Source organism: Parambassis ranga, chromosome 21, assembly GCF_900634625.1.
Source record: "Parambassis ranga chromosome 21, fParRan2.1, whole genome shotgun sequence".
Classification (NCBI taxonomy): Eukaryota; Metazoa; Chordata; class Actinopteri; family Ambassidae; genus Parambassis; species Parambassis ranga.
In genome coordinates, this window is record NC_041041.1 from 20,858,859 (window position 1) to 21,355,952 (window position 497,094).

A 497,094-nucleotide genomic window follows, 5' to 3' on the forward strand; every position below is an offset into this window, starting at 1 on the left:
ATGCTGTCAAACCACTGAGGTCTTGTCTCAAGCTATCAGCAAATGTATTCTGGCTGCTCATTTACCTCATTAGATTTAATAGATCAGTAATTGAAATTCATCAGAAATTCTTGTCAGTGCACTCCCCCCTGATGTCAGTGGGCTTTCAACACCTGCTCAGGCTCCATTATCAGGGGTCCTCGCTGGGCCCCCCTCTCATACCACAGAGTGACAGAGCATTAGTCACCGAGATAATCAACCTCAATACGCCGTTTGTAGCTAATGCTCCTCAAGAACTGTTTGCCTCACGTGCCAGTTGGTGTCTTATCGTCGAAGAAAGTTCTCCACGAGATGAATGTGATGGAATTTCCTTGTTTTCTGGGTGATTGATTACGTTTAGAAGTGCTGAACCGATAGCACTGATGAGGCTATGCTGTTAGCTGTTAGATTGTTTTTATTTGCTTTCTGCCACCTGCTTATTACCTGATACCAAAATGACAAGCTACATTCCACCCGTCGTCTCACATTGTGCCATGAAAACAGAAACAGCGGTCAGATGTTGACCCTTTATTTCCTGACCTCTCTTCAGTCCATCTGTCTGATGATCAGACATCTTGCTCTGAGGCTAATAAGTCTACCTACACTCATCGTTAATGAGGGAACAGACCATGTGTTCAGAATAGGAGTTTGGATGTATTTATTTATTTATATTACAAACTAGGTGTGTTTTTTTCTGATATAAGCTGCTCAGTGTGTCTCTGTAATAGTAAGCTTGTCTTAAAAAAATGAATTCTAGCAGATTACACATATTTTGCAATGCTTCTGTGTGTTGTCTTTTAGACAGCATGCTCCTCTCAGAGTTGCATGCAATAAATGAGTTCAGTATAGTACAATATTTGGCCAAAAAACAGGCTTATTTTTCCTTTTAAATATATTGCACCTGCACAGTTTGGACATAAACAAAACACTTCAGATAGCCTAATGGCTCATGATGAGTTAATGCATGAGTTAATAAATGACCTTGTATTGAGCACTTTAAACTAATGTGCTCAATAGAGGCTGATGATGTCATCATTAGTTAAGGAATGGTTACTTCATGCATTAATTGATCTTAACTACTTTGTTCTGTATAAGATTGCTCGTTGTGGGGTTGGGGGGTGGAGCCTATCCTATCTTTCAATAGTGGGGAGAGGTGGGGTACACAACGGACAGGTCACCAGTCTATAGCAGGGACTCACTCCTAATTTAGATTCTGCAATTAAACCTAACATGCACGTCTTTATGAAGCCAGGGTACTCTGGAAAAATAACAACCACACAGGCATGGAGAGAACACACAATAAGGACCCAGCCAGGAACCGCCACATCGAATGATTGAAACACAAATGACACTTTATCATCGATAAAGTCAGTTAGCATTTGCTAATCATAAGTTCACCATTACCAAATGATGACTTAGAGTCTGCTGCAGAATCAAATCAACAAAGTGACTTTGCATCAAAATACCTTAACTAATGATGAAATAAGTGTTAAAATCCCTTTGACTTTTGACATCATTAGCTTGTAGTGATCAATAACAGTTTATGATAAATCATTAATTCATGCAATAACTTATCCTAAATGACACATGATACTTAAGTGTATGAATTATAAAATGTTTCCAGATACATACACTTTATACCATCTTGCATCTCTATAGGTATTAATAACAAATCATTGGAAGTAATTTCTAGAAGAATCTATTTTAAAACACTAAAGTGGAGGATTAATACTAATCCTGGCCATTGTTTCACATTCTCTGCCTCCTTTTTTTTAAGGCAAAACAATGATGGCATTTCATTTGTTTTTTTTTATATTTTATTTTATTATTATTATTTTCTCAGCTGCATATAAACTGTGTATCCAGATTGACTGCTCAGATGTCTGTCTTTTTTTAAAATGGCTCCTGTGTAGGCAAAGTCAGAATCAGGGCCAGAGGCGTCTTCTATTAGCCATCATGTCAGCGTGTAGCCCTCTCTGAGAGACCAGAGCAGGACATAAAGCGGCTCTAAAATACATCACACACACACACACAATTTAATGGGCAGAGGCTGCGGCCCAGGCCCTTGAAATATATTGCTCTGATAGCATTCCTGTAAATGGCCAGGCGTCTGTGTCATATTTCATTCTGGAGAATTAGTCCTGTTTAGCAGCTGCTGTCTTACACAGGTCTGCAGGATGTGGCTGTTTGATTGACGATTCTAAGGATTTTCTTTTTCTTTAAATTTAAAAATTCTCACAAGTCGATTAGCAAGCAGAGCCAAATTAGGGTGGAGATTTCTAATGCAGAATTCAGTCTCAGTCCGGATGAATCGGACGTATCCTTGAATCAATCTGTGGCGATTAAAACACCAATCAGAAGTGAGGGTGGAATGGGGTGACTCTCCTCTAATCAAGTTTACTCTTTGTCTGTCTCATCAATTTAACAATTCAAGTCCTTATAAGCTCCGACCCAGGACTGATTCTGAATATGAAAAATTGCTGCAGATAAGACATGGCGCCATATTTATTGTACAATTGTACTGGTAATGATAGATAAACCCTTCCAAAAAAATGCTACTAATTGACCCTTTCTGTTCATAGTTTGATCAATTACAGATAAGGCAACACACATCTGAAATTATATTATAGTTTGCTTTATTTGTATTTTTCTGCCACTAAAGTTAAAAAAATAGACTTCAGAGGGATTTTATATGTGCCTGACAAACTGTGATAACAATTTAGAGAGTTGATATTGACTCTGAGCCATGCTCTTTTAAGACTATATTTGCTCGTTTGATTTGAGTCACTGTCACTTGTTGACTTCACATCTTGAGGGCACCATTCTCCTTAATTACACTCACTGAGGTTTGCCCTCGCTTGCTGCCCCCCCCTCCCCTGTGTGGCTCAGGGTTCGGGGCTGTATGTGTTATTCAACCCAGAAGAAACGACGAAGCTTTCTGCAGTGAAAGTTTGTTGTTGGTAAAGTTTATGCACAGATGACTTTTGCAGAACAACATAGTTTTGTATATATATTTTTGAGATGCCATACTTTATTTGTGCATTTAACTTTAATGCCAATAGGGCTAAATGTCATGTGTGTAGGTTTTAGTGATGCTGCCACAAACAATGAAAAAAGCTGTTGGACAATTCTTTGGCCAAATTAAAGGTCCTGCTTACTATCAGTGATTTCAGACAAAAGCTAGCTTATCGCTTTGAACCCTACAGATGATATCTAGCTGTGTTTTATTACTGTTACTACTGAGGATGAGTGCGTGTCAGTCCTGCAGCAAAAAAAAGTGATCATGACACAGAGCAATCCTGCCACAAGTTAATACCACTCTGACAGGGATATTTGTACTTAATCCCTGTCATAAGAAAGAAAAAAAATAAAAGAAAATAAGACCTTAAATTTCCCTGCAGATCTACTACGGCTTTGTAATATTTCATTGCATTAATCACCTTGTATCTCTTGCTTTTATTAAATGCTCACATCCATTCATTGGATCTTAAATATCCTCTTTCTCATGGGTGTGAGCTTGATTGTGCATAGGAAATGAAGTTGGAAACTTCAGCAGCTCTATTTAAAGTGTGAGTCCCTGGAGCAACCCCATCACCACCACCACCACCTCCCCCTTTGCCTTTCGCTGCCTTAATAACTTATGATGAGGATCCTCCCGGTCCTTACGCTTTATTTCAACCCCAGACTAAACCCAGTCTAATGAAATGTTCTGCTAAACTGTCAAACACTTCTGTTTTCCATCCATAAAAAAGGTGTTTACAGCTCTGGTGAGAGAACCCAAACACAATAAAGACGGTGGTTGGACTTGATAAATTACAGTAAAGGTGAATGAGGAGGATTGGCTGGGGGGGTGCATCTCATTTAGAAGCTGTGAGTCACTCTGAATGTAGCTCACACTTCTAATAGAGATAGAGGCAGTTTGCTGCAAAGCCAATCACGCTGAATTGTTGTGCCGCATTTCAGATTCAAATGTGATCCTATGCACAAACAAGAGCCAGAGTTTTATGAACTAATTTCTTTCCCACATTGTTATCGCCCTGGTGCCACGTTTACATTAATTTGCACCTGTGTTTCAGATATGAAAATGTAGCTAGTAAGACACACGGCGACCAAGAAGGTGGAAATGAGAAGTATTTCTGAACATCTCAGCTCAATAGATGTTAAAAGAAATGATGAAATCTAAAAGGTGTAATAAGGACAAATAGTGTTCTACAGGGGTGGAGCCAGAGCTAGATAAGAACAAAACAGAGGATGAGGAGGGATGGTGTGGACGCAGAGAGCAGCTCAGTTTATTTAAGTACCAGAGGTGCTAAATACATACAAGAGGAATGTTGCTGTATGAGAAATATGTTGCTGAATATTTTGATGTTTTTTAGTGTAGAGACTCAGTATAATTGTGTCACCGGTGAATGCACATAGAAACAGGTGATTTTCCCATTAGCTAGTGATTCCACATTTATTGTACCACAGAAGCATATTTATGAATAAATGACACATTTGTCAATAATAACATCCCCCCAAAAATGACACGTTACTTACGTTGGATGGCCAGTATGGAATATTTGGACATGTGATATGACATCATCTGTGCGTGGGACTGATATGGCCACAAAATTCAGCGTAAGGAGGTTAGCATGGTGGTTGGCAGTGTGAGTTTTAACCAGGAAGATTTGTATTATGGTAAATTCATTCATTACAGTTGATATTGTTATTAAATGAACGTCATATGACCGGAATTTAGTTTACACAGAGGTATTGTGGGTAATGCACTATACCACAGAAACCTATCTGTCCTATCTATCCACCTATCTACCTAATCTAGATGTGGTTCGACAGGCACACACGGTGATTGTGCTTATTTCATTTGTTGTTTTATGTTGGCTATCCATGTGATATATACAGGGCCGGCCCAAGCCTTTATGGGGCCCTAAGCAAAGGTTCATACCACCACCTCAGCATCAGATGCTTTATCATCCTACAGGCTGCACCGTGTGTGTAACATACCCACTATCACTACCATACCATCTCGTTTGTATTAATCAATGTTATTTTTTAAAATATAAAAATGTGTTTTATAAAATATGTTTTATCATGGACTTTTGGTGCTCTTGGGGGCCCTAAGCGACAGCATATTTTGCATATGCCTTGGGCCGGCCCTGGATATATATATGAGGAGTTTTATGTGTAGCTATAAACTTGATGCTAACAAGCTTCAGACTCCTAAATATGGACATTTTTTCATTAGGAACTTATATGGACTGGTAAGCAGTTTGTTTATTGTTTGTATTTTATTTTATAGTTTTCATGGTGTCAGGTGTCTGGTTGAAGGAGGAGTAGAATAATAAAGACATCTGTATGATGCGTGGCTAGCACTTACTCGAACCAGTGTAGCTACAAACAGTGTTAAAATGTTATGTTCTGCAACCACCGTTTTCAGCTACCATGGTGACAGCCCCACCCCCAACAACACATATGACATGTTGGAGCATAGCGGCCATTTCCACACTGACAGTCATTACAGGCAGTAGTATTATGAGAGCTCAACATATTATTTGATACATTTTCAGTCTACAATTAGATGCTGCAGACCTATTATAGCACACAAGCAACTAGGTAACAAGCCACCTGCATTGGAATGATGATGGAATTTGGTTATTTAGTGCATCAAAAACACACATTGTCACTCTAGCAGTGTTGCATTTCCCGCCACCCGCCCACCTCCCTTCTCTGACATTATTCGATCCTATACTTGCAAATCAATACAGGTATTGATGGTCATCAGATAAAAACCATTATGGCAACCAGCTCTAATTCTTCAACTGAATTGATTTCATTTTAAATGATCCATGTACACCCAGTGGAGCACACCACCGCTGCGTGCTGCGAGTGTTTTACCTTGACTTCACGCGAGAGAGACGTTATTCATCACCCAACAAGAATGTCCCTTCTTCACACCCCAATAAAAGGCAGAGTAATGAAGCTTCTGTGGGTGCTGTCAACCCAACACTGCTTTATAAAGGATGACACAATTATATTTTAGCAGCTCACCAAAAATTGCTGACAAGCTCCCGGTTCAATAAAACGCAATTCTGTAGCAGGAGAAGCTCCCTTTTTGATATGGAGTCATAGCTCATGAACTACTGGGTGTCGTCGCCTTGAAACGCTAAATAACACTTTCTCTTTACATTTAAACCAGGAGAGATGGCTCGTGTTGATATTAGGTGTGTGCAGAGATACATATGTTTTCATTTCAGTTTTCCACTATAGGTCTATCACCAAGCAAATATTGAACTCTCTCCTCTCAGAAATACATAAACAGACACGGCATTTGCCTCTGAGCAAAGTGAAGCTAATGCAGCATTACTGTCAATCAGTCAACTTGAAAAAAATGTTTGTCTAAAGTATGATGGATGATGTCTGTCTGCAACATTAAAAGACGACCGCTTCCTAAACCTGAAATCTTGCATATTCAGAGACAGCCGGCATGATGCTCCAGACAGCAGACCGCCGATGCCCCGCTGCTTGACGCTTACCAGTGGCAGGATACGGCTGCTTCTTAGCGGACTGCATGTTTTTTTTTCATCCATTTCCTTAGAGAGAGACACATCTGGCCTTGGATAATCTGTCTTTAGTCTTCTACTGTGTAATACATGCAAAGCCCTGCTCCATGTAATTCTCCAACTGCTCTTTTTTTTTTCTTGACAAGGGTAAAAAGGCAGTAGTACAGATGCCATGTTGTTCTCATTTTTTTTCCAGAGCAACAATTTTTTTTATTTTTTTTTTCTTAATTTTATTTTTTTAACCATTTCTGGTGCTTATTAATAAATAATGAAATAAATTAAGATATTTTTTAAAAATGTGAAAATAAAAGAAATACTTAATAAATAAACTGTAATAAATAAAGATGTCATAATTACCTTTTGTAAGGACAAAATTTGAGATTGAACATCATGCAATGTTAATGCTAATGAAATTGTACTTTGAATGCCTCGAGCTCCAAGGAACATGATTGCAGCGTTGCACTTTGTGTGTGTGTTTATTTATTAACAGAGGAATTGTCTGCTTCACTTGCTATCACTGAGGCTTGACAGCTGCACAGTCCAGGTGATGCATGAGCCAATATGTGGACCGGAGAGAGGGTTCAACGTCGCACATCAATATGAAAATCAGTTTCTGGCAGAAATAGCTGCAGGCAGTACATCTACAGCTCCAAAAAAAAAGTGACTAATCTTAGGGTCATAAACCCCTGCACAAGATGCCCAGGGTCTTTTTTTAAGAGAGACAGAATTCAGAAATGCCATCATTTTCCATTCCACCAAGCCAAGGACCTCGCTCTGTGCATTAGCAGATTTCTTTTAATAGTGTGTGAAATAGCAGGGTTGCCAGAACTAAGCAAGAGCAAATAAAAAGAGAGAGTGAAAGAGAGAGAGAGAAAGAGGAGAGGGGGGGGAGGATAGTGAAAGGTGACCTTAGTCTCTGGAGCGCCAGATTAAAAACTTCAAATGCTCAGCCAGTGGCTGTCCTAAAGACGCAAAAAAAAAAAAAGAAAAGAAAAAAAATAGACCATAGGCACAATGTTACAGTAGATGGAGGTGGCTGCCAAATATCATCTTCTTACAGAGAGGGATTATGAATTTCACAAGGCAATGGTGGTCCCATTGGTGGGAATATTAGTTCACATATTGTTCTCCAGATCTGCATATATTTCTGTTTATTTTTATTCTTTTCCTGACTTTCACAAGTTCCTTTGCTAATAATACTCCATGCAGAGTATTTTTCAAAAGTTTTTCTTTCCTTAATATAGCTCAATATTTTTTTTTTTTTTTTACATACTATACAATACTAATATTTCAATGGAAGCAACTTGGCTGTACAGATGATCAGTATAGTGTAATAACATATGATGAATGTACATTTGCTCATATATTTATGGCTGTACATATAGAAGAATATAGTAACATGCTTTATATTATAGCAGTATGCAGTGTTGCACCTGAGTTGTCTTCCCATTGACTGGACAGTCTTATAGATGGTGGAGCTTCTCTTCTCTCCAGTGGTGCGATAATAACTCGCCTCACTTAATTACTCAGTTTCCAAGAAAAAAAGAAAAAGAAAAAAGGAAGAATGAAAAGATTTTACTCATGAGGAAAGTGAAACAAAAGGCTCTCCAAATCCTTGAATGGATTTCTATCTCAAAGCTCATGGTGGAGACATTTTTGAACTGTAGCATCAGCGGCTGCTTTAATTACTGTTCAATGACTTTACTCTGAGTCCTTGACCTAGTTTAGATTCCTTATCAAAAAAACAGCCATGCTCTGAGAAAAGATTACTTTTTAAACTTTGCGAACGGAGGGGAGGGCAGACAAGAAAACAAGCTAATGCTGTTGCACAAATACAGGGGGACACAGCCCGGAGCAATTTGGAAAGCAATAGCCCATTCCAAGCTGTGGCATCGGGCTGGCATCCGCACAGCTCTTAAATTCCCTTTCTTGAGCCAGATGGCTATGGAGTTACACATTTTTTAATCTAAAGCATGAATGTCTCTAGGCTCGAGGAAATCTTCTTGGGATAGCCATTTTGGATTTATTTGCAGAGGAGACACTCTCTCACCCTGGGGGCTACATTTGATGGTTAATATGAAGTTTGACACTGAATGTCCTGAGTCCACTTGGCTATATTCTGTGAGATAAGTCAAACCTTCATGCATTGCATGCTGTAAATGGGAGTCTGGTGAGAAAATAAATGCTGTCTTTATGGGAAGTATGTAATACACTTTTAATAAACATTAAAAAAACAAAATATCATTGAAATTGAAAGAAATATCTTTCTGGCTTATTGATTTGTTCAAATAGAAAAGGCAGCTATCGATTAAACACAATTTTATGCCATCAAACTCCTTTCAATGCTGATTAAGCCTGCCTTTTCACAGTTTGAGCAGTTTCCTTTGCACATTTTTATTTTCATTTTGAGCCACACCCTTAAGGCAGAAGGTTATGAACAGAACAGCTTCTTCCCCTCTGCTGTTGGAGTGTTGAACTCTAGTTAATCATACAGCTCTTCACTGTCACTTCGCACTCTTACTTTAGTATAGTCACCGTACCATGCTCCAGTCATGATCCACCTGATGACTATCTGCACTGCTCACTTTCCATCTTGCACTACTTTGCACACTTGTACCACCTCACCAACCTCTATGGTACCTGTTACACTGTTACACTGAGTTCATATCAGGGTCTATGTTGTGCCATTACAAGCACCACTCATGTTCTCTTCATTGTATGTCTTGTAACGTCATATGTATAATGTGTAATAAGCCTTATTTTTAGATTACATTCTTTTACTTTGTTTTACTTTTACCTTATTTATTTCATTTTATCTTATTTTATTTTAACCCATGCATGCTTCTTATTACATGTTAATTGTTTATGTTTTATGGCAAATTCCTAGTAATGTGAAAACTCTTCACTTACATGGTAATAAACACAATTCTGATTCTGATTTACTCGGGGAATAATAAAGTTAATTTTAATCTTAATTAATGAATTGTTGGAGAAACTGAGCCAAAATGCACTTCCCCAAGCAGCCACTGGAGGGTGGTTTCTAAAACAAGATAACTTCTGCAGACAGCTGTATGTGGTCGAATTCCTTTTTACATAAAAGCTTAATTATATTCAAAATTGTCTTTTTGAGAATTGTATGTGATATATATCTTTATGTACAGAGGGACAGAAAACATTGTGTCGATGGTATAAACTTCTTAAAGTGAGGTGGTGAAGTGTCATAAATGATTTGTAGAATATATTTGTGTACATGATCAAGTTTAACATGTGGTAAGTGACGATCAATCAATCAAACAAAACTTTATATATAGCACCATTTATACATAATCCTGTAACACAAAGTGCTTTACAGAAACACAATAAGACCCCAGACACACACACACCCAAAATACGCACCATGCACACATGCACCCACACACATACACACTTCTACTTGTATAAATTAAAAAGAAAATAAAAACAGGATAAAAGGATAAAAAGATAAAAAGATACAGACCAAGGAAACACTGTCATTACTTCCAGCAAGGTTTGCAATGTTAGGAGACACTGAGGAAATGGAAAGACACACCAAAGAAATCCATAAAATCAAACAGTCAAACAAACAATAAAACAATACACCTTAAAATGAGCTAAAAGTAGTAAGGGTAATGGTGATATTGACATTTTTTAAAATCAAAATTGTACAAGTATTATTGCATTATTTGGAACCAACTGGTAAAATGCAAAAAATAAAATAAATGTTTTCAGTTTTTTTTAGGCTGAGAGTGAGATAAAGAGTAAGACCAAGACATTTAGGGTCATTTGTATTTATTGTTATTATTATTATTATTATTATTAGTTTGTGCATTTCCATAGTAGATGATCTCAAATTGTGATTTTAAAACTTCATACAGCCTTGAATAGGGATATTTACATAATACAAGCCCATCTTAACGGTGGAGGTAGGTGAGTTTGGAAAAAAGCTAAACAAGCTAACTAGCTGTTAGTTGTAGCATTTCATCAGTAGATATGAGTGAATATAATGATGACATTGGACTCACAAGTCCATGTCATTTTATGGCATTAAATGACAGTTAGGGCAGGTTGTCTTTCTTAAATCTCAGATATGGCAAGATTTTATAAATCCAAACATCTGACACAGAATCAAAATGGCATTTTAGCAGAATTTTCCTTTAAGTAAACTTTTCCTTGCCCTGAGCATCTATAACACCGTAGCATACATCATTCTATCTTGTAATAATGGCATTCAAATTATTTTATAGAACTTGAAAAAAAATCTCAAGCTCTGGAACATGAATGGTAGCAATGGCTCTGAACCTATAAACAAACACCTTGAAATAACATGACATCATATGAGATCTCTCCATCCAACATCTACAATGTTCGATTACGGTGCAGCAAAGATGACATTTTAATGTGGGCTCTACTGGACAGCGTATCCATAAACCTGAGAAAATATCAATTTTCTTAACATCCAAGAATACAAGAGAAGTCCAGCGTGTGGCCTTTCCACACTGAATACAACATCAAGCAACGCACTTAAAGGTTAATTAGAAAAATTATCTTTTGAGCCGAAAACAAATGGTACCACAGAGTCCCCCTGCTGGCAGACGAGTTAATCTATGGCAGGTCTCCCCGCCAGTCCACCTGCGATCTGTCTCCGTCACTCTGCTGACAGTCCCTGCGGGCCGCTGAGAGGATGCGCTCCATCGCACCGCTGTGACTAGCCTGCTAATGAATACAGAGGAGCCCAGGATGTTCAGACGCCCACAAAACGGGCTGGGAAGAATCCTCTGGATGCTCTGATCATTCTCTGGCCGGATGTCAGCTCAAATGAAGCGGAACAGGGCTGCTAAGACTGAAAGTGCAGAGAGAAGTGCCACTCAACCAGGACAGTGATTGCTCTGATGTTGAAAGATTCATTCGATGAATGAACCTCAATGGATCCCAGAGGGTGAAAGAATATGCTGCCGTTTATGGGAATTCCTATCAGGATGGACAAAGTCTGTAGATAATGATGCGAAAAAAATGGTAATATGTGAGAATGAAACAACTTTCAATGGATGCTCATGGCTAGGTTTTATACCATTTTATTTATCAAACATTAAATGTTCCAGCTCAGAATTTGGAACAGAAGGGATATTGAGATACAATAACTTGATTCCACAAAACGATTCTCTCGGGCACTTGCATTACCCATGAGGCATACTCTCAGTGAAGCTTTGTCGAACAGCATCATGGAAGAATGAAGAGAGCTGAAACATCAATGAGTTAATGAGTACAAATTGCAATGATCCCCTTCACATTGATTAGAAAACATGTATGTCTGGGTCAGTGTGCTATGTCACAGCTTAATTTACTGTCCCTGCTGACATTCACAGCCATCCATTAGGGAACCTATTGGGTTCATCCTTTCATTAGCAGACACCAGCATTTATATATTACCTGATTTACTGCACAGGAAGAGGAGGGGAAAAGTCAGCAGTCACATGGCCTGATGTTCCTTCATTAGAATGACATTTTACACTAAAAAAAAAAAAACATTTTTTGGTTTCAGCAGATTGTTGTGAAAAATAAAAAAAACATCTTGTGCATCTTGTTGATGAGGTCAGAGGAGAATTTCCAGACTTGTTGAAACTGATGAAAAGGAAATTCTAACTCAATTGTATACATAAAAGTTTGGGATTACCCAGGCCAGTTCTATAGCTTCTCTGATCAGCATAACAGTTCAGCTGTGCTAACATAATTGCACAAGGGTTTTCTAATCATCAATTTTTAACATGATTAGCTAACACAATGTACCATCAGAACATAGGAGTGATGGTTGCTGGAAATTGGCCTCTGTACACTAGATTCCATTAATAATCAGCTGTTTTCAGCTAGAATAGTCATTCACCGCATGAACAATGTCTGTGACCCCAAATATTTGAACCGTATATTTACATTTTACAACACTGCAGAGCAGAAAAAAGCATCTCAGAATGCACAACACATCGATGAGGTACAGCAGCTGCAGACCAGCGTGGAGTTGGACGATACAGCGTGTACAGACTCACCAAAATTGGACAAGTAAAGGTGAAATCAAGAGGCACACAGCACTCTGAACTGACTGATTTAGACAGAGGGACCACCACAGTCACTGTGCCATATTTATTATAACAACATCTAGTATATTAAAAGACTGACAGTTGTACCACACAAACAATATGTACCTTATATAGCTTACATTATGAGATAGTAATGATGGATGGACTGTTTGTGACGTCACCCATGTAGCAAAATTCACTATAAAATCCTAATTAAACTTGAGTAGAACACATCGCACTGCCACACTACAAAAAACAGATCAACATCACAGTAAATGAAAAGTTTGTTATAACACGTTTTTACATTATGATATATAATGAGATATTTTCATGATATTAAAAGACTTCATAACATGATATATATAATACATAATATATATGTATCTTATAATACATTGTTATAAGAAGAAGATGGTCTTGTTAACATAGAGGTCTGTTAACTTTTGGAGCCGGTCTTGAGAGGACATTTAAGAACCTTCCCTGTACAATGTATTCAATAAATAAAAAAAAAATTATTCAATATTCGGACCCTGAAGGTTGATACTTGCCTTGGTAACACAAGAGAAACTGATAAAGACAAAAAGGAGCACAGGACATAAATACAAGAGAAAGGGGTAACAAGTAGACACAGGTGAAAAACATTAAGAGGAAACACACTAGTTTCACCCGTGTCTTCTTTAGTTCTGGGTCTCTCCTTATCTTTGCCAGCTTCTTGTCTTTACCATGCATGTTTTACTGTTTCTCTCAGTCGCTACTGGTAAATCCATACACAAATACAAGTCCATACAATAAAGGTCATGCAAAATAGACGTTCAAAACAACACATGTGCATGTAATGACAAATTATTTAAAAACCTACAAATAGATATGTATGGATATATGTATGTATGTATGTGTATACACACACACACAAACATCTAATCCCCTAACACCACAAGTTGTTTTGTTTTCATCATTAAAAACTGCTGGTTAGGCATAAAAAAACAGCTTAGTTAAAGATCATGATGTGACTTAAAACATACAAATTAAACATATTTTGGGAAACCTAACAAAAAACATTCCCTTCTGCAGTCACCTTTTCTTTTCTTTTTCTTTTTTTGATTTGTTTGTTTAAATCAGATGCCATCACACACACACAGACACACACACGTTCAATTTTCAAGGAGATCAAGGAAATGTCCACATCATCTCATATATGGCGAGGATTGGCTGCATTAGTATAGTTTTTTTTTTTTTTTTTAGATTTCCAAGAGTCATGTTGTTGTACTTTGTTCTCCTCCTAATTATCATTGTGACACTTTTTGTCTGTTGATATTTGTGTTTAATGTAGTCATGTCCTTGAATAATGCAAAACAGAGTCCGATGCCAAGCACATAATGAAATCTAATTTAAAGCTTTGGAAAATGGACTCTTTCTTTGAACGTTAACCTGTGCTGTGCGTACATCATTCTCAGTGTTGATATGTTGAACATATCTGACTGTTGACATTTACACTTGTTTTGATGAATGCCTTTTGTTTGGTTTACTCAACCGTAGTTAGTCAGCAGATCTTACCAGCAGTCCAAATGACATCTGATTTCATATGCTGGCAGGCAGGGCCAATGAGATGACTCAGAGCTAACTGCAAGGAGTCATATCTCATCAAGATGGTGCTACAGGTTATAGCACTAGCATAAAATGTTCCTAAACGCACACAGCTGTGGCTGATATTTGCTTTTTTACCAAACCTAGACAGAAGCAAATCGGTCTTATTTGAATTTTTCTATATACAGAAATTCATAAAAGCTGTTTCTAAAGGTTTTCCTCCTATCTTCTCACACTCTGGGCTCTATAGCAACAAATCCCAGGGCATACAGTAGGTACATGTGTTCATCAGCAGGGCTGCGGCTGCAAAGTGTCCCCAGAAGACCGTAATCATTGTCCTATGAGTGATAACAACCACTTCATTTAGTTCTACATTGCCTGATGATAGGGCTCATTCACTGTTATCCTCCAACGACGTTATATTATGAGAAACGCCAGCATGTCTTGGGAGTGACAGCGCAGGGGTGTGAAATCATGTCCCCTTTCATCAAAAGAGTTATGATCAGTCAAGTTGGGCTCATAACAAATAGCAGGCTTTGCGCTTTTATCAGCAATGCCGTGACCCTCAACGCTGTGACCTCATCATTAATATGGGAAGGCCAGATGATAGATCAAAAGCATGGTTCAGTGGAGCATCCCTGGGCCAAAGCTGGCCTTGAATCGTTCATCACACCATCCCTGTGGGGACTTTACGAGAGTCCGGGGAGAAAGGACGATCTCTGGGCTGTCACATTTGTTTTACCGCTTTTGATAATGGCTCCCTCTTAAAAGATGATACACTCAGGAATTTCCCATTAACACATGCCTGTGTTTTTAGCTATGATGACGGCATCTAGATGAAACTGAGTCTTTTTGGCCAACTCTAGTAAGACTTACCCAAAATACTGAAGAACTAGTAGTACTAGAAGTAACTGGTGCTTGAGAACACACTGTGTTTATATTTGTTGCAGCAGTAGCAGTTGAATTGTGTAAGCAGCCAGCCTGCACCCTCCTCCTGTAGTGTGAATAATAAGTGCATGTAAACGCTGCAACCAGCTCCGCTTTTTTCTGGCTATATGGTGATGAGTCAGCATCACCATATAGCCAGAAAAAAGCGGAGCTGGTTGCAGCTTGTAATCTGTGTAAACTTTGTGAAAAATGGATCTGTTTTAACCCAAACAATGATCTTTTCCTGAATGTGGTCATGTAGGGTTAGCACCAAGGCTTTCCCTGTGGGGACCTTCAGCTTCCTCCCACACATAAATAATGTGCGTCCATCCATTTCCTGAACCCGCTTTGTCCTGTACCACAGGGTCACAGGGGGGCGGGGGGTGTCTATTACAGGGCAAACATAGAGATACAAGCAACCAATCACACAACGCAGTATGCGGTAGGAAGCCGGAGTACCATGAGATAACCCATGGAGGCACAGGAAGTGCAAACTCTCAGAACCGTCTTGCTGTGACGCAGCAGTGTTAACCACCCCCGAACATGTGCGTCGTAGGTTAATTAAATACTTTAAATATGAGTGTTACTGGTAGAATGTTAGTCCTGCGATCTAGGCTGGTGACCTGTCCAGAGTGCAAGACCTTGGCTTCGGTCTCACAAAATCAAGCTCACAGACTGGTCATAATGTAGATGAGAGGCAAAGGAAACCAATAGTTTGGAAAAAAAGCAAAATATAGTGTCTTTGAGTATGATTTAAAGGTAAGGCTGTTTACATCGTTTCATGCTAAAATTACAGCAACTATGGTAAAATTGCATCGGCTAATACCACACTTTTTTGAAGCTGCTAAATGTCTTTGGTAAACGTAAACAACAGCGAGTCCAAAAGCTGATACACTCAAAGTGTGCGTGTCTGTGTGTGTTCTGAGAAAATCTGGCAGAAGCTCTCTTCCTCTTCAGCAGTGTGAAATAAGCAAATGGGAAACAGTTGTGAAGGCAGGTGTCGGGTCACCAGGGTGAAGGTCATGTACTGACACATGGAGAGTACGGCCCGTGGGCCACACCCGGCCCGCTTGCGTCTTCGATGCGGCCCGCGGACCGTGTGCACAATATTAAACAAAGGCAGCAAAAGTCAGCTGTTGAGCACGGCATTACCGGTAATGTCTTTCCAACCCTCCTTGTCTCTTCCACGCTGCAGTACTGCATCATCCCATCTACCCTTTAGAGAGACACGGTCGCGCTGTCTACACTTTAAAAATGCTGTGCGACTATGCTAAAATGAACGGTAACACACACAGAAACTCTATGGCGCATTCAGATGTTACTGCGGTGCTGCCAGCAGACATATGTCATCATCATCTGCTCCTAAAAGCTCAGTTCTTGCCCAACTTTTAGAGCTTTGTGAGTTTGAACTCTCATTGTTTTGTTCTGTAAAAATATCTTGTGTTTTTTTCTTGCAGAATCCCATTTTATAATAGTTAGGATAAATCAGGTTCTCCGGTTACAATCACACGTCTAATTTCAATTGCACATATAATGTAAAGCACGAGTCTTAAACTGTTGGTTTAAGGGCCACTTCTTGTACCAATTGGTTATGACTTCAGTTCAGGGAGGACCAAATATCAAACAAATGTGAGCTTCACTGATAAAAAGAAATAAAGAAAAAATTTTAAAAAAAGCAAAAAGGTGAAGATTTTAAAAAACAAACAAAACAAACAACACTGAAAACACAGTGCATTGCAAATGTAAATGCAGAAACACACAAATGGGAGCACACAATACACAAGGGTTAACAAGACACATGTGAATATAATCAGGGCTGGGCAGGTAATCAACTAGGAGGGAAACACTAAAAGAGTAAGAACATAGAAGGATACACAGGGAAGAGAAGACTTTCAAAATAAAACAGGAAGCAGGACAAAACAGGGCAAAATAAATCTAAACTAAAACTATTAATACAATATATCATCAGTTACCATACATGTGTTTGTGGTTCCACATTGAAAGTACAGATAAGTCTATTTATTTATGCTATAAATTAGAAAAGGAACGTACTAGATCCTGGCCCAACATTACTGAGGAGCTGCTACATTAAGAAACTGCACAGTCAGCCTCAGCAACAATAGCTTCCCCCACAGCTCTTTGATTTTTAGATGAGGTCACATGAGGCCGGCTTTGATACACATAGCATCAGTCATTATGAAGATTCAGATGATGTGAAGACATTATCTAACCTTTGCATATCTAGTTTAGTTTAGTTTTCATTGATTTATTGTTACACAGTACAGTCAATTATTAACTACATTTTGACTTTTTATTCATCAACTGCATTACTTTAAAAAAAAACTATATCCTTGGTTATAGACTATTAAAGGTTCTGCCTTACTCATGGTGTCATTGTAAGTTGATGAAGTCCTTTTATACTGTGGAGGCTGGAGACTGAAAACACCTGTGAGGCTGTGAAGCTCCATTTAAAGATCATTTACATTTGTTACACCAAGTACTTTTATTCCACTATTGTTCTATACTCAACACTGATCGCTTTAACATTATGACATTGTTGTCATGATATGTAGTTTTAAATGGGCCTGTTTTGAGTCTTATAATATGATATATCACATGTTAATATCCTTCCTACTTTCTGCTCAAATTAGTATATATTTAGTAGATATGTACATATTTATGATCTGGATCATATATTGTGCAGATCTTATCACACAACCTCTTTTTGAATCTCTCTCTCTCTATATACATATATATACACAGAGAGAGAGAGAGAGAGAGAGAGAGATACAGAGAGAGAGAGAGAGAGAGAGAGAGAGAGAGAGAGATATCTTATCCAGATCTTATATATATATATATATATATATATATATATATATATATATATAAGATAAGATCTGGATCTTATCAAATCTCTTCAAATTTACTGTCCATGTCTGTCATATAGGTCCATACTCGTGTACTAGTGTAATCCTAGTACAGAGGTGTTTCATATTCCTACCCGACCAACACAGCAACACAGCACACCCTTTGTTGCTTCCAAACTGCGTGTTGATGATACCCAGCTGAAGTTAACAAATTAATATTAAAAAAAAAACACCTAATGGAATTTACATGACAAAAACCACTTTTCCTCAAACTACTTTTGAAATAAGTCACAGTGCCTCCCAGCACTATTTCTTCCCATTGGCCAGCAGGACTTAATGTTTTGTTAAAGTCCAACCATCCCTCAGGTTGCTTTTCACCTACAATCGGAGGGACAGTTTCTTTCAGCTCAGAGAGACATAGCTCAACTCCTACTGGTAGCAGCTGACATGACTATTAGTCTTTCTTCTGGTACTTGCAGGTGTCAGACTCGCCGGTGCTCACTTGTCAGCGCTGCTCTGTGTGCTGTCTGAGGTGATTCATCTTCTTGCCAGCATCATTAACTTCCTTGTGAAAGGACTGGCAGAAGGGAGACTCAAAGCGGGGCTCCAAAGAGTTTATGTGCCTTGTCAGGAGCTACTTTCAGTCCTCTGTAATCAGATCGAAACTTCTTCTTTTGTACGTTTCTTTTCTTTTTGTTGTTGTTTTTTGGGAGGGGTTAACTGTTGGCCTTCTCTGTGGAGTCGGCATCCTGAAATTCCTTTAAATTGAAATATTGAGATGATTGTATTAATGTTTTCTCTGAATGAATTTATCTAATTCATTTAACAATAGAACAAATGTTGCAATTATGATTAGAGAGTTAAAATTCAAAGAGAAAATACGTTCATATTAATAATGCAGACATATTTATCATCAGTAAAGACATACAAACGCACATTAAAAACACCCTGGGCACTATTCGATTTTATTTCCCCATTAAACTAATGACTTTTCTGTTGTTTGCCATTAATTGCTTCATTTCAGTCTTGCTGCAGATATTTACTTCTGCGACAACACATGATTGTTTGCTTTATTTAGGCTTCCTAAATGAAACCACTTAATTAGTGATTGAAACATAAAGACCTGTCAAATTAACCCTTTTTCCAGTACATTACATTTCTGCATCAGAACAAAATGAATTCTTATGAGGTTATCGGTGTATATAGGTCACATTTGAAGCAAAAAGAAAAAAAGAGAGATGTCTGGGCTTGATGAAGCTCAGAAAGATGTCACATTTTGCTCCTGTGAATGAGAGCAATGGCCTGCAGCAAAGCTGATATATTCACAGCACACCTCCTGCCTTATTAAATGTAGCAGGAGTTTATGAGAATTAACTGAACCTGAATCAACTTATCATAAGCTTCCTGCGTGTTTTACTTCCTCGTATCCACCTTTTTTCCACACATATCAAACTTTTCTTTTGAACTGATGGCAAATGAGACGCGTTACATCTCTGAGATTGTTTTTCTTCTGGAAGAAAATAAGAGCAACGTCACCCCCTGACCTTTTTTTTTCCTCCCCCTCTCCAAAACATACCTCTTTTTCAGCTGCTTGATAACAAGTTATTATCCAATATGGTAGCCTTTTCAGAGCTAGTGAAAAGTGGCAGAGGGTCTGTACTGAGTTGTTATTAAGCTGGAGTATGGACTCTTAAGGAGAGCTGTAGACTGTCCTTCAACCTCCAAGTGTTTTATTATGAAAACCACACAGCTTCAAAATTCAGTTTCAGTCACGTCTTGTGAGGTTAAAAAGAGGAATTTTTTCACCGTTCTGCTTTTTAAGTTCGCTGGCTAAAAGGTGATGTAGAACCAAATTTCATTTTTATCCTAGTTGCCTATGCACATACCCACATGAAAAACTGTCACATTTTGTCAGATAACATGTCCACTGAATAAACTTCATGGTTAGATTTCTGCTAAGGGAACATAAGATTATATGGCCGAATGTCATCTGATCATGGGACTGATAAAGCCGGATAACACTGAGTCCAAAACAGAGGACTTCCACTCATGAGTCCGAGGTTCAAGTCCCCTTTAAACTACAGGTTAAGGTTAGGCATTAAAAACAAGGTACAGGATTAGGTAAAGTGTGGTTGCCATTTTTCGGGATGAGTCGCCATTTGTATCATCATTATTTGTATCATTTGAATTTAATCATACTATACTTCTATCCTCATGACAAACTGTCACATTTTGTCAGATAATATGTCCACCGAATAAACTTCATGGTTAGATTTCTGCTAAGGGAAGATATGATCATATTGCCAGATGTCGTCTGAACATGGGACTGATAGAGCTGCAGATACCCAGGTAAGGAGGTGGGTGGGTCGCTCCGAAACAGTAGACCTCCACTCATGAGTCCGAGGTTAGAGTCCCCTGACACCACAAGTTGTTTTCTTTCCACTGATGTTCATTTTTTGTTTTGTTTGTTTTGTTTTTTAAACTACAGGTTAAGGTTAGGCATTAAACACAAGGCAAGGGCTTGGGTAAAGTGTGGTTGCCATTTTTCGGGATGAGTCGCCATCCCCGTAAACATGTAGAGAGACAGCCTAAAAGTGTGCACACACACACATTCTGTAAGGACTGAAATATCCACCTGATGTTATATTTTCCTGGCGATGGTGGGTTTATTTGTATCATTTGAATTTAATCATACTATCCTTTGATCTGATGAAATTGAGGCTGAAAATACATCCGGATTAATGGAGCCGTCACCAGTAATAGCTGCATTCTATAACTGTAAACAGGTACAAAGGATGATGGTGAAATTGTTGTTTCCTCAGCCCCAGCTACAAAGATGATTCCAGCTCCTTGTTCAATAATGCAGCTCACAGAGAACACACACACACACTGCCATTTGTTTAGGATCATTGTTTGCTCTGTGTATGTTGCAGACAATTGAGCCAGCAAACCTCCTACCCTGAGTTTTACAGTGTCGGTTGATGGGGTTATAGAAAGGGGAGCAAAAAGAGAGGGAGGGTACTAATAGGAAAAGCACAGAATACAGGGTGAGTTTCATCTCTTGTGTCTCCACTTGATTAGTTTAACAGCTCCTTTGATCTTTCGCTGTGATTGAAGTGTTTAAGTGGAACATGGGGGGCAACGGCAGAGCCAGAGAGCAGGCGCCGAGTAATGCGCCACCAAATGCCTATGAGGCACAACATCTTAATGTCAGGGGGAAATTAAAACACTTTTCCATTACCGAGGCCCATGGAATCTTAATTCATTTGTCCACAAACAATACAAAGTAGGTGACAAGGTCAGTAAATACTCAGTGAATAAGACGTGAATGTTGACCTTCGAGAGCAGGTAGAAATGAGATTAATTTTAATATATATTTGAGAAAGAAAAGAGAGTTTACATATAGTTTTGGAAGTGAAAGGGGCACTGACAGGCAGGTTGACGTACATTGATTGTAGCTACACTCAACTTTCACATACAAACGAGGAGTAACTTTTACACTTAAGATTATAGAACAGTACAGCTGTAGATTTGTTATATGCTTCAAGGTAAGAAGATATAATAGCAGCTAATATTAGTAATTAGGCATTATCTATTTTTGACCTATTTTCATGTCACCATGTCAAACAAAATTCCAACATTTCCTCATGATAAAACAACACATTTGGTTGATAAAACATCCCTTAAATATGACACGGTACTATTTACTATTTATTTATTATTTACTATTTGTTTATTTGTTGATCATTTATTTATTTATTTACTATTTATTATTTACTTACTATGCTAACAGAACATATAATTGTATCGTCAGGTGTTACTGATCATCGGACCAATATAGCTCAAAAAAATCTAGGAATAATGTTAGACAGACAGCATAGCCGAACCTCACGCAGTCTGGGATTTGACGTCCCCTTGACGCCAGGTGCTGTTTTGTTTTCAACCGCTGTTAAGTTTCGTCTTTGTCCGCAGTTAATCTTCATTTTTATTTGTGGTTGGAGTTGCACATTAAAAATCTACTCGCCATTTTCATGGAAAAAAAGCGCTGTTTATGTGTTGGAATACGTTTTAGACATATATAATATGTCAAACTGTTATTTCAGTGTGTCATCTGATGTGACCTCTGACCTCTGGCTTGCTAGAGACTACACTTTGCATGAGAGAGGTCCGCCAATGCCAATATTGATAAATCATTTTTGACCAATAAACATCAAACCTTTGCTATAGTGAAATTTACATATTAAGTGGCGTATTAAACTTGTAGTGTTAAAGGAATATAATGCAGTACTGCCATAATCAGACACCAAAAATGAGAGAATATGAGAAATTTTAGAAAATGTTGCTGCATGAGGGCCAGTGAGTATTAGTACACATATGTGCCAATTTCTCCATGTTATTGGCCGTCAGTTTTTGGCTGATAATATCATGCATCTGTACCAGCAGGTGGCAGTATACATTTGTCATAATCGATTTGTCGATCGATTGTGAACATGCAGAAGATGCAAATCGGCACCAATGTACACTAATCTTTTGTCTGTGCATGTTTGTTAAGCTGCCAATCAGAATGATCCTTCCTTCTGTCAGGCTCTGTCAGGCTGTTACACATGCTCAGTGTGGGCTTTATTCCAATACTGTATGGGTTATTTGGTAAAGCAAATTTAAGCGTTTGTGTAAATTTTCTTTACTGTAGTGACGGGTTTCTTCTTTGCCGCCATATTTTTACATCCAAAATGGTGCAGAGGTTATTTTAATTCACTCAAATATCAGAGCATATATTGTCATCTTCAGGCCAGCATTAAATGAATCCAGTCAAATCCACTTACGGCATGCATTCTATATTTGTCCTCCTGCCAAAGATCAGCCATCAGTTCTTGTAAACCCTGACACAGTCTGGAACTTTAAGAGTCAGAAGCTTGAGGTATCTTCCAGACACACTTCACAACACAAACAATTTGGTACCTGTAATGTTATGTCAATACCGTGGGACACAAGACAGATGTTGTTATTATTTTGTCATTTCAACTTTTTGCACCAGTTGAAGAACCTCAGAGATCCTGCTGCCCTGCGCCAGAATGTCAACTAATGACCGGACATTCGGAAAAGAGCAGCAAATTTGTTACCGCTGACAGAAAGCAGTGATGGATTCAAGAGCTGAGTGAACATCCACAAAACAGGCTGCAGACAGTCTTAAAGGTGTAGTGACACAGCAGCACAAGGTATTACTGCAGATATAAAAGCACCAAAACTCACTTATTATCATGAAACATTTGAAACTTTCATATGAAAAGATAATTATAACTAATGTTGTTGTTCTAATGCAAATGAAGCATTGTACAATTTCCATCTCTTTTGCATGGCTACATATTTTACCCTAAACAAACAAAAAGAAAATTAAGAATTTTAGGATTTATGATTATTGAAGTTTGTCATCTGTAGCCATGGTAAACTATAATATACAATCCTCAAAATCAATACAAATAATAGTAACAATAATATATGTATAATCATTTATTATTAAACAATTTGATAATATGGATATAATAATACAAAAATCTATGAATTTTGAGGAAACATATTAAAATAAATTAATAATATCAAATATTTAAACAAAATAATGGCAATTTAACAGTAAATATTGTAGTCACTTTTTAGGCTCAAGATATAAAAATCCCATTCACATCAAATGGTTGGAAAGAGTTCTATTTGAATTAGTTTAGGATCATGAATGGCTTTAACTCCTTGACAGTGTAACTAACGTATGATATCTCACTATAGCTTTAGCGCTATTGTCCAATGTAGCTACTGCACATTTTTGCATGAGCTTACATCATATGTCATTATGTCAGATTTGTTACATGTTGATTTCCTTTTCAAATCAGTGCAGAACAGAACATGAATTCAAAGCATCACACCTTATATGCTACCTTGAATAAAAATATGGAATGTAGTGTAAAATTCTGCATGTCACCTTGACATTCTGCTGTACGAAGCATCAGGGTGTCAACCTCTGGCTTTTGTGACATTCTACAATCATCTGAGCTCTTGTTGTGTGCGTTAGCACAAGTTTAAATCGGGAGAGATTATCCTGTGATTCTTGTTAGAACTCCAATCACTCCAATTACACGTGCTCCAAAGTGACTTTTCCCAGTCATCCGGCCAGGGATTTCTTTAGCCATCAATTAGAAACGTCGCCTCTAATCTGAGCCGGCTTCCCAGACACTGGTCATTTCCCATTAGAGTCATTTTCCCCAGGATCCCATGGAGCGATAGACATCTCTGCAGCTCAATAGAGGAGACGTGGAGGAGACCATAATTAAAGAGGTGGCATTTACTCTCAGTCAGACCCTCTCAGAGATCTGAATCTGCAATTACCTTCCAGAAAATAGCATTGTCAGGACAGGACCCACGTTAATAATGGCCCCCATTTCAGGGGCAGGGTACAGAATGCAATCATTTCCACTGAAGCCGCTCTTTGATTGTTTATCGCTCCACCTCGGGTTATCAGCCACTCTACTGTAGTGAATGTACACAGAAGGAAATAATCCTGTGGGCCACAAGCGGGGGCTATTCAAGTATTTTGCTGAGTGCTGACTGCTCTCATAAAAGGTAACTTTAACACCACACTCATAAAGGTTGTAATATCATGGATAGGATTCACCAACCAGCCGCCACAAAGTCTCAGTATCTATATTATCGCTTCCTCTCTCTCTCTCCTCACACACAGTTTCTATCTCACACACTGCTACTCCCCTAAGCCTCCGCTAAAGCGTGCCTGACTTTCCAGATACTTTATCAAGTGCATAAGGACCATTTGCACAGAAGGCAATTAAAAGCTTTAGTGGTTCCTGCAGGCAGAGGGGTAGTTTGGGGGGCCCCAGTCGACACATGAGCCAGCACCTTATTGGAGAGGGCTGGCTTTGTGCAGCAAAATGGCTTCAGTAATTTATACCAAATAGACTGCAGGTAGGGTATGAGAGCCAAGAGGAACGCATCTGCATTAATCAATATGAAATTATCCTGGACGTAATTTGTGGAGGGCAGCCATGCACCTGCCTAGAAATGTGATTGGGGAAGCCTGCGGATGAATAAGTGACTGCTGAAAATCTGGTGGCTAGAACAAGAGGAGAGGTCCAAAATCAGATCCAATTGTCTGTCAAATCCCAAGGAAACAGAGAAATGAAAGATTAGGCAGGGTATAGATGTAGAACTCTTTGGAAAATAATAACTGCAAAGCTTTATACAAAGCATATGGTGATGTAAAACTCTGTGACTTTTAGATTCCCAAAACAAATGCAAATATATGTGGGAGATTTTTGTCAAGGAAATAAATCTATTAGCACGCTGCCAGAGATAAGCGTGTCCTTAAAATGACCATATGCAAAGGTAGCGATAGTGAAGATGTCGGGCGGATTTTCGCATTTGCATATCTTCTAATCAATCCACTTTATGTGTAAAGGCCAAGATCACTGTGTCATGATTTTGAATCAATCTTGTGTTTACTCTGCGGTCAGTGAGGCCGCTGTCTTAATGTCCATGGGGTCCGATTGCAGTCTTTCTTTGACCCAAACCCACTTTCTTTTTCTGCCACACTTCCCAATGTCATTAGAGGAAAAGCTGAGGACGTTCCGGAGATGGCCTGGCCCTTCTTTGGCAGCTGGTGACCTTCCTGGTCTGTATGCTCTCCAGCCTCTCTCTCGCGCTCTTTCTTTTTTTTCAGGTTTTTCAGACAGCCCGGTTCTCTTTATCACTCCCCAGGATCAGCAATTGCTCACCGACAGTCTCTCAGTAATGCATCCATGCTGGGTATCTCTTCAGAGCACAACTATGTGCTTTGCAAATGCAATGTACAAGGAGTGAATACAAGAGAGGAAGAGAGGTGTTCACAGCATATTCCTGAAGTGGAATATTTTACAGTAACAGCATTTCACCTTCAGTGGATTGTTATTAGCAGTTACAGGGAAGTACAAAGTGACAGAGATGGCCTAGAGAGCCAAAATGATGTCTCTGTTAGCAAGGAGAAAATTCCCTATTACTAAATAATCCTCAGCACAAGTGTCTTATTGCTGTAACACATCTGCTGGTTGATAATGCATCCACCTGATGGTACATAGTTGCATATATGCCCTTGGAACATAGGATCAAATTACCTAGCACTGTCCAATCATGGGACCAAGGCAGTTGAAAAAATTGTCTGTTTTAGAAGGCAGGTTGGGGATGAAGGGATACGTGCGATGCTGCAGACTTTCATTTAAGAGTCTGAGGTTTGGGTCCACCCAGACACTAAATAGACCTTTAGACTACATTGGTGATACAGTCTCAGCTCCAATGAATAGTGGAACTGGTATTTTGCTAATTCATTTTTCAACTGGTTCTCACAAAAAAACGCCATGTTTGGTTAATAATATATCGGCCAGATATGACACATGGTTACATTAATGCTAACAAAAGATATGATCATGCTGCCTGATGTCAATCAGATCAATACAACCGCAAAAAGTCCTTGTGAAGAGGTACATCGGGGTTAAACTTAGGTTCACTAAGGTATCTGGGGTTCAAGTCCCCTAACACAGCAAGCTGTTTCGTTTTCACTTGCTTTTAGCTTTTTATTTTCGCCCGCGGTTAAGGCATTTAAAAAGGGTAGGAGTAACCCGAGCAACATTAAACACAAATTACAAGGAAAAATATTCCCTTTTGCAGTCATTATTTTTGGCTACCATTGCCCCAATAAGCATGTGGCAAACTGCAGAAATACACACACACGTTCCATTTGCAAAGAAAATATCTCATGTTACATTTTCTTGTAGAGGACAGGATGTAATAATGATCAGACTACAGCAGCAGATTCATACAACAAGACAACAGGTTATCCCAAATGTTACAAATTTCCATTGACTCACAAAAGGCTTAACAATTATGCATTGTGAAATACTAGAAAAAAAACATTTGAAGCCTTTGCTGTGATGTGTGCTTCATAAGCATAGTAGCGCAGACTTAATTGGTTGGATTCCTCTCTTGGCAGACAAGAAACTGTACCCCCAGGCATTGATAAAAGACTTCTAAACTCTCTTTTGTGGAGCGAGGAGATGAAAGGGCAGAGAAGACAGCAGGTTGTCAAAGGAAGAATCCAGGCTCCAGCAGCAGCAGCAGCAGCAGCCTGTTAGTGTGTGCAGGTGTAGCGGACCAGAAGAACGACAGGTTATCATCAGCTCCCCCGCTTGAGAAATGAGACGCCTCATCATCAAATCATGATGTCTTATTTCTCCTATGCCTCTCGCATCCAATCATCCTCACTTCTGACATGACAGACGAGCCGTCTGCTATATCGTTGTTTACAAATATGAGCTACTGAATGTACAGCCATTTCTGCCATGTCTTGTTTTGTCAAAGCATGTAACCATACATTTTTTTTAATCTAATTTCTCTTCTGAAATGGATTTATACCATTTTAAATAACATACAATAACAGCTGTTTTCTATTCATCTGTTATTTATTAACCCGCTTCGTCCTGCAGTGCAGGGTCAAAGAGGGCTGGAGCCTATCCCAGCTAACTAGGAGTGAGAGGCGGGGTACATACTGGACAGGTCCCCAGTCCATCACAGGGCAAAAATGGCTGTTTTAACATTATGTATTAAAATCATTGTCACAGTGCCTCTATATTAATGATTTTGCTCAAAATAAACACATTGTATCCACTGTCATTCCATCGTGTATTATGTTTATAAGTGTTTATTCTTCTTCTCCTTTGCCCTATTATCTGCTCTGTTGAGCATCTTTCTGCTTGCCATCAGCAGAGGTTATCCACCTATATAAACCTGGTTCTGCTATCTTCCTGTTAACCCTTTACCTATGGCAATGGAAAGCTGAGAATGTATTCTTTCCACTGATATATGGCTCATTACAGTATTCGCAGGCATATGGCATAACACGAGATCGCTAGATGCCTTCTCAATACGCTAACTCGTCAAGCATTTGCCCAGTGAAAAATCCAGACGCTGATGGACATCTAAAAAAAAATAAAATAAAATAAAATAAAAAAAATCTAGTTGAGAGTGTGTCTGCATGTGGGTGTGATCGTACACACAATTTATAATGTCATAAAACCATGTATTAATATTGTTATTATTAGTCTACTTGTCAGGATGTCTCCTACACATTTTTGCACTTAAATGATTATTGCTAAAAGCATTGTTTGGTGCTAAAATGAGAATTTGTATACTTTGTATCCATTTTGTTTTCAGTCTTCACTCTGCTGATGAGTCCTCCAATGATATGTATTGACAGGACTTGTAACTGAAAAAGCCTTTAGATTTCCCTGATGGAAATAATAATAATAAAAAATGTACACTGTACATGAACCTGAATGATTATGGATTATTTAGTCCCAGCCAAAATGACAGGGCCCTACAGCCTGGGAGAGGGAGATGCAGAGGCAGTGATACTGATCACCACTCATCAGCACCATCAGCGATAGAAAGCAGTTGATAACCTTGATGAGGCGGCCCCCTGCTCCCCCCAAATTTTTCTCAAAACAGCCCCATCAGTGTCAAACCCCCTTTCTCCTAGTTGGGTAAAATTTTAGTTGGATCCTGGTTTCTGCTAATGAATTCAAAGTTTTTAACGTTTGGGTGGTTTTGTATATGTCTATTATTCACCTGCCACAAATTAAGTGACTGTTTGTGGCGACAAAACAATTTTTCCAGCAACTGTAATACCCCAAGGCCGCTTCCAGCTCATTCTTAATAACCTCCATGAGTGACCCGAAGGCAGATACAGAGAATGATGCAAAGAAAGGCTCTGAAAATAATGTCCCCATCCATCGGGTCAGAAGACTTCTGTAAATGGTCCACATCCACCCCCTGTCTTTTTACCACCTCAAACAACACCTGGCGGTGGATAAGCGGATGGTTGCCACCAAGGCCAGACAAGGCATAAAACCATATATGAAGGCCAAGCTGACAATACAGGGGCTGAAGCTCGTTGGGCTAGCTGACATGAATGGATACACAGTGGGTATAGTTGCTGATCTGGTGAAGAACTTGGGGACTGACTACACTACTTTGCTGGGTAAAAGATGGTGACCTTTTGTACGTCAAAAGAAAAGGACACCTGCGAGGTCTCCCTTTGCTCCAATGTCCACCCAGTCTACAGCAGGAAAATGATGGAAAAATATGTGTCAGCAATACTGGAGAGACTCTGTGCCCAGTCCCATAGTGGTGACTCAATATAATAAGTATATGGGAGGTGCTGACACCGCAAAACAAAAGGAGTGGACCATCACAGTGCTAGAGCATCTTCTATGTGACTAACAGCTACCTGATCCACTGCAGGCACACATCACCTGGAAGCAATTTCAAGAAGAGCTGACTGCACATCTGAAAGCCTTAGGTCCTTCTCTGCCAACCACCATCAAATAGTATTAGACAATATCTACCCAGACCATTTACAGCACTAACAATGATGCATTCAGGATCAATGAACCTTTTCTGCAATTGTCACATACTTGAGTAACATTTGTGACCAATAATGCATGTCAGCTCCTATAACATTGTTCTCATTAATTAATTTTGCCATTTTGAATTTTGTCTTTTTTATTTAATGAATGCTGTATGGTCAGTTAGCTTACATTATCATATATTACATCATCCAGATACAACGCATGATTAAATTTATGCTAACAGAACATATTATCTTTATTGTAAGTAAATGTTTGAGATTACAAAACTGGGCTGTTATAAAGAAAGAAAGAAAAATCAATTCATTGTAACATTTAAAAGTTTACTCCTCCGCTATGGGGTCTGCTGTATACAGTGACACACAAAGGATCCACCTGATGCATTCTCTGTTTCCACCATAAAGAAAGACACATTTAAATGAGCTTTGGGACAGCCTTGATGTGTTACTGTGCCACAGTTGATCTATAAATGTTTGTTTGCGAGTTCTAGACATTCTCAAGTTGTTACTTTACTACAGCTGTCACTGGGATCTTGATAGAGACAAATGTGATTGTGAAAAATACAAGTTTTACTTCTACACATATATATGTACTAGATCAAAATTACTATATATTATAAATAAACTAAATAAAAAAGATTTGAGTACATTTTGTTTCCCCTTTAGCATTTGGCAATTACATTTTATGTTATTTTTCTTGATTGGGCCTGTATATTATTACATTATATTTATATAATCTCGCTTGAGACAATAGATAAAAGATTTTTTCCTGCTACTTTTCAGTGTTTCTGCAGAAAGAAAAAAAATCTGCATGGCCCCATATGACTATGACTAATCAGACGTAATTGTATTCCTCTCGCTTATTTGAGCAACACAGACGCAAAAAACAAGCAGAAGCACACAACTAGGTGCCATACAAAATCAGCCTGTCAAGTTATCTGATTAGATTTGTCTTCTTTAATCAAGTGAAATATGGAAGAATGTGGCTCAGTTGTGTTAGTATTGAAACTAATGGCTGTAATACATTTCCAAGAATGTCATAGTTCATTTGATAATCAAACCCGAATAAAAATGGTGCTTTTTTGGTTAAATGAGTGTCTCATTTCCATATCAAGGAGCTCTATTAATAACATGGAACCAGTGTGCAATTTCTCTCGCTGCTCCATGGGAACTGAGCTATGAAGAATAGCAATAATTGTTAATGGACATCATGGCAACAGAGCATCTGCTTCATGCTACATAATCAGGCCTGTCAAAATCTGAAAAGGCTCAAAGATTGTTGAGAAAGAAAACACAGAAAGCCCTTAATTATGAGGAATAAAAATGGAAACCTGAGTAATTTAATCTTGTTTGGAGTTTCATTACACCCCACACTCCCACACCCCCCACCTCACAGTTAATTTTCTAGTGTTAAAACACTAGAGATACAAGGAGCACAGACAAGATGGGGGAACATAGGCAGATCCCTAGATAGCTGACCAATACCTCATTAAATATCCCATCCAAGCAGTATATGATTCCCAGTCTTTCAAACATGCACACATGGGGAATTAGTGACATGTGTTCCAAAAGAGGAACCCTGCAGAATATCCTCAGCTGCTGCAATAAGTGGGTTTGCAGATGGACAGTACAGATGGAGGCATGACCAGGTCCTGAAAACCATCACTGAAGTCACCAGCATGGGACTTGATTGGTTTCATTGTTGCCAACCCACCAAGAAATCATCACCTTCTGTAGGGCAACTAATTTCAATCAAAGCAACAGCAAACTGAAGCATCCTAACCCCAGCAAGAGAATGGCCAGAAGCAGATAAACTTCCTTGGCCATACTGCAGCCACCACCTTGCAACCAGACATGTGGATGAGGCTACCAAGCAAGTTGTAATCATGGACAGTAAAAACTATGGACAAAGCTTCTGTGACGCCATTTAGCTCATCCTTCGTCTTCTCTGGGCCTCCATTGAGCCTGGAACACCTCACTGGGGAGGTGCCAAGGGTGCATCTTGAACAGATATTTGAACCACTCTACTCTGAGCCCCTCCCAGGAGACCAAGCTCCCCCCTCTCTCTCTCTCTCTCTCTCTCTCAGCGCTTTATTAATGATTACATCATAGGAGGCCTGGTTATTGTTCAGGCTCAATGTGTGTTTTAGATATTAATGAAACGCACATGATAGGAAACAAGTAAATGTTACACATTCACTGAAAAATATATTGACCTTCAGAATGACAGTGAAATTCTTTAGACGTATTCAGATTTTGGGCTTGAGGAATGGATTACCAGTGTGTGACACTGTGATGCACATTCACTTTATATTCTATATGTTAAGTTATCTAGAAATATGTCCAAGGATTGTGTACTGCATTTGACACAGCAAAGCAAGTATAAGATTTTTTTAACTTTCGTAAGGGTCCAATGTAACATTTGCCAATATTGCTTTCATTAACATAAACATTAAAGCAACAATTAACTACCGTAATAAAGAAATGATTTTTTTTCCAATTTTGAATCTGCAATTAGTTCAATTTTCAGCATTTAAAATACCTACAGTTTCTAATCTTACTGTATTTAGTTGTTTTTTTCCCCTCTATGAATAATACATCAATAGAAAACACAGTTTTAATTCTGTTATCTCAAATGTCAGCAGTAAATGTTCATTTTGGTGTCAGTCCCTGCGACTTAGGCTTCAAAGTCTTCCTTAAAATTATGATTTCATGCCAAAAATGTATCCATTATCCCCAGAGAAATCTTCACAGATAAGACAGAGGATTACATTCCTCTAATTACAGTACGCTACAGTCATTTAAAAAAAAAAAAAAAGCATCCCAACGGGCTTTTATTTAGAAAGACAAACACTTGATCCTCTTTAACAGAGAGCCCGCAGACAGATGACATATAAAACTGAAATTGTACATTTTCATCATTTAAGATGAATAAAGAGATTGTTAACGAGAGAGAGAGAGAGAGAATAGCCCCACCTTCACCTGGAGAGTGAGGTGTCGTACTAATATCTTAGGTTCTCTAAGGTGTTTTTGAAATAAAGTTTACATGGGATTTTAAAAGAGCTTCAAAGTATTTGAAATGAATCAATTACAGTTCAATCAACAGTCTGTCTGAGATTGGCTCCACCAGAAAAAACAGTCCAAGAGCAGAAAGAAGCCAAAATATTACAAAAAATGTCATTAAAATGTTTGCAAGTACAACAAAGCTGATCACCATGTGCATGCGTCATCATCACCGCAGCCTTCACCACAGTAGCCACAGGAGCCCTTACTGTCTGAAGAAGCCACAGTTTGCTAGTGAGCATACACCGAGCACCGATAACATTTTGACCACTGAGAGGTGAAGTGCTGTTGTCACTGCGGGTGTGAGCTCCTCCCCTGTCCCAAAGCACTCACAGGTGGTCAGTCTCACAGGAGCTTCAAAGGAGGAGACCCACACCATTCTGCATCCAATCATGTACAAAGTTTCCGCTGGTCCCATGGCTAACAGGACTAGCGTATTTTAATGGCAAAACAAAGAAAGAAGAAAGAAAGAAAGAAAGTTTGAACACTTTCAATTAATCTGCAATGACATCATTCAGTGGGGCAGCCAATAGCTGTGTGCACTTATACCCCTACCAGTAGGGGTCTAGTAGAAAGAAGTGACATAAGCAGCAGTTCCTTCACTACCTCAGGGAGTGGAAAACTTCTGTCATGTCAAAGAACTCTCAAAGAAAATGTAAAGCCACCCGGTTGAAAGTTTGTCCACATTTTACTCCTGGCTAGTCTCGCCTCTGGAAGGGTTGTTGGAACAAGGACGGCGGATACAACTCGTAGTTGTCACACCAGGAATCAATGACTAATATTACAACTTACTTAAATGATACAGTCCTAGGCCCACTAAGGCCCCGTTCACACTGGAGAAAGTCAATCCAGCTAGAGTGGGATTTAATCCAGATAGATAGCCTTTAAGCTGGATACATTCAGACCTATTTTTAAATCTGGCTATCACACACGCGTGTCCGCGCTTCAGGCCATGGTAGGACCGCGTGTGCACATGCGTCGTGCATTTTTTTTTGTCCCATGCTTTTTTTTTTGTGGTTCAAAAAGGACTTGTTTACATACGACTTTTGTACGTGACCTGACACTGTCCCTGTGAAGTATCACGTCGCTAGCGGAATTCGCTAGCCGCATTTGTGTTCAGACCTGAGCCAGATGTAAGCCAATCCGGCTAGATCCACCTCCAAGAGGTGGATTGAAATCAATCCAGATATATCCGGATTGGCTATGTTCAAAACAACTGAATCAAAACGTCGCTACAGCTGCACTACCACAACAACTGTGCATGCCTGTGCATGTAGGTATGCCAACGTCATACCTACATATCAACAGTCATGAACACATCCCACACCCACATACTGGAAAACACAACAAACAAAAACCAAGCAATGGAACATCGTGTCAAAGCACACGTTCATATCCCATATGTTGAAATATTTAGTCAAATGTAAAAGGCAGCACATAAAACAATAACTAGGACCAGGCCATACATGCATTACACAGCAAATCTATCCAACACACTGACATCCATCAGCAGTGAGAACTTTTGATTAACTAATCAGTATGTTCATATCCATCTAATGAATATTTGGATATTCTTCTTATTACTTAGATGTTATCAAATGAAATGAAAGTAGATTTTTTTTCTCAATGTCAAAATCTATTTTTCTCTTGACATCTTGTACGACCACATGTCCGATAAGGTCATCGGGGCTCGTCTCCTTCTTCTCTTCCTGCTCATAAGTCCTGTCAGTATCAGTCTCCATCGGCACAGACAGTGAAAAGTTGTCAGAAATAATATCTGCTATAGAGTTTGAAATTCTTTTAATTAGAGCCGTATTGTGGATGGCGACTGTGACAGTCATTGTTCAGCGTGGCAGAAAGGGGCTATTCATACCTGATGAATACATCAGACGGGACAAAGAGATTAAACAGGTATTCAGTGCTAATCACTCTGAACCCAAACATGCACGCTAAGAATAGAAACATTATTACGGTTGCCATTATTTTCACATTAAAAGGACTGAGAACAGCCTCTATCTGCACATCAGAACAAAAGGAACACAAAAGTAGAAATTTGTGCTTTATGAATTAAAGACAAAGTGAAAAAAGTGAACTATTAACCCTTTCTTCCAGAATATCCTACAGCTGTAGGCAAACTAACATCAAAACTGTTTAAAAAAACAACAAACTCTCACCAGTAAATGCAATTAAATGATCGTTCCTGTGCCTTTTTATATTCTTGAATTGCATGCCGACACCTGCAGCAAAGCCTGTGAGTTGCCCTGCCCTTAAATTAAACTGATTTAAATTCTTGATGCTTCCCCCCACATATCTCTTCAACTGCGATCTTATCATCCATCCCTTCTACTTCAAGATAGGTCACCGTAGCATTGCTCTGATATCAGAGACATTTGATGTGGGCAGCGGAATTTGACATTTTACTGACGCATTTACGCAAAAACTAAACTGGCCTGTCTGTCAATATATTTAAAAAAAAAAACACACATTTCAAAGTCTGTACCATGCTTTGTCCAGGAATCTAAACTGGAACAGAGCAGAGCAGGGCCATGTATGGCTCCTTTTGCAGAATAGTGTCCAACCATCTGAAAGGGAATTAGTTATCACAGGCCTACAGGGAGCCTTCATAGAGTATATTGTTTCAGAGAACGGCTCGGCCAGAATCCGCTTTTGTGTTTAGCTAAACGAGGAACATCAGAAGCTGACGGAAAGAAGTGAGAATGAGCTGCGGTTCGGAGCTTCATCTATTGTTCAAACCAATATATAATATTACAATTTCATCATTTATATATATTATACATTTTCCCCCTATTTCACCAGTCTGTGATGTTGGGTTACTATAAGAATATAATAGCTCCATATGCATACGTATTGGTGCCCTCCTATCCCATGTGATACAGTACTAATTGCCAATAATGTGTCATGGCTCATTTTACATTCATGTCAGTGCTGGGTGGTGTATGATTTGAAACAAAATTAAAAAGCAAATCAATCTTATCTCCATATTTGTATCCATGTATCATATATTGTGCTCATACTGCATACTGTACTCTGATTTGGATTATAGTGACACTTATAGTCTTATATTCTGTACTTAAGTGCATTTAATGTAACTTGATACCTCTGGCACAAGAATTTCCTTCGGGATTAAAAAAGTTTTTATCTTATCTTATCTTATCTTAAATCATCCCAAAGTGAAACTATAGTGGGACAAAGTAATCACATCAAACGAAAATTATAAAATAAAATATATAAAATATAAACGTGTGTATTATTAATATTATTCATAAGGTTGAATTATTATTATTATCATTATAGCTGAGTTTGAGCAGGATCTATGAGCAGGACGTTAGCAAAGATTCCGCGCATGCGCAGCGGGTGTATTTTCTAGCCTCTTTAAGCTACCAGCCAGCTAGACAAATGTAAGCTAGCACATATAAATTAGACAAAGAAACCTTGTGAAGAGACTGAATGAAAAAGGGTCCAAAGTTGCGGACGGAGAAAGGATCAAGTATAACACAAAGCTATAAGCGCTGTTCGATATATGTGGGAGTATGAAATTGAAAGGTACGCCGCCATCACATCTTTTTAAACTTTTTGCAAAGCAGTCAGTGCAGAGATTAGCTTTGGCTAGCGGCTAGTTAGCCAATGTTGTTTTTCCCCACCAGCAGATTGTACCAAAACGTGAGGGTTTTTACATTAGCTCGGCATGTTAGCATCCTGTCACAGGAATCATTGAAGGGCCTTTGTTTTAATACCGGGTAATGCGGGGGCTAAACAACGTTACACATTTAACTTGAGGCATCCTTAGCTAGTTTGCGTAGTAACAAATGTGTAACGAAACTGATATAAGTATGTTTGGTAGCGTACGGGTGGATTCATTGCTAACATGTTATGTTTTAAGCTAGCTAGTCGGTGTTTGCTGTATCTGTATTGCTAAATCTGAAGGCTAAAGTGAAGTTATCATTAATCTTGCTAGTGAGAGCATTAGCTCTGGCTTACCGGATACACATTGCAACGGAAGAATGATGGATTTACTATATTTAATCATTCTCCATTTGGAAGACTATTCTTATTTAAACTAGCTTGCATGTTAGAGGACGACAAAACGCGATGCGATCTTGGTGAGGGTCTGAAAATGAGTGTTGACACTTTAGCTGATGTTTGGCTAACACTGAGCTGTTGCTTTATAGGCATTTATTGAATTATTATTATTTTATTAAGTTACGAGTACTCGCATCCGCTATCATCTTGAAGTAGCATACAGGCTGTGAAAATGCTATGGCGCCTAGCTCAAGTACGATCATTCAACTTTCAGCTAATGCAAAACTGGCTAGTTAGTTGGCTGTCTCCGCATAGCATCATCTCTGTTGTATTAAAGGCGAGGTAGCACAACTCCGGCTAATGTGTTAGCCAAACAAAGTTGCAGGTGAATGTTGAGTTAGCTTATTTGACTCACTGAGGTACTGGCTGGGCTACAACTCAGATAGCTAAAGCGTAAAGTATGTTTATGTCAACATTTAGCATGTAACATGTACTTACAGGCTAAATTACTAATGCGGGCTAACAATATGATTTCTTAATGGGAGCAGTCAGTTTTTTATTAACGTGGCATCTTTTACTGGTGTGAAAGTTCCCTTTTCTCCTATTGTGCCTATTTGTGCCTCTTCATTGACCGGTTTATTCAATGATGAGTGTGCCAGTGTTGTTTTGAGTGATCTACTGACACTTAAGTTACTTTTAATCAGGAGAACTGAGGCAATTTTCAAGGCCTTACTGTCTATTCCTCTTTCTCTACAGTGTAGCATGAAGATGGGGCCATGAAGGATCCAGTATAGGAAAAACAAATCCCACTCATTGTACATTTCAGCCATTCAAAAGGTGATGAGGTTTGGAATCATTGTTCAATGCTAAGATTAGTTTAGACTTTTTTAATATTTGTGCTAAAGGCCTCGGTTGCTGCAACATCCTGTAACCAAAAAAGTTGCTGAAGTTGCAAGTCACTGCAAGCTGTGTGTAACTCTTAACATCAGCTTTAGTGTTTAAATGTATGTAAATACATAGAGCCATTATCTAATTATGTCTAATAGATGGGATTCACACTGCAGGACTCAGGCAATAGTAAGAGTAGCTTTTATCTTGTTTTTCCTTCCTTATCATTTTCCCATTGAGACATGTATTGTGATTTTTTTTTTTTGTAACCATAATGTATTTTTGAAACTTTTTAAGAAAAAACAGAAATACTTACTCCAGGGCAGCTTGATCGGAGGGACGACAGGGATTTTGGAAAAGCCTTCTTTTCCTAAATCCCCGTTCTTGATACAAACTTCGATAATGTCCTGACGCTGTAAAAGGAATGTGTCCTCTTAAAATCTTACAGTGGAAGAATCTAAAGCACAACAGAAGTCAGCTACAGTAAACAGGTTCCTATGGGAACCTGCTAGTCATAATACTAGTACTGGTTAAGTAACATCGCAGGATCAGTGAGCAGGAGATACCGAGCTTCACTGTTTAGTTAACAGTCTGCTCCCTCTTGAAACGAATCACTCGGAGGCCAAGTGTGAACACGATTCATTTAGCATCAGGGTTTAAGCTGCTGCTCTGAGCACACACAATGATACACTCATGTTCATGTTTTTTGTGTAAAATCATAGTAAAAGTGGTCTTAGTATATCAGGCAAACACAACCTCACACAAACAACAATGTTATAATTTTGTGCCATGATTTTATTTAGCCAAAAATAAGGCCAAAAACTTACTGCTGTGGTCTTTCACCCCTTACTGCTTCCATAGGATTTAAAGGAGGTGAGCTGCAGCAGGTGCAGCCCTTGATGACTTGATCATCAGCAGGTGTTACAGATGTTTGGCAGCTCTGGAGCGTTCAGGTGTGTGTTAACGCGACGGCAAGAGGTCGCTCTACATCAATCTAAATATGAGAAGAATAATGAACAAGTACAGTTTGTTTGAAGGGTTACCAGGAGAAAGACTCTTCTGTCTATAAAGCACATGGAAGCAGGACTGAGGTTCACTAAACTGCATCTGAACAAAGAACAACACTTGTGGAACTATGTCCTCTGGACACATGAGACCATAGTGGAGTTGTTTGGTCTAGAGGACATCTGTCTGATAAAGCTTGGCGGAAATCGGGTCATACAGCAGAACAATGATCCAAAACACAGCAGCTAATGACATCCAATCAGAATGACAGACTGGGTTTTGGAATGGACTAGTCACAGTCTAGACCTCAATTGAATTCAGTTGGGACCCTAAGATGGCTGTGCATAGCTACAGTTTGCTAAGTAAATAATGGCACTAAGTTATAAATTGTTGTTTTGCTGAGGTTTTTAATGCCTAATATTAACACCCACTATGATCATTTTTACTTAGAAGTTACTTAATGTTACACGTACATGGAGAAAAGGATAGTCTGCCATCACCACATAAGATGCACAACAACAAAGAAGTGCTGTTTATTGTATAGCTGGCCACTTCAGTAGGTTTAGATGTAGATGTGAAAGTACCCTGTATATGAAGCTTTACATAAGGATTTAGAGTCCAGGTGTCCCATCCCATGTGTAGCTTAGGGCAGACTTTACATCCTGCTTCTGTTTGAGTTTGTCTTAAAAGTGATGGAATTAATCAGCATTGTTTTTGTTTTTGTGGAACTAAAAGTTGGCATCACCCTACTCATCGTAGGAGTGGCAGCTTTTTTTATTTATTTATTTATTTTTTTGATAAGCGTGACAGCCTGAACACCTTTTTGATCGATTGTTGTGTTATTTATTATTAAATTTTTGGACTTGTTTCTCATTTATTGCCCCCGATGATATCACGGCGTGCAATAAATCAGGTCGCTTTTGCAATTCAAATGGCTTCTAAACTAGGCAATGTGGGGGGAAAAATATAATGTATTGCTGTGTATGTGTGCACAAAAATAACATTATTTATTGTTTTTTTGGAACCGTCAGTGCTTTGAGGACGCAAGTGAGTGGTACCACTGAGGCGGGGATGTCACGGGTTCCCACCCCTCCTCCTCCCGGGGAGATGTCGAGTGGACCTGTGGCAGAGAGCTGGTGTTACACACAGGTACGCAGATGATGTTAAAACACTGCACGTTACATTATTGATTTTAAATTATTTCAAACATCTGAACTTCAAAAGTCTTGGATTTGGATCTGAATCTCAAGCAGTTAAACGGTCATATTATTTAAACCTATAATTTTCCTCCTATCCCATTACAGAATGTTAAATGACTATAATTTAGGGTGGCAGAGTTTCAGCTACAAAATCAGTCCTGTTCTATTTTAATGTATAAAATGTACATGTTCTGATGATCCTACACGTTTCTTCTTCGTGCTTCCTAGGTCAAAGTCGTGAAGTTTTCTTACATGTGGACCATAAACAACTTTAGTTTTTGCAGAGAAGAAATGGGAGAGGTGTTGAAGAGTTCCACTTTCTCTTCAGGCCCTAATGACAAAATGAAGTGGTAATTTAACCTCTGTTAAAACTTCACAGCTTTTCATGCTCTATTAACTTAGTGCCATGTCTCCTCATAGTGATGTGATAAAAGCACAGAATTGTACTGATGTGCTGTGTTCTGTTCTGTTTTCTTGCCAGGTGTCTGCGAGTCAATCCAAAGGGTCTTGATGATGAGAGCAAAGATTATCTGTCGTTGTATTTACTTCTTGTTAATTGTCCAAAAAGTGAAGTCAGAGCAAAGTTTAAGTTTTCCCTGTTGAATGCTAAAAGAGAGGAGACGAAAGCAATGGGTGAGTATCAGCAAACACACTACGTGTGATAACTACTGGTGCAACCAAACATCAAACATCAAATGTACAAGTTGATTCTTAGTTGGTTACCTGGTTGCATGTAGTGTTTTAAATGATGATGGAAGTAGCTGAGGAGTGAGCAGCTAATTCATATATGTTGTAGTTTATATTGTTTCATCATTCAATAGATTAGTTAGCTTTAGTGATTTTTAATTTTTTTCTTACAAAGACATAACTAGACCTGTTTTCCTTCCTGCTTACAGAAAGCCAAAGAGCATATAGATTTGTCCAAGGCAAAGACTGGGGTTTCAAAAAGTTTATCAGAAGAGATTTCCTTCTCGATGAAGCCAACGGACTCTTACCAGACGACAAGCTCACACTCTTCTGCGAGGTAAGTCTTATACTACTATTTAACCCTCCTAAAACGGAGCTGTCGCCGGTGACAGAAATTGACATGCGCTGGTCAAACTACTGTAGCTCTAGTTATGTTCGCACTATTCAAATTGGAATTCTGAAAGCTGAGAAACGGCTCTTTCAATCGCTATTACATTCATTACATTAATGACCACATTGCGTGTGTGCCAGGGGCAGAAGGGAGAGTTGATGTAAAATAGTTTGAGTTTAATTTTTGTGATCTCAAAAGTCTTGTTGCTGTACATTTATAGTTGTTTATAAAAAAGAAAATTTGATGAAAATTCAAATCCGTTTTTTTTACTCTCTTGTTATTACACACTGTTCTGAGCATTCATAACACAATAAATATGTGCCAGCTTTTGAAAGTTATGTTTAATCTGTCTAGAAAAACGGGTAAAATAATTAATTAAACATTTTCTGACAGAATCATTAAAAAAATAAATAAGGCGAGCTGTTATGATTATAGTAGTAAAAGTGTTAAATCATCACTTCTTCTCACTGACCTGAGGCTGATGCTTGATGATTTCTGTTGGCCTCTTTTTTACTGTCATTGCTGTGTTACTGACTTGCGCACACATTGCTCAGTTAAAGCCATGGTTGGTCATTCTGGAAAGCTAGCATGCTATGAAAGTAGCATTTTCTCGGGGCTCTGTCCAAACCTACGTACCTTCTCCTTTTAAGGTGAGCTTCCAAAGCTGGCTGTAGGTGTGAGTGTGGCTGGCGTTTTGTCTCTGTGTTTAGCTGTGATAGACTGCCGACCCCGGGTGCATGCTGCCTCTCACCCTTCGACAAACTGGGATAGGTTCCAGCCCTGTGGTGACCCTGTAGTACAGGACAAAGCAGGTTAAGAAATTGAATGGATGGCTATAGTGAGGAGCTGTTTAACTTGTTTGGGTGTCAAACGTGAAATACCCACCTGCTTGTTATGACTCGACTGACATGCTGCTGACACACGGCAGCATTTGTTGAAATTGAAGTGCACTCATGTATCCACCCCATTATCTAGTACCAGATCTAGATATTTAGTCGGCATTAGTGCCATTATGTCATACTAATATAAGATCAGTGCATCCTTGCTGTTGGGTAGTACTCACAGCTGTCAAGGAAACATGTTAGCATTACCCAGACAAGCTAAGAATGTCAAAAAGATTTAGCGTTAGCAATACAGTGTGTTTATGCACAGGGCAGGAGGAATGTTATTGGTCAACTAATTAGTGCCTGATGTGCTCACCAGTGAATGGTAGGCAGTTTTTATGAGATTAGAGAGCCCACATGTTATTTTTTTTGCTTTGTTTCAAGGAGTAAAGACAAGAAAATGTGGCTGTTGGATAAAATTACAAACACTGGCTTTAAGTGTCATTAAGGCATACGTATTGAATCATATTGGAAGTCTGTAACCTTTAAATGGAGGGAAGTTTTCTCATGACCGGTTTGCAAGCTGAACGCATTGTTGGGATTTGCCTCAAATGACATTAAACTTTTAGCGAGAGAAATGCTTTCCTCCGTGTTACATCATTTATAATGACACCTGTTTTGGAAATAATTGAATTCAGCGTGTCAGGGAGAATAAATGTCTCCTAAAATGTTCTTTCAAGGGACAAGTTAAATGAGGTGTCAGTGAATTTTGATGTAAACGCATTTGGCTGAATACTGTCAGGATTAGTGCGCCAGCCGGCAGTTCTAGAAAGATTCAACAATTTCAGGGAAATTGCCACTTTGATAAACAAATTACATTCAAATTAAAGACAAAGTGCCTTTTCTCATCAATTAGGTGTGTCAGCAAAGTTAATTAATTTTGGTTTGGAGGGGTTGTGTGTTTGCAAATAGGAGTCCCTCCCATTGTAGGTCACCCAGTCTGGAAAAATATGCTTTAAAAAGAGTCAAATTAAACACAAATTAGATTCTCTAATGCAGTAAAATGTATTTGCTGCTGCATTCATTGCTATAGTTTGGCTTCAGTTTGTTGTTCTCTCTACAATGCATGTGCAGGTGAGCGTTGTCCAGGACTCCGTTAACATTTCGGGCCAGTCCAACATGAACATGCTGAAAGTACCCGAGTGTCAGCTGTCTGATGACCTGGGGAACCTGTGGGAGTGTTCACGCTTCACAGACTGCAGCCTCTATGTGGGAGGGCAAGAGTTCAAAGCCCACAAATCCATCCTCGCAGGTAAGAAAGTCCCTAACTCCCAGAACTTTAGCATGCAAACAACAAGGAGGAAAAAGCCCACAGAACACAGCGATGGGCAGACACATGCATACCTCTTCTTAATAGCCTCTCATGGAAGAGACCATAAGCACCTTGAAAAGGCTGCGGAGGGTCTGTGTTGCAGGCTTTGATTTGTGGCGGCCTAGTTCTGCAGTGGGTGTTAATCCACCTCACTAACCCAGCTTGGCCCTGCTTGACCCAGATGACTGCAGGATCCAGGAGATTGAGGGGGCTGGCTCTCTTCTCCCTCTCATCTCCATTAGACATGGCAGCAGCTGCTGCATTCAGGGGGCAAAGAGACAGTTAAATGTATTTTGCAGCATTATAGTAGTCATGTTTTTTTTGTGTGTGCATAAACAGAACATTGTCTTAGTGCATTTTATTTTGACAGCGCGGTCCCCTGTTTTTAATGCGATGTTTGAACATGAAATGGAGGAGAGTAAAAAGGTGAGAAGCCTTATTCTTCCTTCTGACATCATTTACATTCTCCAAGTCTTTTTTTAGTGTCATCACTGTGACCTCTCGTCTCCTTTTACAGAACCGCGTCGACATCAGTGATGTAGATCCAGATGTTTTTAAGGAAATGATGGGCTTCATCTATACAGGGAAAGCCCCCAACTTGGAAAAGATGGCAGACAATTTGCTGGCAGCTGCAGATAAAGTAAGTCCCAAAGGAGCTGACATTAATATCTGATCAAACATCTGCCTGTTTTTTTAATATGCTGGCTTAACATTAGTACAAAATCAGCATTAGCATTGGTCAGTAGCTCAGACTGTGGATGGTAATGGACCTCGCATGAGTGTTTCCAACTGCGCACTGAGTGGAGAGAGAGCACTGTATGTAAGTCAATGAGGCTTATTGGCTAATGTGCTCTGTTCTGTAATTATGCAGCTGTTAGCCTGCATCTAATGTGACATAATTTCAGTATTGATGGTCTGTATTTTCTTTAGCATTTCCCCCCCCCCTCCCAGTCTCTCCATTTCCACCTCATTTTTGCAAACATGCTTATACAAAGCATGCTTTGTACACAGCTCTTTTAACTGTGAAAGCGCTAATTTGTTGGCACCAAAATTGTGTAGCCTAATCATGTAGCTGTAGCAGGTATTATATTTGCATTGTGTATGGGATGGAGGGATGATGGAAATCTTGTGATGTGTGATCAAAAGTAAATAGACGCCATGCAACTTTTTGTTGGGGGGCATACATCTTGATGCTACAGATCTGCAGCTGATGATTGTTTACAATATTGATTGTTTGCCTATGAATAATCAATTAATGCACCTGACCTCATCACACTTCATCAAGTCTGGGGAAGTGTGATGAGGTTGGACAGGGAAAAAAATGGAGGCCAGCATACAGAGATGATGCCTGATTGTCCACATACTTTTGCCTATAACAGGTTACCAATGTGACTTTTAATAGACTCCTTCCTCGGCCATCGTGCATGCTAACATATATTTCTGTAGGTTAAAATGAAACCAGGTAGTGTGAGGATTAGGCTTCCATCTAGTGTGTAACTGTGCTGCTTTCTGCCCCCCCCCCCCCCCCCCCCCCCCCACCTCAGTATGCTCTGGAGCGTTTAAAGGTCATGTGTGAAGAGGCCTTGTGCAACAGCCTTTCAGTGGAGAATGTGGCCGACACCCTCATCCTGGCTGACTTGCACAGTGCCGAGCAGCTCAAAGCACAAGCCATAGATTTTATCAACAGGCAAGTATCGCTAAGAAAAAAAAAAAAAACTCCAGTGATAAATTCCTGCTGCCATTTCTGTTTACCAGCCCTGAATGCTTACCTTTTTATCTCCTTGCCATAGGTGCAGTGTCCTGAGACAGCTGGGCTGTAAAGATGGAAAGAACTGGAATAGCAAGTATGTAATTAGCTGATATATGTGACACAAGATTAATACCACACCTCTTATCTCTTCCCCCAACCAGATGCATTAGAATTCATTGTTTTAGCCCAGGCAGACAGAGTGTGTTATTTGCTTTCTCAGTTTGAAGCTCCGTATCTTTGTATCCAAGTTATTAATAGACTTATACCTGGATAAACCCCTGAACGTGGAATATTTGTAGCATTTTAAAAAGGGAAGTTTTTCTCCTTCAGATGATGTAGTGCCATCTTATAGGACACCTTGAAATGCTAAACTTTATTTCCCAATCCTATATTTCAATGTATGCACTAATATCCCTCCCCCCCTTTTTTGTACTGCACACAACTCACAAATCAAACCCCCCCATTATTTGCTTTGTCATTACAATCTCATTTATGTTTATTGATTTTTAATGTGCAGATGATCATGTGCGAGTCATTGTGTCTGTGCTTACAGTCATGCTACAGACATAATGGAGACCGCAGGCTGGAAGTCAATGATCCACTCCCATCCTCACTTGGTAGCCGAAGCCTTCCGCGCTCTGGCTTCAGCGCAGTGCCCACCCTTTGGTCTTCCCAGGAAGCGTCTAAAACAGTCCTGACTGTGCCCCCTGGGGACTTTTAACGGAGGAAGCACGAAGCACGGGGTTTACAAAGGAAGGACGGACTAGTGAGGGTACCCACTCTTTTTATTTCCACCAAAACTGAACACACTTGAATAAGAGAGAGACAGAAGAAGAGTGGAGCTTTCTGGCTGGGGGGGTGTGGAAGGAGGGGGGTGTGTGTATGGGGGGAGGGGGGTTTGTGGGGAGGCTGGCACGTGGAAGACCGACATCAATGGATTGGGAAAATAAAAAATAAAAAAATTCGTTCAATCGGTTGTTGCTTGCTTGCTTTGCTGCCCCTCAACTGGATTCTGTTCAGGCTGGGGCAGCAAGACGAGCCTGTCTGCTACTGTTTTTTTTTTTTGTTTTGTGTTTTTTTTCCTTTTTTTTCCTGTAATTTTCAAAATGGCCTTAATATATCTGCCATTGCTCTGGAGCTGCTCTAGAGTACTTTTTGTCTATTTTACTCTGTGCCTGCCTCGTCACACAAAGACCAGGTCTCCTCCAGGTTGCACTAGTTCCCATGAAATAGTCATTTTGATATGGAGTTCTTTAGGAACGTAACAAAGGTTTAACTAAATGGGAAATATTATATATTTGTAATGTTTAGCCCGTTTTGTGACTAGACATTAAAAAAAGCATGAACACTTTCAGTGCAAGGTCAGTTCTTTACACTTTTTAAAAAGATGCATATGCCCCATATTGATGGCACCCCATTTCTATGTAAATGACAGTTGAACCATCTTCAGAAGACCAATGTACAAGAAAGTATGTTCTAATTGCATATTTGTTGTGGGGAGGGGTGGGGTAGGGTGGTGTGGGGGGTGGGGGGAAATAATCTGCCCTTATGAAGACCCAGTGTCAGTCCTTGTAGACGGAAAAGTGTCTGTACTTTGGCCCTAATATATTGAAACATTGGAAGTATTTACTCAAGTCTCCCATTTCAATGACATTAATCCAGATCATACGTCTGTGAACTGTTATAGATGAAATTTTGAGAATTTGTTTTAGTATTTCCAACATGCAAATATTATATATTCTCAATATATTGTGGTTAACTAAAAAGTGGAGAAGAGACTAATGCATGGTCATGTTATTGTCGAAAAAGAAGAGTGTCCAAGTACCAATTTTGTTTTTTTGTTTTTTTTTAACAACTTATTTTCTGCAATTATCTGACATATTTGTGCAGAATTAAATTGTGCAAAAGAAAAAAAAAAGGAAAAAAAAGATCTCCTCTAACATGCTTGGATATCTGTAGGATGCTGAGCATCACTTCTACTTCTGGCAATGTTATTCTGTGTTTGAACAGTGGGTGGGGGGGTAGGGGTTGTCATGTTTATTCAGTCCGTCTCGTATGTAGTGTGGTGTGACAGACACTTCAGAGGATTTTGTAAATTAAAAAAAAAACACGAAAAAAAAACAGAGTAGCATCATTTTTACATGATATTACTCATCGTTCACGTTGAGATGTTTGGAGGCAAAAACAGAAAAAAGATGTTGTCTGCAAGAATGCCTGCATTAACCCATTAAAACATTTTCCAGCAGTCTAAATGGACCCAGGGTTATTTTATTTTTATTTATTTATTATTTTTTTTAGATTGTTATCTTCACTGCTTAATGTGGATGTCAGACTGAGGTGACACTTTTTTCCCTTATTTAAAATATAATTAGAAATCGACACCGCTGTGATAATCAAAAGAACGCGTTCTTAAACTGCATTAGCATAGCACCATGTTAAACGGTGAACACATAAAAGATTTTTTTTTTTTTTTTTTTTTTAAATCGGCGCAAGCTCTAATTAAAGTGAATGCCGCTCTTTGCTGCTGGAAGGAGAATGTCTTCATCAGCGAACTTGCTGATCCTCGTCCGCCCCTCTCAGCACAGATCCCAGGAAGAGACTTGATAACATCTATGCTTTAGGATGCTTCTTACAACCTTTTATCTTCCTCCTTCTTCTTTCTACTTAATGTGATGCTTGAAAGAGAAGCTGTGGCACTGTCAGAAAATAAGCAAAGTGACATGAAAACCTGACAGTTCATACTGATGTAAATGTCACTTAGTAACATTGCATGATTTGAATCATTTTCTGTTTATTGGGGGGAAAATGTATTTATAAGACCTTAATAGGCTGCCAATGTGGGAGTTATTATTTGATTGTCTAATGATTGACAAGGGATTCATAAACAATGGAATCTATTAACATTCCTTGTAGTATTTCCGAGGATTTTTGGACAACAGCAAAAGCCTGGTGTGACTTGACGCCTAAGGAGTCGGAGCCTCAACCCGATCAGATAAGAGTAATGGAAGCGAATGAAAAGACCCCTGTCCCTGATGGCCGCCGCAAAAAAAAAAAAAATGGATGTGCTCCCTGAGGTGTACCTCTGGTATCATCCACGCCCGTGGACACAGATTTATTGCCCATTAAAAAAGCTTTACACTGAAATGTACCTCTTAAAAAATAGTGTGTTTATCCTGTTGAGAAGCTCTTTTCAGTGAAAGTGAAACAAGACACACAAGACGGCGAATACCGGAGCTGACTTAAAAGTGTGACGACACTGTTGTTGTGAGCCAAGTTCAAATGGAGGTTTTAATGCCATATAAACCTAAAATTCATCTTTACAGGTACATTTTAACAAAAATAATAATAAATAAAATTGAACCTTATATATGAAATCAATTTTTTTATAATTACACTATAAACACACACAAACATGTGCTCTTATTTTTTTTACAAGGGAAACTCTTCAAACAAGAATTAAGCAAGCAGGAAAACCAAAGGAACCTATAAATATATGACATTTATCTACATGATATTTTTAATTGGTATTTTTTTTTCTAACACCAACAAAAATAAGGAACAGTATATTTATTGATATATTTCTCTGGAAGGTCGGAGGGGAAAGAATAATAAATAAATGAATATAAGAATTGACATCATTTACTCTGAAGCCATAATTAAAACACGTTTACACGTTATAATAATACACAGCATTTGCACAAAGGAGTTGTAAACTAAAACACAGATCGTGGCGTGTACTTCCTTATCATACACTTCACCTCTGGTTAGGATCAATATACAGCTGATGAGGAAGAGGAGTTGGGTAGGGGTGGGGGGGGGTCATGATAAATAATAATAATAAAACAACGATTTAATCCCTTTTCATTTAAGCACATTACACTGTGTACTGTGAGACTGCCTGTTATCCACTTCTACACACAAAAAAGTCAGCCCGATACAATTGGGAAATGTCTGATATTTCAAATTTCAGTCCCACTTCTCATTAAAATTGCAGACGGATTCTGTACCCCCCCTTTTTTTCTCTTCACCCCCCCCCCCTCCCACCACCACACAACCCCTCCCTCTCCCACGCCTCTTTTTCTTTCAGTTTCTCCACTCTTGGTAAATGAAATTTCTCAGGCTAATTAAAGCCTATTAAAGACAGGTAATGTCAGGGCTGGTGGCAGGACCATGACAAAGTGCTGATAATTGTCTGCCAGACTCACTAAATCCACCTGTCCTGCAATTATTGCTCCCCCACCCCCACCCCCCATCCCCAACCTCCCATTTACCACTTCCCCCTGACACATTAATCCACAGTGTTCAGCAGACCCATGCCTCATAGTGCAAAAAAACTATAAAAAAACAACACAGATGTTGGATTTCAGACCACTTTAGCGTACACACATGCCTTACGATGATTGGCAAACAATGAGGCAGCAACGTTATCGTCGGATTGTTCTCTACAGTTTCTTTTTGATTGATTTATCTTTTTCACTTAGGTTGAAACAGAAGAAAAAATGATTCAAGACTGTCAAAACTTTGTGAAAATAATAGCTATTGATCAAACTAATCTGAATACAAATGGATGGTAACTCCACTACCTATCGTTTCATGACCAGTAAGTTGAACAAAAAGTGACGTTCCGAATGGGAAATTTCATGCCCTGTTGGGATATTGTAACCATTAACTCTCGTCCTGTAAACGAGGTGAGGTAATTGTTAGGTAATGTTGGCAGCTTTGCACAAGGGCCGCGCGTCGCCTGTGGTCTAGCCTTGAAGAGAACATCTGGACAAGATACTAATTATACTGGTGGAGAACATATGATGGGGGAGCATTCACCCAGGGATGGTAGCTACCTCTGTATCTTGAATCAGCCCCACCCCCCCTTAAAAACCCAGTCGCTGGACACCTAACTGCATTATATACAAAAGTTTTGCCAGATACCTTCTGGTATGTGTGTGTGTGTGTGTGTGTGTGTGTGTGTCTTCGCTGTAGGACAAGGTGTTTAGAGCTTGACATTTATTGAAAACAAAAGGCTTATGCACATGTAACAGCTAGGTAGGTCATCCTGTGGAGGAGTAAGGTGTGTCGCTGTGGTAGTTGTAGTCAGGGCATACCTTCTGCACCAGTTTATAGTCTACACTGTAAAAGGCTATATAGATGCATATGACTTTGAAGGGTTTGGAGCACAGCCATGAGACATGGCTCTGCGTCTGCTCCTGATAGCACACCTTGGACGGGTCGAAGCTGCACAGGGCAGTCTTCTTGTTGCGGTCCGTCTTCTCGTACTCAATGCGGCAGTTGAATGATTTGGTGTCTTTGGTCTCCAGCGTCGACTGCTGGGCGATCTCAAACTCCACCACCTTGGACGGAGGCACCAGGCTGACCGAAACGTTCCCCAGGCCAGTGGAGTTGTGGCGGAAGTAAACGCTAAAAGTGCCATTCCCGTGGTCCACGATCTTTCCCGTGATCAGCAGGTTGAGTTTAACAGTCTTGATGTTAGAGTGAAAGTCCCCCCAACCGAACATCTTTTTGAACTTGCCGGTCTTGACGATGGGTCTGCGTTTAGTTCTGGCCTGCGCTCCCTGAACATCTGTCTGGTTAGATAACCAGTCCCAAAAGTCCTCCATGTTCTGTAAATATGCCATTTCCCTCATGTTGCTCTTGAACTCGGGGGAGCCCCTGGCAAACAAACGGAGGGGGTTGAGGATCCGTGGACTGGCCCCTGTGGGAGATATCTTCTGTTCATTGTCCCGCCACTCGATGAGCTCAGTGTCTCCTCCGTGTACTTTCCTGCATGTGACCTTTGGAGAAATCAGAGGAAGACAGAGAAATTAAAAAAATCACAAACAGCTGTACGATCCACTTTCAAGCACAAAATCTCATTACATACAACAAATCACTGCACTGACGGACAACTTCCTGATTGTACTTAAGGGAAGAAAATGCCTAAATGAGCGCTTGTGCGACAAGTAAAGATCTACTGCAGCAGGAAGAAACATTGTGTTTGGTAAAATAATAATAAAAAAACCTTCAAGCTGAAGCTGCACTTCAATCAGGCTGCTGAAGGAGAGCTCAGAAATATGACATTTTACTGTTCAGGGCGGCCACTTGATTTCTTGACAGGGTGTAATTTATAACAACAAAAGTTCCCTGTGTGAAGTTTCTTGAAATAGTGCAAACACAAAACTGATTGCACTGAGATCCACGTTGCCCACAGACTGGATGCAGGGACAGAAATGTGATTGGTTTTTTGTTTTTTCTTTTGCGTGTTTGGAAACTTTGGCAATTTCATTGCGTCTGGTACCGCTGCTAGCTTAGCATCAACACTAAGGAGGTCAAGGAAGTCAACAATTATGATATTTTCTGCTTTTAATGTGCATGTGTGCTGTTGTCAGTGGACTTATCATTGAAGTGTGATGCCAGTTTGATGCATGTAATTATGAATGTGAACCATCAAAATGTCATGTGACCATAGCCAAATTAAACATCTAGCCTAGTTCTAAAAAACAAAAAAAAACAAAAGCATCCATAGACTAGGACAGCTCTTTTACTGTTCCAAGTCTTTATGCTAAGCTAACCTAAGCTAAGCTTAGACTAAATAGACTGCTTGGTATTAACTTTGGGTTAACTTGCCATAGTTCAGGGGTTAAATTGGGTCAGAGCCTTGGGGAGTCACAGCTCTATCTCCTCATTACTGCTGGTTTTCTTGGATTTCTTAGAATGAGGAGAAGGAGCTTCCTTTTTATTGACTTTATTGAACATGTCACTGTAAATGTTCTCAAACTGCATACAATTATATGGGTCTTATGATTCATTATTTTGCTAGATGCATTTTTAATGATATAAATTAGAAAACAACATGCAACATTTTGACTGATTGCCAATACCAACATACATGTTTGTTCCAATGACAAGCATGGATGTGGCAAAGTAATAGTAATTTATTTTTTACATCAACTTTTTTAATATTTTCCACCATAATGCCGTTTCTGAAACTACAAATACAATAGATGGAAAAAAGCTAACATTAAAATAAATATGACAATCCACATACTTAATTTCTACAGTTTTCATCAGAACCTCTTTCAGTTGATGATAAAGTCCCTGTTAGCATTACCAACAGGATGATGACAGGCCTGTGCAGCACAGTGTGAACAGGCAATGCCAACAACCAGGATGAAAAAACTAAATAAGACACAGAGGGATTATCATTTTAAGTACACGCAGAGGACAAAACTTTAGGGTGAGATACACACACGTTATAGGGTGATCATTGTGGATAATCTCTCAAAGCTATTCAGATTACAAGTCAATGAAAATCCCCTATCAGAGGTGCAACTCATTCTGTGCATATGAACTTTGGCTTATAATAAAAACTGCCTTCTCCAGTAAGTACGCTATAAGTACTGCGCTAAGTGCTAATCCAGACCCAGCAATGGACTGTGATCCCTGCTTGTACCTCAAAGCCGTTTCGCTTCAGGAGCGATTCCTGGTCCACTTCAGATAAAGCTCTAATAATTCGCAGCAATAAGCTTAGCTAGTTTTTTATTAGTAATTAGTAGTGCCTGCTTTCCTCAGGCCGGGTTGCAGGGATCACTGAGAGAAGCAGATGTTGAAAGTACAGCGGCTGTTTGAATTCTCACTGAGAATGCTGTGCACTACTTCCAGACTAATTAGAATTTTGCTGTAAGCCCAACTCAGGCACATGTGTACAAAGCTAACAAACTAGGTCTGCCTGCCACAATTTGTTTAGTCACAGCCTCATACTTTCCATCTGACATGTAAAAAAGGCCTTCTTAAGCTGTGCAGCTGCTTTAACTCTGAGACTGTAGTAGCCAGTGGGGATTCTAAAGTCTGTTGGGGCCCTAAGCAAAAACTCACAAGGGGGCCTCTCCAACAACCATTTGGTAAAATAAATAATCTGACAAAAACATTTTTTATAAATGTGAAAAATTGGTGTGCTAACAAACTAAAACCAATAACCAATGACATATATATATATATATATATATATATATATATATATATATATATATATATATATATATATATATATATATATATATATATATTACTATATGATTGTATAGTCTGGCATAATCTAATCATGGGACGAATACAGTCGCAACCATCCTTATTTGGAGCCACAGACATTCACTCAGGTCTCTAGGGATTGAGTCCTCTTGACAACACAGACTGTTTTGTTTTCACTCACTGTATTGAAAACAACTGATTAAAGTTATGCGATAAGACACAATAAAGTTCATTCAAACACATTCATAACATCACATTTTACAGGAAAACATGTTCCCTTCTGTAATCACTATTTTCGCCTACCATCATGACCAGTCCACGTCCCCCATAAACATGTGTAGATGCTTTTGGAGAAATATGCTGACACATCCCATTTTCAAAGAGTGAAATATTGACCTTATGTTCCTAGTGAGTACAAGCTGCACCAAATGGTGTATGACTAGCATGCTTAATTCCTTGTCATTTTATCCTATTACTAGGTATTTTTGGCACCTTGTATGTCATTTTACGCCACTTTAGATTCCACCGATTTGCATTGTTAGGCATTAAAAACTACTGATTAAGGCATTAAAATTACTGATTAAGGTTAGCCATTAAAAACTACTGGTTAAGGTTAGGTCTTAAAAGAGATCAGGTAAAGGCTATCCTTGAACACAACAATTCCAGGAAAACTGTTTCCTTTAATAGTTGGTATTTTCAGCTACCTTCATGACATGTCCAGAGAAGTATGCACACATGTTCTATCAAGATTTGAAATGTCAGCCTCACATTATATTTTCCTGATAATGCTGGACTGGACATTGCCACTGCCGTAGTTTAATTTGCTAGTTTCTCAGACCTCTGAGGCCTCCGACCTGCCTGGAGCCCCAGTCACAGTTTCCCTCTAACTAGTGCCCGCCTCTGGTAGTCTCCACCTTTGTGGGCACTATACAGCCCATTTATCAGACTTCACAACGCTTAATGAAGACAGTTGCTCCCTGTAAACACGGATGAATGAGGCAACACTGCAATAACATCCCTCTGCGCAGTCCATCACATCCACAGTCATTTAATCAACCAATTCCAGTGGCATTATTCCCCCCACTGATAACTGATCCCGCCACTCGTGTAATGCCTCGTGTGAGCACAGCTGTTAATTTGATTCCACTTTTACAAAAAAATCTGCTGGCTCCCAACAGGAACATTTACTTCACTGCTGCGAACAAGCTAAAAACATGGCAGCGGCTCACACTGTTATATCTGTTACACGTTGGGAGTGTCATGCTGCGAGGCGTCAGAGGTGAAACTAAATTGTCTTTTGGCGTAAATCTCAGGTGAGCTTTGTATAGGATGATTATAATGGAAATGAGAGAGGAGTTTAAGTATGATGAGCAACTGGGGAAATTGCTGTGACAACAAGGGGATCAGCAGGGGGATATCTCCTACTTAAATGCCCCAGGAGAGATGAAGCGCTGGGAACTTAAAAGCTCGCACTGACACATAAGGCTTTCTGGTTCTCTCTGCGCGCACACACACACCAACCACACACCTTGTTCATTTGGAAATGTTGTCTCTTAAAAACAGACGAAAGGATTTTTTTTTTTTTGCGCAAAAGAAGGCAAGGTCTGATGAAGGAGAATCTACAAAAGCTTAATTAAGATTTCTTAATCGGTGCTGCCGTGCTAGAGGCATTTCAGGGCGACTTGAAACAAGACATTATTATGATAATAGCTGCAGACTTATGGAGCTGAAAACACCAGAGCTCGTTTCAGCACAAGGCAGAAAGAGAGTTGAACGTTGCGGATGTGTGTGTCTTTGTGTGTCTGCTGTGTGGTTTTAGCTTCTTCCTTTTCCTGTAGAGAGGTGTCACACTAATACCCCACAACGATTTGTGTTTCATCTGCATTATGAAAGTGGATATGTAGTGATAAACATGAAGGTGGGTGCACTACATGCTGAGGCTCCTTAGGATTCATGTTTCTGGTATAAACACTTATTTCTCTTGCCAATTTCGCTCATACACACTATAGTTAATAATACAGTATCTACCATTGTGGTGTCGAGCCATGGTGTATGAACAACTTCTAATGACATATGGTATGCAGTAACTACATATTTTCAACTATCCATGTTTTATTTCACATATAACTGACATTTTAAGCACTTAGTGTGTTATTTCACTCAGTTTCTAGCCAAAATCGCAAGTTGCGGCATCACCTGACGCGTCACTTGATCATGGAATGATAAAGCAGAAAAAGTTTGACTGGGGATGGTGGTGGTTGTGTAACGCTGCAGACTTTTACCCAGCAGTCTGGGTTTGCGCCATTTTGTGTGCCCCAGCATTGGCAGGTCCTTAAAACAGTCTATAAAGCATTATTATCCATTAGATGGTTGATTTAATTTACCATGATGTCTGTCGTTATATTGGTCTGCCTCTTAGCACAATGCAAATCTGGCAAATCTTAGCACTCCCATCTCTGACTAACTTCCCAGCATCCCTGCTTAAAACACACATTTTCATAGAATTAAACAATCTTTATCGTGTTGTCACCATTTTTGGACACCATGGCAACAAGTCCCACCAACAATACAATATTATGCTATTTACTGCGTAGGCTTTTGGGTAGGAGACACAGAGTGGGTGCTTGTATTGTACATTATCCTGGTAATATAATGTGTTGATGTACATTACACATTCAGCAATGCTAACTGTGCTAACAGGGATCTAGCAACTAAACCAAATAGGTAGCATGGTTTGTAGCAGCAACATTCAATAAATCACCATTTTTGTTCTGATTACCACTTATTTAAAACATCAATTTAATTCAGATGCAATCTACTGAGTGGTGTGAAAAAAAGAATCAAAAAACATATCTGACTATGAAGAGTTGATGTGCGACTTAAGATTTAACAAGAAATCAGAGCGGGTTTTACAGACTGCTGAAATCTAAAGATAGAAGAAGCAAATGGAGCGCTGCAATTTACAGAAACAACTGGAATCCAGCAGCAGTGTCAGTCAGTGTTCTTGGACCACTGCTAATTTTGTCACCACTGTGGAGTGTGCCTTTAGTTTAAGCAGATTATTTTAGAACCCGACCTGCCCAGGGTGTACCCCGCCTCTCACCTGTAGATAGCTGGGATAGGCTCCAGCCCCCTGAGACCCTGCACTACAGGACAAAGCGGGTTTAGGTGATGGATGGATGGATATTTTAGAGCCTGTTCAGACATGTGTAATCTGGTTGGAGGTTTTCCCCCTCAATCTTAACAATGCAAATCTGGCTGTGGTCTGAACGCAGATGCAGCTAGCAAATCTGGCAAGTGACGTCATACTTCCGGGACAGTACAAAGACGCCAGATTGAGTACTGACGCATGTGTGCGTATCAACTTTCCCTCAGTCTGAACGTGGTCTTACTTTTTTTGCAGTTTCCCTACTGAAGGCAGCCATGTTGCTTAGACCCATAACTCATTCTGCTCAGTTTATCAGTATCCTTACATAATAAATACCAACAAATTGTAGCATAGAAATGCAAAAAATATAGTTTCTAGAAAACAATCCAAGTCAAAATTACACCTAAAACAAGTGCAGTACATCAGAGTGTAATAAATTCACATCATTTGTTCATGTTGCTGTAAAGGCAGACAATCTTCAGCCTCATCTACGTCCTTTAAGACTCTTCCTTTTACCATTAGAGCAAGTAAACACATGTTGTTTTTGCTTTCAAGTCTTAAATTACCAAAGCGTCTCTAGCCTTTTATCTTAGCAATTATTGAGGTAGATCTCAAAAGTGCATCCTTGGCTGAGAAAAAAAACTGCACTTATACAGCAGAATATAGGGCTGCCTTAAGTTAAAAGAAAATGTGCCATAAAATTGCTTTAAAGAGCATATTAAAACTTGCATTGCACCTTTAAATCTTGTTTTTTTCGCTGCCATTTCTTCACCTCTAGGACCTTTCTAAGGCAATAAGAGATTAATAAAACATGTCACTTGTACAGTTCAGTGATAAAAGGCTATTTGATTTAACATTGTGCCAATCAATACGAGCCAGAGGTGTATGGGTGAAACTTAAATACTGACAGTGGCAGGGAGCCGCACAGCGAGTCAGGATGAATCAGCCTCGACATTCATCTGTAATGAGCATTATGGAGCTGGCTGCCTGCTTGTCCCGTGGGTAGACATATCTTTTAGAGGCCTGACATAAAGGTAATTGCCATAGTGACCAGAACTAGCCTCTAGAAAGTTATTAAGAAGCCAGTGACATCTGGCTTCTGGATCATCTGAAGAGATGCCGTTAAAATGCATTTGGAGTGAGAAGCCGGGTGACGAGTGTGCTCGGCCGTGATGGGTTCTTTTGGGGGCCTGCAGGGCAGGGCTATACAGTGTTGTTTTGATGGCGGCCATGAAAATCTCTGCCTCCTCCACCACCACTACCACTCAAATCTGAGCTTTTCATTTTTTTTCTTAGAAATGATGATGATGAAGAGCCATCATCTTCGTTTCCTGCGAGGTAAAATAATCCGTTTTGATTTTTTTTCCACAGTTGTTTTTTTTTTCTGTTTTCCAGCACATAAGGCTGGGATATGCGTCTGGGGAAAATTGGTTTCAGGCATCTTTCTCACAATAAAAACAAAATGGGCAATTAACCTGCTCATCAGTGCAAAGCAGAGCAGTTCCAATGATGCACTCCACTGTTCTTCATGGATTTATCTGTGCAAATTGACCTCACTTTGGTGGTGCAATTCATTTCTCTGCTAATTTTCTGTGTCTGAAGCTTCATTAACTTGATGCGTTTCTACGTAGTAAAAAATCTGGACACCCCAACTCCTCCCTCCCTCCCTCCCTTTTTGCCTTTCCTGATACTTTTCCCAGACGCCATTGCAACACAACACCTGTCATAATTGTCATTATGATGCATCAGATTGCTGCAGTGCTGGACAGCCCTCTTGCTTTGAATCGTCTGACAGAAGTGGCTCTGCACACTCCTAACACCTATTCTCAAGCCCTGCCTTAGCCATCCTTCCACCCGATGTTTACTGCGGGCATATCATTTGTAATGATTCACACCCAGAGCCGGTTTTTTCGAGGAGAGAGGAGGACCCTGGGGGCTCTTAGGAAGCCCATAGCGAGAGAGAGAAAGAGAGAGAGAGACAGAGTCTACATTTCTTGCTGGAAAATAGATTGGGCGCTCTGATCGCTGGAACAGCCGCACGCTCCGCAGCCATCACTTTTAATCAGAGGCCGTCCGGGGGAAAACACATGGCAGGTGCTTCAGCACTGTGGTGGATCGCAACTGCAAATCCACACCGGGGGCACCTAACCAATCACAGGAGGTTACACTTAAGTGTGTGCGTGTGCATGTAGCATATCTGCTGTCCTCCAGTATAATCCTTCAGGCCATTACCGCCTGACCTCTCAGAGAATGAGACAGCCTCTAAGTAATAGTAGCACTCCTGCTTAAGATTTTAAATCCGTAGCTTAACTTGTAATCGACACAACATTTATTAGGGCTATATCTTACTAACTGTCTCATTAATACACTTTTTTACACCAAGTCAGCTTCTGCCTGTCTAAACATGTTGTGTTGATGGTGAGAGAGAAAAGAGGAGGTGGTGACGAGCCCCCTTCCCCTACTGCCTCCCGCTGTTAACAGACTGGCTCAAAACACATGCATCACACATCATGCTAAAGGTGGATGGATGAAAAAAATGCTTTAATAAGTCTTCACATTAAATATGCACTGATGAGCTGACAGCTAAACTTTAAAAATGAAGAAATAAGTATGAAGCATATGACTGTACAGATTAGTATTAGTCATATTTTTTTACACCAAAAAATAATGTATTTATTAGGTGTGCAATGTTTAATGCAGACATATATAGATACATTAATATATTAATTGGATAACAAAATGTTTATTGTTATTTATTTTCAAATTGTAAGTTATTACCTGTCAGATGACACATGATGACATAATGATAATGAGTCTACATTCATTATATCCATTTTGTACTTATGCTATAATTGTCATGTACCTTTTAGTTTTTAAGGCTTTGTTTTATTGTGAAACTTCTTTTGTGGTGTGGTATAATCCTTTTTTGTTTCATTATATTTCATAATTCATAATTCTTTGTTAAAATAGTCCCCCCCCCCTTTTTTTAAATATGTATCCTCTATGTGTTGACCAGAGCTATTTAATTTTTTTAAGGAAAGCCATCCCTTTACTTCCTATTAATGCCACTGTTTTGAAAAACTGGCTGCAGTGCACAGTGAGGGTGCATGATGTCACTAAAAGTCACAAAGCGGTGCTATGCTCTGGTGTAGAAGCTAGAATCTAAATCTAAAACTATATCGATTATTATAATTGGTCAAATTACTGCATGAACTTTATATGTTTTGAAGTAAGACCCCATTCACTCGATGTAGACATCAGCTGGTTGTACTTCCTGTCCAAGTCATACATAGATATAAATCTATATCTGTCTCATGCTTTTTGCCTTGTCATCATGGTCTTCTAAACATGATGGGTTTTTAATGGTATTAATTAAATATAAGCAGGTGAATCTCATCACTGTACAATGTGGCTTGTAATGTGAACTTTGCAGTTTTCTTTGCTCTTCCTTCTGTCTTAGCTTTTTTTAAACTGCTTAATGTTACTTACTTTGGGTTCTACACGAAATCTATAACAGTCATTGACCTCTGACCTTTGTCATAAGGAGGAAGAGTAGACCATCTTTAACATCTGCCCACGCTCCTCTCCATCAAATTATCAATATGCAGACTACTTGAGGTTTGCTCCTGCTGCGTAAAGACAGCATAATAAATATGCTGTTATTGAATATTATATGGTCTCTAATTGAACCTAAATGTACATTAACGGTCTATTTGTGTACACATGTGACAAAATATAATTTGTCTGCTCATGAAATCACTCCAGGCTGCTCGCAGAGCTTCTGATTAGCATAAATTACAGCAAGTAACCCTCCCGTAGCTAGTATAAATCATAGGATGTGATCCATTAGTCATGTTTGTAGTGTCCGTGTGGCTGACTGGCAAGCCTTGCTGCTCAGACCCCTTTTTTTGGCATTTCTGGTGTTTGTGCCAATCTTTGCACTGTATCATTAAAATGTAATTCACTACAATACAGTGAGCTGCACAAATAACACACAATCGCCTCTCCCGTGGAAGCTGCCAACGCAGAACTGTGGAAATGTGCTTCAGTGTTCCCCAATAAACTGAACAAATTACAGGAAATTATAGCGCACTTGGCTCCGACCTCGCTGACATACTTCTGGATTCTTGAATTCTAATGAGAGTCAGTCTCCTATCAGATCTGCTTTAGATGCCTGCTTTTTTTATGCGATGTCTGCCTGTATCTGTTGACTACAGAAATCACAGACCATTAGTGACATAATGCAGAGCCTAATCAGGGCTCAAAAATGCATTCCACGAGTAAACAAACACCAGCTGACAGCACCGAGAAGCAAACATGTAAGATTCCAGCTCTTCTTGTATCAAGTAGTTCCTCATAATGTGCTTAAAAGAAGCACTAAATTGAATTTGTATTTCATACCTGTGGTAATAAAAAAATAAAATAAAGCTGTCTCTAACGTTTGTCCTGTTGTCCCTGGTAGTTGTTATCCTTGCTAATGATTTGTTGTCGTAGTTACATTTCCTGTTTAGTGCTGGTGTTATGCTGCTCTATGGGGTTTGTTGTTGTTGTGTAGTGAACTCATTGGCCAACAAAACTTTCTGACACTACTTGTTAAATGTGTCATTGTTGATTGTTCGTCATTGCTGTTGGCGCATGTTGATAATACAGTGACCATCTGACGTGATGCATTATGGGATACACTGAGCGTACTCTAGTGGGCTTAATGATTCTCACTACACGTCCAGACAGCACTACAGAATAGTAAACACTATGTACTGCATAACATAAAGGGTGCTTTGTTTTTCTTGCCTTATATTTCTACTTCCTGTTTTATTTTAGACGTTGACAAATCGTCTTCTTGCATAAAAATATATCAAAATATCAGCTGTATTAATAAGTTTCAAATGCTTCCTGTCAGATTGTAAAATTACCTGCAGGTGGCCCCGGGGGTGTAAATAGGATGTTACTGAGCATGGCTGGGTGTGGGAAGTTAAAAATGCAGCGATGATGTCAAGGTGTTTACAAAGTGTTAACACAAAGATCCCACCAAGAGAGATATATGAGAGAGAGAGAGAGAGAGAGAGTGATCCTCCCCTGTAGTGAGCCTCCAGGTAATCTGGATACTCTGTGTTATCTCAGCACCTGCCACATATGACAGCAGCAAAGCCCTAAACACTTCACTTTTAGGCAGGCGTTACCTTTCAACGCATCATCACTTTCATAATCCCCTTACATGGTCAAAGCGCTAACTCCTGTGCCGGCTCCTGACACCTGCCTCACACCTCCATATGTCTGATAGCAGGGATTCACCAGGATATAATACCACAAAAGCACATTGGACTCAGTGTAATTAGCATTCTCCTGACCACTTTTTAACACCTTCTACTTTGTACGACAATGTAAAAACATGCTTGTAAAACGCCCTCGTTAATTCTTGAAGAGGCGTGATGCATTATTGTCAAATTAATACTTCAAGATTCTGCTTCTACAGTGTAAAAAAACATAATAATAATAATAAACTAAACAAATACAAAAAAACATGCATCTATGATTATCAGGATGATCAAATGTAAAAAAATATAAAAAGTTTTACATTGTAAAATTTACAACAATCAAAACGCAATCAAAACAAAGCTACTGCTGCTGTTAAACTAACTCTGGGTCTTTTTGTACTTTGACAGCAAAATACCAAACAAACAACAATATATATATATGACTTTATGTCTAATTAATTAAATGACTTTTTTGTTTTAATTTCATTCAAAAATGTACACCTTGAATGTAAATTACATGTCATTATGTAACATTTTTCTTTTATTTTTAAGTTATTCTAGCAAAAACAGTTAGCATTTTCTTCCCCTTAAAAACTTTTTTTTTAATTTTTATTAACAGTGTAGTTTTCGCTCCTTTCATCTCAAGAAGACGTAATCTAAATGTTTCTCTCACTGAGCTTTTCTCTCCGTGTGTGACAACTTCAATTTTGTCTTCCCTTCTCTTCAAATCCTTGCTGCAAATGATAGGAGCGTTTTCATTCCAAACTGTTTTTTTTTTTTCCTTCAAAACGGCACGTCCACCAAATTTGACAGAACGTAAATGTTTCTGTTCTCCGAGCAGATATACTGCGGTGGCTGATTTCACAGCAACAGCTCCCCTTTGAAGAAGAAACAAGAGTCGGAGAAGACGTTTGCTTCCCGTTTTTTTCCTCTGAGTTCCTCTGAAGACAGGTACTTTACAAAGAAATATACAAAGACAGAGGGGAGCTGACAGTGCTTTGTTAGGGCTGAAAATGACAAGCTGAAGAAAAAAAAAACAACAAGACAAAAAGAAAGGCCTCAAAGCCTCTGAAGCTGGGGAGGAAATGCAAAAGTGAGAATAATCAGAAAGGAGATTTATTGTACTTATTCTAAAGCTGTCACACTTTGCCTTTTACAGGCGCTTTTAATTAAAGAGGTCAATCATTTTCCCGAGCTCTGACATGTAGCATGATTGCCTGCTCCAAGACCCAACCAGGTGGTAATTAAGAACTTTGTATGTCAGAGTGAGAAATATGAAAGAAAGTTCACCACTTTGATTAATTCAGCAGCACTGCTCAATGTAAATATTTGAACCCCCCTCCTCCTCATTTGGACACTTTTTCGTTTTGTTGCTAATGCACAGCTATAAGGCATCAGTAGGCGCTGCACAGCGGTAATGACAATGCTATAAGGTAGCAGGGGCCTCCACATGTTAAAACCAACACCGCCTCAGGGGCTTTGCACATAAAAATTCATAGCTGTGGACCAAAATCAGAAAATCATATAAAACATAATGTTTCCCTCAGAGCGGCGAGCACTTCCATCTCTATGAAGAGGGGCTCATAATAGTTTAAGTCCTTCATAGTCCATCCAGTGGTCAGATTAGGGTTATTGTCAACAGCAATACAAAAAAGGTCACATGTGTCACAGCCATCAATCATGTAACGGCTTCTTTCTCATCATTTCAAGACCTTCATCATGGATTTATTGCCATTATGATTGATGATTAGAAAAGGAAGAAAAAAAAAGGAACAGGCTCGATACAAGTCCACCTGTAGCGGCCGCCGGGCTAGCATTTGAGGGATTTCAACCCCTCCTTCAGAGGTCTGAGACAACACACAGGCGGAGGACTGCAAATGCCACAGACAGTATTGTTTATGAGGGATTATCTTAGTCAAGCCTTCTGGCTAGAAAGATTGTGACCCCAATATGAACACAGATACACATCAGGCACCGTGTAAGCTCCTAAAAATGATTCCTGGAAGGCAACGCAACGCGTGCAACACAGCGCTCCTTCACACTGTCAATGCACGTTTAATCACTTCTACAGACATTTTTTTTTTTTTTTTGGACTGGTCCACCTGCCTATACCCGCCTTCTTGCCACCCGCCCGTCCTGCCTGCCATTTTCGCCATTTTTCCACCCAATTTCTCTGGTGGCTTTTTGAAGACTTAAGTTTTTTTTTCTTTCTTTCTTTCTTACAAGTCAAATCCTGGGAGAGGTTGATGTGAAGACCAGGCAGAGCAGGGATGTGAAGAAGAATATAAACACATTTTTTTTTTTATTGTCCAGAGGGAAAGGAGGGGTGGTGTGTGGAGAGGGGTTGGGCGGCGGGGGTCTGTAAAAGAGACGAGGACCTTATCACAGCCCAGCAGCTCTGTAATTCGCCGCCATGATAAAGTGGCAGCGCGGAAAAAACCTTACAAGGCTGGCACAATCCAAAGACGGATTAGGTTTTTCTGACATAAGCTTCCTGAAAAACTAATCAATCAGCCCATGCAGTATTATCAGAAGCGTGAGATTAAAGAGCTGCTCCTAATCCCCCCCCCCATCCTTCCACCCCAACCTCACCACTGTACATTTTATTACACTTCCCCGTGTGTTAGTTGCCTTTTAAAACATACAATAAATAAATAATAAAAGGGAACCTAATTGAGCGTAGGGTAGAGAGGAGGAGGAGGAAAGGGGTTAAAGAGCCCTTAGAGAGAGGGGAATTTATGTAGAATGTGTGTTTTTTTTGTTATGAAGACAGGGATAAAACTGTTGTCCTTGCCAGAGCCCTTTCTGGACTTTGAATAAAGCATCCCCTGGCTGTTAGTACTACTACTAGTACTGCAGAGACAGCTGTTTTTTTTAACCCCCTTACATTTTAACTTTAGTTTAAAGAGATAAATGATGCCAGAAATAAAAAAATGAAAAAAATTAATGCTAAGTCCCCCTTGAGAAATGACTTGTAATCCCTTAAATCACTGCGCGTCAAAGTTGCCGGGACTGAACTCCAAGAGCATCTTAAACTACTTGCAACCTGCTAAAGCTTTGTCTCTACGGCGCGTCACACCCTTCTATCAAGATTCGGACTCGGTCTCACACATCCCAATCCACCTCCTCCTCCTTCCTCCCTTCCTCCTCCTCCTCTTCTTCCTCTTCCTCTTCCCCCCTACCACCACCCCTTGCTGAGAAGGTGGTTTTTCAAACGCTGCACGCTTCATCCTCTTGGCAATGGCCACATAAGGAGCTCTGACACAATATTAACCAAAGAGCTCTCACCCCGGCTATAAGATACAAAAGGCGTAATAGACTTTGTCAACGTCTTCTTACACTTAATCCCAGGCAGGAGGTTTTTTTTTTTGTAATCTGTGGAATACAGAGGCAGGACAAGAGTGCAAATATGTTTCATCTTCATCTACATTGTTCTGCTGTCATTGCACAGAGGATAACTGCAGCAGATGTCAGGAGGAAGAATGGGTTTTCCCAGGATGACTTTGACCCTCTTATTTGTCCCTGGGGGTATATGGCACAGATGCTGAGGCATGGGGGTTACATTTTCAGCACTTGATTCATGTTCACATTGTTTTTCTCTTGTGAGTGAGACATGATTTTTTTCCCCTTATGATTTAGATGATTTGACCAACATCACCCTCTGCATAACACTTCACACCATAAAATCTGCATCCAAGCTGTTTTTGGTCACTGCTAAACTTTATTTCATAGTGTCACGCTAATTTTATGATGGTGGAGTTATATTGGTAAGGGGCCAATATGTCCCCAGTCAGACAGTGGTGGGTCTGCTGGGAGGGAAGCCACTGAGGCATATGAAAAGAGAGTCTCTCTAGGGAGGCAGTCTCTCTCTCTCTCTCTCTCTCTCTGGAGGTTTAGCTCCCAACAGGCTGATTACATGAGCAGCCAGAGCAGACAGCACTTTGCCGCTGCACAGTTCAAGGCTATCTTTAAAGAAGCCCTGTTTGAGGATAGCAAACTTCTTCAATCACATAGCATTTTTTTCCCCTCTTCAGGTCTGATCATGGCAAGGGACGAGCATGATAAAAGCCTCTACCGTGCACATCAAAAACAAAGTGAGGAAAAGATATTTATGTTCTTCTAAAGTGCATCATCTCTCTTAAGAGTGAATGAAAACAAGAATTAGACTAGAAGAAGATTATGTCCAGAAGCTTAAGTCTCTGGTAAACACGAAATAAATTCCTGTTTATGTCATTGTTGTGGAAGATATCCAGGAACAGCAAGAACATCTAAACATTTAAAGAGAAATCCTTTTTAACTTCAGTTATCGGGGTTCAACACTAAAGGTCGAACCTTGAAGCAAAATAAATGTTGATGGCCGCCAACATGATGATGTGAAGGAATGAAGCTTGTGTTGTTGGTTTAAGCATTAGGAAAGGATGCAAGATACTAATATGGATTATATATAGCACATTACAATGGAAACCGTATAAACTGTTAATTAAATTGTGTAAGTAGTAGTTTAAATGAAGTAAAAATTGATTATTTTATCTTTCATTATAACTCAATTATTTAGTTGAAATATGAAATTTTGTCTCGTGGTATTTTTTGCACACCTGAATAAATTTACTACAAAGTCACAATGTGAAAATAAAAATAATAAGTGTAAATAGTTTAAGGTGACTGGATTATGTCCTGGAAGAGAAAATACAATAAGCTGGATAAAAATATAGGTTTTTTTTCTCTTTTGTTTCTGAAATTATTTTTTAATAAAGATAAGAATTGAAGCACTATAGTAGAATTTTTTAAAGAGAGATGAACGTCAGCTTCATTGAAATTATTTTTAAAGTTTTTTTTTTGCGTCTGCAAGTTACAAACAAAACACAACCCCTGTCAATTATTACCAGATGAATGACAAATCTACAATTAAAGACACCTCAGCAAACACATGTAAGCACAAAAATCAATATATGTCAAGTGAGAGAATATGGTTTCTTGTGATGAAAACACTGCGTATTCTCACCTGGTGCAGGAGGAAAAGGAACGCGAGTGTTTGCAGAGCACTCATCTTCAATGACTTCTCGACTTATTCAAGATGAGCAGCGATTAAATCCTCTCTGGAAGATTTGGAGAGGCGGAGACGCGCATGCCGCTGTAGCATCGCTGTGATCACCTGCGAGGATAAAGTGGACCATGTTTAAAACAAAGAAAAAAAGCCCCCCTTTTAAATTGTATGGAATTAGAAAGCATTTGAAACATAATGAACTTTTTTCTCACCGTTTCTGAAAGGTTATATTTCACTTAGTTGGCGGCTGGAATCATCCTTGTTCAATCCACGTTTACGCACGGAGTCCTAAAATCCTCACGGAGCACCTCCGGTCTCTCTGTGGGTGTTGGGGGAATTTCCTCTGAGCTGCTGGGACTCTGGGATTGCTCTACCAACAAGACGAAACGTCTACATGCGGCAGTTGAAACACTCCTCTAAGTTTCCAATCCAGACAGACGGAATAATGATCTGCAGACTGTATTTTCCCTTCTTCAATCCGCAGCAATGTTATTATTAAAGTTGTGCGCGGTAAAATACAGCCTGCACTATCCCAGTGGCAGCGCTGTAGTCAGTCAGGCAGTCAGACAGCAGCCCGCTCGCTGTGTCCGCTCTTCTGCTATACTTGACTTCAGTGCGCAAAATCCTCCGCTGCGCGTCTGGAGACTCCAAGGTCGGTGCGCATCCGGCTCACGGAGTCAGACCTTTAAAGATCTACCTTTTGAAGTCTTACTCTCTCCATCTGGGAGACAAGTATGAGGCTTGATGTCACTGTTATCTGGTTTTGTTCCGCAACACGTCCACGTGTTTTAACCCTTTTTAGGCGCTCAATCTTACACGTATGGCACATTAGCTAATATGGAGGATTAGAGATTTGGATAGACGCAGTAGAGGAAACACAAGCAGCGATTCCCTTTGTGAGAGAACGTACTCAGAACTTTCTTTCATTTACTTCCAGCTTGCAAACGCAACTTTGCGCACAGAAGTGTTGGCGATAAAACACACCTTATTATTGTGGGTGACGCAGCGCTACTGACCACACAATCCAAACACAGCAAAAAGGTTGTGTAGATAGTTGTACAAAGGTAATATTTCTGCGTTGAGCAAAGACCTAATAGTGATCAGTGTGGCTTGGGCGCCACCATGTGGTTACAGACAGAATTGCCATAGAAGATGCTGCAGATGCAGCAAAAGTGCAGAGGTTGAGAGGTTAAGTGTGTGTGTGTGTGCAACAATAATAATTTGGCAACCTTATGCTTCCTGCTACAGGCAGTAAAAATATAAATCTGAACTAATGAAACACAAGAAGAGCAGCTTAGAACAAACTGTTGCTGAGTAAACCACTGAGGCAGTATCAGTTCATGGTGTGCATTTTGAATTACTTTTTTTTAATGTCTGCCACTATTGGTCTATTGCCACCCTATTTGATATGTGGCATTTTTTTCAAACCTGAATTCACTTAACACCTTTTAAATATGCATTATGCAATTAAAAAAGGTCATAGTATTGATGCTGGAGTGAAAATTTAGTCATTACAGAAGTAAACAATTAGCAGAACATAAGAGTGCAAAAAAAGTATAAAGAGATTCCATTACTTAGCCTACCATACAAAACAAACAAACAATAAAAATGGAGACAGCTAGCCCTGCCCACAGGACTGCATCTCCACCTCTATTCTAAGCTTGGTTACTGACACAAACCAGTAAGAGCAATCTCAAGTCCCTGAGCACTCACACCACCCTTGGTCTTTGGCTCACTTACAATTCTCCTCCCTTTAGTTGGGTTTGGACCAAGACTTCTGGTTTTGATAAGGATTACATTTTAATTGATGCTTTGTCAATAAAAAAGGAGGAACATACAGCCAGTGTCGACCTGACATGGATGCGGTGGGGAGGACCAGGCACAAAGCTCATTGCTAATCCACAGACCCCAGCACTTTATAGCCTCATATACAGAAGCCTAGCCTCCACAGGAAAGACGCCGGAAAAAAAAAAAAAAACGATTGCGAGCACCAGCATGGTGCAATATTTTTACAGGGCGCAGATCTCTAGCTCGTCCAACAAACCCTGTAGAGATGAAGGCTTTGAAACATCTGTTCCTTTGGAGTCATGTGTTGTATGACCTCACAGTCTCCTGCTGCTGCTGGTGCTTCAGAACCAAAACACCCTTCAACAACATGACAGGGTCTATGGCAATAAAAACACACCATAGAACCTGACAGGGACACGCTGGCCAGCGCCACCTGTCTGTTTCCACTAACATTAAAAGCAGGGAGGTCACTTGTGTGTATGAACAAATGCTGCAGCTTGCTGCAGTGTTGAAACCTTCTGCTTGTTCAAATACATTACTATGCAGTCAGGGAGACAGTTCTCCACCAGACCCGCATTATAAGCTCAAGCAGTGACACTATCTGTAGCTGTGCAAGCGGAGCACCACCTATCAAAGAGAAGCAGCTTCAACCTTGCAAAAGCGAGCTAAGTTTGAGCAGTTTGCCGAGAGCATTGACAGTGTAATACTATGGACGAAGCTTCTGTGACATCACAGATCATCACATTTTAACATGGAGGTCTATGGTGATCGCTTTTAGGACCAGCCCCTTACTGTTGTGTGAGTTTTCAGGTAGGAGATCCACATGCAGGTTCACGAGCAGATTCTTTATTCAAAACCAAGTTTTAACTAAAAACATCCACTTAAGGTGGGAGAAGGCCAACTGGACAGGCACTCGGCACGGCAGGACTGCAGAGGACGCCGGGAGGGTGGCTGGGAGGAAAAAGAAGGCAAGGTCAAAAAACAGCCAGGGAAAATACTCAGGAGAGGAGAACGGAAACGGTTCTTACGACGCGTGGTTAGCTGAAGAACAGGTGACTGGTGCAGAGGAGTGAGGCCCTTAAGAAGCGGCGCTGAAGAGGTGATTCATGACAGGTGCGTCTGCCCCACCCCGGCTCCACCTTGCAGTCACTGCCACACCGGAGCACCTGGGGAGAAAGGAGGAGGGAGAAGGAGACACAGCACAATAGTGTCGTGTGGTGGCCCACAGGGGGCAATGCTGCACCTTACCACACCACACTTACTGTTGATGTCATGCTATGTTTTGTTTCCAGTTTCTTTTATTGTGTTTACCTCCTATTTCTCTCCAGGTTTTGTTGCTTTGTTTGTTTGTTTTCCAGTCTGCTTCTGGTTTTCAGCATTTTGATTTCATTCTTTTCATTTATCTGTGTACATGTGATATGGTTCTCATCTCAAGTACGCTGTTGCACTATGTGTGTGTATAAGTTGTTTTGTTATTTTTTTGTATATATATGTTGTTATAATGATCTAATTTCCCTACAGGATTTTTTTTAAAAAAGTTTATGATAATCTTAATGAGATTACGTAACTAATATGGTTAAATAAATAAAAACATTTAAGTAAACAGTTGAGTCATTTTACACTGTGAATGCTTTAAATATTGTATTATATTAAGTGAACATCTTGTGTAACAGTGTGTACTCTCATTGGCTCCTGTGGACAGTAGGAAGACATAATAGAACTGTTCCAATACTAAAATCGCCCCAAAAAGAGACACACCCACTGTTAAACTTCCATTTCTGCATGAGAAAAAAGAAAGGGCTACACACCTTGCTCTGTACAAAATTTCTCTTATCAGCCCTTTGTGCTCCTTACAAAACCCTACCCTCCTATCTTCACATTTTCCAGGCTGTTTGCTAAATACCTTTCATGGTTTACTGGTAGCACACAACGGACACTATGTGGATTAACAGTCTTGAACTTTAAACACATATCAGGCTGGCAGTGACCGATCATGTGAACAGCCAGAAGCTCTAAACTGATTAGTGAACAATGCAGTCTGTAACTGGTTAAATATTGTCTAACTTGGAGACAATGGTGCAGCTCTAGTTTCATGATAGTGGCGTCGCTCCTGATTAAATCCAAATGACTGAGCTTGATATTTGAGATTACAGAGATACATACAATAGTGTAGAAAGAACCACAATCTAATCAAAAGCCTGCCTTTGAATGACATGGATGCAGTGTTTAATAAATGAAAGAGATCTACCACTGCATGCTTTGGTGCCACCGTGTGGTTGAACAGCACGACTGCATCCTGTACATCAGATTTTTGTAATGTAAGCAGTCATCAGTTTGTCTATTTGCCAGGTTGACTGCATGTTGTCACACTTATGTGCTTTTTATAAGGATGTCTCAACATGTTTTGGTTAGATAACTATACAGTATATCAAATAAATAAAAAATAAAATAAATAAATAAAAATAAATGAAAGCATGATCATGTAAGTTCAGAGGTCATGACAGCACAGAGGCCCAAGGAATTTGAATTACGACCATCCCAGATAGAAGACAGTACACTAATAATATCACATGTATTAAATTCTATATACCAAACCCTAATGTTCTGCCTCACCCAGCGAGGTTTAGAGTCTGAATGTTTCTAGTCTGTAGCTCTGTTTTGCAACATATTGCTAAATAGTTGAAATCCACTTCATGTCAAAGATAAATTGGAGTCCAGATATCAGTATCAGTGCAGAGTTTACAGACATCAAGGTTATTTCAAGTTCACACCCAACAGAACAAAGGTGTTTGTTTTTCCAAATGTGCAGCATGATATGAATACTTTGTAATAATGTGCAAGTTTTGCGGATGGTGTGGGTATTTACACCTAAGCTCTGTAAAGAAAAACACGTACACAGAAAGCTGTGTGTACTCAAACCATTCTTTCATCAACCTCTTAGTCTACATGTGGGTGGGTCTGTAATTAGTAGTTCAGGTACTTCTTCTTCTCAACCGAGCTATTGTAGGATACTTCTCTTCTTTTTCCTTGACACGTTGAAAACATAACTGCACAGCAACAGGGTTGCATAGCAGCAGTAACATCCTTAAATATTTCAATCTTCCAAAGTGTGTGTGGGAGCCAGTGGGAGTGGTGCTGCACAGGTCTATAAATCATACAAGATCAATCCAGAAAGAAGACGTGGTCTGGTTAAGTCTATCATATAAAATTATTTAGTTTATTATTTTTTTTAAAATTACTTTAAAGAAGCAAACTTTCAGCGCCCCCTACTGGCTGTGAGTGTAAATACATGAGCACCATTGACAAATGTGACATGCCTCAGGCTAATATAAAAGATAAACACATGGGTTCTTTCTTAGCCTTCTTTCTTTCTTAACAACAGGTCTCACCCACTGCATGACACACTGCTGTCCTACATGCAGTGGTAGACTGAGACTACCGAGGAGCAGCACAGAACGCCACAGGAGGTCCTTCCTGCCAGTGGCCATCAGACTGTATAACTCCTCCCCTTTCTGTAGGGAGAAGAGCTAGTAGAACAAAAAATACCGATGAAATACAGCGATATAAAATACATTATGTACAGTCATACTGCTAATGATATATGTAACCTGTAAACCTGTAAGTTTTATCTTATCTTAAATTTACATCAGAAATACACGTCACAGAGGGTGTGTGATCTCTGATTAGGAGCCGACTCAAAGTGCCAACTTCCTGCTTCTGTGACTGCCCACTTCAGCTGTACTACTTCTTTATTTGGATTAACTGGTGCACAGTGGTCCAGTGGTTAGCAATGGTTAGCGACCGCAATTTCATACCGTATCATAATGCATTGTCTTTACGCACAGAGGATCTGTGCAGTTACATTACAGCTAATATTGCTGTAGATCAGCCTTTAATCCCCAGATGAGATTCTTATCTGGAGAATGAAAAAAAAAAATCCACTATGCTTTCTAGGGACCTTAAATTTCAGTACATTTTAGAAGGTCAACAGCATTATCTCTTCCAGTGCTTCAATTATTCTGCAAAATCTATACTCACATAACACAATGTCTACACTTTTTATAGGATCTAATAAAAGATTCCTCCTCCTCACAAATCCTTATTCACGCCTTTCTAGTGTCTCTTTCAGCATGATTTGTAAAAGCACACATTCCCTTGGCTGGAATCCACAGTTTCTTGTTTACACATTACAGAAGACATGAAAAAAAGACATGGTGAATGTGCTCCAAGAAAAAAAATGGTTATTCCTGTTATTCCTCTTGCAATCTGAACTAATAATTTCATCAAAAAAGCAAAGCAAGTTGTAACCAAAGGTAAAATTCCTCACATTACATAGCTGTTTTGATACTATCAACCTCCCCACCCCCTTCTCCCCCATAGACAGGGGTGGTGGTTTCCTATTACAGATGGCTTCGCACGCCACCAGCCTTTTTTTTACAATGGTAGAAGCTTTACGTGCGTGTGAGTAGAGAGTGAAAAAAAAAATGGGAGGCCGATCGCCCGTTAGGCACGCATGTGTCTGTTTGAAGGAGGAAAGGCAGCCAGAGTAAACACAGGACTTTGCACAGATTGGTGGGCAGGAAAGACATCGCCACCATGACTTGCAAGTCTTACTGACCACTACGTTTTACAGCTTTAAAAAATAAACACAAAGAGAATTACTGCAAATTATAATATAACATAATAATATAATTAGTAAGGGATTGGTATGCTAAGTGTGCCAAGTGTGAGTGAATCCAGCAAGATGTTACAGGAAAGGAGAAAAGTCACATAAAGGAATGATTTACTAGAAGACAAATTCTGAATGCTAAACATCCCCCCACAATCCCACAATCCCACTGGGGAATCTCCACTCTCTGTTTTCCTGAAGTTATATAATAGCCTGACTGCAAATACAGCCTGAACTTCCTGCAGAACTTAAACACACACACACACTCACTCACGCACACACATAAAGCCACCTCCTAACAACAGGCAGCATTTACAACAAGCCAGCTTGCAGCGCAGAGAGGAGGCAATGAGGAGCGGGGTGTGGTTTTCTACACTGGGGCTGGTGGCTTCACTGGCTTGGCTATGCTGCCTTTCTCTGAGGCCCGTTGAGGGGGGGAAGGTGTTGGTAATGCCTGTGGATGGAAGCCACTGGCTTAGCATGAAGATACTAGTGAAGGAGCTCACCAGGCTGGGACATGAGGTTGTGGTGCTGGTGCCTGAAACCAGCCTGCTGATCCAGGGATCAGATAGCTACAAGACTGAGATCTACAAGGTCCCTTTTACCAAAGATGAACTGGACAGCATTTTTAACCGGCTAAGGGAAGGAGTTTTCAAGCAGCCACCGGGAATTGAAGATTTATTCGTCAATGTGAGACGCTTGATCAACTTTACTTCAATCCAGGTGGAAGGCTGCGAGTATCTGCTAAACAATGAGCCGGTGATGAGCCGTCTGAAGTCAAAGGGGTTTGAAGTCATGCTTACTGACCCTTTCCTTCCCTGCGGCCCCATCCTGGCTCACATCTTGTCCATTCCAGCTGTTTATTTCCTGCGTGGGCTTCCCTGTGAGCTGGACCTAAAGGCAGCCCAGTGCCCTTCTCCTCGTTCCTACGTCCCTGTTTTCTTCTCTGGTAACACAGACATTATGACCTTCCCGCAGAGAGTCAAGAACTTCATGATGTCTTTTTTGGAATCCTACTTGTGCAAAGTTATGTACGTCCACTTTGATGATCTGGTCAGCAGGTATATAGAACGTGGCATGACCTTTAAAGACCTTGTAAGCCAAGGAGCCATGTGGCTTCTTAGATATGACTTTACTTTTGATTGGCCTAAACCTATCATGCCAAACATGGCTTTTATTGGAGGGATCAACTGCGCAAAGAAAGCTCCTCTGCCAGCGGTGAGTGTCTGAATAAATGTGTAAACAAATGTCACATGTGGAAACGCTTAAGGCAAATCACACACAAGCAGGCAAAATAGTGTGCTACTGTTTTCTTTCACAGTGGGGAGGTTTAACTGAATTTACCAGCATGAGGGGGGTGCTTCAGGAGCAAAAGATTACTGGTTGAGCATGTAGATGACTGATATTGATACAGATTGTTGATATTGATCAAGAATTGGCTGTTGAAGTCTTGAAGAAAAACTGGTTTGCCTGAAGGATTCAGAGAAATGTGATCCAGGGAAAAGCAGATTTCATTAGTCAGCATAATCTAAGAGGAGACATGAGGGGGGGCCTTGTTATATCAACAGCAAAAGCATGTTTACATAAGACGTGTATTACATACAGTGATAAATTCTTTGTGTATGCCTTGTAGAAATGATGTAATTGTTTGCACATTGTTTGAGATTGCTTTGTGTGTTTTCTCCATTCACCCTGCAGGACTTGGAGGAATTTGTCAACGGCTCAGGAGACGACGGCTTTATTGTCTTTACCCTGGGTTCAATGGTGTCCAACATGCCTGAGGAGAAAGCGAAAACGTTCTTTGATGCTTTTCGTCAGATTCCCCAAAGGGTAATGATAAATTAATTAAATCACTTCTCCCACATCCAACCCCTTTATGAGCATAGCAAATATTTAAAGATCAGCCAGAGATTTTCAGAGTCTGTGAGGTCTAATCAGGTCAAACATAGGACTTTGCTCCCTGCTTTCCATTGCTGTAGACCCGCCAAACTCTCCATTCACTGCATTTTATATAGCCATAACAAATCTCATTGGTGCATTTACATCTAAAAAAAACCTTGCCAGAGAAATAGAAAAATAAGAAAATATTTTTTTTAAGTCTTCTGTTCAGGTACTGTCAAAAACCAGGAAGTACAACCACAAGCACAAACACATCACTACAATCCATACACTGGATCCCTGTCGGTCAAAACATGGCTGCTTGTACATAAATGTCCTTATAGCTCAGCACCCACATACATCTGTGACATGTTTGTACTAGGTACATAAACCTTTAGGAATCCTGAGGACATCTTGGATGGGCCTGCTAGTTGTTCCAAAAGTTAGAATTAAACATGTTTCAGTTTCATGCAGCAAAAAAAACTACTACTAAGTGCCTGATGTGTGTGAATTTGTGTTTCAGGTTGTGTGGAGATACACCGGAACGCTACCTGACGACGCACCCAAAAATGTCCGAGTCATGAAGTGGTTACCTCAGAATGACCTCCTAGGTGTGTTGAGTCACTCACTAAACTCATACTTAAACAAAGTTCTTCTCTGTAACCTTGCCCGTTTCCTTCCACAGCCCATCCCAAGGCTAGACTCTTCATCACTCACGGAGGTACCCACGGTATCTACGAAGGCATCTGCAACGCTGTGCCCATGTTGATGTTTCCACTTTTTGGGGACCAGGGGGACAATGTACATCGCATGGTGGTCCGCGGTGTTGCAGAGAAGCTCAGTATGCATGATGTGTCGACTGAAACGCTGCTGGCTGCACTAAATAAAATCATCCATGACAAAAGGTAAGAGAACAGGCTGTGCCAATGAAACTGGATTTCATGCTTTCGTACAGTGTCTCAGAGTTTCAAAAGCATCTCTACGTGTCGCCCCGATGGTAGCCGAAAATGGGGCAGTAATTATTTTCCTTGTGAAATGTGCTTAAATTTTATAAATGTATGCATTGTAACGTAATCTTTATCTGATTTTAATGGCTTTTTTAATAGCAGATTCTGACGCAATTAAAAACCTAACACCAGCTTGTGGTGTTAGGGGGGATTCAGACCTCAGACTTCTGATGAAAGGTCCATCACGTTACACCCGCACCCCACCGAATGATGTTAATTTACCACAATGTCTCATCTTGTGAAATATGTCCATATGTTCAATTAGCATAAACGTAACCATGTGTCGTGCCTTGCGCATGTGGCAGCAGAGCTGATGCCACCAGTCCAATTGAAGCTGACCAATCATTTGAGTTCACTTCTGATATATAGACTCTACTGAATTGCGCTCCTAAAACAGCTCTGCATACTGATTTATGTACGAAATCTAATCCATTTACTAGTAGTGAATGCGATGTAAGAAAAATTTATGTGCTGATGTAAAATGGAAAGAAAAAAAATAGTTGTGTTATCTGTTGTCCACCCACACAGGTGTTTTCCCTCATGCTGCCTCATATCTGGCCTGTGTGGACGTGCACAAAGTGTTCTTTCCTTTGTTAAATATGTTGCTTTTTTATGACGTCCCACACATTTTTATTTCTGGATTCTGCTGTTATTTCACTTCACCACTTCATTTAGTCATAACGATTGTACAGCAGTTCCAATAACAAATTACATGACTTCTTTTCCCAGTTACAAAGAGAAGATAGATGAGCTGTCAGCAGTGCACCATGACCGTCCCGTTCAGCCCTTGGACCTGGCTGTTTTCTGGATGGAGTTCGTCATGAGGCACAAAGGAGCCTCACATCTAAGAGTAGCTGCGCATGATTTGAACTGGATCCAGTACCATAACCTGGACGTCTTTGGCTTTCTAGTTATCATTCTAATAACCGTCGTCGGGCTGACACTGAAATGCTGCATATTTTGCACTCGCAAGTGTTGCAAAAAGGGAACTGCAAAAAGAAAATCTGAGTAGCACTACTATGCAACATAGTTCTATGTTTTCAAAAGGTTGTAACCATGCTGTGAAATATATGTACTGTATTCACTTTGTATGTGCCTTACCACACTGAATGTATCACATATATGAAAACTAAATGCTGGTAATGATTGAATGATGCTCAACACAATTTTTAAAGTTTTCAATAAAGTTTGAAAGTTTTTTTTTTTTTTTAACAAACTGAATTATTTGTGCTATTTTTTTTAACAAGTTGGAACAATCACTGCCTTAATATGCCTGTAAACTGTGGTTCTTTTTTTAAGAGTGTTAGCAAAGGGGGCTTTTTTCTCTAAGACCCTCTGGCTGCCGTGACAACTCAAAAACAAAATGTAAATGCCTCACCTAACAGCCAATTATCTCACTCCTGAAGAATGTGAGAAGCCCTTACTTTTTTGTCTCCTTTTTGGCTCTACCTCCAGGACTGCAACAGAAAAGATGTGTTCAAAGGTCAAAGCAGAAACGTAAATTCTGTCTAGTCACTGCAAATGCATGTTGTGTAGCTCCCTTTACAGTCTACAATTTGTATACTAGTCTTTTGTATGTGCATATGCCACTTCTGCTGTGTTGAATAGACTCTCTGTTAGCGTTGCGAGCTGGGATAATGCTAATAGCAACCTCTTATCTACTGTTGTGGCATTGAGAATGGCTTCCTGTTCTCCAGGAAACTGCTCAATATAAACAAAGGGTTTGCATTGTGCATACTGCACAGATGGTCACTGAATAGTAAAAAAAAACCTGCATAAGAAGCTGATAAAACTAGACTTTTTAATAACTGTTCTCAAATAAAAACAGGAAAGAGAGCTGGGACTTCTGGCACTACCACAAGTCCTAGACCCTGAGGAAGACATGTCACATCAGAGCTATTAAAATTCACATCATGATGGGAACATAAAATATGTCAATCTGTCACTTTGTTAGAGAAGCAGGATTTGCATGCAGCTTATCAGCTCCCTTCTAAACGCTGCTCCATGATAGCCCTGTGTCACGTCCTGATAGTTCATCTATTCTGAACAGTTCATGCATTACACTGTGTGTAGGTTTTCTACCTCATAACATATTTGACCAAAGTCCACAAAGAGAGTAATGTGGTTTTGCAAGCACCTCCACCAGGCAACTCCTTATCAGACTCAGTGGAATAGTCATTTTAAATAATGTACTATTGATGTATATGTTTAAAAAAGACAAAAGGTCACATAATGGTTGGCCTACAGGAACAAACAGGAACAAACCACAGGGGATAGAGTGTGTTATTACTACTTGTAAAGTGTAAAGTGAGAGCTGTTAAGTACCTTTGTTCACCCTGTGGTTATTATGGCCCTAACACACAGTTTCCGTTTGGCCCTTTACCCTTCTTCTTTGTTTAGGGTAAAGGTAGTCAACCTGCAATAAACAAAATCTGTCTATTGAAAAGGTTGTTTTATTTTTAAGCACAGATTTTTGTACCTAATATATATATACACAAAAATGTATGATACAAACTAACACAATGATATTATTGATGTCTAACTGGTATCTCACCCTTGCAGCAGTAAGCAATGAGTGATGTCCTGCCTGTGCATGCAATTTTTTTGATACCTGCCCACAAAGTTTCGGTTGTGGGAGTTGGTAGGTGACTACAAAAGGTGGTAGGGGGGCTCTGCAAGCCTCATTGTTCAGCTTCTGTACAACCATGATCCACCTTTACTGCATCATTAACATCCTCATGCTGGTCTCCCTCACTGGTAAGATCAGGACAAACTTTTTTTTGTTTTGTTTTTTTTTTTGTATCTGTAAATTCATCATTTGAATTCATGTTGCTTTTTTCTTCTCCTGTAAGGGGCTTCTGAGAGCAGCATAATCAATGGAAATGTTTCTAAGCCTCATTCCAGACCCTACATGGCTTCACTCCAGATTCGAGGATGGCATACATGTGGTGGGATACTCATTCGAGAGGACTTCGTCCTAACTGCAGCCCACTGTAAAAAGTGAGTTTATTTTGTTTCAAAGCAAAATATTCATGTCACAGTAGTTGCTAATAAGTAGAAAATATTAACTGATTTGTGGAATTGACTTGATATTTGTGATATTCCACCGCTGATTTATATTATACAAGGTCCAAATGAATGTCTTCCATTTGTTTTTTTTTTTTAGTAGTAGTGAACCCATCACGGTGGTACTTGGTGCACACAACATCACGAAAAATGAGACAAGTCAGCAACGGATCAAAGTGGCCAAGTACTACAAACATCCAAAATACACAGGAAAGTTTGATTATGACATCATGCTGCTGAAGGTAAATATAATTTGTGCAAAAACGTTTCATTTAATTTATAATGCCTGGTTCAGAGTTAAGCTGTATGATTTCATACATTTGAAGGGAATGGCTTTAACAGTGTTGCTTTTAGGGAGCATAAACATGAACTATTTATAAACAGAAGAAACTATAACTGTTGTGATTTCTCTATTTTTTTCAGTTACAAAAAAAAGCCGCACTGAATCGTTATGTGAAGTCCATCGGACTACCAAAGAAAAATGGGGAAATTCCTGCTAACATTAAATGTGACGTTGCCGGCTGGGGAAGAACTGGAGCCAATGAGCTCGTATCAGATGTTCTGAGAGAGGCCAAGGAGACGATGCAGTTCAGCACAGAGTGTAAATACAAGTGGAAGGAATACTTCAACTCTGAACACATGATCTGTACCAGGTTTGGTAAAAAGGGCAAAAAGGGAGGAGTTTGCCAGGTAATCAAACAAATACGCACCTGACCATTTCAGATGTTTTTATTGTATCTATATCAATTTATGAAAATCTTTTTCTTTTCAATAAAGTCTCTGTTGCCTTTTTCCTCCAGGGTGATTCTGGTGGACCGATTATGTGCAACAACAAGCCTCAAGGTATAACAGCATTTACCAACCTTAAGGATTGTAGTGATACAAAGTATCCTCACGTCTTCACCAAGATCAATTACTTTCTCCCGTGGATTAAAGAAAAGATGAAGCAATAGGGCAAAGTTGCATAAGCCACCATTCAGAGGCCAGGGACACTGTCCTTTCTTTACTTATTATTGATGCATAGTGAAAAAACACACAAAAAAAGTCTACAATTAAAAAAAAAATGCTGAATCATGTTTTTCTCAACTTTGCTTTTTTTCTAACTGTGCCTTTTTTAATCATCTTTATACCTAATTATTAATTAAACTTTATCTTTTAAACTGCACTTTGTGTATGCTCCCTTTTTTGTGCAGAGCAGTGCTATCAGTGTTTTGTCACCTGCTTTATCACAACAGTACAAAGACACAAGTTTACCTACCTACTAGATAATCTAATAATAATTCATAATGGGTTCAACATTACAAAATGACAATGGGAACATAAATAAATCTGTTCATACTTAATCATAATAGAAGCCAGATGTACTTGTATTATGTCATATGTTTGATTGTTATACATGCTATTGTACCTGTAAAAAGATTTCTACTGGAGTTTAACATTGCTACAAAGCTGATAGGTCACATTCATATGCCCTATGGCTCCATCTACTGGACCGTAAAAGAAAAAACTGCACATAGCTTGCAGCTTAAACACAGGGGACACAGTGTATTATTAATATGTGTTGCTCAAATTGAGATTTGTTCACACTGCAGTTATTATGGCCTTAATACACAGGTTCCATTTGACACTCTAACCTTCTTCTTCCTTTAGAGTAAAATTAGTGAACCTGCAGCAAAGAATCTGTCAAACAAAATTGTCTGTGTAAAAGGTTTGTCTCATTTTAAAAAGGATCTAAATGATCTGAATAATTTCCAACTACGATACAAACAAATCACCATGCTACACCTGTGATATGATTCATGTTATAAGAGTGTCACAGCAGCATAAATTCTTTCTTTCTTTTTTTAAGCAGGATGTAGAAAGTACTAAATAAAGAAATACAAGGAATAGCAAAAGTCAAACAGGAAGCATGTGATGAGCTGTATGCCAGGTTAGACTCAAGGGAAAGAGAGAAGGACTTGTACAGATTAGAGAGACAGCAAGACAGAGATGGGAAGGATGTGCAGCAGGTAAGGGTGATTAAAGATAAAGATAGAGAGGTGCTAACAAGTCAGAGAGGAGATGGAATGAGATTTTTAAAAGGGGCTGATGAACGAGAAAAATGAAAGGGAAAGAAGAGAGGAAGAGGTGAATATTGTAGAGCAGAAAGTAGCAAAGATTAGAAAGCATGAAGTAAGTAATGCTCTTATGGGGGATGAAGAGTGGAAAGGCTGTTGGCCCTGATGACATTACCTGTGGAGGTGTGGAAGTGTTTAGGAGAGACAGCAGTAGAGTTCCTAAGTAGTTTGAGAAGATGTCTGAGGAATGGAGAAGTGTTCTAGTGCCAATCTTCAACAACAAAGGTGATGTGCAGAGTTTAAGCAACTACATAATTATCAAGTAGATAAGCCACATAATAAAGCTATAGGAGAGGGAAGTAGAGGCTAGGGTAAGAAAGAAAGTGGATATTTCTGAGCAGCAGTATGGCTTCATGCCCAGAAAGAACACCACTGATGCAATTTCTGTACTGAGAATGTTAACAGAGAAGTACTGAGATGATCAGAAGGAGCTGCATTGCGTCTTTGTTGATGACCGGGTGCCAAAAGAGAGGCGATGGTGCTGTATGAGGAAGTCAGGAGTAGCAGAGAAGTACATCAGAGTATGACAGTAGTGATATGTGGTGTAGGTCAGACAGAAGAGTTCAAGGTGGAGATGTGTACAAGGCAGTAGTGAGAGGTATGCTGTCTGGTTTAGAGACTGTGGCAGTAGGAAAAGACAAGAGGCAGAGCTGGAGGTAGCAGAGATGAAGACTTTGAGGTACTCTTTAGGAGTGATGAGGATGGACAGGATTAGGTACAAGTACATGAGAGGGACAGCTCAGGTTGTCTGTTTTGGGAACAAAATCCGAAAGGATAGATTGAGATGGTTTGGACATGTGCAGAGGAGAGATAGTGGTTATATTGGTAGAAAGATGTTGGAAATGGAGCTGCTAGGCAAGAGGTCAACAGGAAGGCCAAAGAGGAGATCTATGAATGAGCTAAGAGAGGACATGAAGGTAGCTGGAGTGAGAGAAGATCCAGAGGATAGAGTTAGGTGAAAACAGATGCTACAAAGTAGAAGGAGAAAGAAGTGCAACACAAACATGTATCTCACCCTTGCAGCAGTAAGCAATGTGTGATGCCTGTGCATGAAATGGTTTTGATACCTGCCCACAAAGTTTCCGTTGTGGGAGTTGGTAGGTGACTACAAAAGGTGGTAGGGGGGCTCTGCAAGCCTCATTGTTCAGCTTCTGTACAACCATGATCCACCTATACTGCATCATTAACATTCTCATGCTGGTCTCCCTCACTGGTAAGATCAAGCCAAATGTATTTTTTTTATATATATGTAAATTCATCATTTGAATTCATGTTGCTTTTTTCTTCTCCTGTAAGGGGCTTCTGAGAGCAGCATAATCAATGGAAAGGTTTCTAAGCCTAATTCCAAACCCTACATGGCTTCACTCCAGATTCAAGGAGCGCATACATGTGGTGGGATACTCATTCGAGAGGACTTCGTCCTAACTGCAGCCCACTGTAAAAAGTGAGTTTATTTTGTTTCAAAGCAAAATATTCATGTCACAGTAGTTGCTAATAAGTAGAAAATATTAACTGATTTGTGGAATTGACTTGATATTTGTGATATTCCACCGCTGATTTATATTATACAAGGTCCAAATGAATGTCTTCCATTTGTTTTTTTTTTTTAGTAGTAGTGAACCCATCACGGTGGTACTTGGTGCACACAACATCAGCAAAAAGGAGAAAAGTCAGCAACGGATCAAAGTGGCCAAGTACTACAAACATCCAAAATACACAGGAAAGTTTGATTATGACATCATGCTGCTGAAGGTAAATATATTTTTATTCAACGCTTTAATTGATGTCTGGTTTGAAATTAAAGCGAAAGAGAAGAGAAAGAGAAGTGAGCGAGTGAGGTGTGAATGGTTTTACAATAGTGTCGCTTTATGAACGCACAGACACTATAACTACTTATAACTGTTGTGATTTCTCTATTTCTTTCACAGTTACAAAAAAAAGCCGCACTGAATCGTTATGTGAAGTCCATCGGACTACCAAAGAAAAATGGGGAAATTCCTGCTAACATTAAATGTGTCGTTGCCGGCTGGGGAAGAACTGGAGTCAATAAATCTGCATCAGACGTTCTGAGAGAGGCCACGGAGACGATTCAACTTAGCACAGAGTGTAACTATATGTGGAAGGAATACTTCATTCCTGCACGTATGATCTGCACCAAGTTTGGCAAAAAGGGCAAAAAGGGAGGGGTTTGCCAGGTAATTAAACAAATATGTATTCAATTTCACAGCTATTTTAAATTGTATTTATAAAAAATAAGAGGAATATAACAGCCTATTTGCTGCCTTTTTCCTCCAGGGTGATTCTGGTGGACCGATTATGTGCAACAACAAGCCTCAAGGTATAACAGCATTTACCAACCTTAAGGATTGTAGTGATACAAAGTATCCTCACGTCTTCACCAAGATCAATTACTTTCTCCCGTGGATTAAAGAAAAGATGAAGCAATAGGGCAAAGTTGCATAAGCCACCATTCAGAGGCCAGGGACACTGTCCTTTCTTTACTTATTATTGATGCATAGTGAAAACATTTAAAAAAAAAAAAAAAAATCATAAAAAAAGGTCTACAATAAAAAAAATGCTGAATCATGTTTTTCATATCTCTGCAATGTGTTTAAATAAACAATTTAAATTTGCAGTTTTATCATCTTTATACATAATGATTTAAATGAGTTAATGTTTAAACTCTTGTGGGTGGAGGGTGTGTCGCCTGTGAGTGTGATTGTAGCGTGAATGCCCACACGGCCAAACCACAGACTGCTGGCGCATCAGTCATAGTGCAAACTTTTGAAGTTGAATCGTTTTCTGTCTGTGAAACCTGTCATCTGAGAGAGGGGAAAAAAGAAAAAAAGGTCTGCTTAATTTACCTAAAATTTGCAGTCCTCATCGTAACTAAAATCTTATTTGTAAGTGGAATCAAAACACGGATGGCAGTCGTTTTTTTTTGTTAAAAAAAACAAAACAAAAAACAAACTCACCTGACTTGGATCTCTTGTGAAATATCTCTTCTCTATTACCTGTTAAGAGGTTTGACAGATCACTACATAGATTAAAAGGTAGACATGGGCATTGTTTTACAATAAATAATTCATATACATGTTGCAATATTAAGCAGAATATGTAGCAGAATGACATTTGTGTTTGATAAATTCCCCTCAGTAGACCACAGAGGTGTAGGTATGCACGTATGAATAATAGTCTCTATTAAAGACCAGTTACTGAGTAACGACTGGTTTTCTCACCTTGTCAAAGAACCTGCTAAGTTTCACAGCGTTTGATGTGCCTGCTGCAAGGTATCTTGGGTTAGTACAGTCCTGGGAAAACAAGACAGCACTTCAGCCACAAACCAAGACGTTTTTATAGGAGTGGTAAGTGAAAGCTTTGTCTGCATAATATGCGAAACATCAGAAAAAAAAAATAGTAAAAATAAATAAAAGCAATCCCGGTCAAAGTCCAAGAGGTTAAATTGAGGCAGCTCGACTCAAAGCCTTTTCTGAAGATGTTTAACCACTTCTTTTCTGAAGACATCCAGCTTCTATGAGTCCAGTTGTCTTGATTTAAACTCTTGGACATACCATGACCTGGATGAATGACAACATTCACAGACAACTCTGGTCAAACTTTAGCTGTGTCTTCTCTAGTTCTACCACTAGATGTCACTATAGTTAATTAAATAGCCTATTTTTTTAAGGCAGAGTCTAAAAACAGGATTTTAAGTACAGCTGGGTGGTACCCAGCAAGTGTGTGATAATATTATCTTATAATAACTTCACATTCTACAATTCAAATGAATTGCAAACCAACAACAGACGTAACATCACTCACTCCACCTCTATTAATGGACATAATTGCAGCTACTTCTTCTATGATTATTATGATTCATGTCACATTCTCATATCAGAAACTTATGTTTGAACACCATGACAACATACAGCAACGTGACAGAATCACATGAAAGAATGAAAAAGTTGACCTACAAGATTGATCTCTTCTGCGTTGAAGTCTTCAGACAAGAATGCTGTCCGGGTAAGAACTTCACTGCGTTTATTCTCTGGGATCTGGTCAAACTTGGTTCCAATCAGAAGCAAGGGCACTGGGTTTTCAGCAAACTGCTCTCTGTCATAATCGCTGCAGCAAGAAAAAAAATGAGCTGTCAGTTACATTAACATCTCTAACTGTGACATATCAATTTGTATTCAATGACTTACCCATTTGAGACAATGACTCCTGTTGGAGAGGAATCCTTGTTTAAAGCTTCTAGTGACCAGCGGTAGAGATTCTGGGAGGATTTCTTATTTGTCAAATCATGTACCAAGATAATTCCTGATTAAGAATGAACACAATATAAAAACATGTACAACAAATGTTAACATTTCAGATTTTTTTAATACAAAAATAAAATTTAACCTCACCATTAACTGAATTATAGAAGACAGCTCTAGTGCTTTTGACACTGCTGGCACTGCCAACAGATCCTCCAACATCCCAGAGTTCAATGTAAAAGGTCTTTTCTTCTGGGGTTCCCTCCTTATAGTCTTGAACCTGGAGTTAAATGATTATTGTGACACTTCATTTACTGTAAGTTTCTCACTTTTATCATTTGTTAAACTTTCTTAAGCATATATTGTGCAGATGGCACAGTTCTTTTAAGTATAAAAATACTATTAATTAAATAGGACCACAGCATAGGCGTAGCTGCCATTATATCAGAGGGGGACATGTCCCCCCACATTTTAAACGGCCCGTTTGGACCCCCCACATTTACTGAGCAGGAAACTCCACCTAACGCTGTTTCGATTGCTCATGAAAAAACTCAGTTCCACTTGGTTCATAAGAGAATAACCTCACCGCTGAAATCCACTCCATGTTTTCCTGGTTAGCACAGCGCTACAATACCGTTACTATAGTAACGGACCTAACAAAGCCAGTGGCTTTCTTTGGACGAGTGTAAAACACCGCAAAGAGAACCGTCAGTGCTGGTCGAAGCTGGAGGAGGTAACGTCAGTGTCATCCCACAAAGTCCAGCTCATACTGAAGCCTGACTGCTTTGTCACATGGCCCCAAGTGACGTTAGGTTGATGTTAAATCAACTTAGAAAAGTTGGGAGGAAGCTGCTGTTTACTGTCAGTTACAGTAGACGGTATTATTTGGCTGATGACATGTTGCCTTTTCTGCTCCCTCCCCACACACAATGGACATGAGGAGATTCCCAACAAAGACACAGAGAGTTAGAGTTGTTTTCAGCATTAACCCATATTGTAATAAGGCCAGGTTAGCTCCTGTTAGCCTGCTAGCTTCAGCCTCGCCTAGCCAGTGCACATAGCCACCTGCTCGTATTCTTATCAGCAAGAATAAAACACATGTGATGGACCATCAGGACACAGTGGAGCATTATATGAACAGGGAAACACTGATGTAGCGGGTAAGGCAGTGCATCATTATAAACAACACAAGGTTTGTTCTGAATTAAGCAGTTTTATAAGCAAGTTAGTATTTTTAGTGTTTCAGTATTATCTGCATTAAGCAGAGTTTTGTTCATGGTCCAACAACTTTTTGAAACTCAGATGATGAGAAGACCACTGTGTTCAATCAACATATGCTGATGTTATTTCATTGATGATATATATATTTTAAAGCTCACTTATATTGGTTTTTTTTTTTAAAAGTAAAGCACAATCTATCTCCTTCTCTCTGCTCCATATTTGAGATTGGTACTGAGAGTGAGTCAGAGGCAGGGCCATCATGTAGTGAGGCAGGGCCAGTGGAGGAAGTTCTACTGCTGAGGTGAGTGATGACGGGAAAACTTAATCAGGTGGACATGAGGGAAATTTGCCAGTTTTTTGTCTCTGTAAATGAGAGAAGGCCTCAGATATGGAGGCTTTGTATAATCTGTTAGTGTAGTAGCACCAGTGTGGTTGACAAAACTGTTGTTTCACTTGGAATTAGCTTCTGTTTGTCACCGTGTGTTGTTTTTGTTGAATCTGTCTCTGAAACAGTCATTAAGTGTTTACTTCTGTAGGGAAAATAGTTTAACAACCTGTTAAAATTGCAACTACTTCAAATTATCATATTATATTTCATAATATGTATGTACTGTTTTTCACCACCCACCCACAGAAGGTGTCCCCCCCACATTTTTAATGCTTCCTACGCCACTGGACCACAGAACATTTAGTTTTCTTTCTTAATAAAATTATGTAAATTAGGAGACTTGCTTACCCGTACATCCACAGAACAGCCAACGGTCCATGATGGATTTCCTAAAACTTGATTCTGGCAGAGAAGATGGACCAAGGAAGACTTTCCCACTCCTGCAAATGACAGATTAAATCATAATCAAATCTAATACAATAACGTCTGCATAATAGTTTTCCAAGCAGGTGGATGTACTGTAAGTGGCTATCAGTCAGTTTCGTTTTAGGTCAAGAGCTTTTAAAATCTGACTTGCAAGACAGCAAAGACTTCAAGACTCCGTTAGAATTTATGCCAATTTAATACAGCCTTTGTTTACATCATAAAAATACATTGTGTAGCATCAACACATATACAAAACAATCGGTTTTGTACCGTACCTTAATTCGGCAAACACTTTTATTTTAAATTTCAACATTTATTACCGCTTTTCAGTTTCAGACAAAGCTGTTTTGTTGTACGCGAACGCACCACTTGTGTCAGCCATTACTAAGCAAATGTTGCTATAAAATTAAGCGTTGCCTTCAATTTATCGTAACGCCATGACACGTACTCTATTTTGTACGTATGTTTTATTGAGCCAGTGCACCGGCATGAGAAGAGTTTCAGTTCGTTAAATATGAGATATTTGCTTTACAAACCAGACAAGCTTCGTCCAGAATAAATAAGCGTCTTAAAAAATAAATAAGACGCGTCCATACAAGGGTCCAGGTAAGAAAGAAGGTGCTTAACTTACCGGAATCTCCCAAAACTAATACTTTTACCCTGTCAAGAGAAGCCATTTTTTGTGACAGTGGTGACCCGGAAGCAAACAGTACATCGCCCGCCCATAAATGTCCTTTCTTTAATATGATTGGTTCAAAAACATTCTGTATATGAAAGAGCGCCCTGTCATTCGTCAAATCCAACGTCAATAAATTGTACAGATTAGCCAATACGGAGTCTGTCGTCTTGGGTTTGCTTTTCCTTCCGGCTTCTCAAAATAAGGAGGTGAAGCATGTTAGCTAACCCGGCAGTTTTCGGATTCTAAAGTTTATATGTGTTTAGTAAAGTTTATCTGAAAAAAGGTGATTGTCTTACACCACTCAGAAATGACTTAACAAATCGGTTTACTTCGTCTTTTTGTTGGAATAGAGATTAAGGTAAGATCGTTTTTTACCGGCTATCGGCTATTTGCAGCTTAATGATTGTTGTACATTTAATTAAAAATGAGCTAACTGTTGAAGCTTAGATTAAAAATATTGTAAAGAAACATACTTACCAGTAAAGCGATTACACATTAGACAACTATAGTGTCCTGTCATTGCTCACTTGCTGTGTTGTCTTATGTCTCTTATTGAACAAGCTAACTAACGCTAAGCTAATCGAAGTTGTCTCTTTCTATTAGTCATTTTAGCTCAGCTAGTGTGTTGTTAGCTATACCTGTGTGTTGGCACAAAATTGTTGATTTTACAGAATTGTTTAACTTAACCCTAGTTGGAAAAATAAATAAAATGACCCAAGTGGCTATTCATTCCTGATCGCCTTAATGTAGTGATGTATGTTATGTACCAACGTACTTTTTATGGTTAATTAACATTCAGCTGCTCCTTCTTAACCTTGTTCCTCTGATGTTTGAGTCTGTTATCTAGCCACTGTACCCTAACACATGTTATTGTTTCGTTCCACAGCCAAAAATGATTGAGCCAGAGATACTGACTGAGGTCCCTGCCTCACTGAAGCGGTTGGCCAAGCAGGTCGTAAGGGGCTTTTACGGAGTGGAACATGCCCTGGCTCTGGATGTGCTGATCCGTAACCCATGTGTGCGTGAGGAGGACATGCTGGAGCTGCTAAAGTTTGACCGTAAACAGCTACGGTCAGTGCTCAACACCCTGAAATCAGACAAGTTTGTCAAGTGTCGAATGAGAGTGGAGACAGCCCCTGATGGCAGGACAACAAGACACAACTACTACTTCATCAACTACAGGTAGTCATTTTTTTTCTCAACCTGATTTGCATGTGCAATCCTGCTTAGTGCAGATCTTAACACTGATCTTTCTTTTAGGGTACTGGTCAATGTGGTCAAGTACAAATTGGATCACATGCGACGGCGCATTGAGACAGATGAGCGGGACTCCACCAGTCGTGCCTCCTTCCGCTGCCCCTGCTGCTTCTCCACCTTCACAGACCTGGAGGCCAACCAGCTGTTCGATCCTATGACAGGTAGGGCATAATAAGGCATGCTTGAATAAGAGAAACTTAAGTATTGTCTGTGACTGAATCCTACCAGTAAAAGATCACTGTCAGTACATGTAATGAGTTACAACACTGCTTACCTCACAAGATGGCAGTATGATGCTGACTGAATAGTTTAGATTAGATGGAGCAACATAAGTCTGCTGCCAAGTTTCTTCAGTATATAGGCTGTAATATGTTGTATGTTTTTTTTTTTGGTACTTTTTATATGGTGATTAGAGGCGTTTGCCTCTAGATGGCAGTGGTATTACATACACAAGTAGATCTACCAACAACAAGCTCACTCTGTACAGGTTGTTAATATGGACATAATATCGCCTATTAATAAAACAGTCTCATCTCAATCATCTCTCTCTCTCTCTCTATATATATATATATCTATATATATCTATATCTATATATATATATATATATATATATATATATATATATATATATATATATATATATATATATATTATATATCTATATATATCTATATATATATATATATATATATATATCTATCTATCTATCTATCTATCTATCTATCTATCTATCTATATATATATATATATATATATATACATGTATGTAGTCCAAGTGTGTATATATATGCATATATGCTTAGTATTCTAATGGAAAAAGGATCTGAAATGTATTTTTTCCCTTTAATGTCTTCATGTGTGGTAGCCCTGCAGTGATACCAGTGTACTCGCGGCCCTTAAGCTAATGTTTTTCAAGAGGAAGAACACTTATGTGTTTGCCATTAGCACTAGATGGATGTTAATTGAAATCTTTATGAGGCTAATGATGTGTAAGTGGCCCAGTACACCCTGGCAGGCGTACATTTTCTGCAAATTAACATTCCACCGTGTCAAAGTTGAGTTGGCGTTGGCAGTGTATGGAAAGTTGAATTTAAATGTCCAGCTCTGCCGCCTGACACCTGTAAATGTGGGTGAATCATAAGTGCTTCATGCGTTTGTTATTCCACATTTATATGAATTAAAATGAAATGATTATACAGCCCTCCAGTTAGGGTTTCAACATCTCGTTAAACCCTGAGCAGTTTTTGAACTATTGTCACAAATGCAGTCATTTTACACTGCAGTATAATGTCACTATAAAAAATGTCTAAAGTCTAAACAATGTCACCAGAAGCAGAAATCAGACATTTATTGTTTCATGCCTCATTATGTGAATATATCTCACAATTTTCTTTATCTGTTACAAAAGACAACATGGAAAACTAATAATTAAATATAACCAGATTGATGCAATATCTGTTTTCTACATACCAGGAATAAATCGAGTCTGTAAGTCACAACTCCAGAACAGAATTATTTTGACATGACGGGACCAGACAGTATTTCCCATTACATAAATTAGACTTTCTATCATGAAAGAATTGTACAAATGGCCCCAAGGTTTTTTTTCTACCTCCCAAGAAATATTTATTTTTTTAAGCTGCAGGGTGTGTTTGTTTTAAAACACAAATGTTAAAATGATAAAAAATGGATACTGAGATCCTACAAAATAGTGTTGGATGACTATTAACACACAAAAGGGTGCTTGATTAAAACCATGCCCATAATTGCTCATCTCCTACATTTAACCTGCAGTATGAATCACTCTTTGTTCTGCTGCATTCTTTATCTCCATGTATTTTATCATCTGTCCTTGTCACAACAGGAATTGTAACCAGCTTCGTGTGAGCTGGCAGCTGTCCAAAATTTGGCTTCTAAATGGGCATCACATCCCTGCACTCATCACTAGGTGTAATCCAGGAAGTTGCATGAGAGCATGACATGCATCAGAGGCTGTCAGAAAGTCTACTCATTATAGTAGTGTGGGTGGTAATATGCAGAAGATGAACAGACGTAACTATGGCATTAATAGATGGTGACTCACATTTAAGTTTTTTAATTATTTTTTTTGATTGAAAGGCTTGAGTCACCGGCGCATGCTCCATTGAATAAGTAGAATAACCTGGAAAATTATCAATCAGGTTTAATCATACAACTGTAACTCTAGGTATATAAATGTGGTGTTCATTGTTAATTTTAATCTCATTTTTAATGTCTGAAAAAGATAAGTTATTAACACACACAAGCTGTGAACATTCCTTCTTATTTAAAATCACCTGTGGTTCAGTACACATGTTCCATTTCATGTACATTGAACTCATATCAGGCTGTTCAATGTAGCTATATGAAGTAGAGCTTACCAAAAGTTATCACATGCTGCATCGTATTTGAACACATATGCAAAAATGCACCGATATCAGTGCAGGGAGATGTTGTACTCTCTTCTAATGATAGTTTTGTGTGTTTCTTGCATTAGGGAAACGCTCTTTGTGTTCATTCATAAACAGCAGTCATTTCAGATTCTGACAGAATGAGGCACCAGGCTTACATTGGCTGCCAATCTGAAGGCTGATTAGTGGTCATCCAGCACTGTTGCTAGGATACACAGATAGGATGTGCCACACACAAGCATTTGAAATCATATCTTGCTTATTTTTCAGTAATTTGTTTTTGAAATGTATTTTGAGTTGGTAAATATCTGTATTATCAGAATTGTTCTGAAAAAGGGAGGATTCTTTCTATCATCATCATCATCATCATCATCATTATTAATCCCATTATATGTCTCATGTTGAATCTGGATTTTTTTATTATTTGTTTTAAATAGTGACATTATTCTTAAAAAAGAAGCTAAATGAAACCATAACCAGTATCTTTGATGACATTATGAACACAATGTTCTAACACTAAATTGTTTTTGGGAGAGAAGGCAAAATGAGGTAATCACAAATTAAGGCAATAAGTTTTAAATTGCTTATATCGTATATAGAACAGATATGAACTTCTTATATTCTCCGACGGCTTGCTTAAGTTGTATTGCTGAAATTAAATAATAATTACAGGAAAGGATGTACAATACTTCCCCATCTGGATGCCACTTTACTGTAATTTCATGCTGTAAAGAAAGAATCCACCTTCCCAGCTTCCAAAATGCTACTTTGGAATTGTCAGCATCTTCACAGCAATGCGTTTAACAATCACTTGCCAAACCCCCCTCCCTTCTCACCTTTCTCTTGCACTCGTCTCTTGTTTCAACACATCTCCACTTTGTATCATTTCTCGCTGCGAAGGCAGTAACTGCACCCTGACACAGGCTGACAGAATGAATACCTGGAGCTCACTTAGTAGTCTGATGGACTGGTTGCTTCTGCAGGGCCAGCAACACTCGGTGTGACCTCACAGGGATGGGAAATGACACTGCTGGTCCTCTAGCTCATTCTGACCCACAAAAGAGAGCCGCAAAAGCCTGCAGCTCTGAATTTTCACTGTGTACTGCACGAATATCACAAGACAGATTTTTCTGTGTTCATTCCATCAGACACGTTTGTCCCTGAAAATTGTGTTTTATATTTTAACTTGTCTTTTTAGTTGGCCGTCCTCTAAAGTTGTTTTATCCGCATAGTCCTTGACTTTACTCCTGAACAGTAGACTAAGGTCATGCTCTCATTAATGGGAGAAGCAATCATATTTACATTCTGTCATTTATTGTAATAGAAGCAGTTGGATAAAGAAAACTAAAGGTATGATAAAGTAAAAGCCATATTAGAGATGCTTCCCATAATCAATCAACATATGTTACATACACAATGTTAGATTTATTAAATAATCCTAAACCCACAAGCATGAGATGGGTATAGCCATAAGCTTACGCTTATTGCCTCATTCCACACACACACACACACTTATTATTTTTCTGTCTCACACACACACAGACACAAAGCAGACATGGGGTCTGTGCTAATGCTGGAACAGCTCCCGTTATTTAAACTGAAATCAGCCAGAGAAGCAGATGGCCAAATGTGCCCTTCTTACCAGGCAGAAGCAAGGAGTGCGCTGAGCACGTGCACACACACACACACACACAAACACACACACCTACCTTGGTCTTGTAAATGTACTGCAGTGTTTATAAAATTATCCTTGGGGAAAAAAGGATAATCACAGTGGAATAAACTAAGTTCAGGTTGACTGATGTCTTGCCATGTCGGTGCTTTTGTATCAACACAACAATGCTTGTAGTGTTCTCACCTGTTTTCATTAGTTAAGACACCCATGTAATCAGTTAACATGTAACCACATAGCATGTCCAGCCATTTATTTGCAGGATTGTTTTAGTGATGGTATCCTGCCATTTTTTTTCTTGTACACTCATAATGAACCTGCAGACACAAAATTGTAGCATGTTTTTTTGTGTATATGTGCAGAGTTTGTGGTTGTGTTGCACTGCATGGCAGTCTGGTATCTGCTGGTTACCAATCCATTACATCTATCAAAAAAGTGAACTGCACTTTGCTTTGGCCTGAGCTCTTTGTTTACCCACAGGTACGTTTCGTTGCACCTTTTGCCAGACGGAGGTGGAAGAGGATGAGTCTGTTTGTCCTGATGCCAGGACACTGGTGGCACGCTTCAATGAGCAGATCGAACCCATCTATGCGCTGCTACGTGAGACTGAAGATATTAATCTGTCCCATGATCTGCTGGAGCCTGAGCCCACAGAGATCCCAGCTCTCAAACAGAGGTCAGTTACTAACAGGAGTCACAGCAATACATCACCTGTTATCACCTCAGCCAGCATCACATTGTTCACCCTGACTCACATCCTGAACCAGTACGTCACAGCAATCACACTTTTTTTTTTTTTTCTGTCTTCTAGCCGGGAACGTTCAGCAGCATCTGCAGGAAACGCTGCAGGCCCTCACCGTGAAGCCTGGTCTAAAGGATCATCGTATGCTGACATGTACACTCAGAATGTTGTTATTAGTATGGAGGAGCAAGACGACCAGCACAAGCAGGCCAATGAAGGCAAAGTAGCCAAGGAACAGCCTCTTTGGTTGATCAAGAGCACTGTACAGGGTGCAGAGAACGAGCCTGACGTCCTTAAGAACCGTAAGTAAAGTGTTTCACCAGTCACATTGGCACTTAAAATAAGCTTGAATTCCCCCACTGGCAGTGCTGTATATGTTAGTCAACTATACATAGACAAAATTAAAACAAATATCTAAAACATCAGCTCATACATCCATGTAGTCTAGACTAGAATCTGTCCAGTGGGTCCCACAAAACCTAATCTCTACTACAAATCTTTAGACCAGTGACATCTTTGACACATTAAATCAGCTTTCTGCCAAAGCACAGTACAGACACAGCACTATTAAGGTAATCAAACGGCATCCTCATGTACACCATCAAAAGTGATTATACAATCTTAATCCCCTTTTAACTTTGACACCATGTTCAACAAAACTCTATACTACTCAACAGATTACTTAACTGGGTCAGCACAGCTGTAACTGTAGCCTATTTCAACACTATATAATGTAATTAACAGTCATGTGTTCTCATCCCTCAGGGGTCTTCCCTGTATATATTTCTCCTGTGCTAATTTTTCAGCTGCTGCAAGGTACCACTTACCCTGCCACACTGATGATGCTCAGCAGAGCAACTACATTAATCAACTGTCTTTCCATCATCAAAAAACTTTCTGCGTCCTAAATACATGAAGAAACTAAAATTCTCATTTACTAGACCAAACAGCTTCACCACTGTGACAAAACCTAGTATTACTTTTGACTGTCATATCACGCACCTTGTCTTGTTTTCTTCAGTGAAGAAATATAATCAAAGTCTGACATATTCTTGTCCTCAGCAGACCTTGAACTTCTAATCCTCATCTTCAAACAACATGATTATTGTTGCTTTTACACATGTCTTCGTCAAACCTCTTTAAACCAGTTTCAAAAGGACCAAAACAGTGCAGCTAGGTTATTAACCAGAACCAGTCATTGCTCCCACAACCTTGCATGTCTGAAAATGCACCGTAAAATCTGTTGATCACATTTAAGGAACGTTGCCACCTGTAAATTTCTAAAACTAAGTGCTCCAATCATCTTACATAGGCCTTTTATCCATTTCCCACTCCAATTATAAGACTAAAGGTGGTCGCACATTGGGCTCCCACTCTTTGGAACAAACTCAAGATTTGTTGACCCTGTGGACTATTTCAAGTGACTTAAAACACACCATTATTGGCTGACTTTCTTTTCATTCATACTTGCTGTTATGCAGAGACTTGAAGTAATAGCAAATCTTTTTTTATTATCTGCTACTGTCTCAACATTTCTTTTCTTACTACGCTGGGCAGAAGATATTTAATTCAAAACTGTATTTTCTTCCACACTCTTTCCTCACTGCCATTAATCACATATTGTGTTTCTTATCAATGTTCAGGCGTTTCTAAAAAACAACACAATACAGATCCACCACCCACATTTGGATGATCTTCTCTGACCTTTAATTTCAATCCGTGTTCTCTTTGTAGCCGAAACAGGCTATTGCAGGTCATCTCAGGTTATCTCCCTCTGTCAGAGTGGTTCTTCAACAACCTATCTTATGCTGACATTGTTTATCCACCCCAAGGGCATGTGGTAATCAGACCTGGCTGGACTATGCTGATCTGTAATTGCTTAATTGAAATAATCAGAGACTTGATTAGCGTATGGCTGAGCAAGGATTGCTCGTTAATAAAATCCATTCTTGTGGAAATTGCTTGAATTATACTTTCCCAAACGTCCTGCCTCTGAGGTGTGTCTGTGCATCTGTGTATAATGATCTTGTTCCCAGTTGGTGCTTGGAAACTGACATGACGTGCTGAATTTTTACATAGGTAAAGCAAATAGTTACAGAGATATTTCCGTTTAGCCAAAACTGATCATGTTTATCACTGTAAATACAGTAATCTGCAAGGGACAGTGTATGTCACTGTAGTGTTTATCTTCCATCTGTAACTCCACATCGGTGACCTGTGCCGTCAAGTAATAAGCTGAGGCAATATTTTGTCATCAGATCGACTGTCACCACGTGCTGCACGATGTGTCTGCCAAGTGTCCTCTGGTTGCCAGTGAGGTTGTGGAGTGAATGGAACTAGGATATAGGATGTAGGTAGGGTAGAATAGATGGCAAGGCACCTAAGAAAGCTCTCATTCTGGAACAGGGTCAGCACTCCTTCTGATTTCTTCTGCCCCTTTGACGCAAGCAAGCACGTCTCGAAAGGCTGATTCATACTTTTGCTCAGTAAAACATAAGGGGTAGTCATTCATTATGACCGAGGTCTGAACTATCTTGTTTTCCAGGTGTCCCTTTTTTCCAATCTATTGTTACAGTAGGCTTAGGTTCCACTTCTGTTTACCTTTGGCTCTATTGTGAGAGTACAATGATGTCAAAAGGGAATCTGTTTCTAATTTTAATGAGTACCTGTTATGTTTCCACAGGTGGTGACGCCGTATCCGGAGCCCAGGATGGAACAGCTGGTCATGGAATCGGTCAGGCGGATGAAAATGAGGAAGTGATGCGCGCTCTGCTCATCCATGAAAAGAGGGCCGTTGCAGGAGCAGGTGCTGGTGCAGGTGGAGCAAGTGCTGCTGCCAGGGGTCTTGCTTCCGCCACGGCTAATGCCAGCGACTCTGAGAGTGACACCAGCGAGTCAGATGACGAGGCTCCTTCAGGCCCTCCCCCCACCGCAGCTGCTGCTGCTACTCAGCACCAGGCCGAAGTGGACGACGAAGAAGAGGATGACGATGAGTTTGAAGAGGTGGGGGATGAGCCGATGGTGATGGTGGGGGGTCGACCGTTTTCATACAGAGAGGTCAGCCAGAGGCCAGAGCTAGTGGAGCAGATGTCCGCACAAGAGAAGGAGGCCTACATCGAAATGGGACAAAACCTCTTCCAAGACATGTACTTCTGAACACACGCGTAAAACTGTATCTTTAGGTATATTTACACAATATAATTTCATGGATGCTTCTGCTCTTTGACCAATAATATCTGAGAATTTTCACTTAACGTCTTTAAAAGGAGCCAAGATGCTACCTAAGAAGTATTTACAGTCAGCTTCATTAAAGGACTAAGTGATGGTGTTTCCTACCTTTGTAGTATTCTTCCCCAAGTATTTTTCAGAAGTTACCAAAACCAGAAGGGGAGTGGCTCACTGCAGAGTGCCAGTGTTTTGTTTTTTTAGTCTTTAGTTTGTATTTTATTTTTTTATCTGGAAGCGTAACAGGTTCTCTATGAGTGTTACATTCTTGCCATCATCTGTCAATATTGGCTGCCTGTAATCGCTCTGTTATGTAATAGAGAGAAGGATATGTGTCTCTTGTCAATACAGCTGTCTACATACAAGCATATTTCTTGTGCTTCGTTTGTCAATCCTGGGCAGTGATGCTGTGGTCTGTGAGATCTGCCAAAAGATGTGTGAACACACTGATTGAAGTGTTAATGGCATATTTTCTGCACCACACAAAACGGACTGTATCTAACATCACATCAGGCAAGAGAGACGAAGAGGATCTGGATAAATTGTTTTGGTTAACATTAAAACAATGTTTTTTTTTGGATCTGTAATTAAAAAATAAATCTACCAGACAGCCAAATGTACAGAATAAACGTGTCAGCATGGAGTGAAACTAAGATTGTAATTAAATGATGAATTTAAAGAAATAAGAAAGTTGACAAGAATAGGCTGAAGAGTGCAAATTTTAACCTGTCCCCAAAACAGTTCTATACATTTTACACTAGGCCTGATTTTGAGTATGAACATATAATAATAATATATCATTCTAATAGATACGTTTGCAATTTGTTTTGGTACTATCTACATGCTTGTTAATATTTCACAACAATCTAACCTGCAACAGAAATAGTTGTAAAGTTCGTTGTAAAAAGTATGGCATTAACTATAAGAATTATTGCTGTTTTTATACATGCGCCCATATTTTTGTTGGCTCATACATAATGGAACAACTGGCTGACAAGCAGTTGCATGCCCAGGTGTGTCCTGTTCCCTAGTTACTCCTTGGCCGGCAAGTAAACGTTCTGGAGGTTGTTCTAAGTGTTATGTTTGCATTTTGGTAGGTGTTCACTGGAACTCTCAACATGAGGTGAAGAGGTGTCTATGCGAGTAAAGTACACCATCATTAGGCTGAAAAAAAATGAATAAATAAACAAAATAAAGTCAGAGACAGTAAAAACCCTCGAGAGTGACCAATACCACAATATGGAACATTAAATGGAAAAAGTGAACTGCCTTAGGAACAAGACCACAGGAGACGGCTGAAGTGTATGGATACAGGATACTGTACAAAGTGAGAAAGAACCCTTTCCAAACAGGTAGCCAAGTCAGGACCACTCTGAAGGAAGTATGTAGGTTTGTCATAGTCAAAGTCTACAGTCAGAGATGGGGGCTTCACAGCAAGGTGTAAGCCACTGTTCACACTCAAGAACCCAAAGGACAGATCAGACTTTATGAGAAAACAGATAAAAAAGCCTGCCAGGTTCTATAAATAAGATTCTTTGAACTGATGAGAGAAAGATGAACTTGTACCAGAATGATGACAGAGAAACGTCTGGAGAAGGAAAGGAAGAGCTGATGATCCAAAGCAGCACATCTTCAGTTAAAGTGGCGGAGGCAGTGTTATGGAATGGATCTTGGTTACTGCTGTTTATTGCCTGCAAAGGATTTTCTTAGAGGTACTGCCTATGTTGGTAATTATGTTTCATTATATATGAGCCACATGAATGAACATGTACAGTAGTCTTGACTCCACAACACACTAAACTATCTACCCACTAGGGGGACCTTTCTTGTCTTGACAGGTCATACACAGGTGACATTATTTATTTAGGCTGGGCATTCTCTATGGGGCAAAGCCAGTGCTCCTCTAGCAGGAAATTGACTGCTTTTGACCACAGCAACCTCAGGCACTGGATCACCTTCTCATAATGGAAGAAAAGTCACCTCAAAGCCAAACCCTGAATATTGACACAGGCCTGGTATTTGCAGGAAAAAAAAGCTTTTCAAGTCAAAAGAGAAATATTACACCGATCGTGCTGCACGTTGAGGTGAAATTTTCTTGGAAGTTTTTTTGTTGACTATAGATGCTATGCTCCAATGTGGAAAAATGTACGTTACAGTGTATGACTGATGCACCGTTGTCTTCTGGGATTGACAGTCATGCACTGACAGGATAGACACTTTATTAATCCTGAGGGAAATACAAATGAAGTCACGTTACATTCATTTTACTAAGAGACCCTTACTGAATCTCAAGTATTTCCTTAATAGTGTTAATATAACTGCACTTCAGGTCTTGTTTTAATTGTTTTAATCTTACTGTGTGCTCTCACATCAACCCGACGTGTGTGTTAATAGATAATAATAGACATCTGAATGTAGTGGGTCTTAGTATTAGGTAAATACAACCTCAGATGAACAACAATATATAATGTTTTAAGTGTCCCATTACAGCTTCCATAGTTAAGAGTGCATCAGGAAAATGTATTTTAAAACCATCTTAAAAAGACAATTTTCTTACAATAAAATTAAAAAGACATTTTTGTTCTTGCTCAAACCTCTACCCATAAATCAACCATCATTCAGCCACATGCACACAACATGAAGCTAACTGCGTTAGCTCGCTGTTACAATTTGAGTTGGTGAAGACAAAATTAATGAGAGAAGGAGGGTATTTGCCAGGTTGTGTTAAAACATTGATTCTAAATCAAGGCTAATACTTCTGCGTTTCCACTGTAAGTAGTGTGTAATGTGTAATTAGGAAACTGTTTGCCAACAAGCGAGGCATAACTCAGGTGTCTATACCAGAGGCCAGAGATTAATGAAAAGCAGCTCTAAGGAAATTGTGACTGCAACAAAGCCTGCTGCTTGAATCACTCTCTCTCTGGTAACATTTTGCAGTTTTAGGGTAGCATTTTCATCTATGTGCATCTGATGAGCTGTGCTAACATTGCTTGACACTGTTCTGCCTACTTCATTAGGTCCAAATCACTAGTAACTACTAGGTTGGACCCCCCTTTTGGCCTTTAGAACTACCTCAGTGGCATACATTCAACATGGACAATGGTTGATGCACATTTGTTGGTTGCACATCCATGATGTGAATCCTCCTGTTTCCAAAGGTCGTTGGACTGAGATCAGCTGACTGTAGCGAACATTTGAGTACAGTAATGTCATGTTTGAGCTTTGTGACATGGTGTGTTATCCCTTCCTATCCCATCAGAAGACGGTACACTGTGGTCATTGCCTACTACAATTGATTCAGTAAGCCCTTCTAAATTAAATAGACAAAAACTTTGTTTATGAACTTTGTTCATAGATTTAAAAAGACAGAAGAGAGAGTCAAACAATTTGTTCATTTTTCAGTGAAAATACTCATAATCTAGTTAACCTCCTACGACTTAATTTTCATTTTTAGGTGTTTCTGCCATGTAAATTAATAAACTGGCTTTTCAGCTTTATCCTTAACCTTTAGTAAGTCCTACAGCAATGATTATTAAGTCCTAGTCATAGAAATATAAGGATGGATGATGTGACAGCTCTCAGAAACTGGTGGCTGGCTGCAGTATGTACGGTAAGCCAGCTACCACAACAAAAAATATATAAAAACATTTTTTGCCAAAGATGGTCTATGGCTTGTTAATAACTATTATCAGTGATTAGATAATTGGCTAAAAAAGGAGCTTTCTACCCCATTTTTTTTACTTTAACAGGTTGTCTCCACCATGTCTACATAAATAAACTGAGATGCTGCCATCTGATTGGCTGATTAGATTCCGTGCCAACATATAACTGAACCAGAGGTACTTTTGATTCAAGCTGCAACTTTACTTTTCTAACATTGTAATGAATGATTACACACATAGCACCCTGTTAACCCTGCCAGAGGATCGCATATGAGATCCTGGGTAGCCTAACAGTGAAAGAAAAAAAAATGTGCTGGACATATTAGATTCAGGTGAAAATGTCACGCTCTGCAGAGGAGCTTGGTGAGGTCTGACACCTCTGGGGTAACCCTACAAGCCCATACATTCCTTTTAAGTTAAGAGGATGGACACCTGTAGGGTAGAGCCTCAAAGGTCAGGATGAAAACAGGACCTGGCCTCATTAAAACATCCCCCGCCCTTCAGGACAGCTCAATTAAAAAGCTAACCTCCTGCCGCTCCATTGATCTGCCAAGGCAGGTCTGGGTGTGGGTTAGTGGTAGGGTGAAGAGAGCACTGTAGGGAATCTATAAAGCTGTAAAATAAATAAATAAATAAATCAGGAGACCTTGATGATCAAGTAGGATGTGCTGCTCAGAGAGACGTCAGTAATAGGTTGTTGTGTTCTGGAGGAGATCATCATCACTGCTCAGTGCTCCGTTTTTTCCTGTCTGCTCTGTATTTATTGAATGAAATGCGGAGACTCACGTGAGCCGATTCATTTGTGAAAGAAAGAGAATAATTTATAACAGAGAGGAAATTAAGGTTGACATCCACTGAGACATTAATGGGGATTGTGCCTGAATTTCTTGTTGCCCTGTGTGTTTTTGTGTGTGTGTATGTTGGGTGGGTGGGGACTCACAAATGGCAGATCGTAATGAGTGATGCTTTGACGAGGTTTGCCTGAAAAGATTACATAAGGATTGACCGATTGCAGGTGTCTCCATCACTCTTCATCCAATTGAAGCCCAAAGATTAACGACTCAATGATCGACCCCGTTTGTCCGTCTGTCACTAAGCCCATATTTCTCTTTGATCACGTACTCAGCTCTCGAGAAGCTAAAGACTATTTAATCTATTTGTGTATCTTTCATGTGGGGCAGAAAGACATGTAATGACTAATTAAAGTGGTTTGTTATTGGATTCAGTTCAGGGAGAACCCAAATGCATTGAAACACACTGGAAAAAAAACTCAAAGCACAACAAAAACTTGTTGTCTGCATTTGAATTCAATTAAACATAAAGGCAGCTTTACGGAGAAAAAAAAAGCTTTAATAAAACCCATACAAAGAAAAAAGACAATGAACAGAAACCAACCAGAAATGCAACCTTAGGAAACTCACTGGAGAAACTCAAAACACACAGAGCAAACAGGAAAAAGACAGGACAAACTGACAAAGGACAGCATATGACCTAAATACACAAAGGGTTAACAAGACACAGGGGCAGGGGGGGGGGTACACAGAACAAACTAAATCACAAACACAGTAGAAAACGAGACTTTCAAAATAAAACAGGAGGAAAATAAATCTCAACAGGCAAGAAATTAAATAACCCAGAAAACCAAGAATATAACACTTATTCTGCAACTAGATACCACTTAGTTATAACACGTACTCCCTTTTGTAGTCAAGTGCTACTATCTGACTGCAAAATTTAACATGGCTAAACAAAACGTGTAGAGAAGATTGAAGCAAGACGTCTGGACTTGTAGTTTTCTTGAAGACGTATCTCATCCAAGCAGCTTCATCAGTTCTAACTGTTTGGTGGGGAAACATGGTTTATATGTGGTTACAGACCTCAGTGGGTGGGTCTGGGTAAAACTTAAAAACAATAGCACTAAATGTTTCCATAATTACCTGTGATGATCTGGCTGACTGGGCCAGGTGTGTCTAAAGACTATGAAACTGCCGGAGGGGGACTGATTGACAGCCCTTTGTTCTTACTGTGAGTATGTGCAAACTTCCTGGGAATGGATGGAATCACTGCATTGTATGTGGTAGAAAGATGATGTCTGAGGCCACCACCTCTGTTAAGGGAAGGTTTTCCAGCTTAACATAGACTGACTCCTCTTTCAAACCACCTTTACTCTCTGTCTAAGATGTGGACAGATGTGTTGTCCTCAAAGGAGTGTCCTTTGTGAGGTGGAGGTGAACAGCTGAGTCTTGTCCTGAGGAGGTGGCTCTCCTGTGCTGAGCCATTCTTCTGTGGAGTGGTTGTTTAGTTTCTCCAATGTACAGATCAGAGCATTCCTCACTGCACTGGACTGCATATATCACATTGCTGTGTTTCTCCCTGGGAGTCTTATATGTGAACCAGTTTGTGTCTCAGTGTTGTCATCGGTTTGGACCGGGATGTCATGGTTGTTGAAGATCCCAACCATTTGTACACAATCTGTCTGTCTGTGGATGTGTGGAGTCCAAACTCTTACGAGGTGGTTGTGTAACCTTTTTCCGGCCTTAACAGCAACAAGGTCCTCAGAAAACTCATTTGTTCATGCCATGACACACAAACACCTGTTGGAAAGATTGAAATCACTGACAGCTGATTCTCATTCCGTTGATTGAAAACACCTCTGAACAGAAAGTTTCTAATTTGGCCTTCAGATTTACTGCTGACCCTAAAGGTTCACATACTTTTAAATCACTCTCAATTTAGGATCATTGACCTAAATAAACAATTGAATACAATATTTCAGTTTTTTTTCGATTGGATGAAACCTGCTCTCATGCCACCTTGTTTTCACACATTAAAATTGTCATTTGAAATTCAGAGCATGTGAAAGGGTTGTGGCACGTACAGTTATTTGACTGCATTTCTTTGAAAACATGACACCAAATATCTTGGAAGCAGCTCTGCCAGAAGTAATGTCAGAAAAGTAACACGCTAACAGTGACAATGCATCTATTAACATTTGAATACAAGTTGGATGCTGGAAGTACCATTCGTTTTGCAGGTACTCATAGACTAAAGTGAAGGGTTAATGAATTTTTTTGACATCGCAATGGTTCTTCCGCATTTTGTTGATCAGGTCAGGTTGTTTTTCTAGACTCCATCAATATAAAAATGTCATGGTAACCCATCAAAATTGATGTTGAGATGTTTCAGTCCAGGATCAAAGAGACGGCTTAATAGAAAAATAGCCATCTTTAGTACGACATAAAAAGAGTAAGAAGCAGGAGATTGTTGTGTAGACTCAAAGCAAGGCAGGAATTGAGTGGTTGTTCCATCATCACTGGCCATGCTGTGCTGCTGTCACAGCAACCGTTACAAATGCCTGTTCTTATTCAGCAGCTGTTAACCTTTTGTGGAAGCATTTCGCATCCATTTCGAAAAAGAACAGCCATTATTCACCTTATTTATTCATGAGATTCCCCACACTCGTCTATATCAGCCAAGGACGGTAATGCATCTGAGGGAGGTGTGTTTACTCCGGCCTGCAGTCCAGCGCATCCCTGTTAACACCCGATATTAACATCCATCAAAATTTGAAAGCTGCTGTATGAATAGTTCAGCTGGAAGGATTTATATATGCCCCTCCCCCCTTCACATTTTTAATTGGATTTACATGAGGGCTTTGTGCAGGTCAGTCAAAAAAATGTTCTTCACTAGTGGTGATGTGTGCTTTAGGTTGTTGTTATAAGTGTTGTTATATTGTGTGTGTGTGTTAAAGCATAAACCACATAGTATCATTACATAACAATGATTCGTACTATGAGTAAACACAGAGAACAGTATTCATAGAGTAATAATATATTTTTAAAAATTGACATTTTGATATAGTTGTATAATAATTTTGCCTCCAGTTGAATGTATGTTTATTGTATTCCATCACCTATAGTTACATTAAAGTGGGTCTATCTCTGAAAAAAAACATTTAAAAATACAAAAATAGTTCCTCTTTGACCTAGACTAGGGGTCGGCAACCTTTCAGCATCTCATCGAATAAAAAGCACTCAGAGCCACAGAACCCATTTGACAACTAAATTGACGATAACAACACATTTTATTTTTATATATTTAATAAAAAATAATGCAGGTTTATACATTATTTTTCATACAAGTTCATTTCAGTGTTCTGTCATGTCGTCAAATACATTAGTTCAGGGTCCGATATAAAAACATATTCTCAAACTAATAGGTTGTTTAATTATTTCTTTCACCTTGTTAATGTGATTTCTGCTCCTGAACTTCACGGTGTATTGTATCCATATCAGGACGTGTAAGACGTCGCTTTGATTTTCATTTTGATGTAGTTCATAATGGGGAAAAAAAAAGCTGCTCCCACAAGTATGTGGATCCAAAGATCGACAGGACTCCAAATGCATGCTTTTTCATATTCATGTAAGTTTCGGGAATAGCAGTCCATGTATCGAACACAAGTTTGTCCGGTGTCACAAGGTCGCGACGTTAAAATAAAACACGTTTTTAAAATGTATTTTAAATTAAACTATATATTCACATTATTTTTTTTCCAAAATAAGCTCGCCCTCAATAAGCCATCGGGAGCCACAGCAGAGGGAAGAAAGAGCCGCATGTGGCCCTGGAGCCGCAGGTTACTGACCCCTGACCTAGACAAATGTACACACCAAGATTATCTCTGATGATATCCCATAAGTCCTTGCAGCCTGATGAATGTGGAAGACTTTAGTCAATCTTTATTGATGAGACCTTGATGAAACAGCTGCATTTCTGGTTCTGTAGATGCTTTGCTCTGTCACAGTGCATCACCGTTTCTTCTGTTGAAGCTAAGGTACACATGACAGTTGATGTTAGTGGGCTATTGACCTTAGATCCATGCATCTCAGTCCACAGGGAGCACGTGATTGTCACTCAAAGGGATTTTTTCCTCTGCTGCTAGGCTGTTGATAAACCCTCTTTTCCATGGCTGCATCATGAACAAACATACTGATTAGCATGTAGGTTATAGGATTTCATCAAGGTACACAATAGAGAACATAGGCCAAACAACATACAGTGCCTATAAATTTATGCAAAGATATTGTTGGACTTCACAGCACATTACTATGACATCTTTAAAAAAAAATCTAATAAATTGGTCAGCATATGTCTCTGTCTCTCACATGCCATATTTAGGATGATCATTTTAACAGTTGAAGAACAGAACTCCTTCAGAGTTGTCGCAGATGTCCCTCACTGGTCTTGTTCTTGCACAGTCACTCAGTTTTTGTAGGTGCCCTGCTTTTAGCAGATTTACACCCAGGTTCCATAATCCCTAAATTATTCCGTTAGCAATGGATTAAATTGAACTGCAGGGAACATTCAGTGACTTGGAAATGTTTTGTATCAATTCACCTTCATGCTCTAATTGTAGCCAGGAATACTGATTAGCCACTTACTAGAGCTTTAACACATGGATGTCTCCATGCTGCAATCACTGAGACACATTCACTCAGCTAATCTCCATTTGACTAATTGGCTGGACCTCTGTTGAAATAAGTCAGTCACAATCAAGGCAGTGAATATTTATGCAATCACCTGATTTGCATTACATATATAACTTTATTAGGATCTTTTTTTTATTATTTTTCTTGTCAAAGGGGCCTATAGTTGATGATACATTGCTTTTTCAAACCTTGTATTAAAGATAGTTGTCTTGTATTCTCCATGGGAACCTGACTCCGCTACAAAAAAAACTGCTACTGCTTTTCCCCCTCTTTGCTGTTACACAGAAACCTGTCTATGCAGGCAGGTTTCAGTGTGTGTTTGCCAGATTGTCTATGGTGCCACAGCCTGTTATTTGTCTGGCTCCTGCTTGTCGCCCGGGTCCTCACCATCTTGTCTGCCATTCTTATCACCTGCCTGTCCTTCCTGTTAATCTTTGATTTACTGCTTACATGCTGCTTTTATCCCAATTGTCAAGTCTCTGGCTCCGAATTAGTTTGCACTTTGCCAGCAAGAAATGTTACAATGTCTGTCAAGAGTGTGTGTTGTGAGAATGGCAGTGCCGCTCATAAATCATGACCTTGAGTTGTACCATTAAGATAGAAAGCTTGGCTCTGTGGTATCTTTCCAGTAGATGGACATTTTTACAACTAAAAGGGGTGAAACGTGTGGGTTTGTTGTATCTGCAACCCAAGCTTGGTGTTACCATCCTTTTTTTCAACAGAAGTCTGCAGTCTGAACGCATAACAACCTTTCTGTCAGACTCAGATATCTATTGAATTACTATTCTTATCTGTTCATCATGGATAGTAAATTGCTTCTTCAGCCATCTGATAGCGAACTTTTCACCTCCCATCAGCCATCTCAGAGTCTCCTGCATCCAGATTCCCTCTTCCAGATTCGGCGGGTTTTACAGTGGCCAGTGGTTTGCTTCCACATGGCCACCAGAATTATCTACCCCTTCCTCTGTCCCGATTTGGGGGGCACGAATGGACAGGGAAGGTGATCCTCGTTGATTCTGATAACATGACAACCATCAATATTATCAATAAAGGCTATTCCCAGTCTCTCAATATCATGCTGTTTCTCCTGCAACTCACCCTTATTTCAGCCCAGCAGCAAATGCGTCTCCTTTCAGAAATTCAGATCCTTGGTGGATCCTCACCCGACTCTAGTCCTACCGTTAGCCACTATATTCAGCTGAACTCCCAGCTGTCATCTCTCATCCATTCATCTCACCAAGCCATTCTTAATAGCTAGTTTCAGCAAACAACCTGTCTTCCTGCTACACTTAGTGAAACTGCTTTGAAACCTTCCACTCTATCCACTCTCTACTGTTCCCAGCTGTAGATGTCGCTACCATTTCATGTTTCATTACACACGCTCACTCAGAATCAGAACTTCCACTATCAGAGCGTACCTTTCTGGTAGTAACTTCTTTATCATTGTCATTACTGGCTCTACATGCTCATCCATCTCTCATCCACATATTTCCATGCTCCTAAGACTACGCAAGTCAGAACTGCTCCTGACCCCTAAACATCTTCCTCTCACCTCGGATCTTCTAACTCGGTGCATCCAAACCCTCTGCTCTGGCTACCAAAAACTTATATTGTTCCACACTACATTTTCTGTTACGCAGTTACACTTCACACTGCCACATATTGTGACTACTACCTGCAGAATACGTCATATCAATGCTCCAATAAAAATGTACGCTGTCCCAGCAGTGTAAGTTAAATAAAAATACGCGTTAAAATAAACCCAGAAGCCATATTAACTCAAACATAAATAAAACATCATCCAATCATACAATTCCTATACTGAAACCAAAGTTATTAATTGGCTCTTACACCACACCAGAAGCACCACAGACCAAGTCGGTTTGTCCTATCCCATTTGCCTCTTCCACATCTTTTCCTTACACCTAACCTAATAAAGCCAATTCAGCTTTTGTCTGATGACTTTCCTCTTCCGAGGGACTGGTTTTGCTTTAAGCTACTGCCTTTGTCTGACCATCAGTGGCTTGAACACCACAAGGAATCGCCATGTGGCCTGAAGAAGAAAGACAAAGCTAGCAGCAGGTAGCAGTCAAAGAAACTGCCTTTAAATGACAGCTGACAGTTCTCAGGATGGACACTGTCAGCATGTCAGTATGACACTGACACTGATGTTTTGAATTTCTTTTAGATTCAGTATTAAGTACATTCGCTTTTCTATTATCCATTAAATGCAGTAAGAACATTACGATATAGAAGTCGGTGTACATATTTTTATTCCACCTCATATTCTTGTTTCTATTTCATTATCGGGTTCCGCCCTGGCTCCACACCTCATTTTCCACCCACCTCTGAGCCCTATGGGAGATGTCTCATGAGTGGAAGTGTTGACGTCACCTCCTCATTAAGTCAATAGTTGACCAACAGTGGGACTCTGTCTCTATGCCACCGCACAAAAGCCTCGTGTCTGTCTCCTGGCAAGATGAAACTTTCAGGCTCCCTCAGGAAACCGGTTATTCATTAATGTGTGACTCAGTCGTCTGAGATTCATATTCTGTTTGTCTCAGTCTATTAAAAATAAAATATGTTATTTGATACTGTCTTTGCTTGACTCAAAGGCATGGTGAGTCACCAATCAAGTCAAAATATAGTTATTCACCTCCTGTTAGGTTGACTCATGACATTAGTATTACATGCAAACAAATTAATATACTTCAATTAGGAGACAATGTTTTCCCTGGCTTCCTCCCACAGTCCAAACACACATGTAAAGTTAATTGTAAAGTGTTTCTAAATTGGCTGTATGTGTGAGCCTGTGCTTGAATGATTGTCTGTCTTTCGGTGTTAGCTGTTTGATTGACTGTCCAGGCTCATTCCATTATCAGCTAGCTCCTGCTCCCCGGTGTAAACCTTCTTCCCACCACTCAATGTACACATCTTTCCAATAAAGCTGCTCAAAAAGAAGCCACTTTTCTGCTAAATATGAACCAGGACATCAGCAGAGTGTCCCAACAGAGAGACAGTTCAGTTCAGTCATGGTTAGAGGATTTCTGTCAATTATATAAGCAGGTGACAGGCTTTCAACACAAATTCCTAAGAAATGATACCATGTGCTATACATGGCAGGCCTATATAGGAGATCTTGATGTGTTTGACTTACAGATAATGTTGTAAACTTTACACTGAATTTTGAAGCTTGCAAGTTCAATACTGTGGTGGAGTCCACAATGTGAGACAGAAGTACATCCTGACATATAGATACACAAAGAATGTTAACACCCTCTAATCAGAGGTGGGCGGCTTTCACTTGTTTCACCCCAATTCAATCAGACAACAGTGGAGACAAGTGTGTGTGGTAAAAGAAAAAAAGATTCAGGTTGTGAATATTTCACATATAAAGTAGTGCTTAAAAGGTAATGAACCCAGTAGAAGTTTCTACATTTCATGACCTAAAACCTTATCATCATAGATAAAGATAACCCATGAAACAGAAATATTAATTTGGTCATTTATTTATTTCATAAAATGATCATTATGGTAAAAGTATGTAAACCTTTTCGGTTCGCTTGGGTTTGGTTGTTGCTTTCAGACTTTGTGTGTATATGTGTGTTTTGGGTCAGAGTTATGCAGAAATATAAAAAATCTGAAAGGTTCATGAATTTACAGGCACCACAGTACATTTGAAATATAAGCCAGAGGGTCTTATTCTCTCTCTTGAGAACACACACTTGTCTCCACTGTTGTCTGATGGAATCGAGGTGAAACAAATGAAAGTGAAAGCCACCCACCTCTGATTAGAGGGTGTTAACTTTCCTTGTTTATATAACTGTCACAATGTGGAATATTCACATCGGCACTGACCTTGCAAGGTTCACAATTCCGATTTTTTGTAAAGTTAATCCCAAGTCTAAGACTTAAATCCAAGACGTATTAAGAAGACAGTTTTACATTTTTGAAAAAAAATGGCCTTAGAACCTTCCCAGATTAATGAGTAGCTTCTCTAACACCATTGTTTATGTCTTTCTCTCTTGTCATTTTGTTAACACACACTGGAATGTACCAGGGCAGCAAACTGTCAAAACGTCTGTTTTTATAGAGGTCTGTACCCCTGCTGATGATCAGTTCATCAAGGACTGATCAGCAGCACCTGCTGATGATCAATTCATCAAGAGTGTTTGATTGGCAGCCCCTGGCTACTCTTTCCCTCTTAATTGCTATGGGAGCATTGCTTCTCCACTTCTGTCAAATGGTGTCATTTGTAACATGTCATTTGTAACATGTCATGCATTGTTGTTCTTCTAAGGTTGTATTCACCTAATTTTAGAGATGACTATGTAGTCATTGCTTAGCCAACACAATGACTGTTTTGTTTGCTTTTTTGTGTATTTTGTCATGGTAGTTGTGTCACTGCTTCTTCAGACTGTTGCTGGTCACATTGGGTTGAGTCCACAGTCGATGTGCATGAGGTTAATAGCTCTACAGCCTATTATTTACAACTGAGTTATCAGATTTCTGTAGAGCGTTCTCAGTCATCACTGCACAGCTGATTAAATCACTGTCAGTGTCGATTCAGTGCAGTCAGTTTACTTTAATATACTGAGCGAATCTATATCATAGTCGTGGGTGTGTGAGGGTTTTGCATCCGTTAGATTGTGTGTGTGTATCTATAGATACTAAGCACTGTCTGCTGCTCTATTAGAACGTTTTATGATTCTTCATAGCATCTATGAATCTGCCCCAGTATATCAGTGTAATTGGTTTTGTGCATTATCTCCATCTCCACCAAGCACACATGTAGGCTATATACTGTATTTCCACAGCAATCCTTGTAATTATAAGTGCCTAAAATTAACCCTGTCATTCCAGCTACAAACACTCAACTCCATCACAGCACAGTATCCTTATAGTGATTGAAATTTGTTAAAGGCAACAGAAATGAGGTATACAGCATGCAGTACACACACAGGCTTACACAGGAGAGCCGAGGGCTTGAAGTGGGCATCACTATAATACAGGTAATTGAGCTGCATGTAATTACCGCTCTGCCCATTGGAGATTGGGTTTTACATGTGTGAGCTGCAAAGAGAATACACAAGCGAGGATGCTTGTCTCTCTGAATGGCTAGTGTTACATATGAGTATTACGTTTAAAGTTCATGGTCAAAATCTAAAAAAAAAAATAAAAAGACTTCCACAGATTCTATTTATTATTTCACATTGTAAAAAATATCTGTATCTAAATATCTCTATTTCCTGTTGTGGAAAATGATACTGCCTGCTTTCCTTCACCCTGACAGATTGTCATACACATGACTCTGTGTCAACGATGCGATTAATGATCCGCTAGCTGATTTATAAGCCGTGTCTTCGGGCTGACATGGTGATATGCTGTGGTAGTGACAATGAGCAAGGTCATGGCTGTCTGTTGTATGTTGTCTCCTCACTGCGATTCTATACTGGATTTCAGGTGCTGTGGTCAAGGACAAAAATGTAAAAAAAAAGAAAATAAAAATAAATCCAGCCTTTAATCCCAAATCTGCAGTACACAATGCGATAAATGTATTCATGTATTGCAAAAGAAAGTGAAGCACAGGCTGTAACGAGGCAGGCAGGCACAGAAAGAACTAGAAGAAGAGGATTTATGGCACACTTATAAATGTCCTTGGTACCAAGATCATCTCCATCCTGATCTCTTTGAGAACAGCTACACAATATGATGGGATTGTGGTGTTTTGTTAAAACCTTTGTCTTAAGACCTAATACCCCTCCGGGTGTGATGGAACATTTTTAGATGAGTGGTAGAGGGGGTTATAAGTTTTAAACAGAAATATTTAATAAATCCAGTTATGACATCTATGTGTTGTAAGTATGCAGAGTTGTGTTGACTCAACGTAGATTTTATCCTGCTGATGGCATCTCCAGAACTCCGGCAGAAAAGATGTTAAACTTTACAGGTGTTAAATTGGTATAACAAATCACACGTTCCTTTTTAATATTGTTAAAAATAAGAAAAGAAAACATTTTCTATCAACAAATACTCTATTGTAATTTTGTGGCGTTTTTTTTGGTTTAAGTTGAACAAGAACCTAGGGGTCCTGGGTGGCAGCCCACTGCAGGTTTGGACTGACAATTCCTCTGAAATTGACTTTTCCAACTCTATACTATAGCAGACAAACATGGCAGATTTGTGTAAACATGATAAAAAAATTTTTACAAAAACAAAAATGGGAAAAAGATAGACATAATGGTGAGAGACTGTGTTGTTTCTTCGCTCTGTTGGGGAAAGCTTCTGTGGTGGTCATTCTTGGCTACAACGGGTCCAGCTCCCATCAACAAGTCAGTGTGAGATGTGACCTTATATATATTTGTGTTCTCGGCTAAATATCTTCATATTTCTGTTATCAGCTGAGAGTCTCTTCTTCAGATGTAGATGTGTGCTGCTGACCCATGGACCTGGCTTTCCAATGTTGTGCCCTGTGAAGTGGATGCGTCCTCAATGTACAGGTCAGTGCTCATTCCTTGCTGCACTGAACGGCATTCCTCTGCCTGTGGCCTGGATGTTTTGCCTTTAGGGCTTGAAGTGCACAAGTTTCATAGAAACTCAAGCGCACACATGTTACCAAGTCCTTCTTTGATGTGTGGAAGCCCTCCTTCTCTTTGCCCTTTGTCCTCATTGTGGGCACAGTTGGAGCCCTCGGCTTATGCTCCAGTGGGTGGTAGGAATCCAATAGTGAATATTGATCTGTGTGTGTAGGTTTTCTCTATAATTCAATAACAAGGCTTCTGACATCTTCACTTGTAGAGTCCAAGAAAGAAACACTGTAACCTCTTCCAGTTTTGGTTTCTGACCCAGATGGAAAGGACATCCTATAGGAGACAATGTCAATGCAATGTTGTTTCTAGTGTGAGGTATCATCAGGATACTATACTTGCATACTCTTGCATATAATAAAAAAATCATGACATGATGTTGCCTAAATCCACAAACAAAATGAATTATTTACCAAATAAAAGCGAACCATTATCACATCCAAAGTAGCAGCTGAAAGCTGCAATTAACCATAATCGTCCTCTAATTAGAAATGCCATCTAAATCAGTTTATATTCTTATCCCATTGGGTATCTCTGAGACGATGCTGCAGATCATTGTGAAAAGTGCCTGCTCTACAGAGATATTGGTTGTTAGTTAACCAGTGATGGGTGTTCAGATTTAAACAAGAAAGGAAAATACACATAAACGCAGGCTGAATGAGACAACGGTTTCCTCTTTTCTACAAATTTTCTACTGGTAACACAACTGACGCTTTTACTGACAACACTCTGTCACTGTTGCAGTTCAGTCGATTCAAACTGGAAGCAGACCTGATTGAGAGACATGTCAATAAGACATGTGATGTTTGATTGGTTTTACTCAAACACTAAAGTCGACAACAGGAGCCAATTCAATTATTACTTTGACAACCTTACGGAAAATGATGTAATGATTTGTTTTTTATTACTTTTTTTTCAATTAGAATGCCAGTTTTACCTTTGTTTGATGTGGCTGTGATGGCACAGCATGTGCAGTAAAGGGTGTAAACAGATAGTATCAGTAAATGCACCACATTGTATACATTTGTGTTTTATACAGCTGTTTTTGAAGGTTTAAAATATAGGAAATCCACACAATCCACACAGAAAGGACATAAGAAACACAGTATACAAATAACTATACCAGCAACCTAGACTGCACTTGGGGGACATCTTATTCACCAATGGGAAATGTTTTCTTTGTCCTCCAAGCATCTTGTCAGAACTACAGCCTTTTGATATGGTGCTAGATACCCCAATATGTGCAGCAAATAGAAACTTGATGATGTAGAAAATAAAGTAATTTTATGTGACAAATATATACCGGTATACAAAAAAAATCAGATCCAACATACCTCAAATATACATACCAATATTTGCAGATTATGCAAAAAATAACACAGCCAGGTTTGAGTACTTCATTCATTTCATGATGAGTATTTAAATATATTTCACTTAGTTACTATTGGTCTCACCAAAGAAAAAAAATTGAGCTGTTTTTCAATTATCCTGAATAAGCATGGAGATTAAAAAATTTCCTTAAGTGATGAAGCTCATTTAAGTGGATAGCAAGCAGAGGGAAATGCCACTGGGTCCTTGGACTCATCGTGACTCCCACTATCTCTTCCACTAAAGGTTTGTGTTTGCTCGGGGGGGTGATGAATAACTGCTCTGCACTCGCTTGTCATAAAAAAAAAACCTACCATCTGCACTCAGCATCCTCTCTAAGAGGAATGTTAAACGGTTTTATTGGCTGTGAAATAAGAAACAACTTCTTTTTTTTTTTAAAGGAAAGTGGCCTTTACTCATCTTTGTCTTTTGGTCAATAATGAATCTTGAAAATCAAGTGTGCTCATTTATATGGAAATGAATAATCCCTGAAGGATCAGCCCCACCCCCCTCAGACCCTCACTTCCTCTACCCTGACTCATTACCAGTGGTCATACTGATAGGAATGAATTCTTAATTGGAAATTGATTAAAAAAAAAAAACAACTTTTTGTGGTTTCACTTTGCTTCCAAAGTTTGCTCATGTGCACTTCTATCAAATCACCCAGCAGGTATTAATTGGACTAAAGTAACTCAACAGATTGGTGGGTGGTAGTGCTGCCGGTGGTGGGGCAAGTGAGGAGTGTCCACAGGGTGCATGGAAGTAATTACAAAAATATTAAAGCTGGAAATATAAGTGTGCTTCGTCTCTGTGTGTGTTCTCATCCAGTTTGACATGCATTTTTTTATTTTTAAAAAATCAAATCAAATCATATTTAATTTAAAATGTACAAGGTGGATGTTTATTTTCAAACTTCCACATTGACAGGTCTTAAAAACTTGGTCCAAAGAAGTGTACTGAAATTTTCACACGGACGTTCAGGATGATCCACCTGACCTTCATGCTTCTTCAGTCAAATTTAATTCTATCTATTCTATCTTCTGCAGAATTCTAAAATGCCCACTGAGCAGTCTCCTACATTGAACTTTCCTGCCCCCCATGGCTCAGGTTGGAGTTGTCCTGGCATCTAGACTGGGTTTATTAGGCACCCTATCCACCAAGTACTCATCTTGCTTGAATTTAGAGGTAAGTGTCAGTTTCCATGGTCTAGTCAGGTGGGATATTTTAATCTCCAGAGGGATAGTGTTTGTCTTTGTTCTCCATCCCTAGACCTGTTTGCCCTGGGAGACGCAATCATGTGCATTTAGTTCCTGGCAACATAGCCATGAGAATCATTAGACAATACAAGCTCTCCCCACTGTGACAAAGCCCAAGTCCCAGAGGGACAGCTTCATAGAGAAGAAGAAATACTGATCATACACATTTAGAAGGGTTTCAGGTACCTAATGATATGGCAAGGTCAGCAGGCTGGGGCTGTCTCAGAACTGACTTGAGGGATTTTTATCCTTCAGCTCTGGCCCTGGAGGATCTGGAGGAAGTTGGAACACAAAGGGAATAAATGTAGTAAACAGAACCTAACATGACATAAGTTACAGTCACGTTTTTAAATACACAGTGGTACAGTTGTGCATGTCTAGCATGCAGACTGTCAGTTTTTCTGCTGCGTTGCATACGATTGCCTCACTTGTGCTCGATCACACACTTTTTAATCAGCAGGCCCTGATTATCTTCCATATACACTACAATCGCCTGAAAATACAGCCTTAATCAGTTATACCATACTTGGCTTTATTTTGTGTGTGTGTGTTTGCCCGGTGTCTTTTTAAGCTAAAATGATTTTTGACAGACTTTTAATTACATCTGCTCTTCAAAATTAATCATCCTGGACAAATCACTTCTGAGATGAACACGGGGTGCAATATTCCCATAATACAGAGGTCAAGCATGGGAACGGGTTGCCATTTTTCTTCAATCAGTACAGACTTGTGATTATCATAATGGCCTTTAAAATATCCTTTGATGGTTTTTGATCACAGCCACACATCTTGTCTGTACTGTACAGCCGCAATAACAAAGCTTTGAGACACAGTGAAAGGAGAGAATAGAACAGGAAATATTTTTGCTTTGGCTTTCATGAACAGAACTCAACCCAGCCAGACAGGATGTATTAAAACACAATAGAAGCTAAATTGAAAGGTGCACTCAATGATTAGGATTAAATCAGAATCAATAACTTTTGTGGGATATTATTTTTTTCTGGTAAGAGAACAGTCTAGACAATATCAGCCTTTGTGTAATCATCAGCTGCCTCGGTTTCAAGGACTTTTCTCCTTCTAGGAGGTCTAGGAGGACATTGTAGCAACACTAACAGATGACATGGCAGCACGTCTTTTAGAATGCTGAATACAGAGCCAGGAAGATGACCCCCCCAGCGTGGAAGGTCAGTCATCATCACATCACAGGAGACCACTGATGAGATCCTTGACAAGAGCTCAGCAAATCGATGAATAATACAATACCACAGTCCTGGTCAATGTGCAGTTATCCACAACAAATGACCAAGATGTCAGATTTATAATTGTTCTGTCTGTTGTTTCTTTTTCAACATGGAACAGGGCCTGTGTTCATCCATTGCAACATGAGACAAAAGAAAACTTGGAAAGGTGGAAACACCTAGAAGCTTTACTTTGGTGAGACAATGTTACGGCCTGTTTCCTAATATATGGAGTACTGCTGCTGGACTACACACACCTGGACATTTCTTCCATTTCATTCAGGCACTTTGTACCTACGTTTGGATTGATAACCTAACCAGCAGAGTGTTTATGTTTAGGTTATCGCCAATTTCAAACTTTGGATCTCATACTTACTTCTTTGCTCACTGGTACACTTATGGTTGTAGAGTTCATGAGGACCTAATTGCAGACAAACTCAACCAACCAAACACAGGAACACAGGAACAGACCGAGGTCAAAGCAATAGAGGGTGGCATAAGAGAAGCTACACAGGACAAACAAACAGGTGCACAAGCCTTAAATATAAAAGGGTTAACAAGACACAGGTGAAAAAATCAGGGCTGGCCAGGTAATCAACAAGGAGGGGAACACAAGAGGAAGTTAAAGAGACAGAGACACAAAGAGACTAGAATTTCAAAATAAGACAGAAAGTAAACTAAAACAAGGCAAAGTAACTTAAACATACCTGAAAAGCAACAAACAGGACCACAGATGATGACACTGACATTAAAGGGGTATGGATTAACGATAGAGCAGATGATTTAGATGAGCTATCTTGAAATACACCTACTCTGAGGAGCTCCATGCTAAATGTCCTCTCCTACTGCCAAGTTATATGTATTGTCTTACTTTTGGCACTAAAAGGCCAGTTGATAGTTATACATATAGCACCTTCCATACACAGGGTGTAGCTCAAATTGCTTGGATAATAAAACCAATCATTAAAAACTAAACATAAATGGGACCAAATCACAGTAATAAAACGAAGATGAACACATTTTCTATTGTCTTGTAAAACTTTACACAGAACTTGCATCTCTTGTGTCATTTATAGGCAGAGGATTCTATAAAGGATTGATATATTCTGTTTAAAGTGCATTGGCCCGGCCCTTAGAATTCTGAGCAGCAGCAGCAGCAGCAGGTAGAGACCTTGCTTTGCTTTTTCTGCTGCATTAATTTCCTAAACTCTGACAAAGTTGTTTTATTTGGCACAGTCCACACTACATGCACAACCTTCACTTAATAACCATGTTCTCCTTCACAAAATATTCCCATTTCTTCTTTAGATCTTCAATGAAGGCTGCAAGTTATCTCTGGCCTGAAATTAGCAAGCAGCCTAATTATCCAAAACAGAGCTCTTTGTGATTACATGTTTGTGACCATCATTGTCTTTGAACCACACACAGTACAACTTTGTGCACCCGAGGTGTTGTAAACAGTACACAGTTGCATTGCACACACACAGAGAGAAACTCACACCAGCACTGCATCTATCGCTTTGTATCGCTTCAGAACAAAACACTAAACGGTGATGATAGAACTGCTTTAGAGGGCAGCTTAGCGTAGCATTAAGTGGACAGATCTGAACATCCTATGTGAAAACCCCCCTCAGGTCCAATCCTTGTGTGTCGAGGAACAAAGGAGTAACATATCTAATGGGCCGGCTTGTTTGTGTGGTTGTTTGAACTACTTTAAAGACACCAGCAGAGAAAACTGTAATATGTATTCATCCAGAACAGTGTCAAGGTAAAACATCTAATGCTGAGCTGTTGAGGCAGCTCAGCTTGCTGTATATATTGTTCTTTATACTCTTTGCATGTATATAATATAATCCAATGTGTTTTTCCAGCTGGTCCCATCTAACAGTAAAGCCTTTCCTCACTTGCCTAGATAATAAACAGCGACATGAATGGGTTTAACCACAAAATGTCCACAGCTGTTGTTGTATTTGAGCTTTGGCCTCCAAACATTTCTCAGAAATCTGAGAGCTTGTCTTTGAAAATTGAAGGAAATAGAAGGCAATTCAAATTTCAATCATTTTTCCACCAATTTCAATTCTGAGATTTATTTTTTTTAAATCATATTTTTAAGAAGAATCTGTTCCCAGAATTCAGTGGACAAAGGCTGGCCTGGTCCGATGAATCATGTTTACATGTGGATGTGTGTGTGTCAGTCGCTTACTTGGGGAACACACGGCACCAGGATGCATGCATGGGCGAAGAAGCAAGCTGGCGGAGACAGTGTGGTGCTTTGGGCAATGTTCTGCTGGGTAATCTTGGGTCCTGTCGCCCATGTGGCTGTTACTTTGACATGTAACCCACCTACCTAAGCATTATTGCAGACCACACCCACTCATAAAAACAGTATTCCCTAATGGCGGTGTCTTCTTACTGCAGGATAATGTACTGTGCTACTAAGAAAATATGGTTCAGAAAAAATTTGGGGAGCTGAACAATGAGTTTGAGCAGGTGGTCTTAATGTTATGCTCAGTGTATGTGATAATATATACAGTAATAATATATAAAGAGATTATTATAATAATGTAAAGTACAAAATGTGTACATTTAAGAAAGAAATTAAATAGTAAATGGTCTGTAGTTATATAGTGCTTTCCTACCTACTCAGGTACTCAAAGTACATTACACTACTTCACATTTACCCCTTTCGCAGGCACACACACATTCACACAGCAGTGCTCCAACCACAGGGAGCAACTTAGGGTTAAGTGTCTTGCCCAAAGACGCATTGGCCTGCAGCCACGGTTAGTAGACAACCACTCTGCCACCTGAGCCACAGCCACTCAAAAAATTACATGAAAAAGGAAAAATATTATAACAGTAAACCTTGTTGCAGTTGAATAGCTGCTGGTAAAACTGCCACCTGGAGATCTACCTACTTAGCTAAAATGCTAGCTGCAGATTTACAGGTATTCATATCTTTTTCAAGCAGTCATGTTGTGGAAAAGGTAAAAACTCACTTTTTTCTGCCATTTTTAATTTTCAGAGGATTACTCAAAGACAGCAAAGAGAAGAAGTATTATATAGAAATGGAAAAGTGTTAATTCACATTTATTTTTATCTTGTTTACTGGTTTGCTACTGGCTTTGATGCTGTGGAAAATAGCTTGAAAAAAGACCTGGCTTAAAGAAGTCTAGTTTAAACTCTTTAAAATGTATGACTCACTTTCTGAGTCATGCATTTTATTATTTATTTAAAGATCACATAACCTGTGAAATACAAATATTTTACAAAAAAAAAAGCTATTCTTTCTCTCTCTTTAATCAGACTTTTGTTTCTACCTTACTGCAATCATGGACATTTTTAAACTCCATTTTCACCAGACCACACTCCAAATTTGCATTTTTTGTTTTTCAGAAATGACCACAGTTAAGAGTCTTTTGAGTGTTTTTTTTTCTTTAGTTAGGGGTTTGTGTTTGATTGCATGATTTAGTCTCTGTGCACTTCACATGTAAAAGTTTTTCAGTTAGTTGTTTAGAGTAGAAAGATAAAAATCACTTCCCACTCTGTCACTCATACATCCTCATACATTTTCTTCGTATATCCCGTGTTTAAGAACGTATTAACTCTCTTCTCTTCTCTCTTGCATAGTTTCATGACATCTGCGTAGCATGACTCGGCACAGCACTGGTAACACAAACCACAAAATGTGGTCTCTTTTCATCATCCTGCCTTAGACTGGAGAATAGGACACAACAAGCATGTGTTCTGTGCTCTGACTCCGTAACATCAAGTATCGCCAGGGGGGCAGAGGCTGGTGATGTAATAAGTTCTTATGCAACATTGCTGGTCTTGAACATTCAAGTGAGGTAAGTATGCCTGATAATGTTTTTATCTAGAAGATGGGTTTTTAGTTATTATGCTGATTGTTTTTAGGTTAAGCTAAAGTCTGTGCATAACAGTATTGTATAAGAGTGTATAATATAACTGTAGATCTGTAGGATCTGGGAACATAATGATATTCTGCCTTATTTTGAAGTAGGAACTTCTACTAGTAACTGAAGTAGGAGCTTAAAAATACACCATAAACCTGCTGTATCTGTCCATCTTCTTAGAAAGCTCATCTGGGTGTATTTCTGAAATGAAGACAACCCAGTAACTGCCTGAAAAGTACAGTGGGAAAGTAATGGAAATGGTTTGTGGTAATGTGGTGTATTATGGGTTAAAATGTGGCTTTCTGTGTTGTAGTAGTGCGCTACATGTTTTACTCTGAGACTTTCAACTTACAGGGAGGTTAAGTAAATACACTGACACTGAACAAATTGCTGGCCATCATGGACAATGCCATCCTCTGCACACTATAGCAACCAAAGAAGCTTGTTGAGCTGCTGCTCCCAAGGTGCAACACAGGCAGGCTTAAGAGGTCCTTTATCCCCTGCGCCATCAAACAGTTTAACTCCAGAATAGGACACGCCAGTTATGTTAAGAGCTCAGTTGCTCAAAAAAAGTTGAACAAAAGGTCAGCTTTATTAACATAAAGCCAAATAAAGTCCAAACCTTAAAGAGCCAAAATCTCCAAAAGGCTGAACAGCAAAAACCACAAGAGAAATAAAAATAACACAGTGCCAAATAAAAGGTAAAAGAACAGAAACACATGAACAAATCTGACAACACAGAGAGCACAGGCTGGCAACACAAGAGTGGACACGGGATTTAATGCAGACAAACTGACAAAGACAAGACTTAAATACAAAGAGGGTAACAAGATGCAGGTGAGAACAAGGGTGAGGCAGGCAATCAACATGACAGGAAATGTAAGAGGAAGTAAAACACACAGATATACAAGTATTGAATATACTAAAATAACCAGGGGAACAGTAATAAACCAAGACTTTCAATGATGTACGCTGAAATCTCTTTTATTTCACTTTAACTCTGAACATTTGAAGTGTGAACTTATGTTACTGTGTGGCTGGAACCTAAACCTCCTTAGGGAATTAATAAAGTATTCATCTATCCATCTAAGCCTGTGTTAAAGCCTTACTCTTGTGTGGAGTTTGCATGTTCTCCCTGTGCGTGTTCTCTATACGATCTGATTAACTGGGAACTCTAAATTTGCTGTAGGTGTGAGTGTGACTGGTTCTTTGTCTCTCCATGTCAGCTTTGCGATAAACTGTCAATCTCTGGATGTACCCCACCTCTCACCCATCGACAGCTTAGACAGGCTCCCGTCCACAGTACAGGACCCTGTACAGGACAAATGGATGGATAAACATTTTTAGATTAAACCTTGGGGTAGTGTGTACTTCCAGTACTCTTAGAGTAAAATTATATGGACATAAAAAACATTTAGGCTTTTTTCTGTTTTTCCCCTGTTGAATTATAGGTCAGGAACTTAGCTGAGATAAAGCCTGTTAACACACACCACAGCACTCCTAAAAGCTTTTAGCCACTCACATGGCAGTGCTCTCTGTTATCTCTCTTTACACTGTCTTTTTAATTTCACAGCTTCATTGATAGGCCATTGAATGAACGATGAATGAATTTCATATTTCATGTTGATGTGAGTCGCTCCTTCATGTTTCTTTTCCTTCCTCACACTGTTTCTTTGATACAGATTCTTAGTACCCAATCAGTGATGAGAGGGCGGGAGGAGACAGAGAGAGAGAGAGAGCGAGAGAGAGAGAGGTGGGGGGCGGGGCAGGGCGCGGGGCTGGCTGGTTATGGTTTTTCAGCACCGCGGACAGCTCCCGTCTCCTATCTCATGAACTGCAGGGAAGCGACGCTGAATCACAGCTGGATCATACAAAGAAAAACTCGCATCGATCCACAGATTAACCTCGAGTTCACACCACGAACGCGCAGCTTTTTCTCCTCCTCCCCTTCTCTTCTTCTTCTTCTTCTTCTTCTTCTTCTTGTCGTTCTATGGCCTGACTGAAGAGTCTGAAGCTCGCTTCTTAACTGCATTGCCTCTGCGTCTTCTGTCCGTTCTCTTCCTGGTATTGACATTGTTGTACAAAAAAGTGTTGGCTTTTTTATTCTTTTTTTTTTTGGACTGACCCGCTCCAAGTTTTTTTTTCCTTCCTCTTCCCATCTCATCAGTCCCACTTCTGTCCGATGTGTCGCTGACTATGTTGAGGATGTTTCTGCATACCCGGGACTGGATGTTACTTTAGAATGCAGAAGGAGGATGAAGTTTCAGTTGCTGCACGCTATAATATGAGATAGGCATCTGCAACGTTGGCTGAAATCCTCACTGGATCAGACGCATTCATTTTTATGTGGACATCAGCCAGAGAGCAAAATGAGGCGCCTCTGTGACTTTTTAAATTGCACCTAAGAGACAGAAGAGGGGTCTTTTTTGCCCTGCTGCTGCTGCAGGAAGAGGCGTTTGCTGCTTAGTTACCTACCTTAGTTATCCACTGGGACAAAACAAAGGAAGCAGAGTTCTTCTTCATCTCCTAATCACACAAAAAGAAGGTACAAAAAATGAAGAAGTTTAGGAAGGTGTTGGACGGGTTGACCACCTCCTCTCCTGGAGTGACTATGGGATCCCCATCGTGCGGCAGCGCGGCCGGGACCCCAACCGCGGCCCCGACTCCCAAGGAAATCGACGTGCAGGAGACATTAGTATCTGAAAACTTTCAGCTTTGTAAGGTGGGTCATCCAACAAAATCCACAGTCAGTTACACTTTATAGGCGTGTACATATTGTTCCTGTAGACAGATCAATGCCTTAAAGAGCCATTAATGATGTAAAAGTTGGGAGTTTAGCCGATTGCGGTGGCCTGCTATTGTCTGCTAAAAGTTCAGCACCTCCTTTCCGAAAATCCCGTGACGATTTTACGCAAAAACATGGCAACATATGAAGATTTTACGCACAAAAAAAACCCGCTCTTGTTTAATTATGCTGTTAATTTACATAAAGCCCCGCACAGCTGGTGGAGCTGGCATATGTATGAGTGTGTGCACAGTGTTTGGGTGCACTCCAGCTACCACCATTAGAACGTGCAACCCAGCCACCACCAGCACGCTGCACAGGCTGCAGTAGCTTACACACATACACACACATGTGCTACAAAGTCAATGAATAGCAGCAAGCAAGCGAGCGAGCAGGCACGAATGGTGTAGGAGCGATGACATAACTGGTGTCCCTCCCTTGCATTTTTTTAAAAAAAAGTGCACATCAAACCAGCGGAGGGAACCTGCAGTACTGTCCTATAGCTGATGCGCTTTTACTGGGATGGAGGGGGAAAAGAATGAGGGAGGGGTGCTTAACAGGGTGGTGGTGGTGGGGAGTATTTATAGCCTCTCCTGCCGCCCATGCAGCCCATTTTCCATGAGCTGACTGCAGCGATTATTCCTCACTCTTAAAGAAAACTGGGAGGGGGTACATTTTTGGCTGCTGCTGTGAATAATTCATTGAGAACCCAAGAGAAACGGGGTTGTTTTGAGGAGCTGTGTTATTATTGGGTAGAGTGGCACTGGTAAAAAAAAAAAAGGAGGGGGGTGCTAGGGGCTAGGCTGGAGTAGACTGAGGAGGGAGGTTGATTCACAAGCTGAAAAAGGATGCTGCAGAGCACTATATAGCAGGCAGGAGAAATTGCTAGAAGAGAACAGCACGATTGCCTGGTCCCATGCAGGAAGCTGCACCATCCTCATTGAGCGGCTTAACGCATTGCTATACTGTAGATAAAGCAGGTTTGTATGCAAAAGGGAGCCATAAAGAAGAGACAGAGGAAATTACTCATTTATTTTTTACATTTATTTTACCTACTGCAGACAAGGGTGTAAAGTGGGATGGAGTATTGGTTCATAAATGTGATAGTAATTATTCTTAATAGTCACATTGACCTCCATTCATAATCTCTTCAGAAAAAGCTTTTAAAAGTTCTGAAAGGAATGGAATAAAGTCCGCATTTTGGTGGATAGATTTCCTTCCTGCCAAATGTTTGATACACACAAAGAATAAAACTCCCCCTCTCCTTCCACATGACACTTTTTGTCATTCAGTGAGCTAGAAAATGTGAACATGCTGCACACAGCAGAAATTAGTTCTCCCCCCATTCAGCTTGAATGTAATATAATTCTAGAGAATTAAAAATGACTATGCGTCCTCAAACACGCCATCTAAAATAAGCACACCTGCACAGCTTCCATTCATTCCCTTATATATATATATATATATATATATATATATATATATATATATATATATATATATATATATATTATATTATATTCTACACTTGTTAAGGTGTAGAATATGTCAATGTCAATGTTAAGGGATGCAATCCTGTAAGCTGGTGCAAGATGGTGTAGGAGTGTTTGACTAACTTCTCCAAGTTAGTCAAGACTTCTGTCCTCACTTACAGTGTGGGAAGATGAGACAACTTTGTTTTTATTATACAGCATTTTTTTATGTGTTCATAGCCAAGGTTTTTTGGTGAAATCTCAGCCAGACTGAAGGAGTAAAAGAAGGAAATGTGAAGCACACAGGAGCCTGGAGGAGTCTCATTGAAACTATATTGATTTCTATTAGGAGGAAGGAGTTCACTTTGTGCTTAAAGGTAGAAATAAGTGAAAAATAGAAAAGGAGAGACACTCGAGATAATTGCATTGCATTAGAAGGGCTGAAGATATAATGAGAGGATATTTAAGCAATATGACAATATATATATATATATATATATATATGCAAAACAGCAGTCATTTAAGCAATATGACAATTGACTATATATATATATATATATATATATATATATATAATATCCTCTCATTATATCTTTCAGCCCAGTGCAGCAACTCACAACAACAACAACAACAAAAAAAAAAGTTAATTGCTCTTTTTTATTGCTTTATAAAAAGCTCAGTGCTGACACAAGCTACACTGAGAGTTCTATCCATCCTTAAAAATCGCTTAATCCATCAGAGTCGTGATAGCGATAGGTGTAAGAGAGACGCCGAAATCTAATGCCAGCTGCTCCTGGGGGATCCCCTAACTGATCCCAGGTCAGCCTGGAGATGTAATCCCTCAACCGGATCCCAGATCCGTGTGTCTGGTAAACCTCCAAAGGGAGGCATCCTAACCAAATGTCAAACTACCTCAACTGGCTCTTCTTTGTTCAGAGAAGCAGTCAATCTACACTGGGCCCTACCCCAACAATCCAGACCTAAGTGAGGGGAGCGGGTGAAGAGCGACTGGTAAATTGAGAGCTTCACCTTACGGCTCAGGTCCTTCTTCACCACATTGGCACAAAACTGCACCTGCATAACTGCAGAGGCTGACCCCAGTCAATGATCAATCTTGCTACCGCCTTTCCTCATCCTCTGAGTAAGTATAGGGACCTCATAACCTGCGAAAGCCAACCAGGGTCACTATATTGCTGAAGCACCTCCCCTTCATGGGGACTTTGTCATACACCTTTTCCAGGTACACAAAACACATATAGACTGGTTTGGTAACCTCCCAGGCCCCTTCTGCAAGAGAATACAAAGCTGGTCCAATGTGCTATGACCTGAAAGGATCTCACACATTGCCTGTCTTGAATCTGAGACCTGCATCTTAATGTTGAGAGCTGACATCAGCGATTTTAATAAACAACATCTCAATACAGGGCTTAAAATGATAAAATGTCAATAGTAGTCATGTAGGCAAAAATATACAGTGGGAGAGGTCAGAGGGAATGATGACCACAGCAGTTTAAGTTGACAGTAGGGCTGAAAATATGTAAATAATAAGCTGCCTTGTAAATTGTGTTGCATGAGGAAAGCCTTCGGGCTAATTTAAAGCAGGCCACAGTTACCACAGTTAGCTTACTACAAGAAAAGGCTACAGTGGGGGAGATGATAGCCAGGACTGGTTGACTATGGCTGGAGAAAAAAAAAAAGCATTCTGTATAATCCAAACAAATCTTGATCTGTGCCGCCTCATGCTGATGGCAGTATCAGGATTTGGCAGGCTTGAATCATGGATCCGTTCTGTCCTGTGTGAGTGTTACAAGCTGCTGCCGGTACTGGTGTGATGATGCCTGCCTCAATTTTCTACCATACGCAGTTGTTCGCCAGGTGCATCGCTTCATGCTCCATCTCAAATTGGTACCTATTACGTCAGTCTGCTTCCAGGAATATAACAAGAATTTTATTTACCTGGCCTGCACATTCTCAGTATGACATACTAGTAATGTTTCCAAGCTCAGCAGGAAACCAGACGCTATTAATTACTCAAATCTATGACTCTTGCATTCTGTGCTGAAACTCACTTCATTCATTCATTTTGCATGTGTCACTTTTTATTTCACATTCATCAACACTCTAGTGTTGTGCTAGTAGTTGTAGTCTATTTCAATGTTTCCGTATTCATTAAGCACCATGAAGACTATGACTCTAACTAAAGTTTATGACTTTTTTTTAGTCACAAATGATATTCAGTGGCTTACATATTCCTGGATTTTAGATATGTCAAGGGACAATTTTGACAATTCAAATAGGAAACACTGAGTTTCTGTCTCTCAAGAAGGCCAAATCAGCAGTCTAGTCTTTTCCACCAGGAGAATGCTACAGTCCCCAGGCTATAGTGATGATTTTGTTGTGTGGTTTTGTTAAAATGCAAGCATCTTAATGATGCTGACAACATGGTAACAGGTGACATCACAGATGCTTCATCCATAGTTACATATATACAGTCTATGATCCAACACAATAGCCCTATTCTGATCCTCAAGCTAGCCAGACCAGCCGTAACCATTGACTTTAAGAAAATTCTATTCATGACATAGGTCTGGAATCCCTTATGTTCACAGCCAGGTCCACTTGGTACATACCTTATTGTACCAATTATAACCGTTTATCTACAGTGGGTTGGGCTTGATGCAATGACTTGCTGTTTGCCTTATTCAAAAATATTTACAGAATTAATAATAACCACTTGGAAAGTGTTTTTATAGCAAAACCAACAACAACAGCAGTCATTAAGTGGCAAACCTTACTCCACTGCACGCTGTTCTGGATGTCTTTTGTTGACAATAGCCCGGTTGTGGAAAATCCAACACAGATGCCCAAAGACTAGACTGATTCTTGTTTCTTGTCCCAAAATAAAGAAGGAGCTCAGTGGTTGCCATTTTCATGATGATACTAATGATGTCATCACCATTGCAGACCACACCAAAAAAAGATTTGTCGATATACAACTAAACATCTTTTATACTTAGTCATAAAGATCCTGGCCATCTAAATATATAAAAATCTAACCGTACTATTCACATTTAGTAAAGAAGTGTCTATTACACACTGCTTCGTGATTGGATTCCATTCAGAGCCAACATTTTGTTTGAATGAAGTGCTACATTTATGAAAGGCACTGGTTGCCAGGATGTTGTTTGGATGGATGGCAAGCGTTTAGTCATTTGACTCTCATGCCAGAGGCTGGTACTCTCATCTTCAGTCCTGTCTATGATTCAGTTTAGACAACAAAAGCAGTTTAATTAGATCATGCTAAATCCATTATGCTATACTGAAGTCAGTAATCGTGGAAAACAGATATTTTGGCAATGAAAAAAATATGTCATCAAGATATTTGCAGTTATAGCTGTCATTGTATAAGCATAATTTCTAAGAGGCACATTTGAAGCAGTTGAACTAGTGCTTTTATATGCAGCATGATCACTGATGTTTTACCGTTTAATACTAATATATTGATGGCCCAACTTTCAACTTTGAATCATTACAATTATACTACAAGTATTGCACATATAAAATTGACAGATGTTTTACCGCCCTCAGCTCTGCAGCTCTTGAGCATTATATTAGGTTTTAGCTTGAGCTTGTTAAAAGGTGCACTGCTGGGACATCTTGACCCCATTCACATTTCTAATCTCCTTTAATAAATGATTAAACTCAAAAGGGGTTGTATGATTACCCATAACAGCAGCACAATTACATTTCAAATTGGACTTTTTTTTAATAAAAACATCCTTTCTATGTCCATTAGGATTAAGACGTTATGCTTCAATCATTGTGCTAGGACTCAAAGCCATCTTGCAGAAACACCAGGCACGTTAGTGTTAATATAGATTTAAATAAATGCCTTCTGTGTTTATAATAGTCAATATTTCTCTGTTGTATACTGTACTTTCACTAACTACCCAAATGGCACAAATCCAAGAGTCACATACAAAATTGTATGCAATATGTATAGAAAATTGTTAAAAAGTGGTGACTGAAAGCTGAGAAGGACAAAAATCTTTGGAAAACATATTGAAAAAGCAGATATTGGATATCTTATACATGAGGTGTAGGACAAATTCAGTGGACTGCAATGTATCATTGTGTCTAAGATGTTTATTTGTCAATCATACCTGAGATTGCTGTTTATGTATCTTATGGTACCACATGTATTTGTACTTAATTACTGTATTTTTTTGACTTGTCTTGTATAATTTATCTCTTCACAGTGAGACAATGGTTTGTTCTGTTTATACTGTGTGGGGAAGGAGGGGGGTGAAAGAAAAACAGACAGAAATAATGTATATGGTTAACATATATAATTTTTAAGAAAATGATTCAATGTTACATATCTGTGAGCAAAACAGGCCCAAACCATGATACTACCACCACAGTGTTTCACAGATGGTATAAGGTTCCTATGATGGACTCTTTCTGCACCTTTAAATTAGCTGTTAATCCTAGAAGTTCACATGTGTCAGTGGATCATATGAATATAATAAGTCTGCAGTTTTTTTCGTCTGCTTGAGTTCTCAACTTTTAAGACTTCTGCGCCACACAGACTTTTCAATCACTACTGCTTTTTCTGATATTAAGCAAATTTTCCTTAATATTAGTTAATCCTGCCTGCAGTAGCATCATTTTAACATTGCCATTGTGAGCATGTTAGCCTGCTGACAAACTCAGACTTGTTGAAATTGATGAATCTAAACTGACTTTACAATGACAATCTTTAGTCAAATTGCTTCTCATACTGTTGTAAGGTTTGTAAGGATGTGTGTTCGCAAGTCACATCGCGTCTGTTTGAGGGTGTTAATTAGATGAATGGTTTAGATGAGGCATGTTAACCAACATTAGCCTACATACTTCAGCACTTCCTATATACACTACATTAGTTCATTTACTTGTAATGGCACAAGTGAAATGTACCGTAGCGCTTCTGTCCTTCTTCATCAGACTCTGAGTATTTAAAGGCTGACATCGCCTCTGGTGTGTTTATATGTAAACTATTAACAAATGATTTTGGTGTGAAAATGTTGAAGAAACAACATTTTGTTGTTTGAGGTGCAGAGGTTAGAGGTTTTGGTCCTCAGCCTGTCCTTCCTCTGACAGCATGATATGTGGGCCTGAAAGGATGACATCACCTCGCGACCCCACTAGCTCTCCACGGGGTGTGATGACTCAGTGCGTAGACATCCAGCGAGTCTCACATTACCATGTGTCGGCTGCCTGTCAGAAGCCACAGTGTGGGATCAATTAAGGAGGAGTTGGTGTCAGGCTGAGAAGATAGGAAGGAGGGAGCAATAGGTGGAAGAGATGTACTGTAAATTGTGTATAAAGTGCAGCATATCAGGTGCTCAGCAAGCAGTGCTGTGGTGCTAAAGCACAGAATCATCTGCCTTTCTCACTTTTTTTCCCAGAAATGGTGTAAATATGGGCAAATATTTTTGCTTGTGTGACATGAATAATAAGCTCATTCCACTACACGCAGGAATCTGTGTAAAAATATGATATCGCATCCTGCATTTTGTGCGTGACAGCATGTGTTTGAGAGAGCAAAAGAGAAATAGGCTCCTCTTGATTTTGTGTGGGCTTTCAAAACGCTTTGTCCATTCAGTGACAGCAGACTGCCTGCCTCACCTCATGCTGTGCAAATATAATCAAGTGAGCTTTTCAAACAGCCCTTCTTTTCACTCAGTTTTCCATCTTTCCCCCTCTCATGTGGCGCAATCCCATGTTATTCCCCTTTTTTTCTATGGCCCGTAGTTCCCATTTGAATATAGCTGGGTTTTCTTATGAAGAAAAAAGTAATCAGAGTAGCAACAGCCAGCTACACCCCTGGCAACTTTTGAGTCTTTATCCCCATCTTGTCACATCCGTACAAAAATACCACATTTGCTTCCAATACATCCCCCAGATATGACTCACATATGGTTACGTTTATGCCTATAAAACATATGATTGTATTGCCCAACATCTTTTGATCATGGGAACGACACAGCCATAAAAAGAGGTGGGTTGGGGATGGTGGTGGTGCAGAGTGCAAGCCAAACCTTCACACAGGAAGGTCCCTGACACCATGACACGATGAGTCATTTTCACTTGCAGTAAGGGTTATAAATTAAGAACTACTGGTTAAGGTGAGATGTAAGGGATTAGGTAAAGATCATGGTTTGTCTTAAAACACGAATTTATAACATTACAAGGAAAACCATTCACTTCATTTTCAGCGAAGTCAGGTCTCCATAAACACTTGAAATTTGACCCCATGTTCTGTTTTAAGGGACAACAAATATATCAACCTGATGTTTTCCTGGTGAAGATGTGCTGTTGTTTTCTTATGAAGCAACCAGGGCTGCTACAATCAGGTACACCCTTGCCAACTTTTTTAAGGCCTTACCCTTTCCCAAATGGCTCTATCCATAAAGCATTCATTTGTTTTCCATATAATAATTGCTTATGTTTCCAAGGCTGCATCATTGTTCATGTCTGAGGTAAAGGCGGATGGTGGAAGTCAATCATCTTAAAACCACTGTTGCTCCACAAGATCAATTTACTACATGAAGGCAAGGGCATTAAAATGTCTTTGTCTGTTGTGTTTTCCTGTATTTCCCATTCCACAGTCAGTGGAAGATAACATGAGAAAAAAACACAGCAACTTACTGCGTGTCTAAGAATATGTTCTCAATTAGAAAAAGAAGACACTTCGACTAACAAGAGGGTCCTGTCTCTTCTCTTTGAGTGGGTCCCTTTTATCTTAAGAGTCTCAAGGACCTGAAAAACTTCACCTTCTTGATGTTTCTAATCCACAAGGGAGTACATGAAGAGGATATTGGGTACAAGGGTAGAAGGACTCACTTCTAGATTTTTTTTCAATCTAGTCCCTTTGGATTTCTTAGGCGCTACAGACTCTAGGTGCTACAGGAACTTCTAGTGTACAAATGTCTACAAATTGCTGTAAAAATCTGGCAGAAACTCAGCCTTAGAAATGGCAAACTGTTCTTTGTTGTGTTAAATTCGGTTCTCATCAACATCTTTGTCATTTGTGGTGGATAACCATAGACATGTATTTAAGATTGGATATAAAGAATCCATGACATCACCTGTTGTTGTGATGTTCCTGTGAAAAGCTACGTTGGCAGCTTCACAATCTGCTTAAAATAAATACAGGAAAACAGTTGGAGCAGAAGTGCAGCTGAGTTGCACAGGCAGGCCCAGCAGCAGGAAACTCGTGCTGTGAGCCAGCACCCGCCTGTCAATCAAAACAGTTAAACCAATAATTATTCAAAATTTCAATGTAATTAAGAGTGCATTATATAATTCACGTTCTGTACAATTGACATAGAAAAACTTTGCAATGGAGATCAAATCTGTTTTTGCAGCAGGTTGCAAATTATTAATTTATTAAATTATTTCTGCTGTAAAGCTGGCCATTTTTACATTGGAGTCTATGGGGATTAACTCTCTTTTGGAGCCAGCCCCTAGAGGTTGCAGGTGTGTATTGCAGTTTTTGACACTTTTCACATGGGCTTTTTTCTCAGCCGTGGAGGTTGGCGTTTGTGGCATTCCTCTGTCCCAATGCACATTTGTGTTACTCAGTGATCTGTCAACATGGGATGTCATGGATGTTGTCAGTGATCTTCTCCGTCGTGATCCCCCTCAAGGATAGGGGTCATTATCCAGGCTCTAACCTAATTTTTATATCAGTCCTTTCCCTGTCTTTCATTTTAACTGGGCTAAAACAGTATGCATTTTGCACATAGCATCACTGAAAATCTTCCAAAAAAACATTAGCATAACAGATGTCTGCAAAAATTCAATATTGTGCATTTTTATTACATATATTACAGTTAACTCCTTGATGCTAAATCTTCATGAAGGTTCTTTGATGTAGAAAATGCATTTGTAACCAGTGAGTGGATTTACTTTTAACATGCAACACATCTGAGCCACTGTGTCATGAGTGGGTGCACTTCTAACCACATTAGCTTTCAGCCTAATAACTATGAAAGAAAACATTCTCACTGTGCAGCTGTTCAGAGCACACAACAGATTGCAATGTTAGGAAACATACCTAAAAACGCAACAAACTTTGTTGGGGGGTGGGGTAGGGTACATCATATCATGTGACTACTTTGCCAGCTTCCTACTCTTTCCACCAAGCCTTAAAGGCATGGTGCTGATGTCTTGACTGATTCCCTGACATGCCTGCTGCTGTGGTTAAAAAGGTTAAACCTCATACACAATGCAGCCACACATTGCTGCTTTTCTGACCCCATGGCTGCACGACAAGGAGCCCCAGCACTGCAATTGCAACAATCATCTCCACCACACACACGCAGACAAGATTGCTCTGTGCTTGCATAAAGAAATTATGCGTTTGTGGCTGTCAAGCCCACGCTTTCTTCTGAAGAGATACGTGCTTCACAATAAGGAGCAAATGTGAAGAATGATGTTAAATGCTGCCAGATAATTATCTTATTATAAGTCAGAACATTCCTGTCGGTAAATGAACTTTTATTTACACAGCAGGTTCAGGGTGACGAAGCGGATTAAGAAGAGCAAACACGTAGTGTACATGTTTGTACAAGTAGTACAAACATGTACAAAGACAAAAATACTTGTAATGTATAGTAAATGTGTAGTATCGTCTCTCCCTCACGGTTCTGTCTGGCCACACACACACAGCTCTAATACAAACGAGGCCGCTACAGTCAGCAGAGAGGGAAGCTTATCCGGGCTCATTCATTCGTTTTTCATCCTTCTGAGCTCTCACACTGCATTCTCACCCTGCGCACATTTGCTGGATGCTGTGTGTATGTGCATTTGTGTGCTATGCAGTAGGAGCACGGAGGAAGTGTTTATTAGATCAGCCTTAGAGTCAGTGATGAATGGAAGTTCCTCAATTGTTTGGCTTCATCAGCAGGATACATGGATGTATAGTGTTTAATACCTTGTATTTTGTTTATCCATGTATTTCTGTGCTATGCTATCCTCCCATCACTGGTTTATCTTCATATTTCCTGTTCACTTTGCTCTCCTGGACGTAGTTCTTCACTAGAAGAGACGTCTGCTATGGATTGTTGTCATGTTGGAGGAGAAAGCAAAGACCCAGTGTTGCTGCTGGCTGCTATAGGTTTTCTTTCCAGATATTCAGTCTTCTTTTTCCATGATTCTTCCATCTTGACAAGATCCACAGCTCCAGACACTCTGAATCCTCCCCTCAGCATCATACTGCCACCACCATATGAACCGTGTTCTTTGAGTTCTACTTGTCTCCTTTCTTTCTCCAAACAAAGTCAACATCTCTGTGATCAAAGAGCTCTAGTTGTATTCATCTGATATGCTCTGATGTGCTCTTTGTCCAGGTTGTCTCTGGCATACTTCAGTCTGGTTTGGTGGAGTTTGTCTTGGTCTGTAACCTGACAGTCCATTCTGTGCAGGACTCTAGTGAGGGTCTTCTCTGATGCTTCGGGTCCAGACTTGGTTAAATCCTTCACTAGAGTCTTGGCTGTTGTTCTCGGCTCTTTAGACACATCTCTTACTAGTTTCCTTTCCAGAACCTTCTAAATGTTTTGCTTGCCTCTGCCAGTCTTGTTCTGCTGTTTGACGTTCTAGAAACTTCTGGATAAACCTCTCACACCAGTTCATGAAACTTGAAGCATTTTAATAAACTTGTAAACCTTCTCCTGCTTTGTAGACCTTAACAATTATTTTTCTCAAGTCTAAACTTATTCCTTTCACTTCTGCCATGATGCTCAAAAAGTGTTAAGACAAAATGTTTCTTGTTATACTGTGTGTGCTGCAAGATACCAGTCCTCACTTTTAATCAAGACTGCTCACTTACAGCATAGACGACATACCATTGTATAACAGTACTAGGACTACTTCAGCTTGTCACCTCACTCACAGTGTGACCATGTTCTAGGTATTCCAACAGCAACAGGTCACAGTCATCATGTATATATCGTATACATTTTAGACATGCTGGATGTATGCTGGTGCTTTTTTTTCTTTCCCTATCTATCTTGATTGGTTGAAAAGGCAATAGTGTGCCTGATTGGATATGAATGGGATCATGCTGTGTTTTGTAACCCCTGTATTTTTCCTCACACTCTCCTCATCCACTCCACCCCCCTTAGCCATCTTCTCTCCTCCCCACCTTCGGTTATGCCTCTTCTTTATTTTGGGCAGCCACCGACTAGATCAAAGGAATTTTAGAGCAACCTCAAAATATCTCCCTTCAAACACCGGTGGGGGAAAGCCACATGTATCTCTCTGTTTGATGGGCTCCCTGACTCTGTAAAGTCAAATAAATTGGAATGGATGATTGTGACGGGTGAACTCTACTTTTCTCTGCACTGCTGTCTCTCATCTTGACATCTAGCCAGAGGGGACAGATGTTAAAAACACCTGGGTGATGCAGATGAACAATTTCTATGCACAAGGGCAACATATAACATGAGTAAAGTGCATGTGCGATGAGTTCATAGGATAATACAATACGACATGCTGTGCAGACAGTAATAGATGGTTTCTCATTGCTAATACAAGGGCATGCAACTACAGTAACATCTTGCACTGAACAAACTTTAACACTGCAATCACAATTCAAGTAATACAGCAACAATTTTTCAAATTTACAAAAAAAAATTCTTTGTGCCTTTCCTTTTTCTGACATCACTGACATGATTATATTTAGCACATGTGCCGGATGATTCAACCAAGAAGGGCCAGTTTTGTAATTCAGAGTTGATTTGCCCTTATACATTTGCATAAGGCATTGTCATAGCAACACTGAAACCCTCCCAGTGAGATGTTAAATACCCATCATATGTGGGCTGCATTCATCCACAATCAGTCAAGGTGAATTTGAGTTCAATATTTCTCAGCTTTTGTATTCAATAATAGAAATTAATGAGTATTATGAATTAAAGCAATAGTGTGATTTTATTTTTTTCTCTCTTAAATGAGTATGTGTTACATTCATGCTCTTGGCTAATAAATTCACATATGTTTTAATATATCTTGCATAAATGTCCTATGTGTCCTATGTCCTAAATGTCCTCTTTCTGTGATACATATTGGATATTTTTCTGTATTTTGTAGTATATATACTGGAGTTTAAAACGTTTGTTATAAACTCAGTGTGATGCAGCCACAATCACAGCTACAGAGACTGAATGGCTACAGGTACTATGAGCATGATTAGCTGGTGATCTAAAGAAGAAACAAACCTGCATGGACAAGAGGAAAAAATAATAGCAATAGCATAAAAATGGTACAAGTACCATTCAATTCTTTTTTTCTTATTTTTTTTAACTATGTTTTTATTTATTGAGAGTGGGTGGATGTGTGTGTCCCTGCATGCCCTTCTATGCAGAGAATATTATTTCACTCAACAATCTGGAATAGCCTCTCTGTGAGACTCTCCACACATGATTACATCAACATGGATGTTGATGTAATCATGTACAATTAGGAAACATCTACCAGACACATCAGTGTTTACATTTCCTGATAAGGTCATTAGTTCCTAGTCTACAGCAGCGTCAAATAAAAATCCATAATATCATGGTACAAAGGGAAACAGCTCTTGCGGTTGTTGATGGTTAGCTTTGTGTCATCTATCACTGCTGTCAAAATATATCCATTTCTTGATACAGTTCAATTATAGAAAGCCAATACAACATTTCTGCTTTATTTTAAACCAATTAAACCGATCATTACATATTGGAATGCACTGTCAGTCTTTAAAAACATCTGCTGTTTGAATTGTTGAAGGGTATAAGCCTGAGGCTGTGTCCAAAATCACCAAATTATTTGTTCATTCATTCATTTCCTGTTTAATAGGCAGTCATTTTGGCCTCCATGAAGCATTCTCTCATGGGTAGCAGTGTCCATAATTTAGTTTACTCCACTTGCTTTGTTTCACTACAGCATAGTGAACACTAAGAAGATACCTTTACAGACTTTTATTTTGTCACATTGTCTATGGTAGACATTAATACACTTATTGATTAATTTTTACTATTTCCATTTCCTGATGAAATTAAAACCTCATTTTAACAAGCCATTCTGCTATTTACAGTTAATATAAGATATGTGTAACAATCACTGCACTGCAGTGTCTGTAGATTGTGGATGCTATATGGATGCATAGTTTACATTAAAAAATTATATATATATATATATATATATATATATATTGTGGAAATCTGTTGATGATGATGATGATGATGATGATGATGGTGATGATGATGATGATGATGATGGTGGTGATGATGATGATGATGGTGAGGATGATGATGATGATGATGATGATGATGATGATGATTCGTGTGAATTGCCACAACGACATTAAGGCAATAAGTAGGCCCTTTGTAGCTTCAGGAAATGTTTTTTGTGCATTTTTGGCCGTTCTGGCTTTCCATAGCCTACTCAAACAAGCACTTCAAACCTGGTAGATAGCAGAACTGCTAGCAGTCTTCAGTGTACCTCATCTGCCACTTTACAGTTGCATAAATTACTGGCTTATGTCATGTCATTTGTTTTGGTTTTTGTTTTTTTAAAATGAAGTTAAAAGTTGATTGCATTATGAATCTCAAAGCACCAGTATGACATATACAAAAGAAGGATAAGGGTTAGTGAAAACCCTTTTTAACAGCAGTGAAAATGCAACGTGTGCTGCAGGATTATTAAAGACATAGGTGTATTCAGGCCAGGAGCCATTTTTTTGTGGGCTAACCTGAAGCTACAGTTTAACATTTAATGCTCACATTATACAGGCAGAAATATTTATAAGGTTGCTGCTGCTGCTGTGACTTAAATATGATGACCATCAGTTTACAAAATCCAACTTTTTTTTATTCATGCAATGCAGGAAAAAAATTTGACCTCATCATAAGAAACATAAAATAATACATAAATATATATTTTTAAATAGGATCTGAGACAACATACCATCATAGCTGGGACCTTTTTCTCCCATCATTTCCATTTTCTCTTTCCTCTGCTGTCCACACACATACCACTCTTACTATGTATTATTCACCACTTGTCAGTGCTCTTGCTTCCAACTGCACATCACAAGTGGCCTCTTCATCCATTCCTCCATTTATCCTTGGTCTATGCTTCCCTTGTGATTTTCTTGTTGTGTTGATAAATATATCCAAGAAGCATCAGGGTCAATTCAGAGTATGATACTTATGTGCACCTGTTTCATTAGGTCTTTACTGATGTTGCACTTGAAATTGGGAATTTACAGACTGCTAGTCTCAGCATTATGGCATTATGGGATTGACATGAGATGTCTACCCACTTTCCATCAATTTATGCATGAGTACATCTGCCTATAGGCTGCCAAGACTTAGAGTTGCATATTTTCTATAGTGGAGTGTGCTTTTTGTCAGACAATGAGATGCATTTTTAGTCAGCTCTGTAATATTGAACCACTGGAAATATGAATTCTTTGTTGGTTACACATCAAAAAACGTGTTTACTTTTTTAGCTTCATACGTACATTACACAGTATTGTGCTTTTTAACTTTTGAAGCGTGCTGCTGGAACATTTTGTAATTTTGTACATTACTAATGAGGAAAGATGAAAAGCCAATCTGGGTGCACTTTATATCACTGCAGACAGGTATTCACACCCCCCCCCCCCTCCACTCTGTGTGTGGAGATGTACATGTAGCTGCTCAACGCACAATTGGCTGACAGTGGTAGACACGGGTGCTGGTTGCTATTTATAGAAGCAGAGGTCTAGACCAGCTCTGCAGCTGAGCACTGTGTGGAGAGAGACAGAGAGAGAGAGAGAGAGAGGCAAAGAGAGGCTGGTGGGTGGCATCAGTCTGTGGGGAGAGTTAGAGGGTGGGGGTGTTATCTGATTGTGCATTAGGCTTGTGTGCATAAAGGTTGCATTTGTGTGGACAACAGGGAAAGTGAAAAAAGAAGGGGGGGTGAAGATGTTGTAGTAGATTGAGAGTGAGAGAGTTGATGTAATGCAGTCTCTGACAGACAGTGCAGTGCAGTGCAGGTCTTTTGCAGCAGGGTCAACAGTTGTATGTTTTCATAAATAAATACACATGAATAATTTGCGTTTCCTGTTAATGTTTTCAGGTGACTGGTGAATATATAAATAAAAGCTACATTGTGCATTTGTTTTGGTGGATGTGTTATCGTACTGTATGATAGATAGAAAGATAGACATAGAAAAAAATGTCCTTTGTTTGGCCTTCAAATATGTATGAGCTGCTCTGAGATTCACAACAATAAATGCGTTTCTCATCCACATCTTCGTCTCTCCCGTACGAGAGGAGTGGCTCTCCTGTATCTCAGCAACTGTGCACCAGTCTTGCTCGAGGACCTTGAGAGGCCTCTGTGCAATACCTGGAGGATGAATGTGTGAAACATGTGCATGTGTGGTTAGATTCTTCTTAGATTTGTATATACAGACATACATATACATATATATTGTGGAGTTCGAGTCATGTGACCTAGCACTCTTTCACTGTCCTCTTTGTCAAACAGTCCTAGTTAGAAGATGGTTAAAAGCCTTAACAATGCACCCCTCCCCATCCCACCTCCTCCATGCTTCACAATGTAGATATGTTTTGATGTTTTGATTGAAGCCAGTATGATCTGCAGCACTACATTTGCAAAGGCTCTTCCATTCTTCTTCTTCTTTGGTCCTCTTCAACCAGGGGAAAGGCAAGGACACGCTAATGCTAGATCACATTAAATCATGGATGAAAATTACACTTTCAAAGCAGACTGTAACATGCATGTGGTGTATGTTAGGGTTCATGGTGCGTGTCTTAATGTTACAGCTCAATGCTTTCCCAATGCATTAGCTGCCTTATTGTGAAAGAATTACTTACACACTGAGCAATAAATTCACTGTGTTATTAAGTAGCCACATACAGTACGGGTATTGTATTTACTTGGAGTTTTTTTTAAATCATAGTGAGACAAACCATTGCTTTCGTGTGATCCCAGTGTTAAAGTGTGCTGCACATTTGAAACAAAAATCACAAACAAGATAATAAAAAGCTTTTTTATTTGTAATTACATTGTTGATTAATTAAAGATTAGTTCTTATAATAAGGTCATTTGTATGCAAGAGACTCAGTGGACTAAATGTAGCGTTGGATCCCTGCTGTGTATGTGTATTGAGTGACATACTGTATGTGCATCTGAAGGTCAGGTAATCTTAATTGGTGGCAGCAGTGTACACACACAGAGAGAGAGAGAGAGAGACTGAGAGAGCATAGAGAGACACAGAAGCTCTTGTTTACAAAATATGAATGGAAAACATGTTCAAAGCATGCACACATTCACGTTCACAAAACACACACACACAGACACATAAACAGAGGCTCAGTTTCTGTCCTCTGTTTGCAGTGTGATTCACTGTGTTGTTTCTCATTATCCACTGTCAAGTCTGATCACTGCTGAGTGATTTCATTCTCTCTGTGTTTTAGAACCATTCCATTCATTCATCCAGCAGACCCTCACATTATCTTTCCAAATTCATGTCTCTGCAGTATTAATGAGAGCACAAAAACCAGTATTACAACAATTTAGGCAGCCAGACAAAGCTGTTTACACTGGTGATGATGAGACGAGGGTGGAGCTGAGCAACAATGTGTTTTCCCCTCCTATTATTTATATTGTTATAGTCATTACATAATTATGTCTGTGATTAATATATTAGTTTAATTTGGCTTGTTTTGTTAAAAAAACTGAACATTATACAGTAATGTATACAGCCATTGCTGTATCATTCTAAGCTTTGACAGGTGAGCTGAATAATGCTCATGTGGTTACCATGGCACCTGTCGGTGTGTGGAACTGTCCGACCCAAATCTAGTTACCACCTGAGTTTAACAAAGCAAATTTATAAGAGCCTACCATTAGATAATTGCTGCAGTGATTACTATTACATTTTCAGAAGGGTCACATTATTGGCCTGCAAAAAAGAAAACAACTTTGGAGATGGTAAAAGTACTAAAAATGGATTAAAAACACATCACCTTTTAATGTTTGGTTAAATCACATGGTATGTTATGATCTGGGGTTGCTTCAGTGGGTTCAGCAGTGTTATGAGGTCAGCTGAACATAGTGAATAAGCAGCCTTTTTTCTATTAAAGGCTTTCTTCTTCTCTGGTGGCCCAACCCTATTCCAACATGACAAAAACAGACCTAATGGGGCTCACAGTGTAAACAGAAGGGCTTCCTGGGTTTCATTTTCACACATGGATTAGCTAGGGATGCAACAATCCAATATTAATTATCAGCCATGATGTCATCTAAATAAGCAGGCTGGGTATCATAAAAACAAGGCTGAGCCATAGGACCAATACACAAAATCCAGGTATTGTTATCTGGATTTTGTAATTAATAGGACAAAAACAAGTGTCATTGATTCTTCAATGAATTCTCTAGAAATCTACAAGTCCAGTCACCTTGCTTCAACCTTCTGAATGTCATTGATTAGGATTAGCCACCACAGAATTAACACATGATGTGGTTCTCAATCATTGATACAAAACATTGGTGAAAAAGTATTGCAAAAATGAATGTATTGACATTATGTTGAGTTAAAGTTCAGGGACCACCCAAGCACAGACAACACAATGCAAAAAAATATAGAAAACAAAAGGCGAGCTGTATTAATATATTCATTTATTTTTAAAGCCAAAAAATGACTGAAAAAACACAACAGCAACTGATAGCATGCTGCAAAAATGACCAAAACTGACAAGGAACTACACAAGCCCTTAACGACACAGGAGACACAGGAACAAACAGACAAAAGGCAGCACAGGACCTAAATACGTGTTAACAAGACACATGTGTAAACAATCAGGGTGAGGCAGCTAACAGCAGTCCAACAGGTAAAAAAAGACCTTCAAAATAAATCAAGTAAACAAACCCAGAACCAGACAAATACATACAGAACCAGATATACAACAGAGAACAGAGCAAAACAACAACAACAACAACAACAAAACCCATGCATCACGACAACATAAGCTTCTAACAATGATGCCACAGTGAATATCTGATGTGATCAAAACTAAAAACAGCGTGTGTGCTTACATTTATAGTTATATTGTTCATTCAGCAGTGGAGATGTTCCGTATTTGTAAGAAGATTACTGTAAGTGAGGCACTGCTGGGAAATTTAACATGACTAATGGCAGACAGCTGCAGTGAAGGCAACACGTTTTTTAGAGTGGGAGTCAGAAAGACAGTGTTTGTTTTGCCTAGTCAGGATTTGGTATATGACTGCTGAGACTATGTGGATCAGGTTACAATATGAATTGTGTTGCTAATTACTAAAGCTTTTCTTGTACTATTTATTGTTCCAGGTGAAACTCATTTCGAACTATAATCTCTAAATGTCTGTTTTTTATTGAAAAGTGATTTGATGCTTTGTTTGTTTATTTGTATTCCTTGCAGACGGTGCGTCATGGTTTCCCTTACCAGCCCACTGCTTTGGCCTTTGACCCCGTGCAGAAGATCCTGGCCGTTGGTTCAAGATCGGGTGGTGTACGAATGTATCCTTTACCCCATGTTCACTCCCCCTTTCTCTGGTCTGGGAGACACAGTAGAGTACTAATATGTACATCTATATAATCTTGTGTGGTTTGTAAATGAAAGTATAGTATCATAAATGCACTCATACATAGAGACCACAGTGGCTTTACTGCTGTACTCTGTCTGTGTGCGGGGGCCCTAACTCTTCTTCCAACCACCTCCCCTCCCTCCTCCTCTAATTCCACCCTCTGTCCACCCTGTCGCTTCACGTTGCTTGGTTGTCATGTCGCAAGCTTAGAGCTGTCCATCCAGCCCATTCCCACCCCCAACACTCCATCCCTTGGGTCACCCAGTCACAGGAATGAGAGGGAGGGAGAAATGTGTGGAGTGCAACCCAGGTAGGAGATTACACCCTCATAAATACCCCTGCTTCCCAGTATCCCTCTTGGGAACCTGTGACCGAGCTGAACAATTACTGATGCTGCGGCGGTGGCGGCGGCGGCTGCTGCTGCACCGCTGCTGCTGCTGCTGCTGCTGGTGCTGCTGCTGGGCTAATAAACTAAATGATTTGTGTGCAGAAAGCAACACAGGAAAGAGACGGTGACAGTGGAGAATTGTTTGAATATTTTAAAATGAGTTTGAATTTGCTGGAGACGACAGCGTGACTGATAATGATTGCAGGATAAGCCGAACGTACACAGCTCCTTCTTTTCTTATTATCCATGCCTTTTTCTCTTTGTCCTGAACTTGACTGCAAAGTGAGGCAGAGATTTCAGCTTGGATGAAAGCCCTTGAGTGACTTAGCATTTGTATTGACATGCTGCACACACCTTCCTCTGCTCCCATGTGGCCTGTCAGCGACTCTAGATTTTTTTCTCTCTCTTTCTCTCAATTGCATGGTTTCACTTCACTTTCTCATTCTGCCTCGCCCTCTCTATCGCCTTTCTGTCTTGAGGACCTTGTTTTCCCCTTTCTTATTTCTACTTTTATTTATTCAATTCACCCTTCCTCTGTCCTTCACAGCCTGTCTGAATCTTTTCTCTCTCTCTCAGGGCTTTCAACATCCTCCTGTCATCTTCTGTAATGGTCTCTCTTTGTTTTCCTTTTCCCGATGCGTTCCTTCCTTCCTTTTGCAGCTTTATTAGAACTGTGTAGCCTTGCAGAAGATTATATTTCTACTCACTGTAGATGGTACAATAGTAAGCCTTTGGCTTTTCCTTCTATTCTGCATCCACACAGCGTTCCAAATGTATTCCACGGACCTGATTTTCATTTTTCTCACCCGGTCTCTCCTGGGTGGAGCAGCATGTAAAAACAAGCAATTTAATGCTAGTGCCCTGTCTGTTTATGTACACCGCCGCTGACCTGACACCTTAACCGCTCCCTCTACTGCAGCAGCACATCATTATTCGGCAGAAATACATATTAAAATATCCATTTTGATCCCCAGAGAGTCAAAAGTTAAACATTCATGGTCGACTATTGATCGCCACTGTGAGACTGCGGTTATGTGGGAGGTAGCTTTTTACAGTGTGCTGCGTAGACATGTTTCCCACTGTGCTTGGATACATGTATAACAGTGGTATGTAGCCTACAGTGTGTCTATGTGCAATCAATATAACTGAAAATTAGCTACAGTAGTAAGTGGACAGTCTGGGCTATCCATCATTATCATTGTTTCATAAAACACACACATAATTTAAATAATCTGCTATATCACAGAGAAAACAAAAGTGAAATCATTATTTCTCCATTAAAAGATGGCAGTAGAGATATCTTTTCATAATTTTCAGAGGTGATTGTCTGCAATCTGGAGTTTTTCAGAATCATGATATTGGGATACAGTACAGTGTCTTTTCAGTGCATTTTGGTGATTATTGGTTAAAAAAAAATTCTTTTTAAAAACAAATGAAAAATATACAATGCTGGGATTGTATAGATGTAAAAATTCACCTTTGACCTCTGACCTCATGCCTCTCTCTTCACACAAATGACCTTATGACCTGAACCTTTAAACTATTTTTAATATTTTTTTCTCAATTTTTTGTGCTTATTCTTTAAAAATTACAGAGCATGAAATATCAGCATGATGCTGGAATTTGCATTAATAGATACGTGTCTTTATGGCATTGTCATCATAGAATAGAATAGAATAGAATAGAATAGAATAGAATAGAATAGAATAGAATAGAATAGAAGCTCTGATATCATATGATGTCATGTGTGCAGTAAATAGTTTGTGACTAATACTGGAGTAATGTAGGAGATGGACGCTCATATGTGCACAATGGTCATATAATTACACCTGACCCTGGTTCTATTGTCAGCTGACACAGTGGTTTTATTTGTCACTCCTGGTTAAGGTTTGTTTTCAGTTGTGGTTGAGTTTAGGCATTTAAAAAAAAAACATTTATTTTGAAACCGTACATAACACTACCGTTATAACTGAATGACATATATTGACGTTATAACAGAACGATTTCTGCTATGCTGTCATATCCTCTTTGTATTTATATACAGTAACGTTCAGTCTTAGATTATTGTATTACAGCCCTCTACATGTAAAAGCATTATACATGTATATCACCTAATTTATTCAGCAGAAACAATATAATCCCAACAGCAAGGTCACCTTTGTGACCTTTGTCTCTCTCTCTTTACCTATAGCCCCTGCCTCGCACAGTCGCACAGTCCTCTGCTGTTCTGTGTTGTGCATTATCCACAACCTGCTACTGTCATTGAAAAACACTAACCCACAGCTGCAATCACCCACAGATACAGGAGCCTACTGACTGTTGCCAGGATGTGTTGCTTTGTTTAGATGGTGTGTCTTCATGTTACACAAATGGCTGAGTCAGTCACAGTAGGACTGGTCCTGCTCTGGTGAATAGTGCATAGCAACGATGTCATCAGGGTTGGCGCAGTGGGTTGGCAACAAGGCTCTCTGCAGTGGGCTCCTAGGACACTCCTCCCTCTCCGGCGCCTGGGGGGGTGAGACTCCCAATGTATGCTAAAAAGATTTGGATTATTCAGAAACAAATAGAATACAGAAGGAGCTTGAAGTGTGCGCACGTGCCTGCGTTCATGCGGTTTCCTGTGTCAACGCTCCGTACGCCTCTGTGCCGAGAGGTGTACCCCTTTGTTGTGCACACGTGTTTGTGTCTTATCTGTGTGTGCTTTGGAAAATGGATGCACTTTCAATAAAGGGTTCTGGTAAGAGAATTGCAGAGAGCCTGATAGACAGTCACTTCTCATAACAGTCAATCAGATCAGAGCAAAACAAAAAAAATGGAAGGAGACTGAATGGAAGAGAATACTGGGAGGGAGGGGGAGGAGGAGAAGGAGGAGGAGGAGGACTGGGTGATATTGAAAGTGTGTTTATAACACATGCGACAGTTAACAATGATCCATGTGTCACTTTAATATCAACACTGTAAAGCATTGCCAGATTCGTTTTGCGGTGTCACTAGGGCTAGCTGACACGTCAGTAATATTGTTTGTGGTCATTCAATCGCACATGCCATATTGAGGTGTTATTACATTCAGCATCAGTTACAATATTAAAAAAAATGTATTAAGACTTTATTATAGTTTTAATAAACTGGCTCTTGTGTGTAACCCATACTGCTAGGTGATACTCTAAGCTGTGTTATATCATTGATCTGTAGTGTCTCTGATGTGATATCAACACCGAGCAAATCAATTGACTTGACTGAAGGTGATATTCCATGTCTTCCTCCATTAGGACTTTTGTTCAGCTAGAATATTGTTGACAGTGCTGAGTAATCAAGACAAGTTGCCGAGTTTTGATATCAGCTTGCTTATTGTTGGGTAGAAATTAAACATCTGCAGCTAACCTAATTAGGCCAATGGCGCATGAGCAGGATGGTCACTTTGAGTATACACACTGCAGTCTTGCGTTGTGTATGTGTTTGTGTGTGTGTGTGGACAGCTTTACGCTGTCAATTAGACAAGCGATACCATCAGATAGTCATCAATTAAGCATTGGCTGCTGTCACATGGTGTCATCGGCTCTGCTGAGTGTGCGAGCTGGCCCTGCAAGCAGTGCAGAAGGTGGCCCTCAGATGCTCCCCTCATCAAGAGTGCTGACTGTATTTGTGCAAACATCATGTTCTATTTACATATTTTCTGTTTCCGCTGTTTACCACTATGTCTGTTACCAAACTCGAGCTCTTAAATCAACACGCAAATTACCACGGATATATGCTCACAATCATCATGACAAGACATGTCTGGTCCTGCCTTTGTTTTTCACTTAGTCACAGAGTGAATGTAATAGGATTTGCAGCCCTCTATTTGTAAACTACAGTAATAGCATTTCTTTTTTTTTTTTTAACTGACACCAGAGGTGAGCAAGCAAAAGTGCAGCTCTGGTAGTGGGGTAAAAAAGAGATGAGGCAGCAGGATTGAGCTATTAATAACCAAACACTTCACTCTGTCCTCACTTTACCCTTGCAGGGTGCATGATAATAGAATCGATAGCTCTACATTGCATTTTATCCATGGATTAACTGAAAATGTGAGAATGACAGATTTAATTTTGCATGAGACCTATGTTTAATACATTTTATCCATATTTATGAAGGGATTAAGACAGGACGGCAGACAGTGTTTATAAAATATTTACTTCAAACAATTAATCAATAAATATTATATATATATAATATATATATTATACAAATTATTGATTGTATTTTTAGAATTTAACTTAACATTATGTATTTGTTATTTTATCAGTTGCATTTAGATTCTTTCTTTTTCTTTTTTCCCTGAGAACAAAACAACACACAGCAGTACACAGACTAGCACAGGAACCAACAGACAAACTAGAAGTTTTGAGTAGAAACATGTAAACATTTTAAATTCAAAGCCACGCCTCCCAATCACATGGACGCGCATTACCCGATGAGCTGCGGTCTGTGACTTCGGCCATCATGGACGTACCTCTCTGGTGCACGCAGAGCAGGAAGAGAGTGACAACCAGCCAATACTCTGCGCAGGCGCGCCTCATAGGATTGGCTGATGTTTTTAGTGTTTTATAGCTTCCACAGATGATTCATATTCTTCGTTTTAAAGCGAAACTGCTGAACTAATCGGTTGCTATCAGATTGTAAAGAGAAGTTACAGTAATTTAACAAAAAGTGCATCTGAATGAAATCTCCTACCCTACCTTTAAAGTTTGGCAGTGCCTAAAGCCACTTTATATGTGGAAGTGATTAAGTGGAAGGGATTAAAGACAAATAAGTAATAACCTGAGCCTGACCTCATAATGCGCTGTGATTGGTCAATCACACCAAACGGTCATTTTAAACACTAAAACTATTTTCCTAGTATTATATAGGTCCCCCTTTGTGCTGCCAAAACAATTTATGTTTCCTAAAGGCATGAACTCCACAGGACCTCTGGCAGTGTCATGTGGCCTTACGGATTATTTTCTTTGATCTCATTGTGTGTTATGATGTTTAAATCAAAGACAGCATTAAGGTATACAGACATTTCCCTCATGGTAGCTCTTCGCTGGGATTTGACAGGCTGGGCTAACCTTAGCATGGACACCCATTTTCATCCATCCATCCATCCATCTTCCACCGCTTATCCAGGGCCGGGTCACGGGGGCAGCAGTCTAAGCAGGGACACCCAGACTTCCCTCTCACAAGACACTTCCTCCAGCTCCTCTGGGGGAATCCCGAGGCGTTCCCAGGCCAGCCGAGAGACATAGTCTCTCCACCGCGTCCTGGGTCTTCCCTGGGGCCTCCTCCCAGTGGGACATGCCCGGAACACCTCCCCAGGGAGGCGTCCAGGAGGCATCCGAACCAGATGCCCGAGCCACCTCAGCTGGCTCCTCTCGATGTGGAGGAGCAGCGGCTCTACTCCGAGCTCCTCTCGGGTGACTGAGCTTCTCACCCTATCTCTAAGGGAGCGCCCAGCCACCCTTCGAAGGAAACTCATTTCGGCCGCCTGTATTCGCGATCTCATTCTTTCGGTCACTACCCAAAGCTCATGACCATAGGTGAGGGTAGGAACGTAGATTGACCGGTAAATCGAGAGCTTCGCCTTCCGGCTCAGCTCCTTCTTCACCACAACAGACCGGTACAGCTTCCGCAGTAATGCGGTCGCTGTACCGGTCTGTTGTGGTGAAGAAGGAGCTTCGCCTTCCGGCTCAGCTCCTTCTTCACCACAACAGACCGGTACAGCTTCCGCATTACTGCGGAAGCTGCACCGATCCGTCTGTCAATCTCCCGCTCCATTTTTCCCTCACTCGTGAACGAGACCCCGAGATACACAAACTCCTCCACTTGGGGCAGGAGCTCTCCTCCCACCCAGAGAGGACAAACTACCTTTTTCCGGTCGAGAACCATGGCCTCAGACTTGGAGGTGCTGATTCTCATCCCAGCCGCTTCACACTCGGCTGCAAACCGTCCCAGTGCACACTGGAGGTCCCGGCTCCAGTGTGCCCATTTTCATTTTCATGCTATTTAAGAGACCCCACTTATCACAGTTTGGTCCCTGTCAGATTAGCTCTGATCCTGATGTTACCCCATACACCATCCTCTAATACATATGGTATGCACCTCATAATCCTCATCCCTCTTTATTCTCCTCTATGTCTTTACTCTTTGGTCCTTAGTCCATTCTGCTTGAGGTGGCGTGAGGTAGTCAAAGAATGAAAGGTCAGCTTCCTATTAATAGTATCACTTGAGGAAATGCCAATGCTATACATTCACAGTCTACCTACTGCTAAATGATACACTGCAAAAGAGAGATAAAATGACAGAATTCTACCAGAAAATCAGTCAGCTGTAAAGTCACTTAAAGCTATTATGGGCTTTAAGACCATTTGAGGGCTGACTTAGAAAATAAATTAATTACAAAGGCTCATAGAATTCTGAAAAAAACTACTACTTCAAAGGTCATACTGTATAGGCTATACATAGTAGCAAATCAAACTACGGTACATGTCTTATATGGACATTTTCTACTAATCAGTTTTTGTAAATCTACATTCATGTGACTTATGCAGGACCTATTCTATTCAGGTATGCTTGTGTAACAAGTTTTTTCAGTATGTGGCTGTTTCAAGCATCTTCCAACAGTTCCCCTGGTTCAAGGGATTTCCATTCTTTCTGTCTCTTCACGTACTCCCAGACTCCATGATGCTAGGATCAATGCTCTGAGGGGGCCATACTATCTACTGCAGGACTCTTTGTTCTTCAACTCATTGAAGATTTTTTCATGACTCTGGTGTGCGTGTAGGGGCTGTGCAGTTATTGTCTCAGGCTGCAGAACAGGGTTTGGCAGTCGTCCTTGTTTTCATTACATTTTATTGTGATGTGAGTGTTTGTGATTATGCACAATTCTGGGGTCATGAGTGGCTCATGGACACATGTATATACACAGACACACAGACACACACAATGGCCAGATGCAAGCAATGGTAACAAGCTTATGAAGAATGGAAATACAGGCATGTGTAGGATCGTACACAACAAACAAACGACAAACTGATCATGTCTGAAAAAAATATTAAATGTTTTCCCGTCTTGAATTATTAATATTTGTAGAATGACTTCAGGCTGATCAGACAGAAAAAATATATGTAAAGCTGAAAAATTAAAGATACAGTGCAAGATTAGTCTTGAAAAGTTATGTTGTAGTTTTCCAAGAACAACAGAAGAGAGCAGGTAGGCTGACCTTTGCCTTTATCTGATAGTTAAAGATTGCTTTCCAACCTTTACCACAAAAAGGTCACTGAAAGCTTCTGTGATTACTGTACTGTGTCATTGGTGACAGTGAACATTAGGAAAATCAGAGGTGCATTTTCAAAACTTCTGCATGAATATGAGGCACTTTCACACAATTCCTGACAGTAGGTTTTATTTGATTAGATTTTCTGTTATTGTATTTTAGTAGGCAATGATGGCAACTTGTCCAGACTCAGATGCAGCAAAAGAGGCCCAAACCATGACACTACCACCACCATGCTTCACAGATGGGATAAGCTTCTTGTACTGGAATGCATGGTTTCCCTTTGTCCAAAAACAAGACTTCTCATTTAAAACCTAATAATTCTTTTATAGGTAGCTTGCCGTGGTGGAGGATGTAAGAAGCTTGGTACTTAAGTAAAAGTACAATTACCCAGAAAAATATATATATACGTGAACGTAGCAGTGCTACATCAACAATCCTTCCTATGTGAAAGTCTTAAGTACTTTCAAATGTACCTAAAGTATTAAAAGTAAAAGTACTCACACAGTGAGTTGTCTCTAGGTGGTGATAAAGTAAGTAGTATTTTGATAAAGAAAGCAGATATAGCTCCTGGTGATGCTTCTGCCTCTACATTGTAGAAATGTTGTGGAGAATGTATATGTAATAGCTGCAAAATGTAAAGAAGTAAAAGTCTAATTATTTTTACATAAAGTATAGATGCATAAAAATGACTTTCTCTTCCATAGGCGGAAGTTTCTGTCCATTACCATCCAGTCCACCACTACAGTCCGTATTGATACAGTGCTGGTCCCCATTCTCTCCACAGTTTGGTTCACGGGGATTTCGAAAGTGAGGTGGACTTCATCCATGTTGGTGATGTGGCTGGGCTGGATGTTTTTGCTGGCAATGTTGTCACTGCATAACGCGGAAGCTGTAATCCGCTGGAAGTTGCTGCGCCAGTACCGTAGCATTCAGCTGATTGCTGCCAGCGTAGGTAGTGTATGCTGGCAGCAATTCACCAATCGGCTGAACCGGTGTGTTATGTAGTATCCATCTGATTGGTTCATCGCTGCTAGTGTACGTAGTGTACGTATGACGTACTGTTCAGCTGATTGGTGAATTGCTGCCAGCGTACGTAGTGTACGCTGGCAGCAATTCACCAATCAGCTGAACCGGTGTGTTATGTAGTATCCATCTGATTGGTTCATCGCTGCTAGTGTACGTAGTGTACGTATGACGTACTGTTCAGCTGATTGGTGAATTGCTGCCAGCGTACGTAGTTTACGTACCACGTCCCCGTGTCTGGTACTCAACCCATACACAAGGCGCACCGTATTATAAGGCGCAGGGCCGACTTTTGAGAAAATTTTAGACTTTTAGGTGCGCCTTATAGTCGTGAAAATACGGTAAGTACAGTAAAGAAGTACAAATATTTAGTTACATTTTACCAAATGTGGTTTGTCCACATTATCTCTTATCAATCTTCAGAAAGCCTGCATTGTTCCTTTATGGAAAACTGTTCTTCTTGCACACCACTGGTGGTTCTGCAAGCAGTAAGGCAAGAATTCATTTTCACCATATAACTACAACAGTCTAACCTGCATAGCTCAGTGCTGCCTCTGTGTGAGTTTCTCAAATATGGACTGTTTTGAAATGGGCTTACAAGTAGCACATGCTGACATGTAGTAAGTACTGGGATGTGTAAATAGTATTTTGCTCCTGTGTAAAATAAGCGAGTTGCTGAGCTGTGTTACTCATCGGCCCTCAGGCTCATGAAGCTGTGTACACTCACATGTAGCAATATACAAACACAAACACACACAAAAAGGTGAAAATCAACTGATGTTTTCTGGAGAGGTATCGCAGTGGGTCTCCAACATCTGTAACATCCTATACCGACTGCACTGTATCCTCCTGAGAGAAGCCTGGAATGGAAACAAAAGAAAAAGAAATGTCAAAAAGAAGAATGAGCATCTCTGCGTACATTTGCATTTATTATCATGTAAGTGTCTATGCATGCATTTAACCGTTCAATATTCTATGGTAAAAGGTGGTGGCTGTGAGCGAGATGAGTGAAAGCTCAAAGAAATCGGGTTTATTATTTGGGAAGGAGCACAGCACAAAGCTCGGTGCCATTTTCACAGTTGCCTTGCCGCATGAGTGCTTTGAGCTGATTAGTGGCAGGTCTGTGGTCAATCATCAGATTCTAATTGGGATCAGACATGTTTTCAAACTGCAGTCGCGTAGGTCAGGTACATGTGCTAAATTTATACAAACAGCAGCAGGTAGTTGCTAAATAACTGCAGAAACATCTGTGGTCTTTTATCATTTTTTTAACAATGTGTAGAAAAAGCAAAACATGTTCGTATCCTTTTATAAATGCATTCCACCTATCAAATAAAAGGCCTTTAACTTAAACCATTCTTTTGTAGAACCACTACTGGAAATCATGGTCCTTCATATGCCTTCTAATTTAAACCTAACCATATATATTGGTTTCATCCATCCAAATTATTTGCCCTGCAGTTTCACTGTCTTGTCTACATGATGCAGCTCTGCCATAAACACGGTTGTTCAGTGCTTGGAGGTAACCCTGGGTTCCTTTGTGACCTCACAGACTTGCATTGATGTGTGTTGGTGGACCACTGCTGGGTAGATAGAACGGTCTTGAATGTCCTCTATTTGTACACAGTCTTTCAGGTCATATTTATGCAGAAATAAAGATTTAGTTTAAAGGGTTAAACTGTTTTAGCACCACTTTTTGTCTACAGTCACACTAAACACCTATTGACTATTTAGTGCTTCGTACATTATATTCTCTGGCAACAGTCATTCAAATGGTCCAGTGCATACCAGTGTGAATATCATATATTGAAGCTAGGTTGTCATTCTGGCTACTTCACATGCTTTTTTCTCTGATTGGTCAAATTTCTACCCAGAATGAGTTTATTCTGGGCCTGGAAATAGCATTTTTTTCCATTTTACATTCAATACAGTGTTGCAAAGGGAAACACTCAACTTACACTATGGTTTTTTAACAGCTACACACACTTGTAGTGAGATGTGGAGTTCATTAAATGAATTGAGGTCAGGCTTACATTTTTAGTCCATCTCTCCCCCTCAAAGACACACATTGTTGCACTTGTTCGTGTACAATTTCCACTGCTATTAGAGCCATCTGACAGGCACTTGTAAAGCATAGTTGTCCTTTAGCACAATGCAGTTGTCCTCCTGACTGCACTTCATGTTCCATGTATTGATTTACAAAAAATTGAGCTGTACAACTAATGACATCAGATTACTCTGTGTTGTACTTGAGTTTCTGTTTGATTGATCTTCTTTAAACCATTTGGAATCACACCCAATAAGTGACCATAAGGATGCCAGTTTTTAAGCTGGCTTGGTTTTATTTACACTGTGTAGAGTATCCTCACTGCTGACTATATTTATGCCCTGCTATTTAGCTGCTGTGCTTTCTAATCATCTTCATTAGCAGGATTTTAAGTTTGATTCCCTCTCTATCACAGTCTGCCACATTGGGGAATTATGCAAAATAAGCCAGCGTCTGACTGGATGTGGTCGTGGTGTTATCATCACAAACTGCAAAGAAATTCTGCAAATGCAATTAGCCGCACTGCCAATGAAATGGTACATGTAACCTTAAAGTCTTTAATTAGATCAGATTACACGTCCTTTTGAATTATATGATTTGACGTGTTGGGACTTGTTTAGTACACGTGATGGTGGAGGTGTGCGGTATGTATGCACACACTGAGCTCGTTCTTGGCACAGCGTCTCCATGTGTAAACACATTACATAATGCAATGCTCCCTTCATCAGAGGCGGAGGAAAGCATACGGAGTGAATGATGGAGAAATGGAAGGCTGTTGTGTTTTGGTGTCTATGTGACAGATAAGACACACACAGAGATGCTCTACATCCTTATCTCAGCACCCAGTGGTGTCACATGGTGTACATGTGTGCACTGCAGTGCAGCTGAAGATAAGACTGTTGATGATATATATATATATATATATATATATATATATATATATATAAAGATAGATCTTCTTCAAAAACTTTTCTTCCTTGAAGCCAAGGATTGCCATGGCAGCCAGCCATAAGACTGTAAACACAACTACTTGGCTAAGAATAATTTATTTGCTCTTATTTATGTATGAAACCCCTGTCAGTCTGGCCATAAATACATACATATAAATAAATATGTATTTATATATTCATATATGCATCATAATGGCACATTTATCTAGGAGGTAGGTACATTGTTGATTAGCCATACCAACGAGTCCAACATGGCCGACCGACTGTCTTACTTTTCAGCTTGGTAATCACTGTTGGTTAGCTAATGCTACTCTCGCACTTACATAATAAGATGGACAACTATTTTGATCGAATTAACCCTGCTCAATACAATTGGGAATAAACAGAGCTATGAAATGTATGTGGCCCGTAACATTATAAAAGTGACGCTAAACAATTAATTTATTTATTCTATGGTTAATTTAATTTTTAAATGTTATTAATTAATTAAGAAATCTTTATTAGTCCCACAATGGGGAAATTGCTTAAGGCAGCCCAGCAAAGAGCGCCATACACCAGTGAGTACACTGGAGGATATGTGGGTAAAGTGCCTTGCCTAAGGACACACTAGGGAGGAGTTGGGATTGAACCACCAACCTTCTGGTTATTGGACAACCATGCTATACCACTGAGGCACTGCTGCCCAAAGGTCAATGGCCCGTACGGGTATTATTGTCATTGAAACAGCTTTCCATTATGATCCATGTTATGAAAAAGGTGCCTGTGTTAAAAGTGGGCTGCACTCCTCAGATATTTGGAGGAGACATTAAATAGGTTAGGCCTCTCACATTTTGCAGACCTTAGAGGGACTAGACCCTGAATTAGGACACAGGTGTTTTCTGTCACACTCTGTTTTCTGTATACACTCATATACTGGTTTCACATACAATGCTTGTGTAATTGCTGCAGTCGCAACACATGTGCTCTAGGGGAGGGGGTAAATATCCCGTTATAGGGGAGGTCATAATTATTGTTTTGAAAAAAAAATTAAGAAAAAATAAACATTTGCCAGAACAAGAGTGCCTCTAACTGTGACTTTAATATGCTCTAGAGATGTGAAATCACTCTGTGGCATGGCCCTCATTTAAATCAAACTGCAGCTAGGGCGTTCCTCCTCTCCACATGTAGGTAAGGTGCAGGGAGGTGGCCTCTTACAGCTCTCGTTGCACATTGTATCCCTTTAGTAGGGTCCAGCTGGTCTATGCAGCAGCACGTTAGCTAGCTGCTAGCACAGTGCTGCACAATGCAGCATGTCAGAGGAGATTTGTCTACTAGAAATTTTCTGTCCACATTCTGCAACTTTTTTTGTTTTTGTTAGCATGAGAGTGGTATAAGGCCAATTACATCAAGTGGGGATGTGGTGTTGCCATGGATACATTTACACAAATGTCTGGCCTGGACAGACCAGATGTTGTTGACCATCTGTCTCACATATCAGATAAAAGGAAACCCTAGAAATTATCTATGATTTGTCCAAATTGTAAATGATTGATTCATTGATAATAAATGCTTAGATTAAAAGCTTTTAGCTTTTAATGCTAAATAGTCTACAAGCCCAGGAGCATTTAGACAGAACAGCTGACAGTCCTTTGGTTTATATTTTAAGCACATGATCCCCAAACATATGCTTCTGTTTCCCGCAGATGCTCTAATGATGATAACACGACTGATGTGTTCAGCCAAGAAAAGGCACAGTGACCGCCATCAGTGTCACCAGGTGAGACAGTGCAGCGCAGCACATTATATCTCATTAATTCATTCTGTCTATCACCAAAACAACAGACCCTTGCCAAAGGGCTTCACCGATGCCAGCTGCTTCCCTTGTTAATTTGATTTCTCACCTCATCGCCTGGGCCTGGAGCAGCCAGCCCCTGAGCTGTCCAGGCGTTTTCTTTTTGTCTAGACATCTGCTTGTAAAGACAAAAGGACTTTTGTTCCTGTTTTTTCTACTTTTCCTACCCCGTCACATGTCTGCGTTTGTTTACAGGATCTGGACAAATTGACTGCAGGTGGTAGAGGAGGATACATTTTTTGTCCTAATCACCTCGGTGTGTGTGGGGTGAGGCCGAGTGATCTCAAACGAGTAGATGGAGATGGAAAATAATGCATTAGTGAGGGGAGTGATGGGCATTGTCAGAGAAGAAAAAGCTTGATACTGCAATAAAGAAGCTCTTTTACTTAAAACACTGTAGTTTCTAGTTGGTGAAAGATTTACTTTTCTAGGAGACAAACTAATAGTTGTGTTAAGGATTGTGCATTTGTCTGCATAAATATGAACCAAAACATCAGCACAACAACATCTTCAACTTTTCTTTTATACGTAGGAACCACTTAGGTCCACTGGTGTCAATGTCTCGCTTCATGACTCATTGTCTCTTGAGATTCACAGATGTCCTGACATGTTCTTCAGAATTCACTGGTATCATCCGGGCCCAGGTGCAGCACACAACACCCAAACCATTATACTACCTCCACCATGCTACACATATGGGTGGGGTTGTTATACTGGAACAGAATTCCCTAAATAATTATACGTTAGTTTCATCCAAGAACATCCTAGAAGTTCACAGACTTTTGCCACTTGTTTTTCTTTTTATCAAATGGAAAGTAGAAGTGTTGCATTGTGTGACAAAAGTTTCAGCAAGAATCAAAGGAAATGTGCACCAGACAGTAGTGAGAGAAGCTATGCTGTAGGGTTTAGAGACTGTAGCAGTGAGGAAAAGACAAGAGGCAGAGGTGGAGGTAGCAGATATGAAGACTTTGAGGTTCTCTTTAGGAGTGACGAGGATGGACAGGATTAGGAATGAGCACATCAGAGGGACAGTTCAGGTTGGATGTTTTGTGGACAAAGTCAGAGAGGACAGGTGCAGATGTTTTTCCGAATACATTTCTGATAGGACCAAAATAAAGCCAGACAAAATTCAAAAGAAGTGCAAAAAAAATCCCCAATGCTAAATACCAGACCATCAAACCAATCAAAGTACAACAAAAGAAGAAAGAAGAACAAAGACAGGAACAACACAGTAAGAACTGGCACAGACAAAGGGGAGCAAAAGACTTAAATATGAGGGAAAACAAGACACAGGTGGGAAGTGCAAGCAATCATAATGTGGAAAGCACAGGAGGAAGTAAAAAATCACACTCAGCATGGTCAAAAGGAAAAGTACAAAATAACTAACTAAAAATCACACTTCGCGTGGCATAACTAGATTAAGGAAAACAGGCACAGGGCGTAAAAAGGCAGGAACAAAAAACAAAGCATGAACAAGGCTACTACCTGGAGCACCCCGAGGTCAGGCAAAAGAACATGGCATGGTAGTGAGGAACAAGGCAAGGCGAGGAACAAGGCAAGGCAAGGCAAGGCAAGGCAAGGCATGGATGAGACATAGACAGAAACAAACCCTACACCGGACGAGTCGAACTAGCAATGACAGGGGAAGACACGGACTATATACAAAGGGACCAGGGAAGACAAGAGACACAGGTGGCACACATTAGGGCAGGGTAGGTGATCACACAGGGAGGGAAAACACAGGAAGTAAAACAGAAGACAATGCACAAGGAGGACAAGGCTATCAAAATAATACAGGAAGCACAAGACAACATCACAAAAACAGAAACCCAGGGGACAGAACAACAACCTAACAAAGATAACAGGACACAGGATAAACAGAAAACCAAAACAAGGAAACAAAACCAGAACTAAACACATAGGGAGTGATTTCAAACACAGCCAGAGGAAAGGAAACCAACAAAATCGTTAAGAGTTAAGTGAAAACAGATGGACAGCTAAAAAGTAGTAGAAGAAAGAAAAAAGAATTAGGATGATTGACCAGGCTACAAATACCCAAATTTCCCCATGGGACCTTCCCAAAGGGATTAATAAAGTATATTCTATTCTATTCTATTCTATTCTATTACAGCAGCATGTAATATTTAATGCATACATTAAAACAAAATGGCGTCTTTAGTTTGTGTTATGTCTCTTATCATTTTTTGAGCCATTCTTATTACAGAGCAGTGACTTTATCTTGGTGTAACATAGGACTTCTGGAAAGGCACAGCGATTCTGAGTGGGATACCACCCACTATATAGTTTTGCCGGACCGCTGGCACTCACCCACACGTCCTCACCTGCGTTGTTAGATCAGTAGGCGGAGGATGTGGGAGATATGAATAAATTATACTACACTCTTTTGAAACTGGTAAACACAAGTTTTTGGTGGGTGCACCAAACTGACTCTTCAGTCATTTGACACACATAAAAAAAGATGCTTTTCTTTTATATCTTACAGGTATACGGATGGCTGCTTAACTGCTTCCTACTTTCTGTCTGCCAGCTGCTGGTTTTTGGATTAGGCCTGCATGTATGTACTGTGAAGTGTTGTTGTATCTCTCCACTCATGCCTCACAGGGAAAATATTGATCAGCATTTGCTTCTGTTTTTCTTTTCTTCCTCAATCTTGCACTCAGACCGATAGGTGGCTCTTTTATCTGCTCTTCTGGCCCCTCGAACATGAGGAGAAATGATAAATGGGGCAGATCGGGGAGGACACATTCCCAGAGACAGATAAGAGAATACTGTAAGGTCAGGCTGTGAAAAAGGGGGAGGTGGAGAAAGAAAGCTGGTGTAGTGTGGAGCCGTGGAGCGTAGAAACTGTGTTCAAAGAATTCACTTTAGACTAAATCTTTAGTGGAACGCTGACTGAAAAGATAAAAATGTGTGTGTGTCCCTTCTGCACATGTATAAGCAGACATTGCAAATAACAAGTAAAGTAAAATGCTTGGTTACTCTAAAAGCAATTACACTTATGTGGATTAACGGTGACATAAGTTATTATCATAACAACAACAATAATAACAATCATCATAATCAGTAGTAGTAATGTTAGTAAATAATTTAGTTATAATAATACTAGTAATAATACTAGTTTTGTGGTTAAAAATACAACATGAACCAATCAGTAGCCCAGCAATACATCATTGAATTCATTTCTCATGTTGAGAAGTAATTGGAGGGTTTTAGAATGCATTGGCGTTTGCATACCTGTCCTTCATGCTTGCTGCTCTCAGTATCTTCATTCAAACACTTTACAATACTTATGCTTCCATTATTGCTTATATATGGGTTGCTCCCTTCTCCTCTCGTTGCATTTTGTGACAGAACACTGTGTTTCTGAAAACACCTGTCAAAAACTGGACTATTTCACTCAGGTCAGTAAGTGTCTGTGACATCTGAACAAGTTTTTTTTTCTGCAGTTCTTTATGTGGCCTCTGGTTGCTGGCTCCAAAAGTGAGATAATCCCCATACATTCTTACATTAAAATGTCCAACTTTATAAAAAAAAAAACATTTTGAACTGCACCAAGGTCAATACCTATAAAAGTCAGCTATTTTGGTAATTATAGGCTGGCTCACTTCTTGCACTTTAAAAGGTCAGTTTTGATTGACTCTGTGTGTTAGCATGTCACTTGTAATTACCACTTATGAGAACTAGTGTCATGAGCACTACCATGATGCATCGGCAAGGCAATTTTGATCATAATGACCTGTTAGAGCCACTATTCTTATTGTCATTACTACCCTGGCTGATATTCATCACAACTACCATCTTTGATGTTACCATCTATCACCACCATCATATTGCATCATATTGGCTTATCTTTGCATCCCTTTCAAATGAAATGAAAGGAAACGAAGGCAGGGAGGACCCCTGCCTTCGTTTCCTTTCATTTAATAGGATATATGGTCTCTACTTGAGTCACACCTCTGTAAAAAGGCTCTCTAATCTTTTGTGTAATACCACCTGCAGCTATATAGAGACACGTAACGAGCTCATGCACACATATATTGTAAGAGATGTCGTAGGCTCTTAAAAAAAAAAAAAAAAGGACGCTTGCCTCCGAGTGTAAGCAGGCGATTGGTGTAGGTGTTCATGTGTGAACACAAGGGTGAAGGCAGAGACGCCTGCAAGAAGAGGAGGAGAGAAAGAGGCTGGAAAGAGAAAGAAATAGGTTCTTGGCAGCATTGCGGAGTCGGGCTGATTTATCTTCCCACATTCTGACTCACCATTTGTCAACCACACAGTTTACATTTCAAAGCAGTTACTAAAAAGAACAGAGAACGCATAGAGAGAACAAGGGGGAAGGGGGGAGAGAGAGAAAGAGGGAGGAAGAGGAAAAAGAAACGTGAATTTCAGAAAGTAGGGCATCAAACTTTGGTCTGTTGTTTTCTGTAGCCTAGCAAAGCCCAAAACTACACAGTATAATATCCATCCATTAACATGATATCTTTTCAAATGAAGCTCTCAATCCTCTATAGACTACCGTACAGCTCCAAGAGCAGAGTGTGAGGACTGTTCACGTAGCATAATATTATAACCTTGTTACACATGCTTGTTTGACAACGTTTGCATGTGGGAGGACTGCAGCGTTTGGGCGACTGCCTCAAGCGATCACCATTGTGTGTGCCAAATAATAATGTGTCACTATTGGAAATGCGAACAGTAAATATCTGGCAACGATTACACTTGTGTTGTGGTGAAGTTTTTTTGTAAAGGAAGCATGTGCTGTACATCCGCATCCATCCGATTGTTTCTTTTTTTCTTTGATTAGCTGCCATGTATTGTAATCTGGTCACACATGTTTATGCCTGATGGCGGCCTCCCCCCTTCCACTCAATGTCTCACATCTAAGCACTTGTTGATAGCAGAAATGCGTTATTGAGCTCTTTTTAAGTGACAGGTCAATGATTGCAGCTCTCTGCATGATTGCTCTGTTCGTCCGACTGTGTGGTTTAGCTTATGTGTAAATCCTGGCATGATAAAGCTGAAGACCAGAAGGAGTCGTTTATCTGAGAGGTGAGATGAGGTGTTGTGAGATAAAAGCCTGATAATGACTCAGAGGTTTATTCAGACAAGTCAGGTCAGATCAGTTTTATTTATATAGCTCGTTATTCAGCCCAATTTGTAATGCATACACACCCTTTAACAGCTGAGAAATGTGTCCATTTCTATTCCAAGATTCGTTGCTGGAATGTTTTTTTTTTCAGCAAACAAACTTTGACTTTTGTCAAGGTTGCTATGCAACAGAAGTATCATGTCATGGCAGCTGGCAATGCAAATAGGAAATCCTCCAAATTGTCTCAATTAAAGACAATCATTGCAGCCTTCTATACATATGTAGACCACATCCCTTGACAGATGCAGGCAGCTCCTGAACAGAGACGAAGTTTGTAATTTTTCCATAAATGTGTCAACAAAAAAAAAAACAAAAAACCTATCTGCAGAAATTCACCATCTTTGCTCAATAAACGATGGCAAGACAAAGGGACTGGTCCCAATACCATGGTGACATTAGAGTGGAACAATTTTCTTGTAAAATGAGTTTAATGTCATGAATTTGTGTGTTTTATATGGATGATCATCACCTAACCCCTTAGCCTGTTTTTAATGCATAGTAGCAACCATGAATAAAAACAAAATCGCAAGCGGAAACAAATAGCTCAAGGTGTCAGAGGGACTTGAACTCCTGAGTTAAAGTTTCTCTCATGTCATGTACCAGCACTGTCCTCAACTTGCCTCCTAGCATGAACTTTTGCAGTTGCAGTAGTCTCATAATTGGATAATGCCAGGATATACGATCATATGCTTCATTAGCATAAACATAACAGTATTTTGTATATCAGGCAATACATTCATCTGTTCTGTGAAATGTGGCTTTTTTGCCCTAACCATGATACTACCAACACCATGCTTTACAGATGGAATAAGGTTTGCATGACTCCTAATTTATACCAAATATTAGATCTGCACAGTGGTGCAGTGGTTAGCACGCCTCACAGCAAGGAGGTTCTGGGTTCGATTCTGACTGGGGGCCTTTCTGTGTGGAGTTTGCATGTTCTCCATGTGCCTGCGTGGGTTTTCTCCAGGTACTCCGGCTTCCTCCCACATTCTAAAGACGTACTTGTTAGGTTAATCGGTGACTCTAAATTGCCCGTAGGTGAGAGTGTGAATGGTTGTTTGTCTGTATGTTGCCCTGTGTGGGACTGGTGACCTGCCCAAGGTGTACCCCGCCTTTCACCCATAGATAGCTGGGATACGGTCCAGGTTCAGATAATGGATGGATTAGTACAGAACATCTTGAATTCTTAGATATTGCTGGGTTTCAAAAAATGGGTTCATTTTAAATGGATTAATTTCACAATTTCAACTTTGCTTGTATAATGTTCTCCTGATGGATTCATGAACACCTAGCCAAAATCAGAGCAGTCCATTACAGGTTTTGTTTTTGGAAACATGGAAAATTCTCAAGGGTGTACAATCTTTCACCACTGTTTACTCATAGTGTGTGCTCAAACAGCACTAGGCAGGTGTCCACACAATTCAGGGAAACAAAGACAGCTTCATCATCATGCTGCCTCCAGCAGTAGAGCCAAGGCGAGTGTTGTTTACATAATTGCGCAGATAAAAACAACATCGAATATGGAAAACTAAAACTGTCTGAGCTTTTTTCCACCAGGCGACAAGCATTACTGACAGCACGAGCTGCACTGAGTGCCACAGACAGCTTTCACACTGCTGTTTGGCCCCCGAAGCAGCACCACACTTAGCAGCCCTGACAAGTGCACAGACACTGCAGATACTGGCTGATAGTCAGCACTGGAGCAAGACAAGAGTTTTGACACCTAAAGTGATTGTCAGCAGGCACTGACATGGGCTTGGCTCATCGGCGAACCAATCACAGGGAAATTGGATTCCAGAAATAACAGGCTAATTAGGATGAAATGCTTGAATATGCTTATGTGTTCAGAGGAAATGAGGCTTATAGAAATGTTCATACATCAGGAAAGTGGAAGCATGGTGGAAAATGTCAATTTTTGTCTGACTGAGTGAATTCTCTATGGGTGGGTTACAAATCAATATGTAATTAATTACTTCATTTTTAAGCACCCTTATAAATAATGTAGTGACTTGTTGGCCACACCTCACTGTAACTCTTTGTAGACAGTTGGCAGTGAATGTCCGCTCACATGGTAAATAGGGAAAAACTAACATTTCAATAAGTGTGATTGTCCATACCGAACAACCATCTCTGCTCAATCTCTGAGTACATTTGGTTTCTTGGTGTTGTCTTTTCCATTTAGGTCTTTATCATTGTCAAGAGGTTGTGTTGACATTTCTTTGTTAAATCTTGTAACCTTGGTAGTCCACATAACAGAGCAGATGTATGCAGAGCTGTTTAAAAAGAGCTCAATACTCACAATTTTATTTCCTTTGTCTGAATCTGAAAACAGTTGTTGCCATATGCCAATGCAATTCTTTTGATGTGTGTATGGCATTGGTCAAGACAGTTGACAAGATAAAACCCCCATCTGGTGTCTGGATCATCTGTTTATTCATGATACTTCATGAAAAGATTAAAAATTAGACTTAGAGTAGGATAGAAGGTATAGAGCTAGGGTATAGTGGGGATGTTATGTTGAAAAGAAAATTCTTAACATTGAACATATTTTAACAGGAAAACCTTTCTGTGGTTTTGGCTACCTTCATGACAATTCCATGAACACATAGTACACTGTAGCCATTGTAAACATGCTGCAGCTACATTAGATGTGTCCTAACTGAAGAGTTGGATCCCCTGAAGGACTGACGGACTACAAGGGAGCCCTTCATATGTTGCGCCACGGTTGTCAAATAAGCCGGTCGAATCTGTGACAGTCTTTCTCTTTAGTGTGATGCATTGCGCTTGCTGCAGCTGATGTTCAAAAGTTTACTCTTTAGCTGCTAAAGTCTAATTTGTGGAGTCTGCTTAAACCCAGCCGTCGTTGGCCTACAATGAATCCTGGGATATGCCTGATGCATCCTTCATTACCAGGAAAAAGGATGCATTCAAAAGGGGCATTGTCGTGCTGCAGTGATACGATCGGTCTATAAATGTGTCTTTAAGGATACAACCCCTCACTTGGGACACAGCTGTTGCCATTGTTAATGGTGATGTTGAGAGTTAGCATCACATAGCAAAGAGATGCAAAAACATACATACACACTAACGTACATAGTCCACTTTTATGTAGTGGAAGCATGGATCTCTTTTTTTTTACACATATGTGTACACGCATGTACACAGTATTAATGCAATGTATGTATAATCCATGCAGCACACAGTGAGTGGTCCTTGAAAGCGCCATCTGTGTATTTCCCGGGTCCTGTTTACTGCTCATCCACTTCTTCCAGATTTTCAACACCTGGCAGAGTTCCTGTTGAGAGAGATAAAAACAGAAAACTGGATGGATTACACACATCTTGCAGATTACGCTGTAGCCCTGAGCAGAGCTGCTGAAGGAAAAAAAACACACACACACACAATCAGCAGTAGCCACATTATTCAGTGTGAAATTTTTCAAAGGGGTGGAGTTTGTTTATTAGTGCTAACCACTCAGGTTTTCACTGGGGTGTTACAGTTAGAAGGTGTAAAATGTTCAACATAACTACTGTAATTATGAAAATATTCTGATTTTCCATCACTAAATGTATTCCCCTCTTTAAAGGTTTAAAGTTCTGGCATAAGTGCATGTAAACACTTAATAACCACCATGCACATCAAATACACAGTGTGGCTCCTGAAATTTACATGTCACTCCTCCACACATTAGCATACACTCATCACTCAATGTGAGCCCCTATGCATCAAAGATTATATTTACATTTTAAAAATAAATGCCAGAGCAAGAAGGCCCCTGAGCTGTGTTTTAAAGAGTATTAAAGACATATTAATTCTTTTGCTTTTCCCCCCTACACTGAGGCAAACGTGTGTTTATACGATAGGATATGTTATCTAACATTAGGTTTTAAAAACCTTGCTTAAGCTTTTGATAATACCTCAGCACATTACCAAAAGCCCTTACAAACTTACACATGCTTCTACATCACATCACTTTCCTTTTCCTCACTTTTTTGTTTTCCATCCGTGCAGACGATGATGATCTGTTTTTGTACATTTCTCCTTTCGTTCAGCATTCATTGTCTCCTGCAATATATCACCCTTTCCTTTATTTCCTGCTACTAAACCTCTTTCCTCTTGCATTTTATTGCCCCTACCTTTTCTCTTCTCTTTTCCAATCCCCCTCCATCTTTCTTCCCATTCCCCTTCATTTAACCATGCTTACGATTGCCATCATTATCTTCCCCTCTCCTGCTCTGACTGTCACCCCGCTTTCTCTTTTTTTCTTGCCCAGTGTCTCTGTGAGGCATTGAGGCAGGCAAGAGCAGCAGGCTGGGCTAGGCAACTGGTCGTAATGATGGTGCTGGATTCTATAAAAAGCCTGCAGGCAGCTGAATCGATAGCTCCTGTTGTCAAATTGCACCTTTTACCCAGAGAGAGTGACAGAGGATCTTGAGTTTCTACTGGCTGCTGCACCATGTGTGTGTGTGTGTTGAATCTGTGTGACCGAGAGTCTGATTCTCAAGTGGAAGTGCATGTACTCCAGCAGGCTTGGCCACAGCAGGATCTAGTGTAAGCCACACAGAGCAGAAAATCTTCTGGGCTTGTGATTGTAACAAACACAAGCCGTTTTTACCAAGAGCATGAGGTTGAAGTTCTTTAAAACGGAGTGAATGCTGCATCTCTCTGTATTCATGGGGGCAGGGATCCATTGCTATAGCCAAAAATGGCTACCTGAAAGGGAATGGTTTCCCTTGTAAAACTGTAATTTTGTGAATGTGTGTGTTTTAGGACAAACTATGACCTTTACCTTAGCCTTTACCAGATGTTATTAACAGCTCACTGTGTTAGGGGGCTCGAACCCCAGACTCCTGAGTGAGTCTTCCAGGCTGCCTGTACCCCCACCATTTCGGCCTACGTCCCAATATGGATGTTTGCGACTGTATTGTTAAGACCGTTGTCTTATAGCATTTATTTTTTGTATATATTGAATAGTAACTTGTCATATGGATTTGTTCAGGAAAGCTTGTCTCAGCAGAGCAATCTCACAGTTCTGCTGTGTTAATAGTGGCTCCCCTAATAATAAAAGGTCTTCCCCTGGGTCAGCTTTGTCAGGAATCCATGATTCACGACAGCTCACATCAAGGGCAGGAAGCTATGGCTAATGTTTGTGTACCTGATAGAGCACCTGAATTGATGAGGTGGTGTTTTAATATAAAAAGGTGAATTCTGAAACAGATAACCTCACATCCTGGAGTCAGATTTGCTCCAGTATTATCAATAAAATTACTTTTACAGTTTACAGTTCCTTCTCTGTAGTTTATGCTACCAGGCCTTATGTTTGTGCCACCGGACTTTTTGTTTGCCAATGCAGCCATTGTTGCCGTATGTAATTAAAATCAAATAAACAGAACCTCAACAAAGAAGGATGTATTTTGTGGATGGAAGCCATTTGTGTAAGACCTTGTTTGTTCAGACTGAACAGCTGTTTTGAGGATCCAATTTTTGCCATGTTGACAGCATCTCAGTCCACCTAAACTTTTAGGTAATCCAAAGCAGGAACATCACAACATTAGCTGACACCCTGCCTTTCACTCAAAATAGTCACAACCTTAATGATGCAAAATTTGAATATTATTAAAACAGGTGAATTATATATCAAGTTCACCCCTCAGTAAGACGTCAATAGAGACCAGACTGTAAACGTGTTCATTTTTGCTGACATTTTTAACATGGAGGTCTAAAGGGATTGACTCACTTTTGGAGCCAACCCCCAAGTGGCCACAGGGAGGAACTACAGGTATCATTTTCCAGCCCTGGAGGTTACTGCTTAGTTAGAATCTACCAGAATGAGCAAACTTAAATATGCATGTTCACCTCAGCTACAGTGATGCCTATGACATTACCATGGCAACCCATACAAATTTGAGCTGCAACAGAAGCTCAGCTGCAACAACAGTGCCTGTCCTAAGGAGTTGATTTGAGGATTGCCTGTTGTCTCAACAAAGCCTAACTGTTATGACAGGATAAACACTGTCTGTATACAAATTATAGTATCTGAACACATTTTACTGCTCTTATATTAATAGAATCAGCTACTTTTTAGTTATTGCCATGTGCCATCTAGCTATGTTTTTCTGAAAGAGACACTACGAGCATGGCACTGTTATAGTATTTTTTTTCCATTTGGAGAGGCAGACATCCAAATCACACACACATACAGGAGCTTTAATCATTCTTAGTTCAAGATGGGTTATTTTTTTTTCTTTTACATTGCTACTTTGAGGACAGATTTGCTCCAGGCTTACCCTGCCTCACTCTCACTGGCTTAAAAAGAGATGTCAGTCTGTTGCATTTGCGGCACTTTTTTTTTGACCTGTGAGAATCTCTGCACTGCAGACGTATTCCAAGCTTCTGGAGGACCAATTTTATTGCCTCAAAGCAGGTTATCTGCAGGTTAATTACTCACTGAGCAGCTCATTAAGATGGAGCCTTGGTGTGTGTGTGAGGGGGGTTTGCTTATGCTATACAATAGTCTTGGCAGCAGTGGCAATACCGCACCATTGGCATTGGGTAGATATACATTTGTCTATTTTATTAATATAGATAATAAATACATGGATTGCCCAGTGTGTAATGGGGGAAAATGAGATATCAAATAAATATGATATAACATAAACATAAGGAGTTAAGGTTTTAAATGAAAATAATATTGATAAAATTCAAGGTCAAAGTCAATGACAGCTTTATTTATATAGCACATTTATAAGGCCAACGCCTACCAAAGTGCTTAACAGAGGAATACTTAGAATAAAATCAAACCAATACAATACATCAATTAATCCAATCATGTAAATACAAATGAATCATTTGTAATTCATTTTAAATGTAATTAATCGTGCATTTTAATAGTAATCAGTGATATACATTTAATACATTTAGAATAATATAATATTTGCTTAAGTCTCATCATTTATGTCTTTATATCAGTGGCATATTTGGTTCAGTTCACATGATGAAAACATCCCAACACATAATGTACCTCCATTTGAGAAAAATGTGGAGTTGTGGCCGCCTCTTTAAATAAATATGCATTTATTCATGACTGATTCATAAACAATAGCAAAAGGATAGGGGCACCACATTTAATTATTTTTTTACAGAAACACAAATGAATCTACAAGGATGAATACAAAGCATGACTGTGAATGTCAGGCGCATTTCATTTTGGATCGTCCATTAGCTGCTACAAAAGGAGCAAGTATTCATTATGGGGTCAACATACATAAAAAGTACAGCAGCAGGAGGATAGAAAAACAAGAAAATGAAAGGAAAATGAAAAGAAATACAGTAATTATATAAAATATTCACAACAGTATTCAACAGGTACAACAATTCCACAGCTTCATTTCTGTGTACATGACATGACCAGCTTACATTTGTGTCCATTCTGACTGGCTGTTACAAAGCAACGTACACAGCTCTGAATTTTGTCTTACTTGATGGGCCTACTTGACCACAGTTGGAGCAGTTGAGAACTAGCCTTTGAATGCTATAAGGCATATGGGCCAGGTCCCACTATTTGGTAACTCTAAAAACCAAGCCAAAACTTTACAAAGTTCAAACAAAAGAGAAATAAAACACAAACTGGAACAAACCACAGAGAAAACAAAACATAGGTGGAAGAACACAGTATGGAATGCAGAAAACAGGGATTACAACACAGAAAAATATCACAGGACAAACTGACAAAGAGGAGCTCAGGACTTAAATACACAAGGGTTAACAAGACACAGGTGAGAACAATCAGGACGGAGCAGCTAATCAACAAAGGACGTTAAAGAGACAGAGACACAGGGAAACAGAACTTTCAAAATAAAACTGGGTACTCCAACAAAAGCATTTACAAAAGACCAGAATACAAAATAAACTAGGAAAATCAACCCCAACCAAACTTGGAATAATGACACGCACACACACACACACACTCACACACATACCGGTATATATATATACTGTAGGCCTATATATACAAGAGAATACATCACTGTCTTTGGGACGTTTTTTTATTATCCTAATATGTTTATGAAGTTAAAGACACATTTTATAGGCTACACAGTTTAACTGTAGCTGTAGTTGCGTGATGGCACATGCTTTATATTCCTTTAAGAACTGTGTCCCTGCATATCAGGCAGGTATTATTTCCACTGTACACCACAGGAAATGCAGTGTCCATTTGTCCTTAAATTGTTTATCTGATCGCAGTGGTCATAGTATTAAGCTAATACAACCTGAAGCCAAAATAAACTAAGACAAAAAAACAACATTGTTTCAATTAATGGAAGTTTTTGGTTTCTTCCAAAATCTTGATTCTTTCATTTTTCAGTGATTCTGATGTAGATGTGCTGCTGTGCTTTGGATCATTGTCGTGTTGTATGACTGAATTTCCACCAAGCTTTAACTGCCAGACAGATGTCCTCACACTTCTCTCTAGAACACTCTGGTATACAGAGGAGTTCATGGTCCACTCAATGACTGCAAGGTGTCCAGATCCTGTGGCTGTAAAACAAACCATCAGTCCTCCACCACCATGCTTGACAGTGTGTATGAGGTGTTTCTGCTGAAATGCTGTGTTTGGTTTTCAGCAGACATGGTGGTGATCATTAAGACCAAACAACTCCACTTTGGTCTCATCTGTCCACAGGACACATTATATAAAGTGGCATGTTGTTGTTGTTCATCTAAAATTACATTTGCCTATAATAAGATTACTTTTATTATGCTTTTAACCCTTTGATGTACAACATTGATTTCAAAAGATCCTGCAAAGAAACACTTATATGATATTACATTGAAAATGAATGTGGGTCATTTTGGACCCATGCTGTGCATTGGAAGGGGTGTGAACTGTCAGCTGAAATGGCTATAAAATCAAATGTGATAATAGAAGAGGAAAATGGCTCATCAAAAAGGAGACATCCTTTCTAAGTAGAAAAAAAGATTATACAGGCTTTTCTTATATTGTATTATGAAACAGCAGCCACCAGCTGAGGTTGTTATGTCATGTTGTATATTCAGCACAGTGGCAATAATACATTCAGTGATGTTTATATGCGAAAACTCTATTACAGAAATAATTCTGCTTCATCACATCACAGTGCAATTAAAAATTCATTTTAAGGATTAAAACTATAACATTGCATTAGGCAGACTGATTGAAATAGAGGTCATAACGGCAGTGATGCCCCCCAGTTATGTGCTGTCTCATTGATTTTTGTACATTTATAATGCTACTACAGCAGCATAGTTTTTTTTTTCTTTTTTGCACATGGATGGGTTTGCAATATGTTTCACAAAGTATAGGAAATATTAACGACAGCTGGCGTAAAATAATTATGGCAAGTTTGTTAAAAAATGTCAGAATCAGAATTTAAAATGGATTTACAAAAAAAAATTCTTCAACATAATCCTTGAAATGATTAAATTTAGCAGATAGCCAGATGTGCTTTAGCACTTTAATCACTGTTATGTGAAACATTCAAACAGCCAATTACATGCACATATCTTTAAATTATTAGAGCCTGAGCCAGACAGATGCCTCCTCTCACTTCTTGTATCACATCAAAGGAAAGCAGTGTGACATCTGTGAAGACATATTCGCTAGGTGATCTTAACACATTTTTTTTTCTTTTGGTTTCATAGATTTATTTTTCCAACAATTTGCACAGGGACTGGTTATGTCAGCAGTCTAAAATGCTGCTTACACATATTTTTTTAAGCAAATCATTTAAATATTTAGCGAGTCCAGCAGCAAAAGCACACGATTCAGCTGCTCACTGTGTTTTTTTTTTCGTGTTTACTGAGCAGTTACATAAAAGCCCAGCGTTCTGTGGTGAGTATTTCTTGGCATCACAGCAGTCAAAACAGCAATTATATCTCTGCAGACAGTAAAGTTTTAGTCAGCTGTCGAATGAAACAAAGGTATGTGGTGAGGCACATGAGTATGTGAGTATGTAGCAAAGATTTTTGCCATTTGCAATTAAATTAGCTATTAGAGCAGATTTGAGTTAGATTTTCATCATAATTATTATTATAATAATGTTTAAAGCCAAAAAATCACCTTCAATTTTTAAAAATCTAAAATGTTTAGCTATATTTAAAGAGATAGATATTCCTCTTTATTGTTTTTATCATTCATTAGCATATGCATAAAGGTGATACCTAAATAGAAATTACTGATTAGCTGCGTGGTTTATAATCTGGTTAGTCTATTTATCATTTTAATAATCACCAGATATCAAAATAGTCATTAGTTGTAGCTCTAATGTCTGTCCCAACATGGTACACTTATGAGTTCAAAATGACCTTTGACCTCTGTCCACCACAGCCTCATCAGGTCATCCTTGACTTCAAGGTACCATACACTTGATTTTTCTTTGTTTGTTTATTTATTTTAAAGAACCTTTATTTTTTTACACATATGGCTCCATGAATATGGGTAACCTAGCCAGGGTCCCCAGTTAGATTTCTACATCCATTCCATGTTGCTAGTTTCTGTGGTTACCCTCACACAAATCTGAAATCTAAAGATGATGTAATCTTCCCAATGTAAGGTCATTGGTTCTCCAAAATTTACAACAGAGGTGAAAACGGGACAGTGAGCATGACCCATGCATCTACTTTAGCTAACTACAATATTAGGACTTACAGCAGGCTAAATTATACATAAATATGTTTAAGGCCATTTCTACCAACTAGCTGATTTTGCACATTTACATCAGGGATAGACTACGCGGGTTCAGATAATGTTGTAGCCCAGGCTATCTTTTGTACAGACCAACAGCAACACCTTGTCCTTCATTCAAATGGGTGCTAAAGAGTTTTCAAGCATACACTGGCTACACGACTACACAAAAAAGAACCATAAATGTATTTTTGGTAGTGATAGGATTTTTACAATCACAACAAAAACTGTTTAATTTTATGTTCAACCTTGCGCCCAATTTGAATATTCACAACCTGGTTCTTCATATGAAATCTCGAAAGACAGAATATGCTATATATATCATGTCACATATAAATGTGACATGATGATGGTATGATGGCCATGTTTCCAAGGGGAAAAAGCTGTTTTTGTTAAAGTCACCTTGAAGGTGATCTGAAGCTGTGATGATGAACACTTGTTTGTTCATCACTCAATCGATTTATGTAGCAGCTCGCGATGACATATGATGACATACGGTGACATATGATGACATATGAAGCTGTCATAGTTGTGTCTTATATGTTACCCCCTTGTCACTGTGTTTCAATGTGAGAGCTGTAGGTGAAGGGGTAAAAATGAGGAATGGGCTGTGTTGTGCTCTGTTGGCATGTCCAATGACCATACCATGCTTACTCTATCACTCTATGGCACTAGCTAAATGGAGCCTACAAGCCTACATTACACTCAGATGACAGTATTCCCCTGTGTACTTGAGACAGGGTGGACTTTTTGGAAATACAGACTGAATGGAGCTAGAACGAGCCTGTACTCCTCGAGTACAATGGATTGCATGAGTGCATTTTATTATATCTGTACAGGTATTCGGATCCTGTCTACAGCATCACCTTTATGTCAGAAATCAATGCTATTTCACAAAGGTTTATGAGATGGATGGATCAGCCAACTCTCTTGGTTAGAAGAAAATCAAAATGTAAATATACAGTGGTATAGCAATACAGCACAGCCAGGTGCACACACACACACACTGTTCTGCATCCACTCCGCTGTGAGATGTTTATACTCAAATGTAAATCGCCCAGCTGTGTCCCCACTGCTCCACCAGCATTATTAAACACGCACAAAACAGTTATTATACACCACCCCCTTTTACACATGTACTGCACACACACACACACATAGAGGGAGAATGGAAGAGTGAAAAAAACACAGGATGGAGAATGGGAGTACTTTTGATTCACAGAGTGAGAGAGAGAGTGAGAGAGAGATTCTGAGCATGAATGGACTGACAAAAAGTAGAGAGAGAGAGAGAGAGAGGATGCATTGGGATCAATAGAAGAGAAACACACTGTGGTGTAATATTTTAAGGTGTAGCCTGGCTTTAATCAAGATTCAGCTTAAATGTCAGCACTTTGAAGGACAACACACCACAGGGTATTGGTTTGTAGAAAACATGGCATCTTGTAATGTCCTTTTAAAAAGGTAAAAAAAAAACTAAGTAAGAGACAAGGTCTCCACTCCTTTAAGGCATAATGATGCTGCATGCATAATGGAACAATGACTTTCAATATAGCAGCAAACAGAGCTGTGAAACAGAAATGCACTCTCTCACTGCTATTAGAGGACTTGCACCTTACTGCACAGCCTCTTTGACTTCACCAGTAATGGCTAAATGGATGTAATTATATCTGATGATAAGCTTAAGAGTGGACTATTTTGCTTCACCGCTTGACTTTTACCCAAAAAGCATTTCCTTGCTGCAGTTGCTTTCTGAATACTGATATGTCAATATGCCGCATATAGTCTAATTCTAATCCTCATTGTCTCTAGAAAATAGGAATACAAAGATTATGCTATAGCCAGAGAGCAAAGGTGACAGGAATAAATAGAAGCATGTATCAGAGTTCAGAGAAGGTTAATCCCGTGATTAAACTAGGCTTAATCTAGGCTTATGTTGTTGACAAACAATCCTTTTAGGGATTCATGGCAATTGCGTTGAAGCATACACTTTCTAAACGTTTGAGGATAACTCTCAAACTGAGAGCAAAGCGCTTTTTATTTCTAAATTATTCATCAGTGATTTCTGTTCAGAAGTTAAATTAAGAGGAAGAAAAAAGCAGCAATCAGAGTCAAACAAAATAACAGGAGTCGGCAGCTAAAATAAAAGCCACTGAATTATTCAGTCAGTCGTTTCTACCACAAACACATACAGCCAGTGTCTGTTATTTTTACTGATTGCACTGTGGCAAACAAAGTGCTACTGGGAAAGTTGCATTCATCATTTTCATCTTAAAGTTGGCATCTGATGTTTATTTTGTTGACAATTCAGATACTGATTGTGGTTTTTCACTCAAAAGTACGTTGCTTGTCAGTCACAGCATTATCAGCCGACTGGAACACCATGTTATTGGTAGTGCCTTTGTGACCATATTCAATATAATCTTAGGCTGTGATGGGCTGGAATTACCATGGTAATTGGTGTTTTTTTTCCACTGCAGAGCTCTTTCATGGTGGCATAAATTGCAGGAACAGCCTGCTTATTGGCCACTGAAAACAATGCAAAAAAGGGACAGCGGTGGGAAAACCAGATAACAAGAAAATGTGGCCCACTTCAGGTATTGGTGTGGCACCGGTGGCCTTAATCTAACCCTGATGAAATGGATGTGGGCCTCTAGTGGTCCACATGTAATGGCCCAATGGCAAAATTTCTTAAATTTGGCTATGATGTGTTTCCTTTACACTGTATTCTGTTTGTGGCCCTAAAGGCGCACACATGATATATGTGGTTCATTTTGGTGGAGATGTGGTTTCCACAGCATAAGTGGGCCAGATAGAAGCATGGAAGTGTGCCAGATTTGGGCCACATCAATTTTGCTATCTGGGTGAGATAAAAACAAATAGTTCCTACTTCCTGACAGTTAGAGTCGGTGGTGGAAAAGTGGTGGAAAAGTAGCTATTGTGATCTTCATGTACATAACAACAGCCCATGCTGCACACACACTTGTTGCTTGTCAGTCACACAATTATCAACTGCTGACTGGAACGCCATGTGTACGCTGTTAATAATAGTGTTTTTTACCATCTTCAGTTTAATTTAAATGGAGTGATTAGTTGGAATTTTCAAGGTAATTGTCATTTTTCAACTCCAGGAACTCATAATAAGCCAACAAACAGCACCATCTTTTCTCCTCTGATTTGCAAATCTTTGTTGTGCTTAACCTTTTAAGTACACGCGGCCCGAGGACGGGACGGTTCATGTTTTCACTGCAATATCTCCGTCTGGGCGCAGCCATTTTGTGCTCTTTGTTGACAACCTACACCTCGTTGGAAAGCCACTTCCCTACTCTATTGATTGACAGCTCGTTTGACCATACAAAAGGATCGAGGGCCTGTCCCTAGCCAAAAGAATCCAATGAGCGACTATATCGAGCGAAGCACCTCCCCCCACTCTTACGCTTGTATTTTCAGCCCATTATATTTGACGCTGAATCTGATGCAATGGACGTATAGCCAATAAGATTTCCGTCACGGGGATGTCCCACATGAAGGGGTTGTGGAAGGAGGGTGGGCTACAGGCCTAAGCGTAAACATGAACAATGGATGCCGGCTGTCCATGCGTAAATGCGTAATAGTGAGAGTGAGCGTATATCTCCATTCCAGTGGTATTTCCAGTGACCAGAGAGATGGCGAAACGCATGGAAAAGAAGAATTACACTGTTGAAGAAGTTATTGAAGAGTGTACGAGACGGGAAAGCGACTTTTCTGACGAGGATGTGTCGGATGCGCAAAGTTATGTGTCGTCTGTTGACTCGGTGGAGGAGGACATGTTCATTGAAGGAGAAGATATTGTCCATGACAAGTAAGTAACTTTTATACATGTTGCAGTTTTATAAATAGAATGTAGACGTTTCAAAGAATTAGTGAATACAGTGTTGTGTCCTTTGTTTTGTTTACCTGTGTGGGGGAGGTGTGCGCTTTTACTATTCCTCCAAAAGTAGTTGTGGAGGACTGATTTGTGAGGTGAACAATGAATACAGCTACAGTTGTTCTGTGAATGAATATCTGTTATATACATACAACCATACATACATCTATAGTTATTTTGTTTTATATATATTTTGTGCATTTTTAGGCAAACACTGTGTTCTATTTCATTTACCTGTGTGGGTCCTTTGTTCTGTTTACCTGTGTGGGGGAGGTGTGTGCTTTTACTATTCCTCCAAAAGTAGTTGTGGAGGACTGATTTGTGAGGTGAACAATGAATACAGCTACAGTTGTTCTGTGAATGAATATCTGATATATACATACAACCATACATACATCTATAGTTATTTTGTTTTATATATATTTTTTGCATTTTAGGCAAACACTGTTCTATTTTGTTTACCTGTGTGGTGTGCACTTTTACTATTGATTTGTGAGGTGAACAATGAATGCAGATACAGTTGTTCTGTGAATGAAAACCTTATTTTTTGCATTTTAGGCAAACTGATTCAGATACAGAGTGGGAGCCAAGCACCAGAGCCAGAGCAGCCTCCTACTCCCAGTGTACAACATCACAAGCCAGTCTACATCTCTGGTGACAGTAAGACACCCATCAAGCTTTCTAGCTGTGCTTTGTAGCAGCCCGTGACTGTAACAGTGGCATACTGAGAACAACATGTGGCTGTGAAACCTGTGGAATTGTAAACATGTAAACAGTTTGCTGTAAGTAGTTTGGGTATTTGTTTAGATAAAGGTGTTGTTTTTGACCATATCTCTTGTTCTGAGTCTTTTCTTGTGATGCACAATTTCAGTTTCAGTAGAATAATGAGCATTCAATGTGTTTTTGCTTCACTAACATTATTTCAATCATACTAATAGTGAATCTGAATATGGAATGAGGTTCCTCTAAGTGGCACCTTTCATTAGAGCTCTCATTGATGTCTGTATGTTGAAGCATTCCAGAGTTATGCACTTTGGTGCCAAAGTGTCCATTTGGAGACTCCAAATGGCACTTTTTGGAGAGCGCCTGGGAATACCTACAGAAAAACCTGTCCCAAATGGTCATTTCTTGTCCAATTACTATCTACTTTTAACTGGGAATAGGTAAGACTTCAGCCTGTGTCACTATATTGTCATCTAATCAACATCACCATGCTCCAGTTGTCAAGCAGCCTTTTTTTACAAAAAAAATTTAGGCGAGCTACAAAATCTTTTTATTTCTCTGTGTTTAGACTTCTCTCACTGTTAACCATTTGCAATTGCAGTAAATCACACAGCTAAAATAAAAATTTCAGAGTGTTACCTTCACAATGAGACCAAGCTTTTGCACATACTCCTAAGGGGTCACAAACAGCTTGTAGTTTAATTTGGGTATGCCTTTGACAGGCGTTTCATCAACTATTGAGGGTGGTGTTAAAGGGTTAACTGAGCTACATGTTGCCTCTTTTTTTTTTACCTCTGTTTAACTGATTGCAAAGTTAAGCCCCGCCTTTAGTTTTTAAGGCCAAAATGAAGAGATGAAGAGGAGCTACTTCACCAATGGGAATATGCAACACTGAGTTCCTGCACACTAGTTTCTCAACATTGAGAGAGAGAGAGAAAAAAAACTGTTATGAACATGTTGTACCTACAACACACACAGAACAGCTGTGCAGTAAAGACACACACGTACTTCCTTAAACACAAGGAGATCTCACATGCTCCATGTGTTATTACACTGATAATGGTGTTAAATGAGGCTGAAAATACAGACTGCATATTCATATGATATATGTTTTCACATCACTTATTTTGTTATGCCCTTGGTTTAATCAGAATGATTCGATATCAACATGTGGATATATAGTGTAGCGGCTTGTTATAGTTTCTACCATGGACTCTTTACACAGCTACTGCAAATCTTAATGTAGGATCTCACCTATGAAGAACAGGCGGAAAGGCCCCGAGATGCATTTACTGTGAGTCAGGAAGCACACGTTCACACTTGGTGGGTATTCATAACAGCATGCTGAAATGAACTGAGGTGAGGTGGTGGAATCAAAGAGGTTGATGCTTTTAAAAGGGGGTAGGAGCTACAGTAATACAAAACATGCTGCAGATGAGTTGAGCATCTAAATGTAACCTATGTAACCAGGTTTGTCAGAGTAACATATGGCCTCTGATACATGCCTTAAAACATGCAGAATTGTTGTTGTCTCCTTGTCACGTGTCACTATTACAAATCAAAAGCATTGCCATTTTTTCCTTCCAATTTACTATATGTGTAGTGTTTCCCACTGAGATAAATGCTTGTGTGTGATTGGAGCCTATTGTGTGCAGCTTGGAATTTATTTTTGAAACTAATTTAGCTGTTTATCCACAGCAGAGTAAGCTGGTAATTAATGAAAACTCCCTCCCAAGCAATGCAACCATACAGGTGTTATTATCTCAGAGCAGCCACTGGGTTGTCCTCATGTTCACCCTGCTTTCTAAAAAAAAAGGTATGCTGCAATCAGAGAGAAATGTCTGTTTTGTCTTATTAGGATGCATATGGAGTTGTGTGTCAGACTCAGTCAACATAAATGCACATTTTTACTTTTTAGGCGTGACTATCTGCAGCTGATGTTTGTTTGCTATTGATTGATTGTCTATGACTGATCAATCAGTGTATTCTGACTCGTTATGGAGTTAAATGGTGGAAAATGTCCTAAAAATATTCTTGTTTCTATTTTACAAATGCTTAAATGGTTGGAGAGAGAACCAGAAACGGGGAGGCCAGCAAACACAAATGGTGGCTGGGTGTCCACATACCTTTGTCCAATGTAGGTGTGTCAAACATTCCCTGGACATCAGGTTTTCCTTAATCTTTTCTGGTTCCCTGGCTGAGGTAACCTCACCAACGCGGGGCTTTTCTGTGATTGGTCATTGGGGTAAATTCCCCTTATTGACTTAAGTATAAAAGTATAAAATATGATTTGGCACCACTACAGTACAGTGCTGCTTGAAAGTCTGGGAACCCTTGAGATTTTTTATTTGTTTTTTTTTGTTTTTTTTTTTTAATATTTCTATACAAATATCACCCAAAACATCAGCAGACTTTCATAAAAGTCCTGGGGCTGTTTTTCCACTGAATAATCCACTTTCTAATTAGGCTCAGCCTGCAGACTCCTGACTTTAGAATTCACTGGTAGCTCAATGATGGAAAGCCATCCTGGCTCAGATACAGATCAACAGGCACCAGTCATGGCACTGCCACCACCGTGCTTCACAGATGGAATAAGGTTCCTATCCTGGAATGCAGTGTCATTCTTTCTGTCAACATAAGGCTTTGTTTTTAGGTCAAACTATTTTATTTTGATCTCATCCTTCCACAAAATATTTTCTCAGCAGCCTTTTATCCTCTCTAAATAAACTTTAGCGAACTGCAGGCAGGCAGCAGTTTTTGAAGCCAATGAGAGAGAGGCCTTTAGCCTCTTAGAGGTTAGCCTGGGTTCCTCCGTGACCTTACAGACACATCCTGCTCTTGCATTGATCTTTGTTGATGGACCACTGATCTTGAATTGGCCCCATTTGGTTGTATAACCTTTTCCAGCCTGATGATTGACAACAACTGCTCCTAAAGCTCCTAAATTGACAACAACTGCTCCTGTATGTGAAGATTTATTAGTCGTAAGACTCTTCCAAAGTCAGCGGCTTGTGTCCAACAACATGCGTTTTCATTTAAATTCATGAAACATTTGCTTTTCTGTTATTGGTTTTCAAGGCAAAAATCATCAAATTGTACATCCAACAATTACTCACAGTCATTGCGTCCTGTCATGGGCAACAGTACAGTGTTTGTCTCCGGTGTGGATGTAGGCGACTTCACCTTCAATTCAGCTTTGTGTTTTGACAGCGTCTTGTGTGTTTTGATGCGGTCTCAAGTGTGATGTGAATTTGAATGAGATGTGTACAAAGACTCGCCTGTCAGGGAGAGAATGATGCAGACTGACAGAGAGATGATTTAAGCTCACCATTCCCTTTCAAGTCATCACTTGAATCACACACACACATGCACGCTCTCGAGTGAGTGGACTGAGCGATGCTCATTGCGCTGAATTAACACAGCTCCACCCTTAGAAGCCACAGTGCTGATCTACTAATCTTGACCTTCCACAGTGTGCTTCCTTGCAATTAAGTTATGGTCATGGTATTAGGACATAATAGAAAACCATCTGGCACTCAACAGGTTAAAAATGCTAAATACAACCTGAAAAACTAAAACCATGATTCAACAGCTTGTAGATCCACCTTTAGCAGCAATAAGTTAAAGCAACAGGTAATAGTTTCCTGTATGACTTTATCAGTCTCTCACATCATTGTGGAGGAGGTCAAAACCATTGGTCCTCCACCACCGTGCTTGACAGTGTGTATGATGTGTTTCTGCTGAAATGCTGTGTGTAGTTTTCAGCAGACATGGTGGTGATCATTAAGACCAAACAGCTCCACTTTGGTCTCATCTGTCCACAGGACATTGTTCCACAAGTGTTGTTCTTTGTTCAGATGCAGTTTAGTGAACCTCAGTCCTGCTTCCATGTGCTTTTTAGACAGAAGAGTCTTTCTCCTGGTAACCCTCCAAACAAACTGTACTTGTTCAGTCTTCTTCTAATTGTGCTGACACATTAACACTGAGCATGCTCAGTGAGGTCCGTAGACTCTGATATGTAGCTCTGGGTTTTTTTTGTATTTCTCTGATCTTGGGTTGAACTAGCTGGGACGTTCACTCCTGTGAAGACTGAATGTTTCCACTTGTGAATAATCTTTCTCACTGTAGAATGTTGAACTCCAAATAGTTTGAAATGGTTTTATAAGTCTTTCAGATTGATGTGCAGCAACAGCAGCTTCTCTAACACCATTGTTTATGTCTTTCTCTCTTGTCATTGTGTTAACACACACCTGAATGTTCCAGAGCAGCAAACTGTCAGAACATCTGTTTTTAAACAGGTCTGTACACCTGCTGACTGATCAGCAGCACCTGGCTGCTAATTACATTCTACTCATAACTTAGAGGAATTCTTATTGCTTCCATAGGGAACAACAACACTTTGCATCTTTTAAAATGATTCTTACTACACTAATCAAAGTTATTTTCATCTAGATTTTATGGATGCCATATCAATAGAGTCCACCATAGAGGTAACGTATATGGCAGTAAAACTAAGGAAATAGGGGGATGGTTATGTCATATATTAAATTCCTCTTAGGGAGCAGCCACCTGTGTTGTTTTCATTTAAAGCTGGAAGTCACCCGCAGTGTGGGCATTCAGAACTGGATTACATATTGACTGCTTTTTGCGGACAGGCCTGTTATTTCGCCACAGGTTAGAAAACAGATTTTTCTTTGTGGTTTGGTGGCTCAGTGTGGGTGCATGAGCACAAAAGGCCTCTCTTCTCTACCAATGAGCTGGAATATCTGCTTTTTTCCCCTTCCTTTCTTTTTTCTCAATGTGTAGTACCTCAAGTATGTTCATTGTGTGTGTGTATATATATATATATATATATATATTTGACATATGCTGCTACTAAAACTTAATTTCCCTACAGGGATTAATAAAGTAAATCCTAATCTTAATCTTAATGTAGTTCAGCTGATTTGGAGGAGATTGAATGGAAGAAAAATAGAAAATGCATTCATTTAAATAACATAAACAACATATAGAAATGTAAACAGTTGGTAGAGAAGACACTAAATATTTACGCTTTTATACACTGACATGTAATATGGATGAATGTGTGTGTTTGTGTGTTTCGTGTCTCTTTCTCTCTCTGCTTTTATTTTTTCTTGCCTGAGCCGCAGCTGTGCACCACTTTCAATCTGTAACAAATACAGACAGGGTACAAACACACACACGCACACTGTAGACAACCGTGATACACCAACCTTTGTCAAGGTCACCATTTTTTCGAGTCCCCTGCATCATGTCTGATGTCAGCCATTGTTTGATACCAAGCCATTATTGTGATATATAAAATGTGACAGTGGAATATTTTCCAGGGTTCCAGTTGATTACAGTGTGCATGAAAGACACAACAATATGCAATACATCAATAAATGTGCACATTATTAGAACACAAAATGTACAGTGTATTAGGAGCAATCAGGCTTAATATACATCCAATTATGGTTTGCTCATATGTTTACATATAAAACAATAATTTCACCGACTATGATGAAATGTAATCCTTTTTCAAACGGTTCCCACATTCTGATTAATAGAGCAAAGAAATGTTGAATGAACAAAATGAAATGTACCCACAAATTATTATTTCCCAAAACTTAAATATAGCAAGTTCAACAATATGAGCCCTCCTGATGCTAATAGTCAGGTGTGTGTCCTTGTTTGTTGGTTAATAACAATCTGGAGTCTCTTGGTGTAGTTTTCAACAAGTTTGAGTCAGGTCTCCTGAAGAATCCTGGTCCATTCTTCTTTGGTGGATCTCTCGCTCCTCCAGGTCTGATGGTCTCCTGACATGGACCCTGGTCTTTAGTTCACTTCACAGATTTTCAGTCAGATTTCAGTCAGAACTTTGTGCAGGTCAGTCAGTAATGTTCACTTTGCTCTGCTGGACGTAGTTCTTCACTAGAAGAGACGTCTGCTTTGGATTGTTGCCATGTTGGAGGAGAAAGCAAAGACCCAGTTTTGCTGCTTTAGGATTTCTTTCCAGATATTCAGTCTTCTTTTTCCATGATTCTTCTATCCTGACAAGATTCACAGCTCCAGACCCTCAGCATCATACTGCCACCACCGTGCTCGACTGTATGAACGTGTTCTTTGAGTTCTACTCCTCTCCTTTCTTCCTCCAAACAAAGTCAACATCTCTGTGAGCAAAGAGCTCTAGTTGTATTCATCTGACCAAATAACACACTTCCAGTTATTAATAGAAGAACTTTGATATACTTGTATATCCTTCTCCTGCTTTGTAGACTTTAACAATTATTTTCTCCAGTCTAAACTTATTTCTTTCACTTTCTTTTATACCAATCCTCACTTTTAAGTGCAAATCAAATGCCCACAGGGTCACTTACTTAAAGCATAGACTTCATAATATCATTATATAACAGTGATTTATACTAAACAGAGAAGACAGTTCCTACAGGGCCGTAGGAAAAAAAATCGTACTCTTTAAAAGAATAACATTTTCAGAGGGGAGCTAATAATTTTTCGTCCAACTATACTATACTTTCAAATTCATATATTTAATGCCATGAATACAACAATGAAGTTAACTTTAATCACACCTATAACAGCAGTCTGTTTTACGTAACAAAGAAATTCTGTGTAATCCACTGTTCTACATCCCCATTCTTCACCTGTGTTGTTTTATGCAGTTTGCAGGTTCATGCCATTTATATTTACAAATATTTTATTTTGAAGCCACTTTAGCGTAAAGGCACAGGCGGCATTTTCGTCTGTATCTCTCCCCCCCAGTGCACCTGAGTTCTGTTGTCTGGTTCAGTAGTCACCATATCAGGCTCCATGGATGCTGCTGCTGCTGCTGTAGATGTGATAACTCTTTCTCAGACGGTTTCTGCCCTGTTGCATTCACAGTATATAGTCAAACTGACACAAGATGTATTCACTCTGCATGCTACCAAGTCTGTTTTGTCTGGTGTCCTTTTTTCAGAGGTGCATATAATGCTAGTTATGTAATAATTACTCTACTCTGGAAAACATATTGTATAAGTCCACAATATTCTGCTTACTCCTGATTGCAGTGTGAGGCTACAATTACTTTGATGAACACAGAAGTTTTACTGCAGCAAAGTGAACCGTCATCTGCAAAAGTTCCATCAAACCAGCTGAATTTTAGATGCACGTCTATACGTGGTCTTAGGGTAATGGGTAATCAGGACACCCAAAAAGGGTATTGAAAGATAGTAATAAATAATAGTAATTATTTATCAGCTTTGATAAAACATTTATGAACATGTTTATATTTGATGTATTAGATTAGACTTAGATGTCAGATGATACTGTGCTATTAATTATTTATTATTTAAACTATTATGAGCCAGAGAAAATAGATAGTGACCTTGAAAAACAATCATTTTTAATGACGTATCTTCCTGCAGATGTGACGAAAATTAAAGTAAAATTCAGATCAAATGCCAGTTTCAAATTTAGAGTGTGGACGTCACTATGCATTTATCATTTATAGCTTTTATGATTAATGACTCCTTCACATCATAACTGGATATGTTCTCTAATAAACCGCAGATGTTATTTGCCGCTGCAACCCCACTGAAGTGCTAAAACAAATGCCGTCACTCTGCTGCTGGTTAAACCTTTGTATGAGCCCCTGCTCTTTATTTTACCCACATTGTGTGTGACACATTTTTTTTTCCCCACTGAGGTTTTTTTTATTATTATTTTTTTTTTCACTTTTTAATATTTGCCCACTGAACACATATTTGATTGTGGCTCACACAATCACCTTGCCCTGGGCTGTTTGCTAGGTGAACTGATGCCAAGCCATGGTGACAGAAAACACTTGAGGGAGATGGGGATCGGACAAACTAGCTAGCCGCATCATAGAACAACCATTACACGAACAATTTTATACAGATGTCTATGTACATGTTTTTAACTGTCATGGTAGCACAGCTCACTTGTAATTTCTAGATGTAACAGCGTCATTTTGTGCATTGTGGGGTCCTCAGTGTTGAGCAATGTTGGCAAGGTGGAGATTTTTGAACAAACCGTACTGATTGAATAACTGCTCGTGATTCAGATCCAACTGGCTCTGTTTTCATGTTGTGCTGTTTCCCCCCCTCCTGCTGATTTCCACCTGCTTTGAGGGATGCGCTCGGGGATTTGACTTCCTGTGATAATCATACCTGTTTCCTAAATAAGCTCGTATGTAGATTTATTTGCTGATCACAAGGCTATTCCTGTACACATAGCACGGGTATACGGGTATACAGACCAGGAAATGATTCACCAAGGAGAGGAAACAGAAATAAACTCTGCACATTATTACACCATCTGTCAGTGTTTAAATTGGTTTCTGTAAGAATACGACTCTTATAGAACAGACCTTATTACATTATGGTCCCTTTACCAATTAAAAGGTTAATATAATTTTTAAAAAAGGAACTATTTCTGTTGCTAGGATGACCTTTTTGTGATAACACAAAGCCTTTGTGTACCTGTGCTTTGCACGGATGTTTCCCTATGTGAACCTGACTGCCCCAAGGTGAGAGGAAAGGCACAGTGAGGGGTGTGTCAGCAACCATCATACAGCACCACACACTTGAACAACTGGATTTGACATGTCACCACCTGCCTGCCAGTGGCACACACAGTACTCTGTGCTATTTTAGCCTCTGTGCAAACCTCACTCAGGTACAGGTGATATCACAGAAGATATCAGAGCAGTGTTAATTTTTTTGATGAATCTTTTTCGTCATAGTTTTCGTTAACAACCTTTTTTTGCTGACAAATATAAATGCCAAAAACGAAGACGAATGTATTGACACGTTTGTCAACGAAAAAAAACTAGATGAAATTATTGATGGAGACGAGATCCAATCAGAGGAAATTTTGTTTGTGGAAGGGAGGGACGAATCAGGAAACAGCGCCAGAGAGCCAATCAGAAGTGATCTCTCTGCGTCGTAGGGACGTTAAGCACACATTTGACATAACCCTGCGATGCTGGAAGAAGGAGTACTCATGAACGGTAACGCAGAAAAGGGAGAAGAACAGACATACAGACACGTTTGTCAAGACAAACAAGACGGTTTGCAAACCGTGTGTAGCGACTATCAGTGCTTTAAAATTAAATGACATTTTAGTCACAAGACTAAAATAAAAACGAAATCAAAAATTGCTGCCAAAATTAACACTGTATCAGAGAAGTTTTTCTCTTTTTTTAATTTTTTTTTTACACACAGGGTCTGCCTATTTACCATCGCTTCCATTAAAATGTGTAACACAATGATATTTTTCTGTGTAGCCCACAGGTTACCAATATCTCCTAAACTATTTTTTTATTTAATTATTTAACATAAAAAAAAAAATCTTCTTGGCTTGTTCCTGATCAGCCAGAGTACGAACCAGCTAAGGAGCTGGTTGTCACGGTTACTATTACACTGCTCCCAGTCACTAATCAATATCCAGTACTCCTGCAAGTGGATCCATTTGTTTACTCATTCTCTGTGACATTGGAGGTTTACTCCAGTACTTGATGGTGATATTAGAGGAGCTGGCATGCAAGGCATGCACATGGGCAGAAACCCACATTTTTTTTAATTATGGATTCGGTATTATATTAATAATTACACATCCATACTTACTAGTACAAACACTACAGGTTTATATACTTTTTAACTTGCATGTTTTTATAATAAATGCATCAAAATGATGGTGATTAATGATGATTAATAATGAAGATGGGTTGTTAACGTCATCAGTGAGGGGGCATACAAAAGTAAACAGGCATACTGTTCAACTTTATTTTTCCGCTGGTCTGTTATTAGTTGCAAAGAGTGTAAATCTTATTGCCACAGTCTACTATGCAGCATACTGACGATTGTTTGTATTACTGATTGATTGTCCATGATTAATCAGTCAGTGTATTCTGACATTTAATGAACAAACCTGTGCAAAATGTCCTGAAATGTCCATTCACTGGCTTATTTTTGCAGCTCTAGAGCATATAATTAGGTTTTAGATGACTTCCTTATCTTGTATTGTGCCGATATTACACCTGTGCATGTTTCCTTAACGTTATGATGTGATCAGATTGGGCCGACCCGGAGTGGACTGCTACTGTCAGCATGAGAGCGGAGCAGCTGTTCTTCAGCTGCAGTTCCTCATCAACGAGGTAAGACAGAATCAGCTACAACACTTTCTTAACCCTTTATTTTTGTCGACTCATAGCCATGATCATCATCATCATCTTCATCTAAATATTATGGGCTTTTTTTCTATTATGCTGATCATCATAGTGATGGTACAGTGTTTTTTTAATCGTTTCTGGAATATGTTTAAATGAATGGGGTTTGTAATGGAGGGACGATAGTGCCTTCCCACACAGACACTGTATTATTAGCAAAAATCTTGCTCATCAGCATTTAATATTAACATGTATAAATATTTTAATAATCTTGCCACCAGAATATAATCTGACAGTATATTCAGAGTATATGCAGAATATCACAACATTCAGTCCCATTAGAAAAAAAAATCTGAAATATATACATCATCAGGGACATACTGTATGCAACTAAAATAGGGATGTTCCATCACTGTCAGGTTTAATCCTATGACTTGCTTTGATTTTATTAGATTATATTGGATTGGCTGTCCTACACATGCAGTTCCTTTAAATCAGAGTCTGCAGGGTCATGAAGGTGGATCTGTTATATTTTAAGTTTGACCTAAAAGCAGACCACAGACAAGGATGGAGCAACATCAACAAGCTCCAAACTCTCTGTATCGAAACCACTTTTTTTCTTATATCTTTTGTTTTGGTTTTTGGTTTCTGAACAGCCCAACATATATTGTTGTAAAATGTAAAAGTCAATTTAATGAGTAGAGATCAGTGACCAAATATTAGTTATTAATATGAGTATTGGCTTGATCATAATCTATAAAGTCATTTCTCTTCTCTTCTTAGAATTAATCAAAATGCAAAAGATTTTTTTACCTGCATACACTTGCTGCATCATTTTAGGTTTTTTTTTATTGTCTATTTGATGGTTAAAAAATAGAAAAAAGAATTACTATTCATATATGAATTACTATTCATATTCATTGCAGCTTATTCACTGTCATAGTAACACACAGATCTCTGGCTGTAGGTTTAGCCCCTCCCCACTTACCAACCCACAAGACACGCTGTGTTTGCGACCTCTTCACAAATTGAAGACTTGCCATGCAGCCGTACAAAATAATCAATGCAATTAATAATCGGCTTATATTATCATTTTACTCAATGTGGTACATTAGCCCATAGTCAGTCTGAGTGATATGAAGCTTGCCTCAAAGTAGGAAAACTCTCACCTACTGGGAAACACTTTAAGAAGCATTGTTGTTTAGAGTGTAATCTGGGAAATGGAAATTTTATTGGAGCACATTGAGTACCATACCGTGTGATGTCATGGGTGATGAATTAGATTGCATGCCATTGGTGAATGGAAAGTTGTATTTCAGTCAAGGAGAAACCCAAACCCCCGGTCTAGGAGTGTGGACACTGGTGCATACTGGAAGACAGAATACATTTTCTTGTATAAAGTCATATATTTAGGGAATGAAATGGTTCTGCTGACCGGCAATAGCTAAAGAACACATTTCACACTGCTGTACTCTTGTTTTTCTACTGTCAGACCAGCAGTGTGTGGGCTGACACATGCCAGTGCTCCGTGTCAAGAAGCCAGTTTCAGGACTTTTAACAGCAGTTTGATGTCATATTTGGTGTTGTAACACGACTGTAGGAGTACACACACGTTTCTTGTCTGTCTTGTCTTCCATTCTTTTGTAATCCCTCTCTTCCTCCTTTCCTCTCTTCACTGTATTTCCTTTAAAGCCCACTGCCTCTTTCAGCCCACTCCATTACTCATTGGCCCACTTGTGATGTGTCTGAGGCAAATGGAGGTGGATGGGCCAGAAGTAGGGTGTGTGTGTGTGTGTGCCTGTGTGTTTTGTGACATGTATTGGCTTTATGTGTGTGTAAACTGTAGAACACTATGTGGGTTTGAGTGTACTTCGTCAAATTGATGAATTTGTAAAAGCATGCTGTTTTAGTGTGTGTGTGTCACTAACAATCTGCACGCGCACACACACACACAGTGACTGTAGGTCTTCCAGTTGTTTGACAGAGCAGCTAATAGTGGTGCTGTATGTCATTGCCCTCTCCTTTGTTCAGTGTGTGGGCTGTCGGCCGCCCTCTTAATGGCTGCCTTGCATATTCAGACCTGCCTCTTGACATTCAGTGAGGTGTAATGACTTATTCTTATTAGACATACAAACCCACAAATGAGGCGGCTTTTTTTCTTTCAGGTACCTGTCTGTGTGCATCACAAAACTTTCAGCATATGTACATGGTTGTCAGAGGATTCATATTAAATTCAAATGTCATACCATGTCAACCTCCCTGTAACTATTTTAAGATTTTTTTTTTGCCACTGTCACTGTATGTGTAGAGGGAATGAATAAGCAAACTAATGGGTTTGTTTCCCCATTCTGAATTCATTACTTTGCTTTATGAATTATGCATCTGAAGAGGCTGAGGGGGTTGGTATCAGATGAGGTTAGGGTGGAGGTTGAAGCAGGGTTGCTTAGAGAAGGCGGTGATTTTGTTTTAATGCATTGTTTACAATATGACACTGGAAGAATTATAATAAATATATTAAATGCAATGTAAAGAACCAACAATAAATGAAGAAATCCATTATTTTGAGCTACTGAAGCAAAAAATCATATTGTGTACAGAGAGAGAAGATAATAGAATATACAATGTACATAATTAATATAATTATTCTATTTCACAAAAATAGAAAATATATAACTGCATATTAATTTATACATATATTTGCTCAAAAGAGTGGCAAGAAGCAGTTATCTATATACAAAACTGAACCAATATGATTTATTGGTTTACTGCTGTCTAAGCCTTTTGGAAAAGGTGCTCCGTTGTCTGTCCAGTACAGGGAGGAGAGGGTGTTCGGGGTTATCCATGATTTATAACAGTTTGTTCAGTGTCCTCCTCTCCACCACTGATTCACATGTCTCCTGTCTGCAGCCAATGACAGAGCCAGCCTTCCTGATCAGTTTGTTTAGTCTGTTGGCATTACTGGCTGCAATGCTGTGGAGACTTCCAACTGCTGTGTCCTCTCTAGAATGAAAGCAATTCTAACCATTTCCCTTTATTTTTGCATCACAGACATGCAGGAAACATTTCCTAAATATAGCGTGTACTCTGGTGTCAGCTAGATAACACCACCATTTGTGTTAAAACAGTCATAAAGTGCATTTGGCTTGCCGCTGTAGTTGCACTTATCACTTGTAGGTATAGGTACAAAGGGGACCATGGATATTCGTGTGGATATGTCTCCACCATCCCTGTCCTGTTCTATAGCCATGTTTGACAAATAACCCACCCGCCACAAAACTCAATTCAACTGCTGCATCAGCATCTTGTATGGAAAAGACTTTGCTGAGATGTTAGCCTCCTCTGTAGCTGTGCACTTGTCTCCCTGATCCTTCTGCTGATTACTTTTTGAGATAATTTCCTTTGGGACGTCGACGTTTTTCTTCACATAGCCTATCAGGGGCGTTTGTTCCCACTTTTTCTTGAATGAAACTGTTCACCATCCACTTCACTTTTTTGGAAACATTATTACATACATTATTGTTCACAACCGGTCAACAAATAAAGCGCAGAACTGCACTCTCTCTCTCCAACAACAGCTGGAGTATGGAGCGCCTTCTTTGGATATTGCCATTCTTTTTGGACACTGTGGGTTTACTCACACGACACATTCAACACAGTGTCAGTACAGGGAGGATGCTGAGGATGGAACAAAACAATGCCGCAGCCAGATCTGGGTACACATGCACCAGGATCGAGTTAAGATCACCTGAAACAAATCACCTCTGCTATTTTTCTTGTGAAAACCATTCAAAAGATAGGACTGGATTCCTTATTATGGCACTGTATATTATGATATTATAACTGCTCCTGCCACTGACCTATAGGACCTTACATTTCATTTACTGCATTCTTGGAGCCACGTTGTGTCAACATGTATGAAAAAGGTTTCATGTCTGGTCTTCTATTTGCTATCTTTGGATAATAGACTCCATTCCAAAACACTGAAATGAGCCATGTCTATACATTTGTCATGCAGCACCGATTATAATCTTCTCCCATCCTGTTCACTCTACCTGCGTCTGGCTGCTTTTCCTTTGTTGTCATCAAGATAATTCTACCATGACAGGCAGACAGGCCCTCACCCTGTTTGCCCCGCACATTCTCTCCCCTCCTGTCTGCTATGATTTCTTCATTAGCTGCTGCTCCACCCCCCCTCTCTCTCTGTTGCCTCTGCATTCTGCCATCTTGGCCCTGTCAGAACAGGTGACAGATAAAAATGTACCAGTATAGAAAGAGAAACCATTATAAAGTCATTAATGGCACATTAGAAGTTATCCCGGTGTTGCGTAATGCTATCAGTTGTGTTATCTCCATCTAGATCCATAACATCAGCTCTCAGCAGCTGTGTGTATTGAATCAGCAGTGGAGTGGTCACACAGGGCACATTTAATGCACTTCCATGTGATGTCTGCAGTGTTTTTTTTTAAATGGCCAGACTACCAAAATGAAACAATTATAAAAAACAAAGCACTGATAAAGAGCCAAGCCGCAGCAACAACCAAATAAGAACTTGCAGGGAGGCTCATTAAATTAAATGACAACAAAATTAAGGATAATTACTGGCCATGTAAAAATACACACAACATAATAACAAATCTATTACCAAATTAAAAAAAAGAAAGAAAAAAAATAAGATTTGCTACCATTAAAAACACATAATGACATCAACCTACACACACCTACTTATGCAAATAGGCTTCATATAAGATGGTGCCCTGCATGATCTGCACGTTTGCACTTTTGGTCATTTCATATATTACTAGTTTAAGGGCAGCATGGAGTGCAGTTTAATGGGAAATTAATCAGTCCACCAGGGTGCTGTTAAGTGGTGAGAGAGGAAAGAGTTTTTTTAGAAGAATGAAGTAGAATGACATCATGAATATGTTTATTTGATTTTAAAAGTCATTTATTATAACAGCAGGCAGGGAAATGCTCAAATTCATTTGTGCACAATTATTTTTTACAATATTTTCTTTCTTACAACACTAAATCCTTTGATAGTCTGTTTGTAAATATGAATCTGTTTATTTTATAAATGTTCACATTCATGGCAAATATCTTAAAATACAGTTATTTTTTTGCCATGTGGAGCGACAGATTGAAGGATGGGGAAATATCACGAATATGGAAATCAGTTGGAAGCAGTGTTTTCATCCTCCCTTGCACAGTACAATGCAGCCTTTAATCCCATGATTAAGTTTGTAATCTAAAGCTAATTCTCCCTGGGCTCCAGTCTTTATAGTGACGCTTTGGAAGCAAAGCCACATGGGGAATTTCAGTGTAATTACAATTCTCATCAGAAGGAGGGCTGAAAGCAGTTGACGTCATTCAGAAATGATTAGTCATTTTGTTTTTTACACAATTTCAAACAATTTATTTTTCCCCCAAATTTGAGAAGACAAATTTCTACAGTCTGCGACATATAATATTGTTACAGTCTGTTTCTGAGGAGCTGTCAGTAAGTGTAACGATTTGTTTAAAGAAGATGGATCTATCAAGTCTGACGGAGCCAAATCCAGGCCTTAAGTGTTTTTTCACTTGAAAAATTAAAACACTAAAATTTGATACTGAAACTTAATGTTTTGATGATTTTTTTGATTTAACTGGGAAGATGCCTTAATACTGCAAGGCTGACAATTAAGCATGTAGCTAGTCTTCAACCTTCGTGTGCTAAAGAAATCAGATTTGAAACCAAAAAATCTGAAACTGAAAAAAATAAAACGCTAAATATAAAAATCTTTATTGAAATGAAACCTGAAAAAAATATCAAAAGAATTTCACAGTTGAATCAACTGAAACAAAAAATAAAGTTTAAAATGTTATTGTGTGAATTGTATTTTTTTCAAGTGAAGAAAGCCTCGATTTGGCTTCATACTCCCCAGGACTGGTCTGTCAACAAAATCACTACAATTGATCATTTAAACAGTGTTTTGTATGGATAAAGAAACACACTGCATTCCAGTTTAGGAACCTTAAAGCATGGTGGTGGTAGCATCATGGTTTGGGCCTGTTTAGTTGCAGTTATTGCTGTACAAAGAGGTCACGGCAGATTTTGCTCTTCACTCTGATTTTTGACCAATGCACTAAAATTACTATGCAAAAATGTGTTTTGGTAAAGACTTCAAACTCATCGATCTTTGTATTTTTCTCCTCCAGGGGGCGCTGGTCACAGCCTGTGCAGATGATACACTACACTTGTGGAACCTGCGCCAGAGGCGACCGGCTATCCTGCATTCACTCAAATTCAACAGAGAGAGGTGAGCATTGATTCTACCACACACACACACACACTGTGTCCATCTGTCAGTCCTGTGCAATGTTAAGCCCCATACAAATTTTAAATCCAGTCAACCTTAGCACAGCAACATGTCTTTCAGAGAGAACTGATCCCACTACCCACTGCGTTCAGACCACCTGCACACACTGGCTGCCAGGCCATCTCTTAGCTGTGACATTACCATCAACACGTTGAAGCATGGGGTGTTGTTCCAGGTCTAGGGTCAGGACCTCTGTCCCACCTGTGACTTTGATTCCTCTTCACCCTGTCTGATAAATCTGACCTGCTGGCTAGAAACTCTGTGTTCCATCTCAACAAATGACTCCTTTCGCCTTTTGAGACACTCCTGCATGTCCTCCAACCACAGGCTGTGAGAGCTGACATTCCAGGCATCCAAAGCCATTTCACTTTATACGTTGCACCTCATAAGACTGCAGAATATTTTTTAGTTAACCTGTGTATGATGGTAAAGGTGGTAAAACTTGTGCCTGGGGAGTTCACATTGTTGTTGGGGTTAAGCAGAACACCTGTGGGTGTAGGAGGTTAGAGTTGAGGTTGTTTGCTGCAATTGTTTTTTTTCCCCCACAGCTAAGCACCCGCTAGTGACACATAAGTGTTTACAGTGTTGGAAAAACGCTCTAAGCTTTTGATTTAGTTTGAACTTATTTTAAGCATGTGCTAAATAACAATAAAACATAAAGATGAATATTTCAATCAAAAATATGTATTTCTTTCACTTGTCACAATAAAATACTTTTGGATGATTTGAGACATTTGAATAGTTTTTGCAATTTAAGCTACTCTTGTGTTATTTTACAGTGTTTCTGGTCAAAACAAAACATTGGTGACATATTGTCTGATGTCACTGGACATTGACCTCAATCAACAATAATAAAAAGCAGCAAAAGTCTGCCTGAGGAAGCAGCCTTGGGATGGTGTTAGTCATACAACGTTGCAGACTTTCACCCAGGAGCTTTGGTGTTCATGTTTCCTGAACACAGGCGCTTTAAACATTACAAACTGGCTTGTTTTCACTCACCGTTTTGATTAATTAGGTTTCATCATCTTTAGTTTTCTGTTGTGGTCAGGGTTAGGCATTAAAAACTACTATAGTTAAGGTTAGATGTTAAAAAACAGTGTTAGGGGTAATGTAAAGATCTTAGTTTGTCTTAAAACACACACATCCACAACATTAAACATGCAAGGTAGGCAATGCCCTTCTGCTGCAGTGCAAATCAGTGGAAATGGATTGTCGGCAAGGTTGATTATTCGTTGCACCCTGACTCCTCTTCTCTAAAATCAGACGTAAAGTCTTTCATGTCTCTCTGTGTCTTGACTTCTGTATGATGGAGCTCCAGAGTCTCAGCTAGCTGCTTTTTCACTGCCAGTCAGCTGTCTCAGCCTCTGCTTTTGTACACGTCCATGTCTCACGTAGAAAAGCAGCAGTGTGTGGGATGTGGTGCTACGCCAGGCATTGGCTTTTTTTTTGCTCCTTTTCCCAGAAGCCACTGCTTATCCTCTGCTCTCCACCATTAAACTTTAATGACAAACAATGGATTCTGGATGCCGATGCCCCTTCTTTTCTTCCTTTCCTGGGAAAACCTTTTGGGGCCTCTGACCCAGCACAGAAGTGACTCAACTGTTAAAAATATAGGCTTTGGTTGACCCAAATGGGTGCAGTATTTTCAGTGCCGTGCCTCTTCAGAAACAGGTTATTTAATGTGGTGCTGTCCACTCTGGTGTTTTGACTCTTGCACTGAAATGCACTGTTTCTATCTGCAGTGAAAAATAGAAAGCCGGTGGTGTGTGGAAGGCAGCAGAGATCCATATCAGTCAGAGCATTTTATTGCTTGTGTGTAATGGCAGTTGTCAGTGTTTTGCAAAGTTTGTGAAAAAAAAAAGAAAAAGAAGAAATTTGTCCTAGTTAGAAATAAAGCTGTCTACCTGCATGCTCAGCTTAACTGGATGAAATTGCATTTACAGATAATGCCCCAAGGAAATCAGAAATAAAGTGGGATGTTTGAAGCTAATTAGCATTTTTGCTTTTGTCTGGCGATGCTAGGCTTTCCGTTGGTGACTTCATCTTTGACAATTTTTCGTAGCCCCCTGTGAAAAGGCTCTGTCTGCATATACAAATATTAATCCTTTATTGGCCTCTAGCATGCTGAAGCTGCTTAATTAAGAGAGAAACTTTTCCTCAAAAGACAAATGAATAATTTTGGATTTAATTCTTCAATTTTTTGTTATTTAGCACTTAAGGATCAGGCTAAATTTGAAGGCTGATAACTAAATAATAGTCATTGATCAATTGTCGGATTGGGATGTCCCGATCCGATCACATGATCGGAAATCGTGATTTCAGACTCGATCGGAATCGGACATTACCTCCCGATCAGGACTCGAATATATACTTTTTAGGGCTGTCAAAGTTAACGCCTTCTGTGCAGGGTGGCTCTGTGTCTTGTAGTGCAGGGGTATGACAGCTGCTTTTGGTGCGACAGGTCCTGGTTCGAGACCTCGATGTGCTGCGTGTGTGAAATCTCCCAGTGTGGCGGCACACGCACACACAGGCCTGTCGCTAAACAATAAATCAATTAATTGCACGATAACTTTAAATGGGCTCGATGAGTTTTTTCGGCCGCGATAAATTACATTTGCACGCTCGTTTGTTTCTCTCTCTCTCTCCCTCTCGCTCCCAAAGAGGCTGGATGACAAAAGGCGTCACTCGGTGCGTCGTAGCGTATAAAGTGTGCAAAGTCCGGCCGTCAGATTTAATATGGCCGCGGCTTCTGTCTTAAAATGTGTCAAATCAACAGGTAGTTCTTATTTTTTAACTCATTGTGTGACGTTTACGGGATGTTCTGAGCAGACCACGGTTAGCTCGCTGTCTGCGTCGCCACGGTGCGTCACAGCGCTGCAGGGCTTGGACGCTGGTTACAGCAACACAGAGAGCTGTGAAGCTGCTCAACACTGGTTCAACACTTCCACACAATTCACCACAAGACTAAACATGAATACAACGTGCCATCAGAGAGAGTCCGCGTTGTACAAGTGAAGTTCTCTGCCTTCTTACTGGCGGCACTCGCAGCAGCGCCACCTAGTCTAGTCCTCTTGCCCAGTCCTCTTGTGCCATCTCTGCTATTTTATGTGTTTCTGTCTACATGGTGGCGTTTTTAAAATTCGCTGATGCGCATACACACACGCAAACGCGTGCGCACACAAACACATGTGCGCACAGGTGAGCCCACTCCCAGCAGCAGGTAGAGAGTGCATGTTGTTTTGCTCTGTTGCTCATGACGTGCTGGTTGGTTTGACTTAACTCCATTGACTATGCTCAGATAAGCTATGGTAATAGGCCTACCACTACTCATAATAATAATATTAATATCATTAATAATAACAATAATAATAATAGTGTTGATAATTGGGGGCATTTCCAATGTTAAATGTTCTTTAGAAATGAAAGTTTATTGATCTTTGAAAGGGTGTACTTGCATTATATGTCATTATCATGTTAGTTGAACATTGATTTGACAATATTATCGCTTATCGCAATAATTTCTCTTGGCAATTAATCGCCCAGCAAAATCTGTTATCGTGACAGGCCTACACACACACACACGGGTTTTGCCGCAATGAGTGCCTTTATAGAAAGTATCGGATCGGGACTCGGTATGGGCAGATACTCAAAATCAAATGACTCAGACTCGGACTCGAGGGCAAAAAAACCTGATCTGGACATCCCTAGTGTGATTTATACATTGATTGAATATAAGAGGATAAGATCACTGTTAGTCCCATTGTGTGGAGGAATACTGGTGTTACAGAAGAAAAAAACATGGAAGACAGCTTTGGACAGGAAGTGACAAGGGGAAGGGTAGCACACTATGTCAAGAATGCACGGAATAAGAACACTACAAAATGATTTAAATACAGGGTTATTGATGCACATTATAATGTGTTATGTTATTGCAATATCAGTAATTAAAATATTTACAGAACAGTGGACATTTTACATTGCACATGTAATTAGACATAAGATAGTACAGTTGTAGTATACTTGTGTGATGTACCTGCAGTGTGTTCCTTCACACAGCACTGCTCACTGCTACTGTATAATGGTATCATCCATGCGCTGCAATGCTGTCAGTGATAGTAGCTTTACCATCATCCTCTGATCTCCCACCACCGCCACAGGCTCAGCAGGGCAACCCAAGACCAGCCTTCCTTATCTTAGTCCGTTCATTTTCTTCCTGATAGCTGACAAAGGGCTGCTTCCTTAGTATACTTCTGCGGAAAATAGGTGATGCCACCACAGAGTCATAAAAGGTCCTCAGTAGACGTAGCTCCTTTGCACATGCTCCCCCAAGAAGTCAGCTCTGACCTCGTAAAGTTGTTTTGTGTTTAAAGTCCAGTTTTTTTTGTTTACACACTCAGGTACTTATAAGAGTCCACAATTCTCCATGTTTGCTTGTTTTGCACCAAGTCCAGATGAGAGGTGTGCAATGTTTGTTTCGATAATCAGTTCAGTTGTGACCAGTTGTGACTGAGCTCCTGCTTCCTTGTCATCTCTTGCCTTGCTCACTCCTGTCACTCCTTCATTATTCCTCAGCCTACCACACCAGTTGCTTGTTCCTAATTACACCTGTGGTTGTGCCCATGTGTCCTTTAGGATCAGAGGGAAAAAGCATTATTGCATACAGTAGACCTACAAAACTAAAACTGCAGTCAATGCAAATTGCTAAATAAAAAAAATGCACACACCTTGAGGGAAAACTAAAAAACTGATAATATAATACTGATCAAGTATTTTTTTTCTAAATGAGCAGCTTCAAGTCCCCCAGTAAGGAATTAGGCCATATTTAAATGTTTTTTTTTTAATTTTTAATAATAAAACTACATTAAATTAAATAAATAAAATATAATTAATAAAATGATGAGGTGGACAATTCTGCCTCTCTTTGGCATTTGTATGCCTACAGTGTGTACAACTGTGTATGTGGGTGTTCCTCAGTGTCAAAGAAGGATCCTTCCTAGGACACTTTTTAAGGATGGTGTGTCATCCACTGCAGCAAAAGGACTGGTCTAAGGTCTAATGAAGCTTTGAGCCCTTATACACATATATGTGAGATAGGTGTGGCTGCTCATGTGTTAGGCCGCTACGAAAAGTTTCCATACATTACTGGACTGATCCTGTTGAAAATGATAGAATGACTTTATAAAATCCTTACATGGCAGCTCTTTTTTATTTCTGTCTCCAAAGAGAGAGAAGCATGTGTACATTTATGCACAGCAACAATAACGCCATTTATTATGACCTGGTGATACTGGTAACGGTACCTTAATGCTAATAAAACCCAGTTTGATTTCCCTACTTATGTTAGTTAGTAACAAGACTGGCACAGTATGTTATTTTCACTTTTTTCCCTTTAATATTTTCTGACTGTGATAGAAAATTCTGTGTATTGATTCAAATGAAAAGCTGATCCACCTGTGTCATCATGGGCAAGGACATTTAAGTAACATTACCGCCTCCGTGCTGAATGTAATGAAAAGCAGGAATATGCGAATTCAGAAACTACATACATTTCATTGTTCGAAAGAATAGAGGTCAGCGCAGGCATTACTTTAGAGAGAACATGTTTTAGAGCAATCTGACTCAGCTTCCTATTAGGTCAAGGAGTTCTTCTGAGTCACAGAGGCATGTTTTGTCATTTTTTTCTCTCTTCTGAAACTTTTTATCACAGGAGAGGAATTTCAATCCTGGATTTTAAAAAGCACACAATAAAACTGCAACAAAGCCTGAAAAGATGGAAGAGTTTGTGTCTCTGTGATGTAGTGGCAGGGTTTAAATCATTAGCACCATGTTAAATCAAAAATGATTCCACTTTACAATTACAATTAGATCTGTATTGGTTTTATGTCACTTAATAAGCAAATTAATTTAACGTACTTTCTAATTTTTGTACATTTTTTTAATTGAAACTGTCTTTAAATTAGGTAATGATCACACCCAGTATAGGTATTATGTATGGGAATCAATGGGTGCCACATTTTGGTAATTAATTAAATAAGAAATCCTTTGTTGATGATTTAGCAATTATTGACTTAGAAGAAGAAGAAGATTGAGCTGACCTTATTGCTGTTTTCTATTGACGGCATCTTTCTGGTGTGTGAAATACGGCTGCCTATTTATTTTCTCCAGACAGTAGTCAACATGGCTAATACTTGCTGAACAAAAGTGGAATTCTCATAGAGGTTCAAAAAGTAAACTCACTATGACAAAATAATTGAATATGTCAGTGTTATCATCAGGAACAGATTCCACTGACTGAGTTTTTTTTTTATTAATGTTTCTTTTCTTTCTCCTGATTATTAGTTTTACTGCTGCATCAACCTCGATATACCAGTGCTTTGTAACAGCATCATACTCTAGTCCCTGAAAATCTGAGATTGTATATTTTAGTCTCATAGCCAAGCAGCTGTACCCATCACTGTTGCCCACACAAGCTCAGAGGTAAACGCTTGGAATGATGTTTTGCTTCAAAGGTGCTGCCCTTTCAGAAGCTCTCTACCTGTCTTACGGTGCGATAAGGTAGGAGGCAGAGCCGCTCACTCTCAGCGGAAGAGCAGTGAATCATGCTCTCTAAGACAAAAGAAGAAAAAGGGCATCATGAGTCATCCATCAGAGGCTGGGCAGTGGCTTTCCATTTAGCTCTGTGTCTCTAGGCTGATCCTCTGACAATTAGCACCCTAACACCCCGGCACAATCCTATGAGAATAACGGATGAATCACCCAAAACGGTTGGAGAGAGAATTGTTTTGTGATGTCTGTCAAGCCAGCAGCTCTCGCCTGATGCTCCTCATTCCACTGTCATGTTGCTGTCAAAAAGAATCTGAGGACAATCCAAACAAAATTACAATACAAAAAAAGCCATTGGAACTAATGTAATCGTGGGCAAGACTGCTGTTTACTCATACAAGAAGTCTTTGTAGAATTCCTTAAGCAGTTGTGTCACGAGTCACGCAGAGCAGATGGCAAGGTCGCCAGGTCCCTAGATGATGTCACTGATTCAATTAATCTCTACATCTGTTTACTTCATTAAGGAGATTTGCTCCTCAGCTGGCCTCGCAGCGGCTAGTCAGCTGCCATCATGTCTCTGTTTGGATCGATAATTATAATGCCCAGCGATGGCGCCTGGTCCAATCGCCTGGAGTCTAAACTACATCTCTCTGACTTTCCCCAGATTACCCTTTAGATGTGAATTCATCACCATTTCCCCTTTTATCTTTTACAAGCATTTTGGTGATTAGTTCATCTGTTTTTTACAGGGAATATTTCACAACATTCCAAAATATCACAAACAAGATGGTGATTTGCAAAAATTGTTTTCGAAGACGATTTTTACATGTTAAGATTAAGCAGGATGTTGTTAAACAAGCAGATTTGTCATGCACTGCCTGAATTCATGTTGCAAAAGTCGACTGTATAATCCTCCATTGCTCATATAGCTTTCTGTCCCCTAACCCCTGCCAGGTTGAATATTGTCATCTCCTCAAGCCCCTAAAATCCTTATTGAATTGTCTGCCATCTCATTTGTCTTCTCTCTAATAATCCTGCCGCTTGCTGGGTGGGTGGCTGTGGAGCTGGAGCCCAATGACCCCCCCCCCCCCCCCACCCCCCCCCACCCCCACTATCTCTACAAGGTAATCAGCATAGACAAGAGTGACTTTACTGTGAGCTGTTTTTTTTCATTATTTGTTCCCTGTTTAAGGTCCCTTATAAGAATGATGCATGCTAAGACCGTAATGGGCCCTAAGCAGCCTTGCATCCCATCCTAATTATTTTTATAATATGTTGTTACACAGAGCCCAGCAGTCAATCAGCGATGAAGTGATAGCAAGACCGGCTTTTTTGAGTGTGGCGCATCACGAAGCCAAAGCTTATGATCACAAATTTTTTGGTCAATGCCGCAGAGATAGCATTACTGTTATTTTACACTTCCCATACTGTTGCAAAATTTAACAGTCTATTACAGTGAAAATAAAATGCAATATAATTATTTGATTACTTTCATTTACAGTAACTCATGGATGACTATCATTCCTGAATGGCCTTGCTTTTCTCAAAACCCTTAAATTACAGCAGAAAGTCCTGACTTAGACATAATGAGTGTGTAACTTTAGATTTAATGCAGTGGTTATACTGAGACCAAACTCTAAAAAACTCATCATTGTTCCAACATAAAAGCACCTGACTGTATTACATGTATAATAGGCATGAGTCTGAGCATGAAGAAACATGTACACTATACACTCTTTTCGGTGCACCTTCCAGGTTTCCTCCACAAGTATTTTACTTCTAAGTAACACTGATCCCATAAAACAAGCTGCTGCAAACTGTTCTTAGACATTTGTTCTCCTGACTGACATGATAGCATCACACTGCTGATTTGTTGATTGCACATCCTAAAGTGTTCTACTGAGGTCTGCTGAAGGCCATTAGAGCACCTGGCTCATGTGGCCATAGCAAAGAGGTACAATTATACTGAAGGAAAAGTTATAGTCAGTGGTGTATTAGTTCAGTGTGTGGGTGCAGGTAGTGTAATGTGGAATAGAAACATAAAAAGGAACACAACCAAACCAGGACATGGTGTGCCTGAGGAGACGAGCAGAGGAAGAGTGGATAGACTGTTAGACTTTCAGGTGGGAGCTATGTAAACCTCAGCACACTGGATGCCACAGGTGTTCCAAATCACACCAATCAGCTCCCACAGAAGTCAGTCCCCCACATCCACATCCAATCTTTGTGACATGGTGTGTTATCCTGCGGGAAGTATCTATCAGAAGACAGAAGAGTGCACTGTTCTCAAAAAGGGACGGACATGGTCAACAACAACACTCAGACACTCCAGGCTCAGGTAGTACTGTGGTGGTACTGAACACTTAGACCAACAAACATGTAGCCCAATTACTGGATTCTATTTTTTAAAAGCATATTTAAAGTACATTTTTAGTACATTACAGTACCATGAATTACTCAGCTAGTGAGTCAAATAAGCAATGCCTTACCCCCACACATTTCAATAATACATGTTATTTTGTGATTTTGTATGTGAATGTGAATATTCATATATATATATATATATATATATATATATATATATATATATATACAATTCCCTTCTCACCCCTTCCTGGGTGGTGTGTCTTCCTCAATCTCGGGTCCAGAGGCCTGGGAGTTTGAAGGTTCTTCGCAGTATCTTAGCTGTTCCTAGCACAGCGCTCTTCTGGACTGAGAGACATTGTTCCTGGGATCAGCTTGTAGATCCACCTTTAGCATTCCACAACGTATTTGTGTTTCTCTGATCTTGTTGTGAATTTGCTGGGACGTCCACTCCTGTGAAGATTGACAGCTGTCTTGAATGTTTTCCACTGTGGAATGCTGGTTTAGTTTGGAAATGTGTTTATGATGTTTTTATAGAGGTCTGCTTATGATAAATTCATCAAGGACTGATGATCAGCAGCACCTCCTGCAGCTCACCTAATTAAATCCTATGGAAGCAATAAGGGGATACTTAGTATTGTCCATGATTTGGTAATGGTTTTATAACCCTTTCTAGACTGATATGCAGCAACAATTGCTTCTCTAACAAGAAAATACAAAATCCTGATACCTTGTTCAGCTGCCACAGTGGCAGATATGTCCACAGTGGTCATGACCAAAGACTGGGAACAGCCACTTAAATATTGTACACTACATACATACCTTGTTCTGAGTGACGTTCAGTGTTCTACTTTTTGATCTACACCACATCACTCGTGTAGAAAAATGCTGAACCCACAAAAAAAAAATCAGGCTTCTTCTTCTGGCTGCTGTTTCGAAGTGATTCGGTTATTTATATTGTTTTAGAGCAAGCTTACAGGCTGAGTACAAAAGTTCACTAAAGAGAGAGAAGCGGGAGTGCCAATATAAAGGTCAGGACGAGTGAATGTGAGTAATAACATATCCAGGTAGGTAATAATATAAATTGACAGAGGGAATCAGGTCATGGCTTCCTTGAAAGAGTCAGAATGTGTCTTCTGTGAAGAAGCAAAGTTATTACCATTGAGCCCTGGTTTAATATTATGACTCTGCCAGTCACATGGGTACAGCCTTTAAAGTACAGTATGGGTATGTTGAGAGGTGCAGAATGTGACCAACATTTCATGACAGGCAAGGGCAATACTTTACTTAAGACTTGAATTGTGTGTTTCATCAACTTTTTTTGTTGTGCACCTTTGACTGCACCTTATGCAACACAAACTATAAGATAAACACTAAACTGAGCATGTAACTGATGGAAATGTTTGTCTTTGTCATCCTTTGTTCTCTTGTTCTTCTTCTTCAGGATCACATTTTGCCACCTGCCCTTTCAGAGTAAATGGCTGTATGTGGGGACGGAGCGTGGAAACACACATATCGTCAACATCGAGTCCTTTATTTTGTCTGGATATGTCATCATGTGGAACAAGGCCATAGAACTGTGAGTATCTAATGCTTCAAATTCAGAACATAATGATAGCAGATACTTATCAGCCGTTTGTGTCCAAATTGTATTTGGTGTCATATTGGAGGTAATGATTTTCCTCTCTAGTGGTTGTAGACTATGGTTTTTACGTATGACTTATTCCATTATCCGGTTGTGCTGTGGTTTTGTTCTGTCCACTTGTGTGTCTGTCTAGATTCGTAGGATTTTAAATTTACAGTTTCAAGATCACATGATATTTTGAATAAATAATAAACAATTTAATAATTCTACGCCTTCCAATATGAAACTCTATGGTTGAATCCCATATGACACCTTCTGTCTGGTTTAATTATGGATTTCTTTTTTTCCTCTGAACAGACCTGAGCAAAATATAGATTGAGGGCCAGAACTGGCCCCAATGCCTTTTCATTGTGGTCCACTTTTGTAGTCTAGCCCACAAAGAAAGGCAGAACCTCCATGCTTTCCTACTTTCCTATGACAGACCTGGGCAAAATATAGCTTGTGGGCCACAACCACCCCCCAGGCCCTTTATGTGGCCCACATTTGCAGTCCAGCCCACACATACAAGAAGAACAATCAGCCAGAAATCCATAAAAAGTCAACAGAACTGAGCTGTTGCTGATCCTAGAACTCTCTCTCTCTCCTGCTGGATTCAGGTCAGGTTCTAATATTTCTGACCTCACCTTCAGATATCTGGGATTTGGTTCTTTGAATTTCCTTAGTTCAAACAGTAATATTTCTATTGAGCTACCTTTACTTTATGTCTTCAATCTGCCCTGGTTGTGTGAGCAGACACTTTCCAAGATACAAAGTGCTCACCTGAAAGGGACACAGACTTGTAAAGGACAGGGAAGTAAACAGGAAATGACAGCAAAGGACTCTACTTCAATAACTCTACTCTTTATACAGGAAGATACCATAAATGATGGTGAAAAAGGACTAGAGAAAATAACTGCACATTTCTGGGTCACAGTGAAATGTTGGTAATGTGATGAGTGGGTCATAGTTTATTTTGAAAATCTATACCATTCTTGTGCCTGACTTCCTGTGGCATGGCTACTTTAGTACACAGAGCGTATTTTTAGCCACAGCTGAATGGTCTGCACTTATATAGCGCTTCTACCTACACAAGTGCTCAAAAGTGCCTCACATTCTCCCGTTTAAGTGCACTGGTATGTGTATGGTGCATCCTCCAAAAAGGAACTTCAGGTCTTAGCCAATGGATATCTCCACACATAGCCAGAGACTGGGATTGAACCAGTGACCTTACGGTTAGTGAACAACTATAAGGTTGTCATAAGGGTTGGTAGTGTTGGGTTGAAGTTGTCACTTTTAAGTAAACAAAGCAGCTGTTTGTTAAATTTAAATGTTCACAATAACAGTGAAGATCTTAGAACTTAAATAATCTCAATTTGAAATATTGTTATTATAAAGACATTTCTAATATTTCGAAAAGAATTGTGGATTGACACAAGCATCTATTAAGTTGTTGACACGCACCGTTGGCTGCCTAGCTGACATATGCTGCAGATTGACAAGTTAAAAAACCATCAAGTACACAAATGGTGCTGTGTTGCGTTGTATGCCCATTTGTTTTCCTTGGTTACAGCCACCTACGCGCTGCTCCTCTGGTGTTACCCTGACAAGTCCCCTGCTGCAGTGTCAGTCATAAGTCACTCATATACCAAGCCATCTTGTTGCCTTGTGACAGCCCCAACTATAGTGAGCAGTCTTAACACTGATGCGTATGTGTGGGAGGCCCATCTGCCAATCACTGCAAAAGTCTCGTAGGCTGTGTCAGTGCCTAAGATTTTTACCAGCATTTGTTGGTTTGTTGTTTATTTGCTGTGGAGGTTGGTGGAATTTTGGTTCTGCATCACATTTACAAATGTCTAAACTTTTTTTTTTTTTTTTACAAAATGATGACTTTTTTCAAATAATATCAAGATCTAATACTGGAATAATATTATGGTTCATATTAAAGAAGGTGACATAGCATATCTTGATATCTGCTTGGAAGTTTGTTTCAGCCAAAGTCTGTCCGACCTGTGAAGCTGGCCTGGTGTAGTCTTGGGTTTTAAAGATTCTCTTGAGTTTTTCTGATACTCTTGACACATGTCTGCTGACGATTATCTTTCTTTGCTGGTTGCTGTCCCCTGCTTTGTTGTATGGGCAGCAGTGGCTCAGTGGTATAGCAGGGTTGTCCAATAAGCGGAAGGTTGGTGGTTTGATCCCAACTCCTCCCTAGTCACTGCTGTGTGTCCTTGGGCAAGACACTTTACCTGCAGAGCCTCCAGTGTACTCACTGGTATATGGTGCTCTTTGCTGGGCTGCCTTAAGCAATTTCCCCATTGTGTCCTATTTAGGGCTTTGACCAACGTCCATTTGGGACATCCACATGTTTGAAGTCCTTTCTTGCAGTTGTTTGTTTTGTTTTCCCTCTGTCCCTGTGAGAACTGTTTGTGCTCTGTGCTGCCGGGTTCTGATGACTCCCAGCTTGTGCTCCTGTGTGTGGTTGGAGTCAGTAAATACTGTGGGTGTTTTGTGTTCACCTCAATATTGAAGCTTCTGTCTTTTTCAAAGTGTATTATCCAGTCCAAAACACTTAATTGTTCTGCCTATTGTCCTCCTAAGTGAGGTCCAGTTGTCCCGCCACAAGTTGGACTGTGTGATTATGAAAGACAGATGAGATTGAGGTTTATGTCTTGTATATTTATAAATATTATAGGAATCAGTTGTAGTGTCTAAATGTTTTATCACACTGCCTGACATGGAGTGTGTGTGTCGCATTTTATGTCGCAACCTCTCCTCTCTGTCTGTCTCACACACAGTAGAAAGCAGCAATGCAGTAGTCTAATGTTTGAATACAGTTAAAAACAACAATGGTGCTCACTGGAAAAGCAACAAAAGTGTTACAGCTTGTGAGTGATAAGCTCCTGTTCAACAAGTACAAACTTCAGCAACAGATGTGCATGTTATTTTTTTTTTTAAAAAAAAGGAACAAATCACTCTTTGTGACAAAATTGGTCAGTAAGAGCATTAATAAATAAAACAATTCAAAAAAAATATCAATAATTGAAAATATATTGATTACTCACATTGCGATAAATTATCACATTTATCACAATATATATATATATATATATTTGCATTGTGGATTTTGCATTTCCGTGACCCTTCTTGGCCACCATAATTTCACCTCTGAGTAAAATCAGTGTTGTGTGGGACGTTAAAAAAAGGTCAAAACACAGACTCAAGGCCAGACTGGAGGCCAAAGTAATGCCATCCAGAGAGAAAATGTTATCAGATAATCTAGTTCCGAGATGTTTGGGTCCAAAAACAGTTTTGTCTGACCTCAGTTTTGTCTGAGTTTAATAGTAAAAAATTGCAGGTCATCCAGTCTTTTAAGTTCTTTAGACATGCTTGTAGTCTGACTAGCAGCTCTGTTTCTTCAGGCTTCATGGATAAATAAAGCTGGGTATCATCAGCATAACAATGAAAATTTATGCCATGCTTCTGGATGATGTTTCCTAAAAGGAGCATAGAGGGTGAACGAGATTGGTCTGAGCACTGAACCCTGTGGAACACCATGATTAACATTTGTATGTGAGAAGAAGACATCATTAACATGAACAAAGTGATAATATATCTTATACAATATTATTTAAACCAGCCTATGGTGCTGTCCCTGTACTCCTAATCTCACGTTCTAATCTGTGTAGTAACATGCTGTTATGGTGTCAAAGGCAGCACTGAGATCCAGTGGAACGAGTACAGAGACGAGTCAACGGTCTGATGCCATGAGGAGGTCATGTGACTTTACCCAGTGCTGTTTCTGTGCTGTGGTGGGTTCTGAATCCAGACTGGAACACTTCAAACAGACTGTTCCTATGCAGGTGGTCATTTAGTTGATTTACAACAACCTTTTCAAGTATCTTAGAAATAAAGTTGAGGTTGGAGATCGGTCTGTAGTTTGCTAAAATGTCTGGGTCCAGTGAAGGTTTTTTAAGTATAGGAATGATCACAGCAATTTCAAAAGCCTGTGGTACATATCCTGTTGCCAGAGGCAGGTTGATCTGGCCTATAATGGAGTCTCCTATCAGAGGAATAACATCCTTGTGGAGCCGAGATGGGATGGTTGTAGCTGGTTTAGATTTACTGATGCTGGTGGTCAGCTCGGGGTGGTCTATGGGCACGAAAGCAGTCCAGAGCTAGATTAGGAGAAACAGGAACACAGCATGGACACAGAAACAACACAGTATGGACCAACGCAGACAAAGGGGAGCACATATGCAAATAAGTTGTTGTATGTAAATGTAATTCCAGATGTACAGTTGACTCAAAAAGCTGAAAAACATATAGTCACATTGTCAACAATATTAACTCGAAGATTATGTATAGTAATATTCCTGGTTAAAGTGGTAGAGCCTGTAAGCATCTGAACAAAAGGCTGATGTACTCTGCAAATTATGTTCTATTTGAGCACACACTAATATATTCCATATTTTCTAACCGTCAGCACTCTGCACCTTTCTGAAGTGGAGTTCATGAGAAGTTGAACAAGTGGAGAATAAATCTCGTCAACACACACACGCACATACACATACATATACACAGTGAACAGGGAATTGTATTGTTTGTCTGGGGAGGTTTTCCACCATCATGAATAGGGATGAGAGCAAGGACTCTGCTGTGGAACATTTAGCGAGCAAAGGAGAAATCATCCACTCTATCCGCTAAGTGTACAAACAGTAGAGTGTGAGTCACTTTCAACACGAGGATGTGTATTTACACTTTGTGTGTCCGTATGTAGTGTTTGTTTGTTTGTTGGCATGAGAGTCATTCACATTAATTTAATACAAACCAGAGTCTGAATCTGTTATAGCAACAATTCGACTGGGGCCTCCGTACTGGAACAGGAGGGCCGGGCTCTCATTGAAATTCAAATGTCTTCACAACGTGTTTAATGACAATTTCATCTTCAGGAGATTTGCTTCATGTGATGTATAAAAAAATGAGATGCAAGGAGAAATGGGGAAAACACGGGTGCCCAAGTGCATGCTCTGCTGCAGTTTATAGATCCCTCTGATGAACAGAATTGTGTTTACGCTTGGCATCATGTCAGCCGTAACTAACGTTGACATGCTCGACTACTTCTGCTATTAAGATTTAAAATAAACAAAGAGCTTTCAGGATCAATCAATGTGTCTTTTCTAGAATTAATAAGAAAATGGCATACCGCATGGTTATAAACATCGACATAAGATGCTTTCTTGCTGTTTCTATAGTTAACCAAACTCTGTTGTTGTTGTGCTCTGAACCTAACGACAACACGTTGACACACGTTGTCTTCAGTATATGCTAGTTTCAGAAATGGCTGCAAGACATCTTGTCATGATGCACAGAAGTCAGTGGACACTGTGCAGATGCCGTCTTTCCTCCTATTACTTCTGAAGGCTACAAGCTGTGAAAACACACTGTGCTGTTTGAAAACCTGTGAATTCTCTGGAGTTTTCTATATTTCTGAATAAATATGACACAAAATAGCAGATTTTCTTACCATGTCCTGAAACTAGACAAAGAGGAGGCAACCAAGCAGAGACAGAAATTTGATACTTGGTTCTTCATTAATTTAGAAAAACCATCCAATATTGTATATCAATGGAAAGTATAGGCATTTTGTTTAGACGAATGCTGCATTTTTTCATAATAAACTTATCCCATCTGTGAAGCATGGTGGTGGTAGTATCATAGGTTTGGGCCTGCACCTGAACCAGAACAGCTTGCCATCATTGATGAAACAATGAATCCTGAATTACACCAGTGAATTGTTAATATTATTTCCGCTTTATTGGATTTGGTTTTTCTTGGTGTCCTTAAGATAAGATAAGATAAGATAAAACTTTATTAATCCCGAAGGAAATTCTTGTGCCAGAGATATCAAGTTACATTAAATGCAGTTAAGTACAGAGTATGACTATATGTCACTATATTCCAAATTAGAGTACAGTCCTTGTGTGATACATTATTTGTCTCCCTTGTCTTGTTAAAGTGCTTTTAAAAATAAAAATGTGTATACATATAGTAGTAAATAAAAATAGAGGACTCTGGTTTTTCACAGACATATTCTCTAGATTATAAACCATTTGTGCAGGTGGGTTAAACATCACAATGCAAATGATGTTGCTATGGAAACTTAGTCACAGAAAACATAGATACCTGTCTCAAAGTCAAGTCTGTAGGTATCTTTTTTTTATAGTCCACACATGTGGACACATTATGTCATGTTTATGTTTAAGGGCATATTTGTTTACCAGTTACATCATTGCATTGCTGTTTCATTACAAAGACCGCTTCTAAACATATAATTCTTCACCCTGGTAGTGCATGAGGTGGATTCTTTACAGCCCAACATATCCAATGTGTCATTTCACATTGGCAACAAAGGAATGATTTCTTTGAGGAGTCCACAAACTCAACTCTAAGAGCTAAAGAGTAGGACATCACGATAAACAGGAAGTCTTTTACAGCCTGGACCATCCCTTTTAACAACTGTTGGTACAATGCTTCAGACCTCTACAGACCAAGTCTTGGAGGATGCAGCACCTCAGTCTGGGCATAAATCATGTGCTAAGACTGTGTGAATAAATAAGGGTGAAACATGTAACCATGGTAGTCAAGAATGGAGTAAAATGCAGGATAGAATACACTATACACTATACTGTACATAGTATAAATGAATGTGGTGCAATCCATTATCCACATATGATATGAATTTAAAAAACAAAACAACCAGACAAAAATACATATTAGAAATTATTTAGTATTTTTTCAAAAAATAAATTTTATTTAATTAATTTATTTAACTTAATTATTTAATTTATTTAATATTTAACAAACTTACGCAGCAAATTTGACTATTATTTTTAAATAATTGAACATGACACACAGGGGGATTTAGGTACAACTCACCAGGTTTTAGTCCAGCATCCTTTCAGCATCCCTAACAGATACGTTCCTCCTTCCACTCCTTTCTTGTCTCAGGGGAATAAAGAGCCAATATTAAATGTCCATCCCAACACTCAGCCAACATATTCATGTTAAAGAAAGTCTACAGAGTCACAGAATATTAAATAGTGTAATATTTCGTTATGGAGAAATGATCAATACATCACAAAAACCTCGTAGGATCTTGAAGGCCATGCCTTCATTTTGCAGCGACGTGTGTGAATGTGGGTAACACTTTAATGTATTCTTTGTGCAGTTCCCTTCATGTCGTGTGTATCCTGTCCTTCACCTCTCTGCAGCTGACTTCCTATTTCCTGCCCTGCTCCTTTTCATCTGTCGTCTTGATTATTTACCCTTTTCTAACAGTGATGGGTTGCCATGGTTCCACTTGTCCTGCTAAAGCTCTGGGTGCGTTTTTGTGTTTATGATGTCAACAGCCTTGGCAGTCAATACTTGGATGACTGCAGTTAAAAAAAACAAACAAACAAACAAACAAACAAAGACAAAAGAAAAAAAAAGAGTTTTTCAGGTCCGGGCAACATATGAATTCATTTGGCCCTTTGTTCACATTAATTCTGCTGATCATACAAACTATGATTAAAACAGTACTCTTTTCGGTGCTGACATAATTAATAAATAACATAACTTCTTAACAAGCAGTGGGACATGGGTACCCTAAATGAAAGCTTTTAGACTAATGCTCATCATATTTCTGAAGTGATGAATGATCAAATTAGACTTTCTGCTATTACTGACTATTTTATATAAGAAATATTTTTTTCTTAGCGGATGCCTGTTTTATTTTAAACAGCTACAAGTTTCATTGTATGAAAAATGCTTTTAATTGATTGGTTGATTGATTGATTGATTGATTGGAAATAACATTAATAGCTGGTAAATCCCAATGGCAAAATAATAACAGTTCAATAGTGAGAGTAAGAGTATTTCTGCACACACAGTGTGTAGACTTAAGAAAACCACTTATCAGTGAGGCTGATCAGAAAAAAAGACTATGGTTTGCAAGGAAGAATAAAGATTGGACTCAATGGAAAAAGGTCACATGGTCTGATAAGACCCTGTTCTGTGGTGATGGGAGCATCAGGGTAGGAAGACAGATAGATGAAGTGATGCGACCATCATGCCTAGCACACACTGTATCTGCCTGTGGGGGCAGTGTTATGATCTGGGGTTGGCTCAGTTCATCTGGTCTGGTTTCAGCAAGGTTATGAGATCAGCTGAATAAGCCAGTTTTCCATTAATGGATGTTTTTTTTCTTTGATGGCTTGGCCATATTCGAAGATCACAATGACAGGATTCACCTGGCTCACATTGGGAAACAGGAGCATGAGATATCATTTTCACAAATGGATTTGCTAACACTGAGTCCAGACCTGAACCCTATTGAGAATCTCTAGTATGGTCTGAGAAGATTTTGTGTGTCATTCATATTGGTAAACTTCAACACCAAGTTAAACAGTGCACAAATTCACACATTTGTCTCCAGTGTGAAGCCAAACAAAATAACCTTACGCTATTCAGTATTTTTCACAAATTTTCTTCTAGCAGATTTTTTTTTAGATGGTAAACTAATAACATAACTTAGTGGCATTGACAGGAGTCTCTGTATGTGTGTGGCAGCTGACAAAAAGGGTCAGAAGTGTGTTCAGAAAGTGCATATTTGAACTTGTTTTGGACGGCTGCTGTAGCAGAATTAGCTGTACTGGCATTCACCCCCTGCGGTGCCACAGTGGTCAGACAGGTGTTGTGTATTTCAGGTGGTTTGTTGATACCTTGGCTTATTGCTGCTTAAACAGCTGAATAGAAACGTATGGGGGGGCTTGCTGCGGTTTCATCTTTTTATCGCTCTCCAGCAGCAGGCATAACTAAACGAGTCCATCTGAATGTGTCAGTCACACTTTACCTCGCCTTCCAGATCAGCTCGCAGTTCAGCCACGGTGATGAATATCCTGATAGGGGTGGCTGCAGTCACATTTGCTGGTGATCAGTCATTGAATTGTTGAAAAGTGGCAATACAATGAATTTTACAGCTGCAAGGAAAGCATTCCATCTCCATGTAGTCCCAGTATTGATTACATGTGGCTGTTTGCATGCTGTATTTTGAAGTGATGGGATTACTATGACTTTCTTGGCCGTTTGTACTCAAGTATTATATATTTATTATTTTTATTGGATTATAGTCATGGTTGTAACAAAGTGAGGGTAATTTTAATTATTCTGGGGGGTGAGCTTAACGACTGCCTCTCCTGCTCTTCTGTAGAGATTGACTGCTTACCCTCCATACATTTGTCAAGGGGGGATTATTAAGAGAGAAATTAGTATTTTGAATATTAAAATGACCAATCTATATTTACCTGCTACATTTAGATTTAAAAAAACTTAAAACTTAGGACATAATATGCAACATGAGTCAGACCACATCAATTAAAAAATAAACACTTGTCATGCAGGGTAATATTACTCTTTTGATCTCAATTATATTCCATTAAAAAACTAAACTACTAAAATCATTGTTTGATTGATTGATTATAGAATCCTGCATGCTGGCTATAGGCCTGTGTATCTAGCAACTATATAACAAGCTAAATGTCTTGCTCAACTTCACATTATCAGTTTTCATTCTTCTTAAAACATTTAAGCATTCTTTCCTCCTAATGCTCATATTAGGTCGCACTGGCTGCCACAATTTTTAAAAGTTTTGTTGACACATTCTGGTTGTTGCTACACATAAAGCAAGATGGTTTACTTTCTAGCTACTTCCATCACCATTACTTATTTACCATTACTTATGCAGTCAGTGGGGATGCAGTCAGTCTTCTACACAGTGCTTATGATCTGACTCCTCTTTCTCCTCTTCTCATCACAGATCAACTAAAACTCACCCAGGACCTGTTGTTCATTTGAGCGACAGCCCGAAGGATGAAGGAAAGGTGAGTGTTGGCAGATGAAAGCAGCACTCACTACATCACCTAGACTAATGTCAAAGCCAAGGCTCGGACCTGCTGGAGTTGTCTTTCTTATTGTCTGCCTCCACACAGTGAATAGGTGCAAAGATTTTTAACCGTTAAGTCATTAATTAATTAATTAATTAATTTTATTCCATTTATTAACTAGAGTAAAAAGACACCCCTTAAATATGACTAAATAAAGCAGACTTGAGAAAAATCTGTATTATTAACTGTGGTTTATGTTATTTTATGTCTCATCAGAATAATAGGAAGTTAGGCTATTTAAGTTAAATAATTGATGAAAATCATTAATATTTGTTGTTTGCTGGATTGGATCATGCAAATACAGTATATGTTTGGGTTCAGTGGGTTTGTTTGTGTGTTTATTTGTTTGTTTGCTGTGCTGTATTGTGTTAGTAGCTGTAGTAGGATTTTATATATTTGTACCCAGCCACTAATCAATATCCCTTACTCCTGGAAGTGGATCCATTTGTTTCTTCCTGCTCCGTAACACCAGAGGTTTGCTCAAGTACTTGATGATGAGAAGAGCGGACAGCGGTGCAGCCAGCAGTCACGCACATCCATGCACAAAATTCGCAAACATATACTGAACCATGGGCACTGTACCATGTAGTTCAATATTATATTATATAGATCAATAGAAGATAAATAGATAGATAGATATTCTTTATTGATCCTGCAAGGGAAATTGTTATGTTAAAACAGCAAGTACGACCAAGGATTCAGTGGAGGGCATGTTGGTTGGCCTAAATGAAAGGAAACATGAGTAACGGGACTGTTTTCAAAATGTAATTAGTAGAAAGTACAGTGTGAAAATGTAACAAAGAGAAGTAAAAAGTAGGCAGGAAAATAAATAAGTGCAGTGTAGCATCTATCACAGGCACTATGACTATTGAGCTCAATTCTAGAGTGGCAGTCTCTGAGGCAGGTGCGACAGCCATGGATTGTAGTGTTTTCTTTTTGCCTGACCTTGTGTGGAGATAAATGCCTTCAAAGGTATGTTTCAGCATCACAAACTACAATTATTATCATCATATGGATGGCAACACTGTGTAAAATTGAGACTTGGGCTGTTCGGGGTGCACCCCACTTCACCCCCATTGACAGATAGGTAAGACTCCCATGGACATTGGTTAAATCAGTCTACAATAGGCTCACTCTAGCTTAATTTCCCACCATAGATTCACACCCCAACCTTCCTTTCGTTGATTTAACTCCAACTCCTGAAGTATTCTATGGCTCACTGAGAGAAGATCCTTTTAGCTGTGTAGTGTCTCTTCTATTGTTTCTCTCACATCCTTTGTTTCCCCTCTGTGCTTCTGCTTTTCACTTATGCACACAGAAGGAAGAGGTGTGAGGCTGGAGTTTTTTCAGGGTCAAGTTTCAGTCAGATTGGAAAGAAAAGTGGCAGGTGAAGGTTGCTGTGAAAGAGAGGTCATTGAATAGTATATTGATTTTCCCAATAGACTTCGCTGCTTCTGGGAGAAACTAGACTTGACAAGGTGTGAAGAGATAAAAATGCTGAGAGACGCTGTCACATTCTGCAGTCACTCCCTGCAACAAAAAATGTCCTTTAATCTTGCAGTAGGCAATTTTAAGTTACATACTCTAAAGGCTAATCTGGCCACTAAATCTGGCCATAACTTCATCAGTGCCTTTCAGTGCTAGAAAACTGTTTGCATAAATAATTACTAAATTTTTCAATTTCATTTATACATTTTCATAAGATAAGATAAGATAAGATAAGATAAAACTTTATTAATCCCGAAGGAAATTCTTGTGCCAGAGGTATCAGGTTACATTAAATGCAGTTAAGTACAGAGTATAAGAGTATAAGTGTCACTATAATCCAAGTACAGTACGCAGTATGAGCACAATATATGATACATGGATACAAATATGGAGATGTAAGGTGCTAAGTAAACAAAAAAATAGACCAGTGGAGGGAATGACCGTGATGCCTGACATGATTATCTAGCGCTTCTCCCTACAGAAAGGGGAGGAGTTATACAGTCTGATGGTCGCTGGCAGGAAGGACCTCCTGTGGCGTTCTGTGCTGCTCCTCGGTAGTCTCAGTCTACCCCTGAATGTGCTCCTGTAGGACAGCAGTGTGTCATGCAGGGGGTGAGACATGTTGTTACGGATACTGAGGAGTTTCCTCAGTATCCTCCTCTCTGTCACCTCCACCACAGACTCCAGCTCCACTCCCAGTACCGAGCCAGCCTTCCTAATGAGCTTGTTGAGTCTGTTGGTGTCGGCCGTCTTCATCCTGCTGCCCCAGCACACTACAGCGTAGAAGATGACGCTGGAGACCACCGAGTGGTAAAACATCTGCAGCATGGTCTGGCAGACGTTAAAGGATTTGAGTCTCCTCAGTAGATACAGGCGACTGTATCCACAACGTCCACGTTGGTACCCTTGATGCTAACCGGGTTTGGGAGTGTCTGGTGCTTCCTGAAGTCCACCACCAGCTCTCTTGTCTTTGTGACATTCAGCTGCAGATGGTTCTGTCCGCACCACTCCACAAAGCTGTCCACCACACTCATATACTCCGCCTCCCGACCTCTGCTGGTACAGCGCACAATGGCAGAGTCATCCGAGAACTTCTGCAGGTGGCAGGACTGTGAGCAGTGTCTGAAGTCCAATGTATAGAGTGTGAACAGGAATGGAGACAGTACTGTGCCCTGGGGTGCCCCCGTGCTGCTCACTATCGTGTCCGAGACGGTGTTCCTCAGCCTCACAAATTGTTGTTGACCTGTAAGATAGTTAGTGATCCAGATGACCAGTGGGGTCTCTACCTGCATGTCCAGGAGCTTCCTATTCAAAAGGGCAGGCTGCACGGTGTTAAACGCACTGGAAAAATCAAAGAACATGATTCTAACAGTGTTACCTGCCTCCTCCAAGTAGGTGTGTGCTCTGTGCAGCAGGTAGATGATGGCGTCCTCCACTCCAATACGGGGCTGGTAAGCAAACTGCAGGGGGTCCAGCGATGGTTCCACAACAGCACGCAGGTGTTTCAGGACCAGCCTCTCCAGAGACTTCATCACATGTGAAGTCAGAGCAACTGGTCTGTAGTCGCTGTGTGTGCTTGAATGTTTGGTCTTGGGCACAGGAACAAGGCATGTTGTCTTCCACAGGGCAGGGACAGTCATCAGGCTCAGACTCAGGGAGAAGATGTGCTGGAAGACCACACACAGCTGTGTGGCACAGTCCCTGAGTACTCTGGGGCTGAGTCCATCCGGTCCTGCAGCTTTTCCCGGTCGTAGGCGACTGAACTCCCTCCTCACATCTTCTGTGGTGATGGTAACTGTGGACACAGAAGAGCAGAGAGAGAGATCTGATGGGGGAGGGGGGCAGGGAGGCTGGGGGGTTGTTAATGGAAGGTGGGGTAAGGGGGGCAGGGTGATGTTATTGATGGGGAGGTGAGACTGGTTAGTATGGTTAGGGGGAGGGGGAGGAGGAGGAGGTACATTGTTGTTATAGACAGGTGTTAATGGTGCATCACAGGGAGGGGGAGGGTGGTCAGGGAGTGGACTATCAAACCTGTTGAAAAACAGGTTCAGCTGGTTGGCCTCCTGCAGATCTCCATCCATCAGCTGGTCCGAGATCCTATTGTGGCCGGTGATGGTTCGCATGCCACTCCATACCTCCCTCAAGTTGTTCCGGGCAAGTTGGCTCTCCAGCTTCCTCCTGTAGCTCTCCTTGCCCTCTCCAATCTTCTCCTTCACCTCTGCCTGGACCCTCCTCATCTCCTCTCTGTCTCCACTCAAGAAGGCTGTCTTCTTTCTGTTGAGTGATGCCTTGATGTCCTTTGTCACCCATGGTTTATTGTTTGGAAAGCAGCGTATTGACCTGGTGGGGATTAGAGAATCTGTACAAAAATTAACATATTCTGTGATACAGTCTGTGAGTGTGTCTACATCCTCACCGTGGGTGTCACAGAACACATCCCAGTCAGTCACCTCAAAACATCCCTGCAGGGTCTCCAGGGCTTCCGGTGTCCACCTCCGTACAGTTTTGGTGGTCACCGGCTGCCGCTGTACTGCTGGTATATACTGGGGTTTGAGGTGGACTAGGCTATGGTCTGATCTGCCCAAGGGAGGGAGAGCTATGGAGCTGTATGCCTCTTTAACATTAGCATACAGTAAATATAGAGTTTTATTTTCTCTTGTTTTACAGTCCACAAACTGCTTCAAAGTGGGCAGAGTTGATTTCAGATTAACATGGTTAAAATCGCCAGAAATCGCTATGAAGGCATTAGGGTGCTGGGTCTGAAGCCTCGCGGTCACAGAGCTGATGACGTCAGTAGCCCGCGACGCCTCAGCCGAGGGAGCAATGTAAACAACGAGTACAATGGCGTGAGAGAACTCTCTGGGCAAATAATATGGACGTAGACTTACCGCTAGCAGTTCAATGTCCGGGCTGCACACACGCTCCTTTACCGTAACGTGTCCAGGGCTGCACCACCGGTTGTTCACGTAGAGCGCAAATCCCCCTCCTTTCTTCCTGCTGCTCTCGGTGCAGTTCCTGTCCACCCGTACCAAATGAAAGCCGGCTAAACTCACGGTAGAGTCCGGTATGTTTGCGTGCAGCCACGTCTCTGTAAAGCACATTACAGACGCCTGATGAAACACACACTCGCTCTTTGTGAGAGATGTTAACTCTTCCATCTTATTACCCAGTGATCTAACATTATCCATGATGATAGAAGGAAGATTTGGCTTGTATCTTCTTTTCCTCAGTTGTCTTCTTTTGCCCCCTCTGCTTCTGCGTTGTTTCCTCCTCAGCTCTTTGGGGATTTCGTGTCGCTGGCCATACAGCCCGCTGTGCTGGAGATTCATCAGCTGATCCCTGGTGTAAACAATGGAGCCCTGGCGTGTTTCCGTCACGGCCGAGACGCGGCATGATAGAAGTGCTCCAAAAGCGATGAAGACCACAAAGAAAGTCCGAAAAAGACGCATTATTTCAGTGCCTGACCGCTTATACTTCGATTTAGTACGAAGTAGAGTGTTTAGAGTAGAAATAAATTACGAAAAACAACTTAATACACCCGCGGTGTGCGGAGCTTCTCTGGCTGGCTGCTACCTCGAGGCCGCGCCGGAAGCTGCTCATTATTGCAATTGCTTGCATGTATCAAAAAAACTGATGTACAAACAATCACCAACATTACCCAGAGGTTTCTGAAGAGCTGTTTCAAGTCCTTGTGGAAACAATTGGCCACTGCTATCATGGCAGTGTCTGAGTCTGCCTAAACTCCTGATTAATCCAAACCAAGTGGCATCCTCTGGGGCTGATACCAGAAAACCAAAGTAGTATTGAGGTGGGTGGACTGTCGAGCAAGCAAGAAAGGATTTGTGATTTGAGTCGGCAACCGCTTGTCAAAGTAATCACACTGATACATTTCTGAGTCTGGTCTAAAATTCAATCATTTATGTAACCTCTATCGTCTATCGTCAACAAGGAGACACAAGAGAAAGTGAAACAACTTTAAGAACCCGTTTACATATAGCTGGGTATTTTGAAAAATGAATGCTTCCCTTACTAGACTACAGCTTCTCTGGCAGCCATACTACACAAAAAGGTTGCACAAACTGACACGCAGACTGCCGCAAACTCTGTTTTTCTTCGTTTTTGTCAGTTCACATGGAAGTGCGAATACGGCGTTTTCCAAAGTCTCCACTTTTGCCAAAGTTTTTAGAAAGATTCGTTTTCAGAGGCAAAAACTCTGTTTATGTGTAAATGAAAGATACAAATGAAAGGAAAAGTCTTCGTTTTATAAAATACCCGGTGTGTAAACAGGGTCTAAAAATAAAACAGGAAACAACCAAGACAGGTTAAAATAAACCAAGAAAATACAAATATTCCAAACAACACAATGGAAAACCAATGATTAAAAGTAAAACAAAACCAACCAAATAAGGGATCATGATATACAGGTTTTAAAAATGCCAAACTCCATTCACTGCAAAGACATCAGTTCTTGTTTGTGCAAATGAACACACCAATCAACAGATTAAAATGAGTATTATGAGTATGTAGGGAAGTATTTGTAACCTCCGTCTTTTAATGTTAGACTACGAAGTCTAACTATGAAGAGTAAAGCTTCTGATAGAAATGACACTGACTGGACTAAGAGAAAAATGATCGATGATGTTTATGGAGAGCTCTCTGCTGCCCACATTTTACAAAACCCTAGTTTAAGTGCACAATGAAAATTGCACTCAGCGTTCTTGGTTTTGATGCTGATGTTTTTCTCGTAATGACTTTTCAAAGAGTAAAATCTCTGCAATATTCTCATGTTTTAAAGTACCCACAAAGCAGTCTGTTTTATCATATGAAGAAATCATCAGTGAGCCGACAGCATACATTTGAGCCCATACTGTACGTGTTCTTTGACACATCTTCATTCATCATTCAGGTCTCGGTCTTACTGGTGAAAGGCTTGATGGTTGCAGAATTTATGAGAGGCCGATTTTCTCTTTCCACTTGCCCTTTACTTCCCATCTTCAGATTTGAGATGTCTCTCAGCAGGAGAGCTGTTTCCTCTGCTCAGTCTTAAAGGCTGCGCTGCTCCAACAGCACTCCTGATCTCTCTCCCCTCTGATCTGCCATCAGATTGTGTCTCTTATTTTCTGTGTGTGTAACAGGGTTGTAGCATGTGGGTGTGTTTCAGAGGTTGTTTTGTTTTATCAGTGCATGAGTGTGCTGTGTGTTTCTGGTGTCTGTTTTTGTATTATATATAAATCTGTGACTAATGTGAGCAAGAACGCATGTGCAAGAGATTTTTGTGTGTACATAAGATTTTCGCTTTGCATATGCTTGTGCATAAAAAGCAAGAAAATCTGTGTGTATATTCACATTATGTAGCTGTAAACAGCTGATGCTGTTTGAGGCAGCTAATAAGAAATTTTAAAACTATTCTTATTCATTGCTTTAGAACAGACAGCAACAAAAAATAATCCTTGAGTGATGCTTATAAGAAATGTTTTATATCAGTTTCATACTGAGGTTTTCTTCTTCAAATCTCCTTTGTGCCTTTTTGTGGTCTGATCGTCATCGTGCATGTCAAATGTTAGAGAAAGGTGGGCCCAATAGGTGGTGAATATAATGCAAAAAATGAGCATTTAAACTTAGAAATGCTAAAGAGTCATCGGAAATCATTGGGTACTAATAAACTCTACATCCATTATACACCTGGTTGCCTAGAAATGCCTTTTGTTATACATGTTTTGAGTTTTGAATACACGTTGGAGCTGGTAGGTTAGTTAGATTAGCTGACTATTTAGTGATATAGGCACATAAATATATTGTACATATTATGGATGCTATTTATCAAAAACAAATAACAATGAGCCTTGTGATGGACTGGTGACCTGTCCAGGGTGTACCCCGCCTCTCACCCATAGCTAGCTGGGAGAGGCTCCAGCCCCCTGTGACCCTGCACTGCAGGACAAAGTGGGTTCAGATGATAGATAGATGGATATAACAATGAACAACTTACTGTTGAAATCTTTGCAAATCACCACCTAGAAACCTTGAATGACGTTAAAAATCTCTAAAGAGGGATATTTTATAACTGATCAGTCATGGTTCCATTTTATACACAGCGGTTTTAAGTGTGTTGATGAGCTGAACATAGATTTTACAAAATTTCTGTGCAGCTCAGTGAATTGTACTGGAATTGTTGGTGTGTGCTGTGCTTCAACATCTGTCATCACTTCTACATTCCCTCTTCCCTGCAGCTGCTTATAGGGTTTGAGAGTGGGACGATCGTACAGTGGGACCTCAGGGCCAAGAAGGCCGACTTCAGAATCTACTATGATGAGGTGAGCTCCAATCCTGCAATGTGAAAAAGCAATATACTACAATATATATAACACTTTCTAAAAAAAATCTCTTTTTTATAATGTTGTCATGTGGCTATGGCATCTTCAATACCTCATTTAATATATAATTTATAAAATATCAGGTTCCGTCTCTGTGGGGATGCCTTGTTAGAGCAGCAGGAAGCAGGACACATACAAAATATGAGAAAATTGAGAGTCGTGTAGAGGAAATTGCAAGAAACACAAGTCAAAAATAAGTCACAGTGGGGGGTGTATGTGTGAGAAAATTTATGCGGTCATCGTGGGGAAAAACTGGGCTGTTCGAAAGTTTGTGAACCCTTTAGAAATTTTCTATATTTCTGCATAAATGTGACCTAAAACATCAGCCATGTTTAAGTGGCAAAAGTAAACCTGAAGGTTTAGTTTATTGAAGGCCAAATTAGAATCCAGGTTTTTTCAATCAATGGAAGACATCAGTGAATTATCAGTGATCTATCAAAGATCTGGTCTTCACAACGTGTTTGTGGAAGTGTATAATTTCTAAGGACCTCATTCAAACAGTTGTTGCAGCTCATCAGGCTGGAAGAAGTTACACAACAAGATATTGGACTCAACACAGATTGTGTACAAATGGATTAATGTTGATGAATCCGCCATCAGGAGAAAAGTGAACAACCGTGGTGTGCATGGCAGAGGACCCTGCTGTACAAAAAGGACACTGCCTGTCTGCAGCAGAAGTTCATGTGGACAATTATGATGTGTTGGTCGCGATCGAAATGGCTCTTAGAACCGGCTCTTTGAAGTGAACCATCGAAACCGGCTCCTACCAGTTTCTTCCTTTTTTCTGTTCTAGCTACATACAGTTCTGTCTGTGTGTTCGCACTGAGCAGGAGGGGGGAGGCGTATAGGGGGTACAGAAACAACACACGTGTATGAGTGCGTGCATGCGAGCACACATACATGAGCAAGCGATTGATAGAACAGCCGCCACAAAGACAACACACTGGAAAGGTTAGAAAATGAATGACTGCCGGAAATGCAAAAAGTCTCATTTCATTGTTAATACAAAAGCAAGAGTGCACTTTGCAAGGTTCAAATCACACATCAAGCAGGCTAATTAACCTGCACAGCCTCATTAGAGCTGTACATCCATCAGTGCAGTCAAACAATCTCTGTTGTTTCACTGAATAAATGGTTATAATTTTACAGGTAATATAGACTGCATACAGGGCATACCCCACCTCTCACCCCTAGTTAGCTGGGATAGGCTCCAGCCCCCAGTGACCCTGCACTGCAGGACAAAGTGGGTTCAGATAATGGATGGATGGATGGATGGATGGAGACCTGAATAGAATGACCTGAATAGAATTATTTGGCTTAGAATTAATGACAATGCATTGCAGTATTTAAGCCTATTCTATCTGTTAAACATAGTGGTGGTAGTACCATAGTTTTACTGCATTTCATCCTGGATCATATGGTCACCTTTGATGGAACAATGAAAGTGAATTCCATAAGGCAATGTCAGACATCTGTCTGTGAGCTCCAGACAGAGTTGGTCATGCAGCAAGACAAAAACACCACAAAACAATGATTAAAGAAGAACAATGTTACTTTGTGGAATACTGTTGTGGAATCACCTGATTTATATAATTGTGTAAACAAATATTAAATGTCTTTTTAGATTCCTTGAAGGCTTGTAAATAGATAAAATACAAAGGTTACCTCTTCTACTATGCATTCAGTTCAATCGATATCCAGTCTTCAGGAGAACAAAACTTTTCTTTACAAGAACACAACAGCCTCCTGTCTGATCTTTTCACCATTTTCTCCTGATCCCATTAAATAGCAGAATTTAGCCTTTTTCTCTGCCAGCATTTTGAAGTGCAATTTTCATCTTTGAGCAACATCGACTTTTCCTTTTTTTTTAACAAGGCGTCTTTGTCATCAAATGCTGTATTTCACTGCCTGCCGACCAATTACTGCTCTTTGAAGAAGCAGTAATTGGGGAACCCAGGACAGTCCAGTCCAGGCAGTGTCTCTGACAGCCTGCACGGCACTGTCAGACAAAACAGGTGAAGACTGCAGCAGCACCAGGGAGCAATGGAGCGCAAAGATCAGACTGCTCTTTGTGTCTTGGTGTGTGTGAGGTGGACTACTGACAATGTGTGCAACAACACACAAATACATGTTTCGAGTGGTGCTCTCCTTACAGGACAATAAATAAATATAGAAGTGAGATTTCTTTGTAAATTGATTTATTTCAGACATTTAGCAGATTCACAATTATATATTTGGACTGGACCCAAATGCAAAACATTAAACAAATTTGCAAAAAGGACAGAAGCCAGAAGGAATGAAGCCACGAGGAAAGCCAGGAGGGAATGGCAGGCGAAGAAAAAAAACTCAGTTAGTCAAAAATCCAATGAAAGAAGGCACAAAGCAATCACAAAGGTTAGTTTAGGCTCAGAGGTAATCATCACAGTGGATGATGGAATGAACTGGCGAGAAGGCGCTGGAAGGCTGATCCTCTTATACACAGAGGCTGGCTGATTGTGAGCAGGTGTGTGCTCAATCAGTCAATGAAGACTGGAGCAGGGAGGAGCTATCAAGGAGATCACTGCCTAGAAACCAGGCCCATACAGAGCCACACACACACACACACACACACATAAAGAAAGAAAAAGAAAACGAGCAAGAGGAAAAAAAACAAAAACAACAGGGTAAACCACTCAAAACCATTACACACTGATCGGCCATAACATTATGAGCACCAACAGGTGAAGTGAATAACACTGATTATCTGGTTACCATGGTGACCTGTCAGAGGCACCTGTCATCTGGCAGAAAGTGGACATTTTGTCTTCATCTTTTGAACCAGAAAAAAAAATGGGCAGCAGAAGGATTTGAGCAACTTTAACAGGTGCTAATTAACAACGGCTACACCACTGAATCCAGGCATCTACATAACGGCAGCTCTTGTAGGGTGCTCTTAGTCTGCAGTGGTCAGCAACTGGCCAAGGGTAAAAAAAAGGGATGTGGACATGGGGAGAAAAGTGGTGGTGCCGTCCCATCCAACAAACAAGCTTAAATTGCTGATAAAGTCCATGCTGGTTCTGATAGAAAGGTGTAAGGACACACAGTACATCAGTTGTTTATGTGAATATATAGCTGCACAATAGTCAGGGGGTCCATGCTGACTGTTTCTACAGCTCAAAGCAGCTAAAATGGACATCAGAACTAGGCTGTGGAGTAATGGAGGAAGGTGGCCTGGTCTGATGAATCACATGTGCATCACTTATGGGAGGTTCAAGGTGTTGACTTGCCCTCCAAAGTCCTCAGATCTCAATCCAATTGATATGTTGTAGACAGAACCCACAACTTAAAAAGACTTAAAGCATCTGCTATTAATGTCTTGACAGATCACACCTTAAGAGGTTAATCTCAGTGTGCCCCTTTATCATATTAGCATTTCACAGCACCGATCCTCTCCACCTGTTGCCCCTCCTGTGAAGAGACAGTAGTGGAGAAACTAGTAAAAACAATTTAAACACACTTTAACACAGAAGTCTCCACTGAAAGAAAAAAAAAAACAGAAACATTCCAAGCTTCTTTACACAAAAGATGCAAATGAGAAAAAGTAATTCATGACCATGTAAGGCCAAATATCCTCTGACACTAGAATGCAGACTACACAATGCCATCATGACATTCTCTTGGGTCACGACCTCTGACATGATTGGTTGTAAATAGTGTTTTGCAGGAGCTTCTGTGAGGTAACAACAGCAGCTATAGGCCTTTCTTACATTAACTAATGTTTAACATTATGAATCACTATCAGGAGGAAACTGAAAACTATGCAATGGACAGCAAAGCTGCAAAGTAAAAGACGTTTATCGTGGAAGCACGGTGGTGGTAGTATGGTGGACAGCTTGCCATCTCTGACACAATGATGGATTCAGAGTGATACCACTTAATTACGTGGAAATTGTCAAGACACCTGTATAAGCTGAAACCAAAGAGAAAGTGGGTCATGCAATTAACAAAACAAAGTGGTTTTACAAAAGAAGAACAAATTAGATGAAGTCCTGACCTTAATTCAACTGAAAGATTGTAGAAGAACCTGAAACAAGCAGTTCATGAGAGGGACAACGTTTAGTCGCTGTTGTTGCTGCTGCTGTTGTTGTTGTTGTTCTCTTTGTCTACTGTAGGAGCAGCTCTACAATAAAAATACACTACCAATGATGAAGAATATAAATTGCTGCCACTGTCTCATTGTTACAGGCCATCCATTCAGTCAGCTGGCATCATGAAGGAAAGCAGTTCATGTGCAGTCACTCAGATGGCAGCCTGACACTATGGAACCTCAGAAACACCACCAAGCCATTCCAGGTCACCTTCCCTCATGGTGAGACACACACACAATCACACACACATACACACACACACACACACACACACACATACTTATGTTGGTCCCAAGCCAGTACTGGGTCAACAGGCTTAGATAGAAATGCTGGCTGGCTGGATTTATTGTAGAATAGATTAACGATAAGTTCTTTAAATTTACTTAGCAGTGGGTTTTATGAGACATGTTTGATTAAATATAATGTCTTAACCTGAAAAATCAGCTGCACTGGAAAGTGGACTGGAGTCTCCCTCACTGCTTCCACATGACATTATGTATAAATTTACAAACTCTTCCTTTGACTGGTCCCCCTGCAGTTTCTCTCCCGCTCTGGTGTGATTTGTGTACTGGCAGGGTTTCCTAACCTTGTCAGATTTCTACTCCCTCGCTGTGAGCTGTGATCTAAGGCAAAATCACAAAACAGGAAGGAAGCAGGGAAGGGACGCGGGGGACGGAATATGGCCTGAAGCCACGCTTAAATGCAAGCATTTGTTTGTGCCAGATATTTGTCAGATATTTCTTTTTTGTTTTTGTTTTTTTTGTTTTTTGGGAGGGGGGTGGTAGTGACAGGAAGAGAACAGAGAGATTTAAAACTAAGGGGAATGAAACAGAAGAAGAGTAAACTCTCATCTTCTGAGAGTACACCTCTCACTTTGCTCTCATTGTAAACAAATAAAATGAATCAGTCAGTCTTTTTGCACGCCCCGTGAGTTGCGTCTGCTCTGCTTGCTGTCACAAGTCATTTTCTGTGTGAGTTCAGTTTTCATCCTGTGTTGTAAAAAATCCATACAGAAATCTAAGCATCTAATATAAAATGAACCAGGAACCTTGTTTACTGCTTGGCGGCAGCACGTCACCCTCATTCTATTCAACAAATACAAACATAATGCCTCTAGCTGTTACTGTTGTCTTTTGTGTGTTGTCTTTTATACCTCCGTCTGTCCTCCTTCTTCTTGTCAACATGATATCTAAGACTGATTATGAATTGCTTCTCTGACTATAAATAAATGTAATACAAATGTCTCTGAGGTCTTTGAGGACTGACTTGCCACAGGGGTGAATACAGTTTTTGACACTTCCGCACGGGCTTCATTTCTCAGTCCCTGAGGCTTCCATGAGGATGATGGGCAGAGAATTGTCTGTGAGACCGTGCTATAGATTGCATAGGTGTGTCTGAGACAGAGAGAGAGAGACATCCATGCTGCCTTGCCTTTAAAACCCCTGTCGTTTGTACCTTTGCTAAGTTGAAGTTCCATCCCTGACACCATTAAACATGCTGGCAGTGGCATAGTATTCCCTTTGTGCTGTACTCTGCCACACGTACTTCTTTAAATATCAAAACCATGATATATGGACTCAGTAAGACACTAAATGTTGGCACAATATGGCCTTAATAAGTTTTAGAAAAGCAGTAAATATCATTTTATAATTCACTATGTAAAAATCCTGTGTGCCCAGCCCTAGCCTGGCTGCCTATAGGATCTCTGTTTGGACAAAATCTTAAACATAGATCATCTTACAGACAAGCTGCTTATAGAGTAGTACAGTAGTGCTTTAAAATATTGAACCAGCAGTAATAATAGCAAATGAAACACTGTATTAATCAAAGTAGATGAATACCAGAGCACACTTTTTAAACAATGCTTGAGTGGCTAAATTTAAAAGTAGTTACATTTGGGTTTTTGTCTGTTTTCTAAAAGCAGGAGCAGTGAAAATGTTTCAGTTTTTGAAATTCTGTTGCTTTCATATATTTTCCCTTTTGTTCAGACAGCTAGGCTTTTGTTCAGAGTACTATACCCATGAGAAAAAAACACCTTTCAGCTGAGAGACTCTGTCTTTGTATTAATCATTTTATTATGAGAAGACGCAGTAAAATAACTCTCTTTAATGCATTAACTCTGATAATGGATGGAAAGAAGGACTGGAAACACATCACAGTGCTCAAGTGGGACATGGGGGAGGGGGGCACACTTCATTTTCCAGGTGAAGCTGGAACTGTGTCAAGATCGTAATGAGACAAAACACAAGGCCTACATTCATTACAGCTGTAGAACAAAAAGCGTGGAGTAGTCCACTGGTCGGACAGATAATGCGCATTTGAATGGAGTTCAAATGTGCATTGCTCCTGGTAGAATCAAGAGAATTAATGAATAATCATCAGCATTATAATATTGCTAATTGCTGTAAATGTTTCTTTTACTTTAGGAAAGATACAGAAGGATGGAAGAAAGGAATCATGTAAACCCATACTCAAAGTGGAGTACAAGACCTCAAGAAACAGGTGTGTAATTTATTTTTTTTTCAGAAGAATCAAAGAATGTAATTTTCATTATTGTTGTTTTTATTTTTTTGCCACCCTTTTTTAAATCTGATATTATGACATATACTGAGAATAACATTGCAGTATGATGAGTATTTATATGTTGTTATAACACCTATGTTTACGGTTATTAGAATATGTAAAACCAATAGTACATTTTTTATGTATATGCACCAGGGCCGGCCCAAGACATATGCGAAATATGCGGTTGCTTAGGGCACCCAAGAGCACCAAAGTCCATGATAAAATATATATATATTATATTTTAAAAAATAACATTGATTAATACAAACGAGATGACATTACACATTCAGTAGTGTGTATTACAAACAGTGCAGCTTATAGGATGATGAAGCATCTGATGCTGAGGTGGTGGTATGAAATTTTGCATAGGGTCCCATAAAGGCTTGGGCCGGCCCTGATATGCATTTTCTATGTTTTTTTTTTATTATTATTTTAGGCCTATGGTTAATTAGAAGTTATTATTTTTCATTTTATTTTTAGTGACACCAGCAAACTGAGATTTTTATCATTGATATTACACATAATTTACACACATTTATATGGCCTAGATACTTATGCCAAAATATATGATTGTTTGAATTTCTAATATGATTTACACAATTTTTCTATCTTTAGTTACTATGTATTTCATACATGTTTAATGTTTGTATACATATGTTGCAGTTGCTTATGCACAGAACTTCTTAATGTCTTTTTTCCTTACACCTTAGCGAGCCTTTTGTCATCTTCTCTGGCGGTCTTTCATACGACAAGGCAGGCCGACGGCCAACGTTAACCATCATGCATGGGAAGGCCATCACTGTACTGGAGATGGACTATCCTATTGTAGAGTTCATGGTGCTCTGTGAGACTCCGTACAACAACGGTGAGTACAGTCAGAGTCAACAGCAAAACATAAAGAAAAAACTACCTGTTCAGGACCATGCATCCAGCAGCTAAAGAGACAGACAAAATAATAAATACAGAAAAGAAACAGAACGTAGAGGTTGTTGTTATGTCTTTAATCACAAATTGTTTTCTATTGCTACCAAACATCCCAGAAAAATAATCAGTTAATGCATTTTTTTTAAAAGAAAGCAATCATAATACACAATTACCAATGTGTTTGTCATATTTGCTGAAGATCCATGTGCTAATTAAAGCATAGGGGAATTATTAAACACATTCATAACACAATCCAGAAAATGTTGTGAAATTGCAATAAATGACTGTAACAGGTTTCTGATAAAAGCCCAGGTGACTCCTATCTGCTGTATGTGCATTAGTGTGCACTAAGTATGAATCCCTCCATGTTACAGAGGTCCAGGAGCCGTATGCTGTGGTGGTGCTTTTGGAGAAGGACTTAATCGTGGTGGATCTCACACAGAGCAAGTATGTCACTTTTGTCTACTTCTGACATAGGAGGCATACAAAACCATCCATTCATACACCGGGGGCCATGTTCATAAGGATTTCTAGCATTATGAGTAATAAAATGATAAGAAAGAAGGCAATTGCATAGCTAAGAGAATGGCACCAGTATTAAAGCCTGCTGTAGCCATTCCTATAACATGACAAAAATCATGGTCTATGGCCCAGGCTAACTACAGGTTTTATTAAACAGAAATGTTTAAGGCCATAAAGTGTCGGCCTGCTGATCCCAACTAGGAGCTGGTTCCTCATGGGAGGTGTCTGACAGTTAGGCTTTGCCTCCCATTCTACTTTTGGAGATTATGGGAACCAAATACACCTGAACTCTGGGAATGTTTGTAATGTGAATACATAGTGCTATTAGGTCTGGCGGTATGACAGAGCCTGGCCTTGTTGGTAAGAAGGACAAGGCTTTTCCTGAGGTGTTTAAGGACCAAAAACAATGGCCTCAATTTTGTCCAAATTTAACTGCATAAAATTAGTCAGTGAGATTACAAAGGAACCGGGTAACTTCTATGAATTCTAAGAAACTCAGATTTGGAGAAGAATAAGAATAAGTGGCGCATCTCCTCTAATTTTAGACCTCCTGTGTTTAAGATCTACTCTAAAGAAGTCGATCAATCAATTTAAAATACTACTATCATCCACCCTGTGAAAAGCTTTTTAAAAGCAAACACTTAATTTGGAACATTTAGTGCCATTTATAAGGTTTCTGAGTGGTAAGATAAGATCCGCTTTAAATGCAGGCACAGATGTTATCCTTTCAATAAAGACACCCCACTTTTCTCTTAGATTGAACATACCAGATATGACTTGCTTTCACTGTTGGGAATTACAAAGATGAAGGTGCTGATGTTTTGCAGCTTTGACAGATTAACACCTGAGGCTACAAGGAATACACTGGAGTAGCAGCACTCTTGGGTATTAATTAGATTGCCTTGTAAATTAGGTTACCTAATTGCAGCTGTTAGATATAAACGTGGCCTGATGACACCTAAAGTACTTGTTCAAATTGACTTTGACATTGTCAGCTCATCGATTAGATGCTTATTGTCTGTTAATTGTTTGTTATAAATAAGTGAGAAGCCTAAATCTTGATAGTGTAGATTTGATGGACACACATTAAATAAAGCCAATTATAGTCCTTACTTTTAGAAGTAATTGATTTTATCCTGCAGCTTCCCCGTCTTCGAGAACCCTTATCCCATGGACATCCATGAATCTCCAGTTACCTGCACGGCATACTTCGCAGACTGTCCTCCAGACATTATCCCCATCCTCTACTCTATAGGAGCCAAACACAAGAAGACCGGCTACAGCCAAAAGGTAAGGAGGTTGAATTTACCTCAGATAAGCACGACATATTACACTGTGTTGTTATTTATTTAACAAAAATGGAGAAGCCATGTGTGGGTGTGAATTTCACCATCAAATGCCCTTAATGAATTGATTGTCAGTAGGTGTAAGTGCCTTTATAAAAGTACAAGTTTAGGCAGTTTGCTGGTCTGCAACAAGGTGGAAAGACATGAGCAATGGTGTTGGTGAAACAGCCCATCTATCTGAGAAGATGCTTAGCATATTGGACGTCCATCAGATTATTCACAAATAGAAAGCATTCGTAACAGTTGCAGATCTAGCCAAGAGTGGATGTCCCAGCAAAGTGACCACAAGATCAGAACTGTATGCTAGACTCTACAGGTTTTAGTTAGCATGTTCAATTTTTTACAGCACAATTAGAGAAAGACTAATACGGTTTGTTTGAAAAGTTTACTAGGAGAAAGCCTTGTCTGTCTAAAAAGTACATGACACCACTGATTTCCAGCAATTACCACAAACAGTGTATATGTGGTGGAGGACAGATAATTTAAGCACCTTGCAGTGGACCATGAACTCCTCTGTATACCAGAGTGTTCTAGAGACAAATGTGAAGACATCTGTTTGACAGTTAAAGCTTGGTGGAAATTAGGTCATTCAACAGAACAATGATCCAAAGCACAGCAGCTGATCTACATCAGAATGACTGAAAAATAAAAGAATCAAGGTCTCAGAATGGTCTAGTCAAAGTCCAGGCATGTAATAGACTGATGAAGCCTTACAGAAAACCAACTTATTAATGCTAAAGGTGCTTTAGCAAGCTGTTAAATCATGGGATGGATGACATTTTTCACAGATAACCTTTTCATTTTGGCTTCATTTTTGTAAAAAAAAAAAAAATAATAATGGCACTGTAAGATGTTGTGCAATGTTTGCCTAATTTTAAGACAGCTGTGCTCTTTACTACACCATAGTATTTTATTGTTTGATGATTCGTTCTCTGTTCAGGCACAATAGATTCTCTTTCAGGTCAAAGGGACACGTGTAATGATGTGCCTGTAGCTTTAACATTTTTGATAAGAAATAATTTGCTTCTTATCTTTCAAGGTCACCAACATCACACTGTAAAGTTGAATGTCGGCCAGTAAATTCAGCCTTCTGTGATGATTGCTGCTGAACTTTTAGGAAATTATGGATTATCATGAACTCATTTTAATATGTCATTTTAATCAGACAGCTAGTGTTTTTCAGAAAATGAAACAGTATGATACTGTGTGAATAATGAATGAGCAGCAGGCTGTACTGGGACGAAAAGATATGAGTTTGTGTATATATATCTATATATATAGATATATAGATATATAGATAATATGCAATCTGTATGTGTCAGGAGTGGCCAATCAGTGGAGGAACGTGGACATTAGGCTCCCACACCTATCCGGAGATCATCATCACAGGGTAAGTCAAACATGCCACCACCATGACACCACTAAGATTTACACTTTGTATTTAGAGGGCTCTATGGTGTGCCAAACTTGGCCCACACTGCTTTGCAAGGGGTTGACAGAGATGTTAACCTGTTGTGAAGGTTTACACACTGGGTGGGGTCTGATCCTGGTAACACACACCGATATCAGTGGCAGCCCCAGTCCTTTGGGGCCAACATGAAGACATCTGTGGAGTAAACAAAGTCCTCAATATGCTTAAAATTTTGGGTTCAGGTGTGTATTTAACTACAGGAATGATGATTTTACACTTTAGGTACAACTGTTAAGCTGATCTAGTGAGATTTATACAACCATTGAGTGTTTACAGGGAAGGGTCTGGGAAAAAAAGAGGTACTATCCAGTGAGCAGCAGTTCTATGTTGATGCCAGAGGTCGGAGGAGAATGGCCAGACTGGTTGGAACTGGTTGATAGAAAGGCAGCAGTTACTTCCTTGACAAAAAAACAATGCAATTTTTCCATTGGCCTTTGGATTCTTGCTGAAGATAACTTTATCCCATGCTAGGTTGTGTATTGGGCAGCAAGGGCTCTCCATCAGTTCCGGTCTTTAGCGAGTTGCTCAGCTTCATCCCCAGACTATTTTTTGAACGTCAGTCTCCGGATGTTCCATGGGCTTCCTCGCTGACATCTTGGGCCATCTCACTGCTGTCTTTCATTTTCTATTGGAGGAATGGGGCATACTCCTTAGAAATTGTCAGTGATGTGGTTGAACTTTCGGATCTTTAAAGTTCAGTGTAGGAGCTTTTGCCAAAAGACGTCAACTTTTGACACTCGCTGGAATATATGGCGGTCACATAAAGAGCAATAAAAAGTTACATTTACTTAATATAGTTATGTCAACTATGGTCCCACAAATCTTGGTTGTTGTTCAAATGTGACTCAGAGTATGTAAGCCATTGCAACCATATGTTTTAAGTGCATTGAACTGAATCATGTTAATTAAATGTCACAAGGTAAACATTAGTTGAATTAACTAAACATCATTATGTTGAATTTACTAATTAAAGGCTGAATTAACCTAGTGTGATTAAATTCGAATTTACAATTAGTATCACACTGCAAACATTTTTTAACAAACAAAAATTCCCAAAACTTTCTTTCTTGTTACTCATGAAGTTTGTTGTGGGCTATAAACAAAAGAATGTTACAACTTACTGTGTACTCTATTACAAGGCTGCCAGGCTTCTCATTGAAGTAGATCCACAATGCTTTCAGGATGCATTCCCATCTGGTGGAGAACACACCAAGGATTTTGAATAAATCATTCAAACTTTAAAATCAAGATGATGGCAAGCCAGCAACAGAGCAAAAAAACAGTGGATGAAACCTGTAAGACTTTGTGTCGATGAAGATTCTCAGTCATCCAGGTCATTTTCATTTAAAAGTTTGAAGCAAGGCTGGACTTGTAGAGTTTTCTTTAAGACGTTTTTAAAGACATATTTTTCATATGTACATATTAAATATACAAACATTGTCGATGGCCCTCCTTTCTTTTTGAACACCCTCATCAGCTGGCTGGAGCAGTGATCCAGTTGGGACATCAAGGTTGACATCAAGGGCACCGAAAAAAAAAAAAACTAACTGAATCTAACACAAGTAAAGGTATGAATACATTTAGAAAAGAAACACACATTACCTCATACTCAGAAAACAGTGCTGGCCATATGTTTTGAACTCTGCAATGACTTCATGTCTTCTATAAGCAAAGGTTCTTTCCATCTAACTTTTAATTAGCTGTTGATTGTTCTTCTAAACTTCCACCAATAGTGCTTGCCTTTTTTCTTTGAGGCTCTCTGTTTTTTTTCCACCTGCAGGATGATAAAGACAGTAACTAACCTCGCCTTTTTGTGGCTTTTTCGCCCGATTAGGACTTTGACTAGTGGCACCTCTCTCTACTTTTACAGCACTGATGCTCAGTTCTGGGCAGCCACCTCAGTTTCTCAGTCTTGTGCGGTAGTTTGCCATTTTGTACTTCAAACTGATCTTCCATTCATAGTAGCCTGCGACGGATCCTTGCTGAATCTCTTCTTTAATGTCTTCTGCTAAATCAGGTATTCCATTGACCAAAGTTTAATTTTGCAGCGTTGTCAACCCCAACTATAACTCTTGCAGAGTTGCAGCCATCTTGTGTTTATTCTGAAACAAACAAAAACGAACACAACAAAAGGTATATTTCTTCAGAAAGACTTTAAAGATGTAAAGTAATACATTTAAAACATTTTCTGCATCTACAAATCGCTTAAGTGACCCTTTGCATGGATCCCACATTGTAGTCAGCCATACGACACCGGTCAGCGAGTTCCTTCAAATCAACTGCTGCAAGGTTTCTTGTTGGATGCAACTCAAAAGCTTGATGATAATACTACCACTACTACTACTAATAATAATACATTTGATTTGTTGGCACCTTGTTTGACACAAAGTCACCTTACATTAAAATTCATTTCAGAAACACAGGACACGGTTAGTGACATAAATATAGTTGATAGTGCTCTCTATACTATGACCCCAGTTTTTTAAACAATGTCAAATCATTTCTTATGATGAACAGCTGCATTATTTCTGAAAATTCTGCTAGACCCCCACATGATCCACACACAACTAGCATGCCTTTTTTGTAGTTAATGCAATTTACAGAAGGAATTTCAGAGTACTTCTGGGCAAGTATGTTCACAACATCCTAATTAAGGAAATCAATGGGGACTTATGAGATGTGTGCAGCTGCTAGAGAATATGTAACTATTAACTGATGCTTTGTAGCTAGAGAAAAGTTAATGTTCCTGAAGTTATTCGTATGCCTAACAACCTGCTTAAAAAAGCTGCATTTGGCTTCAAACGCATAGTCCATAATGCTACAAGTGGAGCAAAACACTTGATCATTTTTTGATATTGCTCCAGAAAATGGTGTTTAGGCAAAGGTGAGCGGGTGAGCTTGTTCACAAAAATCTTTTTTAGCCTGTTTTCATGTCAGATGTTTACCCTCTCAAAGTATATGACCAACCACAAAAACAGATAAATACTTACATGGTTGAGAGAAAGGTACATTTTACAATATACTACTAAGTAACGTTCGGTACTCTCCTTATAATTGATGGCTGAAGAGGGACTGCGGTAACATTAGCGCAGGTGCTGTAGAGCAGTGTAATGACATCTCTTCATACGTGCTGTGCATGCACAACTACGGAAATCAGAAATCATTTTACATGAGCAGGTTTGCCTTGATTTCAATCAGCAGTATTACATCAGATGTTATTATTTGAATGCAATGAAACCTGCTGGTTAGCAAGTCAAAATATAAAAAGATCAAAGTAATTTGATCATAGCTCTATTCTATAATGCAAACAATACCATTGTTTGCTTCAGTGCATTAATTAGAAATACATGAAGTTTATTTTACTGTCTTTGTAGTGGTTTCAGCAATAACCACTTGTGTTAAGCACAGTCTTTATTTCAGCTCTATCAACAAACCTATTGACTTTAGGATGAGCACCCAAAAGGGCTAAATACACTACAAACACTTTTCAGGTTAGGACTCATTCCTGTAACACTGAATAATAATCATGGAACCATCCTGCCATGTATCAGCTTTTTAGGCTTCAAGCTGCTGCTGCTGCTGCTGCTGTAATGGTGTGGGGGAGATTTTTTTGGCCTCTTAGTCGAGGATAAATTACTAAACAGGCCTTCCAGGCACAGGCCCAAGGGCCCAGGAGCTCAGGGGGCCCTGAAACCTAAGTCTGTGCAGTACTATGTTATTGAAACTGAAATCTTTTCGTTTACTGTACTGTATCCATCCTGATATGTTAATGGGGCCCTGTAGCCAGGTAACACTGGTTATGGTATACAATCTACCTTCATAGGGTCACTCCATTCAATAACATGTGGCATGTTATTGCCATATATCTTATGGGCCCCCCCAATCCAGTGGTGGAATGTAACTAAGTATTTTTACTTCCTTACTGTACTTCAGTAATTTTTTATGTATTTGTACTTTACTTAAGTAAAAGTAATAGTACTATATATAATACTTTAAACCTTTAATCCATTACATTTTGCCGCTATTATTTGTACTTTCTACTCCACTACAAATTTTTACAATGTCTGTAGTTACAAGTACATTTATGAATACAGTTGTGTTTATACACATATAAACTGTGCTGGACTGTACTGCTGGACTGATGTGAGGTCAGACATGAAGGTGGTGTGATGCTGCGAGCTGTGTTTCTATAATGAGCCTCAGTCATGATGCCGGTGCTCTAGCTCAGTTAGCTAACTAGTTAGCTAATGTCTGCTAACTCAAATCCATCCATTGTCTGATTAACAGTAATCATAACATGAATCTACAGCAGGAACACTGACACAGTAAAAATGCTGAATGCCTGTTTATTATTAGCAGCCTCTCTGTTCACTTGATGCCCACAGCCTGCCTCATGACACACAGACCTGTCCATAGCTGCTTCTGGGTACTGAAAATGTAAATTAACTACACATTTTAATTTTAAGATGATTTCTTTGATTATTTTAACTTGTTCATATATCCTTTGCAATGGAAATCAAATATATGTATTCAGTGCTTTTAATACTTTAAGTACATTTAAAAAAGTACTTAACTACTTTTATGCTTACTTTTACTTAAGTAGGATTGTTGATGTAGCACTTCTACTTTTACTTAAGTATATATTTTGCTGAGTGTTTGTACTTTAAACCTTAATTTAAAGCTTCAGTACTTCCTCCACCACTGCCCCAATCAACTAACCCTTAATAGGACCTAAATCATATACAATGTGTGATGTTACTTTTTGTTTGTTTGGGGCCCATTGGCTCATGTGCCTGCCCTTAGTACCTGAGTACTGTTGCTGGCCATGCCTATGCTTTTATGAGCACAGTTGTCTAGTAGCTACTGCTGGATTACAAAACTCAGATAATATCATTCGTGACAGTGATTTCACTGCAATAAAATGTCCACCATACAGATGTCCAGCCAAGAAACCTGCAACAAATTTGTCATGCTAACATTTCAATATTGAGTGGTAAGGTGTTTCTAATAAAGTGGCCCATGAGTGTGTGTTTGACTATATATGAATATATGAGAAAGAAGAAAGGTGAAAGATGTACATTTCCTAATCTTCTCTAAAAATATTAACTCATTTTTTTTTCTTTCGTTCAGACACGCCGACGGATCCATTAAATTTTGGGATGCATCTGCAAGTAAGTCCTTTTTCTCTAAACTTGTCTTTCATCCTCACAGCTTCACTAAAGTGATACATTTTGTTCCACTCTGGATTTTGTTACACAACACCCTGAAATAAACATTTTTGTTTTTTTCCCTCTGTATTCCATGATGAGTAATTTCAGATTTGCCACGGGCTTGAAAGAAAGCCAAGCAAAGCAAATTAATAGCACTTGTGCGATAGGAGACACTCCACAACAAATTAGGCACATCGCCGGCGGTAGAGTCACAAATTGGTACAAACTTAAAAAGGATGTACATGTGTGGTTTTCTGAAAATCTTTGGGAACAAATGCTTTGAACGTATTCAGTTTTCCAACTAAATAGACCAAGAAACTCACATGCTAACCTTACATTTTTCGCTCACGCTTACACAAATTTAAGTGTTCATTTCCAACCACTGCAGCATGTTTTTTTCTGTTGTTTCTGGATAAAGGCAGGGTACCAGAGAGGAAAGGTGGAATGGAATATAAATGAGAAAGCTACGGTTAAAATCGCTTTCCTCTCAGCCAGTCACATTACTTGCCTAATGCATTTTACACAGCTGTACGGGGGAATATATCTCACCAAATGGAGAGGAGATAACATTTCAGCATTATTGTTCATGTCTGGATGGTGGAGAAGAGGAAGATGTGAGAACACTCACACAACTGAAGCTCAGAATAAGACAAAAACACATGTAGGATGGATGAAACTAGAGAGGATGATCTCGTTTGTCCCCTGTGTCCTTAGTTACCAGTCCATGAGGCTAACCAGGTGGTTTATATTTGGGTCATTATTAAGAGCTTTGTAGTGTGGACATCACTGTAACAGCTCTCCTGCCTCCATGTTGAATATGTGAATGTGTTCTTAAGCCTTCCTCTAATGCTAACATCTGCTCGCCAAATGTACATTCAACAAAAATATAAACGCAACACTTTTGTTTTTGCTCCCATGTTTCATGAGATGGACTTGAAGATCTAAACTTCATTCCAGATACACAATATTACCATTCCTCTCAAACATTGTTCACAAATCTGTCTAAATGTGTGATAGTGAGCACTTCTGCTTTGCTGAGATAATCCATCCCACCTCACAGGTGTGCCACATCAAGATGCTGATCTGACATCATGATTAGTGCACAGGTGTACCTCAAACTGCCCACAATAAAAGGCCACCCTGAAATGTGCAGTTTTGTCTCACAGCAAAATGCCACAGATGCCACAAGCATTGAGGGAGTGTGCAATTGGCATGCTTACAGCAGGAATGTCAACCAGATCTGTTGCTCGTGCATTGAATGTTCATTTCTCCACCATAAGCCGTCTCCAAAGGCGTTTCAGAGAATATGGCAGTACATCCAACCGGCCTCACAACCGCAGACCACGAGTAACCACACCAGCCCAGGACCTCCACATCCAGCAGGTTCACCTCCGAGATCGTCTGAGACCAGCCACTCAGACAGCTGCTGAAACAATTGGTTTGCATAACCAAACAATTTCTGCACAAACTGTCAGAAACCGTCTCAGGGAAGCTCAACTGCATGCTCGTCGTCCTCATCGGGGTCTTAACCTGACTCCAGATCGTCGCCGTAACAGACTTGAGTGGGCAAATGCTCACATTCGATGGCGTCTAGCACGTTGGAGAGGTGTTCTCTTCACGGATGAATCTCAGTTTACATTGTTCAGGGCAGATGGCAGACAGCGTGTGTGGCGTCGTGTGGGTGAGCGCTTTGCTGATGTCAATGTTGTGGATCGAGTGGCCCATGGTGGTGGTGGGGTCATGGTATGGGCAGGCATCTGTTATGGATGAAGAACACAGGTGCATTTTATTGATGGCATTTTGAATGCACCGTGATGATACCGTGATGAGATCCTGAGGCCCATTGTTGTGCCATACATCCATGAACATCACCTCATGTTTCAGCAAGATAATGCACGGCCCCATGTTGCAAGGATCTGTACACAATTCTTGGAAGCTGAAAATGTCCCAGTTCTTGCATGGCCAGCATACTCACTGGACATGTCACCCATTGAACATGTTTGGGATGTGCTTGACCGGCGTATATGACAGCGTGCACCAGTTCCCACTAATATCCAGCAACTTCGCACAGCCATTGAAGAGGAGTGGACCAACATTCCACAGGCCACAATAGACAATCTGATAAACTCTATGCGAAGAAGATGTGTTGCACTGCATGAGGCAAATGGTGGTCACACCAGATACTGACTGGTTCTGAGTCCCCAGACCGCCAATAAAGCAGAAACAAAATGCACATTTCAGGGTGGCCTTTTATTGTGGGCAGTTTGAGGTACACCTGTGCACTAATCATGATGTCAGATCAGCATCTTGATGTGGCACACCTGTGAGGTGGGATGGATTATCTCAGCAAAGCAGAAGTGCTCACTATCACACATTTAGACAGATTTGTGAACAATGTTTGAGAGGAATGGTAATATTGTGTATCTGATCATCATCTCATGAAACATGGGAGCAAAAACAAAAGTGTTGCGTTTATATTTTGTATGTAGACAGTAAGCCACCACAGTCCAGTCCATTAAGCATTTGTTAAGTAGGGTGAAGGGTGATGAGGTCAGAACAGGCAGATCCTTCCACAAGCCTAAAACTTTTGCTTAACAGTGTGGCATAACATCAGTAAGCTTATAGAGCAGCCTACGTACTAGCACTGGGCCACACTTTTGTACAAATGGGCAAAAGTGGAATTGCATCAGAATCAGAATTACTTTATTAAATTGAAATAATGAAATATAAGAAAATATATAATATTAAATACCTAGATAGCATTTACATCCCTGAGTTGTATCTAAAGAACATATTTACTATTGTATATAAACCTTTACATAGTAAAGAGCATGACATGAATGTACCAGTATGCATATACAGTGTCTGAGTGACTGTTACAGTTCAGTAGTTTGATCGAGACAGACAGGAATGACTTCCTGTGTCTCTCAGTGGTGCATCGTGGGAGTCGGAGTCTGTTGCTGAACGAGCTCCTATCATATCTGTATATACAATTGATGATTAATATTAACTGCAGACTATGATGCTGCAACATGGTGACAGCCAGAGTCTCCCACAGTGACTCAAAACAGCTCTTCAGAAACCTATGGCTGATGTCACTGACAGTTTGTCCGTATTAATATACAGTGTAAGTTCTGATCACAATAATAAGTCTCAAAACTCAAAAGATTATTTATTACTGACAATTAATCCAAAAAGACAGGTTTGTATAGACATGGTCTGCCAAATGGCTTTTATTGTTTTTGCACTTAGTTTCCAACACAGTATTTTCATTTCAATTCATTTCTCTAACTAGTCACGCTGCAGATGTTGTACAAGCTGAAGACCTCCAAAGTGTTTGAAAAACCGAAGCCTGGCGAAGGCCGGGCCGCCGAGCTGGTGGAAGAAGACCCCTTCGCCATTCAGATGGTCAGCTGGTGTCCTCAGAGTCGCATCTTCTGCATCGTCGGCATCTCAGCTCACATCATCCTGTACCGCTTCAGCAAATACGATGCCAACACTCAAATAGTGGTGAGTTAAACCAGGATAAAAATAAAAGTTGGAGCAACCTGGTGGTTTTGTGCATCATCAAGTCCACTGTTATTATTATTATTATTATTATATTGTTTTTCTCTCTCTGGGTGTAGTTGATTGAGGCTTTTGTTATGATGGCTGTCATGGATTCATTCATATTTTTGTACCTAGTCATTAGAGGTACGCCTGCAGTGTGAGCCGGAGGACGTCATCTCTCCATCAGAAAACGAAAACAATCCCTGCTTCTCAGAACTCGGCTCCCACTCACCCCAAACCCACCACCAACATCCAGCCAGCCCCGGAAGCAGGACACCAGAGGGCAACAAAGACAGTGTCCCCTGTCTTAAGTAAGACCTTCACTGCAAACTTGCAAAACTTTGAAGCATCCCTTCCCCTCTTCCTCACTACGTGCCTTATGTTTTCATAATCTCTCTTTGGTTTTAGGGTGAAGGACCGGGTGGTCCGGGTCCCTCCTGGCTACCAGTCTGAGCTGGTCATCCAGCTGCTCTGGGTTGATGGAGAACCACCGCAACAGATCACCAGCCTGGACATCAACTCCGCCTATGGCTTGTAAGTCAAGACAACAATCACAGCACATTAAAAAAGAAATAAATCAGACAGCACAAAGCACACTGAGGTCACACCGTAGAGACCGCATGTAAATTGCTGCTTTATTTATAGCTTTATCCCAGCATGAGGGGATAGTTTGGATATGCTTATAACTTAAACCCCTAGAAAACACACTGAGTCTAAACAACGCAGCATGTGTGTGTGTGTGTGTGTGTGTGCATATTTCTGCCCATCTGTCAGTGTGCATCTGTGTTTCCATCAAGCTGTCTTTCAATCAATAGAAACAGGGCTTTCTAAATAAAATCTAAATCAAATCAGTGAGGTCTGGAGGCTTTGACTTGGTTTTTTTGTATTTCTCTGATCTTGGGGTAAATTTGCTGGGACGTCTACTCCTGTGAAGATTGACAACTGTCTTTAATCTTTTCCAGTTTGATGTGCAGCAACAGTTGCTTCCCTAACACCATTGTTTTATGTCTTTCTCTCTTGGCGTTGTGTTAAAGAGGGGGTGCAAACTTTTAAACATGACTCCATTGAAATAGCATCCTCTAATCAGATTTCCTGAATAAGTGAATGAGTATTACCATAGCAACAAGAAGCGGGGACGCTTTTTTGTCTATTTATGTCACTTTTCCTTTGTGAGTCATTTTAATTTGTACTTGTGTAATAGTTCGTTTCATTAAACTTTTTTTGTAAGTGATTACACTTGCAGAGACTTTACATGACTCTCTGTGCTCACAGGTCTTTAAGGGCACTTGTATGGCTCCCCTGTGAATAGAGGCTCTGCTGGCAGAATCCCATAAAATCACAGCTCCTTTTTAAATTTCTCTCTGTGGGTCAAGGCAGCAGCATCATTTGAATTCCTCCTCTAAAGCTATTCACAGCTTGAACGGAATTGCAGAGATTGATTTATTTAGTGGTATTCTCTTTTGCCGGCTCTTTCACACGTACAAAGGAAACACACACATAGACTCACTCCCATTTAGAGTCAGACAAAAGAAAAAGATTTTTCCTTCACTTTTGTGTATAATGTACTTAAAAACTCTACTTATTATTATTGGTGTGGGCAGAATATAATATCAGGATGACATTGACATGTTAAAGGAAGAAAAGTGCACATAGGTGTGTGCATAGCTAAAGGTCTTTCTCATCACTGAAGGTGGCACAAAGGGTCGACAGATATAGGTTTTTCAGGGCTCATACTGATCATCCCTAATCTAGGAGAACAATGTATAATTACACAAAAGCTTAACACAAAACTTTGCTGAGGCTTATGTATAATTCACAGAGCCTTTTAACATTACAAAAGCAGGAACCAAATGTTGTGTAGTGTCATTGGAGGGATTGCTAGGCATGCTTGTCATCACAGACATACAACATTAGGTCATGTTGTTTTTTAACCTGGAATGTGGGTTATTTATGGCAACCTCAGCCTTAATTTACTTTTGTGGCATTGGTACAGCACTGCGGGCCTTCATGTGGCCCTGATGAAATGGTTCTGACATTGCTAACACAACAAGAGTACACTGACTGTGGCTGTGCAAAAAAAAAATGCGTTTTAAAATATTTTAATAAACATAAAAATGACCAATACTGATTATCATAAAACAAATATTACAACAAATGGGCCGATAATAATTTTACAAACATTCATCATATGATCCCACAATCACTGATGACCCAGAGTAACATGATATTTTTTGGTGATCTATGATTGTTTCCCTGTTGTGTGTTTTAGCTCATATTAAGTGCTAATTCCTCTGAAAGGGTGTAAAAGGGTTTGTACCCCCCACTGCCTTGCACTCTCCGTGTGTGTGTGTGACAATGTATTTTTTCAAACATATAATCATGGTGTGGAAATTGTTGTTTACATAAAGTACATGGCTAAAAGCCCCATTTTTTCACTTGGTAAAATGTACAAATTAGAGGAAATTCTGTGAATGCTGTTTATACAACCTGCATTGTCTGACCAGTCATGTAAAGCGAGGCAGACTTCTGGGTGGACAACAGAAAGCTACAGATTTGTGTCTGATAGAGTTGTTTGTTGCCTGATGCCTTCATCTGCAGAGAGTTAACAGGTGTCAGCTGGGCTTTTGGGAATTGGAGAGATGATATTAAAAAAGAAAAAGAAAAATCACAGCAGTATTTGGAGTGTTAGATCAACACAGGTTTTTGTTGATAGTAATTACACTGAAATGTCACACTTAATTTCATAGTGTGACACGTTGCACCTTTAATGTCAACAAAAACAAGCTGATGGAGTCAATTTTGCCAACAGTGCATGTCTTTGTGTATCTGATCTTGCTCTTTGTGTTTTGCAGGTTGGCGTTCGGGAACTGTAACGGCCTGGCCATAGTGGACTACTTGCAGAAGACAGTCCTGTTGTGTATGTCTACGCTCGATCTGTACGGAGCCACCGACCCCTATCAGCGCCTTACACGTTCCCCCCGTAGGAACAGACAGTCCACCTCAGGTAGCACAAACACAATAGTAATCACCCCGCATCCACACAATAGGGTGCTGGAACGCAATCATCACACCCACACTACTGTCTCATCTACTCTCTAGTATTCTGTGCTCTCCTCTGTTTCTTCTTTTAAAGGTTAGGCTAATCTGTCAGACAAACTGATTCACATAATCTGAAAACAACTCTGTAGATGGTGTCATTATGGCTCCTGTATTTTTAATCAATGCTTAAATGCCACTAATAATGATTAATATGTGAGAAATAAAAAAAGGTTGGAGTCAAAAGGAACAGCAAATTTAAATGCAAGAGGTTAGACAAACTAATCCAAAGAGGCGTGCAAAGACCGAAGCAAAACCGAAAAAAAATCAATAAGGCAACAACTGTGGTCAAATAAAACCACAGATGAACTAAGAATAGTTTGTGAGAATGCTTCCTAAAGAGGCAAAAAGAGAAAAACACACTATGTATACAGGAGGGGATCAACAGCACTGTGGAGACACTAGAGGAGTTTCAAAATATAATGGAAACAGGAAGTCATGCCCCTCTCTGGTGAGTGCCAGGGGGTCTCAATTATGAAAACAGATGAGTGATGTAGAGATATTAATTATTGTAATATTAATTAATTAATTAATTATTAATTTGTCAGTTTATTTAGTAATAATAATGTAAACTGTTGAAGATCTTTTTGAGATCTATTTCTAAAGGCACACTAATTGTAGATTACATCTATATTAGATGTTATTAAATTTATTTAAAAAAAATATATATTTTGCGTGAAATAAAATGCTTGGCTACTTTCCTTCTGCAAACTCATTTATGTGCTACATTTGACAGGTAGCATGAGTATTGCATAAATGCAACAATCAGCCGTAACATGAGGACTAACAGCTGCAGTGAATAACAGTGATTAATTATTCAGGTAAAACATGAGGATTTGAGCAACTTCGAGAAGAACCACATTATGGTGGCCTAGATGTGTGTGTGTGTGATGAGTGTGGGCAGCTCTTCTAAGGTGTGGCCATTTGCAGTGGTTAGTACCTATCAGAAGAGCGAAAAGTGGAGGCTGAAGTTCTCCTGTTGTCAACTGCTGAATAAGTTCCTGCTGGTTTTTGATAGAAAGCTATCAGAACACAGTGCAACACGGTACCCAGGGTGTAACAATGTTATGGATGGTTGTGTACAGACACTACTTTTCGGTTAAAAAATTGATTTGGTCTTTACACATAAAGAAATAATAATGTGTAATACATCTGGCCCCTTGAATATTACTGAATTCAAGTGTAGTTAGGAGGGAATACTACATTTGCTAGTGTCTGGTGTCCATCTATCTATTGTCAGGCTCCTCCAAAGATTGAGATTTTTGAGAACGTAACTCTCTCTATATGGTCTTATAGTGGTGAACGGATAACGGATGATCCAATGAATCCAAAGTCATGAAAACAATGGCAGAGAAATGTCTTCATCGTCTCTGTGATGTCACTGCCCCCCACTGTCTTAGGTGTGCTAAAAACTAACAGTCTCCCCCACAACAGCTTCACAGCCTCACAAATATGAAGCCTAAATATCGCAATTTCCCCCTAGTGGCTCGCCACTGTATAGGTAATGATCTATCAACACCGACAGCGGCTACAACATGACAGGCATCTGGCTCTCATAGTGTCGGCCAAGAACAATTGTGCCTCTTGGACAATGTAGTTGATGACCCCTGACTTAGATTACTTGCCAAACATTAGCTATGGAGCTAATAAGCAAGTAATATTTTGGTAGATTCACAGTGAGCGTGTATGCAGTTAAACTGCTTTTTTACTTTGTGCTGCTGGGCTTAAAATGATGCCACAGTCAGTGTGTGTGTGTGTGTGTGTGTGTGTTGCACAGACAACCTCCTGCTGTGAGCTGCATGTGTGAACACACACAATGTCCAAACCTAATTCTCTAAGACTTTAATGTGTGAAAAGCCTTACATCTGTTGCACAAGCAAGGACTGAGTGAATAAAGTTATGCAAATGTTATCATCTTTCAGTATGGAAAGGAAAGGCATTAGTAAGCAACTTCATGTTCACAGCTCTGAGTGAATATATTACAAATATTTTCTCAATAAGGGATGTGTAAATAATAAACTGAAATGTAAAATCAGATCCAACAAATGTAACATTGACCAGAACACATCTTTTTATTGCCAAGCAAAAATAAATTATATGTATAAACTTAAAATCTTTTCCATCGTAATCAGAAAATAGATATTTGTGTAATCCGGCAACTTAAAAGGTAAATATAGAAATAATAGGCTATGGCATTACACTGTTTCTCTCCTCTTTCTCTGTCACACCATAACATACAGACACAAAAACACCTCCATGTCAGTATGCCCGTCACACACCTGCACTGGGATATGAAGTGCATGTCAACAGGTCTTGCGTCACTTTACATTGGCATATTTATGCATGTCGTCATTTGATTTCTCTGTGCATCCTGTTTCTGCTTGAGCACAGATCTGTAGTCAAAAGCCACAGAGGTTATGTTGTACTTCCTGACCCCTGCCCCCCTTTCTCTGCTACTAATCTTGTCTGCTGATGGTCTCTGAAGCATTTTTTTTTATTTCTACCTATGTTGCTATAAAAGTATCCAACCCCATCACAGTTTTTACTTGACCTTAAACTAACCTCTTAATATTTTAGATGACTCAAGTTCTTGCTGGTTTTTAAGGTACTTTTTTTCTATTACATAATTCCCTCAAGTGTAGCTGAAAATATTTCACAGGTACTCAGTAATGTCAAGGTAGATGACTTCGCACTTTGGAGTCATCTTATTTATATATATATGCTGTTACACAAGGCTTTTATTGACACAATCTTTTGCTGTTGGGTCTTTAAAATCAATTTGAAAGGAAAAATAGAAGTGGACTCTTTTCTTTCTTTCTTTCTTTGCACCCCAGGTGGTGATGTTCTGGTCTCAAGCACCTCAAACTAGCTGTGTCACCACACGCATATATATGTGTACACTATAAGCAGTGGTGTTATGAAAGTTTGTGAATCCCTGAGAATTTTCTGTATGTATGCAGAAATATGACTTGAAATATCATATGTTTGTTTTGTTTGTTTTTATAATAGACACAGAGAACACAATCAAACAAATGAAACAGAAATATTGGTCATTTATTTAGGAAAATTATACAATCACATATGAGTGGAAAAAGTATGTCTTATATTAGCAGTTTTCATCCATTGAGATGAAAACCAGGTGTCGTTGAGAAAGTTACTGCTCTCCAAAAAGGACACTGCTACCTATGTAGAGTTTGCTAAAACAATCAAGTGGACAAGCCAGAGGGCTGCTGGGAAAAGGGATATCTAAAACAAAAATAGAATTCTTTGTACAAAGTATAGATTCTAGCATACGAACCTTATCCCATCTCCAAGGCATGGTGGTGGTAGTATGATGCTTTGGGCCTATTGCTACATGTTAGCCAGGACATTTTGTGATTATTGATGGAAGTATGAGTTCCAAATTATACTAGTGAATTCTAAAGGATAATGTATGGACATCTGTCTGTGAGCTAAATCTAAAGACAAAGTGGGTCATGCAGCACAATGACCCCAACAAAAGAATGGTTCAAGAGGAACAAAGTTTCATCTTTTGGAAGTCGATGTTATTACCTTAATCCAATTAAAATGTTAAAGCAAGCAGTTAATGTGAGGAAAGCCACAAACATCTCAGTCTTGAAGCTGTTCTGTACTGAGGAATGGGCTATAGGGCTTATCCCAGCTATCTATGGGCTAGAGACAGGGTCCCCTTGGACAGGTCACCAGTCCATCACAGAGTTAGTATTGGATTATTTTCCTAAAATAATAAATGTCTAAGTATAATATTTCTGTCTCATCGGGACTTGTGTTTGAAAATCTGATGATGATGATGTAAGTCATATTTTTGCAGAAACAGAGAAAGTTCTAAAGGTCTCTGAACTTTCAAGCACTCAATATATATATACACTATGTCAATCCATTTTCTGATGCTTAATTATAAAAACAATTGTGTTTCCTGGTTGTAGTACACAACACACAAATGCAGTGATGCAACAGGAGATGTACTGTCCTGTTGCCGTGTTAGTAACCGTGTTTTCCCTGCTAACACAGTGGCAAATGACCAATCACGTCAGCATATCTGGGGTTTGCTGGAGTAGCGGGTATATCTTTGTCTGTCCTCCCCTGACACTAACTCAGTTGCTGCTTGCTCTCACTTTCTTTTCCACTCTTAAGCCTGTGTGTTCTTCTCTCCCCCTCCTCTCTCACCCCCCCCCCAATCCTTCCTTCCTAACATTCCTTCATGCCTTTCTCTACCACTTCTCTCTCTCTCTTTTCTCTTTTGCCCTTTGAATTTCCACCTCCAATTCTCACTCTTGTTTCTTCCCACAACCTTTCCTTCCTTCTTTTCTCCCCAATCCTCTTCCCACCTTTTTGGTGACTCTGTGGCTGCTGGTGTGGGCATGTGGGGCCTGCCTGACAGAGTTTTGCATGCGCGGCCTGTCTAGCTTTTATTCAGATTCAAAGAAAAGGATCCGTACATCCTATCAGAGTAAGTCGGGCCTTCCTGAAGGCTGGGGGGGGGCACTGTGTGTGTGTGTGTTTGTGTGCAGGTGGGATTTGGAGGGGAGGGGGGTAGGAAAGGTGGGTCACTGTCTTCTTGCAAAGACAATGGAGATGATTTGTAAAAGGACAAACTATTGAAATGATTGGAATAAAACTTGTTGTTAGGGTGTGTGCAATATACAGAACTTGCCCTATTCCAGTCATGTCTATCAGTATGTCCTTTGCAGTCTGTTGAGCCTGTTAAATATTATTTGATCTATGCGATGTATATTTTAACTGAGTTGGGTGAATAAAGCCTTGTTCATGAATTGGGCCAACTGAAACTCTAATTCTTTTAGTTGAATTCTTAATTTTACACAACAATAAATGTTTTATCTGAGTTCCTTTCAAAGTTTGTAGTCGTTAGTAAAGCCATGTGTGATTTAATGAAAGGAAATTAATGTTAGGAAGGCTTGGAGGAACCTTTGACTGAAGACAAATAATTAAATTAATCCAAGTTTTTTGGACTGTGACAGACTCACCGAAGCTATTAATAAATCTATAATGAACCCAGCTTAAACACTCCACATTTGCAGTCAGACTAAAAGGAACGAGAAACTTTTGGCAGGTTTTTTTTTCAAAACCTTCCTGCCTGTGCTTGTTGCATGTGATCCGATTGGATTTGTGTTTGTTCCGTGTTGTATTTTTGACTGGAAATACCAATCGTCAAGTGATTTGCACTACATACTTTACATACTAAAATTTTAATGCAAAACTGTTCAAACGTTAGTACCTCCTCCCTCAATTTTTTTCAAATAAAATCTTACTGCGTCCCCCCTTACTGCTTCTATAGGATAATTAGGTGAGCTGCAGCAGGTGCTGCTGATCATCAGCCCTATATGGATTGATCTACATCAGGTGTGCAGACCTCTATAAGAGAAAAAAATAAAAACAGTTCCAAACTATTTGGATTTGTAGACTGTGAAATGATCAGAGAAATACATAAAAAAAACAAGAGCTACATGTCAGAGCCTACAGACCTCACTGAGCATGCTCAGGGTTAATGTGACAGCACAAATAGAAGAACACTGAACAAGTACAGTTAGTTTGAAGGGTTACCAGGAGAAAGACTCTTCTGTCTATAAAGCACATGGAAGCAGGACTGAGGTTCACTAAACTGCATCTGAACAAAGAACAACACGTGTGGAATATGTCCTATGGACACATTAGACCAAAGTAGAGTTGTTTGGTCTTAATGATCACCAACATGTCTGCTGAAAACCAAACACAACATTTCAACAGAAACACCTCATGCACACTGTCAAGCACGGTGGTGGAGGGCTGATGGTTTGGGCTTGTTTTGCGGACACAGGACCTTAAGAGTGCTGTGCATTAAGTAAATGGCCAAAAACCTCAACGAACTGAAGCAATGTTGTGAATAAGAATGGACCAAAACAGTAAAAACACTCTGTTGTACTTGTCTAATGCTAAGACTCACTGCAATCAATGTTATTGTACTTTTACACTAAACATAGAATTAATAGTGCAGCTACTAACCTTTGAACATGACTCTATAAATGTTTAACATACAGTAGTGCAGATCACATCAGGAATCAGGCCCTCTGCTCCTGGAAGACAAAACTCTTTGGTGAATCCTATAATGTCTATAAGAGTAAAATATAAAGAGCAGACATGAGAAGCCAAAGATTTTAGCTCTTCCTTTGAGTTTTGTGTGGCTGAACTTGATCGCTTAGTCTGACACTGTTAAATCTTCCTGCTCTCTCTGCTCCCATTGGCTGCTGCAGGCCTTACTGAACTCACTGACAACCAGCAGTCTGTCGACATGGAGAGAAGCAAGTCGCCCACTTCAGGTAACCTGCTCTCTCACACACACACTCACACACATGCACCAAATTCCTGGTATGCTGATGTCTTGTGATCGCCACAGTGGAACTTTGCTGGGATGCTGTTGTCTTTAAACTCTGAATTACAGCCTGTGATCACTTCATTTATCACCAGAGCATCTTCACTTCATGAGAATGACAGCTGTGTGACATGGCATCTGAGGTTCAGTGTTATATTGATTCTTGGTTCTATCTGTCTTGGTTCTATCTGATGCATTTTGTCACCTGCTGGGTTTTCCAATGTCATTGTGTTTTTTTGCTAAGGTAAGAAAGCCACTCTTCATCTTGTCTTCCTCTCTTCTTTATGCTTTTTTGTCATATTTACAGGACCTTGAACTCATGTTCATACCAGCTGGTATCTGTGGTTAATGTGACAATAATCTTTTATATCTTTACACAATCAAGGCTTTTATGTCATATGGTGTGTTGCAGTGCTTGACTTGCTTTCTGAGATCTTGATGGTGCAATGAAGCCAATGCTGCAAATGTCTGTATTTATATTCATAATTTTTTTAAGGTGCATCGACTGTCAGGATTAACAGTAACACAGTATTGGATATTATATTGGAATCATTGCATTGGCATTGGTAAGCCAGTGGAGGTGTAGTAATACAATAGAAGAGAATGGTTTTACTGTTCTTAGAATAGGCGTTTGGACAGTCGCTATGTGTGGCAGTGAGCTTGACAATCTTTGCACAGCACAGGTAGAGAATGAAATTCATAAACAACAATAATCTCGCATATACAGGATTTCTCTGTGGAGTGGTTGGGTGTACTCTCTCAGATTGAATGAGGAGTTGAGTCTCTGCTCCTTCACATTGAGAGGAGCCGGTTGTTGAAATAGTTGGTGCATCTGGTCACCACCCAGGGGGCCCTTGGTGCCTCCGTTTAGAGGTTTACCATGTATAGTTGTCCGGGTGTAGACCCGCAAAGCCAACCAAGGACCCGCTGGAGGTGATTACATGTTATGACTAGCTTCCAAGCAGCTCATGTCCCCCTTAGGAGACGCTGGAGGAGGAAGCTGCAGGAGCCCGGAAGGTCTGATCATCTGCTCTCCCGCTGTTGTAACCACAACCCTGATGCACTAAGCCATTTGGAGGATATATGGATGGATTATTTTCTTTTGGTTTCCACTAACACCTCTTCGTGGGGTGCCAAAATATACTTTACGGAGGAAAAACCTTTACTTGTTGAAGTCTGTGTGGATGGAGACAAAGAAACATGCAAAGGGTGCACAGAAAGTGAGAGATGAGAACATTTCGCAGCAGGTGCTTTTGTATCTGCCATGGGAAAACACCATCTCAGCAAATTCCAAACTTAAAGGTCAAACACAGAGTGTGTGTAAGCATGCAAATATGTGCCAAGTACGCACACTGTGTCCTGTTTGCTTCATAAGGCTTCAACTAAAGATAGTAATACCGTGTGTTTGGGTCACAATCCTCCTCTAACAGTATCAGGGCAGACCTGAAATTAATCTGGCTTGATGGCCAATTTGTGCTTTTCGGTGAACAGAGGAACCATCTTTTTTTAAATCTCCAGAAATAGTAGGCAGTCTGTTGGACGGTCTTTTTAACTCTTTGCAATTACACGAGTTTTTTAAGAAACATGACGTTGAAGCGGACGGTGGACAGTGAAGCAAACACACAGGACTATGGTTGATCAAGATGTCTTTAGCTGGCGAGTTCTAGTGCATGGAATTGAACTATTGTGTGCAAATATTCAATTATTATATTTTGATGTGTTTTCCAGACAGCTGCCTGCCATCCTAACAGGGTATCAGCCCAGCTGGCCCATGTGTTGGCCTTTAAATGGCTTATTTTGTCCCCTCAGTGGAGACAATGTGTCATGGGAAAAGCTTCCAGAGTCTCAGTAACACACACACTTTCTTTTTCTGCTAATAACCTGCATTCCTTACAGGGAGGGGTGTGCGAGCTCTGCTTTAGGGACCTCGTATTGTATACCAAAGAAACATTTTTTTTCCGATCAGGTGACTCTCAGTTTCAAATTAGAGGAGACCCTGGAGCCAAATCAGAATACACTGAAGGGATCATCTCTATCTGTTGTAGCCAGGGAATACCTCAGGTTCAGTCAAGAAGACATGGCTTGGTGGTGAATGAGTAACTGTGCAGCAGCATTTCAGTCAAAAGCAGAGTTGTGAGGTAAAGAAGTTGTGCTGAAAAAATAAAAACAAGTAATGCTTATTGGCACCCACACTAAAAACATAGAAGCATAGCTGAAAAGCATGACTCTACGCTGACTCAGAGGTCAGCTACTGAGTTGTTTGGCTTTCAGAATAGCTGCTTTCTGATGGAAAACATTGCTAAAAGGTGATATGCTGATGTAGAGTCTCAGTCATCCAGGCAGTGTTATTATCCAAGAGCTTGAAGCAGGGCACGTAAACTTGTAGAGTTCCTTTGGGACATTATTCTTTGGGATCCAATCACATATAGACCTGTATTCCATGCCGAAACAGACTTTTGAAGCATCTAGGAACTCTACAATATATATACCATATCTCTGGTACTTTTACCCTCTGCATGGTGTAAGATTAACTAAATTATCTGTTTGAATGCTAAGAACAGTACAAGCTGAAACATTTGAATGACTGCTCATAAAAGGTGATGTGTATACAATGATACATATTTTTTTTAAATATGATTGGCTCTGAAAGGAATCAGAGTGCAAATTAGATAAATAGAATTTTCTCCTACAAGATCCAATAGTTTTAAGCCCCTGGGTCTTTCCAATCAGGAAACGCTGCATAAAAGACAGACTCTGACAGCATAGAAGATGTTTTGTCCATTTCCACTGCATTATGGAAACAACAGAGTGACAGACAATACACAGAAATAGGTATTCCCATACCGGGAGTTGAACCCGGGCCACCTGGGTGAAAACCAGGAATCCTAACCGCTAGACCATATGGGACCCTGTATATAGTGCCTCACACACATGCACTGCATGAAAATATTTCCTGAACAGATTAATAACTTCATAAAATAATTGTAAATTATAAATGATCCCACATATGAAGTGATCAGATACACAGTTTATCAGCTGCAGTGAAATCATGTGTTGAACAGCTGTTTTATCAGAGCAGTTTAATTCACACGCCATTGCTTCTGGAGTAACTGTGGACAGGCAATGTGCAGATGATGTGTATACAATTTAAATATGTTATATATTTTACATATATAACATATTTATTTACCTTATATGTTGTTTTGCATTAAAAAAATAAGACTAAGATTATATTTTACATATTTATAAATATGATTTTGTATAATATTTTATTTCATGAATCACATTTTGTGACTTTAGGTGAAATAAATGACTAGTTTTCCCATCAGAGGTTTCATCACACCCTTATTTCTCACAGCTTTGTTTGCTTTTCAGGAACTTTGCGTAGTCGTTTACAATTTGTTTCATCAGCAAGTACACTTTTCCTGTTTCCTCTTTTGATATTGTCCAAGATGCTTTTTAATTTGTTCCCACACATGTTCTCCCAGGCGTGCCTGAAAGAGAGAGAGAGAGAGAGAGAGAGAGCCTCCTTCAAGGAGAGCAGAATAACAGAACCAGGACAAGATGTTCTTTTTGCTGTCATGGCAGGGAGTTTTTGAGCATTGTGATGTGGACAATGTCATGGCCATTCTGTCCCATTACAGGCCTGCCATTTGTTAATTAAAGAGAGACGGAGGAGGGGGAGAAATACGGCGAGATGGATAAAAAGGACAGGGACAGCTATGGCACGACGCAGTGTGATCAAGTGTCTGATTCACTTTAACATTTACCCAGAGGGTAACATGCTAAATGTTAATTATGAGTCAGTTGAAGTCAGGGTGATTCAGATTACCTTGTAGATTAAAAACTATTTGATATAAATGCAGGAGTGCTTTGTTAAAAGTGGTCATGCCCGCACAGCTGTGTTGTGCCTGGCAGAGGAAGAGTTCATGGTTTGTTTCCTCCAGCTGAATATCAGCTTCCACCCTTCTCTGAGGCCATTAGAGGCTGTCTGGCTGTCCCTGGCACACCAGGTGTGCTGTGTCTCTTCAAGGCCATATACTGACTGTGGACAGCTTATTAAGGAAGCCAGCTATCGTCCTGACTCACCCTGTGTGTCAATAACCGCTAGCATCTCTGTCTCTTTTTTTCCCTCCTCTTCACACATCACTCCCTCTATTTTTTCCTGACCTTTTTTTCTGTCTTTCTTTTGTCATTAGGCCCAGTAATTGGACCTTCTCCTGCCTGAAAACTTTCTTCTTTCGCGTTGTCTTCTCTTTTTTTATGTCCTGAGGTCTGTAGTTTTGGGTTTGGGGTTATGTGTTAGATCCCCTTCTGGGAACTTAATGCCATATGTAGCCATAGCAGAGCTTACTTGACCAAGCACTTTCAAAAGATGGACTAACAAGATGAACACCAGTGATCAGAGCCTGACCCAGCAAGGTATATTTAGCAGTGGGCACCTAAAGGGAGACTTGAGGCTGAAATGTTGAAATGTTCATCCAACACGAGGTTTGGTAAGACTTCAACATAAAACTCACTACAAACATTCAACTTAACCCAGCTCGTCCACTAAATCAGAAGGATTTACAAAAATATGATTAACCTTAACCTTAAAATATGAAATAACATCATACAATTAAATTAGCAACATACATGAGAACAATGTAAATGTCATTTGTGCTCTTTAATTATCTATGTTGATATTATGTTGAATAATTGATGAGCACTAATAATTTCTAATTAATAAACTAATAAAACACAAAGTCAAGTTTGTGCACAATTTTGTTTTATATGACCTGAATAGAGTTACAACAAAAATAAGGTGTCAACCAGGAACTTCGTTTTTTGGATTTTTTCATTAATATTATAGCCTACATTTAAATCTTTTAGTAACAGTAATGAACTTATTTATTAAAAGTAAGTAGCCTCCATCTTGCAAGCTCCTGATTGGTCACTTAAGTCACCTTTGTTCCTCTGATGCTCACCTGAACTTCATCAGGTCTTCACAATGTCTATATGCAGAAGTGCACTGGGCTGCTGCCAGCTGATTGGCTGATTGGGGTTTTCTCTCTAATGAGCAGTTGAATGGGTGGAGCTTCTAAAGTGGCCACACTGAGTGTATGTGTGCAAATACATAGCTGAGATGTACACACACTTTTCCCTAAACTGCGCTTTTTTAATGGATTTTTGTTTGAGTTGCTGCCATCTGATTGGCTGATTAGTGTGTAGTAGTAGTTGTGGTAATAAGCTGTTGCACAGGTGTTCCTAAGTGGTCAAAGTGGTCAGCAAGTGTGCATCCCTCACACATCAAATGTCAAACAAAGTTTCAGTTAGTTTTAATTAGTGCTTGTCACCAAACAACTGCACAGATCTCGATATCTGCAGCACTCCTGATGATCTGTTTGTTGTGCACACGCCAATTTTTTGTACTAATATACAGTATTAAAAGTGTATCATTCTTGCTGTTAAACAATATGTTAAAACAGTCATGGGTGTATTGTTAGAATTAATATTATTGAGACTTATTGAGACTTTATTTATGCTTTAACGTCCATGATTGGATGACATTGGGCAATACAACCATATGCTCCATAAGCATAACATTTTGTCATATCTGGATCCATGGGATTTATCATCATTGACCATGTGGTACTTTTCATGAGGACGTGTTGGCACACATTTTTGGTTGAGCTCTAGAATCTTCTGTGTAGAAACATACTGTATGTCTATATTTGGAGCAGTGCAAGTGTTATGGCTTTGAGATCAAGCCTTGTCATACTCTTGAATGATGAATGAATGTCTGCTTAGCTTTGGAGTTGTTAAAGTCCTCTGTCGGCGTTCCAAATGGTTCCACTTGGTCACATCTTTGCAATCAGAGGTTTTCAATGGTAACTTGTTTGATAACTGTATGAATGCATGACCTAGAGGACAGAAACAGTAGTCTTTGTGTTGTTATGTAGAAGTAGTGGTGGTGCCTGTGTGTGGTAAAAGTAGCAGTAGTAGTAGCAGTAGTCATGTTGCCAAAACAAAAAAGAAACATCTGTGTATCATATTGCTGGTTGAATGGTCATATTCTTCCTATTAACCCTTTTGTTTTCAACATCAATTGTTTCCTGTCTTATTACCTGCGAGTCTTTCTTCTCCCCAGTTCACCCAATGTGTTTGTCTCTCCCCTGTTGCCCTGAAAAGTCTGTGTCTGTTCTGTTGGATCTCCCGTTCCAGTTCATTACCCAACCTCCCTTCACAATGACCCACGCGTCCTGCCAGAGCCTGTGGCCAGTCTGAGAGCCAGCCACTGCAGTCCAGTCTTTTACTTACTGGACAATGGTAAGAGGAGGGATGTCTCATGGATATCGGCCTCTTCACATGGACACCTGCTTGTGTTTGTGATCGTTTTGTTTGTTATTTGCTTTTAATGTATTGTGTCGGCGATGATGATGCAACAAGTGAGGGACGGAGGATGATTTAGTTTTCAGAGCAGGTGGTTGGTTGGATGTTTGCACCTTGCATGCTAGCTCTGCTTCCACACTGTGAGCAACACTATTAGGGAGACACCAGGGGACAATTCATGCACATGTACAAAAATGCAGGAAATCGCCTTTTTGTCTTGTTTTTGTTTGTTTATTTACTTCCTTGTTCAACTATGTTTCATACAAAAACATGATTTCTCTTACTTGTGCAAGGATAAACCTCTTGGCTTAGATGTTAGCAACGAGAAAGACTACATTGCAGAAATAATAATAGAGTAAAATATTGCACACATACTATAAATTATATTTAAATTTTCATCATGCATCACCACGATTGGTTAGAACAGGATGACCCGTCAACCAAGTTGCTTGCAGTGTAACCAAGCTCACAGGGACTGAGCAGACTGTCCGCGGCTTCTTCATCAGTGTGTTCCATGCTTTTGTGCAGACGACTGCCGGTGTCTATTTGCCCCCCCAGCTTCAGTGGGGTTGTGATTGTTTGTCGTGTTTGTGCGTCAAATCTGGGCTTTGACCTCAGATCCTCCATCGTTTTGGTAATGCTGCGAGGCAGACTGGGTGCCTGTAGGGAAGAGGAAGGGGTCGTATTCCACAGCCAGGATACTTCTCCTCACTCATCAGTAGCCTCTAACACTTCATTCTCTGTGACATTAATCATGGTGGCGTCTCCACTGGGATCACACATCTTTGCCACTAAAATCATGCAGTGGCGCTCAGAGCCTCTTTCACTGTCTCCTCCTGGCTGTGTGTGTGTGTGTCAGTAAACTCACAATCTTATCTTGTTGTCCTCTCAGCTAACAATTCATCATTGTCTTGTCCCTTAACTAACTGCATGGTGCCCACGTATGTGGCCGCTTGCAGAGCTGATGAATATGACTTCAGCTTGCTTATGTGCTTATCAGTGTTTATCTGTGTTTTAGTCCTGCACTAGACCCACTTGGGATGTCAGCACTCTAAACATTACTATAAATCAGTCCAATAGCATTCCCTAAAAAAAAAATACAACAACACAGCATTTTATGTTTTTGTATGACATTTTGTCTCTATTATCAGTGAAAATACAGACAGTAACCAAGAGAAGTGAGGTGACCACCATGCACGCTCACTCGTGCATGTTGTCTGTACAGAAAGATACAACCATTAGCTTGAGGCGAGCGCCCAAGGAAAATGTTTTATCTTTCCGGGGAAGGAACAAGGCACCTACCGGGGTCACAGAAACAAACCTTTAAGACGCCACCAAGCACGGAGTAGGAAAATATTTTCCCAGGTTTGCAGGGAGCAACATTTCCATCATGGAGGTGGTAATGAACGTGAGTGCTGAGGTCACCAATTTGTGACTAATCCAACATAAAATGTTGTTGTTCATATGTTTTATTGTACTGTAACATAAACAAAGTACCACAAACACAAACACTATATAAAATGTATTATAATAATATGAGGTTTGCTTAGTTGAGCAAAGTTTGTGGCCTAAGGAAGAAGGCTGCTTTTGGTTTCTTATGTGGCTGTTTCGTGAAAATGCTGAAACCTGCTTATTAATGCAGGAAAAAAAGCTAGAAAGTAAAGGAGTCTTTTCCTAACCCTAACAGAGAATAAGGTCTAAATATATGCAGGTGTAAAATTTTGCATGTTAGTTTATATAATATATTTATATATTATATTATATGCAATGTCCCCATTGTGGGACTAATAAAGGTTTCTTAATCTTAATATAAAAGTAAATGTATTTGTGTGATGACCACAGGAAATCCTCAGAAATATGGGGCTTTGGTGTAGTATGTAACCAGTGAAGTAAATGGCCTGGTACCAGCAGTCACCTCCATTCAGGTTTTCAGTTAGACCCCTGCTGCAGAAGAGTGGGGCCATAGACTTCAAGGAAGTGGTCCACGGAAGCCATCATCACTGTCAAAATGATGATGATCCATGAGCTCCTTCTTCATCTTAGAGGGAAGCAGAAATTGAATCTGAAGCTCTGCTATTACCACATTGGCAGTGGCAAGTGTTAAAATAATTCAAACGAGTGAGTGCAGTACTGTTGTTTTGTACCAGACTGTAATCATGTTTATTTTCACTGTAAAGTTGGACATTTTAACATGGGAGTCTATGGGATTGACCCACTTTTAGAGCCAAAAACTGCAGTCTATTTCTACCTTAGGCCACAAACGTATCAACCCAAATTGCTGCTGTGGTTAAAAAAAAAAAAATCTCTCTGTAATGAATGGTAATAGATGCAGTGTTCACTTGGTTATAGTTCATTTCACGGTGAGCAACCCTTTGGCTCCCCGTGCCACACTCACCTGTTTATTTAAGATTAAAATACATTTTTATGAAGCGTTGATACAGCCACTGAGCTATTCGGCAGAGGAACCATCTGTGTGTACCTGGTTTATTAAGAGAACATTTTTTTCCTGTCATTCTGTCATGAACACACTGCCCATGTGTATGGTTGCAGCAGCAGCAGCAGCATCTGGTCACTATGGTTTATTATGAAGCTCATCTGTTACCTCATTAGCAACACTAATCCAGAAGGCTGCAATTGTTCCTGGAAAAATGGAAACAGAAATTAAATGATTGAAAAAATTCAATTAGAGCACGGTAACACTACAATTTCCTCTGCTATAATAGAAATTTTCCCTCAATATGACCTTTGATACCGAGCCACAAACACAGTCCTTCACAGTAAATGGTAAACACTGGATCATGGTACACCAGAATGTATTGTTTCCTTAGCCTCCATAAAACTCCTCTGCTAATACTCTTCTTCTGTGGTGCTTATAGCAGAAGGATTGAAACCATTCATTTATTCCAAAATCCAAAACACACACTGACATGACCAGAATGCCAATTCATGGTCATGCTGTTCTCCTCGTGGTCATGAAATTTATATTCAGACGTCATGTAAACACCATCCTTTGTCTTCCACATGTCAGATTAATCATTCAGCACAGAGAAACAATGACACGTTGCCTTTTTTGTTTCTGAAAGGGGGGGGGACTGACTCATGACACCACAAGTTCGACCTTTGCAGTTCTCTGCAAATGCTTGCAAAATGTTCTGACCAGTTATTTAATTTGCCTCCTGTGTCTGTATTGTTTCGTGTTTTTGTTTTGGTTGTTTTTGTAGCGACACCTTGTGGAGGTGTCACCTTGTTTATTTGTACTTCCATGTCAGACATCCCAGGCCTAAGACTTCCAGATTTTATATCCAAAATAGAGTTAAAATCTTAAGAAAAAAAAATCTATTGGCTGTCACTGATCCCATAGAAATAGCAGGGACATGGGAGAGGCCTGGGACAAGCATGGAACATGCATTTTGAAATATGCCTGCCATGCACCACTTTGCATGATTTTTTTATGTTTTTTGTTTTTTTTCATTTGAGCAAAATCCATTGAGTTTTGTTTTGCACTTCTTTCATTTTTTAAAGGGGGGTGGGGGGTTATTTTTATTTATTTTATTTTATTTGAAGGGATTAACTGGTGCTTTGTTTCCTATGCTTTTGTTTCAGTAAAGGGGCCCGGCAGAAAGTTAAGTCTGCCAACAGATCTTAAGACTGATCTTGGTACGGTAGGCGAAAGCCAGCAGTTTATTTTTTTTTAACCTGATTTCCTTTTTGAATCATTTACTTTCTGCTTTTGTCATGATTTCTATACTTTTTATGTTGCTTTTTTAATTTTATTTTTGTGTTTATTTAAGTCTCACTCAAACTTTCTTCTTTCAGTTTCCTTGCCACTCTCTCTCCTCCTGTTCAACCAGCCCATGAGACTGTCGGCCTGACGTGTTTCGTCCATTTTGCCCCTTTTGGTGTATTTTCATTTACAAATCTTATTCCGTATTTGTCTCTCTTCTACATTTTGCAAGTGTTTCTAAAGGTGATTTGTAACTCATGCCCATATTTAAATCTGAGGCTTTCTATCGCTTCATCATGATTGGACCATCTTCTGATTTTTACGCAACCTTTTCCTCCATTGACAGCCTTGCTCTGCAGTATTGGATCACCCACTTACCTTTTCTCATTGTTACTGGACCATTTCTCTCTTAAACAGTCTTTCCTCCATTTTGACTGGATCATCCGAGCGTCCCCACCCCCTCAACCACCCCCATCAATCTCTAACTGCATACACATCACAGTCTCAGGTTTCCCTTCGCTCTCCTTCTGCAGTGTCACACATGCTGTTCCCCTCTGCTTTTCTAACACAAAATGTGCCAGTGACCACTTATCTTTGTGACTTGCATTATTTAATATTTTTTTTCTTTATGTGACAGGTATAAATACTAATGCTTTGTTTTCTGCAGTAGTAGGTGTGGAAATAAATGCCATGTAGTTACTTCTTTCACCAAATAATGGCTCCCAAAATAACATATGATTATGTCAGTATGAACACAAATTGGTGTGTCGCTTTTTTTTGTGCACACACACAAATCGGCCATTTTCTCCCAGTACAAAATAGGGGTGGTGACGAATTAGAACATAAATGGTTAAGGTAAACCACCAAAAAACAGGGTAAGGTTGTAGGTTGTCACGAAACGTATGAAAACCTAACATTAGGCTGATATTTTGGTCCTTAAAACTGGAACGTGTGCGTATTTTTGCTGCAGCACTAAGTGTTTATGAGGGACAGGACTTATCACTATGGTAGCCATAATGATGATGGCAGTTTTTATCTTTACCTATGCCTTCACACTTGTTTTTAATGCCTAACCCTAACCAGGATTGAAAACAAATATTAACAGCAGGTGAAAACACAAAAGTTCACTGTGTTTCAAACAATGATTGTTGTTGGGGGTGCCAACCATGCAGAAGCTGTGAGATGTATCGATATTAACCTTTTTTTGGTAATGTACAAAACAGAATTTCAGTTAAAATGCATTAGTTTGAAATTTGAGCTGTCTCTCATGAAAAAAGGATGACTTGTGTTAGTGTGCACAAAATAGTTCGCTCAAAATAATGCAAAATCCCAGCTTTCTTACCCAGGTGGTCGAGGCTGATGTCCCTCCACTACCTGGTTAATTTAGAGGGGGAAAAAGCCTTGTTTGGGGTATGGTACCTTAGTTCTTCCACCATTTTCCTGGCCAACCTGGCAACAAGCCCCATTGACTTATTGACACTGATGCAGGAGGGTCACAGAAGGGTTGCTACTCAGCATACCATACTTATGGTTGGGTATGCTAATGTTGTTGTTTCTCCATGGGGTTATAATTCATCAACAAATGCTAAGGCAAAATGCTAAAATAGATCACAAAGTATAATAATAATACCAGTATTGAATTCGTATATATTGCGACATATCGTTTTAAATGGGGAAGGTGCCCAATCTTAAACACAGATTCTTCCAGTCGCGTCTAACAGAAGACCATTGCTGGTAAGGAACAGTGGGCGTTAGACACAATTTAGGACACACAATGACACCGTACATTCTGTAGGTTACAGGAGTCATGCACTCCTGCATAACCCTAAGAACACTTACCATAACCCTGTCCAGGGTGTACCCCACCTATCGCTATGACCCTGTAGTACAGGAAAAACACGTTATAGACAGAATGACTCATTTGTATGTCTGCTAATGTGAGTGTGTGCGCTCTTGATGGAAATGTGCAAAAATCTGTGTGTGTGTGTACATCAGCTCCATTCTATCTGCTAACCAGTTTCCTTCAGAACATTTGCGGGGGCAATTCGACGATTTACCACATCTCTGTTTGAAATTCATGATAACAAAACACAAAGACAGATACACAGCAGTGTCCTGTTCGCGGCTCCCCTGCATTACATTTTCAATCCCGGCGCCGCCTTGGCCCATCCTGCTGTGAAACTGGGTGAGTGTTTGCACATGGACTGGGTGGCACCCTGGAGTTTTTCATCTTCACTTTGAAATGATTTTTTTTTTTTTTACATCAACCAGTTAAATGGGGAGACAAGTTTTGACATGCCAGGCATGTCACTACATGACAGCGCCAAGAGGATACAGAAGAGAACGTAGTATTTTTACAAATTGGCCTATTGCACTTTATCCTTACGCATAGGTTTCTTCAACCAGTTTTTTTTAGCTCATGTTTTTGTCATGTAGATGCCAATAAAGTATACGAGAACCATGTTTATTTTTTCATCTCGGAAGACAAGTGAGAGTATCATGATGCTGTTAATTGCAGCTGTCTTGTCAGCTTTTTGTCATCTAAACAGCAACATAGTGCACCCATTCCACACAATGCTGCTTGTCTTTTCTTTGTCTTATTAATAAGATTTGTTTTTTTTAACTAATTACTTTGTTCACAAACACACACTCACACACCACAAGGTTTCCAACAAACCTAGTCCTACAGGGGGAGTCCGTTTAAAACCATCATTACTGGACCTTTGTACAAAGGTCCAGTATCTTATATCTTATCTAGCTTAGATACAGTGAGGTCAATACGTATTTGATCACCCTGTGATTTTGCAAGTTCTCCTACAATCATGGAGGTGTCTAGAATTTTCAGCGTGGGTGCTTTTCCACTGTAAGAGACAGAATCCAAAAATAAAAATCTGGAAATCACATTGTATGATTTTTTAACAATTTATTCGTGAATTACTGTGTCAAATAAGTATTTGTTTTACCAATTACAGAGGTCAAACGGTTCCTGTAGTTCTTCATCAGGTTTGCACACACTGCAGGAGGGATTTTGACCCACTCCTCCACACAGATGTTCTCTAGATCTGTCAGGTTTTAGGGCTGTCGCTGAGCAACACAGAGTTTTAGCTCCCTCCAAAGATTTTGTATTGGGTTTAGGTCTGGAGAAAGGCTAGGCCACTCCAGAACCTTGATATGCTTCCTACAGAGCCACTCCTTGGTTTTCCTGGCTGTGTGCTTCGAGTCATTGTCATGTTGGAAGACCCAGCCTCGACCCACCTTTAATGCTCTGACTGAGGGAAGGAGGTTGTTCCCCAAAATATATCAATACATAGCCCCAGTCATCCTCTCCTTAATACAGTGCAGTCGCCCTGTCCCCTGTGCAGGAAATCACCCCCAGAGCATGATGTTACCACCCCAATGTTCACAGTAGGGATGGTGTTCTTGGGATGGTACTCATCACTCTTGTTCCTCCAAACACGGTTAGTGGAGTTAAGACCAAAAAGTTCTATTTTGGTCTCATCTGACCAAAAGACTTTCTTCCATGACTCCTCTGGATCATCCAGATGGTTCCTGGCAAACTTCAGACGGGCCTGGACATGGGCTGACTTAAGCAGGGGAACCTTCTGTGCCATGCATGATTTTAAACCATGACGTCTTAGTGTTTTACTGATAGCAGCCTTGGAAATGGTGGTCCCAGCTCTCTCCACGCATTGACTAGCTCCTCCCGTGTAGTTCTGGGCTGTTTCCTCACCTTTCATAGCATCATTGATACCCCGTCAAGGAAAGATCTTCAGTGGGGCCCCAGTCCGAGAGACATTGAAAGTCATTTTTAGCTTCTTCCATTTTCTGACAATCGCTCCAACAGTTGTTCTTTTTTCACCAAGCTGCTTGGCAATTGCCCCGTAGCCCTTCCCGGCTTTGTGAAGGTCTACAATTTTGTCTCTTGTGTCTTTTGACAGTTCTTTGGTTTTGCCCATGTTGCTACTAAGACTTTGGCTGATTGTGGGGTGCACAGGTGTCTTTATGATGGCTAACGACCTCAAACAGGTGCTACTAATTTAGAATCATGAGCAGAGTGTAGCTGGACTGTTTAAAAGCACAATAACAGCGTCAGAAACCTGGCTGATCAGCAAGTGACCAAATACTTATTTGACACAGTAATTCACAAATAAATTGTTAAAAAAAATCATACAATGTGATTTCCAGATTTTTATTTTTAGATTCTGTCTCTCACAGTGGAAAAGCACCCACACTGAAAATTCTAGACTCCTCCATGATTTCTCCTCCATGAAGTGGGAGACCTTGCAAAATCACAGGATGATCTAATATTTATTGACCTCACTGTGTGTGTGTGTGTGTGTATATATATATATATATATATATAGTTAAAAATATATATATATATATATATATATATATATATATATATATATATATATATATAGTATATAGTAGTCAAAAAGCTCCCCGGCGGCAAGGCACCAGGGGTGGATGAGATTCGCCCTGGGTACCTTAAGTCTCTGGATGTTGTGGGGCTGTCTTGGTTGACACGTCTCTGCAACATCGCGTGGCAATCGGGGGCAGTGCCGCTGGACTGGCAGACCGGGGTGGTCGTCCCTCTTTTTAAAAAGGGGGACCGGAGGGTGTGCTCCAACTACAGGGGGATCACACTCCTCAGCCTCCCTGGGAAAGTCTCCAGGGTACTGGAGAGGAGAATTAGACCTATAGTCGAACCTCGGATTAAGGAGGAGCAATGTGGTTTTCGTCCTGGCCGCGGAACGCTGGACCAGCTCTATACCCTACGCAGGGTGCTGGAGGGTTCATGGGAGTTCGCCCAACCAGTCCACATGTGTTTTGTGGACTTGGAGAAGGCGTTCGACCGTGTCCCTTGCGGCATCTTGTGGGAGGTGCTCTGGGAGTATGGGGTCCGTGGCCCTCTGCTGAGGGCTGTTAGGTCCCTGTATGACCGGAGCAGGAGTTTGGTTCGCATTGCCGGCAGTAAGTCAGACCTGTTCCCAGTGCATGTTGGACTCTGGCAGGGCTGCCCTTTGTCACCGGTTCTGTTCATAATTTTTATGGACAGAATTTCTAGGCGCAGCGAGGGGCCGGAGGGGATCTGGTTCGGGAACCATAGGATTTCATCTCTGCTTTTTTGCAGATGATGTTGTCCTGTTGGCTTCATCGAGCCGGGACCTCCAGTGTGCACTGGGACGGTTTGCAGCAGAGTGTGAAACGGCTGGGATGAGAATCAGCACCTCCAAGTCTGAGGCCATGGTTCTCGACCGGAAAAAGGTAGTTTGTCCTCTCTGGGTGGGAGGAGAGCTCCTGCCCCAAGTGGAGGAGTTTGTGTATCTCGGGGTCTCGTTCACGAGTGAGGGAAAAATGGAGCGGGAGATTGACAGACGGATCGGTGCAGCTTCCGCAGTAATGCGGTCGCTGTACCGGTCTGTTGTGGTGAAGAAGGAGCTGAGCCAGAAGGCGAAGCTCTCGATTTACCGGTCAATCTATGTTCCTACCCTCACCTATGGTCATGAGCTTTGGGTAGTGACCGAAAGAATGAGATCGCGAATACAGGCGGCCGAAATGAGTTTCCTTCGAAGGGTGGCTGGGCGCTCCCTTAGAGATAGGGTGAGAAGCTCAGTCACCCGAGAGGAGCTCGGAGTAGAGCCGCTGCTCCTCCACATCGAGAGGAGCCAGCTGAGGTGGCTCGGGCATCTGGTTCGGATGCCTCCTGGACGCCTCCCTGGGGAGGTGTTCCGGGCATGTCCCACTGGGAGGAGGCCCCGGGGAAGACCCAGGACGCGGTGGAGAGACTATGTCTCTCGGCTGGCCTGGGAACGCCTCTGGATTCCCCCAGAGGAGCTGGAGGAAGTGTCTGGTGAGAGAGTCTGGGTGTCCCTGCTTAGACTGCTGCCCCCGCAACCCGGCCCCGGATAAGCGGTGGAAGATGGATGGATGGATGGATGGATGGATGGATGGATGAATGGATATATATATATATATATATATATATATATATATATATATATATATATATATAGCTTGTCCTTGTATCTTGTGTGTATACAATATATGAAGAAAAATGGAGGAAATAGGGTTTTTGTTTGTTTGTTTTTAATCATTCTTTTCTGGCACAGACTAGATGAAGCTGCACTCACAATGTTTCTCCACCTTTGCCTCTCCTTTGCATCTCTTTCTCCTTCCTGCACATACTTACTTCAAATAACTCTTTTTCACTCACTCTCCCCTTCCTCACTGTCATCTCTCTGGTTAACGATCAGCTTGCTTCTTAAAAAATATTCATCTTCATAAGTCATGTAGTGAAATAAAATCTAGTTGGCAGTTGGTTGAAAAAAACAGCGATTAAACTTGATTTGTCCTTTGTTTAGTCACTGGATGTGTTATGAAGATGGATATTACATTGATTAGAGTATAGTCTTGAAAGTTGAATTGAATCTCCCCTCTTTCTGTTGTTTGCTAATGCTTTGCCGTTGTTTCAGATCATGTCAATGGACATTGCACTAGCCCCACCTCCCAGCCCTGCTCGGCGGGGAAGCCTCGCATTCCGATGGGTCCCGAGGGACCACGGCTTACTCGCAGAGGCCCTGGCCGACCACCTTTCCGCAAGGCCCAGTCCGCTGCTTGCATGGAGATCTCTTTGCCTGTGTCCCACACTGAAGGTGTGTGCTTGTCTTCCCAACTCCCATCCCATATAACCCTCTATAACATACCCATCCCTTCCTCCCCAAACAACCGCATGACATCCTCTCACCCTGGGGTAAGTGGATCAAGGACTGACACATGGTAAACACAAGTCAAGCTCATGCTAATGCTAGTTAGCAGCATGAAATCTGATTTTTTTTTAATATTCACCATTTGATCAAACAGTATTTGTAAAAACTGAAGTAAAGGGGGATAATTTTATAGTTTAGCTGTTTTTTATCATATAGGTTTTGCAGCATCACCTCACAACATTTAGATCAGTTGAGCTAATGCTAGCTTTTTTTCTATAGCTAAAATAATAACCATAAGTAATAAAATACTGCAATTTGAACTAAATTCTAAAAGCTAAAATTAGCTTAAGACACTAACAAAAATGATTTGAGCGATCAAATCACTATAAATTAGTTATGGGCAATGTGACAACAATAACCAACCAAACTAATAACAACTCTAGCAGTAACAGAAAACTAAGGGGGCGGGGCTTAGCAATTTTTAATTAATATCCTTCAAAACAGTGAGCCTACTATTTCTAAACACTAGAGTGCTTAGAAATTTGCATTTGCAGATATTTTATATTGACGTCTTTACAATGAGCTACTTTATAGCTTCTGCAGCTGGCATTAGCATCACCTTACAACATTGGGACGACTTTGAATGCAAGAAACAGCCATTGCATTGTGTCCCTGTTGTTGCTTGTGTCAGCCATGTCCCAGGCCTGAAGGTTGGTGCAATGATGAATGATTAGAGCATTTAAGTTTTTTTTTTTCTGATTTACATTTTTTTTTTCTTTTATATCTATTTTTATGCAGCTATAGCAACACTGATGCACTAGAAACACATCTGCAGATGTTTAGTTTATCGGGTAGTATGTCCTGTTTTCTTCTCATGAACATGATGTTTTTAGAAAGTAAAAGCGTGTGGCCACACCTCCCGACTTTTCTCATAATCCACAAAACTTTGAACCTAAACAGGCATTTTTATCTATGGTTATTTGATTTTTATGTTTGTAAGTGTAAGCAATCTGCTAAACTAAAACTAGGACATCCGTTTTTCTTTATTTCAAATCGCCCTTTTCAGTATGCAGACAGATAAAAGGGTGGAATAATACAATGTCACTGCACAGTTTGAACTCTGCCGTTCTGACATTCTCTCATTGACAATTTGGACGTTTCTTTTTTCTTCCATTTGAGCTTCCTTTTATACACACCATAACTAAAGGACTGACCTATCTGAGGCTTCATATCTCCATTATCAGTGTAGAAAAAAAAATGTGTACAACTGTGTGTGTGCGTGGTAGAAAGGCTTTGTGTGTGTGCGTTTATGTCTGTATGATTTTTCTTTAAATGTGAAATTGTTTTCTGTTATATATATATATATATATATATATATATATATATAAATATATATATATATATATATTCCCATTCTGTGACAGCCAAAACAAAGGCTGTCATGCAAGTGCTTAAAGTGACACTCCCCACAGTGTAATTTTGAGATACTGACCTCAGAATTGACACAGAAAAATGGCCTCTGCCAGGATTGTACGACAACATTTAATTACACATATGTATAAATCCCTGCACTTAGTCTGTCTTGTCACTGCCGGGCTATGGACATCAAGACACCAATGTAGGACATGTATTGACTTTGAATAAAGAACATCATCCTCCCACTCAGACGAAGATGATGTGCACATTTTTCATCTTAACAGGACTCGTGACATCGCCCTGTCACGTTGAACATTTTATTTCTCTCTCCTGGACTCCAAACTAAACTTTTTTTGTTGTTAGCTAGAAAAAGCCCCAGCAAAACATCACTAAGACTGAGTGGGTGATATTCTGCAAGTGTTAAAAATAGAAGGATGGTAGATGGTAATGGACACAAAAAAATTGCAGGTCAAGGGATAAAGATTGGACAGGGTGGTCCATAGCTGGTTGAATGATGATTAGGCCTGGAGGCAGAAAAGTTCTTTAACACTCCTGTGTGGAGAGCAGACTGAAGTACAGTCATGTCTGAAAGTTAATAGAGCCTCCTGGTATTTTACTGTGTGTTTTTGTGGGTCTTAGCGTTACAACCTCAGACAAACAACATCAATACTGCGCCCCCTCTTACTTTCTTACTTTCAATAGGATTTGATTAAGTGAGCTGCAGCAGGTGCTGCTGATCATCAGCCCTTGATTAATTGATCAGTTTGGCCTGGAGGTTTAATGGCCAAGACCGGCCCATTATAAAAATGGACCACTTGATTTGTTGGAGTATGTTAGTCATTTCCAGTTGTGCCATGCTTGCTGTGAAAAACATTTACAAGTAGGGGCTGTTTAATATAATAGGCTGCTGAGGGTGGTTAAAGGTCATGGGCTTGTGGATGGACAAAAAAATCAAAATGTTCAGTCTCATCTACACTGGCCTCTACACTGTCACTCTTTCCCTTCTCTCAGCATCTGCTTCACCTATGAAATAATATGTAGATGGAAATACTAATGCCAGGACACAAACAGCATCCTTGTTATGTTAATGTATTCAACACAATGAACTTTAAGCAGTCCTGAAAAACAACTTTTGTTACTTCTTTTTTACTTACCACCACCCCATTCAGCTGTGCCTGTGCCCTCCCTAATTTCGATTTCATCAATATTGTCTGCCTAGCTTTGCTCTTTAGATGCTACACAAATCAAGCCATAAAGGAATTCTTTTACAGCACACTTATTATACATTCAATTATTTAATCATTATTTATTTAATTATTTAGACACTTATTATATATTATGTAAATTCATTTCAATAGCCATTGCCTATGTATACAATGCATGAATACTTGTTTTTTAAATGCGAGCTTATTGTTCAGTTTAGTTAGTTACTAATTGTGGTAACATAGCACAACGTTCAAAGTGTTGTGTGTAGCTTAATGTATTTATGGGTTTATGAGTTTTTAGTTAAATTATCAATTAGGTCTAACGATATATCTCCCTTACCATTTGCCTCTTCTGTCTGTCTTCTTGAGAATATGTCAGTCAGCTTTGCACATTTGGCAGCAACCTTAATCAATGCCCTTTTCTTCTTTAACCTGGCTTTTTCAGCTCCACCTGGTCTCTTCCGGTCCATTTTTACCCGCTTCTCTGTCCCGTCTCAACTTTTGCTAGAGACACGCTATGGTGGACTCAACCAACGATGAGCTATGCAAAGGGGTGTTTGTGTGAAATGGTAGCTCTCAAACTTCCCTCTGTCTCAGAGACAGATCGATTCAGCGCAAACAGCGCTGCAAAGTAACATTAATATTCTACCGTGATTACTACTATTCCTCGTCGCCGACCGGCCCATGAGTCGAGCGGCCCACCGGGAATCCTCCCAACTCTCCCGATTACCCACTCTGCCCTTAATGACTCGAGAGAAAGACATAAACAATGGTGTTAAAGAAGCAACTGTTGCTGCGTATCAATCAAGGATGGATGATCAGCAGCACTTGCTGCAGCTCACAAATAAATCCTATAGAAGCTGTAAGGGGACAGGGGACTTAACATTGAACATGTTTTTGACTTCATTTTTGGCACAGTTATAAGTTTTCTGAAGTTATATTTCCCCAGCCCACTATGATCAGACGATTTTTTTATTGTGTTTTTACACCAAAATAATTAAAAGAGACAGGACTCTAGACTGCCATACACGCACACCAGCCAAAGCACTACCACTGCATTATTTCTGTTATAGAGCTGCTGCATTATTTAAGGTGCTTCATTTTGTCGTCCCTTCATGGCCTCCCTTTCCTTTTCAGTCTGGGTTCTTGTGAGATTAACAGGATGTCAGGTCACGACAGGCTAATCTCTCCATAGGGAGACTCAACAGTGTGACAGTTACCAAAATGTCACCGTTACTGTAGCCGCTCTGCACGAACATCAGACAAAAAGTCACAGCTAACGTTGGCAGGTGAGAGTAAGATCATGTTCCCAAATCTCTTCCCATCTGTTCTGTGATTTTTAACTTGGACTCAGTACCCGTTTTGTTACTATAACAATCATGTAAGTGTACATTATTGATTCTGAATAGAGAGGCAGGATACTACTTGTTAATTCACAGCTGACCCTTTTACATCACTTCTGAAATTAGATCCACGTTGCCATTTTCATCGACCTCATTATGCAACAGTGACCTGGAACCAAGAGGGAAGCAGTTTTTCATTAGCATAAGCTAAATGTTTTATTAAAGCCGACTGCCTGGGCTACAGGTGCAATATCAAACAGGCCGGTGCAGACGATGGTGGAAATGGCTCATCTCCACAGTTGATTTAATGTGCCCATCACCTCTGTAAATATCCTTAAGAAACTGTTTGCCAGACTTCTGGAGTAATTTACCATCAATCTATTTAATTATGTTTTTTTTCTGCATCAAATTTCTTTGGAGATGTTAAATGATAACAGTTCAAAATTGGCCTGATACGGTGTTTAGACCTCAAATTAAGGAAGGTTTTATGCAACAGTATAGGCTTATTATTACAAGCTGGAATGCGGAATCCATAATACTTGTATAATATATAAATCCAAGCTAGCAGAAGTCCACAGCTTATATCTGATATGAAGACATGACAAACTTGCTAAATGGTATTTTGACATACAGTAAGTAGCTTTTATTCTCTGCCTTCTTGGTTGGTTTTAGTCTCTGCCACCCTTATCCGGTAAATCTGTGACTTTAAGTTTGACCCTATGAAATATTTAATTGGATTCTACATCTTTGTCTACTTTCTGTCTCTTCAGCTTCTATTTGTGCTACACTCTTAAATGTCATAATGTCAACTTGCCGCACAAGATTTATTGTTATATAATAGACCTATAATAGGCAGCTCGCTGTGAAGTTTTCAGAGAACATTCATGCTTCTAACACTTCATGCTGTGGGTTGTAATGAGTATTGTAACTGCCACATACTTCGTGCTATACCAGAAGGAACTGTGGTCTCAGCTGTGGTGAAAGTCTTTGAACCCTTTAGAATTTTTTTCTTTATCGCTGCATAAATATGACCCAGAACATAAACAGATTTTCACACAGGTCCTGGCAGTAGACACAAATATTTAACTTGGTGATTGATTGATTTAGGAAAATGATCCAATCAGTGAGTTAAGATTCAGCATGCAAACAGATGTCCTGACTGAGATGCAGCATAACAAGCCCAAACCATGATACTACCACCACCGTGCCTCCCAGATGGGATTCAATGGGACCTCACTATTACATGTTCTGCTTTTGGAGTGATCTTTGTTAGTCAAGCGCTCTTGAGGATGGATTTTTATCAGATGGACTCTAATTTGGCCTTCAAATAAACACTAATTCTACAGGTTCATATAATTTTACTAATCGGAAATATGAGTATTTGTCTTATTTGTTTATTTGGGTTCTCTTTGTCTATTTTAGAATCTGTGTGAAATGTGATGGTTTGGGTCATATTTATGCAGAAATATATACTAAATTCTAAATTCTTTACAAGCGTTCAAGTGCAATATATGAATAGTTCTTTAAAACAATGCATATGAGCAAATATCAATAACTTTTGCCTTTTTTGTTTTCGGTATTTGAAAAGTGCAAGTCAGCAGTGTGTGAGAAAAACTGACAGTGATCTGAAAGTCAAATGTACGACTCAAAGAGCATGTGGTCAGGAGGAAATGACTCATTGTAGCCTGTTGCAGCATTTATGTGCTTTTGTTATTATTATTATTATTATTATTATTATTATTATTATTATTATTATTGTACATGAACAGTCACTTCTCTCAGCAGAGCTTTGCATAATTCCTCTCATACTTTTGTCTTCTTTGCTTACCTTGGGCACGCTTGTTTATCAGTTGCACTGGGTTACCACAGTGAAGAGCCAGCAGGATCACTAGAATAATTAAAGGTCAACAAGCAGTGCGAGAAATGAGGCCGATGTTAATGAGGCCTGCATGCCAGGCAGGCAGACAGAGGAGGGAAATGGCAGGGGAAAGTAGACTCGATGTACAGTAAACATTTTCATTCTTCCCATCTTGATAAGGCAGCATACAGGTTAATAAATGTTAAAGATGTAATTCTATGATGCTATAAGATTTACCTGCGGCAGGATAATGCATAAAATGGAGAGTTTATATTGTAATCATTTGATTTGTTTGCTTATATAGAGACAGGCCGTTATTTACTCCTGCATCTTAAACAAGCCCAACCATAATACTACCACTACCGTACTACCGTAATACAAAGTATTTTAATTTGAGGTCAAGTTTTACACTAAGCTGTGGTCACAGTCAGTACATAGACATTTGAAAATTTCACGTGTCTGTCCTCGTCTCTCTACAATGTGTGTGTGTGTGTGTGCACTTGCGTAAATCGAGCACTTTGTCCGTCTCACCACTTCTGATTGTCTGCCTTATCGCCTCCCCGGCAGAGCCTCGCCTCGCCTGCCTCTAGCTCCCTCCCCTCCCTTCGCCCCCCTCCAGGGGTCCCTGTGTCCTGTCAGAGTACCACTGCGCCTGACTTTCATTAGCCAGCACCCTACAGGCTCTGTCACACAGCATAAACACACCCCAGCGACACACGCGTAAAAAAACCCAAGCTGCTGCTGCCACCAGGACTCGCAGCAGAAGGCTATTTTGCCTCTGTGGCTGCCGGCAGCTTTGTACAGCAGCCGTGCTGTCAAGACATCACAATTGTGCCTAAAAATATCTATATGCATTGATACAGTTCCAAATTCTAAGGGGAAATAGTTTCATTAAATTAACTCTGCATCTGCCTCTTTTGTTGCAAAAGTTTAGTTGTGTTGCAACAGTGCTGTAACAATGGAATGCATGTGTAAAGCTGTATTATAAGACTTTAAGCATCAAAACCAGCACCTCTTTAACAATGGTCTTTATTAGCTTAGCAGTAATGGGGTTCAGAGAGAAGATGGATGCGAGTAAAGGTTGTGTGTGGCCACCAGAAACTGGTCTTTTTCTGTCTTTGTATATATTTGAAGCAATCTCTCCAGGCTCAGTTGCATCTTTCTCTCTTTTCCTTTCTGTCACTCTCTCGTGCTGCTGTTCATCTGTCCGTCATGTCTGTTACCTGGCTGGGTATGGTCACATGTGTGTGTGTGTGTGTAAAAATCGTTTGGGTCGTGGTGGGGTGTGAATTTGTTTTATGGTGGGGATGGGGGGGACTCATGTTGTGGGGGATAAATAGGGCATGCGTCCAGGAGGGCAATGCTTCAGCAGTTACACGGGGTCACTATGTATTCCCATGACGAGCACCACACCGCCGCCGCCTCCTACTGCTGGAGCGACAGAGGTAAGGGGGCTTCGGCCGCAACAAAAAGTGCTGACTCTTGCTTCACGTTCGTCCGTCAGTCCAGAATGTCAGTCCGTCCTGTGGCCCTTTTGTCTCCTAAAACGTGCCTGCTCTTGTCCTGGAATTTGGGTGATGTCTTCAGGAAACATCCGTTCTGTCATAAACATCACTGCAGTTTGGGGCTGTGTGGGTTAGATTTTATGTAAAAAAAGAGATAATAAAGGTCAAATTGAAATCTATTTAGTTTTCATCTGTCAGGATCTGTGTACACTGGCTTGCAGCAGCCATGTGCAGCTGCTGTTACATAAAGTCTCCACTCTGTGTAACATTAGGCTGCAGTACAGCACATTTCCTGGCTCTGAATAATTCAGAAATGCAGCAATAGGCTACAGAAGTACTTTCATGATGGTGGCTTTATGTACACAGCAGAGGACGTGAATGTGTAAGCACTCAAACAGAGTTTGAATTTGGTGCCAGTGTGTGTGTGTGTGTGTGTCCACGCCACTTGGTAGAATCTTGTCAGTAGAAACCAGTGCAATATGTGTGAAAGTGTGTTTTTGTCCAGCTGTCTCTATGTAATAATTGATCTATTCTGTGGCATTTTGTGTTTTGATTTTACATCACAGTGTGATAAATATTCTGCACTCATGATCACTATTTCTTCTCTTTTTGTTTGCCATGTTGCTGTTTCCCTCTTCCACTCTTCCGCTGTTGCCATAAATTTCTACTTTCCAACACTGTGTCTGCCCCCCCCCCCTCTCTTTTGTCACTGGTCATCGTATCTTGCCTGTGCGTTTCTATATGGCTATAGAGAGTCGTGAAAACTCCTTCAGCCGCTCACGTAGTTCCAGCGTGTCCAGCATCGACCGTGACACCAAAGAGGCCATCACCACGCTGCAGTTCGGAGAGTCCTACGGCCGAAAAAGCGACGCCCTTCCTACACCGTGCCTGTGGGTGGGCACAAGCTTAGGCGTGGTTCTGCTCATCCCAATGTCCATTCCTACTGACCAGGAGGAGAGGATGGAGGAACCTGTCACCATTGGCCCTAGTGGTGAGTACAGCACAGTGCACACTAAAAAGGATTTTATATTTTTACTTTCTTATAGAAACACCGCACGTACTCCCAAATCTTAATAATGAACAGAAAAATAAGAGTTTTTATCCTTATATTTCACTCACTGCTAATAGCAAGTCATTAACCTATTCAGCTGCCTTACTATTTCAGTTTAAATTCCTTTTATGTAATATTCCTGCTCAGCACCTGTGGCTCTGATGCTCTAATCATAGATTTTATACTCCACATGACAAAAGCCTTAGGCTGGCTGCACGTTAGAGGATTTTACAATCATAACTGATTTTTAAAACATGAGAGATTGCAGACAAAGGCACAAGTTCAGCCCATTTTTAACATTATAATAGAGTGCTTAAGTCATTTCCTTTCCAGTGGACCCCCATGGAACGTTGATATGGAGAGACCTTGTTTTTTCAACTAAATTTGCAACCTTAGTTTTATACATTATATGTAGCTAACTAAAATATATTATTATAATTATTACTATTATTGTTGTTGTTGTTGTTATACGGGATATTATCATAAAGGTGTGCTGCTATAATCAACCTTTATTTTCTTTTTCTTTTATTTCTTTATTCATAAAATTCATGTTCAAACAATCTTTTCCATTAGTATACATCATATGTGTGTATGTGTGTCAAACAGGACTTTTTTTGTTTTTTCTTTCTATAGACAACTAACTGTAGAAGTTAGAATTAAGCTTCCATGGGGTCCACCAGAGGGGGCATAGTTGAACACACACTCACTAGATGCTCTGGCAACACCTGCCGTGGCTTAAGCAGAAAAACAAATATGGAGGAGGATCAATGTTTCTAGCTATCAACTCTAATATTGTGTCATGTATGACGCATTGTAAAGGCACAGGTTTTGTTGCTGCAAATCCAGATTATGCCTGTTTGCCAGATTATGCCGATCATAAATCATAAACTCCTTGTAGTGTGTAGCCAGCCTTATGTGGGGTTTTTAATGTTTGAATGTGCCCCACTATTGAATGCACTGCACTGCCTGTACTCAATTTCACGCTTGTTTAACAATTTGTCATTAAACATGCACAGCTGGACTTAATGTGCACTGAATGGGGAAGTTAATGAAGCCCATATAAAGTGCTGCTCCAACTCAAAAATTGTGCAGTTTGAACCACTCTTAGTTGTTTTCCCTTTTGCACACTGGCTATTACCAATCCCTGATACAGCGTCTGCATCTTACACCCACCTGGCCTAAACCCTGGCTAAACCTTGCTAACATTTGCATCATTATTTATCCACTGGCAATACACCGGACTCAACATGATACCTTGGCAGAGTAGTTCAATATAACTCTCTGCTATGTGAAGCAGTGAAAGCAGTTTGGATGGTGCTGGGTGGTGCTGATGAGGTGCTGCTTTTAAATCAGGCTTTGAAGAATTTACCAACACTGACTTTAAATTTTTTGCACATGACACCGATTCAGTCAGCTTTTGATGACAATGCATGCAGCTACCTTGTCACAAAAGAACACTGCAATAATATTCTATGACAAATCATTTTTCAATATATTTAAAGATGCACTGTAGGCTGATCTGAGTGAAGAGATATTATCTTGCATCCTCCCTTTTGAAATGTGTGTGATTGTCTTGAAGTGGCTCAGACAGACACTGATGCAGAGCCAGGCTTTTAAAATAAAAGCAGGTCATTTCCTGAGGAATTATAAGTGCTCTGCGTTGAAACTGTGAGAGCAGCAGTTGGTCTTACTCATAGTTTAAGCACTTCTGAGATGTTACAATTGGATAGAATTAGTTGCCATGGTGAACTTTGATCTGTTATACATAATCTTGCAAACAAGTTTCCTTTTTGCACTTTAAGGGCAAGGATAGATTTATGTCTTTGCAGTCTGGCCAGCCATTCAAACATGCTCCACACGCCCAGCTGTGTGGAGAAAAAGGTCTCCTAGACAAAGCAAAAACATCAATAAACCCCCAAAATCCAGGCTCTTTGAAGCAGCAGTTGTTCTCTTGAGACTGAAGGAACATGAAGCGAGCTTATTACTGGAAGGTCACAGATTTAGCTCTGAGGAAGAGTTGGCAAACAGAAAATCATTTGTCTTTGAAATGTGAACCTAACTTTGCATCATCCAACCCTTAACTTTACACCCACACACACACACACACTTGTAGGAGGGGTCCTGATGCTGAAGGGCTCTGTGCTGCGCTTTGGTTTCCTGGACTGCATGGGTGCTGTCATTCAGAGCCCCTACGAGGTATGGCGGGACCTCAATGCCCCCGAGGACCTGGAGCGACCGAGAAGGCGCAAGCTGGTCCACTTCTCACCCTCCTCTTCGCAGGACGCCTGCGGAGAGGGACATTTGGCCGTGGTGTGCTCTGAGAGGCAGGCCAAAGTTTTTCTGATGCCGTCGCAGTCTTGCCTCTTCGTCCACAACATCACAGAGTCATCCTTTGTACTGCGGGCCGACGTGGTATCTGTGTGCAACAGCGTGTGCCTGGCCTGCTTCTGTGCCAACGGGCATGTCATGACACTCAGGTGAGAGCCACAAGCACAATTGGTTGTCTAAAACTTTTAGAGTTTTTATACCACAAACTTAGTTTATTGTGTGTGTGTGTCTGTTACTTAAGGCGTCAAATCAGAGTCAATCACAGTGTGAGGTCATGTGATCTGTGGCATTGTTTATTTATAGTTGTAATAGGTGCGTTGCATAACTCTCTGACACATGTTTTAAAATTAAATGATTTGTCACCAAACTGGCAGCAAAAAAGAAAAAAAAAACTAAATGCTCCCTCCTGTTCTGCCCACAGTTTGCCCAGTTTAAGACCGCTGATGGATGTCAATTACCTGCCTCTGACAGACATGCGCATTGCAAGAACCTTTTGCTTCACCAACGGGGGGCAGGCACTGTATCTCAGCTCCCCTACAGAGATTCAGAGAATTACATACAGCCAGGAAATGTGCGACAACCTGCAGGTCAGTCACTGCCGTCTGTTTGTGTCTATTCATCTGTCTGTCAGTGTATCTATCTACAGTAAGGACCAGGTTAGAATTTATAAAATGATTCAGTCAATACAACAGTAAGAAGTGTAATGTTTCGAAAATACTGCATTCCAGTAGGAAGAACCATATCCCAGCTGCCATCATTGATCCAGCAACCTCTGATCTATTTGTGAAATTCTGTTGCCGTTATACGTCGTATTCATGAAGACATTTACAAACACACCACTGCATATCTTTGCCTAGTCAACTGTAATTTAGCTTTATAAATGGCATCTATACCCGTATCAATGTAAACATAAATAGCTTGGCTTTTCTGTGCATGTTGAGTAATTTCAATCAGAAAAGTATTGGTGCAGTAAATAAGCAGGGGCCATTATTCTCACCCTCGGTGAAGCCTAAAGCTGACAGCAGCCATTGAACTGAAATGTCACACTTGTCATATGTGTTATGAACTATGCTGGGTTGAATATGGTTCCACACTCTGTGTGTGTATGTGCATGTACACAGGGTCGTATTTGTGCTCATACTTACTGAGCACTGATAATAAATGTCAGCAGCATGATGCAGCCATAGTGCCATCTAGAGGCAGTAATGGTTTATTAGACTGAGTGGTTCTCTGCTGTTATGGAGGTAAAGCTGTCTGTGTATGCAGAAGATGATTTCACCAGTGTATGACATGTCAGTTTTAGCATTAGCAAATGCTAATGTTCATTGTTTGTATTTGTTTCAGGAAATGCTAGGAGAGCTGTTTACACCAATAGAAACACCAGAAGCCCAAAACAGAGGATTTTTGAAGGGCTTCTTCGGAGGAAATGCTCACAACTTCGACAGAGAAGAGCTCTGTGCGTGTTTTTCTATATGCAAACCCATCAAAAAATATATTCATAACACAGCCAATATTCTCTATATTTAAAAAATCTCTATACTTATCTGATGTTGTTGACAGTTGGTGAAGCAGCGGCCGGGAAGGCTTCTCGCAGTCTGGCGCAGCACATCCCTGGGCAGGGTGGGGTGGAGGGCATGAAGGTGGCAGCCAGCGGAGTGGTGGGTGACCTGGCACGGGCCCGAGTTGCTCTAGATGAGAGAGGCCAACGGCTGGGGGAGCTGGAGGAAAGAACTGCCCTGATGATGACCAGTGCAGAAGTCTTTTCCAAACATGCTCATGAGGTGAAAAAGACACATTTATGCAGATTAGCAAATCTGATTGTAGTGGGTCTTAGAATTAGGCAAATACAACTTTGGACAAACAATAATGCCTGTACTATATAACTCTTTTCACTGTTTTGTTATTTATTTAGCAAAAATGAAGTCAAAAGTCCCTGTATTCAATACTAAGTCCCCCTTACTGCTTCCATAGGGTTTAATCAGGTGCTGCTGATCATCAGTCCTTGATGAATTGATCATCAGTAGGTGTGCAGACCTATCAAAGCAAATAATAAAATCATAGAAATACAAAAAAAACCTGAGCTACCAAAAAGCTGTTGTCTGTGACGTCACTGGAAAAAAATAGCAGCCTCCCCCAAAACGGCTTGACACATACACAATACATACACAGATGAAGCCTAAATTTCACAATTCTCCCCTAATGCCACAGTGCCCTATACAGTGTTTGCCACAAATGATCTATCAACACTGAGGAAAATTAATACATTAATATATCAAACATTAATATATTACAACATTTTTTTACAAAAGCATCTGACTCTCATAGTGACTAATGAGAAAAACTCTGACCCTTGGACAGATGACCCCTGTTCTAGGGACAGTTAAAGCTTGGGTTAAATTGGGTCATACAACAGAACAATGATCCAAAGCACAGCAGCTAATCGACATCAGAATGGCTGAAAAATAAAAGAATCAAGGTTTTAGAATGATCTATGATCTGAGGTTGTATTTGCCTAATACTACCCACTATAGCCAGAAAGTACTTCTTTAACATAACTGTATAGACTCTAATATTGTCATACATGGTACACACAACAGATAAATAAGGTTGCTAGTTACTTCTAATCAACAGTATGTGACTGTCTGTTTTTTCCAGCTCATGCTGAAGTGCAAGGACAAGAAGTGGTACCAGTTCTAATAGCGGGACAGGGAGCCAAGGACGCCTTTGGCTTTTCTGGGAGCTTTACGCCGTGACTGGACTTTCACTTTAAAAATGAAAGCAATTACAAGAGAGACACTCGAGTGACTTTGTCTTTACGGCTTCTGGATTGGTTATACTGTGCATACAGCAGTGTCACATTGCTGAATGACGAGGACGGGGCAATCCTTCTCTGGACAGAAGGAGGACGGACGGCATGTGAAGGTGACGGCATCTGAAGATGGAACTGGAAATAACCCACATGTCTGTGTGTGTGTGTTTAACCGAGTGTGTGTGTGTGTGTGTGTGTGTGGTTGGGTTTTTTTCCGGACTTTACTGTGTAGATACTCAAAAGTTAAGAAACCAACAAGAAATGCATGAAACAACAATGGATGACTATTTAAAAAAATATACAACTGCCATATTATAAAGCAGCATGCTACTTCAACAGGAGATTCAAAAACAATAATAATATAAAAAAGTTTTATTTATTATGTAAGCCAACAACAGAAACTATGAAAAACTTTATATTTTTTGAGATATTGACAAAAAAATCTATATATAAAAAGGGAAACGTATACCTGCATTGCTATTAAGCCAAAACTTGTGTTACTTTCCCTTTTTTTTACTTTTATTTTGAATTTTTTTCTTTCTTAGTCTCAGCAAATATTACTTGACACAATATAAATGCACATAGTTACACACACTTAGAATAATGCTAAACGTCTTACTTCAATTACTCTCTGGGCTGCACAGTGCAAATATGAATCAGTAGTATTAACTCTGCACACACTGATCTGTTCTCACCTTCCGGCTGCTGCTACTCACAAAAGCATTAAACCACAATGAGGGACATCTCAGACCTCCCAAACTACTGTACTAGCTGTATGGATACAGAGATTGGTGAATGCTAAGAAAGATATCGGTGTGTTTATATCGGAATCTATTCACGTGCCATAAAGATGGATGAATTCACCCACTGCAAATATGTGGTAGTCATCACAGGTTAGAGGGCATTTATTTATTTATTATTGTTATTTTTTTAAATATGAGGGTGTTTTTTTAGCCGTCTTTAGCTGCCTTTGTCAAATGTTTGAGCCATTAGGTTGTGTGTGTGTGTGTGTGTGTGTGTGAGGAAGAGAAAGAGACACACACGCACAAAAAGTCTTTCTCTGCCAAAGCAATCTAACATAAACGACACCCTCCTCCCACCTCTCTCCACCTCAGTCCCAAGCTCATAACAGCAGATGATTTAAATGCAAAGACGAAGATAAAGAAGAAGATAAAGAAGAAGAAGAGGAAGAAGAAGAGGAAGAGAAGGAGGAGGAGGAGTTGGAATCACATCTGTTTAATCTCTGCCAGCTCCGAGGAGAAGTGACAGCATTTTCCTTTATTTTATTTCTATCTCTTTCTGTTTTTTTAAGTGATGTTGAGTTAGTGGAGAAACTGTGTACACGTGTAACATTTGCAACGATTTCAACCGAAGGCAAATATGTTTTTTGTTTGTTTTTTGATTTTCTTTCAATATTGTTCTTGATGACTATGATATCCTTGTGTTGCAGTCCTATATTTGATGGTTATGGCCTCTTAAAGTGGAGGTTCTTGTATTTTTAAAAACAACAAATGTTTCATGATACATGGTCGTGTATCATATTGTGATTGTGTTGTACGTCAGTGGGTAGCCACACAAGACACGGGGGGGATTGGGGGGGGCGGTGGTTCGCAAAACAGCATTAAGTGAGGAGGATATTTTGTACTTGTGTATTCGTCTGTATTTTTGAACTGATCTGTAAAATCAACCAGAGGATTGTCGATATCCATCCTTCACACGTTAGAGCTTTTACACACATGAAGCAATGATCATCACTCCCACATAAAGCAAACACAGGCACGCGCACACACACACATTTAAAAAAAATTAATAACACACACGTTGTATCTGCATTGCTAGCCATTTCTTTAACATTCCTTTTGGCTTAAACAGCCTTCAGATCCATTTATTTCGACTTTCACCTGAGGGTTTTAGCTACATGGATTTTAAGAATTACACATGAATTGATTCAATGGGGTGTCTTAAACATGTCAACAATAAATAAATAAATATATATATGCATATATACATTTCTCTCCTATCTCTGTAATGTCAATGAGATTTGTGTTCAGTGCAGTTCTATCAGTGGCAGAGAAAACACTCACAAAAAAAGAAAACAAAATAATAATAATAAAAAAGATCTGACTTCTGCTGACAGGGTGTTTTGTTAGTATGTTTTTGGTTTATATGTTTTCAGTTTTTATATTAACTGTACAGTTCAATCTTGGGTGAAAGGTGAATCAAACAAACTAAAAAAAAATGATAAAAGATATTCTTGGGATATTTTCTCTGTATATGTTGTACCTGTTACTTCTGGTACTGTATCTGGTATTCTGGCTCTGTCTCACTGGAACTATGTAGTTCTTCACACTGTAGTATGCTGAAAAAAGGCATTTCTTTGGTTTTCTCAATGATGGCAGCAAAGTTTGTCTTATTTAAATGGATTCTACCACCTTTTGTTCTTCTTGATATTATACTAGTGTAATTGAAATTACTTGACAAAAAAAAGATCTGAAAATATGTTGATGCAAAAGCAAACTGAAATAAACATTGATTGATGTACACAGTTGAAAACACTGTTGTTGTTTTGAAAGCCTTCACAAAAGGAGCCATCAGTTTCATCATACAGTAAAAATGTAACACAAATAAGGGATGTGTTCTTTCTTGGGCATTGGGAATGAGAGAATTCTAGTCTTTTTTTAAAAAAGTATGTCTGTGGACGCTCTCATTCATCCAGGTCATAGTCATTTCCAAGACTTTAAATTGAGGCAACTGGACTCAAGGATTGTTTTTGAAGATGTTTCACCACTCCCCCGTGTGCCTTCTTCAGTTCTGCTACTCGTGGGGAATCTGTACGAATAAAATAAAATAAAATAAAATAAAATAAAATACTAACTTCTGGGAGATTTAAATATTTTATTACCTTCAGTAATTTGTAACAAATCATCACAATGTTTCATCACTTCTCTTTGATACAATAATTTTACTTCCGCGTTCCAGACCAATCACGTTTTTTCTTAGGAAATTGTTATTCCTCTGCCCAATTGATTTTCAGATCTGTTGCAGCTAGAGCCAATCGAATCTCGAGCTCGAGTTCTTATCCCGCCTCCCTCGTTCATTCAGGTGATGGTTAACGGAACTCTGCAGACAGATTTTGGGACTAGTTGTAACCTTTGAACGCACCAAAATAATAGTTGTGCGCGTAGAATTTGGTACATTTCGAGAATGGCGTCGTCAATCTGCGTACGTCCAAATGGAAACGGACCGAACCTACGTTAGGCGTCACCCATGGACTTTTGTCACCTCTGTGTGATTTTGGATATTACTGAATCAACAATGCCAGGTCTGGACAGCAGAGTTCTGTGAGGGAAAGAGTGCCGGGACAGGAGTGTCGACAGAGTCCGGGCAGCTGGAGTCATGTCTCCTGGACTCTCTTCGTGGCAGCTGCTGCTTCTCTGCCTGGGTGTGTTCAGACAAGAAGCCCGAGTGGAAGCTCAGGCAGGCTCGGTACCGAGTGCTGCAAAAACTTTAGTATGGGGACCAGGACTGGAGGCGAATATTGTCCTTCCTGCTCGGTTTTTGTACATACAAGCGGTGGACGGCTCGGGGAAAAAGTGAGTCCTGTCTGGCGTGTTATGGCGCTTGTGGTTTACCTTTTCTGCCTGGTCGCCTCAACTTATTACGGTTTTATTAGCCTGCTGTGGTGCTTTCAAGAGCCTCACGTAAGAAAACCAAAACATCAGCAGATTCCAGTCCTAAAGGCTGAACAAGAGAACCCAATCAAACAAATAAGAGAGAACTATTACAAAACAAAACAAACAAAAATACTATACTCAGATACTCACGTATCTGTGAGTGATAAACATACACTTTGTTTTCAGTGTCTTCTTTGTGCAGCGATGGCGTCAACTGTAGCTGATTAGTCATTGGCTAGGATGAATTTTAGCCCATTCCTTATTACAGCTTTACTTCCTTGATATTGGTGGGTTTCCACATATATCCTGCCTGTGTTCGATTAGCTGAGGACTTTGAATTAATCATTCAAAAAAACATTTTTTTTTAAACCAGTTTTTTTGTAGAACTACTTGTAGCAAACTGTCCTGGTTCAGATGCAACAAAAAAGGCCCATGATACTGCCACCACCATGCCTCACAGATGGGATACACCTCTTACACTAGAATGCAGCATTTTCCTTTCTCTAAACATTACACTTGTAGCTTCAAATAAAACTTGTGGCCGCATCTGTCCACATAACATTTTCCTAATAGCACTTTAGTCTGTATACACTACATCTGTGCTAAACACCTCCATAACCAGCAGTACTGCTGACGCAGATTGTTGTTACTGTATATTGTGTTACTATATATTGTTTGCCAGAGGACAGCATGTCAACAAAGAACGTGCAGCGTAGTAAAACTATCAACCACGTGTGATGCTGTATGAAAGTAGAAATTTTAAACTAGTCAATAGTAACAGAGCAGACATGAAAGATTGCCCCCCAGGCAAAAAGATGTTAAATGACCTGTTTCAGCAGACAGCTGTGTGGGCTCATTGAAAGTCTGTGTTACAGCTGGTATCACTTTCACATTGGCTTTGGTTCTGCTCTTTAGTTCCATTCATAGTTGCCCTTTAAAAAAATGCTGTTGTTGTCTGCCAGTACAGAAGACACACAATATCAGCTTGTCAGCAACACTCTGTTTTTGATCCACTTTTTATTATAAGATATAATGATGTCAGAAAATATTATGGATAGTGTTACATGAAACACTATCCATAAAAATACAAACAAGGCAAACAGCGGACTGTTATGGACTGGCCTTGTACCATATTTTTTTTGATAAATCAGAAACTGTGCTAATTAAAGGTCAACACTTTATTTTATTGTTTTATACAAGGCATGAGTGATTCACTCCCTCTTACAGTTTCACAACATCACCTGGTGAGAAGACCTTTGAAGTGAAAATTGTGTCTCCGGCTGAGCAGTTCACAAGGATTTGGACCCAGATCCTGGATCGTCAGGATGGCTCGTTCCTGGTTCGCTACAGAATGTACGCCACCTACACTGACCTTCACATCCACATTTTGCTGAAGGGCAAACATGTTGCCAAATCACCATTTATTCTGAAAGGTAGAGAACACAGTAAGATATAGAAACTTTTGGTTCGGGATGGAAGAGATGTTCTAATCAGTTTGCATTTTTCTTCTGTAGGCCCAGTCTACCATGAGGGCTGTAACTGTCCACAGCCCAGTGGTTCTGTGTGGGAGGCTCACATGCACTGTCCTCCATCCTACCCCCAGATAGACAGGGATCTGTCACTTTTTGGTAGTGTCGACCCAGATCGCAACGCACAGGAGATCCCAAAGCGCTTTGGACAGCGGCAAAGCCTCTGTCACTACACCATCAAAGATAACAAGGTACTTCACACCCGGTACAGCACAAATACCTGAAAACACAAAATCGACACAATCATATTTACAGCTGCCTGATATGTAAGTCATTTTACCAGAAAATACCAGGTTTCTTTTTCAAATACCAAAGGGCAGTGTAGTAATAAAAGGTAGTATTTCTTTAGGCTGAATGGTAATTAGGGTCATGTAATAATGTAAAGAGCCTGGAGCTATGTGACACACCTGCACGAGCAGTGTGTAGGCCAGGTGTTCAAGGGTTCAGTCTTCTCAAAATACCACTGTGGACGTCAATCCTGGTTTCTGTAACAGTGGTATGTGCGTTCACACAGTGCTAGCATTACCTGGGTCAGTAATCAGCCATTTACCACATGTCAATGCTTTACTGCCCAATTGCAATTAATACAGTGCCCTACAAAATACTGCTCCCTGTGAGCCGGGTCCTGCTCAAGGTTTCTTTTTGTTAAAAGGGTTTTTTTCCTTTAAGGGGTGTCTATAAAGCACCTAGAGACAATTTTGATTGTAAAAGGTGATGTACAAATAAAATAGAATTGAAATGAAATTAATTTTACTGAACACCTATGAAAATATTAGCAACACCACCAGAACAAGCCATCTTTACAATACTAATATAAAATGAATAGTAATAATTATAATAATAATGGAATAGAAAGTTAATAACTAAACTTTCTCCTGGAAATATTTGACCCACAAACTCTTGCAGATAAAGCGTTGGAATACAAAAAGCTCTGTCCAGCTGCTTTGTAATAATTCTGAACAATTTGGGGTTGATATCACCAAGAATGGAGCTGCAGCAGTCTATGTCTATGTAGAGAAAGTGATTGTATGGATTTGTCCAGGTCTCTGTGAGCAAAAAGTGCTTTGATTCTGTTTATTCTTCTGCCCACTGAAAAAGTACATTAGTTGCACCTTGTCAGGTAGACATTAAAGGTAGGGTAGCAGATTTTGAAAACTCAGTGAGAGCCAGATTTTAAAAGTAAACACACGCCCCTTTCTCTCGGAGTTCACCCTGAAGCCACGCCTCCCAACCAGTCTGTGACTTCGGCCATCATGCACGTACCTCTCTGGTGCGCAGAGCAGGAAGAGAGTGACAACCAGCCAATACTCCGCGTGGTGTGCCTCGTAGGATTGGCTGATGTTTTTAGTGTTTTATAGCTTCCACAGATGATTCATATTCTTCATTTTAAAGCGAAACTGCCGAACTAATTGGTTGCTAACAGATTGTAAAGAGAAGTTACACTAATTTAACAAAAAGTGCATCAGAATGAAATCTCCTACCCTACCTTTAACTTCAGTTTACACAGCTAAAAGCGGGGTCATCACAGCACACTGCCTCCCATTTAAAATTGGTTAAATCTTTTTGAAGACCATCAAATGAAGTAAGATAAACTCTTCCGAACTCAAATGTACTGTTACCGTTCCTCATTTGTCAGTTACACCACACTTCACATGTTCACATAGTTTATGAGAAGAATAGCTATTTTCCTGTAATGTTGGCCCTGTAATTCAGTCTGGTGGTATAGTCCCATGGCTTTGAAGACAGTCCTAAAATAAGATTTGATCAGACTACAAATTGCTGCAATACCACTGGAGCTGTAAAATAATAGTTTGTGTCGTGTTGTGTTTTTATTCTCTTTAGGTCTATGTTCAAACGTATGGGGAACATGTTGGGTTTCGGATCTTTATGGATGCCATCCTCCTGTCACTCACCAGGAAGGTAAGGACTTCTTGGCCAGTGTGGATGTCACCTATTTATACCTGCAATTGCCTCCAGCCCACATGTGGGTGGATAGAATTTCAAGTGTCTTTGTACCAGGATTCAGTAATGCACATGGTGTACACAAAATAAAGATTGGAGTGTGCATCCTAGTGATATGGGTAACTGTGTGTCCAGGTGCAGCTTCCAGATATGGAGTTTTTTGTTAATCTGGGTGATTGGCCACTGGAAAAGAGGAAACCCACTGAGAACATCCATCCTATCTTTTCCTGGTGTGGCTCTAACAATACCAGAGATATTGTCATGCCCACTTATGACCTCACAGAGTCTGTCCTTGAGACCATGGGAAGGTAAGTCTCTCCATCCATAACAAAAACTTACACACAGTATTAGTCATCCTATTAAAACTATTATCAGTTGGAAATACTCAAAACTGTGTGACATGGCAAATGTATAAGAATAGTTTCCCCTTCTAATGGCCATATCTTTAACAGATGATGATTTAATTGTTATATTGAACATTGTGTCCATCCACTGAACAGAGTCAGCCTGGACATGATGTCAGTGCAGGCTAACACAGGACCACGGTGGTCAGAAAAGAATGCCACGGCCTTCTGGAGGGGAAGAGACAGTCGTCAGGAGCGTCTGGAGCTAGTCAAGCTTTCAAGGGCTCACCCCACCATGATAGATGCTGCTTTTACCAACTTCTTCTTCTTCAAACATGATGAGAGCCTGTATGGACCGCTGGTCAAACACGTGTCTTTCTTTGACTTTTTCAAGGTGAGAGTGTGACAAGAGTGGCTGGTTTCTGACTGTAGTTATGCAGAAACTGTGTCCTTCATTACATAATGCAAGATTTCTACTACTGCGAGGTGCAATAAGAATTAACATTCAACTCTGCAGGTGTTTCATTCCTATCCTTCTTCATCCTCCCCAGTACAAGTACCAGATAAACATTGACGGCACTGTAGCAGCTTATCGCCTGCCTTACCTGTTGGCAGGAGACAGTGTGGTCTTAAAGCAGGATTCTGGCTACTACGAGCATTTCTACAATGAGCTTACACCATGGGAGCACTACATTCCCATCAGGGCGGATCTGGGAGACTTGCTGGAAAAAATCCAGTGGGCTCGTGAACATGACAAAGAGGTGAAGATGATATGTACTGTAGCTCCATTCTCGGACTTTGGCTTCACAAAAGAGTTTTGTTTTAATTGGATTACATTTTCTTTGTTGCTGTAATACTTTGTGTCTTTCAGGCAGAGAAAATTGCACTTGCAGGTCAGCAGTTCGCCCGCAGTCACCTTATGGGCGACAGAATATTTTGCTACTACTATAAACTTTTCAAGGTAACAGTTTGAACTTAAAATCAAACATGCAAAAATTGTATCATCAGCACACTTTTGTTTGTGTGTGTTTTAGTGCCATAGTTGTAATCAGGACTTCCCCCATGTGTTATATTTCCCTCCAGGAGTATGCCCGACTGCAGGTCACTCAGCCCAAGGTTCGTAAGGGCATGGAGTTTGTAGAGCAGCCCACCGATGATCTGTTTCCATGTTACTGCCACAGGACGACGGTAAGTGACACTTGCATCATAACTGCATCATACCCAAACTATTGCAGGTTAAGCAGACATGGGAAACAGGCGTCATTTTCCTTCCCAAGATAAAATAAAGACAGACAATGTGATTAGATTGTAACAAATGTTTTTGTTTGTTTTTTCAGACCAAAGATGAACTTTGACCTTTCATCAGGGTTCAAGGCAATTTTTCATATGTGATATGTTGCCAAATATTTGTACGTAAATGTATATGAATATTTCATTCTCACTTTTAATAAATATTTTGTTCTTTTTTTAGTTTTGTTTTTCCTTCTTTGTGTTATATACTCAAGTCATAGCACTGACATATGTGCACATCCTAAATATACTAAGATATGTTATAATAGATAGTGGTATTAATAACAACCCCTTACTGCTTCCATAGGATTTAATTAGGTGAGCTGCAGCAGGTGCTGCTGATCACAGTCCTTGATGAGTTGATCATCGGCAGGTGTACAACACCGATCTACTAGCAGCGCAGGGAGTCGGAGGGCTACCTACTGGAAAATGTCAGAAATGAACACTTAACCAATATAAGCATGATCTGGCAGTGAGGGTTTATGATCTATAGTGCAGTCTGCCACCAGGGAGCAGCAGAGATGTTTTGGCCACACTTTTGGAAAGCTGTCATGTCTCCATCTCTATTTACAGTTTCAACCCGCAGAGGGTAGTCACTCCACACATAACTAAAACCATTAACATATATGCATATGCATATTGTTTCTGGAAGTAAGTTGCATTCACTTCTTCATTTTTTGGCCGGAACTTTTTGTCGGGTTCGAAACTGGTGCTTTCGATGTTCTTAGCGCGTCCCTAAATGCACCACTTTAGGTGTCCGTTTAGCTGCCTGAAGAAAAAGTGCAACTGTCACTATCAGCGGCGCCGCTTCTGCCCTTCAAGACTTCCCCACATGCTAAGTTCCAGCGTGTCGGAGCCTGACGCATCTTTAATGCTGCTCTAGGATACACAGCGCCGGTTGTCTCTGCTTGGTGTTTGTAAACGCACATTTGCGGTAATGGAGTGTCGTGTGTTGTCCATTCAGAGTCATGTTGTCAGGGGATACGTTGGGAACAAATCGGCAACATTCCCGCTGCAGGTAAGAGCTCAGTCTGATGACGCTCAGCTCCGCTGTTTGTATCCGCGCGTTGTGGCAAACAACATAAGATTAGTCAGAAACGATATAGACAACCTGCATGGTGCATGGTGACACTTCCTGATCTTACACACACTGTAACGTGATGTCAGCAACCTTTTTTCGCCCTTAAAACAATCATCACAGGCCTTTTTTTTATAATCCCTTAGCTTGAATTTGGTGTACACTAAAAGTAAACATATTTTATATAATTTGTATATTTAATATTTGTAAAATAATTCAAATGAAAAAACTTAAACAATGTTTAAATGTGTTACAACTTTTTTCTCGCACATAGTTTGGCTACGGGTACAAAACAGGGACAGTCTGCTCTGGAGGTTTTTGTTTGTTTTGTTGTGTTTTTGTTTTGTTTTTTGTTGTTGGTTTTTTTGCACAGGCACCATACTATTGAAGTCAGCACTGTAAGATCATAGAATACAATTATTATAATAAGTAAAACAACAAACAAAACTAAAGTTAAAAGCAGAGGCAGGTTTAAAAAACGCTTGATATATTATATAAAAATGTAAAACAAAGGGAAGAACACAGGATAAGAATGTGTACAGTCAGAAGAATATTAAGGGCAATAAGAATAACTGCAGGAATGTGCCGTGCATGTGAATAAACATAAACTGCATGTAGTGCCAAATGGTCATATAATAAAGAGAGGTTAGTTTAATTTATGGTTCTACAACTAGCTGGACTTTATCCTGTCCACAAATGAGTGCAGGACAATTTATTCACAAGGCAAAACCTTTTGTGTAAACATCTGTTTTTACAGCTGCTTCACTGCTCTCTTCTCAGGTGCTGGGTTTTGAAGTGGACTCAATCAACTCTGTGCAGTTCTCCAATCACACAGGTTGGCTGAATGTTGTTCATTTAGTTTGACAAAGATGGATTCCTGTGTGTTGTTAATAACTCAACAAATCTCAACTCAAATGAAACATTTGTTGTCACTACTTCCGTATTAATTACAAGAATGAAAAGTTGTATTTATATCCTACAGGAGTAATGTCATGTCTCTATAATTTTAAGGACAGAAAAGGAGATGTTTGAATTGATAAGTGTCGCATGAGAAGAAACTCAGAGGTCTGAGTGAATCAACACGCTGCACAATTACAAAAAAGAGTTAATTACTTTTCCTGTACTTTGCTCTGTGTGCACAGAAACTCTTGGATAAGCTCTGTATGCTCGCTTTATGTGACTCAGTGGATCTCAGCATCAGTCAGGATTAGAGGGACAGAAAGAATGTGGATAAAGCTAATGTTTTCAAGACATGAAAGTCAGTCAGAAAGAAACATAATAAATCATCAAATATCTTACTTTGCTACAAAGCGTGCAAAATCCAACAAAACAATGAATTGTTGATCATAGTAGATCCTGTATTTTCATGTTGTGTGGTTGTCTGGGAGTATATGAAGAAGACATAGCATTCAGTTGGTTACAAGGTGCAGCCTCTGTGCTGGATGGCCAGCCATACTCAGTCATTTTGCAAAGATTCTTTCCATGAAATGGGGCTGGAGCCCTGGGGAGGGGGTTGATAGCCTATCCAAACCAAGGAGTTTAGTTATGTGAGTTCCACTAGAGATGCACACAGACAGGGTTTTCACAGACCTTGTGTTTACATAGCAATGAAGAAGATTTGTAACTAGTTCTACCTGTGTTTGACTGTCAAAACAAGAAAATGGCAGCATATTGGTACTAAGAGAGAAAACAATCAACCTAAAAACTACTGGTTAAGCATACGGATTTTAAAGGTATGTGTTACGTAGCTTGTTACATATGTGCAGTATTATTGGAGTTACACAACTGCAGCATGTTGCCCAGTTAGGGAAGACAATAACATTTGGACACTAGTGGGATCAGACACCTGCAGGGAGGACTGGATTATTTTTCAGGGTTTATGTGCCAAAGTATGAGAAGAATGTGCCTCCACCACAGGGGCAGGAGTCAGTCACACAGAAATCACTTCTAAGAGGAAACTGTACACTGTGAGTCTGTAATCCTACTTCTAGCTGGTACCAGTGTGAAGAAACAACAATATTCCATAACCCTGACTTTCAGCTGAGGCATTAATATTCCCTCAGATCCCACTACAGCACATGCTTCTACTTTGCTGTGAGTTTTTATCCTAAGTCCTCGCTGCAGGAGGTGCGCTCAGCTGGCTCAGGGTCAACTATGAGTTCCATGTGAACTCCAGTAGACCAAAGTGTGTTTGTGTGTGTCCTTTTTTGTGTCCAATCATTTGTAGTCTGAAGGCGCTCATGCGGGTTTATTCTAGGTTAATGATGAAAGAAGGACAAAGAAAGGAGGGAGCTAGCAGCCAGGGAACAAGATTCTCATTCAGCCTGTGTGTGAGGCCCTTCTCGGCCTGGGACACTGCAAAAAAGAGATACTCTCCACTGAGGGATTTGGGGGGAGGTGGAAAAACAGAGACTGCTCTGTAGATTAATATGCAACAGGGCTTATGCAATGTATCACTAGTTTGTGTAAAAAGACCCAAAAACATGTTCAAAAATCTAACACAGTGTTGCATTCAAATATTTGAACTTCATGTGGAGCTTCAGTCAGCATTAAACCTCAGTATACCCTGTTTTTGCTGTCCTCTCAGGCTACGCCCACTGGAAGGGACAGGTCCTGACAGCAGAGGAGCTGAACGTCCTATATGAGGGCATCAGGCTCAATAAGGTGAACCACTATGACTACATCCTCACAGGTGGGTCTAAGAAACGTCTCCTTGTTATGTAGAAATCTGAAACCTCACAACTTTGTAGAATACTAAACAGCAGCCTGAACCGACTGGACCTCAGTGCAGTGAATGTAGTGCAGGGTTATGTTAAACCTGTAATTCTTCTTCAAACATTGCTTTTGTTTATTGATGTTTTGGGATATTCTCTTATGAACACTCACCTTATCATTTAAATTGGGTTGAGGCCTGGACTTTGACTAGACCCTTTTAAAACACTGATTACCAGTATATTATTTTTCAGTCCTGCTTCCATGTGCTTTTTAGACAGAAGAGTCTTTCTCCTTTTAACCCTTCAAACTAACTGTGCTTGTTCAGTCTTCTTCTAATTGTGCTGTCACATTAACACTGAGCATGCTCAGTGAGGTCTGCACACCTGCTGATGACCAGTTCATCAAAAACTGATAATTGTTGTTCGTCTAGAATTAGATTATTTTTGTTATGTCAATAAAACTTGTTTTATGTTTTTGTCTTCCTGTAGGGTACAGCAGGGACACATCTTTCCTGGAGATGGTGGTTGATATTATTCAGGAGCTGAAGAAGGCCAATCCCAGTCTGGTATATGGTGAGTGGTAGTTTGGGCTTTCCATTCTGGAATGTGAATGAAAAAACTAAATCTTGGGATTTTTTTCTCCACAGTCTGTGACCCTGTTATGGGAGACCACGGTGCTATGGTAAGCACCCTGCAGTTGATTTTCTTATGCACTATTTAGACAGTGATGATTTAGACCACAGTGATCTGTTCAATGATATTATGGATTTAGTGAATGATTGTGCAAAGCTTATAAATTGAATGAGGAGAAGTTTCATTACAATCAAAGAGTTGTCTCAATGGGTTTTGGACTAATTCATAATACCTACACTGTGATGAGTATGCTGAAGATAAGGTTACGGTCTTGCAGGGGATATGGGAAGGCTTGGAAATCTAAAACTAAACATCTGATTGCGGTATTACAGTGAAGGAGAATAGACATGACTAGACAAGTAAACACTAAAATCCTCCTGTATGGTGGCTGAGAAGGCCCGCAAAAACACCCACAACACAGAATCCTGCAACACAAATACAAAGTCCTGTTAGTCACAATGAACGTTATCTGCACAACAGATGTTGGCAACACTGGTGTGAGTGTCTTACACAACTTCCACTGTACCTTCTCTCCATTCAATTGGCAGGCTTTGCAGAATCATTCACTTCTTGTGGAGCTAGCTTCATCTGTGCATAACTTCCATTGTCAGGCTTTCGCATTTACTTCTTGCTTTGTGGGTTTTGCATTTTTGTTGTGTGTTTTGTATTTGTGTGGCCGTTCTTAGACACCATACCCTTGGTCTCTATATATACTGCCTCTAGTTACACAAATTAGTCCAACTGGAGACTGCTCTATCTGGAAAGGAAACTTTTAAGGAAACACCTAAGGGTCATGATCATCTAGTCCTGATGATGACATCCCCATGTCTTATTTACCCCCAGCAACACCACTGTACAGGTTTTTATTCTATTGATGATGCCTTCACAACTCTGGGTCAAACTATTGTTGGCTCAAATTTCACTGATGATAGCACACAATAAAATTATTTCAGTCATGCAGTACAGTTAAAACCTGCTTTCTGCTGCCTGTGTCAGTATGTTCCAGAGTTCCTGCTGCCTGTCTACAAGGACAAAGTAGTGCCTTTGGCTGACATCCTCACACCCAACCAATTTGAAGCCGAGTGAGTGCATTTGATCATTACAGACTAAAATTAAAGAATAGAAAATGTAACCTCCTTAAAAAGCCAAGCTGTTTTTCTGTTTGTCTTAGACTGTTAACAGGGAGGAAAATTAAGTCAGAAAAAGATGCTATTGAAGTGAGTATAATTTTCTGTTTTGCCCTCTTTGGATTAAGCTTGTTGTACCAAAAACACTTGAGAAGACGTGATTTTATCTTTTTCCAGGTAATGGACTTGCTGCATGATATGGGTCCAGAGACAGTGGTCCTCACTAGTACAGAGCTGCCCTCGAAACGTGGGGACCAGTTCTTGGTGGCACTTGGGAGCCAAAAACTAAGTAAAGTACCAAAGTGTCCCCAAGCAGAGTGCTTACTTTACTAATATTGTGCATCCTCATTATATATATAGCACATAAAATATAATGCGGTTCCCCCTGACAGCTGGGATAACACTGTGTCTCCTTTACTACAGGGAAACCAGATGGGATCAACACCAATCAGAAGATCTGCATGGACATCCCTAAAGTGGATGCTGTATTTGTGGGAACAGGAGATCTCTTCGCTGCCATGTTGCTAGCCTGGACTCACCAATACCCGAAAGACCTGAAGGTAAGTAACACCTGTGGATTTTCAGGCATATGTTAGAAGAGTCTCATCATGTTGTTATTCATATAATAAAAAACATTAGCTGAATGTAACTTTGTCCGTTTGTGTTTTACAGGCAGCCTGTGAGAAGACAGTTTCGGTCATGCACCATGTCATTAAAAGGACCATTACTTATGCTAACGGTAAGATTTGTGTGTGTTCATTGTCGTCAGTTTGTCATGAGGTCTCTCTGTCTTCTCTTAAGTTGTTCACTGGGAGTGCTCTTTGCTCCCTTGCATTGTTAATACTCTATCAAGAATTAGTCAATGTATCAACTTCAGTTGATTGCATCAACCTTAACTTGAAACATCAGATTTGGTTGGGCCTTTGATAGGTATTGCATAAAAGCTGTAGAAAAGCATGATAATGAAAAACAATGCTCTGTTGCCCCACAACCTTAGTGCACATGGCATGGGTCATTTGCACATCTGACTTTTTTAATTATGGGTGTATTTAAAAAAAATGCAAGTAAGTAGCATCATAACTGTTTCTTTTATAGCTACACATCACAGTCCTTGCTCAGAAATAAAGCCTGTTCAGCCCACACTGAAGCGTTAAAACAAAATTGTAGTTCACCCTTCAGCCACTAGGGGCTCTCTCAAAAAGTGATTCACATACACTCCCAGGTTAAACTGTCAGCAGCTTTACAACAGGAACAAACATGTTTGCAGGCTGGTACAAAAATAGGTTTTGGTCTCTTTTAAAAAATTACATAACCATGGGTGTGACTGCTTTGAGTGACAGGCATGTGTCGAATCACAGCTGCCTCTTCAGAGACTGCACTCCTGCCTCAGCTTTACTTATGTGACACCTCTTTGTCTGTACTTGAAGTTTAGGCAGACTGGGACACTGCCAACGTTATGTCTCCCACAGAGACTTAAAACAGGGCCTTAGAAACATATGGTTGATATACTGTTCATGGTAAAGTCTGTAAAATACCTGAAGGAAAGTATTAAATTATTAAATTAGCTGCTAAAACTATATCTACAATTACACATCACATTAAGGAAGTCCAAAGGGTTAGCTTGAAGACCGGCAGGTTTATGATTCTCATCTTCTTAGTCCCATCCGCCCTTGGCTTCTTCCCCAGCTCTACCCTCTGATTCCAAATATGGTCACTTGTCAAGATGGTGACCGGAAGAAAACTAATTAAGATTGTGAGGATGGCTACGTCTATCATGCGGCCAAAGTCACATGATTTACCTCTACGTTGACTAGCAATACACAGTTTAAAAACCTGGTGGCTTCCTTGAACTGAACTCCTTTAACTTTTATCTTTCAGAAATGGCCGGTCCAGGGAAAAGGCCAAGTCCTGCACAACTGGAGCTGAGGATGGTTCAGAGCAAAGCCGACATAGAGAGTCCTGCCATCGTAGTGGAAGCTAGTGTTATACAAACGTCCTGAAGGTGGCAACATTCCATGTGAAGCTTCACATTGTGATGGTAACGACCTGGGGCGCTCTGCCAGACACATGTAGGATTGTCACATCAAAGACTGTCACTTGTCGCAGCCTTACAGAAACTCTGAGGGAGTACCACTAGAATTTGTTTGTACGTACATTCTGTCCACAAACACACTGGAACCACTGCCATATGTGTCCCTACTATGGCCTGTGTAGACATCATCCGTCCTTAATTCAAAACAATTGGAAATCAGCTAACTGACCAGAGGTTATTGATGGGCAGAATCAGAGATAGGTTCTTGTTAAAGAAACAACTCATTCCAGTTAAACTGAGTAGAACATTCACAGACCCAGTGATGTAAGTGTGACCATGCCTCTACTTGTTTCCACTATAGTGAGGACTAGTCATAGGTATTTTAAGTGCGTTTCTCACACGCCATTATTAGCACATCAGTGTACTATCTGTAATGAAAAATGTACTGGTGAGAACTCATAGTGCAGAAAGCACTATGCATATTTTTCTGAAATTATTTTAATTAAACAATGCAGCATGCAGTGTGCTTAACATGCACTTGGGTGTTTTATCACTTCAGGTCAAGTGTTACCATCTTGTACATTCAGACTGGATACGTGCTGAGATGTGACATGCAATTAATATGTAGTCCAGAGATGTTATTTCAGTGTTTTATTTTTTAGTCAGACTGTAATATTAATGATAATCCTGATAATGGCTGATGTCAAAAAATGTTCTTTTGATCAATTTTCTGAAACTTTTTTTTAATTATGCAATACTTTCTTGAAATATCATCCGTGTTTGATCCATGTCTTAAACATCTCAAAATGAGGTATTTGCACAGATAATCTTTAATACATTTACTAATTGATCCTTGTTTTCATTTTGTGACTGTTATCATATATCAAGAAAAAAAACAAGTCCATCTGTGAGATCACACTGTGTAATAGCCTTATTAACAGCGTTAGAAAGGCAGCACTCAGTTGTGAATGTTTTTGTGTGCTAATAGCTGATCCTTACACATAATAGAAAGTCAAGTGCTAAACCTTGAGCTGCTAGCTGCTCTAACGTAGAGCAATATATGAACAGAAATAATAAATTGTTAATCTTTTACCGACGTTGTGTTGATTTTATTTGTGTTCATTGTATTCTTTTTGACTGTAGGTAGCATGTTTTCAGACTGTCCATCCTGAAAAATTTAATATCTATTTAATTATATAACATACACTACATATATGTAAAAACCTATCGTTAGGCTTGAGGCAAGTTGGTTAAAATGAAGCCAAAAAGAATAAAAATCTCTGAACCATAAGTACCTCCATCATTCCACAGCTTGTAGATCCACCTTTAACAGCAATAAGTTGAAGTAACGGTTTCCTGTGTGACTTGATCAGTCTCATCATTGTGGAGAATTGTTGGTACTTCTTCACAACATTGTTTCAGTTCAATGAGGTTTTTGGACATTCACCCATACACAGTCCTTAAGGTCCCAGCACAGTATTTCAATTAGCTTGAGGTCTGGACTTTGATTAGATCATTCCAAAACCTTGATTCTTTTATTTTTCAGTCATGATGTAGATGTTCTGTTGTGTGACTCAATTCAAGTCAAATCGTGTTTGGTTTTGGTTTTCAGACATGACAGTGAGCATTAAGACAAAAAAAATCTTGACTTTGGTCTTGTGCTTCCATGTGCTTTTCAGACAGAAGAGTCTTTCTCCTTTTAACGGTACTTGTTCAACCTTCTTCTAATTGTGCTGTCAAGCACAGCATAAGCATTATGTTAAGCATAACATTGAGCATGCTCACTAAGGCCTGTAGAATTTGACATGTTCTTGTCTTATTTTGTATTCCTCTGATCTTGGGCTGAATTTGCTGGGACGTCCACTCTTGTGAAGATTGACAGCTGTCTCCAAATAGTTTGAAATGGTTTTATAATTCTTTCCAGATTGATGTGCAGCAACAGTAGCTTCTCTAACACCATTGTTTATGTGTTTCTCTCTTGTCATAGTGTTAACACACACCTGAATGTTCCAGAGCAGCAAACTGTTAAAACGTCAGTTTTTACAGAGGTCTGTGCACCTGCTGATGATCAATTTAACAAGGACGGATGATCAGCAGCACCTGCTGCAGCTCACTTAATTAAAGCCTATGGATGCTGTAAGGGGACACTTAAGTATTGAAATTGCTTCATTTTGCTAAATAAATAATGGCTTGGTAAAGTCTAAACCACTACAATCAGATGAATAGGTGAAGAAGAAGGGGCTCTGTATTCCTTGAGGTTATTTAAATACATAAAGCATACTGACTTATCTCAAGTGTATTTTTTTAAGAAAAAGAATAAAGGCATGCATGTGAACAGGTCCTGCTTGTCTTGCCAGGTGCTTACCAACACTTTGTGATTAGGGCCAGTTGACACAGCTTTGTTTTGCCAACACTAATCCACTGCATTAGCCCAGATAGCCAGACAGTAACCAATACAGCAGCAGTTTATTTGCACCAGGTAATGAATGTCTCTAGACTACTGAATTATTTCCCAGTATTCATGTCTTATTGTTATTTTTTTCAAATGCAATACATTATTAATCAGAATGATCACATACTGTAAACGTGCACAAGAAGCCAATCCCTCAGATTACCTCACCTCTAATTTCAGTTGCAACTCCACACTTTCGCCAGTAGAGGGCTAAAGAGGTCTAAGGTTAATTCAAACATGAACACCTGCTCTGAAAGTCAAACACATGCTAGCTATAAAAGGCTGGGATTCAGAAGACAGGTTTTCAAATTCAAAATAATCATTTATCAATCAATTATAGAAATTTTTGTTTTTTTTTTAAATCAGAATGCATGTTTTAGACAAAGCAGGAACATTCGAAATTATACTTATGTAGTTTATTAAAGTTTACCTGTAAAAAAACGAGTAAATAATAAAGAAATTCAATAAATGAGGCTGTTTCAAAAAAAACTAAGGCGTACATTTAAATGTATTTTCACCTATTATTTTATTTGCAAAAAGGTGCAGGGTAGTATATGTATTTATTTAATGTTGTTTTGTTAAACGTGTGTTTTGTTGATCCATTGGGAATGAATGAGGGGCCGTACCGGATGTGGGGCATGCCACCTTCAGATAGGCTTGGAGGAAATGTGGGGCTTTAACCGACAAACAATAGCGCTCTTGCAAATGGTATTACCTCAAGTCATTTTTATTGCGTTTCAGAAAACGGATGCACTAAGGAAGCGTTCCCTAACAGACTTCTTTTACGCCCCCTGAAGGCCAGGAAGCTGTGAAAAGTAGAACAAAATCCACCGAGTCCCAAGTGAATAATCTTCAGGTAAGTGAGTATCGCAGTATAGTTAACGACACTGGCTGCTAACCTGAGTTGGCTAAATAGCATAGTGTAACATTAGCAAGCCGCACCGGGCGATTAGCGACTTACAAATTATGCAGGATGTTGGGAAAGTTGCTACTTATTTGCAACTGCACATCCCACGTAGCAGAGTCGATAATTTACCCTAAAAAACAATACGCACCTTTGCTATAACCGTTTCAGCTAACTTAGCATGCTAGTGTACATCATTAGCTAGAAGCGCTCTGTCCTTCTTGTGTAGCTGGGCTGATAGGTGTAGGTTCGGCTGTTGTCAACCAGACTTAACTCATTTATCGGCCCCTTTAGCAGGAGATACATATGTGAGATAATTTTTTTTAAATATGCAGACGTAGAATGATTCGTGTTTGCAACTTTAAGCTAGCTTACGACTCCGGCCGCAGCCAAGCCATGTGTGTCAAGAGATAAGCCCTGTGTCAGTGGGCTGGCTGGTGGTTGTTGAGCATTTATTAGCCTAGCCATGCGGCATTGGTGCAGAGCGTCCACTTAAGCATCGTCAATAAAGCGACAGTGGAGCTGCAATATTGACAAAGTTGCATACATACAGTTTGGCATAGTTCATAGTATGTTCATTAGAAAACACTAACGAGCCATGTTCCCCCGCTGTACGTCATGTGCGCCGGCTGGCTCCAGGCTGACTTGCGTACCGCTGTCGTACCACAGACGTAAAGGTTACTGGAGTTCATAGGAATTCTGCGGCTTTTATAAGCCAGATCTAACTTTAGTCTACACATAACCCCAGTATAGACTAGAGGGTCGAGCAAGTGGGCGCAGGCAAGTATCATGTTACCGTCACCATTACTAGCATTTTTTTGCTAGCTATGTTGTCACTACTTTTTGTCACGATCGTAAGCGTGTTATGACTGTTGATCCATGTTATGACTGTTGATCCGTGCTGCTCTGAGCATCTCAAGCGGGGCTGTTCGGGAAGTTTGTTGATAAGACGATGTGTGTAGTTATGGATATTGTAGAGCTTCTCTGGTTCCACACAGTCATTGTAGAGCCACTTGTTGTTCAGGTATTACAACTGACAGTGTTAAATACGAGTCTGGACTCTGCACCAAGGAGACAGATGTTATCATAACTGTTATCTGCTGACTGTGTCTTGAGATCTAAATGTTATTTAGCTTGGCAAAGCATAAAACATCGATGTGATCACTAAGTGGAAGCAACTATCTGGAAAAAAAACACAAAACTATTGGTTGAAAGTGCAGTGAGGGAGTGTCTGCTTGAACCTAATAATCCATTGATCTCGGTTATCTGCCAATCAGGTGCAGCGTTGCCCTATAGGACTTTGAGACATACACACATTGATAAGCCTTATCTGAACATTGCAATCTCAGATAGTAATCCATGGCTGTGTTCAGTGTTACTCATGTTTGACAATATGGTCGAGTATCATTTAACGAAGTGTTCATAGCATTCCAGCAATAAGGACTTCCTGTATCCTTGAGTCTTATCAGTCATCACTGTGCATAGTGGGCAAGGAGCAAGTGCTGAGGCAGCTTTTAAAGGGTTTTAACAATGTTTGAGTGATGCATGGCCTTTATCAGTCAATATGTTACTTATGTTTTGGATACATTTCTCTAGAGGATTTCCAGTAATGTTGCTTTTTAATATGTCTTTACACTATATCGGATTTTTATTATGACAAATGATGGGTCTTTTTTACAGTCTGAATTCCAGTATTGCCAAAACATAGATTAAACTCGGTTAAATGCAGGTTAATACTTCATGTGCTGTGGCTGGTTGCATACTTTAAGTTAAATAATTAGAATGATGTCCGGGTAATGAATTCTTTACCTGAACATCTGTCTCTAATGGTCACGTGGCCTGAAAATGCTGTCACAAAGCTGAACAAATTACAGTACAACTGAACTGTTATTGAGCGTTGGGCAGTACAGTGTTGCTACGTGAGGATCGGGAGCTCATCATGCTTTCAAACATGAATGACCTTCATTGTCAAGCTATCACAATGTATTTTTATCTCCATTTGTATTTGGCTTTAACGCCCCCCTGGTATGGCCTCAGGACTGCGCAGTAACCTTTGACCCATTTGCTTCACTTAACACTTGACACTCTAGGTCTGCAACTGTCTTCCACTCTTGTTGGAACTGCTTTAACATGTAACACACACAGACACGTACATAGTCTGTGGCCACAAGCTCTGTTGCCTTGTTTATGTGACTCACATGATAGATTGTGAGTCTGTTGTAAATCACTTTCCTTACCAAAGTTGTACCAAGAAAAACAGGTGAACATCACTGCTTTTCAAGGGCTCAGGATACTTCATCTGTAATTACACTTGGCCAGTACAAAGCATTGCTTAGCAACATAGGATGACTTGGTTAAAAGAAGTGATTGGGAATTTCTGTGAACTTATCAGTTACCCAACAGGTGGCTAATAGCAAGCTGAGTCAGAAAAAATCTACATTGGTTATTTTAATGTAACAGATGAGGTTCTGACAACTCCACCCTAGCTTTGGAGAGCCCTGGCATGTTCTTTGTTAATGTTAATGAAATGTGACATATCCAGGGTGCCCATAGCCTGCTAATCAGCACTAATCTGATCCACTGGATTAGAGGATGGGGATGCATGTAAGACACTTCTTACAGTACATGAACGCCTCCTCCTTCCCGAAGAGAGCCATCTTTCTGTTCCTTCTTTTAGCATTCATTAGCAGGCTCCAATAAGAATTGACTGCGACGGGTTTTGGTATTTTCTATCTGAATTTCCAGTACATGGAGATCCATTCTTTTTAGCCATTTTTGGACGGATGGGCAACACTTTGCTCCTCAGTTAACACTCTCCAAGAAGTTCTGGGATCTAGGATCTGGCTGCGTTCTTGCTGTCATCATCATAATCTCCCTCTTTCCTTGTGTGGGATTATCATGGCTATGAGGCAGGGCAGCCTGTGAATATAACCACTGCTCTCTGCAGGCCTGTTCTTTTATATACATATATATATTTTTGTTTTCTGGCTTGAATTGGTGGAATACCAGGAGCCAAAATGCTGAACCAGAGTGCTGTCATGATCTTCACTGGGATCTGTGGGGCATTGGTGCTCATGGCAATGGCCTACTATGTGTACTGGTAAGTTAGATATGAGATGGAGCAGATTGGCCTGTGGCTGCAGCAGCTACAAGATTTATTAGGAACTATTGGAGTTTGGATGCAGTTCAGCTGTTCACAGCAGTAAATGGAACATAGACCTTTGCAACCCAAAATGTTTGTGAATGTTAAATTATGTTTATTTAGCAGGTGTCTGTAAATGTACATTTCAGCAGTTCCTTTTAATATCGGATATTTCCAGCATGCAGTGGTTATTTGTTGGTATAGAAGCTGTATTCAGGTGATTCACAGCAGAAGCAGCTGTCCAGCCATAAGCAGCTTTAACCCAGTCAGCATTACTAATCTTTTTTTCCAGGTTGTATGGGTTCACAGGTGGACCCTGCACCCTTAGGGAGGTGGACGTCCTCTGGCTGTGATCACTGGACATCTGTGCATGTTTTTTGTTCTAGACGCCTTGTATTTAACCACCTGTAGTTTTGCCGAGCCCACAGAAAGAGCCGATTCTTGATAAGTGCGACATAACAAAGTCCTGATGCAAAGAGGTGTGCAAGCATTTTGTTCAAAATGGGGCTTAACATCCTACATTAAACACTGAGCTACTAACCCAAGTAGCTGGCATGGAGCTCTGATCCAATCTGTTACACTTGGCTAGGAAACACAGGCGTGTTTACCTGTTACAGAGAAAGATTTTTAGCTGTTTGTGTATAGTAGTAAATACATTATCCAAAAACAGAGGTCACTTTTTGTATTGGTTTACATTGTGTCTTATCTAACAGACTGATGTCATCAGCGATGTTATTGATTTTGTTATCACATACATTGGTATTGCCTCACTTCTGACAAGATATGAGAATTGCAATACCTAGAAAAAAAAATGAAATTGTTCCAGCGATAAATGCCTTCTTCACAATGAGTTCTAAGAAAATTTTCAGCAAGCTAAGTACGTATCTTGCTGTAGGCAAAATTACAATACCTACAATGCATTCGCAAAATGTTGCAATAGTGAGTGCAATGAGTTTGCAAGCAGATCTTGATAATCAAGATAAGAAATGTATGATTTCTTTTCAAGGCCTTGCTTGGCAACTAAAGACCCATTCTGCATTCAGATGTGTCCAATGTTGATGAGTTGATTTAGTTCTGTGTTTGTGGTTGCTCTGTGTGGTTTTAGGCATGCACAGAGATGGGAGCAAAAGGAAGGATTTGTGTGTGTGTATGAGAAAACAAGGACAAAGTTCATGGTGTACATGTGGACATGCCTTAGTCACTGCTTGTTGCCACATCAAAAATTGCCTTGCAGACTTCTCTGTTTGTAGCATGTAGTAATTATTCTTAGTCATTGTAAAGTGAAAAAGTGCTCAGCCTAGGTCATTTTAAATAATGTTGGCTTATTCAACACGTTTAAAAACCAAATTCCTTACATGACAGTGTAAGCGACTAAGGTTCTTTGAAGGTGAGATGAACACTGAGGTAATGTCTGAACATAAGGCAAAGGTATATGCACATAGGCTGTACTGTAGAGTATTGATAAAATGTAGACAAGCATAGATGATATTTTAGGAACTTGTATCTCATTTTTTATCACCGTACTTCCTCATAACATCTATGTTGCATATGTGTTCACCATTTTAAGCTGCCTTAAACAATACAAAGTGTTACCTGAGCCCCCCCCCCCCGTCACTCTCTTTCCCTGTATGAACAAAGGTCACTAACATAATGCAGACAGCTGTTCATGTTTGAACTGATAATCGGGGAGTCTTTAGTGATACATGGTAAACGTGCACAGGTAGCAGCATTTCAACATCTCCAAGGTATTTGACCAACTCCTGTCAGACGCTTTTCTGTCCACTTGCCACAAGAGACCTGAACTGAACTACTGTGGATGTGCATGTAAGATTTTATTTCCTTCACACCCAGGTGGCTGCGTTAGTCTGTATATTGTGTTGCAGTGTGCGAGCAGGATTGATTGCATTGGATAGGGCTTGTTGCCTGCCTACCAACAATAACCTGAACTTGGATAAGCTATGTGACTTCATGTAAGACTGGTTGGTCTGCTATTCACTGAGACGATACTTGAAAAAAATATGGTGGTACGACGTAGATTTAGGCCTCTGAGGGTTTTGACAGTTTATATTTCTTAGGACAGTTAAGGCACATTAGATTACAGTATTTTTGTCAACTGGTTTCACACAATCTTTTATGTACGGTGCATTATTGTTGCTGTGTATATGCTCTCAGACAGTGCATTTACTGTGCAAAACAACAATATGAGAAGAAACTACTCATTCAGACAGTATCTGAACAATGCATTGTCTGCGGTGGAAGACCATTATGTCAGTGTTACACGTGGCAGGCCCACAATGCTAGCCTCTGCCTTGTTTTTGTCCATGCAGGCATCAGGCAGCCTCATTTTTTCCTGATTTGCTGACATGCTCATAAAAGTGAATGCAGGATAGATTATCAGGAAAGAAATGGTAGGGTTTGGAGAATTAATTCATAAATTTAAAATACACAAGTTTAAGCTTGAATTAACCCAGTTATTCAATATTTGCAGTTAAGTGCATATAATCTAAACCCATATGAATACATACTTGAAATTCTGCACAGATAACTATTAATATATAATTATTTTGAGAAACCCAAAGGACCTCAAGTATAGCACAGCAGGTTGGAGCCTCGTTGACAGTCCTGAAGTGGGTTGGGTGCTTCAGATCACAGATTAGAAATGGTTCTCAGAAGCCTTAAATGGGCTTGACCTACACTCTAATGGGCTTTGGGGCAGATGTGGGAACAGTCCATTCAAGACATGTTAGCCTGTGGTCATCCAAATGGATACTAACTAGAAGTGATTGCAGCTTGATATTTTTGTAAACAGTGGGAGGGTAAAATCAAGAGCAGTACTATGTTTTCTTAGAGTGCCCAACTAGCGTTTTTAGACCAGACAATCTGTATAGACAGGTATTATGTGGATCTGATGCATCCATTTATTGGAATTAACTGATTTTTTTTTTATTCAGCTAGTCCCAGCATGCTTTGCATAAATACAGAAAGGCCCTAGAGTGGTTTCCAGTCTGTTGTTGATAGTCAGCCACAGTCACGCCCTGACCTCAGGGGTGATCAGACATCTCCTGTTCACCTGCTGGAAGAAAAAAGAGAACCCAAAGGAAACGCTCACAAGCCCAGACAGAAAGTTACTTATCTTGGCAGAGCATCTTTTGCTGCAGCTGTTCATTATTCTCACCATAAATGAGGTCCTCTGTAGCTCATTCATTCCTGCCACAAGTGCAGAAGCAAAGGTTTTCAGTTCAGCATAATATTCAGCAACAGATGTTCACACTTATGAAACCTCAGTCAAATCTAACCTTCAATCTCAAGTGTGCTCACCTGGTGTTTCTGTGTAACTGAAACTAGTCACAAATAGTGCTCTGCACTGTGCTGCTCGGATCAATATCATCACAACCAAAATAAAGGCTGAATATCCTTTGTCTTTGTCAAAGCATTTTGTGTTAACCAAAATGCCACATTTGTTGTGTTGCAGTGCCACAAATGTCACATCATTCAACTTCCATGATCATTTGCTATGAATGATGATGGAACTACTTCTGACATGTTTTATGTTGCTAACATACGTATGCTAATGTAATTAAGCATTTTTGGTTTAACATCTTTCAGGACTGTGGTACTGGCTGACGGTCCGTGTAAGCGCGGCTTGTAAAAGGATTCCACCGTGGTAAGAGTCAATATTACCTTTTGGATTGTTAGCCACCCCCTTCACTATTTTCCCCATGTCTCATTAAAGTTGTTCTCATTGCTGTGGCACCACCTGTCTCCTGATTACTCTCTTTGACAGGTTGGTCATAGTGTATAGAGAGGAGCCTACTCAGCTCTCCAGGCTCCTCCGCCATGGCTCTGCTGGGCTACCTGAAGAGCCTGTTCATCCTGCAGTTGCTGATGGGGTTTGTGTTTGTGGTGAGCGGCCTCATCATAAACTTCATCCAGCTCTGCACCTGCATCCTCTGGCCAATCAACAAGCAGCTCTACCGCAGGATCAACTGCCGGCTTGCCTACTCCCTCTGGAGTCGTGAGTAGATGTCTATTGTCCGTCATTATTGCCGTATTTAAAAAAGAGGAGATCGTGAGTTGGACGTATGGCAAACAATCACACATCTAGCTAGATACAGAACAATAGTATTAATATTCTATCATCTATCGTCATATTTGGCCACCTGCTGAATGTGTTATTAGCTGTGTCATGCAAAGCTGAAACTGATATGGCTGTGATGCTCCCTCTGTTACACACAACCTAATACTCCTCCTCTTACATTAGCTCTGAATAAACTGCTAGATCCTCCAGTTTTACCAGCCTTTCTCTGCAGATGACTGCTGCTTTTATTAGCCCTCATGACAGACATTAAATCTGATAAAAGATAATTACCTAACAAAAAAAACTAAGGCAGACCTCACAGCAACACCAGCACTAATTAGCTAGAAGGCTTTTAAGCGGTGAGTGTATAAATGTAATGTTATGCGTGCAGAGCTGGTGATGCTGCTGGAGTGGTGGTCAGGCACAGAGTGCACCCTATACATTGACCAAGCTACGGTGGACAAATTCGGCAAGGAGCATGCCATCATCATCCTCAACCACAACTTCGAGATCGACTTCCTGTGTGGCTGGACCATGTGTGAAACATATGGCATCTTAGGGGTCAGTCTAACACCAAACTGTGATTTTTCTTGGTCGTTAAAAGTTAACCAGTTAAAAGCATAAGTAACCTATGCTTCGTCAGTGAAACTATGTTCTTTTATCTTCCTCTCTAGAGTTCAAAGGTGCTAGCCAAACATGAGCTGCTGAAGGTTCCTCTAATTGGCTGGACCTGGTACTTTCTAGAAATCGTTTTCTGCAAAAGAAAGTGGGAGGAGGACCGGGAAACTGTCTTCAGTGGACTGGAAAGGCTCAAAGATTATCCTGAATATATGTGGGTAGGTATACATCAGACGTGTTCATGTGTGATTAAGGTGCAGCAGTTATTTTATTATTTTATTTCTAGGTATGTTCGCAGACACCATGTGCATTCCAGCCGTCAGTCCTCTCTAACCCAGCTGCACAATCAAGATTGCAAAATATTTCAGAAATGACTTCTTCTATGTTTGTATGACTTTTCACATATTGGAACACAAATGCAAAATGTAGTTTTGCATTTTTGTGTAATCTCTCACAGGAAAACTGTGAGTAATGCTGTGACAAGTGAAGTAGGTCAAAGGTCACCCAGGGATTCGACCTTTAAGCTTGTTTTTTTCTCTTGTCTTTTTGCATTCCCACAGGATTGCTAACAGAAGCATACAGGCACCAAAATGGGACTGCTTAATAATTGCTGAGTTTTCATATGTATTCCAGTCTGTCCCACCAAAAATGCGGGAAATGACTCGATGACCTTTGATACACTTTTTCTTACCTCAATTGATCTTAGTAGTAATTCACATAACAGCTGTGTGAGTGCACCAGCTGTATTTAATATGTCTCAACAGGAGGCTGTGTGTTTGTTTTTTGTGAAACTTCATGATCTGGGCTTTCCACTGTGCATAAACGGTTTACAAAGGTGTCCAAGTAAAACTAGTGGCTCAGATTTGTGTTTTTTTTGTCTGATGAGAGCTTATCTCACTATTTGTTGCTCACCTTTTTCTAAAGGTGTAAATTTGTTTTGGAGATTTTCACAGTGGCTCAACCAGTTCTCCAGCTGAGATTAGGCAGATCAGCGGTTGATCTCATTACCCTCCAAGTCAAGTATCAGGCCACTGCTAATGGTTTTTATGTGTTCAGATAAATACGCTGAACTCTCTTGGCTTGAGCTGCCATCCACCTGTCCGCTTTAATACCATCGAGATAAGATAGTGACTTTATTTTGGCATAGCGTTACATTGAGGTGAACTTGATCTGTAATTCAACCAAGCAGAAGTAGGGTAGTGGATAGTACAAGAGAAACAAGGTCACCTCAAGCCTGTGATTTTACTTTATACTGTAGGTGCGTGTATGTATTAACACAGCTCTTGTCTCCACAGTTTCTGCTGTACTGTGAGGGCACCCGCTTTACAGAGCAGAAGCACCAAATCAGCATGCAGGTTGCAGAGAGTAAAGGCCTGCCTAAGCTCAAGTATCACCTACTACCCCGAACCAGAGGATTCACCACTACACTGCAATGTCTTAAGGGCACAGGTGGAGTACACAAACACAAACACACCACAAAAGTTCATTGTGTTCAAAACAACATGTTTTTTTGTTCTCACTCTTTTTGTTTGTCTCTAACAGTGACTGCTGTGTACGACGTGACTCTTAACTTCAAAGATAACCAGGCTCCCACTCTCCTGGGCATCGTCAACGGCAAGAAATACAAAGCTGACATGAGTGTAAGGTGAGTGCTGCTGATGCCGTCCGCTTTAGACTCCATCAGGTTTTGTAATAATGACGCTTGACACTGCCAGCTGCTTTTTCAAGTGTAAAATAATGGACTTGGAGCATTTTGGCCTCTTTCCAATTGAAAATTGTTCCATAATAATCAAAGAGACAGCGAGCCTGGCTGGACTCCCAGCATGTTGATGGTTTCAGAACAATAGCTCCGATGGCCATGGCACTCCCCTAGGAAACGACCTGGATAGAAGATGATAACTGTAGATCTATGGAAGCACTGCAGTTTTTGATTTAACAGAAGGAACCTTAAAACTGGTGACATGGACAGACAATTGAACATACCATACAATATAGTAGCTGAACTGTCATTAGGCTCAGTGTTTCAGAGTTAATAGGCATTTAAGGTGAGGTGAGTCCTCTGGTGGTGAGCAGCCGCCACTACAAGCCACTGGTGATGCATTTACAGTTGCACTGAGTGGTAGAGGTGTGTCCTGTGTGGGGAGTCAGATTTTAAGCAGTCATTAAGATTTTTAGCTACATTTCTGATCAACTTTCTTCCACTCTGTTTACGTTTTTTGTATCTCAAGACAAATTCTGAAAATACTGTTTTCTGCTGGGTTGTGTGGCTACAAAGCTGTATTTGACACTGAAGCCAAACTGAGAATGTACCGTCTCCATTCCAGGCGGTTCCCTGTGGAAGAGTTACCAGGTAATGAGCAGGAGTGTGCCACCTGGCTCCACAAGCTCTACCAGGAGAAGGTAAGCTGACTTTGAAAGCACCAATACTTACCTGTGAGATTTATTTATGAGAAAAGAGGGAGACAGGACAGAGAGGATGAAGGAGGGAGAGAGAGAGAGAGAGGAACAAACATGCACAGACATCATACATTACAGAGAACAAATATGATGGCTGTTGATGTGGTCAAGCAAGACGAAACGGCTGTGATTATACTATAGTGGATCTATTTATATCATCAGCTATCGTCAGCTAATAAATAGAAATAGTAATTTAATAATAAATAAAACAATGAGCAGCAGAGACTGGTGTAGTCAATAAGCATTGGAATGATCAGGGGCTGGGCTGCAGGTCTGGAGGCAGAGAGACCTGCAACGAGAAAGAGAGAGAGAGACACAAAACGATGAGGAAGACAGCAAACACAGTTTATGACATGAATCACTAGTATGAACCAGACTAATGAGAATAGAGGCGAGGTCAGAGGGTGAGAGGGGGATTTGAGGGGACAGGGAACTGCTCAGTGGATCATGTTTGTGTCCCCTGACAGCGTAGGCCTATAGCAGCATAGCTAAAAGAAGCTGAAGAAGTATTTTCCATTCTTTCCCCCAGGATGCCTTACAAGAAATGTACAACAAGGAAGGCAAGTTCCCTGGAAACACAGTCATTCCCCCTCGCAGAATATGGCCACTGCTCAACTTCCTGTTTTGGGCCACCCTGCTGCTTTCCCCACTCATCAAATTTGCCTGTGGCGTCGTCGTCAGCGGCTCGCCTCTCCTCATCATCGGCTTTACCATCTTCCTCATCATAGGTGGGTAAAAACAGAATGAAACACCCACAACATTTCAAGCTCTGAAATGGGGTTTTATCTAACCTCTCTTGTTCACTCCACAGCCTCCGTAGCGATCCGCCGCCTCATAGGTGTCACCGAGGTGAAGAAAACAGGCTCCAGTTATGGCAACCAGGAGTCCAAGAAACAAAACTAAAGCGTGTCACCCCCTCCCATGTTCGGCCGCTTCTGTACGGCCACACTGCAGTGTCTCACCCCTACCCAACTCCATTCTCCTCCTACTGTCAAGTTGGTTGGTAGGCCGGGGAGGAGACCTAGCTGTGAAAACATAAACAGAGACTAGAGTTCAAAATTCTAATGGCAATAGAGTGTGTGAGAGAGGGTGTACGTGGGTCTGGGGTCCAAGCTCTCACAGAACATATATATATATATATATATATATATATATTTAAGGGGAAGATGCAACACTTGCACCTCAATGCTTCTTTCCTAATCCAGCTAGCCCTCATTTATTGAAATCCTAACACATCTGAGGTCACATGGGTTGCCATTTAGCCCATTATCAGCTCCGTAACCGCTCTACTTTCTGTCACAGTCATCATCCAATCAGGAAGTGGGGACATGCCGAGTCTTTTTACTCACTCGACACAAGCCGATCCACTTTCCTAACCACCATCCAGGGGCAGTGTGTTTTCCTCAACGACTTATCTATAACATGCAGGACGTCTCCCTCTCTTTTCTCACTAAGTGGGACTTGTAATGGGAATCGGTGCCTTGAGGCCCAGCCTGCTTTTCCTTAAAAGGGTCATTTCACCCAAATCACACTGATACTTTTTGGTATATAGCCGGACAGATGTTATGGTTTTTCTATAACTACAGTCTTGCGATATCTAGCACTGCCACGCAAACACAATGAAGGTGAATCGACAGTTATGGTGTTGAAGTTATTTCAAACGCTGTAGTTGACCTTCTTCTTAATCATTTGAACATCAATAAAAATCATCTTCATTGTGTTGTTGCAGTTCTGATATCATGATATATGAATTCCCTATCATCTCCAGGGCTATCTACCAGAATGGTTATGTTTTTTACTTTTTTTTAATGACTCTGTGAGCTTGGTGTACTGGCCCTTTAACATTCTGCTTTGGAGAGGCTGGTGTCTGTTAAACTACAGCAAGGGCTCTGAATGTGAAAACTGTCCTCATCAGGATACCTACCAGCTGTTACAGGTCTCATTTGTAGCCCACAACACCAACACACATACACAATTATTGCTCCCCTTTTACTCGCTCTACACATTTAGGATTCCATATTCTCATTCATTTTTTAACTGCCCTCAAACAGCAATCCCAGTCTGAACATGGAAGCAGCTCAACAAACCACCACCATCACCCCCTTCTCCTCCTCCTTTTTACTCCCCCTCTTGATTTCATTCATGCAAGTCACTGTTTAATGTGACTGTTCAGCTGCTGCCGCTGTTAAACACCAGTGGAGCCCATTTCCAGAAAAAGGTCACCAACTGACTCCACGCAGCTGTTAGCATGTTACTTTTGCTCTCCAGAAATAGACTGTAGTATTTTAACCTTTGCCTTAAAAATCAAGCTTGCTCAGGCAAGGGATTGCTTATCTGCCACCCCTTTAACAACAAGCACCCACCTCTGTGCTGTTTGACCCCTCACCCTCTCATTTCCTACCATGCATGGTAGAGCAGCATTCATCAGTGAGTCATTTTTGTTTAATGTAGACAGGTGTTCTGTAACTGTGTACATTGTGTTTAGGTTAATAAAGCTGCTTATGTACACTGCAGGCGGTTTTTATCTCTCCAGATGTCAACACAGCGACATTTGGCCATTCTTGCAGTTTCACAGTTTTAGATCACCCTGATTGTTTTTATGCTATCCAATTGAATAATGGCTGGGGCAGTAGAGGATCTATGATCCTCGTTTAACTGGTCTATACAGTAGCACCTCTTACATTTTTTTTGTTACGCTCCTCCTTCCCAGTTCCCGTGCCACATGTAGTAATAAATCCTACTTTGTTTTGTTGGCTTTTTTGGGAGGGGGTCATCACTCCTCAGCAGAGACATGTTGTGTAGTTATCCAGAGACCAGACAGATTTCATGCAAGCCTTAATTAGTGCTGATTATTATATAATTCTTTTTTTGTGTGATGATGTAGAAGCTAACCCCCTCCTCCCACGTGGTAGTAAAGGATTGAAAATCGTTCACCATTATAGTCAGCAGGAACTTCCTCTAGAGTTTTAACATAAATAAAAACAGACAGATGAAGTCTGATATTATTCACAAAGAATTCTGTATCTATTTACTCCATGCTTTTTTTGTCATTTGCATTACCTCAAATATGTTACCTCTTCCAGAGTTCCGTTTCAGCACACATTAGATTCAAACCTCCCTGTCGTTCAGGTTACTCCAAAGCAGGAAAAGCAGTATTTGAGGAAAAAAAGTACACGTTTCATATTCATCAATGAACAAACTCAGTTTGCTATTCAAAATGACATCACAGGCTGACATCACTTCATATGCACATTTTTTTTTTTTTTACAAAAAATCCGTTTAGTGGCAACTCCGGCATCATTTTTTTTGTTTTGTTTTCTACAGCTATTTTTATGTTTGTTTGTTTTTTTTTTCTTCACTTGAGAATATTAAAGGATTTAATCACAAATCAACTATTACTCTTTTGATTTATTTGGATTTGGTGTGAAGTTGTGTGGTTTTCTTTCTTCCATTACATCCTACATTAAAAGGAGTTCAGTGTTAATCGCACTCTGGTTCCATCCTCCTCCATTCATCATGACACATCCACAACATTTAGCCGAGGTACAGTCATACAAGTGTAAAGTGGAAAATATGTACATAACATAAATGAATGTCACTTTAGAAATTGTAGACATGCCCTTAGCTGCTCTTTAGACCCTTTGAATGACACATTAACCAACTTAACAGTCCACTGGACACCGATGATGATGGAATATTAATAGACTGTACAAATACATTGTGTAAATAATGTAAATGATAACTATGATGCTCAGTTTTAAAAACAGAAGAGGCTACAACCAAATGTACTGCTGACAGAAGACTGAGCTGTGGTCCCAGTTGCAGTTTACAAACTAATCTGCTTCTGTACTCATCACTGCAGAGCTGTATATACATCCTGCGATGCCTCTCTTGTAATTAAAACCACAGACAGAAGCCTGTAGTCACAGAGGATGCTGAACAGAGCATTTTACAGACTTTGTAATTGTTTCTTACTGTAGTCACTTAACTTTTTGCATGATGTGCATTCTTGCACAATCACTGAATCGAGTTAATTCTGACTCAGGGACTTACAGACTGGCAATGCAACAGCTGTGGCATTAACTCTGAATCTGAATAAAAAGGATTTCTGGGGAAGATGAGCTAAAAGAGTGTTTTTTTTCTTTTTTGTTAACAATGTTTTAATGTTCAGATGTGTTCATTCCTTTACATTTTTCTCTACAGCTCACACCTATAATCATTTGAAGTTACAGTTTGAGGTGTTTCTCAGACATACCAGTAGAGTCTCATAATCTTATATTTTAAGCCCATATTGCACCAAGGCAGGAAACTAATATATTAGTAGGAGCTCATTTTTTTCTGACAGTGTCCAACAGAGCTCAACAATTCAATTCAATTCAGTTTTATTTATATAGTGCATTTTACAATCAGAAATTGTCTCAAAGTGCTTAACAAACTTGAGCAAACATTTTCCTGTGATGTGCCTATGTGCAGATGATGTGTAGCTTAACTGTTCAAGCTATTTGCTTTGTTTTGTATTTGTCTATTTGCATGCGCTCTACTAAGCAGAAGTGTGTTAAACTTTCACGTCCCCTATACAGTGGGTACAGAAAGTATTCAGACCCCCTTAAATGTTTCACTCTTTGTTATATTGCAGCCATTTGCTAAAATCATTTGTTTATTTTTTTTCCCACATTGATGTACAGACAGCACCCCATATTGACAGAAAAAACACATTTGACATTTTTGCAGATGTATTAAAAAAGAAAAAGTGAAATATCACTTGGTCCTAAGTATCAGAGCCTTTGCTGTGACTCATATATTGAACTCAGGTGCGTCCATTTCTTCTGATCATCCTTGAGATGGTTCTACACCTTCATCTGAGTCCAGCTGTGTTTGATGATACTGATTGGACTTGATTAGGAAAGACACACACCTGTCTGTATAAGACCTTACAGCTCACAGTGCTGTTGGAGCAAATGAGGATCATGAGGTCAAAGGAACTGCCTGAAGAGCTCAGAGACTTGTGGCAATGCACAGATCCGGCCAAGGTTACAAAAAATTCTGTTGCACTTAAGGTTCCTAAGAGCACAGTGGCCTCCTGATCCTTAAATGGAAGACATTTAGGACGACCAGAACCCTTTCTAGAGCTGGCCGTCCAGCCAAACTGAGCTATCGGGGGAGAAGACCCTTAGTGAAAGCAATAAAGAAGAACCCAAAGGTCACTGTGGCTGAGCTCTAGAGATGTAGTCAGGAGATGGGAGAAAGTTGTAGAAAGTCAACCATCACTGCAGCCCTCCACCAGTCAAGGCTTTATGGCAGAGTGGCCCGACAGAAGCCTCTTCTCAGTCAAAGACACATGAAAGCCTGCATGGAGTTTGCTAAAAAAACACCTCATGGCCTCCAAGACAGTGAGAAATAAGATTCGCTGGTCTGATGAAACTTTTTGGCCTTAATTCTAAGCAGTATGTGTGGAGAAAACCAGGCACTGCTCATCACCTGTCCAATACTGGTAAATGATTTTAGCAAATGGCAGCAATATAACAAAGAGTGAAAATAGGGCTCGAAAAAGGGGGTCTGAATACTTTCCGTGACATAACTACACAATGTTATTTGCAACCTTTTTACCGTTAACATGTTTTTTTTTTTTAAAACAACCACTGCCACATGATGTATTCAGACTGTACTCAGACTCTGCCCTTTCTATAAGTTAATCACACTGATTGGTGGTATATGTGTGTGTTGATAACATGGTATCTCCTGAGCAGAGCTGTAGCAAATGGACTTTGAACACTCGCTGACAGAAAGCTGAGTCAGACATTAAAGCTCAGGTTCACACTAACGGCAATGGTCGAAACATTCATTTCAAACGTATAGAACTTTAAACTCATATCTTGACTGATGGAAGAGAAGGCAGCCAGATCACCTACAAGGACAGGTATGATGCTGATTTACAGTTGGAGTATAAACTGTGTAAACTGAAAATAAATATGTGGCAGGATTCTGATGATTCAGTGCACTTTACCTGACAGGTAGCATTCATGCTCTCCAGGAGCTGAGAATCATCCTGCTGGGGCACGACTGGCTGGAGAAGTGCCTTACAGGAAACACCGTCCTCGGCCGACAGATGTTTGACACCAGTAGGGATGTGAAGATGTGTGTTAGGAGGCAAGGTGTTCTGGAAAATGGACGTAAACTTGTTGTGGTCAGCACACCTGAGCGGTGGATCAGCTACTTTGTTCAAAACCCCTGCCTGGTGAATACCAACATGAAGACCTGCATGTCTATCTGCCCTCCTGGACCCCACATCTTCCTAATGGTTGTGCCCATCGGTTCTCACAGAGGCAGGGAGTGGACAGTAGAGGGACCCCTTGAGCTGTTAAATGACACACTGTGGGGAAACACAATAGTAATATTCACCAGATGTGAACATTTAAGGGGGGAGTCTGTGGAAGGGTATGCTGAAAAATCTGGCTTTCTTAAGGCCCTCTTGGAGAAATGTGAATACAGATACCACTGTTTAGACACAAGCATGTGGGGAGAAGATGATGATGTGCAGGTTGTAGAACTTTTGCAGAAGATTGATGTCATGGTTGAAGAAAATCTGAAGGCAGGTGGAGCTGGATATGTGACAACAGATGAAGACGTTTCAAGGATGACTGAAAGAGAAATGACAGAAGTAAAGGAGAGGGCATCTTTAAGACAAAAAAACACACAGCTGTCTAGAAGCACACTTAGATCTCTAATGGGTAAGTGTCACACAGCTATCATCATTTCAGAATAACAGTTGATCACATGGCTACATGTAAAGGAGACTCTCAATTATTAACCAGATTATGAACATTTTGAAATAGATTTTGTGTTGGTTCATATTTTTTAAACATATAATCCAACACACATAGTCCAGTTGTTAGCAAGCATATGATCAATAGGATAGAACAAAAACATCATCATCGATTCTGTAAAAATGACAACCACTAATTTAGCGGTGTGTTCAAGTCCACATTCCTGGATAGCAGCAATGACCACGGAGCACTTCTGTCTGCTTCCTATGGGAGATCTTGATTTTGTGCCATAGATCAACACAGAATCCCATTGACGATTTGATTTGATTTGATTTGATATAATGTAATGTAATGCAATGTAATATAATTTAAGTTGCAATGCACATTCTTCTTCTTTAGACTTCCTAAGGGCCTCTTTTTTTCAGAGAGTTTAGAGCGCCCACAGATAAAGCAGAGATAGGATTTAAACTAACTTTTAAACTAAAGCATTAAAACCACTAAAAGTAAATAATCAAATCCAGAATGTCTGAAAGTCAGGCCAGAAATGTTCTTTGTAAGAGCTGAACCAGACACATGAGGGAGACAGAGAGTGGGTAAGGATGCCTGTAGGCTATATTTTGCTCAGGTCTATTGTAAAGTATGCAGTACTCAGACCATCACACAGACATGGATCTACACTCCTCAGTAATTTAGTCTCTTTTCTTTGATTTATCTCATTGATCTTGAATCATTGATTCAATTGCAAAATTGATTGCAAAATCCCTTCAAGTGCTATCTTAGACCACAAACCAACCAATCACACCTCACCTATCAGTCCATGTGCTAATTTTGCCATAATCAAGAAATATCTAATAATCATGTTGTTTCTCACCTGCATGATGTAAACATTATTATGTCCTTTTTTTAATCCAGGAGGGACTCCTTCTTCCCCATTGTTTCGAATACTGCTTGTAGGCCCGAAGCAGGTTGGCAAAAGCTCAGTTGGAAACATTATTCTTGGTGGTGAAGTCTTTCCTGCTGGACGTCCGACATCACAGTGCACCCACGGATGCGGAGTTGTTGACAAACAACAAGTCACTGTCGTGGACACTCCTGGCTGGCATGGACGATACTGCTCAGAGGATACTCCATTGGAGGTACAACAGCAGATTATCCACAGCGCCTCTCTGTGTGCACCAATTCCTCACACAGTCCTGGTGGTGGTACGCAGTGATGAGACCTTCACTGAAACTGACAGGAGAAAGGCGGAGGAGCACTTGAATTTCCTTGGACATTGGGTGTGGTCTTGGACTATTGTGTTGTTCACCTGGGGAGACCACCTGGAAGACACTTCAGTTGAGGAGCACATTGAGCGATGGCCTGCTCTGCAGTGGCTGGTGGACAAATGTGGAAGCAGGTATCATGTTTTCGATAACTCAAACAGGGTCACTCAGACTGAAGAACTGTTGAAGAAGATTGAAGAGACAGTGGTGGAGAATGATACCAGGTACTTGCTGAGGAGTCTCGTGAATTTTCAACAAGACAACAGAAAGTTGGAGCAAAGCTCCAAAAAGACTGTGAGGCAGCTAAAGAAGGTAAAGGCGGAGAACGATCTACTGAGGACAAAAGTGGAGGAGAAAGAAAGACTCATAGAGAACATGATGGAGAAGGAAGAGACTGCAGCAGAAACAGACAATGAAGTGAGGCAAAGAAAAGAGGAGATAAGTAGAAGGTTAGAGGAGGCTGACAGGGAGAACAACCAACTAAAACAGGTGATCATGGAGAAGGATGGTGCGATAGTGAGTCTGAGTGAAAGCTGTGCTGTTAAAGATGGTACCATAAGAGCTATACAGCAAAGAAGTAATGCAGAAAAGGAAAGGCTGGAGGAGAGAGTGATGGAACACAAGCGAGCAACCACAGCCTGGAAGAAAATATGTGAGGAGAAAGAAAAAGAACTAAACCAACTTATGACAGTTCACAAAAAAGAGCTGACAGAAACAGCTGAGCAGCTAAAGAGAGAAAATGAAGATACAAAGAAAATGCTGACAGCAGCGGTCCAAGGGATACAGAGGCAAAATCAGAGCAAAGACACTGATGTGCACATTATTGAAGATGACAGGAACACCATGCCATACTACAAGTCAGTGAAGGAGGTGAGCAGACAACAAACATGGACAATTACATCATCATCTAGTTACCATCAAAATGCCTCCAGAAGTGGTGAGTACAACCTCATCAGCAACTTGGTGTTATGTGTAAGCAACGCTCTGAAAGTGTTTCTCTGTTACAGAGGCAGGACGTAAAAACACAGACACACTGGATGATGGTATAAAGATCCATGAGAAGGTGAGAGTGAAATTTGAAAAAAAAGCTTGTCCAACACTCTAGATGGTGATACTGTGTTGACTAAAAGTCACTAAAAGAGATATCAGACAAGATAATGTAAATGATTATTGTGGGGTTGAATTGGTTATCCATTGACCGACACCTCTACAGACTAGGGTTGTCGAGGTCTGTGTTGCATAATGTAACCATTTCTGATGAGAAGCATCATCATCTAATCAGGAATCAATTTGACCTGAACACCTTGTAGTCAAATAATGGCACATAGTAAAAAAACATCAGTTTTAACAGTGTAATAGTGTACATAATATTGATGAATGAAATCCTGGTTTAGTATTTTATTCTTTATTTTGATTATTGTGGGTCCACAGAAGGAGACTGCATGGCCACCACAGACAGACTGGACTTCATCATGGCTGAGAACTGGAGGTGCAGTGCTGGGAGCTGCTGTAGGGGCCTTTGCTGCTTCGTCCCAGATTGTGACAGGAATCAGTGTCAGGTCTGCTGTTGGAGCTGCAGCTGGGGCTCTAATGGGCAGTTTACTGGTCCAAGGAATCAAGTTCCAGAAGAAAAAAGATGAGCGAAGTGGCCAAAAAAAACAGAGATACCCCTGAGATTTCATGGACATATTTTTTCTAATTACTAGAACTGTCTCTGGATTATCACCACCAAATTTATCACACAGACTTCAAACAGAATTTAGATGAAGTGCCTGTGACGTCACCTGTAGGTGTATAAAGAGCCATTTTGATGCTCCAACTGTAGTCATGTTGGCAGCATTGCAGTCCCTAAACTCCCAATATGGTTGATAAAGTGGAGCGTAAGTGGAGCTGAGGTGGACTGTCAGAAATTTCTGCTGTAAAGACTTCCATTTTAACATGGAAGTCTTTGTGATTGACTGAGCAGGGTTTGTGTTATGAGCAGTTGAACAGGTGGAACTAATACAATCTTTGTGTCATGGATTGTGGACTATCTAACTGGTAGACCACAGTATGTGTGTCTGACACAGTGGTCAGCAGCACAGGGGCCCCACAAGGGACAGTCCTCTCTCCCTTCCTCTTCCTCTTCAGCTACCAGACAGAGTCATGCCTCCTTCAGAAGATTTCTGATGACTCTGCCATAGTTGGATGTAAGGGTGGAGAGTCTGAGTACAGGACTGTGGTGGACATTGTGGAGGATTAAAAATACCTGGGAGTGGTTTTGGACAATAAACTTGACAGAAGTCGGACAGAAGGATGCTGTCTAAGCTGCTTGAGATTCTGGAGGAACAGCTTCCACTCTCTCCACAACAAGCTGCTGAAGTGCAGGAGTACTTTCAGTGCCAGACTGATCCCTCCAAAGTGAACCACTGAGCACCACAAAAGGTCATTCTCCTCCATCTGAAATCAGACAATCTGATCTAATACATTGTCTTAATAATTAGGGCCTGAGCACCGAGTGGTGCAAATGCCCTATTGTAATTGTCAGTATTATTATTTGCACCTATAAACCGCCCATTTTTTTGCCATGCGCAAAAACTCATGAAATTTTGCACACTTATCAGGGGTGGTGAAAATTGCAATATTTTGTGGTCGCTGCAAATGGCGCGCCAACAGGAAGTCCACCATCTTGGGTGGAAGTTGGCGATTTTGGCGATTTCCACCCTTGGTATGCGAACGAACTTCTCCTAGGGATTTGGCCCGATTGACTTGATATTTAGTGGAGGTCACCTAAATCCTGTGTGGATCAAAAGTTATCAAAGGCTCTTCTCTAAGTTAAAGGGCGTGGCTGCTGCGGCGTACCTTCACCATTTATACAACATCTCCCTCTCTCCTACATATTTGCTCCAAATGGCTTCAAACTTTCTGCACATCATCAGAGCCCCATCTTGAACGTCTCTATGTGATCATGACATGTGCCGCTGGAGACAGGAAGTGCGATGTTCTACACTGATATGCACTTATCTCACACTTTTTAATTCATCCCCATCATTACACAGCCAAATGAGGATCACAGACTTGAAGTCTGCACTTGAAGCCATGCATCGTCCCAATGTCCTCAAATAAGTCACCTGCACAGCGCCACCTACTGGAAACAGGAAGTAACTGCTTATTAAATATTTTGATGTATGAATCAAATGTTTTTGGAGGTTTGAAGCACAGACAGGTCTGCACACAGACTCAACCATGACCATGTATGTATAGTTGCATGACTTCTGTGGACAGTGCCACCTACTGTAAACAGGAGGTTACTGCATACTAACTATTTTTACATATATTGACAGATTTGTTGCACTGCTGCTTTTTTACACCGCCGGCAAAATCACTGCAACTCATGGGGGGTACGAGGGAGAGAAGGGACGATGTGATACGGATGGGGGGCGATCGCAAGGGCCTGATCATCACTGCTTGCAGCTTTAATAATATAATTATATCCATATTGGATGTTATTTATTGCTGTTATATTTTACTTGCTTGCAGTATTCCAGGTATATTAGAGGTAGGCTAGGAAAATAATCTCTCCTTAAACACAGAGAAGGAGATAATTATTAACCTGAGGAAGAGGAGAGACCAGCACACCCCACTTTACATTTATGAGACGCAAGTACAGAGGGTGAAGACCTCCAAACTCCTCGGCACCTACATCAGTGAGGATCTCATCTGGACTCACAACACGCAGCAGATCATCAAGATGGATCAACAGAGACGGTTCTTCCTTGGGAAGCAGAGGAAATTTAGATTGTTCTCCAAACTCCTCAGTGTCCTGACATACTCCATCACAGTCTGGTACGGGAACTGCACCATTCAGGACAGGAAGGCTCTCCAGCATGTCGAGCAGCCTTCCCACCACTGCAGGACATCTACAATGCCCGGGTCACAAAGAGGGCACACAACATTACCAAGGACCACATTCACCCACAGCACACACCGTTCACACTCCTGCCATCTGGCAGTGAGTTTGTATCAGGCTGCTGAACAACTGACTGAACTTTGGACATTTGTGCTGTCATATCATATATCATCAATGCCACGTCGACAATGTGACGTGAACATATTTGTTTTTGCATGTTCTTACAAAGTGAACATATTTACACAGTCTGATTATCCTACCTTTTTGACAGTAATGCATAACTAATGCACCTTAAACCCTGATAACACTTTACACTCTGTACATAGTATTTGCGTATTTGTGTATTTTGCTTCCTTCTATGCTTAAAGTAAGTTTATTTCTTTAATCATAGTTTAGTGTAGCTGTGTATAGTAATGAGATGAGAACTGCAAAGTAAGAATTTTATTGCTCAGTGTAACCTTTGCTGTGTATGTGACAAAAAACTCGTAACTTGAATATTCTTTGACTTAATGTTCTTATTATTGTTTAGAATGTGTATTTTATTTTATTCACTTGCAATGTTAATTTACCTTATTTTATATTTCTAACCTGTGATAATTTCTGATCATGCATGGAGCACCTGCAATGTAAGCAATTTCAGATTCTGATTGTGATTAATACCTCGATACTCAATACTGTTTTTGGACATACATAGTGTAATGATACATCTTCCCATAACACTAAAATAAAACTGTAGCACAAGTCTGTGCACAAACAGTTTTATTTACACGTTAGACTGCAGCTGGAACTGTGTTATGATACACTGATCTAAAATTTAAGGGCTAAGGTCTTTTTTTCAGTATATTTTAAACACCAAACCTCACTTGACCTCACTGTCAGTTGAGGTAAAAACAATGTACAAATACAAAAACTGTATAGTGTGTAGGGAGGACACATTGTGTATATGCAGACCTGCAAAGAATCAAAAGGGTTTGACTTAGAGACTAACATTCTAACATTAACATTCAAGGCAAGCTTTATTTATATAGCACCATTCATACACAAATTCAGAGTGCTTTACATAGGATGAAATCACAGAATAAAAACATTTTTAAAACATTAAATTAAGAAGGAAATTACAGTCATAAAAATCTCTTATACAGAAATTATACAGCTTACATTTTTGATGTGGTTGTATTTCATTTTTGTAATGTTTTAAATCATTGTTTTTTACTAGGCAGATTACTTGTGAAGTGCAAGGAATAAGAATATTGAAAAAAACAGAATAATAGCTGGTTTACAGTGAAGAGTTTAAAAAAATACCTTCTCCTCTCTAACTGGACCAAAGTAATATGGAATGTAACTGATATATGTATTTAGATAACAATGCAGTGACATGTAAAACAATGAAACAAACAAACAAAAAGGAGTGTTGAACAAACAGAAGCAAGACCATCATTTTCATACATGTATACTGTATATCTTACAACTACACTTTGACTGTTATTGATCAGCATATGTCAGATAAATAGGTAAACAAAATGAAATGAATAAGATGGAGAGGTCATTTTCGTTTAAAATAAACTAAACTGAGAATCCTGTTTCGAACTTTGGTCAGTTTAAATCCGTAGATGAGAGGATTTATAACTGGAGGGATGAGGAGAAATTCTATAGCGATGAAGTTTTGAAGACTTTCAGGAAAATTTGTGGAACCGAATCTCATGTACATCAAATCAAAAAGTATCACTACTAGGAATGTGATTAAGGAGACCAGATGAGGCACACAGGTCTGCATGAACTTCACCCTGTCGTCTTTGGACTTTGTGCATGTTTTAATAAGATGCATGTATGTCCAAACAATAAAGAAACCATGAGACACATAAATGATAATGGTTACATAGGAAATAATAGTATTTGAAAGGGTGCCATTATCAAGGCAAGCCAGTTTATAAATGACCCAGTTTACACAAAAAATCTTCTGAATGTTTGATCCACACAGCTTCAGTCTGGATGTTAGAATAATACTGACAGAGAAAATGCAGAAAGGTGTCAGCCAGGAGAAACACACAAGCTGAGAGAGCCTCCTCTTTGTCATGAAAGAGTGGTAGTGCAGCGGTCGACATATAGCCAGATATCTGTCGTAGGCCATGACCGCTAGAATGGACAGATCGCAACAAGCAAAGGAGTACATGATGAAAGCCTGTAAGAGGCAGCCTTCATATGAGATCTGCGGAGAGTACGACAGCAGGTCTAAGAGGAACTTAGGGTAGAAACCCGTGGTACCATACAGACCATTAATGCAGAAACTCCCCAATAAAATGTACATAGGCTCATGCAGGTTCTCATCTAAAATAATGATCAACACAAGGGAAACATTTAAAAACAAAATCAAACAGTAATACAGCAATGTGACAGAGAAGATGGCAATCTTGTAATTCATTGTCTCATTTATCCCTGAAAGAGTGAAAAATCTTACATCAGAAGCATTCTCCATAGTCAGACATTCAGTTCTTTGCCTGTTACCTGTAGTGTGTCAGATCATACTGCAGTTTAGAGAGACTCTGGCTCTTCTCCTTCAGCCATCTAGTTATACCCTCTTTGACTGTGACAACAGACATGACCTGGGAATTCATACTAATCCTTGGGATCCTTGGAATCCTGTTGTGTTTTAATCATATACTTTTTATCATCTTCAACAAATAATGTATTAAATCAAACGTCAAAGTCAGCTTTATTGTCAATACTGCCATATGTACTGGACATACAGAGGATCAAATTTGTGTTACTCTCAGACCCACAACATATAACTTATAAATAAGGAATAAAAAGTACAAAAAATATAAGGTATATAAAATATGTACCTACAATGAAACCTATTTAGTAATATATTTTGTTATCGCTATGATATTAAAAAATGTAGTATATTAACGGGAGTTAATGGGAACTAAGTAAAAAAAACATTTGAATCTGATGCTACACAAAAACTAATAATGCATATTTTGGCTAATCTTTGACATATCCAAGACTAATTAGGAAAAAAAACACAGCCCCCTAGCTTTTGTTTTATTGAAAAAAATTAATTTTTTGTGCAATTAAAAAAAAAAAAACCCACCCCTATTAGAACTCAGAACTCACTCTAACCCAGTGCAGTCTCATCCCTTTACCTAAGATAGTCTTGTAATGTAATGGGTTGTTATTTTCTGCTGATGTTTAGGGTTAGGCATTTATTAAAAAGCAGGGTAAGGGTGCATATTGTTGTGCTGGCTGTCTAAGCAGGTCTAAGAGGAATTTAGGGTGTTAACTTGTGATACCATACAGACCATTAATGAAGAACCCCCCCCCCCCCCCATTAAATGTACATAGGCTCATGCAGGTTCTCATCTAAAATGATGATCATCACAGGTGAAGTATTGAAAAATAAAATGAGACATGTATACAGTAGAGTGAATGTGACGAGTGTCACTGTAGTTACACGTCTCATTCAATCAATCCCTGGCAGACTGAGGGTTCTTACAGTAGATATGTTATCCATCATCATACAGGTGAATTAATGTTTGGATGGACACTGGGCTGGTAACAAAGTCTTGTGTCCCTCCAGACTCCCTGTTAACAACAGCTGATACAACAACAAAACACACACAGGGGAATTGTGTTAATTGGCCCTCTGCAGAAAACTTGTGAAAAAGAAAACACAGGCCATTAGTTGGAATAGCATTACAGTTTTATTCCCATTGTGAGCTGTAAGGTCTTATACAGACAGGTGTGTGGCTTTCCTAATCAAGTCCGATCAATATCATCAGACAGCTGGACTCAAATTAGGATTCAAGATTCAAGATTCAAGATTCAAGAAGTTTATTGTCAAATGCACAGCAGAGGTTACACTGAGTAATGAAATTCTTGCTTTGCGAGTTCCCTTCACATAACTTTGTACACAACTAAACTAAGATAAAAGACTAGACTTATTTTAGGCAAGAATAAATAAGAATAAGAATAAGCAATAAAAAAATAAAATGTGCTAATGTTCAGTTTTATGTACAGAGGGTGTAGAACCATCTGAAGGATGATCAGAAGAAATGGACCTGAGTTCAATATATGAGAGTCACAGCAAAGGCTCTGATACTTAGGACCATGTGATATTTCACGTTTTCTTTTTTAATACATCTGCAAACAGGTCAACAATTCTGTGTTTTGTGTCAGTATGGGGTGCTGTGTGTACATTAATGAGGAAAAACTCAACTTAAATGATTTTAGCAAATGGCTGCAATATAACAAAGAGTGAAACATTTAAGGGCGTCTGAATACTTTCTGTACCCGCTGTATCTATGTCCCTCTCTCTGTCCTGTCTCCCTCTTCTTTTCCTCCTCTGCCCGGCCAACTGTCAGCAGGAAGGTTCTCCTTATGAGGCGGGTGCTGTTTGAGATTTCTTCCTGTTAAAAGGGAGTTTTTCTTGCTACTGTCTTGTGGAGGCTCTACTATATTATTAATGAAATTATTTTTGGGGGTACCCATATTTATGCACATGCCTATTTTTGTTGAAATGCACATAAACTGTTTCTGTTGGGCAAATGAGTACAGTGATTTGCCTAAGGGGTCTCCAAATCTTTGCATACCACTGTGTTTGTGTTTGTCTGTGGTTGTATTAACCTAATACTAAGACTACTGACCACTATGACAAGATGATTTCTATTATAGTTTTACAGACAAACCTATAATTAACAGATGGGGTACTAAAGTGTGAACATGACTGTAAAGTAGCAGGTAGGCAAATCAGAGCTGTTGTAAAGGGAAAAGGCTTTAGGACATTTCACAACACAAGGTGCCCAGGTGAAAGTACTAAGCACAGAGAATTTTTTTAATTATAAAAAAAAAAACACAACAATCAAAATTTAATTCTATTGTTCATTCTGAAAGTGGCATAGCACAAGAATAAATTGAAAATCAACACAAATGTCCCTGATCATCCAGCCATATGTACACATTTACATCAGCCATTTACGTAGTTGAGTAAAAATAGACATATTGCAAAAGAAAGACAACTTAAACACACCGTACACTCCACAAACAGAGTTGTGTACATGTGCATTTTTGTAGCCTAGAACTGAACCACTATTTACAAAGTATGTAAGGCAACATATACAATATATTGACAGAATATTAGTATAAAACATATACACTTCTATGCCTCCTTGTATCCCATCAGATATGTAATCTGAATACATTTGAAAATACTTCCTCAAGCTGAGCTCTTACATCTGATCTACCTTTCTATGGCACTTTTTCTCTAATCTAGATCCCCAAAATCCTCTTTCGTATTTTGTTCAGTTTTAATCCATACACCAATGGATTCAATAGCGGAGGAATTAAAAGAAATTCTATTGCCATAAAGTTCTGGAGGCTCTGTGACAACATCCCTGAACCAAAACGAGTGTACATCAAATCAAACAACACCGCAAAGGCAAAACTGAACAAAGAGACTAAATGTGGGGCGCATGTTTGTGTAAACTTTCTTCTTCCCTCTTTGGACTTTAGGCAGATTTGAACCAGATGTATATAAGACCAAATAAGAAACAAAAAATGGATTACATAAATTGCAATGTTGACATATGCAAAGCTAATGTTTGTTATAGAGGGAATGCAAGCAAGTTTACCAATTAAAGCATTTGAACAGTAGAGTTTAGGTATGAATGAGCCGCACAGCTCTTCATTAAAAATGGACATTGTGTTAGTGAACATGCAAATCAAAGGTAAAAACCAGCAGAAGACCACTAATAGAGAAATGTGTTTTGTAGTCATCACTGAGTTATACAGAAGCGGTTGACATATAGCTACATATCTGTCATAGGCCATAACAGCTAAGACTGATAAATCACATCCAGATGATGAGTGTATTATAAAACTCTGCAGGAAGCATCCAGCATAGGAGATGACATGAGAGGGGGACAGGAGGTCTAGGAGGAATTTTGGATAAAAACCCACTGTCCCATAAAGTCCACTAATACACAGATTTAGGAGAAAGATGTACATTGGCTTGTGAAGCTTTCGGTCCACAATAATAGTGACGATGACAACAATGTTAACTATGCAAATTATTGTGTACCACAACAAAGTGAGAGCAAAGAGAATGATTCTGTGTGGAACTGTGTAGTTCAATCCTGAAAGCGTAAAAAATGTTAGCACAGAAATGTTAGCCATTAAAGTCACAGTTTCAAGCCTCTGTCAAACCTGCATGTCCTCATCGTGTAGCCTCCATGTCACACAGTCAACTCCCTTTGTGTGTCCCTAAGTGTCTCATCATCTGGTTAAATCATCTCTCTCTCTGTTTCTCTCTCAGATGACAGAATGAGCTGGGGATTAAAACAGATCTGATGCAACACATAATAAGAAGTTACACCCCTTCCACCCCAAGCCCTTTTTTATGGCATCAGCTTGAAAATGGCATGGCCAAAATGAATTGAGTATATCTCAGCAACCACTAGGTGTATTTGGATACTTTTGGCAAAGTAACTGCATGAATCTCATACATAATATGTACATATATTTAATTTCATGTTGGTTATGTTGGTGAAAATTGAGGTTTTATGCTTGGCAACAATTGTTGCCGGTGGGAAACTGCATAGTCACAGTCACAAGTTTACACAAATTATAGTATTTTACACAATGTACACATATATAAATTGAAATAATACATAATGCACTGCTAAAATAAAAAGGGAACAGTTAAAGAACACAATGTAAAGTTTGCTCACTTTTTTGTCAGTGCTCTCAGCCCTAGAGGTAGCATGAGGCGGTGTCTACAACCCACACAAGCTGCTCAGGTAGTGCAGCTCATCCAGGATGACACATCAATGAGACCTGTGGCAAGAAGGTTTGCTGTGTCTGTCAGCACAGTGTCCAAAGCATGGAGGAGATACCAGGAGACAGTACACCAGGAGACGTGGAGGAAGGCAACAACCCAGCAGCAGGAACGCTACCTGCCCTGCAACATGACCTCCAGCAGGCCACTAATAAGCATGTTTCTGCTCAAACAGTCAGAAACAGACTCCACGAGGGTGGTATGAGGGCCCGACGTCCACAAGTGGGGCTTGTTCTTATAGACACAACAACATTGCAGGGCGACTGGCATTTGCCAGAGAACACCAAGATTGGCACCCTGTGCTCTTCAGATGAGAGCAGGTTAACACTGAACACATGTGACAGATGTGACACAGTCTGAAGACGCTGTGGAGAACGTTCTGCTGCCTGCAACATCCTCCAGCATGGCCGCTTTGGTGGTGGGTCAGTGATGGTGTGGGACATTTCTTTGGAGAGTAGCACAGCCCTCCATGTGCTAGCCAGAGGTACCCTGACTGCCATTAAGTACCGGGATGAGATCCTCAGACCTATTGTGAGACCATATGCCGGTGCAGTGGGCCCTGGGTTCCTTCTGATGCAGGACAATGCTAGGCCTCATGTGGCTGAAGTGTGTCAGCAGCTCCTGCATGATGAAGGCATTGATGCTATGGACTAGCCTGCCCATTCCCCAGACCTGAATCCAATCCAGCACATCTGGGAGATCATGTCTCGTTCCATCCACAAACACCACATTGCACCACAGACTGTTCAGGAGTAGACTGATGCTTTAATCCAGGTCTGGAAGGAGATTCCTAAGGAGAACATCTGCCACCTCATCAGGAGCATGCCCAGGCATTGTAGGGAGGTCATACAGGCATGTGGAGGCCACACACAGTACTGAGCCTCATTTTGACTTGTCTTGAGGAACTTCCACTCAAGTTGGATCAGACTGTAATGTGATTTTCCACTTTCATTTTGGGTATCGTTCCAAATCCAGACCTCCACGCAGTGTTAATTTTGGCAGCAATTTCTGATATAGTTTTTATTTTAGTCTTGTGACTAAAATGTCATTTGATTTTAGTCAGATTTTAGTCATCAACATTTTTTAACTTTTAGTCTAGTTTTAGTCGACTAAATATCAAAGAATTTTAGTCGACTAAATCTGCCCTGGATTTAGTCGACTAAAATTCTATGATATATTTTTTCATGAAATGATTAAGGTTTGAAGTGCAATAAAAACAGGCACAGCTTTAACTTTTGTTATTTGAAACAATCCATCCATCTTCAAACGCTTATCCAGGGTTGCCGGGGCAGCAGTCTAAGCAGGGACACCCAGACTTCCCTCTCACCAGACACTTCCTCCAGCTCCTCTGGGGGAATCCCGAGGCGTTCCCAGGCCAGCTGAGAGACATAGTCTCTCCACCGCATCCTGGGTCTTCCCCGGGGCCTCCTCCCAGTGGGACATGCCCGGAACACCTCCCCAGGGAGGCGTCCAGGAGGCATCCGAACCAGATGCCCAAGCCACCTCAGCTGGCTCCTCTCGATGTGGAGGAGCAGCGGCTCTACTCCGAGCTCCTCTCGGGTGACTGAGCTTCTCACCCTATCTCTAAGGGAGCGCCCAGCCACCCTTTGAAGGAAACACATTTCGGCCGCCTGTATTAGCGATCTCATTCTTTTGGTCACTACCCAGAGCTCATGACCATATGTGAGGGTAGGAACGTAGATTGACCGGTAAATCGAGAGCTTCGCCTTCCGGCTCAGCTCCTTCTTCACCACAACAGCGGAAGCTGCACCGATCCGTCTGTCAATCTCCCGCTCCATTTTTCCCTCACTCGTGAACGAGACCCCGAGATACACAAACTCCTCCACTTGGGGCAGGAGCTCTCCTCCCACCCAGAGAGGAGCACCAGGGAGGTCCCGGCTCGATGAAGCCAACAGGACAACATCATTATGAACAGAACCGGTGACAAAGGGCAGCCCTGCCAGAGTCCAACATGCACCGGGAACAGGTCTGACTTACTGCCGGCAATGTGAACCAAACTCCTGCTCCGGCCATACAGGGACCTAACAGAGCACCTCCCACAAGATGCCGCGAGGGACACGGACGAACGCCTTCTCCAAATCCACAAAACACATGTGCACTGGTTGGGCGAACTCCCACGAACCCTCCAGCACCCTGCGGAGGGTATAGAGCTGGTCCAGCGTTCCGCGGCCAGGATGAAAACCACATTGCTCTTCCTGAATCCGAGGTTCGACTATAGGCCTAATTCTCCTCTCCAGTACCCTGGCATAGACTTTCCCAGGGAGGCTGAGGAGTGTGATCCCCCTGTAGTTGGAGCACACCCTCCGGTCCCCCTTTTTAAAAAGAGGGACCACCACCCCGGTCTGCCAGTCCAGTGGCACTGCCCCCGCTTGCCACGCGATGTTGCAGAGGCGTGTCAACCAAGACAGCCCCACAACATCGAGAGACTTAAGGTACCCAGGGCTAATCTCATCCATCCCCGGTGCCTTGCCGCTGGGGAGCTTTTTGACTACCTCGGCAACTTCAGCACAGGTGATAAACGAGTCCACCACTGGGTCATCAGCCTCCGCTTCCATAATGGAAGGCGTGTTGGTGGGATTGAGGAGACCCTCAAAGTACTCTTTCCACCATCCAACCACCCCCTCAGTCGAGGTCAACAGCTCCCCACCTCCACTGAATACAGTGTTGGCAGAGTACTGCTTCCCCCTCCTGAGGTGCCGGACGGTTTGCCAGAATCTCTTTGAGGCTGACCGATAGTCTTCCTCCATGGCCTCCCCGAACTCCTCCCAGGCCCGAGTTTTTGCCTCTACAACTGCCCTCGCTGCAGCACGCTTGGCCTGCCGATACCTATCAGCTGCTTCAGGAGTCCCACAAGCCAACCAGGCCCGATAGGACTCCTTCTTCAGCTTGACGGCATCCCTGACCTCCAGTGTCCACCAGAGGCTTTACGGCCACAGCTTTGGACGGCCGCATCGACAATGGAGGTGGAAAACATGGTCCACTCCGACTCAGTGTCTCCAGCCTCCCTCGGAATCTGGGTGAAGCTCTCCCAGAGGTGGGAGTTGAAGATCTCCCTAACGGAGGGTTTGGCCAAACGCTCCCAACAGACCCGCACAGTATGTTTGGGCCTGCCGGGCCTGTCCAGCCTCTTCCCCCGCCAATGGATCCAACTCACCACCAGGTAGTGATCAGTTGACAGCTCAGCCCCTCTCTTCACCCGAGTGTCCAAAACACAAGGTCGAAGGTCAGATGACACGATTACAAAATCGATCATTGACCTCCGGCCTAGGGTGTCCTGGTGCCAGGTGCACCGATGGACAACCTTGTGCTCGAACCTGGTGTTCGTTATGGACAAACCATGCCCAGCAAAGAAGTCCAATAACAAGACACCACTCGGGTTCAGATCGGGGAGGCCGTTCCTCCCAATCACGCCTCTCCAGATGTTACTGTCACTGTCCACGTGGGCGTTGAAGTCTCCCAGCAAGATGACAGAGTCCCCGGTTGGGGCGCCATTCAGCACCCCTCCTAGAGACTGTAAGAAGGTCAAGTACTCTACACTGCTGTTCGGCGCATACACCGAAACCACAGTGAGAGACCTCTCCCCAACCTGAAGGCGCAGGGAGGCGACCCTCTCACATACTGGGGAAAACTCCAACACATGGCAGCTAAGCTGTGGGGCTATGAGCAAGCCCACACCAGCCGCCGCCTCTCACCATGGGCAACTCCAGAATAGAAGAGAGTCCAACCCCTCTCAAGGACCCTTACTTAAGGTTCCTCCCACCGGTGGTGGGCCCATGGGAGGTCGGCCCCACGTCGCTCCTTCGGGCTGAGCCCGGCCAGGCCCCATGGGGAAAGGCCCGGCCACCAGGCGCTCGCATTCGAGCCCCAACCCCGGGCCTGGCTCCAGGGTGGGGCCCCAGCTGCACCATACCGGGCGACATCACGGTCCTTGTTTTCCTTTTCTTCATAAGGGGTTTTTGGACCGCTCTTAGACTGGCCCATCACCCAGGACCTGTTTGCCTTGGGAGACCCTGCTGGGGGCATTAAGCCCCCGACAACATAGCTCCTAGGATCATCTGGGCACTTTTATTTAGTTATCGTCTCATTTTTATCAGCAAAAAAAGGTCGTTAGCTAAAAACTATGACGAAAATGATTCGTCAACAAAATTAACACTGCCTCCATGGAATAATAATTTTGATTTGCAATGATCATTTTGATGGTATTCTGTTCTCAATGTATTCCACTATGTAATGAAATAAGATTTTCAACTGGAATATTTCATTTCCAGAGCAAGACGGAGTCCGGGCCGAGTCGCATGGACGTCACTAGGGTTGACAGATGACAGGGCTAATCACCAACTTCTGCCAGTGACTCTGAAACAGCATCTCAGTCTATAATCTTTTCTTATTCTTTCAGAAATAGTCGCGCTGTAAATGTCTCTTTTGTCCCTGCAATAGTTGTGTGGCAAAAGTTGAAAAATGAAGCTGCGCTACATGAAAGAAGCGCTGTTTACTGTGAGCGTCTGAGAGCGAGCTCCCCTGTTCATCCGGAACGTCTTCGACGTAACTTCCGGGTTAGCGTAACAAAACAGCACCGCTAATAAGTCAAATAAAAGTTTCCAGTAAGAAATAACAGTGTATAACAGGGGTATGCAGAACAATGCACCTTCCGGCTAAGATAACAGTCCGCTATGCGTCTATTATTGCATTCAGAGCCGCTTTTCAGATGTGTAGACGACTCAGCTAGTTAGTGGAGATACTTCTCTTGTCTTCAGAGGACATCTTTGATACACCACGTCAGAGGCACAAGGCTCTACAATTGGATATTTGAGCCCCTTGTGATATCGCTCAATGGTCCGATTGGACACTGACTTGCCCGTAGAATAATACAGCCGGGTTAGGTCACACAGACATGCCTGAAGTGTCCTCTTTTCGAGGAAAGAAACAGAACGTCTCTAGCTATTACTTTCCTGATATATGAGCGACTTTGTAAGACATATTCTCTCATGTCGTATGCGACGTGGTCAACTCCGAAATAATCAAGATAATAATAATAAATAAAATATTACCGCAAATTATAGGGGGGCTTTGGATTATTTTAGGGAGGCTGAAGCCCCCCTAAAATAGGGCTAGCGACGTCTACGCCGAGTCGTAACCAGAAAGGCAGTCCATGAGCAGAGGTAACAGGTAAGGGGGCACGCTAGCTCAAGAAAACAGTCCAAAGCAAAGGTAATACCACAAACAGTCCGACCAGGCAAAGGTACCGACAAGGGAGAGGCGAAGAATCAGGAACAAGGCAAAGGTAAGTCCAAACACTGAGATATCATACAAAAAACGCTGGAACGCTGGGAAAATCCATGAGACAAAGAGGCTGGCAAAGAGGCAGGGTGATGCGCCAACACAAATAGGCTGCCGTTCCCAGGTGCTCACGGGAAAAAGGGTGTGCCTGACCCCTGGTGGCAGGAGTCCGGCGATCAGCAGGAAGTTCCGGGTTCCCCTGGGCGGGCCACCATGTTTGTAGTCCCAGTTTGTAGTCCCAGTAGCGGCTGTGGAGTCAGACTCCTGACAGTCCCCACCCTCTATGCGCGCCTCTTAGCGTGAAACCAGCCTTCTCAGGGTGAAAAAGTCCTGGATCAAGGATGGGTCCAGGATTCTGTTGGCAGGTTCCCATGACCTCTCCTCTGGGCCATAACCCTGTCAGTCCACCAGAAACTGTAGACCTTGGCCCCGCCTTCTAACGTCCAACAGGCATCGCACCGTATAGGCTGGCTGGCCATCGATGACACAAGGAGGAGGGGTGGAAGGGGGTTGCAAGGCACTGGAGACAAGGGGTTTAATCTGAGAGAGATGGAAGACGGGATGCACCTGTAGAGTCCTTGGGAGGCGGAGTCTGACAGCAGTCTGGGGTACGAATAGTCTGCCCGGAGGACCTCCACCGGGATCAGGTTCCCTGGCCTGCGCAGCTTTAATTTCCACCTCAATCTGCCAGACTAGTCTACCCACCACACAACCAGGGGGGGCGATGGGACCCGATTCCTTACTGACCAGGTCCTCCTCAAACATGCAAGAGAGTGCATCGGGCTTGCCATTCTTAGACTCTGGTCGGTATGAGATGGTGAAGTTAAAGCGGCCAAAAAATAATGCCCAACAGGCCTGCCTAGAATTAAGCCTCTTAGCTGACTGAAAGTAGGGTGTTCAGCTCTCTCCAGCCAGTGTCGACACTCCTCTAGAGCTAACTTGATAGCCAGTAACTCCCAGTTGCCGACGTCGTAGTTACGCTTGGCAGCAGGTAGACGGCGAGAGAAAAAAGCACAGGGACGGAGCACCTCTGGAGTGCCTGACCTCATCCTGAGACAGCACGGCACTGACCCCAGTGTCAGACACATCTACCTCAACAATGAACTGTCTAGATGGGTCGGCCTGGGCCAAGACTGGAGCCGTGGAGAAACGGTGCTTCAATTCGGAGAATCCCTTAGCTGCGGCAGGCGACCACATGACTGTAGGCACCGGCCACAAGGTTATAGCCTCCACTTTACGAGGATCGGGTCCAATTGTGCCGCTAGCTATAATGAATCCCACACTTTTCAGCAGGGGCGTTAGTGAGCCCAATGGGCATAACCAAGTACTCAAAATGCCCTTGCGGGGTGTTAAATGCTGTCTTCCAATCGTCACCCTCCCTGAATTTCAACAAGTGATAAGCATTACGCAGGTCAAGTTTAGAAAAAACCCTAGCCTGTTGAAGAGCCTGGAAGGCAGAGTTCACAAAAACTCCTACACAAACATAATAAATGTCTAATCCTAATATTTTTAGTCTTGAATACACACAGACATGTTGGTCTATCCGAACCAAGCATTTATTGCCTTAAAATATGACTTTATTGCAAATTTACAGAAGAAAGACAGAATTTTTTGTTACTCGCTCTAAAGTCGTGAATATTTACTTTTATATTCTAATTTACCAAATGTTGAAAATATAGCAAAACAACTGTAACAGTGCCAATTGGTAAAGTCTCAGCTTTCATATGACACCTTGTTTGTTTGTGTGACATGAAGTATGACAGAGTTAGCAATAACCATGTGGCAAGTGGATCAACTTTGATATGAGAATTTTATTTTGATGAGAGATAATAGCATGGTGTTGAAGTTATGTTTGATGTGTGTAAATATGGCTTATGGTTAGTACAGTGTTATATGGCTTTTATTTTTTTGGGTGCATGAAAAAGCCCCCAAAATTGGGGGCCGTAGGGTGGATAGGGTTAATAGACTAATACTAACAATAAGAACTCTACAATAATCAATGCTAGGGCCCACTATTGGTCTTAGTTATTAGGTAAACACAACCTCAGACTAACAACTTTTTTCAATATAAGTATTTAGACAGATGTTCACCCCCCCCATTAAATGTACATAGGCTCATGCAGGTTCTCATCTAAAATGATGATCATCACAGGTGAAGTATTGAAAAATAAAATGACACATGTATACAGTAGAGTGAATGAGGGTTCTTACAGTAGATATGTTATCCATCATCATACAGGTGAACTAATTTTTGGATGGACACTGGGCTGGTAACAAAGTCTTGTGTCCCTCCAGACTCCCTGTTAACAACAGCTGATACTTCCACAACAAAACACACACAGGGGAATTGTGTTAATTGGCCCTCTGCAGAAAACGTGTGAAAAAGAAAACACAGGCCATTAGTTGGAATAGCATTACAGTTTTATTCTGATTAAATGTATACATTTTGATACATATTAAAATGAAATTAAGCAAATCAAATTAGTAAAAGTTAAATAAATTAAAAGTTTTAAATCTATTGTCTGTGCATGGATAGGAAGGAATTCAAAGGTTAAAAGCTCAGAGTCAAATCATACCAGGTAAGTCAAGATACATGTCACATGACTATAAACCTCACTGAGCATGCTCAATTTTAATGTGTCAGCACATTTAGAAGAAGACTGAACTAGTACAGTTTGTATGAAGGGTTACCAGGAGAAATACTCTTCTCTCTAAAAAGCACATGTAAGTAAGACTCACTAAACTGCATCTGAACAAAGAACAACACTTGTGGAACAATGTCCTATGGACAGACGAAACCAAAGTGGAGTTGTTCGGTGTTAATGATCACCACCATGTCTGCTAAAAACCAAACAGCAGTTCAGCAGAAACACCTCATACACACTGTCAAGCACTGTGGTGGAGTAGAGGACATCTGTCCCAACAGTTAAAGTTTGGTGGAAATTGAGTCATACAACAGAACAATTGTCCAAAAAACAGCAGCTAATCTACATCAGAATAATGGAGCTCAGCCACAGTGACCTTTGGGTTTACCTCTCTCACCAAGGCTCTTCCCCCCGAGCTCAGTTTAGCTGGACGGCCAGCTCATTAGGAAGGCTGGCTCGGTGCTGGGAGTGGAGCTGGAGTCCGTGGTGGAGGTGACGGAGAGGAGGATACTGAGGAAACTCCTCAGTATTCGTAACAACACGTCTCACCCCCTGCACGACACACTGCTGTCCTACAGGAGCACATTCAGTGGTAGACTGAGACTACCGAGGAGCAGCACAGAACGCCACAGGAGGTCCTTCCTGCCAGTGGCCATCAGACTGTATAACTCCTCCCCTTTCTGTAGGGAGAAGCGCTAGATAATCATGTCAGGCATCACTGTCATTCCTATATTATGTTTACTTAGCACCTTACATCTCCATATTGTATCCATGTATCATATATTGTGCTCATACCGCGTACTGTACTCTTTTTGGATTATAGTGACACTTATACTCTGTACTTAACTGCATTTAATGTAACTTAATACCTCTGGCACAAGAATTTCCTTCGGGATTAATAAAGTTTTATCTTATCTTATCTTATCTTATCTAGGAAGGGTTCTGTTCATCCTAAACGTCTTCCTTTTAAGGATTAGGCGACTGTGCTCTTAGGAACCTTAAGTGAAGCAGAAATTATTTGTAACCTTGGTCAGATCTGTGCCACAATTCTGTCTCTGAGGCCCCGTTCACACTGGGCAAAAAAATGTGGCTTAAGCAGGATTTGGCCACATCCAGATCAATCCAGATGGATAAGATGGATTTTCAAATCTGGCTAGCACACAGTTGTGTCCGCACTCAATCCGGCTTCATCCAGCGTGTTTGCTGTTCTCCAAACCACTAGGTGGCGCCTCATAATATGGCTAATAATGTGGCAAGCCGGATTCGCTAGCTACATTTGCATTCACACCTGAGCCACATTTGAGCCAATCCTGCTAGATCCACCTCTCGAGGGTGGATCTAGCCGGCTTGAAATCAAACTGGATTCAGCTGGATTGGAGGTGTTCACACTCGGAAAAAAACACATCTGGATGCGGCCAAATCCTGCTTAAGCCACATTTTTTCCCCAGTGTGAACGGTGATGTGAAGAAGTTTATTGTCAAATGCACAGCAGAGGTTACACTGAGTAATGAAATTCTTGCTTTGCGAGTTCCCTTCACATAACTTTGTACACAACTAAACTAAGATAAAAGACTAGACTTATTTTAGGCAAGAATAAATAAGAATAAGAATAAGCAATAAAAAAATAAAATGTGCTAATGTTCAGTTCTATGTGCAGAGGGTGTAGAACCATCTCAAGGATGATCAGAAGAAATGGACGCACCTGAGTTCAATATATGAGAGTCACAGAAAAGGGTCTGATACTTAGGACTATGTGATATATATATATATATATATATCAACAATTCTGTGTTTTTGTGTCAGTATGGGGTGTGGTGTGTACATTAATGAGGAAACAAATTAACTTAAATGGTTTTAGCAAATGGCTGCAATATAACAAAGAGTGAAACATTTAAGGGCGTCTGAATACTTTCTGTACCCACTGTATGTATGTCCCTCTCTCTGTCCTGTCTCCCTCTTCTTTTCCTCCTCTGCCCGGCCAACTGTCAGCAGGAAGGTTCTCCTTATGAGGCGGGTGCTGTTTGAGATTTCTTCCTGTTAAAAAAGGGGCAGCAGTGGCGCAGTTGGTGGTTCAATCCCAACTCCTCCCTAAGTCATTGTTGTGTGTCCTTGGGCAAGACACTTCACCCTAGCCTGTGGCACACCGTGCTAGTCATCGTGTGACACTGCTTGGCAGCAGCTGTAAAGAATTTCCCTCTGGGATTACTAAAGTATCTAAAATAAAAATAAAAGGGAGTTTTTCTTGCTACTGTCTTGTGGAGGCTCTACTATATTATTAATGAAATTATTTTTGGGGGTACCCACATTTATGCACATGCCTATTTTTGTTGAAATGCACATAAACTGTTTCTGTTGGGCAAATGAGTACAGTGATTTGCCTAAGGGGTCTCCAAACCTTTGCATACCACTGTGTTTGTGTTTGTCTGTGGTTGTATTAACCTAATACTAAGGCTACTGACCACTATGACAAGATGATTTCTATTATAGTTTTACAGACAAACCTATAATTAACAGATGGGGTACTAAAGTGTGAACATGACTGTAAAGTAGCAGGTAGGCAAATCAGAGCTGTTGTAAAGGGAAAAGGCTTTAGGACATTTCACAACACAAGGTTCCCAGGTGAAAGTACTAAGCACAGGGAATTTTTTTAATTATAAAAAAAAAAAAAAACACAACAATCAAAATTTAATTCTATTGTTCATTCTGAAAGTGGCATAGCACAAGAATAAATTGAAAATCAACACAAATGTCCCTGATCATCCAGCCATATGTACACATTTACATCAGCCATTTACGTAGTTGAGTAAAAATAGACATATTGCAAAAGAAAGACAACTTAAACACACCGTACACTCCACAAACAGAGTTGTGTACATGTGCATTTTTGTAGCCTAGAACTGAACCACTATTTACAAAGTATGTAAGGCAACATATACAATATATTGACAGAATATTAGTATAAAACATATACACTTCTATGCCTCCTTGTATCCCATCAGATATGTAATCTGAATACATTTGAAAATACTTCCTCAAGCTGAGCTCTTACATCTGATCTACCTTTCTATGGCACTTTTTCTCTAATCTAGATCCCCAAAATCCTCTTTCGTATTTTGTTCAGTTTTAATCCATACACCAATGGATTCAATAGCGGAGGAATTAAAAGAAATTCTATTGCCATAAAGTTCTGGAGGCTCTGTGACAACATCCCTGAACCAAAACGAGTGTACATCAAATCAAACAACACCGCAAAGGCAAAACTGAACAAAGAGACTAAATGTGGGGCGCATGTTTGTGTAAACTTTCTTCTTCCCTCTTTGGACTTTAGGCAGATTTGAACCAGATGTATATAAGACCAAATAAGAAACAAAAAATGGATAATGTAAATTGCAATGTTGACATATGCAAAGCTAATGTTTGTTATAGAGGGAATGCAAGCAAGTTTACCAATTAAAGCGTTTGAACAGTAGAGTTTAGGTATGAATGAGCCGCACAGCTCTTCATTAAAAATGGACATTGTGTTAGTGAACATGCAAATCAAAGGTAAAAACCAGCAGAAGACCACTAATAGAGAAATGTGTTTTGTAGTCATCACTGAGTTATACAGAAGCGGTTGACATATAGCTACATATCTGTCATAGGCCATAACAGCTAAGACTGATAAATCACATCCAGATGATGAGTGTATTATAAAACTCTGCAGGAAGCATCCAGCATAGGAGATGACATGAGAGGGGGACAGGAGGTCTAGGAGGAATTTTGGAAAAAAACCCACTGTCCCATAAAGTCCACTAATACACAGATTTAGGAGAAAGATGTACATTGGCTTGTGAAGCTTTCGGTCCACAATAATAGTGACGATGACAACAATGTTAACTATGCAAATTATTGTGTACCACAACAAAGTGAGAGCAAAGAGAATGATTCTGTGTGGAACTGTGTAGTTCAATCCTGAAAGCGTAAAAAACGTTGGCACAGAAACGTTAGCCATTAAAGTCACAGTTTCAAGGTTCTGTCAAACCTGCATGTCCTCATCGTGTAGCCTCCATGTCACACAGTCAGCTCCCTTTGTCCCTCTAAGTGTCTCATCATCTGGTTAACAGGACCTAGACGCAGACAAAAAGGGAGCTTTATTCAAAGCTAAACTACAAAACACAGTCCAGATGAGCAGGAGAACAAAAGGAGAGCTTCTGAAAACAGTGCCAGTCAAAATCAAAGTACCAAAAGACTAGGGAAACAAAGATCAAAAACACAAACCAAACCTGAGGAGGAAGGGAGGACGAAGAAATGAGGACGACGCGACAGTGTAAGGCAGGTAATCACAAGGGGTTCACCAGGGAAGAACTGACAAAGTCAAAGGTGAAGCACAGGGCTTAAATAGAGGAGAGACGGCACAGGTGAACACAATTAGGGAGGAGCTGGTAATCAGGAGGAGGGAACTGGGAGGAAGTAAAACTGGCAGGGAGACACACAGGGAAGACAGGACTGCACAGCAACACTGAGGACAAGAGGGAGGAACGACGGATCAGACGAACGACTAATAACAGAAAATCATAATAACAAATGATGAGGGAACAGAATAAACGACATCCACAACAGATGACCAGATGCTCACCACACACCACACATACGGATCCAGATTTCAAAATAATGGCATTTTCTGCATTTATCTTTTTTTCTTTTTTCCCGTCTGGTAAAGGTTTGTCTCCTGTTGCTTAGTCCTCTAAGCAACAGAGCCAGCAGGCACAAGTTACAAGTCTGGGTAGGTAGCAGGGTTCAATTCACCAGGCAAGTCCACTCAGGCGACAGTACAGACAAGGGGCAGGCAAAAGACAAAAACCAAAAGACAGGACAGATCATACATGAAAGATTGCTTGGAAATAATTGCTGGAAAGCTCAGGGTAACTTGCAAGGTGTTTTAGCGAAGCAAGTACGGAAGTCCACCCCTTAATTATACAGAGAAGTGGGAGGACAATCTGCTTGTTACTTTAATGAAGCTGAATAGTGTTTGTTAAAACCATGTGAGCATTAGGTAGATGCTTCAAAGAGTTCTAGTAGTAGATCCATTGGTCAAACTGCTGCAAAGAAACCACTACTGAGGAAGAGCAACAAAAAGTTTTTGGGTCAATAAACACAACGAATGGACATTAGACTTTGGTCTGATGAGTCCAAATGTGAGAATTGTGGTTCCACCATGTCCTTCACCATGGTTCCCACTGTGAAGCATGGAGGAGGAGGTGTGATGGTGTTGGAGTGCTTTGCTAGTGACACTGTTGGTGATTCATTCAAAATTCAAGCAACACTTCACCAGCATGGCGACCACAGTATTCTGCAGTGACATGACATCTGGTTTGTGCTTAGTGTATTAATCATTTGTTAATTAATTATTAATTCATCATTTCTTAATCATTTGTTTTTCAACATGACAGTGAGCCCAAACACTTCTCCAGGCTATGTGACCAAGAAGGAGAGTGATGGAGTACTAGGTCACATGACCTGGCCTCCACAATCACCTGACCTAAATCAAATTGAGATGATTTGGGATGAACTGGACGGCAGAGTGAAGGCAAAGCACTCAACAAGAACCATTCCATCATGACAACTTCATGGCGCTGATTGAGAGAATGCCTAGTGTATGTATGTATCAGTGTTATACATCAGTAAACCATATTCCCAAAAAGCATGTCTTAGTGTTGATAAGCTAAAAGCTATACACACTATGTTTTTCCGACAGTGGGCATTTCAAGAATGAGAGAGCCACATGGGGGATAAAAAGTAAGGTATAAAGTAAACATGCCCTGTGAGAGACAGACAGACATACAGCATTACACCCTACTCATTTCTCCTCCCACTAATCAGGCTGAGCGGATGTGATTCACTTGTGCAGTCTAGGATGTAAATAACATTTCATTTACAACTTTTTGTATATTACGTTTATTAACTCACATATTATGATGCATAATGTTTCAGTCTGTATGTCCTTCTGAAACAAAATGATGCAGATGTCTGTTTCAGATTTAACGTGATGTACAATGCTCTGTTCAGTATGATGGATAATGTGTCAGTGATCACTATGCTTACTCTTTCAGGATTAGGTGGCATAGGAAACTACAGAGTGACTCTCTTTGCTCTGACTCTACTGTGTTATTGTGTGAGTTGGCTGGTAAATGTGACCATTATTGTGGCAGTTATTGTGGATAAAAACCTCCATGAACCCATGTACATCTTTCTGTGTAATCTGTGCATCAATGCACTCTATGGGACGGCAGGTTTTTACCCCAAGTTCCTCAGTGATCTTCTGTCTCACACTCATGTTATCTCTTATGCTGGCTGTCTGCTGCAGGGTTTTGTGCTGCACTCCTCCGCTTGTGCTGACTTCTCTCTTCTAGCACTGATGGCCTATGACAGATATGTGGCTATATGTCAACCTCTGGTCTACCACTCTGTGATGACTAAACAAAAGGTCTGTGTCTTTGTGTTCTTGGCTTGGCTTGTTCCCTTTTTCTTATTATTCTTGAGCACAATAACCACATCAATGTCAAGGCTGTGTGGCTCACACATACCAAAGATCTACTGTGTTAACTGGTTAGTTTCTAATCTGGCTTGCACTGCTTCCATTGCTAATGTCATTATTCCAGCTTTTAATTACACTTTTTATTTAGGCCATGTTGGTTTTGTTGTTTGGTCTTATATGTATTTGATTAAATCATGCCGTTCATCCAAAGAGAACAGGAGTAAATTCATGCAGACATGTGTCCCACATTTATTCTCTCTGATAGTCGTTGTTGGATCTTTGCTGTTCGATTTGTTGTACATGAGATTTGGATCAAAGACATTGTCAGAAAGTGTCCAAAATTTCATGGCAATAGAATTTTTGCTTGTTCCACCGATTGTCAATCCCCTCATGTACGGTTTCAAGTTGACAAAAGTAAGACACAGAATTGTATATTTCATATGTGATAAGAGTTCATGTTTTAAGACTGAAGCCGTGGCAAATTTGCAGTGAAAGTAAAGATATGTGATTTGCACATCCAACTGTGACATCTACACTACGGTTCAAAAGTTTGGGGTCATCGGGCCAGTTCTATAGCTTTTCTGATCAGCATTAACATTTCAGCTGTGCTAACATAATTTCACATGAGTTTTCTAATCATCAATTAGCCTTTTTAACCAAATTAGCTAACACAATGTACCACATAGGAGAACATAGGAGTGATGGTTGCTGGAAAAGTGCCTCTGTTTACCTTTGTATATATTACATTACAAATCAGCCTTTTCTAATTAGAATAGTAATTTACCACCTTAACAATGTCTAGACTGTATGTCTGATTACTTTAATGTTATCTTTAATAAAAAAAAACATTTAAAAAAAACATTTCCATGTGACCCCAAAATTTTTGAACGACAGTGTATATTTAATCATTTTAAGCTTGATTTAGAATAAACATCCTCTATTATGGAAAGCAAACTATGTGTCTGTGTAAACAACATATTTAATATATAAATCTGTGCCTTACTGTGAAATATCCTGCTTGTTTTATAGAACTGTGTTTTTTTATATGTGTGGGAAAGTTTTGCACCTGAACTGAACATGTAAAAAAGGCTTTCACATGGTCACACTTGTACCTGGTGTCTGTGGCTTAAAATGCACAAAATATGATTATATAAGGTTTAACTGTTTTTACCTAATTACACAATGTTGCTGTTATACTTTAATGTACAACTATGTTTAAAAGGTAGTACTCCCTCTTTTAATTTGTGCTTTATCTAAATGTAGTGATTCTTTAGCAAATACAACCCCAGACGTACAAATTCATAACTTTTTTCGCTGTGCCATTGTTTACTGAGCAAAATGAAGCAAAAAAAAAACAAACAAACAAAACAAAAAGTGTTAAATACTGCGTACCCTCCTATTGCTTTCACAGAATTTAAATAGTTGAGCTGCTGCAGCAGCTGCTGCCGGTGATCAGTCCTTGATATATTTATCATCAGCAGATTTGCAGACCTTGTTCAATGTTCTACAGTGAGAAAGATTATTCACAAGTGGAAAACATTCAGGACAGCTGTCAATCTTCACAGGAGTGGGTGTCCCAGCAAATTCAGCCCAAGATCAGAGAAACCACTGAGCATGCTCAATGTTAATGTGACAGCACAATTAGGAGACTGAACAAGTACAGTTTGTTTGAACAGTTACCAGGAGAAAGACCACTTAAACAACTGGCATTGAGGAGAGTTTTTAAATGCAGGTAGGAGATCAGGAGATATGAGGCAGGTTGTGCAGGTGGATCCACTTAGCTCTAATTACTTCTAATTAATTGGTGGTACTGCAGAAAATACAGTGAGTTCCTTTGTAATGGCGAATGAGGTCACGCCCCCGCCACACTGTAACACTTTTGAAAGAGTTTTGGAATGCGTCTATTCCCTATGGTGTCCTGAGTTGAAACAGTGATTTTCAGCTTGATTGGATGAAGTATGCGAGTCGTGAAAAGTTTTGTAGCAGGGTCACAAATCGCCAAAAATTAACATAAATTTCAAAATCGCAGACTTCCTGTTGTTTTTTGTGCATCTTGGGGTGATGACACATGTGTGTCAATTTTCATGATCCTACTTAAAACAGGCCAGGGGGGCAGGCAGAAAAACCTATGAAAACACAACATTTTGTGTAGCCAGTAGGTGGCACTCTGTCAAAGCCTCAATATTGTTGTATAGATGTGTTTAGGGTCAGAGACTGAGCATACACAGACATTTGGTACAGATTGGGCAGTAAACACAGAAGTTATAGCGACTTCCTGTTTCCTCTGAAATCGCCAAACTTTTAGGCCACGCCCCGGCCACACCGTAGAGGCCAGGGCGCCAGGAGATGCAATGCGGTCCAATGTGAATTATAATCTTACTGCATTTACGCTTATCTCTTTCCAGCAGCTTTAAGTTACCCCCTGCGCCCACTCTGGCCCTCGGGATGTACTTAACTATAGCCTCTGGTGTTGGCTTTACATGCAGAACAGAATAGCCAATGACCAAGATCGGTTTCTCCATGAACCACAGGCCTTTGTTTGAAAAACTCATTATCTGATTTGTGCAGTGCAAAGTCTTCTGTGATTGGATTGTTTGAATTCCCACATCCACTGGCTGCTTCAATGAAAGGATATAACTGATATCAGAATAATTTCCAGCTCAGGGTGGATGTCCTTCTTCCTCCAGCCAGACAGTGTGGTGTGCAGATGCTTTGTTTGAAATGATGTAGAATGCTCTGTTCAGTATGATGGATAATGTGTCAGTGATTACTATGCTTACTCTTTCAGGATTAGGTGGCATAGGAAACTACAGAGTGACTCTCTTTGCTCTGACTCTACTGTGTTATTGTGTGATTTGGCTGGTAAATATGACCATTATTGTGACAGTTATTGTGGATAAAAACCTCCATGAACCCATGTACATCTTTCTGTGTAATCTGTGCATCAATGCACTCTATGGGACGGCAGGTTTTTACCCCAAGTTCCTCAGTGATCTTCTGTCTCACACTCATGTTATCTCTTATGCTGGCTGTCTGCTGCAGGGTTTTGTGCTGCACTCCTCACTTACTGCTGACCTTTCTCTTCTAGCACTTATGGCCTATGACAGATATGTGGCTATATGTCGACCTCTGGTCTACCACTCTGTGATGACTAAACAAAAGGTCTGTGTCTTTGTGTTTTTGGCTTGGTTTTTTCCCCTTTTCATGTTATTCTGTAGCACAATAACCACATCAATGTCAAGGCTGTGTGGCTCACACATACCAAAGATCTACTGTGTTAACTGGTTAGTTTCCAGAATAGCCTGCGCTGCCTCTATAGCCAGCATTGCTGTTCCAGCCTTCAATTATACATTCTATATTGGACATCTGCTCTTTATTGGTTGGTCTTATGCAAATCTCATCCGAACATGTTTAACATCCAGAGAGGGCAGGACAAAGTTCATGCACACATGTTTGCCACATTTCATTTGTTTAGTGACTTTTGCTGTGTGTGTGCTCTTTGATTTGTTGTACATGAGATTTAGTTCAAGTGACTTATCAGAAAGTGTCCAGAATTTTATGGCAATTGAATTTATAGTTATTCCTCCGATTATGAATCCTCTCATGTATGGTCTGAAATTAACTAAAGTAAGAAACAGCATAACACAATTTATGCTTTTAAATGTATTCAAATGTACACAAACATGATCTGATTGTGAATACTGTTCATGCTAACAGATGTCATGTTGGTGTAAGTGTCTCTGATGTGTTTCTGAATTTGTTGACATTGACACAGCTTGTGAATGTTTACAGTTTCATTATTATATATAATGTCTGGCCACTTATTTGTCTCATTTGTATTGATGTAACCAGGGGTGTTGATTTATGTTTCTGCTGGTGGGTGCTCGCCATGACTCCTTGCTATTCTGTGGGCGTGTGTGTGTATCACATACGCTCTCTTTCACAGTCACACACACTCTACACACTGTTTGTGGTGTCGATTATCATAAACTTGTTAGTTGGGATTTTGTTGGCTAAAGCAACCATTATGCTGGTTTTATAAGCAAGTTACCATCCAGCGTATTTGGCAGTTTATCTGAAATAACAATGCAATGCGTTGGTAGGTAGCAGGGGAGTGGTCACTAGCAAATCAATGACAACGTAGGTTGGAACACGTGCTCCGACCACCAAAGCACCCATAGAATCTGCACCTATGGATGTAACATATAGAAGTGTGGTCAAATATTAGCTTCTTTAATGATAAGATACAATTTTAACTTGTATTAAAAACTCAAAAAACAAGGAAATTAATTATCTTATCACCTGCTACTTAATGAATTACTATTGTACATAACATACATAATATCAGGTCTTTATTATTTCTTATACTAAACAGGGCAAAAAAAGAAAATCATGTGACATGTTTGAGTTTAGATCCTTTCAAGAACCATCAAAGGGATTATTTTGGGGACAGACGTTTACATACTTTTTTCCAGTATAAGTGAGATACAGATAATAAAATAAAATAAGGGGCAGCGATCTGAAGTACAGTATTAAGTACAAAAACAATTATGAAGCCAATTTGACAAAACAATCCAATGTCTGGTTGTATGTAGCCTACAGTGTCAATAAAATTTAAACTACACTGCTCAAAAAAAATTAAAGGAACGAAAACTTTAACAACACAATGTAACTCCAAGTCAGTCCCACCTCTGTGAAATCAGCCTGTCCAGTTAGGATCAACACTGATTGTGAATCAGTTTCAGCTGCTGTTGTGCAGATGGAACAGACAACAGGTGGAAATGAGAGGCAGTTATCAAGACAGCCCTATAAAGCAGAGGTTCTGCAGGTGCACCACAGACCATTTCTCTGCTCTCATCCTTTCTGCCTGATGTTTGATCACTTTTGCATTTTGTCAGTGCTCTCACCCCTAGAGGTAGCATGAGGCGGTGTCTACAACCCACAGAAGCTGCTCAGGTAGTGCAGCTCATCCAGGATGGCACATCAATGAGAGCTGTGGCAAGAAGGTTTGCTGTGTCTGTCAGCACAGTGTCCAGAGCATGGAGGAGATACCAGGAGACAGGCCAGTACAACAGGAGATGTGGAGTGGCCGTAAGAGGGCAACAACCCAGCAGCAGGACCGCTACCTCCTCCTTTGTGCAAGGAGGAAGAGGAGGAGCACTGCCAGAGCCCTGCAACATGACCTCCAGCTCCAACTGTGAGCATGTTTCTGCTCAAACTGTCAGAAACAGACTCCATGAGGGTGGTATGAGGGCCCGATGTCCACAAGTGGGACTTGTCCTTACAGTCCAACACTGTGCAGGGTGATTGGCATTTGCCAGAGAACACCAAGATTGGCAGATTCTTAAGCAATGGTAATAGATTGAGGAAAGGGGAACCCAGACATTTGTCCACTTAATAACCTTTTTGATAAAGGGTAACACAAGTGTGTGGATGTAACACCAAGCACCCCACAATAGGTGAACAAGCAGGACAGAGTGGAAACAGGAAGTGACGCAATACGTTACCATCAGACATGGCAAGAACAGCGTGTACTACTCTAAAGTATATCCAAGTTTCATTTTAATAGTATTGTTTCTGAAGAAGAAATAACAAATGGTTGCTGAATGTAAAGGGGGGGGTTCACTTCTGTGAGATACTGTAGTATCATTGTAACAGTGATTTGTACTAAGGCTAAACAAAGAGGGCACATCTTCAGGAGGCTGAAAATATTGACCCTGGTAGTTTTTAGTTTGCATAAAAAAATCTGTTGTGTGCAAATTACAGTAATTAGGTTTTCTCAAGGGAAACATAGTAGAAACGTTCAGAAATTTGTCTGCTCTGCTAAACAGAACATGTGAAATATTTGAATGATATAATGATATTTTAACAATTTTGTCTGACACTATTTTGAAAAATCAGAGGAAGTTAGAAAACAATGTAAGACTATGTAATCAAATTTGCTTGGGTAAATCTGGTTAATTATACTATACAGCAAAAATGATTCAGGAACACAATGAGTTTAAGGCGTAGACCTGGCCTCCTAATTCACCAGATCTCGATCCAATCAAGCATCTGTGGGATGTACTGGACAAACATGCCTGATCCATGGAGGCCCCACCTCTCAACTGACAGGACTATAAGGATCAGCTGCTAACACCTTAGTGCCAGATACCCCAGGACACCTTCAGGGGCCTGGTGGAGACCATGCAGGGCTTTTTGGCAGCAAAGGGGGAACCAGCACAACATTTGCCAGGGGGTCATGATGTTATGTGTGATTTATGTAATTGTTATTACTATCAGGTCACAGATATACTCTTCTAGGATGCACAAACTGATTTTAAGAAGCCCTTCCTTCATAGCTGCATTAACCTTCTATATTATCCGATGTGACATCTCAGACTGAGCCTGCCGGTCACATATTAAATAACATGTATCTTTCCTCACATGTACACTGACTAGACTTTAGTATTTGAGATAGTTGGAAAGTTGATTATCTAATTTGTGGCAATGCAAAGTCTGTGATTGGATTGTTTGAATGTTTGCTTCAATGAAAGGATATAACTGATATCAGAATAATTTCCAGCTCAGGGTGGATGTCCTTCTTCCTCCAGCCAGACAGTGTGGTGTGCAGATGCTTTGTTTGAAATGATGTAGAATGCTCTGTTCAGTATGATGGATAATGTGTCAGTGATTACTATGCTTACTCTTTCAGGATTAGGTGGCATAGGAAACTACAGAGTGACTCTCTTTGCTCTGACTTTACTGTGTTATTGTGTGATTTGGCTGGTAAATATGACCATTATTGTGACAGTTATTGTGGATAAAAACCTCCATGAACCCATGTACATCTTTCTGTGTAATCTGTGCATCAATGCACTCTATGGGACGGCAGGTTTTTACCCCAAGTTCCTCAGTGATCTTCTGTTTCCCACTCATGTTATCTCTTATGCTGGCTGTCTGCTGCAGGGTTTTGTGCTGCACTCTTCACTTAGTGCTGACCTTTCTCTTCTAGCACTTATGGCCTATGACAGATATGTGGCTATATGTCGACCTCTGGTCTACCACTCTGTGATGACTAAACAAAAGGTCTGTGTCTTTGTGTTCTTGGCTTGGTTTTTTCCCTTTTTCTTATTATTTTTTAGCACAATAACCACATCAATGTCAAGGCTGTGTGGCTCACACATACCAAAGATCTACTGTGTTAACTGGTTAGTTTCTAATCTGGCTTGCACTACCTCTATAGCCAGCATTGCTGTTCCAGCCTTTAATTACACATTCTACACTGGACATTTTGTCTTTATAATTTGGTCCTATGCACATCTCATCCGAACATGTTTAACATCCAGAGAGGGCAGGACAAAGTTCATGCAAACATGCTTGCCACATTTCATTTGTTTAGTGACTTTTGCTGTGTGTGTGCTCTTTGATTTGTTGTACATGAGATTTAGTTCAAGTGACTTATCAGAAAGTGTCCAGAGTTTTATGGCAATTGAATTTATTGTTATTCCTCCGATTATGAATCCTCTCATGTATGGTCTGAAATTAACTAAAGTAAGAAACAGCATAACACAATTTATGCTTTTAAATGTATTTCAATTTAGGCTCATTACCTCGTGAATGTACTAAAATGAGCAGATTGACCTCTAAAAATGACTACACAAACATGATCTGATTGTAAATACTGTTCAAGGTAACAGAGTTGCTGATGTGTTTCTGAATTTGTTGACAGTGACACAGTTTGTGTATATTTACTGTTATATAATGTCTGGCTGCTTATTTTGTCTCTTTTGTATTGATGTAACATGTAAAAGTGTGATCAAATATTCGCTACTTTCATAATAAAATATAAACTTATATTATAAACCCTAAAAAGATGGCTATTAATGAGTGGCAGTCTGCTGAGCGGCAGTTCATTTACACTGAATGGAGCAGGACAGAGTGGACATTCTTTAAAATCTTTTGGCAACAATGAACGTGAGCCTGGACAGAAGGCTTGGCCTCTTATACATGTGATGTAAACTGGTGTCCACAGTCAAAGAGGATGTCCAACAGTATCCAGTGCAGGTGGAAGATCTGAGTGACCAGAATGTCAGCAGTCCCTAGGGAGAGAATCTACCCCGTGGTGAGGATATCTTTGTGATGCTGGTAGACCAGTAACCAGAGCACATGTTACCAGGGGGACCCAGAACATGTAGTGGGCAGAGGAGACCAGCTTTCCCATCAAACCAGCCAGGGGCTGATGGGAAACCTTCCCTCTAGCACGAACTTGGCAGGCAACCATATAACCCCCGAGTGTCAGCATCTATAGAGAGCCACCAGTAGTGATGTTGCAGTAACTATAGAGTCCTATGGACTTTGGGTTACAGTCTATTTGAGAAGAATGCCCCCACTGGAGGACCTGCGAACAAACAAAATCAGGAGCAAACAATTTCCAGGTGTGCCACTATCTGGCTCATGGTGTGCTGAGATTCCTGTATGTTGGTGCCTTTCTCCCAAGAAACTGCTCCCACTACTCAGGAGGAAGGCATGGTGGTGTCAATCTCTTGGCTTTCTGGATAAAGGCCAGGTTCTTGTGATCAGTCCAGACAACAAAGGGTTGTTCAGGTCCCTCGAGCCAGTGCCTCCACTCCTACAGTGCCAGTTTAACAGCCACTAGCTCCGGGTGATCAAGGCCATAATTCCTTTGCTGCTGAAAGTCAACAAGAGAAAACAGGCACAGGGGTGTATCTTCTGGTCCACGAAAGAATGCTGGGATAACAGTGTCCCAACTCCACAGTCTGAGGCATTCAATTTCAGAATGCACTGACATGTAAGGTCAGGCTAGACGAGAATAAGAGTGGTGTTGAACCATTGCTTCAGTCGCTGAAAGGCCTCACTGGCTTCATTAGTCCAGGAAAACTGTGTCTTAGAGGAGGTGAGCTGGGTTAGAGGGGCTGCAAAGCTGAGGAACCTTTCAAGCTGTCTGGCAGAAGAAGGAGCAGGCCACACTACTACTGCTTTAATCTGTTAACCGCTGTCCATGTTCTAATCTGTGTAATAAATTGATATAATCTCTAGGGTCAAAAGCAGCACTGAGATCCAGTAGAAATAAAAGCATGTTCATAGTCTGATGACATATGGAGGTCATTTGTACCTTCAACCAGTGGTTTTTTTTTTTATGGGATCTGAATCCAGACTGAAAAACCTCAAACTGTTCTCATGTACATGGTCACATATCTGACTCACAACCACCCTTTCAGAAATAAATGAGAGGTTGGAGATTGTTGTACAGTTTGCTAAAATGCCCAGATCAAGTAAACATTTTTTAAGTAAAGGTTTAACCACAGAAACCTTAAATGCCTGTGGTACATATCCTGTTGCTGAAGATAAGTTGATCTGATCTAGCACGGAAGCACCAGTCAGGGGAATAACATTCCTGAGAAGCCAAGTTGGTCCAAAAGACATGTGGATGGTTTAGATTTACTGATGCTGGAGGTCAGTTCAGAGAGGTCTGGAGGTAAAAGAAGCTGCCCAGAGGTAGATCAGGACTAAGAGAAGTTTCTAAAAGTGGCGATGCATCCACAGAAGTTGCAGGGACAGCTTCATATTAGTGAAATGATTGGTGAAGAAACTCAAAAAGTCATTACTACTTAGAGCTGCAGGAATACAAGACTTAATAGTGCTGTGACTTTTTGTCAGTCGCAGGTTGTAGATTAATAAGCATCTAGCCTTATTATGGTCCTTTTTTGTCATTAAACAGTTGTTCCAAACAACGTGGGACACCTCTGATTTGTAATTACTACTTCCTTTCCATCTGTCATGAAGCCTCTTTAAAGGTTTGGATATGGGAGTTATACAAAGCAGCTAGCCTCCTTTCTTATTCTTTTGCATTCTTATTCATTTGGTTTACTATCTCATATCTTGTTAATGCCCTGCTCTGTCTCAGGTCACAAAGACATCTATCTTAGCAGGGCGCACCTGATAACATTTCTCTCACACTTTTGTTGATCTGTTAAGGCCGTTTGCAGCCAAGCAGACATTCTGCTTTGTCTGGGATGGTGTGAGCAAATCATGACCAACTGCACTACCTGCATGAAGAGTGTAGCTTACTGTTGTAGATATGCTCTGCTAGAATGCAGAAACTGATTTGACCTCTATTACCCTTATAAATATGTGACATCTAAGCTTGAGCCTGGCAATCATGTATTAAATAACATGTGTCTCTTCTCACATGGACACAAACTGGATAGGATGTCTGGAAAACTCATCTGATTCGTGCAGTGCAAAGTCTTCTGTGATTGGATTGTTTGAATTCCCACATCCACTGGCTGCTTCAATGAAAGGATATAACTGATATCAGAATAATTTCCAGCTCAGGGTGGATGTCCTTCTTCCTCCAGCCAGACAGTGTGGTGTGCAGATGCTTCATTTGAAATGATGTAGAATGCTCTGTTCAGTATGATGGATAATGTGTCAGTGATCACTATGCTTACTCTTTCAGGATTAGGTGGCATAGGAAACTACAGAGTGACTCTCTTTGCTCTGACTCTACTGTGTTATTGTGTGATTTGGCTGGTAAATGTGACCATTATTGTGACAGTTATTGTGGATAAAAACCTCCATGAACCCATGTACATCTTTCTGTGTAATCTGTGCATCAATGCACTCTATGGGACGGCAGGTTTTTACCCCAAGTTCCTCAGTGATCTTCTGTCTCACACTCATGTTATCTCTTATGCTGGCTGTCTGCTGCAGGGTTTTGTGCTGCACTCTTCACTTGCTGCTGACCTTTCTCTTCTAGCACTTATGGCCTATGACAGATATGTGGCTATATGTCGACCTCTGGTCTACCACTCTGTGATGACTAAACAAAAGGTCTGTGTCTTTGTGTTCTTGGCTTGGCTTGTTCCTTTGTATTTGGTATTCGTGGGATCAATAACCACATCAATGTCAAGGCTGTGTGGCTCACACATACCAAAGATCTACTGTGTTAACTGGTTAGTTTCCAGAATAGCCTGCACTGCCTCTATAGCCAGCATTGCTGTTCCAGCCTTTAATTATACATTCTATATTGGACATCTGCTCTTTATTGGTTGGTCTTATGCAAATCTTATCCGAACATGTTTAACATCCAGAGAGGGCAGGACAAAGTTCATGCACACATGTTTGCCACATTTCATTTGTTTAGTGACTTTTGCTGTGTGTGTGCTCTTTGATTTGTTGTACATGAGATTTAGTTCAAGTGACTTATCAGAAAGTGTCCAGAATTTTATGGCAATTGAATTTATAGTTATTCCTCCGATTATGAATCCTCTCATGTATGGTCTGAAATTAACTAAAGTAAGAAACAGCATAACACAATTTATGCTTTTAAATGTATTTAAATTTTGACTCATTAACTTGTAAGTACTGTACGATGTTTAACCTCTGAAAATGCTTACATAAGGGTGTAATAAGTGTCCCTGATGTGTTTCTGAATTGTGTTATAGTTCAGTGTAAAATGTAGAAATTATAGTGTCATTATTATAATGTTTAGCTACTTGTTTTTTTCTCCTTTGTATCGATGTAACTTGTAGAAGTGTAGTCAGACATTAGTTTCTGTAATGATGAAAACACAATATAACATTTTAATCCTTAAAAAAATGCAAAACAAGACATTCAGCGACTGACTTTGCCACTGACAGTGAACAAAGTTCTTGATAAACTGTTGGGTAGCTGTCTCTGTCCTATACGTTTTGGCTGAATCTAAGCAGAGAGTATAGATCTATACACTCACACTACACATAAACAGCAGTGATCCTGTTCTCGTGACCCTGGGTGAGCCTGGACTTCATCATCCAATTGGGGGACAGCTGTGTTACACCTGTTGGCAACAATCACCAAATGTGAGTTGGGTCCGAGGGTGAGGAAGACTGCTGGTCAGACTTGGCAAGTCTAAACCATTTGTTTTGGTCTTATTGGGTGAGACTAGTGGGAGGGGCTCAAAGTGAAGTTGCTACAGAAGAGTGTGCTCAGGTGGTTCAGGCATCTGGTTAGGCCTCATGTCCTCCCTTATGAGGTGTGTCACAGCCAGAATTAGATAGTCATGTGCTGCTGCTAACATTATCTAGTTACGGTTTATTGAGGAGACTGTTGCTTCCACCATGAGCCTGAAGAGGGCACTGCACTTGGAAAATAAAGATCTTGATGGTAAATTGGATCAGTGTTTTGAACAGTGAGACCTGTATGCGGTAGCTGGAGTTCTTGTTATCTGCAGAGATGGCAACTCAGACTTCTATAGTGTTGTGTTGTGTAGTGTTGTGTCATAGTCACTGAGCATGGGGCGGTGGTGATGTGTGGTGCTATTCATCATTAGGACAACATAAAATTAGGTTATTATTTCTAAGCCCATCCATCATCCATCTTCTACCGCCATGTGTACATATCTGCCACCCACCTGTGATCATATCTAAACAGTGTATGTCACATATGTTGTTGGGGGCAGGACCCACCACAATTATAGCATTACATGTTAACATGAAAGGTGTTATAGAGCTATGATAGCATTGAATGGCAGCAATAGGTGCTACCAGGCTATGGACAACTGTGATTACATTTACCAAACCCCTTTTTAAATCATTTTTTAGTGTAAACCAGAAGATAGAAATCAACTGATCATCTGATCTGAAAAAGAACATGAACCATACAATTACTGCTTCCATAGGCTTTTATTAAGTGAGCTGCAGTAGGTGCTGCTGATCACTAGTGCTTGGTGAATTGATCATCAGCAGGTGTATAAAAACAGAGTTTGCTGCTCTGGAACATTCAGGTGTGTGTTAACACAATGACAAGAGATAAAGATTGTGAATGTGTTGCTGCACATATATCTGGAAAAACCTATAAAAACCTATTTGGAGTTTAACAGTCTACAGACCTCACTGAGCATGCTCAATGTTAATGTGTCAGCACAATTACAAGAAGACTGAACAACAGTTTGTTTGGAGGGTTACCAGGAGATAGACTCTTCTGTCTAAAAAACACATGGGAGCATGACTGAGGTTCACTAACCTGCATCTGAACAAAGAACAACACTTAGCATAAAACATTTTATGCTAATATTGTGTCAATATATTGTATATGTTGCCTTACATACACTCAACAAAAATATAAACGCAACACTTTTGTTTTTGCTCCCATGTTTCATGAGATGGACTTGAAGATCTAAACTTCATTCCAGATACACAATATTACCATTCCTCTCAAACATTGTTCACAAATCTGTCTAAATGTGTGATAGTGAGCACTTCTGCTTTGCTGAGATAATCCATCCCACCTCACAGGTGTGCCACATCAAGATGCTGATCTGACATCATGATTAGTGCACAGGTGTACCTCAAACTGCCCACGATAAAAGGCCACCCTGAAATGTGCAGTTTTGTCTCACAGCAAAATGCCACAGATGCCACAAGCATTGAGGGAGTGTGCAATTGGCATGCTGACAGCAGGAATGTCAACCAGATCTGTTGCTCGTGCATTGAATGTTCATTTCTCCACCATAAGCCGTCTCCAAAGGCATTTCAGAGAATATGGCAGTACATCCAACCGGCCTCACAACCGCAGACCACGAGTAACCACACCAGCTCAGGACCTCCACATCCAGCAGGTTCACCTCCGAGATCGTCTGAGACCAGCCACTCAGACAGCTGCTGAAACAATTGGTTTGCATAACCAAACAATTTCTGCACAAACTGTCAGAAACCGTCTCAGGGAAGCTCAACTGCATGCTCGTCGTCCTCATCGGGGTCTTAACCTGACTCCAGATCGTCGCTGTAACAGACTTGAGTGGGCAAATGCTCACATTCGATGGCGTCTAGCACGTTGGAGAGGTGTTCTCTTCACGGATGAATCTCAGTTTACATTGTTCAGGGCAGATGGCAGACAGCGTGTGTGGCGTCGTGTGGGTGAGCGCTTTGCTGATGTCAATGTTGTGGATCGAGTGGCCCATGGTGGTGGTGGGGTCATGGTATGGGCAGGCATCTGTTATGGACGAAGAACACAGGTGCATTTTATTGATGGCATTTTGAATGCACAGAGATACCGTGATGAGATCCTGAGGCCCATTGTTGTGCCATACATCCATGAACATCACCTCATGTTTCAGCAAGATAATGCACGGCCCCATGTTGCAAGGATCTGTACACAATTCTTGGAAGCTGAAAATGTCCCAGTTCTTGCATGGCCAGCATACTCACCGGACATGTCACCCATTGAACATGTTTGGGATGTGCTTGACCAGCGTATACGACAGCGTGCACCAGTTCCCACTAATATCCAGCAATTTCGCACAGCCATTGAAGAGGAGTGGACCAACATTCCACAGGCCACAATAGACAATCTGATAAACTCTATGCGAAGAAGATGTGTTGCACTGCATGAGGCAAATGGTGGTCACACCAGATACTGACTGGTTCTGAGTCCCCAGACCGCCAATAAAGCAGAAACAAAATGCACATTTCAGGGTGGCCTTTTATTGTGGGCAGTTTGAGGTACACCTGTGCACTAATCATGATGTCAGATCAGCATCTTGATGTGGCACACCTGTGAGGTGGGATGGATTATCTCAGCAAAGCAGAAGTGCTCACTATCACACATTTAGACAGATTTGTGAACAATGTTTGAGAGGAATGGTAATATTGTGTATCTGGAATGAAGTTTAGATCTTCAAGTCCATCTCATGAAACATGGGAGCAAAAACAAAAGTGTTGCGTTTATATTTTTGTTGAGTGTACTTTTGTAAATAGTGGTTCAGTTCTAGGCTACAAAAATGCACATGTACACAACTCTGTTTGTGGAGTGTACGGTGTGTTTAAGTTGTCTTTCTTTTGCAATATGTCTATTTTTACTCAACTATGTAAATGGCTGATGTAAATGTGTACATATGGCTGGATGATCAGGGACATTTGTGTTGATTTTCAATTTATTCTTGTGCTATGCCACTTTCAGAATGAACAATAAAAATAAAAAGTGTTTAGTACTTTCACCTGGGCTGTTTGTGCTGTGAAATGTCCTAAAGCCTTTTCCCTTTAAAACAGCTCTGATTTGCCTACCTGCTACTTCACAGTCATGTTCACACTTTAGTACGCCCTCCGTTAATTATAGGTTTGTCTGTAAAATTATAATAGAAATCATCTTGTCATAGTGGTCAGTAGTCTTAGTATTAGGTTAAAATACACAACTCACATAACATCATCACCCTCTAGAGGGCTTTTGCACACAATCCTGCTAAGCTAAGCTAAGCTAAGCTAAGCTAAGCTAAGCTAAGATAAGATAAGATAAGATAAAACTTTATTAATCCTGAAGGAAATTCTTGTGCCAGAGGTATCAAGTTACATTAAATGCAGTTAAGTACAGAGTATAAGAGTATAAGTGTCACTATAATCCAAAATAAGAGTACAGTACGCAGTATGAGCACAGTATATGATACATGGATACAAATATGGAGATATAAGCTGCTAAGTAAGCATAAATATAGACCAGTGGAGGGAATGACAGTGATGCCTGACATGATTATCTAGCGCTTCTCCCTACAGAAAGGGGAGGAGTTATACAGTCTGATGGCCACTGGCAGGAAGGACCTCCTGTGGCGTTCTGTGCTGCTCCTCGGTAGTCTCAGTCTACCACTGAATGTGCTCCTGTAGGACAGCAGTGTGTCATGCAGGGGGTGAGACGTGTTGTTACGAATACTGAGGAGTTTCCTCAGTATCCTCCTCTCTGTCACCTCCACCACAGACTCCAGCTCCACTCCCAGTACCGAGCCAGCCTTCCTAATGAGCTTGTTGAGTCTGTTGGTGTCGGCCGTCTTCATCCAGCACACTACAGCGTAGACAAATGGTGTTGCATGCGTCCTCCGTTTCTTTTGTGGGTGGTTCCTGAGCAGGTCTTCTGTGCTCCTCCTCCTCCACCATATTAGGAACAGCCTCCCTGATCCAATACAGGAGTTTCATGAGTAAGTTCTGAAATCTGGCTACAGATATATTAACCAAACCCGAGGTTGTGTTATAATTAGTGGCAATTATATTCTAAACTTCACAGATAAATTGAATGAATTAATAAGATGATATATAAAGATTTAAGGCTACACAGAATCATCACTACTAGTGCATTTAGCCTACCTGATAGCCTGCATGATGTTAATGAATGTCTGGGTGGCTCCTCTCCATTCTGTAAGGTCTGAAAACACTTCACTTCATCCTGGTGCTCGTACAGTCACGACCTGGTGTTTAGTTCTGGTTTTTTTTCCTTGTTTTGGTTTTCTGTTTATCCTGTGTCCTGTTATCTTTGTTAGGTTGTTGTTCTGTCCCCTGGGTTTCTGGTTTTGTGACGTTGTCTTGTGCTACCTGTTTTATTTTGATAGCCTTGTCCTCCTTGTGCATTGTCTTGAGATTTACTTCCTGTGTTTTCCCTCCCTGTGTGATCACCTGCCCTGCCCTAATGTGTGTCACCTGTGTCTCGTTGTCTTCCCTGGTCCTGTGTATTTAGTCTTTGTCTCCCCTGCACTGGGTGCCAGTTTGTCCTTGTTGTTAGAGGGGTTTGTTTTCATGTGTTCCCTTATGCTTCTGGATCTACGTGTGTCTCATCTTCCATGATAAGCCTTGCCAGCCCTCACTGATGGACTTGTTTTCCCGTGATAAGGTTTGCTCTGCCATGCCAAGTATTTTTGTATTTCTTCTCGCCCTCGAATTTTGATAACTCTTTGAACCATGCCAAGCCATGTTTTTGAAAGCTACCAGTGGTAGAGATAAAGTTTGGTTTGTAAAAAACTCTTGCACTGTCTTGAGTCAGTAAAAATAAAAGACTTTTGTCACAAGACTGCCCTGTGCCTCGCATTTGTGTCCTCATCTTGATAAACCCTGACACATACACTGTGTTAACAGGCTGTTGAAATTCCAACGTGTTGACAATGCACTTGAAAGTCAATGCGCCACCACCTCATCAAGCACTGCAGTTCTCTTACTCGCTCTTACGGGGGAAAAAAGAAGCAAATCCTCCCATGTTGGAAAAAAGTGACTGATCTGAGGGATGTGCGAGGTTGCTTGTTGTATTACCAGGTTTAGCTGGTGGGCATAACAGTGAAGGTAGTGAGCGTTTGAATAGATTTCCTGTACCTTACACTGCACTCCTCCAGTGGCACCCCTCATTACTGAAGCTCCATCATAGGCCTGGCCGATAAACTTTTTTTCTTGTAAAAAATTTAAATTTAATTTCTGCATTTGTCTTATACATATTATTACTTTAGTTGTCTGGTTGGTTCCTATGCTTTTATGCTGACAACAGCCATGACAAAATGAATGGTTTTCTGTCTGATGTTATAGGGAACAGATATAGATTGTACAGTGGGTATGGAAAGTATTCAGACCCCCTTATATTTTTCATTCTTTGTTATATTGCAGCCATTTGCTAAAATATTTAAGTTTAAGTTTTTTCCTCATTGATGCACACACAGCACCCCATACTGACAGAAAAACACAGGATTGTTGACATGTTTGCAGGTGTATTAACAAAGAAAAAGTGAAATATGACATGATCCTAAGTATTCAGACCCTTTGCTGTGACTCTCATATATTGAACTCAGGTGCGTCCATTTCTTCTGATCATCCTTCAGATGGTTCTACACCTTCATTTGAGTCCAGCTGTGTTTGGTGATACTGATTGGACTTGATTAGGAAAGACACACACCTGTACCTTACACCTTACAATGCATGGTGGAGCAAATGAGAGTCATGAGGATTCATTCTAAGTTTATTCTGGGAAAAAATGAGAAATATGAATGAGATATTGTTTGGAAAAATACATATTTAAAATTAACTTTTTTGAAAAAAAATATTATAGTTATATATATTTTACACCCCTATCTGTATCATAAAAATGTTATAATAAATATTAAAGATTCACACGTGACAATGAAAGATCACACTGTCATCCAGTCCACAGTCTTTAAAAGCACTCTGCACATCATTTATTTTAAATTTTGTACACGTGTCATATGAAATACAGTCAGTGATGGCTGGTATAAATGGGCTAGTGGGGTTAAGTCCTCTCTACGTTATGATGAGGAGGTTATTGTCTAAATAACATACAAAAGATTGTTATAAGTTTAACGTTTAATTTTCGATTGACAGGTAACTTCATTTTGCCCACAGGCCGATCAGTTCTGATAGATAGATAGATAGATAGATAGATAGATAGATAGATAGATAGATAGATAGATAGATAGATAGATAGATAGATAGATAGATAGATAGATAGATAGATAGACCACTGAATACAGTAAAGTATTAATTATTCTAATGTTTTTTATGATCATCTCTTACCTCGTGATAACAATTTTATAATGTGTCGTCTAATTTCTGATAACTTGAGACCGTACACTAGAGGATTTAGAATAGGAGGAATGATGACAAACTCCAGCGATAACATTACAGCAACAAATGGATTTATCTCCTCTAGATTAAACCTACTCAAGGCTATATCACAGAAGCCTGTAATGGAATAAATGACAAATGAGATTATGTGTGGCAGACAGCTCTGTAATACCCTATTCTTAAATACTGCTGATCTTTTCCAGCAAACGAGCAGGATTCGTAAATAAGTGTAAAGGACAAACAACAGAGGCAGAAAAACTGTAGTTATGGTCAGAAACATACCTACAATATTGTTGACAGCAGTGGTAACACATGATAATTTTACCACATTCCAGTTGGCACAGAACACTTTTTGTATCTCATTACCACACAAAGGAAGCTTGGCAGACAAAGAAATAACCACTGTCAAAACAAAGGCTGGAAAAAGCCAAGCCAGGGCGGACAGCTTCAAAACAGTCCTCAAGGTCATCTTTTTGTTATAGTGTAAAGGGTGGCATATAGCAACGAACCGATCGTAAGCCATAATGCCAAGAAAGGTCATTTCATAGGATGCATATGTGTAAATAATGTAGATCTGAGCGAAACAAGCAGAGCGTGAAATCAGATGAGTGTCAGACAGGAGGTCCGTGAGAAATCTGGGGAAGAATCCCGTGGAACCATACAGAGAGTTGACAGAGAGCAAAGCAATAAACATATACATGGGCTCATGTAACGTCCGTTCCTGTGATATCACCACGATCATGAGGAGGTTAGCGGAGAGGATGAAGCCATACAGCAGGAGGCAAAAGGTAAAAGCTATAAAGCGGTACTGTCCGATGTTCACAAACATGGTGAGGTTAAAGAAAAAAGGAAAAGTACTGTTGTCCATTCCACTATACAAAATACATATACTGTCCTGGTTGTTGTTAGTAGTCAGCATCTGTGAAAGGTAATGTGAAAGTTGTCAGACTGACAGTGAAAAATAAAAACTTACTCTTTTTATTTCACATACCAAACATGGGTTCAGTCATGCTCAGGTCTGCTCCACATGTTGTTCTTCTTACAACTGCAGACACGCCACGTGTGGAAGTTAAAAGTTGGAGTTAAAAGCTTAAATGTTCTCTCACTCCAGACGTCATCACAATCTTTTTTTTGTTTTGTTTTTACTCAGGGGAATTCTGACACCAACAAAACAAGTTAAAAGATACTAGGCTTAACTCTACTGCCTGTTTTTTGAGGGGGTGCCTTGAGTCCCTCAGCTAACTTAGGAAAGGAATTATATTGATAAAGGCCTTTGTTTGTGGATGGTGCTTAATGAATATAGGATGTGCTAAAATTATTAAATGTGGTTCTTTTCCATTTCATAATTTTTAATCAAATCACCTCACCATCAAATATTTGATTATTTATCACTTAATTCTTTTAATTAACTTCACATGCATTTTCATCACTTCCATTTATTTTGTAATGCCAAGGTCCCACTGGGCATTTATAATCAATGTGTTTAAAGACATCAGCAAACAAACGAAAGGGTCCATTGCATGTCCATGTGCTTTGCGCTTTTTGTGACTCTCAAATCTTATCTGTCTTCCTCCACAGATGATGGTGTAATGTGAGCCTGTGCTCTAAAGGAAAATGTAACATAAGGTCAATATTTTGGTGAACATGTAAATATTTCTCTGGCCAGGTCACTACATGCTCATGGGGGCAGGGTGATGGCAGCTGAAACTGGCGACGGTAGAAGGAAAGAGATTTCCTTGTAAAATGTGTTAAATTCTATGAGATAGCAAACCATGATCTTTGCCTAAGCCTTTACCCCGTTTAATGCCTAATCCTAACCAGGTGTTTTAATGCCTAACCCAAACGTTGAATGAAAATGAAACTTTCATGTCCATTAGCATAAATGTTACAATGTGTCATATATGTGGGATTTTTGTATCAACCAAATGTGACTTAAGGATAAGGATATGATTTGTACAGTAGCAGTAAGTACTACATTGACATACGTACATGGTGTTTTATTTTGAAAATTGACCAGATAATGATGAATCTGACTTTCTGCATACTGGATTGGTGCACACAGCTCAGCCACTACAGAACATTGAAGCAGAACATTGAAGCAGAACATGGAGCATCACCGCCGGTCTGGTTAGAGTGATTGCAATCTACAAATAGAGACAAGAGACAGTACTACAGCTCTATCATTCATCGTTGACTCTGCAAGTAAATAGTTGTACTGCCACCCTTAGTCCTGAAGGTCTCTCAGCACAAGGCACAATTATATTCTCCAAAACAAAGATTGTTTGGTCTGAAAAGGAAGACTATAAAAAGGGTTAGGAACATAAGTTTGTCCTAATAATATAATGTCCCTATATTCTAAATTCCAAGCACAGGTTTGATCCTAATGCTGATGCCTCATATCACATGGGTGACATTCATTGAGTAAGATGACCTCCTCCTACATTCCTCATAGAAGAAATGCAAAGAAACATTGTATAGAAAAAAACATGGACAAGGAAAATAGGCTAGCAGTGCACATACACTTTTTATTTTTTTTAATAATGAAATTTTACCTTTGCTTTGATTTCTAATGGGCAAATGTGTAAACATCACCTGCTAGGACATTAAATGTCAGACAATAACTTTAATAGATATGCTATATGTTTTTACAATTTCAGAGGTAAGTCACAAACATCTCAAAACAAAGCAACATCACATAGTAATGCCTGTCATAAGACGTACACATATCTTTTACACATTATTCACAACATAATTTATGCATTAATTTAAACATTTTTAGACACTGGCAAAGTTCTGCAGGGATTACATTTAGCTTGCATTTTCAAGAAAAATTTCCTGAAAATGTGTCTTTTAATTTCTGGTAATTTAAGTCCGTATATAAGAGGATTCAGAACTGGAGGTATGGTAATGAATTCTAGTGACAGAATAACAGCCACAAATGGATTGATGTCATCCAGATTTTGTCGGCTCAGGACAGTGTCACTAAACGAGGTGACAGAATAAACCATGAATGAAACAACATGTGGAAAACAGCTCTGTAACACTTTTCCTCTCACTACTGTTGACTTTTTCCAACAAGCGATCACAATTTGAATATAAGTGTACAAGATGAAACCAAAGGGAAGGAAGGCTACCATTATGGCTACCAACACAGCAGCAATGTTGTTAACAGCAGTGGAAACACATGATAATTTCACAATATTCCAGCTGGCACAGTATATCTTCTGTATATTGTTACCACATAAAGGAAGCCTGACAATCATATTAATGGTTACTGTGAGGTTACAGGTAGGCAAAATCCAGGCAAGTACAGACAACTTGACAACATTTTTTGAGCTCATCTTCCTATGATAGTGTAAAGGTTGACACACAGCAATATACCTATCATAAGCCATAATACCCAGAATGTTTATTTCATAGGAGCCATATGTGTAAATAACAAAGATCTGAGTGAAACAAGCGGAGCGCGAAATCAGATGCCTGTCAGACAGGAGGTCCGTGAGAAACCTGGGGAAGAAACCTGTGGAGCCATACAGAGAGTTCACACACAGAAGTGCAATGAAAATATACATGGGCTGATGCAGTGTTTTCTCTCGTAAGACCGTCAGTATTATGATGAGATTGGCAGACAGAATGAAGCCGTACAGCAGGAGGACAAACACAAAGGCTAGATAACTGTAGTGTCCAATTTTCATGAACACGGTGAGGTTGAAGTAAAAAGATAGACTGCTGTTTTCCATCCTCAGATTCAAAGAGCCCGTGCTGGAGGACAAAGTCAATGCTGATGTCTTCTCTTGTACCACCCTCTGTCACTGTCATTAGGGAGGTATGAAGAGATCTGTACATAGAAAAAACAACTGTAGGCCCTGGATGGTGCTCAAAGTCTTTTAACCTGTGAAACCTGGTAAACATCACATCATGTTACCTCTGGAGATCTTCACAGTGGTAAACAGCATGATTATTTTACATCATCTCTGTGTATTATTTGCCAAGGTGAACAGATTTCTTCAATACCTTCAGGTCCTATCTGAGTGCTGAACCCTATACCTTTTCACTAACATGGCCACACCTTCACTTCATATAAAAATTGAGGATGTGTGGAAGGAAGAGGGTTGAAGAGATCAGCAGCGATCAGCTGTGCCTGGTCCATCATAGCCGCAACATGTCACAACTTGTCAAAACCTAGGGGTTGGAGTCTATCTGTCATGATTTGATTTTTTTGGGTCATTTGTTGTTTTGGTTATTTTTATGCTTTGTAATCTATTTCTTTGTTTCTTTGTTATTTTGGGGTTTTCTGGTGTTCCCTGTGCAGCCTGTAACATAACTTACTCAAATCATCAATAACTCCATATGGTGTAGAATCTTTTTTAAAGCCCTTCAAAAGTGAGGTCATCAAGCCTCTGCAAAGGAAAAACTGCCTTGATGTTGTTGTCAACAACTATTGGCAATAGTTTGGTGATGTAATAAAAAGTTGTGTACCAATAACCTAGAAACTTTTTAAAGTTGAGCAACTGATTTGACATTTTTTTGGCCCCATTCCAGCACTGGGCCTGGACTCATCAAGATGGGTCCATCACAGGGGTCTATCTTGGGAGCCCCCAAATTATACAAAACTGTAGCCCACAATAATAAGCAGATGACACACCAGGTAAATATGGACCTGTGGCCTTCCTTCAGTGGATAGCCACATTTTAATTAGGTTGAGGTCTGGACTTTGACTAGTCCATTCCAAAACCTTGATTCTTTTATTTTTCAGTCAGTCTGATGTAGATTTCCTGCTGTGCTTTGGATCATTGTTCTGTTGTATGATCCAATTTCCACCAAGCTTTAACTGTCGGACAGATGTCCTCACATTTGTCTCTAGAATACTCTGGTATACAGAGGAGTTCATGGTCCACTCAATGACTGCAAGGTGTCCAGGTCCTGTGGTGGCAAAATAAGTCCAAATCATCAGCAAGCGGCAACCTTCGAGGCTCAGACTTGAACCCAATGTGGAAGTGTCGGAACTTGTAGTTCACACCACAACCGCTGGGGGCTGGCTCCAGAACCAAGTGATTTCCTATAGACTCCCATGTTAAAATGTCCCACTTCACAGCAGAAATGAACATGTTTACAGCCTGGTAGAAAAAACCATTCTGGTCTCAAATGATAAGTTCTCATCTAGTGTCAATTATACGAGGGGTGTATTTTTTTAGAACTCACTTGTTTTAATTATATTCAGACTTAAAATAACACATAATTATGGTCGTTGCCACTTTGAGTGACAGGTGGTTGCAGTATCACAGCATGAGTTTCCTGCTTCCACGATCGCCCAACCTCCTCAACTCTGCTCGTTCTCCCCCTCTTTGTCCATATTTGGAGTTTTGGCAGACTGGAAAAGCCTCCCACCAAGCCTCAAAACAGCTCTTCAGAAACAAACGGGTGATGTCACGGAAGCTCTGCCCATAGTTTTTACTGAACATCAGTCCTCCACCACCATTCTTGACAGTGTGTATGAGGTGTTTCTGCTGAAATGCTGTGTTGGGTGTTCAGCAGACATGGTGGTGATCATTAAGACAAAACAACTCCACTTTGGCCTCATCTGTCCAAAGGACATTGTTCCACAAGTGTTGTTCTTTGTTCAGATGCAGTTTAGTGAACCTCAGTCATGCTTCCATGTGCTTTTTAGACAGAAGAGTCTTTCTCCTGTTAACTTGTTCAGTCTTCTTCTAATTGTGCTATCACATTAACATTAAGCATGCTCAGTGAGATCTGAAGATGTATATACCTAATAATAAAAACCCACTATGATTAGATTTTTATTTTTTCAAAAAAAAAAAAGCAGGTACTATCTTTTCAACATGACTGTATGTTGCTCTGCTTTTGTATTAAAATTTCACTCACATGACTCTTTTTGTTGTGGAGTTGCAGGTTGTTTTTTCTCCATCATGCAAGTAAAATTGCAGCGCATAAACTAAATAAAAAGTATTTCAAAACACCGTCTTCTGGTTTTAAGAAAGTGGAAGCAGCTGTATAACAGCTGAAGCAGTGGTGTTCAAGGATATGTTGTGTCATTTTGATCACCAAACTGCTTCTCCATTGTAATTATGAGGCTTCTTAACACAATGAAATATTAATTGATGCACATCATGTAGCAATGTCACAAGACATACACATATCTTTCATGTAATGCAGATAATTGTTTTGCTTTTGTCCATCATGGTTTGTCTCTATATGTTCTTTACAATTCCAGCCTCATACAAACTAAATTTCTGGTATTTACGTTATTAGTTCTTTAACTTGCATTTTTAAAAAATAATTTCCTGAAAATGTGTCTTTTAATTTCTGGTAATTTAAGTCCGTATATAAGAGGATTTAGAACTGGAGGTATGGTAATGAATTCTAGTGACAGAATAACAGCCACAAATGGATTGATGTCATCCAGATTTTGTCGGCTCAGGACAGTGTCACTAAACGAGGTGACAGAATAAACCATGAATGAAACAACATGTGGAAAACAGCTCTGTAACACTTTTCCTCTCACTACTGTTGACTTTTTCCAACAAGCGATCACAATTTGAATATAAGTGTACAAGATGAAACCAAAGGGAAGGAAGGCTACCATTATGGCTACCAACATAGCAGCAATGTTGTTAACAGCAGTGGAAACACATGATAATTTCACAATATTCCAGCTGGCACAGTATATCTTCTGTATATTGTTACCACATAAAGGAAGCCTGATAGTCATAATGATGGAAATTGTGAGGTAGCAGGTTGGAAAAATCCAGGCAAGTACAGACAACTTGACAACATTTTTTGAGCTCATCTTCCTATGATAGTGTAAAGGTTGACACACAGCAATATACCTATCATAAGCCATAATACCCAGAATGTTTATTTCATAGGAGCCATATGTGTAAATAACAAAGATCTGAGTGAAACAAGCGGAGCGCGAAATCAGATGCCTGTCAGACAGGAGGTCCGTGAGAAACCTGGGGAAGAAACCTGTGGAGCCGTACAGAGAGTTCACACACAGAAGTGCAATGAAAATATACATGGGCTGATGCAGTGTTTTCTCTCGTAAGACCGTCAGTATTATGATGAGATTGGCAGACAGAATGAAGCCGTACAGCAGGAGGACAAACACAAAGGCTAGATAACTGTAGTGTCCAATTTTCATGAACACGGTGAGGTTGAAGTAAAAAGATAGACTGCTGTTTTCCATCCTCAGATTCAAAGAGCCCGTGCTGGAGGACAAAGTCAATGCTGATGTCTTCTCTTGTACCACCCTCTGTCACTGTCATTAGGGAGGTATGAAGAAATCTGTACATAGAAAAACACAACTCAATGTCTTTTATCCTGTGGAACCTGGTAAACATCACGTCACATTATCTCACCTTTAGAAACATCCCACAGCGCTACACAGCACATGCATGTAATATAAGATTTCAGTTCTTAGTGTACTATTCAGTATACATTTCTTAAAAGTGTTAGGTGCCAAAAATCTTTCAGGGGTGACTATTTTTTTTTTTAGATACTTTAGTCATCCCAGAGGGAAATTGTTTAAGGCTTCTGCCAAGCAGTGTCATTCAATGACTAGCAAGGCACGCCACAGGCAGAGTGAAGTGTCTTGCCCAAGGACACACAACAACCTTCCGGTTATTGGACAACCCTGCTCTACCACTGCGCCACTGCTGTCCCACTACTTAGCCTACTGTTCCTGTTTATGTTGAGTAGACAGTTTTCATGACTTACGACTAGACAGATCTGGAGCACATTAAAGGAACATTTAGATCAAATATTATTTGATATTTCAACAAGTTCACTTTTCAGAACCAAAAATTTCAGAACCTGGCAAGTTTTTCATTAATTTAAAGGTCACAGTAGATCCGGGTTCCCAAGTAAATTTTACATTAGGGCCAAAATACATCAAGCATGCCAAGTCAAGAGCCAAAACATATTCTTTTTTTCATTGCATCAATAAAAGTTTTTTGTGCAGATTTTGCTGTTACTTCTACCACTAGTTCTGCTACTAGTTGGATGTTTGGCATTAAAACTGGCGTCATGCATAGTAAAGTATTGAAGATTATCTGCTTTGTAGACTGCTATGGTCTGCATGCATGTTGGCTTAGCTTTGGCATAGCCCTAGTAAAATAAAACAAAACTGATCCTTCCAGTCAGATTCCAGTCTGAGGTCCTGAACACTCTGGAGAAGGTTTAGAAGGACTTTCGACATGTTTTTCCCATCTCCTGACTGCATCTCTGGAGCTCAGCCACAGTGATCTTTGGATTCTTCTTTACCTCCTTCAATAGGCTCTTCTCCCCTGATAGCTCAGTTTGGCCAGACGGCCAGCTCTAGGAAGGGTTCTGGTTGTCCCAAACGTCTTCCCTTTAAGGATTAGGATTAGGATTGGAGGCCACTGCTCTTAGGAACCTGAAGGGCAGCAGAAAATCCTTTTGTAACTTGGCCAGATCTGTGCCTTGTCACAATTCTGTCTCTGAGCACCTCAGACAGTTCCTTTGACCTCATGTTCCTCATGTGCTCTAACAGCACTGTGAGCTGTAAGGTCTTATACAGACAGGTGTGTGTCTTTCCTAATCAAGTCCAATCAGTATCATCAAACACAGCTGGACTCAAATGAAGGTGTAGAATCATCTCAAGGATGGCACAGTATATCTTCTGTATATTGTTACCACATAAAGGAAGCCTGATAGTCATAATGATGGAAATTGTGAGGTAGCAGGTTGGAAAAATCCAGACAAGTACAGACAACTTGACAACATTTTTTGAGCTCATCTTCCTATGATAGTGTAAAGGTTGACACACAGCAATATACCTATCATAAGCCATAATACCCAGAATGTTTATTTCATAGGAGCCATATGTGTAAATAACAAAGATCTGAGTGAAACAAGCGGAGCGCGAAATCAGATGCCTGTCAGACAGGAGGTCCGTGAGAAACCTGGGGAAGAAACCTGTGGAGCCATACAGAGAGTTCACACACAGAAGTGCAATGAAAATATACATGGGCTGATGCAGTGTTTTCTCTCGTAAGACCGTCAGTATTATGATGAGATTGGCAGACAGAATGAAGCCGTACAGCAGGAGGACAAACACAAAGGCTAGATAACTGTAGTGTCCAATTTTCATGAACACGGTGAGGTTGAAGGTGTAGAATCATCTCAAGGATGATCAGAATAAATGGACGCACCTGAGTTCAATATATGAGAGTCGCAGCAAAGGGTCTGGATACTTAGGACCATGTGATATTTCACTGTTTCTTTTTTAATACAGCTGCAAAAATGTCAACAATTCGGTGTGCTGTGTGTACATTAATGGGGAAACAATTAACTTAAAGAATTAACAAATGGTTGCAATATAACAAAGAGTGAAACATTTAAGGGGGTCTGAATAATTTCTGTACCCACTGTAAGTTCTATGGTGTGGGTCAAGGTCAAACTAAAGCAGAGCAGTGTGCATTTACTGTAAGTGTTGCTCAATATAATTTGACATTTTATGACGATACATTACAATGCACTTAGTAGGGTTCACTGCAGTAGATGGACAGCTTAGTTTTAATTCATATTCAGGTTATGTTTTCACTTATGGTTACGTTTTGTACACTATTTTTGATAATAAGTGAAGCAGCCATATTGGAATTTGAGTTCAGGGCAAGAGAATTTCATTGGACTTACTAAGAGGGAGATCCTAAAAGGGTGTTAAGTTGAAATGTCCTACTGGGGAAAATAATGTGTTAATATATATGAAATCTCACATAAATCTCCTTGATTCTGACTTAGAACTCTTTCAGTTCCATCCATCTGTGTCTATATTTTCATAATACTGACCTCTCCACCTCAGTGGCTGTCTGGCATTGGTGATAATGAGTTCTGGTTCTAGAACTGATTATATTCTTCAACTGTGACAACAGGCCATAGTAAACATATGAAAATTAGAGATTTAATTGCACTTAGTTGTGTTTTCATTGTGCTGGAAAATGCTGTACAACTTATAACAGTATCTTACATCAGTTATTCTACTTTAAATTCCACATGATGAAAAACACAATAATACATACACACATACTGTACATAAAGTTCAGAAACAAAATGCAACACTGACATCACCTGTTTATCGCCATAGCAAACAAAAGGGGACTCGAAGCAGATCCTAGATGTAGCCCCACCTGCACCTTGAACTCTTCTGTCTGACCTACAGCACATATCACTACTGTCATACACTGATGTACTTCATCTCTTGGCACCCGGCCATCCACAAAGATACAATGCAGCTCCTTCTGATCATCTCAGTACTTGTCTGTTAACATTCTCAGAACAAAAATGCTCTTTTTCGGACATGAAGCCATACTGCTGCTTTAGAAATATCCACTTCCTTTCTTAGCCTAGCTTCTACTACTCTTTCCCATAGCTTTATTATGTGGCTCCTCAACTTAAAATCTATGGTATGTAGTTGCTTGAACTCTGCACATCACCTTTGTTCTTAAAGGTCGACACTAGAACACCTCTCCATTCCTAAGACATCTTCTCACTCTCACTTCCTAATGAACAAACTAGTAAGGAACTCTCCTAGACACGTCCACACCTCCACAGGTATGACATCAGGACCAACAGCCTTTCCACTCTTCAGTCCAGCCACAGTCAAAGTCAAAGTCAAAGTCAGCTTTATTGTCAAATCTGCTATATGTGCTGGACATACATAGAATCGAAATTGCGTTACTCTTCACTCCGCAACATATAACATGTAACTAAAAACTAAAGATAAATATATATATTGTGGTGTCAGGGAAGGGGGAGAAAGTGTTGCGCAGCAGGGAGAGAGTTTAGCTTCCTGACAGCCTGGTGGATGAAGCTGTCCCTCAGTCTGCTGGTCCTGGCCCGGAGGCTGCGCCGGGCAGGCAGCAGACTGAAGAAGCGGTGTGAAGGGTGGGTGGGGTCTCCTGTGATGCGGAGGGCCTTTCGGGTGAGACGGGTGTCATAGAGGTCTTGGAGGGAGGGGAGAAGGACGCCGATGATCCTCTCAGCTGCTCTCACTATGCGATGAAGCGTCTTCCTGCAGGTGGCGGTGCAGGCTCCGTACCACACAGTGATGCAGCTGGACAGGATGCTCTCAACAGCCCCTCTGTAGAAGGTGCACAGGATGGAGGGAGGGGCTCTGGCTCTTTTGAGCTTGCGGAGGAAGTAGAGGCGCTGCTGTGCCTTCTTGGTCAGTGATGCAGTGTTGTTAGTCCAGGAGAGGTCCTCAGTGATGTGCACACCCAGGAACTTGGTGCTGCTCACCTGCTCCACAGCAGCACCGTCGATGGTCAGAGGGGTGTGCTGACTGTGTGCTCTCCTGTAGTCCACAACCATCTCCTTTGTCTTCTCCACATTCAGGGAGAGGTTGTGGTCTCTGCACCACTCGGCCAGAAGGTGCACCTCATTCCTGTATTGTGTTTCATCTCCACCGGAGATGAGACCCACCACAGTTGTGTCGTCCGCAAACTTCACAAAGATGTTGGTGTTGTGTGTTGGCGTGCAGTCATGGGTCAGCAGAGTGAAGAGGAGGGGGCTCAGCACACATCCTTGGGGAGCCCCGGTGTTCATTATGATGGTGCTGGATGTGTTTCTGCCGACCCGCACTGTCTGAGGTCTCCCGGTGAGGAAGTCCAGCAGCCAGTTGCACAGCAAGGAGTTCAGCCCCAGCTGGTCCAGTTTGTTGATGAGCTGCTGTGGGATGATGGTGTTGAATGCTGAGCTGAAGTCTATGAACAGCATTCAAACGTATGAGTCATCCTACACTGTCGTACAACCACTTTGCCGTCACTAATCTCCTTCATGATTGAAACAAAAAAAGTGTCAGGAAGCTAACAACAAAGAGAAAAAAGTTGATAACATGTCAACAGAACAGGCCAAGTTAAAAATAAAACAGGAAATGGACAGAACCTGGTTTATCTGCTCAGTCCAGCTATATAAGCCAGTTATTGGTGTTGCACAGATATACATAAGATGAATTGTGTTGTTCCTGACAACATCTGCTTTTGCAGTGAATGTTAGTGTGCTATTGTTCTAACCTGTCAAACTATATGCACGGATAGCAGCATGCTAATACAAAAGTCATAAACAAATTCTCTTTTGTAACCCACATTTTAATTCCAAAACAATGTGTACAAATGCACACTGGACTGTAGTGTGAGCTCTATATGCAGGGGTGGCCCCTGCAATCTTGTTAAGGGGGTGGACAAAGGGAGCCAGTGAAACTAGTGTTATGGCTCATACATTTGCTATAAACCACGTATGATCTACAATGTACGTTAATTTAAAAAACCTAAATTTCCATCCATCCATCCATCCATCTTCTACCGCTTATCCGGGGCCGGGTCGCGGGGGCAGCAGTCTAAGCAGGGACACCCAGACTTCCCTCTCACCAGACACTTCCTCCAGCTCCTCTGGGGGAATCCCGAGGCGTTCCCAGGCCAGCCGAGAGACATAGTCTCTCCACCGCGTCCTGGGTCTTCCCCGGGGCCTCCTCCCAGTGGGACATGCCCGGAACACCTCCCCAGGGAGGCGTCCAGGAGGCATCCGAACCAGATGCCCGAGCCACCTCAGCTGGCTCCTCTCGATGTGGAGGAGCAGCGGCTCTACTCCGAGCTCCTCTCGGGTGACTGAGCTTCTCACCCTATCTCTAAGGGAGCGCCCAGCCACCCTTCGAAGGAAACTCATTTCGGCCGCCTGTATTCGCGATCTCATTCTTTCGGTCACTACCCAAAGCTCATGACCATAGGTGAGGGTAGGAACGTAGATTGACCGGTAAATCGAGAGCTTCGCCTTCCGGCTCAGCTCCTTCTTCACCACAACAGACCGGTACAGCGACCGCATTACTGCGGAAGCTGCACCGATCCGTCTGTCAATCTCCCGCTCCATTTTCCCCTCACTCGTGAACGAGACCCCGAGATACACAAACTCCACTTGGGGCAGGAACTCTCCTCCGACCCAGAGAGGACAAACTACCTTTTTCCGGTCAAGAACCATGGCCTCAGACTTGGAGGTGCTGATTCTCATCCCAGCCGCTTCACACTCGGCTGCAAACCGTCCCAGTCCACACTGGAGGTCCCGGCTCGATGAAGCCAACAGGACAACATCATCTGCAAAAAGCAGAGATGAAATCCTATGGTTCCCGAACCAGATCCCCTCCGGTCCCTCGCTGCGCCTAGAAATTCTGTCCATAAAAATTATGAACAGAACCGGTGACAAAGGGCAGCCCTGCCGGAGTCCAACATGCACTGGGAACAGGTCTGACTTACTGCCGGCAATGCGAACCAAACTCCTGCTCCGGCCATACAGGGACCTAACGGCCCTCAGCAGAGGGCCACGGACCCCATACTCCCAGAGCACCTCCCACAAGATGCCGCGAGGGACACGGTCGAACGCCTTCTCCAAGTCCACAAAACACATGTGGACTGGTTGGGCGAACTCCCATGAACCCTCCAGCACCCTGCGGAGGGTATAGAGCTGGTCCAGTGTTCCGCGGCCAGGACGAAAACCACATTGCTCCTCCTTAATCCGAGGTTCGACTATAGGCCTAATTCTCCTCTCCAGTACCCTGGCGTAGACTTTCCCAGGGAGGCTGAGGAGTGTGATCCCCCTGTAGTTGGAGCACACCCTCCGGTCCCCCTTTTTAAAAAGAGGGACCACCACCCCGGTCTGCCAGTCCAGCGGCACTGCCCCCGATTGCCACGCGATGTTGCAGAGGCGTGTCAGCCAAGACAGCCCCACAACATCCAGAGACTTAAGGTACCCAGGGCGAATCTCGTCCACCCCCGGTGCCTTGCCGCCGGGGAGCTTTTTGACTACCTCGGCAACTTCAGCACAGGTGATGAACGAGTCCACCACTGAGTCATCAGCCTCCGCTTCCATAATGGAAGGCGTGTTGGTGGGATTGAGGAGACCCTCAAAGTACTCTTTCCACCGTCCAACCACCCCCTCAGTCGAGGTCAACAGCTCCCCACCTCCACTGAATACAGTGTTGGCAGAGTACTGCTTCCCCCTCCTGAGGCGCCGGACGGTTTGCCAGAATCTCTTTGAGGCTGACCGATAGTCCTCCTCCATGGCCTCCCCGAACTCCTCCCAGGCCCGAGTTTTTGCCTCTACAACTGCCCTTGCTGCAGCACGCTTTGCCTGCCGATACCTATCAGCTGCTTCAGGAGTCCCACAAGCCAACCAGGCCCGATAGGACTCCTTCTTCAGCTTGACGGCATCCCTGACCTCCGGTGTCCACCACCGGGTCCGGGGATTGCCGCCACGACAGGCACCAGAGGCCTTGCGGCCGCAGCTTCGGACAGCTGCATCGACAATGGAGGTGGAAAACATAGTCCACTCCGACTCAATGTCTCCAGCCTCCCTCGGAATCTGGGTGAAGCTCTCCCGGAGGTGGGAGTTGAAGATCTCCCTAGCGGAGGGTTCGGCCAAACGCTCCCAGCAGACCCGCACAGTACGTTTGGGCCTGCCGGGCCCGTCCAGCCTCTTCCCCCGCCAACGGATCCAACTCACCACCAGGTAGTGATCAGTTGACAGCTCAGCCCCTCTCTTCACCCGAGTGTCCAAAACACAAGGTCGAAGGTCAGCTGACACGATTACAAAATTGATCATTGACCTCCGGCCTAGGGTGTCCTGGTGCCAGGTGCACCGATGGACAACCTTGTGCTCGAACATGGTAACCTTTTTTGTGCATGCTGTTTTTCGGATTTGTATACAGCCATTGCCAGAAATACAATTTGACAATGCATGAAACATTGCAATGCTCAAATGTATCTAAGAAGAAAACTTTTTTTTTGGCTAAATGCTTTGTTTGTGTGCATTAGTGTGCTGTCTCTCTAGAGTGCTGCTGTTTTATTAATTACTCTCAGAGGAGAAGAGAGTTAATGACCTGTTTAAAGACTTTCCCCTCGGGAATAAATAAAGGAATTCTGACCACTTCCACCATAATTACTACATGTAGCTCTTTAAAAACAACAACACTGTCCCTGACCCTCTGAGGGGCTGGTTATTACAGCAAACTTTAATTTTTGTTATCCTCAGGTAACATTTAATGAAAAAGACAGACTATAATAACATAGTTTATGTAATCATTTCTGATTATTTAGTTAATCCTCCTCTAGTCATTAAAACCTTTTGATTTAGCAAGCCTTCCCATGAGGCCACCATTGACCACAGGACCATCATTAGCTGGCTGTAATCAGCTGTGCCCCCAGAGGATGCTGGTTTCCACAGAGGCACATGAGGGAGGCCATAGTAAACATGTGAAAGTTGGTCTAGAGACTTGTAATTGCATCACTTATGTTTGTTATCATTGTGACTGGAAAATGCTGTCTTCCTGAGGCGTCAGAGTTACACATGCTCACACCTGGTGCCTGGCAATTCATACACAGTTGTTCAGTTTCACTGAGGGAGACACTCAGATGTATGCATCTGGTAAATGGTCTGTACATAAATAGCACTTTTCAACCTACTCAGGTACTCAAAGCGCTTTACACTACTTCACTGTGTCGCACACACACACACATTCACACAACATTGGCCTGCAGCCAGGGTGGGCCACTTTCTCATGTTTACAGCTAACACTGCACCTGTATAATAAAATATAAAAGGTCTTCTAAGGGAGAGGAAGCTGAATAATATGTTGTTTAGTGGGATGTTTGGAAGCCTTATAAAAACTCATTGTAATTCTAACAAAATGGCAAAGCAAGCACAAAAGCCAAACTGAAGCAAAACAGAAAAGATCAGCACTGATTAACTTGCTCTCGGACAGAGCAAAGACAGATGGTGTGCGTGTCCACAAGTTGGCCCACTGACCCTGGCCATGTGCACACCTCCAGCTGATACAGGCCTGCTGATGAGAGCCAAGTGGACTCAGCTGTGGATGATCCACTTGGTTCACTGGAAGTGCACTAGGAACCTGCACAGAAAGCAGAGACACACGTAACAGACATACACACGCAACAAACGAGTACATAACAATGGCGTATTACAGCTTCAATAGGATTTAATTAGTGTACAGGTGTACAGACCTCTATAAAAGGTGTGTGTTAACACAGAAAGACATGAACAATGGTGTTAGAGAAGCTGCTGTTGCTGCACATCAATCTGAAGGACTTATAAACCATTTCTAACTATTTGGAGTTCAGCGTTCTACAGTGAGAAAGATTATTCACAAGTGGAAACATTCAGTCTTCACAGGAGTGGACGTCCCAGCTAGTTCAACCCAAGATCAGAGAAATACAAAAAACCAAGACCTACACAGAGTCTACAGCCCTCACTGAGCATGCTCAATGTTAACTTGTCAGCACAATTAGAAAACTAAATGCATAAAAAATATAACAATAAAATAAAAGCAAGAATGGCATCGAGGATCTAGTTGAGTTTCCACTAGCCCGTACATCATATCACCCTAAACTTGTTTTCTGAAAATTCAGCCAAAAAAGGAGCAGTGTGGAGGCTTCCACACCGTGGGGCAGCTGGATTGTGGTGCACATCTGTGTAATGGGACACTAAGGTCAGGTATTTCCTAAAAAAATTTCAAGACAGTTGAAGTAACAGGACAATTGTACCCTCCTGTGGTTGTGTGGGTAACAACACGTAAAATCCTCTAGGCCGTGGTATACACCCTAGACAGGTTATCAAAAAAAAATACTTAAAACAATACATAATAAGTAATAAACTTGAACCACAAAAAGGGGAATTTTTTAATATGATTTTTATTTAAATAGAAATTAAATCTTGACAGACTGTAGAAAGGACAAGCTGAAGAAAGAGAGTTCTAAAGTTTTTCTGCTTTCGATTTTTTGTTTTGATTTGCACAAATCACTAGAAACTGTAAAAATAAAGGCTTGTTTTTGATGCCTCTTGCCACTGAAAAGTCAACAAATGTATTTTGGTAGATTATGGTAAAATATAAGAGAAAAAAGAAATACATTTCTAAAATGAATATTAGGCTGTGATATGCTATAATCAATAATCATGGGTTAGCATTTACTTCTGTTTTTACATTTTATAATGCCATTAGAAGTCTCAAATTTCATTCCATTTAAAAAACAAAAATAGATGTCATATGTCTTAGAGAAAGTGATCCAGACTTTTTGTCTTTTTAATGTATTTGGACAAACATTTACAGGCGGTTAGTCTGACAGGGCTAACACAGAGAGACAGATGACATTTTCTCTTAATAATAAGTAATAAAGGTGATACCAAAGGGACAAATGTTTCAGTCATTTATTTAGATGCAAGAACAACAGCTATAACAGTTACTAGAATCACAAACTAACTTCCTGATGTACAGTAGTTTAACCACAACACTATGACATTATATAAATGTTTTGCTCAATTCACAGCTTTTTCAAATCCCCCAATAATAGTTCAATAGAAATGAAATCTAGACAGACTCTGTAAGAAAAGACAAGCTGAGGAAAGACAGTTCTGACAGAGCAGTAAACACAAAGCTTCACCTTAAAATGTAAATAATTCATTATGGTAAAATGTGAATTCAGAGATCAAAGCTGGCGTTTTGAATGAACCCTCTGACCTGAAATCACAAACAAATATATCACTCTGTTACGAATTTTGGTCAGTTTCAGTCCATAAATAACCGGGTTCAGTAAAGGTGGGAAGACCAGAAACTGTATGGCCATGAAGTTCCTCACACTCTCACAATCTGCTGTACAGGACGTCAAACAAAAGAGAAGTGGTCACATTAAACAGGCAAAACAAATGTGGCACGCACGTCTGAGTGAACTTTCTGCTGCTTGTTTTGGACTTTAAAGCTGACTTCACCAACTGCACATATGAACACACAATAAGGAAAACATGCCCGCAGTAGAATGCAATAAAAAACAACCCCACCATGTTGTTTGCTGCTGTTGATCCACAAGCCAGTTTAACAACTGACCAGTTCTCACAGAGGACCCTCTGTAGGTGAGAATCACATAATGTTAGCCTGGATGTCAGGGATGTTATCAGAGCCATTGCAGTCAGAGGAACAAGCAAGGACAAGATAACTAATACTGAGGTCCTCTGACAAGACATGATGCAGTGGTACTCCAGAGGTCGGCATATAGCCACATATCGGTCATATGCCATTAAGGCCAAAATAGAGTAGTCCACCATCACAGAGGAGTATACAACATAGATTTGTGACATACATCCTGCATATGATATGACATGAACATCAGACAAAAGATCAGAACCAAACTTAGGATAAAAACCTGCAGTCCCATAAAGTTCACTAATGCACAACAAACACACAAAAATGTACATGGGCTCATGCAGGTTCTGATCCAACGTTATAGCCAAGATGAGACACAAGTTCACCATTAAAATGGCACAGTAACATAGCAATGTGAGGGAGAACAGTGGGAACCTGTAGTTGATGGTTGCATTGAAGCCAGACAAATAAAACACAGTTATATTAGACATGTTACTCATTTTGTAGTAAAATAAGGATAACACTCAAAGGTCCTGAAATATATACATGACCTGTATTTGTTGCCAGTGTTCATCTTTTAAAGAGCACAGGAAATATATGCTTGTGTTACACATGCCCTTTTTGTCTTGCTGCTGTCTGATTTGCTGGCGTGTACTGTCAGAGGAGCTCTGCAGGGCCACAGTGTGTGTGTGTTCTACAAAGTTACAGTTTATAAAGAATAATAAGACATTGTGAAACAAATACAGTATCCAGTCAAGCTAAATTTACCTTAAAAATAAGAAGAAATAAGAATAAGAAAATTTGGGTTATTATGTTGGGATATCCAGTCTGTAAAGTAATATAAATATAATAATAATTGAGAGACTTGCTGGCAGAAAAAAAAGCTGATATAATCCTGATCATAATGAAGTTTACTATTTGATATGCAATGCCTCTTAAGTTTAAACTGAATAGTGAGTATTTTGGTAGATTATGACAAAATTTAGAAGAAAGAAAATATATTTATAGAATGGATATTAGACTGTGATGTGCTATAATCAATAACCATGTTCATCATTTACTTGTGCTTTTACATTTTATAATTATGCCATTAGAAGTCTCAAATTTAATTCCATGATCCAGATTTTTTGTCTTTTTAATGTATTTGGACAAATGTTTTATCCATGCATCCATCCATTTTCTTAACCTGCTTTGTCCTGTACCACAGGTGGCGAGAGGAGGGACAGGTGGTCAGTCTATGACAGACATACACTATATTACCAAAAGTTTTTGCTCACCTGCCTTGAGTCACATATGAACTTAAGTGCCATCCCATTCCTAACCCATAGGGTTCAATATGATGTCGGTCCACCTTTTGCAGCTATTACAGCTTCAACTCATCTGGAAAGGCTGTCCACAAGGTTGAGGAGTGTGTTTATAGAAATTTGGACCATTCTTCCAAAAGCGCATTGGTGAGGTCACACACTGATGTTGGTTGAGAAAGGCCTGGCTTTCAGTCTCCGCTCCAGCTCATCCCAAAGGTGTTCTATTGGGTTCAGGTCAGGACTCTGTGCAGGCCAGTCAAGTTCATCCACACCAGACTCTGTCATCCATGTCTTTATGGACCTTGCTTTGTGCACTGGTGAACAGTCATGTTGGAAGAGGAAGGGACTCCAGGGCTCCAGACTGTTCCCACAAGGTTGGGAGGATGGAATGGTATCCTGAAGCATTCAAAGTTCCTTTCACTGGAAATAAGGGGCCCAACCCCTGAAAAACAACCCCACACCATAATTCCTCCTCCACCAAATTTCACAGTTAGCACAATGCTGTCCGAAATGCATCGTTCCCCTGGCAACCTCCAAACCCAGACTCGTCCATCAGATTGCCAGATGAAAAAACTGTGATTCATCACTCCAGAGAACGCGTCTCCACTGCTCTAGAGTCCAGTGGCGGCGTGCTTTACACCACTGCATCAGATGCTTTGCATTGCACTTGGTGATGTGTGGCTTGGATGCAGCTGCTCCGCCATAGAAACCCATTTCATGAAGCTCTCTGTGTACTGTACTTGGGCTAATCTGAAGGTCACATTAAGTTTGGAGCTCTGTAGCAATTGACTGTGAAGAAAGTCGGCGACCTCTTTGCACTTCAGCATCCGCTGACCACTCTCTGTCAGTTTAAGTGGCTTACCACTTCATGGCTGAGTTGCTGTTTTTCCCAAACTCTTTCATTTCGTTATGATAGAGCTGACAGTTGACTGTGGAATATTTATGAGCAAGGAAATTTCACGACTGGATTTGTTGCACAGATGGCATCCTATGACAGTTCCACGCTGGAATTCACTGAGCTCCTAAGAACAGCCCATTCTTTCACAAATGTTTGTAAAAACAGTCTGCATGCCTAAGTGCTTGATTTTATACACCTGTGGCCAGGCCAAGTGATTAGGACACCTGATCCTGATCATTTGGATGGGTGAGCGAATACTTCTGGTAGTATTATATGTAATATTATTACACATGTAGTGTAGCTCAAGCGAAAGCTAAAGCCCAGGCCTCAATTCCAGCTGAAGCCACCAGGCTGGAGCCAACAGGGGTCAGTGACACATCTCCTTCTCATCTTCACCTGAGCCAGCTGGGCCCCACTCCTTTTATGTTCTGGAGCCACCAGGAGGCAAGCTCCCCTTGATGTTGTCTTCTTGGGTGCTGCCAGGTTTGAAAGTGTTTGTCCACCTCCGGGTGCAGTTGTAAGAAGTTTGATGTTGCTCCTCCAGGCCCACTGAATTAACTGCAGATGTTATTGTTTCCCAGGCAGTGTTCTTTCTTTTGTTGGTTACATCAACAATGAGTGACCTGTTTTTATTGGCCTCCATTTCATTTAGCAGTACCTCTACTTCCATCTCAGAGAAGTTCCTCTTTTTTGCTCTCATTGCCATTTCATTGTCAGTAGGGACAAACTGGCACCCTACATGCGTTATGAATGGACGTGATAGGTAATTGGAGACATTTCTGAATGCAAATGACTTTAATGGCCCCTGGTCTCCATCTTCACTGGACTCTGGTCCGGCCTACCAACGATCCTCTGAGCTGAACTGAGCTCCTCCACCCCTGACTCTTTTGGCGCCTTGGGTCTCCCTGCTCCCCTGGACTCCCCCCTCCTTGACTCTCTGCCTGTTTTGATTCCTTTGAACTCTTGCTTCCTCTCCTTTAGTTTGGTCCTTCATTTTTCAACACAAAACATGGAATGTGGACATATATTTGTGTAAATGTCACTTTCTCTACTTTACTTATATTACTGTCTAGCTGCACATGGAATTGCTATAAGATGGTACATAATATGCCTCCTTATTTTATATAAGGTAAAATTTTTTATATACTTGCCCACACAATATGCATATACATAGGTAAAAGATAATGCTTATTAAGACTTAGGGTAATACTGTCATAAAAAACAGCTGTGGCACACATGACTGTAGACAAGCCCTTGTTTATTTATTCATACATTCATTCAAGACATTTACTTTAATAATCAAATGTTCCTGAAATAATAATAAATCTTGGAGAGAAACACAACAGTACACCTCCTGTCTGCATTCTAAACATCTCAGTGGTGACAGGTATCAAACTTTTCTCTTTAAACTGAATCTTTGATAAACCATTCTGCACAAATGTATTATTCGATGTCTGATTTTTTTCAGGATTAGTCCATAAATAACAGGGTTCAGAATGGGGGGAAATAAGAGAAATTGTATAGCCATGAAGTTCTTTAAATGCTCTGATATAAACGCTGATCCGTACCTTGAGTACATAAGATCAAAAAGCAAAGCAGCTGTAACATTAAACAGACAAAATATATGCGGCACACACGTCTGTGTAAACTTTCTTCGTCCCTCTTTGGATTTTAAAGCTGCCCTAACGAGCTGCAGGTACGAACATGCAATGCACAGGGAATGACAAAAATAAAAAGCAATAACGATCAGTCCGAATATGTCATTTGCTGATGTTGAACCACAAGCTAGTTTAACTATTGCCCAGTTCTCACAGTAAACTTTGTGAATGTGAAAGGCGCACAGTTTCAGTGTTGACGTCAGACTAATAACAGCAGCCTCAAAGCAAAAAGGAATGAGCCAGGACAGCATGACAAACACAGCCGTCCTCCGCACTGACATCACAGTGTGATACTCCAGGGGTCGACATATGGCCACATATCTGTCATATGCCATTAAGACCAGAATGGAGTAGTCAATTTTTGCATTGGAATATATGACAAAAACCTGTAAAAGGCATCCCACATGTGATATCACAGGGATATCAGACAGCAGATCAAATGCAAATTTAGGATAAAATCCTGCAGTCCCATAAAGTCCATTAATGCATAGACAACACAGAAATATGTACATAGGTTCATGTAGGTTTTGATCTAACATTATAGTAAAAATGAGACACACATTTACCATCACAATTAGACAGTAACATAGTATAATAAGAGAGAGAAGTGTGTACCTGTAATTGACTGTTGCATTAAAGCCAGACAGGTAAAAATAAACTATACTAGATGTGTTATTCATTTGGCTTTCTTATCATCCACACACAAACCTCATTTAGATGTGAACTGGTGACAAACTTGTTTTAGTGAGTCAAGTTTTAAAGGCTGGATCCTAGAGGTCACTAGCTCCTCCTTATAGGTGTACCAGTGGCTGCTGTGAGGAAAAAGGTCAAAGTAAGTAACCCCTCCCGATTTTCATTTTATATCATTTGTGCTAAAACATAATAAAAAGAATCATCTGATCATAGTAGGTCTTGTTAGACAAATACAACTACACTCAACAAAAATATAAACGCAACACTTTTGTTTTTGCTCCCATGTTTCATGAGATGGACTTGAAGATCTAAACTTCATTCCAGATACACAATATTACCATTCCTCTCAAACATTGTTCACAAATCTGTCTAAATGTGTGATAGTGAGCACTTCTGCTTTGCTGAGATAATCCATCCCACCTCACAGGTGTGCCACATCAAGATGCTGATCTGACATCATGATTAGTGCACAGGTGTACCTTAAACTGCCCACAATAAAAGGCCACCCTGAAATGTGCATTTTGTTTCTGCTTTATTGGCGGTCTGGGGACTCAGAACCAGTCAGTATCTGGTGTGACCACCATTTGCCTCATGCAGTGCAACACATCTTCTTCGCATAGAGTTTATCAGATTGTCTATTGTGGCCTGTGGAATGTTGGTCCACTCCTCTTCAATGGCTGTGCGAAGTTGCTGGATATTAGTGGGAACTGGTGCACGCTGTCGTATACGCCGGTCAAGCACATCCCAAACATGTTCAATGGGTGACATGTCCGGTGAGTATGCTGGCCATGCAAGAACTGGGACATTTTCAGCTTCCAAGAATTGTGTACAGATCCTTGCAACATGGGGCCGTGCATTATCTTGCTGAAACATGAGGTGATGTTCATGGATGTATGGCACAACAATGGGCCTCAGGATCTCATCACGGTATCTCTGTGCATTCAAAATGCCATCAATAAAATGCACCTGTGTTCTTCGTCCATAACAGATGCCTGCCCATACCATGACCCCACCACCACCATGGGCCACTCGATCCACAACATTGACATCAGCAAAGTGCTCACCCACACGACGCCACACACGCTGTCTGCCATCTGCCCTGAACAATGTAAACCGAGATTCATCCGTGAAGAGAACACCTCTCCAACGTGCTAGACGCCATCGAATGTGAGCATTTGCCCATTCAAGTCTGTTACGGCGACGATCTGGAGTCAGGTTAAGACCCCGATGAGGACGACGAGCATGCAGTTGAGCTTCCCTGAGACGGTTTCTGACAGTTTGTGCAGAAATTGTTTGGTTATGCAAACCAATTGTTTCAGCAGCTGTCTGAGTGGCTGGTCTCAGACGATCTCGGAGGTGAACCTGCTGGATGTGGAGGTCCTGGGCTGGTGTGGTTACTCGTGGTCTGCGGTTGTGAGGCCGGTTGGATGTACTGCCATATTCTCTGAAACGCCTTTGGAGACGGCTTATGGTGGAGAAATGAACATTCAATGCACGAGCAACAGATCTGGTTGACATTCCTGCTGTCAGCATGCCAATAGCACGCTCCTTCAATGCTTGTGGCATCTGTGGCATTTTGCTGTGAGACAAAACTGCACATTTCAGGGTGGCCTTTTATCGTGGGCAGTTTGAGGTACACCTGTGCACTAATCATGATGTCAGATCAGCATCTTGATGTGGCACACCTGTGAGGTGGGATGGATTATCTCAGCAAAGCAGAAGTGCTCACTATCACACATTTAGACAGATTTGTGAACAATGTTTGAGAGGAATGGTAATATTGTGTATCTGGAATGAAGTTTAGATCTTCAAGTCCATCTCATGAAACATGGGAGCAAAAACAAAAGTGTTGCGTTTATATTTTTGTTGAGTGTATTAGATGAACAACCATTTATTATTCAGAAAAACTGAAACCCAAAGATAAAAAACAATACTAAGTACCTTTATGATTCAACAGCTTATTGACCCACCTTTAGCAGCAATAACTTGAAGTAATGGTTTACTCTCAAATCATTGTGGAGGAATTTTGGTCCATTTTTCTTTACAACATTGTTTCAGTTCATTGAGGTTTTTGGACATTCAGTTATGCACAGTCTTCTTAAGGTCCCATCACAGTATTTGAACTGGGTTGATGGCTGGACTTTGATTCTTTTATTTTTCAGTCATTCTAATGTAGATGTGCTGCTGTGCTTTGGATCATTGTGCTGTTATAAGATTAAGATTAAGATTAAGATCAACTTTATTAATCCCCGTGGTAAAATTGAGTTGTAGTAGCAGCATTTTAAAAGGATAAATAGGATAAAGGAGCCCACCAGGGACAGAGATTCAGGCCCTCCAGGACCCAAACAGGAAGCCAGTCATAAGCTTTCCCTGCTGAAGGCTTTGGCGGTGTGTGGCACAGAGGGAGAGGCTACTGATGGAGGACCATTTGAGACAGCAGACAAGAGGTTGAACAAGTTGCATCAGATGGCAGAAGGAGCAATGTATTGCAATCCATGACATAGAGATGTGTAAATGGGCCATAAAGATCAGAGTTTGGCAGAAGGATGCGAGTGCTCATGTCAATTGAGACAAACAGAAGGGGATGAGCTGACAAACTTGTAGGTCGAGGTTATCATGTAAAGAAGTGTGGCCTTGTTCCTGAACCAAAGTTACTAACTTCATTAAGTGTGAGTGTGATTGGTTGTTTATCTGTCTACATCTGTCCAGGGTGTACCCCGCCTCTCGCCCATTGACAATTAGGATAGGTTTGAATCAACCTGATCTCACAGAAATGCGTGGCATACGCACGGATTGTTAACACTGCATTACTATCTCCATATAAAGTCAATGTGGGGCATTTTGTAGGGACACCACGGTTTTTTAATACGTGTGGACACCACAAACAATGAATGAGGGACGGTTCGTATTGTTATTACACGATCTATCTGCTGCTTGAAGGCCGCTTCCTTAGCCGGACTAAAAAAAACAATATTCGTTTCGATCCCATATGCAGTTAGCTAAAGAGTGCACGTTGTCTGTTTTTAAATGAAAGAAAATGACGATCTAAATGGAAAGAATACACAGTGAATCAAACGTGCCGATTTGATTACATTCACGTATTTCTCTAAGCGATGTGGCCCTTAATAAACTTTTTTTAGGAAACAATCACTATTGTATTATTATTTAACACAAACGGACCAATAATGGTGAAAGCTAATGTCGGTTAGCAGTTGCTCTGGTCGGAAGCGTCGGCACGTTGCCATGGTAATGCAACTTGTCATCCCGCTGGTGGTTTCGTAAATTGCCTGCGACAACGCACGCATTTCACTTAGCGGTTTCACCTAAATAAACATTTATTTTTTTCTTGGTTTCCTCATTTAATGTATACTTCATCCCCAAAGCCTTCTACATATTTATCCGTGTCAATCTTTTGCCTGGTGCACATTTGTTCATATTTTTTAGTAGTTTTTTGGGAGTTTTTAGTAGTGTATTGTATATCATATCATATATCATATTGGTAGTAATCACGATGGTAAACATATTAATATTATGATGTATAGTATTTAGATAATATAATAATACAATAGTATTTATATCTGCAAAGTTCTCATCAAGCCTCATCAAGCTGTCATTCATTTGGCGGCTACGTGCCAACTATTTGCTAGGCTATATGCTACATGCTAAAGTTAACTGTCACATCAAGACAGCACATTGACGTCACCGTCAGCTAAATGACGGCTGTTTGCATGGTGGTATCTCCACCACCAACATCTGTTCAACTTGTAGTTATTGTCAGTGAGTTGTCAATAAAATGCAAATAGCTCCACACTAGGAACACATTTCTGCTTTAACACATGAACTTTGAAGACAAAGTGTTCACTGCCCATGTTCACATTTTCTCCATGTTCAAAGGTGTTACAATGACTTTAATGTGTATGGTTAATCACTTACACCCCACCATGTTTGTTATAATCTTTTCACAGTGGAAAGATTACACATTAGAGTTTTTCTAGCAGAACATTGTCCAACACATCACTTCTTCTGCTAACTACTTCTTAGTGCACCATTTTGCCATGTGCTGCGGAGGTAAATAACACACTCACTTTTTTGTGATGCAGCACAAAATATGATTCATCAGACCATGTCACTTCTGTCACCTGCCCATTGAAGGAGCTTTTAGCAGTGGATAGGGGTCATCATGGAGCAGTGGAGACCCCACACATACATCAGCAAAGTTTGGCTGCCATGTTTGATAGGTACTGGCCACTACAGACTGGGAACACCCCACAAGAACTGCAGTTTTGGAAATGCTCTAACCCAGTTGTAGGACCACCATGTTTTGGCACTTGTCAAGCTCATATCCTTCTGATGCCCATTATCTCTGTTTTTTTAACATCATTCCATCAATAAACTTGACACATACTTCCATTTGCCCCAAGGTGGCAAAAAAGGTTGGAAGGGTGCTTGTTTCTCTCTCTCAGCAGGCTGGGATCTATGTCCACTGCAGTCCCAATCTTTCCTTTTAGTTAATGCATCATGGCCATTGCAAATCCAACTTATGTTTTCATTCATTGGTTTTAAGCAACAAAAACAACTAAATAGAATAGAAATACTGTATTCATCCCAAGCTAGGGAAAGGTGCTCCTTTGTACAGAGTGGAGAGGGTGATCGGGGTCATTCATGATACTTGAAGTTTGTTCAGTGTCCTCCTCTCCACTACTGCTTCAAATGTCTAAACAATAGTTCAATAATTTCTGTTGAATATTAAACAGTACTTTTGCTACTAGCACTATTTATGACTATTTCCACTGAAAAACTGGATATTCAGTTGGTTGCAGCATACAAACATACCATCACCTCTGATTGGTGTGTGACGATACTAGTTAAGCTAGACAAGAAATTATTTATTCCAGCAGTCGTGTTCATACCACATTAACATCGAGCCATCTGCAGAAAACTAAAGCAAGGACAGCGAGTGCAGCTACAGCTCTTAGGACCGGTAAACAATGATCAATGCAAATATTGTGTTTTCTTTGTCAGGTTTTAATGACACAACAACAAGGCACAGAGTCACTCTTTTCTCTCTCACCTTGTTGTGTTATGCTGTGATCTGTTTTGTAAATGTTGCTCTGATTATTACGATCATACTGGATGAGAAACTTCATCAAACCATGTACATCTTCATATGTAATCTGTGCACAAATAGTCTTTACGGGACAGCTGCCTTTTACCCTAAATTCCTCTTTGATCTCTTATCTAACACTAATGTCATATCTTATACTGGTTGTATGTTGCAGGTCTTTGTAATATACACATATGTAGCTATTGATTTTGTCATTCTTACAGTGATGGCTTATGACAGATTCGTGGCCATTTGTCGACCACTGCAGTATCACTCTGTTATGACCAAACACAGGGTTGTGTTGTTGATGTGTTACTCCAGCCTTGTACCTCTGTTTGGTCAGATTGTTGTGATGATAATGACCTCTAAAATAGAATTATGTGGAACCCACATAGAAAAACTTTACTGTGAAAACTGGTCAATCATTAAACTTTCATGCAGTCCACTGACAACCAATAACATTGTTGGACTCATGCTTATATTTTTCTATTTCAGCCATGATCTTTTTGTGTTTTGTTCATATGTGCTGTTAGTAAAATCAGCTTTAAAGTCAAGGGACAACTGGAGTAAGTTCATGCAGACGTGTGTGCCAAACTTATTGTGTCTGCTTAATGTGACAGTTGTTCTGTTTTTTGATCTCATGTACGCAAGATATGGATCTGCATCTATGTCACAGAGTGTAAGGAACTTCATGGCCATACAGTTTCTGATGATTCCACCTATTCTCAACCCTATCATATATGGTCTAATTCTGAGTCAAGTACGGTGCAGTTTCTTGAAATTATGCAGGTACAGCAGACAGGTCAAAGGTTTAGGCTAACAGACAAACATCTTTAAGATGATACAGGATATATATATGATGTCAACAGTTTATACACATTAAGTATGTTTATGTTGACATTGTCAGATTTTGATAGCAGCCATCTATTCTGAATTGAAATATGAAACAACAAACATGTAAACAATTAAAAGACTAAATATGTTATTTATTATTATAATAATATAGAATTTCTCTGCTGTACCACTCTTTGTTGTCATTTGTTTGTCTTATCACACCATACTTAAATAATTTAATATGTGACATTTGTTCTAATGCATATGCACTACTTAAGAGCTGTAAACAGACTTCACACAATAAATCATTTAATATCACAATAATATCACTAAAACATATACGGTGAATGTTCTTTAAGTCTTCTTCGCCCCTGCTAAAACAACAGTAGTGCCAGCAGCTTCTAGAAAAAAAAGATGCGATGTGTGATGTTAACCCTGTGGGATGCTGCAAAGCCTTTTCAAACACAACATGATATGAGTTGGACTCAATAGAGGGCACTATTGAGGTAAGATGTTCAGGGTAGAGTGAAACCATTGTCTGTGTCATTAATGATAATCCTCTATATATAAGTCAGGTCAAATATTAATAAAATATTCTACATGATCCTTTGTTGAACTTTAATAGGTCTGTAGAGCTACACATGACAAGCCAATACTATTTTTATGCATATACCCAGGTTTCCTATCAAAGACGTGTATGTCAGGTTAAGCGGGGACTCCAAATTGTCCGTAAGTGTAAGTGTGACTAGTTGTGTGTCTCTCTATGTTAGCCCTGAGATAGACTGGTGATCTGTACCAGGTGTGCCCTGATTCTCACCAATGTACCCTGCCTCTTCATTCGCCCATGACCCTGTACAGGACAAAACAAGTTAAGAAAGTGGATGGATGGATCTATGACATGTCTGTTTAGTTATGGACGCTTACTCATGTTACAAACGGTTACATTCATCAGCCATAACAAATAACAAAGACCTGTTTAATGTTGTGTTGGTCCACCATTTGCTGTCAACATAGCTCTGACCCACTGAGGCATGCACTCTACTAGACCTTTGGAGGTGTGCTGTGGTTTCCAGACCCAAGATGTTAGCAACAGTCCTAGATGTTGCAGGTGGACAGACAGACATGGTCTAAAACAATAGTTAGCTAGGTGCTAGTGTCAAACTAACATCCACAACGGCATGATCCAAGGTTCCCCAGCAGAACATTGCCCAACACATCACACTGCTTCTGCTAACTACTTCTTAGTGCATCCTTTTGCCACATGCTGCTGAGGTGTCAGCATCAGTTCTGGTGCTGACCAGTCCATTGAAGGATCTCTCAGCCATACACAGGGGTCAGTGTGGAGCAGTGGAGGAAGCTTGGGGCACCAACACCAAATGCACTGTGTACTCTGACACCTTTCTGTGTTTGGTATGTGGGAGGAAACCAGAGTACTGTGCAGACACTGGGAGAATGTGCAAACTCCACACAGGAAGGCCTCAGTCACATTGAAACCAGGAACCTGCTTGTGCTAACCACTGTAGCACTATGATGCCTCTATTGTAATAAAAACAAAACAAATAAATAATACAATATGCAGCATCAATTGGGGTGGGATGGTTCAGGAAAAAAATCAGAACCGTTCGGTACACGTGTTTCGGTACGGGGCGCGTGTTCGGTTCTGGACATGCGCATCAAGTAATACAGGGAGGCATTTTTACCACAGCATGGAGACGAGTGTTGGCAACTTGGCGTCTCTCTCACTACATTTGGCGGCTTTTCAAACTTTTTTTGAAAAGCCAGAGTGACTGTCTCTGGTGGCGTTCGGAGACTGACATGTAAATATAATAAATAGCATAGTTCATTGGCAAAAATAAAATAAAAATACGAACATCAGTACCGTTAGCTTAGCTTAGCGTAGTCATAGAGTTCAGTCTATCCAACTAGCATGTCATGAGCAATGGTGGACAAAGCAACACACGGTCTCTGTCCGATGGTGTGTGTCTGTGCATGTGTCCGTGTGTGTATGCACATCGGGCCTCTGCACAGACAGCAGCGCAGAGAGAAATGTCATGCTGCCATGCAAATAAGATAGATAACATGAGCTGTTTAGTTGTTTAATAAAGGAACAAGGTGTAGACCTGTTCTATAGGAAAGGTTTTCTTAAATGTCTTCTGTTATGATCTGGTGCTATATAGATAAATGATAAATGAAATTGACTTGACCTGATATAATGATAGGGAAACACTGAACTGATTCTTAAATATGGTAAATGTTGGATAATTAGGATATATATTTTGTGTTCATCTGGTATTTCCAGAGTGTTAAAAGTAGAAAAAAACCTCAACATTGTGAACCAAACCAAACAGAAAACCGTGACCTCAGAACCGTGATACGAACCGAACCGTGGATTTAGTGAACCGTTCCACCCCTAGCATCAATATATAACAATATATGCATGTGTCAGTGTTGATCCTAACTGGACAGGCTGATTTCACAGAAGTGTGATTGACTTGGATTTAAATTATGTTGTTTAGGTGTTTCCTTAATTTATTTTTTTTAGAGTAGTGTATATTTCAGTTACCCTGTGGTGCACGAACATTGTTGATTTTTGATCACGGCTTCTCAGGAGTATATAAACAGGAAATGTGGTGTCTGCTGCTTGCTTTGTTGATCAATTTTGATGATATTGTCTGATCATTGACAAACAATGAACCCCTCAAAAGCATACTTTTTTCCTTTTTCTTAAGGTGTTAGTTATATGTTATATGTTGTGGAGTTGAGAGTAACGCAATTCTCTGTATGTCCAGCACATACAGCAGTTGTACAGTGACAATAAAGCTGACTTTCAGATACTGTACTACTTTTCCAAAAAATGTCGATAATTTCCTTTAGGATATCTGTCGCTAGCATTGTTGATATATTGGTTTATGCTACGTGTGAAAAACTTGCTGGGTGTAGTAACAGTAACTAAGGAACTAACTAAGGAGGGCGGGGTTTCCATAAGGTCAATTAGAAACTTCAAACCACACGTCACCAAAACGGATGGATGGATGGGTGGATGGATCCCGAAAGCCAAGACAGTTATGTTGCATTTACCCATGTGGATCTAATACCCACAGCGAGTATTTTTCTTTGTCACTCAGTATCTAACATCAGTGGCCGTCATCCAGTGTAAAGGGAATTTGTCACATCTGCGTGGAGACAAACTTGTCCCTGAGCATAACAGGCACCATAAATTGATGTCAAGGGGATACAGAGATAGACTGGACTAATGACCCTGAGGCTTAACCAACATGTTAACTTGTGTCTTTGAGACATTGCATGTGTATTATGTTAGAATCATGGTAAACATGGTACCAGTTCTCTCATAGGAAATGTGTTGTTGTGCTGTGCAGTCAAGTTAAACTTTGACTCCCCAGACAAAGAAAACCCAGTCAAACAAATAAAACACAAATACTTTAGTTGGTCAAATGATGGTCAGTGATCTAATATTGCATATGTTTGGTTTTATTAGAAAACATAACAAATCGCTAGATGATCATCATCATCATCACTGTCATCAGTAGTGTATGCATGCATGGCGGTGTGTATGTGTGTACATAAAGCAAAACAAACAAGCAAACTAAACAGAAGAGCCGGCCACACCGCAGCGATCACACGACGCATGGAGGAGAGAGAGGAGTGAAAAAACTGAGGGCCCAGGTGCAGCCCCCTGCAGGCGGAGAACATAGACAGAAACAACAGCACAGCTAGTGGTGTGGAGGGGTCGTTCTCCTTTTACTATCAAAATGGTCTCTAGGTACTTTACAGAAACCCAGGCCTGAACATGCTTAAGAGCAATAGTGGCAAGAAAAACTCAATTTTACTTTGAACAGGACTCATGAGGAGAACCTTCCTGCTGACAGTCGGGAAGAGAGAGAGAGACCTGCAGAAAGATACACAGAGAGAGAGCGAGAGAAACACAACTTACTAGGAAGACTCAAAACAGTTAGTGACACTTAGAGAATGGATCATAGGTCGGCCTGATGCAGGGGCGGAGTGGGACAACTTTTCAGCTCGGGAGTTTAATGGCCAATTTAACCCTCATGCATTGTTCGCAAACACTACCCTAATGTGTTGTTCGGGGACAAAAACGTCCCCTAACTTTAACGGTTTTAAAAATATATTAGATAAATATTTTTTTGAAATTTTTTTGCATAGACCTTTTAATTAACTTCAGTTCTAATCAACAGTAGTGAAAAAATCATTTTCCCCCAGGATTTTAACCCTTTAATCACCAATTTTATGAGGGGTGGTGCTGAAAATTGAAAAAAAAAAAACACAAAATGGCTCATTTTTAATAGAAAAGGTGAATGTGGACTGGATTCTTTTGAACCTTTATTACAGTCTTGGTCATGTCAAACATCAGTAAAAAAATTGACTTGATTGCATTATTAGTTTTTGCACAGCACTGGATTTTCTTTTTTTCTCCCTAATGTGTTGTTCGGGGACAAAAACGTCCCCTAACTTTAACGGTTTTAAAAATATATTAGATAAATATATTTTTGAATTTTTTTTGCATAGACCTTTTCATTAACTTCAGTTCTAATCAACAGTAGTGAAAAAATCATTTTCCCCCAGGATTTTAACCCTTTAATCACCAATTTTATAAGGGGTGGTGCTGAAGATTGAAAAAAAAACACACAAAATGGCTCATTTTTAATAGAAAAGGTGACTGTGGACTGGATTCTTTTGAACCTTTATTACAGTCTTGGTCATGTCAAACATCAGTAAAAAAATTGACTTGATTGCATTATTAGTTTTTGCACAGCACTGGATTTTCTTTTTTTCTCCCTAATGTGTTGTTCGGGGACAAAAACGTCCCCTAACTTTAACGGTTTTAAAAATATATTAGATAAATATTTTTTTGAAATTTTTTTGCATAGACCTTTTAATTAACTTCAGTTCTAATCAACAGTAGTGAAAAAATCATTTTCCCCCAGGATTTTAACCCTTTAATCACCAATTTTATAAGGGGTGGTGCTGAAAATTGAAAAAAAAACACACAAAATGGCTCATTTTTAATAGAAAAGGTGAATGTGGACTGGATTCTTTTGAACCTTTATTACAGTCTTGGTCATGTCAAACATCAGTAAAAAAATTGACTTTATTGCATTATTAGTTTTTGCACAGCACTGGATTTTCTTTTTTTCTCCCATTTTGTCCCATAGACTTACATTATAAACACACTTTTTTTGACTGCACAGCCATGGCACTACATAATCATGCATTCTTGATTGTTGGTGGTTTACCCTGTTGGTAGGAGGTAAAATTTGTGATTTTTACAGTTAACAACTTAATTACCATATTAACCCTTTACCTGCAGGCCTGTGCTCATGTAGTGTAGTTTCTGGCTTGTATATGGAGTTATAGGGAGTATTTTAGCACATAATTGTGTGTCTACACACTGTGTGTGTATGTTAGAGAGGAAGAGAGCCATTTGCACACTGATCTTGTTGTCTGTGAGTACACACAACCACAGAGTCTTCATAGTAAACAAAAACAAAGAAAGTGTTGCTATGCACGTGTGGCCCTTTGATGTCTACAGGTGCAGACTAAACAAAACAAAAAGGCAAGTGGTCTTACATGTGACCTTGTGGTCATTTGATGGTGAGAAGAGCAGAAAGCAACATGAAGAGAGGATTCACTTGTGCACAATCTCTGGAAATGATTGTGCAGCCTGGCTCTATGAAGGGCCAGGCTGTGAAGCTGTGAAGGCTGCACAAGTAGATCCGTCACTTGTTCACAAGCGAATCCTTCATTCGTTCACAAGTGAATCCTTCACTCATGCACAGGTGAATCCTCTCTTCATGCTGCTTGCTGCTCTTGTCACCATTAAATGACCAGGAGGATGCATGCAAGTCCACTAGTGTTTTTGTTTTGTTTAGTCTGAACCTCTCAGCATCAAAGGGCCCGGCACTTACTTTTAGGGCTGCAACAAATTTACTTTACTTTACTTTACTAAACTACTTTTAATACTAATTTTAGTAGGGGACTAAACTGTAGATTAGATTTGGTTAGTCAATGATTATTTATTATGTTATCAAGTTATCTATCTATGGTGTCTATTTAGTAACATGCACATGTACGTATGGTCGTGTGGAGCGCAACACACCATGGAAAAGGGGCACTTAGACCTCACTTAGACTAATTCAGTGATCTCAACTGAGACACTAACCTAAAAGTAAAGTCACTCTACTGGAGGACGTGTTTTCCGAAAGCTAAAAAAAAAAAAAAAACAGCTATTTTACCCATCCACAACTTCAGACGCCAGAACTCCTGGATGTTTTCATTTTACATGCTTATGCATTGCCGTTGTACGTCTGAATTAGGTACACTTCACTTACTTAGTAACTTTATTTTCCTGACTTTCCTTCCCTGACAGTGTGCAAATGGCTCTCTTCCTCTCTAACATACACACACAGTGTGTAGACACACAATTATGTGCTAAAATACTCCCTATAACTCCATATACTTAAGCCAGAAACTACAGTACATGAGCACAGGCCTGCAGGTAAAGGGTTAATATGGTAATTAAGTTGTTAACTGTAAAAATCACAAATGTTACCTCCTACCAACAGGGTAAACCACCAACAATCAAGAATGCATGATTATTTAGTGCCATGGCTGTGCAGTCAAAAAAAGTGTGTTTATAATGTAAGTCTATGGGACAAAATGGGAGAAAAAAAGAAAATCCAGTGCTGTGCAAAAACTAATAATGCAATAAAGTCAATTTTTTTACTGATGTTTGACATGACCAAGACTATAATAAAGGTTAAAAAGAATCCAGTCCACATTCACCTTTTCTATTAAAAATGAGCCATTTTGTGTGTTTTTTTTTCAATTTTCAGCACCACCCCTTATAAAATTGGTGATTAAAGGGTTAAAATCCTGGGGGAAAATGATTTTTTCACTACTGTTGATTAGAACTGAAGTTAATTAAAAGGTCTATGCAAAAAAATTTCAAAAAAATATTTATCTAATATATTTTTAAAACCGTTAAAGTTAGGGGACGTTTTTGTCCCCGAACAACACATTAGGGGGTAAAATTTGCCCACAGTGTACCGTTGACCTATGAAAAATTTTAAAATCATATTAACAAAATTTATGTAAAATTAAGCTTATTGAGGAAAAATGATTCAATTTGTCCACATATTGACAAAGTTATGGCCAAAATAAACAGAAAAATTTCTCTCAGAGGACAAAAATGTCCCGAACAACGCATGAGGGTTAATTATGTTTAATGGCGTTTAATGAGTTTAATGGCCCATTATTCACCACATGAAAAATTAAGCAAAAATTTAGCATGTAATATACATGTTTTATTACAGTACAGAAAGCATTCATACATAAATAATAATAACAAATAAATTGTGGTTGAACAAACATATTAATATTAATAAGTATGATCTTTTTTTTAACATTTGAAAAAACATAACCAAATCAATTCCAGAATCTACAGAATAAGTAACCACCTAAGAAGGGCACTGGTTTCTGCAACCTTATTTGTTATTTGGTCACAGACTATGGACATGAGAAGTTCTTTTTCTGTGGACATTAGAATAAATGCCTCCAAGTGCTCCTGACTGAGCGTGCGCCGTAGTCTATTCTTAATGAATTTTAGTGTGGAGAAGCTTCTCTCACATGCAACTTGGGACAGTGAAAGGGTCAACAGAACCTTGTATGCCAGCCCAATAACTGGGTAGGCATTTGTGAAGAGGTTGTATTGTGTCAGTATATGGTGAACACATATAACACAGTTTCTGCAAGAAGAACAGGTCCTGCTCTCAAGTTGGATGTCTGGCTCACCTGGTCCTTCCTGTGCCATCTCAGTACCTGTCCTGACAGTGAAATCTTCTAAAGGGGACTTTCTTAGCCTATCCCACTGCTCCTCAACTGTATGCTACTTGCCACAGTGTCTATAATGACATTGTGGACATTCCCCCAAAAAGCTCTCCTGGCATCTTTTTCTTTTTTCTTTTTTCTCTCTGGGAGCACAGACTCTACCACAAGCTCCCAACTTTCCACCTCCTGAAGCTTTTCATTAGCCCAGTTAACAAACACGTCAGCTGCTCTTTTCACTGCCTCAAAGTCTCTGAGACATTGTTTAAGGTTCTGCTCAGTCCCCTCAACAAGCCTCTGAGCTGACAAAATGTCCATACCTTGGGTCTGCAAGTATTTAGAAAGGGGTGAGGTGCGTTGAAAAATGCATAGAAAGATTTAAGCAGTTAGAACTGTCTCTTTTGGAAGGGTTTGAGTGAAGCCCCTTGCTTTTGCCCTTACAGTTGGCTTCATACCCCCATCTTCATACCCCCATCTTCAATCGGAAAAAAGCTGGAGAGGAGATGGAGACTTTTAAATTTCGTGCTAAGCTGCGATTGGTCAGGAGAGGGATGGAAAGCCACAGCTGATTGGTGAGGGAGGTGCTTTCTATTAAGCACCTGACTAAACGAGTGGAAGAGAGGGGGAGCAGAGGAGTGAGGGATAGAGGGAGAAAGATTAGGAAGTGGATAGGGATAAATGGTGAATGATGGGAAACAGAGTCTTCCTGATTGGACTTACACAAAGAGCTACATTTGTTTACCAGCAAGAAGGCTTTTTACATCTGTTTTTTAGCCATCATGAAGTAGGCATTGGCACTCTCTCTATGGGTCTTACTTTTCTCATGCTCTTCCATTCTCTGGTGAACATGCTTGGTATTTAAACACAAGGTCTGTGTTTATATACTAATATGCACTACATACAGATCAGGAGAAGGCCGTGACACCTCCAAACACTCCTCCTGCACATATTCCATCATTTCAGCAGTTCATCGGGTCACCAGTCACCAGTCTATCACCAGAGTCACACACAGAGTCAAATAAACAGTCTCACTCACACTCACAGCCAGTTAACCTAACTTACACGTATTTGGTATAATTTTCAGTTGGGATTTTTGGTCCATTTTCAACATCAGAGTGAGAAATTCAAAGAAAAAAGAGAAATCAAAGAGAAACCTTTACCAACAATAAACAGACTAAAGCCACACTAACGGGCATCATTTCACCCTAAAATTCAATTCAATTCATTTCAGTTTTATTTATATAGCGCATTTTACCATCAGAAATTGTCTCAAAGCGCTTCACAGAAACTCAGAGCGTGAGACCCAGAACCCGAACCCCCTAAGAGCACTGTGGCAAGGAAAAACTCCCTTTAAGAGGAAGAAACCTTGAGCAGGACCCGTCAACTTAAAACAACACTGTTAGTTTCTTTTATAAAAACTCTGACATTCTCCATTCTTTCTTGAATATTTTGTGGGTACGACAGTGAATTTAGATATTGTCACATCTTTGTGAACAAGTTTCATCATCATAAAACTTCAGGTTCCCCCTGTTGGCCAATATGCTCTGGAAAGCTCTCCTTGTAAGGTTTCTATCCACTATTAAATGTTGTTAAAGGCCTTGATTCAGACTGATATTATTTAGTATAGAGGTTATAGGTTATCTTATGCTCTACATATAGTACTGTATGTATATGAACTTTTAATTTACTACTACTTCCACTTTTCTACTACTACTACTACTACTAGAAAATGCAGGTAACAAAACCCAATTTCTTTAAAATGTGAATAAAATAACTTGATAAACTGATGGGATGGAAACAGGTGAGCACACATGCTGCCCTCTAGTGGCTAAATGCTTAATCTCAGTGATTTTAAGGATGATGCACCAGGCATCACCCTCAGTCCACATCACCTTAGGTATGAAGACACCATCATAAAGTGTTAATAACTGATAACCACTCTTCTCTCATATCTTTCTGCATCAAGCCGTCTTCTGGTGGTGGCTTTTCCCACTCGCTGGTAGCATTGAGCCGGTGTTTAACTTCGCATTCACACACATCGAGTTCACGTACCTCTCTGGTGCACGCAGAGCAGGAAGAGAGTGACAACCAGCCAATACTATGTGCAGGGTCATCAGAGGATTGGCTGATGTTTTTAGCGTTTCATAGCTTCCACAGATGATTCATATTCTTCATTTTAATGCAAAACTGCCGAACTAATTGGTTGCTATCGGATTGTAAAGAGAAGTTACACTAATTTCACAAAAAGTGCATCAGAATGAAATCTCCTTCCCTACCTTTAAGAGAACCGAACATGCCCATATCTTGGTCAAATCATGCAAACTAATGACTTTGTTGTTCATTTGTTTAGGCTGATGATGGTTCATTTTGTCTCACAGATTTGGCCTATTTTGAAAAAAGCGCTGAAGTTATACCACAGTAAGCATAAGGAGGCGCTAGCCATCCAGGAGACCCAGAGATATCTTGGCTTACTGCTTGTGGACACAACACAGCTCTATTGGCTTGTGTCTTCTTGTGTCACCTGGAGGTCAGAAGTAGCTTTTGTTGTACATTTTGCATAAGCATGAGTGCAGGGAGGTACTTCTTGCTGTAATTAAACCTCAATGAAAATTGTGATTGAAGAAATAAATCGAAGGAATAAATAATTTCCTGTATAAACATGTTTTGAATGAACACTTCAGATATAATGTCCTTTGTTTCTGTCTCGTTTGTCTCCTTCAGGATGTCTATGAGATGCTTGAACAGCTGGCTATGCGAAAGCTAGATTCCATGATTGCTCATGTCAGGAAAGCTCAGTTTGAACTGGAATCCAATCCCTCCCTGGATATGATACAGGAGAGGGTAAGATGTATATTTCTAATAGTCACATTGTATGTTTTTGTAATAAATACTAATCAATACACTTTCTTACAGTGAGAAGTAATGAAGCTATCTTTCTCTGCTTTTCCCTTTTATTGTGTTCAACTATTAATTGTTCAAGTTACTGTAATCACTTAACAAAACGGTAATAATTTTATATATGACTTTTTTTCCCCAACTGAATACCTGGCTGTTAACAAAGCAGAATAAAGTTAGACTATTTTCGGATGTTGTTTTGTGAAATGAATGTGTGGTTAAGAGTGTGTAGGATGACACGGTGGTCGATTTGGTGCTGTTGCTGAGACTCTTCCTGCAGCATATAGCCAGAAATATCAGTATATGTTTCCCAGTAAACAGTCTCAGTATAGATATGACTCAGAGCAAAGCTCAGGAAAAAAACACAGAGATATTGATGCAGCACAACAGGATCAGTGTGGAGGTCAGGTTTATACACAGAGTTTCAGCTTGGTGCACTGTAAAATGTACATTACATTACTTAAAAATATCAAGTGGTCCTAACTGATATGTGCTTACTTTGTAGACTCTACTAAGTTACATTTAGTTAATAAAACATTCTAATGAAGAAAGTATTAAACTCATCAGCCTCGAGTTCAGTTAACTGAAAAACTGATGTGAGTGATGAAGACCGATCCACAAGACACGCGTCTTGATGATTTGCACCATCAGTGAGGAGGGCTGGTAGGGGGTGTATATATGTGTATATGCTAATAGTAAGGCAGATGAAGGTCTGGGTGGCCCCCTCCTCACCTGTGTGGCTATGCAGACTGAAGTGGACCTCTGGGTCTTGCAGTCCAGTTTGGTGAAGTACTGACACACAGGTGTTGGTAAATTTCATAAAGACACTGTAGAAGTGTGGTCATAAAGTTGGATTCATCTGTGTAATGTTATGTTCAAGACAGTATTAAATTAAGTTAATCATAGTCATTGTTTTATTTCTGTTTAGACATTTCACTGCTCCCCCAGCCACCTTCACTCATGGTCCCTCCATTCAGGGCTGTAGTGTCAGCCTATTACATTTTACTGTGCAGTGAATAGCTGAAATATTGATTTGCACTGTCATGAGGGGGGCTTTCAGGGTATACATGTGTACGTGTTAAGAGCAGAACAATACATGGTCTGGGTGGTTGTGTAAACCGCCCTATCCCCACCTCTGGTCTCCATCTTCTCCTCCTCTACCCAGCCGACTGGCAGCAGGACTGGTTCCTCCTTAAGTAGACGTGTCCTGCTCAAGGTTGTTCCTCTTAAAGGGAGTTTTTCCTTGCCACGGGGCTCTTAAGGGGGTTCAGGCTCTGGGTCTCACGTTTCTGTGAAGCGCTTTGAGACGATTTCTGATTGTAAAATGCGCTATATAAATAAAACTGAATGGAATTGAATTGAATTGATTGGTCCGGTTTGACATGTGAATCACTTGGTGGGATAGAGTGTTTCACGGACTGGACATCCCTATTTAGGTTTGCTCATTTGAATTTCTCTGTGGTTAGTAAGCATAGATATTTCAGTATATAGCAATACATTCATTACTTATATAATATATATATATATATATATATATATAAAAGTTTATTGGTAGGCAGATGGAGCCAACCAGAAAAAGGTCCCGTGCGTGACGATTTTCAATTGCTGCCGGATAATAAGGTAAGTACCGGCATTTATTACCACTGGAAAAGTCCTTAAACAGTTAGAAACCATGACTACGTACACAACTCTTGTTGTATTGCGTAGTAGCCCATACCCAATACCAATTTACAGGGAAACTGCACACGGATGTCTGCCAGTTCTGAATGCAGTCATTGTTTCACAGGTCCAGTGTATGTTGTGTGATGCACGGCTGACATACAACAACAACACCTCGTCCATGCTGAGGCCTTTAAGGGCCAAGCATGGACGAGAGCATGATCCGGCCATGGAGAACAGGCTGTCATGAGCCGGTGTTCTGATCGTTGTTTTGTAGTCATTTTGCTTTTGCCTGTCATTTTTAGATTATTTACCATATTCCTTCCTCTTATTTTATTATTATTTAGCATTTCCTTTCCTTTCTCTCTTCTCGTCTCCTCTTGTCTTCCCTGCTGTTCCTCCTTCCTCCTGTTCTCTGCTCCTCAGTCCTTCCCTCTCTCCTCCTCTAGCGTCCTCCCTGATTATCAGCTCCTCCCTGATTGTGTTCACCTGTGTCTCACCCTCCTTATTTAAGCCTTGTGTTTTCCTTTGTCTTTGTTGGATCATTGTGTTTGTCGTCCCCATGTGCTGTGCTCCGTTGTTCCTCCATGCTCCTCTGGTTACCCTTCATCTCCTGGTTAGTTTTGAGTTATTATTCCCTGGTATTTACTTTGTACTTTATGAACTCTAGTTTGCCTTTTGGACTTGGCTTCAGTTTTTTAGGAGCTCACCTTTTGTTCACCTGCTCTCCTCATATTTAGTTGTTTTTCTGGAATTAAGCTCCCTTTTGTTCCACTTTGATTTTGTCTGCGTTTGGGTCCTTAAACACTCCACATGACACAGGCAGCAGCCAGCTATTGCCATTAACCCAGGTAGGCATTACTTTTGGCCTGTATTACAACTTGAGTAATTTGAGATGTGATACATTTCAGTAACATGTGGGACTTTTTTTGTAAATTGTGTTTTCCAGGCAATAGAAAAATAGATCTTGATGATGCCTTGGTGAACGTCATCATCAAGGATTCCCAGCCGTTCTCTATTGTGGAAGATGTTGGTTTTAAGGAGTTTGTGGCAAAGTTGGACCCCACATACACTTTACCAACACGAAAGGCATTGAAGGACATGGTGGTGGCCAGGTACGAGGAGGAGAGGGAGAAGGCGAAAGCTGAGGTCCAGGGTGTGGAGACTGTGAGCCTCACATCAGACATGTGGACGTCCAGGAACATGGACACATATCTGGCAGTCACATGCCACTTTGTGAACAACAATGACCAGCTGTCCACTGTTCTCCAAGATCCCACACAGCAGCCCACATTGCTGCTAAAATATCTTCTGGCAGAGTGGGGCCTAGCTAACAAGGTTGGGTGCATTGTCACAGACTCTGCTAGCAATAGATTGCAGCAGCCAACACACTGAACCTGAGGCACTGCATATGCATAGCTCACTGCCTGAATCTGGTGGTGAAGAACTCCAGGCCTCGATGAAACTAGAGCCACTAGCAGAAAGATTGTGTGTTACTTTAAATCAAGCACAACTGCAAAAGAAAGGCTGAGCCAGATGCAGCTGTAACTGGGCCGAAACATAAAAAAACTTGTCTTGGAAGTGGACACTTGATGGAATAGCACCCTGGACATGCTGCGCCGGCTGCACGAGGAAAGAGATGCAGTGGCAGCAGCTTTGGTGTCACTGCACACAGACCTGACTCCGCTGAGCAACCAGCAATATGAGAGTACAGGAGAATGCATCAAGGTGTGTGATACAGAATCACTGCTGCTACACTGAATGTTGTGATCCAGTTTGCCACACGCTGTAAGCGCTCCAACAATGTGGATATTCCTGTCATTTCAGTTGCTGGCTGCATTCCAGGTGGCAAGTGTAGAGCTGTCTGAAGAAAAAAGAGTGTCAGCATCAAAGGTCATCCCCCTGTACCATGTGTTGCAGCACACAACTGAGGAAGTGGCTGCACAACTCACCACCCCCTTGGCACAACAGATGGCACACAACCTCATCCGATGCTTAGCAGAAAGATTGCATGACAAGGAAAAAGAGAGTTCTCTGGCTGTCGCTACACTGGTGGACCCACGCTTTAAAACATTTGTGTTCACCAGTCCGAGAGTGGCAGCCGGTGTGAAAGACCGTGCAATATGTGTAATTACTAAAGTAATTAATATAACCACTGCCCAGCAGCACCTTCAGCAGCCTTCCACATCCCCACCACCACCTCAGCCTCCAGCACCAGCAGCATCCTCCACAGGTATTTCTTCTGTATTTTATTATAACTATGGAGTGCCTAATGACATTTCTGATTCAATGTTTTCCAGGAGTTGACCTGTGGAAGCTCTTGGATCAGGATGCAAACAGAGCTCGACAAATGCAAAGTGCTACAGCAAACGCTATTGTGGAGGTGAATCGATACCTGGCAGATCCTCCCCTGAAGACATGAGGACCCACTGCAATACTGGGCCGGCCACAAAAACATATATCCAAGCTTATATCAAAAGGCCAAGAACTTCCTATGTACCCCAGCCTCATCCGTGCCCTGTGAAGGCTTTTCTCCAAGGCTGGGGAAATTGTTTGTAAAAGGAGAAATCGTCTGAGTGTTAAAAGTGTTGAAAAACTTCTGTTCCTCAATAAAAATTCATAAATGTTACACAAGCACGTCCACTGCCCCGTTCACAAAGCACGCCCTCTTCACCCACATATGCACCTCTTTACCAATGAACCCCAAAACAGACTTTCCTATGCATTTCAAGTATTCTTAACACAACATATGTGATTATATTATTTTATATTATCAGTAATTATCCACGTCAAATCGCACAGCAGTGCAACTGAAATGTGATATATTATTTCTAGGTCCGTAATAGTCACACTTGCCTGCTTTAGGAGAAATCATGTGACTTACGCCGTATGAACCACTTCACTCCTTTACACAGGATCGAAACCCTGTCACTAGGTTTGTTGTCTTGCAAGAAAAGTTTGTGTTACTTAACGCAATTAAACATCTAAACAATATATTGGCATAATGCTAATAACATCTTTCTTTAATATATGTGCTGTATTGTGTTAGCTTGAAACCAGTGAAACCTGTAGTTGAACGAGACTGTGCATGGGCAGTCAAATCCCAAAGAATCCATGAACCAATAACACACACCGCAGTTCATTTTATTCACCACTAGATGTCCTACCCGAGCACTTTGTCAAGTAATGAACCTTTTTCTTGAATCAGGTGTTGAAGCTTCAACAAAGCCTCAAAAACCCATCACTAGTTACATTACTACTCTATAAATACACAATACATTTCATAAAGATGTCTTACACATGATGACGGTTACCTTAAAGTTGAGGTCTAAGTCCTCTGAGAAATGTTATGGCCAAGAAAATAATTCAAGGCACTTGGACTCAACCGTTTTTATTTTTCTGCAGGTGCTGACCACAGACCATTTCTCTGCTCTCATCCTTTCTGCCTGATGTTTGATCACCCCTAGAGGTAGCATGAGGCGGTGTCTACAACCCACACAAGCTGCTCAGGTAGTGCACCTCATCCAGGATGGCACATCAATGAGAGCTGTGGCAAGAAGGTTTGCTGTGTCTGTCAGCACAGTGTCCAGAGCATGGAGGAGATACCAGGAGACAAGCCAGTACACCAGGAGAGGTGGAGGAGAGGGACCATAAGAGGGCAACAACCCAGCAGCAGGACTGCTACCTCCTCCTTTGTGCAAGGAGGAGCAGGAGGAGCACTGCCAGAGCCCTGCACAATGACCTCCAACAGGCCACTGTGCGTGTTTCTGCTCAAACTGTCACAAACAGACTCCATGAGGGGGGTATGAGGGCCCAATGTCCACAAGTGGGGCTTGTCCTTATAGCCCAACACCATGCAGGGTGATTGGCATTTGCCAGAGAACACCAAGATTGGCAGATTTGCCATTGCAGCCTGTGCTCTTCATGGATGGGAGCAGGTTCACACTGAGCACATGTGACCTGTGTGTGTGTGTGACAGAGTCTGCAGATTCATATTGATCCTTTTTATGTTTTGTTCTTAACAAATTCCACTATGTAATGAGATAAAATAAATTACCTTGAATATTTTATTCATTGATCAATGGCCTGAGCAAACTCCAATTTGAAAATAGATTTGTCCAAGGTTCTCCAGAGCTCTGGACATTGCTTCTGGGAGTGTACTGTAGATAAAAAATATTAGTAATATCATATCATTTCTACAATTCCTAACATCCATTGTTGAGCCAATTTTAGGTCCTTCTGGTGCTCTAATGCTTTCTTTATGTCTTCCAGCTCAACCAAAGCATCTCCAGCTGTGCAGATAGCCCAAAACCTCCTTTCTATTAGGAACCTCTTTCTCTGACCACATCTGCACTGTCTTCATAACTTCCTCCACCTTTCTGAGGGTGCTTTCTGCATTTCCTGATGTCACCCCTAAGAGGCTCTGCAGCAGAAACTGAGCAGGTTTTGCTGGTGCACTGCGAAGGGACTTGCTGCTACATTTTCTTTGCTTGCTTGGATTTTTTTTGTACCAATAAAGTTGCAGAAAATTGCATAATATTCAACAACTAATTTCTCCTGTACTTCTGGGACGAGTCAGCGAGCTGTTATTCTGACATATGTATACAAGTATGAATGAATGATGAATCATTTCTTAGTTTAGTTGCTGCTAATTATTATGTTTAATCATCACATCTAATTTTTTCACAGAGAACCCTAAAAAAGCTGTGTTAAGCATCACTGGGCCTATTGTGTGTGTGAATAATTCTGATTCTAAAACAAAATTCTGTTATAGAAGCACATTGATGTTACACAGACATTAATGGAAAGCTACAGAACATTATCATCTGCCAACATTTGAGTTTTGTTTGTTGTTGCTCTCTTGTGTATTTCTGGCTGTGGCCACTGGGGGTCAGTATCACTCTGTATGAGTGACTGCATGAAAGTTTCCATCCATTAGTCTGATGCACAAATAGCTGCTGTAGTCAAAAGCTGCAAATGACATGAAACAATCATCAGACTTGATATTAGACGACCAGCATAACTGATGTATTAAAGTGTGACCTGACTTGATACACAAAATCCTCTTCAGTCTTCAGTGAGGAGCTTTACTTGTATTCGCCTCACTTGATTTCTGAGAACTTTGGCCTGAGGGTCTGATAACTGAAGTCTCCTCACTGTGTGATCCGAGTGTTCCGAAGGTCTGAAAGCAGTGAATGTATTAGATACATAAAAAATATAGAAGTAACTAAGACCAAGACATCTGATCCTCTTCTTAAACTACAGTATGAGGACTGCATATGGTGGTAGTGGCCAGCAGAGGTCAGTATCACACAAGTCACTGTGAGTGTGCATCTTCTTTCCTTCCATATAAGGTGCTTCACTGAACTGGCTGCTGGATTTTTGGGATCAGGTAACAGGGGGGTTGATGGCTGCATACTCACACAGCCTGTGGTGCTGTGGCGCTCTGAATATACAAACTTAGACCCCTAATGGGGGTTCAAGTATTTACATGTGAAGTGGTACAATTAACATTAATGCTAATTAGCATTAAAAATGTGCGGGTTGAGAATCCCCCGTAGTGCATTTTAATGAGCTTTTGATGTGTATTAGTTACCTCATAGGCTACTTAAAAAAGGTGTAATACTTTGACATTAACCCAGAGTAACTAGTTTAACACAATGGTCTTTACTCTTATGTTGTTATGTGTATGTGGTTGATGAATATAATAAACTTGTCATATATAATCAAAATACAGTGAGACAGGTTCCTGGTCACTGCTCTGGTGTCACATTCATCTCTAATTACAAATCAAAGGCTCAACATGTTTGTTTGTTTTTTTTTTTTTACAAACTTTATCACTTTTATTCACTGTACACGTACAACAGGCTTATCTCGTTTAAAAAAAAAAGTTTAAAAAAGACAAATGAATACCCCCCCATAAATACAATATGCCTTTAAAAATCAGAGTCTGTGTTTACTTGGGAGTTTGCATATGATCTGATAAGAATACACACACAGACACTCATATTCCTTCTGAAAACAGCACGAAACAAAGTCGGTCTGGTACCATTGGCAATGGCTGATTTCAGTAACAAAAATGACTTTGCCTTGTACAAGTATGAATTGAGTGTTGATCTGTTTCAGTCCTATAAACAAATTCAGGGTCTGAGGTATGTAGTACATTCACATCGGAAAAAAATGGCATTTCTTATTTACAAACTGTTTTAAAAGGATACTATGAAAATTGGTACAATGGTTTAGTATTAATATATGTGGATTCAGGACACAGCTCCAGAAATTAAAATAACTAGAATACCAGGTCTATAAAGGTCATAATGCTCTGAGCTGTCCCTCAATGCTGCAGTGTTCCCATTCACTATCTATATGTGATGTATGCAGAGAAAATGAGCTACATAACAAGAAAACAAAAGCCTCTGGCAAACATGTGCTGCCTTGCAGCTGACTCAGTCAGGATAAAAACATGTTTTCCTGCTTCACCACAAGGTCTCATACCAATTTTATTATTCAGTCTGAGAGCCCATGTTCTCATTTGATTCAGATGGTCAGGGTGCTGCAAGCAGCTAGTAGCTCAACAACGGGACTTATTCCTCATTGTTTAGAGTCACCACTACTGATGCATTTGTACAAAAAAGTGTCATTTATTTCTAAAAATCCCTAAGTAAATACATGCCCTTAAACTGTATTATAATAAGAGCACTTAGTTGATTGTTTCCCCTCTGCAATATTGAAATGACCTTGTGAGGTCATGTGACATGCTGAATTTCATCTGCACACAATACACTGTTACTTCTACCTGCACTTAATAGTTGTGACCTTTTGATATTCTTCCCGAAGCTTTAACAACTTAGGACAGAAAACATAAATCCTGCTTCCGCAGAGAAAACACACATTTGGGAGACATGTATATGGCAGCCCAGCCACACAAAAAAACAACAAATCAACAAACGAAAAAAAACTTAAAAAAGTTCAGTCTGCTTGTGAAAACAATGCAACACTTCAAGTGAAATTACTAAGGCAGACTGAGTTACATGGACAAGAATACAGGTGTGAACAGGTACCGCCGGCTTAATCCAGGATAAAATAACATTAAAAACATCCAGAGTAGCCATTTGCAGCCCCACAGATTAAATCTGGATGTTTGAAACTGTGCTTCGTGTGTCTTAAAAGCTTAAAAAGTCTTTTTGATGGCAGCTGAGAGACCACACACAGAGACACACAATGAGCTGTTGTGTCTCAATTACAGAGTGGAGGATGTGGGTGTGTGTATGCATGTGTGTGTGTGTGGTCCCTACGAATGTTAGATCCAGGTCAATCTGTGGTGTAACAGTCATTTTTAACACTTAAAATCGCTGTGCAAACCAACACATAACTTCATTCACCTTCGGAGTGAACATTCAACATAGGAGCTAATATTTGTCAGTGTGAAATATTTTAAAAAATGAGATAAAGGTTTTGATTTCTGGGCAGCCACTTGGCACATATTTAGCAGGGTTGATAATTTATGCCTCCTACTAAAAATGACAACGATTGTTCTCTGCAAAGCGTGTGTATTAAAGCTTCTGTGTCTTTAGCTAAAAGCAGAGTGAGTTAAAATGTCCATGAATACTCCAGAATTCACAGTCAGAGGGTGTGATGCAGAGAGCCAACCTTTGACCTTTTTTGCTGCAGTGTGGATGCAGAGCCACACTACTAGAGACGTCAGTCTTTTCTGTTTTCCAATGACAAACCTCAACAGAGTGGACGAGAAGTACATTCGAACTGTAATATAAAAGGATATAATGGATAATATGCAGGGAGTTTCGTATTAAAAGCAACTTTGCTGTTCTGGCATTCCAGTCCAAGGACCTGTGCGGCCATTTACACCAGTTTGTAATCCAAAATAAGAAAAAGTCTGGATCGGGTGATGTGAAATAATGACAAAAAAAGGAAAAAAGAAACATATATAGAAAATCATCCAATTTCTATGGAATATAGAACAAAGTATGGTTGTGTCCAAAAGCCTGAATTGCCGCCACAACCACGAAACACAAAAATCCAATCACAAAATATATCAAAAAGTATTAAAATGAAAGCTATTTGACCTCATTTGCCGGTTGCTATATCCAAAACCCCGCCTTGTTTAATCCTCCAAACTTTACACCGTGGTCTCTCCATGGTTACCGTTGCTAAGGCGCTTGTAGAACCTCCGCCATGACTGAAGAGTCTTGCCGGACCAGACCCAGAAACCTGAAGTGATCCCGACTATCATGGTCATCAGGTATTTGATCATGAACACAGTGAAGTCCGGCGTCATGGGGGCGAAGTTGTGGACTGGGCACGGTACGGCAAAGCGCTTACAGGTCTGCATGTGCCAGGTCCGCTCCCAGTGCTCCCTGAAGGCCTGCTCGTAGAAGTAACAGGCGATGACTATGGTGGCCGGTACCGTGTAGAGCACACTGAACACCCCGATGCGCACCATCAACTTCTCCAGCTTCTCCGTCTTGGTGCCGTCGTGCTTCATGATGGTGCGGATACGGAACAGGGACACGAAACCGGCCAGCAGGAAGGACGTGCCGATGAACAGGTACACAAACAGCGGAGCTAGGACGAAGCCGCGGAGGGCGTCCACATTGAAAATCCCAACAAAACACACTCCAGTCAACACGTCCCCGTCCACCTGACCCATGGCCAGGATGGTGATGGTCTTGATGGCTGGAACAGCCCATGCTGCCAGGTGGAAGTACTGGGAGTTGGCTTCAATCGCTTCGTGACCCCATTTCATTCCGGCTGAGAGGAACCACGTCAGGGACAAAATCACCCACCAGATGGAGCTGGCCATACCAAAAAAGTACAACACCATGAAGAGGATGGTGCAGCCTTCCTTTTTAGTCCCCTGAGCCACAGTCCTATAGCCGTCCACCTTGAATTTATCCACACAAACTACTTTGTCCTCCAGGAAAAAGCCCGCCGCGTAGGCTACAGCCACCATAAAGTAACAGCCCGATAAGAAGATGATGGGCCTCTCCGGATACCTGAAGCGCCTCATGTCCACTAAATAAGTCAGCACCGTGAATAAGGTACTCACACAGCACAGGATGGACCAGATGCCAACCCACAGCCGGCCAAATTTCACCTCATCCTCCCGGAAATACATGATCCCGGTGGGCTTGGTGGGCTCGCACGGGGCCCCGCAGTCTTTAACACCCATAAACTTGTAGCCCAGGTAGGAGGGCACCTCCAGCTGCAGAGGACAGGAGAACTGGTGGTACGGATTGTGCGGCTGGGGCGGACGTTGGTTCGGCCGACCCATGTTCGGGGGAAGGGTCACAGGTTCGGGTGCGTAGGGTGAGGATGAGGAGGCCGGGCTGCCTGGCTCGGATGTGTTCTGACCGACGCAGATCTCCCCGGCTCCGTGGACCGGGAAAGCCTCGCAGCGGAGCCGCTCCGGCCACTGGAAGCCAAATTTATTCATCAGGGCTTCACATCCCTGTCGTGCACGCTCGCACAGGGACCGACATGGGGGGATGGCCTGTTCCAGCACGGTACAGACCGGCGCATACATGGAGCAGAGGAAGAACTTCAGATCCGCAGAGCACTGGACTTTCACCAGAGGGTAGAACTGGTGCACTTCGAGTCCGGCGTCCTCCTGGTTCGTGTGGCCCAGGAGGTTCGGCATGATGGTCTGGTTGTAGGCGATGTCGGTACAAAGCGGGATGGAGATGGGTTGGCAAAACCCGTGTTCCGGGACGGATATCCCACTCTCACTGTTGTAATGCTGAGCAGAAGCGGGGGAGAGAGACAGCCCGCACAGCAGCCACATGATCCGCAGCAACACGGAGCCAGTGGTGAACCTGGCCGCCGCCATAGTTGAGGAGGGGGGGGGGAGGAAAAACTTTGATCCAAGTAGGGCGACTTAAAAACGACTGAAAACAGCAGAAATTGTGCGATAAGTGTCCCAAAACGCAGCTCGCAGTCCGTGTAGTTTCAGTGGAAGTGGCTGTAATTGACTTTTCTGTTGTATTTTATGAATATAAATCCAAGTAAAACGTTCGCCGTGTCATGACTTCTTAATGGTCTTTGTAAGTGACTCCAAGCAGTCCACTCTCACTCCCGATCCGCTCAAAGCAACGCATAAAAGTCCAGTTTTCTTAGAAATAATGCAAACAAAAATGATCCCAGCGGTATCGACACACGAGCGTTGTCAATTTGGCGCAAAACAATAAACACTAAAAACGTAAAAAACTCATATTTCCATCGTTTTTCGACTTAACTTCACGCAGAGCGTCGGTTCACATGCTGGGCGGCTGGAAGTCCAAAGACTCGCTCTCCTCACTTCGTGCAGATTCCACCGGTTTCCAGGCGCCCATTCCATTCACAAGACCCCCTCGACAGATGCAGGGCGCCTTGAAACCGATGCCGCGTCTCAGCCAATCCCAGCGTTTGTTTTCCTACAGGACTCGTTCTTGATTGGCCTTATTCCCCCACCAAAGGAAAATATGTTACAGTAATTACATTACACCAGAGATTTTTTTGCAGAATAATATAGTTTTTCTGGTTATGTGATCAAAACATTTCTGGCAGTGTTTGGGTGTTTTCCTTCGATGACACATTCAATACATTGGCCCACTTTTTGTACATTTCTGGGAGGGAAAAAATAAAATAAAAACATCAATAATTAATGGGCATGTATTTAATAAAAATGTAAAATCATTTTAGCATTTAAGCAGCATCTCAATCATTAAACCTGTTAGGACTAATTGAAGCCATTTGATTTTAATGTCCCATCTTAATGTTTAAAGTTTTACACAAGCAAATCACATCATATATGGTCTGTTCCTGGCAGAAATCTGTGTCTGTGGCACTATAGTTGAGAAACTGAGTTCTCTCCTCTCTATACACAGCCACTCACTGTGTGTGGATCATGTAAACACTCTGCACACAGTGAGTAAACCATGAAAAAAAACCTAAATGGATTCCAGCGACTTAACCACTCAACCACAGAAAGTACCTGTTGCTGTTTACCACTTAAGTGTTTCAATGCAAACAATCAGACCCAGCATTCAGAGGCAATATTTATTATTGTGGGGATGGTGAGCAGCAGTAACAGAAGTAATTTGGATTGGCAGCGTGATCAATTTGCCCCAAGTGTGGGAGATGTAGGCGGTTCCTAGAGGCCTTTCTGCATTTGGTGTATTTCTACCCTGAGTGGGATAAAAGAGGGTGGGGGTGTAGGCTGCAGTTGGGGGAAGGGACAGGAAGAAGAGGGAAGGTCGAGGAGGGCAGGGGGAGAAAGAAAAAGGAGACAAAGCAGGAAGAGAAGCTGAACCACAAGGAAAAGTCAGTGGAGTAATGTGCTCTCTAGAAGGGCCCAAAGTGTAGAGCGTGGCCTATATATAGGCCTATATCCAAGTTAAACCATAATGCAGCAAAAAAGATTGGAAAAAAAACCTACATCGAAAGATTCTCAGGTCTTTGCCTTAGCATTAAAACATACTCACCCTCCTAAAATGCATGACTGGATTGATTATAGCACTGATCAGAAAGTGGGTGTCTTTTCTTATTTATTTATATATTTTGTAAATGCTCCAGTGTAAAAATGCTCACCACTGGCTTAATCAAAAAGAATACAAAAAAAATAAAAACAAAATGAAACAAACAAAAAACAATACCAAAAAAATTAATAAAGAAAAATAATATAAATCAGGCCTATGTATATGAAATCAGACTAAACCTTTGTTAGCAATACGCTGAAGATTCTTTCATATGATCAATAAACATTGACCTCAATTTCATCAGCAATAATCAGGGTGTATTGATGAGTAGGTTCATGCACCAGAAACATGTTTGATTATGAATGGTACCTTTACCAGGTGGTTATATAATCAGATCTTATCAGATATTGCTGCTAATAGTAGACACACAAACATCGGTGTGTTGTTTGCTGGTCAGTGATTAGAAGATCAATCTCACTTATTGGGTAGAGCCTGAGTACACAGATTGGATGGACGGTTGTGTAATATTTAAAGACTAAGCCTATTAAGACTATTGATTTTGAATAGCACACTGTGATTTCTCTAGGGAGTATTTTGGCTTTATATCTAATCAGCGTTAGAGCTCCCAAGTGCCAATATATGTTAGAATAATTGTTTGGATGGCAGCATAAGCTAAAAGACAAATAGAGATTTGTGGAGTGAGTGAGGTAGCCTGATGGATGCACAAACATTTCAGTTTATGTTTTGATTGGTTCTATGATGGGTGTGGGCAAAAATGATCTTCAACCAATCAGAGCAGAGAAACATGAGCCTTAACCATGCCTCTCTGTACAGATAGGTAGATATACAGTTATGATTGATGCAAACTTGTTAGGGGCCAAGTTCAACACATTCTGACTGCATGTGTTCTCAAACAAACAAACATTTTAGTGTCAAACTTTTTTTACATCCATTCAAATGGCTATTTAAGGGTTAAGATTTAGGGTAAAAAAATATATATGTTAAGGCGAGGAACTTAAAGTGTTAATGTGTGTCTCTCTGCGTGTGTCTCTTTCTCTCTTGCTGTCTGTGGTCTACACACAGCAGTTAGTAGCCACACCAGGTCAAACAGGACACACTACATCATGTCTAACTGTAGATGTTTGTTTGTGTGCGTGCTGATGTTTGTGGAAACTGTCTGTGGTGGTCAAGCAGATGTGGGCAGTCCAGCAAGGTTTCCAGACATTCAGACACTGTTTGGTCTGCAGTCTGCTGCAGCTGGACATTTTCTGGAAAGCGAGAGAGAGAGAGAAGGAGAGAGAGAGAAGGGGTTAGACAAACACCAACTAAATTTACAGTAGTGTGTGGTGAAATATACACAACAAAAAAAGATGTCGGTGGTTTGGACTGTGCTTGTTTAGTTCAAGTGTGACCACTGTGCAAAGTATTTGAGCTACCATGTGAAACCCAATACTGAACAACTATTTAGATATTCAGCTGAGATCCTTTGGTTTAAAGAGGGGTTTCAAGTTTGAGGGCTTACAAGACATGTTGGTTGACCAAGTTGGTCTAACCAGGATGTCAAGTACTTAATTTACATACATTTATTAATTCAGATTGATATGTGATCATATGCCTCTCACCCATAGATAGCTGTGATAGGCTCCAGCCCCCTGTGACCCTGCACTGCAGGACAAAGCAGGTTCAGATGATGGAAGGATGTGATCATATAAATTATGTGAATAATTATGAAAGCAAAAAAGGGACCCCAAAAGCTGACGGACCAAGCTGGGACAGGCTTGATGTTTAATGTTTCACAAGAAATGAAGATATGAGAATGTACTGTTATTCAACATGTTAGAATTTTAAGTTGTTCATAAAGTGAATGTGCTTTTTTGTTTCAATGTGTTTTCTAAAGTTGCAGCACATTGCTCATAATTATGGCTTAAATGTCTCCATCTGGTTTTGTTTATTCATTAATAAGAGTAATATTTGTATGTTTTCATGCAGATGCCTAAAACTCGATGGCCATTGTGCTTATACATTAACCTATTATGCATCAAGTCCTAGGACAGATTTCTGTACGTAGAATGATAGTAGTAGATAGTAGTAGTAGCTATAATTGCCTATATAAACCATTCTAAAGAATGTTTTTCAGACTGAGCTTTAGGATCTTGGTTCAATAGTTTACAGTTTTGCTGTGGTGCCATGGCGTTGAAGCCAGCAGTTGTCTCCTGTGAAAAAGATCAGGGAAAATCACACAAATCACGCGATATGCATCATCAAACAAAAGACTGACACAGTTTGCACCTAGCTGGTGAAAACACAGAGCATTTAGCAGCTAAACATTTCCTTTGGGAAGTGACAAGTAGTGTGGCAGAGCTAAAACAGGAGTGAAAATTTAATTTGCAGTCATCTGGTGCTAGAAATACAACGGATAATGACAAAGATAGCGGCAAGCACAAAACATTTTAGGTTGAGATTGAAGCCCACAGCAGCAGAATAACGTTGATTAGCCACTTTCACACAGAGATTGCTCTTTATTCCACCTCCGGTTGTGTATATTGGGCTAATAACAATATAATAAATCTGAAATAGAAAAGATAGTGTTCCAAAATAAAGGAATGTTGGTATCTGATTGGCCTGGTGGGAATTTGTGATTCCAGCTACCTCAGATAAGAGAAAGCTGATGGCAAATCAGAATTTTAACTTCAGCATAAAAAGTGCAACATTCAAAAACTGGTTCTGATCGTATTACATAACTTTTATTGTTCTAGCTGCTTCTTGCTTATAGCTTCCTTGTGTCTCTGTGTGTGTAGCCTATGTGTTATGGGTGTGGGTATATACATATATATATATATAGCATGACAGAATTATGTACGGGACACTCTTTAAAGTGGGGGGAGGGGAGCTCAATGTAAGAAGTCAGCGCAGAGGGGGAGAGAGAGAGAGAGAGGAATGTGGGCAGCTGGTTTGTGTCTGTCACTGCAACACAGAGAGCCTACAGTACTGGATTACATACACACACACATGCACACAGCGATGAAAGAACGATTTATTTGGACCAACAGAGTGTGTGTTCGGTCCGGTGGCAGGCAACAGGAAGCTTACTGGCTGACATCTCAACTACTTGGACAAAAACTCCAGAGTGTGTGTCCAGAAAAATCCATGCATTACACTGAACACTAACATGTGGAAAAGCACCGAAACACCAAAACACTATCAAATACAGTTGTTTAATTGTTTACATGGCTTAAGGTAAAGGTACTCTGGCCTGGCCTCATGTGTTTTATTATTGATGCAATTAGGTCCAATTTATTTAACTAAAAATATGGGATAATGTGCTGTCAGGGATCCTACATCAACCTCATCAGATCGCTCCATGTTATCCCGCAACTTAGAAATCAATAATTCACTTGATTCTTTTTCTTAACCCACTTTGTCCTGTACTAGAGGTCACAGGAAGGCTGGAGCCGATCCCAGCTGTCCATGGGTGAGAGGAAGGGTACACAATGGACAGGTTGGTAGTCTACCACAAGCTTAATACAGAGAGACAAACCAGTCACACCTAAGGCCATTAGCTTAACATGCTCATCTTTGGGAGAGGATGCAGGAGTACAAGGAGAAAACTCACATAGGCATGGGGGCCCAGACTCAAACCAGGAACCATCTTGCTGTGAAGCAGCAGTGCTAGCTAGTCACTGTTGTGCCACACAAAATCAAAAATTCTACAGCAAATGTTGACTATATGTGGGCTTAGGCTACCCTTCTTTCTTAGTGGATTGAAATCACTAACACTGTCTGATGAAGTAGCTGTAATAATGTGAGGACTGCAATGCATGGTTGGTATGAGACACCACAACAGAGGTGCAGTGTCACACCTAACCTGACCTGAGAAAAACTCAGTATGAGGAAACCTACTCCAGTGCTGACCCAGAAACACTCACTAGGCCTGTTAGGTAGGGTATCATGATCAATAGTGTCAAAAGCTCAAGGCCCATCCAAAAAGCAGGAGGAGTTTCACCTCATCTGCAGCAACTTGAGGTTAATGACCTTAAAATGTCTGTTTTATGTAGTTTACAAAAACCAGGCACGTTGTGGATGAGGAGGAAAATACTGGTATAAATAGTGTCAAAAGAAACTGTAGACCTTCCTTTGTTCAATAAAATCAGAATGCCAAAATAAGTGGTCTTAGGACCTCTCATCATTTCATTCTGAGTGATTAAAAGCTCCTAAAGATGCATCTGATGGAGCTCAAGTTTGCCTGATTTTCCATCTACAAGGCACCACTAAACTCAGTACAGAGGAAACGTGATCAATAAAAAGTTAGACCATGGTTGTCACAATATCACAGACTTGATAGTTTATAGACCAAAGATGGTAAGAAAACAAACTCAAAAGTATGTACTTTAGAAATAGCAGACAATCACATATGCAGTGGTTACTACAAATCAATGAACCAGGGCTTGAATAAATGTGCATGTTACAATATTCCATCCAAGAGTTGTTGACACATTGCAAAACCACAGATGTTAGCTTCATGGTGGTGCTAGAGGAAATGCCTGAGGTAAACATGCCAGCATGATTCCTCATCTGATTAACGTTAGTATAATATTTCAGCATGCATTGAAATACCTGGAGTCATGCAGCTCGCATGGCTAAAAAATCGAATGACTAAGTGTCATAAAGCATATACACATCTGTAAAATAAATGAGATCAGGTCATAAATGTTCAGCCTGGAGTAGAAGACTGTCACAGTGAGCCTCCAGGTCTGAGGTCTGATACTGATACCGCCTGCCAGATGGCAGCGGGGTAAACAGTTTGTGCTTTGGGTGGCATAGATCATCATATGGGCCTTCCGCACTGACAACATGTGTAGTGAGTGTCCAAAATGGCAGGAAGCCCTCTGCCAGTGGTTGTGAGCTGAGAGCTGCCAAACCAAAGTTGATCTCAAGGGGGAACCTGTAAAAGTTTTGGGCAACATATGCCAAACATCTTCAGTCTCCTTTTAAAACACATTCTGACCATGTCTGTGTGAACAGTCCAGTAGGGGTCATCAGTAATGTGTACACCAAAGAACTTGAAACTGCTGACCCTCTCAGCAGGGATGTGGTGCCTCCTGCAGCTTCCTGTACCCTGCTCCAACCTCTTCGGTCTTGTTGATGTTGATGAGTGATGTTGTCACTGACAGCTAGTCCACTAGTTTGAAGATGGAGATAACACTTCTCCACTATAGAGTTTCTTGTCAGGAAGTGATGGTGCAGAGGGGGATGTCAAGACCTCTCTACAGTCTGTTACATTTGACCAGCATAGTGTATACATTTCTGAACGTCTGTCAGTCAGAACAGTCCTGCTGAGTGAGAGCCATGAGGTCCATCTACCACTGGACTATTACAGTGTGTTCAACTGGTTAATCTAGTTAACACACCAGCAGAATGGAGATATAATCTGCCTTCCTAAAAGCAAAGTAGGGGAATCTTGCATAGCAGTGGTCCAGTTTGTATATGTTAAATTGCCAGCCCTGTTGAAACTGAGAGCTGCCTCGGCATGTGCATTCTTTAAACCTCTGATGAAGTCATCCGTGTGATTAACTCTTTCTGCTCTCCACAGACATAAATCCACAAACATCTAGCTTTTGGCGTCAGTGGGAGAACATAAAATCTGAAACCATTCCCAGCTCCATCTCTGATCACCAACAATTAAATGACATTTGAATGAATGATTGTGCTTATTTCCACGTTTCTCAGCAGCTCTTCACCATCTCAGCCAGTGGGTGTCCAACCTTTGTTATTTTAGCTAGAAGAGATTGGAGGAAAAGATAATAATCATTCCACCACGCTGCTTTTTAGTCTGCATTAACCTGTTTTTTGGTGCTGTCTTTAAAAAAAGTGAAGGAAAAGCATGTTCTTCTACATGTAATTGGAGTGGTAGTTGTTTTTAGCACTTTAACCATGTCTGTTCTACTTTCAGCATAAAAACTCTAAAAAGTATAAGGTATAGGCAAGGCCGTAGCTACCACTGAGGTCCCTGAGGTTTTTTGTTTGTTGTCACTTGTTGCTGCAAAGATTGTTTAACACCACGATGTTCTGCTTTCTCCTGATTGCTGGCCTTGTTTGATGTTGGTGGGTGGGTGGATGATCAGAGGTGTGAGTGCTTCTGTTGCTAACGTTTGGTCGAGACAGCTGACAGAAGGATTTTAGGTGTGCATCTATACAAGCTGTTACAGTATTGGTGCTCAGGGAAGCTAAAAAAACACTGATTATCTGCTTTTAGAAAACGTAAAAGTACATTTTTTTTAAATATCACTTTACATTATGTTGTAAAAAAAATCTTTACTAGTTCTGGGGGAAAAAAGTTTAAAGTTTAGAATCCAGCTCAAATGCAATTTCATCATAACAAGTTTACTCTTTGGACCTGAGAATTTCTAAAATCCCTGGAACATCCATGGGTATAAGGCCTTGATGTTTAGTTCCACATCAGTGTCAGTTTGTGAGTGAAGGATTATGGGAATGTGCAGATCAGATGTTTATTAGTAGAAAGGCTGGTTTGAACTAGAAATGGAAGAATGAAAACCCTCAGTTCTAGTCTTTTACTGACCCTCCCCCACAGAGCACACACTCACACACACACACACACACAAGTCTTAGAGGTGACGTGCTAATTGATTCAAAGTAATGGAGGAGGCAAATTCACAATGGCTGCCCCGCTAAGCAGAGCATTTTAGCTTTTGTGGCTTGCATCAGCAGATTTTATGTGTTCTGACAGCGTGTTGTTTAGTTGTTGTGGCTTAGAAACAATAAACAGAGCGACAGAAACCAAACAGGAAAAGAATATGCTTGGGGAAAAAGACATATAGGAAGGAGGAAACAGAGGAAAAACAGGATTAAAAGAGTGCGGGGGAAGGGACCTCCTGTTGGTCTGAGGTTCCCAACACCAGCTGTGTTCATCACCTTACACTACAGGGAACACACACACACATGCACACACACACACACACTACTTGTGATCATCACTCTGCGGGAGTTTGACCTGAGCCAGATGGTCACCGCTCTCTCTCTCTTTTTTACGACTCTCCTCTTCTTGTCATGTCCACGCTAAGCCAGCTTTTTTCACACCTAAAAAGCCTGTGTTTTTCAAATACACCTTTTTTTTCAAAACACTAGTCTTGCATCGTAGTGTGAACAAGGCAAACAATGCCAAATCAATGATCTATCAATAACATTCATTTTGCATGCCTGTGTCAGAAATAAATCAAACATGACTGTGTGCAGCAATTTAGATCTTGATCAAATAAATGTTCAAATGTGACACCAAGAATCCTTCTATAAATCCCTTAATGTCCTATTTATTTGAAAATGTTAATGTAGTGTCTTCTTCTTGATGGGCCTCCCTTACAGGGAACAGATAGGCTCAGTGTTTGTTGCTGTCTCCCTCTGCTGCTGCTCCTCAACATCATTTATTTCAATCCTTATCCCACAGTCATGTGAGTTTTGTAAGATATATTTGCCATTTTTTGGACTGTATAACCACAGCCAGCCTGTCAGCTGATTTCATAGCCTGCGTGTATCAGCCCTACTTTTTTGTATATTTATTTTTTGTAAATAAGACCCATAAATGTGCTTTTATAAAGATCTGTCAATATGTTTACATGACGCCACATGTTTTCATCCAAGAATAAGATAGGACTTCATTGATCCAAATGTTAATTGACTGCTGAAATATAAAGTTGAAAAAAAAAATCTGTTTCACAAGGTCAGTCGTCCTCTATCCAATAATGCAACTTTCTTGCTGTGTGTGTGTTTAAAAATCATGCCAAATTACTCAGTGCTTAAAATATTCTTTATCAAGCTCCAGACATGTGTTTTTAATGTTCTTTAAATATATTGCTGCCACACACACACACACACACACACACACACACACACACACTTCTAGAGCCAGATAGTTAAATGAAACCCCTCCCTTGTTGTCTCTGAGACAAAGTTCAAGTTATTCACTCTTTTTGGTATTACGCTACATGTGATTGAGACACTGCAGAAATATACTATAGTATAGTATTTATATCTTTGCAAATTTGTTTAATGTGTATATCAGTAGTGAGCCCAAACAAACTGGCTCTAGAGAGAGCTTTTTCAGATTTTAAGCTGAAGTGGCAGCTTAAATTTCCTGGCTCTCGGAAGCAGCCACTGATACCTCACAGTTACCTTTGGTTTGCCTGTGCTTGAGGCAATTAGTTTCTGTCACTGTTAGAGGAAGTACCCAATTTTGTCTGCACTGCAAGAACTGAGAACAATTGTAGGTAGAGTGCCCTTTTATGGAGTCTTTTTTTAGATCCTACTTGAGGGTAAGCACTTCTCTGGCAAAAGAGGAAGCTTGAGTGATGCAAATGTATGATGATTAGTGGAACAAATTCAGCACTTATTACAAAGAAACTCACATAAAAGCTATAAAATTCTTAATGTTAAGCATAAAAATACAACAAACAGAGAAATCAACACATGCTGCAAAGCTGTATAAAAGTCATACTAAAGCTACACTGTTACTTCACTTCAGTGTTCCTATTGGGAGTGCAAACCCTAGTTGATATGTAGATTTTCAGGGGAGCTCCCCTGTGGGTTACCCTCAGGGAAGTGTTTAGATATTCAGTTGTTGGTTGTATTCTGGAACTTCCTAACCAGATAACCGTAAATCAACACATTTAAAGCTATACAGTGTTTTTTTTTCAATAGAAATGAGCATGTGTTAAAATCAAGCATTTGCCAAACAAGGTCTCAACATGCTCAAACCAATTAGCACCAGGTTAAATATGTCCACTCATCCATTGTTGTAACCTGCCTTGTCCTGTAGGGTCACAGGAGGACTGAAGTCTATCCCGACTGGCACTGGGTGAGAGGCAGGATGCACCCTGGATCGCTTGCCAAGCTTTTTGAGGGTGAACTAGTCACACTCACACCTGTGGCCAATTTAGAGTCTGATTAACCTAACATGCACGTCTTTGGTATATGTGGGAGGAAACCGGAGTACCTGAGAAAAACAGAGGAAAACCACCCAGCCACAAGGAGAACGTGCAAACCCCACACAGAAAGACCCCGGCCAGATGCACACTGGAAATCTTCTGGGCTGTGAGGTTAACCGCTGCACTTCTGTGTCACCCTTAAACTACACCAGTATCACCAGTAATTACTCCTACTGCCAGAGGTCTACAGCTTTAACTCGTGTCACAAGTGCAGCATCAATCGCTCATTTATAGGTCTTATAAATGTAAATTTCACATGGAAATATTTGAGTAATGTGCAAAGTGAACCTGATTTTTATTTAAAGTGATATTATTCTCTGTCTGTCTGTCTGTGTGTGAATGTCTGTGTATCAGCTACTCCTCACGACACTGTGGTCAATCAAACCACCCCACTCTTCTAACTGTGTCTATTTGGCCTGGCTGCAACCCTGTGTGGTTTTACCCACCCACACGTGCACACACGTACACACAAATGCACAAGCATATGCAGCCTCTGCTGCCTTGTAAAGCCAAATTGTGTTGTTTCCAGGGGCAGTAATGCTTTATGAGGGTTTGGAGTGGGGAATACTGGCTGCTCAGGTCACGACATGGGGTTACATAGTGCATCTGTGAGTGCAGAAATAGACCCTTTATTCTGCATAAACTACAACCAACATTACCTGATGAAATGCATTCAGGTTCAGGCCATTTGCCATCAGCGATCTGATTTAAAAAAGTTTTGCACTGTCACTCAACTAAATGGACCTAGTGTATCAGGTTGACACTGATCTTAGGAGAATGGAGGATGAACAATGGAACAATGGAAGAACAATGACATGCTCCTAACATGAAGCTGAGCTTCACAAGCACAGAGATGTTTGTGTGATGAAAGCTGCATATTGGGTTACCAACAGAACAGAGCTACTGCCAGCAGCTGTGATCCTTTAATGTCTCATGTTCAGCTCCAAGAAAGCAAAATATTAGATTTTCTTTCTCTGAGTTCACTGCGCTTGTTCCTTCTTTTCTTTTTTTTCCTTCCTTCTCCTGTTTTTACGACAGGCTATAAAAGTTAGAGCCAAAACCTGCTGGAAGCTTTTATATAGAAAACACTAAAATGGCTAACAAGAGTGGATCACGAACATGGGTGAAAGAAAAGCAAAGGAGGGGAAAGATTTTGTATTTTTTAGGACAGTATCAGGTTCAACCAAAGGTTAAGAAAGTTTATCTGGCAGTGCAAAAAAACCCTTCACAATAAAAGTGGTATTCAAATACAAACAGCGGGACACAAATGAACAAAAAGTTATACTGTTGTATCTGTCTAAGGGTTTGGATGACTCAGGAGTAAGCTGCTGAGCCAACAGGTGTGCATAACACTGTGTCAGAATGGGGTGGCCAACAGCTGCTTCATCAGCTTACACAAGGGAGACCTCTACTGTTTGAAAACACACCTGACAAGCTGTGTATACCCTCACACTTGTTTTGACATTAGAACGGCCATCATGAAACACTTCTGATTAATACAGCTCCGCTTATACTTTAATGTTACATACACACCTCTCTACTAGGTGTACCTGTCTGTTTGGACTCCCTTGTGCCTCCAGAACTGCCTTTAATGCTTGGTGTCATCAATTCATCACCTGCTGGATACATTCCTTGGTGATTTAATCCATTCTGTCGTGGTAACATTATACAGTTGCTGTAGATTAGTGCACATCCATGATGTGAATCTCCTGCTCCCAAAGGTGCTAAGAGTGGACTGGGATTTGCTCATTGTGGAGGACATTTGAGTCCAGAGACCCAGAGTATGAGGCCCAAGTGCATTTCCACAATGACAACAGCAGCCACTGATACAAGGCAGGATGGATCCATGCTTTCATGTTGTTTACAGGGCAAGACTGCATCTGTGTGCGGGGTCAGCGCACTTTAAGGTTCAGGGGAGGTACTAGTTCTGTGAAAGGACCTGTCTTTGTCTTTGGTGTTATGAAACACACAGTAACACCTACCAGAGGGCAACAGGTCAAACAGATGAATGGTAGGCTAGCAGAATTTACCCAGCTTGTTTTTCCTTTGGCACTCTCAGGAAGTGAAAGTCAACAAATAGTAAGGAAAAGAATAAACATTTAATAGTAGATAAATTAAATTATAAATGTATAACATGTATAAAACAAAACTGCGAGTGTTCAGTAAACACAGAGAACACTTCATTTAGTTACACTCCTGTCAGCTGCTAGAGAAGTGAGCACGTTAAGATGTCATTACAAGTTCCACTGTTTAAGGGGAATGGTGCGCCAACAGCAGCAGCTGCCACTTGTCACACGATGTCTTGACGTTTCACTACCGGAAAACCAATCCACACGCAAACGTCCACATAAAGATGCATTTCCACAGAAAAACAACATCAGAGTGGAACATCTTTCCATGATCATCTTCATCATCGACTTTCTTACCATCTATGTCAGTGTGTGGCAGCAGTAACAGGTGTGGCTCTCACATGAAGTTTGTCCCTGTCCGGATGCCATCGGATAGTTACCTCCCAACAACAGTAGCAACACAGCGCTGTCGCACTACTTCTGCTTTTACTACGCTGCACTGATTTAAATAGATAAAAGAATGTCACAGGCTGGTATTTTCTCTGGGACACTGACACGCACAAGCAGCATCGCAAATGTCCACGACTTTCTGCCGAGTTTAATCTGATGTTTGGTAAGTTTAGTTAGCCTCTTTAGCAGCGGTAGCACTAAGCTAGCCAACTTCAGTTAATTAGCTAATAACGTCAGCTATGTCAATTAACAGTTAGTATTCGGGCCTTATCTCAATACACTCTAGTGTAAAGATCTTTATTTACAGTAGGAAAGTTACTCTTTCTGTTTTTATTCGGTGACGGGACACGCATGTTGATTAGCTAATCAGTCTACGTGAACGTAAATAGCTTTGGGATGTATTTACAATTTGTGGTGTGTGTTTCTAACAGATATAGATATAGTCATGTAATGTATAGCCAAGCTTTTTATTATTAAAGTGAACGGAGTTGTAGTGACAGTACAAATAAGTAGATTAACAGGAACCCTCCTTCCCCTTCCTAGTGTAACCTCTGAGTGTTATACTGCTAAAAGCCCAGAAAGGGTAATAAGTGAAGTTATCATTATCATATGGGAGTAAAAATGAGGTAATCACACGAGGTGAGCAAAAATTATCTTCAAAATAATAATAATAATCTGCACTGCTGTCCTATACATGTCTATTTTGCATGTTAAATAATATGTAAACATCATATTATATATGAAATTACAACTTTTGTTTTTATTGTACATGCCAGTTGTAATGTCAGGTAATAAACTGTATTTTGTTTTAATAAACAGGTGTTTAATAAATAACAAGCACCTAGAGCCAGCTGTCAAGGGAGGACACAAGATTCACAACATCCCATATTTGTTCAGAGGGAACAGAAGAGGAGCATGTTCATAACACTGTCTGCACTTTGCTAGTGAATGGAGAGCGTGAAGTGATGGAGAACTTGGAGGAGAGGTAAGTACATGCAAACACACTTTTTAGCTTTGACCACCAGTGTTGAGCCTCTGCATTGTGGGTCTGCAACAAGCTGTGTTTGTGTTCTAGTCCCATTTTACTGCATGTCAGGATCTGCAGGTGCTAAAAAAATGATTTTTGATTGTTAAAAAAAATCAATAGGTTGACTGTGGGTGATTTTCAAGTTTGAAATTTGCCGTTGATTACCTTGTTTTTGACAGGGAGCTAAGTGTTAGTCAGACTTCCACAATGATGTGTTTATGTGTTATTGCAGTCCTGCAGATGAGCAGGCTCCCATCCCTCCAGAGCGAGGACTTCTTCACATCTGGCATCCAGCCAGCTGCAGTGAGCAGCTCTGTCCAGAGAGAGTGTTGCTATCCAAGCCGGTCCTGCAGGTCTCCCTAGGGGAACATCATTGCATCCTGCTGGCACAGGGTGAGAGTCTGTCGAGTACTGTTGGCTGATTTTGTCTGTGCCACCTCAGGACTCACAGAACATTGTTTTGTCATTTCAAGATGATGTCATTCATAGTCCATATTCTTTTAAAACTAGCTGAGCCTTTATCAATGATGCATGTGTGACAGGCTAATGCTGTCTTCCAGGTAGTGAGGTGTATTCATTTGGAGAGCTGTTATGGAGGGATATGAGTATTCCGCCATCCGCTCCGGTGCTGGAGGTCTCTCTTCTGGGGAAGAGGGTGGTCCGTGTGGCTGCTGGAGGCTTCCACTGTGGAGCATTGAGCGAACAGGGCAATGTATACATGTGGGGGGAGAATACTGCAGGACAGTGTGGGACGACTGAGAAGGGCACCGTAACAAATATCACAGGTTGGTTATGGTTAACAGCTTTTGCCTATTTTTGTCTTTCTGAGCTCCTCAGTCTATAGTCTATAGTCTTTTTCTCCTTTTCCCCCACTTCCATACTTTTATCTATCAACCATTTGTTTTTTTGCTTTTTATTAAGTCAGTTAAAGCCAACTTGTCATCAGTCATACATTTATAAATGAGATTTCTGGAGTCAATAAGATGGTTGTCGTAGTTTTTGCATTAATCCTGTTTTGTATTATAATGGACACATTTACCTTGTATCAGTTCCAGAGCCCTGCCCAGTCAGTGTGGTGGACAGTGAGGTCATTCCTCCAGCGGTGGTTAGGGTTGTGGACCTTGCTTGTGGACGGGAGCACAGCCTGGCTCTGTCGGCGCAGAACGAGCTGTGGGCATGGGGCAGTGGCTGCCAACTCGGCCTAGTGACCAGCACCTTCCCTGTGTGGAGACCGCAGAAGGTAAATTCCTAAGGCTCTGTGAAAGCTGTAAATTGGTATTAATTGGTGAGAGTAATTGTAATAGTGACCGTTTTTATTAATCATACTTTTCGTACTCTGTGTCATAGGTGGAGCATTTGGCAGGAAGACATGTGATTCAGGTGAATTTAGAATATCTTTGTTTACATTATCAGTCCTGACAAAAATGTGTTTTAACAGTGTTACTGGATCTATTTATTCTTTCTATAGGTTGCTTGTGGAGCATACCATAGTGTGGCCCTTGTTCAAAGTTTACCTTCTCAGGAGTGTAATACCCAGAATCCTCCTAAGAAGACAGAGCGGGGACAGTCACCCCACTACATGATGACAGACAGGGAGGAGCCGTCAACTGTGGATGATACTCACTACTGTCCACTCGGTGTGGAGCTGACTGAAGGCATCAAAGGCGAGGTAAATGTATTCTTCTATATATTATGACTACATATTTTACTAAGAAACCAAAATATTATTATGACCACTCAGAAATTAGGAATGTTCTGATCTGTATTGATCTTCAGCTCGCAATACAGGTGCTACAGTCTTGGTGCCAGATATCACAAATGTTCTTATATCTTGTGGTGTCAGTGGCTCTGTGGGTTGGAGCATTAGGCAGGGGTGGTCAGAATGTTTTGATAAGTGATTATATATTCTGCCCTCATTTTCTAAAGCAATATAAAGTACAGCTAATTGACATTATTTGACATTTTAAGCTGTCCACTGTTTGGTTTGCATTCCCAGAATTCTCCCAGAAGACGAGGCGCAAGGCAAAGGCTTCATCCTGGGGGACAGTCATCTGGCAGTAGTCCTGGCTCTGGAGCAACTTCACGCTCATTTTCTGAAGACAGCAAATCTGACACTAAACAGTACAGTATATTTTTATTATTAAGAGAAGAACCCTAACCCTAAACCTCAGTATTAATAGTATGAGTGTGTTTTTCTCAGATCTCTGTCTTTTTTAATTAAACTTTAGGACGAACCTTCTGACTAGCTGCGTGTTTGAGGGGAACTCTGACACTTTAACCCAGACTGACGGCAGCACTAATTTCCACCCACTGTCAGGCTGGAGAGTTAACAAGAACTTATCTGACCACGATGAGCTAGAGCTTAAGAGTTTCGTTGAGAAATATCCTAGCCACCCTTTACAGATGCAACACACTGCGGGGGCAGGAGATACCGACTCTTTGAGCAGTCTCACATCAGGTACTTTTCCTTCAAGTTCAAGTTCAAGTTTGTTCATATACTTTTTATTACATTATTTGATATATATTTTTGCTCTTGTTGTTTTTGGTCATTTGATTTTAAATAGGCTTTTCTGTAGGACTTTTTTAAATTTGCTGTCGGTGCCTTGTTGATTTTGTGTTCACAGATTTTCATGGTCCTTTGTGTGTTTGCTCATTGCACTCCGCCTTGCTTCTCAGTTTTATATTACTTTGTTCCATTAGGATTTATGATTAAGTCGGTTTTCCTTCTTATTTGACCCGATATATTTTCTTTTTTCCCTCCCTCGCTGTAACCAGACGACAGCTGTGTTTCCTCAACTCCTTCCTCTGATCTGTTGACTTCCAGTTACAAAGATGAGTCCTCCATTAAAAGACAAACCAACAAGTAAGAATAATATTTGGAAATTCTTATTCCGCTGTGTAGTCCGCTGTGTAGTGTGGCTACAATTTATATATATATATATAATATCCTTAATTGACAATGAATTGACTAAAGGTCTAGCATACTGTAGAAAGGTAGAACTCTGTTCCATTATTAACAAACCCTCACATAGTGTTTGAGCAACCTGATCTTTGACCTTCTGTCTTGCAGTAATAACGAACTGTCCAGGCCATACTCCTCGTCCCCAGTGTGCTTGGAAGAGGTCAGGCTCTGTCTGGAGAAGGAGAAGCAGGCACTGCAGGGGCAGAAGAGCTCCAGTCTCACAAATATATACCAGAAGGGGAATACAGCTACAAGCAGGAGACGCTCGCTTCCTGGAACACCCACCCATGGTAGGAATGATGAGGGCGTGAACTCCACTGTACTTTTGGGAAATGGGCTTATTTACTTAGAGGCTTATTTGCCAGGAGTTAGATGAGAAGGTTGATACAGTAAGCCCTACATACGCTGCATACTAAAAGTTCACTGAGAGATAGCGATCACATATAACTCTTCCTAAAACTAAAGGTTGAACTTTTACATTGAGACTTTTATTTGAAAAGGTCACAACATATTAATCACTTGAAGGCCGGCGGTCTGTAATGAGCATCAATAAAACACATTTATGCATGTGGTAGCAATAGTAGTTATCATGATCCTGTTCCTCTGTCAAATTAGAAATTGATGAAGAAAAACATCCAATCACACAATGGAGATTGTCCTTGTCTATAATAATTGGTTCTTACAAGCATGAAAGGTTCAAGTCCATCAAAATTCCTGCTGCTCACATGTTAGTAATATAGATCAATGGGCAGATAAGGTTTATTGATGCTGCAAGTGAGCTTGTTATGTTACAGAAATAGAAGAAGTTAAAGTTAAAAACGGGTCTTAAAGTGCGTTGAAATATAGAAAAATAAAGACATGTACAATTGTATATAAGGTTGGAGAGTTTCATGATGATAAGAGTGCTATCATGACAAAATGAAATGCCTACACTTTAATTGCAGAAAGTCCATTATTTACAGGAAAATTACAGGCAATTTATATTGGCCGTAAGGGTGCTTGAAATGTCTTGAGTGCCACAAAATACAGGCAGGACATTCAGGGAAATGACAACTTCTTGTTTTAAAAGTTTCATTGGTGTAAAAGTGAAAGTCTTTCACCGGCCAACACAGATCTGAGTCATATCAACTTCTCAGTTTTTGCAGGAAAAAAAGAGACATTAGATGATGTGTTCTTATCTCACCTCCAGTTCACCCAGCCTACTGCTGGCTTTTTTTGCAGCTTCAGGTTTTTATAAGGTCATTAAGCTGTATTTATACCAGACCTGCTGGGTGTGCTTTATTGTGTTTGTCCATGCAGTGTGGTTAATCTAAGCGGATGTAGAAGTTGAAGTTTGTTTGCACAGAACAAAAACAACAGAGTTATTTCATCAAATGTGTAAATACAATCTGGACAAGATAAGATAAGGGAAATAAAGACAATCTGTCTAAACTAAATGTTTTGTTTCTGTTATTTAAAATAACGCTCTTATCAGGTCTTTAGTTTAGGATCATGTGTTTTGTCTTTCAGGGTCTCCTCGGAGACAGCAACCCTGTGTCTGCAGACCGTCCTCTGCTGGTCGTGCCCAGGCTTCAGCACAGGAGGAGGCATTGAACAGGCTTCCATCTCTGGAGACAGAGGTGTGGACCTGGGGCCGTGGGTCTGAGGGGCAACTGGGTCATGGAGACCAGCTTGCTAGGTATGGACACAAATATAATTGTATAAGTTCCCCCTTTGGTCATTTTTTTTCAATTCTACTACTTCCCTGGAGGCTAAAATCATGTCTAAATTTAAATCAGTGTAATAATACACTCATCAAACATTTGCACACTGTGTTTAAGGGGTGTTTGTCAATATTTCATTAGCATATTGTGAACCAGTTATGACATTTACAAGCTTTGTAAGCTTAAAGATAAATGTGCTCTGTACATTATGGTTTGTTGTAACCACACAATTGCACACATGCCTGCCACTGTTGTAGCATGGTCAATATGTCATTACATATTTAAATAATGTTTTTTATTTAAGAACAGGAATTATATTGTGCTTAAACTGTATGTGTGTCTAGACTCCAGCCGCTGTGTATCAAGTCTTTAACAGGTGAAGAAGTGATCAAAGTTGCAGCAGGCTCCCACCATTCACTGGCTCTCACTGCTCAGTGCCAGGTAAACAACTTAAAGCATGTGCATACACACACTATCATAAAACTATTTAAAAAAAGTGAGCACTGATGACAGGTTAAAAAGAATAATGTTTGAACTTGAAACAAACATGTCACGGTGTCACAAACATGACACTGTCCTTGTGTATTGCAGGTGTACTCATGGGGCAGCAACATGTGTGGACAGCTTGGACACATCAACAGTCCTGTCACTGTGCCCCAACAAGCAAAGGTAATGCATCATTTATTGTCTAGAAATTTCAGATGTTAGTACATGCTGAACAACATTCAAATACATATGTCCTAATAGCACATTGCCTGTTTTCTTGGTTGACTATTATAGGTGTCTGAAGTTCTTCGCATTTGGGGCTTGTCAGCCGGTCAGAGCCACTCCCTCCTCCTGGCTGATGGAGACTGTGTCCAGCCGGTCCTTTTGTACTGCGGCCAGCAGCAGCAGAAGCTGTCCATACAGAACGAGAGGTTACAGCAGGGCCAAAGCTCATGCCGGAGGTCACCAAACAGGGCAGAGGGTTACACAGTGAGGCCCACCCTGTTGCCCCTCTGCATCGAGGTTTGTAGCTCAAACACACATCTACACACATTCATTCTGCACACTCACTATGGTTAAGGTAAAAAAAATCTATTATCTATTATGGTCTGTGTGTAGATGGGTTACATTAGCAGTGTGTGCAGCGGTGGTCAGAGCTGTGCCGTTTTGGCAGACCAAAACGTCATGGGTTTTATCTCGGCTATCCATGAGCTGGCTTCCAGAGAGAGACAGTTCTACTGCTGGTTAAGCACTGTCAAGAGGGTCCTCCTCACTCCTCTGCGTAACAAAGGTGCATCTTCTTTACTCACACAACAAAAACATGAAAAAATAAAGCATGTTTTAACTACAAGCAGGATCTGAACCTAATCTAGTGACTGCAGATAATGACTTGTGTGTTTCCTTTCCTACAGAGAGTGCATGTCCAGCGTTAGGAGATCAGTGCACACATCTGTTCTTCTCTCTCTGTGAGAGTTTTGTCCGACTGAGCAGCCTGATTGGCCGACATGCTACGTCGCTCAGCTACTTTCTGCATGATGTACCGGGTCGAGATGTCACTTCTCTTCCACTGGTGACATGTGCGGAGTACTTTGTGGACACTTACAAAAAGTAAGGTTGTTGTCTTAGTAAAGAAACCTTAAACTGTACACTAAAGAGGCTGTGGCTCAAATAATTGTACAGTGTCTATTACATATTAGCCTATATATTATTGTGCCCCTGATGTTCTGTATCCCAAAGTTCATTTCTGTAACACAGATATCTTCCTCTATCTTCTCACACAGCTTTTTTGACTTCCAACTAAGCTTCATAAGCTTCACAATACATTTCAGAATCCAGGCTCTTGTACAGGTTTAGGAATCCATGATGCTGTATTTCTGTAAATAGAGGTAGAGCTTATAGTTTCTGTTGACATCAGATAGTGTATGGAGTGAATGGCTAACTGATCAAACACTTTAAACAAATAGTAAGAATGCTTTGATGTGAAATGCCTTTGATAAGCCGTACTTATCAAGGGCATACTTGAGATTGTTACAGTGTATTTGGTGTGTGAATTCTTCCTCTGTGTCTCTCTAGGTATTGTTTGTCAGTTGGTGATTTCCAAGTAATGGGTGGTTTCCAGTTGCTTCATAAACTCTCGCTGTAAGATTGAAGTTTATTTTTGATATTTACTGCTGGTATCATGTGGCCTCAGCTTAACATAATGATTAAGTCTTTGTTTCTATGTGTCTCTGTCCAGGGAGAGTTTAGGTTGCCAGCGATCGTTGCTCACTCAGGTGTGCATGACAGACCAGTGTGCCAGTGGTGATGGCGATCTGGATTCGATGCTGTACTGGCCTTTGCAGCAGCTCCACCAGTACAGCCGACTCCTGCTCAAACTGGCGGCTTGTTATGATGTGGTAATGACTCTCTTCGTGCCTGCTGCTTTATTTTTAACTCCATAAACCTACTACTTGAATGCCTGCTTCCAGTTGTTTGTATACTCAAATACAGAATAAAAGTGTCTTTTTGTCTCAGTTAACTGTAGAGTATCAGTCCCTTCATCAGGGCTGCAGTCAGTTCGAGTCCCTGTCCATGGCCTTGTTGAGACAGAAGAAGGAGGCTGAAACCACCTTTCAGTTCTGGAAGACCCACTCTGGAAAAACTACTGTGAGCAGAACATTTTGTTATGTTTATTATCAGTGACTAAAAGGTGCCCCGCTGACAAATGGCAATATGCATTAGAACTTGTCGTTAAATAGCATCAACTTCTTTGCAGGTAAGGTGTATGTCACTGCTCAGTCGCAGCTTCAAATCCTCCCCGACATAAACATAACTTCCTGTGAATTAAATTGTCCTCCTCATCTACATGGTCCTTGATAAAAGGACGTCATTTTATTGTTAGTAAATTAGACAGTTTCTCCTAAATGCAGCTGACTGCTGACTGAATAAATGAAAGAGGAAATGAAACGGCATCTCAGCTCTGTAAAGTGGAGGAGACAGAAAACCTGACCACAACAGAAAAAGTTACCCTGCTAATACTCAGAGTTTATGTTACCAGATTTTCTGAAATGGGTTAAACTTACCCCGTTTTTTTCAAGTTTGACTTACCTACCTTGACTTAAGACTCTTAAGGCTTATCATACTCAAAGTTCACTTCAGAGTTTACTTAACCTGCTTAAGGAAACAGGCCCCAGCTGTCTTTGAGAAGCAGTGGCAACAGCATGACTTATAGAGGACTGTAACAATGACGTTTTAAAATAAAATCCCTATAGACTGCTCCTGTGTGCTGATGGTGCTTCTAGATCTCCGATATAAATTATGCACAGTAAATGAGCTCCATTCAGATAATGCTTAACTACCTACTCAAATGTACATTAATGGTGCTTTGAACCCTAAAGGTTCTCTCACACACCCATTCACACTCACCAATTGTGCAACTGCTAGGGCTTACTTTGGGTTAAGTGTCTTTCCCAAGGACACATCAGAATATTATGGTGAATGGACAACCACCAGGTGGGAGAGCAGACACCTGTTCTACCACCTGAGCCACGGTCACCAAAAGATGTGTCTATAAATGGTCCCCAAAGTGTTTGTAGAATTGTAAATGTTCCTACATACATGTTGCTCTATTTAATCTGTTCATTCATTTTATATACTTTTTTTTTTTTACATTTTTTAAGAAGATAATGTTTAGGAAGCAAAGGGCATGGTGTCCCACACAAGGCAGGAATGAATCTATGGAAGATGTGTGTATGAGGCAAAGTTGTAATATATTGACATTGTGTTTGTTGTTCAGGAGATTCTGCGTCTCCCGCGGCGCCGTGTGGTGTGTGAAAGCAGCAACAGATCTCTGACTCTGCAGAATGCTGGACGATTTTCCAATCATTGGTTCATACTGTTCAATGACGCACTGGTACACACACAGGTACACAAACACACACAAAGACAAAGAAATTAAGCAGTCAAACCTGGTTTGTAATATGTGTTGATATAGTACATCATACATCAATGGACCCAAAGCCTCATCTTTGATTGGGTGACATTCACAGTCATTTACTGAGGACATTTACATGTGTCTTTCATTCATTCAGGGTACCATTCCCTCTCAAAGCTTTGTAAGTATATGTGGCTGTTTACGCAGTTTCACCTCCTTTAACTTGAGCAGCATACTGTGGATGGGCCGACTATAAGTGCTTCCACTCTGACAGGTTCACATGTGATAAATAAATGTTAACACAGGACCTCATGTATGTTAAAGATGTTTTTCCCCAGTATCCTTTATTCCCTGAGACCGTTTGTATTTACATGCCAGCTCTGCAGTTAATAAATTCACTAAGACCAGATCAACAGCAGTCTTTAGCATTGCAGATGTCCTGTGCCAATGTTTATTTTATGCATGTTGTCCTGATGGATGAACTATAGCTACTGCCACACAGGCTGTTGTGTGTGGGTTTAGATTTCCAGAATTAGTTTGTGGAAACTATAAAAAAAGGTTGTAGGTAGAGTAGCTCCCAGCTAGAAAGGGATAAAGGCTCTCACAGCTGTTTTTTATCCTCTATATTCTCTGAGGGTTGTTGTCATGTCCTGTGTGTCTCCCCTCACTAATATGGGCTGGTTTTAGCTTAAAGCACTTTGCTGTTGTGATCCTGCACAATAGGCTTTGTCTTCCTTTCTTTCTGTCTGCTGTGGTGTATAGATGGTAAGAAGATAGCAGTGAAACTGTCCCTCTCTTACTCAGTCTCTCTGGTTTTGGGTTATTGTCTTGTGTTGAAGTCAATTGAAAACTAACAGTTTGATGTGGGAAATAACCAAGTGCAATGCTGTTTCGCTGAGTACATTCACGTATGTTTTCTTTATTTTGATTAATGCAGCACTTTACTAAAGTTCCAAGAAGTACAAAGAGAATCCAGAATTGATACAGTGTCTCTTTCTGAAAGCATGCACAGTAATAAAACGGAAATTACACTCTTCTACTCAATTGAGTATGTTGAACTTCCCTAATATGCTGTATGAGCAGATAAGAAAACCACACTTTTGCATTTACAGCAGATCTATTGTTCATCTGTGTTTCTCACATACACTGTGAGTTGTGTAATCTCAGAAATTGTTGCATTGCCTAAAATGAGAATTGCAGAAATATAATGCTGCTTGTTTCCTTTGTTATGTGTGTCTACAGTTCTCCACACATCACGTATATCCCCTGACCTGTCTCTGGGTGAAACCACTTACTGAAGACAGCAGCGGACTGTGAGTTTATTGTCAGAGAAATCCATAACTCACCCCAGCAAGCACAGCAATGGGCACATAGGATAAAAGTACTGTATTTAATGAAGAGCCACATACTGGAGGAAGTGAAATAATTTTTGAAATGCCACACATGGATGTTTTTTCAGCCAGAACTTAGTGGCCTTCAGATCAATTGAATTCTCCTGAAAAGGAGTAAAAATCTATGCTGCTGCATCTTGCAAGAGTGTTTACAAAGTTCATTCTTTTGATTGTACATTTTCAGCTATGCCATCAAAATAACATGTCCTGAGGAGAGTTTCACCTTGGCTGCCTCAACACCACAAGAGAAGGTACATTTATGATTACAGACTTTATACCTTGGTGACCAGGTTTTCTTAATGTGTGCACTTCTTTTCTCTGTCTGTCCAGAACAAGTGGCTGAGATCTCTTAACCAGGCGGTGGACCAGGTGCTGGGTGGTGGAGGTCAAGGGTCATCCCCCGGGCTGACAGCAGTGTCTCGCACGGCCTCCTACACATTTACTGGAGATGAACGATTCAAAGATGCTCAGTACACCGGGGGCTGGCTGGCTGGACGGGTTCATGGCAGGTTAGTCATTTTATTCATGTCTTTGTCTCATCATAACATCCAGTTTCAAGACAGTGATTCTACGGCCTCGAAACTGAAACCGAATCAGGAGACATTTGTGGGGCAAAGAAGTGGCTGCACAGAGCTGCTAAAGTATGTGTTCTTTTACAGGGGAACCATGAAGTGGCCGGATGGGAGGACATACAGTGGGAATTTTAAGAATGGACTGGAGGAAGGGTTGGTGTATTAACCCAGTGTAGTGATGTTGTTTCTTTTAGAGACCTGAAAACAGCAAAGGTAAAATGTCTGAACATCTCTTTATGATTTTTTTATTTCCAGCTATGGGGAGTGTGTAATACCCAACAAAGTACTGAATAAAACAGATATCTACCAAGGCCAGTGGAAGGAGGGAAAGATCCATGGTTTTGGCAAGTACAAGTCAGTACACTGTTTTCTATATATCTTCTTTAGTGATGTAGTGAACATAGATGTCTGATGTCTGCAGGATCTGCACCAAGTATATATAAAATATAAAATCAATGCTTTCCTGTCTTGAAGTCATCGCTGATCAAGTCAATCTCGTTCCTTATACTATATCTTTACAACAAGCCAGCAGGGGGCAATTGTTTGTAAAAATAGATAGATGAGATTATGTAAAAGAAGAATGGAAAGGCAGAACATGACCATTTCTTACTTGATTGCATTACTCAGTAATAAAATGCCATCTCCTACTGGGTTATAATATATATATATATATATATATGTGTGTGTTTCCATGGCCATGTGTAAATGCAGGTATGCCACTGGCGAGGTGTATGAGGGCTGTTTCTGTGATGGGCATCGGCATGGTTATGGCATGATGAGCTCTGGTAAACTGGCCAAGGCATCCTACAGTGTTTTCATAGGTCAGTGGGTTCAAGACAGGAAGACAGGATACGGAGTCTACGATGATATCACCAGGTCAGAATATTGACACATCCTAATACAGTCAACTGTATTTTTGACCTAAAATTGTCCGATTGTCAATCCAAAACTCTTTAGTGAAACTAATGAAATTAAACTTTCTTAAATAGTATTTTTTCAGATTATATCTTGTAAATATGTAAGCACTTTACATGCTGCATTGTTAGTTCATGATTTTCTTCATATTTCCCAGAGGTGAGAAATACATGGGAATGTGGCAGGATGACCAGCGCCAAGGCAGTGCTGTGGTTGTCACCCAGAATGGTGTGTACTATGAAGGGACTTTCAAAGACAACAAGATGAGTGTAAGTGCACCTTCAAGTGTATACTTGCATAGTATTTACATGTAATACTAATAACAATGATGTGTTTGCTGTGGCGTGTGTTTTCTGACAGGGTCCGGGTCTGTTGGTGTCAGAGGATGATACAGTTTTTCATGGGGAGTTTTCTGAAGACTGGACTGTCAGTGGGAAGGTAGAACACACCTTGGTGACCTTTGATCTTTCCTATTCTCACCAATAAACACATACCATCAGCATCCAACATTCCACATGAACACACTTGTTAAAAAGCAGCCATTGAAAGGCACTTCATCTTCCTCCTCAGGGTGTTTTGACTCTGGCTAATGGAGATTGTCTGGACGGGATGTTCACTGGAGAGTGGAGTGCAGGGCTAAAGGTGGTTGGAATGTACACTAAACCAGGAATTGATGAACATAAGAAAGAGAGGAGCAGCCTGGAGTTAGTATGATTTTGTAATTTGATTGTGTTCATGCAATTTCCAACATTTGTTAAATTTCTGTCATAGATATTAAATGTGTGTAAATATTTGTATGTACATTATTATGTAAATAAAAGTATGTACATTTCTTAGCAGGTTGGGTCAGTATGCAGTGCCTGCTGCTCAAAGGTGGCTCTGCGTGTTTGATGAATGCTGGAGTCGACTGGGCTGTGACACAGCAGGGGGAGGAGAGAGGGCCGCGGCCTGGGAGAGCATCGCTGTCACCATTGCCACTGCACGACGGCAGAGGTGGGTGTTCTTCAGGCTCTGTGCTTCAGCTAATCCTCACTAACTTTTCGAATTGTTAGACTTTGTATACAGAGCATCGACACAGTATACATCTGAAATAACTGGCTGTGTATGGGTATGTTTGTAGCCCAGACCTCAGCAGGTCTCAGAGCAAAGTTCTGGAGTGTTTGGAGTTCATTCCTCAGTATGGAGAAGCGGTCACCACTGCAAGTTATGACAACATACGAAGATACCTCACCAAGGTACAAGTTTGAGAAGTGTTTTGTGAGTAAAAAATGTCTCTTTATTTGTCTGGGCATATAATTGTATTAAGCAAAGACCAGATAAAAGAAAACCCTCTTATATGTGTCACAAACTGAAATGTAGCTAAATGTAGCTTAGAAAAAAGTCACTTTAAAAGTTTATTTTTTAACATGACCCCTCCTACATTTACTTATACACAACAGTGGTCAGGAAGCATTAGGATCCCACCACTGGGTTTGTTCCCACCAGATACACTGCAGCACATTTTAGAAGGATCCCAGAAAAATATGCACTAGGTCTATTGTGATGCTCAGTCATGGCCACCACAAGTGGCCTCTGGCTTGTGGAAAAAAAGTATATGTTTAAAGCCAGATTAACTGTAGAGCCGCTGTGTGTTACTGATGAAGGCTTGCTTAAAAAAAACTTCAGTTATGCAGCTTGGAAGTTGCTGCAAGTGCCAATTAACATGACGTCCATCCACACTTCAGTCACCACACAGACATACAACCAATCAAACTGTCAGTGTAGTGGAGTATGTATACCTGTGGATGACTGTCGTGGTTTTGCTTTAAAAGCTTGAAAATCCAATGTGTTATTAGCTATTCTGCAAATATTTTTGAACAAGGCAAGCTACAAGGCATCCACATACAGCCCGCCCCATTTCAGATAAATGATTACAACTGGTACAGGAGGGTTTGCACTGAGAGGAGCTGGCTGTGAAGGGGAGTGGTTCCAGACCCATTTCAGAGCTTGCTGTTAGAATGACCCCAGGAAGTATCTGTTCCTTTGCACTTATGCACAGGTATTTGTGTGTTGTCAGAGCTGTGAGACCCCCCACCACCCTCTTGGCTGGCTGGTGGAGACCCTGGTGACAGCCTACAGGATGACTTATGTAGGTGTAGGATCGAACCGCAGGCTTCTCAGACAGGCTGTCCACGAGGTCCAGGCCTACATAACACATTTCTATGGCATTGTCAGGTAGATTGTCTTTGTTCATCTTATTTGGGGTAATTATGAGTTATGTGAATAGCCTGTCATAAAGAATCACTTCGGTAAATATAAAATCCTGTTGCTTGCAGGTTTCTGTTTCCTGGGTTACCAGAAGATGGCGGCGTCCTTTCAGAAGTCCCTGACTCGCCATCCAAAAGCAAACGCCACTCTTTTGATCAAGGGTTAGTGTCAGCACACACACACATGAACACACAAGAAGGAAGTTCACAAACTCAAATGCCAGTATTAACAGGTTTTATTGAATGTTGGCCGCCATGTCTTTCTTTTCCTTCACCGTCTTGTTCTCCAGCAGTGTGGTGGTGGTGAGCTGCTCCTCTCTGCTCCTCCCTCTGCTGCTCCCGCGACTCTACCCCCCTCTCTTCACTCTGTACTGCCTGCAGGAGGAGCAGGAGGAGGCCCAGTACTGGGAGCGCATCCTCCGACTCAACAAACAGCCCGACCAGTCTCTACTCAGCTTCCTGGGAGTGCAGGAGTGAGTGTACAACACACACACAGACACAGACACACACTCACTGAGACACACATTTTATTTGATTATGATCCTCAGATAAATCAAGGTTCAGATATTTGTTTTGTTGCAGGAAGTTTTGGCCTCTGTGGATGTCAATTCTGGGCGAGAAAAAGCAGGTCAGACTCTAAATGTCTCTTTGTCCTTTACTCACACATTTGCTCTACAAGCACTTTTACTCGGTCCTCTGTCACTGCTTGTTTTCATCGCAGATTCTGTCCAGCAGTAAAGACGCTTGCTTCATTTCTGCTGTAGAGACGCTCCAACAAATCAGGTAGCTGCCACGTGCCATGTTTTGTATGTTTTTTGCCTTGAGGGGGCGTAGTTCAGTTGAAATGGATATAAAACAATATAATGCAAACTAACTGCACATATTTTCAGACTAGTTAATTAAATCGATATCTGTTCTGCCACACTGCAGCACCACATTCACTCCATCAGACAAACTTGTAGTCATCCAGAAGACGTTTGAGGAGCTGACGATGGAGGTGAAGCCCATGCTGGATGGAGACTTCCTGTGGTGCATGGATGATCTGTTCCCACTGTTCCTTTATGTAGTGGTCAGAGCCAGGTGTGTTATCTCCCCCACACACACTTTCTTCCTCTTGCTGTTGTTTGTATAACGTCCTTGCATTTATGCTTAAACTGTGAATTTGTGTTCATCTTTAATAGGCTTCTTTATTGATGCCAAATTTGTAACTTGCAAAATACAATTATTTTATTCGCTGTTCCACAGGATCAGGAACCTGGGCGCTGAAGTCAGCCTGATAGAAGATTTGATGGATCCCAATGTTCAGCATGGAGAAATGGGACTGATGTTCACAACACTAAAGGTCAGAAAACTTCTTTTGTATGTATCTTGTTCTGTTCCTCTTTTAATCAATGAATTCTCTAAAACTAACCAACCATTTTATATACGTCTGTGCTGCAGGCTTGTTACATCCAGATCCAGCAGGAGTCCTTAGCGTAGAACCAGACAGGGTGTGGAAACTGCACTAGGAGAAAAAAGTTGAACCTCCTTTTTTCAGACCTCTGGGATAATGAAACAAAAGCTGCACAGACGCACAAAGAGAAAGCATTACTCTTTTACCTTCATTAGAACCCAGGGGAGGACACCTGACACCCCACTCCCTGCTGGTCCTGCTGGTATGTTACACCACCCTAGAGGTCTGTCTTCATAAGACGCTCACTCATCGCCCTCTTCTGGAAAAATGAGAAAACTGCATAACCATCTTTATAGCAATTGTATTTTGAATTCATTTCAAAAAGACTGCTGTGTCGCAGCAGTGCAGTTTTTACAGTATTAAGTAGCAGGTAGCGCACTTGAATATACAGTCATAATGTATATGTCACCACTTTCATCTGATTTCTAGGAAAACTTGCCTGTTACTGAAACATGACATTTTAAAGGGAAGATCAGAAGCTAATACCTTAGTAATAATGTAAATATTTACACAAGGCCAAACACTGCTCAAAGGGAACATTAAGCTTTTAAAGCAGCATTTTTTATACTGTAAATTCAGGAAATGTGCAAAAGGGTATTTTCTTTATAGTGGAGTTTGTATCAATGCACAGATAGAGTATGAACAGTAATACTTACACATTTATTTCTACACTGTCAAGCTGGTCATCTGGTCTGATACTGACGTACAGTAAAGTGACAGATAACTCAGTAACATGTACATAACAGCATTGATTGTACATTGTGACTGTATTTTTATTATGAATCCTGATCGGGAAACATTAATCCCACTGATTATTGTGTGCAGCAGTCAAACCATGAAATTACTTTAATATAAAGTATTTAATGTTTTCCTTCTCACCAAAAGGACTCCTGACAAGTAATTAACATTACTATTAAAACTAATTAATGCACTCACAGTATGTAAAATGAAATGAAGGTGTAAATTTACATCCTGAATGTCTATCACTGTTTCAATGCAGATCCAGATTGGAAATGTTACATTTTTTTACAGCAAGCCTGCAAATCCTATGTTTAAGAATCTTCCTCATGTTTAATCACGTCATTTATTTATGATTCTATTGTAATTTAAATAATTTATTACAGACACTGTACATTGACATATAAATGACTATACATTCTATTAAACCTAGATAGATGTCCCTCTGAATTTAAAATAATTCTATAATTCTTTTTCAAGAATTTTTCAAGTGTTGTTCACTGAGAGCTGCGATGTGTTGAGATGTAGACACACACTCAAAAAGCAGTAGTGTATTTGACAGTACATGTGCTGGAGCTCAGCAACAACATACCATAATCATCCAAATCTAAAGCGGTTCTTTGGATTCCTCCTGTTATTTATATATATAATTTCAGCATGAATGAAGAGTGGTTGTACTGTATTCACTGTGTGTGGAGTTTTGTAGAGAATCTGTATATTTTCAGAACGTCACTTACATGTTTCTTTGTGTTTTCTGTTTAAACCACTGCAGCAGGTGTAGTACAGATGTTTGATTGACATCACTGGCTTCCATTAATAACATTGTTACAGTGGGACGAAGGACAGCACAGAGGCTTTGCATGTTTTAGCCCAAAATCAACACATGGCCTGCTGTTTTCAGAGCCAACTGACACGTTCAGTGTAACATTTCAGGCAGTTATTATATTGAGAGTAAATACCTAAATAAGTATTTACTGACTGACAATGGGCTGAAAAGTTGTATACCATCATCCGTTCTATTTCCGCACTGCTGCCGACACTGACCGTTGTTTAGAAGAATGAACAAACTGATAAACAGATAGCTGCAGGGAGAAATAATGAGCTGAAACACGGAAAGCGTGCTGCGTCCTTTTCCAGTTATTTTTTTTTTCTTTTGAGATTAGACGGGAGCTTGAGGTGATTTTTCTAACCACAGTTGTATTTTTGTAACTTTCTGAACAGAAGGATGATCAGGGAAACTTGATTGTAAAAACTAGTTTTGATGGATAAATAAATGCATCAGGCTGGATGTTTGTTTGTTTTAACATGACAATACATTTCTTTTGATTCACACATTGCTTCCTTGTGGATATTATATATTTTATTTTTGAGAACGTTTAACTATTAACTTATTATTTTCTTTATACCGTATTTGATTGGTTGTTTTCCTATTTCACTATTTTTACACCAGACAAAAACACATGGAGACAGACACACTGTAAGTCACCAATTCACCTAACATGCGTATGTTTAGTCTGCTGCAGGAAGCTGGTCAAGACTCATCAGAGACTGTGAAACATACAACCCTGTTTAAAAGTTAGAATTATTTGAATTATGTTCTGTATAAATATAATGTTAAATGTTAACGTCTTGACAGCACAACCATCCACTGAACAAGTACAGTTTGGGTAATGTTATATGTTGGACACTAGAGGGTGGTGCTGTGTAAAAAGAAGGTTGTTTACAGGAGCCTGCGTCTACTCAGAAAGGAGCAAGGTGTCTGGACTTGAAGAGTTTTCTTTAAGATGTTTCTCTGCTCTGCTGCAAGCAGCTTCATCAGGTATAACTGTGGGGAAACATGGATTAAATGTGGTGGAGGACCTCAGTGGGTGTGAAACTCACAAATGTTGGTCTGGCTGACTGTGTCTGGTGTGTCTAACAACTCGCTAACAACTATGAGACTGCTGGGAGGCTGTGGGGGGGGGGCAGGTGGACAGCTCTTTGTTCTTGCTGTGAATGTGAGTGAAACTTCCTGGGCATGGATGGAAGCTGCATCGTATGTGGTGGAAAGATGATGTCTGAGTCCACCACCTCTGTTAGGGAAGATTTTTCCAGCTTAACATAGATGGCTTCCTTTCCCATCAGCCTGATTCATACTAGTGATTCATGTCACTGTGTTCCTCTCTCTCTCCTCTGTCTTCCTCCTAGTTTTGTGCCTCCCTCTCTCTCTCTCTCTCTCTCTCTCTCTGTCTTTGCAGGTCTCTCTGCCTCCAGACCTGCAGTCCAGCCCCTGATCATTCCAATGTTTATTGCCTGCACCAGTCTCTGTTCTTTGTTTTAATTACCATTATTTATTAACTGATGATGGATAAATACATCCACTATAATATTAACACATTAGTTTTGTCTTGGTTGACAACATCAGCATCATGTTTGTTCTCTGTAATGTATGATGTCTGTGCATGTTTGCTCCTCTCTCTCTCCTTCATCCTCTCTGTCCTGCCTCCCTCTTCTTCTCCTCTCTCTCCTTCCAACTGTCAGCAGGAAGGTTCTCCTTATGAGTCGGGTCCTATTCAAGGTTTCTTCCTGTTAAAGGAAGTTTTTCTATACCACTGTTGTTCTTAAGCGGGTTCAGGCTCTGGGTCTCTGTGAAGCACCTTGACACACTTCTGATTGTAAAAAGTGCTGTATAAACAACATTAAATTGTCCTCTCTGTCTAAAATGTGGACATTGTTGTCCTCTAAAGAGTGTCCTTTTTCTTTGAGGAGAAGATGAACAGCTGAGTCTTGTCCTGTGGAGGTGGCTCTCCTATGACTGCTGACTGATATGATGATCAGCCATTGTTTATGTCTTTCTCTCTTGTCATTGTGTTAACACACACCTGAATGTTCTGGAGCAGCAAACTGTCTAAACATCTGTTTTTATAGAGGTCTGTGCACCTACTGACTGATCAATCCATCAAGGACTGATGATCAGCAGCACCTGCTGCAGCTCATCTAATTAAATCATCTAGAAGCTGTGAGAGGGGACAGAGTATAGAACATTTTTTACTTCATTTTGACACACTCAAAAAAGATGTTATTCTGAGGTTGTATTTGCCTGATACTAAGACACTCCAATCAGATGGTTTAGTATCATGTTTGTACACAAAACACAGAATTAAAAACAGAAGGTACTTTCAAACTGTGCCTCTGTTAGTCTTGTGTATTTCAGCTGCAGCATGAGAGCACCTGATGTCACAGTCTGTGGAGTGTGTGTACATTAACACCTGCTTGTAAGAAGATAGGGTGTTACTTCCATCAATAATAGATGATGTGATTACTCACTTAATTACATCACCTGGCTGTGTACACTCAGTGTGTCAGTGTTGCTGCTGCTTCTCGAAGGATATTGAGGCCCTGAACATTTATGTAGGTTTAATCAAAATGCAGGTTTGAAAAACAGTTCAAATCACTGAAATGGCTGATTATCAATCATAACAAGAAACTGAAAATATGACTAAGATCTCATCAGCAATTTATTCTGCATTTAAAATAATTAAATAACTTTATTTAATGTTTGCACCAAAATATTTTTTTGTATTTTGAAACTTTAGTTGAATTTAAATGTAATTTTTCAATGTACTTATTTTTACCTTTTTTATTTAAGTTTAAGTTTATTTAAGTTTTTATTTTATAAATTAGAATATTTGAATTAATACAAATTTCAAAAACACAGGTTTAACCTGTCTGTCCATATATTGCTGTGAATACTACTCATTTTCATTGGGGCTCTGACGCTGTGTCTTTAAACTTATGCAGATGACTCAAACCTGCTCTAGTTTTTTGTGATGTAGACGCATGTATTTTAGGAATCAAATCTCACATTCTTTTGACACATTTTTCCACACACAACTAAAAGGCACCGGCAAAACAACTGCTCCGTCATCTGTCCTGTTATTTTTACTCACTGTGCAGCATAGAGGCGATTTCTGGAAGTGACATTGATGCAGCGTATCAATACAACACAATATCTGTGCTTCACAGCGTCCCGCTCAGATCATAGGTGTAGCTGATGAGTGATGGTGTTTCCTTCTTCCATCCTCACCGACATGTGTTGAATCTACAGGTGATGCAAGGACAGCACACTTCCTGTGTTTAAAAAATATATGTGACCCTGCAGGCTTCTGTTTTGAGCACAAGCTACTTTTATGTGGCAACAACAACTGACCTTAAGGTGCTCTGGCACACTTGCAGCAGAGCATGTTCGTACCCTCTGACACACAGACAGAGGACAATTCTGTAAAGTAAGAACATTAGATTCAGACTGCAAACATGGTAACTATGTCATGAAAACGATGATGTTTTTATTTGTTTGCAAAGGAGCATGATGAAGTCAGTGGATGTTAGATAAATACAGCCTCTGATGAACAACTTTTTTCACTGTGTCATTATTTATTTAGCAAAGATGAAGCAAAAAATAACGTGTTAATTACTGTGGCCCCTCTTACTGCTTCAATAGGATTTCATTAGGTGAGCTGCAGCAGGTGCTGCTGATCAAAAATATAGAATAAAAAGAGGGGACACCAACTCACCACTTCACCTACTTGATAGGGACAAGAGGGCCAACAATGGAGAGAGCTGAGTCAGAGGACTCTGCAATGCAGTCGCACTCTGGGCCAGGAGGAATCAGGAGGTTCTAGCACTCAGAATATTGGACCACCAGGGCCATAGGTTGCAATGAAGATGAAGCTAGGTTTGTGAGACTGTGGCTGAAGGCAGCTACTAAAGTTCATGGTGTATCCACTTACAGAGAATACACAGACACAGACTTTGAAGTGCTCCTTTTAGTCCATTTTCAGAGTACAGTCATAACAGCTAGTATAAATGATGACTGATCAGCTTTGAAATGATTCTGTCTGAAGTGAGAATTTTTAAATCCAGCACATCTGCAGAGAGGAGAGAGAGAGAGAGAGAGAGCTACAGGTCAGACGGTTCAGTTTGGCAGAGCTCCTCACTCACACACATTTTGGTCGTGTGCCCATATCTTAGTTGTGTATGGCTGCATGCGCAAAGGATGAGACAAAGAGACATGGAGGGCACAGGAGAGAGCACAGAACAATGTGTGAACTGACGCCTTCTCTATTATAGAAAGGACTCAGAAAGTAAGAAGGGGATGCTAGCAGTCCTCTCCTGTCATCCTGTGACAGGAGAGGACTGGAGGGGTGAAAGAGGATGCCGAGGATTAGGGGTGTCTGACCCAGTTACCTGCCTTGACTAAACACTGGCATGGCTGGCACAGTGGCCGGGTCCTGGCATCCATCCTGCACTGCAGAACTCTGCATCAGCAATCATTTAGCCAAAAAAGACTTTCCGTCCTGCTGAAATGAGAGGACATTCTGTCTCAGCTCACACGTGAGACTTGGCAGTCTGTGTGTTTTCAAGCAATAAACTGGAATATTTTGGACTGTGGTCAGTTATATGTGAGCCTCTGGGCTACTATCTGGGATTAAGTTGTTCTTTTCGATCTATGACATCAACATTTCTGATTTTGTATTTAGTCACTGCTTCCTATGCATAAATGCAAATGATCCATGCTATCTTGTTGACACCATTTTGGTGGTAAAGAAACGAGTGCAAACCCCCCTGGCATCATTCTGCACCAGGTTTACGTAGATGAACACTGATTGGCCAGTATCACAATTTTGATTAAAGCAACACATGTTGTCACTGCAACAGTGAATTATATACACAAACATGTCGGGTTTGTTTTGTTCACAGAGATGGAAGGACTTGTATTGTTAGGACACTTCTTGCAACATTTTCCATGTGGGTGGAAACCGTCTGCTGTCTGCAGACATAGTTTGAACTACAAACTCACAATTAACAGCCCGTCCTCCTTACACTGCAGACCTCTTTGATGTGTTTGCACTTCAAACAGTGAGTCCTCTTAAGTGTTATGAATTCATACATATAATTACTCTAAGTCTATAAATGGAGCATGAAAACAAAAAACAAAAAAGGTTCCAGAATTATAAGGCTGCATGGTTGTTGGATGACTTCTACACTAGAAAGCATTTATATCGGGTTAAAATAATATGAATAATTATGTAATAATATTGTTAAAAAAAAGGTTAAAAACACTAAAAACATCAAAACATCACATCTCTGTATTGTTTTTGAAAGATATCTAAGTTAGAACCAGTGGACTGTGCACCACTGTGTGGGCTGGTATATGGATGTAGCATGTCAGTCCAACAAGACAGCAGTGATACTGATACATATATCAGTATAGATAGAGAATATATCAAATAAGCAGACATGTATTTAAGCTGAAATGTGTTTTTTTTCTCTTTAGGGTATAAATGACAGTCTGGTCATAGCTTGGGTTATAGACCATGTGCCTGAGTCACGTTAAGAACCAAAACTGACAAAAAACTAGTTAAAAATATTATAATATATATAAGTTGATGAATATTCATCCAGGTCATTTTTCATCCAAGGTCTGAAAAACACAGCGATTAGACCTGTAGAGTTTCTTGAAGAATTGCACACCTGTTCTAACTGTTCCAGTTCAAGTTCCAGAGTCCAGAGTTCCTTGAAGAACTCAGAACATGAGTTGACATGTAGACCAGTCTGAGCACTTCCAGGAACTCCGAGCGGTTCCAACTCAACAGGTTGCCCAGCAGCTTCCAGCTGTTAAAAGGTTTTCTTTAAACACAACACTTAGGTTTAAAAACTGCCTGTTGCTGTATTAGCAGAGTGTGATGAGCCTTACACCGACACCATTCTGACACACCGCTCAGTGCACGAATTCTCTTGGTGTCACTTAGCTTGAAGCTAAACAAAGAAAAGGAGAAGGGCTTCTGTCAGCTGTCCGGCGCGTTAATTAGCTGTTCCCATGATATATCATGGGAGCCCACTCCTTCAGTAGTCACTGGGGTCACGTTTCAGTCCCGAAGGTCACATTTACACACACACCTCAAAGCCATACGAGCTGCTGGATCAGAGCCATGTTTTGTGAGCGTCTACATGACAGTCTGCAGCCACAATAGCTCTTTGTCTGCCCGAGTGAAACCAAAGCACCTGAACATCACACGAAAGATGTGCTTCACCTGACATTGTCCTTCGTATTGCAGACTGCTCGACCTATTAGAGTAATCCTTGGAGTCTGGATGAATTCAGTGTTTTTGTTGGTTTGCTCGCACTCGAGTTACACTGCCAGTAAAATGCATTACTATGTCTTTTCTTTCCTATATTCAACCTTTACATTTTATATGGACACAACAGATGTCCATGGAAAAAGGTAGCAATTGTTAGTTGGCATAAATATTTGGGCACCATGTTTGATTCCCAGCTAAAGTTCGACATTAACACTGAATCGATTACCAAACGGCACAGCAAAGAAAGTATCTCTTTAAGACAGATGAATTCATTCAGTCTATTGAAAAGCATCCTGTGTGCTGTGCATCAGTCTTACATTGAGAGCCTTCTGACTTTTTCATCAGTTGGTTTAACAATTTTTAAAAAAGGGAATATTCTAAGCAATGTGGTCAGAGTCTGTTGTCTATTACTGGGACCAGGTTAAACCATCTCACGGTAATGTGGAAGGATACCACAGTGGCAAACATCATGTTTTCTGAACCAACATGTTGTGCTGCTATAGTCAGCGGTACACCTGCATTCATGCCACTGCTGAGTGCACCATTACATCTGGCAATAGTCATGTGATCACTACACATTCAACTTAAGCACGCTCATTGGCCTCACGTCTCATGCCCTGATGTCACACCACCTCCAAACCAGGCTGAAGTATGCCAGAGACAACCTGGACACAGAGCACACACACTGGAAGTGTGTTATTGGTCAGATGACTAAAACTAGAGCTCTTTGATCACAGAGATGTTGACTTTGGAGAAAGAAAAGAGACGAGTATAACTCAAAGAACACTTTCATATAGTCGAGCACGGTGGTGGCAGTATGATGCTGAGGGGAGGATTCAGAGTGTCTGGAGCTGTGAATCTTGTCAGGATTGAATATCTGGAAAAAACCTAAAGCAGCAAAACTGGGTCTTTGCTTTGTAACATGGCAACAATCCAAAGCAGACGTCTCTTCTAGTGAAGAACTACGTCCAGCAGAGCAAAGTGAACATTACTGACTGACCTGCACAAAGTTCTGACTGAAATCTGACTGAAAATCTCTCCAGACTGTTACTAACAAACAAACAAAAGTACAACTGACTATTATTAGCTCACAATGGGCTCATAACTCTGACCTTTTCAGTTTTAAGTTTGTGGGAAACACACACACACACATATATATATATATATATATGTGTGTGTGTGTGTGTGTGTGTGTAGAGAGAGAGAGAGAGAGAGAGAGCACCCTATTGTGTGAGGATTGTGTGTTGTACATGATCTAGAACGCAGTCCTGAATTGTGACTTCATTTCCATGAATGCAGCGCTCACTTTTCTGAAGTGTGACTTCATTTCCATGAATTTTTTTTCTGTGAGGATTTCCAGGAAGGTGTAACGGAGCTAGCACTCATTAATTAATTACACATGACTCGGCCTGCTGACGAAGAGTCTCCTCATGAGAGCTAACAGGAGACTCACTTTACATTCCTTTGCAATGTCACCACCTCAACCAGCGCACACATTAGATCACTGTGGAGGTGCTCCCTTCACATGTGGATGAGGAATGTTTGAATTAACCATTGTCTACACACAAATAGCTAAGCTAAATATTACCTCAGAGGTGCCGCTCTGACTCTAATGTGGCAGATGGTGAAGGAGTGCCGTTCAGCTGGATTTGTCATGGCACCATTGCTCTGTGTGTGTGTGTGTGATGGCTCTTTTAGAGGTGTTTTTGCACTGCAGGACTAACAGACCGGTTTGGGGCAGCCTACCTATGAATGTCTAGTGAAAGACAGTCCAGAACCGAGACAAAGAACAGCAGAACATGTGCAGAAAGTGTGGGCCCCATGTGCCTCCAGGATAAATGGGGGCCAACATCTGTGCCTCGGTTTGTGAACGTCTATAAAGTCCTCACGCTCCCAAACACAAGGGTGATTAGGTCATCAGTGTCCACGGTGTTTCCTCAGTGGTTTCTCAGTGACTGGACCAACATCCACACACAGCAGGCCAGGCAAGGCAAACCCCAGCTCACCAACATAACACACAGCCTGAGGTTCAACTCATTCATGGAAGAGGCACGGCTTTCAGTTCTTAGAACTCCTGAATACTGTTCAAAGGTGAACATTCATCAACGCTGACTGCAGTTTCTGCAGGTTGACAGCTCAACAGCTGCTCTTCATCAAATACTTTGAATCAGGCAATCTATCTGTCTTATCTATCTATAGACACATAGATACTGTACATGTAGATGTTTCTCTTCTACTTTATCTGTTTTACCTGCATACTCCTCACAACACCCAAACAGCAAAATTGATGTGGCCCAAATCCGGCTCACTTCAGCGCTCTTATCTGGCCCACATATGGTGTGGAATTACAGCACTCAGGTGGTCCTGATCTGATTGCCACATCTCCACCAAAATGAACCAAATGAACCACAGCTGGCCCAGTTCTGGGCCACTCTAGACTCACAGGCAGATCACCCAGTGCTTACTGTGCCAGATCTTAGCCAAACCACATTTGCTTTTCTACATACATCCACTTCATCAGGGTCAGATGAAGGCCACCAGTGCTGTATCAATGCCAGAAGTGGGCCACGTTTGCGTGCTATCTGAGCATACCTGCCTGCTCTCTAAGATAAATCTCACTGTATGTTGTTTGTTAGGTGTGCACAGCTGACTTTGGTCCAAACACACTCTGGCTTCAACACATGAAATTATATTTGGCTGCAGGCCAGAATGAATGATGATATTTCCCAAATGTTTGGACATGTCGGTTAGTGCTGACTTCTTTAAAGAGCTCTGTGAAGGTTCTTGGTTTTAGGTTTAAATTAAACTCAAATGCAGGAAGGAAGGAACTGCAGTGATTCTGTGTGTGTGTGTGTGTGTGTGTGTGTGTGTGTTCATGTCCTTGGCCTGCCAAGTGCTGACCCAGTTTCCCTGCAGTGGGCTGGCATCACCTGCGAGCAGCAGCAGGGTGCACAGAGACTCATTCACACAACTGCAAACATACACACACATGCAGAAGCAGGCACGTGAGTGTGTTTGAATCTGTACATTTAGTGTGGGTACCATAGAAACATGCCGTGTGTGCGTCTGTGTGTTGACTTTGGCCTTCTAAAAGAGAAGCTCAGCGCTCTTCAAACGGTTTGGACCATTCTGCGGCAGGCGTGAGTCGCCAGGAATTTCCAGCACGTTTATCCAAAATACACACGCACAACTCATGATAAAAATAAACAGAAATCTGCACACTTTGGGCCTTGATGATGATTCAGTTTGACTTTTGATAAAGCCTTCTGCTCATGTCTGTTGTCTGACTCATGGTTGCAAAACTATGTGCGGGACAAATAAACAGGAATTAGCATAAACACACAAACACTTATATATTATAAACTTATATTTATAAACAATGAATATATGTGGAGAAGATTATGTTATTCTTGACTTCAGTGTGTGTGTGTGTGTGCTTGTGGAAATATTTTTGCATATTCATGGTGGAATTCCTAGAGAAGGAACATTCAAATAAGGCAGGAATATGAAGTGATAAAAATGACTTTTATTCCACATTAAAATGCAAAATCTGACTCTGACTTTCACAGAATGATCCCATCAGTCAGGCCAAGACACAACAATGTAATGTCCAAACATGAAAACAAATATATAATATATATATACTGTATATACAGTATATATGTGTATATATAGCACAATAAACAGGACAATCTTCCACAGACCTTTGTAGACTGTGGTGATAAAGTGAGACACATCCCAGTAGAAAGTTAGCAAAATGTAAAATCCTCATAACCTAAATGTATGTGTATACATAACACACACCAACATCTGCAGTAACAGACATGTCAGACAGCAGTTAAACCTCACAGTTCACTCTATAAACATAAAGATTCTCACACTACACTGTCCTCTGAATTCTTGACGTGCCTGTGAAACTGTACATACCACGTCAAATGATGACTATGTCCACATACTGCAGGTACACTGTTAAAACAAACTGCACAGCAGCAAAACTATGAGGGGGAAAGAATGCTGGAAAGAAGCAAGAGAAAACAGATGAGAGGTAAATACTGCAGGCCAACAAGAGAAAAGGCAGAAGCAAAGGACACTGAGAGACAGAACACACAACGTCATGCAGCCTCTCGCCAACGTGACACTTTGAAAGTGTTTGCATGACTTTTTTCTGCCCTAACCCACACTGCATTTTTTGCTGGCTTCTGCATGTCCACACATGTGTGCATGTGAGATGTGTGAGTGCATCTTTGCCTTCGCACACATACTGTAAGTACATGCACATGTCGTGTTTGTGGCCTCTGCCCCTTGTTCTTGTGTTCTCTCTGGTTTTCAGGCTTGCAGTCATTGTGTCTCTTTTGTCTGCGTTGGCTTTGTTTTCCTAATGATCGGTCAGTGAAACAGCAGCGGTTAGCTGCTAAACCAGCACACGGGTTTTGTGTCTCAACACACTAGGACAATATGAAGCGAGCTGCAGCTACATAACCACCAGAAGACCCAAACAAAGAAGTGCTGGGAGCACTAATCGTCAGGACAAAGAGGGACGATCGACCCCTCCAACACTGAAAACCCAACCTGTCTCCTGCTGGGACGGGCACTGACATGTTTTCCTCTTTTACCCATGCTTATTGTTTATGTATATTCAGACCTTCATTAACTGGAAGGCTTTTTGCAGTCTTGTTCCTGGAACACATTGAATGGAGTATGCACTTTGTTTTACATTTTAGATTCTTCTGACTGCATTGCACACTCCTGCATTTTTTCAATCAGCTTCACCTGGAATGGTCTCTAAAAGTCTTGTTCTGCTTTGTCGTCACTCTGCTGTCCACCTCATCCAAAACCATGTCAATTGGTCAGGTGATTGTGGAGACCAGGTCATGTGACCTAGCACTCCATCACTCTCCAACTGGACAATAAACTGGAGTGGTCACGAACACTGAGGCTGTTTACAAGAAGGGCATGAGCAGACTGTACCTCCTGAGGAGACTCAGGTCCTTCAAGTGTAAGTACCACTAAGCACAAAGCAGATGTCATGTCACTGCAGAATACTGTGGTAGCCATGCTGGTGAAGTGTGGCTTGAATTTTGAATGAATCACCAACAGTGTCTCCAGCAAAGCACCCCAACACCATCACACCTCCTCCTCCAATGCTTCAACAATGCTTCACAGTGGGAACCACATAATGTAGACACCATCTGCTCACTGTTCCTGCTTCTGAAAGGACATGGTGGAACCACAATCCTCACATCTGGACTCTTCAGACCAAAGTGCAGATTTCCACTGGTCTAATGTCCATTCCCTGTGTTTATTGACCCAAACAGTTTTTGTTGCTCTTCCTCAGTAGTGGTTCCTTCGGGATCTACTACTAGAACTCTCTGAAGTATCAATACATTGAGAGGACGGGGAATTTGAATGAGAAGGTGTGTTCAAACCTTTGACTGTTTGTGTGGATGGAAAAAATATATACTTCAGATTTGGTTGGACTGTCCTTTAAAGTGTTTGCTTTTGTAAATTAGTTTGAAGTACATTTACTTTTAATCTACTTGATTCTCATAGGGTTTAAACAAACACTCTCCAGCTTCATTAAAGTAACAAACAGATGGTTGTGTTAGGTAGTGATAGCATCCACATATGTACTTTTACACTAAACATGTGTCTATACAACACTTACCATCTCCAGCTCTTACACAGAGATTAGGAGTCATTTCCACAAGCTGTTTTCCAGTTTGGACAGGAACATCCCTGTACCTCCCCTGCCTCCAGCTCAAGCTCAGCAATATTATACTATATAAACATTTGCTTCAATGTTGATTTATTCCGTGTGTTTACATTGATTCTTATTTATCAGTACTCACAGCAGGAGAAAGTTCTGCACATGCACATTTCTGCAGCTACACCTGAGGAGTACCTGTTGAAAGATGGATGAATGCATCCGTCACTGTTAGAGCAGATTACGGATCTTTTCAGAGTCACCCTGTGATGTCACATAGAAGTGATGTTTGAAAAGCAGACTGTGAAATGAGGAAGCACAGGGTGGAGGCACAGATGACTTAAGACTCTGTCATCGGAGTTAGTGAACACGTTCATCCATGTGTGGAGTTTTGATGTGTCCGTGTAGGTGTGTGTTTGTGTATCGATATGGTTTCAGATATCAGGAACTTCCAGGAATCAAGGGAACTTTGTGGGAAGGCAGGTTCTTTACCACCGGAGTCTCATTTCAGTTCTGGTCCGCAACATAACAGACAAAGGATGTATTAAAACACAAAAACATGACAACATGACCTTATGAGTAAATTAAATGCACTTATAATAATGACCAAAGCTAGGAGCCCATGTTCCCATAGTTACTGCTGTAAGGCTTCATACACACACTGATTCTACAATTCGACTACAGTTACATTGTTGTTTACCACAGCAACACTCAAGGGGATTTATGGATAAATCACACAAAGTAATGGGGCCACTGTGTTAATTTTCTTGTGTGTATGACATTGAAATGACTGTATATGTATAACCAGTTATTAGCTTCTTTTGTGTGAAGCTGTGGCTTTATTGTAAATATATCTACTACAGCAGAGGATGTGCATCACTTATTATTAACAGGTCTCATAATAAGCTGAACAAGTCTCTCTGATAATGTCTCCACTAAACAAATTCAAATGTGTGTAAATGATGTAAATAATAGCTACATTTGGTCCCCAGCAGCCATGTTTGACACACATCCTCCTTTGTCAAATTGACTGCTGATGGTTTGGTTTATGCAGAAATATAAAACAATTCTAAAGGATTCAAGCAGTTTAGTAGTTTAGCAGATTTTACGATCAGAATTGCCTCAAGGAGTGAGCCTGAACCCCCTTAAGATCAACAGGACAGGACTCAGTTCATCTTCACCTCTAAGAAAAAGGCCACTTTGGAGGACACCAATGTTTACAGCTTAGGCAGAGAGGACAGCCAGAGCCTGAACCCCCTTAAGAATCACAGTAACAAGGAAAAACTCCCTTTAACAGGAAGAAACCTTCAGCCGGGTAGAGGAGGAGGAGAAGAGGGAGACAGGACAGAGAGGATGAAGGAGAGAGAGGAGAAGAAGAAGAGGGAGACAGGACAGAGAGGATGAAGGAGAGAGAGGAACAAAGATGCACAGACATCATGCATTACAGAGAACAATGACAGGTTGCTGATGTTGTCAAGCTGAAACTGTCGTGTTTACATTATAGTGGATAAATTGTCAGTTAATAAATAGTAATATTAATAAAATAGTAATTAAACAAAGATGAACAGAGATGGGTGTAGGCAATAAGCATTGGAATGGTCAGGGGCCAGTCTGCAGGTCAGCATGCAGGGAGAGAAACGAGTCACTATGAACCAGAGAAAACAGAGGCGAGGTCAGAGGGTGAGAGGGGGATTTGAGGGGACAGGGAACTGCTCAGTGGATCATGTTTGTGTCCCCTGACAGCGCAGGCCTATAGCAGCATAGCTGAAATCTAGGAACTACAAGTGAACCTGCACTCAGAGATCTGAGTGTCCTATTAGGAACATACGGTGTCAGATCCTGCAGATATAAAGGAGCTAGTCCATGTAGAGCCTTGCAGACAGGAGGGTAAGTATAGCGATTAAATGCAAATGGCAGTTGTATATCTACAAAAACTAAAAGATTAAAGTAGTATGGACATGCACTGAAAGGAGAATTTATTTAAAGAGACCTGGACATTCCCTGCAGCTAAGAGTAAATATTATCACAGGCTGGTTTCCTTCTGTGGCCGTTTAAATTGCTGAGGTGTTTGAGTGTGTCTACATAGAGGTAGAAGCTGCTCCTGTGCTAAAGACCTGTGTGTGTGTGTCAGGAAGTGTGTCAGTGTGTTACATTCATCACAACAGCAGCACCTAGAAATTCAAAAGTCAGTGAGATTGAACAGCTCAGCCTGAACATAACTGCCTCATAGTGTGTTGGACTGTGTGTGTGTTTAAGTTACACACAGAGGTCTGAGGCATCAAGGCCGGTGGGAGTGGGTGGAGAAAATGAGCCTACCGATCAAAAGAAAAGAAGGGAGCTTGTTTGGAACGTGATGGATTTCGACCCAGCCTATATGTTTTCATACAGAGCCTATTTTGTTCATGTCACACCCGTACATGCTGTCATCAGATGTTTCCTCCCCCTCTCCCCCTCTCCTCCCTCCTCATCTCTCGCTCCCTGAATTCATCTCTCATGTTTCAGGTTTATTTTGTCAGGGTTACCTTCTGTTTACCCTGCTCTCGTGCGGTGGTTCAAGTACATGTTTGTGCTCAGCGGGGAGCATTTGGACTATAATTAGACTAGCAGCTTTCAGGTAAACAAGTCAGAATTTAGGTCACATACTTGGGATAAAAGGGCGACACTGTGGGTGTGGTTTCTTTACAATTGTGTTACTTTAAAGTGACACTGGTGGTGAAATTCTCTTTACATTGTGAGTGTATTTCTGCATTAATGTTGCGTTTGATGGGCTTCTCAGACACAGGGACATCTTCCCTGCTATAAGTCTGCAGCTGCTGTCCGCTCATGCATGTGCGCTCACGTCTGCAGGCTTTTTGCACAGTTGTGGCCCAGAGGAGCAATAAACAGCCTCCTCCTCCTGCACAGCCTGTCTGCATTTTGTTTGGGCTGTACATCACTGATTTCTGGGTTACTCACATTTTCTCTTATCCTCGTGTGTAAATTTAAAACACTGTTTAAACAGGTGGAGAACTTCTGGTCTGCATGTTTATCCTGTCAGACATCTGCACTAAAATAAACACTTCACATATTTGGCATTGCCTGTTTTTTTGTTTTTGTCTTATTAACCCTAACCCCAGAGATTTCTCCCCTTTATTTCTTTATTCCTCTATAACTTGGTTTTATTATTTAGGTCATAATTTCTTCAGTTCTGTTCTGTTATTTTGAATTCTTGTTCTAGTTCTTTTCTCGTCCACATTTCTCTTGTCAATTACATGTCGAGGAACTTAAATAAAAAATAAAAATGGATTTAATGTCAAAACCATTTTAACAGTAATAGTGTCAGGGAGGATTTCAAAATCACATTGCTTTGACCATGTCTGAAAACAAGGAAAGTTGTAAAGAATATATTTTTTAGAGAAACCGCAGTGCTGAAAGAATCTAAATAAATGTAGAGCAGGCAACATGTTGGAAACTGTACAGTAAATACTGTAAGTCTTTATTCATTTGAACATATATGCACAAAGATACTAAAAACAAAAAATCCAATCAAACTCTGTCATAATAATAATAATAATAATAATAATAATAATAATAATAATAATAATATGATCTATTAATGCTTGATTCTAAAGCATTCTTCACTCTGTCTTCTTCTTCCATTCATGCCTATCTGTTCTCAGTTACTGATCCTCTTCTTCCCCTACAGCACCATTCTGATCCTCTCTCTGTCACACACACACACACACACACACACACACACAGACTAGAATAGAGACCCTGGGGATGGGAAAAAGAGAAGCTTCAAATCCAGGTCATGCATTGATGGTGACTTGAACACACAGAGACATTTGATCTGCAGACTTGTATTTACGTCCTCACAGCACGTCAGCTGCCTCCATCGCACATGAACAGAGAGGTTTGGCAAACCTGTGCACAACACCTGGAGCACCGTCACCAGGACTGTAGCAGTGCAGAGTCATTTGTTTGGTTATTTTCAAGTACAGTATGTCCAACAAGCTTTTTAATGACTCTGATTTATGCGTGTTTCACTTACAAACCTACTGAACTAACATTCTGAGACATTAATGAGCTGTTGATCATCTCATCAGTGAAATAATATCTGCTGACAAATATGAGAGAAGCTGCAATGAGAAATGAACGCAGCATACAGGCTTTCATTAGTCCCTATTTAAGCTGCACAATAACAGCAACATGAGGCTTTTCGGTCAGAGTGTGTACATCATGTTTTACAGTCTGTGCCATCAAGTGTTCAATGAGCATCTGATTACAGGCAACAAACAGAATCCCTCCCCGCTCGGCTGTTTGAATTCATCCGTCTGTCTCCTCTTCTCTCCGCTGGTGGAGTTTGTGTGTCCCTCCCCAAGCAAACCCTTTGGTTCAGTTGCTAGGCAACCTCTGCTCTGTCTCTGCCCTCCTTTCACTCTGAGCAGCCTGCTCGCTCGTCTTGTCTGAGGGAGTGAGTGATGCAAGAGGAACATGCTAAATGTCATAGACAAGGAAGCTGAGTTGTTGTTCAGTGTGTTTGGCTGAGTTTGATATTTATTAATCTATTTTATTCCATATAATTTATTTTACCTCTGTTCAGGCTGAGCTGTGGAAAAAAGTGGAGGCTGATGTATTCAGAGAGAGGAGGGCCTAAGAGTCTCTGTGGCCCCGGCTGTGTGTAGTGTTACAAATGTAAATATGGCTGTTTAAGGACCAAGACCAGGAAAAGCCACAATGATACATGACAAATCAGCCCCCTAAGAATGGTCCTAGTCCTAGTACAGGTCACTGTTATACAATGGTATGTCGTCTATGCTGTAAGTGAGCAGTCTTGATTAAAAGTGAGGACTGGTATCTTGCAGCACACACAGTATAACAAGAAACATTTTGTCTTAACACTTTTTGAGCATCATGGCAGAAGTGAAAGGAATAAGTTTAGACTTGAGAAAAATAATTGTTAAGGTCTACAAAGCAGGAGAAGGTTTACAAGTTTATTAAAATGCTTCAAGTTTCATGAACTGGTGTGAGAGGTTTATCCAGGAGTGAGAGTTATTATCCAAAATAGTAAAGAGCCGAGAATGCCAAGACACTAGTGAAGGATTTAACCAAGTCTGGACCTGCAGAGTCAGAGAAGACCGGAGTCCTGGACTGTCAGGATGCAGAGCAAGACAAACTCCACCTCTGCACAAAAGAGACAACCTGGACACAGAGCACACACACTGGAAGTGTGTTATTTGGTCAGAGGAATAAAACTAGAGCTCTTTGCTCACAGAGATGTTGACTTTGTTTGGAGAAAGAAAAGAGAGGAGTAGAACTTAAAGAACAAAAGAACACGTTCATTCAACAATAAAAAGCAGACGTCTCTTCTAGTGAAGAACTACGTCCAGCAGAGCAAAGTGAACATTACTGACTGACCTGCACAAAGTTCTGACTGAAATCTGACTGAAAATCTGTGGAGTGAACTAAAGACCAGGGTCCATGTCAGGAGACCATCAGACCTGGAGGAGCGAGAGATCCACCAAAGAAGAATGGACCAGGATTAAGCAGAATTAGGAATATCTGCACAAACCAGAATTGTACACTGTATTTATTTATTTCTTAACTTAGTAAAAATGTCTCATTGCTAAGCACTGATGTCTGCAGTCTCTCATGGAACCTGGTTTTTCTGAACACTTGCAGGTTCCTCTATAAAATACTGACACACTTTCTTCTTTAAGACATTTTCTGATTGTAATGCGCTATATAAAAAAATCAATTGAATTTTGTTTGTTTTTTTCTGATTTCTGATTTTTCCGATCATCAATAGCTGGAGCGCGCTTCTGGCCACGCGCTCATCTTCTCCAGGTGCAGAGATGTTTTGAAGCTCACCACCTGAAGCGTGAAAGTTCCTGTCATGCCCTTCACAATAAAATATTTTCCAAAGACGTCAATCTGCATGGATAATAACAACAACACGACAACACGACAACACGAATCATGGGCTGTGTTTATAAAACACAGCGCATCGTCTTGGTCGTGTGCATGAAGTTGTCGTGACATTTTACGAATATTTGTATGCTCTTATTTTGAAAGAACCCTCTGGGTGCTTCCTGCTTTCTCGTGCCACAGATTGAGTGACTTGACGCAGGGTTCGCTGTCGTCAGCCTGCAGCATCAGGAACAATAACTGGTCCCGGGTATCACCTGGAAGATGGTGGCTAAACAGAGGATCCGCATGGCCAACGAGAAACACAGCAAGAACATCACTCAGAGAGGAAACGTGGCCAAGACGCTGGTGAGACACAGCGACGTGCCAGCATGACATTAGCCCAGATAGGTGACGTTCACCCCGGTATGAGCACAGCGGCATGATGGGGGTGATGGTGGTGCTGCTGCCAGCTGTCAGTGTTCACAGACCGTGACTTAGGGCGTTTAAAGCATCATTGTGTGTTGTTGCCATTAGGATCCAGATGTGTTCACTCTGGAGGCTCGTTACCGCCCTCAGGAGCGTAACCGGACTCTGCTGGAGGGAGACCACACATAGACCCCACACATACAGGAATGAATCCAGACACGGTCCATCCACTGGTTTATCAGGTTGAATTATGAGTTAATCTGAGAAGAAGTGTTTCACAAGTGCAGCATTGATTATTAATATGATGGATGGAGGGCAGAAGATGACAGTTTCAAACATTGATCACATGTTATTATAACATAGATTATCTGTGTGTTGTCCTGCTGTTTGTTTTGCTATTTGAAACTCTGACCTACATAGATAGCATTTGCTGACAGTCTAGATTGTAAATATAAACATTTACATCCTGTCATCTGTTTGACTAAAAGATTTCAAACTGCTGTTTAGCAGTATCAGCAGATTATCTAAATATTGTTGAGTTGACCAGAGTTTAAAGTGTAAAATTTCATTTTATGTTAACCATGGCTGTTTTGTGTCCCCTTATTTTGCATGTTTGTCAGGGGAGAAACTGTTGTAATAATGGAGAAGGCTTGGAAAGGATGAATCCTGCTGATGCAAATGAATAGAAACAAAAAGTTTCAATTGTACATTATCTTCTGTAGGTGGTCTTCAGTTAGGGCAGCATGCACTAATGCTCATCCATTTTTAAGTAGATAGTGTCATTTTAAGAAAACGATGTAACCTTGGGATGTGCATACTCATCAGTGTCTTTGGTCCAACCTAGAGTACAGTCATGTTCAAAACCCCCTCTTTAAATGACCTGATCATAGTGGGTCTGATAGGCATATACAACCTCAGACAAACAACATGTAACCTTTTTCACTGTGTAATTATTATTATTATTATTATTATTATTATTATTATTATTATTATTATTATTATTATTATTATTATTATAATTCTATAATTATTTTATAGCAAAAATGAATCTACAAAAATGTGTTCTATACTCTGTCCCCTCCTACAGCTTCCATAGAATTGAATTAGGTGAGCTGCAGCAGGTGCTGCTGATGATCAGTCCTTGATGAGTTGATCATCAGCAGCTACGTGCAGACCTCTATAGAAACAGACGTTTTGGCAGTTTGCTTTTGTCAGTCTTCACAGGAGTGGGCGTCCCAGCCCAAGATCAGACTCACTGAGTCGTCACTGAGCATGCTCAGTGTTAATGTGTCAGCACAATTAGAAGAAGACTGAACAAGTACAGTTTGTTTGAAGGGTTAAAAGGAGAAAGACTGTTCTGTCTAAAAAGCACATGGAAGCAGGACTAAGGTTCACTAAACTGCGTCAGAACAAAGAACAACACTTGTGGAACAATGTCCTGTGGACAAAGTGTACTTGTTTGGTCTTAATGATCACCACCATGTCTGCTGAAAACCCAACACAGCATTTAACCAGCTACAATCTTACACACAAAAAACTGCTTAAAGGGGATGAGAGAAAAGTAATAACTAGCAGCTCTAAAGTTCATTCTTCAGCATCTGATAAATAAATAAATAAATAAATCCTAAGGGGTTTGAGCCCCTCAGCTGTTTCCAGGGGAAGAATGAGGAGCTAATATTTCTGGATACATCTTGAGTGATTTTAAGGTCAACATTATTGAATAAGTTCACAACTCTTTATCCTGAAAGGCATTTTTCCACCGCCCTCTGTCTCCAGCATGTTTATACACCACCACTTCACTGACTGTATCAGCTTCTCCCACAACATGCAGCATGTCCAAACAGATGATACATCATGGTGAGGCTGATGGAAGGGCACCGCCTAAGTCTTTGAGTGAGGAGCCACAGTGTCCTGCCTGCACCTTTCAGTTTATAGACACTGATTCTGCTCAGTGCAGCCACATGTTGTTATTGTGGACAGTTTGTCCTGTTTAAAACATGCCAAGTGGTGATTTTAGCTTTAAGACCACATGAAGGTAACATGAAACACTTTTACTTTTGTTTTGCTGCATCATGCACATTTACAGAAGCTGTAATGAAAATGTGTGTGTGTGTGTGTGTGTGTGTGTTTTTCCATAGCGACCACAAGAGGAGAAGTACCCTGTGGGTCCCTGGCTGCTCGCCCTCTTTGTCTTTGTTGTGTGTGGATCAGGTATAGACCTTTTACAGTATCTACAGCATGTGTGTGTAATGTTTGCACTCCATTTATTATACAGCGTCCCTGTCCCTGGTGAAAAGTATTATTTAGTATATTATCTGAACATTTCATTTATGTTAATTACAAGACTGACATTGTGGTCTGATACCTTATGCTTCTGTACATAATTGAGCTGATATGATGATTGATTACAGTCTGCAGCTAATGAGGACCAGATACAAATAATAAATAAAAAAAATAAAACATAAATAAAGCAAACAAGACATTTAGGCACTGATTAATCCTAAAAAAAGTCAATAAAAAGTCAATAAATAAGGAAATTACTAGAAAGGTCAATACAGAAGAAATAATTAAATTACAAACAAAATATTGATCACCTTCTGTATATATGCGTTTATGTATTCATCTTGATATGGTTTCCTGGGTCGCACTCAAAGGCCTGATGTTATGATTTTCTTCATCTCAGCCATATTTCAGATCATCCAGAGCATTCGTATGGGGATGTGATGTAGAAGGACACTCTGGACCCCTGCCCCTCCCTCCATGCCCTCACTGAGCCTGGCTAGCCCACCGCTTGCACACTTGCGTCCTCCTACCCCACTCCAGAGTCCCAGGGACAGACACCAGACCTCGGAGGGAGAGAGAACCCTTCCCGACCACCACCTCCGCTCCCTCCCCCGCCCTGGATCAGTGTTTACAGTGTTGCAGTCTGTGGTACTGACAGCTTTTCTATGGACAGTCTGAAACCACGCCGGCTGGAGAACTTTGTGTGTCTCATAATTCACTTTGGCACCTGTGTGTGTATGTGTGCGAAGATGTGTGTGAAGCTGTGAGATTGTGCAACCAGTGTTTCATGCTAACAATGTGCCATAGCTGTCTGTTTCACTGTTAGTCTGTGCTGTGAGGACGATGTTTTTTCAAATAAATGTTGAGCATATAGACAGAGCCCACTGTTCATTCTGCCTCTGCAGACTCCTGCTGTTGTCAGCTTGTGTCAACACACACACACACACTCACACATTATGTGGTCATGTGTTTGGTGGAAGTGGAGGTCCTGGGCTGAAGTGTAAACACTGTGAGGGAAGTGCACCATTAAATGGATTCAGTGTGGATACATCAGCAGGGACAACTTACTAAATCATTTAAAGAGTGTTACAATGACTTGATTATAATCTGAGTACAGTTGGAGACACAATGATCAGCCTCCTCTATACAAAGGTCATTCTTATCATGTAGTTCCCACATCTTCCAACATAATGTTTCTGATTTAAGCTCCCTAAATATAGTTTTGTTTTTCATCATTTTACATTATATATAGAATCAGACTTATTTTCCAAAACTTAAAACTAACGAGGTCAGAATTGTGAGCCCATTATGACTTAATACTAGTCAGTTGTGTAGGTAACAGTCTGAGTCTCTCGCTGTAGTGTTCAACAGGGTTGAGTCAGGTCTCCTGAAGAATCCTGGTCCATTCTTCTTTGGTGGATCTCTCGCTCCTCCAGGTCTGATGGTCTCCTGACATGGACCCTGGTCTTTAGTTCACTTCACAGATTTTCAGTCAGATTTCAGTCAGAACTTTGTGCAGGTCAGTCAGTAATGTTCACTTTGCTCTGCTGGACGTAGTTCTTCACTAGAAGAGACGTCTGCTTTGGATTGTTGTCATGTTAGAAAGCAAAGACCCAGTTCTGCTGCTTTAGGTTTTCTTTCCAGATATTCAGACGGCCTTCTGTTTTCATTATTCTACAGGACTCTAGTCTTCTCTGACACTTCAGGTCCAGACTTGGTTAAACCCTTCACTAGTGTCTTGGCTGTTGTTCTCAGCTCTTTAGACACATCACTCTCTTCATGCCTCTGCCAGGCTTGTTCTGCATTATTTGAATCTTGATGGTAGTACCTCTGACATCAGTTCTTGAAACTTGGAAGTTCTGTGATGTGTTAACGGCTCTTCTCTATTACACAGCAATGTTAATGAGGTAAAACAGGAAGAGAAGGCAGAAACGCACACAAACACAAGGCAGATAAGAAAACAGAGGGTTGGTGTTAAAATGGAAAAAATTTCAATGTACATACTGAAACTAACATTGGTACCTCAGCTCAATTGTGTGTATATGCAATGACAGAGAATAATCATGATCCCAGCCTCAGCATTATCAGACACTGGGCAAAAGCAAGTTAACATAAAGGGGGTGGGCGTGGCACCATCTTTTTTCAAGCCACATTAATAGAGAGACTCGGTCTCAAACTTCCCTGGTCTATAGAAAAGCAATAAACTTTGTGTCGTATAGTTATTATTTTAAGAAAGCAGGACTGAAGTATGGACGAATTCTTTCTGTAAACAACAGAAAACAACTGCCCACATCAGCAGATTGTGAACAAGAAGCTGTAACATGCATAATTAGAGTGGAAAATAACCATAAAACAAAAATCACAACCACTTTGGTCTACATGTCTTAACTAACCGAAAAGGCACCAATCAACACAACTAATAAGCCAGAATTGACTCAGCTGTGACAGGCAAATAAAGGTTGTATGATTTGCAGCTGGAGTGCAGAACAGAGTGACTGGCTTATCATTTGTGCTAAGAACTCAAGTGACCAAGAAGCCACTCAGGTGACCTGAATGCTCTGCATGTTTCTGCCTGTAGAAAGCAGCGTCACTTCCCAAAAACTGCCGATCAGCATGTGGAGGCTTGATGCATGACTGCATCCAGGGCACAGAGAGACAGAAAAACAGAGGAACCAGGTCATTATTCTTCCTTAAGCATGTTTATTGAAAGTTGTGAAGTGCAGCTGTCAAGTGCAATTGTGGTATGTATGTTACAATATCTTGTCCGGGCTTTGCGGAAACATGCACAGAACATGAGCATACAACTGATACACAGAATGAAAAAGAAAGAACATCTCCAGAGTTTGTTTTTTTAAGGTATTGTTCATCCAAAGTACTTCACTGTCAAAAAAAGGTGCAATACTTCCAGAAAGAAAGAAAAAGCCAAGTGAAAATGGTTTTACAGTCAGTTAATGTTGCAGTAAGAGTTGTTGTCAGTTAAATAATCTAAACTCCTGTCCATCCTCAGCTCTGAAAATACAGCATTAAAAATAGATAACACAGACTGAGCAAGACCAGCACGTTCCTTGCTCATCTGCATCAATCTGCGTGACCTAGATAGCATCTGTTTTTCTCACCCGTCCTCCTCCTCACTATTTTACATGTAACTTACACTATACAGAAATATACATGATCTTCTGCCCATCAAACTTTTTAGGAAAAAAAAAAGAAAATGCAGCTTAGCCCAAAAATCTTAACCCTGTCAAATAAGGTTAAAATTACATGCCAGGTACAGGGTCGAGCAATCACCAGTGACGAGCTGTGTCCAGGGCAAAATGAGGAGCTTGAAATGTGAAATACTGAAAATAGAATATCATCATCTCCGTAAGAAACCATGATGTTGTTCATCCCGTCAACCCACAGTTGAAGAAGTAACGTGATCAATGCTGCCAAGTATCGTTGTTCAAAATAACCCCCACCCCCACCAACTCCCCCATTCCAGATGGGGACTTTGTCATGATAATAATTGCTCACATTCTTCATTTGTCACTCTTGAGAAGGCTTTTTAAACTCTCTCCTAAGTCTCTCAGTCTTTAGAGAGAACTTTTATTTACATCGTTCACCAAAAGAAGTAACAACCAATACAATCCTCCACCTCTGACTTCCCTATCGTCACTATAGTCGACATCACTTAAAATCCAGACGCAGGCACAGTGTTTTTTTAAATCTAGTTATATTGTCACCACTGGTAAGCTGTTTCATCTCGGTAAGACATTCTAGTTGATGACCAAAGGTTATTTGGCAAATGTTCCTTGATTCATCCACCCCCTTCCCCCCCCCCCCTACAGCATCCTAAGATTGTCAGCCTCCGCTGTGGCTTGAAGCACAGCACTGCTTGTCCTGCTGGCTGCATCCTTCTGAGATAAATATGTGCAAATTCTTGTCTTAACAGCGATGACCTCCTGCTGTAGAAGGCAAAGTTTGGCTCTGCAGCTGGAGCAGAACTCGTAAACTGTCAGTCGGTCAGTCTGTTTGAGGACCAGGCTACGCCGAGGGGCCGGAGTTGTGCGAGGCGGGCTGCGCGAGGGTGGCGGTGCTTGGGGGTCCCGGTGGGGGGACCGTTTGAGGGGCTGGCGGAGATCCAGTCTGAACCTGGGCCTGAAACTGAGCCATCTGTTCCGGGCTGGCCAGCGTCTTCAGCAGCGTGTTCTCCTGCTCCAGCTGGGAGTTACGCTCGATCAGCTCCTTGATCTGCTCCTTTAGGACCTCCACCTCCTCACGCACAGCATACATCAGGTGACTCTTCACCAGGTCCTGAAACAAACAAGAAAAGTTATATTAACGATGTCATTTGTGACCTCTTATAAAAACTGATTCTAGTCTGAATATTAATAATGCTGTCAATGTAATTCATTCAGACCTGCTCAGCCTAATGCAACCACTTGATAAGACACACAAAACTGTTAAACTGTTAACTGAGGGCTCCCTGAGTTTTCACCACAGGAATATATTATATTTATTAAGAACTAACCGATGACAACATAACATAGCTCCTACTCTAACTAAACATGTGATGTGTTCTTGTAAACTATTAAACACTAACGCTGTGATACAGGAAAAAGCGTGATGGAGAATATTCCCAGGCTGCTACGTCATGAAATCAGCCCACAATAAAGTGTCAGCCAATCGGAGGCCGAGATATTTATAACCAGGCGTGTGAGCCTCCCAGTTTGCCTAGCAACAGAGCTCACAGCAATGACAACAGAGACGCAGAAACCGAAAACAAAACCCTGTTTGACTTTCTGGGAAGAAAGAATTCCCAAACTTATTGTTTACACATTTATTTCTGATGCAATCAATTATAAAAAATAAAAAAACACCGTGACGTCACAAGCTGGATACAGCAGCTGGTTGTAGACTAACCGAGGTTTAAGCTGCTTTCACGTTAGCATAACACAAAAGAACAGAAGTTACATGGCGTTTATATTTCCAGTTAAATATATCGTGTTACTCTACTTCTGTATAGTAAACAGGACTTCAGCGTCAGCTGCATTACAGGCACAGTAGTCTGTGGACTCACCATCGCTTGTTCAATCTTATTGTCTATGGCCACAACGCTGGCTCCAGACGAACTGCAACAGAAGAAAGGAGAAAGAAACACATGTTTAGAAACAGGTCAGATTAAAACCACGGGAGAAGCGCAGCTGTTACAGGAAGCATCTGGAATTTTCTATAAAACCGTGGGGTTGGGTTTCACTGTGCAGCCTTCGCTCCTGCAGCGTCCTACAGCACAGAAGCATCCGGCCGCCTGCATCCCAGCGCGGGGCCGCGGTGAGATGCAGGCGGCCGGACACGGAGCGGCTCCACGGAGCGGCTCCACGGAGCGGCTCCACGGCACACGGTGTTTACCTATTGTCGAGCTTGACGTGCGAGCTCTCTGCGCTCAGTAACGACGACAGAAACGATATGGAGAAATTCCGCAGCTGGCAGACACCTAGGTCCATGGTCACGGTGTAGCACGGCGTGTTCATGCTGTTCATGTTCTACAGTCCGTCAACAAATAGTCCTGGATCGACCGCCACCCGGACAGATCCGCCAAACACATCCACCCAGCGAACCTGCTCTCTGTCCTGTCAAGTCCGAGGCTGGTGCACCGAGCGCAGTGGCACAGACACAATCCAAGGTCAGCTCATCTCGGCGATACACAAAGATCTGCAGCTCGGAGGGAGAGCGCATAATTTATCAGGCGACTCGACGACACGCTGCATCCTGATTGGTCGAGGCGGAGGGTTTTTGAATAATCTATGCGGGAACGCCCCCACCTGCCGCTCAGCTGACACGTTTTTGCATAAAATATTCCGGCAGAGGCGAGGTGGATGGAACCGGGGAAAACCGGATAGGAGAGGAAGAAGAAAGAGCTGTAGTAGAAAACAAACAGGCCAGAGAAGACACGATTTAGAACTGGAGAAATACTGCGACAACTCTTAAATCAGACATGTCTCCGCTTCAGCGCCTTTCACAACCTGGAATCCTTCTTTTAGATGTGTGAACCTGTTTTCAGATGTTTTTAATGACAATGTGTTATTATGCAGAGCAACCAGGGTAGATACAAGAGCCAGGTATATAAGCACATGAAGTGTTATTCTCTTTTGTATAAAATACCTTCATTTTAAGGATGTTTTTAATTTTACCAACAAACACTACTGAGCCTTCTTCAGCACAGCCCACGACAAGAAGTCCACACATGGTTTTTACTGTGATGTGTGTTTCTGTAGCTCACAGGACGATCATAACAAGAGGGAGCAGTGTTCTTCAGTTCACATCAAGAGAAGCCATGTGGGAATCCACATACTTCAAACCATTTCCTGCCATCTTGTATGTACAGTACATATGATGCCCCCATGTGGCCTTTTAAAGTACTGCACATCTGTGAGGATGTCAAGGAATCCCGCATTAAGAAAATGACATATCCATCAATATGTATCCGATTGCAGGATAATCAATAACCCCACATGTGCAAGATATGACCCGACTGTGTTTAATGTGTTTGTCAAACTTCTGATCTTGCAGTTTCAATCAAATTTTAAACAGTATCACACCCAAACAGGAGGATCTTTGTCACACAGTTACACCTAAAAACTCCTCCACACAGTAGACACAATATTAGATCCTTTCCCACACCCACACCTCCCAACACTCTCCTAAAGACCACGCATTCCATGTACAATCCAAGCTATCTGCATTTCTGAAAACTACGTATGGAGGTTGAAGCATGAATGTAATACCAGCTATAACTACATATGTGGAGAATCTATTAATACACATTTCTGATATGTAAGAGTTTGCCCCAGTTCCCTAACTCACAGTGACAACTCTGGAGGAACTAAGACTGCTGATGTGTGACTATACACTGTTCCAAACACAAATGTTGGCAGGTCTGAGTGATTGGGATTATTCAGGGAGATGGTTGCATGTAATATTTTGGATGATGAGGCCTGATTACAATTACACTACACATCATAAACAAAGGCTCAGTCAACACCTTTGCTGAGTGAGTCACCTTTGAAACTGGGGCTTAAGCCAATTCATTAGCAACAACTTAGTCCTATATATTAAGGAGCAGAGCCATGCACAGAGGTTTATTTGTGCTGATGTCAGTGTCTACTGTGTCTACGCCTCTGAACCCAATCAAACACTTCGGCACTCACTTATCCATGAGCCCAACGCCTTAACAAGAAGTTGTAAGCCTCTCTTATCTGTTCCGGTCTCATCTTTGACTGGAAGAGGGTTTAGTCAATTATCCACACCCAGAATACTGCCACTGCAGCTCCTGGGGGCATGTGTAGTGTTGTCCAACGTAAATGCTCTGTACAAGCTGTACCTGCTTACTATGAATGGTAGCCAGGAAAATAAAATGAGGTTGTTCTAAGAAAGGCCGCTCTGAAGAGCCACTGCTCAAAAAGACTTGCATGCTGTCAACTACAAATCAGCAGCACAGGAAACGCATGACACTGGAATTTATTTTGATTTAAAAATGTTTTCTACTTCTGCTTTTTTTTTTTTTTAATTTGACAACGTTCAAAGCATATTTTATAATGAATGTTCACAATTTTACTACAAATATTTTGTATTTATATTGATTTTGCATATTAACATATTCTCAGAGAGCTGAGATTAACATATTACAAAAAATAATACTTAAGCTTGATTGCATTAATAACTGTGTTATAGGTGGTTTTTGCATCTTTGCAACAACACTAGCCCAGTGACCTACTGTAGCAACATAACTGAGAAATGACCCACACTGTTGCTGGCAGATGCCCTCTTATGTCACAGTCATGATCACTTTCAAGCGCAAACAAGTACACATTTAGTTACAACAACAGAAAATATGTTGAGTCTCTACACAATATGAAGTTTTTTTGCCACTGTAGCATACATTAGGAACACCATGTTACACAATGCCAAAATGACAACACTGACCTAAAAATGGCAATGCCCTTACTGCCTTTTTGTTTTTTTTCAGAAACAACATAATAGCTACACAACCCTTTATGTAGCAACTGTCCCATGTAGTGATACAATCTACAGAATCCCTGTGGTGTTCCCTGCCTCTGTTTTACCTTTTGAGATGCTGCTCCAGCTCCCAGAACAAAAGCTTCAGCGCCATCTCGTCATGGCCTTGCACTTGTATTCCCCTCACTCTCATGGAGGCGTCCGTCAGCAGAACTTATACACTCCAAAAGTAAACTAGCAGTGTCTTTCTAAGCGTCTTTGCTTGAGTTTCACTAAACAACCCTCGTACCTTCTTTAAATTTACTCAACTAATCTGGCTCGAGTCTATAGCTGCATTAGCGGCTGCAACTGCACAGCAAATAAATGCAGCGTGACAGGTTACAGGGATTGTATATATGTGCTCCTCATTTTTCCCTCTCTGTCATCCATGTGTGGTGGCTGACCAGTGACTGAATTAGTGAACATAGACAGAGGGTGGGTGGTGACGTCTGATCATGTGATACTAGAGTTACATAAACCATCAACAGAGATTAGCATGTGGCCCAGTGATTTTCTTGCACCTACCACAAGCCCTCCACCCTCCACAGCCAGGGCTATATGGTAAATCTCATCCTCCCCTCTCCTGAATACTATGAATCAGGCTCAAAAATGTTTGGAGCAATGTCATTTTAGACACATATAAACACATGTAAGTCAGCTCACTATCCTTTGCCCTTACTTTCTCCTTACTTATGGTGGACAAAAGTCTGTCCACCCAGTGTGTCCTAAAAGTCTACTTATTTTTCTTGTCAAACAAAGGTTGTCACAATCACTCAGAGGTCAAAGTCTTCCAGATTGTTGGTCTTTCTTTCCAAACTGCAGTCGCAATGCTTACTTGTTGTTTTAGTTGGTACTTTCAAAGTGAATCATAATTTTTCTTGTTAGTGCCGGCTTTCTGTGTGACAGACAAGAGACCCTGTGCTCTCGGGTCTTATCTTGTCATTTCTCATTGAAAGGCAGCCTTAAAATGGCTTAGTGGCTCGGCAGATAGAAAACACAACATGCACATGCAGGGCCTCCGCCAGCTTAGAGGCAGCCGGCTAAGAAACAACAGGTAAAGGAGGAGCACAATCCAGGGGATTTCCCTTGTACCAACAGACAGCAGGGGTGAATCAGTTGCATGTAATTTCTGGGTGGGTTGTAACATTCTACCCAGCCTGTTTATAGCATTTTAAGTTTAGCTACTTAAGTATACTACTCTTAGGATGCTTTAAGCATGATCAGTCAAAGTTTGAGTTGATTTGATTGAATTCTGTGTCAGGCTCAGTGTCCTCCTGAGTGAGGTTCTGTATAGTAAGAACACACACACAGGTAGACCTGTTGGACTGGGGGTGAGTACAGCTTCACACCAGCAGCTAACACCGGAGCATGTGTGTAGGTAGCAACATCACTAAAGGGGATGTGTAGGACAACATCAGAATTATGCACGGTGGACATGGAAGGAAAAAAGGTCAACTACACCAACTACACCACACCACCGGTTCAACAGACATCATTAATTGGAATGGCTTTCCTGTATCTTGGCTTCTAATACTGAACATCAGAAAACCGTGAAATTCTGACACAGTATCCACCAACTCTCCAACCTGTCACAAGCTTTCAACAAGTTTGATGGTGAGGTAAAACCTCCAGCATATCTGCAGCAGCATGTTGAAAATTTCAGCTATGGAGACCAAAAGTTCAGGAGTTCAATAAGTAGCAATCATCAAGTCATCCTTAATCTGGTTATGCTGGATCTGTGCAGATCTGACCAGGTTTTCCAATGTTGTAAGAAAACAAGTGATACAAACCCTAATCAATATACTGTGAACATGAGAAATACACACATTACACACAAAAATACTATTCAAAAGCAAAGCTGGGCCTCTATTAGTCCATGATATGGACCCTTTGTATTTAACTGGCATCATTCAAAGAAAGACAAAATGTTCGATATAATTTCAAACTTTTTACACAAAAGACCAAGAACAGTATTGTTACAGACTCATCATCCAGCCAACAACTAACCTGTAATATCTTTTCTTAAGATAAGTAGAATCCTTATGCTAAATACTTTGCTTCTGGCCTAATTCCTGCTTCTTTTCTTGTGCCACACAGGAAAGAGTAATAGCAGCAGGTTCTGCTGAGTTTCTGGGGAAATGCAAAATCTAAATGTAATAAATGGGGCCTAGCATGTCCCAGTGATGGAAAAAAGAACCTATTGAATTGTTGAATTGTAAAGGCTTTTGGCTGAACTGTAGTTTGATAGTGGGTACACACAGAGACTTTACCAGTAAGCGCTGGCAGAGGTTTTTCCATAGTCACACCCTGACTATGGAGAATGAGACAGAGAGCTACTGCGTGAGTCAGTCAGAGAGGCTGGGAGGAATGATGAGTGGCCATTTTGGCCTCCACACGTAAGAGAGAGAGGTGCTATTGGAGCATTTGGGCTGACAACAGCAAGTCCTTAGTCCTCACTCAACTCACACACACATATGCGGGGGTGGGGGGCAGAGCGAGAGAAGGAGTGAGAGAGAGTCGGCTAGAGACACAAGGGCTAGAATGGCCTAGATCCACCGCCTCAGCATTTGTACTGTCTCAATGAGTCATAAGCAGAGAGAGGACAGACGAGCACAAACACATAGTTTATATATAACAGTTGCTTTGGTGAATGCATTCAACCCAACCCCTGATATTCTGACTGACCTTTTAAATAATCAGGTCAGATCTGAGCAGTCACTTGTGGAGTTACACAGGGTATATTAGTTCTACACATTTTACTGCTTTGGAAGAACAACAGTAGCAAAAATACATTTTGAATTTTAACAACAGAATGTGTTAAATTAAGAAAACAATGCCAATATAATATGTTTCATATCAGTGGTCCTTACTGTAGTATTTCAGTGTGTTGACATTAATCTAGCTTGTCTTGCTTATAAAGGCTGCTAATCTTATCAAGAATTTATCAAGAATAAAAAGGAAACTGTTAATTATAGCTACTACTAATCCTAGAGGCAATCAGCTGTAAGTTCCTTAGAGGGTTTTTGCTGCATTGGTCCCAGAGATGCTTCAGTGTTCTCTCTCATGCACATGCATGCACATGATTTAAGTTGCATAACATGTGTCGGTGTGTGAGCAGCAGGTTTGAATAATGTGGAGTGAAACCTGGCATTAAAAGGATTAGCAGAGAGCACACAGGGCCCATAGTGCAGACAATACAGCACAGAAATTATGCCAACGGCAGCAATAAAAGACGAGGTGACGAGAGCCTGGAGGGAGAAAGTAGTGAGGCAGAGAACTGTCAAAACAGAACCAACAATTAGATGCAGGTTCTTAACGGTCCACACAGTTGAATCAGTTTGTACCATTCTTGGTGCTTGATTAGTCAATTTTGTGTGTAATAGCACTTGAGGTATGACTGGATGATAATTAAGGTATTCACCTGCACAGGCTGAACTTTATTGGTTGATAACTACCAAAATTATTACAGTTAAAATTACAATAAGGTAACAATTTTAAATCAACATGTTTAAATATGGTCAGTATGGGTATCTTGCATGGGATTACTTTAATTATGATCACTGCAATTCATCTTAAATTTATCAAGTGGGTGGGACATGCCTTTCCTTGGTGATCAGACCTACAGAAACAGCTACTGAAGAACACAGCAGCTGATCATCAAGTCAAGAATCCATCACAGCCACACAGTTCAAGTTGTAAAAAACAGAGGAATATTGTGGCAACAATGTTGAAAAATCAGTATATTTCTAACCCTAACCAACAACAAACAGGTTTCAGGTTTGCAGAGGAAGACATCTTAAAACTTGATGTCTGGGGAACACGCACCTACTACACAGTCTCAGTTGTGTAGACAACAGATGGATGTGTGTGTGTTTGTGTTGGAGGACGGCTGTTTTTGTCTTATAAGCACAGAACTGAGTCATCTGCATCTCTCATGCTATACTCTACATCTCAACATACCACACTCTAAACATATTTAGTACAATCAGTCCAAGCAGTGGGTAGATACACTGGTAACATATAAATGCTTTTTAAGGTGATGAGTAAGGCTATGTTCAGACTGCCAGGCTGAAGCAACTCAAATCTGGCTTTTTCTGTTGATGTGAATCAAAACCGTTTTCATTTTTTTAATTCTGTTGACACAGAAATACGACTGACAGTCCAGATACTGAACCATATGTGAGTCGCTCCGGAACAAGCAGACATGTGAATGAGAGTGGTCACATTAGAGATTTTATGTGGCTTTTCACTTGCTGCCATCACACAAACATGATTGATTCTATTGTTGGTGAGGGACATGCATGTCATTTCAAAGGGCAGTGGCGTTCACTTTGAAGTGTGGTGCAAGTCTAATGCAAGACAAAATATAAATCAAAATACAGCATCAGTAAGCGTCTACATTTCCACTTCTGAGCTGTTGATACACAACAATGATCCATCTGAACTCCTTTTTTAGTTTGAGTTTACAGTACTGTACAGTAAAATATCTTGATATAAATATATATAAAACTGTATAAGGCAGCTCTGTCCTATCCTTCCATATACTGACATTAGCTAGAAAATCTCCTGCTACCACCAACCCATATACACACCATGATGTGCCTGCTCCTTTTAGGGATAAGCAGAATTGATCTGTCATTGATTAGCCAAGGCTACTATAATCAATACAATCACAGCCTTTAACTCTTCTATTACCTCAGGTGAACCCTTTTCATTTCCAAATTTAAAAATAAAATCTTGGCTCACAAACACAGAAATATAAAAATCAACTGATTAAGTGAAGAAACATTTGAAAGTTAAATGTCCTCCTCTGGTTTCTTTGCATTTTCATCAATTGCTGCAACAGGTCAGGGAGAGTTCATCAGATCAATACGTAGATCCATCTGACCCAGTTCTTTGCCTTCAAGATTACAAGTGAAGACGATAGCACACAGCACAGGGTGGATTAACCAATGACGGAATCCGTCACAGGCCTAATCTCTGACGACCACAGAGCTATCATAAGCATGGATTAGCAACAAACAAACCAACAAACCGGTTGTTTCCAAACCCAGACACCCTGACCATCATCATGCCATTTACAATGAGATGCCCATTTTCCCTGTTTGATGAACAGTCTATATAAACACCAAACTGCCGGCTTATACCGAGCAGGATATGTATGAGACAATGTGCTTATTACCACACACTGAAAAAGAAACAATAATCCACATCGCCACCTTCTGGTGACGATGAAAATTAAACTTGAGCTGAATTCACCAAACCTATATTCTCTGCATGTGGCTGTTAATGTTAATTTGGGACCTCGTTTAATATTATGCAGCCAAATGAAACCTTATTAAAGACAATATTAACACTGCACAGGCCTCTACCAATATTTATATATACACACACTACTGTTCAAAAGTTTGGGGTCACTTGGAAAGGTCTTTATTTAAAAAAAAAATTTTCAATTAAAATAACATTAAAGTAATCAGACATACGGTCTAGACCTTGTTAATGAGGTAAATAAATATTCTAGTTAGAAAAGGCTGATTTGTAATGGAATAAAGGTAAACAGAGGCACTTTTCCAGCAGCCATCACTGCTGTGATCTAATGGTACATTGTGTTAGCTAATCGTGTTAAAAAGGCTAATTAATGATTAGAAAACTCCTGTGAAATTATGTTAGCACAGCAGAACTGCTGATCAGAGAAGCTATAGAACTGGCCTGATGACCTCAAACCTTTGAATGGTAGTGTGTGTGTGTGTGTGTGTGTCTATATTATATTATATATAATATATATTATATATTATATTATACACACACACTATATATATATATATATATATATATATATATATATATATATATATATATATATATATATATATATATATATATATATATATATATATATATATATATATATATATATAGTGTGTGTGTGTGTGTGTAAGACTGGGGAAAAAGAACAACATTACTCAAAGACTATTCGATATATTGTAGTCCGTAGCTCAACAATCTGTAGAACTGAAGCCTTTTATCATTTTTCTTTGGGCATTGAAAACAATGAGTATTACTCCTTTCATTGTAATCAATGAAATATACATAACTTAAAAAAACCACAAACTGCTGACTTGGACACAAACACTGTAAGGCAATGTGCTGATAACTGTGAAAATGTATACAGTTACAATAAACCATATTGTAACTACAACCTCCTCACCCCTCACACATGTAAAAGCTAGACCACACTGCCATCTAGTGGCAAATGGAGCCACTCAATCTGTGGGCCCCCACCAAGGTCTGACTTCTTTTGACCATTTAAAATCAGTCTAAAATCTTACTGGTCTTCATTTGCTGTGAAATGCTGATCAGATAAGTACATAAAAAAAACAAGCTGAATACACTTTTGAAAAATGCACCTTTGTCTATTCAGACAGACTAAAATCGTTTCTCTCTCTGAGGTTTCCTACACAGATGTTCTGCTTAAAGTAGTATTCTAAAGTGAAAGGCCTTAACTGCTTTCAATGCAGGTCAAAGCCATGTCAGTGAATAGAACAGCACATAAAGCGTCTACAATGGCAACTGTTAACAGCCATCTGATCATCGAACGTATCTCACTTGACTACACATTCTTATGGAAGTTACAGTTTCTTTTGTTGGCCCATTGTTTTCTCATCAGAACTAATCCTCCTTTACATCAACTTGTCAATAAATGTTCAAATTCAGTCCTGCAGAAATGGTTATTTATTTCTAAACTCAGAGTTTCTTTTCTCATTGGCCTAGTGTTTTACCACTAACTGTCCTGCCAACAACTTTGAGAGGATTTTGGGTCATGGGTAGCCCCAATCCGTAGTTGGATGCATTACAGCACCCTGCTGGTCCAACTGAGTTCAGAGAAGCTGTAACAATGTGTTTGTTTCTGCTCCTCCTCTCATTTCACATTTAAATGTGTCATGTTAAAATTACAGTTTTGGTTAATTTGGTTCCTTACAAGTCTTAAAATCTGTTTCTCAGTAAATGCAACAATTCACACATCCCTCTATCAAACCTTTAGGACTCTCACAGCTGCTTTGTGGCCTTTCCATGACTCATTCATAAAAACACATAGGCTACGAGGAGTAGAACAAAATTTGCAGTTAAAAATGAATGTGTCGAGAAACTCAACCGACCAACATTTCAACTGTTTGGGAAAGAACTGAATCACATCTTGGAAAAATCTATAATAGTTTGGCTAACTAACAACAGCAGCTACTGTTAGGTTCTAAATGGGTTGCATGGGTTAAGAAAGAAGCTTAACTTTGTTTTACTGTGTATAGCTCTGTTGCATTATGTTTCCTCTTCCAGCAGAAAGGCTGCCTGAGCAGGAGCATTTAGAAAAGCACAACATACTTTCTTTCTCACATTCTCCTACGGCCACATCTAGTCAAGCTTGGGTAGAGTAGAGCTTGAACAGTGTGGTACTTCAGACTAAAAACAGTATTTGAACCATCACATGACGCACAGTTTACATGTAGGTGCTCCATGGATAAACTGGTTTAAGTGCGCAGCTTACAGATTGCCAACCAGCAGGGGGTAGTACAGCTCTGTTTACGGACCTGAAAAGCGTCTGCAGGCTGACTATACTAATGTTGGCATCCATGTTGCTTTTAAAGTGCCAATAACAGCGAGAGGAAATTTACTGGCATGTTAGACCAAGTGCAAAAAAAGACGTATTCACACATCTGAAGTTAATAAACAAGATGAAACAGAGTGGAGTGCACATGTGGGTCCAGCCTGTTCAGAATATAGATCCAGCTCAGAACATTATTGAAATCAAAGAATTAGGAGTTCTGTCAACAATCAACGTACATTTGACTAATGTTTTACTGCGCTGAGCTACATAAACCTACTGTACAATAAGAACAATATATGAAGTCTCTCCAGGCTTTCATTGTGCTAATAAAAGAAGCAGCTGGCTAGACTACTGGGGGGGGGGACCAAAAAGAAAATTTAACCCGCTCCCTCCAGCAGGATTCCTCATTCAGCCACAGAGCACAGAGAAGGGGATTAGCATGCACAAAGCGAGAATGAATGAATATTAAACCCTATGGGAAAAGACCCTCACTGGCTAGAACACTCATCACAGCTGAGCAAAAAGGTACAACTATCAGCCTCATAACTTCAACAGCTGTAGTTTTAGTATTTACAGACGGCAAAAACCTTTTCCACAGAGCTAGTTTAGCTTTTTTCCTTCTCTGTTATTAAACAAGATTAGAAAGGGATTTCATTTTCATGCAGCTTGATAACTCACTGTATGCATTGATTTTACAACAAATCTAACACCAAATATAAAAAAAAATCATTTTGTACTAAAAAAAGAATCAAAACCCATAATCAACAAACATAATGACCCCATTAGTCGTCCTCTAGTAGTAGCACTGACTCCGGTTATTAATATTGAGCTCATAATTTGGGATCTGCAGACAAACTGCCACTGCAACAGGGCACTTGCATCATTACAGATAAAGTTATGTCAATTATTATCATGTGTGCAAAAATGTGACGGCACAAAAAAAAACTGGTAAAGCTTTTTTGTGCACAAGCTAAAAAAAAGTATTTGCTGGTTTGTTTGATCACCGGAATGCTAATGAATTGAAAAACAAATACTTTGAGCTACTGGCTGCTTTTATTTCTAGTGGGTTGAGAGAGCACAGACACAATGACCCGATCTGAGAGAGAAATATAACAGCAAGAAATATACGTCAGACAAAAGAGGAGAATTCTTTACGCTGATAGCAAAGTCATCCACTGCATTCTCTCTTACTTGTGTGTTGCGTATGTTATGCGTGCGTGCATGTAAAATTCCTGGAGCTGACTGGACAGTGTTCTGGCCACAGGAATGCCAGCCATGATTCAGCACATTGCCTGCATGTTTAGGGGGATGACAGTAGCAGCCCACTAATGCCTAAAAATAAAAAAGCGTGGCTGAAGATGATATCTTGATCTTTATCATTGCTATTGGTTAGTTTTATTACGCCACATTATTTTTCACTGATTTAGTTTATAACTAGCAGCAGAGTCATTACACACTTTAAACTCAGTATGAAGTCAGTCTGTCAGTCATCTCCTCCCTCTGCAGTTCACGTGCACTTCAGCCAGCAGGTAACAGAGGAGGGCCGCTGGATAAGAGATAAGTCGCAGCAATAACGCTGCTAAGTTTTACAGACACAAATATTATTATACATAATAACAGACGGCAGAAATATGTGCAACAACTGCCTGCCACAATCTGCCTCTTCAGCTTGCACGTCTGTGCCCACTTCCTTGTCTAAGTGTTGTCAGAGTGTAGAGGAGGTGCAGCCAGCAGCAGCACACGTGCTAATGTTTTGACTACTACAACCATGCAACCACTATGACAAGAGAGATATAAAAGAGAACATGATGCTGAAAAACTCAACCACCCCGTGACAGAAGATCACACCCCAACAGACACAGCCCAAGGCTAAAACAACGAGGAAATAGGAGCGAGCAGAGTGCCTATGTATGCAGATTTGGACAGAGAAAAGACGGGAGCATCATCCTATGTCTTGCTCCAATTTCGCACCGCTACTGCTCACACCTTAAGCCTGAGACACACCAAAGCCCATACATGGATGACATATGGCTTCTGCAGCCTTATAAGCACTCCTACACAGAGTGCACCATGAACACACAACATGCCAACTGTTCGTGATTGAACCCAGCAATGGGATTTCAGCTGTGTTATTTCCATATTTTATACTGTAACAAATGGATTTTGAGTTATATGGTTATATTTGGATACAGTGGTACCTTGGTTTATGAGCATAATTCATTAACAGAAGCGTGCTTGTAATCCACAACACTTCTATACCAAAGCGAATTAAGAAATAATTAATGGTAACTCATATTATTTATTCCACAACCCATGTGTGTGTACATGAGGGCTTTACGCACACACACAGTCACAGTGCTATAGTAAACAGTATTCAGTTGCAGACATGTTGACTATATGGGTAAGGGAAGCTGACTGAGACCGAGCATGGGAGATGATTACCCACAACCTTGCAGCAAGAGAAAGAAAAACCACCAACTCACAAACAATTACGCAACGCAGAACACACTGTATACACACTACTCGTATTGCAAGACATCACTGGTTTATAGATCAAATTTATTACTTGTCTTGCAAAACACTTGCAGACCAAGTTACTCATAATGCAGTGTACTACTGTATTGCCTGATATAAGATTTAGCACTAGTTGCTGAGCTCTAGCTATCCTTTGCCACCTTTCCAGTTTCTACAAACCTGTTACATGCAGTGGACTACTACATTCACTACATTCATGTATCAAAAGAACCACAATAATGCTAGCAGGAGTTGTTTTTTCAGTTAACTTCCATTCACTGTCATGGTGCTGTGTCTGTTGGTGCATATGTGGGTTCAGGTCGGCAGGGCTTTTCTCCTCAGAGATGAAAGGCACACTAAAAACACAATCCATTATCATCCATTACAGGCCATTAGTTTTCCCACCGTACTCTTAAGTGAAACAATCCTGTTTATTGATGGAAAAATAAACCATCAGTAAGGAGGGGGCAGAGACAAACAAAATCAATGACGCATTTGCACATCCAAATAAGCAGCAGACAAAGGAGTGGAGATGTAGCTCAGGGGTTGGTATTAATCTCTATTAACAATCACATAAAAGAACCCAATCTTTTTCCTTCTGCCATTCATGCTTTCCCAACAAGTCACAGTAATACAAGGATAATACAGTAGTAAATATTCAGCAGTGCGTGGTAAGACCTCCCTCCCTCTCCTGCTCATACACAGCATGTGGCCGCTCTGTTGTGTTCTGGTGCTCTCTGGCTTGGTCTATGTGGTGAGAATGGGGGAGGTGTCAGCAGCATGACAAACAACAATTGCTGTTTACTTTTATTGAAACACTTCAGTGTTGGGAAAAATCAGAGCCCCATATAAAAGGCATTACTGGTGCATTTGTTATAAAGGCACTTGGTGTTTACACACAGTACAACAGGAGAGACCTGTCCAGTTTGGTACCTGTGTGTACATTAAGCCTATGGCTCATTTCCAGGTGGATGCAGCAAATTATTCCTGTGACTAAAAACAATCCAATTTAAAATCCAATATCTTACAACATTTTGCTAAAATTTAAGGGGACCATCACATGGTCAGAATTTTTGCCTATAGTGACTTTATACATTTATCAGTGTGGTCTTCTTAAGTCAGTAGGAATCCGCTTTTGATTTCTCAGCAGGTTTTTGCTTCTGAAGCATTGGTTCATATCAAAACATTAGTTAGCACAAAGGCATGTTAGGCCTTTTCCACTTTATAATAGAAACATGATGTTTTAAATCGGCTTAGCTTAACCAGTCTTGTTTTCATGCCTAATATCAAGCGCACAAACTGGAAAACTAGACAAGGGCAAGGAAAAAAACCGTCATGAAGCAGTTTACCAAAAATAAAGCAACAATGCGGGTGGACACGAACCCAGAACTCCTGGCTAAAGGGCCATTGTGGGTTGGAGTCACCCTCTGTCACTTCTCTCCTGCCTAATGCAGACTTTAGCAACTTTATATCTTAAAATGACTGAATTATGTGCAAAAACAGTTATTTGGATGAGGCTGTTTTGGCATATGTCCACTACCGTATTTTCCGGACTGTAGGTCGCACCAGCCAAAAAATGCGTAATGAAGAAGAAAAAACTATGGATAAGTCTCACCGGACTATTAGTCGCACCAGCGGGCCAGCGTAAATCACTACGTCTTTAGCGTAATGTTGCCTCCTGAATTCCTCTTACAGGGCTACAGGGCATTGAGAGTGAGACACATGCATTTAAACAAGTTCTCACATAGAGAAATGATTAACATTAAACATCCTGTAAATGAGTAAAAGGCAGACTACTGTGTGCTCATAGCTGTCTGGAATTAGCAACATATCAACCACACGCGTCACCTATGCTCGGAATGCAAAGTGTGGACAAGCAGGAGGTGGAGGCGAACCGCCAGGAGAGGGACAGAACAGCGACCATTATATCTGTAATGGGACGTCAGGACACAAGACTGATTGTATATTTTTCATATACAAGTCGCACCTGAGTAAAAGTCGCATAGCCAGCCAAAGGATGAAAAAAAAAGTGCGATGTATAGTCCTGGAAATATGGTAATTCAGTCTAAAGGGATTTACTGTATTACACTTACACAGATGACATAAAATGTAAGTAGAAACTAAAACAATGTGGTTGTTTTGTAACTTTAACACATCACATCAGTGAATGCTTCATGTAGCTGAGACACACATGATGAACTAACACTGACAACACAATGGTGGATGACTACATAAATGGGAATGAGGAAATATGTAAAGTTTATCTGATGAAAGTAGCAGCAGCAACACTTCTGCTCTACACACAACTTTAATGGCAGCACAAGAGTGAGTCTGCCAAAAACGAGCCCTGCAGTAACAGACTGGCACAACTGATCAAATGTGGAAATTAAAAGGTTCAAAGTAACATTCATGTCATTGTCACATGCATTTTCTTGTAAAATGTCTTTATGTCTGTCATTTTTGTGTGAATGTTTGAATACTAAAAAAATAGCAGCAAGACAAATATTTATGCAATGTATTAGGAAGACTCACTACTCTTAATTAAACAAGCTTGAACAGTTAAGTAAAGGATTGACTTCAGGGACACATCAAGGTGTGGCTAATGAAACCAGACTGAAACCAGACTGAAACTAGACTGAAACCACTGGATACCTGTTATAGCTTGAAGGATAAACTTTCTCAGTCAAACCTCTACAGAGCAGACTATAATGAAGGAAGTAAAAGAGTAACACAATATGATCAGTCTGGTTCCAGCTGGTACAGTCTGCTGTGCCCTTAGTGGACTAAACCAGCTTGGGTAGACTTTATTAAGTTTGGTTGGGTCAGCTTGGGTCACTTCCGCTGTGTGTTGTGAATTCTGGGGATCTCGTTGATCTCCACACAATGAGCAACAGGCCCAGCACACACCGACTCCCTGCATTGCCAGGGGGAAGATTACAAACAAAACAGCCAGCAGCAGAGATAGCCATCATGCAGCCAGCCAGCCAGCCCACATTCCCCTGAGCTTTCACACTTTGAAACACACATACACACACACTTGGGTTGCAGTCAGGCCAACAATAGCTCGAAAGAAAAAAGCAGCCTCCTCATTGATTTCAATGAGACCACTGACTGGGCATGTAAAAAAGACACAGTGTTTTATGCCAAAGAAGTTGTACCTGGTTAAACTTTGCACACAGTACAAAGCACCATTACTGCCACTGTTGGCAGTACAGAGATCTCTAGAAGTGGTTGACTCTTTTTGTTTCTTAGCCTGACATTCTTACAAAGACTGCATCCGCCATTGTTGGATTTACAATTTTAATAACCAACTACTTGTCCACTGTTAAAATTGTAGACATAAACATTACAGAGAGAAAGCTCTATGGGAAGCACTTCTTCCTCACAGGTTGGACTTGAGGCAACACTCTGTAGCAACACAACATCCCATCCTTTGGTACAGACAGGTATACAGTTAAGGTGATGCCCTCTATCTCGTTATAATACAAACTTCAGTAGATACATCTAAACCACTTTGTATTTGTTTTTATTTTATTTTTTACACATTCTATCAATATCTATTAATAATCTATTAATCTAAATGTTATATTATCGTTTTTAAACTAACTTCACAAACGGGCCCTATGGAAGGAATAATAATCTAAGTGCACATCCTCATTTAAAGTCACAGATGCAATTTTTCTGTTAGTACAAACATTTGAAAGAAGAACTAAAATACAGGACAAACAAAAACATGAGGATTCTAAGTTCACAAAACCACTTCTCATATACAGTAGACAGACGTCAACATGCATATAGCATCATCTATACTTTAAAGATCTTGGTAGACAACCTGCTTCTACGTTAGTTATATAATGCACATGCTATTAAAAATGTCTGATTCTAAATCACTACCAATGTCCAATAACACTCCCAGTCATTCAGCAGCAGCCTGCCCACACACACAACTTTAAACATGATCCATTAATGACTTGCACACATTAATGAAAATGTACAACTGATTTACTCCTTCACTGAAAGGAAGCCACACAAACACATGATACTGATACACTAAATACACTACTGCTATACAGATGCACCTTAAAAGGGGTGATTTATGACAACAGGGTTATCCAGCACATTAAAGCCTGAATATATGTTGACAGGAGCCCGGAGCCCGACGAACTGTACTACCACTGATGTCATGTTGACCCCTATCTGGACCATACTTGTAAATGGATTCCTATTAGACAAAGAACAAAGATGCGGGAGACTTTTCCCCTGCAAGAAATCCACAGAAGAATTTCTTTTCCAGGCCTCAACAATGCTTCATTTGAAGGTTGTTTTTTTCCTCTCACTAGGGTTACCATGGTGAGACAAAATCTTCCACTAGGTCAACATGGATGCTTACTTTAATCTTTAATGTTGAATCTTTGTTTCCCCTTACTCCTATCACTGCATGGCTTGTTTTGGCTTGTCTGTGTGTGGGTGTGTTGATTAGCTTACTGGTGCTGCCAATTTCCTCAAATAAACTTTGCACATGGTCATTAACGATGAAAAATTAAAATAACTGCACTGAGACACTGATTTCTGAGACACGTAATTAATCTGGGTTTTGACATAACGTTGACAGCAGCTTCCAGCTGTTTAGAAAATTATTATCTATGAATTTCACAAACCTGCATCACAAACGTGTATTTATTTTCTGAGATGCATGGAGATGCACTTTAATTGCCAAATGTGATTCAGACCTCAGTTTCTAATTGTCTGTCCTGTGATGACAAGTACTGATGACACACTTTTTATATGCCAAAATCAGAAAAACATGACTGCATTAGACTTATGCAGCTGGTGGGCAAGTTATGCAATTATGTGTCAGAGTAATGTCACTGTGCTGTGATAACCCTAGCTGTCACAGCACAAGGTATATTATACTTTGTCTCTTTGTAGAAAATGACATTTTTGGCTGTTAAGTTAAAGTGATATTCAATCAAATTATACCCATCTTACCACAATTCAGTAATTGATGATGTTCTAGTACAATCATGTGAGTTTTGTTTATATCTATAAAACAATCTAAAGTAATCCAGACTGCAAGTATTAAAAAATGCTGCTCTGAGACATCCTAAATAGATGTTACTCATTTCATGAACAAGAGCTAGAGATACAGGCTCGTACATCCATCAATGTCTCAGGTCTTTTAAACTGCTCACTGTGTCTCAAAGCACAGGATCATCAGTGCAGCTTTGCAAGCTGTTCGCAACCTTAGTACAATCCCAAAACTTCCACTGAATTTAAACACAAAAATCATCTATCCACATTTAATCCACTGTGCACTAACGTATTTTCAAAACATGAGTCTAACACTGTAGAGCAGTACACTGTACAAAAACATATATGATATAACGTAGAGGTTTTAATTCAGTCTTACTTGATTTTGAGGGATAAGTTGATTAAGTGTGCAAGGGTGACCTGGGAGGGTATCAAGGGATGCAGCTGTGCTACTTTTTGAAAGTTCAATCAGCAGAATTTGTCGACATCTACTCTGAGAGTAGATAAACTATACCATGACCATAATTCACAGAGACAATGTTCTCATTTGTAAAAAGGGCTTTGGTTTGGCACAAATGCAGATGATCATCAAAGACAATAATCCACCTGATCCCACATAGATCTCACATTCCTCCGAGTTAAACAGCATGTGATAAAAGTAGCTATCCCTCAGTGTTCATGTAGCTGACCTATACAGACATACTGAAGCATATTTATATCACCTTCTATTATACATGTCCAGGAATCAACTCCACTCAGGTTCACTTTTCTGATTTTAACCAATATGCAAAACAACCTATAAGCTAACAAAGTTAGGGAGTAAGGTCAAGATTTTTCAAAAGTAAAAAAAAAACAGGCTTAGAATTATGAGTGACTGAAATGTGAGCCATTTCCTGCTATTGTAAGGTGATTAAAATTCCTCTGTAACCTCAAAATGAGTTCTTAAAACTTATTGGAAGGACATTCCAAAGGATTTTCAGTAGCACAAGAAGAGAATGTGAAAAAGTAAGAGTGCTTTTTAAAAATCACTAAGCTTTTACTGAGAAAGAGAAATTATATGCATTTCCTGTCACCAACAAGTAAACCAGCATCTCTTTCTCAAGGTTTCATCAAAAGGTCCAAAAAGGCTTTAGACTGTGAAAGAAAAATCATTCATTTAAATCAAATATGTAGCCAAATATCTCATTCTACTACTCATTAATTCATCACACCTGCTGCTCCAATTCCTGCTTTTCAACAACAAATGTGCTGAGAAAGTGTTACAGCAAACTACACGCCCAGCAGAAATTTTGCTCTGTAAGTCAGTCTGGATTCTAGCAAGCAGGCAGGCGAGGGCAAAATGTCGAATCACTGCAGCCACTTGATAAAGACAAGAGACGTCACATCCAGCTGAGCCCTACTGTGTCCTACTGACAGAGGGCAGACAGAATGTAGCAGCTTGGCTACCGTCGGCTGGTTCTCTAGTATAACAATAACACTTTTCTTCCTTCACAGCTGCAGCTGCAGCAACCAGTGGAATCATTCAGCTTCAAAAAGATTCACAATTCTGAGGTCACCTACAAATACCCATGGCATTACTCTAAACTATTTCTAAATTGTCAACTCTGTTTATGTTGAATCTCTAAAAATCCCATGCATCATTTGCAAGAGAAACAAGTATGAAAAATAAAACAATTAAATTTCTTACCCATCTTCCTCTCCATCCACAGCCTTGAGACCAGCAGGTGCAGTTAAGGCACTGGCGGTTGCAACATTGCCCTCAGATTCCTGACCTTGGCCAATGTTGGATCCAGATCCAGCCTCCCCTCCGGACAGTTTGGGCCACCCCAACAGAGCCGACTGGTGCTGGAGGAGCAGTCGCTGGGCATCCTGCAGCTGAGTGGTGGTGAAGTTGGGCAGACTAGCATAGAGGGCACTGGCCTGGGCAGCATGAGCCAGGGCCTGGGCACTGCTATGATCCTGGGTCAAGCTGCCTGTAGATGGCTGACTATGGGGTACTACCTGTCGGGGCATCTGACCACTAACCCCAGTGTTGTGGGCTTGGGACTGGGCCTGATGATCACTCTGAGGCACACTCGGTGCAGACGCTTGGCTCTGATGGACTGTGCTCGGCAACTGGCTGCTCAGGACTGGATTTTGGATCTGTGTGGGGAGTGACTGTGGCTTCTGCTGCTGGCCATCCAGATGGCTTGGGTGGCTCTGAGCCTGCTGGCCAAGACCTGCTACACCAACGTACGAGGCCACATTTGTGGTGGCCTGAACCGAGGGGGGCTGTGTGTGATGGAGTGCCTGTGACTGCTGAGAACCTCCTATTATCTGGCAAGCTCCATTAGCTGTGCCTGAAGGTGCTGATCCACCTTGGTTGGACAAAGGTTGAGTGGAAGCAGCCTGGGGGATCCCTTGCTGTGTGTATTCAGGTTGCCTCATCTGTACAGTGGATGCTTGAGGAGTAGCAGCAGACTGTTGTGGCAGAGTGGCAATGCCTAACTTCTGCTGCTGAACACCCACTATTCCCTGTGAGGAACCTGCCTGATTAGCAACTGCCTGGGCATAGGTGAGCTGCTGCTGGGGCACAGCAGTTGTAGGAAGTCCAATGGTCGTCTGATGGCCTGGTATGGTTGTAGGCTGATGAATGTTTGTGGGAGCTGAGGGGGCCACAGTAGTCTTCACGTGTGGATGGTTGACATCCTGGGTGTGCAAGTGAGGCTGGCTTTGAGATACTCCCATGTTTAAACCACTGGGGAGGATTCCTTGAAAGCCCTGAGGAGGGGAGGCATAGTCCTGGGTATACTGGGGTACAGGGGGTCCACCAGCCTCTCCACTGCATGCACTCTCAATGTAATGGCTCAATGTACTCATAGTACTACTCACAGAACTGCCGCTTGTGCTTTCCCGCTCTGAGGCCCCAGAAACGCTCTCAGAGACAAACTGACGTATGCTGAGAGACCCAGTATCAGATGCAGAGGAAGAGGGAGCAGTGACCGGTGTCTCTTTGTCATAGAACTCAGTGCATGTCCATCGGCCCTTCTTAAAGGGTTCAGAGCTAGAGTCCAGCTTCACCACCCTGAAGCGAGAGCTAGTAATCACTGCAGGGGCTGAAGCTGAAGCAGGCATAACAGGAGCAGATGATACAGGAGCTGTGGCTACAGCTGTAACCGGAGCACTTACAGGCTGAAGTACAGCTGATCCAACTCTACTCTGAACCCCAGTGGGGAGCCCCGCACCTCCAGAGGCACTGACAGCAGCAGCAGGAGTTGTAGTTGTCATAGTGATACTGGAGTTGATGGTTTGGTGTTGCTGGATCATGCTGACATTAGTGGTACTCAAAACATTACCCCCAGTTGGAACAGTACCACCTCTTCCTCCGCTGCTGCTCATCACATTGAGAGGAAGGCCACCACTGCTACTACTAGCACTCGTGCTGATGCCCCCTCTCACAGGCACGTTGGCAGAGCTCAACATATTCACATTACTAACACTGCTGGTCTGGGGATTAACTATACTAACTGTAGTGCCTGTAGCAGAGCTGTGCATTCCAGGGACAGATCCTGGGGCCACAATCCCCACAGGCTGAGCAACAATATTCAGAGGGGCAGCCTGGGAAACATTCTCTTGAGGGCCCCCCACGTTAGAAGGCATCTTCTGGGTGACACAAGGTAAAGCTCCAGATGAGAGGATAGATGGGGTGCTCCCAGATCCGGAGGGCAAAGAGTAGACCTGGGCATGATTAGACTGATGAGGATGTTGATGGTGATGATGCACAGTCCCATTCACCATGGCCCCGCCATGCTGTTGTGCCTGATTCAGGGTATGGGGGTGTGAAGGCTGGTTGGGAGAAACAGCTCCAGGGGTCTCTGCTTCATGGAAATTATTCAGCGTCTCCTCTGAAGAGCTTCTCTCTGCTCCGACTATGTCGTTAGCTCGTGAGAGAGACACATCCAGGATTTCAGAAGACGACAGATCCTCCGTGTGGGATTCATCCAAATCATCGTAGCTTTCTGTATCCTCTGCAATGCTGTTGTTGGTACTAACAGATATCTGTGCTGGAGTCACACTTGTGATCTGGAAACCACTTTTCTTTTTTATTTGAGCGCCGGTTGTCTGTGTGGGCTGGGGCTGCAGATTCAGGCTGTGGGGAGGTGGATGATGGGGTCCCGGGGAGGATGAACCAGCAGGAGGTTGGCACTGAATCAACAGGGAGGGTTGAAAATCGTCGGCTGAGACGTGGCTGTTATTGACCACCGGGTTTGCCGGTGTTGACAGCGCGGTGCCGCTCCCGCTGCCTGTGTTGCTACCCCTCCTGTGAAAGACAGCCGGATGCGCCATCTTTCTAACACTGCCAGAGTCTGCTGCAGGGTCCGGATGATGCATTCTGAGAGAATCCGGGCGGTAGTTGGTCTCTGACAGTATGCAATAAGGTTGCACTTCGTTAACGGCGCCGTTTTGACAAAACTACGATCAACAGACAACAGGATCAAAAAGAAACGTGTCGCGTGGCTGTTCTCAAAATATCAGGCAAAGTTGAGCCGATATCAACAGCCTCTCAGGAAAGATTAGGATTTATCCTGTAACAGTTAGCCAGGCAAAAGAAGCTAGTGGCCGATTGCTCAGTGGCTAGCGAGCTAACGTCAGCTGATGCCGGTTAAGTACCTGTGTTATCCGTCTGCGCCGTTGTTAAAGAAGAGCTAACATTATGTGTGTTCTATGATCGTATGATATGTTGTAATGAACACGTGTAGTTAAAGAAAAACAAAGGCGCAAGTTAGCGTTAAATTAAATGCTAGCCTGACAGAAGAGTAACGTCAGCTAGCTATAGCTGCCAGTCTCCATCACCGGCTAGCTAAACAGAGCCTATGGTGCCGTTTAACTGCTGAATTCTCTCAAAAGAAGGAAAATGAGAACAAGCAACCTTTCATCCGGTGCACAGCGACGTAAAACAGAATACGATCACTTATTAGCGGCGCACAAAGATTAAATCCATTCCACTGAGTCCTCGCTTTGCTCTTGGTTTTGCTGTATCACTGGTCCTCCCCAGCGGTAGCGTCGTTCAGTCTCCTGCACCGCTGCTGTAGCTCTGTGACGGGACTGGAGGGGAGGGTGCCCGGTAATATGGCGACCGCGCATGGTCTCTGCTGCCAGACATAAAGCAGTCTGGGAGAGGCAGCGACGAACCCGACGTCAACATCACCGAACGGTGACGGAAAGTGCCGAGCAGTGGCGCTCCCGCTAAAGCTTAAAGTAGTTTAAATTAAACCCCCCAATTATGATTTTTCCCTTTTTAACTCAAGGAAACCAAGATGTTTTTAGTAAAATTACATTTTACACAATGTGCTGAATATTTTGCATTTTTACATTTGTACAAATTCACGATTTATGTAATAAAATACATACGGTAATTTAGAACACAACGTTTATTACACATTGACGATACAGCCCTATAACACATAAACTACGTGATTACTTTTTTTATTTTTACACTTTGGACTACATAAATTAAGTGATTTACATTTTATAATGCAATCTTTAACTGTTACCTGCAGTAATTCTATCATTTTTGTTTGTGTGTTGTTAATTAAGTAAGAATGTAAAAATGAAAATATTACTGATCATTTTGCTATATATTAGCTGATTGGCTAATACAGTAATTACCCTATGAAAAACAAAAACTAAAACAGATATCATGGAGCGTGTACATATTTGTTGTGGATCGAGGGAGTGGAGCAAAACATCATCACAACAGTGTTTTTGAAACAAAGGTAGACAGAAAGTTGCTAGATCCCTCTGCAGACACAGGTGTTAACTACACTGAAGGATTATTCTACACACAGGTACTGTTTGGGGCCTCTCTCTCTCTCTCTCTCTCTCTCTCTCTCTGTCCTGTGTTTGAGAGGGAGAGACTGAGAGAAATGTACACATTTGTTGTTGGTCTGTAATGTTGCCACTGTAGGTCAATGAACTCTGCTGTTAAACTAGTCAAGCATCTCCTCTTTCTGTGTTCCGGTCCTTTCTGTTCAACACTGGATTTTTACATCAGGCTTTAATACTACCACCTTTTAATAAATCACTTGTTTGTCGAGTTTTTATACACTTTTCAAACAGAGGCCATCTGTGATGGGCATATTATGTACATGATCTTTATCACAGTCCAAGCATTGTAGCACATTCTGGATTAATCCGTTCTTTTGATATCTAACTTGTGGGGGTCCTTAAAATCAATGCTTTCTTTTCAAATTAATTTATTGATTGATTTGAATGGCATGTACTATAGAAGAAGAAGAGCAGTGAGCCAATGCAAAAGAGAGAGAGAGAGAAAAGGAGGAGGAGTTGAGGTAACTAACTGAGAGCAAGAACAGAGCAGTGGTTAGTGAAGGGGATGAGAAGAGGAGTAAAGATTGACTGTCAGGCAAGCAGACAGGCTATATCCATCGATACAAATGATGAGGACAAGAGACAGCAGGAGCCTATTGCAGTGTAAGCGTCTGGTGCTGTCAGCAGCTTTAAATCACCCTGGCACTCCACAACAAAAAAACACACAGCACTATTGTGCTGCAGCTCCAACAATAATGAACAATTTATACTCGGAACTCTGCATTCATTGTGTAAACACACTGTTCTCTTCTGAGAGAAAGTAATCATTCACAGCTTGTTCACATAAAGAAGGTGTCATTTTGCGCGCTATGAAAGACATCCAGCTGTTGCATGCAGTTGTTGCTCTTCATTTACCGTAATCCAAGAACCAATGGGTGACTGGTGAAGCAGGAACCATTTTAGGCTGGTTTGGTTCCTGCCCCCTCTTGTCTGCAAGTCTTGGAGCAAGACATTAAATCACAAATTCCTTTAACCTAAAGGGAGGTAACCACTAGCACATCCAATTAGTAATTTTGCTCAAATAGATTCTGGGTTCAGAAGCTGACTTTTTAAGGTTCTTCAAAAAGTTGAAAATATAAGTCCGAGTCTCCTGGTTATGTTGTCAGTAAATATACAGCGATGCAGCTGAATTTATTCTAGGATCATTTATCCTTCACAACATACAACATACAACTTTTCACCATGCCATTATTTATTTAGCAAAGATGAAGCAAAAAAAGGCATGTGTTCAATACTGCGTCCCCTCTTACTGCTTCCATAGGATTTAGTTAGGTGAGCTGCAGCAGGTGCTGCTGACAATCAGTCTGTGATGAACACGTCGACAGTCCTGTGCTGGATTTTTTGATTCATGATATATCAAATGTTTTCAATTGGTGGAGATTTGGAGACCAGTTCAGTACCTGCAGCATGTTGTTTAGCATTGACTTTCTGAAATATGTAAAGCCTTCGCTGAAAGAGACGTTGTCTGGATGGGAGCATGTGTTGCTCTAAAACCTCATACATGCCTTTCCAGATGTGTCAGCTGCCCACGCCAAAGGCACTAATGTGACACCATACCATCAGGCCTTTTAACTGTCTGCTGATAACATGCTGGATGGTCCCTCTCCTCTCTGCAGGACATGGGGTGTCATGGTTTCCAAAAATAATATCACATTATGATTCATGTGACCTCAGACCATTTCAGATGAGCTTTAGATGAGCTTTGGCCCAGAGAAGCAGGTGCTGGATCAAGTTTACATATGGCTTCTTTTCATGATACAGATTTAACTTAAATTTGTTAATTAAGTTAATTGCATGTTCACAGATTTCTGGAAGTCTCCCTGAGCCCATGCCATCATGTCTGCACTTAATGCAGTGCTGCCTGAGGGCCCGAAGATCTAGTCCAGTTTTAACCTTTGCCTTGTCCTTTGCTCACAGACACTCCTCCTGATTGTCTGGATCTTTCGATGATATTATACACTGTAGATGGTGGGATATTCAAAGTTTGCAATTTTATGCTGCAGAACATTTTTGTTAAATTATTCCTGAACCTTTAGACATAGTTTGTCACAGATTGGTGAACATCTGCCCATCTTTGCATCTAAGCCTGCCTCTCTGAAGTGCTCCTTTTATATCCACTCATGTTACTCCCCTGTTGCCAATGTCTCAACTTTTTTGATGTGTTGCTGCCATCAAATTTAAAATTATTTAATATTTTCCATGAAATGGTGAAATGTCTCAGTTTCAACATCTGATATGATCTATAAGTATTATTTATGATTGTTGTGCTTAACCTGGTCACCTTGCAGTCATTGAGTCGACCATGAACTCCTCTGTAAACCTAAGGTTACACCTTGTTCTTGGATTTGAATAATACTGAGACCCAGTACAATCAACCACTACAATCATTCTGTATTGTGTGTGTGTGTGTGTGTGTGTGTGTTTTACATACCATATAAATAAAAGGTGGGCGTTCTAACTTTGAAACATTACTATATTCCACAGGTATAGTTCCAATAGACCCTGAAGGATAAAACCTATGACTATAACTTTGTTTAGCCTCTTGCCTCATGTCATTTCTCCACTCTAAATATATTTTGAAGTAAATGTGGTGTTCTGAGCATGAAGAGTGGAGAGGTAATGACAGTGCTGAAACCAACCTACAATTCTTAAAACAACAGGAGTGCTTGGCCAGGGAAATCATAGGTTCATGCCCAGTGATCCGGGGCAGGGTGTCTGTGTCTCTGTCTGGGGCTTGTGTCCACTGAGCTTCTCTGTTCTGAATGGATCTCATGATAAATGCTACAGCTTTATTTTTGCTCGACGACCCTTGAGACATTTGACATTTTTACTAGTCTGGCAATAGCAGCTAAGTTTGCATATGTGCATGTGAGATGCCCTGTACTGGTTTACAAATCATTATCAACTCATCATGAGCAAGTCAGAACACCTGTCAGCAACATATAGTCTTACACATGAGCTTTCAGTGTTTGTTTTGGTATTCGTGCTGGACGAGGGAGAAGGCTCGAGGACATATTTATTTAGCTACTCTGTAAAAGGCTTTTCAATGATTTGTTAAAAGGCAATGTCCAGGAGTCTGCTCATTAGTCATATCTAAACACAGCAGGGCCATTTGTGGTCGGCCCACAGCCTGTTATTTGAAACTATCTTCTTATTGTATGTGGTGCCAAGAAGGACCACCTGTATGAATCAATAAATAACAGCCTGAAGAGAAAAATCATGCAGTTGTTTATCCCTTATTTTAGTGACACCTTAGTAGACAATCGGCACAATGAATTAAACAAAGCAGTAACCTTAGATCTGCATGCCTGAGTGATGAGTGAAAGGGAAACTT

The 497,094-nt window shown here is 40.5% G+C and overlaps 27 protein-coding genes, 1 non-coding gene and 2 pseudogenes across 53 annotated transcripts; 16 read left to right on the forward strand and 14 right to left on the reverse strand.

Annotated features, from left to right (window-relative positions):
• The first annotated feature begins 35,942 nt into the window (after window positions 1–35,942).
• spopla (speckle type BTB/POZ protein like a) lies at window positions 35,943–45,565 on the forward strand. Of its 9 annotated transcripts, none has more exons than XM_028393395.1 (13): window positions 35,943–36,121; window positions 37,355–37,435; window positions 38,348–38,439; window positions 39,523–39,640; window positions 39,919–40,040; window positions 40,172–40,323; window positions 40,587–40,714; window positions 42,727–42,904; window positions 43,335–43,390; window positions 43,482–43,604; window positions 44,509–44,651; window positions 44,755–44,808; window positions 45,268–45,565. In XM_028393395.1, the coding sequence occupies exons 3-13, from the start codon at window positions 38,414–38,416 to the stop codon at window positions 45,410–45,412; spliced, it is 1,245 nt and encodes a 414-aa protein (XP_028249196.1). In that variant the 5' UTR covers window positions 35,943–36,121; window positions 37,355–37,435; window positions 38,348–38,413; the 3' UTR covers window positions 45,413–45,565. The 9 variants fall into 9 exon arrangements, with proteins under 9 accessions (XP_028249196.1, XP_028249198.1, XP_028249201.1 ...); XM_028393397.1 differs by having other exon boundaries at window positions 37,360–37,435; XM_028393396.1 differs by lacking the exon at window positions 35,943–36,121 and adding an exon at window positions 36,238–36,315.
• A 3,432-nt stretch (window positions 45,566–48,997) lies between these two features.
• nxph2a (neurexophilin 2a) lies at window positions 48,998–66,612 on the reverse strand. The gene is made up of 3 exons (XM_028393732.1): window positions 66,393–66,612; window positions 66,139–66,288; window positions 48,998–50,500 (listed from the first exon to the last, which is right to left on the reverse strand). Exons 2-3 carry the CDS (start codon window positions 66,181–66,183, stop codon window positions 49,760–49,762), a joined length of 786 nt encoding a protein of 261 aa, XP_028249533.1. The 5' UTR covers window positions 66,184–66,288; window positions 66,393–66,612; the 3' UTR covers window positions 48,998–49,759.
• A 6,373-nt stretch (window positions 66,613–72,985) lies between these two features.
• Window positions 72,986–77,885, forward strand: LOC114426232 (UDP-glucuronosyltransferase-like). Its single transcript, XM_028393495.1, has 5 exons — window positions 72,986–73,855; window positions 74,336–74,467; window positions 75,039–75,126; window positions 75,201–75,420; window positions 76,252–77,885. Exons 1-5 carry the CDS (start codon window positions 72,986–72,988, stop codon window positions 76,532–76,534), a joined length of 1,593 nt encoding a protein of 530 aa, XP_028249296.1. The 3' UTR covers window positions 76,535–77,885.
• A 294-nt stretch (window positions 77,886–78,179) lies between these two features.
• On the forward strand, window positions 78,180–83,177 carry LOC114426390 (granzyme B-like). Of its 6 annotated transcripts, none has more exons than XM_028393765.1 (5): window positions 78,180–78,279; window positions 78,375–78,522; window positions 78,689–78,830; window positions 79,012–79,278; window positions 79,389–79,651. In XM_028393765.1, exons 1-5 carry the CDS (start codon window positions 78,228–78,230, stop codon window positions 79,539–79,541), a joined length of 762 nt encoding a protein of 253 aa, XP_028249566.1. In that variant the 5' UTR covers window positions 78,180–78,227; the 3' UTR covers window positions 79,542–79,651. The 6 variants fall into 6 exon arrangements, with proteins under 6 accessions (XP_028249566.1, XP_028249569.1, XP_028249568.1 ...); XM_028393768.1 differs by having other exon boundaries at window positions 78,692–78,830; XM_028393767.1 differs by lacking the exons at window positions 78,375–78,522; window positions 78,689–78,830; window positions 79,012–79,278; window positions 79,389–79,651 and adding exons at window positions 82,002–82,149; window positions 82,316–82,457; window positions 82,634–82,900; window positions 83,001–83,177 and having other exon boundaries at window positions 78,189–78,279.
• rabl3 (RAB, member of RAS oncogene family-like 3) lies at window positions 82,453–87,694 on the reverse strand. The gene is made up of 8 exons (XM_028393773.1): window positions 87,631–87,694; window positions 86,922–87,013; window positions 85,115–85,244; window positions 84,911–85,025; window positions 84,680–84,830; window positions 83,945–84,016; window positions 83,681–83,719; window positions 82,453–83,527 (listed from the first exon to the last, which is right to left on the reverse strand). The coding sequence occupies exons 1-8, from the start codon at window positions 87,674–87,676 to the stop codon at window positions 83,471–83,473; spliced, it is 702 nt and encodes a 233-aa protein (XP_028249574.1). The 5' UTR covers window positions 87,677–87,694; the 3' UTR covers window positions 82,453–83,470.
• A 161-nt stretch (window positions 87,695–87,855) lies between these two features.
• On the forward strand, window positions 87,856–97,370 carry gtf2e1 (general transcription factor IIE, polypeptide 1, alpha). The gene is made up of 6 exons (XM_028393477.1): window positions 87,856–88,036; window positions 88,565–88,860; window positions 88,939–89,096; window positions 93,518–93,713; window positions 93,849–94,081; window positions 96,463–97,370. The coding sequence occupies exons 2-6, from the start codon at window positions 88,571–88,573 to the stop codon at window positions 96,933–96,935; spliced, it is 1,350 nt and encodes a 449-aa protein (XP_028249278.1). The 5' UTR covers window positions 87,856–88,036; window positions 88,565–88,570; the 3' UTR covers window positions 96,936–97,370.
• A 25,401-nt stretch (window positions 97,371–122,771) lies between these two features.
• Window positions 122,772–283,344, forward strand: stxbp5l (syntaxin binding protein 5L). 2 transcript variants are annotated; one of them, XM_028394267.1, is made up of 30 exons: window positions 122,772–123,237; window positions 142,271–142,368; window positions 186,588–186,669; window positions 192,877–192,977; window positions 203,389–203,523; window positions 213,422–213,485; window positions 221,267–221,350; window positions 225,635–225,758; window positions 227,964–228,039; window positions 228,813–228,967; window positions 229,401–229,473; window positions 230,691–230,838; window positions 232,217–232,284; window positions 237,496–237,536; window positions 240,871–241,085; window positions 241,260–241,435; window positions 241,533–241,658; window positions 243,977–244,128; window positions 248,620–248,688; window positions 250,487–250,552; window positions 256,810–256,914; window positions 260,581–260,634; window positions 267,181–267,360; window positions 274,577–274,681; window positions 275,493–275,732; window positions 277,906–278,269; window positions 278,542–278,707; window positions 279,465–279,576; window positions 279,681–279,901; window positions 280,776–283,344. In XM_028394267.1, the coding sequence occupies exons 1-30, from the start codon at window positions 123,070–123,072 to the stop codon at window positions 280,815–280,817; spliced, it is 3,810 nt and encodes a 1,269-aa protein (XP_028250068.1). In that variant the 5' UTR covers window positions 122,772–123,069; the 3' UTR covers window positions 280,818–283,344. The 2 variants fall into 2 exon arrangements, with proteins under 2 accessions (XP_028250068.1, XP_028250069.1); XM_028394268.1 differs by lacking the exons at window positions 248,620–248,688; window positions 256,810–256,914; window positions 260,581–260,634; window positions 274,577–274,681.
• trnae-uuc (transfer RNA glutamic acid (anticodon UUC)) lies at window positions 253,441–253,512 on the reverse strand. The gene has a single exon. It is a non-coding gene; the product is annotated as a tRNA-Glu (tRNA).
• A 680-nt stretch (window positions 283,345–284,024) lies between the features above and the next one.
• Window positions 284,025–289,908, forward strand: poglut2 (protein O-glucosyltransferase 2). Its single transcript, XM_028393729.1, has 10 exons — window positions 284,025–284,522; window positions 285,831–286,036; window positions 286,118–286,323; window positions 287,975–288,052; window positions 288,230–288,402; window positions 288,595–288,832; window positions 288,990–289,199; window positions 289,310–289,399; window positions 289,522–289,626; window positions 289,776–289,908. The coding sequence occupies exons 1-10, from the start codon at window positions 284,326–284,328 to the stop codon at window positions 289,791–289,793; spliced, it is 1,521 nt and encodes a 506-aa protein (XP_028249530.1). The 5' UTR covers window positions 284,025–284,325; the 3' UTR covers window positions 289,794–289,908.
• Window positions 289,909–290,469: 561 nt separating this feature from the next.
• On the forward strand, window positions 290,470–298,408 carry LOC114426202 (pyridoxal kinase-like). The gene is made up of 11 exons (XM_028393443.1): window positions 290,470–290,746; window positions 291,587–291,641; window positions 293,394–293,498; window positions 294,010–294,093; window positions 294,168–294,202; window positions 295,150–295,235; window positions 295,325–295,370; window positions 295,458–295,569; window positions 295,704–295,840; window positions 295,953–296,019; window positions 297,159–298,408. The coding sequence occupies exons 1-11, from the start codon at window positions 290,666–290,668 to the stop codon at window positions 297,278–297,280; spliced, it is 930 nt and encodes a 309-aa protein (XP_028249244.1). The 5' UTR covers window positions 290,470–290,665; the 3' UTR covers window positions 297,281–298,408.
• A 2,009-nt stretch (window positions 298,409–300,417) lies between these two features.
• Window positions 300,418–314,355, forward strand: agpat3 (1-acylglycerol-3-phosphate O-acyltransferase 3). 3 transcript variants are annotated; one of them, XM_028393222.1, is made up of 10 exons: window positions 300,418–300,620; window positions 307,417–307,474; window positions 307,595–307,825; window positions 308,280–308,449; window positions 308,563–308,724; window positions 309,802–309,955; window positions 310,049–310,151; window positions 310,831–310,906; window positions 311,493–311,691; window positions 311,775–314,355. In XM_028393222.1, the coding sequence occupies exons 3-10, from the start codon at window positions 307,648–307,650 to the stop codon at window positions 311,864–311,866; spliced, it is 1,134 nt and encodes a 377-aa protein (XP_028249023.1). In that variant the 5' UTR covers window positions 300,418–300,620; window positions 307,417–307,474; window positions 307,595–307,647; the 3' UTR covers window positions 311,867–314,355. The 3 variants fall into 3 exon arrangements, with proteins under 3 accessions (XP_028249023.1, XP_028249024.1, XP_028249025.1); XM_028393223.1 differs by lacking the exon at window positions 300,418–300,620 and adding an exon at window positions 301,353–301,448; XM_028393224.1 differs by lacking the exon at window positions 300,418–300,620 and adding an exon at window positions 305,465–305,634.
• Window positions 314,356–316,743: 2,388 nt separating this feature from the next.
• On the forward strand, window positions 316,744–321,125 carry LOC114426402 (GTPase IMAP family member 8-like). Of its 3 annotated transcripts, none has more exons than XM_028393789.1 (5): window positions 316,744–316,880; window positions 316,995–317,691; window positions 318,640–319,926; window positions 319,997–320,052; window positions 320,421–321,125. In XM_028393789.1, the coding sequence occupies exons 2-5, from the start codon at window positions 317,070–317,072 to the stop codon at window positions 320,661–320,663; spliced, it is 2,208 nt and encodes a 735-aa protein (XP_028249590.1). In that variant the 5' UTR covers window positions 316,744–316,880; window positions 316,995–317,069; the 3' UTR covers window positions 320,664–321,125. The 3 variants fall into 3 exon arrangements, with proteins under 3 accessions (XP_028249590.1, XP_028249589.1, XP_028249591.1); XM_028393788.1 differs by having other exon boundaries at window positions 316,745–316,880; window positions 316,975–317,691; XM_028393790.1 differs by having other exon boundaries at window positions 316,745–316,880; window positions 316,975–317,691; window positions 318,640–319,859; window positions 320,421–320,554.
• Window positions 321,126–324,421: 3,296 nt separating this feature from the next.
• LOC114426485 (olfactory receptor 142-like) lies at window positions 324,422–325,351 on the reverse strand. The gene has a single exon (XM_028393918.1). It carries the CDS (start codon window positions 325,349–325,351, stop codon window positions 324,422–324,424), a length of 930 nt encoding a protein of 309 aa, XP_028249719.1.
• Window positions 325,352–328,143: 2,792 nt separating this feature from the next.
• Window positions 328,144–329,049, reverse strand: LOC114426476 (olfactory receptor 5F1-like). The gene has a single exon (XM_028393908.1). It carries the CDS (start codon window positions 329,047–329,049, stop codon window positions 328,144–328,146), a length of 906 nt encoding a protein of 301 aa, XP_028249709.1.
• Window positions 329,050–340,738: 11,689 nt separating this feature from the next.
• LOC114426500 (olfactory receptor 5F1-like) lies at window positions 340,739–341,680 on the reverse strand (annotated as a pseudogene).
• Window positions 341,681–343,699: 2,019 nt separating this feature from the next.
• Window positions 343,700–344,659, forward strand: LOC114453786 (olfactory receptor 6N2-like). The gene has a single exon (XM_028433680.1). The coding sequence runs from the start codon at window positions 343,700–343,702 to the stop codon at window positions 344,657–344,659; it is 960 nt and encodes a 319-aa protein (XP_028289481.1).
• A 2,253-nt stretch (window positions 344,660–346,912) lies between these two features.
• On the forward strand, window positions 346,913–347,854 carry LOC114453787 (olfactory receptor 142-like). Its single transcript, XM_028433681.1, has one exon. The coding sequence runs from the start codon at window positions 346,913–346,915 to the stop codon at window positions 347,852–347,854; it is 942 nt and encodes a 313-aa protein (XP_028289482.1).
• Window positions 347,855–350,818: 2,964 nt separating this feature from the next.
• On the forward strand, window positions 350,819–351,766 carry LOC114453788 (olfactory receptor 142-like). The gene has a single exon (XM_028433683.1). It carries the CDS (start codon window positions 350,819–350,821, stop codon window positions 351,764–351,766), a length of 948 nt encoding a protein of 315 aa, XP_028289484.1.
• Window positions 351,767–354,586: 2,820 nt separating this feature from the next.
• Window positions 354,587–355,519, forward strand: LOC114453789 (olfactory receptor 142-like). Its single transcript, XM_028433684.1, has one exon. It carries the CDS (start codon window positions 354,587–354,589, stop codon window positions 355,517–355,519), a length of 933 nt encoding a protein of 310 aa, XP_028289485.1.
• Window positions 355,520–362,467: 6,948 nt separating this feature from the next.
• LOC114453790 (olfactory receptor 10A3-like) lies at window positions 362,468–363,397 on the reverse strand. Its single transcript, XM_028433685.1, has one exon. It carries the CDS (start codon window positions 363,395–363,397, stop codon window positions 362,468–362,470), a length of 930 nt encoding a protein of 309 aa, XP_028289486.1.
• Window positions 363,398–365,294: 1,897 nt separating this feature from the next.
• LOC114453791 (olfactory receptor 10A6-like) lies at window positions 365,295–366,269 on the reverse strand. Its single transcript, XM_028433687.1, has one exon. The coding sequence runs from the start codon at window positions 366,267–366,269 to the stop codon at window positions 365,295–365,297; it is 975 nt and encodes a 324-aa protein (XP_028289488.1).
• Window positions 366,270–368,803: 2,534 nt separating this feature from the next.
• LOC114453792 (olfactory receptor 4L1-like) lies at window positions 368,804–369,736 on the reverse strand. Its single transcript, XM_028433688.1, has one exon. The coding sequence runs from the start codon at window positions 369,734–369,736 to the stop codon at window positions 368,804–368,806; it is 933 nt and encodes a 310-aa protein (XP_028289489.1).
• Window positions 369,737–370,255: 519 nt separating this feature from the next.
• On the reverse strand, window positions 370,256–371,689 carry LOC114453793 (olfactory receptor 4L1-like; the record flags this gene model as incomplete). Its single annotated transcript, XM_028433689.1, has 2 exons — window positions 370,256–370,278; window positions 371,182–371,689. Coding segments are annotated over 2 exons (531 nt in total), but the record flags the coding sequence as incomplete, so codon positions are not given.
• Window positions 371,690–380,054: 8,365 nt separating this feature from the next.
• Window positions 380,055–380,985, reverse strand: LOC114453794 (olfactory receptor 6N1-like; annotated as a pseudogene).
• Window positions 380,986–384,077: 3,092 nt separating this feature from the next.
• Window positions 384,078–385,028, reverse strand: LOC114426488 (olfactory receptor 6N2-like). Its single transcript, XM_028393921.1, has one exon. It carries the CDS (start codon window positions 385,023–385,025, stop codon window positions 384,078–384,080), a length of 948 nt encoding a protein of 315 aa, XP_028249722.1. The 5' UTR covers window positions 385,026–385,028.
• A 4,998-nt stretch (window positions 385,029–390,026) lies between these two features.
• Window positions 390,027–390,962, forward strand: LOC114453795 (putative gustatory receptor clone PTE01). The gene has a single exon (XM_028433690.1). The coding sequence runs from the start codon at window positions 390,027–390,029 to the stop codon at window positions 390,960–390,962; it is 936 nt and encodes a 311-aa protein (XP_028289491.1).
• Window positions 390,963–409,203: 18,241 nt separating this feature from the next.
• On the reverse strand, window positions 409,204–413,736 carry LOC114426239 (frizzled-7-A-like). The gene has a single exon (XM_028393502.1). It carries the CDS (start codon window positions 413,238–413,240, stop codon window positions 411,531–411,533), a length of 1,710 nt encoding a protein of 569 aa, XP_028249303.1. The 5' UTR covers window positions 413,241–413,736; the 3' UTR covers window positions 409,204–411,530.
• A 12,606-nt stretch (window positions 413,737–426,342) lies between these two features.
• LOC114426112 (alsin-like) lies at window positions 426,343–444,575 on the forward strand. 6 transcript variants are annotated; one of them, XM_028393279.1, is made up of 42 exons: window positions 426,343–426,545; window positions 426,926–427,021; window positions 427,202–427,367; window positions 427,642–427,802; window positions 427,970–428,194; window positions 428,459–428,649; window positions 428,757–428,789; window positions 428,878–429,078; window positions 429,406–429,530; window positions 429,638–429,867; window positions 430,185–430,272; window positions 430,480–430,661; window positions 431,881–432,049; window positions 432,419–432,515; window positions 432,666–432,743; window positions 432,855–433,082; window positions 433,179–433,350; window positions 433,472–433,667; window positions 434,133–434,198; window positions 434,296–434,455; window positions 434,574–434,705; window positions 435,835–435,963; window positions 436,130–436,153; window positions 437,215–437,285; window positions 437,548–437,614; window positions 437,694–437,872; window positions 438,023–438,088; window positions 438,191–438,289; window positions 438,647–438,811; window positions 439,008–439,119; window positions 439,211–439,288; window positions 439,421–439,554; window positions 439,688–439,843; window positions 439,971–440,085; window positions 440,907–441,064; window positions 441,166–441,258; window positions 441,387–441,569; window positions 441,679–441,724; window positions 441,818–441,879; window positions 442,027–442,176; window positions 442,342–442,438; window positions 442,537–444,575. In XM_028393279.1, the coding sequence occupies exons 3-42, from the start codon at window positions 427,348–427,350 to the stop codon at window positions 442,573–442,575; spliced, it is 4,977 nt and encodes a 1,658-aa protein (XP_028249080.1). In that variant the 5' UTR covers window positions 426,343–426,545; window positions 426,926–427,021; window positions 427,202–427,347; the 3' UTR covers window positions 442,576–444,575. The 6 variants fall into 6 exon arrangements, with proteins under 6 accessions (XP_028249080.1, XP_028249079.1, XP_028249081.1 ...); XM_028393278.1 differs by lacking the exon at window positions 426,926–427,021; XM_028393280.1 differs by lacking the exon at window positions 426,926–427,021 and having other exon boundaries at window positions 441,390–441,569.
• Window positions 444,576–462,239: 17,664 nt separating this feature from the next.
• On the forward strand, window positions 462,240–465,316 carry serp2 (stress-associated endoplasmic reticulum protein family member 2). The gene is made up of 3 exons (XM_028394065.1): window positions 462,240–462,370; window positions 464,569–464,641; window positions 465,114–465,316. The coding sequence occupies exons 1-3, from the start codon at window positions 462,287–462,289 to the stop codon at window positions 465,152–465,154; spliced, it is 198 nt and encodes a 65-aa protein (XP_028249866.1). The 5' UTR covers window positions 462,240–462,286; the 3' UTR covers window positions 465,155–465,316.
• A 2,074-nt stretch (window positions 465,317–467,390) lies between these two features.
• On the reverse strand, window positions 467,391–492,984 carry LOC114425999 (TSC22 domain family protein 1-like). 3 transcript variants are annotated; one of them, XM_028393079.1, is made up of 3 exons: window positions 489,580–492,984; window positions 469,773–469,824; window positions 467,391–469,006 (listed from the first exon to the last, which is right to left on the reverse strand). In XM_028393079.1, exons 1-3 carry the CDS (start codon window positions 492,261–492,263, stop codon window positions 468,737–468,739), a joined length of 3,006 nt encoding a protein of 1,001 aa, XP_028248880.1. In that variant the 5' UTR covers window positions 492,264–492,984; the 3' UTR covers window positions 467,391–468,736. The 3 variants fall into 3 exon arrangements, with proteins under 3 accessions (XP_028248880.1, XP_028248881.1, XP_028248882.1); XM_028393080.1 differs by lacking the exon at window positions 489,580–492,984 and adding an exon at window positions 470,102–470,414; XM_028393081.1 differs by lacking the exon at window positions 489,580–492,984 and adding an exon at window positions 470,311–470,395.
• Between the last annotated feature and the right edge of the window lie 4,110 nt (window positions 492,985–497,094).

What these genes read in the sequence shown, in the direction of transcription:
- spopla (XM_028393395.1), top strand. Translation starts at nt 38,414, where the DNA reads ATGTTTGGCAGCTCTGGAGCGTTCAG. An exon ending in GGCAGCTCTGGAGCGTTCAG is followed by an intron (nt 38,440 to 39,522) that starts GTGTGTGTTAAC and finishes TGGAACCGTCAG; the next exon opens with TGCTTTGAGGACGCAAGTGA. An exon ending in AGCTCACACTCTTCTGCGAG is followed by an intron (nt 40,715 to 42,726) that starts GTAAGTCTTATA and finishes ATGCATGTGCAG; the next exon opens with GTGAGCGTTGTCCAGGACTC.
- nxph2a (XM_028393732.1), bottom strand. Translation starts at nt 66,183, where the DNA reads ATGAGTGCTCTGCAAACACTCGCGTTCCTTTTCCTCCTGCACCAG. An exon ending in TCCTTTTCCTCCTGCACCAG is followed by an intron (nt 50,501 to 66,138) that starts GTGAGAATACGC and finishes ATTTCTCCAAAG; the next exon opens with GTCACATGCAGGAAAGTACA.
- LOC114426232 (XM_028393495.1), top strand. Translation starts at nt 72,986, where the DNA reads ATGAGGAGCGGGGTGTGGTTTTCTACACTGGGGCTGGTGGCTTCACTG. An exon ending in AGAAAGCTCCTCTGCCAGCG is followed by an intron (nt 73,856 to 74,335) that starts GTGAGTGTCTGA and finishes TTCACCCTGCAG; the next exon opens with GACTTGGAGGAATTTGTCAA. An exon ending in AAAATCATCCATGACAAAAG is followed by an intron (nt 75,421 to 76,251) that starts GTAAGAGAACAG and finishes TTCTTTTCCCAG; the next exon opens with TTACAAAGAGAAGATAGATG.
- LOC114426390 (XM_028393765.1), top strand. Translation starts at nt 78,228, where the DNA reads ATGATCCACCTTTACTGCATCATTAACATCCTCATGCTGGTCTCCCTC. An exon ending in CATGCTGGTCTCCCTCACTG is followed by an intron (nt 78,280 to 78,374) that starts GTAAGATCAGGA and finishes TTCTCCTGTAAG; the next exon opens with GGGCTTCTGAGAGCAGCATA. An exon ending in ACTGCAGCCCACTGTAAAAA is followed by an intron (nt 78,523 to 78,688) that starts GTGAGTTTATTT and finishes TTTTTTTTTTAG; the next exon opens with TAGTAGTGAACCCATCACGG.
- rabl3 (XM_028393773.1), bottom strand. Translation starts at nt 87,676, where the DNA reads ATGGCTTCTCTTGACAGGGTAAAAGTATTAGTTTTGGGAGATTCCG. An exon ending in CTTCTATAATTCAGTTAATG is followed by an intron (nt 85,026 to 85,114) that starts GTGAGGTTAAAT and finishes ATTCTTAATCAG; the next exon opens with GAATTATCTTGGTACATGAT. An exon ending in ACGCAGAAGAGATCAATCTT is followed by an intron (nt 84,017 to 84,679) that starts GTAGGTCAACTT and finishes TTGTTTTCCCAG; the next exon opens with GACTGTACTAACCCAAGATA.
- gtf2e1 (XM_028393477.1), top strand. Translation starts at nt 88,571, where the DNA reads ATGATTGAGCCAGAGATACTGACTGAGGTCCCTGCCTCACTGAAGCGG. An exon ending in GCTGTTCGATCCTATGACAG is followed by an intron (nt 89,097 to 93,517) that starts GTAGGGCATAAT and finishes GTTTACCCACAG; the next exon opens with GTACGTTTCGTTGCACCTTT. An exon ending in GCCTGACGTCCTTAAGAACC is followed by an intron (nt 94,082 to 96,462) that starts GTAAGTAAAGTG and finishes ATGTTTCCACAG; the next exon opens with GTGGTGACGCCGTATCCGGA.
- stxbp5l (XM_028394267.1), top strand. Translation starts at nt 123,070, where the DNA reads ATGAAGAAGTTTAGGAAGGTGTTGGACGGGTTGACCACCTCCTCTCCT. An exon ending in GTGGATCTCACACAGAGCAA is followed by an intron (nt 229,474 to 230,690) that starts GTATGTCACTTT and finishes TTTATCCTGCAG; the next exon opens with CTTCCCCGTCTTCGAGAACC. An exon ending in TGTCACCATTGGCCCTAGTG is followed by an intron (nt 275,733 to 277,905) that starts GTGAGTACAGCA and finishes ACACACTTGTAG; the next exon opens with GAGGGGTCCTGATGCTGAAG.
- poglut2 (XM_028393729.1), top strand. Translation starts at nt 284,326, where the DNA reads ATGTCTCCTGGACTCTCTTCGTGGCAGCTGCTGCTTCTCTGCCTGGGT. An exon ending in ACACCATCAAAGATAACAAG is followed by an intron (nt 286,324 to 287,974) that starts GTACTTCACACC and finishes TATTCTCTTTAG; the next exon opens with GTCTATGTTCAAACGTATGG. An exon ending in CTCGTGAACATGACAAAGAG is followed by an intron (nt 289,200 to 289,309) that starts GTGAAGATGATA and finishes TGTGTCTTTCAG; the next exon opens with GCAGAGAAAATTGCACTTGC.
- LOC114426202 (XM_028393443.1), top strand. Translation starts at nt 290,666, where the DNA reads ATGGAGTGTCGTGTGTTGTCCATTCAGAGTCATGTTGTCAGGGGATAC. An exon ending in CGGCAACATTCCCGCTGCAG is followed by an intron (nt 290,747 to 291,586) that starts GTAAGAGCTCAG and finishes CTCTCTTCTCAG; the next exon opens with GTGCTGGGTTTTGAAGTGGA. An exon ending in ACTTGGGAGCCAAAAACTAA is followed by an intron (nt 295,570 to 295,703) that starts GTAAAGTACCAA and finishes CCTTTACTACAG; the next exon opens with GGAAACCAGATGGGATCAAC.
- agpat3 (XM_028393222.1), top strand. Translation starts at nt 307,648, where the DNA reads ATGGCTCTGCTGGGCTACCTGAAGAGCCTGTTCATCCTGCAGTTGCTG. An exon ending in TGCCTACTCCCTCTGGAGTC is followed by an intron (nt 307,826 to 308,279) that starts GTGAGTAGATGT and finishes TTATGCGTGCAG; the next exon opens with AGCTGGTGATGCTGCTGGAG. An exon ending in AAAGCTGACATGAGTGTAAG is followed by an intron (nt 310,152 to 310,830) that starts GTGAGTGCTGCT and finishes TCTCCATTCCAG; the next exon opens with GCGGTTCCCTGTGGAAGAGT.
- LOC114426402 (XM_028393788.1), top strand. Translation starts at nt 316,844, where the DNA reads ATGGAAGAGAAGGCAGCCAGATCACCTACAAGGACAG. An exon ending in CAGATCACCTACAAGGACAG is followed by an intron (nt 316,881 to 316,974) that starts GTATGATGCTGA and finishes TTTACCTGACAG; the next exon opens with GTAGCATTCATGCTCTCCAG. An exon ending in TCAAAATGCCTCCAGAAGTG is followed by an intron (nt 319,927 to 319,996) that starts GTGAGTACAACC and finishes TCTCTGTTACAG; the next exon opens with AGGCAGGACGTAAAAACACA.
- LOC114426485 (XM_028393918.1), bottom strand. Translation starts at nt 325,351, where the DNA reads ATGGAGAATGCTTCTGATGTAAGATTTTTCACTCTTTCAGGGATAAAT.
- LOC114426476 (XM_028393908.1), bottom strand. Translation starts at nt 329,049, where the DNA reads ATGGCTAACATTTCTGTGCTAACATTTTTTACGCTTTCAGGATTGAAC.
- LOC114453786 (XM_028433680.1), top strand. Translation starts at nt 343,700, where the DNA reads ATGATGGATAATGTGTCAGTGATCACTATGCTTACTCTTTCAGGATTA.
- LOC114453787 (XM_028433681.1), top strand. Translation starts at nt 346,913, where the DNA reads ATGATGGATAATGTGTCAGTGATTACTATGCTTACTCTTTCAGGATTA.
- LOC114453788 (XM_028433683.1), top strand. Translation starts at nt 350,819, where the DNA reads ATGATGGATAATGTGTCAGTGATTACTATGCTTACTCTTTCAGGATTA.
- LOC114453789 (XM_028433684.1), top strand. Translation starts at nt 354,587, where the DNA reads ATGATGGATAATGTGTCAGTGATCACTATGCTTACTCTTTCAGGATTA.
- LOC114453790 (XM_028433685.1), bottom strand. Translation starts at nt 363,397, where the DNA reads ATGGACAACAGTACTTTTCCTTTTTTCTTTAACCTCACCATGTTTGTG.
- LOC114453791 (XM_028433687.1), bottom strand. Translation starts at nt 366,269, where the DNA reads ATGGAAAACAGCAGTCTATCTTTTTACTTCAACCTCACCGTGTTCATG.
- LOC114453792 (XM_028433688.1), bottom strand. Translation starts at nt 369,736, where the DNA reads ATGGAAAACAGCAGTCTATCTTTTTACTTCAACCTCACCGTGTTCATG.
- LOC114426488 (XM_028393921.1), bottom strand. Translation starts at nt 385,025, where the DNA reads ATGAATAACACATCTAGTATAGTTTATTTTTACCTGTCTGGCTTTAAT.
- LOC114453795 (XM_028433690.1), top strand. Translation starts at nt 390,027, where the DNA reads ATGATCAATGCAAATATTGTGTTTTCTTTGTCAGGTTTTAATGACACA.
- LOC114426239 (XM_028393502.1), bottom strand. Translation starts at nt 413,240, where the DNA reads ATGGCGGCGGCCAGGTTCACCACTGGCTCCGTGTTGCTGCGGATCATG.
- LOC114426112 (XM_028393279.1), top strand. Translation starts at nt 427,348, where the DNA reads ATGGAGAACTTGGAGGAGAG. An exon ending in GCCACTGCACGACGGCAGAG is followed by an intron (nt 439,844 to 439,970) that starts GTGGGTGTTCTT and finishes GTATGTTTGTAG; the next exon opens with CCCAGACCTCAGCAGGTCTC. An exon ending in AGCTTCCTGGGAGTGCAGGA is followed by an intron (nt 441,570 to 441,678) that starts GTGAGTGTACAA and finishes GTTTTGTTGCAG; the next exon opens with GAAGTTTTGGCCTCTGTGGA.
- serp2 (XM_028394065.1), top strand. Translation starts at nt 462,287, where the DNA reads ATGGTGGCTAAACAGAGGATCCGCATGGCCAACGAGAAACACAGCAAG. An exon ending in GAAACGTGGCCAAGACGCTG is followed by an intron (nt 462,371 to 464,568) that starts GTGAGACACAGC and finishes GTTTTTCCATAG; the next exon opens with CGACCACAAGAGGAGAAGTA. An exon ending in CTTTGTTGTGTGTGGATCAG is followed by an intron (nt 464,642 to 465,113) that starts GTATAGACCTTT and finishes TCTTCATCTCAG; the next exon opens with CCATATTTCAGATCATCCAG.
- LOC114425999 (XM_028393079.1), bottom strand. Translation starts at nt 492,263, where the DNA reads ATGCATCATCCGGACCCTGCAGCAGACTCTGGCAGTGTTAGAAAGATG. An exon ending in GTGGATGGAGAGGAAGATGG is followed by an intron (nt 469,825 to 489,579) that starts GTAAGAAATTTA and finishes CTTCTGTTGCAG; the next exon opens with TTCGTCTGGAGCCAGCGTTG. An exon ending in ATAAGATTGAACAAGCGATG is followed by an intron (nt 469,007 to 469,772) that starts GTGAGTCCACAG and finishes TGTTTGTTTCAG; the next exon opens with GACCTGGTGAAGAGTCACCT.